Here is a 576,716-nt window from a genome sequence, read left to right on the forward strand (position 1 = left end):
ATTCTGAGTAATAGGCAATTTTTAGAAAATATAGTTCCCATACCCACCTTGCTCCTGAGAATGGATACAATTTTGAGAAAGGGAAAAATTTTGTGAACTGTTGATGTATGTATGTATCAAGAATGCCCTAGAAAATATCTTAACATAGCACAAATTTTGATCATATAAACAACAGTGGAAAACAATATTTAGTGAAATTTCTTTTAGCTCTTCAATATAGACACAATTGGTATGCACATGTGCAGATAGGTTGTCAGGAGGTTAAGGCAAATTGTGCAATGAGAGGAGGGTAATAATTTCTTAGCTTTTGGCTCTGTAGCTCCGAGTGATGCCTGGTTTGGGATTTTACAGATTTTACAGTTCTAGCTTTGGGAAAAAATGGATTTTAGTTCCAGATGTATTTGTAAGTCAGTTGGAAGCTTTCTCTTTGATTTACTTTCCCAAATGCTGAACTCTATTCACAGAAAATGAATATTTTTTCAGTTCCTAATTATTTGCTTGGCAGAAAGTGGGACAATATGAAGGCTTGGTAAATTGCATAGATGGAATGAGTTTTACCTTGGGTCCTAGATAACTCTAAGATAACTGCCACCGTGTTTCCCTCTGCTGGGTGGAGACAAAGCCCAAGAATGCAAACTCGTTAAAAGAAGTATTAGTCTGCTCTATACTGAACTATGATCACTGTGACTGGTATAGACAGAGACTACTAGTAGCTGACTCTAAATTTAGAAATAACTGTCTTTTCAGGTCTAGGGTGGGGGAGTCTCAATTTTAAAGCACTTACTGTAGGTTACTGGTAAAGTAAATTTTACCTCTATTGGGGAATCTGTTGAAAAACAATGCTAGGCAATAGACTGGTTAGAGTTGGTTTTTCTAAAGAAATAGTACATGGCTTTGAGATCATAAGAGAGGCTAGAGAAAATGAGAAATTATAAAGATAAGTGAAGTATCCAAAGTCATTTGGTTAGAAGCCAGGACTAACTAAGGGAAAGAATTCTAGGATTGATGTTCCTTCTCATTGGGAGATGGGGTTTCAGTGATCTTAGCCACAAATTAGTACTAATTGGATTAGTAATGACAGATATTCAGACACCTGCACCTCACTGCTTGAAATGTAGATTTGGCTGTCATTTTGAAGAGTAAGATTACTGAATTAAACCAGGGTTATGACTCTACAAGCTCTTAGCATCCCAGGATTATACTGGCAGTCTAATAGCAGAGATAACTTTTCAAACATCTTAGGAACTAGCTAAGTTGACACTGAACAAACATGCTATTTTCATAAAATGAGAATTTATTGAGCACCCACTCTGAGTCAGGACCTCTTTTAGGCATAGAGATCCAGGTAAGCTCCGCATCTGATGGAACTTAACTTCTAATATTAAATGGCATTTCATTTGCAGGCAGTGGAAGGACACAGGATACTCTGAGAAGGATGAATTAAGTCATGTAAAAAATTCAAATCTAAGTTGGGGGAAGAAGACTGATTTCGAGACACTTGATGGGATACCATCGGGTGCTATCACCAAGGACTAAGTGGACGGGAAACGTAACTTTAGTTGCAAACAATTTTTCTTTCAGTGTTGATGAGCTTGTGTAAACCTGGCCTTTGAACTATAAAAATCTGGTTGCTTCTTGTCAGTGAACCAAGGGACAATTTAGGTGGCATTAACTCAATGAGCTTATTGCTAATCTCTTGCAGGAATCAATACACATTTACTTTTTAGCCATCCCGAGTGACCTGCTGTTATCACCAGTTATTGCTAGACTGGTGACCATTGAGAAGGTGTGAACAGAAACATTTCACCCGCGTGATTAGAAAGTCTGGGCCCTGCCACTTTTAGGGCTTTCTCAAGTTGCCAATTCAGTGGTTCTGATTGTGCTTTTTGATTTTAAAGTTTATTCTCTGCAAGAAGTTACAAAGCTGTACTCTGATAATACATACATAATCAGCGTATTATGTATTATTCACTGTGGTCATAATGAAACCAAACTCCTCAGCCCAGACAAGAACAGGCTGTTGTTCTTATGGGATATCCAGCCTTATCCAATGTCCCAATAGACTTCCGGACGATAGTTTCAATTTACAAAATCAACTCGCTTTCCAGTGCATAGCAACACCAGTTTCATGCTCTGAGAAAACGTTCGGAAGTGGCTGTAGTTCCATTTGTGACTAATCTGGAGAAACTGCTATTTCTCGGGCAGAGGGGTCCATCCTAGTTATTTTGTATTGAGCTGGAAAATACTTCAAGGTCTTTTACTTAAAAAAAAAAAAAAATTTTTTTTTTTTTAAAAAACTACAAAAATCAGGTGTTCCTGACAGAAAAATCAGAAACTACAACTAAGCAGGAAAAGAAAAATCACCCACACTGCCACCCATCAGAGAGCTAGTTAACATCTGTCCAGTCTTGTCGCCTGTCTCCATCACAGTTCAAAAGATGAGATCGTAGGGTACACAGTACTCTGTGATTTGTCACCTTGTCCCCCAAAGAGCCATCGTGTTGTTCAACGTCACGTCATCCTACACGTCCTGACGCCTGCATATATGTAACAGGCGTGTAATTGACTTTATTCAAGGGTATGGTAAGCAGGAGACAAATGGTCCTTATTAATTGAATAATTAGTTAATTAATTGAATAGAGGGCCCCCGCTGCCCCTTCCTTAGTGACCCCGAAACCCTAAGTGACCTCTGACCACCAATTTCAGGGTCGCGGGGGGAGCGCGCGCGGGCGGGGCAGGGGGCGATGGCACCGCTGCTGGAGCGCACCGGCCCCACGTCCCCGAACTCCGCGGCTCGCTTCGGGGTGGCCAGGGCTCCGCGGGCGGCGCGCTGCGCTCCGGGGACCCCAATCCAGGGACGCCGCGCCCCCCCCACTCTCCCTCGCATCTGAGCCCGAGTTCGGGGGGGCCGGGGTCACTCTGCGCCCCCTCCCCCCCACGACAGCGCGGCAGGCGGGCCGCCTGCCCCCGCAGACCCTCTCGGCCCAGGGCGGCGGGACAGAGACCCAGAGCGGCCCGGGCCGGCGCAGCCCGGGTGCCGCACGGCGCCGCTGCTGGACCGGAGCCGCGCGGGGCCGCGCCGTCCCCGAGTGATGACGCGCTTCCTGCCCTCCCGGCGCTCGCGGGCCGTGCGCTCGCGCTCGCCCTCGGCTCTTGTTCCGCGCCCGGAGCCAGCGGCGGCGGCAGCGGCTGAGGCGGCTGCGGGAGCGGAGCGGTCGCCGGGCGCGCGGGGGGACGCCGGCTGCACTCCGGGGCAGGCGCTCTGCAATGAGACAGTAAATGCATCCCCCGGTAAGGCGCACGGCTCACTCGGGTTTCCCTCTTCCTCCAGCTGCATGCACGTTGCATGGATTTCTCGTGTCTTTTCCCTCCCCTGTACAGAAGGAAAATGTGGGTGGTTTTTTTTTCCTCCCGTTTGCATCTCGTGAGTGATGCCAATGCAGAAAAAAACCCGCAAAGCTCCCAGATTTGATCTCCTAGGAGGGCTTTTTGCAAAAATAATAATAATAATAATAATGCTAATAAAAATAAAATTAAATTAATGCACCTGTCTATTGCACATGTATGTTTCACTGCACTCGACCCGGGCGCAGCGGTTTGCAAGCAGGCTGGCAGCCGGCGCCCGAGAGCGGATTCCTGGCGGCGGGCAGCCCGTCCCCTCCGGGGCTCCCGCCGGGTTTCCGGTAACTGGGCTTTGAAAGGCGGCCCCGCCTGCACGGAGTGTCCCCTCGGCCCCGGCCGGGCCCCGGCGCCCGCAGAGTTGGCGCGGGCGGAGCGGCTTCATTCCAACGCTGGCCGCCGCGACTCCAGCGCCACTTTGCAAACAAGTCTCCGGCCGCGGCTCGCGGCGAAGACAGCCCGCGGGTGCGGACGGAGCTGGTGCGGAGCTCGTGCGGCCGCGGACCCTCCGAGCTGGACTCCGCGACTCCCCCTCGGCGGCCTCGCCACCGGCACAGCTGCTGGCTGCGGAGGGGCCCGGGCAGCGCCCCCCCAGAGCGAGAGCGGGCTTCGGCTTCAGCGGCGCTGGCCTCGCGCCGCCCGTTCCTTCCTCGGCTCCGCCAGCGCCAGTTGCGCGCCCCCGGGGAGCCGGGGCGCCCGGACGCCGGGCATGTCGGGGTTCCCCGCGGGGCCCGAGGAGCGACGTTCGAGGGCGCCATATTTTCCGTGGGTCTTGGCTGCGGGGGCTCCGGGGACAGCGCGGGGTCCCGGCCCCGGCCGCGGCGGCGGAGGCGGAGGCGGAGGGGGCTCGGCCGGGAAAGTTTGCGCGCCGAGGCAGGCGCGGAGGCGGCCGCGCAGGGCGCACGCGGAGCCGGCCCCGGGGAGGCGCGCGGCGGCAGCGCGTGGCAGGCAGGCCCGGCCCGCGGGGGGGGGGGGGGCGAGCCGCCGTCAGGGGCTCCCGGTCCCGCCGGGACGCGGCGCGCGGGCTCCCGGGCGCACGGAACACGCCCCTCGCCCGCTCCGCCCGGGCCGTGCGCTCGGCGGCGTCCCCGGGCCGGCTCCTCCCGGGCGCCCCGCCGGAGCCGATCCCCGCGGGAGGGGAGGCGGGAGCGGCCCGGGGCTGTCGCCGCGACGCCCGCTCTCGGAGGCCAGGTAAGGGGCGGCGGGCGGCGGGCGGCGGGCGGGCGGCGTTTCCCGAAGTTGGGGCTCGGGTGGGGCGAGGGGAAACTTGACCGGGCGCGTCCGCGGCGAGTGGAGGGCGTGAGGGGCATGCAGTCCGAGCCCGCGCCCCGAGGTGGCGGCCAGCGGCCGGGGACGCCGGGGGGCGGGCGCGCGGGCGCCTGGCGCTGCCGAGACGCGGGGGCAGGAGCGGGAGCAGCGGGCCCCGAGCGCGCGGACACGCGGCGCCCCGCCCCCTGCTCGGCTCTCACGGCGGCCGCGCGTGCCGGGCTGAGGCGTTCGTGCCGCTGCGCGCCCTCCCCGCGGCTCCCGGCTCCCGAGCCTGCGGCCGGCGGCTTCCCGGGACGGCGCTGCGGGCTTGCTCGGCGACGTGCGGTCGCCCGCGGCCTCCGCTCCGTGAGGGGCGCAGGAAGGGCGTGTTTGCCGACCCGCCGTCACCCGCGCGCGGAGACCTGCCGGCCCCGCTCCCTGGCGTCCCGCCGAGGCGGTGCCGTCCTGTCGAGGTCACGTCAGCGCTCGGGGCTTCGTCGCCGGAGAGGCTGCGGGGGCCACCGGGAGGGGGCTCGGACGCCTTCCTCTGAGGCGCGCCCTGGGAGTGAGGGACCGCGCCGCCCCTTCGCCAGCCCCCCTCAGCCGGTGCCTCCGGGCCGAGGGCCCCCACTGCGCGTCGGAGGTTTGTCTTCCGTGATTGCAGATTTGGGGTGTCGGCGCCAACCCTGGGGGTGCGGGTGGATGTCCCGAGGGGCCTTGACGGCTCCCTGCGTGAATGCTCCTTCTTTTTTCTTTTCTTTTCCCATTGAGCCCTGGAATAGTGGAAAACACCCAAGAGCCCAAGATACATTTATCCGAAATTAACATAACTAATTTAGGAGAGAATCAAATCAGTTGCAGAAAAGCATTTATTTCATAAAGTTCCCAGTCTTTAGCGGTGGTACCTTGAATCGCAAGAAACACAGGGTTCTTCAGATTGGGGAAGTCACTGAATTTTCTCTGCCTTGGTACTTGGTACCCACTTAGGTTATTAAGGATATACAAAATAGTGTTAATTAAAGTGTCTTTTTTTTTTTTTGACATTAATGTTGTGCTTCTACTTCAATCAGAAAGCAGATTTTTAAGACTTAACTCTTAAATGAGTTACTGGCTTAGGCGAATAGGTGTGCCTTGAATTCACTAGTGCTAAACCTATTGTTTAGGGTTTTTCAAACCAAACACTGTTTTTTTTCCTAGAGTATTTTTACAGGAAGTTGGGTTTTACAAAGAGGAGTGTGTGTGTGTGTGTGTGAGAGAGAGAGAGAGAGAGACACAGAGACTGTGATGGGTAGAGATAGAGATTTCTAATCCAGGTTCTGTTTTGTACCTCAAAATTACACTGATTCCCATCTTCCTGCACCCCTCACTCACAGCAGATAATTAGTTCCCAAGAGCAGTTAAGGGAGGTTACGGATGGTGAACCATCTAAATTTTTACCAACTATGCTCGGAAAAAAAAAAAAAAGTCTATACATCTAAAAATGTATTTATTCGTTTTAGCATAATGCTTTGTAACTACATATATTTCACATTGTGTGCATGTACTACATGTTGTATGATAAAAATTAAATTTAAAAAATCGCTGTCTTAAAAAATCTGAAATAAAAACTTAAGAGAAGTTGCAGACCCTTCAATCTTCATTCCCAAGTTTACTACTTTCATGTTTATGATTTCTTATGCCTCTCTTAACAAGGTGTTATAAATTGTGCTTTGTTGCCTCTTGCCTGATTCATATTATAACTTCGTGACTTGATCAAAGGTCTTGCATTTTTGTTGTTGTTGTTGTTGTTAAGAAGGTTTTATAACTTCAAAAGATTAGAAAACGTCTGTGCTATTTGGAGAGTTGCCTGTCAGTTTACCCCACTGTGTGGTGTGTATGTTGTGGTGTGTGTGTGGCCCGTCCAAACTCTTGGGACAGTGTCTGAAACTTATGATCCATGACAGACATTATTGATTCAGAACTTTTGAGTCATGATGTTTTCTAGGAGATTTTAGGTGGAGTTTGGCCAATACAGGAAGTACTAAAAAAGAGTTAAATAATTCAAAGTCAGTTTTATTGGGTACAAAAAATTTTAAAGACAAGAAGGAAAACTTAATAAGCAGGGCCAGAATTACAGCTTAACTTACGCAACTGGTGCCTTTTTAATTACAGTACTTTCCCCCAGAACTTCTTAATCCTATTATTTTTATATTTAATAAGGAGACTAGTTAAAACATAAGCCAAACAGAACTATTACAAATAATGGGGATAAGTGGTGGGTTCAACCAGATGTTTTGCCTGAAGTTAAAAGAGTTAAGGAATCTGAACTCTGTCAAACTCCCCCTGCAAGCCCTCCCTACAGGCCCCTCCTCAGTAAGCAGGGGATTTTAAGGGGCAAAAAATCTTGAAGGGGGTGGAGACAGAAAACCAAAAAAGAAATGACGAAATGCTGAAGGTAGGCTTCTCCTGACATCACCATCCTGACAACCTTTGGCTCTGTGGCAGGTGCCATTTGAATGACAACTGGTAAACAAGGCTGGGTACAAAATGCTTTGGTTGTAAGAGCCTTTCTTTATTGTCAGCCGGAACTCTGAATTAAGACTGGGCTCATTTGCCACCCATTTCACAGCGGATTTTCAGAGTCAATGCCAAGAACATGATTTTTTCCCTTAACCAACAATGTAATTTCAGCTAAAGTGATGCTGTTCTGAATATGTAGGAAAAATAATGAATATTTGTATTTCCTTTTTACTCTTCTAGCTTCAATCTTTTTTTTTTTTTTTAAGATTTTTATTTATTTATTCATGAGAGACACACGGAGAGAGGTAGAGACATAGGCAGAGAGAGAAACCGGCTCCCCAGCTGTGAACCTGATGTGGGACTCTGTCCCGGGAACCCGGGATCATACCCTGAGCTGAAGGCAGACGCTCAACCGCTGAGCCCAGGTGTCCCAACTTCTAGTTTCAATCTTAACAAAATTCTCTAAGTCTCCTATTCACTTAGTCAGCAATTGTTTTGAGGACTTACCATGCACTTCATGCTAAGAAGACATCCCCTGTCCTAATCTCACATGCTGAGTTCCTAGGGAGTGATATTCATTTGTACTTTACATATCTAATAGATGAGGGGGGGTGGTGAGTATGTGATTAAATAGTATTTGAAGGACAACATAATAAACAAAGGATATGAACAGTCAGTTCCCAAAAGAAGAGAGATAAATGGTCAATAAACATGTGAAAAGATTCTTAACCTCCACAATGGTCAGGGTAATGCAAATTTAAAACACATTACTTTTCTGTCCACTCAGTTAACCCACTTTTTAAAAAATCGGTAACATCTTCTGTTAGATGTGTGTGGGGGCAACTCATAGACTCTTGGGAGTTTGAATTGCCAAAAAACTTAGGGAAAGCAGACAATTTCTCTTTAAGTTTGGAATGAACTATATGCCCCAGCAATCCCATATTTGGAGGCCTGGTTTACAGAAAGAAAAACATCAACATACAAAGATCTGTGTGTAAAGATGTTTATTGTGGGGTTATTCAAGTAAATAAGCAATATGAAATGTCCATCAGTAGGATAAATAAATAGGGTTTATTTTGGATTATTTTGCAAGGGATATCCATGATGTATTAAATGTAAATAAAATCAAGTTATAGAGTATCAGATGTAGTATGATCCTATTTCTGATTTGAAAAAAAAAAGCCCTATTATAGAACACTGGAGAAAGATATGGAAGGACACATAAAGCTTGAGATTGTTTAAAATTGGCAGTGGGAAAGGGGGAAGGGTGATTCATGTGTTTCATATACACCTTGATTGGTTTACTTAAACACAAAAACTTTTCTATATGGAAGCACTTTAAAATAGTATTTGGTTCATGGATATGAAACTTTATTGAGACCCTTTTGGAAACAACACCACACCTGCTTTCTCTGATGCTTTCTGCAGCAATCTTTAATCTCTTTGGAAACTTTCAGTTAATTATCTTTTGACATTCTGAGATTTCTCAGTTTTGAGTCAATGCTTTCATTGTAAAGGATGGCTTTAGAAAAAGCTGTTTGTTTACCTTTATCCCCCAGGAGAGAAGTGAGAATAAGAGATCAAGAAAGCTCTTAGCAAGCACTTTCCTTTTCCTTGACTTTCTCTGAATCCGACTCAGGGAAGGTCTGGCCAATTGCACAGTCTTCTCAGATAGCAGCAGCCTCTCCTCAAGCTTGGTTTTCCTGTCCGAGGCTCAGAGAGGTACTGTCTAATGGCTCTGCTGGCATTTGAACTCCCGTCTCCTTCTACAAGATCTCCAGCTTGCTGACTGCTCTGTACCATTTATAATCTTACCTTCTAGTGTGATTTTTGAAACTTGATAGAATTTTTTTTTGAAACTTGATAGAATTTATGAATTCTTGGCAGTTAGCACTAAAATCAAACTTCGAAAAACAGTGGAAACTCCATCCACGTTTTAAGAAGTCCGTGCTACGTGACCTTGTGAGTCCTAGTGGGAGACTCAGAGTCTCAACCCACTGCAAGCCAGGGCTCTGCTGCACAATTTGAAAATCATGGTTTTAGATACCACCAGTGGTTCCCCAGCTAGAATGCATCAGAATCACTTCCAGGGCTTGTTAAAAGCCAGATTGTTGGGCCAGGGTTTTAGACTCTGTAAGTCTTGGGTGGAGTTTGTTAATTTGCATTTTTAATAAGTTCCCGGGTAATGCTGATCTTGGTGATCATGGACCATACTTTGAGAATTGCTGGTTTTGAGAAACCAGCTTCCTGTTTTACAGATCTTGTGTTCTTGTCCAGCCAGGGGATTAAAGTTAGAATGCCAGTTAGGGCAAGTTAACTCACTTTTATCAATTTTACCAAGCAGAGAGACATAAATATTTGGGTTATGTTATTTGAATGTTGTCTACATCTCTTGTACGTGTTTGGGGATTTAATGATGGATAGATGCATGTTTACTCCACAGTGAAAGTCAGAGTTCATTAGTATTGTTTTAATATTCTGTAATGGAGTCTCAAGCGAGAATGAAGAGGACTGTTAGCGATTGTTTCATTTTTGGTTTTTGGTTTTCAGCATGCATGCATATGGAAGATTTGAAGCCATTGATTTCTTTTAACAAAAGTTGGCTACATGTCAAGGGCATTGTGAAGAAAATGGTGACCAGATGATAAATGTTGCTTAAATTGTATTGTAATCTGGTCATTAGTGCATTTTTTTTTTTTTTGGAGGAAATTAAGTGCAGTAGCCATTAATTTCAACAAGTGTTTATTTCACTGTTGCCAGAGGGGACATATTTCTAACAGTGCTTATCAGTGGCACATACATACTGTGCTGTCCTCAGGGACCCTTACTTTTGTATAAGTTCATAGAGGCTCAGATGACCCAAAGCTCAAGAAGTTTCCCTGAAAGGCTCCCTTCTCCACCGATCCCCTAATTCTAAAATTCTTTTTTTTTTAACATTTCTTTTTTTTTTTAATTTTTATTTATTTATGATAGTCAGAGAGAGAGAGAGGCAGAGACATAGGCAGAGGGAGAAGCAGGCTCCATGCACCGGCAACCCGATGTGGGACTCGATCCCGGGTCTCCAGGATCAAGCCCTGGGCCAAAGGCAGGCGCCAAACCGCTGCGCCACCCAGGGATCCTAAAATTCTTTAGCAGATAAACATTTGTTCTGTTTTTAGCCCCTTAATTTTAATGCTTTTTATTCTCTAATGATTTCACATGTAAGTTATAATAAGCAAAGCAAAATTGGTAGTAGAGTGTATGAAAAAAAGTGAAATGAGAGAGAACTTTTCATGAAACAGACCTTGACCTTAAGCTTATAGAATGAATCTCTTTTGTAGGATTTTCCACCCTGACTCTGTGTTGGGATCCCTTGGGGATTCTGATGCTTTGGTTTGGGTGGGGAGTTGGCATTTATGGGTGAGTTCTCCAGGTAATTCTGATATGTAGCTAAGGTAGAGAGCCTGGATCTATAGTCCTCTGCCTCATGTTGCTTCATTTTTTGAAGACTGTTCATCTGGCCCATAGTTCTTCCTCCCTTTGACTGACTGACTGTCCTTCCTTCCCTCCCTTTTTCTCTGTCTGCATTCTTTCCTTCCCTGAATGGAATAAACCAAATGACTTTTTCTGGGTGGTGGGATTATAAATGTTTAAAATTCCTAAAAATTACTTTTTTTGGTATTTTCCAAATTTTCTCTGTATTGAGGGTATGTTTCTTTTATAATCAGAAAACTTTAATAAAAATCGTATTAGTGGTTGGATTTTGGTTTTATACATATGAATTTACATTCCTCTATAATGATCAAATAACAAAGCTGTAACATCTCTGTATATACAGCAGTGAATGCAGTGTGCTTCCCCTTCTGTAATCCTTAGCTTGCTTTTGTTCAGATATTTTGGGATTATAGGTGTGACTTAATTCAGTTTTATATTATATAGCTTAATTTACAGGAAAGACTTAGAATTGAATTTTATAAGCCTGTTTTAAAACATTTTTCCTGCTTAATTTTAGATGCTTTATTAGTTTTTCTGATAATCAGAATTTTTAAACAGTGAGTCCTGTGGTACCATCAGCATTTTGGGTGACTTGAAATCTATAGAGATTGTCCACTCAACTCAGTCCCTTGGCCACCTCTCATTGTTACCTTTTCCTCTACCCTACTTCAGCCATCTCTTCCATGGTTATTTCTAGACAGAGGGTATTTAGCATCTTCTAGAGACATTTTTGTGTAGCATAGGTTGAAGGGAGGAAGGGGCACTACTGGCATTTAATCCCTAGAGGCCAAGGATGCTGCTATATGTCTTACAATGTATAGGACTGCCCCCACAACAAATAATTCTCCAGCCTAGAAGATCAGCCATGCCAGTGTTAAGAAACCCTTAGTGTCCTTGTTTTCTGTTTTTGTTTTTGTATTTTTTTTTTTTTTTAAAAACACCGGTCCACAAGGGAGAGAGATTTGGTGTGATGATCCAGCATGAAAATATGCACACACAGCTGGAACAAGTTTCCTCAAACGTTATTTACCCTTACTAGGTATAATGTACTCTTAGACTTTTTATTTTGTTCAATTAAAAAATGCTCATCATAACCCACTAAATTGATTTCACTTCCCACTAGCCCTTGGTTTGAAAAACACGGTTTTAGACTTTGTCATTACCAGTAACTGCACCTCCAGCAAAATCTTCACAAGCATTCCAGTGTGACCCTCACTTGTTTTTCATCTTACTCCCTTTAGTACCCAGTTCCACCTAGCCTTCACCCTACAAGGGCCTCTGACCTGGTGACCCTTCCACTTTTCATTGACCATATCCCTCTCTCCTCCCCTGAGTTCCCCCCGCCCACAGCTCAGGTGCTCTAATACACCCTCAACTCCCTTGACCCTTTCTCCTTTCATCTAACTCTCTTGGGAAAACCCCTCCGTCCACCTACCATGCTCCTGCCTGAGGCCTAGGAACCGGCTAGAGAAAACACCTGGCCATCTGTATCGTCTCTCTCTTTTGATTTATAACTATAGATCTCAAGGGGGACTGTTGGTACACTGGAATGCACTATCGTACCCCACCATATTTCTGTCCCCACCCCCCTTTCAGCTGATGACTTGGCTTATTTCAGGGAGAAAAACAAGCAATTACGAGTTTCATCCTCCTCCTTCCTATTAAATCTGCTAGCCTATCTACAACTGTAGCCACACAGCATTGTATCCACAGAGCTTTTTAACCACATGTGCAATGGATCCTGTACTCATGCATGTATCTCCTTTCCCTTCTGCATAATCGTCTTTCCTTCTCGGATGGATAATCCCTCCTGAGAGAGATGCTGTAGTAGTAGTCCTCATATTAAGGAAAAAAAGCAACAACACAGCACACTCATGACCCCGTCCCCCCAATCAGTGACTCTTGCAGCTGCGGAGGTAACATTGGAGCCAACTGGTAAATGAAATGCACCCTACTCTCCTTAATAGTAAACCTTTCTGGAAGAATTGGCATACATTCTGCCCCATTTCTCCCTGCTCATTCTGTCTTGAACCCACTCCAATTTGGCTTTTGCCCCATCCTTCACTGAAGCCACGCTTCTTCAGGTACCAGTGGTATCTGGTGGCCAGCTCTTCTCTATCACCTTCTACAGCCTCTCAGCAGCGGTTAACCAGCTGATGGCTCTCTAGGACCTTTCTTCACCTGGCTTCCGTGCCACCGTCCTCATCAGGTTCTCCTGATGCCCTGGCTGCTCCGCCTCCAGCTCTCCTGCTGGATCTCCTCATCCTGGCTCTTGAAGGTTGGGGGCACTCCCTCACACTTCATTTCATTTACCAGTTGGCTCCAATGTCACCTTCGCAGAGGTCTCCCTGGCATCTCCTAGCCCTTGCTCTCAAGCCTCTTCCTTTTTTGTTTTCATATCATTTATCATTCCCTGATATTACATACATGATTCATTTATTGTCTACCCCGCGGCTCTAGAATATAAGCTCCATGAGAGAAACTACCTGGCACCGTGTCCCCATGTGTCTGAAGCAATGGCTGGCACGTAGGAGTTACAAAAAAATGTTAATGAGTAATTGATGAAGAAAACTTGCTGGTTATGGAGGTTAGCCTTAGATGAGGAAAAAGAAATCTTTTCCAGATTTGAGCTAAGGAAGAGAGTAATATAGATGTGGAAAAACAGTGTCTCTTGGGACCAGTATTTTTTTTAGGTCAAGTGTTAAGAGTTAGAGGTTCCAGGAATGAGTGAATGCAGCCCATCCTTGCTAACTACTTGTTGAGTGATAGAAGGCGAGGATAGCTAGCTGCAGACAAATGGTTGCCTCTCATTTTTATCTCTGAAGGAGGGGCACTTAAGCAGTCAGCTTGGTAACTTTTGTCACTGAGTTGGACACAGTAAATTCACTTGTCTCAAGTACTTATTGACCTCGATGTTCTGGTGGATTGCTTTGGTGCATCACTCATCCCCAGAGTCCACTTGACTGCATGGAGAGAGGTCTCCTTTCTCTCCTGCCGTGTTTGAGCCCCTGGCAGACTGAATTTTCCTGCAGATCGGTGGCGATGTTCCCTGGTTCCCTCAATGCTGCTCTCTCAAGCACCCAGCTTAGGGAGTCCCAAAGCTTCGTGTACTTAAATGACAATCCCTGTCTTCTCTTTTTGCATTGCTGCAAGACCACCCATAATTACGTCATACTTGGGCTAGGACCTAGGTTGTTGTAAGTAAAGATACTTCCTGAGTATGGCCCGAGGTCATGCCTGGCAAATCTTCCCAGAGGAGTGTGGATTATTCCTGGGTTTGAGAGATTACATCAAGGGCACTTTAAGAGGCTTAATTTTCTCCTTGAAGGGCTTTCTATGGGACTCAGCACCTGTCACTCCCGGGCCCTCCCCAGCAGGGTTAAAGGGTAAGGCATCAGCCAGGGCAGCCTGAAGAGCAAGCACAAAGCAGGTGGGTTTAGTACATCCAAGAAGGAAGGGCAGATGTCTTCATGGGAGATCTTAGAGTCATTCCAGAGAAGTTAATTGCTTAAAAACTGGGAGGCCTGAATGGTTCTAGGTCAGCCTCTCCCTTTGACAGGGAAAGAACTGAAGCCCAGAAGGATGAGAATTACTGGGGCCGCTTCGCAAAGCTGGCACTGAAATTCCATGTTCCTGACCACCACCAGGTGCTTTTCCTTTTCTTGGGATATCTGGTGGGACCCTGACCATAATTGGTGGCTGTGGTTCTCAGTCATGTGTGTGCTTCCAAATCACCAGGGAAGCTCTTAAAAATGCTATTCCTTAAAAGGTATAATGCTAAGTGAAGCCAGTCATTCAGAGAAAAACCAATGCCATATGATTTCGCTCACATGTGGAATTTAAGAAACAAAACAACAAAGAGGCCAACAAAAAACTCTACTCTTAACTCTAGAGATTGGACTGGTGGTGCAGCGGGGCAGACGGGTGGGGGTAGAGGATGGATGAACTAGGTAATGGGCATTAAGAGCACACTTATCCCGACTGAGCACCGAGTAATATATAGAATTTTTGAATTGCTATATCGTACACCTGAAACTAATATAACTCTGTGTTCATTATACTGGAATTAACACTATTCCTAAACCCACCCAACTCACTGAATTGGAATCCCTGAGAGCGAGACCTAGGGACCTATGGTTTTTTAAAAATTACTCTAGGGAGACACCTAAGAGAGGTTGCCCGAGAGGGTGTGTAGGAGGTAGTCCCCCCGTAGGCCTTGCACACTGGATAGACACAGCTCCCTTTTGGTGCAGGACAACCATCCCAGCAGGATCAGGCTGCTGCTAACTCTCCCACACCCCCTCCGGTTACTGGGAAAGACCCTTTGGGTTCCAGGTTTTTTTTTTTTTTTAAGATTTTATTTATTCATGAGACACACAAAGGCAGAGACCTAGGAAGAGAGAGAAGCAGGCTTCCTGCGGGGAGCCTGATGTGAGACTCCATCCCAGGACTGTGGGATCATGACCTGAGCTGAAGGCAGACAGATGCTCAACCACTGAGCCACCCAGGCGCCCCTAGGGTTCCAGTTTTAATGCACATAAAAAAGGTCTTTTATTTTCTTTGAGGGCATCTCCGCAATGTGTTAGGTCCTACTAACAGGGAGAAAGAAAGGTGCGTTCAGTTTGAGGAACTCACCTCCTTGAGGGCCATTAGGGTCCTTTTGATCCGGATCTCTAGGTGCCTGAGTGCCAAGGGCGGGTTGCCAGCTCTCAGACCAGCTGGTGCCTGATGCGGACGGTGGGTGCCCCCCTGACAGAAGGAAGAGGGGAGTGTGAGTCTGCTGAGCAGGGATGGGTTTGGACAGTTTTACGAGGATGTTAAATCATTTGCTGGTTCTTGCTGGTAAACTTGCAGATGTTTTGGAGCTCTAATTTTGTGAGGGTTGCTACAGGCTCAAGACTCCACAGCAGAGCCTGCACTGATTGCCACCTCCCACCCTCCCCACCCCCCACCCCCACCCCTGAGCTGGCTCTCTCACTAAGTTGACAAGTAGTTCACATGGAGCTTTATGAATGTACTTGGTGATACTAGAACAAATCCTGTGGAATCTGAAACGACACATCAGGGGCCCGAGTGTCCCCCACAGAAGGAACAGCAGAAGGGCACTTTCCTCTTGAATTGCAAGCTGACAGATTGAGTTTGTTAGGGCTGCTGTAATGCAGTACCACAGATCCGCAGCTTCTACAACAGAAATTTATTGTCTCAGTTCTGGAAACTAGAAGTCCAAGATCCAGATGTGGGCAGGGTTGGTTTCTTTCGAGGGCTATCAAGGAAGCTCATCTGTGCCAGGCCTTTATCCTTGGCTCGTGGATGTCTTCTTCTTGTGCCTGTTTTCTGTGTCCATGTTTCTCCTTCTTAGAAGGACATCAGTCATAACGGATTAGGCACCCCCCCCCCCTTTTAATGTCTTCATTTTAACTCGACTACCTCTGTAAAGGTCCTGTTTCTACAGAAGGTCACATTCGGAGGTCCTGGGGAGTTAGGACTCCAACATACCATTTTTGAGGGGACACGAGTCCATGCACATCACAGGTTGTCAAACTGACCCGTGTCTTAATTAAAATCTGATGTGGAGTGCTTCTTATTGAAGCTACCTTTTTAGGTGAAGGGGACCCTTGTTGGTAATTGTTGTAGAAGTCTGTATCCACCAGTTTTACTACCACCAGTTTTACTGGGTAGTAAAACTTGTCTGTGTGGTCCAAGGTAACAGCCCTGTGAAGTGGGTGCTGTTTCTACTTTGAGGAAGCTGAGGTGTTCCAAGGTTTATATGCCAAATACTGGGTAAGTTTGACTTAAGCTCAGATTTTCTACTGAGGATAGGTTTCTCCCATAACATCTGTGATTCTCAAACCTTGCTCTGTGTGAGACTCTTCTGGGAAGCTTGCTAAAATACAGGGTTAGGAGACCCTCTGAAATACTACTGAATCAGAAGCTGAGGTTGCAACCAAGAAATCTCTATTTTTATTAAGTTTCCCATGGAGATTTTGATGCATTCCAAAATGTGAGAATGAGTGCTACCCTACAATAGACATAATATTTTAGGGAGGAATAACCCACCCTCACCATCAAGTGCCCATTTGAGTTTTCGGCAGCTGACTTTCATGGGAGGCCCTAGGAGGCATCATGGAAAGGTACTCCTTGGACCAGGGGACGCTGAGAGCCCCGGAGGATGTCCTTTCATAATTACCCCTGCCACCATACGGATGTGTATGGTTGGAGCACTTTGGTTGTCTGGGCCATGCTAGTTGTCCCTCAGCTAGTGGGAAATAAAGCTAGCTCAGAACTTTCCGTGCCACATAAACCACAGTGGGGAAAGGGTGGGAGATAAGCTGAGAACATGCATCCTTAGCAGAGCAAATATAAAACTGGCAGTAGGACAAGGCAAGAAAAAGTTGTCATTATTAAGTATTTGTGATTATAAAACGTATTCGTGTTAACTAAAAACATGCTGGAGCATGTGGGTGAATCACCTGAAGAGATGTTAAAACATGGATTCCTAGGCCCCAGCCCCAGAGATTTGTTTCTAATTCTGAACTGCTGGTCTGTGGACCACACTTAGAGCAGGCAACTGCTCATTAATGAAAGACTGTCACTGTGTGGTTTCATCTGCTGCTACTACAATGACCAGCCTCTCTGCATAGTGAGAACATTTAGAAGCCTGGGCCATTGCCTGCATATTATAACCCAAACTCAGGATCAATGTCCAAGTTACGTTACCATCTTAACTTCATTTTAGTGATTACATAACAAGACACACGCTCCCTTTGCTAGGGCTATATCTCTTAGGATATCCTTAGCCACCACCCTCAGAATTACCTGGGACTAAGTTTAAACACTGTAGCTGCAGTCCCCAGAGATTCTAATTTGGTAGGTTTGTGTGGTGTCCAAGAATGTGGAGTTTTTATAATCAGAAGGTTGTTAGGTATACTGAAGTTTTGAGTGCCATTGAGCTAAGGCTTGGAAATCGGCTCTGCTTTAAACCAGCCCCGTAATAAAGGTGTAAACACTGTTTGATTGCATTGTTCCCATTTTCTGGCTAGGAATGCTGTTGTTTGGTCTCAAGTTACAAGGACCTAATTCTGCAGTGGAGATGTAATTTGAATAGATTGTTAGAGTTCTGTTTGAATAATCACCCCCTCCCTTTTTGACATAAGCTCACGCAGTTCATTTTAAGGTAAGTCTTAAAACAAAAGTTGTGTTCTTTGTCCAGGTAAATTCCTTTGGAACATTGATAGTATGTGAAATTTATTACAGACTTTTGGAGTTAATTCAAGGGGGCTTTGTGGTTTTAAACTGCTCAGTTAAGGATGACCTTTGGTAGAAATAGGTTTATGTTCTTAGGCTCTGTGTGCATATTAAAAATTTTTTTTTGGTACACTTGAAGGCGAGAGTTGGGAGAAGGAAAACTCTTTTATTAGTAAAGGAGATTCAATTGCATGGACTAATAGATCTTGGTACTCGATGCTCCCTAACAGATGTTTCTGCAAATTGATCCTCCCCACCCCCACCCCAACAAGATTCTCAATTCTTCTTTCTGGAAGAATGGCAACCTTGACTTTTAGAAAGAGGAGCTAAAATTAATTTTGTTTCATTGGACCATGCATGCCAGTCACTTTCTGTAATGTATTCTTGAAAAGTTAGAAATAAACTATTTTGAAAACCACAGCAGGAACTGCGTGTATTTCTTAAAATCAATACAGCTGTACACCTAAAAAGGATGACATTGACTATGGGTAACCTGACTCAAAAAATGTACCAGGGGAACTTGTCGTGCTAGCCTCCTTTTTGTGAATTAGTTTGCTAAGTAAAGATTTCTTTTGTGATGCAAATGATTCCCGTAGGACCCTCCTTTGTTTCTTAGTTGTTTGAAAACTATTCTGTGTGCTTTCTCTCTGTTGGTGTTCAGTGGGGTGGGAGGAGTGGAATTGGCGCAGGGCTGCTGAGGAATGGATTTGGTCTCTCATTCATTCCTCCAGATCGTTTTCTTCTTAGCTCCACAGCCAGCACGTGGTAGGAGTTCACAGAAGTTTGGGGGATGGATTAAACCATCACGTTGCTGGAGAAACTGAAGTGTGGAGAGAATGGGGTCAAGTGGCTTGTCCACATTGGAGAACAAGGTGGCAGGAACCGAAGAATCCTTCATGCCTTCTGTGATCCCCTTTTCACTATCTTTTCTCCGACTTATATCTTAAAAATTCATAATTTATTAGTTGAGAGTCTTTTAAACCAGGGAGCGCCATGCTTGTTATGGTTTCGGAGGCAGCCTGTTATCAAGGATAAGCCCTGGCTTTGAAGACATTCATCTACTTGGGAAATGTTTTTCTGAGTGTCTATGAGCTGCATGGTTGATACAGCCTGGAACAAAACAGACCTGGGCCCTGTCCTCACGGAAAGCAGGATCTGGCAGGGTATATGTCAGCAGGAGGCATTAAAACAAACCAGAACGGGGTTGAGTGTAGCGAAGGGTCATTGATAGTGTGACCTTGGGCAAGTCACCCAATCTCTGTAAACCTTGGTGTCCTCAGTAAAACAGACAAATCAAGGATTTGGTGCAAGGATTCAGTGAGCTGAGGAGTGTAAAGCAGACTGTGTGTTTCTGGTCCCATGGTAATTATCTGTCATTTAAATTGTTAAAGAGGTTGAGTATGGATGTATGTTTTTTTTGCCTCTCTGCCGCATTGGCCCTTATAGACGACCTCGAGACAGGAGTTGGATGTATTTATTTTTCTTTCTGTTTTGGATCATCTTCACAACAATGGGGAGATGTATTGGAGGGCTGTGCTGGTTGGTTTTGCCCATTGACTGATAAAGTTGAGGTCCAGCCAGGGAGTGGAGTTACGATTTAGAGGTGTGCTGCTATAGTGTGCCCTCAGGCTTTCTTTGGTCCCTGGGGGGCCTTACAAAGTCCTTTTCTAAGTGTACCAGGACTTGGGAGAGTTTGGGAGAACTGTCACCTCTCTCAGTGTATCTATAGGACCCCCAGAAGCAGGAATTAGTTTAGTGGATTTTAAGGAGCCTTAACAGAACAAAGGAAAAGGAAGCAAGGGCTTCCACAGGCTGTGAGAGCTTTAAATGAGAGATGCAGATGAGCTAGACCAGGTTCCCCCAAATTTCTCTGATAATAAAACTCACCCGAGCGCTTGTTACATTTCCAGTTCACCAGGCCTCCACTCATCTGGGCTGGGGCTCTGGAATCTGTGCATTTAATAGTTACCCATCTGATTCTTAGCGGGGATGTTTGGGAAACACCCGCTTAGATCGTAAATTTCCTTGTCCTTGCTATTTAAAGTTGGTTCATGGACCAGCAACATCCGTTCCACCTGGGAACTTGTTGATACTCTCCGGCTCTACCCAGATCTGCTGACTCAGAATCGGGATATTAATAAGACCCCAGGGTGAGTGTGCACACACAATAAATTTGAGGAAAATAAGGGCTTGTGTAGAAGGGCAGGGACACCTGTTAACATTTTAAACCAGAGAGGTGGTGGTGGGCCAGAGATTTGACTTCGTTTTCTGATTCCAGTTTGAATGCTCATCCCACAGCCTCTGGACTCCGTTCTTACTGACTCAGGGCCTGTCTCCAGCCTGCTGTCAGGAGCCCTCACTGTCCTGCTAATATTGCATCTGGGAAGAATGATGCCTGGGGACAGGAGAGCACTGCTGGGACTTCCCAAGTGTGTCATAATTCTTGGCGTCCATTAACCCTGTCAGGATACCTTCTTAGGGCCCCAGGGAGAAGACTGAGGTCCAAATGTAAAAGTCCGTGATTGTAAGTTTGGAGACCTGTCGGGTTTTGCATCATACCAGTGGTGGGTGCCTGCAAAAAATTGTTTTATCTCCATCCAAGGAAGGATCAGCTGGAGTGCAATTTTTCTAATGCTCCTCCAGACTCTTAAATCCTCCCTCTCCAAGCACAATGTCAGAGCAAATACCCTCCGAGGCACTTGCCAAATGGCTTGAAATAAGCGTCCACGCACATTTCCGAAAAGACAATTAGAAGCTTATTTGAGGAACTAAAGTCCTGCTGTGCTAGACATTATAGTCAGAGAGAGCTCAGTGCCAGTTGGGGAAACTCTCTATCTCATCCCAGCCCTGCTCTGAGAAGCTGAGTTTGGGAATTGGACAGGACTCCAGGCTTGGGAGAGGAGGATAGGGAGGAGGCAAAGGAGGATGGACAGGCCCCATAGAGGAACAGTGGCCGTGTCTCCTCCCCGGAGAATTGGAATTCTTACATATACAATCGAGTGGAAAAGTGAAGGTCGTCATGAATTCATCCACACTTGAATCCTGTTACTAGTTAGTACTGGTGTTGTGGCCTGGAAGACTCTTTAGGAAACTGAGCTCTGGAGAGATCAGGAACTCTGCCCAAATTCACACATTGGGCTTGTGGCAAAGCCTGGGTCAGGATCCAGGGATCTTGGTTTGTCCTCTATGCTGTCTCTGTGCTCTGCTCCCTTCCCTCTGGGAGGGAAGATGGGAAGACTATGAAACTTTACAATAATTGGATCCAGATGTGGTGGCCCTGCCCCTCCTTTAAAACTAGCATAATGCGGGCATCCCGGGTGGCTCAGTGGCTTAGCACTGCAGTCAGCCCAGGGCGTGATCCTGGAGACCTGGAATCGAGTCTCATGTCGGGCTCCCTGCAGGGAGCCTGCTTCTCCCTCTGCCTGTGTCTCTGCCTCTCTCTGTGTCTCTCATGAATAAATAAATAAAAAGATTTTTAAAAACCTAGCATAATGCTTTTTTTGTTTTTTAATGGAATAGACTATTTTAATCTGCTGGTTTCACTTGCTAGCCTACCTTCCTCATAAAGGTCAGGAAAGAAGAATCACAAGCTGGTAAATATCCCCCTCGTCGGGGATGCTACACCAGGTCATTTCTCTTGGCATGAGGCATCAGCTCACATGATTTACAGCACCCAGGATGAGGGAAACCTCCTTACTGGACATGGGTAGAATGTTTCTGTTCAAAGTCGGGGCATGGATTTATATGCTCTTGTCAATGTCCACAGGGACAGATGCATACTAAATTTTTAAAATTAAATTGTGAGAAGGCTGAAACTTTACCAGGACTTTTTAGCTTGAGTCAGGGACCCTAAATGGTCTCAGTGCAGAGGCAGGGGGAGGATGTAGCTGTTTCTGTGATGCCTCACTGCTTGTGTGGAAAAATCCGAAGCCTGTAATCATTTATGCCACACGGTGTAGCAATCCATTACACATTGCCTTGGTTTAAGATAGTTTAATGTGTGTGCCCATTTTATTTTGTCCAGTAGATTGAGTTTTGAGGTCAACCCAGACATTTTTTGGTCCACCAGCCCAGGAGCACGTTATTAGGTGATCAGGGCATCCGGGTGTAGTGGTCAAAGGAGGTGCCTTGTGAAGGTCAGACTTGATGTAGAGGCTGAGGGCTCTGAATTTTGGCGTTCCACCATGTTGTGTTGGCTGAGTCAGCCAGGCCATTACAACTGCTTCTTACTAATATGTCATATTGGTTGAGCTCAGTGAAGTCTTAACAAAACACACAATTTGTTGAGAAATTAAATACTTTTAGATTATAATAGAAGCAAGCAGTCAGTGGTGTCAGAGGTTTAATTTGCCTTGAAAACTGGAGAGAAATCCCATGCTTTAATATCAGTGATAGAATAACAGTGTTCCACGGGAATTGGGTTTGAGAACCATTGGGCTTGGCCTTGCCACAGTCAGTCCAATAAGAAGCCAGGGCCTGGCTCTGTTCTTCAACTGGTGGCTAAGGTGCTGTCTTCATCAGGTTACCCAAAGAGTGTTCTCGGGATCAGCAGCCTCAGCATCACCTGAGAACTTAAAAGAAAGGCAGCCCCATCTTCCACTCACTGAATCATAATTCTGGGGTAAGGGAATACAGAATCAAGCAAGTTCTCCAGAGTATTCTAATGCACACCAAAGTTTGAGAACCAGTACTGTACAGTTCATAAGCACTAAAAGCTGTTTGAATGTGCATTCTGTTGGGTCATTTCCCAAAGTATTTCATGTTGGGTTGGCTTCTTGTTCTGGTAACTCAGGCCAAGTGGATGGGGTAAATAAAGTTGGATTTCCATTAGTGCTCAGTAATAATTAACAACAGCCAGCCCTACTGTCTGGTTGGATAGGACAGTCCAGCTCACCTCAGACTGGGCTCTGCAAAAAGCACTTTCTGGTTGTGACTTGAGAAGGAGTCCATTTAAGAACACTTACTCTCTCTCCAAAAAAAAAAAAAAAAAAGAAAGAAAAGAAAAAATTATCTCAAGGATGCCTTTCACAGTCACATTCCTGTCAGGGATAGACAGAGATGGACAGATCTCAGGGAGGAAAAGGTGGAAGAGATGCCAAAACTGGCTGAGGGCCTTGCAAAGAGACGAGTTTCCTGCTGAGGGAATATCATAGCAAAGTGGCAGGGCTAAAACAGCCGATGTTTTTCACCTGTGTTTCTGTTGGCTGTGTGATAGCAAAAATGTTTGATGAGCATTCTTCTCTTGAAAGGACTTTTTTATCCTAACAGTTGAAACACAGCTCTTTGAGAAACATTTCCTCCATAAGGAAATGTTTCCACCTGAAACAAAATGAATGTGGAGATAGTACTGACTTTGAGGTAGAAGAGCAGAGCTAAAGGTTTCCATTCATTCATGCCTTGCTCTGTGCTAGGGAATGTACTGAGCAGAGTAAGACAGGATTCCGCTCCGATGGGGTTCACGCAGAGGGAGAAGGAGGGGTGGCTGCTAGGCTTTCCTGGCAGAGGGCACAGTAGGTACTGAGGGCTAGAGCCAGCCAGTTAAGGGGCTCTGTGACCTGCTGGGAGTGTGTCCCTGGAATTTGTGGTACTTGGGGATGTGTGGAGGCTGATCTAATGACTGTCCCCAGGCTACATTCAGAGGACCAAGTTCCATCTTTTCTTTCAGTATCTTAGTGAATTGTGGGCGCTCCTTCCCTGCCCATAGGATAAATCACATCCTAAAACCATAATTATACCCCTTTTAGTTGAAAACAGCTTAAAAATAACTTTAGGGAGGTCAGGTCTGCATGGAGGTTGGGGTGATTTTTTGAGGAATATTGGGGAAATATAATTAAAAGCAAAATATTTTCCCAGCCTAGAACACTTCTCCACAAAGGCAAAAGAAAAAGAAAACAATTTATTATTGAATACGCATTAAACCAGAATCTGATGAACATCACAGGCAGCCTGCTGCAAGGATTGCAAAGCTATAGATTGTAAAGATGGAAAGAAATCTCATTCTTTTATATAGCTCAGTGGATAACAGTGCATTATATTCATGTCTTCAAGATCAAATTGCTAAATTTATCCTGTTTTTACTAACTGGAGGTAGGGCTTGCAATTTAGAATAATGTGGCTACTGAAGCTAGGCCCTGGCCCTCGCAGGAAACTGGGGGATAGAGCCTTATCTTCCTTGATGATTGCATTTCAAAGAGGTGCTTCTTAGGTAGTTGCAAAAGAGGCTTATTTGATTTGCATTTGACCTTCCAGCAACAGCCCTGTTCCTATGCCCTAGTGAGAGTGGCTTAATTATCCTGGAATCAGAGTTTGCCCTTAGCTGGTAGGGGTTCCTAGCTTTGGCTGTAGACATTGCCCTTAGACAATTGTCGTTCCCCTCTGGCTTCAAAATTCTCATCTGAAAATAGAAGTTGTTGGACTTCTCTGATGAAGTGACTTGGAGGCTCTGCCTCTTTTCCCGTTTCCCAAGCTACCATTTCTTCTGTCCCCGTGCCCAGAGCATCCTGGCCAGGCAGCAGCTGCAGCCTGGCTCAGAAATCTAACCAGCCTCTCTATATGCTAATTATCAAGTTACAAAACGACTTTTGGAGCTCAGGGTGGGGAATGAATTGGAGATGGCATCAGGTCTAGGGGTGCCTGTTGGCAAGGCCACCTGCTTCTCCTCCCAGGCGGGAAGGTCTCCGGATAATTCTGCACCTGACAGTTGCTATCTGATTTCTCGCTCTTTGTATTGGGCTCACCCTTGCCTCTATGAATTAGTTAAACTTGCTCACTTTGTCTCCCTCCCTCCCACCTGCCCTACTAGCTTCCTTCCACACCTTTGTCTCTTCTCTCCATCTCCAATCAGAATCAGGAAGAACCTTTGTTTCTCATCAGTTTAGTGCATGGGCTTTCTGTAAAGTGGCAAAGCTTTATATGCTTTGCAGACCAGGCATGTTATACTTCCTCTAATGTCTGAAGAAGCTTAGAAAATTGCTTTAGCATGGCCTTATTAAGGGCTCTCCAAGAAACTGAGTTAAATGACAATATTCGTGTATAGAAATTTCCTCTTGGATATTGTTAAAGTTACTTGATAACTCTTCAATTTCTGGATCAGAAAATTGTTTTCCCTGTTTATTCAGCCCTACTGTGGGAACCTCAGACTTGGCATCTGGGTTGTGGAAGAACTGAATCCAGTCTAGATGGACATTTGTGAATTTAGAGCTAAGGAAAGCTTCTGCGTTGGCCAAAGAAACTGAGTCTTGGCCACAACGGTGCCAGTGGGCAGTGAGGTGGCACCACTGTTTAATGGGACAAAAATATAAAAACTAGGGTTATCAGACTTTTCCATCTACTTTCATTTTCAGACCAATGTGTGGTTGTTCTTGTGCCTTGGCTTTGTCATCTCTGGTTACCTACATTCTGGCCTTCTTGGATTCTACTTGGTATTCAGCATAGAGAGGACACAGCATGACTACCCTTCTATCCTTGGATCTTGATGATGTGGTCTGGTGAGAAAGGAATGATCTCCCAAGAAGTTGCGGGGCCTTGGAGCAAGTTCCCCATGGTGGCCAATCTTGAATTCTTTAGATTTTAAGTCCACTTAATGTTATGTCCCCCTCAAGATGATGGCAACCAAATGAGACAGTGGCTATTCTATATTCAGTGTAGTGCCTGGCCCCAGTAGGTGCTCTGCAAATTTGCTTCCATACCCTTTTTCTTGGAGAGCCCACCCCTATCCTGGTTGTACCTGGCAGACTCATTCATCTTTGAGAAAGGACATATTACAGTGATACGCTCTTCTAGAATCAGAAAGCCCATCAGCATTCACAGCAGCAGCAGGAACAGATCCCTCATGCTTTTGTCCTTTGAAAGCCTTCATACCTCCTGATGATTAAGGAAAGAAAGCTTTTGGTGTTGGAGTAGTTTGGAAAGACGTATTAAATCTGTCTGATTGTCGTAGCCACTGGCCGCAAAGGGGTGTTGAACACTTGAAATGTGGCTATTACGGCTAAGGAACTGCATCTCTGATTTTTAAAAATTCATTTAAATTTAAATTTAAAACCAGGTTTGGTTATTGGGAAACTTTTAAGTGTGTTTGGAATAACTTGGGTACAGCTTTTTCAGCTGTAAATGTTATGAAATCGAAATACAGCTCAAGCATTTCCAGTGAAGATTAAACATCCAAATTGAGATGTGTGCTCTAAATGTAAGAGGCACAGCAGATTTCAAAGCCTTGGCATAAGAAGAATGTGAAATACTTCACTAATGACTTTATTTTTTAGTTTCTTTTTTTTTACTTCACTAATGACTTAAAAATTTTTTTAATATGTATTTTTAAAGATTTCTTTATTTCAGTTTGTGTGTGTGTGTGTGTGTGTGTGTGTGTGTGTCATGCACGCGTGCACAGGGGAAGGAGCGGCGGGGGGGGGGGTGCGGGGGAAGACTCTTCATTGTACCCGGAGCCTCTATGCAGTGCTCTATCTCCCCACCTGCCCACCTGGAGATCATGACCTGAGCTGAAAACAAGAATCAGACACTTAACTGACTGAGCCATCCAGGTGCCCCTCATTAATGATTTTTATACAGATTCAATTTCATTTGAAATGATAATATTTTGAACATATTGGATCAAATAATATATATTTCTAAAAAGCAAGATCACTTTTTTCCTAAGAAGTAAAAAAATGTGGCTACTAGAAAATTTTAAATTGCCTATATGAGTCATGTTATGTTTGTATTGGATGGTGCTATCTTAGGTTTTAGCATATCTGAAATTGGCTTGAAGGGCCCCAGGAAGCTGCTGTGTCTCAAGTTCCTGGAGAGAGTGATGCTTTCTGAGCCTTCTTCCGTGGCTTGCTTACATAAGGAGCAGAGCTCGCCACTTACAGATACAGACCGTTGGACATCCTCCCCATCTTAATTCAGTGCCCTCCTCGGGCCAAGTTGAAGAGAACATTCTTTTCTATAAAGGTTGGACCATTTTAGGAGGAAGCCTAAATTCTTTATTTCCTCACAGTTCCAGGGGCTCCTCTTTTCCATCAGCTCTCTTTCCTAAAAGATGGGCCTACATCAGGGCTCTTTGAGGTCCTTGTTGATCTAATTTAGTTTCATTTTGTTTTTTTGTTAGGCCCTCAGTTGAGGAACAACAGTAAAAGCGATGAGCTTGATCAAAGTGGGAAATTTAAATGCTGACTCACTCTATGCCAGACATGCTCAAAGTCATGTGGTCCAGACTTCCACCCATTCACAGGGAAGTCATGGGCCAGGGGAGGTACTCTGGCAACTAGCTGAATTGTATTTAAAAGGTTTTTAAATGCTTGTTTTAAAAGGTCCTGAAGTTTGAATTGATTACATATTTTCTTTTCTCTTTTTTTAAAGACTTATTTATGACAGGCACATAGAGAGAGGCAGAGACACAGGCAGAGGGAGAAGCAGGCTCCCTGCAGGGAGCCTGGTATGTGGTACTCGATCCCAGGACCCTGGGATCATAACCTGAGCCGAAGGAGACACTCAACTGCTGAGCCACCCAGGTGCCCTTGATTACATATTTTCAATTGAATTTCGTATCACTTTTGATGAAATTGGTTAACCAGTCTTGATTTTTAAAAATTAGTTGTCATTCCGACACATTCTTTGAGCACCCTGTGTAGGGGGTGGAGAAGGGTGTAAAATGCCATTTCCTGGAGGGGGAGATTACAACTATACGTATACCTGCATATGGAGGAAAACAAGGTAAGCTTGCATGTGAAACTGACAGTGAATGTTAGTCATTCTAAAGATTTAGAAGAAGGAGTGATTGCCGTCTGTGATCAGGGAAGGTTTTGAGGATTCATTCTTTGCATCAGACTTAGCTATCAGGGGTTTTCTGAAAGTAGAGCCCATGCGTCACCTGCATTAGAGATAAATGTTAAAAGTGTAGATGTCTGAGATGGAGGTGAGGCCTATGATTGTGAATTTTAACTCCTCCCCAGTTGGATGCACTTACAGGAGCATGGTTCAGATTATTTCTAGTCCCAAAAGATTAAAAGCAGTTAGTTGCTATTAATTTAAAATGGTAGTTTTGAGGGTGCCTGTGTGACTCAGTGGGTTAAGTGGCATCTGACTCTTGATTTCAGTTCAGGTCAGAGGTCTCAGGGTCATGAGATCAAGTGTGCCTGCATAGTTGGGCTCTGTGCTCAGCAGGGAGTCTGCTTGAGATTCTCTCTTTCTGTCTGCTCCTCCCCCCTTTAAATAAATAAAATCTTTAAAAAAAAAAAAAAAGCAATGTTTGTCTTCTCTCAAATGATCTGAGCAGTAGGTCATTGACCCTGCAGCTTTTCAGAGCATGATAATCAGAGTTAGGAGGCATTCTGGAGGTCTCCAAATGGAAGGTACCAGGAATTCCTTCTCTTGAGAGTTGTTGTCGTCTTCTTACTATTGTCTGTCCTTGGCGATCCTGTCCCTGCTACCTCACAGCAATAGAGAAATGCCTGCCACAGAGAAGCCCCATGTCCCACTCCCATCCTCCATGCCATCTTTCATCCAGGCTACAGATAGTTGCTTTTATTCAATCGTCTTCAACAACTCGTGGTTTCTGGACGTTTTTCCTTTCTTTCTGTGGGCCACTGGTTTTCAACCCTGGCTGAGAAAGCAGTTCTCAAGTCAGCTGTAGAAACTTGTAAACTGGCAGTGCCTGAACCCACTCCTAGAGACTGATTTAGAGGGTCCAGAGTAGAGTGTGGGCACTGTTCTCAAAACCAGTATCAAATCACCACCCAGCCAGTCATACAAGCCCACAGTCAGCTGTCCTCAGAGGGCTTCTGGTTGTCTGCCCAGTGCAGAGCAGCATGGGCTGGACCTCTTTCACCAGCAAGAGGAGGAGGTTGTCCTAAGGCAGCCCAGGGTCACATTAGCTCTTAGAAAGTCACCCAGAGGGAATGGCTTGTATCTCCTTGTCACCAGCACCCAGCCCAGCTCCTGACCTGTACCTGCAAATGTGTATGAGTACATAGATGGTCCCTGAAACCGCAAATCTTCTCCACATGAACTGTCAGTAAAAATCAGGTTTTTCTTCATATACACTGTGAAATTGATTTTTCTAAGACCTCAAACTCAGACCTTTCGCTTGGTAATGGTCCCCCTCTGTCACAGCTGAACTTGCTGTTAATTATAACAAGATGTTATCTTAGTAGCAGAATGGGTAGAAACAAAGAGAGCACTACCAGCTGGATCTGAGTCCCGGTTCTACTGAGGCTACTTTGAGACGTTGGATAAAATTCTTAACTGGCCATGCCTGGCTTTGCTCATCTGTAAAATGGGGATAACAGCTGTAACAGCCTCAGTGGGTTATGGTGGGATTAAAGGAGATGATGCATGCAAGGCACTCAGCTTGGCCTAGAGTACATGCTCAAGGACTGTTTCCCATAAGCCTAAAGATGGTGGAGACTGGGAGTTGTGGGAGCCCACTTACGGGCTTCTGTCCTGGTTTGCTATGCCCTCCTCACTTCCCTCCTGATGGCCTGGATCAGGCTTCTTCTCGGAGGTGCCTGGAATTGTGTGTGTGGCTCTAGGGAGGGGAGATGGGTGGGAAGTTGGGGGTTGAAGGCCTTAGATGGGCTTAGTCCTGTCCTCCTTGAGTGAGGCCTGTAGGGTGTGGACTCATGCTGGCAGCAGATGACAGGGGGCTGCCCCTGAACCAGCCACACTGGTGGTCGTGATCCACCCCTGTGCTTTTCTAGCTGTATAGCTGGCTTCCTCCTGGGGACCAGCCACTGAGTCTCAGCTGTGACTGTGTATTAGGCTCACCTGGGACCTTCTAAACCACATCAGTACCCAGCCCTTGCATGAGGCCAGTTAATCAGTAACTTCTGCAGCCCAGACATCCCTATTTATCTTAAAAGATCCCGTGGTTATTTCTAATGTGCAGGTGGGAACATGGTGCTGTAGGGCAGAGTGAATGCTAAAGACTCCTGGCGGTCTTGAGCCTTTGGGTGGGATGTGTGTCTGCTGGGGTGCTGGTGAGTCCCCTCACAGCGGTGGTAAGTGGCATTGACTTTAGTCTCATTCCCGTCACGAGACAAACCCTTCTATGCATCCCTGGGACTGAGTGGATATTCATAGGGAAGGGTTGGATTTCACAGGGGATGTTCCCCAGGAGAACTGGGGGAGACCAGCATACAGGTCTCTCAGCCCGTTAGTGGTTTAGGGAGGAAAGGTGTTTAATTTGATATGTGTCTTCTTCCATAGATAGGACAATGTACTCGTGCTTTGTTGCAAAAGGGTGGGAGTTTTGCACAGGATATGTCCCCTTTTGGGCTTAATTAAGCCTCACGAAAATGCTCCATGCACCAGGGTCAGGTGCTCGGCCAGCTTTCCTTGTGCTGCTCTCACTTAGTATGGAGCATTTGCATCATTGTTTGTAGTAACAGCTGTTGGAGTTAATTTGGCCTCACAGTTTTGGGGAGAACTTACTCATCACCCCCATCTGATAAAGTATAGTTTGTGGAGAGCCTTCAGCCCCGATGGGTGTTAGAACTCTGGGGAGGTCTGAGCAACCCCCAGCCTTTTGTTTGTATCTTCAGGTTCCCCTCAGGTCTCTTGACCTGTTAACTACCTCTTCCCTGGGTGAGGTGGGGAGGATTTGTTACAGGAACTGGTTTTCTCCAGCGCTTGGAAAGGCTTTATGAAAACACAGTCCAGCCATGCACATTTATATGGATATGTCTGTTGTAGTAGGACCCTGCTTGGTGAAGGCTCTGGAGACACTGTGCTGTGGTGTCTTACAAGTGCCTCCTGCTGTCACTTGCATGCTCTTTCATGCTTTTGTATGGGACTGCCAAAGACCCATGCCTGCATGATGGCTTCAGGTGGGGAAAAGGTACAACCTGAAATGGTTCACATTTCCTTCTCCACCCGCCCTACCCCGTTTTGTTTTACTTTTTAGTAAACACTAACTTATTAGGTCCTGAGGTAGATAGCTTGGGAGGTATAGAGGAATAAAGCTTTTGCTACCTTCCTGGGGCCCTGAGCTCATCTGGGAGCTGGGCATGGACCTCAGCACTGGAGCTTTGGAAGGGGAGGTGAGTCAGGTCTGGGAGAGCGAGGGACACGAGCTGTGGGCTGGGATTGGGATGGAAGGAGACAAGGGAATGTGGACAATAACTTTTAAGACCTGGATACACCTCAGACAGGCTGGAGAATTTTGTGATAATGGGGACTAAGCCTCAAATGTAGAAATTTGCCTAAAGTCACTGCTAGTGAGATTGTTGGCATTCCTGGTCAGTGGACGCTAGAGGCAAGCTGGCCATTCAGTTCTTTCTTCTGTGATTTCCAGTTGGTATATAGCTTCATGTTGGTGTTTGTTGGCTCCCCCCACCCTGGCACCCCCGTACTAGCAAATGCTTTTCTGGAAGGCCCTGCATTGGGGTGAGGGTTGGGGACACAGAACTGACCACAGTGCCAACTCTCTAGGGGCTGCGAATCCAAAGTTTGCTGGGCCCACTGGGGTCTGGGAGCATGTGGGTCAGAACCATTTTGTGTGCTTGGTAAAATGTCAGATTCTTTACCTCACCCTGAGCTACTAAATCTGTATTTGCATCAAGCCTCTCAGACACTGTCTCTTTGTAGCTTAGCATGAATGTTTGAAAAGCGTTGCTCTGGAGGTGTTGCCGTCACATTGGTGAGAAATGGCGGGGACTCAGGTTAACGGTAGCAAAAGGCTAGAAGGGGGAGTGGGGGCTGGTTTGTAGGGTTTTTTATGAGGCAGGGTCCAGAGCACTTGTGAGTGAGTGGAGGTGGTCCTCAAGCCACAGCTGTTGGCTTAGATGCTTCGGAGGGCAGAACCTGGAAAGACAGGGGAAAGGTCCGTGTCTGCTAGCCTGCTGTAGTCCGTGAGTGCTAGGAATTAGAGGTCTGAAGAGAAAGGCTGGGATAATGTGTCTCCTTGGAACTGTGATGGTGGAAGCCATTTGTAGGCTCTGCTAGATTTATGACCAAGCTCATCAAGAAGCTCTGTCCAAGGATGCCTGAGTGGCTCAGCGGTTGAGCATCTGCCTTCAGCTCAGGGCATGATCCTGGGGTCCTGGGATTGAATCCTGCACCGAGCTCCCTGCGAGGAGCCTGCTTCTCCCTCTGCCTATGCCTTTCTGTATTTCTCATGAATAAATACTTAAAAAAAAAGTTCTGTCCATATGCAGTTCCCTTGCTTTCATCCTCCTTGTTCAAGTTTTTGCTACCTTGACCTTGCTGTAGTCCCCATTCTGAGATACCACTTATTGAATGACTTGGGGTGAGCCTCTCAAGTGGGAGTTGATGGTGATAGGAAGAGGTAGCAGAAGGGAAAGTCGGGGTCGGAGTTGGGCAGATCTTGGACAGGAGGTCAGGGCACAGGTAGGTAAGATCAGCCTGACATTCTTGCCTCCCTCCCGTTGGCAGTGGGTCCAGTCCTACGGGTGCCAAGACTGTGTTCCTTATTTGTCCAGAGGTGTCTGTCCCATTGCTCACTGAGCTAGCTGCTGCCACTGTTATTAAATTGATTTAACTTGGGTTTCTCAACCTTGGTACAATTGTCATCTTGTGTTGATAAATTTCATCTGGTGGAGAGTCAGTCCTGTGCACTTGTGAGATGTTGAGCAGCATCTGTGGCCTCCACTCACTAGTAGGTAGTAGCACCCTCCTCCCCCATATGAGGCAATCATGTGACTTCAGGCTTTGCAAAACCACCTCAGTTGAGAACTTTCCTTTTTCTTTTTTTTTTTTTTTTTTTGATTTTATTTATTCATGAGAGAGACACAGATAGAGGCACAGATACAGAGGGAGAAGCAGGCTCCATCCAGGGAGCCTGATGTGAGACTCGATCCGGGGTCTCCAGGATCAAGCCCTCCGCTGAAGGTGGCGTTAAACCGCTGAGCCACCCGGGCTGCCCTAGTTGAGAACTTTCAATTAAATTAACCATGACTGTCCTTCATCTGTTCTGAGCACAGTGAACATCCTCAGCCCCCACTCCCTTTCTAGTAGAAACTGCAAGTCTGGTCTGCAGAGACATGTCAGCAAGGTAAATTGTACACTTCTCGGAGAGCTGTAATAGTTTGGGGAATCTTGGTATAACAGGTGTGAGTCTGGCAACAGGTGTTCACTCTACTCCTTATCCTGGAATCCAATTCATGGTGTTGCTGTTGAACTTGAGTTTTATTATTATTGCTTATGCTAACTGTTCAGAGGACAACATCCTGCTGCATCTAGAAAACAAGTCTTTTTGTTTTTTTTAAAATATCAATTGTTTCTTTTTTTAATTTTTATTTATTTATGATAGTCACAGAAAGAGAGAGAGAGAGAGAGGCAGAGACCTAGGCAGAGGGAGAAGCAGAGAGAGAGAGAGAGGCAGAGACATAGGCAGAGGGAGAAGCAGGCTCCATGCACCGGGAGCCCGACGTGGGATTCGATCCCGGGTCTCCAGGATCATGCCCTGGGCCAAAGGCAGGCGCTAAACCGCTGCGCCACCCAGGGATCCCTAGAAAACAAGTCTTAAGTCTTGCTTCCCTTCCTCACTTTTGCGTCTTACATGGTTTCCTTTTTTTGTAATGTAATGCCAAATTAAAAGTGCACCAAGCATTTGGAGCTCTTTTCCAGTAGGAGCTCTCCATCGGTGCTCCCTTAGCACAGCATTCATGTACCTCAGAGACCCTGCCTCTTCCCTCAGCCGCCCTGCTTTATTCTCCGGGCCAAAGTCAGGAGGACTTGCTCGGACTTGCAGGTCAAGTCAGACTGGCCCTTCGAGATTTCTGGCCTTTCCTTTGCTTCCGGACAACACCCTTGGGATCCGGATCCCTGGTGAGCCCTGCCCTGCCTCTGTGCCCACACTCTGGCAACTTCCTTTCCCCGCCCACTGGAACTGGCCAGATATCATGTAGATCAGATCTTGGCTTTGGGGTTTCTTCCTTGGAAAGTCTTCCTGGCTCCCTGTAATGTTGCCCCCCCCCCCCCGCCCCCCATCTGCATTCATTGTCCTTCCAACAATTAAAATGGCCAGTTCCTTGCCTTTGAAGCTCCCTAATGGTTTTTTCTAGACCCTCGCCCTGTGGTGGATTCTTGGGAGGTAATAACCTCTGTAGGAGGACTGACAGGTGTTGTCTCTCATTGCAGCATGAGCTTGCCTTTTGGAAGAGAGGACCCACAGGACCCAGGAGTGGGAGAGCTATCAGGACCCTCAGCCTCCTTTTTTTGTATATTCATCTCCACTCCTCCCCTTTGCTCCAGTCCCATTCTAATGGTCTCTAGTTTCTTCAGATTATTTTCACAGCCTGTTACCAAGAAAGGATGGGACATTCATTGCTTACTTAAAAGACAAAGTTTAATTCATCAGTGTTACCCTTCCTGGGTGGATGGGCATATTTATAGATTTCAGGAATTAGGTGGAGGGGAATGGATGGAATCCCATTAGACCATGGTGGCTTTAACTCCAGACAATTTGCAACTCAAATGTGATTAATGGGCACAATGAAGTGTTATAGCCAGAAAATGCCTTCTGTTTGTTTGTCTTCATGGTTGCAAAGACCTTTCCTTCTTTACTTGGTTTCTGTGGTCTGTGTTTAGTGTGGGCCTAATGTTTGTGCTTTAGAATTGAGGAACAGGAGAAGCAGAATCGTAAACATGGTTCAAGGAAGAAAAAGCACAAGAGGCCAACCTCCCTTGGCTGCTGGCCATTTCAAGGGCAGTTGCACCCCTTACCCTCTATACTGGAGTAGTTAAGCTTGGCTTTCCATATTCACAGGAGAATCTCTTGAGGTTCTTTCCAACTTCTGAATATGGGAATACTTTTGAGAAGAGTTAAAACTCTATAAAAAGTCAACGTGTACTCATTCCTCTAAAAGGATAGCATTTGAAACCTGGCAAGTACCTCTGGGAAAGGTGGTGATCTATTAATGAATGTGCCAGGTGTCCTATGTCCTGTGTTAAGCTGCAAGTATAAGAGTTCTGAGTGCACCTGTCCTGGAGGCAATGTTCTAATGTGTCCTTTGAATTATTAGTAATAGGAATTTGGTATGCATGGATTCCTGATCCTGGCTAATCTTCAAGAATCACCTTGGAGAGCTCTGAAAATGCAGACTTCTGAAACACCTGGAGTCATTGAACCAAAGCCTTTTGGAGTGTGATCTGGAACCCTGTTTTTATTTTTACCTCCTCAATGTATTAAGTTTTTTCTTTTTACACCCCTAACTACTTCCTGGGATACTCGAGACTCCCCAGCATGATTCTTAAATAATGTGAAATTGGATGCCAGTCTTTTTTATTTATTTTTTTAAACTTGAAGTATAATTGACATAACATGATTAGTTTCAGGTATAAAACCTAATGATTCGATATTTGTATTGTGAAATGAACACAAGTAGTTAACATCTATTGCTATAGTATTTTTTTTCTCTTACCAAAACTTTTAAGATCTATTCTTAGCAACTGTCGAATATATAATAAGGATTATTAACTATAGTCACCATACTGTATGTTCCATCCCCATGACTTAATTATAGTTAGAGGTTTGTACTTTTTGACTTTCACCCATTTCACTCACCTCCTCACACTTTTGCCTCTGGCACTGGAAATCGTTTTCTGTATCTGAGTTCTATGGGGGGGCGTTGTGTGTGTTTAAGATTCCACATATAAGTGAGATCATACAGTATTTGTCTTTCTCTGACTTAGTTCACTTGGCATGATGCCCTCAAAGGTCCATCCATGTAGTGAAAATTGGCAAGGTTTCCTTTTTGATGAATAATATTCCTCTAGGTATAGTATTTTATTTATTCCTTCTTTCACAGGACCCTCCTCTTTTATTTATTTTTTTGAGAATGTGCGCATGCAAGTGGGGTGGGAGTGGGGGCACCAGGAGCAGAGGGAGAGAGAAAATCTTAAGCGGGCCCCACAGTCAGTGTAGAGCTTAACACAGGGCTGAGTCACCTGACCCTGAGATCATGACCTGAGCCGAAATTGAGTTGGATGCTTAACCCACTGAGCCACCCAGGCACCACCTCCCTTTTTTTTTCCTTAAAGCTTCTCAGCGGAGACTTGTGTCTTATGGTGGCACTGTGATAGCTTGTTAATTTTTGACAGGTTGCCAGTCTGCCCTTGAATACTCTGACCTGGGGATTGAGGGAGTCCTAAGCATCTATTCTGGGGCCTGGTGATCTGTGATGGGACTGTTTTAGGGAGGGGGTGGAGAAGGTACCTGATAGTGGCGAACGGGGGAGGGCTGTGTGGGCATGATAGTCTCACGTGGCGTATCTGAACTGGCTGTACTAGGCAGCCAGGAAGCCAGACTAATCCACTGGTTTGTGAAAATGCCTGAACCCTTCCCTTTAGGTGCTTGAAAGATCAAAAGTCTTAAAGTTTATAAGAACCACATGTGTTATGATAGCTTATAGCTAATGTTGTGTTGTGGTTTCTGGCAAGTGTGACTTAATTAAGAATGCCACTCCCCACCCCCACCCCACATCATACTCAAGAACTATCTGGACTGTCTAGTGTTCAGTTAATTTTTTGGCTATGCCAGATTCCTAGTTCATTGGGGGAACTGCTTTGTGGCTAGTATCTTTACACTAACCACAAAGCTAGAGAAAGAAAGTAACTTCATTTGTATTTTAACTGTAAATTCCTAAATTCTTGCACACAGCAATATCAAAAATACCAAAAACATTCTAGAAGCAAATATAACTAGATGGTGGAGTGTTTGCCTCTATGTTCAACTTCCTTGGCAGGATGATTCCAGCCCATAATTTGGATATTTCTCCTGAGAAGTAGTTTATTTTACAAGTGAATCATTTAAGGTTATGGTTAAGATTTTTACAAAATTAATATAAATGCAGAAATTTCCTGAAACCTGGCACCAACCTATTTTTCTTAAAAATAGGTTTTGATTTTAGGATTACTTAAACTTAATGATTCTGAAAAGCTAACTTGCTCTAGCTGTGTTTGAGCTCTTTAGAAGGATGCAGGTTAAACAGGTCTTAGGGACTATGTTTACATATTCTGAACACTTTCATTAGACTTGTAGTATAAGCACAGATTTATACTGTTGGTGTGTTTCAAAGAGAATCCTGTTACAGTTGGAATTTGGAAGTTTAAACAACTATTGTTTCTTCCATTTCTTAAATGGAAAGCAAATTTCTAAGAGTTTGAATATACTATATTGTTTTATATCTATTTTACTGGGTCATTCACAGTTCAATTCAAAGCATAGAAAGTAACTAGCAAAACCAACTCAGCTGCTGTTTCTTATATCCAAACTCTCCCTGCTTAGAGAATGTTAGCCCCAATATAGTACTTTAGCTGTTATTTCTTTCCTAATACATCTGTCTTTTAAATGGCACTTAATCTGGATTACTTGGAAGTAGCAATCTGTATGGGGCAGTAAGTTTGAGTTAATGATTTACACCCACATTTTAGGACATGATGGCTTTACTTCTGCAGGAATTTCTATGTATACAAAAGAGTACCCATCCTCATTGTTTGAGATATAGCTGAACTAGGAGGGATCTATTGAGCATCTCCCGGTGCCCTGTGTTATATTTAATCCTAAGTGGATCCTGAACAAAATACAAAACATGGCTCAATACTTAAAGTCAACCAGTGAGACTGTTAGAAGGAACAGTTTTGAGATCATGTAGGAGCATGAATAATTCAGGTTAAGTTGCTTGGGACAGTTACTGAGTGATAATCCATTTTAATCGTTGGAGAATTCAGTTTGGTCTGGAAGTCTCAAAGGCTTCCTGGAAGAGACCAAGTTATAAAGCAGGGGGAACACCCCAAAATTTTTTTAACTACAATGATTTGGATAATCATGAAGGAGGAACTGAGAGATTGGATACCTTTCTCTGGGATTTTGTGGAGAAGTAGTAGCCTTAAGTAGCATGTTGACCCTGAAGGCCCAGGGAGTAAGGCCTGAGGGAAAACCGATCCTTCCTCTGTGGGGTTACTTGGGTTTAGCAGAGGACAGTGTCTACCCAGAGTCTCCTGGATTCCTGTTCACAAGCCTGAGGGGGACACAGGGCAGTGTATGTGCAGCTTTCTCCCTTGGAAGAGGGAAGTTGGCTTACGTGTGTGTGTGTGTGTGTGTGTGTGTATGTATATATACATACATACGTACGTGTGTGTGTGTGTGTATGTATAAGACCTAGTTCAATAGCATTAGGGTATGCATCTGAGATCAGAATAGCACAGCCCTACGGGTAAACACCTAATTAGGCCCAACACTCTCCTCTACATATTTGTGGATATAATTTGACTGCACACTGATGACATATTAAACCCGAAGCTAGATAATTACATAATTAGACAATTGAAACATGTGACTTATCCCCAGGATACCAGAATAACCCCTCTTGGGTTGAATAACCACGATTCTGACTATACTGCTCGTGTTTGGCTTCCCAGGGTTTGTGCCCAGAAGGACCCCATGTGGTCTCAGACTCTGGAATTTTGAAACCAAACATTGACAAGTGGCTGGAGTCTGGTTTAAGGTTGGATGCTGAAGGAGTGTATAGAAGTCGGCAAATGCAGATTTATGCAGCTTTTTAAAGCTTTCCCTGTTGGGGAAATGTTCCAAGGGGAGAACAGGAAAATTGCATCAGATGGTCCTTAAATATATAAGTAAATTATTTGACTTGAAAGACCTGAAGCTTAAGCATATGCAGTTCTATGACCCCTTGGTTGTTTTAGTGTTACTGTTTGCTAGATTTCATCTCCGATGAACAAAATGTCAGAGATAAAAGTGCACAGTAGGTAAACTCTCCTGGGCATTGGTTCTTGGGTGTGACCCCAGACCCATCCCTTGCTATGGGGGGGACACTTAGGGAACACACACAGGAGGGGACACAACAAAATCACTGTTGATTCTTTTTTTTTTTTTAATTTTTAAAATTTATTCATGAAAGACACAGGCAGAGACATAGGCAGAGGGAGAAGCAGGCTCCCTCTGGGGAGGCTGATGTAGGACTCAATCTGAGGACCTGGGATCACGACATGAGCTAAAGGTAGACACAACCACTGAGCCACCCAGGCATCCCTCACTTGTTGATTCTGAATACTGGCAGGTCTCCTTCTGGTGTTCTGTCAGCTGGGCCATGTGCATTCAATGTTTATGTACAGTTAAATTTTTTTAATAGTGTCATTATTAGACTTACCATAAGACAATATTTGGAAAAGTACAATCAGCATGATGGGGGAGATTATCCTCCTTTTGAAGAGAAAATGACTCAGTGTGACGGGAGGGGGGGGAAACCCTAAAGGACTGTTAGGAGCTGTGGAAGGCTACAATCCACTGTGAAACTGAGTGCATTTTATAAATTGAACCATCCTGCACAAAAATGGGAATGAACTACTTGTCTTCTGTCTCCTATTTCTGGAAAACTGGCGTTTTCTACAGAGATCAACTAGTTTGTCTCCTTTCCCCACCATTTACTGAGCACCTACTATGTACCCCATGTACCACCGTGCTTCAGTCACACTTCTTTTGGGTGGAAGTCTGAATCTCACGTATGTACACCATATATACATGTGTGAGAGCACTTTGAAAACAGTCCTGCTGATGTGTGTTACAAGTCTTTGTTTTACTTTCAAATGTCTTGTGGCTTAGGTTCTAAGAGGCTGGGAGAGTGCGGGAGGTGTTCTAGTGAGCTTTTACCATGTTGCTGGCAACTTACTAGACATAGTTTAGTGCCTTCAAATACTTGTATTTAAAACTAGTACTTGGCTAATGTAACGAAATGAGTAAGTTCCTTTGGCTTGTTCACTAGAATGTGTATCTCGAACTCTTGGACTCCTTAGGAGACATGCTGACTCCAGGAATCACTCGCACAACTGGCCGGGGGAGGGAAGTGTCTGGGTTCTGTTTTACTCAGCACCAAGGAGAAGCTTTGCTGGGCAGGCATTTGGGAGTTCTCGTCCAGATGTGTGTGACATAATTTCTGAAATAGACCACAGCTTATGTCACTTGGTTTCTATTTTCAGATTGTTATGTCGAAAGAGGCATGGGGAAACAGGCCCCAAATAAATTAGAGGGACAGAAGTGGTGAGCTGTGTACTCCTGGGCTGAGGAACTCCGTGTCCCCACCTGGTCCTGTAGGTTTAAACTTCAGAGATTGAATGGTGTTTTTTGGGGAAAAAGACTGCAGTTCTCACAAGGCTGTGGCCTGGACAGTTCGTTCAGAGGCTGTCACCTGTAGCTGTCGGCCACAGAGACCCAGGGGGTAATCTTGACACAGAAGCCAAAGGCTTTTTGCTTTGTAACTTCTTGTTATATATCTTTATTAAATTGACTCCAAGGCTGTAATAACTCTTGGGACTGATTTTTCTCTGTGCTCCAGGAGGACTGACTCCTCCCAAGTCTAGAACTTAAAAGGGCCTGAGTACCAAAGGACAAATGTTCTGTGCCAGTGACTGTCACCTATGCAGTTTCTAAGGGCACAGCCTCCTTTTCTAGTCTTGGTATTACCAACCTGAACTATTTTTTGGAATTTATGCTCAAGCTATCTTGGTTAGAGACTCCGCGTTAGCTGCTTGCTTGAGGGTCCACTCCCAGAGTGAATTGTGTGTTCTCCTTTCGAGTCAAAGTTGCCAGGGTCTTTGCTCAGCAATGGCCTCTGTACCTGAGGGCCCCAGGTCTGGTAGGAGGGATATTTTCTCTTCCTCATAGCTCTAGCCCTGGTTACTTGAAGCTTGAGTGACGCTGGTCTCCTGGTTTCTCTTCCCTCCTCAATAACTTGTACTTCAGGTTTATCTGTCCTTCCCAGTTCTTTTTTTTTTTTTTTTTTTTAAAGATTTTATTTATTTATTCATAGAGACACAGCTAGAGAGAGAGGCAGAGACACAGGCAGAGGGAGAAGCAGGCTCCATGCACCGGGAACCCAACGTGGGATTGGATCCTGGGTCTCCAGGATCGCGCCCTGGGCCAAACAAAGGCAGGCGCCAAACCGCTGCGCCACCCAGGGATCCCTGTCCTTCCCAGTACTTAATACAACTTTAATTTTTGCATTAGGTAAATTATGCATGGGGTGAAAACTTTAAACAGTAGAAAGGGGTATGCAGTGGAAAGTCTCTGTCCAACCTCTGTCTCTTAGAAATCAAGGTTTCTTCCTGAAGACTATCTGTGTTAGCAGTGTCTTAGACTGCTTCTGAAAAAATATCATGAGTATTCCCTCCCCTTTACCTTCGCTACCTTTTTCCATCCTCAACATGAGTGAGGTGCTCATTATACTCTAATAAAATTCTTTTAAACTTGTAAAGTTTTTGTATTGGTATAGATCAAATTCATTCTTGAACTGCAGTGTTAGATTCCATTGGATTTCTTAACCAGCTTCCTTCCTATCAACTGACCTTGACTTCTTGGTCTCTCGTTTTGCTCAGTGCTGTAGATAGAAATGCATGTATTTGTTCATAAGTGTGTCTGTACCTGTGGGATAAATTCCTGGAAGTGCCATGGTTGAGTCTGAGGTTACGTTCGTCCTTAATTTGATACTGCCAAACTTCCTCCAAAGAAGTATCAATTGTCTCATCAGCAGGGTGTGAGATTACTGGTTTCCTGACTTCTTACCAGTGTGGTTTATTAGCATACTTTTTAATATTGGCCCATCTGCTAGATAATGATGATTCCTCAAGTGACTGTGCGTGAGGTTGAACCTGTTTTCACATGATTAAAGTCCTTTTGTATTTTTTCCTAATCTCTCAGTTGTTTGCCCATTTGTCAGTGTTGTTGGGTCTGTCTTGCTGGTTTCCATTTGCTTTTTTATATTGTTTGGAAATCAGTGTTCTGTTACATGTGCAAAGACTTCCTCCATTTGACTGTTAGCCTTTTCCCTGCAGAAAACTTAATTTTTATATGTAGCTAAGTTTACTTTATGGCATTGGGGTTTTGTATCCTACTTCATGGTATTGTTTTTGTCTGCCTTCTCCACTCTGTGAGGATGTTTCTTGTGCCTAATGGCTTCAACTTATAGATACACATCTCTTCTGACTTCCCAGCATGCTTTACATCACAAATCTGCCAAACTCTTTGACCTTCAGTTCTAATTTAATTGTCTGCCTCATCAATAGATGAATAAATGATCTTTGAATTTATTGAATCGGTGTTCCCTGCAGGTTCCAGGCACTGTGATACGTGTTGAATACTCGGTGAACACACTGGACATCTGAAAGCCTAGTGAAGATGTGAGATTCACTCTAAGTCCTTGCAAAACCGGGATGAAGGATGACTGTCCTATAGGATTTGGGAGTCCTACTTTGATCTGAGATGGTCACGAAAGTGATCAGGGAAGGCTTTCTTGAGGGAAGGCATCTAAATGGTAAACCTACAGCTTACGTGGGAGTTGTCCAGAATTTAGGGGTAGGTAACAGAGTGTCCATGAAGAGGAACCAGAGAGCCTTCCATGTTGAGAGAGCTGCGAAATAAGGCTCTGGGGTAGATGATGGAGTGGCAAGGAGCTTACAGTGTTAGAGAAACCTGCAAAAGTCAGTTTTGCTGGACCACACCCCTGGGAGGAGGCTCGAGGGACTAGAAGGAGTCAGGTTATTGGCGGGGAGGGTGTTTTAGGTTGTATGTGGATTTGGTCATTTGCTCCACAATTCTTAGACTCTGTGACATCTCTTTCATGTAATATTCTCTAACATTTCAATAGAATCCTCAACACATTTGTTCAGTGAACTTGTATCAAGTTGGCTTTTTGATGTTTGCATGGTTTTGTTTCATCTTTTATTGATCATAAATCGCTAAGAAAAATGCTATCATTTTTCTATCATGTTCCTAACAGAACATCTCCTCTTAGATGTAGGAGTATTTTCTGGTGAGCAAGTTCATCAACAGCAGCATTAGGAATTAAGCAGATACTTGAGTGGGTTTCATTTGGAGTTTTACTACCTAGCCATTAGATTGGCTGTTGAGAGCCCTGAGGTGAGCAGCTGAGGCCAAATCCCAGATGGGCTTATGTGCTCAGGGGTAGAGTGATGATTAGTAATGTACCAGGAGGGAAGGTTCTTGTCATGGTGCTATTTGATCTAGAACAGTGTAAAGAAAGGTGCTCTTCTGTCTTGCTCCTAGATGTGTTGGTACAATACCCATGGGTGAGGGTCATAGACTTAAACTTTTGGCTTGGGAGCATGGGAGCCATCTACTTATTGACATGTGCTTTTAATCCCAGTCTCTGCCTAAGGATACTAAAGCCTCTGTTTTAGGTCAGGTTTACTCCCCCGCCCCCCTCACCATATAACTACATATTTTGAAAAAGTATGAGGATTTGTGTGTGTTTGGGTCCAACAGCTTGACACAGTAACTGCCCCCGCCCCCCCCCCCCCCCCGGCATCCTAAACTATAATTTCTTCTTGAAGTTATCAGAGTTAATAGCATCTGCAAACGTGTCGATTAACACAGTTAAATCATTTATGCTTACAGCTGGCAGTGCTGGCATTGACTTATAGGTGTGCTGGTAAGAGGAGCACCAGACCTCTGTAGTTTACCTGCTTTGCCACCCCTGTCTCTGGTGGGAGCTGCCTGGGTGCCAATAGCTCATGAGGAAGGCAGGCATAGGAGAGGATGTAGTAGGATGAGCTCAGGGCCAGAAAGGATTCTGAGAACCATTGCAGGTCAGTCTTGGTCAGAAAGTCAAACTTAGTTCCAGGATGTTGGCAGTGAGCCATTGTTGGCTACTCTAGAATTAATCAACTACATGACTTAATCTAGTACTAGTTATAATTAATTCATGGAAAAAAGGGGGCTCTGGAGGGAGGCAACCAGACCTCCTTGCTTTTTGTACATTGAGCAGGATATTTAAATGAAAGTTATCCCATTTTACCCTCTGGAATTGTGTATGTTCTTAGAGGTGAAAGACCACCTTTTTCTGTAAAGCAAAGTCTAAGAGCTCTTCCTATAATAATTTCCTTTGGCCTTACTTCTGTCCAGAGAGAGAAGCATAGTTTTATGTACTAAAGTTTGGCTCTAAACTCCTACCATACTTTGAAACATTGATCTCCTCACTTCTGGGCCTTTGCATTTATTATTTGTTCCACACAGTTTGGTACATGATTGATCAGCCCTGTTTTACCATATAGTGGGGACAGGAGAGAAATGGGTGCGGAGCCAGCTTTCACCTTCTTTAGTTCCAAGCCTGGGAGTGGGGATGATTGCAAGGTTAGTAAGACCTTTTATAAAGCCATAAGAACAGTGCCTTGAGGAGTACATGGAAGTTTCACAAGGTATAGTTGTACTGTTCTTGAGTTCCCCTGTGAAAGGTACTCACTCCAGTGATCCCAAGAGCTTCAGAAAGAGTGTGCCTCCCTGGAGAATCTCTTCTTCATAATGGGACTTCCCCCTCTGGGGAGGGAGGATCCCCTGAGTGGTCAGGGCTGAATAGTCAAGTTCTCCCAACAGCTGTGCCAGCACATGTTGGATGTGGTTGAAGTCCTGCTTGCTACTCTAAATTTTTCTTTTGTGTTGAAGAGGACTTAAAACAGCATGGCTGCAATTTAGATGAGGCTGTTTGTAATACAGCTTTTATTTTTTAAAGTTAATCAGAAATCATATGTGGTATGTATTAGATATGTGTATTTATGTATAACCTATATAATCTATTTAAGTTAGGATCAGGGATAGTAAATCCTCTAGCCACGTGGTGTCACTTTGTCTTGTGCCCGCACTCAACAGTGCTAGAAGAAGAGGACCCTTTGCTACTGTTCCAAGTGACAGGCAGCCATTGCCAGTCAGTGGGAGTTACTGTGTGTGACAAAAACATTTTTCATCCTGGATCCAGATTGATCCTGAGGTGCAGGATACTTGACCTGTTACCCAGTTTTTACTGGTTGGATACGCATGCCACCAGCCTTTGGAAGCCTCAGTAGGAACACAAGGATACATTTCTGGTGAATGACCAAAGTCCATGAAATCTCATTGTAAAAACAGAAACCTCTTGCTCATGTTGGTCTTTTACCCTTTGGGAGTAAGTTGTCCTGTAAAAACACTGAGATATTTTGGCTTTCATTCCAGTGAACTTGGAATCAAGAAAAGTTGCCTTTGAGATGAAGTCAGAAGCCATTAGTTAGGGGACAGTGAGGTGTTTTGTCTGTTTCTCTTCCCGCTCTCTGAAGGCTAACCATGATCAAGGCTCTTCTAGGGATGGGAGCTCCTTGTGCTACAGTGGGAGCTCTGAAACCATGCAAGGCAGGACTCTTAGGTGCAGGACTTCTGGATTTGAAATCTGGGCAGGATAACCTTGTTGGTCCCTTCATTTACCTGGTTCTGACAAGTTCATGTGACTCTTGCAATAGAAAATCCTAAAGAACCCACCATGTGCCAGACATTGTGCTGTCTGTCCTAGGTTGATTCTTTATGTTATGCCTTTGCTCACCTATCTCCTTCATCTCCGGGCCTTCCTGTTCTGTACGTCTCCATTTAGGCCCCTCATGAGCTTGATTCTCCTGGTCTGTGAGTGGTAGTATGTGTCTTAGGCTTTAGCATCTAATGCTGAAACAAAACATTACATTTATGGTACATTTTGCAGTTAAACTTGAGATAGGGACCAAGTTGTCCCTGATTCTTTAGTATTTTCCCTTCTGGCTTCTCAGAGGCCTGACCATATGAGTAGGTTGTGCTCCTTGGGTGAAGTGCACCTTGAACTTGGTAAGAGCAGCATTCTGTCCATAGATCCATAAATACAACTGATAGGCAAGCATTTTTTTCTGTAAGTAGACCCTTAGCCTAGGGTCTAGTAGACTGGCCCTAATGCCCAAGAATGAGGACGACAGTGCTGGCTATCCTTCTCTGGGGAGTGTTTCCACGGTAACTTCTGGTTTCTCCCAGACCCCATCCCCTCTGCCATCCCTGGCTTGCCCTTGGTTATGGCCTCCTGGATCACCATGTCAAGAATTATTGACCACCTTGCTTCTACTTATGATTGATCCTTCCCTTCTAAAATGGAGCTGTCCTGCAAAGCAGTGTATGATATTGGAGGACGTCTCCTAGTCCTTCATCAGTTCAGCTTCTTGAGGCTGTTTAAATCCTTTCTAGATTCTCCCCATGTGGTGCTCAGCAAATGTTGAAAGCACAAATGAATGACTCTTATAGCAAATAAAGCAGTCTATGAAACAAGGCTATTTCTATCTTCTGGAAAATGGCCCATGGAAACAAAGCCAGGTTCTGGCTGTAGTCACATTGGTGTATAATAGGTAGCTTGTTAGAGTACTTTCTCTTATCCTGTCCATTTCATATTCATGCTCTGTGACCATGTTTCCTGATGTGTGCTCTGTTGGACTAGTCATGCGTCAGATGTTGGTAAGTACAAAAGGGTTCTAATACAAGCAGGCATGGATGTGTCACAAGCTATGAAGTTGAAGCTTCATGGACCTCTCTCTTACGAAGTCTACTTCCAGTGACCTCCACCTAATTTTTTTTTTTTTTTTTTTTTTGCATAGAGAGAGCTTTCTAAGTTGGTTGAGTTTCAAGTAGACATACTTATGAATACAAGTATTAAACACTGAGCTAAATTATAATTAGGCTTTAAAAAACACTGCAGAGCTTGTTGTCACTCTTAATGTGTGAATGTCTGAGGACTATAGTACAGTTTCCTGAACTTGGATTTATAGAATTCTTTTTTGCAGGACTCCTAGTGCTCCCTCACTTCTCAGAATGAGGCATATATTAAGTACTCTGTGAATCAGAAAATTAGGGAATTAACTTCTCAGCTGGCTCATACCAGCTCATGTGAGCTGACTGTATCTATTCTAAACTGGGTATTTAGTGACATGATTTTTGATATCTTGAGTTGGTACGGTGAAAGCTTTTATACCACAGAAATTTGTCAACTTGCCTATAGTCAGGAACTGACTTTGAGGTGAATTTTTTTTTTTCTGGTCCTTGGGCCAGTTCATCAAGAGGTGATACATGTTCACACTAGGAACATGTGTGACTTTAGAAATCTTTAAACAACTATTTGTGTGAAAGGCTGCTAAGATAGAATTAACCTACTGAAGTACTTCTGTTCTTAAAAATGGGTATGAGATTTCCTACTTTACAGAAACAAAGTGTTCCTCATTGAAAATGAGCTTAGGGGCAGCCCCGGTGGCACAGCGGTTTAGTGCTGCATTCAGCACAGGGCCTGATCCTGGAGACCTGGGATTGAGTCCTATGTCTGGCTCCTTGCAGGTAGCCTGCTTCTCCCTCTGCCTGTGTCTCTTGTGTCTCTGCCTCTGTGTCTCTCATGAATAAAATCTTAAAAAAAAAAAAAAAAAAAAAAAAGCTTAAATATTTGAAAGACATGTACTTAAGCTTTGAGATCAAAATAAAACCTTTGCTACTAAAAATTACCATGGACTCAAGGAGCTTAAAGTAACACATTTATTTTCTTAAGGTTCTGGAGGTCCAAATTCTTGAAATCAAGGTGTCCATATGGCTGTGCTCCTTCTGGAGACTTGAGGAAATTCTTCTGGAGGTCCAAAGTCTTGAAATCAAGGTGTCCAGATGGCTGTGCTCCTTCTGGAGACTGGAGGAAATTCTAGTTTCCTCACCCTAAGTAGCTTTCAGGAATGCCACTGGCATTCCTTGGCTTGTGGCTCCATCTTCCGAGCTAGCAGCATAGCGTTCTCCAAGCTTACTCTGACCTCTGCTTGCAATGTCACATGCCCCTCCTTCTGACCTTGACCTTTCTTTCAAGGCCCTTAATTCTACAGAGTCCCTTTTGACATGTAAGGTAAAATATTCAGTGGTTCCATTGGGTGGTGGGGCTGATATCTTTGAGGGGCTGAAACTCAGCCTACCACAGTTAATTAATAACAAATTTTTTATATTCTCTAAAAAGCCAGTTTAATAAATGCCTTCTAGGGTGGGGGGTGGGGGTAACTGGGTGATAGGCACTGGAGGGGGGGCACTTGATGGGATGAGCACTGGGTGTTATTCTATATGTTGGCAAATTGAACGCCAATAAAAAAATAAATTTATAAAAAATTAAAAAAAATAAATGCCTTCTAGTATTTCTTCTGCTTGCAGTGTTGGGTTTCTGTCCATGCCCTTCCTGCTTCTTTAACTGGTTCTACTATATTGTCATTAAAATTTCTGTTTGACAGTGACTTTATTAGTAAAAGTTTCACATCCTTTGTCAAAATGTTAAAACTTGGGCAAAAGGAAGATATGTTGGGCTAGGAACGAGCTCTTTATTAAAGCTTTAACAGAGGGTTTTTCTGTTCAGTCTTTATTCTCCCCTACCTCAAAAGATATCTGAACAGAATCCACTAACATTCCTAACTCCCAAACCCCAAAGTTATGGGGCTGTTGGGAAGAAAAGATACTTGGGTTTGATTGCACTGTCCTCATTTTTCCTAGATTCATTTGCTGGTTGGAGAGTCTGGGGATCAGTTTATAGGGTGCCTGTAAAGTGGGAATCCAGTCTCTAGCAGTTTATCTATAGGTGTCAACAAAGCTCACCATTCACTTAAGAAACCTTTGAGAGGCTATTGATGTGAGTCTTGGATCTTAATAGCGAATGGTGTGATAGAGCAAGGTGAAGGAGAGACTGAGTTGGCATGGCCAAAGAGGGATGAGGATGAAGGTGGGGGGTGGGGTATATGGAGAAGTGGATGAGGTTAGAAAAATTGTAGGTGCTACTGAGATGAAAAGATGAGGTAGTCTGAGAAGTGGCCTTTGCCTTGAATGACAGAAGGTCTTAGATTCCCTTGCTGTGTCTGAACCTAAAAAAAAACAGAAAAAACCCCCACATGAACCACGTCTTCAGATGGCCTTGACCCATGGATGGTATGGTTCTTGGGAAAGGTTAAGTTTCATAAAGACATAGTAATAGTAGTCTTTTTTTTTTTTTTTTAAGAGTTTATTTATTCATGAGAGACAGAAAGAGAGGCAGAGACACAGGCAGAGGGAGAAGCAAGCTCCATGCAAGGAGCCCAACATGGGACCCGATCTCAGGTCCCTAGGATCACACCCTGGGCCAAAGGCAGGCACTAAACCACTGAGCCACCCAGACTGCCCAGTCTTCTAGTTTTATAAGGCCTTTTTCTAGGAGCTTTTGTCAGTTCTCAAATTTCTGAACATACCAATCATAATTTACTCCATAAAATGCAGTAATGCAGACTTAGGAGATTTTTATTCCATTGATCCTTCTACTTGACAAAGGACCATCATTTCTTAGTCACCTTTATTTTGTATCCATTACCAACACTAACATAAGGCTATCAGTAACTAGTTAAGTCAACAGTTCTTAACAGCGGTGTCCTGACTAATATGGCACAACCAGTTGTGCAGTGATTTGCTACTAATGACTGATTAAAGAGACTAAACTTATTGATGACCTATTGGAAAATAGGAAGCAAGGTGATTGCTATGAGATTGTCTTTCTCTAGTATGGCTTTGGATATGCTTTGAGTGGGGCAGAAGGTGTAGAATCAGAACCAGCTGCTGCTGGGAGTGTACTTAGTGCCAGATCTGTGCATGGGGACAGGGACAGGGGGCTGTGCATCGTTGCCTGGCATCTGCAGTGTATGTGTTTTGGTGTGTGGGCTGAGAACACACTGGGGCTAAGTGAGGAACTACAAAGTACAAGGAACTGTAGTTTGGGCTTCAACAAATTTCTAGTTACCAGTGTCATGTCAATGGTCACAGTTACCAGGAGAATGCTTGGTGTTGGCTGTACAGGTCAACAGCTGAAGGAGTTCTGGGATGGAGAGTGCATGCCAGGCTTAGGGAGGCCTTATTGGAGAAACTGACCTTTAGCAGTAAAACTAGATGTGTTAAAATACACAGGAGGCAGTGCCTGCCAGTGGGACTTAGCTGATGACCCTGGCAAACAGTTCTCATCTCCACCCTGTGGGTTGGAACTACCTGTGAGCTTTCCAAAAGCGCAGAGACCTACAGCTCTACCTTTTGGAGGTCTTGATTGTGCATCGGCAAATAACTTCTTCTTTCCCACTGCAGGTGATTCTGGTGTTTATGCTGGAGTTGATTCCATGTTACTTTGAGGCTAGGGGAGGAATAGAAAGTGATCACAGTTTGATCACTGGCCTTCCTGTGGAACAAGCAGAATTTGTCATGTACATGCACATGTGCACAGACACACACCCTTATGTAGCATTTGTTTGAATATAATCAGGTCTTACACATATAAATGTAGCCCTCTAAGAAGTAAATGCTCAGATATTTAATGTAATAGTTGAGTGGTCAAGTGTCTTATTGAGTTCTGCAAACAACAGGTGTCCTGGTCTTTTCCTGTTCAGGATGCTTAGCTGTGAAGCCTGAAACTCTTAATAGGCACTGGGGAGTCTTTTAAAGAGTGCTTAACTTGTCTCCCAGCAGGCTCAGGTATTTCTTGGATCTTCTTGTGTTTCTTTTCTTTTTCTTTTTTTTTTTTTTTTTTTTTTTGTGCTTCGATGAATACCTTATATTCTTGAACCTGCTGGAAAACCAGCTGGAGCTTGGAAGGAAAAACCTTGCTTAACCTATAGAAGGAACACTAGCTGAGGAGTAGCAAGAGCTGGGTTCTAGTCACAGTTGATAATACATTTTACATTTCTGGGCTTCATTTTTCCTGATGATCCCTAAGATTTTTAAAGCTATATTTTCAGACCCATGAGTTTATATCATTAGATCTAACCACTGTCCAATTATTCTCTCTACTACATAGAAGTTGCACTAGGGGCTATTGAGCCTTCAAAGACTTATAAGACCTCCTAGTTTCAAAGGATATTCTACAGAAGATAATAAGCCAGTGATAGTTAAATAACATAAGACTAGCCCTTAAAGTCCGTTAAAGAGCAAACTAAAATAATTAGATGAATGGGGTTGATTAGGGTTTCTCAGATTCTTCTCTCCATTCTGCAAGATGGTAATAGGTTTTTCTTCACAAACTGTTCTAGATCAGTTGAGTCCAGAAAATGTTGAGTCAAGCAAAATTAACAGTTTACTGAATACCTTCTCAGAATCTTTAGTCTCTATAATGAATGCACATCTGCATAATCTTTGGTTTCCTAGACTTTTTGTACAAGAACCCCTTAATTTTTTTTTTTTTTTTTAAAGATCCTAGACTACTCACTTATTCAGTTGAATGCAATTTGGGAAGTTGGTATCAATGATAAGTGTCTTAGGAATTTAAAGTGGGGAGAGGTGGCTTCAAGCTGGATAGCCAGGGAGGGTTTTAAGGAGATGGGGAGATTTGGGCAGAGTCTGGAGCACTGGGCTGGATTTGCATAGCTGCTGAGGATGGATGCATATCTGGCAACAGCCAGTGGCGGTGTTGGCCAGACAAGTAAGTGCATGGACACCTGAGACTTTCTCTTCAGTGGATCAGTCTCTCTTCTCAGAAGTGTTCCTCTGGCAGATTCTCCAGTTCGCCAGTGCCAGATCCCCTGAGGGCTTTAGGGGAACTTGGTTCCTACTATCTCTCATTACAATGCCTTTCTACTTTTGCCTCTGCTGTATACAATAGAAATGAGCTGATTTCTAGCCTCACAATTTTCTAACATGCTACCATGGAGGGACTCATGGTCCCAGTATAGAACTTGGCTACTCCTTACAGTGGGCCAGGGCTGAGCTGCCCCAAGTTGCCTGGGGGTGCCCTTCCCCAGAGCCACTAAAGCAGAAAACCTTGGAGAGGGGCCCGAGGAATCTGTATTTTTAATAAGCCCCAAGACTGTGGATTTAGGATATGAAACTGCAGCTAACCCAGCCTCGCTCTGCTTGGGTCCAGGAAGCCTGCATAGACTCTCACACTGTACGTTATTAGATTCCATCAGACCCCTTGAATCTAGGGTTACCCTGGGGAAAGCTTGGAAAATCAGGGTGCTGCGGACTCTAGGTCCTCAGCAGTGTAAGCTAGAGTTCCCATTAGGCCCAAATTTCTTGAAACGACTATATCCCCGTCTTTGTAGAATTAGCTAGCAGTTACTGAATTGAATCACCAATTGAATCACAAATGGAATTCTAGAAATGCATGATCTTGATAGAGCCATCTGGGGAGGGAAAAATCAGGCTTGCACAGGGCAGAGTCCAAGGGGCCTGGTCTCCTCATTCCGTTTATTCTGTGGGTGTTCGTTCTTCCCTTCAGTTTCCTCAATCACGTAGCTCTTACAAAACCCAGGTGGAAAAATGCCTTCCAGAGAGCTGACAGGTTGATTATTCGTGATGAAGGGCTAGAGCACTTGAAATGCATGGCAGGAAAAGACATTTGTTTCAGTCACGTGGTACAGCTTATTTTAATCAGAGATGCTTTTTATTTTTTAAAGGAAAGCATGGGTATTTAATGGAGAGAAAAATAATAGTTATTTCTGTTATTTGCTTTGGTTGTTAGGAAGAATAATTCAGGAAGAGGTCTTGAGACTTACCACTCCTGTATCCCAAATCTGAAGCAAGGAAGTACTTTAAAAGCCCAACACCAGAACCCAAGTTCTGACATCACTTAAAATGTCAAAATGCAATGTGTCCTATTAGCAGATGAGAAAGAGAATGCTCCATCTTACAATTCTTTTTCTTTGTCTATGGGGCTGCTTTTTCCCCCCAGGGGGAAAGGGCATTCTTCATCTAGTTTTGCAGGGCAACTGGCTTCTTATTCTTTTTATATTCCTTGGTGGTATCTCAGCTTTGCAGTTTTAGGGGAAATTGGCTTTTGATGTGTAGCAAAAATGATAACCGATTTTAATATAAAATACTGAATGCTGGGTATTAAACTGTATGGCAGTAGGAAAAAGAGTGTCACAGAGCATTAGTTTTCAAGGCTTGAAATGAAGTGGCTTACCTTATCAAGAGAAGCCTTAGAGGGACGCCTGAGTAGCTCAGCAATTGAGCCTCTTCCTTCAGCTCAAGGTGTGATCCTGGAGTCCCGGTATAGAGGCCCACATGGGGCTCCCTGTGGGGAGCCTACTTCTCCCTCTGCCTATGACTCTACCTCTCTGTCTCTCATCAGTAAATAAATTCTTATTTTTTTTAAATAAAGAAGCCTGAGAGAGAGAGGCCACCTCTTAAAGGAGGGGCCCAGATGGATGGTGGGAGATGAATGCAGAGGTGCCTGGTGCTGTGGTTTCTCATAAGGAATCTAAGGAAATCTTACCTATAACTGAATCCTTTGCTTCTGAAAGATGGTCTGCGCCAGCCTTCTCCTTGCTGCCACCCCTGCCAGGAGCCTAGAACTTGAAGGAGGTGCTTGATCAGCCAGAAAAAGGTGAGCTGGCCAGAGGCAAGGGAGTTGATAAATCACAGCACCTGCTCTATCGGGACCAGTCCAGTGCCAAAAGCCACTGGCCTTGTTTTCTTTAAAAACAAAAACAACAGAACCTTGGCCCGAACTGTGCATAGAAAGGACAAGAGAAAGTAATAAAGTGGCTGTATTTTCTAGGTTTAGTATTCACAATCCAATGTGTGTTGTTCCTTAAATTTCTATCTTTATTTTCTTTTTCTTTCTCTTTTATTCTTTTTTAAAAGACTTTATTTATTCATGAGAAACAGAGAGAGAGAGAGGCAGAGACACAGGCAGAGGGAGAAGCAGGCTCCATTGCAGGGAGCCCGATGTGGGACTCGATCCCAGGACCCCAGGATCACGCCCTGAGTTGAAGGCAGACGCTCAACCACTGAGCGACCCAGGTGTCCCTGTCTTTATTCTTTATTTCTTTACACAACACTCGCACCTTGGCTTCTTACTTGCAGTTTCGTCTGTCCTGATGGTAAAAAGATTGGGGTTCCCTGTCAAGGTCTGCCACACAGTTACATTGTGTGCTGCTGCTCATGAACCTTTCAGTGGCCCCAGCTACTTCTGTAACTGGATCTCGAGTCCCCTTGCTAACTGTCGTCTTCCATTGTCTAGTAGAATCTTTGCTCAGGCCAGCCCAGCTGACCTCCCACTGTATCTTGGGAGTCCTTGCCTTTCAGCTTTTACTCTGAAAACTCCCCTTGACTGGAATGTTCTTCTTACCAACCAGGTCCTACTCTCAGCCAGAGTGGAGACAGGTAACTGGCATCACTCGGGTATACCACAGCTGATGGAACAGGCCATCCAGAAGCTGGTAGTATGCAAATCACTGTGTATGCAAGACAGGTTTCATGGTGAACTTGGGAGCAGGTTCAATTTGAGTATAAATAGCATAGATAGATCCCTACAGAATATATAGTTGGGAATTCAGCTTTTGCTCCACCTAACCTTATTTTGTGAGCAATCCCCTACATCATTATAAAGTCTTCATGACACTTGATCTTTTTAGGCTCAAATCTTTCTTCTCACTGTTGTATGTGGTGTGAGGATCCCTTCCTTGAGCATGGCCTGGGATTCTTGCCAAACCCAAGGATGGCTGCACCCCAATGCAGGCCAAGAGTAGAATCAGGATAGAAATGGGAATCCCTGGTACGATAATGAGGCACTGAAGGTTAGAAGTCTCCTTTCAGACTATCCTTTCTGATACCCCAAGCCTGCTGCACCCCACTCTGCATCTGCCCACTGGCTGTGAGGAGCACCTGTGCTCATTTAGCCATCTGGTCAGGCCAGGGGCAAGGTGGGCAAATAAGAGCTGAGGAGAATCTGGGTTCTTGTTTGTTGGTTTGTTTCTAAAGATTTTATTTCTTCATTTGAGAGCGAGCACAAGAGCTCTCATGTGAGCACAAGCTATGGGGAGAGGGAGAGGGAAAGGGAAAAGCAGGCTCCCTGCTGAGAGCAGGGCTGGATCCTAGGATGTAGACATGATGACTTGAGCTGAAGGCAGATGCTTAACCAATTGAACCACTCAGGTGCCCTAGATTCTGGGTTCTTTTTTTTTTTTTTTTTAATTTTTATTTATGATAGTCACACACACACACACACACACACACACACACACACACACACACACACACAGAGAGAGAGAGGCAGAGACACAGGCAGAGGGAGAACAGGCTCCGTGCACCGGGAGCCCGTCGTGGGACCCGATCCCGGGTCTCCAGGATTGCGCCCTGGGCCAAAGGCAGGCGCCAAACTGCTGTGCCACCCAGGGATCCCCCAGATTCTGGGTTCTTAAGAGGAATGGTCTACACAGTGCTGATAGTCCAGGGACTGACCAATGCTGAGCCAGGGAACCTTTGCTGCTGCCTCCAGCCAGTCCTAGAACCCTTTCAAAGGTTCGTGGGCTTCCACAATACTTTCTAGCCTTTGATGCTGTCTGTATTTCTCTTTCTACTTGGACATGCCAGAACAATATACGAAGTTCTCAAGTCTTGTTTTGGATCAACATCTTCCCCCAACCCCCTGGCCAAGGCTGGTGACCGGCAGCTTGAGGTCTGATATCTATATGAAGTGACCCCTGGTCTGGGTTCCCCAGAGTCACTGTGTGTGTGTGCTTGCGTGTGCGCGTGTGCACACATGTGCGCGCATGTGCCCAGGGGTCTCTGTGGGAATGAGTGAGGAAGAGCTCAATCTTGGTTTCGGAGACCTTAAAGTTTTTTCTCTTTGTCTTTCATTCTTTCATCCATGGTTGTGCTTTTTTTTCTTCGAAGGCCACTTCTGGGTCCCAAGGCCTGGTTGCTGCTTTGTTCCAACGTAAAAAGATGGTGTGGGGCTGTGAGCCTTAGCCTCTACCAGTCCCAGAGACCTCCCTGAGGCCTGTGGAGGTGAGCTCTCTGTGCTCTTTGGGCTCTGTTGCGGGAAGGTTTCGAGGGGATGTTGAAGCCTGGGCCTAGGATGGTGACAAGTCCTTAGAACACACAGGGGGAGAAGGAAAAGTGTGGAAAGAGGGGTGCTTCTGCAGGACACCCTGAGGCCTGGGTGGGTAGGACCGGGTGGGCAGAAGAACCAGCCTCCAAGCAGCAAGTGTGCTTCTTCCTTGTCTGTCTTTTCATCTGTGTCTTGCTGATCTGCTTTCCTCAGAAACAGGGAGATTGTTAGCAGCAGGTACCTGTTCCATGAAGGTAGAGATGAATCAGATCTGTGAGAGGGAAAAACCTAGCTAAACTGCAAATGGGAAGAAAATTGGCTAGTGGGGGGAAAAAAAGAAAAAAGGTGGTAAAATACACATAACCTAAAACCTAGCTCTTGAGCCATCAAGTACATTCCCCAGGTTGGGCACCACTATCCATCTCAAGAACTTTCTCCTCCCAAACAAACACCGTACCTGGTACATGCTAAGTCCTTATTCCCACTGTCCCTTTGCCCCTGGCAACCACCATTCTACTCTCTGTTGCTATGAATTTGTGTATTCTGTACCTCATTAGGAGGAATTATAAAATATTTGTCCTTTTTGTGTCTGTCTTGCGTTTTTAAGTTGACATTTTTCTTGGTATTTTAAGTAAGCACTCCTGAGTAGAGGAGAGGAGAATGGGCTTTTCTCTCCCGTGGAGCCAGTCCTCCCCCTCCCTCTTGCCCATCCTTGTCCAAAGTGGCAAGGCCAGTGTTCTTCCTTAGCTAATCCTCTGTGTGGAATGAGCTGACAGCTGGGGGCTCCCAAAATTTGCTTCCAGCTGTTCTCAGGCTTCAGTGTTTTCTCTAGAATGTTGAACTGAGGTTGCCAGATTAAATACAGTCTTCTCGGCTGAATTTAAATCTGGATAACAGCACACACAAAAAAATTTAGTATAAATATGTCCCATATATTGCATGGAGCATACTTAGAAATTACTTGTGGCTTTTCTGCAATTGAAATTAAACTGGATATCTTGTATTTTTATCTGTCCCAATCTGGGCAACCCAGTGAACACAAAATAGAATGACTCATCAGTGAAAGGCCATATCGTTGGCTACAAAGATCTCAGAAGATGGGTGGATTTGATGGCAGGTTAAGAGATAAAGATGATTTGGTCTGTGATAGAATGTAAAGAAAAAAACTAGGATCCCAAAAGTTGTATTTTAAACTGTATAGACTTTATCAGTTACATCTGCAGACAGGCACTACTTACCTGCTGGTCAAAATATGGTCTGTATATGGCGGTACCAGAAATAGGAGCCTTCATGTAAGGGCACTTATTCCTGGGCAGATGCCAGGATACCTGCTAGCATGGATCCAGGGGGAGTATTTGAAGGGTTCCCCAGAGCCAAGCTGTGTGTCCGCCCTGGCCGTGGTTTCTCTTGTTGACTGATGGAGCCAGCTGTTTTATGTTGTGTGAAAAATCGAAACTTGATGCCTAGTTTCCCTCTTGTCCCTTGCTGTTCAGCAGCGAAGGGTCCTCAGATTTATTCTTGTGGTACTTTGAATCAGCTTTCCAAGTGTGGATTCAACAAAAATGCAACTGATGATGAGTGTTTGCCTTGAGTAAGTCAGGCTGACGCTGAATCATTCCTTTTCTTTTTTCTGCGTGGCTGTTTTTGCTTGCCCTCCCCCTCGGATTTGGGTTCTTGGGGCTGGATGGCTTTTTTCCTTGGTGTTTTGGAGCAGACAAAATAATCGTCTTCAGGTTTGCAAACAGTGTGAGACCTTCCTGTAGTTGCTGGTGGGGAGGTGGAGAAAATCAGTGTTTGGCTCTGTTCTCCAGAGGCCAGGCCCATATGCAGATGGGGGGGGGGGGGTCCCTGGTCCCTGGCAGCTGGCAGCCTGTGGGCAGGTGGAGGGGGCTGAGGCTCCTGAGGCTCAAGGGATGTGGGTGTACCCTTACTGGGTTCACAGCAAAGACCTACACGATTTATTTTGGGGTTTTGAAGCCCTAGCAGTTTGTGGCTCATTTTGGCCTCTTTCTTCCCCAAGGGACTACGTGATATTTAATGACTCAACTCTGATTGTACTCCGGACGTTTCCTTTCCACTGAGGTCAGTTTATAGAGCTGTCCTCAAGCAAACATTTGTGCAAGGGGAGGCAGAAATAGAAGAAAGAAGAGAAGCTCTGGGGCCCCAAAAGTGGGCTTCAACTGCTGACCCCATGTGCTGGGGATGCCCTGACATTTTAATGTACAGTGTACTGCCAGCTTCAGGCTTCCTGGAGGAATCTGGTTGGCAATGCTGACTGGCACTTGGGGGCCTACTGTCTTCAGGGCTGCTTGTTCTCTGGCTAGGTGCCCCAGCAAGGACTTGGGGACCCCGCAGGGGGACACCTTCATATAGGGTATGGGATCATTCTTAGGTCTGGTTAGGGGTGAGGTGTCCGGCAGGAGCCTCAGAGTGAGTATTTTAGAAGTTGCTGGGTCTGTACCACTACCTCCATTGATCTCCTCCTGCTTTCCCTCTGTAGGGCTTGAGCTTGACACTGGGAGACCAGGGCTGGGGCAGGAGCACATGTTGAGTTCTGAGCACTGAGGCCCAGCTCCTTAGTTTGGCTCAGATCCTGGAAGGCTGGTTTCCTTTATTCAGCACTTTAGAGGAAGAGTAGCTCAAGTAGCCTAGAAAAGACCAAATTCCTTGGGATAAAGGTGTGAGGAGATGGCTTGTAGAGCATTCTTCCCAGGGCCCTGCCTTCCTCTGACCATGTGAGATGGAGGTGGGGGGGGCGGGGGCGGGGAGAAGAGATAGGTGCTAGCATCTTGTTTTCTCCCTCTCCCCCCAGACAGATTGATTTGCTGCCTCTGCTCTTCCTGAGGGGCTGACAGCATCAAACATGCTGGGGGAAATCGTTGACATTGGGGGTAATGTGTAGGCAGTTAAGTCTGTTACTAAGCACAAAGAATTTGAGCAAAGGAGAGAGACAAATAACTGGTATTAAAGAAAACAGTCGTATTTGCTGCTTTTCTTTGAGGGTCTGTCATGGGCAAAGGGATGTGGCACCTGCTGAGAGAAATAGGGAAGCATTGAGATGGTGAGTCTGCCTGCAGGAGTCTGTGAGGAGATGAGGAAACCAAATCCCTGCAATTTGCAGGTCAGGGAAGAGTCCCCAGCAGGGAGGGGGAGTGAGAGAGGCCTGAGGAGCTCAGAGGGGTTCATGGAAGTGTGGCTTCAGCTGAGCCTGGAGTTGTGTCAAATGTCTGAAAGCAAATGAGGGCATTCCTGGGGTGCCTGGGTGGCTCAGTTGGTTAAGCATCTGCCTGCAGCTCAGGTCAGGATCCTGGGATTGAGCACTGCATTGTGCTCCGTGCTTGGTGGGGAAGTCAGCTGCTCCCTCTGCCCCTCTTCCTGCTTATGCTCTCTCTCCCCCAATCCCCTCTCTTTCTCTCCAATAAATACATAAAAAATCTTAAAAGGATGTTCTGGGTGGCAGAGACTGAAGGAACAAGGACCAGAAGGTGGGAGGGCACAGGGGTAGAGCACTGGGTAGCCCAAAGGTTGTTAAAGGACTGGGACCCACTGTGAACTGATGGTGTGGGATTTTTTTATTTCACTTGTACGACTTGACTAGTGCCAGGTTGGATGTTGGTTGGTAACTTCAAAAAAGGTAAATCTCTACCTCTTACTTCTTGCCTCCACTCTTCAGCCTCTGCAGTTAACACTGCAGGAGAATACCTGCCCGGAAGGCCTCCAGCAACCCATTAGTGGCCAAATCTCACTGCTTAATCTCCGGCTGCCCTGCAGGTTTTGCTGTTCATCCTTTTAACACCCTCTCCGTTTTGCCTCTAGAACACCTAACTCCTGTGACCTGCCTTTTTCTGGGACCTTTCCTTCTTGGCCATCATGCTTGTCTCCTGCATGTGTCTGCAATGCCCCAGGCTCTGTCCTCCAAGCCACCTCTCTTCCTCTCCCTGCTCCCTGTGCCGAGGGCTTTACCCCAGGTTCATGGGGATCCTTGTTGACTAACTGCTCTTTGGCAAGCTCCCGGAGCCATACCACTGTCACCAACCCAGCTCCTGGAAGTTAGGGTTCTGCAATTGTGAACCTCTGAGATGCAAAGAACTGAAGATAGTTCCACAAATATCTAAGTAAACACCCTCTGGATATAAGCTCCAAGGGAGACCAGTAATAGCCTGGGATCATCTATTCCGTATCTGCTTCCCCTCCAGCCTTCTGTTTCCAAGAGCCTCTTCCCTTGAAAACTCTGAATGAGCTCTAAATATCCGGGAAGGCTGACACCCTACTGTCCTTTTTGGTAACTTGAAATTGACAACATTCTAGAGCATCATACTTCCTAGCCATGTGATGAGAGGCCAATGAGCATCTGCTGGATTTCCAGAGCTGCAGTGGGAACAGCTTCTACCACACAGGGGGCAGATGTGCTCCTGAGTGGATCCTCCCCACGGCTTAGAATGTGGGGCTGGGCCCCAGGGATTTGAGTGTTCTCTGGGTCCATATCTTGCATAGGCGACTTTGAATTTGACACCTCTGTCACATAGCCAGTGCCTGGAAACCCTGAAACTATTCCTGGTATTCATAATTCACATCGGGTAGGCTTAGGTGGTATTTATAGCACTCCCCAAGACAAGTTACTGCCAGAGGAGGTAGTGACACTTATCAGGTGCAGCGTAGGAGACACAAGGCTGAATACATGCTTTTTCTGGCTAATTTTAGATTCCCAGTGGTTGGGGATGGGAACAAGGGCTTATCACATAGTCCGTATGCTTTGAGGCTCTGATTGCCCTGAGAGACTGGAGGTCCAGATACTTGTGGCCATTTCTGTTCCTAGGGCTTGCTGTCTTTTCTGTGTGTGCCTCCCTGTTCAGATTCTCCCTGGCTCTGCCCTTTCTTGCTCTGCTACAGGGAAGTATGTGTACGGGGCTTGATGGGCTAGCATTAGGCCACAAAACTGTGGGATGGGGACTCGGAGTGGGACAGAAGTTTAACCAGTAGGACATTGTGCCTTATAAACTGTTGTACAACCTGTGAATGTTGGATAAACTGTTGAGCTTGCCTATGTACCGTAGTGTGTAGTAAAGGGGATCTCCTTGTTTCCTGGAGATTTTTGAGCTGCCTATACTTTTAAGGCAGAAGCGCGTGGCTGCAGAGGTGCTGGACCCCGTCTTCCTTGGGGGTCAGCCCTTGATGGCAGAAGAGCCTCTTCAAATGAACTGCCTCTATGGGGGCTGTGGCTCCAACACAGGGAGAGATTTTGCTGCGAGCAAGGTGTACCAGAATATGGAGGGTCAGGAGGCCGCCTGGTGTGTGTTGGTGCTTTCTACCATCCGTCCCTCTGTTACAAAGTCCTGACAAGCTGAGCTCCTTGACAGGCCAAGTGCTTTCGTGAATGTTTGTGTGGACCAGCTGCCAGGTGGAGGAACCCAGGGAGAGTGGCCAAGTTTCGTTTTGCCTCCTCCCCTGCTTTCTATAGGTGGGCCTCTTGTTTGCCATCTCCCGCTTTGGGCACCCAGGACAGATTTTTCTGGGGTAGTTTTCTTTTGTGTGGCTTGTAATGACTTGAGCTACCTGTCTTGGTATAAATAAATAGCCATAACTTGGAAGCAGGTCTGTGAGAAAAAGCTGGGGGGTTGGGGGAACCCCTCTCCTCAAAGGATGGCGATGGGACAGTCAGATCTGATTCACTCTTCCTCACCAACAGTTGTTGGGCCTTGGCTTTCCCTCCTTGGGATTTGGAGAGATTCAGAGGAGGGAACAATGGAACCTTTATTGGCTGCCGGCTCCCAGAGCAGCCCCTGCTGTGGCCGTGCTGGCATCGCCCTCGGAGCAAGGGCTTGCGTAGGGATGGTGAGTGGGGACAAAGCTTGCTTTTGTGCCCGGGCCTTTCTCCGGTTTCTCTGCGCTCTGAGAATCAGGCAGTGTCCTCTTCCCGCCTCTCCCCTGATTCCTTGAGATGGGTGTTGGAAACGGTAAGTTCGCAGTCTTTCAGGTTGGGGTCCTTCTGTGCTTGTCATTTCTCCTTGTGGGTTGGGTATAATGAGAAGGGACACATTGGTTGTCAAGAGACGTGTCTGGTTGGTCCTGGTTTTTCTCTACCACTTGTGGGACGCCTCTGAAACCTCTGGGGGGGAAGGGTTGTACACGGTTAAGTGTGGGGTTGAGGGGCGCCTGGGTAGCTCAGTTGGTTAAGCATCTGACTCTTGATTTTTGGCTCAGCTCATAATCTCAGGGCCCTGGGATCGAGCCCCATGTTGGGCTCTGTGATCAGTGGGAAGTCTACTGAAGATTCTCCCTCTGCCAAATGCCCCTTCTGTGCCCCCCTGCCTGTGTTCTCTCTCTCCAATCTTAAAAAAAAAAGACAAAAAAAAAAAAAAGACATGGGATTGATGGAGAGTTGATTGGTCCTCTCAGGCATCCAGACCTGCTCAGCCTGGGGCATTTCTTCTTTCTTGTTCTCTTCTCTCCTGCCCCCTTGCCTGGTGACAGGGGATGTGATGAGAGGCTATGGTGGCTAAACCACTAAAGAAGAGTCTAACTCAAATGGTCACCTGGCACAGCTACTTTGGCAAGCATTGGGTCTGGCTTCAAAAAAACAAAACAGTTTAATTGCTCTTTCTACCTTACAGGGCAGAAAAATAATAGGATAACAAAATATGAATGTGTGCTATTCAAAAAAGGCAAAGTATTTTTTTAAATCAGTAACTTGACCTTCCCACTATTCCTTAAGCCTTGACTCTTGTTTGAAATTGATTTGCCTCAGAGGGACCTCTTTTAGAGTTTGTTAGAAGCTCTGATGGAGATTGCTGGCCCACGAGTGGCCTGGTCAGCACAGAAAAGGGAAAATACAAGTGTTGGCTAGACCCTCTCTGGGTTATGAATGAAGTAAGGGCATAGGATACTTTGCTTGGTGGGAGTCAGGAAGGAGAGCTGATGCGTATTGTTAAGACTAAATCACGGAAGGAGCACTGTTGAGTATGGTTTCACAGAAGGCCTCGGGAGAGAGCCAGGTGGCAGGTACTGCTGGTGGGCTCTGTGCCGTCCACAGCAGATCCTCCCTTGGCTTCTCTCTCCTGAGAGGTCTGTGGGCGGTCCAGTTAAGGGAAGGCCATGGAGTTGGCTGGTTGCTCCGTGTGTTAGGGGTGTCTGCTTTAGAATCTACCCCTGCCAGTGTCTTCCAGGTGTTGAGCCAGTGACTCTCCTTCCTGGGACCCTGTGGGTGGAGCTTCCTAGTCTGGGCTTTTGCAGGCATGGATGTTGGAGAGGTAGCACACCTTAGGGATACAGGAAAGTCTGCTGAGCCACAGGGGCTGCTGTTTTTTAGGAGGAGGGTGGGGTAGTGCTGTAGGCTGAATAATGAGAGAGTGGGAGGGAATGGCCTTGAGCTGGGGGTGTGGCTCCTGCCAGCTGGTCTTGGCCTCCCTGGTAGGACTGTAAAACACAAAGCTAGCTTGGTGCAAGGCTTCGGTGGGAATGGGAACCACATGGAGGCTGCAGGCTGGACTGCATCCTCTGGTTTCTCTTTCCCCTTTGCATTGCTTTGTGTCTCATCTTTAATTGAAATGCCCTTGTTAGGAAATCTAGCTCTGGTGAAAAGCTATCCTGACCGCAGAGCAGCCACCCCCAGAGTAGGGAGGAGGATGTGGAAGGAGACACTAAAACAACTTGAGACTCCCAAGAATTGCCTTTTTGTTGTACAGTTGGGCTGTTGGCTGTGGCCATGGGCCCTGTGGCTGGTTGGGAGTATTTATTCCCCTTCAGAATAGGGGTGCCTCTTGCCTCTCCCCCAGCCCCGTAGCTCTGGTAACCCTTTTCTGTATTTCCATTGATGTTTTTGTATCCTCTTAACAGCCTCCAATGTTAAGTGAGTAAAAAAGATAAGACTCTGCTAATATTTAATAAACTACTTAAAACTGTCCCTCTTAGAAACCGGGCTAAAGCCACCTATTGACTTCCCTTCTTTCTGACCCCGCCTCTGGTGGCTGAGGGATAATGAGATGCTCACTGGTGTGTCCCTCTGAATCCTTTCTTTCCTTCATCTCCTCTTTCCTTCCTGAACAAATCACAGCTCTCTTTTTTCAGATATGGATGCTGAGAACTAGTGCTAGTGATTGACCAATCCTGTGAGTATAGGCAGTGGCCTTCCTGGGATTTTCCTGCCATTGCGTTCCAGCACTCAGTGCTTCTCCTGGTTGACACTGCAACCTGTAGTGGCTAAACAAGAAGTGTTGAACATCTCAATATCTGTCTTCTGAGTTCTTAGAACAATTCTTCATTTCCTGATACTACTTTCCTTGTAAATGTGTAACTATACAGAAAGTAAAGTTAACTTCATGGAGTTTTGTGATCAGGAAGTTAGTTACATTTCATCCTTTGGTCAGTGTGATTGTACTTAAGTTCAAGTTCTCTCTGACTTGAAAGATGTGTTTAGCTGCAAGCGTTCCTCAGTCTACGAGGGAACCCAGATACTTGGCTGTGAGTAAATAATTAGAAACTGGGTATTGTGGAGGATCACTTTTATTCTTGTTAGCAGCCAAATATCAGGCATTCTTGGAAGGTCTGATGAAATGCTCATTTTAAATGCAAATTGTTTGCACAGTTAGAAGGAAAATGGAATCATTCTGGCTCCCAGCACTCAGCATTTTTGCCATTCCTTCTGATGGCTGAGGGGAGGGCTTGTGACTAAGTCCTTCAGCATTTTTATTATGATTTCGGATTTGTGTTTGCTGAGAGGAAGCCTTGCTCTGGAACATTAACCTTCTTTTGCCATCGTGGTGTTTGTACTGGTCTCGCTCTCCCCCTCCACAATCTCTGGATTACCTTTCTCATTTGGTTTATGGATGTTGGATGTACTAGGAAATTCATAGTGGTGTTTGTCCTTTTGTTCAAGGTGAATGAAATGTGTTCAACACTTTGGCTCCTGGGCTGTGTGTCTTTTAGTCTTACAAGTTTGGCTTCCCTCTTGTTTCTTCTTCTGGATGCCTTCTCCCATTTTTCCGGTTAGCCTACTACTCTGTCCTCACTTGAGATCTGGAGAACCCTTGGCCTTGGATGGCCATAGGAGGATGCCTATGCAGCATGGCTTGGTGGATGGTTCATTGTCCTGGACTGTGTGAAGAACACATGCACAGTGCTGAGCTTTGGGAGTCCGTTAAAGATGTTAATCTTCTCCCCACATCAGACAGGTTAAATTCCTTTTTCTGAAAGGGAGACTTTTACTTGGAAAACAACTTCTGTGTTCTTGAGTTCTAGAAGCCATTGGGCTTCTATATGGAGAGGCCCAGCCTCTGAGATAATTCCATGGGAGGTGTGTGCCTTCAGCTAGAGCCAGTGGACAGGCTTTTGGGAATGACAAGATAGTAGCATGTTTTCTCCATCCATAAAACAGTGACTTGATACTGAGTCTACTTCCTAAGCTGGGGTGGCAGGCTGATTTGTGGTTGCTAAGAATTATGAAAATGCAAAAACCATATACATCATTGAGTGCAGTTGCACCCCATGTGATTTCTTTTTAATTTTATTGCAAAGCTGTCTCACTTTGTTGCTTACACATTTTTGCAAAGCAGAAGATAGAATGTGAAATGCAGTTTCCATATTAGTCCTCAGTTTGTTGACTGCAACAAATCATTTTTAGAATTAGAAGGAGCTCTTCAGGTCCAGGAGCTCTCTGCTTTTCATTTCTGTGAACTGGGAGATCACCAGGGACATTTTTTGGTGGGTGGTGATAAAGAGAAGCCAGTTGTTTTAAACAGCATTGCTCCTCCTCTCAGTGGAAGTGAGATAGGGCTGAGAGAAGACTGGTGGGGAAATGTCCCTGATCAAAGGTTATACCGTAAGAGACAGTGAATAGCTCCAGGCTTGAACTGCCATACTTACTGGAAGGCTTTGAGAAGTAATAGTTGAATCCAGTTTAGAAGTTGCAAAATCTGGGATCCCTGGGTGGCTCAGCAGTTTGGTGCCTGCCTTTGGCCCAGGGCGCGATCCTGGAGTCCCGGGATTGAGTCCCACGTTGGGCTCCCGGCATGGAGCTTGCTTCTCCCTCCTCCTGTGTCTCTGCCTCTCTCTCTCTCTCTCTGTCTATCATAAATAAAGAAATCTTAAAAAAAAAAAAAAAAAAGTTGCAAAATCTCTGCAATGTGCCAACATTGTCATTGTTGAGTCACCATGAACTGGAGACCTAGGAATTCAGGTGCTATGTCCAGACCAAGCAGCCTACTAGGGGAAGAATTAGGACTTAGGACTTTTTTTTTTTAATTTATTATTTATGATAGTCACACAGAGAGAGAGAGAGGCAGAGACACAGGCAGAGGGAGAAGCAGGCTCCACGCACCGGGAGCCTGACGTGGGATTCGATCCCGGGTCTCCAGGATTGCGCCCTGGGCCAAAGGCAGGTGCCAAACCGCTGTGCCACCCAGGGATCCCAGGACTTAGGACTTTGCCCAAGTATTTTTCCTGCTTCCTGTATTTGAATAAGGGTTCTGAGCTTCCATGCCATTGGCATTTGTGTTGGGTGATTCTGTTGTGGAGGCTAGGCTGCCTTGTGTGTCCTAGAACGTTTAGCACCATGGCCTCTACCCACTAGATGCCAGTAGCATACATTGCTGCCCTCCCCTCCCTGGCCCCCCAATTCGGTTGTGACAGCCAAAAAATGTCTCCAGACATTGCCAAATATCCCCCATTGATGGAGAATTCTTCCTGGTTGAAAGCAGTGTTTTAGTTGTAGATGATGACCCTGGGAATTCATAAACACAACTCTTAGATAGCTTGAACCCCATCCTTTTTTGCTTGGAAATGTGAAATACACAGCTAAAATACTGTTTACTAGGGCTCTTACAGTAGATAAAACTGACTCAAAGGCCATTTACAGGAAAGTGATAAACATAGTTCTGAACTGAAATGCATTGTGTTTGGGATGACCGCTTGCCCTCAAGCAGATTTGATTGTGGTTTTCTCTTCAGGTTTTGGATTTGAAGGACTTGTCTTTACTAAGCAGCCTATACTTTTGATTGGAGCTAATGGTTGTGCTTAGGAAAATGTGTATAGTGAGTAGGGGAGAAAGCAAAATGCTCTGAGGCCAAGAAGATTTTGGCAATCTGAAGATGGTGATGGATTGGTCTCCCACTTTGCAGACCTTGGGGGTAAGCTTGGAAGAGTGCCCTTAACAACCTTAACTTCTCTAAATAGAGAGCAGGTGTGAGGGGCAGATGTTGAAGTAGACCATGGCTTTATGAAGTTAGGAGTTGCTGTGAATCAATAGATGCAAAGAGCTAGAGAGCCCATTGAGAGCCCAGAGACTTGGGTACTATACCTGGGGCCTACCTTCCACTTTTTTGGTCAAGATGCCGAACAATTGGGCAGTAGGTTCCTCAGCCTTAAAAGGAATGGCAGAGTCAAGATTCCTGCTTCCTGGAGTGCCTGGGTGGCTCAGTTCGTTAGGCATCTGCCTTCAGCTCAGGTCATGACCCGGAGTCCTGGAATCAAGCCCTTCATTGGGCTCCCTGTTAAGTGAGAAGCCTGCTTCTCCCTCTTTCACTCTCCTTGGTTTTGTGTGTGTGTGTGTGTGTGTGTGTGTGTGTGCACGCACGCGCGCGCATGCTTATAGGCTTGCAGGCAGCCTGCGCACGGGCAGGCTTGCTCTCTGTCAAATCTTAAAAAAAAAAAAAAAAAAAAATTGCTGCTTCCTGGATGGGGGTGAACTTCTGAGTGGTGAAGCAGAGTATATGAGACCACAGAATAAACCTAAGACTCTACTAGAGCCCTTGTTTTGCTCAGGAAACTTGGAAGAAGCAAGGAACAAGGTTACTTTTGAATGAAAGCAAGCATGCACTATTGAATGAGTGCAAAATTTTCACAATCTGAATTTAAGATGGATCATTGAACTTAATAAATGAAGGCAATTTCATGCTTATTGTGAGTCCCTTCTCAATGCCAGGTGATCCCCCTCCCCCTCCTGTTTTGGTGAAATTCTGGCAGAGTTTGCTAAGTCATGGGCCCAGGAATCTCCAAAATTACTTTTGCATCTAAAATTTCTAGAGGGAACAAAAGAAATCTTTGGTGTAGAATCCGGGATAAGTTCACATGCTCAACAACAGAGGACTTTAGGGAAAAGGGGACCATGATAATAAAGGTTGTCTAACCTTAAGAACTCAGGTACTTCAAAGTTGTTGACTTTCCTATGTTTTGGCTTAATGGAAAAGCTTTTTGGTTTGCATTTTGGAGTGTGAACCTGTAACCAACACTGCAAAGGGGATGGACCTAGTGCTGTTGTGGGACGCTGAGGATTTAAACACATTACCTGAAAGTTGACCTAATCTACAAAATGTGCCAGAAGAGATAGCCTGCTGTTATAAGCATATTTGAAATGCCTCTAACTGAATGGTGACAACAGGTTTGGCCTGTGGAGTCAAAGTCAAAAATTAAAACTACTGACTGGGGGAATTACCTAGCTAGGGGAAGTTAGAAGAGTAAGACACTCCATTCAGTCAATTTTTGTTTCTGAAGTTATTTAATGTTACAAAGGAGGCTTTTTCTTTTCTTTTTTTCTTTCTTTTCTTTTCTTTTTCTTCTTTCTTTTCTTCTTTCTCTTCTTTTTTTTTTTTTTTTTTTTTTTTTTTTTATGTTGATGTTCGTGACCATTCTTTAGAAATTTAACGTCAAAGGCTTCAGACAGAGCCCACATCCCCAAGCTGTTGGGTTTCTGGAGAGCAATAAGGCGGCTGCCTGGCAGACACCAAGGAATGAAGAACACCTACGAATAAAGCAGTTGTTGAGTAAAACTGCTCCTGTAACCATTTGTCAGCATTACCTTATGTGAGGCAACTCTACTTATATGACGTAATAAAGATAATTTATAATGTCTTCATGAAGGCAGGAGTGGGTGGTAGTGGGGTTTTTCTTTGTCTTGTCTTGGCATGTAATTGAAACAGCCTGGATCAAATGAGAAACACTTGTGTTCGGTGGGGGAAAAGATTCCAGAGGCTTCTTGACCGGGATCCTACATTGCTTCCTTATTTTACTTGGAGCATGTAAGCAGACTTCTCATCTGGGATGAGCATGAACAACATTGCCATTTCTGTCTGTTCATAACTAAATGCATTTTAGGACCAAGGGAACGGTCTAAATTCGAGACCCATGTGACACACCCAGTGAATCAGAAGAACTGTGGAGGTTGAGCTGTCTCAAGAAATCCATGACTACGGAGGGAATTTATAAATGCCATTGGTTTAACAATGCTACTTACCCAGGAGCTGGGTCCTTCGTAAAGAAGTGTGCCTGTGCATTCCAAAGTCACATGCTTTCTTAGTACGTCCCAGAAGGAACATGGGGACAGGGTTTGCAGAAGTGCTGTTGTTCAGCCCTTGGGGAAATAGAGCCTGAACAGGATGGACTGATGGGATTGAATACTTGTGTTGGTGTAGAGGGGGGTAGGGGGAGAGGAATCTAAACAAACAAATATCCTCTTGTTCAGATTGTCGGCATGCTTGGTTTGATTCTAAAATTGGCTCCCTGAGATCCACCCATAAGAACCCTTGAAACACTAAGGCATAGTCCTTTCATAAGCATCTGAGTCCTCACTGTTGGCCAAGATTTATGTTGGATGCTTTTAGAGTACAGAGGTAAAGGTGGTGGCATCCTGACCTGCCAGGAACTCACTCAGGGAGGTGAAAGGCACACAGAAGCTAGCTGTCCAGTGTAAGATCTCCCACAGTGAGACAGAAGCCTAGGACATGAAGGGGAAGGAAAGACTAGTTTTGATGGGGAGCATCAGAAGGGTTCTTGTAGAGGCTAGGGGTGGGGAATGTGAGCTGGATTTTGGGGGGGAAGGTAGATTTATATCCAGTGTTTCTGGTTGGGCTTTCCTGGACAGAGGGACTTGGGCCTAGCCCCCAAAGTGGGTGAGTGGAAGGAGGACGTGGTCGGATGGGGAGGATTCCAGATATACTCTAGAGACTGTTTTGTGGTTCATGGAGGTGTGTCTGTGTGTGTCTATGGGAAGGTCCTGAGTCCAGGGAAATCAGGTAGGAGTTTGTGCAGGATCTTCTATCCCAGGGTGAGAAAATTGAACTGTATCCTGAATGTGGTGGGGAACATACTCAGGGGAGAAGGGAGAAAGGAGGTCGAAAAGGCAACGCTACAGGCAGACCAAAGGTACAGGAAAGAAGAAAATGAACACCTTCGAGTGTACATTTGGGTCTTTCTTCTGCTGTCAGACTGATTTTGGGGAAAGTCAGGCTGCTCACATAGGCTGGACTTTTGGGAAGACGGACTGTTGGATTTTTTTTCTTGTATCTTTATTACAGTTGTAAGTTTTCAAACCTGAATGTGGAATCACCAAGTTAAACTGTACTCAGAAGAGGTCCAGTCCTATTCTTCTTCCTCCCAAACTCTTATTCTTCTTGTCTGCGAAGTCCTCCATACAGAATCCTTGCTCCCTCTTTTTACTATTCCCTCGCTCTGAGCTTGACTGGGTGCACCATGTACGGTGCTAGGGATGCTTCTAGGAAAGGGCAGTCCTTATTCTATGGGAACTCCAGGTGAGACAGGAAAGAAGCAAGGGTTCTGGAACAGTATGAAGGGTGCCCTGGTGGGGATTTCCCAAAACCTGCACAAGAAATTACAGGAGAGTGTATGAGGGGGTGCTGGTTGGGATGGAGTGCTGGAGAAGACCACCAGCTGTGGGAGATGATGCAGATTGTGGCTTATTTAAAAAATCTTTTTTACTTTTACATGGGGCCTAAAGTTTCCTTCTAATAGCTTAGCCTTGGAGTATGGCCAGTGTTTTGGGGCTTTTTGGGGGTCATTTTTTTAATCCCTCAACCACTACCCCAGCCCTAGATTGGGGCAGAACATAGGCTGTTGTGTTGTGGGAGTTATTCTAAGGATCATAATCCATATATGTCAAGTATTGCCTATGGAATAAAATTGTCCTGGAATTACTTTGCTATTTTAAAAATGTATGTAGGAGATAGTGGGATTAATTAAAAATTTATTTTAGAGCATTTTTGCCTTACTCTTCTATCTCCAAGGATACCAGAAGTACAGCTTTGTGTGTGTGTGTACGCACGCGTGTGTGTGCATTTGCAAGGAAGAATCTTCAAAACTTTTTAACCTTAAAAGGAACTACTGCCTTCTAGCACTGAGCACAGTGCCTGTCCTCTGGGTGGGTCATAAAAGGGACAAACACGAGGGCTATAGGAACAGAGCTACGTTCATGCATCCTACCCACCCCTTGGGGACTCTGTACCATCCCATCAGCTGGGGCATGTAGGGAGAGGCACCATGTGGCCTTTTCCTGCTTGTGTTCTTGAAGGCATGTGGAAATCACTAGGAATAACAGTTGATCCCAGTCCGATGCCCTTGCAGAAATGCAGGGCTGTCATTGGAGGGTCTACTTGCAGTCCTGGCCCAGGCCTTGATTTAAAGGAACTAGTTGTTAGATGTAGTGACTAACCCCAGGGTCATGCTCCTTACCGTGAATGTCAGCCCCCCTCTTGGCTGAGGAGGCTTGTCCGCAGATTGTCTGGGTTAAACATCAGAAAGCTACCTCTGGATCTGTTTCCTGGTTTGGCTATACTCCCACATGGGTCCCATTGGGTGGAAACAGTGACTGTGCCTGTAAGTGAGCCCTCTGAATTTGAGAAGGATCCCACTTTACAGTCTCAGTGGGAAAGGGCCATGAGATCATTTTGTTCCCTTGTTAGTTGCTGAAACCCTTTGTCCTTCTGGAATTGGCAGGCCTTTACTTTTCCTGAACTCTCAGCAATGGTTTCCCTGGAAGCTATTGTTTTGAATCCATCAAGAAGAATGTTGGGCTTGTATGGATGTGTGTCCACACACACATACACAGATTCGCATCTATGCATATGCATACACAGGAAAGATATGCCTGTCTTGTGTTCGAGAGATGGCAGGTACCAGTGGAATGTTTTACTTTGAAGAAAGTGACCTATTAAAGAGTGAGTTCTGTAGTCTTTGGCTTTTGCTTTGCTTTTTAAAACTACAGATGCGAGGGATCCCTGGGTGGCTCAGTGGTTTAACGCTTGCCTTCGGCCCAGGGTGTGATCCTGGAGCCTGAGATCGAGTCCCACACCGGGCCCCCTGCATGGAGCCTGCTTCTCCCTCTGCCTGTATCTCTGCCCCACCCCCCTCTCTGTCTCTCATGAATAAATAAATAAAATCTTAAAAAAAAAAAAAAAAACTACAGATGTGAGTGAGAAGAGATTCCTAATGGGGGTGAGAGACTACAGCACTTCCTTTATTAAACGCGAGCTACAGTGCCATCTGCCCAGGGTATATGTTCAGGTGGTCCAAAACTAGTTAAAATGTTGGATGTCACAATGCCAATGTTTGGCTATTTTTATTTTTTTAAGATTTTATTTATTCATGAGAGACACACACACAGAGAGAGAGAGAGAGAGAGGCAGAGACACAGGCAGAGGGAGAAGCAGAGAGAGAGAGAGAGAGAGAGAGAGAGGCAGAGACACAGGCAGAGGGAGAAGCAGGCTTCTAGCAGGGAGCCCAACGTGGGACTCGATCCCGCGTTCCAGGATCGTGCCCTGGGCCCAAGGCAGGTGCTAAACCTCTGAGCCACCCAGGGATCCCCAATGTTTGGCTATTATAACCAAAAAATAAAAGTGACAGCTTTATCTGCTGGGGAGATGACAAAACAGGGCTCGTTTCTGAATTGCGTGCTCTCCTTATTTGGCCAAGATGATATTGGTGTGTCGGAAGGGCTAGGATTTGAGACCCTGCTGTTCATGTCTCCAAACCCTTCATCTATTTTTGTAATGAGTGGGTGACTTGACCACTTCTTGAATGAGCAGAATTCTCCCGAGGAAGGTAATAAATTGACTGAGACACCTGGAGAACACGTAAGAACCCTGGCCTTTGTATCCAGCTGAGGAGGGAGTAGTCAAGTGTTCCTCTAAACTTGCCCACACCTCTGGGCCTTCACTCCCTTCTCAGCTGGAGCTGGTTCATGGTGACAGAATGTGCCACGGGAAATTGGCTTGCAGAGCCTAAAAGAGGAAAGACCACTGGGCTTGCAGAAACCCAACACCAAGCTTTTCCCAGAGTGACAGGCAGCACTGGAGGTCAGCGTGGCCTCAGCCCCAGAAGCTCAGGACTGTCCCAGGGCGTGGACATTTAAAAATGAAAATGTATTTATAGACGGTGTCCCCGGGGCCAGAATTTTAACTGTTCCTGTGTGAGCCCCACCCTTTCACAAGAACAGACCTCATTTCACAGGCTTACTGGCCTGTCTCAAATGGGGGCTGGAAGTCCTTGTCGTTGACCTGACCCCAACTCCCCTACCCCCCAAAAAGAAAAAAGGAAAAATTGCTTTGTGACCTACACATAGAAGAGCACATAAAATGTCGAGGTACAACTTGAAGAGTAAAATGAACATCTGTGAAGCCAACAACCAGGTTAAGAAATCAATGTTACAAATATAGACCAGGATCCCCTATCACCTCAGATGTGACAAGTGTCTTAACTTTTTATTTTGACCTATTTGCTTTCTTTACTGTTAGTACCTATATATGCATTCCTAAATAATGTGTATTTCTGTTCCCTGATGTTCATTCTTGGTTTTGAAAACTCAACCACCAAATCAATCAGGAACATAGCTTTTGGGAAGCTTCCAGGTGAAACTGCTCGGCAAAGCATCCCCAGAGGAGCAGAGCCTCTGAGTGTTGGGAGCATTGCTCGCTGTGGGTCTTTCTCCACGAAAGTGCTACTAGAAACCAACTTCCTCAGTTGTCCCTGCTCTCGTGTATTTCTTTGTAAGTGGGGCTGTCATTCACACCCCGGTTTACAAAGGAGTGGTAGAAAGTTCAGGAGAATTATAAAACATTTTAATTCAGCAGGGGTCCTCAGCTAGATGTACATAGAGCAACTTATGAACTCTTTGAAACTGTATGCATTATCCTCCCTTGGGTGAAAGAGTCCGTGATCCTTCTAGAGAAGTTTGTGGATTCTCCTACTCTGTAAGGATAAGGAATAATGTAGCAATTGTGTTAGGTTTGTGTTTTTTGTTTTTTAAATGGATGCTGGAGCTGTTGAAGATTCTTGAAATATATTGGGTTGGCTTGTGTGTCTACATTGACTTTTTACATCTGAGCGTGCCTGAGTGTTGAAAGGAAAATGAGCGGTTCGTTATACCGTGGATTGTCCAGGGTGGAATTCTTGAGCATGCTGCCGGTGGCCTTGCAGGCCTTACATTCTCTCTGAAACCTGCATCTCTTTTTCTTGACCCAGAGTAACTAACTAGAATGCCAAAATGGGGGAAAAATTGGGATGGTTGCTGTAGTTTCAAAACAAATGACCTCACTGCCTAAGTTCCAATTGATGCAAGAGAAACCCTAACTTTTGCCTTATAAATAATGGACTCTGGGGAAATACATCCAAAATACCCATTTAGTGAGGGTGGGGGCACATGTATCACTGCTCAAGCTCACTCCCTAGAAACAGAATACAACTATTGTTATTACCAACTTCCTAGTTATTTCCTTAAGAGATACGGCAATTTAAACTTACAATGACTGACATTCACGTCTTCAAAGTAGAGGGGTAATTAGGCTTTTGTGAGCTAACTTGTGTGAGGTACTTTCAGCTTTGTTTCAGCACCTTAGCTGAGGGACACAGGAGTTTTACTCCATTCATTTTCTTTTTTATGGACGAGTTGACTCCTGGTCTGCAAAGTTAGGTGTGATGTGTCCATGTATGCATTGACTTGTCAGGGTCGGCTGGAACTAAAACCCCAGGGAAAGAGCTATTTAGATGATTACGGTTTAATATATAATTAGATGAAGGTTGATTTTTAAAAATGTAATCAGGAGACTCATTTCCTAGAGAATTAGCATTTTGATCATATTTTGACAAAATGACCATTGGCAACAGTCTTAGCCCACCCATTTTTGAAATGCCCTGCTTAGGGCAGTCTGGGTGGCTCAGTGGTTTAAGCGCCTGCCTTTGGCCCAGGGCATGATCCTGGAGTCCTGGGATCGAGTCCCATGTCAGGCTCCCTGCATGGAGCCTGCTTCTCCCTCTGCCTGTGTCTCTGTCTCTGTCTCTCTCTCTGTGTCTATCATGAATAAATAAATAAAATCTTAAAAAAAAAAAAAAAAAAAAAAGCCCTGCTTAGAGTCTCAGCATTTCCTGGGTGGTTTCTGGTCTCTTGGGTCTGTAAACCTGATGGTATGGGAAAAGAGCTTTGGATTTGGCCTTGTGTTCCTTATGTCTCATAAATTGAGACTTTTTAGGTGTTAAGTTTTTTGTTTTTTTTTTAAACCAAGTTTTTAGACTTCTCATACTCCAGTGTGAAAGCTTTTAAGTTTTGTTTTTGAAGAAAACCAGGAGTTTCACTTTGGCTGTTGGAAGTCTTTAGGGAGTATGGGGGGAGAATTTAGGGGAGGGGTTAACATTTGGAAATGCAGGCTGCTCTGTCTGGTTTCATCCATTAAGAGCCAGACAGAGTAAGAGTAACATTTAGAAACTGAGTTTTATTAAGGAAAGTAATTTACAGGTAAATTTAAGCTTTATAGACTTGGGTCTGCAATTCCATTCCTAGGGTTACCATTACTTGCTGCTAATTTTGGGCAAGGCAGCTCCTCTCTGAGTCTTGATTTTTCCTCCTCTGTAAAGACAGGAAGGGTCCAGTGACCTCCAAGGACTCTGGACAGTCATCTGCCAGGGCCCCCCATATTGGGGGGATTTGCAGAGAGGCTGCTTTAGAGCTGCTGGAGGTAGAATGGTGCCCCTCCCGAGACTGAGGGCAGAGCAGTTACCAGCTGTACAACTGCACAGTGCCTGAAGACCACTTGCCTCAGGTTTTCCTTTTGTAACCACTTTCTCATCTGAACCCCTGTCCTTCAGTGTTGGGAGAATATTGTGCACCCACTAACGTGGTCATCTGCGTTGACACATGTCCTTTGTCTCCTCTTTGCCAGCGCACTGCTGTAGGGTAACACCTGGATTGGGTTCCCAGACCCTTGGATGTCTTGCTGCCCACAAATTCCTGGATCAACTTGTTGAAAACTGTGAGTAATCTGCATGTTTCTACTTTGCAAGCAACTGTAGATGTGTGGATCTGAGGGCTTGGAGGGCTGTGGTCAGTAATCCCAGCATCCAGCCAGATCCGCCTGAGGGACTGCCTTTCTCCCACCCAGCTCCAGGAGCCTTCGAAATGGCAGCTGTGACCACAGACATGACCTTTCTGCCCCCAGCAGTCATAAAGGTAGAGGGGCCTTCTGATTTTGCCTCCTTGGAGCTGTTTTGTTTTACCACCAGCACCAAATATTGATTCTCCATCTTTACTAACCTACAGGAACAGATTCTTTATGGGGGCAAATGCAGGTGCTGTTTCTCTGCCTGACCTCTTCTCCCCTGTGTTCTTCCTCATTCATGTCTTATTCTCGTATTACCCTCCCTTTTAGAGAGGCCGTAGCTGACTTATTTAAAGACAACTCCTCCCCACTATTCTCTCTCTCTTTCTTTCTTTTAGATCCTTGCCTATGTTTGTCTTGGCACTTAAAAGAGGATTGGTCTCTTCAGTTATTTGATAGACTATACATTCATTCTTGAAACGAATATTTGAGTTTCTCATATGGGCACCAGTGATAAGTTGCTTCTGTTTTCTGCATTTGTTTCCTCAACAGCAAAAGGAGGGAGAGGACTGTCACCTGGCACACGGAGTGGTTGTAGATACGATGCTCTTAGAGTATGATGTGCACATCCCAGCCGCTCGTTGGAGAGCTATCTGAAGTGTCCTTTTCTACCTGTTTCTGGCTGCATCCCCTCTAGCTGGGCTCTTTTCTTTTGTTTGAGGCCAATTTCTTTGTAGAAATGAACCTCTCGAGGACAGGGATTAGGCTTCATCTATCTTTGTATTCCCAGGGCGCAGCTCTCAGCTTTGAGCTCAAAAAACATTTGTTAAATGAACCCCACAAAGTAATTTTTTCTTCCATTTGCTTATCTAGAGTAACCTATCTGAAGAGCCATGAATTGATAGGCACTGCTGATGAATCCCAGAGCAAACACTAGAGTGGTAACAGTGGTCATATTGGTCTCTGGTAATTAGAAGCCTTCACAAGTAAATACAATGGTAGGCGTTTCCTGGCCTTTTGTGGACTTGAGAAGATCTTCTCTCTGGGGTCTGCAATTATTTGTGGTAATGGGAGAGAGCAAATGGGGCGGAAGATGTTGGATAAGTATCTTAAAAAAACATTCTTTCCTCCAACAGGTTTTTATTTCTTAAAATATTTTTTTACTTGACAAAGTTCTAATAGTAATTTACAATCTGTTATTTTAAAAGAAGAGGAGGGGGCAGCCCCGGTGGCGCAGCGGTTTAGCGCTGGTGATCCTGGGGCGTGATCCTGGCGTGATCCTGGAGACCCGGGATCCAGTCCCACATTGGGCTCCCCGCATGGAGCCTGCTTCTCCCTCTGTCTGTGTCTCTGCTCCCCTCCCCCCCGAGTAAATAAATAAATCTTTAAAAAAAAATAAGAGGAAGGGGAAGATACCTAAACAGGGACCTGCTGATCCTTTGTTTTGATAGTCCTCATATTGGCCACATCTGCCATGGACTGTAGCCTTCTGCGCCTGTGTTGTATTCCAGATTTGAGACTTGTCCTCCTCTTTGTACCAGACTGTACTTTTTTTTTTTTAATCACAATGTGACAAATCTTAGGATGCTAGGGGACAGAGCTACAGGCTTTTCCTCCCTTCAAATGTAGTATTAAACAGTACTCGGATATTTACTTGCCATCCTTCCTGCCTCAAGACACAGGATCCTGTCATGTCTGCCATTCAGAATTTCCCACCCTAAAGCCAGTGTTGCTTACAGGGCAGTTGGGGTTTGGGGGCGAGCAATTATTTTCCCTGCAGCCTATGGTTAAGTGCCCATAGGTACTCCTATTCTAGCAAACAGATTTTATTTTCTAAATGGAATTTAGAAAAATACCATTTTATTACCTTGTCTGAAATTGTGGATCCATGATGACATCCGATCACAATTCTTGTTTACATTTGGGATCCTCCAAGACATATTTCTTTTTATTAAAAAAAGAAAGGCAATGATTTCTGATTAAAGGAATGACTAATTGGGAATCTGCCAGCTTTTACTTCTTTCTCCTTGCAAATAGAGTGCTTACTGGCTTAAAAAACAAATGATATTGTTAGCTCTCTTTGCTTCTTGAGAGAAGAAAAACATTTTCAAGGTGGTATCAGGAATCTACATAAAATCCTCCTTGTGCTCCTTTGTGGGAAAGCAGTTTAGTTAACAAGAACAATGTTCTGCATAATGCTTTAAAAATGAATGTATTATAGACATTGATTCCATGCTAATAAAAATCTATCCTGTATTTAACAACTGTATGTTTCTTTGTTAACATCTTATCTTTAAAAAAAAAAAATTTTTTTTTTTTAAAGATTTTTGACATAGAGCACCAATGGGGAAGCTAGAGGGAAAAGGAGAAGGAGACTCCTCGGTGAGCAGGGAGCCCGATGTGGGGCTCAATCCCAGGACCCCAAGATCACAACCTGAGCCAAAGCCAGATGCTTAACTGACTGAGCCACTCAGGTGCCCCTTGTAAAAAAAAAAAAAAAAAAAATTTATGTGACCTTTCTTTCTCCAGTTGCTGGCTGGGCTTCTTGCCCTCTGTCACCCCATTTACTTATTTACTGGGTAATATTGCAATGAGCATTTTTATAATACATCCTTGAAGACCAGAGAGGCATTGTTATAGGATATCAAGGTCAAAAGATACCTTTTTTTTTTTTTTTTTTAGATAGACACCTTTGAAAAATTCACCTTTCAAGAGATGATTTAATTTATATTCCTAATGATTGTGTAGAGGTCCTCATGAACACAGAATGTGGATCCTAAACAATTTTTGTCATTTTGAAAACTAAATAAATATAAAATCCTTCCAAAATATGCCCATGCCAGATCTGGGCATTCATAGGGCTTTGAACAAAGTCTCTAACCAGCTGGGGTTTATCAAGATGTCTTTGCTGATTCTGCAGTTCAGCCTTCAAGGGCTTATTACAGAGGCCCTCTAAGCTTGCCTGGTGTCCCCTCTGATGGTTCCTTTTCTCTGCATCCTACCTGTTCTTGTTTATACCCATTGGTGCTGAGTATTGATAAATGGTCAGGGGTGACTACTTATGCTCCTACATGTTTGAGAGGGAAAATATGGCTCAGGCTGGAGGTTGCTCCTTGCTGCTCACAGTGACCTTGGCTGATTCCTTCCCCTCTGTCCTTGCTCCAGAGGGAAACTCCTTGACATGTTTGCTGTGGCCACCCTGGGAAGCCTCTGTCTGGGGTCTCCTGAGACCCAGAATTACTGACATTTGTTAAAAGCACAGTTTTCCATGGCAAAGTCATGGTCCCACTTTGTCAGGCAGCAGGCATCCGTGGTAGATCTCTTCTTTAACACAGGTGGATGATGACAAGGAGAGAAGGCTGAGACAATTCCCTGGGGGATGGGTTTTGCTGACTGGGCCACCCTAAAACAGGCTTTTTCCCTTTGTATAGCAGCCGGTTCCCTGTCCATTCCTGCACTTAGACCTCTTTGGGGCCAGCTCCACTTCTTGTGTGCAAGTCCCCGATGTATATATACTCTTGCCTTTAAAAAGTGTTATTCTCTATCTCTAGATGAATCTTCTGGGAGGCTTACTTGGTGGGCTTCTGTTTTGAGTAAATGCAGTGAAGATCATCAAAAGCAATTCTTTGCTCCTAGATCTGCCTTGACCTTGTTCCCTGGGAACTGCTCTCCCTGAGGGTATACATTCTGCCGCTGATAGTAAGTAAGAATGAAGAAGTGGAAGCTCAGTCTGTGCTCTAAGAAAACCATCTTGACAATGGCCACAAGGCTTGGCATCAGCCTTACTAATGAGACTTCATTGTTGTCAGGACAGTAGCTGCCTCCCCCAGATGTTTTGTTCAATAGAAATATTTCCATGATAACAAATGCCCTCAAACGCCCTTTTGAGAGTAGAGGCAATCCGTTAAGTAGCTGCGGCTCTGTAGCCAGAGCGCATCACTGCACCCATGGATTACATTTGGCAGCATGTCGTTTGGCCAGCTGCATGGCTCCCACGAGACGAACGGGTGGTTGAATGGAGAAGATGTTAGGGAAAGTAATGAGGTGGGAGGACAGAGGGCCGGTGACCTCTGTGCTGCAGCTGAATTTCCAGGGCTGGGTTTGAGCTTTGCTGTTTTGAGTTTGCAGGCCAGCTGCTGCTGCTTGGACCTGCAGTGGTGAGGATGACTCAGAAATCTGGAAGGAGGCCATGGTGATTTCACTACAGGATCAGAGGCAGCCCTATAGCCCTCCGGGGTGGGCGTGGTTGCTGGGGGGGAAAGCTTCTGACCGAGGAGTAATTTGGATGCTAGTGCTCTAGGTCACTGGGATCTGTCAATTAGTAACTTGGGACATACTCTATTTTTATTACGGAAAAAAGAACTCTGGTGGCAAAATATTATACAAAACAATAGCAGATGATATCGAGTAAGTTCAGTCTGTTATGGAGGTCATTCATTTGGTGAATTAATTACCTTTAGAAATCCTTTGTTTAAAGGGCCAAGTTTTCCCCCAGGGGTGCCTTGGGGCTTCTGGGAAGTCAAGAGGTAGTTTTTAAGCTACACTAGTTACATTTCTGAGAAAAGATGAAAACTCGCTCATGTCCAGATGAGGGAATAAGGTCTGGATCAGTTTTCCACTGCTGCTGTCAGAGGACCACACAGACTTAGTGATTTAAGACGTCACTGATAAATTACCAGATTTCTAATCTGCAGAATTATGTGTCTCACTGGGCTAAAATTAAGATGTGGGCACGGCTGTCCTTCTGGGGGCTGTAGGGGAGAATCCATTCCTTTGCCTCTTCTAGCTTCTGCAGGCCATATGCTTTGCTTGGCTGGTGACCTCATTGCTCCAACTTGAAATCCAGCTATGTAATATCTCCCTCTGACCACAGCTGAGAGATGTTCTCTGGAATTTACTGATTCCATTGAGACCATCTGGATAATCCAGGAAACTCACCAGCTCAAGGTCCTCAAGCATATCTGTGAAGCGAAGTCCATTTTGCCATGGAATGTAACATTGTTACAGGCCCTGCAGATGAGGGTATAGACATCTTTGGGGGGCCTTTCTGTCTTCCACAGGTGTCTGTCACAGGGTCAAACAAATGTGGTTTCTTGGGCTTGCCGGGGAGGTTAGTGGCAGAGGTCGGTTCAAAGACATAGGTGTTCTGATGGGGATCAGGGCCCAAGTCTTGTCCTTCCTGCTGTTTGCTGCACTGTGTGATGCCCTGTGGAGGTGGAATGGTTTCTCTCACAGGCTGTACTGTTCATTACAGCCATTTCGTCCCTAGGTAAGAGGCTGTGGGGTTGAGGAGAACAAAAAGAGCCATCCTTTCCTAATGAGGATAAAAAGGGTAGAAGCATGAGAGTTGGAGGTGGGGGGCTACCGTTTGAGTTCTGCACCGCTTACAGGAGAGAGTAGGGTGTTGCATCGATGGAACAGACACAAGTGAGCTGTCTTAAATGAAACGGGTGGGGTTTGTGGGGTTCAGTGTAGTTGCTTATTGCAGCTAACCTTTATTGAGTGTTGTATACCTGGGAGAGCATACCAGGGACCCCCCAGTCCGTGCTCACTTGTGCTTCCTCTTCCAAAAGCAGCTCTGGGGGATATTTCTTTATGGTTCCAGTACTTCTCTGCGTATCAAAACCGGACCAGCTCTTTGCTTATACTTTCTGTGGAGACCTCACACTGGAAGCTCTGGTTTGCTCACCGCCCCACAGCTTCCTGGCTCAGTCCTTATATCTCAATTTCTAATTCCTAGGAGATGACTCTAAATGGCTGAGCTTGAGCCAGTTGGCTTGGAGGGTGGAAGAGGAGCACAGTCACTTGGTTCTGTAGATGAGTAAATAGTGATAGAAAAGTGTAGTATGGGGAAGGGTCCTTGCCTTATTTTATAGATGTAACCATAGAAACACTTTGTGATATGAATGTGTTGTTTTGAAGGATTTGCTTTTGAAATAACTTCAAACTGAGAGAAAAGTTGCAAGAATACAGAGAATTCTCATGTAGCCTAAACATAGATGATCAATTACAAATATTTTGCCGCATTTACTTTATCATTCCTTGATCACTTGTATTTCCTGAGTCATTTGAAAGTTACATCATCCTACTTCATTCCTAAATACTTCGTGTTTTCCCTGTTAACAAGAACCTTTCTTTTTATTACCAGTTCAGTTTGTAAAAACAGGACTTTAACATTGATCTACTGTTACCAGATATACAGTCCATATCTAAATTTTGCCAGTTAACACAATAATGTCCTCTACAGCAATTATTCCCCTCAACCTAGGGTTCAACCCAGGATTCTGCAAACTGTGTGCAGTTGTAATCTCTCTTTGTTCACTGGGAAGTTCCTCTGCCCCACCCCCCCTTTTTTTTTCCTTTCATGACATTGACATTTTTGAAGAACGTGGGCAGATTATTTTATAGCAGTTTGGATTTGTATAATTCCTCACTTGATTTCTCATGATGAAATGTATTTTTGTCAGGAGGGCTGTGTAAATCACACTTTGCCTCTTAGTACATCACATTGGGAGGCATGTAATGTCCTTTTGTCCCGATATTGGTCACATTAGCTTTGCTCCTGTGGTTAATGTGGTATTGAACTTGTGTAATTCAGTCTGTGTTCTAGAGCAGTTGAGCGTTTGAATCTGGGCATTTAAAGAGGACCTTCTTTAAATACATCTAGTTTGCAAGTGCTTTTAGTTCTTTAGTGGGGTTTTCCTGCAGTGGGGCAACCTTTTTCCTTGTAAGGTGTGCACTTGAATATAGTTAGAAGAGCTGATGTCTTCAGAGCCCACAGCTTGTTGTGAGGAAACAATTGCCCGAGGTTATAACATTATCTATGCTCCTGTGGCAAGAGTGAGGTCCATCGCAGAAGCAGAAGCACAATTGTGGTGCTTCTCTTTTGACTGCATCCGACTGTCTTGGCTGTCTGAATTACCTAGGAACAGAAGAACGATTTGGACACAGAACTCTTCCTCTTGCATACTTGACAGGTCTATATTGCTAAAGATGACGGTCCAGGTGCTGCCACTGTTTCTTTCCTGTAGATCTCTTACCTTGAGATGCTGATGGCAGGCTGGCCTAATGTGGTTTGGTCAGCTTGCATGTTGCTCCCATTTCAGCCGGTAAGACCCATGATGTTTGCTTTTACACTGATGATGCGTTCCCTTTATAAATGTGACTTCTCAGGACTCTGGAGGCTGCTGTGTGGGAAGGATGTGTGCTTCTCAGAGCCCTGAAAACTTTGTTTGATTTTGGAAAGTTTTATCCTGGATCGGTGCTTCTCAAACTTCTTCCAGTTTCACTGTTTGATGTTGGACATTTATTGGACCAACATCTGTTGGACATTCAACCTTGTTGACCTCTAGAGCTGTTGTTCCCACTTGTTGCTACAGAAACAAACAAAATGACTGCATGCAATCCACTTTAAGATTAATAGGGAAAATGGTACTTTTTATAAATAAAGGATCAAAAATACCCAAGAGCCACAGTGTATTCTGACGATCCTCATGTACTACTACTAAAAAAAAAAAAAAAAAAGGTAAAAAGGAGAACATAAAGGAGTAGGACTTGAGCAATATCCTTGAGGTCAGGGGCTTTAAATTAAAGGGACCATTACTAAGATTTAATGGATTTATGGGTTCATTTGTTTCTCAAGTTTTTTTTGTTTTGCTTTGTCTGTTTTTTTTTTTTTTTTTTTAGATCTGAACAGTTTTAATGCCTGTAGTTTTTCATGGGGGTTATCTCTGCGTGACTTGGGGCGGGTTTGTCAGTGTCCTCAGCAGAATCAGTGGTGACAGCGGGCCTTCAGCACATACCAAAGACAGCTGCTTGGAGAATTAAAGAGGCCTGGGCATATATTCCCAGAGTTTGTGCTTGTGCTTGAATTAGAGTAAGAATTACAGGCAGCCTTAGAAAAACTAGATGTGGAAGCATTCTATCTTTCCCAAAAAGATGTTAATAATTTAATTCCTTATCTTTTGCCTTGGTATCCACAAGTGCTTCTCATACACAGCAAGGGCTGTGTATGTTCTTAATTATTAAAGATGCTGGTATGTCATCTGCTTTTCTACCTTTGGAGTTTTTGCATGAGGAGGGGACTTAGGTCAAATGTGTACTACTTTTTAAATTTTTTTAATGTTAAGTCTTCTGTGTGGAATACAGAAATACTGAATAGAGTTTGGTGCTGGTACTGGATGAGGGGGAGTGGCTGTTCGGGAGGATGTGGGGAGGGAAGTGGAGGTTGATGGAATATGAGTAAGATGTTCAGGAAATGCAAAAAAAAAAATGAGAGGAGCTAGGCTAAACAAAAAGTAATGATGATGATAATATGTGGTACCTGATGATAATGGAGTGGTACCTCTTTTACTTCAGTGTCTTCTGACAAGGAGGAATTCAGAATTGAGTGAATGTTCCAAATAATTGAGGTTTCCCCCGATATAGGCAAAACCATTTTTCTTATAAAATGTCTGAAGTCTGTTATATATTTTCCCACTTTGAAAAGTAGGAGATAAGTATGATTTACCTTTTCCTTATGACTCAGAATTCTCTGCTGGGCCAAAATAGTAGCTCTCTCTCAGACAGTGGGCATGGGTTGCTGCCCTCTGATGTGTCCTATCTCGTTTGACCATCTGAGTCTGCTTTTTGGAAGCCTTATAGTTGTGCTGTTCAGAGAGGACCATGGTTTTCAGGCAGGATATAAAGTTGCCAGGATATATCTGATAACCAAGTTGATTCTGCACTCAGAGAGATTGCCCTCTTGTGACTTCACACACATAGGCCTAATATTGTGTGTTGACTTAGTGCTTAAGATTGTTTTCTGGTTGCTCAGGGCTGGTGGCTTTTATTTGCCCTGGTCATAAACCATAGAAAAATGACAAAACGGAGAGGCCCATTCATTGAAGGATGCTTATTACTTACATTTCCCAAGAATGGGGATAAGCACACCATGTAGGAAGCATTAGCATGGTCAGGAGGCAGAAGAAAAGAGTGTGGAGAAAGCAGTGCCTTTACTGGGGTTTCCATAAGAAAGGCAGGGCAGGGGAGTTTCTGGGTGACTCAGTTGGTTAAGCATCTGCCTTATGCTCAGGTCTGGTCCTAGGGTTCCTGGGATCAAGCTCCATATCAGGCTCCCTGCTCATTGGGAAGTCGGCTTTTCCCTCTGCCCCTCCCCCCAGGCTTGTGCTCTCTTGCTCTCTCACTCACTCTCTCAAATAGATAGATATTATTTATTTTTTTATTATTATTTATCTTAAAAGAAAAAGGCAGGGCAAGGGAAGAATTTAAAGATTGGCTAGTTTGAATAATCCTAGTGGGGTTTGGGCTAAATAGGGGTTGTGTCTTGGTGCCTTATGCCTGGTCCTGGACAACTTAGGACAGGGGAAGTGGGGCTTGGTGCCTGAGAGTTGGATAAAGGGGATGCCAGGGATTGGGGACTAGACTCTGGAATGGTTGCTTTTTTTCTGGCTAAGCCCTTTGCTGTCTCTAAGAATTGCTTAGTCCTGGGAGGGACAGGCCTTCCCTGAGTCTAGAAGGCGGTCTCCAAATGCCAGAGTATTAAGAATATAGAAAAGAGAGTTAATATAATTGGCTCTGTAATGAATGGATGCCACATTCGTGAATCCAGGAGGTAAGAAAGCATGGTGAGAGAACAGTGAGTGGCCTTGTAACAGATGGGTTGAGGTTGATGACTGTCTTAACTTGCAGATTGTCAGATTCCTTTGGGGTCCTTAACATCCTCTGATCTAACTCTGTGGTGCTTGGAGGCTTAAGGACAGTGGGAACCACACTTCGCTACTCCTTTCTGATAGAAGTATTTTCATCAGTGAAGGGATTTCCTCCATTCTTTGCCTTATTGAGTAATGAATTTGAGTTGAATGAAGCCTCATTTCATTAAAGAAAAGTAAGCAAATAACTGGTCTTTGAGTATTGAGGGAAACGGGAGGCTGTGCTGGTGGGGAATTTGTTTTTCCTCTCAATTGTTAGGTGTGTGTATGTTTCAGTAATGTACCAAATGTCTAGGTCATTTTATGAATAGGCTATTAGTCAGATGTACCTTATAACTTTTGTTTAACATGTAATACATGGTATTACAGATAAAATAGAAAATTCATATTGATAAAAGAAAATAAAACTATCCCATAATCCTACCATCTGGAGAGATCTTCTGTTTTAAAAATAATTCCTCAATATGTACGTTCTTTTTGTGATTTTTTTTTTTTTAAGAACCTCCCCCTCCCAGCCCCCACCTTATAGCTTGAAACTTTCCAAACACTGAGGTTATTTTATTTTACATTAATTTAAATAATTGCCTTCTGTTACGGTGGAATTCTTATAATTAGGGAACTTTATAATGCTGACAGCTCTAATGACCTAAGGGAAGGTGTTTGAGGTGGTGCTTTGAAACAAGTGTAAGAGTCGAAGATGAAGTCCTGGCCACCTTCCCACTATATTATGGTGGAGAACTTGGGATGTTCATGAGGCCTTCTTGTAAGGGATTGGGAGGATTGGAAATCTGGAAATAACTTACTAGCATTTGATTTGTGCTCCCTTCTGCCTTCTTTGGGACGTGGAGTAGGATGTTGTAGTTTATAGCTGAAAGGGCAGATAATGGGTATAAATCATGATCTGGGAAGTATAGTCCACGAGCAGCTGTTGGCCAGCTGCTGCACTGGTAACCAAGCAAACAGTAAACTTTCATCTTAGAACCTTAAATTGTGTCAGAAGCCATGCTGCCACACAGTTGTCATGCAGATCTGGGTTCACATCTTTCCTATATCCTCTAATGGCTTTGTGAGGACAGGCCAGTTACAAAACTCCTGAATTTGTTTCCTCACCTATAAAATGCTGGTAACTTACCTACCTTATAGGATTATTGTGAGAAGGGCATTAAACAAAATAATGCAAGTGAAACACCTAGTACCATACCTAGCTCCTAATACTCATGTAGTAAGTTACTGTCTTCCCCTCTCCCACACCTTCCCTTACTGATTTTTAGGATGGTAGCAGGGTTCGAGCAGGTTATTGTCAGGAGTGAATTTCTTCTAGGCATGCCTTATAAAAAGGTAACCCAGATCTACACAACCACAGCCCCTTTTATTTTCCATATAATAAGTTGGTCCAACACAGGCCAGGCAAAAAAGTCTAAGTAAACACTGACCCTCCATGTCTAAAAGAAGGGGAGGACCCTGGTGAAGAAGGTTGTTTTCTATCTATCTGAATCAGGGATGCAGCCTTTCTGCTCTCTGGGTGATACTGGGATTCCTTTATTTCAAAGAAAAATTGAAGCCAAAGGACAGGAGACGTGCCAAGAGGTTTCATGTGCAGTTTCATATTTAGTGCTTTTAGCATCTTGAATTGTTCCAAGGATTCCGAATGCCCTGAGCTGGTATGTTCCCTTGGAGTGGGCACCGCCAAGGGGGCACTGTAATCTTTTACTCCCGTCTGACTTTGCCCCGGGCTGAGGTCCTGCGTGGCCCTTGGTGAAATTCAGTTACTCCGTCTGCTTAAAGCTGGACCTCAGCTGGCAGGGTCTTGCAGGGGGGGTGGGGGTCGGGGGGTGGTGGTTAAACAAAAGCACGAGCCCCTCCAGAAGTAGATTAGGTAGGTGTCCATTCGAGCAGGGGATTTGTGCATGTTAATTCTCAGAGCAGATATCTGGCTGAGAAAGGACTGGGTGACCTTATTTAGGAAAAAGGCTACACTTGGCTAACCTTTATTCCCTGGAGAAGGAAAAAAATCATTACATGGCAGAGGTTCAGGCCCCATGGGGGATTTTGTGGACGATTCTCCATTTCAAGAGTCTTATTTCCATAGATGTGATAAAATTATCAGGAACTTCTGCTTGTCCCCACTGTATATGCTTTCAGTCAGAAAAAAGAAAACTCTTCATATTTCTTGCATAGTCTAGGCTTTTGTCCCTTTCCAGCTGTAGCACTTAAGGATATTTTTTGTAAAAGGAAGAGGGAAAAAAAGACAATTATTTGAAAAGACCTTGCCCTGTACGCCCTTCCCACTCCCACGCTTAATACCGGTAAGTGGGGAGTAGCTTCTAAGCAGATGCTCTTAGACAGCTGCACAAGTGACACAGGGCCCCTTAGAGCCTGTCAGTTCAGCTCCTCCTCCAAGTGTAGCTCTGATGCTGCCCCCTCCTGATGCTGCTGTCCCAGGCCACCCCACCCCCAGCTTAGCCCTGTCTCTCTCTGTTCCTGTAAGCTGTTCACATCTAATGCCGAGAAGCAAGCAGAGTAAGGGAGAGCGTGCTCTTGTGGACTCAGAAGACCTGAGTCCAAAGGCCGGCTTTACCATCTTCCAGCTGTGCAACTGGGCTGAGCTGAATTTCTTTCACTGCATTTGGGATTATGCTTTGTGATGCCTTCTCCATCTCGTCTCGCAGCTAGACAAGACAACTAAACTCCTGGAAGACAGGATGTTGTTCATCCTGTTATTTCCAGTCATTTATCTAGTCATTCATTTCTTTATACGATTACCCTCCTAGGACCTAAGAATAGAGATGAACATGATACGTTGTGGCACGTGGTAGGAATTACAAGCTGTTCCTTTTTTTTTTGTTTTGTTTTGTTTAGTTTTTTCCTATATCTCCTGCAATACAAATAGGTAGTTAAGAAAGCTTTGGATCTTTCTCCCCAGACATTCAGAAACAAGGAGCAGTGCATGGCCCTGGCTGTTGACTTGAAGTGTAACACTTCTGAAACCAGTGTTAGGAAAGCATTTTACTGAGAAAAGGTTATTTCCAAGTTTAGAGGTCAAGAGAGAACTCTCTGTTTAAAATTTTCCTGCCCTCTGCTAGCTAAGACCAGGATAAACAAGGACTAGAAGGGCATCAGGGCATATAACTTTTAGTAAGATGGGTAGAAACTGAGAGCAAGAGTCTGAATACATGGAAAAGTACTTGAAATACTTTGATAAATGGAAAGTGGATATAGACAATTTCAGAGTGATGGTATTTCAAATGGGCTCAGTTTTATCACCTTATTCCACCTGGAGAGGGTAAACTGTTATTACTCTTCATTTTCCAGAAGAAACTTTGTGTGGGAAAGCCCTGAAGGACCACATTCCACTTGATCCCTTTTATTAACAAAATTGTACTTCGCAGTCAGGTGGGGTGTGGCTGGGGAGCCCTTTCAAGATTGGAGCCTGGAGGCTTTGGGCTGGTTAATTGCATGTTTGCCTTTTGGCTTCTTTCCAGTCTTTCATCATGGATAACCCCTTATCTATAATTTTTAGACAAAAAACAAAAAAAACAAAAAAACCCAAATCTGCCTTTCCTCTTTGTGTTTTATGAAGCTAAACGGATGGTGATAATAATCTAAGCACTGGGTTTGGGAAGTAATTATGGTGGATGAAAAGGGTCAGGATGGATTCTCCTACAGAGGTCAGCCTGTGGAGGCTGCATCCAGGCATCATGGTTGAGCAATCTGGCCAGCTTAGCTGGCTGTCCACGTCCTGACTCCTCTCCCCCCAGATATCTTCCAAGGCTGCTGGCTTTACCTGTCTACAGAGAGGATAGGCCTGTTTGCTGGAATTGGAGATATGCTGGGTGGCCTAATCTGAGAATGCCGGATTGACTATGGCTCATCACACCTGGATGCACCTTGCGACCACCTATATAGCTGAAATGAAATGACAAGGATAAAAAAAAAAAAAAAAAAAAAAAAAAAAAAGGAAAAATGACAAGGATGGCGTTTAAGATAAGTATTGGAATTTGTGTCACTCAGAGCCCCGTGCATGACTAGGGTGGTCATTCCGGGCTGAGTACTAGTGACTCCTGACCCTCACTACTCAGAGTGGAGGCCCTGGGTCCAGCAGCATGTGTATCACCTGGGAACTCATTTAAAATGCAGGCTTTTGGGGCAGCCCTGGTGGCTCAGTGGTTTAGCGCTGCCTTCAGCCCAGGGACTGATCCTGGAGACCAGGATCGAGTCCCACGTCGGGCTCCCTGCATGGAGTCTGCAGTCCCTCTGCTGGTATCTCTGCCTCTCTTTCTTCTCTCTTTGTGTCTCTCATAAATAAATAAAAATATTTTTTTTAAAAAATTCAGGCTTTCTGGCTCCACCTGAGCTTCCTACATTAGAACCTGCCATTTAACAGGTCTGCAGGGGATGTGTGTGTACATTAAGGTTTGATAACCTCTGCTCCCATACGGTATTGTGGTAGGATTAGTGTTCCTGGAAACGTGATGCTGACTATATGCACTTTGCTCTTCTACCACTACTTTCCCTCCTAAGGATTGGGCTGTAATTTGCATAGGTCAGTTTTAAAAAATTAACATTAGTGAATCCTCTCTTCTGGATTAGGACTTTTAGTTGCTTTGCCTTCTATTGTCTGGCACATGCACATAATGTGTTTCAGTTAAACATATGTAAGCTGTAAAACAAACTGTGTTCTACAGCCAAATAGAGAGGATTGTACTCTATCTTCATGATCTCTGCTTCTGTTTCATGGGCTTTGAGGTTGCCTTTGGCTGTGTCTCCCTCTCCCCAGATGATGATTTGCTCATTTTTTTTGGGGGGGGGGTTAGGAGTCCCCTCACATGTGTGTGTGTCACTGCATTTGCCGCAGTGTGTTGAAATTCTTGTTTACATTTCTGACCTCTCTGGAGATGAGGCTCTTGTATTATTTACAATACCTTGTGTCTAGGGCATCCTTGAAGCATAGTAGGGATTTAACTAAATGTTTACTAGCGAAATGAGTGGTATCAATGATTAAGATCTCCCCATATACTTTTTTTTTTTTTTTTTTTTTTTAAGAAGAGAGAAGGGGAGAGAGAGGCAGTGAAGAGAGGATCTCAGGCCGATTCCCCACTGAGCAAGGAGCCTTGACATGGGCCTTGATCCCATAGTGCTGAGATCATGACCCGAGCCTAAACCAAGAGTCAGATGCTTAACCAATTGAGACATCCTCGTGCCCCTAAGGCTTCCCAGTATGGGAGTGTAGATTATATCTGTGTATTTGCATATTCTCCATTGTTCCCTCCCCCAAGAAATCTAGGGGTAGAGAGTGAGGGTTACTTTCTGTTAAAACTGTAGTACTTGATTCAAGAAGTTTAAATTTATGAAGGGGAAACAAGATTAGGCTAAATGGATGGATCTTCTGTTAGATGGTAAAAATGGCTATTTAAGACCTCTCTGGGTGACTTGCATGCCTGTTGATATTTTTCTCCACGACCTGTGGAACTTGTCATCTTATGGATGCAGAGTTCCTGCTTCCCTTAGATGGAAAGCAGTTTCCAGGTCCAGCAGTTTCTCTGATTGATGACCTTAGGAAAAGGTTCCTTAGAGTTCTGTTCTTATATTGCAGTCACTCAAAACTCAGCTAGCTATGGGTCATTCAGAGATAACTAGAGTTCCATGATAGTGATTTTTTTTTTTCCTAAGCATGATTTTATGTGAAGAGATTCCACTCTGTTTAATATAACGTTAAGCAATTTATAATTGAAAATACTGATTTATCGAAAATTGTAAAACAAAACCAAATAAATGTGTTCCATTGCCTGAAAGTTCTTTCCTTGGTGATGGGGTTGTGGGTACATTTCTGTGTTAGACAGCATTCTGGCTCCTCAGTGCTGATCTCTGAGCACTGAGGGTCTTTTACAACTGTTTGAGGACTAAGGAAAGGCCCAAGTTCCTGTCTTGAGAGCTCCATCTAGAATTACATGGCAGTTACATTTAAGAATGAAATTTCGGTTTTTAAGGTAAATGTTCTGATACTTCAGTCTAACCTGAATGGGTTTTTCTAAAGATCTGTTTTTAGGCTTCGGATATGTTTGCATTTCTTGTGCACAGTGGGGGCAGCCCCTAGCATCACCCACTGACGTAGTCTGTGAGGTTGTTAAGACTTGGTGTCTTTGAGGTCATGAAAAGGCTCATAGGCTATTTATTTTTATACTTGGAGTAACTATTTGAAATGGCTTAGAAGCTTATAAACCCTGTGTGGTGGAAGTGAAAGGCATCTTTGGGTTTCCAAGGAGCTGGGATACTGTGAAGCAGTATCAGTGATAGCAAATAAGACTATGGTGGAGAATGAGAAGTTGAAACCACAAAGCTGCCAGTATCATTGTGGAGTGAGATGTTTCACATTGACCGAACTTTCTAAATAACAGGTTCTTAACGTTGAAAGCTCTTAAACTAATTTTATTTAAAAGCTTTATACATCTATCTAAATATTTCTTGAGCTTCTTTGAAAAATTGTGCTAGACAGTGCTTTTCCTGATGATTCAGAATCCTTATCACTTCATGCTAATGTGATGTACCCAGTAAGTGATTGGAGTACAATTCTTTGATCCTACAAAGCATGCCCCGAGCCTTTTACGTAGTTGGAGTGCTAACTCTTGGAGCTCTCTTAAGCTCCCTGGTTGTTACTGGTCTGTTCACCCACTGTCAACTTGTCTTTCTTTTCTTGTCTTCTTAGTGGCTACTTGTTTGGCAGTCAGGCCACTTGGCAAGTTTGTGGGAATTAGGCATATGTAATGATCAAAAGTTATGAATTCAGCCAAGAGGGACAGGTTTACATTAGAAAGTGTAGGGGCTGTCAGGTGATCTCTTCATATGCCAGAAGAAATTTTTAAAACCAGGTTCTGGGTTGGTGAATGTGTCCCAGAGAGCTGGGATAGCCACCAGTCTCACCTATATTCAAGCATCTATCACTGGAGTGTGAAGTAATCTTCACCCTTAAAATTGGTGACATGTTGTCCACAAAACCTTCTGACTAGTAGGATTTTTTTCCCCTTAAATAGGAGTTCTTTTTATGGATAAATATTACTCCTCAGGGATGCCTGAGTGACTTAATGGTTGAACGTCTGCCTTTGGCCTAGGTCATAATCCTGGGGTCCTGGGATTGAGTCCTGCATCAGGCTCCCCGCAGGGGGCCCTGCTTCCCCCTCTGCCTATGTCTCTGCCACTGTGTGTCTCATGCATAAATAAAATCTTAAGAAAAATTACTAATCCATTACATTTTAGGAAGGGTGGGGAGGGCAGTATACAGAGGGCATGAAAAATTGTTAAAAGAAGTTTGGCAAAACTTTGAAAGGAATGGATCTACTCAGGAGAGCTGTGTAAGGGTTATTGTTAAGCAGAGCAGAGATCTGTTGATGGGATGTAGTGGAGTCTGAAGCCATTAATGATTAAGTGACCAGCGCAAGACAGAGGATTTGATTTTTGCCATTTGAAACATTGTAGAAATAACCTGACCAGTTTTTTTTTTGTTTTTTTTTTTCCCCCCTGGGCCTGCAATCTGTCTTTATGCTTCCTGGGACATTATTTTACTTACTACCAAAAAAAGGGAAGAGAAGTAGCCTGGATAGGACTTGAAACCAGGGCTCCTTTAAGCAAACATATTTTGCAATTGAGAAAAAGGTGGTACAAAAATGTCAACTAATTAGGTGTAGTTGGCCAGAATTTGCCATTCCTTACACATTCTTCCTCAAATTTTTTTGGAAATGACAATTCCAGTGAGAATCAGAAGGAATGTTCAAAATGGATGGGAGCCATTGGTGGGTTGTTTTCGTTTTTGTTCTTTAATATCTAAAATGAATGCAACAGAATCTTCCTGGCCAAAATGGCTCTACAGACCACATGGGGGAACAAGTATTCATTGTCTCTCATGTGCTCAGTGTATAGGCATTGTGGCTGGCCTCCATACCACAAAACAAGGAGACCCTGTTGTCAGGGATTAAGCAGGGGTCCAGTTGGGCAGGGCAGTGTGACGTACCTTTGGACTGGTGGTGCTCAAACAGGCAGGCTCATAGTGGTAAACCCTAAAGTGAGGGAAGAAGAAAAAGGTTTTTGTTGACTAAAATGCCCTTGAAATGGCCAGGAAAGACCAGGGATGTCTGCTCTGCCCATCTGAAGCCCCATCAGTACTGACTTGGAGTTTGAGGCACAACATGAAATTCCTTATTGAGGAAGTACTATTAGTAAAGGAGTTTGTGAGTTAAAAATAGACCTGCCCTAGGACCCAGCAATTGCACTGCTGGGGATTTACCCCAAAGATACAGATGCAATGAAACGCCGGGACACCTGCACCCCGATGTTTCTAGCAGCAATGTCCACAATAGCCAAACTATGGAAGGAGCCTCGGTGTCCATCGAAAGATGAATGGATAAAGACGATGTGGTCTATGTATACAATGGAATATTCCTAAGCCATTAGAAATGACAAATACCCACCATTTGCTTCAACATGGATGGAACTAGAGGGTATTATGCTGAGTGAAGTAAGTCAATCGGAGAAGGACAAACAGTGTATGTTCTCATTCATTTGGGGAATATAAATAATAGTGAAAGGGAATATAAGGGAAGGGAGAAGAAATGGGTAGGAAATATCAGAAAGGGAGACAGAACATAAAGACTCCTAACTCTGGGAAACGAACTAGGGGTAGTGGAAGGGGAGGTAGGCGGGGTATGGAGGTGACTGGGTGGTGGGCACTGAGGGGGCACTTGACGGGATGAGTACTGGGTGTTGTTCTGTATGTTGGCAAATTGAACACCAATAAAAAATAAATTTATTATTAAAAAAATAATAAAGGAGTTTGTGCCTCAATGGAGAACCTTTCCCCTGCTATTTAATATGCATGCTCTTCTTGAGCAGTTAAAGATGCAGAAGATAGATACCATTTTTTAAAAAATATTTCACAGGCTGCTCTTGGCCATCTTTTCTGAACACATAGGCCCTGCCACAGTCCATATGTCAGCACGATTTTGATGGTGAGATTTTTGGTAACCTGAAGGGGCTTGCAGGCTTGCCAGAGCACTTCTGTCCCTGACTAACCAGTGCCACTGAAAAAGGGAGGTCATGCAAGTTTGGAGTTTAGAAATAGTCTGCTTAAAGGTGCGATATGCTGTGGGGCATGTTACAGACCCTTCCAATGAGCATAAGACAAATGACCTTGTTCAAAAGGCTATTGGGACAGGTAAACCTCTCTCAGTGCACTGTTTAAATAAAGGAGGAGGTTTTGTCTCTGCTCCTTGCTTTGATTTGGCTGAAGGAAATGGGTTGGGCCATCTGGGCACATTCAGAGTTTATATATACATCCCTTCTATTCTCCTTTGTCCTGAGCAAGTTGCATGTGTCTCTTTGGCCTGGGTTTGTCAAGCCTCCCCTGAAGACTTGGGTGGATGGACACCCATGACTGACCATTGGGAACTTCCATGAATTACGTCCCTGCTGGGCCTGTACTGAAGGGGCTACCCTCCCACGAGGTTGCTGGATACCACCCTTAGTTTTGTTTGGTTGGCTGTTGCAGAAATGAAGCTTGTACTTCCATTGCCCCAGAAAAGCCTTAATTATTGATTGGAGCTTTTCATGATTCAGGATCGTAAGGCCACCTGCTATGGCAGAAGTGACTTTAAGTGATTCTTGGGAAGGAAAAAACAGTTTAGAGGGATACATTTACACTGATGGGAGTGAACCTCTGGAAAGTGGTTGTTTCTTTAATTGGATGTAGTTAAACCAGCAGGATTTTATAGTAGAAATGATTTTATGCTATACCTAATGAAGGCTCACTGATCTTTAAATATTTTTAATTTTGAAGGTCTGTTTTGAAGGAATCTTTTTTTTTTTTTTTTGAGTCTCATAAAGGTTTATGACTGGATTTTTTTTTTTTTTGAGATTATTTCTCAGAGGGCTTATGAGTGGGCATTATTTTCGTAGAGGGTCAAGTATTAAGATACTAACAGAAAACCAACTAAGCATAGTTTGGGCATAATAGGGCCAGTTAAAACACAGCGTGACACAGGGGCATGCCTTTGTGATCTTTATTGCTTGGTTTTGTCCTCTGCCTATAGTGGGCCTGGACCAGTGACAGGTTCTTAAAGAACATGCTCGTCTAATGCATGAATTAAAGACCTTGCCACCACTTTCTTCAGCTGAATGAAGCTTTACAGAATCTGGGGGCCTTACTCCTGATGACCAATTGGCTACTTCCTTCTTATTTTTTAAAACAAAATAGGCATTGTTTTTCTAGGAAAAGGCATTATAGCTTGAAGTTACCAAATTTGACAGCTTTTCTTAAATTCCTTCAAAACACGGAGTTGCCAAAACAAATGCTTCCTCTTCTGAGGATATGGATTTAATTTTTAGGCTTTGAAGTTTCTGAGGAGGAAGGCTGTCTTTGACAGTAAGGGAAAAGCCATGGTTAAGGAGTTAGCCAGGATGGCAATCTTGTGCCAGCACTTCGTGTCTGACCTTGAATGAGATGCTCTAGGCTCTGACCTTTGGGTTCATTGCCAGATGTACCAGGCTTGGGGAGATACAGGTTTACCTTAAACCATGGATTTCAAAAAGGAATCCACTGTACTTAGGACTCTAAAATTGGTTACCACTACTGTATCAAACTATAAAGACTTAAGTTGCACATATGTTGCTTGGCTTCTGGCCCATCTGGAGGAGGAAAGAGGGATGTGGCTGTGGATCTAGTTTGGAGATGGAATTTGGAGACATGAACACACAGACACATAGGCATGCCATGAGAACTGCCACTTGAACAAATGCAAGTCAGTGTGAAATATAGAGGCTGGGTGATAAATGGTCTTGGACTTCTGTTTGCATGTCATCTGTCTCCCTTCTTACTTTTGAATATTTGGTAACAATTTTGAGACTAATTCTTTCATTTTAGTTGTCATGGAGTTCAGAGATGGGCCAAAGGAAAATAATTTTGTCAAGTCCAGAAGGTTTTGACTTTACAGCTCTGTTGGCTGTGTTACTAAATACGACTTAATGAGCTGGACACTTGGATCTGTACTGCCTCGATTTGTGTGGCCAGTTTTTGAACTCTGCTGCAGTAGAGTTAACAAACACCCTCCATAGTAATTTTTTAAAAATGTTACTTTTTAAATTTCAGAAGTAATGGGTATTTACTAAAGATATAATTTATGAGATGGACATAAAAATCGCCCCCTAAGAGTGAAACAGGATGACCCTCCTCAGAATTGACCCTGAATTCTAATCTCTAGCACTAAGATCTGAGCTAACCATCCAGACACCTGACCTCAACAAGGTCTTACCACATATCTTGGTGTGGTTTATAGTTGTTCCACACTGAGCTTGAATCTTGTACTTAATGAAACTTGTGGCACTGACTTCCCTATTTAATCCAAATGTGCTTTTTATACATTGAGAGGCTTCTTAAGTGATTAGTGGATTCACTCAATACCGCCACCTTCTAAAGCTCCTTAGGAAAGTGATTTTCTTTCTGTGGGGTGAAAAGGAAATTACAATGGCCACCCTCCTATTTAGCCTTTCCCTTCTTGGAAATTCCCAGGCACCCTGGCGGCCATGAGTGTACTCTTGGCTGCATTCTGTGGAGTTCCCGTGGTATGCCCTGCTCTGTTTCCTCTCCTGGCTCTTCTCCAGCTGAGGCCTTTCTAGAAAGATTTTTTTTTCCCTTTCTTTGAGTTTATTTTCATCTCCTTTTATTGGTTCCTTCACTGTCTTGTGAGCTTGTCCAAGAACAAGGAAGAATAAGGAAGCCTTCTAGGAGCCAAATGGTCCTCCTGTAGCAGAGCTGACACTGTTTTCCCAGTTATTCTTGTCTCTTGACAACCTCCTTCTGATTAATGGTTTTCAGTAAGCTATACATATCAAAGATATCAAAGACTGAAGGATCCAGGGATGCCTGGATGGCTCAGTGGTTAGGCTCTGCTTTTGGCTCAGGGCCTAATCCTGGAGTTCAGGGATCGAGTCCCACATCGGGGTCCCTGAAGGTAGTCTGCTTCTCCCTCTGCCTATGTCTCTGCCTCTCTCTCTTGTGTCTCATCAATGAATGAATGAATAAATAAATAAAACCCAGGATCTGAACTGGGGAAAAGAATACCTGGTTTGGGTTCCACCTTTGCCTATTTCTTAATCTGTTATTTTTTTTTTTTTTTAGGAGGAAGGCAATGGTGGGGTGGGGGGGGGGGTAGAGAGAATCTCAAGCAGACCTTGTACCGAGCATGGACCCTGACCTGGGGCTCAATCTCACAACCCTGAGATCATGACCTGAGCTGAAACCAAGAGTTGGATGCTTGACTAACTGAGTCACCCAGGCACCCCTTGATCTATTGTTCATTTTTGAACCTTTTATCCATCAGTAGAATCCACTGTATGTATAAGTCATGAGATAACTGTACATTGTAAATTAATTTGCAGAGATTTAGTGCTTACCAATTTTTCTTTGTTGGCATATAAGGTAGTAGCTCTAGTTTCATTTGTTATATTCTGATAGGTCCTTCAAGTAAATGGAGTTAGATATTTGTGGATTGGAAGACTTAAGATTGTCAAGATATCCTTCCTCCAAAGTGACCTAAAGGGTCAGTGCACTCTAAATCAAAATCCCAAAGGGGATTTTAAAATTTTTACTGAGACTTAAATGAGCTGATGCTAAAATTTACAGGGAAAAGCAAAGGACTCAAAGTAGCAAAAATAAATTTAGAAAGAAAACCTAGCTGGAGAGCTTATTCTACCTTATTTCAAGGTTTGCTCTAAAGCAACAGGAATCAGGACTGTGGCATGGTATCAGGGCAGATATCTTAGATTCGTGGAACAGGCCAGAGAGGTCCAGAAATGGATCCACACATACAAGGTCACGGATTTAAATTAAAGGGGCCATAGTAATTAAGTGGAGAATGGTTGCACTTTTGAACATGTGATGCTGGAACACTTGGGCATCCATATGGAAGAAAGGCACCTTGATCCTTAAATTATAGGATATTAAAAAAAACTCCAGATTGATCGTAGACTTAAAAATTCTGATAGTTCTTCCTCGCTATTTGATGTAATCATCATGAGGAAGGAATAGTGTGCTAAGTGCTGAGAGGTTAATGAAGGAAGAAATGTTTTTTCTTTTTCTTTCTTTTCTTTCTTTCTTTCTTTCTTTTTTTTTTTTTCTCTGAACCATTGTTAACCTGGCCCTCTTTTGATTAATAACCTAACAAAACCAAAAAGCCATGTTTCTTGGTGACCCCTTCAGAAGATAGATTTTCCTTTTCCCACTTCTTTGTCTCTTCCTCTTATTTTGCTGGTGAATCTTACTTTAGCTTATGCATAATGTTCAGGAAAATGCTAATGTGCTAATGTCATTTTAGCACATAAGTGAAATGAATGACTCCTTTTATTACTTTTTTTTTAAGTAGGCTCCATGCCTAGCACAGAGTCCATCCTGGGGCTTGAACTCATAACCGTGAGATTGAGACCTGAGCTGAGATCACGAGGCAGATGCTTAACCAACTGAGCCACCCAGGTGCCCCTCAGGAAAAGTTATCTTAAACCTGTATTAAAATGAACTAGGAAATCCTGTCATTTAAACAATCCTGTGGCATCATGTTAATAAGCAAGGAATCCTGTTTAGCCAGTGTTTTTCCAGCTGTTCTGTCCCAAGGTTGTACTTGCTGGAACCCTCCTGCGCTCTAACTATGGAACAGGGAGCATGCTGGTGGGCAAGTCTTGACTTAGATCTCAGTTTCTGTGGTCAGTTTCCCTGGTGGCCTTAAGCTGCAGCACTTCCTGGACTTCTGATGACTACAGTGTAAATGGTAGCTGAAACTTCACACCTGTATCTGTCTTCCACGTGCTGAGTTAGAGATTGCTTTGTGACATCAGTAGGGAGCCAAAGTAAGGAATTCATGACCATTAGCTGAGGAAGGGTGAAAGAATTTCCCCCCCAAATCCAGTCTGTGCCCTGCAGTGTGGAGCACCATCTGCCTCTGGAGTGGGGGAGAGCTCAGTGCTTTGGGTAGTCTGAACTCGGTTCTGAGGTTAACTAAAGGTCATTGAATGCCTTGAAGCCAATTACATGATAGCTAAGTCAGTGACAGACCAAGGATCATTATTTTGTTCTTCTAATTGAACACATATCCAGAGAACATTTCTTTTTTGCCAGGCATTGTTCTAGGCTTGGAGAAAGCACTGTTTCAAGTAAGACCCGTGAAGATTGGACTCTAATGGAGTCCACGTTCCAGGAGTACAAAGGCTTCCTGGTACTCTCCTCACTTGTTTCTTGAAGCACTCAGCTCAAATTCAATCAATCAAACATGGTATCTCCAGGAGGAAGGGACCTCTCTGTCCTCTGAAGTCATTTGTGTTCACTGTAGGTGCTAAGAGTATGAAAATTGTTAAAGCACCTCATCTAGTGGCCACCTACAAAAGGGCTTAGGATACCCTCCAGGAAACTGGACATGTCATACTTTTTTTTAAGGGTGGTAGAAGGACAGGCCTCCCCAGAGGTGCCATATGAGTTAGGAAATATCCTACAAATATTGGGTAAAGGTACCTTTGCATGGTATAATCACATGAATCCCACTACAAACATCCAGCCGATATACCCAGCTCTTCAGAGTAACGTTTTGAATTCCTAATAACTGTGCTGAACCTAAGTAAAATGAGGGCCCTCTTGCCAGCAGACCTTTTTGTTTATTTCTGGAGTGTTTTTTTTTTTTTTTTTTTTTAAAGATTTTATTTATTTATTCATGAGAGAGACAGAGAGGGAGAAAGACAGAGACACAGGCAGAGGGAGGAGCAGGCTCCATGCAGGGAGCCTAACGCGGGACTCGATGATTTCGGGTCTCCAGGATCAGACCCTGGGCTGAAGGCGGCGCTAAACTGCTGAGCCGCTTGGCTGCCCCTCTGGAGTGTTTTTAATGAGAAAGCTCTCCCAAAGATTGGGGGAGTTTTATATTGGCAATGTATTTGAAACAGGTGACATTGTCTCCTGAGCTCTCTGGGGTCTTGGATGCTTTGATAGGCAGAAGCAGACCTTCCTCTATAGTTGTAAATACCTACCTACATAGCTTGGGGTGACAGTCTGGAGCTCCCAGTTAAAGAAGCTGATTCTACTCCCATTGTAGAACAGAAAAACATCCTTTGGAAATCCTGTATGAGTAGAATGGCATTTCAGTTAGGATATTAATCTTCCTAGAAATTATACCAGGAAAGTAGAATGCTTCCTCTTAGGCTCCTCCCTCTCTCGTCCCTGGCTTTTGGCTTGTGTATGGATCTGTCATTTTAGCACATAAGTGAAATGTTTGAACTATAAATTATTTTTTGTATTTACTGATGACAAATGCTTAAATCTTGCCACTTGTTTTTAGCTTAAAAATACTTGCTGAGCTGTGTTTAAGTGACTTAAGGGTTAGGAGGGAACTTAAAACTGTTGAATTCAGTGTTTCCTAAGTAACTGATGCATGAATTGGTCTAAAATTCAACCTGGGAAAAAAATACATTTTCTTTTAAGATAAATTTATTCAAATAATTGCCTTTTATTGAAAAATGTTATCCTTCCTATTCTTTAGGTTTTAAAATGACTGTTTTTGATGAAATGGTGGCATAAGGTGGTTTTTTCAGGGAAGGACCTCAAAGACAAAATTCAATCAGTCCAGTTTGGGAAGGAGTGGGGATTTCCTGCCCTGGAATACCAAAGTCTGGTAATCACTCATTGAGTTGAAAACCTTATTTGACCTTTGAGTTGTCCTCTTATTACCAAGTCCCCATTGAATAGGGGTTTTGGCCACCCCAAGGCTGGTCCTCCTTTCCCCAGCTATAGCTTCGGTTGGAGAATTGGTGTTCTGTGGAACTTTCATAATCTTAACTCAGGCAAATTCTTGGGAGCCAGAGCACAAGCAGGTGAGGAAATGCAGGGTGGGCTTTGGGTCAGCTGTTTGATTCCCATGGCCAAAGCACAAATCGCCCGTGAGCTTGAGGTAGTGCCACCACTTAATTGCATGGTAATTAAATGCTAACATGGTTGATCAGAGGAACTGTGTAATTGAAGCATAATGAAATGTGGCATGCTTAGTAAGCAATTGAGTTGTCTTCCTAAGGATGTAGCCTGCACTAGGCAAGAGAAGCACGGATGTCTTTAACAAGTTGTGTGTTTTTTTGTTTTAATTTTTTTTTGAGTTCTGCCCTTTTGTCTCCTAAGGAAGATAAATAAGGTATTTGTTTAAAGTAAGGAACTCAACCCTTTATCTATCATACCTGAAAACCAGATTAATAATTTAAAAAAAAATTTTTTTTTGAGGATTTTTTCTATTTATTCATGAGAGACCCTGAGAGAGGCAGAGACATAGGCAGAAGGAGAAGTAGGCTCCATGCAAGGAGCCCGATGTGGGACTTGATCAGGACTCTAGGATCATGCCCTCAGCTGAAGGCAGGTGCCCAACTGCTGAGCCACCCAGGCATCCCCAGATTCATAATTTTATATGAAATTTATGTTTCATAAAAAATTGAGGCCTTTCCCATGCATCATTGACCACAGGACCCCTGGCATGTGTGGGGGTGTTGGGGGATTGGGTTGCTGGGCCTCTTCCCACGTCTGTGCCTGGGATACCCTCCCTCTACTCTGCCTTTTATTGCTTGAGGTCCCTTGAGAGAGAGAGAGAGAGAGAGAGAGAGAGAGAGAGAGAGAAACCAGTGGCTTTGGATGGATTGTCCACATCCTGTTGTTCCTTAATCAGAAAAGGAAATGTTAAGGCTAGGGTTTCATTAGAGGCGTTAGTTTCAAATTAATTCTGTGTTTAAAAATCTTATTTTTGTAAGCCATGTGAAAAAAGCTATTCTTAGCACATGGGAAAAAATTTTAAGATTGGAATCCTCCCAGTAGTCTATACTTCCATTCTTCTTGATATAGTCACTGGCAGCTTTAGTTGAGCGATGTCCAAAATGAGCTGGTAAGATGTGGTCCTAGAGCCCCATATGGCCTGTTTGAGTGTCCTGCTCTTGGATAGGTGCAGCCTGTTTGTTGGGGTCAACCCTCGAGATCCACCAGAGCACGTTCTCTACTGAGGATCTCTGGGGAGTGGGTTCAGAAGTACCGGCCCCAGAGCTTCAGGTTCAGTTAGACTTGGGTACTCCTTAGTAGCTTTGTGTCTTTGAGCAAATCAGTTAATCTCTTTGAGGTTCGGTTTCTTAAGCTGTAAAATGGGTATTAATGCTTTCCTTAGGCAAGAGTTGAGATAATGAAGTTAATGAGATGATCTGAAAAGGAGTCTGTGATGATTACATAGGGATAATATATGGCTCTTGCCTGTCACATAGTGACACTTTGAATTGGGCCCAGGACCTAGCATTTCACTTAAGTTGTAAATTTTGCTTGTTGTAATCTGGGGTTCCACTTGAAACCTCTGTTCCTTTTTCTCCTTAACCTGTGCCTGGTGGTCATTGGCTTATTCTAGACTGATGCTGTGGAATGGTGACTTGCAGCTTGCTGCTGTAAAGGTAGACCATGAGTACCGGGGGTCACCAAGAAAGGCCTCTCTCTCTTCCACTGGATGCCTCCAGGCCCTTGAACAACAATAGAATGTATATTCTGGACACAAAGGAAAATATATATAGAATCCAAGCACATGGTATAAAGTGACACCATGTGCTCTGTGTAAGTCCTGAAAAAGTTAAGGGGTAAAAGTCAAAAGTGCATGGTTTGTCCCTGGGCTTCTTGGCTCCAGATACATTGTATTTACAATTCTAAAGCACTCTGGCCCCTTCCCACAATATCAGAAGAGATCTTAATTTGTGATGTCTTTCCTGCCTAGTGCTAGGCTTTTCCTTTTCTCCTCATTTAGGAGCTACCTCTAGCCACTGCCCCTCCCCTTGTGGTTGTCCTATGTCTGGATCACATGATGACGCAGCTACGAGCAGCACTTGGTATCAATGTTAAATGAACATGGCAAAAAAAAATATATATATATACAGGCACTTGAGGAATCTGTTGGTCGTCGTTTATGGTTTAGGAATGTTTCTAAGTTAAGGGCTGATGAGAAACCAGGAATTATCCTATATTTTGTCACAAAAATCCAGCACCCAGCCCAGCCCCAAAAGAGTTGGGCTTGGCTCCAAACTGTGCACTGGAGGCTTGTGAAAATTTCTTGGGATTATCTTTTTTTTCTTAATAACATTTGGATTTTACATTCCATCCCGTAGTGGATTCTACTGTAATGTAAAAACGATATTTTTCTTCCTAAATACTTGAAGAGGATCGACTTGCCTGGAAAAGGTATCACATTCATCCCGCAGCTCCCTTCCTTGTTGTGAACCCCTGTGGGACTACCCTCAACCTGGGCAGCAGAGTCTTGTCTGCCACTGGCAGGAGGTTTTGTGCCAGGATGTAGCCATACTTCGTGGAGTTCACCTCTGAACATTAACGATTAACCTCAATTTCATTGATTGACCATTATGGAATTTCTAGAGATTAATGTAGCTAAGTCACTGTGAGGCTGTTTATCTTCAAACCAGTCTTTTGAGCTAGAGTGGAATAAGCAACACTGTTTTCCTAGACTTCTTTGTGAAAACAAAAAACAGGTCTTCAGATGATCTCTTAGGGTGTCTTTCTGAGAAGCTACCATCTTAAAATAGTGGTGACTGTGGTTGGTTTTGCACCATCTGTGAGGGGGCTCTGACTTACCTCCCTCCTTGTGGGGCCCTGAGATTTAGTGTCTGGTTTTGGCTGATACCTGAAGGGATACTCTTCGTTGACTGCCAAGCTTTTATCCTAGGTCAGAACTAAGTGGGAAGTTAGTACTGTTGGGATGGCTTGTACACATTTGCTGCATCACACACCCATTTGGCCCCTTGATGTCTCCACATGATTTGAGTCTGTCATAGCAGTGACCAGTCTTAGTCTTTCAATGGTGAAACAGTTAGATTTCATTGAAGGAACTTATAGGGCCCTCTGGCTGAGTTCTGCCTCTTGTCTTTGGATTATTTCTGGGCCTCTCCTGGCTCAGAAGTATCTGTTGGTTGGAAGGAAAAAACCCTTGGTTTTCCTTTTTTTTTTTTAAAGATTTTATTTATTTATTCATAGACACAGAGGGAGAGAGAGGCAGAGACACAGGGAGAGGGGGAAGCAGGCTCCATGCAGGGAGCCCGATGTGGGACTTGATCCCAGGTCTCCAGGATCACACTCCAGGCTGCAGGCGGCACCAAACCGCTGCGCCACCAGGGCTGCCCTGCCCAGGGTTTTCTATGTTGAACCTTTTCTTTAAAGATCTATCTATCTATCTATCTATCTATCTATCTATCTATCTATCTATCTATCTATGATAGACCCAGAGAGAGAGAGAGGGGCAGAGACACAGGAGGAGGGAGAAGCAGGCTCCATGCCGGGAGCCTGACACGGGACTCGATCCCGGGACTTCAGGATCATGCCCTGGGCCAAAGGCAGGCGCCGAACCACTGAGCCACCCAGGGATCCCCCTTTTCTTTATTTTTGATGACCTATTGATCATGATAACTTTTTCTAGAAAGACCGCGTAAGTGTCATAGAAACCTAGATTGCTATAGAGGCTTTTCATGACGAAATCAGCCATTTTGTCTTCCTGGTCAAGATGTTTATTACTATACTTAACTATGGATGATAATTGCTCAGAGACACAACTTTGCCTTTCAGGATTTATATATATTTTTTTCTTCTAATGGTTGACTTTTGAAGCTCTGTAATTGCGTTGGCTTGGTAGACATAGAAGCAATTATTGATAATTCTTGGGCTCCTTTACACGATAGTAAATAAACAGAACCAGGAGATACTCGACTATGTGTGATTTGTCCACAGTGGTTCAATTTCTCGATAGAGACCCCATGCTACCAAAATCCTCTGTATTGCACACCAGGTTTGGGTCAGGGTGTTTAGGGAAAAGGCACTCTGGACATCTGAGGACCTGCTTTGCTGTTCTCTTATATGTGTTTTTCCATGCGTCTGGCCTGGAAAATTTAATGCTCAGTCTCGCTTAAATCTTCTTCCAGCCCTCATTTCAAGGCCCTCTCTTATGGGCTGAATGTTTATGCCCCCCTCGTCCTCTACTTTCTATGTTGAAATCCTAATCCCAATGTGATGATATTAGGAGGTGAGGCCTCTAGGATGTAATAGGTCATGAGGGTGGAGCCCTCAGGAATAGGATTAGTACCTTCTAAAGGAGGCCTGAGAAAACTCACCCCTTTTTCCACGTGAGGACACAGCAGAAAGACAACCATCTGTGCGGAAGCATAACCTCACCAGTCACCAAGTCTGCTAATACTTACCAGCCACCAGAACTGAGAGAGGGAAATTTCTGTTGGTTTATATGCCACCCAGTCAGTGGTATTAGAGCAGCTTGAATGGACTAAGATGGCCTCTAAGACTCTTCGTGCCCAAAGGGGTACCATATAAATCCAGTTGGCCACCAGAGTCCTTGTCCACAAGGATGAGCTTAAGTTCTCCTATTCTTGGCTCCTCTCCCTGTATCCCCCCCTGTGCAGCCAAAGTACCCTTCTCTTCTACTCCATAGGCCTTTGTGCCTTTGCTAGATTTTTCCTTTGCTTGTTGTGTTTATCCACCTGTTAGAGGGCATAGGTGTGTACCTCATCCCCCAAAGCCCAGCTTCTGTGAGTCTTCCTTTGCAGAGCCTCTTCTGGTCCACTTAATACCTGCTTTCAGGTGGAAGGTTGTATCTTCCTCGAGCTTCTGTGACGTATTGTCTCACCACAATGCTGGTGTCCCTTGGCTTTGTCAGAGAGCTCTTGGCTCTGTTCCAAGTGGTGGGTTTCCTACATCTCAGGCTGGGGGCAGGGCAGTGGAGGGAGTGCATCTGGTAGCTGTGTAGCCCTAGGTTTACTTCTCCCGATCCTGAGTTCTCTGTCCTTAGGGCAACTGGAGTGCTCACAGACTTGCCCATCAGTGAAATGGCCCTTTACTCTTTTCTTGTGTGGTGGTCTTGGGAATGAAAGTGAGGCATAACAGACATAAAGGGTCTGGTGGAGTGCTGGTAACATGGGAAGTATGTGATAAATGCCAGTTCTTTGCCTAGTGCCCAATCTAAATAGGACTTAGAAGAAACTCTGTGAAATTGGTGCTCAGTAAATACTGAGGAGCAAACCCTCCTAGAGCCTGGATGGTGTTTTGCACCTACAGATTCAAGTGGCATAGAAGCCTGTATCTAGCCTGTTGGAACTATGACTGGCTCTCTTTCCCTGATGTTTGTCTTTCCAGATCTCTCACATGTTAACCCCCCCCCCCCCCCCCCCCCGCCACCACCACAACTGAAGCAAAAGAGAGAAGGACAACCCCTTCTTAGAGAGTGGGCAGAAATTCCAATTTCAATTTACCTGTGATTTGGAGAATGTAACTTTCCATTTTCTAATTCAGTCTATATGCACAGCACACGCAATGACTTGCCCCTGTTCCTCTTGTCACAAGTCTCTTGAAGGGTATTAGCCTACTATGTACACAGCTCCAACTTTTTCTCACTTCGTTTAAGTAATTCATTCCCCAGAGGCTCTTTTGAGAGCAAAACTTTTTGAATAGACGGAGTGAGGTTTTGCCCCATTCCATTATTTAGGTAGTGTTAGGAAAAAAATAACTAAAACTTCATCCATTGTGTCAGTGAAATATAATTCTTTTAAAACGGTCAAAGGTGTGATGCCTTCATCAAAGCTTCCCCGTGATCTCTCTTGGGAAATACATATGTGTTTGGAACAAAGTTTTAAGGTGGCATTTCTTTTTCTCAAAGATCTTTGATAACTTGTGTTAGATGAAGTTAAGAGTGCTAGTGAAGAGCACCTGGGTGGCTCATTGGTTGAGTGTCTGCCTTTGGCTCAGGGCAGGATCCCAGGGTCCTGGAATTGAGCCCCACATCAGGCCCCCAGTGGGAAACCTGCTTCTCCCTTTGTCTATGTCTGCCTCTCTCTCTCTGTATCTCTCATGAATAAATAAATCTTAAAAAATAAAAAGTGGTAATGAATTCAGGGTAGTCACTAGCCTGTAAATGCAATCTGACCTTGAGGTACTTTGAAGAGATTGTAGTGGTTCCTAGGCATTTGACAGAAGGAAGAAGACTGAGATTGTACCAGTCGTTTTGGTGGATTACTTCAAATCAGGGAAGTAAATTTTGTGTCAGGTTGTGATTATCACTGAAGTGTTAAAGACTTGGAGAGGAGTATGTTGTCTTTAATCTATCGGCAGCCCCTAAAGTGAGTATTTGACAGATACCGTCACTAAATAACTGGCATAACTACTGAGAAGAGTTAAGTCAGTTGTTATCTTTATCCTGTTGGGATACGGAATTACCAAACTGGGGAGGCACCAACTTTACCTAAAGAAAGTGAATCAGCAATGTGCATTTTTCTTAAAGACCTCGTTTTCATCGAGGGGAACAGAAAAAAGTAAGGTTGGAATGTTGTGCTGTTGTGCAGGTTGGAATGTTGTGCTGTGGTGCACAGGTGTGGATCTGGTAATGTAATAGCATGTGTGGTTTTTGAAACTCCACCCCCCCCTCCCCCCCACGTGTTGCCTCATCTGCCCAATGAAATGAACTCCAGGTCTGAGGCCCATCCTAATGCTAATATTTTATCATGGGGGGCTTCTCTGATTTTTGTGACCTTCTATTTAAATCAGTATGGTAGATGGCTGTTCCCAGCCATGTCTTCCAATATAATTTTAATCCCTGACAAAAGGGAATTGATTGCATTAGTTAGCTGTTGCAAACTTTAGTTGAGCAATGTCTTTGAGATTCATCCATGTCTATGTTACTATCAAAAGTTTGTTCATCTTTGTTGCAGGAGAGCAGTTCATTGTGTGCATATGCTGCGATCGATGCATTTTATTGCGGGTGGAAATTCTTGTAGTTATCAGATTGCATACCTGTGTACATGAATTTGTTCTTTTCCCTTTTCTTGGAGAGGTGACTACTGCAAGGTCCTATTTGTCCAGTTTAGTTTACTTTCTGATAAATAATCTCACTTAAAGAAGGGATGCTGGAGGTTTGTAAGATTGTTAAGTATGTAGACGTTATACTTAGGCCTATTACCTGTGTAGACATGCTACCAATGACTAATCAATATTACAGAGAAAACAGCCATATGGTTTTTGTTTTTTAATTTTATCTAATTTTAACTGCCTTGTATACACATCTGTGTTCTCCTATCAGGCTCTGAATTCTTTGGCAGTGGATAGATGGTAAAAGAGAAGCAAATCCAGGAGGACACAGCTGCATTCCTCCTGAAGGCCCTCTTTGCCTTTCCTTCATGTGTGTTGGTTCTGCCTCATACCAGCTACACTTGCCCTCTGTCCGTCCCATGCAGTGCCTGCCTGAAACCCTTGCTGGTAACCTGCAAGGGTCCTGAGCTGGGGAACAGAGCTCTGCCATGACAGGACTGTGGCTCAGAGGTCACCAACAGTCTAATAGGAGAATCCTCAAACTGAAGACATATGAATTCAACTATGGAAACAGAGGTTTAGAAAGTTAAAGTGACTTATCCAAGGAGAGCCCATGTCTTAGTCTGTTTCACTTGTACTTGTCTTTTATTACTTATTGACTAAAGATAAGGCTGTATTGAAAGAGGGCTTTAAAAAGAAAAAAGGGCTTTATGTGCTCATAATTGATTCTTGGTTTTACCAAGTGAAAGCTTTTATTGTTGTCTTGCTGAAAAATCTACTTTAACTATATAGCTAACATATGGTATTATATTAGTTTCAGGTGTCCAATATAGTGATTCAACAATTCTGTACCTTACTCAGTGCTCATTGTAAGTGTATTCTTAATCCCTTTCACCTGTTTCACACCCCACCCACCTTCCCTGTGGTACCCATCAGGTCTCTGGAGTTAGTCTGTTTCTAGGTTTGTCTCTCTCTCTCTCTCTCTCTGTTTTCCTTTGCTCATTTGTTTCTAAAATTCCACATATGAGTGAAGTCATATGGTGTTTGTCTTTCTCTGATTGACATATTTTGCTTAGCATAATACTCTAGCTCTGTGCATGTCTCTGCAAATGACAAGATTTCCTTCTTTTTTATGGCTAATACTCCTGTGTGTATGTGTGTGCACGCGTGTGTGTATACCACATTTTCATTATCCATTCATCTTTTAATGAACACTTAGGTTGTTTCCATATCTTGGCTGTTGTAAATAATGCTGCAATAAACATAGGGGGTGTACCTATCCCTTTGAATTCGTGTTCTTGTATTCTTTAGGTAAATAACCCAGTAGTGCAATTACTGGATCAAAGGGTAGTTCCATTTTTTTTCTTGAGGAACCTCCATACTGTGAAGAGAACCTCCACAGTGCCTACACCAGTTTACATTCCCACCAACAGTGCATGAGGGTTCTTTTTTCACTGAATCCTCGCCAACACCTGTTGTTTTTTGTTTTTGATTTTAACCATTCTGACAGGTGTGATACCTCTTTGTAGTTTTGATGTATATTTCCCTGACAATGAGTGATGCTGAGCTGCTTTTCATGTGTCTGTTGACCATCTGTAATGAGAGCTTTTAAATTGGGTTTGGAATAATGAGTGATTTTTCTTTTCTCTCTTGGGCAAATGACACACAGCATCCTGCCCTCCTGGGTTTATGTTCTCAGTGTTTTCCTGTGGGCTGTCCATTTATTTTGATCCTGCTCACATAATATGAACATCTAGTGAGGAGTTGTGCTGCTCTTCCTGAAGAATTCTAAATTTCACTTGAGATTGGCTTTGACTCCCACAAGGTAAAATTTGCCTGTTGGAGGAGGGAAGATGTTCACTGCACAGAGCTGTTGATGACCTATGGTTCTCTCTGTTCCTTTGATATCAACTTTGAGTGCTTGCTTGCTTGTAGACAGCTGCCCCAGTCTGCCTTTCTCTTTTTGCCTCTTATTTCTTGCTCTGATTGAAGGCTGGTGTCCTTCTGCCTTTCATGCCATCAGTCCCTGCCTGCCTGGCTAATTGGACAGGAGCTGTGGCAGGCAGGTGATCAATCCTGTTACTACTCATTTGCCTTACACTATGCAATCATTCTGACCAGCTTGCCTAGCATCCTTTTGATAGTTTTTGAGCTTTTTGTTGGGAATTGAAGATAGGTGAGGTAAGCAATTAGTGATAATGAAGAAGAATTTTATTTCCAGAAACTTGGTCCTGAGTTGTATTGCAAAGATGTGGAATAAAGAGGAAGGGTACTGTGGGTTTCATGTGGACCATCAAGTGATGGTATTGCTCTGGGATGCTGGAGCTTGGAAGATAGTGTGAAACCACCCTTCCCATTCACCATGTGGACAGCTTCTCACTGGTACTGTTTCACTAGAGATCGGTCACGGCGGATGAGTGAGTTAGTCAGATTTTGATGGAGGGGAATGTTTCTGCAGCCAAGGGCATCTAGAAGTTATGTTACCAATTTGGAGTATAGTGACCTCCCTCCTCAGATTCTTTACCTTCAGTGTCTCCCATCCCCCACCCCCATTGTTGTGTCTGTGCCTAACCTCTTCGAATTTACTGCTCAGAAAGCTCAGCCCTCTCCATTTGTCCTGTTTTTGTTTTGTTTTTAACATCCTGAGCTGTGCTCAGTGGGAAATGATGGTAAAATTTGAAGTATTCTATTTGAAATAAAATGGGTGGTTCATGTTTTTATTTGAAAAATGATTGTTGAGTCCATATAGAAACAAAGCTACCGCAAACAAAAATATTGTTTCCCTTTGTCAATTTGTAGGGGTTTTGGTTGTTTACCCCTACCCCCTTTCATAGGGCACTGGAGAAAAATGAGGTGGTGGTGGGTGTTTTGTAATGAATCTGACTAATTATTCCCTACTCCAACATTTTAATTTGGGGCCTATTTACTTTTTAGCAAAAAACAACTTTGCCCTGGAGGTTGTTGGGATATTCTACTTATATTCTAATTTGGTTAGAAAGTCAAACATATTGTTAGTGTTATTATGAGAAAAGTAAGAGCTTCCTGTCTTAGAAAATTTCCCACTGTGAAAAACAAACACACATGTTAACTCTTCTTTGGGACCTACTGATTTTGATGGTAAAAAGATTGACTGGATATGTTGAGCAAATTGCTGAAACCATTACAAGAGACTCCACAGCCTTCTCCCCGGTCTCCTACATATGCACTTCATTTTCCTGCACATAGTACTTGAGCTTGAGCCATTGAAGCTTCTGTTTCCAGCCTCATCTGGAAAATGGGAGTGATGATTTTCCCTCTTGATGAGGTTGCTGTGTAAGTGAGAGTGGTACACAGAACACTTAAATTGGTCCAGAACATAGTGAATACTCATTGTCTTCTGACTTGCTTGTACCTGAGGCACGAGGTTGGATATAGGGCTTGGGGAGGTAGAAAGAGCATGGCTTTTGAAGACAAATGTACTTGTGTTCAGATTTCAGGTCACTAGCTAACATATTGAGTAAGATATTGAGTAAGAGCTGAAGCTTGTTTGAGCCTCAGGTTCTTAACATTATTACATTCCTATCTACCTCATGAGAGTGTTCTGAGGACCAGTTGGGATAATTCAGGCAGAAGTATAGTGCACAGTGCAGAGGTGCTGTGAGTGTTGCCTTTTTAGTGTGGGATAGAAGTATAGGATAAAAGAATAAATACTGGTTAAGATTTATTGAGCACTTTTGCCACACAAAGTTCTAAGTGGGGTTAGAAATATTAAGTTTCATAGAGATTTTCAGAGGTATTTTTCCTAGTATTCCCATCTTACAGATAAACTGAGGCATTAAATGGTGAAGCAACTTGGCCAAGGTCATAGAGCTGTTAGTGTCCAAGCCTGGTGAGCTCAGCCTGCAGGCTCCAGAGCCCCCAGTATTGACCACAGCCTGTATAACCCTGTTAAACCCTAGTCTCCTGACTTTGCTTTTTATATAAACAGAAGACATCACTGCAACACTTGAGTTAGCTGGCCTAGCACCCTTGGGTGGGGGGAGAGTATTTCTCACTTAAATTTGTAAATATCTCATAAATATTAACAGGAACCAAGTGAAGGAGGTCTTGGTCTGACCCCAGGTTGGTTTTTCTGTTATTGCTCACACCCTTAGTTTAAGCTCCTTCCCTAGTGGCTCATTAAGTGAGACACTGAGGGAATTTGCTTCCTGTGCTTTTTCAATTTAAATCATTAGCAAGAGATGATGATAGCATATGAAATAAGCTTAACGTTGGAAGTTCTGCCTCTTTGCAAATCAAGGAAAATTGGAAATCAAGGACTCCAGCATTCTTCTATCGTCATAGGCTGGCTGATGGATGGTACACCAGCTGCTAGGATCAGGCCAGAAAGCAAAAGTGATGGGGAGAAAAAGGAAAAGTGGGTCCAGTTGGACTATAATTTATTGCAGCTAATTTGTTTGATGGTTGAAAACTATAAAACTGGCTATATAATTTTTAATAAAGTATTTCTGGAAGATAATGTATTATGCATATGTGAAATTAAAATAGTACTTCCAAGAAAATATTCCTAAAGTTCCTAAAGTCTTTTAGTTACTCTCTAAAAAAGGAGGAAACAAAGTTTGAGCTAAGAACTGAGGAATATATGCCATCTTTTTTTGGGCAGGGGGGGAATCTGAAATCTTTACCATAGTAGAGTTGTAGGTCTCCCAAAATTATATTCATTAATTGTCCCTTCTGGAGAGGAATGGGAATGTCTAGCTCCTGGCATTTTGGAAGAACCTGAAATTTCCCTCTGAAGTTTGTTGAAGGCACAAGACCTGAGTAGGTAATGTGTGTACAAGTGTATGTGTATATATAGCACTCACACCAACTTACTGAAGTGGCTTAAAAAAAAAAAAAAAAAAGACCCTCAAAGCTTCCACCTTGAATAAAAAGGGAACAGAATTGTGTATCGCTTTAGTCCTATCCCTTTGTTGGCAGTGGGATAATAAAATCTTTCTCTGAAACATGAATGAATTATAGCCATAGTGCAGGGACCAAGGGGGTGGATGGAAAGCTGACCATATATGTTAAGTGGGAAAAGGAACATTTAAGAAGTTTGGTATTTATTTAGTAGTTTATTTAAAAGTCCATCAATTTTAGAAGTTGCTCTTACTAGTGGATATGTAGCATGGAATTGGACGACATCACAGCCTGCCATTCTGAGCCTGTCTTTGTTCATAACAAAATTGTTAGAAATACCCACCTCATAGAGAAGGTGTGCAGAAGCCGCTGGGTTGATACGGGAGAAGAGTTCAAATTGTACCTGACATACACAGGTGTTCAGTTAGTAGCAGTAGCCATTGTCATGGAAAATGCTTGAAGTCACGGTCAGATTGTTTACTGGAGTTGCTTTGATAGAGGTGGGGAGCAGGAGCAGGATTCTGTTTGAATTTTTTTCACCAGCAAATTATACCTAAATTAGCTGGAAAATTAGAAAGATTAAAAAGAATCTGAGGGGGGCGGGTAGAGGGTGATGGCTTTTTTTCACTCCTGCTAGGTGAATTTGTTGTCAAACTCTGTCTGACCTCTGTGCTCCGGAGCCAAAATACATTACATGATGATCATGTAAAGTTTGGGATAAAGAGGAACTGTGGCTTTATTGCTTTGCTGGGCAAAGGAGGCTGGGCCAGGCTAAGGCCTTCAGAACAAGCCCACCCCAGGAATGGGCTGGGGCTAGGGGGTGATTAGAGGGAAAAACAGGATTTGGCTGATTTTGACATCAATTGTGTATGTTCTGTCAACCTTGTTTGTCATGTTTTCAGGATGGTACTAGGTTCCTTTAAACCAAAACAGTAAAAAACTGAGAGGAGGGGGGAGGTTGGCAGAAGAGCAGAAAAAGGGCTAAAATTGAGCTTTGCTGAAGCATTAGTGCAGCCATTTTGATTTTTTTTGTTCAGCTTTATATGCTTTTAAGCAGTTTCAATTTTGCTGGAGGAGATTTTAATTTTGTATGGAGTTGATTCTTGAGAGTAGTGTATATGTTTAATTCTTTACCTACTTTGTCCTCACCAGGTTGAAGGATTAAATTAGATTCCTTGCCTTGGTGGCCTGGTTGGGAGGAAGGAGAGAGAGCATTGCCCTTGAAGTCCTCACCTTCTTTTTGCTGTCATTCCTTTGTGCCTGACACAAGTTGAGAGTGAAGTATGTCTGGTTCTTTGAAATCTGGGCCAAGGGTGTAGGAACAGCACACCTGAAGCTCAAAGGGAGAGGTGGCCATAAGTGGTTTTTCTGTGCCCTGTAGATGACATCCCACCTTTGTTTCCCTGTGGCCGACTTTTTCATGTCTGTGCAGGAGATTTGAGGAGAGTAAAGAACTGGGGCCCCAGGAGCGAGGTAAGTGTGGCCCCTTATGGACATGTCACTCACGGGTTGACATTGGGCTCTAAGCCAAATGGTGAGACTCTTATGGATTAAAGAAAGGGCGTCTGAGTGTCTGACTTCTCTGTTTTATGAGAAGAAAGATATCAAGAATTAGAGAACCTATGTCGGTAAATCCTGGGAGAAAATTTTTTGGGGGAGACAAACTATACAGCTGGTTGGTTTCTGTATTTCATCAAGGGGTTAGTTTCCTAATAAAGTTTTAGGTTGTGGTGGTTGCTTACCAAGTTCTCATAAATGAGAAATGGGGTCAGCATGCCATGGTGTTGCCCAGTCAGTTGTGTGGTCAGGTCTGTACCGATTCCTAGCAGCTAGACCCAGCACCCTCCTTCACGCTCCATGGGCTTCCTGTAGTTATCTGTTTCTGATGCAGCTGGGGGTGAAAAGCTTTTTTGCAGTTTTGTTTTGCAGGAGTGGGATTTTTTTTTTCTTTTTAAAATTACTTTTTTATTTTTATTTTTTATTTTAAAGCAAATCAGTGACTTGTTAACCTCTGGGGCTTTCTAAGAATGTTCTTCTGTTTGGCAGGTTTCCTTGCTAGTTTATTCTGCCTTTTTTTTGTTGTATTTTCCTGCAGCTGACATTTTCAGGACAGAATGACTCCCCAATGTCAATTTCAGAGTTCAAAAGCCAGAGAAGAAAATTGCATCTTCTTCCTCTGATGTGCAATTAACTTTGACTTTGACAAAGATTCCCTCCACCCTGCTGGGATGTGGGAGAATGTTATAAAGGATTTGGAAACTGTTAACAAAATGAATGGTCGGCCCTGAAATTGCTTTCACACACACATAATCCCCGCCCACCCGCCTCCAAAAAACACACACAGACACACAATTCCATGGATCCCAGGGCTGGGATAAGCCTTCAGAAGTTATCTACAGTTTAGGTCTTACCTTCTTTAAGTATGCCAGTTTCTCAGAACCAGAAATTTATAAAGTGTATCATTGCGCAGCTGTTTCAGTAGAGCCCTCAAGCCAGCAACAAGGGGCAGTCTGTCTCAGAATAAACTAGACTGGTCCATTGCAGTGCAGTTGGGAGAGATTGAGTGTTCAGCTGACACGTGTCTTAACATTCTCAGTGAGGTATGGACAAGGGTATATGTTATCCTGTACTTCTGTAACTATGAAGCCCTGAAATAAACACTTTAGATACCTCTGCCTCTTCCCACACCTCATCCTGCCACCTGATGGAGAGGTTAGTGTTCTACTTCCATACTGGCAAATAGCTGCATGATCTTAAGTCGTAGTCTGTTTTTTTTTTTTTTTTTAAAGAATTATTTATTTATTCATGAGAAACACACACAGAGAGAGAGAGAGGCAGAGACAGGCAGAGGGAGAAGCAGGCTTCATGCAGGGAGCCCGATGTGGGACTCGATCCCGTGTCTCCAGGATCACACCCTGGGCTGCAGGCGGCGCTAAACCGCTGTGCCACCGGGGCTGTCCCGTAGTCTGTTTTATTAGCAGCCAGCATTTTGAGACCAGGGTGCTATGCTAAGTGTACTACATGAACTGTCTCAGTGGATCCTCAAGAACTCTGAAGTTCAAGTTCAAGGTTATACCTTGTTTTTAGGGATGAGCAAACTGGGACTTAGAGCAGGTTATGGAGTTGGGACCTCACACCCCAGTCTACAGATTCTGAAGCTGTTTGTAAAATAGAAATCTGCAACACTGTTAATGTAGGACATGTAATAATTCTAAACTTGGTTGCCCTTAATAATTTCTCAGATATAGAGAAAGTAACTGAATGTCAGAGGGATAAATGGACAACACTATGGCATGATGGGAGAATTTCACACACCTTTCTTAGTAATTGAAATATCAGACAAAATAGTAGACGTAGAAACTTAATGTAGCAGCATGTGTAGAACACACCTCCTATAAATGGAGCATACTTCTTAAAGCACACATGGAAAGCGACCATGTGTACCCTAAAATTAATTTTAAAGAGTATATATAGACTTTAAAAAATTAAAACCAGTTGTAAATTAAAGATAAAAGGCAAGTTATCTAGTGCTCTAGGATTGTGAGATAACCTTCAGTTCCTTTGCCATATTGAGCATACAGATCTCAGCTGGGAAGAGCTCACAGTCTTGGGCGGTGACCTGGAGGCATAGCAGTAGGTGAGTGAGTCCACCATGCAAACCCCAACCCCTGCCACCCATGGTTACTGGGGATTAGACGCTGTTCCTATTTCCTTTCTGATGGTGTAGGGTTGTTTGACACAGAGACCACTCTTTGCTTCCCAGTTAGGCATTTTGTAAATATATATCCTACCTTGGCAGTCCCTTAAGAGGGAAAGTCCTTAAAACCACTTGAGACACCTTATTTATGAGAATTTGGGGCTATTCCCAGCATTCCTGTGCCCTGATAACACAGCCTTTTCAATGTGGGGGAATTAAAGTGTCTTATTGGTACGTAAATTAAAATCCTTGCTTAAAAAAAAAAAAAAACTGAATAGGAAGAAGCTTTGTAAATGGAGGATTTTATACTTCACAAGTTTTTAACATAAAAGTTCTCATCCTCATAGGGATACGTGTAGGAAGTGGTTTTGACTTCCTCATTGGATCTCAGTGGTGATGAAGCAGAGTGGCATAGAGAGTGACCCCAGGCTAGAGAGCCAAGGAGAGCTGTTCTCCTGGGATAAAAGCCAGTTGATTTTCTCTGAACCTCAGACAGGACTTAAGACACCTCAAAATAAACTCATAAGAATAGATAAAATGATGTAACTTAGACAGCTCTGTGCCTGGCGTAGTGTCAGGCTGATACCTGTTGACATTATAGTCCCCTATGCTTTTATTCAGACTTCCGGCTTTAGAACTGACAATCTGTTGGGTTGCTTTCATACATGTGTTCTTTGTTTGCTTTTATCCATTTGTACATATGTTTGAAACTCTGATAAGATTTGGAAATTCTAGTCCATTTCTACTGCTCATGAGTCTCCAAGCAGGTGAATAGAGTGGAGTTTAGAATCAAAATGTGTTAAGTTAGAAAGGGTTTTTCTTCATTTTGTACTAAAGGAGGAAAAGAGGCCCTCAATGCAAATGATTGACCTCAAGTCATAAAGTTAGCTAATAGAGAGTAATGATGTTGTAGCCCTCACTCTTGTTGCCACTGGTATTTGTGTGCAATTAGTTCATGCCACAAATCTTTACAAGACTTGCTGTTGCTCTTTCAGTTTTACATGTAAGGCAACTGAGGCTTAGGGAATGTAAGGCGCTTCCTCAAGGTAGCATGGCTCTGTTCAGTCTGGCTGTAGATCTTGCCCTCTTAGCCAGAGCGTGTACTGCCCTGCATACCAAAGGATATGTTTGATTTGCTTCTTGAAACTAAATTGCTGAAGCCAGCCCTGGTGACAGATCTTCTGGCGCAAAATGAGGGTGATGTGTAAAACGTTCTGAGGACTTCCTGAAATGTTTACCAGTCTTTTAGAGGTGATTTAAAAGCCGCATGGGATTAGCTTGTGCATATGAATTAATGTGACTTGGTTCTACTAGAATTGATGGAATATATCCCCATGTTCACTTTGGTAATGGTAGTGGGGTCATTGACTAGATGCTTAGGGATGTCCCCAGCCTCCCTCCCTAGTGATATTTTCTCAGGTCATTGCAAGGTTAGTACCATTTCTTTGCTGTGGTAATGTCAGAGTTCAGTTTGATCTTTTACTCCTGGTATCTGAAATCTGAAAATTGGCTGCAATCAGCGTTCTCTTGTCAGTTTTAACTTGCTGTACTTTGCTTGTATTATACATTTAGTAACAGTGTGTCCCTTGTGCCCTGTGGAATTGGTTTGCAGCAGAACGGAGACTGGCTGGATGCCGCCCTCCTGCATCAGCTCCCCGCGCCCCTCCCTCTAGTTCTGGCCACTTTTGTCAGTATCCTTCCCCTGACATCCTGCCGAGGCTTTCTGATCCTCTCTGCTGTCAGGACTTTTTGTGGCGTGGTGTTGGATCTATACCTGTGCTACTGGTGAGAACTGCCAGGTGACCAGCTAAAGGGGAGCAATTAGGCATTACTGCGGGGAGTAGGCATGAAGGATAGGCAAGAATGGCAATGATGGGCTTGCTCATGTAGAACGTGCATTATTTTTTCTTGCTTAGAGGATACTCCACAAACCCCATAAACAGGGTATTTAAGGAAATGAGTCAGTATTTGCTTTTCTAATGACTGAAAAATACTGGTGCATTGCCTTTAGATATATAGGTGTGCCCATGTATAGCCATCACTCTTGGGCACTCTGGCTCGCTGTATGCACACAGGCATTCCTGGGGCTGTGCTTCTGCATCTCATCGGGGTCTCCTTTGTGGCTCAATGAAGCCAACACCAGGACCCAACAGCGGCCTCTGTTGTAGGGTTGGCCTGGCTCATTACAGTGATCTCAGGGAACTTTCCTGTGGTGTTTTAATGGACTTTCTTTGTTGGTCAGGATCCCTCAGATCCTAAAGGAAAGGATCCTCCAAATGGATCCTTACACCTCCAAATGGAAGCAAAAACTTAAAATTTCAGATGCTATCAGCTCAGGATGCTGGCCCAAATGGATCTCTCATGGATTCTGTCCCAAGCAATTTCTAGTTCTTTTGGGAAGTTTGATAATGTTGTTTCTGTGTAAAGGGAATGGAAGGTTTACAGAAGCCAGCTCCTATAATCCGGGAGCTTATCCTGCATGTGTACAGAGGAAACCACATTTAACAGAAAGTTAGGCCGTAGAGTTCCCAAGCCATAAGTATCCTGTGTGGGTACTGCAGTATGTGTGCATATATATCAACAGATGGCTTGTATAGAGTCTGTTAGTCTATTCGTGCATCTACAGTGTACACACTTGCATAAACATACAGGTACATGCACACTGGATACCAAAGAGATACTGAGCCATGAGCTTCCCTTTAATGTTTGGGAAGTCTTCAAGGGAAAATTCTAGGGATATGGCCATTGGGAGCATGTGTTGGGATTTTGGACCCGTGGGTGAGGAGTGCATACTGCAGCTTGTGGAACTGGGGAAGCTATCAGGTCTTTCCAGTTACCTTTGAGTTCTCCAGAATCATTTTAGGTGATGATTATATGGCAAGGTTTGGTCTTTTCTGGAATATGCCAAATGTCCATGTGGTGCCCACTATAGGGCCTGGCTGGTTAAACTGGTAACTTTGTCCTTGTACTGCTGGGGTTGGGGATAAAATTCCCCATGTTCTGCCTCAAGAAACTATTGGCCTAGGGGCGCATGGGTGGCTCAGTTGGTTAAGCATCTGCCTTCAGCTTAGGCCATGATCCAAAGTCCCAGGATCCAGCCTGTGTTGAGCTCTCTGCTCAGTGGGGAGCCTGCTTCTCCTTCTCACTCTGCCTACTTGTGTGCATGCATTCTCTTTCTCTCTGCTAATAAATAAATTAAATCTTAAAAAGAAAAAAAAAACCACATTGGCTTGTATTGTGGGTGCTAAAACAAACCTTGCTTAATGAAAAGCCCACCTGGCTTATCACCTGTTCTAAGTACAGGTGTTTGAGCACAGCAGGAGGGTCACTGGACTCTTATATTAGTAAAAACAGCATATCCATCACTGACAAAAATGACTTCACATCCTTGGGGAAAGAGTGGTGAGTCAGTCCCAAAGATGAACACATAGTTTGGGAACTTTGCAGAAAACTTCTTCCATCTTATTCCCACAGTTGAGACAGGAAGATTCTAACAGATTTTATTTTCACCTGGAGTTTATGGAGATTTATAGCTGAATACAGTAAGGCTTTAACTCAGTTTCTGGGCTGATTTTTAGGTGGTGGTTTTTAACCACTGCCAGCCTTTTTTTCTCAAAGAGAAATATGTGGTTTTTGTTAGGTTTGTCTTTGTAAAAGTAGAAGATGATTATTACTAAAGTAATATGAAACTGGAAGAATAAAATAGTTACTCCAAAACCCACAGTGGTTTGCCATTTTGACAGATCTCCTTCTAGTCTTTTTCTCTGCAATTTAAAAAATTTATAACTTTTCTAGATTATAAAAACGTGTATAAGATATAACATATTTTAGACATGACATGTGTGTATTTACTTTGGAGTAATACATGCTTTTAATGCTTTTCCTTAAGTTATTTTTTTAAAGGTTTATTTATTCATTTATTTATGATAGACAGAGAGAGAGAGAGAGAGGAAGAGACACAGGAGGAAGGAGAAGCAGGCTCCATGCCGGGAGCCCAATGTGGGACTTGATCCTGGGACTCCAGGATAGTGCCCTGGGTCAAAGGCAGGCGCTAAACCGCTGAGCCACCCAGGGATCCCTCCTTAAGTTATTTTATTTATTTTTATTTTTATCTTTTTTAAGTTTAATCTGTATACCCAGTGGGGCTTGAACTCATGACCCTGAAATCAAGAGTTGCATTCTAACTTGATTGAGCCAGCCAGGAGCCCTCCTGAGTTTTTTTTTTTTTTTTTTTTTTTAAGTAGATATTTGTATACTTGGAGTAAAATTGTAAATTTAAAATACAGTTTACGTTTTTATATTTTATTTTACAAATAGTATTGGCAATGCTTATGTTACTTCAAATCCTGTAAATGTGGTTTAAATTGATACATAATTTAAATGGATATATCAAAATTGACCTCATCTTTTCTATATTTGTAGTAGTGGGAAATTATCTTGATGCTGTGGTAGCTTTCAAAGATAATATCCTAGAAGTAAAAAACTGGCCCTCAAACCAAATTAAGGTGTTTAAATTATTCAGGTTGAGTCCATTTAAATAGATAGTAAGAAGCAAGGGGAAGGATTAGGTTAATACACATAGGTCCAGCAGAAGAGGTAGGCCACATTATTTGTATCCTGGCTTGGCAGTGTTCATATATCCTGTTTATTGGCCACCATACCTTTCTCTGCTGATGAAGTAATTATAAGGATGAGATCTGAGAATAAGGGGACCCAGGAGACAGAAGGTATCTGGAGCCTATACACTTGATCTGTTTCAGAAATGCAGCAGCGGGCGCAGCCCTGGTGGCTCAAAGGTTTAGCACCGCCTTCAGCCCAGGGCGGAATCCTGGAGTCCTGGGATTGAGTCCCATGTTGGGCTCCTGCATGGAGCCTGCTTCCTCTGCCTATGTCTCTGAGCTGCCCTGCCCGCCCCCCCCTGCCATGAATAAATAAAATCTTAAAAAAAAATGCAGGAGCAAGTGTTCTGGCCACAGGTGTCTCTTATCAAAGCTCCTCTTGAACATTAAAGAGCTTTTCTTTTTCGTAATGGATGATTTGGGCCAGAATGGGTATCAACAGTGCGTGGCCAATTTTGGGTGCTAATGAGTACTGGGTGACCAATTGCTTATTCTGTCCCTTTATAGCACCTCCTTTATAGCTACCATGTGTCACAAGCTTTGTGCTGGTTTAGGCTCAGTAAGTTATGTATCTTGTAAGTTTCATCCATTCATTCTCCTGCTTAGCAGAACTGAAAAGCCTGGCCAACACACATTGTACTTGTTTCCATTTTTTTCATGATTATAGATAATACTTCGACAGACCCCTTTGTACATAAAATTTTTTCAGTGTTCTGGGACAGATAACTAAAAGTGGAATTAAGTGGGCTGAAGGAATGTTTTTAGGCCTTTTAATAGGTACTGTCAGATTACTACTAGAGAGAGATGTAAGGGAGAATGGGCTACAACTTAACACATACATTGGTTTCTTTATGTCATCCCATCTCCAATCTCTGCTTTTCTCATTATTTTGTAATTTTATACTTTTAGAGGAAATGCTAGAGGGGTGGGACGGTGGGGGGAGGGCAGAGAAGGAGTGGGGGGAGAGAGAAATCTTAAGCAGACTCTGTGCCCAGTGCAGAGCCCGAAGCTGGGCTCCATCTCACAACTCTGAGATCATGACCTAAGCCAAATTCAAGGGTCTGACGCTTAACTGACTGAGCTACCCAGGTGCCTCTCACTTGGTTGTTCTTAAGTTTTTTTTATCTGAATAAGCAAGCAGTACGTGCATGGAGGGGGAGATATTTGGGGCCAGTAATTATCCTTCCTACCTCTGTCAGGCACCTTATGTGTCCCTCTAGAGACCATCTATGTGTAGACAATCATGCATGTGTGTATATGTGTATATATTACAACTGTATGTATTTTAAAGCACAAGTGATAGCATTTTCTGCTTACTTTTTAGTGTTTTGCTCTGTATTTTGTAGCTCTTTGCATAGAAGTACTTGTAGAACTGCTAGGTGTTGCTGTAGTTTTATGGTTGCTTATTCTTTTTCTTTGGATGCATCATAACTTCCCTAGTTCCCTGTTGATACATTTTCAGGTCTCTAATATTTATTTTGTGATTCTTAATATCCATGAACAAGTAGGATTTGGCATACATGAGAACTTTTCTATACAATAAAATCCTAAAAGTAGGATTGTAAATTTTTACAGCTTGATAGACACTGCCAAATTTCTCTCCTTGGAGGAAAGATGTAAGAGAAGTCTGATTTCCCCAATCCTGTATCCATAGTGTTGGACATTTTGATCTTTGTCTTTTCAACAGATGAAAAAGTGTCTTGCTGTAGTTTTAGTATTTTTAATTTTTTAAAGATTTTATTTATTTGATAGGCAGAGACACAGGTGGAGGGAGGAGCAGGCTCCATGCAGGGAGCCTGACGTGAGACTCGATCCCAGGTCTCTAGGATCACACCCTGGGCTGAAGGCAGCGCTAAGCCTTTAAGCCACCAGGGCTGCCCTTGCTGTAGTTTTAATTTGAATTTCTCTCATAAATGGGGTTGACTATCTTTTTATTTCTTGAAGAACTCCTTTTCTGACCTTTCTTGTTCATACTTCTGTGCCTTTTTTTTTTGTTAGGTAGTTGGTCTATTTCTTGTCCGTTTGTTAGAGGTCTTAATAAAAAAGTCCTTTTTTAGAGTAGCAAGTAACTTTTTCTAGTTTATCATTCATTGGTCTTTGAACTAATGTATATTGTGTATTGCCATGCATATTTTTTGGACATACTTATTAGAGCAGGAGCCAGGGGGAGGGGCAGAAGGAGAAGCAGACTCCCCACTGAGCAGGGAGCCTGATGCAGGACTTAATCCAGGAACCCTGTGATCATGACCTAAGCCAAAGGCAGATGCCAGCTGAATTTATCCATCTTATATGGCTTCTGGTTTTTGTATTTTACTGGGCCTTCCCCACTCACTTGTAAGCATGAGAGGTCCCCCAGTGCTATTATGGATTTGCTTTTCATCTCTGAATCATTATCTCCAAGCTTGAAGGGGTTCAGGAGTCTATTTTGGGTGGAGCTTCAGAGGAGTTCCCTGAAGCCTGTCCATTTGGGTATCTGTTGTTTGAGAGTAGTGTGGATGTTCTCCAGATGATGAATGACCCAAGTTATATAATAGAAGGATCTAAGCTACTTAGAATAGTATTTACTGGTAATAGTTTGAATTTGAAGCTAAATGAACTTTAATCAGGCTATTGGGATGATAGATGGTGGTCATGCACAGCTCCCAGCCAGCTGCTCAACACAGCCCCTTACAATGTGATATGTGATTGTCCCTATTGGCAGTTGTGGTCTCCTGGGAAGTAAGACACAGAACAGCCCCTGAAATACGCTACAAAAAAACCCAAATCTTTTTCTCTTCTCTTCTCTTCTCTTCTCTTCTCTTCTCTTCTCTTCTCTTCTCTTCTCTTCTCTTCTCTTCTCTCTTCTTTTCTTTCTTTAGTTCTTTTCGTTTTTTGAAAAATATTACTCTTGGGCAGCCCCAGTGGCGCAGCGGTTTGGCGCCGTCTGCAGCCCCGGGCGTGATCCTGGAGACCCGGGATCGAGTCCCACGTCAGGCTCTCTGCATGGTGCCTGCTTCTCCCTCTGCCTGTGTCTCTGCCTCTCTCTCTGTGTCTCTATGAATAAATAAAATAATAATAAAACAAACTTCTTAAAAAAAAGAAAAGAAAAATATTACTCTTGCTTCACATAGCAAATAGTGATTTGGCAACAGGACCGTGCTTCCCTCTTCTTTGGTTTGTGTGAATTTGATGCCTTGATTGAGTTGAAGAAGCCTAAATATGAAGTCATTGTTGCTTACCTGCTGTATGACCTTGGGCAAACACACTCAACTTCCCTGATGGGTTCTTCCTCAGAAAATTGGAAATTTTGATGTTTCATTGTTGTGAAGATAAGATTAATGAGTCTGATGGTTCGCCTTGAACTGTACCTGGGCCAGGTGGGCAGTTGGCCTCAAATATTTATGTGTGCAGAGACCCATAGGGAAGGGATTATTAACCATGTGACTTGAGCCCAGGAACATGCATTTTTAATATTGGTGTGATTCTGAAGCAGATGATCTGTGACCCACACTTTGAGAAATTCCAGATTTGAGTCAGGGAAAGCTGATGGGGTTGTATTCCTTTGATGATATCTGCTATCCCTTCCCTTGTTCCTGACAGTGATCTATTTGGAGCTGGCTTTCACGTAATTATAGGAGCCCTAATTCAAATTTCTAGACTCTAAGGATCATTTTATTATATATTTATATATATATATATAATTTTATATATAATGCATATATATATTTAGAGAGACTAAGATAATTAGCTGATTTTTGTTCTGAGAATATTCTTCTCCCCTTATTATTTTACAAAAAAGTTTGCCTCCTGTGGGCAATGCTTGGAGGATTTGTATCATGACCGTATTTGTTTTTATGGGTGTTTGCTGATACTAGCACCAGGATTATCGACTATCCTGGCACTCTGCCCAGGGAGCGAAGTTGGTCTTTATGTCTTGCAATCTGTGGTCAGTGGTTAAGAAAGACCCCATGCAGCAAGACCTGTGAATTACTACGAGTTAGTCATAGGACAAACATCCCATTCTGGTAGCTTTGGGGCTTAGGTGATTGACTCCTGTCTGCTCATGTCATGAACCAAAGAGGTTTGCTGTTGGTTTTAATTAATGGGAGCTGGGTCATTTGGCTTTGGGATAGTGGATGCAGGGCTTCCCAGATGTTAGTGTGGACATTAATCACCAGGGATTAAAATGCAGGCTTTGATTTAGCAGGTCCAGGCTAAATCAGGGGTCTGCATTTCTAAGCTGCTTCAGGTGGGAGATCCAAGGACCTCACTTTGAATAATAGGAATTAGGAGTCAGAGCTAGACTTAAAGCCTGGCTCTGCCTACTTGGCTGTGCTACCTATATGCTTTTTTCCCCCCCTTCCTTGTATGTTAGGAACAATGAAATTAAGTAGGATAATCTATATAAAACAGGTAGACAAATGTTAGTGCTCCTCCAACTGGACAATAGTTTAGGGAGAAAAAACACTAATAATTGGGTCATTACTGAAATGTATCACAGCATTACATTTTAGGAAGATGATTAGGAAGAAGTAAGAAAGAACAATAATTGGGTCATTACCAAAAGGAATCATAACAGTAAATTTTGACATAACAGTCGAATCGGGAAGTTTACTCTCTGAATATATTTAAATAACCACAAGAAATATCTTGAGTATTAGGTGATGCCTGTGGTCAGGATATTTTTCCACTTAACACCTGTTTGTTTATCCTGTTCTGAGATCTGAGAAAAAATTAGCTGCATAAATAAACACCCTGAATCGGCCAGTGTAATCTAGCCATGCTCGTTTGGTCAGAGTAGACATTAATGAGGATTAGGAATATGAGATATCCTGACTTGGTATGAAGAAACTGACTTGTGATTTATTTTTTGATACCCTCTTTTCTTGGAATCGTTTGCAATTTTGATAGAGTCAATCTTTTGTATTGTTTCTACTACTATATAGGGTTTAGGAGACATGAGTTCTAAACCTATCTCTACCACATTGGCTCTGTGGCCTTGGCAAGTCCCACAGCTCTGGGCTTTAGTTTTATCCTTTACTCCATAGATGCTCCAGGAAGGCAGAAGCTTGTTGGCCGGCCCATTTGACTGGTTGGTATTGTGCAGAGTGGGAACTCAGCAACTGTCTGTGGTGTGAGTGAGGGAATTGGTCAAACCAATTTAATGTGCATTTAATCCCCCTGGAATCCTATTCAGTGTCTGAACCAGTAAGGTTTGGGGTAAGGCCTTAGATGCTGCATTTGTAACCAGTACTAGGTGATGCCAATGTTGGTTTGTGCATCACCCTTTGAGTAGCAAGATGTTTCTAGCTGAAATAATCTATTCTATGGTACATGCAGATCTTCGTAATGTCTTCCTGAAGGTCAGTATCTAAATACAACTTGTTCACTGAAACTGACCAATAAGTTGTGCTCTCTGGCTGTCCTGGCTGGAGAACTGTCTGGTTCAGCTTCAGCCTTGGCTTTCATGTCTCTGACCATTTATTTAGCTCAGATTTCCTTAGAACATGGTGCTCCCAACAGCAGCACCTGGAAACTTGTTAGAGATGCAGGTTCTGTGACCCTACCCCGACCTTACCGAATCAGAAAACTCAGAGTGGAGTCAGCAATCGGTGTATTGGAACCTCCTTTCCAGGGGATTTTAATGTTTGAGAACTACTTTCTTGCCTGAAAACCTATCAGCAAGTTTTGTGGCACTGTCGTGTGCTAATATTGGGTATCAAGGCATTTCTTTTGTTTGGCTTGTTGGGGCATGGCAATATTTTGAAACCCAACAAAAGTTGATAGAAAGAAAGATTTTAGTTAGTGAACTTCCCTGGATGAGTGGAAGGTACCCAAAGATGGCTCTTAGAAGCCACACTGCTATGCATACATTGTTAACATGACTTTGGCCTGATTTTCCCTGCCATTCTGGGAATTAGGAAACATGGCTGCCCATTGGAATCACCTGTGGAGTTTTTAAAAGGATGCTCAGGTCCTACCAGAGGTTCTGGGGTGTAGCCCAGGCAGCAGAATTTTTAAAAGCTTGCTGGGTGATTCTAATGAGTACATCACTTGACTCCCCCCACCCCCCCGTAGGTTTTTAATTTATTTTTTATTTACACACAATAACTCTGTTGTGTGTATGTATGGGTTTTGACAAATGTATAAAGTCATGAAATCACCACCACGATCGATTCCTAGTATTTGGTTTTTGTAAATGTGCTTATGGACTTTTCCTCCTTAAAATGACAAACTGAATACACATGACCTTCCCTTGGTTTCTATTATTGTTACTGTTTTCTTGTTGTTGATTGCTGTTTCTTTGGGAATCCCACATCTTAAAATTCATGTTAAGTTTCAAAACTTACTTTCTTTTTTTTTTAAGATTTTTATTTATTTATTCATGAGACATAGAGAGAGGCAGAGACACAGGCAGAGGGAGAAGCAGGCTCCATGCAGGGAGCCCGATGTGGGACTCGACCCCAGGTCTCCAGGACCACGCCCTGGGCCGAAGGTGGCACTAAACTGCTGAGCCACCTGGGCTGCCCGTTTCAAAACTTGCTTAACGCTCATTTGCTCTGTAGTTTGAAGACCCTCTTTTTATTATTATTATTATTATTTATGAGAGAGAGAGAGAGAGAGAGAGAGAGAGAGAGGCAGAGACACAGGCAAAGGGAGAAGCAGGCTCCCTGTGGGGAGCCTGATGTGAGGCGCAATCGTGGAACCTGGGATCATGCCCTGAGCTGAAGGCAGACACTCAACCGCTCACTGAGCCACCCAGGTGCCCCCCCCCCAAAAAAGATTTTATTTGACAGAGCATAAGTGGAGACAGAAGGAGAGGGAGAAGCAGGTTCCCCACTAAGCAGGGAGGCCCATTGTGGGGCTTAATTCCAGGATCATGGGATCACGATCTGACCCGAAGACACATGCTTAACCAACTGAGCCCCCCCAGACGCGACGCCTCTTGAAGATACTCTTAATTAGTGGTTTGCAGTGTTGGGAAGCATGCATAACTACAAGTGCCCAGGCCACAATCCATACCAGTTAAACCACAATATGTAGGGTGGGGCCCAGGCATTGGCCTATTTATTTATTTATTTATTTATTTATTTATTTTATGATAGTCACAGAGAGAGAGAGAGAGAGAGAGGCAGAGACATAGGCAGAGGGAGAAGCAGGCTCCATGCACCGGGAGCCCGATGTGGGATTCGATCCGGGGTCTCCAGGATCGCGCCCTGGGCCAAAGGCAGGTGCTAAACCGCTGCGCCACCCAGGGATCCCAGCATTGGCCTTTTAAAAGCTGCCCAGGTGTTGCTAATGGACAGGAGGCCTGGAACCACTTTTCTGTGATTCTCCCTTAAAATACCTATGTGTCAAAGATCATGGGTTCTTGTTAAGATAGCCTTTTCTCAGCCATGGGTGCTTCTGATACTTCATTTTTATTCTTATGGGGCACCCTATTTGGGTGCCTTTTATTTATTTATTTATTTATTTTTTTGGGTGCCTTTTAGAAAAGAATTCAAGGAAAATGACTTACTGATTAAAGAGGCTACTTGAATACTCACAAATTTTGTATTTTTGCCTCCTTGTGGTGAATGACCATTGGCCTGTACAGTACATTTGTTGTCTTCCCTCTGGGCCATCTGAGCAGCGTAACAGTCATGTGGATGTCTGAGCAGCAGTGGTCTGGAGGTGGCCTCAGTGCTGTCATTATGGGGGAGGAGGGAAGTGATGGATGGATACTCTCTTGCTAGCGCTTTATCAAGTCTGTAGAATACTTTCCTGACCAATCTATTTCCAATAATAGATGCCTGTGATGTTGCTTTTAAAAGATATTTTCTAAATAAGCAGTATTGAAGGAACCCCCTTCATCTCTAGGACTGATAGTTCCTTGATTTTCAAGGGGTGAGGGGTTCATCTTCATACAATGCTTACTTAATCAATCCATAGGTTGAACTAGTTTACCTGAGTTGAGAAGGCCTCAACTCCTGGAAGGTAGAGTAATAATGCCATGCTTTATATAAACTTCTGAAAGATTATCATCTCACTGGAGGCTTGAAACTAACCCATTTCCTAGATGAAGCAACTGAGCCTCAAAAGATGAAACAACTGAGCCTCAAAAAAACTGAGCTGATTGACTTGCTCAGTCCCTCAGCTGGGCCTCACTCCTAGCCCACAGTCCTGGATGGTTTACCCGGTGGTGAGGCTCATCCAAGTGGCTAGCTGCTGCATCAGAAGGGCCCAAAGGGGAGTTTTAAAGGGGTAGTTCTAACCACTTCAAGCCTGATAGATGGCCCGGCTCTTGTGCTTTGGGGATTTTTTGGTCTTAAGAGCCCAGTTCAGATGTTCAATCAGGGCACCCTTTCCTTAGAATGGTGTTCGGGAGGCTACTTAAATGTCTTCACTTTCTCTCTCTACTGCAACTCTGCTTTTCCCAGGCCTTGAAGAACACCAGCCTTGTTTTGGTTGTTACCCTTTGAAGACTACCTCCCTACTTTTACCAAGAGTTTAAGGATAACAGTAATGAGCAGCCGTGTGGTATTGAGCAGTGATAACATTTCTACTCCACTAGCCTTAACTATTTGTAGTTTCCCACTGCAAGGTATCATTTTCCGTATTTTGCATTAGATGTAACAATTCATCCAGAGCCTCAGAAGTGTGAGATTGGAGCTCGTCTTTGTCAGAAGAATAAACTGGTGGCAAATTTTGCAATAGAAAAGTCTCTTCAGGAACATGTACATACAGAAGCAAATTCTGTCTCTTGTGGCTTGAGGGGCCTTGAGAAGGTCCTTCCTCCTTGGTTTTAGATTTGGGGTCTTAGTTTGTACATGTGGAACTGTGTGGATGTAGAAATCAATCTGTAAGAGACAAAGAGAGCTGAGTTGTACCTGTAAATGAAAAGATTAAATCCTACCCTCTGACCCCTTTCTGTGTGAAGTAAAATATCCCTATTTGACAGACTTAGGCCATTTGTGATTCAATAAACCTAGCGCTGTCACTCTAAGAGATATTAGAACTTCTGAGAACTAATGGAATGCTTCAAAAAAAAAAATCTAGGGGAAGATCTCTCTGATTTGATTTACTCTGGAAAGAAGGTGAGTGCTTTGTAACATGCTGATTACCATAATAAAACATTTTTATTTTTTAGGAGAACATAAAATGACAATAGGCCTTAAAGTACAGTATCCTGTCACTTGCCTCCACAGGGGAATTAAGGATGGTTTAGTCATGATTTGCAAAGAGAATACCAGTGGAATCTAAATTTTAAGGCTAACCTCCTAGTAGAAACTATAGCTTACTTGCAGGGAAAGATTGGATTTCCTCTCCCTGGTACCCTGCCACTCACTCCTCCACCACAACCTGAGTCAAATGGCAAGTAGACTACTTCCCAGGCAGTGCTGGCAGACGAACTTTCTCATTTGCATGTTTCTACGGGTGTAGGATTTTGGACATGAACAGGGTTGTCCTTTTCTATATGTGCCAAGAATGGGTGGGATTTGTACCTGGACCAGCACACTGTGCTTTGAATAATCGTGGTAACAGTGGTGTTTCTACCACATGTACCGCTGAGTCAGGTGTGGAAAAGGACTGTGCATGTGTGTGGGCTGATAGTTCACCTTTAGTAGGGAGGGACAGCTGGAGGGGTTAGAAGTCTGCATTTCATTTCAGACAAGGGCTTGGCAGACAATGTGATAAAAGTCAGCATTTCACGGTGGAAGGCAGGAGCAGGGTGAATACAAGCCTGTCTATCAATCCTGTGAACCACCTGTGAAACTGGAAGGAGGGAGTCCTAGTGGATGGTGGGTGATGAACCCAGGGGTTCCTTCTCTCAGTGGGTGACATCTCAGCACCGTCTGGCCATGAAACTGTTTGGAGAGATTTTTAAAAGTTGAAGGTATGTTCCCTGCTATCCATCTGGCCATCATCTCAACGTTTCACTGGCTTGTTTTATTCCATAAACCTTACATGAAGACCTATGTGTCAGGCCCATTGTTAGACATGGGACACTAAAAAAAAAATGAGCAAAAGTAAATATTCGGACTTAACTACTAGACCTTCAACTGCTTACTATGCAGATACATACAAATGGGCATGCTCACACTCAGTCCAAATGAACTCATATGCCCTGGATTTCCACTAAATGTAAACAACAGCAAAAAATTAAAAAGTGAGTAAATGTTTCTCAAGGATCACTCTATAATGGTGGGAGTGGGGTACCTAAGAACCAATGACTATAAAATGATGTGGTGGGTGTGAGAGAAAGATACATACAAGCATCATGGGACTGCAAAGCCATGGTATCTGACCCTTTCTAGGATGGGATAGGTTATCACAAGGGCTTTCAGAGTGAGATAAGGAAAGGAATGTTAGCCAGGCTGCTTGGGATGCTGGCCGGTGGTGGTAAGGAGGGAAGACCTTTCAGTCAAAGGATAGGAGGTAGGAGAACATGTGCAGAAGGCTGGGAGGTAACGGTAGAACCTCAAAATGTTCCATGTCCATGGAGAGTTAGGATGCTGACAAACCAGAGAGCTAAGCAAAACCCAGAGTGTGGCAGGCCTTTCTGCCTGGGGGCAGCACTTTGGATTTGATCGTGAAAGGGTTTAGACAGTGACTTCCAGGGGCACAGTGCATGATCTAGTTGGACAGACAAAATTCACATACCCCTAGGGAAAATCACCAGTGAGTTCAATACCAAGATACATTCGCTTGTCCCTAATGGGATGTATGGAGGAAGAGAGGGATTCAGAGATCTTTTGCTGATCCCTGGGATGTGGAAACTCTGGATGTTTGCTGTGGTAACTGTTGATGATGGAGACAGATGCTGTTCTTATTCAGGTGAGGGGAGATTGGCAGGTTTCAGGAACCAAGCCATAAACTGATGAAGTCAGAATTATTAGGTTGACTCACATTTTTGCCCAAGCTTGTTGACATAATTTGATGATGCTTTTTTAGTGCTGGAGGCCAGGGGCAGCAGTGAGAAGTAGGTAGAGGGAATACAGATACATTAAGAATCTACCTGCACAGAAGACTTTCATAGCTATGCTATAGTGATGTTTTATTGAACTGTTATCCATGCTTTTGTGGATGTTTAAAATTTTCCATAATTGAAAAAATGGGAAAAATAACTTCACTGGTTTTGGTGAGGATTCGGTAAGAGCTAATGAGATTGAAGGTCTGGCATAGTGCTGTGCTTGCAAAGTGTTGACCGTTGCTATTACTGGCCACTATCTTGGCCAAATTCCACTTTTCCTTCCCCACTCTGTTATTTCTTGCTCTTGACTTTCTTGGCCCTTTCTCTTGTTTCTGGCCTGGAATTTGCCCCATGGATTTTAAACAGTTGGGCTTTTCTGGTTTTGTCGCGGATGGTTCTCGCAAGGACATGCCTGTATCTCTTTTTCTCTGCCTCATCTTGCTCAGGGAAACATGTCTGTGGACCACCCCGGTGCTAGGGTCCACCCAGGGGGCCTGCTTGACTGGTACCTTGCCCACATACCTCCTTGTGTATCATGTGCGTGAGGAGTGGGGGAGGGGCCATGATGGGAAGAGAATGAGCCAGACACAGCACAACAGATAATACCCCCCTTTATACATTGGTTGTCATCTTGAAATGTTGGGTTAAAAATGAGACTTTATTATAGTGTCATGTTTTTGTTTATACATGTCTATAAAGTCTGTGACTCTGTGGCTGTAGACATGATTAAATAAATATTTCTTGTAACTTAAGCGATGCTTGTTTCCATTTTGTATTGAACCTTTATCAGTGACTTTCAACCTTCTTAAGCCTTTACTGCTGGCTATTCTAGCTGCTTTGATAAGTCGCAGATTATTCGTAAACAATTTGTTTACTACACTAAGTGAAAAGATTATTTAGAGGAACTGGGTGATGAATTTTTCCATAACAAACAGAATGCTTAAGACTTGTGAAGTACCAGACATTGTGGTAGGCTCTTTTCACTCGTTGATCTGTAAGATCCTTTGGGGTTTAAAAAAATTATTTTATTTTTTAGAGAGCAAGAGTGTGTGGGGAAGGGGCAGAGGGAGAATCCTATGCAGGCTTCCTTCTCCACTCAGGGCTTGATGCAGGCTCGATCTCATGATCCTGAGATCATGACCTGAGCTGAAATCAAGAGTTGGGTGCTCAACTGACTGAGCCATCCAGGCACTCCTGTAAGATGTCCTTTTGAAGTAAATGTTCTCTCTGTTTTTACTTTTTCAGTGTCATGCATCAAACATATTCTAGGATTCTTTTGGTTGTCAGAAAAAGAAAACCTACCCCGTACTGGTTTAAACAATAAAGGGAATTTAGTGGTTCTCGTAATTAAGAAACCTAGCTGTGGGATGGGCTTCAGGTATGGTTTGATCCAGAGATGCATGTTAGTATTATATCTAGATCCATGTCTCTAGCATTTTCTTGGCTCTACTTTCTGCTATATTTTGGCCTCACCTGCAAATAAGCTGTCTACAACTCATGGAAGCAAAAATACCCTCAAGAGTTCTAGGTCTTAGGAATGAAGACCGTCAGCCCTGGAAGACCATCAGCCCTGGAAGAGCCCACCAACTTTGAAACAGTAGAAGTCTTGAAATGTATTAAACTTGGATGTTGAAGTTGTGCGTCTGCTCTCTACCAAATATTGTGCCGAGGGAAATGGACGTCGCTGCTGGGCTTGACCCTAGGATGTGTATTCTGAAGCTGAGGAAGTAAAGTCAGCATTCTGAAGAAGCACAAATATAAGCAGGGACTGTGAAGAGGAAATGAGTACTTGGAGACCATCATAGGTGTCCACTGCTTTCTCCAAAGCAGTATTTGATAAACTTCACCCTCAATGTTCCTGAGGAAGCCTTGGGTTGTGGTCTTTTGCACGTTACTGTCTAGGAGCATGACTTTGTCCCCATCATCTCATTGTTCAGGAACTCCCTATACTCTGTAGTAACGTGGTTGGACTATATTTATCCAATATTTATCAAATGCCTCTTCTTTCTGGCTTTATGTCAGGGGCTGTGGTTATCATTCTATACAGTATAGACATGGCCTCTGCCCTTATGGAGCCTATTGACTAGTGGAATGGTCAAGCATTAGTTACATGATGGAAAATGGAACCTCTGATACATGCCTGGACCTTAGGAAATAGTTACTGAACCAATGAAGCAGTTACACAAATGCATAATGTTCAGTTCTTCTATGAGCAACCATGAGGACTGTACTGAATGAGAAGAGAACCCAGGATGGGGTTTTGGGAATGTGTGTGTGCAGAGGTTGGGGCTGATATAAAGGGCAGTGTGGACTTTGAGTTTGTCTAGCCCTGAAGGACTCTGATGTCCTGCCAGCCCTAACATTCTCAGAGTAATGAGGCATCATTTCAGGCCCCTCTATGATCCTTGTCTCTTAAAAGAAAATCAAACCCTGAGGGGAAGTTATCTGTAGTGTTCTGTATAGTTGTTAGAGTTGATTATGCCCCACTTGAACCCTCTCTTAATTCCTTAAATACTCTAGGTTTTAAATTCCTTAACAATGTTTCTTGAAGAGTGCATAAAGATGCAGTGTGGATATGTATACTACTGGCATATTAGTCATGAGAAAGAAGGAAATCTTGCTCTTAGTGCTAATATGGATGAGTCTTGGGGGCATTATGCTAAGTAAAATAAGTCAGAGAAAGACACATACTGTCCAATCTCACTTATGTGCAGAATCTAATAAAGGTGAACTAGAAACAAAGTAGAATGGTGGTCACCAGGGACTGGGAGGTAGAAGAAGTGGGGAGATGTTAGTCACAGGATACCTTATAAGAGGAATGAGTTTTGGACATCTAATGTACAACATAGTGATTAGAGATAACACTGCAATAATGAATTTTGAAAAAATGTTCTTGTTTTTCTAGATCATCTAAAAATATGGAAAAGTTGTAGAAGGTGGAAAGTTCTGCCCAGGGAAGGTATGTACTAGGTGCCCCAAGCCCAGCTTGGTGTGGCTTCTCTAGTCCCCACTTCTCTAGTCCCCACTGTGTCCTTGAGCTTATGGCACCTTGTGCTTCCTGCCTTCCCTGGGGCATCTGTGTTCTAAGCATCTTTCATGGTCTGTCCACCTATTGTAAGCAGTGAGAACTGGGAAGGAAGGCTTCTGGTTTACCATGTAAGTCCCATAGCCTTGCAAGTATTCTAGGCTCTTACCTGCTTTGGGACATCTTTCATTTCCTGGAGCCATCTTTCCTAAGTTAACCTTCCACCCTCTGATCGTACATTTTTTGGGGGGACAAAAACCTTTAAAAAGCAAGTTTCAGTAGAGTTACCAAAAAAACAAAACAAAACAAAAAACCTCAGTGGAGATTTAGAGGTGACTGTAGGGAGTGGCTCACTATGCGTGTTATGGCTTTTCTTTTATTGGCTGATGCATATGGGAAAATTGTGGGGTAAAGAACAGTATAGTACATTTCTTTGCCCTTCCTTCCATAAATTGCTTGCTGAAATAACGATTGAGGTACTGGAAAAAGTCCGCATTCTTGTGTGGAGGAGGAAAAGGGGAAAAAGGCAGATGAACAGAGTTAGAGATATTTCTAGTGGAGCAACGTCTTTGTAACCTTGTATTGGCATAGCAGAGGTTGCAAATATTTGGCAAATTGGCAATTTTTTTTTTCAAGTAATTCAATAAGGGACGGTGGTGGTCTATTCCTGGACGTTGGCCTTCATGAAATCCATATTGCTGTGTGCACCTCACCTGGTTTGGTGTATTGACAGTGCCTTGTTTTGACTAGGTGCTCAAATACTTGTTGGAGTTACCCAGAATATCAGCTTGAAGCTATGAGTGTTTGTGCCCTAGATTGATCCTGTAGCTCTCAACATGCTTTGGAAAGAACACTCCAGAGGCATGACTGTATCTGTGAATTCCAGGTCTGTGGATTTTGTTTCCTTTCTATATTCTGCTGATCCTGTGAAGTAACAGAGCCAGATATGCAGGACATTGGGTGGGGTGGAACATACTGGAAGCTTGATGAAGGGGTTTGTAGGGGGAAGGAGGGTAGCTGGGCAGCTGTTTCTGCTTTTGGCAGAAGAGCAAGTCCCCTGATAGGTGTGGCCAGTCTGACTGGCAGACAGTGTGAGGAGACAGGTAGGCACTGAGTTCAGTCCTCACCAGCATTGAAGGGAGTGCTTGTCTGACCTTTCGTGGCCAAAAGAAGCAGTTGCTGCAAACCACATGGCTTTATTGAAATATTCTTACTGGAGACTGCTCTTACAGTTGACCTACCTCTGTGTTGGAGTCATGGAATGGATTTCAAAATGTGGACAGCTTTAGGGGTGGTTGATATGTGTTTCCCTTGATGGGATAGAGTTCACCCCTCTGCTTTTGTCCTATTAATTTTGGTTCTTTGCTATCTCCCCGGCTCACGTCTGTGGGACAAGAAATTTTTGAAAGGAGAAATAGGGAGGTAGTGGCTAGACTGTTTTGTCAGGAGACAGTCTTTCTGACATCACTTTGTCCTAAGGTTTGCTCTGTCCGTCCAAGCACAAGGATAGGATAGAGGGCCCCTCGGCACTCAGCTAGGGAGAGTTGGAGCCAGAGATGGCCAGTGTGGATGGAAGAGCAAAGCCAGGTCCCTGGCACAGGGCCAGGGCAGAGTCCCTTAGAGCAGGGGTGGTACTTTGGCAGCCGTCTCTCATGGCCACATGGCTAACAACAAAGCACAATTTTTAGAGCATTTACAGACATGAGCATCTAGAACTAAATTCCTTGTAGTAATATGATATGCAGAGATCATGAGAAGACCTACACTTCAATGGACAAGCTTTTGATCTGTTGTATCACAATTCCTTTACCAGCCCCTGCAGACAGTCTGTGAACCTCTTCAGAATCTATTTAGGGCCTAGGAAGAGGACAGTGTTATCCAGGAAGAGAGAAGATAAAGAAACAGTTATAGAAAGAATGACTCTGGCTCTTTATCACAGAAACCACGGGTTGCTCAGGGGACCACTGACAAAGTCTCAATCATTGTAGATATGTGTACTTATAAGGTAAGGCTTTACAGATCATAGATAGTCATCTAAATTTTGTCAGGTAGCCCTTCCATTTCTATAACCTGTTGAAAAATATGTTCGGGTGCTATTAATATAGCTCCCAACTGGGACAGTCAGAACCTGTGTGCAGGTAGAGCTGTCATGCCACACACAGCAGGGTTGGACTTTGAATGGCCAGGGTAACATCAATTCTGCGGCTGTATTGACATCTTTGTTGTTTGTGTGTGAAGACCCACACACATACCCCAAAGCTCCCACTAACTTGACCTTTTCCTATATTCCTTTTGTCATCCTCAATGAAAATGGCACTTGGTCCTGACATCATTTTTCAATTTACTCGTTGTCTCCTAACCATTTTTGTGATGGGGATAAATCTCAATCTGTTTATTTCATGTTCCTCATTTGAATCTTATTGAGTATCCCGAGCCCCTCTAAAGGGACCTGCAGTACAAATATTAAAAGGGGACATAAAGACTTGAGATGATCAGAGCCTGTTGTTTGTCAATGCCTTGGGTTGTGTCTCCATGTCTCTTACTCTGATGTTGCCCCTAAGATGATTTTATACACATTCTGAAAGGTACAAGACTCTACTTCTTAAAACTCAGAGTCAGTCTGCAGCTTCTTTGGAAGGACTTCAGTTATCTGTAGATGGGAAGACTGCCTGATAAATTTCTGATCTTCATCCAGCTGTTACTGCCAGTCTGGTTGTGAAATGTGACAGGACCATGGCCAACTGTGTAATGTTGAAATATGTTCCATTTGAAATTCCTTTCTATCCTCTGCATTGCTATGTGAATTAAGAGAGTATGACTGGCAGTGATCAGAGGCTTAAATCACATTTTGAATTTGCCTAAAGAGGATTTGTTGGGTTTTTCTACTAGTCACAAGACATTGGGCGAGGGGCCATTTACAAGGGATTGCAACTGTATGGAGAGCTTACAATCCAGTGCAAGACTTTGTGAAAGGATACTTAAAGTATAAGGTAGAATGTGGATGACAACTAGTATCGATAATGTACTCTACATGGCAGCTCAGAGGAGACAAGAAAGCCATGGTCCTCAGTGTCTGCCTTCAGAGAGACTAAGGATTCCCGCCTGGATCTAGAACCAGATAAAATATGAGCAGCACAGTGCAAGGGAAGAACATTTTAGGCAGGATAAATGACACATGTAGTGTGGAGGTGGGAGTGGATGAGGTATGTTTGGGGACCCTGTATAGACTCTTGAAACAGTGGATTTATGTGATAAGAGAAAAGGGGAAGATGAGTTTGAAAGGTAGGAGTGGGCATGTATCCTGCTGCTTGGGACAATAGAAAATCCAGTTTAGCTTAAACAGTAAGAGAGAACATGTTGGTTCATTAACAGAGAAATGGCTCTCTTTTCAGGTTGCAGGCATGGTTGTCTGAGGTCTGTTTTCCTCTCCGTAGGTGCCTGGATGTTCATAATCTGGCTGCCAGCAGCAACCAAGGCTATATGCTTCTTTGTTCACATCCATAACAATCAAAAGACCTGAGCTTTGCTCTGGCCGGTCCAGTCTTAACCATCATGGCAGCCAGGGAATGCCATGTGCTTAGGTCTGGGTTTCTGCTCATCCCACAATGAGGTTGTGCTGATTGGTTTATGCCAGGAAGGGTCAACCTCTAGAGCTCAGTTTTGGGCCAACACCACCAAGGACTGACTGCAAGTCAGTCCTATGGCTGCAATGTAGTGATTTCTCAAAAGACAATCTAGAAAGGAAGAAGAGGCTGGAGGAAAGGTTGACAATGAAAAAAAATGTCAATTCCAGCTTTAAATTATGGGCAACTTTGAATTCTAGGATAAATGATCTCTAGTTGAATCTAGGCTTTATTCTATACACAGATCCTCTTGGGCTATTTGTCTTGGTTCTTGATGAGTAGAATGTTTAATTATAATCTGCTCATGCCCAGAAAATTTGGTAACCAATTTTTCTTCTTGTTCCCATCATCTGTTTTTGCTCCTTGCAAGGACTGTGGGTGCTCAGTGAGCTGACTTGTTTGAAACTTTATAGAGTGCCAGACTTGAAGGTCTCTGCAGAAGTATGTCTCTCTACAGTAGGCTCTCTAAGAGAGCTACTCCACTCACTTAAGATGGCTCTTTTTGAAAGTTATTCAGTTGAGTCTATCTGTTCACTTTAACATGAATCACAAGTTAGGTAGAATTGTTGAAGTTTACAAGTGCCCTTCAGAACTGAGTATACCTATTATGTGCCAGAAATGTGCAGGTCACTGGGAATGAACCCAGGTATGGCACATAGTCCCTACCCTTAATCTCCCAATCTGGTTGGTTAAACCAGTAAATCCAGAATTCTCATTTTATATGGTGCATGTCCAATGCAGCATGCTATGGAAGCTGAGAGAAAGAATGTTTCTCTCATTTGGAGGCAAAGCAGATGACATTTCCTAAGTTAACTAGGATGTTTAAAATGGGTTTCAAAGTTAGGGCTAGGCAATGGTTAGGTGTTTAGAACAGAGGGAGGGGATTGTGATAGATAAAGGATATGTTGATGTATTATCAGAGAGTCCTAGGTGGTGTGTTTGGTGGCCGGGGCTATAATTCTTTAAAAAAAAAAAAAAAAACAGGAGGAGGAAAGAAAATGCAGACTCTCGACTCCTCCATCCAAGATTCTAATCTGCAAGTCAGGAAGTGGTCTGGGAATCCCATTTTCATTTCCAACTCCTTGGGTGGTTCTGATCGTGGTGGTCTGAAGGAGTACTGGTCTAGAGTGTATTGTGGGGGTGCAGGGCTGCAAATGTAGGCTGGGGAAGGGGAAGAGCAGGAGTCCCAAGTGGACAGAGAGGATGGAGGAGAATTTCTAGGTCTGAGTGTTCAATAGGATCCTGGAGGAAGTTGAAGGCATTTGGGAACAGAGCATATTTAGAGCAGGATATAATATCTTGGGCATATCTTTGCACAATTGAGCTAAAACATCTTGCCAGAATGAAGACTAGTGAAATAATTATTTGGCTGTAAAATGCCACTGAGAATTCAGGTTCCAAATTTTAAGTGCAAATTCTTGGTCTGCTAGTCTGTGTCCCAGTTGGGAATTACTTATCCTTGTTCTGTTAGCACAATGATTTTGTAATGCTCTTGAGTAATCTTGGAGGCCATTCTACAGATTATTTGATTTATTACTTAAAAATAAGATTGACTCAAGACTGAGTAAATGTGTGGTACTGATTCCACATGGGGGGAGGCAGTTGAGGGAGATGTGTAGCATTTATATAGTTAAAGTATTTGCAGTCCACATAAATTGGGTGAATCTCTTCTTAGAATCGTTGAGACTTAGACATTTATTTTTTTTAGGACTTATTTGAGAGAGAAGAGAGAGCTTGAGCATGCTGGGGGAGGGGCAGAGAGAGGAGGAGAGAAAATCTCAAGCAGACTCCCTGTAGAGTGGGAAGCCTGATAAGGGGCTCATAGAGGGGAAGTCCTATGACCCTAAGATCATGACCTGAGCTGAAATCAAGAGTAGGACACTCAATCAACTGAGCCACCCCTTAGTAAGATGTTTTATTTGTCTTCCTCAGGGTAGCTTTAAGAACCTTCTCATGTGTTCCTGACTTACCCTGAAAGCTTGCAGGGAGTGAGCTGGGTCCTCCATCTCTTGGGCACTAGATTTCTAGATGGCTTATTTCCTATGCCATGATGATTTTTACTTGGCGTTAAAACAGAAACAAGATTTTAGACTGGCTCTGTGCTTTACATTTATTGTTGGAATTAACCCAGTTACCGTTCTAAGCTCCATGGGAATGGAAGTCCCACTTCTCAGTATAACTTAAAACTATTTGGTTTCTTCAATTGTGTTTAATAAGAATTCATTAGTTAAATTTGAACTTAAAGGCCACCAAGAAACAAAGTATGAGGCACTCCTTCCTTGGCAATTATTTGTCTTAGGCATGAAAGTATACCTTGAGAGAAGGTGGAGGAAGTTACATGTAAAAACATGTATGTTGATAGCAGTTCCTCACAGGACTTCTCAATGCTGGCACTGTTGACACTTGGGGCAAGATCATTCTTTGTGGTTAGAGGGTGTCTTGTATATTATTGGGTGTTTTGCAACATCTCTGGCCTCAACCCACTAGACCCAGTTGTGACAGTCCACATTTGTCTGCAGATATTGCTAAATGTGCCCCGGAAGGAAAATCGCCGCTGGTCAAGAACCACCAAGTTAACAGACAAGAAAACTTTCCTGGATATCTCTCTCCTCGGCTCTTAATCAAATTTTTGAGAATTTTGTTGTAACTATTAAGCCATATATAGTTGATTATCAATATACACAGATTCTATACTTGCAGATTTGTATACTTGCTAAAATTGATCGGTAAGCATAAAATCCTTACTCCAGGCACTTTTACAGCCTTGGACACACATGTGTGCAGAGAAGCAAAAAATTATAGAGTCACCTCATGCACCCATTCCCAGCTGAAGTCAAACAAGGTGATGCTACTTATTGCAGCTGTCTTGACTGTCCTTTCCATGGCCTATTGAGTGCCACATTTTTCAGATTTTTTGTGCTTTTTATTAGTGGTTTTGCTTTTAAAAATGGCTCCCTAGTATACTGCTGTGTAGTGTTCATAAGTGTAAGAAGACTATTACGTGCTTTGCAGAGAAAATACATGTGTTGGATAACTTCCCTCAGGCCTGAGTTATAGTGCTGTTGGCCATGAGTTCCACATTAATGATAGATCTTTCTAGCTGTCTTTTTTTTTTCCTAGCTGTCTTTAAACAGAAATACACACCAGACGACAAGACTATTTCTTTTTTTTTTTGACAAGACTATTTCTTAATCAGTATTTTGCCTTGGAGGAACCTGACCCTATATTTCGCCTTGGAGGCAAATACAGTCCAGTATTTGCCAATTCAGAGTTAGTGGTAACTTCGTAAGAATGTAACTAACCACTGCAAATAATGGGGTTCGACTATCCTAGTATTTACCTAGCCTACATTGCCAAAGCCTACATTTTAGGGATGCAATGTGTGAACGTATTAAGCTGTGTTGCTTTTTTTTTTTTTTTTTTTTGTAAAACTGACAGCTGCATTATGAAAAACTTACAAAATAAATAATTGCTGAGCCAGTGGCTATCAGTATTTTTAAAACCATTGCATACCTTGTGGAAAAAGGTTGTACCAATTTATTGTGCCACAAGAAATTTACTTTTCTATCCAATGTCCTTTTCAGTACATCTTATCCAGCATTATTTCTGCATTTGTCTTATTTTAAAAATGACAGAATTGTTGAAAACTCAAATCCTACAGATACTTTAAAAAAGAATGTAAAAGTCTAATTGTTACTTTTCCCACTTTTTCCTCAAGAATGTTAAGAATTTGATAAGTCATTTCAAGCCTTTTAAGAAAATGCACATAAAAAGAAATACTTTATATATCCATAATTTAACATGGAAGAGGCTGAGTATTTGCTTTCTGTATACTGTTTGCATTATGCTTTGGTTAACTTCATATAATTTAGGCACAAAAATATTTTCTTGCTATTTTGAGCACTTAAGTTGTCGGCAGGAGAAACAACACAAATGATGCTTCCCAATAGCTGTTGTTTAATTTTTGAGCTAAGTGACTATTAGCTTGTGATAAATATCTTTTACTCTAATTTTTGTTTTTGCCCATAACCTAAGTGACAGAACACAAACCAGATGCCATCTTGCAATTTTATTTTCTCTCACTAGGCTTGACAGAGGATTTAAAAGAATTCAGCTTCCTGATAGAAAAGTGGTTAATAAATGAATGCGTACAGGTAAACATTATCCACGATCAGTCAAGATGCTTAGTATAAGTTGCTGCAGCAGATGTTCCTGGAATGATTTCAGTGTGAAGAACACATTTGTGATAGTGAGTCTGGAACCCTTGTCCTTACCAGGACTGGAGGACATGTGAGAGATGTGCTGTTGATCCCTCTTGTGTCAGTCACAAAGGGACTGTTTGGAGTGAGGAAGGATCCTATGGATGAGTTGATCTGGGGTGGGGGAAGTGAGACCTCCTTGTGCCAGCTTTTGATAGTAGATAGAGGATTTTGTGGGATTTTCTTTGTTTTTGTTTTTAAAGATTTTGTTTATTCGTGAGAGAGAGAGGCAGAGACACAGGCAGAGGGAGAGCAGGCTCCCTCTGGAGAGCCTGATGTGGGACTAGATCCCAGGACCTCTGGGATCATGACCTGAGCCCATGGCAGATGCTCTACCACTGAGCCACCCAGGCGCCCCTAGATAGGGGATTTTGATTGCATTTTAAAACCCTGTATCTGTTAGAAAGCCATAGTTCTCACTTAGGATGATTTAAAGAGGTACACAGTAAAAATGCTCCTGGAAAAGAAAGACTAAAACATGAGTAACTTTGATTGATGGAAAAACTCAGCAAAATTGCAGACCTTCGAAATCAGAGGCATATTCTGTTTCCAGGATGGTGGGACATGAGAAATTGTACAGTTTTTGGGTTACCTGTTAAATACTTAGAAAAAAAGATAAAATAAGACGTATGACTTTACTAAGTTCGGGAAGGATTATTTTCTGGAAAGAAAGGAAAAGATGCCGGTTATACCTGAGTGTCAGTTTCTTAACCTAACGGTGAGACACGCCTAGGTCCATAGGATTGTTTTCCAATAAGGAAGTATCCCTTACGTGATAATTTTGCACCTCAATTCCAAATTCCACACTCCAGCAAGATTACAGTAGGTCTCCTTAGAAATACGGAGAAAGCTTAAGGGTTTAGCAGACGTGGATTTTTTAAAAAACTCTTTCATAAAGCATTAGCGATGAAAATTCACAGAATTTAAATGCTGTTCCCATTTAAAAAAAAAAAATCCCCAAAAAGCCCTTCCATATATTAGAAATTACAAGGTCTTTTCCCTGTGAGATTCTTAGTTTACCCTTGGGATGATATTTTTTGTTGACTGTTGCAGGCATTCAGATAATCATCAAAAGCCTAGAGGCACACCCTTTGAAGTGCATAGTTTCTCTTTCAGAATGTCTATGGGAGAGCCACTAAGAATGTTTAAAGTAAAATATTTCAGATAATTATCCACATTGCTCAGACTTATTCCTGAAAAATAGCAAGTAAACTTTACTGCTTAACTCTAATTTGAATGTTTATGGAAGGACTGAGTTGAAGTGTTCTTTTAAATTAACCTTTCTTGGGTAAACTTCTATAAAAAATGTCATTAACAATATTTGGATTAACTTGTGATGACAAATTTAAATATTATTCAAAACTTTAGAGTAAAAAGTAGTGAAGTTAATTGAATTCCCCCCTCAAAAAACCCTTTGTAAATAGTGTCTCTGTAGCCTGTCTTTGTGTTTAGAAAACTGAAGGTGTGACTTTGGTGTTGCTCTATCTGTGAACTTGTGTCTTCTGGGCTTTGTAAATATAAATTATCTTTTTCATATTTTCTGGTTTAATAGTTTGTTGTTTTAACTTTTCTCTCTCTTATCCACCTGACATTTGTTTTTGTGTCTCACAGAGGTAAAGCGGTAACTTCATTTTTGTTTTTGTGGATATTCACTTTTGTGCATACTTACTTTTCCTATTATAATGGATCAAACAGTTGGCTCTTTCCGTACTGATTTAAAATCTAGGGGCAGCCTGGGGGGCTCAGCGGTTTAGCGCTGCCTTCAGCCCAGGGTGCGATCCTGGAGACCTGGGATTGAGTCCCACATCTAGCTCCCTGAGTGGAGCCTGCTTCTCCCTCTGCCTGTGTCTCTGCCTCTCTCTCTCTCTGTGCGTCTCTCATAAATAAATAAAATCTTAAAAAAATAAAAATAAAATCTAATCTAATGGTTTGCTCTACAGTAGTCTAAATGATACATTGATTGTATCCTAAATATATGTTTGCTTACTGCACTCTTTATCCTATTAAATGATCTATTTCTGTGATGACAACAGTTTTTAGTTACTGTAGCTTTACAATATTTAGCCTTGTTTGGATAGATTTCCCTTCATTGTTCTTCTTTATTTTTTATTTATTTTTTTAAAGATTTTATTTACTCAGAGACACAGAGAGAGGCAGAGACATAGGCAGAGGAGAAGCAGGCTCCTTTCAGGGAGCCTGAGGGTGGGACTCGATTCCAGGACCCTGGGGTCACGACTTGAGCCAAAGGCAGACATTCAACCACTGAGCCACCCAGGGGCCCCTCATTGTTCCTTTTTAAAAACATTTTTCAGTCATGTTGAAGCTTTCTCTTCCAGCTCAACTTTAGAATCAGATTTGTAAGTTCTACAGAATACCCTGTTGCAACGTGAGTTGCATTGTGTTGATTTTATAAACTGTAATGGAAGGAGAATTGCCATCTTAAAATGTTGGGTCTTCCTGTCTGGGCAATGGTAGTGCTGTTACTTGGATCTTCTGTGTTCTTCAGTAAAACTTAAGACTGATTTGACATATTTATGTTTAGGTTTATTTCTAGATATTTACTTTTTCTCCATCACCCCCTTCCTTACCCCTTTTTGGGATTTTTAGATTTTTAAGTAATCTCTATACCTAACATGGGGCTCTAACTCCCAACCCTGAGATCAAGAATAACGTGGTCTATAGACTGAGCCAGCCAGGTGCCTCTGGAATTTTTTTTTAACGACATTTTTGAGCATTTTTCAGTTTACTCTTTCTGACCATCTGCAATCCACTGAGATTCTAGGCAAATTGACATTTCCTTTTCAAAAAAAAAAAAAAAAAAAAAAAGGAAAAATTATACTGCCTTTTCCTAACATTTTAACATTTTCTTAGATTTCCCTGGGTTAGAGGATGAAGTAAAATGTTCAATAGTAATAGGCATCCTTGTTACCATCCTGACTTTAATGGAACTTATAATTTGCTATTTATTCATTCATACATTCCTGATTTACTTTTCTATGTAAGAATATATTTGCTTTTTATAAGAAAGTGTTAAATATAATGGGGGGGGGTCATACACAAAAGTGTTAATGATTCCTTAAGGTTCTACTTGTTTTTTTTTTTTCTCACCTTTATGAGGTAGGAGTATGTTGAGGCATTTGGGGACTCCCTAGAACACAGGACCTCTGCAGAAATCCTAGGAGTACACTTTGGACAAGACTTACTTACTTTATTTATTTATTTTTTATATAAATTTATTTTTTATTGGTGTTCAATTTGCCAACATACAGAACAACACCCAGTGCTCATCCTGTCAAGTGCTCCCCTCAGTGCCCGTCACCCAGTCACCCCCCCCCCCACCTCCCCTTCCACTACCCCTAGTTCGTTTCCCAGAGTTAGGAGTCTCTCATGTTCTGTCTCCCTTTCTGATATTTCTCACTCATTTTTTCTCCTTTCCCCTTTATTCCCTTTCACTATTTTTTATATTCCCCAAATGAATGAGACCATATAATGTTTGTCCTTCTCCGATTGACTTATTTCACTCAGCTTAATACCCTCCAGTTCCATCCACGTTGAAGCAAATGGTGGGTATTTGTCGTTTCCAATGGCTGAGTAATATTCCATTGTATACATAGACCACATCGTCTTTATCCATTCATCTTTCGATGGACACCGAGGCTCCTTCCACAGTTTGGCTATTGTGGACATTGCTGCTATAAACATCAGGGTGCAGGTGTCCCAGCGTTTCGTTGCATCTGTATCTTTGGGGTAAATCCCCAATAGTGCAATTGCTGGGTCGTAGGGCAGCTCTATTTTTAACTCTTTGAGGAACCTCCACACAGTTTTCCAGAGTGACTGCACCAGTTCACATTCCCACCAACAGTGTAAGAGGGCTCCCCTTTCTCCACATCCTCTCCAACATTTGTTGTTTCCTGTCTTGTTAATTTTCCCCATTCTCACTGATTTAAATGAACCTGTTGGCCTTCTGAAGCAGACTGTGGGTGGAATACAGTGATTTAGCCAGTCACGATAACCCAGACTGGGGTGGAGTCTTGGGCTCTGGAAGTCCTGTTTTCCTTAGGGCAGATGGAATCACATTCTAGATGTGCCCTGAGAACACATTGGTAGGGTTGAAATTCAGAAAACTCTCACTTAGTAGTCAGATGTAAAGGGACTTTGGGGGTTTCTCAGGAGCAGGGCATTTAGAGATGGAAAAGGAGAAAAGAATAGCATACAAGATGTGAGATGTGATGCCCCAGGGCTCTGACACTTTCAGGTGGTGGTGGAAGGGGGGCAGAGGAGTCCATATCTTTGTTGCCCGGAGATCCGCTGGCAGAGTTAAAGTTCATAATGTAAGCTCCGGCCCTTTCTTGTTAGTAGACTCTACCTGTAAATACTTCCATTAGGTAAACTTCAAATTACCGTGTGTGCCTGAAAGCCATAAGTCCTTAATACATTTAAAAGAAGGGTTTTCCAGCTGTGATTCCTGGAGCTTTTTGTGTGTTGGGCAGAGGCCCCTCAGGAGCCGGCAGGACCCTGGGATTCCCATTCCCCCCATTTAAACCAGAGCAGCTCTGCTTTCATGATCCTGCATGGCTTATCAGGTTTCTGAGTAAAATAACATTAGAAGACAACACTTAGCTGCTTAAAAAAATAATAATAACAATAAATTGAAAGCCATCATAATTCATCTTAGTAATTAAAACCATGTTTGTATACTACTATTGATCTTGCCTATGTTAACCACTGGCCTTTTATGTTTCAATTGCATTTCTTAAGATTTCCTTGCAGACGCAATTTAGAAATGATTTCTCTTTACATGGACTTCATAGTGATTAGGATGTGCAGGCGTGATTGGGTCAGTTGTGTACATGTCATATTTCCTCTGATAATGGTAAACTTCTTAAGGACCTGCTTATGTTGTATTTATGTTTTTCATCCCACCCATCCCACCCCAGTCTCTGATGGCCTATTCATACTGGCTCAGGATGTAGCTCCGGATTGCATGCAGACTGTTGTGGGTAGACAATCCCCTTTCTCTTCTACTAATGATGTGAGCAACAAGGAGACTAGGAGAAGCTCAGAGGCAGGACTTTTCCAGCAGCCTGACTTGGCTCTTGTCTTTGAGAGTGCAGGCAAGTTAAGAGAGCTCTAAGTAGCCTCCTTTGGGGATTGCTGTATTTTACTCGGATCACCAAAAATCGAAACAGGCTGGCTTGCCAGCAGAGCCTCTCCCAGTTATGCGTGGGCTAGAGTTGAAGGAATTGAGGCCAGCGGATGTGGACTGAGCCCAGAGGAATTGTGGTAATGAAGCCTGGCTTCACAGGGAGATTAGTAATGTGGTCCTCACTGTTGACCTACGCCCTTCCTGCTCCTCGTGGGCAAAGTGCAGGCCTTTCTCTTCTAAGGAGCTCTCTCTGGCAAAAGCTCTATCTGGTCCAAAGCGAGCTTTGCTGTCTGTTCTTCAGAAAGACCGTGTGTATTCTCTCATGAGCAGTCATGCTACCATATTTTGCAATTACCCTCCAAGGATTTTTACCTGTTATACCAGCTCTGAGAAGACACTATTATAACAGTGCCAGACCTATATCAGGTGCTTATTTTAGGCAAGGAGGTTTGGTTGTGATAGAAACCTATTCACCAATTTGATAAACAGGGAAGGTGTTAGTGTGTCTTGAAGATCTCCCAGGATGGGAAATGAAGAGCACAAGGGTTCATGGGAATTGGGCTGGGAGACCATCAAGGTGCTCTCCTGGGCTCCTGCATCCCTGGTTCCTGTGTTGAGGTATCCTTCATCTCCTTGACATCCATATGAACTTTGGGATGGTCGGTTTGCCCCCTATGGTTTCCCAGCCCCAGGCTTTCTGACATCATCATCTTCCATCCTCCCAGCTAGAGTTCCACCACCTAGAGTGGCTTAGAGTTACTGGAGAATCCCATTGGCCAAAATTGGCCCCTTTGAACCAAGCCACAAGAGCATGAGGTCCCTGTCCCGACCAAAATTGCTTCCTTAGGGTCAGAGCTCCAGCCCTGCCCAGACAGCTTTGGTGGAGGCAAGATGAGAGGTGGATCCCATAGCACCTACGACTTCCCCTTCAAGCTACACACATCACAAAACAGGTTTCATTCCACTTGCTAAATAATGAAGTGATTCATTCTTTTTCCCAATTCTAATCTACTACTTTGAGATGAAATTTTCCTGTACCTGTCTATCATTGTATGAGTGAATCATTCTGGATTATGTTTACCAGCAGTCTGGCAGGTGACCCCTACTCTGCTCCTCAGCCCTTCTTCGGGGTTGGTGGACTGTATAACAAAGGCCAAATAGCATCACAGTGTTGCCATTCCTGCTGGGAGGCAGAGTAAGGAGCAGCAGTCCCACCAGGAGCAGCATTTTCAAAGATCCGAGGGATGGGGATTGGAGGCCTCCTTCACCCCTTCCAGCTAGCTGAGTGTGTGGAGCTGCAGCCTGGACCTCAGGGCCAGGAGGCAGTGAGATGCTGTGTGCACAGCCTGGGGAGCAGTCCCTTGGGCTTGCATGGCTCTTTCAGAGAGTAAATACGATTTGCTTTTCCATTTATATAAAATGTCCCTGCTTCCCACTCTTCTATAGAGCAGGAAATGAAAAATCATTCTAAAACGAGAGAAGAAAAGAACTAGCAAGGCTGATTCACAAAACTCTGTTTCTCACTGTGCCGTGCACTGTAGCTTCAGCAGACCCATGTGTTATTTTTGAGTGGCGGGAATAATAGGGCTTACACCTAATCAAGGAAGAGAATTCCAAACAAAAGCTTGGGTGGGGTTTCCTGGGCAGGAGTATGATATTGTAATAAATGGGCCACAGTTGTGCAGTCCAATCTCTGGTCTGATTATACAAATTATAGCAGGGGCCCTGTTTTCAAAGGAATGTAACACACCCCATGGAGGCCCCTCCTCAGTGGGTGTGTCCACATTTCCTCAAGCGCTCTCCTTCACAGTAATGCTTTCACCAGAGGAGCCCAGAGCCTCCTGTGGAATAATTAGGATGCCTTCATTAGGGTCTCTGCCATGGGACCATTTTACAGGTGAGTTTGCCTTATGTTAAAGTCCTTTAGGGAGTCCTGTGGCTAAATTCTCCACTCCTGTCTTACTGAACAAAAAGTGCATACAGGGCTCTGACATTCCAGGAACAATTGCCAACATTTCCAAGCGCTAATGAGCCAGGCACTTGATACGGGGTAGAGGAAAATGTTGGGATCAAAAGTCTCTTTTCTTGCAAAAGGGGGTATCCATTTCTGTGACTATGTCCGGAGGCCTGCTGCTGTCCTCTGTCTTCAGATTGCCACTCCTGGCTCATGTTCTGGAATATTCCTGACCCCCTGGGCTGGCTCAGCCTTGGTGAGCTGCTTTGAGAGTTCCCTCAAGTGCCAAGTTCCTGTTCCTTCAGGAACCCTGTCCTGGTTGATCTCCCTGGCAGCCCTTCCCCCTTTTCTCTTGCCTCTCAGTCTTCAGAAGGAAACATTCTTTCCCTTGAGAAAGCTTTCCTGGCTGTCCCTCCTCTCCTGAGTCCCAAGTCTGTTAGATGCCCCAGGTTTACCTTTTTTTTTTTTTTTTTTTTTTTAAGATTTTATTTTTTTGATAGCACAAGCAGGGGGGAGCAGCAGGCAGAGGGAGAGGGAGAAGCAGACTTCCCGCTGAGCAAGGAGCTAAATGTGGGGCTCCATCCCAGGACCCCAGGTACATGACCTGAGCCAAAGGCAGACACCGGTGGGTTTATCTTTTTTAGCTCTTACCACTCACTGTTGGATGAAGGCTTTGCTACTTTTTCTTCTTGAATTTCAACCCTCCTGGAGGCCAAGGCCATGTCTTAATCTGATGCAAATTCTTGATACCTGGCATATAGTAGGTACACCTGAATGGTTTGAAGTTGTCTTTTCTTAAACTAGCTGTGTGCTCTAATTTTATTTTTATCTAAAGCCAATTTATGCCTCCTATCATGTAAATACCTTGCTATTACATGTTTGTCTACTTAGAATCTTAAATTGTTTTACTCTAAACCATTTTGGTTTGCTCTTTCTTACCCATGTGTCTTCCTGCCTTATCTGATTAACTTCATGCTGGGAGCAGAGTGATTATGCTGCAAGGCGTGGTTGAGATTGGCCTCTCTGTCTAGGTTGTAGCCCTCTTTTTTAACATGGGAATTCTTAGGGTCACAGAAGAATAGTGAGGGCAAAATGCAATTAACCCAGGTGGTGGTGCTTGCCCCCAAGTGCCATGCTGACTGCGCCTTCACGCCTCCTCTTGCACATCATGCCCCATTTCCGTTGACCCTCTGCTGAGTTAGGCATCTGTCATCCTTTCAGAGTCCAGCCCTCCTGGCCTCCTATGGGAAGCCTTCTGTGGTTCCTTCAGGGTACCCCACCAGTGTCCCGGCCAGGATCCCTGCAGAGGAACACTTTGGATGAACACTGCAATGTGCATCACATTTTATTGACCTCATTAGTTGGTGGGTCTCCCCTCTCCTGTCACTGAGAGACTTGTTCTATGGCAAAGCCCTAGGCTTACTCCTTTTTTTTTTTTTTTTTTCTAGATTTTATGTATTTATTCATGATAGACACAGAGAAAGAGAGAGAGGCAGAGACACAGGCAGAGAGAGAAGCAGGCTCCATGCTGGGAGCCCGATGTGGGACTCGATCCCGGGACTCCAGGATCGCGCCCTGGGCCAAAGGCAGGCGCCAAACCACTGAGCCACCCAGGGATCCCCCCTAGGCTTACTCTTTTTCTTATTTCCCAGTGCCTAGCTGATGCCATACATGTAATTCCTGCTTGCCCAGCCATTGTAAGAGTCCCTAAGCAGCTTTTAATTAAAAACGAACAAACAAACAAAAAATGTGCGTCACCTCATTGGTGGTGTTTCAACTTTCAAAATTATTGCTTATGTCCCATGGGGCTTTAAACAGTGTGTGTCAGAGTTTACAGGTGAGGGATGGAGACTAAGGGCTCAGAAGCTGGAGCTACATGTTTTGTATGAGGCAAGATGATGACAGACTTGGTCCTTCAGAGGCCTTGTCTGGGCTTTTCTCTGTATGAGATGGACCTCTGGATACTTGCTGTGTCATAGAGTGGTAGGGGTCAGCCAGCTCAGGCTTTTGGTTTCCACATGGGGTTGGGGTGCTGGTCTTGCAGGCAGTGGGAGGGACCCTCAGAACCTTCTTTGGGAAGGGCTGAATGGGCCTTTGCCTGTGGTGGCAGCAATGCTCATTTCAATCTGGAAACCAAGATTTTATACGTGGATAAAGAAGTTCTGCACGTTAGCCCCTGCTTGCACTCTATACCTTATAGCTTTCCTTACAAATCATTCTTCTGGGTGGTTTTTCCTGACCACATTAGATTTATCATGCTGTGGAAGATGCTACATGCCTCCCCGTCGACACACATGTTCTCCAAAACTCTTACGATACTTGTTTCTTGCCTGTGCAAATAGCCCCAAGGAGGGGAGAGGTGCAGCCAGGGATCTACGAACATGTGTGTCTACTTGCTGGAGACTGGCTAGCAGTGATCTCAGACAAGCTGTTAATAAGTGTGGAAACCCTGCAGGGCCATATGCTGCCCTGCTAACCACTCAGGTGCAAACTTTCCCTTGACTTGCCCGGGTGAGCAAAGTTCATAACTAATTTGAGAAGCATTAACAATACTCACTTGGGATAGTGAAAGATTCGTTTGGAATAATGGAAAGTTCACCTGATTTAGAGAATTCTAGGGAAAGTGTGAAAACATTGAAGCATTTACATAATGAATTGCATCAGATGACAGATGATGTGCCTAAAAGAGCTTTTTGAAATACAGTCTGTGACAGAAATTTGACATTATTGCCCAATAGTGGGTTTTGGGGGGATCTATGCTAATGGATATTTGAGAACAATTAACATAGCACTTCTAAATAAGTGCTTCTGATTGATTGTTTGGGGTGAGGGGCACTGTCTGGCAACAGTTGCACCCTTAAATTCTTCCCATAGCCATGTGTTAATCTGAATGAATTTGAACTTGTTTTGATTACTCTTGTTTGCCAGGCAGACCACACCAGACTTGGTGTGGCTGCTGCTGCTAATGTGGCAAAGAGATGACTAAACGTTGAATACCCTCACATATTCATATTCACATAATGAATCAGCCCACACTAAAACTGCCTTGCGGCTTAAAGCTGCGAGAATCGGAATGTCTATGTGTAGCAATATCAGCCACCTTTCAAGAACAGCAACATGTAGTTCCTGCCCACAAGAAGTTGACAGTCCACTGCAGAGGACAAAAACACTGACTCTTGGACTCAGCAGAAGCATCGTCAAGTCCTGGGCTTCACAGTGAGACAGCCTTATTTTTTCCTGCTGTGGGAGTGAGGTTGCTACTTGACATACTTAAGCCTCAGTTTCCTTTGTGAAAGATTGATGATGACCGGAGCCACCACCTCTGGGTTATTGCGAGGGAAGGGGAGATGACATGCACAAACTCTCAGGTGTAAGTGGTCACTGTTGACTTGGTGTGGCTGCTGCTGCTAATGTGACAAAGAGATGACTAAAATAGAGCACAACAGATGTTTGAGGAGGCTAGGTAAGTGTTCCATGAAAAGAGAGGTGGGAGCCCATAGCTCCTGGTAGGGTGTAAGAGCCAAGAAGGCCAGGCCACCAGGGAAAGGGTTAGCCAGGAGGCTCCAGGTAGTGAGGTGTTCAAGGCTTCTCTAGTCATGCCTTCTGCAGACACTGATGGAACCCCAGGATGTGCCAGAGACTTTGTTAGGCTCTGGGGTTACAGGAGTGACTCGTGAAGAGATGAAATCCCATGCCCTCTTGGAACGCACATCGTAGTGGGAGAGAGAAGTGAAACACACACCAGTGTATGTAGAAGCACTGACAGGAAGGGTGTAAGGCAGATGCTGGGAGCATGATGGAATTATATGGGCCAGAAGGGTAGTACGTGGGGGATGGGGAAGTAGCCATGGAGGCAGAGGAGGGAAGTCAATGAACTTTGGCCAAGGGCTCAATGCCAGTCATTCTGGACAAGTCAGCAGCCATAGGATTTTTTTCTTTTTCTCCCCTAAGTTCATTTTGTTCTCAGCTCTAATTGTGATGCATATTCATTACAGAAGATGCATGAAAGAATTCAAAGTAAAAGAGAGAAAAACCCTTGGCTCCACCATTCAGATTTGTATTTTGATTAACTTCCTGTCCTGTTTTTCCTGGTGAGAGATTGGTTGGTTGGTTTATTTCTTGGGTTGACATAGCCAGGATCATGCTGTAAGTACAATTTTGCTTTCTGTTTTCTCCACTTAGGGAGTAAGCAGTTTCTCAAGTTCCCATAAACAGTATTTTTCTGGCCATGTAATACCCAGTCAAGAAAATAAAACACCATTAACTTAGCGCTTTCCTTGGATCATGAAATTGTTTTCAAGTTCTTAGTAGCGTAAAGAGCGAATGTTTAGCATCTTTATATTTGAAAACATTTCTGCATCTAAGGTGATTCTGTGAGGATAGATCTCCCACCTTGCTCTTACTGGTTCAGTGGACTTGGCATTTTTAAGATGTTTGAAACACATTGTCAAAGTATTTTCCTTAAAGGTAGCCCTTAGGGGAAAGGTTGTAAACCTTTGTCCTAGAGACTCAATGGAACTGTGGAGGGGAGGGTGGATTTGGGCTGAAAGAGGTTGGAGTCCTAGTGGTTAGCAGATAATGCCTCCCCTGGGGTGGTGGTATTTCTGACAAAGAGTGTCAGGATCTTTCTTGAATACTGTGTGACTTTATAGGGGGATCATAAACTCTGGCAAGAGTCTGAGCTGGTTTGTAGCTGAAGAGGACACGTTTGGTTTAAGACCTCTGGAACTCCCTCTTGTCCCATGTAGTTCTTATGATGTGACTACTCAGTTGTCACTGTTGTCTATTGAATTGAGTTCTCTGAGCCCTTGATCTAGGACATGAGCATTTATATATACCTAGTTACTGTTTAATTAAACTCTGTAAGGTATAGGGGCCAAGGGAAAGGGGGCTGGCAGTGCCTAAGGCTCGGGGCCCTTGCTGTTGTGGGGCTGGGGCAGGCCTGGTAGCGCTGCGGGGTGGTAAGGAGTGGGCTGGAGGGGAAGGGACATCCTTCATGGCCCATAGGGAGGCAGAGTAGAGTGTGGGCATGGGGCTGAAGACCTGGGCTTCAGAGTTGGCTCAGTTAATGGTACTGGCTCTTCCACTGACTGGCCAAGTGACTTGGTGCAAATTACGCAAGCCACTCTATGCCCCAGTTTCCTCAGGAGCCATACCAACCAGAGCATTTTCTTCTTAGGAGCTACACTGAGCAAGTGTTTTCAGGCCTATATATGTAAGAGGTGGCAATTTAAAGAAAATGCAGAGAATGATGAAATCAAAACTCAGACCAAGTAGTTACTTCCTAATGGTGTTGAAAGCATTTAATGAAGCCCATGGGAGATCCATAGTAAATGACAGGAAAGGTGGTTGATGATGACTGTCTCTTATCAGAGAGCCCACAAGGTGTTGGGGTTATTCTCACAGACCCTTTGAGAAGAGTTGTTTTTTTGGGTGGTGGTTTGCCCTATGAAAGACCAAAACACTCTATATCATGCCCCAGAGCTAGTTGTGTGGAAGAAATCCATGGCCTTCAAGGCTGACCACCTGTCCCCAGCTCCATCTTCCTCAGCTCTTCAGGGACAAGGAAGATGTCCTTGTCCTAGGTGTCCTTGACCTAGCCATTCTGAGATGCTGGGGCTGGATAAGCCCAGTGTTAGACCATGTAATAGTTCCCTACAGTTGACTTAACAAGTTACCACAAACTGGATGACTCGTGTGTGTGGGATAGTATTTTTTCCTCTGCCCCTGTGATTTGTTAGTGGAGACCCCCTGTAATAAAAGATTAAAAAGAGAAAAACAAGTTTATTAGCCTGTATACTTCATGTATATGTGAGAGATACATAAGGGGTAAAATTGAGTAAACTATAAGAGGTAGTTTAGAATTCAGGCTTAAACATCATGTTAATAAGGAAAGGGAGGGGGATGTAGGCCTCTTAGAAGAATAAGTGATTTTTAGGAAAGAGGAATGGGCCCTTTGAAGAATAGATGGGATTTTTTTGTCAGAATTTGGGTGTGGTGTTGACTTCTAGTCTCTTTTCTTGATAAGCCAACCTTCCCTAGTTGATAAAACTCCTGGGGAGGAGATTTATATAATTGAATTTCTTTAGGATATTTTGTTTATTTAGGGAGATAAGAGGAGTTGACAGAAAGCCTCTCCTTGTATTTACTGTTTTTCACTTGCCTATAGCCCAAGTGCATATTTTGGGGTGGCATATTTTGCTACATTTCATTTACAACAACAGAAATTTATTCTCTCACAGTTCTGGGGGTCAGAAGTCCAAAATCAGGGTATTGGCAGAGCCATGCTCCCTTCAAAGGCTCTAGTGGAGAATCATTCCTGATTTCTCCTCTTAACTTCTTGTGGGCCCCTCGATCCAAACCTATACCTCTGTCTTCATATGGACTGACGTTCACCTTGTCTTTTGTAGTTCTTACAAGGACACTTCTCATTGGATTTCAGACTTACTCATGTAATCTAGGATGATCTATTCTCATATCTTCAATATCAAGATGTAAATGTATAAAATTTTTCCAAATCTGGTCACATTCACAGGTTTCAGAGATTATGACATGGCCATATCTTTTGGCGACAGTGGGTGTGTGCGTGTGGGGTGGTGGGGGCACTATTCAACCATTACAGGCTAGAGATTGAGTCTGTGTCCTTATGGGAGGACCAGAAAGTCTGCTCTAACATCGTCCTGTGTATCTCAAAGTCATGGACACTTGGAGCCAGGCACCTCTGGCCTGAGCTTTTTGGTTCTAGAGCCTCAACTCCTTTCTAGGAGAAGCCAGGAGATTGAGAAAGTTTTCTCTAGAGGCAGGAACATTTGTCCAAGCATTTGGTCCCCAGGATTGCTAGGACATTAGGATTGTTGTCTCAGGCACACTATAGTGCCCAGACTTTCTTGAAGGGGTAGCATCTGGAGTTTACATGTGAAGTTGGTACAGTCTTTAGAAATCATTGCTACTTATGGAAGCAGGTGAACTTCATGATAGTTACTGTAGCTACAGTTCAATTTTTATGGTAAAGGGCAATGACTGTGAATTACAAAGTCTGTGGCACATGAGAAATCTGGTGATTGTGAGGGTTAGGTACAGCTGAATTTCTGTTACCACAATTCCTTAGGTAAACACACTACATAAGTATATGCAAACAGTAGAATTCAAATGAGAAGTTGTTATTGGTCATTGTGGAGGTCAGTTTTGGGTTATATCTCAGAGTTAACAAGCTAAAGCTAGTCCTCCTGGCTTTAAAGTTATAGTGGATGGAATGATAATTGTGACTTTTCCTTTCTGCTTTCTTCAGGTCAAAGCACTGTTAAATTCTTCGGTGATAATTGTTCTTTCTTTCTTTCTTCCCCACATTCCTTCTTCCTGTGGTCTCCCCCTTGTCTTTCTTCTTTTCAAGACTCCAGAGCTATTGAAAATGTTAACAGGATTCCACTCTTGATAGGAGGTTGTTTCCAGAGTGATTTCAGGGTGGTTCATCTAAAACCTTAGGTGGTTTTTCCAGATTGATCTTCTTGGACCACACTCCTCCTTTGCCTCCCATGGGGAAGGGTGCCAGACTATTCCCTGGCTCTTTACCAAGTGTGTCAACAGTTGGTTTCTAGTTCACCAAGAACAGAATAATCTTGGGTAAACATGGCTGTTGGAAAAAAGCAAATATTAGTCTTGGCAATTGTAGTCTCTCGAGTGTTTGGCCCCTCATGTTAGTGGACAAAAGAGAGTTACACTAGAGAATGTGGCATCAAATATCACATCTGTTTAAAGGATATTGGTAGAAATATATAAAAGACTTGAAAAAGACCATGTCAGTTCTTTATCTTTTTCTCTTTCATTGTCTCTCCTTGTCTCCCTTTCTTCCCTTCCCTCCTCTCTACAATATTTGAAAATACCTTTAACACTTAATTCTACTTGCTTAAACCAGGTCTTCTACTTTAACTTTCTGACATTGTTTTAGGCCAGATAATTCTTTATTGTGTGGGGCTCTTCTGTATATTGCAGCCTGTTGAACAATGGCCTTGATCTCTAACCATCTGATGCCAGTTAGCACCCCTCCCTAGATGTGACCACCAAATTTTTTTCCGAACAATGGCAGCAATTTTCCCCAGAGCCTAATTACTCAAGGGTGAAAAACACTGGCCTACGACCATTCTCCCCAAAGTGGTAGCATAAGATGCCCTGAGTTTGGGGACAGAGGGTGTCTGTCTGTCTGGAGGGGTGGTGTTTGGGTCCATTGCTGTTACTTCTTGAGAGTTTACCTTCTAACCCAGCTCAATGGGGTCATGATGTGGGTCTCAAAAGTGAGGGCTATTGGTGATTAGCAAGTCAACATTTTGCTATTAACTTTATTTTATTTTATTTTTATTTTATTTTTTTTAAGATTTTATTTTTTTAATTTTTATTTATTTATGATAGTCATAGAGAGAGAGAGAGAGAGAGAGAGAGAGAGAGAGGCAGAGACACAGGCAGAGGGAGAAGCAGGCTCCATGCACCGGGAGCCCGACATGGGATTCGATCCCGGGTCTCCAGGATTGCGCCCTGGGCCAAAGGCAGGCACCACACCGCTGCGCCACCCAGGGATCCCCTGCTATTAACTTTTAGAGTAGATAGTCTGTATTTTTTTTTCCTGGATTATTGCCATTTTTCTGGTGGTTTTAAAATGGGGATGCCAATCACAGTGATAGTGCTCCAGAGATGGGCCTGACACTTGGCACCTTTCTATTGCTTGATTCCTTAACTGGACATCAAAGCATGACAGAAGTTTATTGTCCATCATGCCTGCGAATCAGTCAAACTTAGTTCATGTCATCAGAGAGGAAGGTGCCAAATTTTGATGTCAAGGTGACACCCTGTTTGGGAAGGTGTAGTCCCTGGACCTTCTCAAGTATGACTGCATGTACGTACAGTCAGCAAGTCTTGCTTCTTGAGAAAACTTGAAATACTTTATCCCAGTGCAACTGTTAGAAGAACTACCTTTAAAGCCTGAAGCATCTTCATCAGACTTTCAGAGTTAGGAGTTTGTGCAGAAATGTCATTGTCCTAACACAATTAGGTTCAAAACAATGTGTTCACATGTTGAACACATGTTTGCTCATGTGTTGCTTCCAATTTGTTTTCTAATTGGAAATGGTGGTCATCTGCAGAAGTAGGAAAAACAGCGGGCACCCCCATGTGCCCATCATCCAGCTCCTGTGGTTAATACAGGATCCATTTTGTTTTGTTGAGAACCCCTCCTTCTCCACTCAATTATCTTTTAAAATATTTATTTGAGAGAGCTATCGAGAGGGAGAGAGATCACAGAAGCAGAGGAAGAAGCAGACTTAGCACTGAGCAGGGAGCTTGATGTAGGGCATGATCCCAGGACCCAGGGATGGTGACCTGAGCCTAAGGTAGCTGTTTAACTGACTGAGCCACCCAGGCGCCCCATCCACTGGATTATTATTATTTTTTAAATATTTTATTTATTTATTCACAAGAGACAGAGAGAGAGGCAGGGACACAGGCAGAGGGAGGAGCAGGCTCCACGCAGGGAGCCTGATGTGGGACTCGATCCCGGGTCTCCAGGGTCACCCCCTGGGCTGAAGACAGTGCCAAACTGCTGAGCCACCCGGGCTGCCCTCCACTGGATTATTTTGAAGTAAATCCTCAACCTAGCATTTTGTCTGTGTGTGTATGTATATATGTTTCAGTATGCAGCTCTAAGACGTTGAGGTTCTTTTCTAAAGTGTAATTATGATCCTTAAAAATAAATGAACCAGTATTAAGCCTAACAAATGCTTCATACTAAATCTCTCTTCCACTTGGTTGATAAGTTGCTCAGGTCTCTCTTAGTACTCTCTATCCCTCTCCATTGAGTCACAATATCCCAGGGTGGGACAGACTGCTGCCTTTCATTCTTTTTGTGTCCTCATCCTCTAAGGTGTGTGGATGCTGCTTCTGTTGCCTAGCACTTGATAGGAACATAACAGGTACCTGTTTTTCTTCTAGTTCTGTAAGTTCAATTCCTCCTCTTAGGTTCTCAGGCACAGCCCTTTTCTCAAAGGAAATACTCAGGTGGCAGGTGCCTTCTATTGCCTGGAAGCTTCTCCCCACATATGTGCCCTTAGCTGGGCTACTGACAGCCCCCTCCCCTCCCGAAAATGAAGCCTTTGTAACCCACTCTCTGCCAGACTTTTCATGCCAGTCTATGTGGTACCAGTCAGAGGTCTGGGAAGTCCCTGAAAAGTTAGTATCTGATGACTGCATTCTGTCAGTGACAAAGTTGTGCCCAAATGCTGCTTGCCAGCGCTTTCATTCCAAGCTCCTTTGACAGCCCCAGGCTTTCCTGCCCTGTGGCCCCCCGACTCCCCAGTGTCACCTCACAGCTGCCCTCCTGTTGTGTCCATCTATTCGTTCTAGCTACGTGTGTCTCTCCTGGCCAGCCCTGGCTTCACCAAGAAGCTGCTCTGTGCCCTCCTCAGTCTCTTTCTCTCTCTTTCCTCAAAGCTATTGTTCATTCTGTACAAGATTCCACTGTACATTAGACATTCTTCTCCTCCTGCTTATACCGTCAACAAGTGCACACCAGCCCTTGGCTCGAGTTCACAGGGCTTTCTGGGCCCCAGTGTGTCTTTTTTGGATGCCTCCTCCTGGGAGCATTGGCAGGCTTTACATCTGGGCCCAGCTGTGCAGATGCATAGGGCTCTGGTCCTTGCTGCTGGAACAGCACAGAGTTTTGTCCACCTGCTCAAGGGCAAAATCATGCCCATGGGCAAGAATCCTACAGCTGAGGCAGGCTATCTCCAGACACCCTGGCTGCAGTGCTCTTGCCCCTGTACCCATTAACATCCCAGCTCCTAAAGTGACTCTTGACTGGCTCTCTGTTCCTGCCTTACCCTCCAGTTTTCACAGCCCCCACCCCCCCCCCGCCAATGAGGTGTGGTTTGTCCAGAAATTGTGCCCCTTGACGTGGTTTGTCAACCTGATGGTACCCCAGTTTATATGTCTCTTGCCTGCTCTTGGACCTCACTATAACCTCCTTATTGAAACTCCATCTGCTTTGTCTTTGGACTCTGTTAGGCTCTCGTGCTTTTACTTCTTCCTCTACTAGGCCTGTGAGGAACTCAAGCTCCCTGATGCCCTGAGCCTTGGAGAATGAAGGCTGCACAGCCACCTCTGGGGACCTACCAGAGATACACACGCTATGACCACCACCTCTGCTCCACCCTCTTGCTATGTGGTGTCCTTTCAGGGGCCTCTGGTTCATGGATGCTTGGGGGCTTCCAGGATGTTTGCAGACTTATCTCTTTGCTTTAAGCCCCTTTATGCTAACCCCTCCCATCTCTCCTGGAAAATATAGGTCCCCTAGTTGCCACCTGTTAGGCTTCCCTCCTCTGTTGCTGCCAATGTCCAGGCTTGGGGAAGTGGTCTCAGGTGTGAGTGTCTCCCCCTTACCATCTCTATAAGGTTCCCTTTCTCCAAGAATCCCCCTTCTCTTCTGGGCTGTGGTTTCCTGGCCTTTCAGTCTACAGCTTGCTGGAATTCCCACATCTTATAACAACAAAACTGTCCCTAAACCCCGAGAGGTATTCATTACTAACCCTGTGTCCAGATGAGGAGGCTTTGAGGGAGAAGTAGCTGCCCAGGCTCCTAGACTGCTGGTTAGTGCTGGCACTGGGGAGGGAGCGCAGCTGCCTACCTGCCTGGCTCCCTGGCTCCCTGCTCAGGTCCTCAGCTTCCAGTCAGAGCTACCAGAAGGACACAGCCTTGCTAGGATTTTCCGTTGGCTGGAGCCAGGGCTAAGGAGCGAGTGATGAGACCAAATGTAACTGAAGTGACTGCCTGTCTGAGAGTGATTCCACACTTAAGCTCTTGACTCCCTGGTACTTCGGGGACTGTCTTCTGGGCTCCACTGTGACTTCTTCAGAGGCTGCCTCTCCATTTTTCTGTTGCTCAGAACACTCTATACGTGGTTGGTGCCTACTGATCGGCTCCTTACCTAGGAATTTTTAGCTTCTAACTTCCACTTGGCTTTTGAAAAACACTGATTTCCATCCGTGGATAATGAACACTTGACATTTGTGCTTCGTTGAGGTGTAATCATTCCACATATGAATTTGACTTTGTATATAATTTAGTATTTTTGAAATTAGGACCTATCACCACTGGATTATAGAACCATGTAGTATATTATCCATGGCATTATATATTTGCAGAAAGAGGGTATTATAATTGTAGATGTACAAATATGACTATATTATGGATCCTCATCCTAGCTATGTCATGGAAATTGTTTTAATCACCCTATTTTTTTTTAAGATTTTATTTATTCATGAAAGACAGAGGCAGAGGGAGAAACAGGCTCCCCGCGGGGAGCTTGATATAGGATTCGATCCCAGGACCCCGGGATCACGAGCTGAGCTGAAGACAGACGCTCAACCACTGAGCCACCCAGGCATCCCTCACTCTCTTCTAACTGGTAGTTTTCTTTCCTAAAAACACAGTCCTAGCTCCCTTTCCACATGTGTTCCCTTCTGCCCCCAACTCTTAAAATTGTAGAATGATATGACCAGAAAATTGAGGATTCAGGTGAGTTGGTTTAGTGTTTCTGAAATGAAGGGTCATCCAGTTTATAATTTGTGTTGGGCTGGCCTAGTTCTGTAAAACTCAAAAATATTTGAGAAAAACATATGAAATAAAAGCATTGTTATTTTTATTACATTCAGCCAACATAAATTGTTAAATTGCTATAAAAGTTCCCAAATGTGTATTCTCCATTTCTGTACTTCATACCAGTCCCATACTGGTGGGCAGACCATCCTTTGGGTACCACTGGGCTAAATAATGGAGGTTTTGCTTAGTTCATCTATTTCCATGGAGTCATGGAGAAAAGAAAAAAGATCCAACTTACTCTGATCACTGCTGACAATTAGGGAAACATAGTTGGGAGGCACTGTAAATTCTGACCTTCAGAGGTGAGGCATAATGTTTGATTTTTCATTAAAAAAAAAAAAAAAAATCAGAGGTGCCCAGGTGGTGTAGTCAGTTAAGCATTCAACTCTTGGTCTCAGCTCAGGTTGTGATCTTGGGGTCCTGGGATCAAGCTCAAATCAGGCTCAGTGCTCAACGTGGAGTCTACTTGGGATTCTCTCTCCCTCTTCCTCTGTCCTCACACTCATGCATGCATGCTCTCTCTCTCTCTCTCAGATAAGTAAAACTTAAAAAAAAGTTCAATCTTCAGGTAAGTCAGATGTTCATGATTTTATCCACTGGAAATCAGTAGAAAGCAGGTGAGTGGCTCTCCTCCTGATTGATGAAGAATGCCCAGCCCACCCATGTCTTAAAGTAGAAATGTGGGTCTGTATATTTCCTCAGCTGCATAGAGTGTAATTCTAATACCCAATGTCTTAACAGCCAAAAGAAATGTTATCATATTCTGATTGTGAGATAAAAAATATGGACTAGGAATTGCTTTTTTAAATAGCACAGCATTTAAATGTTTTGATTCACATTTTGAAGGGGTCTATCTGATGATTACATGGTATTTTATGCTCAAGGTAGCTGGAACGGTCTTATTGGAATACTTAAATATTTAAGTCTTAATAAGAATTGGTAGGAACCATTAGGAGAAGTATACAAGATAATTAAAAACAAGTCCAAGTGAATTAAACTTAGCTTTAGGGCTGTATTCAAACAACACTAGTTGTGCTAGGTTAACCTGAAACATATTTACACCATTATGGAAAGGAATTAGAGCCTAGAGAAACACTCTATTAGAAAGGTGACTTAAAAATTTAAATTTTCTAATAGCCACATTTTAAAAAGGTGAAATTAAATTTATTTTACCCATTACATAAAAATGTTAAGATTTCAGAAGACCTAAGAATTATTAATGAAGTATTTTACTTCTTTGTACTAAGACTTAAGAATCTCTGGATTTTTTTTTTTTTTTTTTAAGATTTTACTTATTCATTGAGAGACACAGAGTGAGAGAGAGGCAGAGGCATAGGGAGAAGCAGGCTCCATGCAGGGAGCCTGATGAGGGACTCGATCCTGGGACTCCAGGATCACACCCTGGGCCGAAGGCCGGCACCAAACCGCTGAGCCACCCAGGGATCCCCAAATTTCTGGACTTTATACTCACTGCACATACTGATATGGAGTAGGTATACTGCCAGTACTCTTCAGCTTTGTGTGTCTAGTAGCTATAATACTGGGTAGTACAGATACAGGGAATGAGAGTCCACAGTGAGGTAGACCAGATGTACAATGCCCTGAGTAGTTTTATATTTGAATTATGAGTTGGTTCCAAGTAACTTTATTAAATATTTTTATTCATGAGAGACACAGAGAGAGAGGCAGAGACATAGGCAGAGAGAGAAGCAGGCTCCCTGTGAAGAGCCTGATGCAGGACTCGATCCCAGGACCTGGGGATCACAACCTGAGCCAAAGACAGACGCTCAACCCCTGAGCCACCCAGGTGTCCCCAAAGTAATTTTTTTTAATGAGTTTAGTTACCTTAAAGGGGATGTCAGTGGACCCCTCTGGGGAGTCATCCTTCCACAGAGGCCTTGTTCTTTCACCCCAGGGAAGGGGAGAGAGCATGAGAATTGCTTTTACTCATTCCGTAAGGACAGAGACAAGAGACTCAAGCAGGATTCTACTTTTTTTTTTTCCCCCAAGAGATTGAGGAAGAAAAAGGAAGGTTTGTTTTATTTATTTTTTTAATGTAAGGGTAATATGGAAGAAACCTGGACTTTGTGAAAAAGAACAAATACATATTCTAGTAGCAAAGAGCAAGGAAAGGCTAAGTTACTCTGGTTAATGAAGCCAGTCCTGGGAATGACAGAGAAACATGTAAGAGTAGAAAGTCCTAGTTGTGTCCATGCAGATCATGTGGAAGCGGCAGAGGCCTCATGTCCTGGTTTCCTCCTTGGTAGCGGCGATCTCTGGGCAGAGAGGGGTGGGGCATGATGTCCTGCCCACCCTCAGCCAGCCAGCTCCTGTGCTGCCAGCAATCCTAACTCAGGCCAGCTGAATCCCTATTAGGTCATCTGTGTCTTGCTATGTGCAACTGGGAATGAGGTGGCTGTGACTTCCATAGGCATAACTGGAATTTTTTTCTAAGTGACAATAGCTTTATTCATTTTCTGATTAAAAGTACTAGTTTTATAAAACCAAGAAGTTGAGGGATCCCTGGGTGGCGCAGCGGTTTAGTGCCTGACTTTGGCCCAGGGCGCGATCCTGGAGACCCGGGATCAAATTCCACGTCAGGCTCCCGGTGCATGGAGCCCTCTTCTCCCTCTGCCTATGTCTCTGCATCTCTCTCTCTCTCTCTCTGTGACTATCATAAATAAATAAAAATTTAAAACAAAAACAAAAACAAAACAAAACCAAGAAGTTGAAATGGTACAGTGCTTGGTATTTGCTTCAAATGATTGGCCAGTGAGGGTGATTGACACAGAGAGGGGAAAGGCTCTGAATGAAATGAGTGCCTTTCAGTTACTGTGGAATCAGAGGGATGTGTTCTTAGAGGTTTGTTATAATACTCTGTATTTCGTGGGTGTTCAAACTTTTTAGCAGGAAGTTTTCAGTATTTAGATGGTGCGTGAAGTTGGAAAGAAAAGATCTGAAACTCCATTACTCAAAAATCACATTTAATTTGAAGACATTATTTTAAAACCACATACTATAATTCTGAATGGTGAAAGTGTCCTGAGAGGAATACAGGAAGGCTATGAGTCTTTGTTTTCTTTTATTTTATGTTTTTAAGAGTTTATTTATTATTCATGAGAGAGAGAGAGAGAGAGAGAGAGAGAGAGAGAGGGGCATACACAGGCAGAGGGAGAAGCAGGCGCCATGCAGGGAGCCCAATGCAGGACTCGATCCTGGGTCTCCAGGATCACGCCCTGGACTGAAGGTGGATCACGCCCTGGACTGAAGGTGGCACTAAACCACTGAGCCACCCGGGATTCCCTCTTGATTTTATTTTTAAAAAATCTCTACACTCAGTGGAGGGCTTGAATTTACAACTCGGAGGTCAAGAGTTGCATGCTCCATCAACTGAGCCAGTCAGATACCCCGTGAGCCTTGATTCTTGATCTCAGAGATTTTATGCCAGTTAGAGAGCCAGGAGGTGTCACGGGAAGGCAAAGAAAGTTGGCATTTACTGCAGGAATGTCTGTCCCCAGCCTTATGCTTCTGTGGCCCTTGGGTTGGCTTGTGAGGGAAGTTCTCCACTCTGCCTTTTGCACAGGAGTGAGGTAAGGCTCAGAGGAATGCACACTGCCCATGTTCATGCCACATGAGTATAAGGGAACTGGGACGCCACTGGCCCTGGGTGACTCAGCACCAGGCTCTGTACTGAGCATTGGAGTATACCTTATCTTTCACAGTGGTAGAACCCTGTAGAACCTGTAGAACCCTGTATTAGAGTGAATCCAACCTGACATAATGAATTGCCAAATGACACTGAGAAATCTACAAGATTCATGGAAATTGAGAGGAAAAGCAAGAGTAGGGGGAGGCCCTGGGGAAGGAAGGTCTTTTGGGACAGGAAGGAGACCTGGCTAAGGAGAATTTGGATACGTTCTGAGAAGAGGAGGAAATTTAAATGACCAAAGAACTGTTTGTTGGGGGGAAGGGAGGGTGTTTGGGTTTTGAATGAAATGTACCATAACGAATATGAAAAGAATCTCTGGCCAGATGAGGAAAGATAAGGATTTAATTTTTTGAAAAATAGGTCAGGTGGCAATTCATGGAGATCCGAGTGAACATAGTAAGAGATGTTAGGGGAGCAGAAGTGCTTTTGAAAGATGAAGTTTGAGGGATACAACAGCTACTAATCAGAGGCAAGTGATGATAGGTTCTTACTTATTAAAAAAAAAAAAAAAAGTGTCCCTGATTTTCACATTGTGTATACCTGAGTAGCTAATTTGCTCTTGATGAACCAAAACATCCACCCAAATGACCTGATGTTCTTGTTTGTGGTCCTTATTTTATGTTACCCAGAGGCTGATGAAATTTCACAGCGCACCTTGATTCTTGCCATTGCTTTTATGTTGTCATATGTTGGCTCACAGCACCCAGGCAACCAGGCTTTGAGGGCTGGAGGAATGAGCCATTCTGCATGTTCATAGGAGTTCAGCATGTCTCCTAAATAGGATGCCTATTCCTTCTCCTGGCTACAGCCTTGGGATATTCTATTACACTTGATGGGTTTTACACTGCAGAGGAAAACCAGATGGCTTAGGGAAGTCACATTTTCTCTTTGTGTCCTTTAGTTGATTGCTACGCTATAGAAGCAGTCCTTAAGGTGCTAGTATGATGAAATAACCCTCAAATTACAGGCTGAGGTGGCAGTGGTAATAAAAGGAGGGAGAATCCAACTTCTTAGGATCAGTTCTTGCAGGTTAGAACACTACATAGGCAGCCCCTGCTCAACCTCACTACTCTGATACCTACAAGTAATGTATAGGTGATCTCAGGTTCTTTATCACTGTTTCTAACACCTGACCCCCCTTAGTCCCACCCTGAGTCTGTCCCTGGGCTCTTCCCTACAGTGTTGAGGGCCTCTGTAAGGATTTCCCTGGCTTTTGTGCTGGATTGAGGGAGGGGGAGGTGCAGGTGGTGTATAGAGAACCAACACTCACCTTCTTTTCTTGCCTTAAAAAAAAATTTTTTTTAATTTGCTTTTTCATAAACTTTTTTTTTTTCTAGAGCCCTTTTAGGTTCATAGCAAAATGGAGCAGAAAGTATGCAGTTCCCATATATCTACCCTCCACACACATAACACAGCCTCCCCAACTACCAGGATCCCTTACCAAAGGGTACATCTGTCAGAATCAGTGGACCTACATGGATGCATCCTAAAGTCCATACTTCACATTAGGGTTCACTGTTCTACATTGAACATGTATTGTACATTCTGTGAGCTCTGACAAATGTATAATCACATGTATCCACTATTAGAGTATCATACAGAGGAATTTCACTGCCCTAAAAACTCTGTGCTCCATCTGTTCATCCCTCCCTATTTCCCAGTCTCTGGCAACCACAGGTCTTTTTACTGTCTCCATAGTTGTACCTTTTCTAGAATGTCCTATGGTTGGAATCCTATAGTATGTAGCTTATTCACATTGGCTTTCCACTTGGTAATATGCATTTAAGTTTCCTCCGAGTCTTATTCATGGCTTGATAGCCCATTTCTCTTTAATGTGGAATAATATTCCACTGTATGGTTTCCTCTTCTTGATATCTTCACTATAGCTTTTTGCCCCACCCTTCTAAGAAATGTTCAGATAGCTGATTACTTTGGCCTCTTGTACATCTGGTTCTGCTGTTGGTACTCTGCATGGTTTCATGCTCTCCTACAGGGTCCACGTTAGAGTGACTGAGAAAACAAATTTGTTTTAGGGGTTAGGGATGGGATCGTAGCTTGTAGAGGGTTATCCTCATTCTCTGATTGTTAAACCTCATAATTGTTAAATTATTGTTAAATTCTCTGATTGTTAAACCTCACCTTTGTTTGTTTTTGGGATAGGAAAAAGGGAATAATTACAAAATAGTACAGTTCCCTGATTGATACCAGGTCAAATAGGAGAGAGGCTTACTCAAAGGTTTGTGGCATAAGAGTGAGTCCTCAGCCAATCTCTGGTATTAAAAAAAGGAAAAAGGGGCTTTATCTGGGACCTTGACTTTGAGGTGTAGGCATGGAGGGTGATCACAGAACAAGGCAGCCCCTTCTCTTCTGTACATGTATGAATATACACATATACAGGCACACACATGTGCAGACCCCTGACTCTACCCTGACTGCATGGATGTACCCCAGCCTTTTAAAGCCCAGTGTCTTAGGGTTATTAATCCTATAAGATGTATTTGTTGATTCAGGTGTTAGGAGCTCTGCTGTAGCCAAGGTCAGGACCATGGGGGAAGCCACAGTTCTTGCCTCTAAGAGGTCACAATATAATGATTTCAATATAACATGGATAAGTACAGAGAGAGAGAGAGTTGTGGTTGATGACGTCTACCCAGAGTAGGTGGAACTTGAGGGGCAGCCAGGTGAGTAGAGGGTGGAGAGAGCACATTTTAGGCTTGGGATACTAGAGGTCAAAGGCCACTTGAGGGGAAGCAGCTCAGAGGGTGCAGGCTTCTAGAAGGAGCGCTTACTTTTAGGACAGGTGAGGTAGGAGGTGAGGAAGTAGGCCCTGAAGGTTTCTGCAGCCTGAGCTGAGTATACAACTCTAGTGCTTGTCCCAGCTGGTTTACTTTGGGGCAGGGAGAGAGCTGGCATGCGGGGGTAGGGGCGGTCCGGGAGACACTGGGCAGGCCCGCTACAAAAGCATAGCCCAGCTGAGATCAGGAACTGCCAGAACAACACCTGGCCATGTAGCAGAAGTGGGAGTAGGGAAGGGTCCAATAAGTTTGACTTTTAACAGTGACCGAGGAGGAACTAGGTCAGTATTTCCCTATTCTTTTTTTCTTCCCTCTTCCTTAAAGAGAAAACACAGTTGTTAGAAATTTTTCTAAAGTACCTTGACCGATTTTGTCATAGTGCATTGAGCTTGGCAAAAACATTGAAGTTTTTATTTGTTCATTTGAAGATACTGTAACATCTCTGGATTATTTTCAAAATCACATTCAGACCCTTGAAATTCATAACATAGGATATTTCTTGATGTCTGTATTCCATGCTCAGTTGCTTTTTCCCAGAAAATTGGTGATAAAAGCTTTTTGGTGTGTGGCTTGCAGCCTTCTGGAAGATAAATGTGTTTGTTCTTCCTTTCCCCAAAGGAGACTCTCTTCATAGCTTTGATTAATTGGAATTTGTAGTCATTTGAATGTTAGTTAATTGGGCTTTTATTGAGAACAATTGGCTGTAACCATATACTGAATGAGGTAGTCTAGAGACAAAAATTTCCTTCTAATCCAAAAGTCATTTGGAAAAATACATTTTTGGGGGGTGAGGTGGGGTGCAGGAGATGATGGTGGAAATGAAATGGGGGAAAATAAAACTTTCTGAGAAAAAGAAATAGGAAGTTTGAGCATTTTAAAGTCAATCTCAAGTGGAAAACTGTACAGTGCATATCTTGGCCAGTTGATAAAATGGTGAGTTCATGGTACACTTACATAAGCTCTCTTACTCCTCTCTTCACATAGTCCAATATTGGTGGGACACCTTTGTACTCAACCTGCTTACTACATTCTAGTTACTCATATTATTCGTTTTGTCTGATTCTAAGTGTCTTTAAATTTTTGAGAGAAGAACAGTGAATGACAGAACAAGAAGGAATTCATGGCATCAGGTTTTTCTATGTGTGATAAATGTATAGACGGAGTGAGGCAACGTAGTATAATCCTAGCACTTCTCCGGCCCTTATAGTAAACGCATGTTTTCCTGTGCTTTGCGTTAACACCATTTGCATCAATAACTGATCTTTTAAGGGCATCATGCTTAGTCATGCAATTGTGAATGTAGTAGAGCAGAGTAAGCCTTCAATAATCATTTGCATAAAAATCTAATTATAACATTTTCCTAACTGTTGTGTGAGGTACTTATCCCAGGATACACAGACCGTGGGAGTAAAGGAATCTGTACAGATAAGGTTGGAGCTACCTATTCACAGTCAATATTAACACATCGAAGGGTCCCAAATGTTCTGCATTGGAGAAACTAATGTTTAAACCAACCTTTCTCGGGATCCCTGGGTGGCGCAGTGGTTTAGCGCCTGCCTTTGGCCCAGGGCGTGATCCTGGACACCCGGGATCGAATCCCACGTCGGGCTCCCGGTGCATGGAGCCTGCTTCTCCCTCTGCCTGTGTCTCTGCCTCTCTCTCTCTCTCTGTGTGTGCCTATCATAAAAAAAAAAAAAAAAAAAAAAAAAATTAAAAAAAAAAAAACCAACCTTTCTCATATTTATATTGAGAAGCTTTTTTTGCATGTAACATCCCTGACTTCCTAGTTTGCTGGAATACTGCTTTGGGAGGAATACAAAGAGATTTCTGGAGTTTTTCTCTTTGCACAGAGCAAAGTAGCTTATCATTTCTCATCTCTGAATGCCTTGGGTATTGATGCTTTGAGCTTGTGCTTTGTTGAGTGTCTTTTGACACCAGCACCCAGCCTCTGCTGGAAAGTCAGCAGGGAGGAGGCCAGGAAAATAGAATTGGACACTTCCCTTTAGAGTCACATACCTCCTGACAGAGATGACTCTAACATGGAGCTGTACTTAGACTGGAAAAGTTCTCATGGTTTCAGAAAAAAAGCAGGACAAATCCTTGGCAAGTGGTAGGTGTTGTAGGAAATGGGGAGAATTTTGTTTTCAGAATTTCCCTTGTTTTTTCTTGTCTGTATTTTAGGGCTCCTGAAGAACTTTTTGTTTTATTTGCTTCTTGGATTTTGATTTGAGGAATTACTAATCAATGTGTCCAATGTTAGTATTACTTCAAGCTAAAAGTAATACAGTTACCTTATGAACAGTACCTGGGTTAGGGTTGCCACCCCTACCTCCAGTCAAAAATCTGCATGTGATTTTTGCCTACCCCCAGATTTAACCATGGACAGCCTACTGTTGACTAGAGGCCTCACTGATATCATAAACAGTCAATTGATACATAGTCTATATGTTACATGTATTACATGCTACATCCTTACAATAAAGTGAGAGAAAAAAATCATAAGAGCAAATATACTTAGAGTACTGTATTGCACCTATAAAAAAGAAAATACACATATGTGGACCCACATAGTTCAAACCCATGTTCTTCAAGGGTCAACTGTATACTCTTCTCATAGCACTTTTGTTAACTTTGAGATGTGTTCATATGAACCTATTTCCTGATTTTCATGCTCATGTAGATGGTGTTAAGGGAAAGCTTAGGTTGTTACACTATTCCCTGTCTTTGTTGTTGTTGTTTTAAGATTTATTTATCTGAGAAAGAGAGCATGAGCAGTAGGGCGAGAGGAAGAGAATATTCAAGCAGACTGCATGCTGAATGCAGAACTGGATGTGGGACTCACTCTCAGGACCCTGAGATCTCAACCTGAACTGAAACTGAGAGTTGGATGCTCAATCAACTGAGCCACCCAGGCACCCCACTATTCTCTGTCTTTTAATGAAATGTTAGGATGGGAATTATCTTAGCTGCTTCAGATCTATACCCATAGTAAGGTTTCAGCCATAAGCTTTGTGAGGGCTCTTCATGGGAGGCAGCTTTGCCTTGGCAGATCCCCTTCACCTCAACCCTACATTCCTGTGTGCATTATGCTGAGTAAAATGTGAAAAACAAGTGGTCCTAAAACCCTCATAGTGAAAAAAGTACCTTGAATGGGCTCGATTAGATTACTTAATATACGTTTTATTTCTTTAATGCTGTTAAGAGGATAATCAATATTGGATATGCCATTTTCGGGGCACTTTGCTCTAGGCACTGAGTTAAGAACTTTATCTGTATATGCCCATTTCATTTCTACATTTGAAATATCTAAGAAATAGTATCTCTGCTCTGGTGATGAGTGACTGAGGACTCCCAAGAGGTGTGTTTAAGCTTCTTGGAGCAAGTAGCAAGTGGTCTGTGATACAGAATCAGTTAAGTCCAGCCCTAGAGTCCTGCTGTTGGTGACAAGTCAGTAGCTTTTGCTGCCTTTTGGTCGCATCTACTTACGCCCCTCTCAGAATACTCGGAAAAGGTACAATGTGGGAGCTGCCAGATGATGTATCAGATGATGATTCAAAGACTATTTTAAGGCAGAGGTCCTTAAATAATATGCTTCTGCTACCTTTAAAATAAGTTTCTATTTAATTTGAAGGGTCTTATTCATGTTAAAAATCACTTTAATAGGTAAGTGTCCTATGTAGATACATATTATGTTTCCAAGTCCTTTTAGGCACCTTATTGTGATCAGGCAACAGACAATGAGTTTCTTCCATGGACCATTCCCATTACTGCTCCCACTGAATTGGAGCTCAAGCAAGCAAGACTATGTTTTATTCTTGAGCATTGCTGGATTGCTTTAGATACACTATCTTTAATCCTCACAACGGCTCTTGTGCTGGGCATTATTACAGAGCAGGAAATGGAGGCACAGAGAGGTTAAGGCACATCAAAGCCAAATGACTAGTAAATGACAGATCCAGAATCACTCACCTTAGCCATTGTGCTCCTTTATTTTTCTTTTTTAAAGATTTATTTATTTATTCATGAGAGACACAGAGAGAGGCAGAGACACAGACAGAGGGAGAAGCAGGCCCCATGCAGGGAGCCTGACGTGGGACTCGATCTTGGGTCTCCAGGATCACACCCTGGGCTGAAGGCGGCGCTAAACCGCTGAGCCACCAGAGCTGCCCACATTGTGCTCCTTTAAATGCAGGAGGAGGAGCACAAATTTTGTCTCAAATCCTGATGTGTCTCAGCCCCAGATGTGAACTTGTCTGGCTCCCCATCCCCCTGCCCCCAACCATCCTTTTAGAAAGATGCCCTGGGACTGAGGAGGGGGTGAGGAGAGTGGATGGCACTGGGTGGCTTGTATGTTTGTCTGAGTTATGCCCTGGAGACCCAAATACTTACTTAAGTATCATGATAACTCATTTCTGAGATTGGATAGAGATTCTTGTCCTTTTGTGTACTTTCTAGGGACATTGTTTTTGGGAGAGAGGGAGCCTCTAGGAGATGGAGGAGGATTAATTAGATTTGTACTTTACATCCAATGCACCTGTAAAGGGATTTGTATGTCTACAAGGGATTATAGCTTTTTAACCAGGTTTATAATTATGGTATTAGGAGGATCCATGCATTATATGGAACTTCTCAACCTTTAAAAATAGGGCAATGAGAAGAATAAATTTGTTTGCTGGAGATAAATTGAACATAATGGTTCCATAATGGGAAGACATTACTGTATTTTATAGTCTAAATAGAAAAGAAGGCTTTTCATAGATAAACTAATCCAATAAAAATAAATCAATGATATGGTTAAAACATTATAGTGGAGCATAGTTTAACCATAGAAATGGCCCATCTGGACAAGCATGTCCCATTTGTTTTTATTCTTATTCAAATACTCTTTTCATCAGTTCTCTTATTAGGAATGAATCTACCTGTCTCTTGAAATAGTTTTGCCTTTGTTATACTAGCTTTGAGTCTGTTGCTTCAGTTACTTCAGCTGTAGGTCATAAGCATTACATGACATTGTGTGTGATAAATCATCATTCATGTGATTACAGGGTTTACTCTTCTGTTTTCAAATGGAATGGGATGATTGAAAAGATAAAAAATAAAAAAAGCAGCACTGTATTATGTGGAACTCATTTGGTCACAAGAAACCAACTGAATTGAGCTGCTACCTTAAAGCTGGTGTGTGTGTGTGTGTGTGTGTGTGTGCGCACGCGGGGGCGGGGGGGGCATTTATAATAAAGATGCAGGTGTGTCTTAGAACACAAATGCAAGGTTAAAATGGCTCTAGGAAATGAACAGGAGCTGGAGATGAAGAAGGGAACTCTCATCAGTGTTCATTACAAGCACATTTGTGATACAAATGTCAATAAGATGAGAGGAAAGCTGGCAAAAGGCAAGTAGAAATCTATGTAATACTTGAGCATGGGATTAGAATACAGCTCCATTCTTTGGAAAAATCATGCTCTTTATAAGAAATTGAACAGTATAAGAAGTCAAAATCCTTTAAAATTCTGATAATCAGGGGTGATCATAATTATTTTGATAAACATCCCTCTAAGTCTTAGGACATCTGGGAAAACACACACACAAATGAAATCACTGTGCATGGTCCTTTACCTATTTTATTCTTGTGGCATCTTATCAGTAAGTACAAATCTCCATCAGTATTTCCAGTGTCTGTATTGTTTATTTCACGTCTCCTCTATTTGTGAACTTTGAGGGCACTGATTCATTTTCCCCTCATAATTACAAATACTATGGAAAAAAAAATTACAAATACTATGTATGTCCATTTTTCTGCTTACACAATTAACTATGTAGGGTAAATTCTTAGAGTTATTAGCATTGCTGTATCAAAGAATGTATCATTTTACATGTAGACAAAGTAACATAAGTGGTATGCTACCTCATGAGCTACATCTGAAATATTGGTTATTGTCAGTCTTTGACATCTTTATCAGTCTGATAGGTTAAAAAAATCTCCATTTTCTAAAGGTGTTCTTTAAGTTGTATTTTTTGTTAGTGTAGTTGATTATCTTTTCATATGTTTATTGCTATTATAATTCTTAAATTTGTTTTTTAAAGATTTTATTTATTTATTCATGAGAGACACACAGAGAGAAGCAGAGACACAGGCAAAGGGAGAAGCAGGCTTCTTGCAGGGAGCCCGATGTGGGACTTGATTCCGGGTCTCCAGGATCACGCCCTGGGCCGAAGGCAGGTGCTCAACGGCTGAGCCACCCAGGGATCCCCTGCTATTATAATTCTTATGGAAGGTTTATTGACTGTCCATCTCAAGGAGAGTATTTTCTTACTGCTTGATTTTTTTTTTTTTTTGGCTAAATATGGATAATAACCTTTATGTCTGCTGTATAAATATTTTACCTAATTTCTTATTTCACCTTTTATTGGAGCTGTCACCTTTTGTTCTTTTAGTTTTGACTTAATTTTGCCATTCATAAATTTGAGATTTTTTTTCATAATTTGGAGATTTTAAAAAGGTAGCCAAAGGGACACCTGGGTGGCTCAGTGGTTGAGCATCTGCCTGTGGCTCAGGGTGTGATCCTGGAGTCCCAGGATTGAGTCCCACATTGGGCTCTCTGCATGGAGCCTGTTTCTCCTCTCTCTGCCTGTGTCTCTGCCTGTCTTTCTGTGTCTCTCATGAATAAATAAATAAAATCCTAAAAAAAAAAAAAAAGAGTAGCCAAATGTCTCAGTCCTTCATGGTTTCAGAGTTTTGTTTTGTTTTTAAGATTGTATTTATTTGAGATAGAGAGTGAGAAGAGAGCACAAGAAGGGGGCAGAGGGAGAGAGGGAAGCGGACTAGACTGCCCACTGAGCAGGGAGCCCAACGTGGGGGCTTGATCCCAGGACCCTGGGATCATGACCAGAGCTGAAGGCAGAAGCTCAACCGACTGAGCCACCCAGGTGCCCCATGGTTTCAGTTTTTGATGTCAAGTTCATTTTTTATTTATTCTTTAAAAGATTTTATTTTTAAGCAATCTCTATGCCCAATGTGGGGCTTGAACAACTCCAAGATTAAGAATCATGAAACTTTACCGACTAAACCAGCATGTTTAGAAAGCCCTTTTCTGTGTATTATAGAATTAATGGTATATTCTTTTAGTACTCATCTGATTCTATTCTGAGTTTATTTTTTCATAGGTAGAGATCTAGATTTTTCCCTCCTCATTAGCTAAACATTTATGAACCGGTCTCACACACTTACCCAGACAGATGATTCCATGTCCTTGGTCTATTCATGTGGATACTTGGTTCTATATATGGGTATTCTGTTTCATTGATATGTATGTTGTCACTGAGATATCTATTAACTGTGGCTGAGACGTTTTTGCGGTTGATGGTGGTGCTTCTGTTTTAAATTGGGTTTCCAAGTGCTAATAATGGTCAGTTGTGAATGGCTCAGAGAACTGGGAATGAGATGAGATCACTTGAAGCAAGAAGGGGCTGCTTCACAGACACATTAGAGGAACTAAGTTAGGAAAAGGGTGAATGAGATAAGAGCTCATATAAGCTAATTTATAAAGACTGAGAGTGCCTTGTTTTTGTTTTAAACACTGGGGGGGTGGGGGCAAGTGGGTGGGGAAATGTATCTTTGTTTAAATTCTAAGCCATTAAGCATTTCTACCACAGGGAAGGGAAAAAATGTGTTTTTGCCTCTTTGCCAAAAGTAACATAATTTTGGTCTTTGAAATAACTGTCTTGGGACCTCAATTCCCTGTTGGTAAAGAGAATTCCCAGCCCATGTGTTGTAGCGGAAATTCATTGTTTCCTGAGTTACTTCCTTTCATGCTTAGTATGGAGGGAAATGGCCAAATGTATAGATGAACATTTTTTATTCTCCTAAAACTGACATCTATAACATTACTTGATCCTGATAAATTTTTTTTTTTATCCTGATAATTTTTATTATTGTTTTAGGTATTGCTGCTGAAGGCTTCTCAGATGCTTTAGGATATCTTCAGGGAAATCAACTCTTTACGTAAACTGAGAATTCAGGTGAGTCCTTGAAAAAAATGTATCTTAGCAATTAGCCACTCCCTGCATTGATAAAATGTAAGTGTTGAAACATTGTCACTTACTGTCTCATTTGACATATTCTGAGGCAGGCATGTAGCCACCTAGTCTTGCCACTTACATTGCTATTTATTTTTTCCACCTAGTCATTGGGTGGGTGAATACAGGGGCCAGCAAGATAGGATGAGAGGCTGTCTTTTAGCCTTATTGCATAAATTCATATTTATTCACACTATTTTATTTATAAACTTTTCATTTTTGAGGTGTTGGATAAGGAATTAATGTAGAAAATTTTAGTAGTCTTTGCCTTGTGAAACTGCTTGGTGGTTCTTGGAGACCTCCATGGATGGCACACAATTGCTCTACCATGAGATAAACTTTGGTTTATAGGTTTGGGTTTCTCCCTTTGATTGTCCTGGGTGGGGCTGCATGATGCCAAGTAGCGTGTGTGACGTACTGTTGGCAGGGGACAGAGGTGATCTTCTGCAGGTCCTTAGTATGCCTGGATTGACATTTGACAGGTTAAGGGTTGGTTTATGCAGCTATACTCAACAACTCTATTGTGGCTCACCAGGCTTCCCATTTCTGTTCCTGACCAGCTGCACAACTGGGGACAGGTTGATCTTTGCCAATTTTGTACAGTCATCTGTGAAACGTATGCTGACCCAACCTACTCGTTTCCTTTTAGATTTTATAAAACAGGAAAAAAATGTCACGATCAATTTTTAATACATATTTTTGGCTATGTGTATGCAAAGTTGATGATTACTCAAGCTGGATGAGTGCATGAAACTTCACTATATTTATATCCTATTCTTTCTATTTTGTGTTTAGAATTTTTCATAATTAAAGATTTAAAAAAATAACTATCTAACATTTCATGAAAGAAGTATTTTAATACTGGAAGAGTAGGAATGTCATAAATTTAGATTACACATTTTTAGCATTATGAAAATGCTCTTCCTTTGCCACCTCTTTCTCATTTCTCTGCTGACCAGGGAGTGTTGGCCATGAACTAGCCAGACTGGCCTGATGACTGACATTTGGGACAGATTGGCATGTATGACTGACTGCTAAGGGTTCTTCTGCCTCTGAAATTGTATCATTCCTTTGCAGCAGGATAGAAATGTACTCTGGTTATACATCAGCTATCTCTAGAAAATGCTGACAACTAGTCTAGTTGAAATGAGAGGTCAGAGGTCGAACAGATGAGAAGGAATTGTTCTGTTGGGAAACCCCCCAAAAAAGTGGCTTATTTACGTGAACAGGAGATTGAACTGTGAGCCACCTTGTAGCCAATGTAGAAATAAACATAGTGTTTTAAGATGTTGAGTAAAAGGGTATAGAATCCTCCCTTCACACCAGTATGGGCAGCCTCTGGCCAGGTGGTATCTTTTTTTTTTTTTTTTTTAGGTGGTATCTAATAGATAAGCATGCACCTGCGATGTGAGGACACTGGGAGCTAGGGATGGGGTGGGTGGATGCCTGACTCCAGGGAGGCCCGTGTAAACATTGTGTGTGAGGAGCGTAGAGCTGGGTGGGAGTGGGAGGGGTATGGCTGAAAGTTCTGAGCTGAGAGCAAGTGGATGACATGTACACAGGGTAGGGAAGAGGAAGGGATCTGTCTGGCCCAGGAACCATTTGGTTGTCTTGGTGTGCCTCTTATTCTATGGGGAATTACTGGGGGCACTAGGCGGTCCTGTTTGTCTAAAGGGCCTGGGCATAGTGGGCAGGAAGCATTTCAGATCCAAAAACAGTGTGCCAAGTGCATTCTTATGCCATGGGTCCATACAGAATGGGAAACTATACTTTGCACTTACATCTCCATGGGGTGTAGGGATGTGTATGGGGGCAGCACGGGTGGAAGACTGAATTACTAGGACAGGAAAATAATGTGGGGAAGGAGCAACAATAACGCCTATGTCAAGAGGCCCACATAATCCTGGCTGCTTTGGAAAGTTCTGTGAAATTATACTGTGGCTTACATTGTTTGGAACACGGTGGTTCAGTCCTTTGGAATTGCTCCTCCAGTGATTTCTGGCTTTCCTTTAACGTTCCTATTTTCTGGAAACTTGAATGAAATTTGACAGACTTACCTTGTATTCCCTTCTGTCAACCCCACTTTCGGTTTACTGCTTGATTTGTATGGTTTAATTGGGTTGCTTCCTGGGGATATTTACTTCACTGCCCTTTTTAGGAAAAAATTAAAACAACAACAAAAGAAACATTTGTCTTAAATGTATAATAATATGAAAAATTACCTGAAATCTTGACACTTCTGCAAGTGTCTACAGTCAATGAATAAATGCAAGCAGGATCTTTTATTTTGATATAAACCAGAGAGAAGAGAATTGCTTTAAGGGACACGAGTCTGGCTGAGTCTAAATACAACTTAATCAAAAATACAATCAATCAATCATGTTCTGAGTATTTCAGAAGGCCAGGCACTGCTGGGTGAGATCTTGTAGGGATGAACAATTAAGAATTGGAGACAGCCATGTTTCATAGGAATAAACATGTGCTTTTTTAGAGGGTTGTTTGCACAAGAGAGAAGAGATTGATAAAGTATAGAGGAAGAGGGACATATATGATAAATGAGTTGTTGAATGTGTTACTTAATGACTTGTGATATATTCCGGATTTAAGAATAAGTATAATACTCTGAATTTACCTCCATTTTCCCTTCAGGCTTGTAAGAGAAATATTTAAAAACTATTTTTAAATGAAAAACATTGTCTTTTACTCTCTGAGAATTTTGAATTCCCAGTGCTGTTTTAGGGGGACGGCCTTGAATCTATAAAATTCAAAGCAGGATCTATCTATATAGCTATTTGTCATTCTGTATCAGTCCCTTAAAAGCTATGACATCAGGGAAGGTGCATTCTTATGCTTATTTTTCTTCATTAAAAATGTAATGTTAGGCACTTGTGTCTTCCTGCCATCCTCCATTAGCCAGATTCTCTGCTTGTTTTTTTTTAATATATATTAAAACAGCATTTATTTGTTAATGTAACATAGGAAATTAAAGCAAGTTACACTACCTTTAAAAACACAGCTAATGCATTTTAAGAGAAACCCATCCCTCCCACCCCCCAGCCCCACATGAATTAAGAATCTAAGAGAAGGAATAACCATAAAACAAAGTGTTGTGGAATCCTTCATTCAAGAATGCTTGCATAATGATTAGGTTAATATTGCCTTCTTGCAAAATTTCTCTTTTCTATTAAAATGTTTTTGTAGCCTTGACTGTTTATTACAAAAAAATTTCAGTACAAAAGTTGGTGCTATGAGGGGATTACTCCGCTTGTTGATGGAAGGTACAGGCACTTGCTCTCCCCCCATGGGGCCCCTGAGTGGCTGGGAGTCCTAATTAGCATCATCCTAATTAGCATCACATCCTTGATCAGGATTCCCTGACATGTACTAGGCTCCTCATTCTACTGTCTGTGCTTAGTAAATGTTTCAGAACAACAACAATTTCCAGATTGTTTTTCATAATTAAACTTAGGAATACATGGGTATAATAGAATGAGCTGTTTCCTTACACTTTTTGGCTAATTATGCTCATCAGTTAATTTCTTTCAAAGTTAGCCCTGTGGAGAGCTCAAGATTTGAGCCCTTTCTCAGAATTGATTGGATTTCATGGACTTAAGGGCTCTGGAATATTTGTGTCTGTATTTAAATACTCTCCTATAGAACACAAACCTTTAAAAATTCCATATTTTTGCTGCAACGTCTCATATTCTGAAGACCTATAATGATCATCAAAGCTGTTCTGTTTACAACAAATTAGAATTAGACAGCTTTCCAGAACCATAAAATGACTAGTTGACTTGCAGAGTTTACACATGACTTTAAAACAAAGCAAGCACACCGTAAGGCCAGCTGCCATGGTCTGAACACAGCATGGTAAGGCCTGGTATGAGCAGAGAAAAACCCTACTGCTGTGATCTAAGTAATAGTCTTAGGATCTTTCATTTAAAACAATGTAAGTCAAAGTAATGCATGCAAAGAGTTAAAAAATAGAAAATACTACAGAACAGCTCCAAATGAAAAGCAGCAAGGGTTTTACCCCACCTCTTCCTTCACTTAGTCTTCCTTTTCAGAGGCAACCACCTCCTCCCTGTAGATCATTTAAACCTTTGTGACTTGCACATGTATGAATATTAGGCTTGCAGTGCCATTTCCCATGTTATCAGTTTTAAGAGCTGTTTATGGTGTCTTGTTGTGATTGCTGATGAGCTCACCCTGACCAGCCCGTTTCCCTTCCTCCCTGCAGCCGATTCACATTTTCAGTCCTAAAGCTGCTGCTTCTCTGCACCTCAGTTGGCCTCCTTCGTTGTTGTTCTGTCTCTTACATAGCCTGTTTCTTGTTTACCCCCCACACCTCTCAAAGGCAGCTGTACCTTTGATTTTCTTATTTTTTTTTTAAAGATCCATTTACTTGCTTTAGAGGGAGAGAGAGCATGCAAGCAAAAGGGAGGGGCAGAGGGACAGTGAGAGAGAGGGGCAGAAACGCACACTCTGTGCTGAGTATAGAGCCTGAAGTGGGGCTCCATCCCACCACCTCCATCATGACCTGAGCCGACACCAAGAGACAGAGGCTTAACCCGACTGAACCACCCAGGCGCCCATGTACCTTTTGATTTTCTAATGCTCAGGGTTGGTGATACTTAGTATTCTGTTAAGCGAGGGCTTCCGTGATTTACCTATGACTTGATTCTGAATGTGAAATCCAAGAAGCAGCATTTATGCTCTTGCAATCAGGGTAGCAGCTATTGCCGTCACAACCCAGTATGTGGTGAGATTATAGCTCTTCCTCTCTAAGCCTAATGACCCGCACCTCTGGCACCTCTGTGGAGCGCGTTTGAATGGATTCTCCATTTTATGTGGTGGCATTGGCTGTCTTGGGCTCAGCCTCAACTTTTCCTAGCCTCTCGGTCTTCCCATTCTTCCTGGAAACCTGCTTTAGGTTTGGAGGTCTTACGCCCACAGTCCCCTGCCTTCCAATTTCCATCAGAACCGTCTGATCTCAAGGTATGCTTTCTTTTTTTTTTTTTTTCCTTTTTTTTTTTTTTTTATTGGTGTTCAATTTACTAACATACAGAATAACACCCAGTGCCCGTCACCCATTCACTCCCACCCCCCGCCCTCCTCCCCTTCTACCACCCCTAGTTCGTTTCCCAGAGTTAGCAGTCTTTACGTTCTGTCTCCCTTTCTGATATTTCCCACACATTTCTTCTCCCTTCCCTTATTTTCCCTTTCACTATTATTTATATTCCCCAAATGAATGAGAACATATAATGTTTGTCCTTCTCCGACTGACTTACTTCACTCAGCATAATACCCTCCAGTTCCATCCACGTTGAAGCAAATGGTGGGTATTTGTCATTTCTAATAGCTGAGTAATATTCCATTGTATACATAAACCACATCTTCTTTATCCATTCATCTTTCGTTGGACACCGAGGCTCCTTCCACAGTTTGGCTATCGTGGCCATTGCTGCTAGAAACATCGGGGTGCAGGTGTCCCGGCGTTTCATTGCATTTGTATCTTTGGGGTAAATCCCCAACAGTGCAATTGCTGGGTCGTAGGGCAGGTATATTTTTAACTGTTTGAGGAACCTCCACACAGTTTTCCAGAGTGGCTGCACCAGTTCACATTCCCACCAACAGTGTAAGAGGGTTCCCTTTTCTCCGCATCCTCTCCAACATTTGTTGTTTCCTGCCTTGTTAATTTTCCCCATTCTCACGGGTGTGAGGTGGTATCTCATTGTAGTTTTCATTTGTATTTCCCTGATGGCAAGTGATGCAGAGCATTTTCTCATATGCATGTTGGCCATGTCTATGTCTTCCTCTGTGAGATTTCTGTTCATGTCTTTTGCCCATTTCATGATTGGATTGTTTGTTTCTTTCTGCTTCTAAGCAAATGTTCATGGCCCGGGAAGCTTACCACTGTTAATTAATACTGTTGGAAAAATAGCCTCAGGCTCTGATGTCTTTGAAGGGTCAGTAACCTGGTGTTTAAAATTAGCCATCCTTAAAAAAAAATTAAAAAAAATAAAATATAAACTAAACTAAACTAAAATAAATAAAATTAGCCATCCTTTATGGAGGACCTGATATGTTAAACACCTAGGTATCAGAGACCTGGAGTCTGATGAAATCCTCATACCAGCCCTATGGGAGAGACAGGGCTGTTGGCAGGGCCTCTATAAAGAAGTTGAAATCTGGATCAGAGACTCCTTGAAGGCCTCCACTGGGAAGTGGTTCTTAGATCCTGGGGTGAGTTGGGGGCATGATACCAGCTGTGGTTTCATCGATGAGAAAAAACTTGTCCTTTTCTGCAACCTCTTCCACTTTCCCCTGACCCCCTCTGGAGACCATTGCTGCTGCTCTAAGGAAAATCAGCTCTGCTTAATTCTGGCCAAGAACTCATTATGCAGAATTCTGGAATTAGAAATGGGGCTATCCTTACCTACTCAGGTGTTCTGTTTGTGACTCTGAAATGAGAAATGGGGCTTCATACTCAACTCTGTTGTTAAGAAGGGAAAAGGAGCTTTGATCCTTTGAGTTGGTCATCTGCTTTCTAGGCAGATAGCCCATGAATGAGTTGGGTGGAGTTACTCTTTGTTACCTCTGTTAGGTCCTGGTGGTGACGCCCACTGCCTAAGTGCAAATAGTGCTTATTTTCCAAACCATCTTGACCTATGAAGTTAATGCTCCCAAGTAAGTAGTGAATGTAAGGAAAATCTTTAGAGCGGTGGCGCCTAGTTTACTTATGGACGAGATAGTTGGCCTTAATGAAGCCGAATCTTAATGTATAGATTGGAGTCAACATGGACTTTGTGACTGTGGTTACCAGGAGCAATTTCCTACATTAAAAGTTAGTAGTGATAAGCAGTCCAGGGTTACCCTGCTAAGGACTTGGAACAACCTAATTCTGTGTTCGATATTTGTAATTTTTATATTTATTGATTATTAGAACTGTGATATGGTGGTAATCAAGTAAGGTTGTAATAAGTAGGAGACATTTTGGTTCCCTTAAACAAAGATCACTAATCTTCAGTTGTATCGGTCCTGTGACACTTGTGTAAAAGTGATTTGGCGGGGCAGGGGCACCGGGGTGGCTCACTTGGTTAAGCATCTGCCTTTGACTCAGGATCCTGAGAATGAGCCCTGTATTGGGCTCCCTGCTCAGCTGGGAGGCTGCTTTTCCCTCTCCCTCTGCAGCTACCCTCTCTTTTGTGTTCTCGCTCGTGCTCTCTCAAATGAATAAATAAAATATCTTTTTTTTTAAAAAGTGATTTAGGGGGCTAAATCTGCTTGGGCAATTTAAATCTTGATCAAAATTTTCTCCCATGGTTAGGAATGCAGCTTCTAGAACAGTGGGACAGAACCCAACCCTTTAGTGAGAGAAGGGAATAAGATTTAAAATGCTTTTTAAAATTACTTGATGCCAAATATTCCCCAGACTAGTTGCATATTCTTCCATTTACTTACCTCTAAGTAGTGAAAATGACTCCCATCTCCCCTGTAGAAGAACTTTGGCTCCAGGCACTGGGGTCATGCAGGATGCTCAATTCATTTTGCTGGCTCTTTGGAAAGTTTGATGCAGGCCGGGGGCATGAACTGTGTGAAAGTGAGGTCCTGGTCCCCTCCATTGGCCACTATTCTCAGAAGTTTGTATTCAGAGGAAGCATATTCAATACTTTGAACTAGGAAGGACAGAAATACAAATCAGCACCAGAGCATATATAATGAGGTGGGCCTTGTTGTGTTTGGTCTACACGTTTCATGGATGCAGCATCTGACCTATGAGCAGAAGAAGAGCAAGTTTAGAGGAAGGAGATATTTCTAAGGGGGTAGAATAGATTTCCAAGAGAAAGTAGCATTTATTTCTGGGTTAATTGGTTTTAGTTTTGCTACTTCTAACAGAATAGACTATTAACCACAGTGGGTTGTATACGATAGAAGTTGGTGTTTAGAATGCTTAGAATGAGGTCCTAAGGTGGGGTTTGTGTGAACTTGGACTCCTTGCAGGGTGAGTAAAATTTCACATTTCACTTGGGGTAAACTTCGTTTTTTTGTTTTGTTTTGTTTTGTTTGTTTTGTTTTTCATTTTAACAATACAAAAAGTAAGGGCAAACTTTTAAAATCAGTGCTTAAAGCAAAAATCCCTTATAGACAAAATTGATCCGAAACATCTCTTGGGAAGATGTCACATGAGGGACTAGTATTCTCTCTCCTAGTTATTCCAACAGAATGGGCTTTTCTCTCTCTGTAAGAGCTTGCTGCTAAGTAGTTGGCACCTGTATTTAAGGGCCATGTTAAAAACTATAGAATGACTTTCAGTATCCAGATAGGACCCTTCTTCCCCAGGCTTACTCTGTTTCTGAAAAATTCTTATGCCCCTCCCATGGTCTTTCTGGGGCTTGCTTGCTCACTGAGAAGAGTGGGAGTGGAACTGCCTGCCAGATTGATTATTCATACCTTTTCTCATGGAAGCTTTCAAAACACATTCAGAGGTGAAGAGAATTTGATAGTCAAATATGTGTCCACCACCAAGGTTCAACAAGGATTAATCTTAGTTTTGTTTCGTCTCTGCCCTTCTTTCTTCCCACTCATTTTGAAGCATATCTTTGCTATTTTTTCTTCTATCAGTATTTTAGTATAGGACTTAAAAGATAGGACTTACTCTGTATCACTATAAAAACATAAAAATTGTCAGTATTTCCTTAATATCATTAAATAGCAAATTACTGTTTGTGTTTTCACAGATGTCCTACATACTTTTGTTTCTTTGAATCAGGATTCAAATACGGCTTATACATAGCAACTGACAGGTCTTTAATCTCCTTTTAATCTGTACTGACCCCTCCCCCCTCTCCATGATTTGTTTCTTTAAGAAACTGGATTATTTGTCCTTTAGAGCAGAGAATCTCAAATGGGAGTGATCTCCCTCCCCTATCTAGGGACACTTGACAATGTTGGGAAATACTTTAAGTTGTTACAACATAGAGAGTTGGCATCTAGTGGGTAGAAGGTGAGAATGCTGCTAAAATCCTACCAGTATGCAGGTCAGGCTCCCCACAGCAAAGAAATAACTGGTCTAAAATGTTGATAGTGCTGAGATTGAGAAACTATGCCATAGAATTTCCCATAGTGTGAATTTTGATGATTTCTTTCCCCTGGTGCCATTAAACGTGTTTCTCTGTTACTTTCATTTTCTATGATGTGTTAAAAGCTTGAGTTTTGGTCAGATTCAGATCTGGATTTTTTTTTTCTTTTTAGTCAAGGCTACTTCATATGCAGGCAGTGTCTTTCCATTAAATACAAAATCACTGCTGGTCTCTCTTTTTGTGATATTGGTCTTTCTTTGATCATTGCCTATATCTTTTTGTTCGTTAGTGATTGTAGAGTAGTGATTGGCAGTTCTCTTATTCCTTCCTCATTTCTCTTTTCTTTTCTTTTCTCTTTTCAAGATTTTTATTTATTTATTTATGAGAGAGACACAGAGGCAGAGACACAGGCAGAGGGAGAAGTAGGCTCCATGCAGGTAGTCTGACATGGGACTCGATTCCGGGTCTCCAGGATCAACGCCCTGGGCTGAAGGGGGTGCTAAACTGCTGAGCCACCCGGGCTGCCCCTCCTTCCTCATTTCTATATGAGAATACTTAAATAAACAGAAGTTTAATGTTAATTATTTGTTAACCTTGAGGTTCATATAGGAAAGGATAAATACTTGATGTTTTTCCTGTTTTCAAAGCAATGAGTTCCCTGGTGGCATCCTTTGAAAGTGATCACTGAAGTTTTATTTTTTTGTTTTTTCTTTTTTTTTCTGTGTAAATACAATTGGTGCATTTCAAATCTTTTTTTTTATTTATTTTTTATTTATTTATGATAGTCACACAGAGAGAGGGAGAGGGGGAGAGAGAGAGAGAGAGAGAGAGAGAGAGAGAGGGAGGCAGAGACACAGGCAGAGGGAGAAGCAGGCTCCATGCACCGGGAGCCCGACATGGGATTCGATCCCGGGTCTCCAGGATCGCGCCCTGGGCCAAAGGCAGGGGCTAAACCGCTGTGCCACCCAGGGATCCCTGCATTTCAAATCTTATTGGTACTGAAATTGTCCCATATTTGGTCAATAGAAACTAATTCAAGATGGCTCCCAAGTCCTTTGGACAAGATGTTTTTGGAGGAGGTGGGTATTCTTTTTGTTGTGACATAATGTCACAGGCTTGTCTTAACCCATTTCTTATTTCAGACTTAGATCTACTACTTCTCCAGGGAACCCTGGTTCCTTTGAGTATTTAGAAGGCACAGTGCGAAACTAGGAATGTTTATTGTCATTGGATTCATCATTGTTTCTAGATCTTTTCAGTGGACCAAACTAGGGAATATGTATATATATGTGCATTTGTATTTATGTGTATCTTATATATAAAGACAAAACCAATTATTAGTGCATATGGATACTTCTAAGTAACATTCAGATATATAGGGTTTTACTTAATCAATTTTATAGCAGTGTTCTTTGTTTCACCCCAGTTCTCACTGATATCATATTTTTGCATTTGCTTTATCTCATGCTGTATACACAATAGACCTAGTTGTAAAGATGTCTAGAATAGTTATGTGTGATTGTGCCACCAACTAGATATATAAGTTAGGCTCATTGTTTGGTTTTAGTTTTGGTTTTTAGAGATTCCCTTTTTCAGTTGAATATTGTGCAATATTGTCATGGTTTCCAAGTCTCATCTATAATATGAGGCATATTCAGAGGTGTTTCGTTTTACCCCTGTTGTCTTGCCATCCCATTTCCTCTCTTCCCATATGTAGCATTTGAAAAAAAATCTGGTTTATCCTTGTATTGGTTTTTGATATCAGGAAATATGTGTGTGCTTTCATATTTACATATCCCTCCCTTTTCTAGTACACCATAGTATTCTGTACACTTTTATTTACTTTTTTTTTTCCACTTAATCTTCCCTGGTTCTTGTCCATGGTGATGCACAAAGATCACAAAGATCATGGATTCATACTCCTTTGCACAGCTGCATAGCCTGCCATTGTGTGGGTTTACTCTGACATACTCAGCCTGCCCTATTGGTGACATGCTTTTTTTCATCTTTTACTTATTACTAGGAATAGTGCTGTGTGGAATAGCTTTGGGAACTCTTTTTCTTTTTCTTTTCTTTTTTCTTTCTTTCAGATTTTATTAATTTATTAGAGAAAGAGAGCATGAGCAAGCAGAGCAGCAGGCAGAGGGAGAGGGAGAAGCAGGCTCCTTGTGGAGCAGGGAGCCCAATGTGGGGCTAGATCCCAGGACCCTGGGATCATGACCTGAGATGAAGGCAGACATTTAACCAACTGAGCCACCTAGACACCCCACCTTAAGCACTCTTAAAAATCATTTGTCTTTTCCAATGTTATGGAAGTTAAATGGATGTATAGTAGGACTCTTCTAATGAAGAAAGTAAAGGATGTCTGCAACTGTTGGGATGAACTGAGCTTTGGGATAGGAAAGGGAAGGAAGTTAGGTTTGGGACAAATGGAGAAGAACTTTTGAGTGGAGTAGACTTTCTGTTTTCATGTAGAAGAAAATCAGTCTTAGGAAGGTTGATGGAATGCAGATTTCCACACATTGCATTGCCAGGCCAAGGACTTTTGATCTTCTACTTCAGGGCAGGAGTTGGCAATCTTTTCCAGCAAAGGACCCAGGCTATAAATATTTTAAGTTACCATCGATGTTGCAACTACTGAAGTCTGCTGTTGGAGTGTGAAAAGCAGCCATAAACAATTCATAAATAAATGAGTGTGACTGTGTTCCAATCAAACTAGATTTACGGGCACTGAAATTTGGATTTCATGCTGTAAATCATGTATTATGAAGTAGAATTCTTAATCTTTCCCCTCAACTATTTAAACATGTAAAAATCAATCAGAACTTACTGGCCATGATTTGCCAAGCTTTGCTCTGGGCATTGGGGAGCCATAGAACATTCTTGAGCACAAGAAGGACCTACTCAAAAGGATTATTACCAGTGGATTAAAGAGGGCTCCATCAGAGGCAAGGAGTCCAGGCTGCCCAGGGAGGCTGTAGTTGTTCTCAATGTGTATGTAATTGGAATGTGTCTATGGGAGCAGATTTCTTTTCTATTACCTGAAATTAAAGAGTTATTGAGAAGTGATGATCTCATTATATGGTTTGATAGGAAACTTGCATTTATTTATAAAATCTGTATTCTCCAATCTTCCATTGGTTATATACAAATAGAGTACCAAACTCGCCATTCCACATTGTGAGGGCTTAGGGCAGAATCGTCTCATTCCTATCCCCATTTTCCACCCTCACTCTGTTGAGAAACCCGATTCAGCCCATTTACCAAGGAGTCTTTTGTGTCAGCTGTCTTGCACCTCTCGTTTCCTACGACATTTGGCAGCTAACTATTGAGAAAACAGCCTTTAGTTTGTGGGAGGAAAATCAAAAATGATATAAATGAAAAAAATGCATTTTCATATAATGGAAATTATTAGAACAACTTTTAAAATGTCACTGAAGATTAATGCAGACAAGAAGGAGCTGAATATATTAGAAAGTAGGTCAAGTTATCTCATGTTTATGAATGAGGTGAATTAGAGTGCAGGTTTAGGTTTATAAAATTGTGTGATACTATGGTTTATATGAATTACCCTAGCCCAAATGATATTATAGCAAAATATTAAAATAAATTGAGTTTGTTTCTTTATCCTTTGTGGCTAAGTATTTTATACCTAATATTTTATGAATTTAATAAACTAGTAAAAGTGATGAGCTTCTTGTTATTGCTCACATTTCCTGTACTAGACTCAGAGTCTACTCTAGGGAGTTACTGCTGAAGTAGATGTAATCCAGGGGATGAGTGCTTCCAGAATCACTGGAAGGTGTGGAGGAGGAATGGCTCTAGGGTAAGCCTCTAGGATACCCACACCCAGAACCATTTTCTCTTACCAGAATCGAGAAAACTGCCATGGCTGCTGTTGTAGGAAACTGTTGAATTAGAAACCCACTATTTGAGCTACTAGCTCCTGTACTATGCCTCCTCTGCCAAGAGACCTTGCTTTTTTGTGGATACCCTTACATTCTACCTTTTTGCCCCATGACTCAGTTCCAAATCAAAGTTCCCATGAGCCCATCTCATCAGTGGAGAGTCTGTCCCATTGGATTCCATAGCAGCAAAGGAGTCTGGGCAATATGTAGTATTTAGCTGTCCAGCCTCTCCATGCTACAGGCCAGCCAATCTCCTGTATTTGCCTCGATTTTCATTTTCAGGAAATATCACTTCAGATTGGCATGCTACCACACTTAGGAATTTGAAGGACAGAATATCAGAATCTCCCTTACTTGGATACATAGGACACATTTTGATAGATTTGCATAGTGATAATAATAATGGGAATAACAAGTGCCACACCAGTGTTACTAGATCTTTAATTTGTATCCGTTAACAGTGTTAATGATGATAGAGAATTTGGTAAGGAGACATTTGCTAAGTTGGAAAGATCTTCTGGGGGGTTGGAATTACTGTAATACTGGGAAGGGAGAACCTGTGGATTACCAGTAAAAAGTTCAATGATGGTGGAATCCAGGCCTAGAACACATATTGTCTCCATGAATGATAAGTAGGTCAAAATAGTATCCTGATCATCCCTTACTTGAGCGTTGGTTGCACTAACCCAAGCATGAGGTCAGTGGTTAGGCTTTTGTTGACCACAGTGTTGGCCAGTGTTGGATGCTGAGCTGTGGCTCGGTGTGGAGGCATCACCACACTGCCCTCTGCTACCTTCTCATCTCCTGTTGCATTTTCCATGTGGTTAGGCTACCTCTGTTTCCGCACAGCTATAATTTTGTCATCCTTGTCTGAGTGTCCTTTGGATGTTGCTTTTCTTTTTGTATTTGTAGGGTTTATTCTGCCTTTTGAGCACCCTGGGATTTCTCTCAAGATTCTCTTTTCTTTCTCTGGGGACTAGATCTTTCTTAGTGCTTAATAGTCATCAGAGCCATTGTGGGGTCACAGAAGTCTTGGTGGCTTTTTATTTGTCACTCAGACATCTAGGGCCCCTCCTGAGACTTGAAAGGCTGATGGCAGGGCAGCCCATCTGCGTGACTCCTCCTCCTTAATGAGATTACCTTAATGAGATGCTATTTCAGTGATGGTTTTCCCTTAAGTGGCCTTAATTCCATTGCCTGCGCATGTTTTTTTCTTGACTCTATCTCTCCTTTGACTTCTCCGTAGGACCTAATGTAAAGTGGGTAGCAGTAATTGGGAGCATATTGGCCTCATCCAGTAAGCCTCCAGAGTGGTCACATATTAGTGGAGTTTTAGGAAAACATGGGGAATAATAAAAGGTACAAAAATATCCTTCTACACCATTGTGTACCAAGTGAGTGTCCATAAGTGTTTCTCATTTGATTTTTTACCTCTAATTTGGTTTTCATGCCTTTGGATTTATTTGACCTGTTGGTGGAACTAACCTGACTCCCTCTGGGCCCTGAGTGCATGAGTGTGCATATGTCTCTCCTGTCCCTGGGTGGGCCCACTGTCCCTTCTTCCTGAGTTTACTATCAGCACTCCATAGGCACTGGTCCTTAAATAGTAAGTAAAGTGGAATTGCATCCTGCTATGACATGTGACCACAAGAACCACTATCTGAACAGCTGTGAGCAAGTATGTCTTCTTCTTCCTCTGTAAAGTCTAGCCTCAAGGACCTTGATCTTGAGCTGCTCATAATTTTGTGCAAACCCTTGTCTGACATTTTTGTTGAGCCCTAGCCCAGGATTTGAGTGACCTATAATACTTCTATATATTTGAAGATTGGTGGTTTCTTAAAAAAATATATTTTATTTATTTGAGAGAGAGAGAGAGAACATAAATGGTGGTGTGGGGGTGCAGAAGGATGAGGGAGAAGCAGGCTCCCCATTGAGCAGGGAGCCTGATGTGAGACTCAATTCCAGGACTCCAGGATCATGACCTGAGCCAAAAGCAGATGCTCAACCCAGTGAACCACCCAGGTGCCCCATGAAAATTGGTGTTTTGTGTTAAAAATTAGTTTGAGCTATCCTCCCCCCATCTAACCAACTCATCCAACAAGCATTTATTGAACCTCTACAAAATGCCAGGCATTCTGCTGAATGTTGGGGCATTGTTGCCAGAGGTAGAGATGGAAAATACTGAATATAGTTGGTGCAGAGGGTTTAAGATAGAGTTGAAAGTAGATCTTGTAATACCTTGTAAGGGATGTGGACTTTTTCTAAGGACAGTCCAAATCCTTTAAATGGCCATAGCTGAGTAGGATATAGTCTGATAACTTTGGGAAAGGCTGCCAAGTGAGATGTGGAATGTATATTCAAGAGCAGTAAGAGGAAAAGTGGGGGGCCGAGTGGGAAGCTATTGCAGTAATTTGAGCAGGAATGATGGTATTCTGGGGTGTAGGAGACGAGGACAGATTTGAGAGATTCTTAGAAGGTAGTGATCAGGAATTGGTAATTGTCCATTGTGGGAGTGTAGGAGAGGCTCATGTCAAGCATGACTCTCTTTGCTGTGGCTTTGGCAGTTGGATGGATGTTGGTTCTATTGAGATCGGGAACACAGGAAGGAGGAGCAAGTTTGGGAGGGGTGGTGGCAGGGAAGAAGAGATGAGTTGATTTTTGGGTAAGATGAAATTAATATATGCTCGTGAAAGGGCTTGAAGACATGATAGACTTGAATAAAGAGCATAGGAGGCAGATCTGTAGATCTGGTGGATGCAAGTCCTAAGAGCAGATGAGATCCACCAGGTGAGGGTGTACAGGAGAAGGGGCTAGGAGAGAACTCACAGGCCATGAGATTAAAGCAAGGGTGAGAGCTTGTGGAAGAGACTGAGCCAGGAGTGGGTCAGACAGATTGGGAGAATCTGCTAGAGTGGCCAGTGTTGTCCAGGGTGGTGCACACAGATAAGAACCGGAGAAGGAATGCCTGAAGCCCCGTGGCAGGGCTCAGCAGAAGTCAGATGAGGAATACAGTGAGTAATTAGAGGTCTGAGTGTAGAGAACTCTTGCAGGAAGGGTGGCTGTGTGAGCGGATGAGGCAGTGCAGTAAGCCTGCAGGGCTTGAGGGCATGTGGCTTTAGGAGTGAATAGTTAAAGAAGAATGCCCCTCCTGTGCTTCGTTCTTGTCATGCTTATTGCTCTGTTACATATCTTTTTCTTTTTAATACTTGGAAAGCTCCTTTAAATAGTCCCAAAGTTGCAGAAATGCTGGAAGTACAGCACAAAGAATGGTCCCTCGAACCATCCGATTGGAAGTTGCTGACCTAATGCACCATCACTTCCAATTATTTTTACTGTAAAAGGACATCTTTGAACCTGACCATAGTACAATCATCAAAATTGCTACCATGTAATCTTGGGCACCCTTCACTTTTCCCACACATCCCTTGCACATTCCTTATAGCTGGAGGATCACATTCAGAATCATTTGCTGCAGTTACTTGTCTCACGTCTTTTGTCTTCATTAGTCAGGACAGTCCATGAGTCTTTTCTTGGTTTTCATGACCTAGATCCTTTTGAAGATGAAAGCCCAGTTATTTTGTAGTGTAACCCTACATTTGGATTGTGTCTTGACTCATGATTAAATTCATGTTTTACCTCTTTGGCAAGAGAATCATAACAATGAGGCTGTATGGTTTTTGCATCCTCTCAAGTGTGCAATCTAGATGTGTCTCATGATTGATTATGATCACATCACCCCATGATTCAGGTGCTGTTGGCCAGGTTTCCTCTCTGAAGAGGTTTATCCCCCCTGTTTTCGGGAGATACTTTGGAACTAACAATGTAGCTTTCTCATTCTTTATCTAACTTTGATTTTATTTATGCATGGATTTATATTGGTATGGGCTCATGTTTTCATATTGCATTCATCAAATCATGACTATCATTTTGGTGTTTAAATTGTTCTTGATTTAGCCAGTAGGAGCCCCCTCAAACTGGTTTCTGTGTCCTTCTGACCCATCCCCATCATTCTTTGGGCAATTCTGGACTTAATAGGAGGTGCCACACTTACCTTTCCTCATCCCTGTATTCAGGCCTTTCTTGATGGAGCCTGAGTAGTTTTTATTAGAGAAGGGTACTTTGAAGCCAAGATCTAGGCTCTAAGTGTGTTCCTTGATACTGGGATATCCTCAATCCCAGGCCGCCTCAGTGGATAGAGCTATAGAATGCATTAGGTTCTTGTTATTCACAGTAATTATGTCCTACAGTGTCTCATGGAACCCTGAATTAGCGAGCATGGAGCCATTGCTCCTAGGGGAAATACAGGCTTGCCAGCCTCTGGTCACAATATTACCTTGTTTTAGATGTGTTTCTTTCTTTCTTTCTTTCTTTTTTTTTTTAAAGATTAATTTATTTATTTATTCATGGTAGAAAAAGGGGGGGGAGGACACAGGCAGAGGGAGAAGCAGGCTCCATGTCGGGAGCCCAACGCGGGACTCGATCTCGGGACTCCAGGATTGTGCCCTGGGCTGAAGGCAGGCGCCAAACCGCTGAGCCACCCAGGGATCCCCAGATGTGTTTCTTTTTAAAGATACCATATTTAGTATATATTGGTGATTCAGTAACATTGAACTCAGTGGTCAACAGCACCTAGGCCTGAATGAAGCTTATCTAGCTTATCTAACATACACATTTTTTCACAGAGGCACATCATAGCCTCTCTGGGTTTAGGAAAACTACAGACGGTGCTCCACTATGTTTGGGCCATTTTAAACAGCTAAGTCATCAACAAGACTGCAAAAGTCATGACATTAAATACACTGCAAAAAAAGGATATTTGTTAGGCTGACAGCCGAAATGGCAATAATGTCCTCTTGTTAGACCTCAGCTGGAACTTGTACACAAGATGACTTCATTTTTGCCACTTTTTTGTGTCCACAAATAACCAGGAGAGTGCTGTTGGGATTACAAATAGACTTTAGCAAGTAGGTGAATTTGCAGATACAGAATCTGCAAATAATGGGGATTTACTGTGTACCTGTCTTTGCATGCATGTGTTACCACTAACCACACACAGCTGTGTCTGTGTCTGTCTGCATGTGTGTCTGTTCATCTGTTTGTCTTGAAAACCATGAATTCACGCCAATACTTGAAATTCCAGTATAACTCCATGGGTTCTCTTGAAGTTTTTCTCTGTTCTAGGCCACCATGGCACCCCCATCCCCACACCCCCACAAACTCCTTTGCTGCCACCTACCTTATTCTTTCCCACATGACTTTAAAGCTGATTTCTTCTGGACAGGAAGGCTGGGAGCAAGAAGGGGAGTGGATGTAATTATATCTTATTATTTCCATTTATAGTCTACATGCCAATTTAAGGTAGGCTGATATTAAATATTTATGAGGCCTCCTTTTCATCTTCTAAGTAGAAATAATGCAAATAACAGCAAATTTGGGGGAAAATTATTTTAAAGCTATTGAGTGGTGAAAGAACCCAAAACTGACTTTATGTATTGACTTAAAGCAGTGCCATCTCCTCTGGTGCAGAGAAACACCTCTTGACATTCTAGGCTCAGGTATGAATAGTGGGGGTAGCTACTCCAAAGCTTCAGGAGTATGTCCTGCCTGAGAGATCCACTCTCTCAAGCCACTTGGAGGTGTCTGCCTCCCTCAAAAGACCATGAGTCCCTGGAGGGCAGGGACCGTATGTGAGTTATTGCTGTCACTAAAGCCTGGCATACAAAATGACTGGTAGATGTTGGTGACATTGTTTGACTACATCCCGCCAAGTGGTTGCCCAGTCTTTGAAGGCCTCTCCTTGTCTTACAATGTTCTTGATTCTTTCCCTTGAGTTTTTCTCGAAGCTCATCCCCCTCCTCCCTGTGGGAGCCTTCCAGGCTCTCACTAACCACAGAGGGATCATTCTTGAAAGAGCATCTGAAGGGTTGGTAGAGTTTTTGTAATTTAGTACCTAGCATCAACTTTGGAGCTGAATAAAGTGGCTTTGGATTTCCAGCTATACCACTTTCTGGCTGCATGGTCAGGAGCAATTCTTGGACCTTATCCCAGTTTAATAATCTGTGAAATGGAAATAAGCAATGCCTATCTCACATGATTTTGGGAGGATTAAATGAGGTGTGTTTTGAAAGAACTTAGCACAGGGGCTGTACTTAGTCAATGTTAGCAAAGATGTTGATGGTGGATCATTATTGTTCTGGTACTGGGTATGTCATCATCTTTTCTGGAGTATAGGCCTTTTCTCCAGCTTGGTGATGAACTCCTCATTGGGTTAGCAATCTGGTCTCCTACTTAGTGCATATATCTAACCATCTGCCCTGTGTGTCACCTACTCCCCTCCAATCTAGCACAGTGCTATGCACCTGGTAGGCTGTAGCTAACTTTTGATTGGTCATTGAACAATCCTTCTTCATGCTCAAAGCTCTCTACCTGACCTAGTCTTGCTAGTAGAGCAGTTTGCTTCCCTTTTATCAGAGTGCTGGGAGATGCTGATTATTTTTTCCAACTTTTTTTCTTTTTTTTGATTAAGAATCAATACTCTGTATGATGTGGTCAATGTCATGGTCTGCTGCTGGCAAGAAGTGGTGTTTTCCAGGCTTTCTCTTTAACATAAGCACTGTCTTCATCCCTGTTGGACTCTCAGGCTCTATTTACACAAAGAAGTGGCTGCACAATTACTGTCTGTTTTTACCCTTGAGAAACGATGGCAACCAATGCCAAGAAGTTCTTAACCAGGTCAGCAGTGTGTTGTGTTTTATCTTCCAGCCCTGGGTCTTTATGGCAAATCTGGATTGGGTTTTGTAAAACTGCAGCAGCCTGAGATGTAGTGGGCAATGAATCTCCCTGCTCCTGAGACTTTTCCCCCCTCCTTTCCACCGGAAAAAGCACTTTGTTAAAAATAAGTATGCTCTTCGAAACGTCTTCTCGCTCTTTAGGACAGACTTACACACTTAATAGGTGGTATCTACTGGGTTGATTTTTTTTTTTTATCAATATCTATTCTGTCTTGCTGGGATGATTTTCTATTATGTAGAAATGTCGGTAGAGGAAGGAGCCAGCATCTGCTTTGACTGTTTAGCTCAAAATGATATTGTAAGGCTTATTACCCACTTTCTTTCTTGAAGATTTGAAATCTATTGTCTGAGGTGGAACTGGAAAGAAATGTATAGCTTTGGAAGAGAAATGACCAGTATTCAGGACTGTGTAGATGGTAGCAGGGAATACAGATAATAGTAAAGAGCCAAAGCTCAGGGCTCGGATTTCTGAGTTTATGTCCTGCCTCTGCCAATTCATTAGTTCTATGACCCTGGGTAATGAATTTGTTCTCTCTTTCCCTCAGTTTATTCACATATAAAATGGATTTGATGGTTTTATTTTAGTACTTCATAGGGTTGTTGTAGGATAATTATATGATGAAACACATAAAATGAAGAATATGATAATAAATGTATATCATTGTTCCTATCAACGTACTTTGGTGCTTTTCCTTATGGTCTGTACTACAAGGAAAGGGCAGAAATTAAAATTTCACCTTCATGAATATTTATAATGGTCAACTTATGCTCCAGTTCTCTTAAAGTAAGGAAAGCCGTGTATAGTAAGTGTGGTATGGACAAGGGGTCCTGTGTCCTACAAAACTACTTGGAGCTGACATGGAATTCACACATTGCTGGCAGGAATGTAAAATGGTACAATCTATTGGGAAAAGGAGTGAGCAGTTTTTTCTGTTATTCATGTCCTGTACTCAGATTTTAAAAATCTCTTAATTCATGACTTTCATCATAAATGTGATGGTATGAGGTGTGATATAACTTAATTGCTTTTCAGAGGAACAATTTGCCCAGCACCACTTTTGAAGAAACTAATGCCTATCTTATGTTCCAGATATTCAACCCTTGGTGTTTACCCAAGAGAAATGTAAGCTATGTCCTTACAAAAGACTGGTATGCAGATTTCAAAGGCAAGACATTGGGCACATGCACCTGTTACTATGAGCTTTATTGATAATAGTCCCAAATTGGAAACCTCAAATGTTCATCTACATGTGACAGGATCAGTAAATTGTGCTATATCCCTTCAAGGAAATATGATTCCATGATAAAAAGAAATGAACTATTGACATGGATGGCTGAAAATAATGACACTGTGTGAATAAAGCCAGACCAAAAAAGTACATGCTACATTCATGTAAGATCCTAGTTACTGCAAGCTAATGTATGATGAGAGAAAACAGATTCCTAGTTGCCGGAGTATAGCAGAAAGGGACAGTTGGGACTGAGGGCTTACCAGGGGGGTACAGGAAAACTTTGTAAAAGTTATGGATATGTTCATTATCTTGATAGTCCCGATCATCTCATAAGTGTATACCTGCATAAAAATTCATATCCTTTAAATATGTATGTTTTATTGCCAATAATGCTTTAATAAAAATGTTTTTAAGAATTGGGCCTAATATATGGAATAACCAATACATTTGCTCAGCTCCCATAGCATGACATTTATTGGCTAGCTTAAAGAACATTTGCTAAATTGGGGCATGTGGCTGGCTCAGTTGGTGGAGCAGGTGACTCTTGATCTCAGGGTGTTGAGTTTGAGCCCCATGTTGGGTGTGGAAAGTAAAAAAAAAAAGGGGGGGGAGGATGCCTGGTTTAGTTGGTTAAGTATCTGACTCTTGATTTTGATTTTAGCTCAGGTCATGATCTCAGGGTCATAAGATTAAGCCCCAAGTCAGGCTCTGTGCTTGGGCAGGGAGCCTCCTTGACGTTTTCCCTTTCTCTCTGCCCTCTTGTTTTCTCTCTCTACAAAAACAAAATAAAATAAAACAAAACAAAAACCAAAACAAAACAGAGGTTTAAAAAAAGATCATTTGCCAAATTGTTCATAAGCTGTTTTGTTTTCTTTTGGAATTCATAGTGCTTTATTAGAATTTTTTGGAACAATATGCCAAAAAATTTGAATTGATAATTTTGCTGTCTTTTGATCAAATCCCCTGTGCCAGGTAAAAACATTTGCATTACTGCATTGACCTTATAATTAGCCATTACAGCATCTAAATGTTGTAAAATTTCTGCACAGGCTTTTGGTTTTGCTGCTTAGAATTCTAAAATAGCTTCTCATTCTGGCTTTTTTTTTTTTTCCCCTCTTCTCTCCACCCCACCACCCTATCACCTTGATACTCAAATTGAAGAACATTTCCTCCTCCAATGTACAAAGGGATGCAAAGGAAACCACCTTATTTACTTCATATGACCAGACTTAAAATTTAGCTTGTCAAAATTAGTTTAATTACACTTGTAATTAAGTTAGCAAAAGTCTGTTGTTAAAGGTGAGGATCATAAAATGTTTTAACGTTTAAATGTGGTTTTAAAAAAATACATGTCTTTTTTTTTTTTTTAAGATTTTATTTATTCATGAGAGACACAGAGAAAGAGGCAGAGACCTAGGCAGAGAGAGAAGTGGGCTCCATGCAGGGAGCCCGATGTGAGACTCCATCCTGGGACTCCAGGATCACGCCCTGAGCCACAGGCAGATGCTCAATCACTGAGCCACCCAGGCCTCCCACAAATACCTGTCTTTAAGAAACTTCTCGGGACACTTGGGTGGCTCAGCAGTTGAGTGTCTGCCTTTGGCTCAGGGCGTGATCCCGGGTTCGGGGATCGAGTCCCACATCGGGCTCCCTGCAAGGAGTCTGCTTTTCCCTCTATGTCTCTGTGTCTCTGTGTCTGTCTCTGTCTCTCTCTCTCTCTCAAATAAATAAATAAATAAATAAATAAATAAATAAATAAATAAATAAAATCTTAAAAATAAAACTTTTCTGATGTGTGTATAACTGGAGTTCTGTAGCATCTTTCCATCATGAGCCACTCCCACACTATGGAGTTCATCATCTGCAATTTGGGATTCTTTATTATTTTGTTATTGGAGAATGATTGACCTACAATGTTAGTTTCAAGTGTACAGCATATTATGTCTGTCTCCTAATTCACTTTATTTTATTTTGCCCATCCCCAAACTCACTTCCCCTCTGGCTGTCATTAGTTTGTTGGTCTCTGTATTTAAGTCTGTTGGATTTTTTGCCGCCTTGTCTTTGTTTTTAGATTCCACATGTAAGTGAAGTCAGTCCTGTGGTATTTGTCTTTCTATGACTTACTTCACTTAGCATAATAATCCTGTAGGTCCATCCATGTTGTATATGGCAAGATTTCTTTGTTTTGGCTGAGTAATATTCTTTGTGTGTGTGTGTGTGTGTGTGTGTGTGTGTGTGTATATATATATGGATTCTTTTTTTAAAAAAGAGAGTGATTGAGAATTGTTAGAGATGTAAGAAGAGTATAGATTGCTTTTGTATTTGAGAACATTCTCTCAATTTGTTGAGAATTGTCTGGCACTCGCCTCCTCTGGCAGCATTGGTCTTTTTTAGCAATTCACCAAACATTTTATTGAATTTTTATTCAAACAGCAATTCTTTCCTTTAGTGCTCATATTTCATTGTTCCATATCATATTTAGATTATAAATATATAATAAAAATGGCTTGAACATATTTAAGAACATTCTGTATGGGCCTACCCCTCAATGATAGATAAAGCATACCCCTCTTAGAGCTGCTTTAATTTGGCATGTTTTTAAAATTGACCAGGAGACTGTCCACTGCATATACACATGATAGCAAACTGTAGATCACTTCTAAAGCCAGAATTTAAAGACAGTAAAATTCTATAACATTTCGGTGGATTTTCTTTCAGTTTCTTATGTATATGTGCATCTTTGTATGCAGCTTATTACATTATTTTGTTTAGTTCCTGAAATCAGTGATGAATGTCCTCAAAAATAAATACTTGTCTTATCTCTGTTTCATTTCAGTAGACTCCTAGAAATGAAAGTATCAGTTTAAACAGTGTGACCATAATGAAAACCCTTAAAGAAGCTCATCATACTGACTGCCAAACAAAACAAAACAAAACAAAAAATATATATACCTCCTATGGAAGGAAATGTGTATTTCACTGTTTCTTTCCAAAATGATGAGTGTTCATATCCTGGCTAACATGGTAGAGAATATTTTGTTTGGATGTATATTTTGAAGTTATTATTGAAGATGAATCCCCCCGCTTTATTTTCTTGCCACTTATGGTCTTCTGTGAAAAATCTGTCAGTGTCCTTTAACCATTTTATATTAGGATATTTCATTTTCTGAGCTTTTTAAAGGCTCTAGCCAATATCTCCCTGATAGATAGTAACTTTTTGTCAAGCTATAGATATGTTTTCAAAGTTCATTGTCTCTCTTTGTACTTAGCAATGTTTTTACTTTTTATATTGTATAAAATAAAATAATTTGTGATTTCTTCTCTTGCATTATTTTTAATTTTTAGACCTTTCCTAGTCTGACTCAGGTAAATGATGTAAATCTTACTGTTTTATGCTTTTATTTTTGAAAATACAGCTCTCAATTCATATAAATCTTTATTGCAGTGTAAAATATGAAGCATGATTTAACTTTTTTTTCCAGATCAATTTGCCCAGCACCACTTTTTGATGATCCTCATTTCTTGATAGGGTTCTGATGAAGGTTTTTTCACCTAGAAACATACTATATGCAGTAGACATTGTGTCTGTTTTATTTATCTATTTGTCTTATACCAGCACAAGAATGTAGTCAATTTATGTTTTTATTTTATTTTTTGAGGATGTAATAATTTTAGCTTTATTGTTGATATTAGTATTGGGTGACCAAGGTAACATTTTCTTGCAACATTTTTGTTACTATTTTCAGTACAGTTTCTTTGGAAGTAACTATTTCTAGATAGGTAGTAGCCCAGACTTTGGGTGATTTGTAGGTTTTTCCCACATTTTCATCTCCCTGGGTAATATCACTGGGAATCTTGTGTAAGTTTGAGGGCCTTTGCTGTCCCATCTCCCACCTGAACTTCTGTCGATTATGTTCTTAACATCCTTAACCTCAACCTTTACTCAAAAAGATGCTTTTTGCTATTGCTCTTTGGTCTAGCCTGAGTTGCCTCATTAATCTTATTTTCATAGAAAGCACTTGATGAATAATAATTACTTTGTCAGAAGACAGTGTTGAGATTGCAGGTTCCTATGGCCTTGTGTGGTCATTGCCATCTGGACTAGTTGTGGCAGAGTAGAATTGTCACTCAACTGGGTGTCTTCACATGGTATTTGTAACTTCTCAGAAAAGGAGACTTGACCATGTAGTACACTATATGCCTGTAAAATGTCTCTGTCGAGGTGCAGAGTTGAAAGTAAGGCTTCATGAAGCTCTGATTGTTTAGACTGTCGATTTATAAATCACATTGCACAGGTATTATCAGGAGCGGGGTCAGCTGCTTTCTTTCCAGACTGTCAACGTCATGCATTTGGAGAAAGTTGTACAGCAGCTGAAATATGTCAGAGTAGAAGGCAGAAGTTAGCCGGGCCAGCTGCTTTTGCCACCTCTGTGTTATGGGTGAGATTGGAGGATCTGCCTGAAGGTGACTCCAGTAACTTGCAGTCCATCCTTGGCATGTTTTCCCTCTGGAACCATCCCCTGAAGTCCTTTGGGGGATCACTTCCAGGTTTTGACTTCTCAGTCTACCCTCTCCAATAGTTAAATGATACAGACATTTCACCTCCCTAATCCATTATGTAGAAGTACCCACTTATCATTGACTTCACGTTTATAGAGAGCTGATGGAAGGCTTGAAGAAAGAAGAAATAGAAGTATACCACAAGCAGGGAGATGCACTGGCTTCTCTCCCCTTCGTCATGCCTCTGCGAGCAGCCCTGTGTGGGCTGTCACACCTGGATCAGAGAGGCTGCCTGCCATAGCCACAGCCCTGGCTGCCACGTGGCACCTCTGACTGCTGAACTGCCTGCCTGTTTGAAGTGTCTGTCACACTGAGCGGCTCTCCACTGGGGTTTCCTTTCATTTTAGTTTGCTAGAACTTGGAAATCAAATGCATGGGGGGAGTGGAGTAGATTTTAGTGCTGAAGATATAAAGGAAGAAACTGATTCCTTCTATTTAGAGGAAGCATACTCTAGCATTTCCATACGACACTAGGAACAGAGTTGGTAGTCTTACGGATAAAAAGTCTTCTCTGAAAAGGCAGGAGAAACTTTGAGGAGATCAGCTAATCCAGGCTGATTGTCTCCAATGATTCTTCAGATAGGCATCTCCCTCTTCAGTTAACAACAAAATGGATCATAGTTGCCCAATACCTTGAGAAACATTTTTGCAGACTTATATTTAACTTGAAACTTAACTTGAAAGATTCCTCTCCACATTTTGTTTAGATATTCTGACTTACATCCAACCTCACGGACTACTTTCTGGTACAAGATTTGAAAAATGCTTCATTCATTTCTCTTCATTCATTCATTTCTCTTCCCACTCCCTAGCCTTGCCCACTGCCCCCATGGCCTAAAGACAGGCCCGTGGACACGGGCACCTTTTACTGTGAGTTTTTGATGGAGACCGTGGATCCCCAACATTGAGAGAAGACTCAGTAGGAGTCTCCTGTTCAGAGGGCTGGGATGTGACCTTTGTGAACTGGTTGTGTGTTACAGTGCTGTGTATGCATATTGAGGGGCAGGGTTCTCATGGAGGCAGAAACTTCCCCTGAAGTCTAGGGTGCTGGTGCTGCTTGTGTTGAGGGAGTTTGAGTCTCCACCTGCCACTGGAGGAACAGCAGAGTGCAGTGATCTGGGTGAGTGAGACATTGAGCAGTTCCCTTCTTGCAAACACTGTATGTAACGATCAAGGTGGTGGTTGGTTAAGCCCAGGGAACTTGAAGATGTGAAAGGTTTTCTGAAGCTTTTTGGTTGATTATTCTCCTGATGTGTTCAGTTTTCAGAGTGAAACATCATGCTGAAGACACTGAAAACCTTTCCCAGCTTTTTATGTGTAGAGAAGGAAGGTTTCAGTTAGAAAATGTGCATGAAAATGGCTTCCCTGGACTTGCTATGAAATCTGTGAGTTAAACCCTCAGCATATAAACTAGTTGACAGTATTAAACAGTTGAACTTTTAATTTTTGCAGAAGAACCCAGAAAAACAAATGAGCTGTGGCTTATACTATGACCTGCTCCCTGTTCTCAGTTTGGATTGTAATGTTGCCTGAATGCTGAAATGTTTGATTTTTAAACTGTGCAGCATAGCAACGAGTCTAAGTAAACATGTAGTATGTATTGCCAGTGAATCTTCATTGGGTTAAAGGTGTGAGGAGGGAGGCGGTGCTGTGTGTTTTTCCTGATAAATATCATTTAATTTCCATATTTGGCTCCAGCAACACACCTCTGTTACGTTAGAGAAGAGTGAGAGAGAAATGGACACCGCTGGTGTTGCTTTACTCATAGTTGTGGCTTTTCTTAGCTCATCCTTGGTTTTCTTAAGATGAGGTCACTCACATGCCACATTATTCATTTATCATGGATATGTATATAATATTTTGTATTTTCATATTTCTGCCAAAAGTATTTTTATATCAAAATGGGAGTTGTCCTAAGACTTCAACTTGACTGTTCATTAATTACTGTAGTGGGTTGAATAGAGTCCCCTCCAAATTCATATCTACCTGAAAACACAAAATGTAACCTTAATGGCAAACAGTCTTTGTAGATGGAGTTACTTAAGGTTGGAGATGAGGTCATACTCGATTAATCCAGTGATTGGTGTCCTTATAAAAAGAGGCAGGACACAGAAGAATGCCACGTGAAGATAGCTCAGAGACAAGGAGTGGTTCTCCTTAGAGTCTTCAGGACACCCCCACCCGACCCCAGCAGCTCTTGATTCCAGATCTAGCTTCTGTAGTTATGGAAGAATAAACTATTGTTTTTTTTTTTTTTAAACTATTGTTTTAAAATACACATTAAGTGGTAATTTTTTTTTTTTTTTTATGGCAGCTCTAGGGAACTAATACAGCAACCAATGCAGAATGACCGAGACTGAAGACCCTACCACTTACTGAGCTTTTAGCTAAAGGTGCTCTGATTTGAGCAAGGTTTTAAACTACAGTGTGTATAATCAAGGCAGGAAAATTTTCCATATGCTAGAAGCTCGTTTGGTGTACCTTCCATTTTCATGTGGTCAACATAGCGTAAAAGGTAATTTACTAGAATCTCTGTTGAAGGAACTTCCATGGTCTTGTTAATCATGACCTTTGGAATTTGTGGGGAGGGATGCCTGCTACCAGTGTTCTACCAAAATGAATTTTCAGTTCCTTAAACCTGCTTCATGGAGCACCGTAGGATTTCAGGAATTGATTGGGTCTCTATAAAGTACTGATTTATTCACATGATCAGTGCTTGAGGACTCTGGTTAGAGGGTCAACAAATTGCAAACCCTGCAAAAGGTGCAGGTTGATGCTGTGGAGTGATGTCCTTTTTGAGTCTTCAGTGAGAAAGACAACATCTGAGACACAGTTTGCTGCCCCACACTAGTAGGCAAGGAAAAAGGAAAGTCAATACGCAGTTACTGGGAGCAAGGGTAACAGTGTCTTTAAAAGAAGAAAGGACTCATCTGGTCAGTAGAGATAAAAATGTGGTATCTTGCTGACACTGATTCAACCACCCTGTATGCCCCCAGCCCCATATTCTCAAATGTATTTTGGAAGCTTAAATTGTCATAGGTTAGGTTCTCCTGCTGTGAAACTCAGCTACGCAGCTGCTGTATGTTCACCTGAAGTGGTTGTGGAGGTACTTAAATAATGGCAAAGTGTTAGTGAGATGATGCAGTCTTGTACTTCAACATGATCTACTTTGGTTGCATTCATTGGGACAATAGCCTTCTTATTTCTGTGAAGATCACCCTGACCACAGAGGAATTGGCTCAATATAACAAAACCTCATGCTTCCATTATTAGGCATTCGAAAGGAATGACTACATTTGGAAATTTCAGCACATAAAATTTCTAGCTAATTCTATAAGGCAGCCTCTCACCAATGAGAGTCAGGATGTAAAGCCAGTTTGGAATGGAGAATTGCTCTCTGCGTAGTTTCAGATAGCATGTATGCACATTCAGGAAAAGCTTACTGTTGTCCAGAAGAAAACCTCCTCTGTCATCCTTCCTAGGAGGCACCACATATGAGCCAGGCTTTTCTTGGTCTGTTTGGGGTAACCTCTGGAGTGTTAATGTCCTTCCTATGCTCCCCTCTGTCCTTTAGATGTAAACCCTAATCTAGTGTCCTGGGTGTTCCCGTGATTTGGAGGTATTAGTATTCTGAATTCAGAAATGATGATTAGTTTTAATTTGGAAACTGAGAATCAGAAAGTTAAAAAAAAAATTACTTCAGCTTATACAATTAAAATGAATAAGGACTTATTAAACAGCACAGAAGGAAAGGAATAGAAGAGTGTGTGAGTGAATGTGTGTCAGTGTGTGTGTGTGTGTGTGTGTGTGTGTGTGTGTGTGTGTAAATATAGGGGAATTTCTCTCTGACGGTTTCTGATTTCAACCATTGGCAACTTTTAGAGGACTCTTCTAGGTCCAGAGGGATTGGGGTTAGGAGATAGCTAGCAGCCAGTCTCCGTTCAGTCTGGCCTGTCAGGATGAGGGCTGAAGAGTGATATGTTTTTCCTTATCTGTTAAACAGGTGCGCCTTCATATGCACAAAGGGAATGCAGAGAAAGTCATGGCTCCTTTCTTCTTTTCAGCAATATAATTAATAAAAAACACAGATTAAATAGTGTAAAATTAGGTAATTTGTTTACTCAAGAATTTTATGTATCTTGTTCTTAAAGTGCAGACAAGTAGTGTTTTGTAATCCCCATCTAACACATACACTCACTGAGTTGTCTAATATATACATTGATTTTTTTTCTGCGTGTGTCAGTGATAAAAGAGACAAAAGCTTCCTTAGTTCTGCACTGTATCATGACTAATCTAACTTTATCTTAATAAAACGAGATGTAGTTTGGGTTTCTCTTGGGCCAGTTCTGTATCCTTAATAACCCCATAAGCTGTCCACATAGCATCCATCACTGCCCAGACCAATTGCTGGGAGGCCTTCGATGTTGCCCATTGCCTCTGTGTACCCTGCACAGCTGGCCCTGAGTGCCAGCAAGCCTTTTTCCAGCTGACAGGACTAATCAGGATGATCAATATGGCCTTACCTCCTCATGGCACAATCACTAAGTGGATTTGCTTTACTTAGTATCCATATGGAGTGACTGTTTGAATGGGCATTGGAGATTTTAACTGAGCCTTCTGCTGATAAACCCATGCCAGGATGGGAAAGAATGAAACATTACCATGCCAATGGAAGCACCCCTCTTGGAGACAGAGTATCCCAAATCAGGTGAGTGTAGGTAAATACTACAGCGCTGTAGAATGTTTTCCAGAGAGTTTTTCATGACTACAGATGAAGGGGGCTATTGGTTTGAACACATGGGGAAAATAATTTGTTTTCATTGAAAATCTCATGGCTTGTAAACCCAATGAAAGCCTCTCTTCCATGGTTCACCCAGTGATTGACTAATAGTCCCATTTACCAAAACCAAGTGTAAATTTTTAAATGAGTTTTTGCTGGCTATGTCGTTTTAAGAAAATGGTTGTAAGTCCACTCTGTGGTTCATACATGAACTACTAGATGTGGAATGTAAATGTATCTTAAGTGTAAGTCATAGCCAATCCACACCAATACACTTAAGTTTAGACCATTAGCTGTGAGGTTACTGCTAATACTGATGTGGAAAAAAATTCAGAATACATTTTCTTCTAGTCCTTTGTTGCTTAAAAAGTTGACTGTCATCATTAGGTAGCTTTTCATTAGATTTAGAACCTTTAGTTTTTGCTTTTGAGTTCATATGTTTCATTTGGGGGTGAGAAGATAGCTGGTAAGAGAGTAAAATAGGGAAGAGAAATATGGACTCTAATTTTTGGAAGTACTGTTGATTTGTCATTCCCTCAAAGAGTTGACCCATCAAGTTCATTGCTAATGTTAGATCTGCCCTTAGTTCATCTTTATTGGGGATATTATTATAATTTTCCTGTCAACTGTATAATGGCTGAGATTCTGGATTTCCACTGTTGCCCTAACCACAGCAGTGAGTAAGGAATATGATATCTCAACAGGAGCCTGAGGATATATCTTAAGGGCCCTACTCCAAGTAGTTTTATAATAGAACTACATGAGAATTTTGTATTCTACTTGGATATAATATATTGGTGTTGGTTTTAAATGGCTAGTTTAACCTTCCTTAGATCCAGGAAGATTGACCCTGTTGGGCCTGCAATTTTATATACTTTTTGCAAAGGGTTTTATATTTATTTATTTGTTCCCAGATATGAAAAAAGTAGTCTTCGATGGCTTGCAATATTACTTCTCTGATGTATTTAAAAGTTACTGTGGTGGGATCCCTGGGTGGCTCAGTGGTTTGGCTTCTGCCTTTGGCCCAGGGTGTGATCCTGGAGTCCGGGGATCGAGCCCCATATTGGGCTCCCTGCATGGAGCCTGCTTCTTCCTCTGCCTGTGTCTCTGCTTCTCTCTGTGTCATTCATAATAAAAAAATAAAATCTTAAAAAAAAAATTACTGTGACGCTATAGGAAGTTTGTTGCTTCTCACCTCATAAAATAAGCTATCTTGAATGAATCGTCCTTTCTGTGCACAGAAGGATGGAATGTTTTGGCCTGGGAAGGGCTAGAAGTAGGAAGGTCTCAAACGTGGTGTAGGCTATGTCAGGGTGCTGTTGTGTTGCTTTGTCTCAGACACTGGTCTCTTGAAAAGCATATGGTTTTTCTCTTGGGGGGTGGTGAGAGAGGAGATAAAATATCACAGTTAAGAGGGAAGAACAGAAATGGAAGAAATGGGTAAGCTTTGACAGTTTCCCTCTGCTGCTTTGTCAAGCTGTCTTAGAGCACCAGAGTGCTGACAATTCCTCAGCAGTCCTATGTGTAATGTCAAAAGTGTGTGTGCGTGGGCAGTTATATACATAAACACGTGATGAGAGGAAAGGCAAGAAGAGGACTGACTTCAAAAAAAAAAAAAGTTGGAGACTAGAAATATACCACGTTAATGTGACATGTACTGACCAAATAGGAAAAAAACAAAAACAAAAACTAAAAAACAAAACACACAGCACAGCTAAGAAAGATGAAGCCCGTTTCAGAGGCTGTTGCCTTGAACTGCTGGAGCAGTGACCAGAAAGTTCCTGGTTCCAGTAACACTCTAGATTTCCCTTTTTTTGGCTGCCTAAGGGGGATTATTGTCAAGTTTGGGGAATAATTAGAAAATGCAGGAGTGTGTATTGTCCTTCTGCTGGTCGTCAAGGTTGATGTGGGGGTACCAGTGAGGCAATATTGGGAAAACCCATCTGCAGATGTCATTGCTTACATCTTGCAAACCATGTAAAGCCCCTGGGACTTAGCTTTTGACTAGCAGATGTGCATATTGGCCTTCAGACTGACTCGGGCCCCTGACCTACTTTTCTGGTTACACAGGCCTAAATGAACGTGTTAGGAAAGCTTTTCCAAGTTGGAGTCATCCTAATCACAACTGGAACTCTTCAAAGTGCTGACTGTGGTGGCGCCCCTTTCAGTGAGGTATGGCCAGGCTTTGGTGGCTGCCTTGTAAGCTGAGGACTTCTCACTATGAGAGACCTAATTATACATTATTCATCCGTGTAATTGAATTAAAGGTGAAGAGGGCATAGGCTGTGGTTAGGACAAGGACTGGGAGGAAATGCCTTTTGCCATGAGCTGATTTTAGAGGTTTCAGCATCCATTCCATTAGAGTGCAGTGTGCTGGAGAGCCAGGAGGAAGCCAAGCAGCTCCTGGGAGCAGCTAGGCTCCTGTGCCCTGGTAAGGGCAGGGAGAGGACAGGAACTCCCATAGCATATGTTTTAGGGGTGGTTGGGAGGAACTTGGGCTAAAGCTGATGGGCAAGGAGGAATTTTAAATACAGCCACCTGTCTTCTCAAAGTTTAGGACTCTTTCAAATCCAGCCAATCTGGGTTTCCGTGTCATCAGCCTGGCTTTCAGGCTGTGCTCTGCTGAAGTCATTTTGCTGGAGAGATGCAGAGATCCAAGTGTGTGCAGATGAGAATGGATCTGGAGGAAAGATGGTAGGCCACTCATCTATGAATGTACAATAGAGGGAGGCCAAGGACATGGAAGCTCTAGGGAGGGTAGACCTGCATCCCCCATGAAATCCATTTACATTTGGTGCTGGACAATGGGCAGATACCACATTTTTTCCACAGCCAGAGGGTGAGTTTGAGAGCACATGTCATCCTACAGCCCTTGCCTTCAAATCATTCATTCTCATGGTCTTCAAGCATTTGGAATAATAGTTTATATAAATGTACAAGGGAGGCAATTAGCACATAAAAGACCTTTTAACAGGAGCTGGTCAAGCATTGTGTCAGTTATTCGATACACATAGTTTTTCAGAGTAAAAATTCAGTGTAATATCTGATAGAATTGTGTCTTCTGTGGCTTAGGAAAATACAATTTTGTTACTTTTCATCCATTTGAATGGACAATTTAAAAAAGGGTGCTTAAAGTCCACTTTGCTGGGATGATAATATAGTTTGACATTTATCAACACCTCCCCCATGGAAGTTAACAGTCAAAAGCCTGGGCAGGCCAAAGCATTGTGGACTGCAGTGTGGAAAATACATGAACATAATCACGACTACCCTTTATTATTTTCTTCTCTAATTCTAAAATCTGAGTCCTTTGAGACAACTGAACACAAGTACCTGAGGCCAAAGTCCACTTTCTCCCTGCTACCGGCAAGCTTGACAGCCAGGTTTTGTACCTCCACGTAAGCACTGGATGTTGGCAGGCCATTCTGAGATCACCTTGTCCTTACACAGAAGGAGAGGGAGACTTGGATAATAAATGTCTTGTCCAAGGACACACAGTTCTTAGCGGCCCATGTCCTGCGAAGTCAGATGAGAGCTTTTAGTTGGATCAGGTATCTGTGACTACTGGCATGAAGTTGGCATAGAGAGGAAACTAAAGATGTCATGAATTGTGTTTGGTACTGAATGGCAGACACATAGGGGAAAGGCTTCAGGAGTGTGGGATTTAGTTTCAGCACAAGGACAAATACCAATACAAATACAAATACCAATACTTTCTTCTTGGCAGATACTCAATTTTATTAAAAGTATTTTAAACTCTGCCCTACTAAAATAAGATTGCGGGCTTGTTTTTTGAGGGTTGAAAGGAAGGACTAAGGTGAGTGCTGGTGGTAAAAGAAGCAAAGAATGTCTCATTTTATGAGATGCTTATGCCAGCCACGCCTTTAATACACATGCCTTTTAAAATTTCATTATCACCAAAGGCTAATGCAGTTCTAGTAGTTAGATCATTTTGTTTCTTGGCAAAAGAGAATTCTTAAGGGGATGATCCATCGTCTGGATGTGCAAGAAGAAAGGTTATATGTTAAACTCTCTATATCATTCTGCCCTTTGGTAGGATGCAGTTGTACCCCAGATACTTCAGTTGCTCTCATCATGAGAATTTATAGGTATGCCATTTCTGTCTGGATTTCTCTTTGTCCCTCCTGATAGAGGGAGTTGATGAATTTTGGGAGCCAGCCAAGCAGGGAATTAGGTAAGCAAAGTCTTTATTTCTGCTTTTACCTTTTATTCATAGAATAGTAACGTTTGATAGTTGCAATTATACTTGAGATAAGTGAAGAGGCTTGCCACATACAGAATCATATTGTAAAACATTGATTTTGCTTTTTAGAGGGTAGCAGAAATTGAACTGCTGTTGCATCAGAGACCTTATTTTATCTTATTTTATTATTATTTTTTTAGAGACCTTATTTTAAAAATAGAGCCATACTGAACACATGCAAAGGGTTTTGTCTCTTAGCTATGCCAGAATTACCTCTGTTTATTTGAATTTTAAAAATGGGTTATTTTGCCGTTGCAGTATCACCAAGTACATTAATTTTCTTTGCCTTTTCCAATTTCTCCAAGGTTTTATTTATTTATTTTTAAGAAAGCATCTTGTTAAAACTTCCAGAATGAATTATTTTTATTAGGCAGTTTTCGGCTTGCTTATTTGCCCCTCTCAATTCTCTCCATGTAGAGATGGCATTTTTTTCTGTGGCTTATGTCCAGTGAAGCTTGGAAGTATTTAGCATTGGATTTAATCCATTAAGATTCTGACTGTATTGTGACTTTAGTTTTCAATAGAGTAAATTACAAAAAGGATGAAATCATACATGAGCTATCAACATGGAAAGCGAGCATTCTTCTTTTCTATAGTCCTGATGTAGAAGTCAGCATTTCACATTTGTTCCATAATACATAATACTAAGCCTCTTTCTACTGAGAAATTTAACAAAGATGCTAATTGATAGTCATTGTTCTATTTAAGTCTCATGTTGCAGATACTTAGTCTTGGTAACAAGGTGAGAACTGTAATTTTTCACGCTTATACTGATAATTCACTGTATACTTCTGGGGTAAGAGGAAAATTATTGTAGTTTTCAAACTGTTCACATACCCACTGAGGCATCCTTGGCCTTTGAAAGCAACACATTGGGATTTGACTGCATTGTTATTCTGAAGTAGCTTATATAAGTAAAATACCAAGTAGACAATGCTGTTGAAACAGGAACAAAAGTTGAAATAATACTTAGCACATCATGTACAGTAAGCTTTCAATAAGTATTTGTTGAATTAAATGTAATTATTATAATTATGTACGAATTATCGTAGAGGTCATATGCTGTCTCCAAGTCTGTCCTAAAAGATTTTTCTAAGAAAGTTCTGGATATTAAGTAAAGTCTTGCTGTTTATTGTAGTTAAGATCCAGGATTAGAAGAAGGGTTGGATGTTTCTGTGCTCTAAATATGAGGAAAGAGCAAATGGGAAATTGACCTCCCACTCATAAACCCTTGTTCATTGAGGCTAAGTAGACATTAAGTGACCCGGGTATAAGAGGTGTTTGGTATTTTAGAGCTCTTCAGAGGAGTTTTTATTTGGTAACCTCTTAGAGGGCCAGTCAACTGGTAAGACCAAAGTTCTTATAGAATCAGAGCACAGTCCTGGGTGTCCTAAGAAGAATTGGTCCTAAAATAATCGGATTCCATGGTACCATCTTCTCTCTGGAATTCCATGTCTTGATCACCTGCATGGTTTCCCCCAGACGATCCTGGTTACATAACTCTAGTATTATGTAACTTTCAGTTTTACATTTCCCAGATTTGATAGTGGACCAAAATTTAGGTAGACTTCATCTAGACTCTACTGCTTCCTTGGTGTCACCAACTGTTTGTGGTCCCTGGATGGCATAAATGAGATAAATATTATATGCCTAGCACATCATGGATGATCAGTACATGGTGTTTCTCTCTCTGTGTGAGATGGTGCTTCTCCTTGACCACATGTGACTCTTACTGAGATTATACCAATTTTAAGGGCTGGCTTCTTCTTAGAAAAGAACCCTGAACCTGAGCTTCAGGACTGGTGTTACCAGTCATGACTTTTGTTTTTAAAGTTTCCTTTTTTTTTTTTTTTGGCCTGTCTTCCTATATTGATATCTACTAGTTTTGTGGAGTTTCTATTTTCCCCAAACGAGGCATTTTCTGAAGTTTTCCTGAAATTCTGAGAGAGATCAGCATGAGGCTAAGCTATAAGCTGAGGGCCACAGTTTTATTTGGATTGCAAGATCGTGGCTCAGAGCAGATCTTCTCAAAATGTTGTTTCCCCTAAGAATAAGGGATATATTGATTTTGTATATTTTCTGCTCACCCTCTCACATCTTTCCAAATATGTTTTTGAGTACATTGTGCTTTCCTTCACTTTCGTAGTGTTTGGAGAACACAATAAAAGGTAAATATTAAGCTATTAAAAAATAAAGATCCAGGCAGCTGATAAAACAGAGTTCTAACCCACGTAAGCCTTGGAAAAGTCCCTTAGAAAACACATGAACATTCCTACTGAGGATGCATAGGCCATTTTAACACCTCCTTATTCTTAATTCAGAGATCTCTTCTTTCTGTATCTTTGAGGAAATTTACTATTTATTTGGTGAGGTGATAGCCCTTTGTATGACATGGAGATTTGTCAGGATGGTCAAAATTAAATCTAGTGTCACAGAAGTGGCCCTGTTGGAATATTTTATTAGATCTGTTGGCTCCAGCATATTTGACTTTTTTTTTTTTTTTTTTTTTTTTTTTTAAGGACTTACGTCATTAACTGCTTAACTCCTAGAGATTGAAACACTTTCTGGGAAACCATCCTTACTTCTAAGCTAGTTGATTAGGTCTTAGGGTTAGGGACTGTGACTTAGGTATTTATATATTAGGGTTAGCAGAGTGCAGGCTGTGTTACTGGTATTCAGTACTGTTTATTTCATTGATGTTGATAGTTTTAAGGTGGTATTCCTTAAGCTGAAATCTTCTTTCTCCTTGGCTAGTCATTTGAAAATCCCAGAGCACTGAACTCCATCCCAGTGCTCAAAACACTGAATTTCTGTAATTACTGAAGGGAATTTCAGATGCATCAAGGAAAGTTCAGTTGCTGTCCTCTCTTCTTGTGTATATAAATTAAACTTAGATATGGAATTCTCTGGCTTTTCCCTCACCTCCACCATTCAGTGAAAGTGAAGAGAAAGCTCTTTCTTAGGTTTGAAAGCTGATAGTGAAGTGCATGGCTTGCTCAGTCCCTAGAGCATATAACTCTTGATTTATGGGTTGTGAGTTTGAGCCCCACTTTGATGTAAAGCCTACTAAAATAAATAAATAAATAAATAAATAAATAAATAAATAAATAAATAGCTGATAAAAGACTAAATTTGGATCCTTTCCTCAAACTATACATAAAAAATTTAAAATGGATCAAAGATTCTAAGTTGTAGGAGCTATAAGACTACAAAACTCTTAGAAGGAAATATAGGTGTAAATCTTTATGACCTTGAATTGGGCAATGATTTCTTAATTATGACACCAAAAGTATAAGCAATGAAAGGAAAAAATGGACTTGATCAAAACTGAAAGAACATTAGGGCATGAAAGGACAGTCAAGTAAGTGAAGAGACCATGTATAGAATAGGAGAAAATGTTTGCAAATTATATGGAAAAAAAACTCTGATGATGTAACAACAAAAAGGGAAATAATCTTTAAGATGAATAAAGAATTAGAATAACTATTTCCAAAGAAGATATTCAAATGATCAATAAGCACATTAAAGAATGTTCAAAATCATTAGTCTCGGGGAAATGCAAATCAAAACCATAATAAGAAACCACCTCACCTTATAGAGTGGTCATAATAAAAATGACAATGACAAGTGTTGGGGAGAATTTGGAGAAACTGGAATCCTACAGATGTCTGGAGGAAATGTAAAAGGTGCAGCTGCCTTTGGAAAAAGAGGCAGTTTCTCAAAAGATGAAACAAAGAATTACCATATGACCCAGCATTTCCACTCTGGTATATGCTCAAAAGAAGAGAACTTTGAGAATTGCATCTCATGAAAAAATTTTTTGAAGATTTAATTTTTTAGAAAAATTTGAGATTTATAATAAAACTGAGAGGAAGGTACAGAGATTTTCCATGTACTCCCTGTTCCCACACGTGCACAACCCCCCTCAGTTACCAACATCATCTAACAAAATAGTATGTGCATAGCCTTTTTTACTACAGATAAACTACATCATAATCATCCAAAATCCATAGTTTAAAGAGTCACTTTGGTGTACATTAAATCAGTTTAGATAAATATATAATGACATATATCCATCACTATAATATACAGAATAGTTTCACTGCCCTAAAAGCTCTTTGCTCTACCTACTTAACTCCACCCTTGCAACCACTGATCTTTTTATTGTATCCTTAGTATTATGTTTTCCAGAATGTCATATAGTTGGAATCACATGATATGTAGCATTTTCAGTTTGGCTTTTTTTCACTTAGTAATATGCATTTAAAGTTCTTCCATGTCTTTTCATGGCTTGATAGCTTATTTCTTTTTAGTGTTAGATGATAATTCATCATCTAAATGTACTGCAGTTTACTAATACATTCATCTACGGAAGGCACATCTTGGTTGTTTTCACGTTTTGGCAATTATGAATAAAGCTTTTAACAGGTTTTTTATGTGGATATAAGTTTTCAACTCCTGTGGGTAAGTGTGCAGGTTCATATGTGGACATAAGTTTTCAAGTCCTTTGGGTAAATACCAAGGAGTGTGATTGCTACATCGAATGATAAAAGTATATTTAATTTTGGAAGAAACCACCAAACTGTCTTCCAAATTGGCTGTACCATTTTGCATTCTCTCCAGTGTGGGGATAAGAGTTGTTGTTTTTCCACATGCTCACAAGTTTTGTCAGTGTTCTAGTTATTGGCTAACCTAATATGTATGTAGATATGTATCTTGTTTCAACTTAGATTTCCCTGATGACCTATACTGTGGAGCGTCTTCTCTCTCTTTCTTTCTTTCTTTCTTTCTTTCTTTCTTTCTTTCTTTCTTTCTTTCTTTCTTTCTTTCTTTCTTTCTTTCTCTCTCTCTCTCTCTCTTTCTTCTTTCTTTCTTTCTTTCTTTCTTTCTTTCTTTCTTTCTTTCTTTCTTTCTTTCTTTCTTCTTTTTTTTTAAGATTTATTTATTTTTGAGGGGTTGGGGAAGGGGCAAAGGGAGAGGGAGAGAATCTGAAATGGAAAGTCGGACACTTAACCAACTGAGCTACCCGGACATCCCTGTGGAGTGTCTTTTCATGTGTTTATTTGCCATCTATAGATCTTCTGAGATGTCTGTTAAGGGCTTTGACCTATTTTTAAATGAAGCTGTTTGTTACTGAGTTTTAAGAGTTACTTGTATATTTTGGATAATAGTCTTTATCAGATGAGTTTTTGGCCAATATTTTCTCCCAATCTGTGGTTAGTCTTCTTAGTCTCTTGATACTGTCTTTGAACAGAAGTTAGGAAATTTTATGAAATCTAGCTTTTCAATAACTTTTTTCATATGTCATGTCCTTGATGTACCTAAAAAGGCATCACCATATTCAAGGTCATCTAGGTTTTCTCCTATGTTCTAGGAGTAGTTTAGTTTTATTTTAGATTTAGGTCTGTGATAATATTTTGAGTGAAGTCTTGTTAAGGTTATATTGTCTATTATCTAGATTTTTTTTTAATGTGGTTATCTAGCTGTACCAAAACCATTTGTTAAGAAACTATCTTTACTTCATTGTATTGCTTTTGGTCCTTTGTCCAAAGATCAGTAGATTATATCCATGGAGGTCTATTTTGGGGCTCCTTCTGTTCCACTGGTCTATGTGTGTATATACTGTGAAAGGATCCTGGGTTAATTAGATAAATATATAATGATATATATCCATCATTATAATATACAGAATAGTTTCACTGCCCTAAAAGCTCTTTGCTCTACCTACTTAACTACACCCTTGCAACACCTCGATCACTTCACATATTTACCTTTTACCTTTTTTCCCCTTTCTTCTTTTTCTTTTTCTTTTCTTTTTTTTTGGTAAGGACATTTAAGTTCTACTTCCTAAGCAAATTTCAATTAAGCAATACAGTGTTATCAACTATAGCCACACTTAGACTCTAAGACAGTATTCTTCTTTAACAGAATATTTGTCCCTTTTTTTACCAGCCTCTCCCTAATTGCCCTGCCCCCAGCCCCTGGCAGCTACTTTTCTACTGTGTTTGTAAAGTTTGACTTTTTTCCCCCTTATTCTATGTGTAAGTGAGATCATGTGATATTTGTCTTTATCTGTCTGGTTTATTTCACTTAGCATAATGTTCTTTTGGTTCATCTATGCTTTCACAAATGACAGGATTTCCTTCTTTTTAAAGGTCAAATAATATTCCATTCTATACATAGATGCACCGTATTTTCTCTATCCCTTTATGAACACTGGAGTTGTTTCCATACCATGGCTATTGTGAATAATGGTGCAATGAACATGGGGATGCTATAGTCAGTCTTAAAGTCAAGTGTTTCTTTAATAGTGTATTGGCTACTCTGGGTCCTTTGCCACTCCACAAGACTTTAGAATCACTTTGTTGATATCCATAAAGTAACTTGATGGAGCTTTGATTGAGATTGCTTTGAACCTATAGACCAGGTGGGACAGAACTGACACCTTGATAATATTGAGTCTTTTGGGGCAGCCTGGGTGGCTCAGTGGTTTAGTGCTGCCTTCAGCCCAGGGCCTGATCCTGGAGACCTGGGATCGAGTCCCACGTTAGGCTCCCTGTATAGAGCCTGCTTCTCCCTCTGCCTTGTGTCTCTGTCTCTCATGAATAAATAAATAAAATCTTTGAAAAAAGGAAAAAAATATTGAGTCTTATCCAGGAACATTGATTATCTCTCCTTCTATTTACTTCTTTGATTTCCTTCACCTGATTTTTGTACTTCTTTTCCTACAGATCTTTGTTAGATTTATACCTGAGTATTTCATTTAGGGGAGGTGCTAATGTCTATGGTATTGTGTTTTTAGTATTAGTTTCCACTTGTTCTTTGTTGGTATACAGGCAAGCAGTTGACTTTTTATATTAGCCTTGTATCCTACAACCTTGCTGTAATTATGAGTTCCAGGTTTTTTCTGTCAGCTCTTTTGGATTTCCTACATAGTGGATTATGTCGTCTGCAAACAGTTTTATTTCTTCCTTCCCAGTCTGTATACTTTGTTTCCTTCTCTTACCTTATTTATTGCATTAGCAAGAGCTTTCAGTGCAGTGTTGAAAGGAGTGGTCAAAGACGATATCCTTGTTTTTTACGTGATCTTAGTAGGAAAGCTTCAAGTTTCTCACCATTAAGTATGATGTTAGCTGTAGGTTTTTTTGTAGATAATCTTTATCCAGTTGAGGAAGTTCTATTACTACTGCCTGACAGTTTCTATTGTGAATGGGTATTGAGTTTGTCAAAGGCTTTTTCTGCATGTATTAACATAATCAGGTGATTTTTCTTTTTTGGTTTGTGTAAGTGAACTAGCCTAATAGAAAGCAAGACAGTTGAGAAGGGCCAACCAAGCATTTTGAGAGCTCAGTGAGGTCTTGACAGCGCCCTCCCTGGATTTTGGTTTTATAATCATCTCACCAGAGTTTCACTCTTTCTCACCAACCCAGTCAGGCTGGTAGAACTTAGCCTTAAGAGCATCTATCTCAGAGGAAGAGTTCCACAGACTGAAAGGCTCTGATCACAGATGAAGGTACTCAAACAGCCACTCTTTAGTCATCTGAGCCTGAGTTTGTTTTGACAGGAATTTTTTGTTTTTCTTACTGCTCTCTGTGGATGTATCTCAAAGCAACTTAATATTTGTTGGGGTGGGGGTGGGAATCTGCATTTAGTTGATGCGTGACCTGGTGATTTGCGTTCTACCGTTAACCTTTTTTTGCCTTCTGATTTTTATGTACCATATAACTAAATCAATAAAGAGAATGGAAAAATAGCTCTGTTTAACATTTCAGGGGTGATGGAGTAATGTTGTCTATAAATATTTATATATTCCTGAGAAGATGCCTTTTTCTTCTGACATTTAGACTAACTCATGGAGAGATTCACCACTGGGGAGGAAAGAGAATAAAGAAACTTTTTTTTTTCCTCAGTAAATTTATACGTGTCTTTCAAAGGTAAACAGAAGAAAATTCAAAAGGATTTTTCATTATAATAGGTTGTTTTTTTTTTTTTTTTTCTGGAGCATTGAAATATTTAGCCAGTCTTTTCTCATCTAGGATAGTAACTGGGGAGACATGAATGTGTAATTGAATGCTTCCCCAAATCCAAATAGATGAGTTTGGCTTCTAGCTTCTTGTGTGTCCCACAGCTTCCCTTCTATCCAGCTTACCCTCTCTCTCTCTCTGCACCTGGTCTCTCCTGCTTTCCTTATGCCTCCTTTCTCCTGGTCTTGGCTTCATTCCTGTCTGCCTGAGTCACTGCCTCCCACATTACTGGTTTGTCAGCCTCAGTAATGGATAGAGACTCTCTGGGCAGCCCAAAACCCAGCCCCAGTAAGTGCTCACCTGCCTTTCCTGGGGAGGGTAGAAGCCTGGTCAGGGAGCCTTGGATGCAAAGCTGTGCTTCCTTGCTTGGAAGCTCCTTGAGCATGCTTTCTGCATTTCAGAAATCTGTCAGGCAAAGAGAAAGCTATGCTCCTTTATTTGGCTTGAGTTTCTGCAGCCTGGTATGGAGAAAGTGGTTATATACCTCCTCATCAGAGATAGGTCTTCAGTGACTAGAAACTAGGAGGTTGATTTTTACAAACATACAAAGTTTGGGGAGTAAAAGTCTTTTTGAAATGTGGGGCCATAATATTTTAAAATTGAGACCAACCCTGAGAAAGTTGACATCCACTGAAATAATGGAGCAGACTGAGCACTCTTCTGCTGTGGGCGGCGGGGGGGGTGTTCTCATGACCTTCTTTGGTGCAGGGGACCCAGAGTTAAAATGTAGTAGTCCTCTGAGGACTTTATGACAAAAAGTGGGACCCACCATGTGAAATTTTAAGAGGGCTTGCTCAATGAATTCTTACTAAGTCTTATTTAAGCCTTCTATAGCACAAATAATCATCTATCATCTTTTCAAGTTGAGAGTTTTATAGTGAAGTATCTTTAGTAGTCAAGTATATGTATATGTGTGTGTATATATGTGCATATGTGTGCATACATATATGCACACATGACGGTAATGATAAAATCTGTCCACTCTAGGTGGTGATGTGAGGACCCACAAGATTACAGCAAATGCTGCCCTTAACCACCAGTAACAAGTGGTTAATGGTTAGAAATCCTGGTTAGAAGTTACATGTACTTTCTTCTTCTTGCATATGAATTTAAATTTATTCTCTCAGCTTTCAGGACAACCCTGTTTTGAGGCTTTCAGTTGTTATAGGCAAATAATTAACATAGGTCATAGCAGTGTCATGCAGATGACTTGTTGCCACCATGTTGGGTGGCACTAAAGTTGGACAGCTCTTGCTTGTGCTGTGGTTTCTTCTTATTCTGATGGTATCTTACCCATTTAGATGTTGCCTAGGAATATTCAGAAGGATCCAGACTAATCCTGGAGCCCTTCAGAAGCCTTAGGGATTCCCAGCCACGCAAATTCTTTGAGCCCTGACATCATCCTGGAATCACTGAGGCACTAGAAAAACTTTTGTGATCAGGGTGACATTGGCCCTTATTACAGATTCATTCCCCTATTTTGCTTGTTGGGGTCCTCCCTGTACAAGGAGTAGCATCTGGTCTAGTGAATGGTAACTCAATGAGTATATATGGGTGAATAAATGAATGATTGCATTCTATAAGAAACAAGCATTTTGTACACTATTTCACTTTAAGTAGTTGGCTTCCTGCTGTCCTGAGAAGCAGTCAGGACTGAAACCTATGGCCTCTTTTTTTAAATCAGTTCTACGGAAGATTTTAGAACTAGAGTACCCATAATATCTCTCTGGTTTAAAGTTTTTGCACATCTAAAACCTGAGTCATAAATTATCCCACTGACCTCCTTTTAAGCAAAGAAGAAGAAAAAGAATAGCATAAGCAGGACATGTTAGGCTGGTTTTCAGGGAAGAGCAATGACATTACCTTTCCTACTCTCTCTGCTGGCTTGACAACTGTCAGTTACTTGATTTTCTATCATCTTGGGGTAAAGAAAAACCTTTCAGATTCTGTATTTTAGTTTTTTCCAAACAGGTCGTGAAGCATTAACAATAATGGTAGCAGCATATACTGTGGTTTAGCTTTGCTAATAATAAGATCTTTGCTATATGTTAAGTGAGTTTTGCAAGGACTGAGACATAGTGTGTTTATGCATAACTCTGGAATCATCAGGTCACACAGGCCCTATGTTATGATACTGCTGTTCAGACAGTGGCCTCCCAATCCAAATTTGTGTTCTGACTCCCAGTCCAAAAGTGTTGTTGTTGTTGGGGTTTTGTTTTTGTTTTTTAACAGAGCTATAATTTCTTTTAGATACTTGTTCCTCTGTAATAAAAAGGAAAGAAATCAGGTGGAGGAATTGCATCCACCTATTTATCAAATAATTGCTGAAAATCTGTGCAGTGTTGAGAAAAGTAAATAATTGTGGGCTCTGGGGACGCCTGGGTGGCTCAGCAGTTAAGCATCTGCCTTCGGCTCAGGGTGTGATCCTGGAGTTCCAGGATCAAGTCCCACATCAAGCTCCCTGCATGGAGCCTGCTTCTCCCTCTGCCTGTGTCTCTGCCTCTGTCTCTCTCTAATGAATAAATAAATAAAATCTTTAAGAAAAATAATTGTGGGCTCTCAAGAAGCTTGCCATTACATAGGGAAAGTAGGCTCAGAAACAGTTACTCAGTGTTGAGATTTTATGGAATACCTACTCATCTGACAGGCCCTGTACTAGGCCCTGGGGTCACCAAGTCCTGGGTGGTGAGTACTATCTGTGAGGGAGTAGAAGGATGTGACAAACTGAGTCATGAACAAAGGGTAGAACTCCCCCCAGGTGGAAGGGTAATTTTTTCTGAAGCCATCTGGAATGCTGCCCTTCTCCTTCATCTATCCAGTCCTGTCCATTGTGTAAGACTGAACTTCTATCTCCTCTTCAGCCTGATGTTATTCTTACCTGACTCGACCCAAAGTTTGACTCTTCCTCCCATGGATCCTTTTGGTTCTCTTGCCATTGAGTCTACATTCCCTGCCATCCCCCCACCCCTGGTAATTTCTACATGCAATGTGGGGCTCAAACTCATGACCCTGAGATCAAGAGGCCTATACTCTCCTGACTGAGCCAGCCAGGTACCCCGCTACATTCTTTTTTGGAATATTGTGAATTTCCTGGCATCAAAAGGCCCAGGGAGCTTCCTGTTTCTTTATACAAGGGAAAGGATGATCTTACAAGGAAGAGAACCATTCCGTTTCATTAGAATTAGAGTAACTGAAAGTTGTCTTGTGTTGTAGTTGGATTTATTTATTTATTTTTTGAAGATTTTATTTATTCATGAGAGACACAGAGAGGCAGAGACATAGGCAGAGAGAGAAACAGGCTCCCTGCGGGGAGCCCCATGTGGAACTTGACTCCAGGACCCCGGGATCACAACCTGAGCCAAAGGCAGACACTCAACCACTGAGCCACCCAGGTGCCCCCAAAGTGGATTTATTTAATTCAAAGAAAAGTGTGTATGATGACTAAAGCTGAAATCAGTCAAACTCAAAAGATGTTTCACCACGCTAATAAAATGCTTATAGAGTCTCATCCATGCCTGCCTCTCAGGATGCTAGGTACTACACATTTTCTGTCATACCATCCTACAATGACCAGCGTTCTCTACACTGCAGTCTTGTTTTGTTTGGTAGTAATGAAGCAAGGCCCTGAACCCTGGACGTAGATATACCCAGATTAGAGCCCTCCACAGCCCCTCCATGGCTTAGTACTATTTTAACTGTGGACAGAAAGTATCCATATGCATATGCCTGTGTGTTTTGCCTACACCAATATCTGCATCTATGCCTACATGTACATGTTAATAAGTACAGCATATATATAATTTCCCTGCAGATAATAACACATATTTGACTACACTGTTAGTCAGTTTGTGTCAAAATTGTACTGATTTCCTATAGTTAAGAAAATTATACTAATTAAAATCTGAATTGAACCATAATTAGCCTGATGTATTAGTTTACTGAGGCAGCCATAACAAAGAACTGCGAACTGGTGGCTTAACCAACGAAAATGTATTGCCTCTCAGTTGTGGAGGCTAGAGGTCCCTGATCAAGGCATCCTTCTGAGGGCTATGAGGGGAGGGTCTGTTCCAGGCCCCTCTCCTTGGCTTGACCACCATCTGGTGCCAGTGTCTGCTCCCATTGCCTTTCTTCTATGCGTGTCTGTGGGTACACATTTCCCCTCTATAAGGACACCAGTCATTTTGAATTAGAACCCATCCTAATGGCCTTATTTTATCTTGATTATCTACCCTAAATACCCTATGCCAGCAAGGTCCCCTTCTGAGGTTCTAGAGGTTAAGACTTTGACATATGAATATTAGGAGGGTGGGGGGAAGGAAACCGTGCCAGCAATAACACTATGTTAGGTATCATATTTGATGAGTATCAATTTTACAAGCCATCGCTGGCATGACAAAATATTGTGGCATAATCCCTATAGATAAACACTTTCAAAGTCAGAAAATTATTTCATCTTGCCATTTCTTTAAGGATCCTTATCCTTTATTATTTCTTCTTCTTCTTCTTCTTCTTCTTCTTCTTCTTCTTCTTCTTCTTCTTCTTCTTCTTCTTCTTCTTATTTATTTTGGTCTCTGCATTTCTTTTATTTTTCCAGGCTATATCTTAAATTTTATGTTTTCCAAGAATTAGTCCAGGTTGTAGAGAATAAGTGCAATACTATCTCAAAATAGTACTTGAAAATATTTTGTTACATTCAACTGTGCTGTTAAGAGTTGACCATTCAGTGTCCTCTCCATGGGATATGTTTGTTTCTTCCCCATGTTCTTGATGAAGTACTATTTATGGATACAGACCTAAATTTGATTTGGTTTTATTATTTGGAAATGTAAGTCTTATCCATAACTCACTGATAAAATTGGCCAAGACTTTTGATTTGGGTTTAGTAAGTATAGGAAAATGGTACCCTGTCAGAGTACTTGAATTTAGTTAATATCTTCTTTGTAATTCTGACTTGATCCACTAAGCAGTTCTAAAAACTTGAGTTTACAGAAAACAGAGCATTGATATTTGATATTTACTATATGTATATGTCTACTATTTTCTTTAGTAGAGTCTAATCCAATCATTTCTTCTGTCATTTCTGTTAGCAATCTATTTTGAAATTTATGTTAAGCATCTGTCTTTCCTCTGCCTCTTTTCTGTAAATCTGGTTTATTGCTATGACAAATGTTTTTCCCCTATTCATGCTTGTTGTCAGTTCTTTTGATATGGTCCCTTGCAGCCTGAGCCCTTGCTAGCAGAATCGTTCTGTAGGCTACATTGAACTATAAAATATAGATTGATTATTGGCTTTCTTGGTTGTTAATGCATATTCATTTATCTAACCCATAAATCAATCTGCTAATATCTGTAGATTCAGATTTTTTTTATTAGCATAATATCTTCTGGGTTGCTCCTTAAAAATACTGATGATTCCTTTAAAAAAAAAACGAGCTTAAAGTGTGAAAGAATAAAAGTTTTTAAATAGAAAAATCATACTGCAGTCTTACTTTCTAATGGTGAAAACTTACAAGTCGCTGATATATACAAAATCAAAGATACAGCTGAGTAAATTATGATGACTTGCATTGCAATATTATGTATCTATTTTAAAAAGTTTCTAAATATTGTACAATCCTGTGGGAAAAAAATTATAATGTAATTACAATGAGGGAAACATCAGAATACAGAATTACATAGAGCATGTCATCTCAACTACATGAAATAATGCATAAACAGTGGAAGATGTGTCAAAGTGTTAGCAATGCTTATGTTTGGGTAGGGTAGGATCATTCAATGAAGCCTGGATAAGACAAATTTGAGTTTAAACCTCCCCTTCTCCTGGATGTGCCTGTTACTTAGGAGACATAACCTTCTAAGCTGGATTGAGTAACTTGTCAGAATGGGACACATGAAAATTCAATTAATAAAAACCTTACAATATATATATTTCACCCATTTTACTGTTCTCTTAACACAAGCACTATGTTCATTTTTTCCATGTTTCTTCCTGTTTAAACACAGTAGGAGACAGAGCCCCCAGTACAGTGTCCTGGTCACCTTATCTGGGCGAAGTCTTTGCTCCTTAGCATAGTGTGATGTTGAAAATTCAGCGACTTGACAAACAGAAAGGGTTTTTTATTATTATTATTTTAAATATTGGAGTTCAATTTGCCAACATACAGCATAACACCCAGTGCTCATCCTGTCAAGTGCACAGAAAGGGTTTAGAATACATGCAGGCACATAATTGTTTTATATGTTTGCTGCTACTAATTAAGAAATTGAAAAATAGATGTTTTAACTCCTACACTGAGAAGGGAAAGCCACAGTAAAGATTTACATACCCTGCAGACGGCTGGACTTGATGACTTCTGTGTCTGAGATCAGGGATACCACAGGCTAGATTTAGTTTAACGGAGATGTTGCAATTTTCAGATATAAAATGGAGGTGATCTTGGAATGAGTGGCCACAGAAAATAAGGCTAATCTGGAAAATCTAATCTAGTGTGTGAATGCTGGATTGGTACTGTGGTGGACTCTGAATCTCCAGAAATATACATTTCAATGAAGTTCCTTGCTTTGCTTCAGTTCTCCGGGCAAGCGCTAGATTTTTAGGTCTGGACTCTAACAGAAATGCCCTTCTGATTTATAGTTAATGGATTAACAGATAAGCCTCAAGAATATGTTCTTTTAAAAAAAAAAAGATTTTATTTATTCATGAGAGACACAAAGAGGCAGAGACACAGGCAGAGGGAGAAGCAGGCTCCATGCAGGTTGCTGACATGGGACTAGATCCGGGGTCCCCAGGATCAGGCCCTGGGCTGAAGCGGCGCTAACCCGCTGAGCCACCCGGGCTGCCCCAAGAATATGTTCTTAATATTAATTTTTCTCCTTAGCATTCACCCTTGCCAAAAACCATACACTATTGCCTCTTTCAGTGATGTATGTTGCTGTGAGTTTGCAGTCTTGAATTCGCTGGTCAGAGGTAGATGCTGAAAACCTTTGTAGTGAAAGGGATTTGGAAATAGGAAGTAGGAAATTTCTCCATTTCTTAATTGAAACCAAATATGACAGTGACCCTGTTGCTGCACAGCCCAAGCCCACACGGCTTTGGCAGATAGTCCTCAGTCCAGTGGATGCTTTCTTAGCATCAAAAAACAGAAGCAAGGGATGCCTGGGTGGCTCAGTGGTTGGGCGCCTGCCTTTGACTCAGGTCGTGATCCCAGTATCTGGGGTCGAGTCCCGCATCGGGCTCCCTGCAAGGAGCCTGCTTCTCCCTTTGCATGTGTCTCTCATGAATAAATAAATAAATCTTTAAAAAACAAAAACAAAAACAAAACAAAACAGAAGCAGGAGGAAGGTGACCTGAGAAGGAACTTGGAGTTCTTTTCACTCATTCTTCCAGGGTCAGTTTACAAAACACTGAATATTGTTTTTCCAGATCATTGTAGAACAAAGCTCTTTATTTTTTCCCAAGTAAAATCCAGTCCTTCTGTACCCATCCCCATGGCATGTGCCATATAGTGACCATGCTTATGTTTATCAGCATCAGCAGTAGTAGCCTGGAGAATCTGCTTTTATGGGATTTTTATAGGCTTGTCACCAGGGGTCAAGAAAAGCAAATAATGGGAGGAGTTTATTACCAGTTATCCAAACAAAGAGTAAATAATTCACAGTTCTTCTGGTCTTGACCTTCACTTTCATTTTTCTTCTGTTTTTCTTTGGACTTGACCTTTTATTTTTCTGCCCTCTGTATTTTTGTGAATAGCCTCAAATCATTTGAATGAGTTAAAGTTCAAAATAAAAAATTTGAAATCAGAATTCAATTTGCAACCTACTTCTTTAACTTGTGAGAGGAAGCAAATAACAGGGCTGCAAGGTGGACTCCAGAGGGACTAAGATGTGGGGATGATTTATTCTGCTGTCTCAGCAACCACAAGGGAAAAGTGTGACATTGCCAGAAAGCAGGCACAACCTTCTTAGTGGTCTGAGGGAAACCAAGATATATTCCACAGGAAAACTCCTCCCAGATTTTCTGTCTGTGAAATGGGGATGCAAAAAATAAAAAAAAAAAAAAAAAATCTGTTTTACTTTGTAAGCTGTTATGTACATCAAGTGAGAAAGATGTCTGTGACAGGGCCATAGAACTCTTCAATGCCAGATAAACACTAGATGTAGCATCTCTTGTCATTTCAGGGGGGACTTGAGCCCTGGAGGGCGGGCACTGGAGCACGGGTTACAGGTGAGTGCTCCATCGAGTTTAGGAGAAGAGAGGGATCCTGCACTGAGGGAGAGGGGTTAGAAAGACTAGTTTCAGAAAACCAAGCTTGATGCAGGGCTTGCAGGGTGGGTAACTGGGAAGACCAAGATGGGTGGTGCATTTCAGACAGAGGTAGCCACAAAGGCTCAAATAATGGAGGCAATTTTGCAGAAGTTGAAACCACACTGTTCCATTAAAATGGTGAGTTCTTACAGCATGAATGAGGGAAGGCAAGTGGGTGGATGGGAGGCCATGACCCTGGGGTTGAGCGATTTGAACCTGATTACCTGTACATTTCAATTTGGTGTCTATTAAAATCATCTCTCGGCACAATTATAACACTACAAACACGTAGGTGTCTCCTCCCCTTCCTTTTAGCAGGTTTTCTTCCCAATTCTTTGCTCACTGCTCTTTATCAGAGTTCTGAATTAGTCTGCAGGAACTCTCTACCTCCTCAGAATTTCCTGAGGAAAATGAGGCATCATATCATCTTTAATAAGAGTCAGCTCTCAATTTGTCTGGAAGTTCTGAAATGTAACATTGTAAGACAGTGATAAGTGATAAATCTAAATGTCCGCTTATATAGCAAGGTGTAACCGTCAGTGCATCCTTATGACCAATGATAGACCTAATGATGGAATTTCATATGCCTGTGCCAAGAGCTGAGTATGGGTGGAGGGTGAGTTGGAGGGATCCCTGGTGGGCTCTAGTCATATCACATATGTAGCCAACTATTGTGGCAGCATGGGAAGTTCAGATTATGGTTTCTAGCAGTGTGACCTTGGGAAGGTCACTTAATCTCAGGATTATAATTTCTTCATCTGACAGTGGGAAAACAGTGTCAAAGATCTTTTCCCGTCATTCTGTACTTCATCTTGTGGGCACTGCCTTCAGCTTTGTTCTTGGAGGTAGAACTGCTGACTTGCTTCTCCATCCATGCATTAAACACATCCTGAGGCCCTCTCTGCAGCAGCAGGTACTTTACAGTGAGCAATGCACATAGTCCGTCCCTGCCCTCAGGGTACCTTCGAGAGTTCTTGACTGATGGTAGGTAGCCTTGCTTCTTTCTTGAGGTTCCCTTTTGCCAGGCTGGGGAACTTCATCTCGTAAGCCATGAGTTTAAGCTGCTGTGATCTGTGAAACAGATTGTTGATGAGTAGAAATAATAGGGCCTGCTGGATGTTTGCCTTCCATTCATCTTTTTAAAAAAAATTTATTCATGAGAGACCCTGAGAGAGAGGCAGGGACATAGGCAGAGCGAGGGAGCCTGCTCACGACTCAGTCCCAGGACCCTGGGATCACGACCTGAGCCAAAGGCAGACGCTCAACCACTGAGCTACCATTAGTCATGCTATTCGTGTGGGTAATTAATTGCTAATGACTAATTTAGGAAAAAATCTGTTTAAGTCTTACCCTGCAGTACCTGTTAATTCCACAAACATTGATGAAGCATCCGCTTTGTGGTGGGCATTATACTTGGGCCTTGAGATTCAAAGTTGGCTGTGATGATACAGTCCTTACCTTAGAAGATCAGGGAAGGAGACCTGTCACCACAGATGTCCTCCTGATACCATTGTATGTGTGTCTTGGGGTGAGTGTCCTGAGGACAGGTGAGAACACTGCAGTAGCCCTGGGTTAAGGGGCAAATGGGGTGTTGGCAAAGCAGCTCTGGGTGCCAACAGCTTGGCTGGAATTTTTATTGACTTGCCGGACCTGCTGCTGAGTTCACACCTGTGTGGGTGGTTAATCATTTCCCCTGTTCCTGTATCACCTGACCTTTTAACGGTTATTTCTAGTTGAAGTATGCAAAGTCAAGAGATTGTCCTGGCTTTCCATGCCTCTGTGAGGGAGAACTGAAGAGAGATCCTTGTGTGAATGTTCTCTCTGCTTTTCTCCCCATTCTGGCTGCAAAGGGGGAGCATACTCATTCTGGTCTTTTTCTATGTGGGCGGTTACCATGTGAGGAAATCCCATCAGCTGTGTTCGTGTACTATTTTCCCTGAGCTCAGGATTAGCTGGAGTTCTCTCTCTTAAGTTGTGAATGTGGGGGGTTAGGGGAGTAGCCCCTCTAATCAGACTCTGCCTTCTGAGCTCTCACTACTTGGGAAGAGGGAGGCATGAGGGGCCCAGTGAGAGGAGAGGCAGATTTTAAGGAAGGCCTGTGGCTCCCTGATAAAGCTGGATGCAGGTGAGATGACAATAGGAAGGAAGCTCTGCCCTCTTTCCTCCTCATTCCTCCCTAAATGAAAGAGCTTGCTCCCAGAGAACAGTTGATTTGACTCGCTTCTAGATGGTCACACATAGACACCTGGATGTGCCTGGTGGGCTCAGCATTATATACGGAAAGTTCTGTATGTGTGAGCTCAGCCCCAGTGTACCTGAGCACAGACAGCCCAGGAAAGCAAGATGAAGGGTGAGACCCTGACTTTTGCTTTTGAGGCACCTTTATATAGCTGTGACCCCATCATGTGATGAGTTTTACTTGTTGGCTGAGCTGTTTACCTTCCTCCCTTGCATAAGAGCAGGTAAGGAGTGGAGAGAAGGAAAGCTCTTCACTGGGCATTTCTCCAGGAGAGCAAAATTGTTTACTGGAGATTGAGGTGAATAATAGGCCCGTGTTTTATACTGACTTTTGGTTATAAAATGTGTTCTGTTACCACGGCTATATTTTGCCTGTGGAGGGGAGAACAGATGTAAAGAAGCAGGGGCAGGTATAACCATCGTTATTGGATGCAGAGGTCTTCCAGTGGGTGAGAATGGAGCCAGTGGATGGAGGTAGAGAGGGGAGAGGGATGATGGGCAGTTCTTACTCTTCAAGGTCTGGGGTCCCAGTGACGCATGGTAGCCTGGCCCACTTGTCCTGTCAGCTAAACACGATACCTCTGCTCTGTAGGGGAGTGTGCAGGGTCCCTATGGCCCCTCTCCTGGGATGCTCCAGGGCAGGGGTCTACTTTGATGCTAGCCCTGATCCATACCATAGGGTTCAATTCTCTCCGTTAGGCTCTTGGATTAAGGGAATCGGACTGATGTCCAGAAGGACAGCCTGAGTGCAGGAGTTCTTGTCCCACAAACACATTTGGCTTCATGGCTCATCCTTGGATACTTCTGCTTCTACAAACAAACAAACAAAAAAACATTGAATGACTTGAATAAGGATGAACACAGGAACTGTACAGGGAACAGGGTTACCAGAAGGGGTGTGCTGTTTAGACAAGAATCTTGACCGTCTTTGCTCCCTAATGTCTGTGATAATGTCTACTACATAATAGATGTAAACAGTAAATTGAATTTTGCAGCTTAGATGGTGGCTAAATAGAATATGTTGGTTCCAGTGTATCTCCAACCCAACCCCTGTGGCTAAGACGAAAAATAACAAACTCTTACCTGGCACTTTCTTTGTGCTTTGGCATGTGTCAATAGATTTCTTTGGTAACCTTACTACAGGTTAGGTCTATTACTATCTCCCATTTCACGGAGGAAGAAACTGAGGCAGACTGCAGTTAAGGAACCAGTACAGAGCCATGAGCTAGTAAGGCAGGAGTAGAGTTGGAGCACCTCACCGACCTCACTGGTCAGGGCAGAGATCCGCGGGGTGGTTGCTCATCTTAACCAATAGTGGACATTTCTTGGGCAAGGAGGAGGCCTTGGCTGAGCTGGGCTAGTTTGTTCCAGGGTGGAGTGGCCTGAGCTTAGGCAGCCTGCACTGCTGCCACCATCCTGAGCTGTTTACAGCTCCTTGGGACCAAAAAGTATTGACTTTAAAAGGAAAAATGTCTGGGTTTTACCACCGGTTCCATTGGCTCATCTGCCACAATGGATGGCACAGGCAGATTTTGTGTTGGCCCCAGGTGACCTTCACTCATAAAATCCGGACCAAAATGGTTAGAATGAGAAGAAATTATGAAAAGGAAGATGTTGTATGTTTTATGAATTTTATACCCTTTTACCCTTTCCTCTTTAGGAAACCAAAACCACAACAAAAAAGGACTTAAGATCCAGCAAGATAGCATGCATTCAGATTGGGGTAATAGAAAAACAAGGATAGGATCATAAAATAGAGAAAGGGGTTAGACTATAAAACAGTCGGCTTAAGCCTTCTTGCAGCCAAACCAAAAAAGGAAACCTATTCCTCTGTCCTAGGCTCCCTGCCTGTAGAGGCAGCAGTTAGCCAAAAGGGTTTAGGATACAGGGAAGTAGAAGTAAGGCTCAGTTTGCCGCCTATACCACTGCCCTGAGAACATCTTGCTGGAGAGGTAGTGGGGTGTTAGTCTTTATCATGGCGTGTCGTCTGAGCGACGTGATTTTCTCAGGGCTTTTGTGGATATAAAGTGAGACTTCTCGTGAGAGCTGAAAACACTCATTTTTATTCGACGTATCTAGGTTCCTATATGCTTTGATCCTATGATCTTTTTGCCATTAGTTTAGGACTGTTAATTTCAGCGCGTGTCTGTTTTGCAAGTATCTCACTGTGTTGTGTGTGGAGCTAGAAACAGCTCAGTGCCGTGTTGTGTTCCCTATGGAATAAGGTTAAATCACCATGTATTTTGATTTCAGACCTCATTGACAGTTGCCTGTATGGATGATGATCTTGCATAATAAAAATAAAAATACCTCGTCTTTTGCGTACACACAAATAGATAACCTGAGAGTTGATAAGACATTTTTTATGTACCTTATTTACATGTTTCTGACATTCCCACAAAGGAAATCATTGGTCTTATTTCGTGTTCCATATTGGGAACACTGGGAGCCAGGATTAAGAAGAAGAAACTGGAGCCTTTTAGTCTTTGACCACCAAGCAGATGCTGTATGCTGTGAGAGTGATTTTGGTTGGTTGGTTTTGCTGTACAATATGTACCATGTTGCAACATTTGAGGTGGTAGAAAAGTTGAGAATATGAGTCTCACAGTGAATCTCCTGTGTCCCTCCTTATGTTGAATGTCTACCTTGAGCTAAGGATAGTTGTCTCCGTGGCTTCACCTGTGAGAGGTTGGGATTAGAGCAGAAGGGAATCCTTTGGGAATAGTTGGCTAAGCATCAGTGTCCACTGGGAAACTCCTTTCATGGGGAGCCAGTTGTCCCCTGCTCTTTGAAGAGCAAAAAGAGGAGAGATAACAGGCCTGAAGGTCCACGGCATCGGCAGGTCTGGGAATGAACCTGAACTGCAGACTCCTTCCTAGTCCAGTGCCCTTCCCTTGAACTGAGACTTGCCTGCTCCTCTTCTCTCTCACAGGCCGAGAATGGAGATAATGCATGCTGGGCAACTGCCTCCAGGAAGGACACTTAGCTGTCTTGGGACTGCCTTTTGGGCCCTCATCTGGTGGAAGCCGTGTCTGTACAGATGCTATGTAGATAAGGAATTTGTAGCAACCACGTCATACATACTTCTGGATAAAGAGCCTTAAGGGCATAATTCAGAGCTGCTGCCTTTTCCTCTGCTCCTTCCAGTAGGCCTCCCCCAGAGACAGAGAGACAAGTCTGTACTTGCTATGCTGGCCCTCTCCTCCTCTCTCTCCTAAACTTGCTACTCTGGCTTCCCCCCTTTGCTAGCTGCTTCTTAACTGAGCTACCAGAGACCTCTGTGCCAGATTTAGTGATAATCCCCATCCTCATCTTCCTTGAGCTATGATCATCACTTAGCACAGGTGTGCTTGGCACACCTTCTTCCGGGCCCATGGTCTCTTGGTTCTGTTTCTTCACCTACCAATGGGCCTCCTTGCCAGTCCCTTTTGTCCTGAATTTAGAACATTGTTACAGGACTCTGTCCTCAGGTTTCTGTCTTGAGCACATCCCTAGGTGATCTTTCTAGTCCCAAGGAGTTAGATAGGATGAGCTCCCCCTACCCATTATGTGTCCTGCTTAGTCTTTGACCCTGTTCTACCTCTTCACCGAACATATCCTAAAGAAACTCATTAGAGAATTTTCACCCCAAACCTGCATCTCCAGCAGCTTCCTACACATCAGTCAGTGGCTTCTTCATTTTTCCAGTTGTTTTGGATAGAGATTTTACTTCACGGCTTCTCCTATGTTCTTTGTTGACCTAGGTTTTGTCCAGTCTTGCTTGTGTCTGCTCCCTGCTGCTCTATCTGCTCTTTCTCCTCACTCCCCGTGTGTCTTCTGTTTCCTTCTGAGCTCTAATGTTTACTGTCTTGCTGTTATAGTCTCCTTTCAGCCCCTGTCATGGCTCCGTATTTCCCTTTGATGGAATCCTGCTTGGCTTGGCTTGAAGGACCATTAATTTGCTCTGCAGAAAGCCCAGTTATTAGCCTGGGAAGGGCAGCCTTCATGCAGGGACACTTACAATACTTCCCCTTCCCAAGGAATGGAGGAGATGAAGCACCCTATTCTCTCTGGTGCATTCTATAAATGGCACCCATGACAGAGTTCCAGGGCCTTTATCACTGTTACTAGCAGCCATGCTCATGAATCTCAGTGGTTCAGGAAACCCTACAGCTGTCACCAGCCCCAGGGGGACAAACTATTCCATGCAGTGATCTCTACATTAAACTTGTCAATTTATATCTAGAGTTTAAATTTTTTTCCCAAATTGGGGAGTTAGTTGGTTAAGCATGCCAAAAACAGAGTGGGGTAGACCCTTTCCTATATGGCTGTAAGAGTCCTTGATGTTATAGGTGGAAAATGACTGGATATTTTGAGCTCTTCTGCTAGGTCAGCAATCTAGCCACTACCCAGGCCGTAGTGAATTGATTCAGTGTGGGGAAGATTCCCAGTGAACACTGCTGTTGTTTATTGAGAACTGTATCTTGATATTTTTCAAGAAGTATTTTCACAGGCTAGTCATTCAAACATAAGTAGAGGTCAAAATGACTTTATAGTTGGACGGCCTAAATGATTGCTCTGCGTGTCTTTATGTATAGCAGCCTGCCTGGGGACACCAGAATATCTGTTTAAAAATGTCCTCTGTATCCAGTGGACCGGCAATCAATCAAGCATGTGAAGAAGTGATGCCCCAGAGGCACCCGCTCCCTGGGCTGGTCAGCCTGTGGCCCTCTCTGCCTCTTAGCTAGCTCAGTTGCTTCTTCACATTTATGTTCTTAAGTGGGAAGGGACTATCAAGGCAGCTGGGGTTCATGTTCACTGCTTGTGGGTTCTCTAAGAAAAGTTAAAGGATGAGAACTTGAAATTCCTGTGGATTTGTGTTCTCTCTGTAGTCCTGGGGTTCTAATAGGTGCTGACTGTGAAGTGCATTATTCTGTTTGCCACAATGACAGTCAGCCGGTGAGTCTGTGACTGTGAGTTTCTCAGATGCAGAGAAGAATCCTCCCTCTTGCCTCGTGCCTGAGGAACATGCATTTGATTGAGGCTGGCTTGGGTTGAGGGCAGGCAAAGATTCTGGCTACAGAATAAGTCAAAATAAGCCATTAGCCACCAACTCAAAGGAAATGAACTAAATTTTGGACTTAGGTTTTAAAAAGAAGTCATTTATGAAATAAAACCTAGGCTAGACCTGTGTACTTTCTAAAGTAGGATGTTGGGCTCCTATTGATAAACCTTTAGGGTTTAATTCTTTTAGGGGTTATACAGGGCTGTTACCATTGGGGCTTCTTTACTTGTGGGGAAACTGAAGAGTGGCCAGAGGGCCTTGCTTGGATTTACATAGGGTCCTGGTGTTGGAGTTGGGCCCAGATCCAAGTCTTCTGATACGAAGAGTAGTAGAACACTTTTACCCTGAGGAGCATCTATCTGTCCCTGTCCCCAGGAGTTGTGGGGAGAGAAACAGTGCATTGAGGCTGCTAACAGAAGCATCTTTAGGGGGTAGCTGTGGTACCCAAGGCTCTCTGCTTCTCACACTGAGGACGCCTTGTTGGAAACCCAAAGTAGGTAGGCACCATTGAGAAGGGGTCTTTTTTTTTTTATTATTATTTATTTATTTATTTATGATAGAGAGAGAGCGAGAGAGAGGCAGAGACATAGGCAGAGGGAGAAGCAGGCTCCATACACCAGGAGCCCGACGTGGGATTCGATCCCGGGTCTCCAGGATCATGCCCTGGGCCAAAGGCAGGCGCTAAACTGCTGTGCCACCCAGGGATCCCGAGAAGGGGTCTTGGTGAACTTCCACAGATCCTTTTTCCCTAGAGACTCGACTTGGTACTCTGTGATAGTGTCAACCCTGAGACTAGATGCTCTTGTCTTATTTAAAAATTTTTGAAATCATTTAATTTGTGCTTCTATCCAAAGCATTCTCTTTAATAGCTAGCTTATTCTTTCAATTATTTAAAGCTGATTTAGAATCTAGCAGTGTTTTTCAAGACTATTATGAATATCATGATTTGTCTCTTTGTGTTTTCCAGACATTCTAAGTGAGAATCTTCAAACCATTTAGGAAAATGGTGGCCCTGTCCTTAAAGATTTGTGTCCGCCACTGCAATGTGGTGAAGACCATGCAGTTTGAACCATCTACGGCTGTGTATGATGCATGTCGAGTCATTCGAGAACGGGTACCTGAGGCACAAACTGGCCAAGGTAGGCCAAGGTTATTCACTGGCTTATTGAAAAGTGTTTGTATGTTCTTTGCTTAGTAGCTAAAGAAATGGCTGCTCTTAGTGGTACTCAGGGCCACTAGTATATATGTTTCAAATGAAGTATCTTCTTAGCCTGAGCAGTACATACTTCCTGAGTGAGTCTTGTGATGTCAATGGCCACAGCTGCCACTGAATCATCATTGTCACACCCCTCATCATGACCCTTCCATACATCAGCATCGATCTCTATAGTTTACAAGACACTTTTTTGATAAGTCACTTCATTTGCCCTATAACATACAAATGAAGCTACTCTCAACAGTTACTGTGTTTGTCTCTCCTTCACTCTGTTTTCTGCATATGCAGCCTGAAGAAGGCTGGAACTGACATCAGGGCTCAGGGCAAGCCTTACATTTCAATTACTTTGAAGGGGCTATTTTATAAACTTGATCTCAAACCTGAAAGGGAGTAGGGAGCATCTATGTTTTGTTTCTTATTTCTTTAAACCACTGAGCACGTTTAATCCGAATTTGAAGAAAAGCCATGCATACAATTTTTATTTCTCAATTCCTTCTCTCTACATTTCCTTCCTTTATTTAGTGTTTGGTGCTTGAGAAATTGGGTTACTCCCAAATTAATAAGCCTTTATTATGAAAATGGGGTAAAACTTAAAAATTGGAAGCATGAAAATCAAATATTCAAAGATAGAGATAAACATTGATCTTCTCAAAGATGTCACAAAACTGCCAAACTTGTGACCTAAAAGCATTGTTTATGTTATTTAAAAACATTGTTATTTCTAGATTACCCAAAAATAAAAATAAAGTCACCCCACATTCCCAACCTTTCTTCAAATTCTGGTTCTCCAGTCATTTCTGGTGCCTAGCTCTGGTGAAGATCAAAACCTTTACAGATCTTGAAGTTGTTTTTCTAAGAAACAACAGGAGCTCAGACCATCATCTGGGCCTCTGAGGTTACCTTGAATCACATTCAGAAAGACAGAAGTCTTTATTTTACTGATTTAATTACAGTCTTTGAAGACATATTTATTTAAGTAGTCTCAGCATCCATCTTGGGGCTCAAACTCATGACCCCGAGATCAAGAGTTGCATGCTCTATTAACTGAGCCAGCCAGGAGCCCCAAAATAGAAATCTTTAGACAGGAAATGGTACTGGTTTCCTCTTGCCACCATGCTCTTGTACTTCCTGATCAGATTAAGGGATTTCTATGGAGAACAGAGTTCTATTTTCCAACTATATTCATAATTTAGTGGGATGGGGGACAGAGGCTTCATCTCACTGGGCCCTCCTGCTTACCTTTAGTAATGCTGTGTTAGGATGATGATGGAATTATTTAAAGTGTAAAGGCTCCATTGGCCTTCTTTGGCTGAGTGGCATTGGGCTTAATTGGTTACTTCCTTAGTTTCTCCATGGTCGTCTTGTCCTCCTTCACAGGTTCTCTGCCAGGTTTTTATATAGCAAGTGAAAGGGAACAAAGCTCAATTCAGAAATTAGAAATTTGGACCATTCTGTTCTTGATGTTTCTCTAAACTGTAGACACAGCTGCTGCCCACTGGTTTTAAGAATCACGAACCTTCTCTGTGGGTGTTGATGTTGCAGCTCAGGCTTCATTCCTCCTCTTGTGCTTTAGCCCCTTGGCTTGTTCATGTTGTCAAAACGAAACCTGTCTGGTGCAGAAGAATACCGACAGCCTGCCAAGTCAGCAGACTCAGGGTTTGAAGCTGGCGATGGCATCAGCAGCACTCTGTCTTTTATCCCCTCTTCTCTTTATCTTCCAGCTTCTGATTATGGGCTGTTTCTTTCTGATGAAGACCCTAGGAAAGGGATTTGGCTGGAAGCCGGCAGAACACTGGATTATTACATGTTGCGAAATGGGGTATGTTGTAGATTTTTTTCTTTTTTTTGGTCACTTGGTCTGTGGGCCTTCTATAGAAGCCAACATAGTAGTATTATACCTCAGAGAAAAAGGGAGACCCAACAGTCTATTCTGCATCAAGGGTCCCTTATTCATAGTTTTGACATGGTTGACTTTGTAAGGGCTGTTCAGGTAGTAATAGAAACTATCAGTAGTCCAAATTCTTGAAGCCCCACAGAGTAATTAAAGCAGCTTGGGGCTGGCTCTTCGTACATGCCTTGGTTGGGCTTGGTAGTTAGGAAATAAGATAGTGTCCTTCTGTAAGGATATAGGAAGTATCCTGGAGACTAATGATAAAAAGAAAGGGTAGATTAGAGGGAAAACAAAGAATTCCTAAAGGTAGTCAGAGATTAAATATTCATCAGTTTTGTTTTTGTAAAAGAAGGTCCATATTAGATGTAAGCTTGATAACAATCAGTTCAAGTGACAACAAAAAAATGGTTGTGTTTGGAATTTAGAGGTAGCGAGTAAAAAAGTGTTGTATATTCTGTTCAGCTTAACCTCAAAGATACTGGCTTTTAGTATATGGAATGCATGTATCAGATGGGTCACTATTCCATAAAGTGAGAATGAATTATGTGGTACCAATTAATTTTCCATTCATAAATCTATTGTTAGATGTAATTTAAAAAAAAAAGTCTCCTCTTTAAAAGTAACTTCCAACCTACTACCCCCATTTGATCTTGCCATTACTATAAAAACCATTTTGTGGCAAATCCCCACTCTAAAGAATTACAGGGGGGTATTATTTATTCCTCCATGACATAGATATTAAAAATTGCTTCTAACAGTGAGATAACTGGAGGAGTACACCACCGTCTTCTTCAGTGGCAAGTAAGAATTTTCCTCTGCTAGTCCTCATCAAAGCAGATCATCTACAGTCTTTTAGGAAGGCATAAGCTACTTTAAGCTTACAGAGATTAGTTTTCAAGAATTGTAAGCTATAAACAGTACTTCTTTGGGGGCAATGCCACCATCATATTTTAGGAGAGCTTGTTGGAGGCAGTTATTTAGCACTGGAGTTTATATATTAGTGACAAAAATCTCACGAGAACTTGGAGGAATTCAGAGTATGCTAGGGAAAATTCATTCTTTAAAGAACAGTGTCCAAATTAATGACCTGGTTTCCTAAGTCATGTGAAAAGTTTCTGTGGTTTCCCTAGGATATTTTGGAATATAAAAAGAAACAGAGACCTCAGAAAATCCGGATGCTGGATGGATCTGTGAAAACAGTGATGGTGGATGACTCCAAGACTGTTGGGGAACTCCTGGTTACTATTTGCAGCAGGATAGGTGAGTGTTCACATGCAGAAGTTCTGGTTCTGGTTTTGTCGTTAATTCCATGCCTGATCTTTTTTTCACCCCCATTTGACGACTTGCCAATCCTGAATGTGTCCTAGTTATTGATTTCTATCCAGTCCTAAGACAGTGTTGCTATTCCTTAGATAATGCAAACCCACTAACTGGTGTTGTAAACACTTGAACATCTCGCTGAGTTGAAATTGAGAATTTTATTTCCCTTTCAAAAACAAAAGGAATTTTAAAAAATATTTATTTACTTTAGAGAGAGCACGTGTGTGCATGCACACGAGAGTAGGCATGAATGGATAGAAGGGAAAGGCAGTGAGAGAATATCTCAACAGACTCCCCACTGAGTTCAGTGCCTGATACAGGGCTGGATCTCAGGACCCTGAGATTATGACCTGACCCAAAATCAAGAGTTAGACACTTAGCCAACTGAGCCACCCAGGCACCCCCCAAGAGGAATTTTTTAATTAAAAATAATATGATTTGAATCATATAATTCTAGTTTCCCTTCCATGGCTGAGATTCTCTATAAGCATCAATGACATCCAGTATTTCCTTGAAGACTGATAGGGATAGCCCGTACAGTTTTTAAATTTTTTTTTTATTTATTTATGATAGTCACAGAGAGAGAGAGAGGCAGAGACATAGGCAGAGGGAGAAGCAGCTCCATGCACCGGGAGCCCGACGTGGGATTCGATCCCGGGTCTCCAGGATCGTGCCCTGGGCCAAAGGCAGGCGCTAAACCGCTGCGCCACCCAGGGATCCCGCCTGTACAGTTTTGATTGCTACACAACTTTTCTTCTTGTAGCTTCTATTAATATCCACAAAAGAATAAGTCTGTCTCCTTTCTGCATGAAGCCCTTCAAATATTTGGAGAAAGTATCCTGCCCTGTCTTAGTCTTCTCTCTACCCAAAGGAAGACCAGTTGCTTTAGCCACTTGATTGACACAGTCTTGCCTTGTTCTTCATGGTCTAGACTGCTTATTTCTTGGAAATTAGAATTGAATGTGACATTTTCAATGTGGCTTCATTAGCTGAAAAACCTTCTTTTTGGCCAGAGTTATTTAATGTATACTCTGTGGATGGCCCCTGACCCTGAGCTTAGTAAAGCCTCTTTCTGTCCTTCACTACCAGGTACTCCGAGGAGGAGTCCCCGCAGGCACCCAGCGGGAAGGAGTGACAGCAGCATAATCGCTGTCCTAAATCCTAAATTACAAATTTATAAATTATCCTAAATTTATATTTTTAGGAATAACGAACTATGAAGAGTACTCTTTAATCCAAGAAACGATTGAAGAAAAGAAGGAGGAAGGGACGGGTACGCTAAAGAAAGACCGGACACTGTTGCGAGATGAGAGGAAAATGGAGAAGTTGAAGGCCAAGCTCCACACGGATGACGACTGTGAGTGTCTGTGAAGGGAGCGTCGCCCAGTGTGGGCGTGGTCAAGCCTCACTGCCCTTCCTTCACCTACATGACTCTGGGTGGGATTTTTCCCTTTGCTGTTGCTTCGTTCCATCTGTAAATACTTTAGTCTGTGACATGGATGGGCTTTTAAGGGAGGGAAGTGACCAGAGTGTCATTTCACACCTAAGAAAGTTATCTCTTAATGTGAAATATACAAATTATGTTCACAATGTCTTTTACAAAAGCTAATAATTCATTTAAACTGGGGTCCAAAAAAGACTGGACAGTGTAACAATTATTTTCATCTCAAACTTCTCCATCTCTCCCCCTACCCCTTGGAATTTCTGGGAAGAAGAAAACAGATTGTTATTTGTATCAAGTTTTCTACAGTCTGGATTTTATTGATTGTGGTATCCTCTGACATGGACTTCTGTCTCTCTTAATTCCTGAGATCTGGAAACTTGATCAGATTCATATGTATGTGTATACTTTCCAAGTGAAGACTCCTCCTTATGTGGTGGTGTGTACTTCCATCAGAGAGTTGTACTTGGTTGTTTCCTTTTTTGTGATATTAACAGCTATTAATGACCATTGCCCAGATCCATAATTTCCTGAGAGATTACAAAATGGTAATATCATTATAGGAGAGTCCTCTTCTGTGACTACACAGTTAATATTTGGAAAAGCCAGTATGTACACCCTGTGTATCCCCCAAGTATCCTATGTGCACCTGATTGCCCCACATCTCCTTCCTCCCTTCCTCCTCCCCCAATCAAGGATCTTACTTCATGCACAGTTCCTATAGACCTTCCCAGGCTCGCTTGCTCGCTCTTTATTCTTGCTGCTGCATTGGGAAGATGTCATCATTGATTGTCATTATGTTTATTGATCTTCAGTGCGGCTTTCATTTCCTCTGACCCTTTCTCCATTCCTTTTTTTTTTTTTTTCTGCCTCATTTGATTTCGAGTTACGTACTTATTTCCAAGTGAGACAATGGTAGACAAATCCCAAGGATTTTTATAATGTGCATGATACTCTCCCAGGTACCGTGGGAGATGAGATCACTCCCACACATTCCCTGTGCTAAAGTTGCTTAGAATCCAGTGAGGCTTATAATACTTACTCATAATGTGTGTGTGTGCTAAGCTCGGGGATGGGAATGAGAGCTGTGGAAAGTGTAGAGGGGTGGTCCATTTCTGTGTGCCCAGATAACAGGTGAGCGTTTTCTGAATGAGATCCAAGCAGGGCCACGGGTAGGGTTCTTCCTCCCCTGATCCCTTAGTTCCTGTTATATATATCCACCTCACCCCCACTGCCATCGTCCCTATCCAGTTACTTTTATTTTCCTTCCTTTTCCTTTTACAGGTGGTGGCAACTCAATATGCTCAGTTTATAAATTATTTCACCTAATGAGACTGAAGTATCCACTGTTGCCTTAAGGAAAATGCTAACTTAGTTGTCTTGGCATAAAGCATTGATTTTCTTATCCCCCCCCCCCCCCCCCCATGTTACAAGTTGACTGTGGGGCTTTAACAAACCTTTAGGAATGGCTGGAAATTTTCCCTCAGTTTTGTTTTTGTTTTTTGTTTTTGTTTTGTTTGTTGTTGTTGTTGTTTGGGGGTGTATTATGGTACACGATAGTATATGTGAAACTATTTTGCAGAATTAAAAAGCACAGTTCTAATATAAGTAACTAACTGAATATCAGCATTCCAGAAATCCACTTCTCTTTTGATAAACCCCTTCAAACCAAGAGGAAGAATAAATAGAGTTCTTTCATCTGCCTTATTGTGTTGCAGTAAATTGGCTGGATCACAGCCGAACATTCAGAGAACAAGGAGTAGATGAACATGAAACATTGCTGCTTAGACGGAAGTTCTTCTACTCTGATCAGAATGTGGACTCGAGAGACCCCGTGCAGCTGAACTTGCTTTATGTTCAGGTACAGCATTTAATGCTCAGTGAGGGTGGAGAGAATTCAGGAAGCTCCTGGCTGTGGCTTGTGATGAGCTGGAGCTCAGCTCCAGCTTCTGTGGTGTTTGTGATCTACAGTTAGCTTCCAGGGGGCGCTGTTGAGGGATTCCTCAAGTGTTTGGTTGTGGTACACATTGATGCTCCACAGCGAAAGAGAACCTTTCTCTGGCCTCCCAGATTGGGACCTGGTGGCCAGTACTAACTCTTTGCCTGACTTGGAGACATTTGACTGGCTCACCACTTGCAGTAAAGCTTTCTTAGCTAATATCTTAGGATACAAGTGAATATTGGTCAGAAAATCCATATTTCTCATTACCTGAAAGATAGTCTCTTCATAACCTTTTATGTCTTCACCATTAGCCTACTGTTGAGACTCAGACAAGTCATTTAACTTCTCAGAATTCGCAGTTTCCCAATATGTAAGATGTTGACTTCATATCAGACTGTCCTCAGTCTTTTCTTCGGCTCGAGGAAAACCTGATCTTTCTTTTTTCATTGTTTTCTTCCCTCCTTCCCTTTCCTCTCCTTCCATTTACCTAGTTATCTACCCATAGAAATAATGCAGGAGGTCACTAAAATGTTGTCATGGCATCATCTGTGTTTGTAAATAAAGTTTTATTGAAACAGAGCTCATTTGTTTGTGTTACACATTGGTAAACCCCTTCCATATCATGTAACTGCTTACATATTGCCCGTGGCTCTTTTCCTCTTTCAGTGGCAGAGTTGAGTAGTTGTGACAGAGACCATATGCCCCGCAAGGTCTAATAAGTTTATACTGTCTGGCCTTTCACAGGACAAATTAGCTAACCTCTGAGTCCGTGGGTACCAGAATGCCATGGAGGGAGGGGGCTGGGAGGCAGAAAGGAGGAGAACAAGGCACCAAGAAAATGCTTGGTTTAAGACTCAGAGCCATAGCTTAGAGTATCTGCTGGTGAGTGGTCTGGGAATCATTTAACTAGAGAAAGAAAAGACAAGAATAAAATAGCAACAGCAGTGCTGGATCAGGAACTGAGAGAAGAACTTCAGACACGGTGAGTTCCTGATTCTAGGACTATGCATTTTGTCTATTTCACTTAAATGGCTGTAGTGTTGAGTTACTATCTCTCTCCCCCTGCCACCACATTACATTACATTGGCCTTTATCTTGGGATGGGGATTGGATTGATTTTACCTCTAGGTAATTTTTCTGTTAGCTTTAATGATTTAGGGCCATAAAAAGTATATTGTGAATCACAAGGATTTCCCTTTGCCTCTTTATTTTTCATGATCACTTCTACCTTCCTTGATGATATTAAAGCTTTAGTTTTCTCTGGATACTGCTGATGTTTTCTATCTATAGGCAGTTTGAGGAAAGGACTTGTTTTCCCTTTGCCTCATTCCTCCTGTGCCACAATCACCCGCAGTGTCCTGGCTGTGTCCTATTTGGCTGGCTCTCTCCCTTGCCACACAGAGGGGATGCACTCAGATGCAGGAATGTGTCCCTGGAGAGTATGCATGGCTCCCCCAAGCTCCTGATGCTTTTTGCTTCCTCTTGTCTTTCAGGCTCGGGATGACATCCTGAATGGCTCCCACCCCGTCTCCTTCGAGAAAGCTTGTGAGTTTGGAGGATTTCAAGCCCAGATACAATTTGGACCTCACGTGGAACATAAACACAAACCTGGATTCTTAGAGTAAATAACCTCTTGGGGTTTTTTTCCTCTTTTCTCCTCACTATTTATTTTTGAGCCAGCTACATAAAATACATACCCTAGCTTCAGTCAGTTGTAGGGTTGTTAATTTTGCCTCAGTTGAGTAGATGATCACATCTGTGGATGTTGGAGATAGCAAAGAGGCCTGGAAATTCAGTGCTGGAATGACTGTGATGATTACTCCTCCAAGTTCTGGCAGAAGGTGATTCCATGGAGACCACAATCTTTAGCATCCTGCTAAGACATTGTCTCTCTGTCCTGGGATATCTCTGGAGTTGAGGAACTCAGGACCTCCGTCTTGTGAAATCTCTTCCCATTAGAACATTCCTTCTTCATATGAGGCCAGATTTTCTCATCTTTAATTTCTTTTCAATATTCTCCTATATTAGAACATCAGAGCATAAAAGAGCTTCACCTTCTTTATTACGATCTTAAGACTTCTTCATTGCTCTGAAAGTGCATCTGGTCTTTGGTTCTCTTGCATACATCTGGTCTTTGGTTCTCTTGCATAAAATGATGGAGTGTTTTGGGAGAGAGCTCAATATTTGGAGATTTGAGAGAAAACAAACCTACAGATAAATCATGGCCTCACAGAACATGGACCTTAGGGCTGGATTTCCTAGAAATACATAGCAGACAGGCCAAACCACACATAGACTCCTTTTGTTAAAAGTCCTCTTGCCTTCTGTTTTGTTCAGCTTCTCCAAGAGTTTGATGTATTTCTTCCTCTGGTAACATTCCTTTACCTGCTCCCCACCCCAACCCCCTACCCCTGGCACTTTTTTCTCTTCTGCTTCCTCTTAGAGCAGATGAAACATTTGGCTAAGCCCCCTCCACCACTCCTCACAAATACTCAGTGTCTTGACATGATCAGTATCCTGCTATCACTTAAAGTACAACTTGTAGAAGCTTTGATAGTGGGACCTGACCTGAAGGCCAGTTAGGAGCCAACATCACTTTTCTATAGGATATGCCAACATAGGATGTGTTGAGTAGGGCATCCATTGCATTACGTCCAAGTGTATTGAGGGGAGAGGATCACATAAGTGCTTCTATGGTCCTTGGCCCCACTTTTACTCTGGTGGGAAGTAATTGGGACCAGCATATGTCCTAGAGTAAGAAGAAAATCTGACTTCTTTCCTGGTAGTAGAGATGCTTGGCCAACATGGTGTTGGTTCTAAACTGAGTTGTGACCAAAAATTCTCTACCCTGTGGCTAATGAATCCCAAGGAGACTTTCCAAAGTGATGCTTTAGTCTAGAGTATACTGTGCAGTGACCTTGTGTCTGAGAATGACTCTACACATGTCCTGTCACTGACTTTGTTTATATCCTCCAAATAAATCATGTGGCCAAATGTTCCTCAGGACCCATTTCTACCCAATCAGTCTGGTTTCCTTCCTTCAGGAACCATGGGAAGTTGGCCTTTCTCTTTTCTGTGATACCCGAGATGACTTACTTGTATGGGGATTACAAACGGTATCATAGCATTGATATTACTATTACAGTATCTTCTGCAGTTTGGGGCCTATGGAATGCTGCACACCTACACTCCACTAAAGATGCCCCTTGTTTTAACTCTGGTAGGCAAGATTACATAATCGTATTCAGTCAGTTTCCTTTTTTTCTGAGATTATAATATGAAGCTCGTGCCTCTAGTGGTATGTGTATCCTTATGCAGGTTCCAAATTAAAACAAGCTTATGCCTAGTGGCAATTATTTTTCCTTATGAATATGATTTACTTTTTAATTAGACCAAATCTAGTCTAGGTAACGAGGCATTTTCATTTTATGTAGATGTTTAATTGTATACATTATTGCATGTATTGTACAGGTAAAATTTCCTGAGGATATTCATCTCCTCTTAATTAAAACAAAACGACGGGGTCACATTTCCCTGACTACATATTGGAAATTCAGAATCTGTTCAGGGATAATAAGCCGGAGCCGTCCCTGGTGACTGGCTGGGCCATGTTTGCCAGCCCTTGTTTTCCTCCAGCTAGCTTTCATATGTGCTATCCACTTGAATGAATTCAGAGTTTAAGAGAAAAAAAAAAAAGTAGAGAGGTTAGACTTGTCACAGAACCAGGTTGAAGATACAGCCAGGCCACAATATCACTTGCATAGCTTCTGGATGAGGTACATTCGCGAGTACGTGTCTTACTTGTTTGAAAATTTGTATAGCACTTTTGCTCAAGTCTGCCTATTGTGGACATTTCTATAAGGCCTTCCACATCCTTCTACAGACCCTTTAATGGTTTCTGGACTCAGTACCACCGAGGTGAAAGTATTTATTTAGAACAATGAAAATCAAAGACTATATAAGATTTTCAGAGTTTTCAGAGATTTAAGGACTATTGACTGTTCCCTGTCTACTCTATATGGGGAAAATAGGTGTGAGAGAGACAGAGATGGAAATAAGGTACAGAACCAGAAGAAAGAGCTAGGAGCCAGAAAACAGCCAGTTCTCCCAAATCTAGTCTGATGTACTCGATCTGCATGACACTTTCCTTCAAGTCCTCTGCGAAGAGTTTCAGAAAGGAATATTTCATCGGAGCATGAAATATGCACAACACAATCCAGTAATTATGTATATACTTCCTGCTCTTCTAAGTTCAGAAAATGATTGCAGAAAGCCTGCTGCATGGTGTTCTTTAACTCTGTGAGGACTTCATGTGTATGGAGATGGAGAGGTGGAGTAGGAGGGACAGAGAGAGAGAGAAGCAGAGTCCCTGCTGAGCAAAGGAGCCTGATGCCAGGGCTCCATCCCAGGACCCTGAAATTATGACCTCCTTTGAAGGCAAATGCTTAACCAACTGAGCCCCCCTTTAAAGGCACCCTTAAATCTAACTATTAATAAGGATTCTTGTATTGTCTAGCTCTATAGTATTTCTAAAAGACATACTTTTATTTTAAGGACACAGGAAACTTTAAAGACACATAGAAAATGATGTCCCAGGAAACTGGTTAAAACTGGAGAGGCTGTATTTAATGTCACACAAAGTAGGCTGTAAGACGAAGAAAACCTAAGTAAAAACAGAGAAGGTCATTACAAAGATAGACTCATTTGCCGGGATGATAAATTGTGAACCTGTGTGCACCTGACATTACTTAAGAATATTTAAAGGAAAGATAGAGTATAAGGAGAACTTCAGATATGAAATTTCAGTGGAATAATTTAACATATTTTCCTCAATGATGAGAAGAACAAGATGAAAACAAAGAAAGAAATTGTTTTAGTCAAAAGAAAGTAATGAAATTGAAATCATAAAATTAACACAACCCAAAGCTGCTGTTTGGAAAAATAAATCTGTAAATCTCTGGTAAGTTTGATCAAGAAAAAAACAAGCAGAAAAAGACAAAGAGTAATAAGCATTATTGGTAATGAAAATGGGGCAGAACTTCAGATAAAGAGATTTTAAAAATCATAAGAGAATGAAATGAAAGCTTGAAGCCAAAAAAATTGAAAATTAAAAATGGGTGATGAGAAAATCTGAGTAGATCTCTAATCTTGAAAGAAATTGCCTTATCAGTTTGAAATAAACCGCACAAAACAACAAATGAAAACTTAGGTCCAAGTTATTTTAGAGAATAGAAAGAAAATTTTAAAAACCCCTCCTCAACTTAATTTGGAACTAGTAGAATCAAATACCAAAATTGAATATAGATGTGGAAAACTTTTAAACTGGATAGAGATGCCCTCCCCCAAATCAATAAAACATTAACAGAATCCAACATGACATGTATTTAGATGTAGCTGCAAGTTAGAACTAGTATCTTCTAAGGATATAACATTTATTGAACAATTTATGGCATGCCTTCTAGGCACTGGAGTTGGAATAATGTAAAAATACAATTATTTCTGCCCTTGTGAAACCTACATTCTAGTACAGAGGAGCAGATAATAAGTAAACATAAAGAAAAAGATGAATAATTTCAGAATTAGAAAAATGGAACTGTCATTATTTAAAGATGATAGGATTATCTGCATATGTAATCCACTCAGTCTACAGAGAAAGTTCTTAGAGCTAATAAGAGTAAAGTCCCTGGAAAAAAGGTAAATATATAACTGCTTATCATTACCTAGTTCCAAACAATAGTATTCGTACTCACCTACAGGACTGTAGAACAAAATTACATGTACATATACTATTTTAAAGTTATATATAAAATCATGTATTATATTTTAAGTTTAAAAAGGTAGACCTTTTGTAACCAAAAGTATGATTTATCTGTGAATAGAGGTATCTAAAAAAAAACTCTAGGATCTAACCAATGAAATGATAAAATTCATTGAAGAGAATAAATGAAGTGGTTTGTTACATTAATTTAAATTGATATTTTTGTTCCATTAAATACCTAGAAGTGGGATTGTTGAATTGGAATAGGTGAAGGGGATTAAAGGTACACAAACTTTGTTACAAAGTAAATAGGTCATGGGAATAAAATGTATAGCATAGGGAAATATAGTCAATGATATTGTAATAACTTTGGTGACAGATTATCTTATTGCAGGGGTCATTTTGTAATGTGTAAAAATATCAAATCACTATGATGTATATCTGAAACTAATAGGACATTGTATGTTATACTTCAGTAAGTAAAAACTTATGTATATTTCAATAAAACTGCTAAAAAATTAATATGCATTAGGACTCAAGAATGACCAAGGTTAATTGAAGGACTCACCCAAATACCCCATTTCTTACAAAGCTATAGTAATTAAAATACTCTATTACTGATACTGGGTGATAAGAGTTCTAAAGATTGATAAACATCTTTATTAAAATTAAAATAATAGGAAAAATATATTACCAAATTGAGTGAAGCTCCAGAGTGTGGGAAGAAGAAATTTGCATGTTTGCAATATATACTATGAAGAACTACTATTCAGAAATAATTAAAAAGAAAAAAAAGGGGAAGGGCCTGGGTACCTCAGTCGGTTAAGTGGCTGACTCTTGTTTTTGGCTCAGGTTGTCATCTTAGTATCATCATCAAATTCTGCACCAGGCATGGAGCCTCCTTAAGACTCTCCCTCTGGAAAAAAATAAAAATAAAAGATTCTCCCTCTGGCACTCCCTACCGCCTGCCCCTGTGCACGTGTGCAGGTTGCACACGCTCTCAGAAAAACAAAACTAAGAAAATGACCACCCAGGATAGCAACAGGTACTTACGAGGAAATTCAACTGGCTTATGAAGATATGGAAAAATATTCAGCCTCATAAGTAAACCAAATGCAAAATCAATAAGAATGTAGCATTTCATGTCTATTAGATGGGCACAAATTTAAATATATGAAAACATCAAAGTACTTTACAGAGGAAACAAGACATTTCAGAGAATGAATTCGGTAAATTTAAAAATACAAAGAAATAATAGATTTATAGGTACAAGGAGAAGTAGGACCATAATCAAACATGCATGGAAACTATAAGAAAGTGCAGTTAAGGAGAGAAAGAAGGATGGTATGTGATTTCAGCTAAATCTCTAATCTATTTCTTTAAAAATAAATAGCAATCATAAAGCAAATATGACAATATGTATTTCCAAGGTTTTCTACAATTAACAATTTTTTAGAAACCGTCACAAAGAGTACATGTGAGGTGAGAAAGCTTGTTTGTATTCACTGAATCTGGATCTCTGACATCTGGCAAAGCAAAATTACCAGGCCTTGAGGTTCAGACAGCAAGAGTTCATGGCTCTGCTGCAGGGGAGGTGACCCAGTGGTTGGATGCAGGCAGGTGGGGAGCGGGCTAGGACCTCTCTCAGCCTTGATGACCATAGCCCCTAGTCCTTTCGACATGTGCCTGGGATGTACCTACTGAAAGAACAAAGCAACCCAATCTATGAACCTCTGTTGAAGAATTCAGAGTGGACTTGGAAGTTTTTCACCACAAACTTAACACAATTAAGTCAACAAAGCTTTTGACGCAGTAGTAGGGGGCCTCGAGTCAGTTTTTCTCTTGGCATTTATTCAAACTCCTATTCCTCCTTTGGAGTTAGTCTTCAGAATAATTTGGCTATAGATCGTGTTTTCAAACTAATGGTGAAGGAGGCATTTCAGCTTGTGTGTTTCATCAGCTCTGCCTTAACCTCCTGTTCCTCACCCCTACCACCACCTCCACCACCCCCACCCCGTGGGGCTCCCATCAGTTTGAGGAGGTCATGGCCATCCAGTGGTACCTTCACTTTACCTGCTAGCAGCAGCCTCCTTATGTTGGTGCCTACCTCCCTAGTTATTTTCAGACTCCAGAACTTTCAAACCAGGTACCACTGAACTGATCTCATTCCATGTGCCTCTTAAGCCCTTCGATGGGTTCCTGTCTTTAGATAAAAGGGCACTGGGATTGGTTCTGGAGCACAGAACTGCTGTGTGGGTGAGGTTAGGTCCTCAAACCATTTCCTGAGCTTCTCCCATGCTGTTGTCTTTACTTTCCACCTCTTCCCCCCACTAAGTGCTTTCCAGCTCAACAGATGTTTCCTTTCTCCCACTTCTTCACCGCAGTTAGCCAGGTCTTAACCAGTACCCTCAGTCATGCAGGTATGTTCATCTTTGCATCTGGCTTCTAATTCAAGTGTGTCTAATCCATCATTTGAGCTTTCAGCTCAGTGTTGCTAGTGGTTCTCCAACGTCAGCATACATCAGAGTCATCCAGAGAGCTTGATAATACTGCAGTGCCTCATCTCCAGAGCCTCTCATTCAGCTGGTCTAGGACAAAGGCTAAAGCTTGGCACTTCTGACACATTCCCAGGTGGTACTAATGCTGCTGGGCCTCGGAGCCACATTTTAAGAACCTTACGTGATACAAAATTTGAGATGTTATTGTTGGTCATTTGGTGACTGTCCATGAAGGCTGGACTAAGGAAATCTGGGTGTTCCGGTGTCCTGTGGCTGATAATGTCCCTGCTGTACCTCACTACCTACCTCCCTTCTAAGCTTCCACCCTTGCTGGATAAACACCTGATTCCTTTGTTGCTCCATTTATGAGCAATAACACTCCTAGGAAGGAGGCCTATGTTCTTTTTTTTTCTTTTTAACTTTTTTTTTTTTTTTAAAGATTTATTTATTCATGAGAGACACAGGCAGAGGGAGAAGCAGGCTCCATGCAGGGAGCCTGACGTGGGACTCGATCGCAGGTCTCCAGGATCACACCCTGGGCTGAAGGCGGCGCTAAACCCCCGAGCCACACAGGCTGCCCCCTATGTTCTTTTTAGACTCTCACACCAGCTCAGAGAAGTGGTGACTTGCCTGTGGACATGTACTTGTGGCAACTCTGGGATGGATGAGAAGTAGTTCACATTTCCCCCAAATCACAGCTGACTCTCATGTAGTTGTATACTTCTTGCTAGAGTATAGAACATTTATAGGACCCTTTAAAAAAATATTTTATTTATTTATTCATGAGAGACACACAGAGAGAGAGAGGCAGAGACACAGGCAGAGGGAGAAGCAGGCTCCATGCAAGAAGCCCGATGTGGGACTCGATCCCAGGACTCCAGGATCATGCCCTGGGCCGAAGGTGGCGCTAAACTGCTCAGCCACCCGGGCTGCCCTATAGGACCCTTCTTTTGGAATTACTTGAACAAACAGATTTAATTTTATAAAAGAAAATGAGGTTTCGTGAACATCTAGATTTGAATCAAAACCCTGAACCCCCAAACGTGTTAAGTTCTCCTTCTCTCATTTAATGGCTTCTGGGTATTTTTTTAAAAATTGACACTCTTTAATTTTTACCATTATCTGATTGGATATTTCTCTTGTCCTAATCTTTGTTCCAAGGTTCTGAAATACTGATCACATATTATGTCTTTTGACTAAAGGGTAGTTCGGAGGGACCAGAGTGTTGAATAGGTAGGAGCATGGTCTCTGGAGACCATAGATGAGGCTTAAGTTGATGGCTGTGATTGTGGGCAATATAGTGTCACTGAACCTCATGTTCTTTGTACAAAATGGGATATTTTCTTGCATGGGCTTTTGCCAGAATTTAATTGACTTATACATGTAAAGCACCCGAAAGAGTGTTTGACTTTCAGTAAACAGCTGTTGATAGCAGAAAGTCTCTATCAACATGGTTTCGACTGTCGATAATCCAAAAAGACATTTAAAGTACAGAATCCATGGGGCACCTGGGTGGCTCAGTCAGATGAGTGGCTCAGGTCATTTTAGGGTCCTGGGATAAAGCCCTGTGTTGGGCTCCATGCTCAGCAGAGAGTCTGCTTCAGGATTCTCTCTTCCTCCCTTTGACCCTCCCTCTGCTTGCACACACTCACTCGCTTTCAATTCTTAGACATCATGGATTCTGTATTTTTTTTTAATCTCTGTGAAACACTATAATTAAACTTTCAACCTAACATTTACTTACTCATCTTTTGATGAAACACCGAAGATTTTTCTTGGTGTAGATCCCCTGGTTGGGGTTCTGTATTCTTTTCCTTGTATGAACCACATTATCTAGGAGAGAATTTAAAGACCATCCTGGAGCAATCTGAGGGTGAGCTATTTTTAGATTTTCATGATTTTTTTTCTTTTTAGTATTTTATAGTTGTCTCACATCTAATAACTTTTGGAAATATTTATCTTAAGCATTCAGTAGCTTTCTTTTTGTACTCTGTTAGCGGTTTATGGGCTCTGTTGGTTTATTACATTATTATGTGATGCATGGCCAACAGCAAAAGTGGAGAACAAATACAGCTGACTTGGCGAGAACAGAAGTGGGGCTCGTGAGAGAAGAATTTACTGGCTGTAAATTTTCAACTTCCCAAGGATCTTCGGGTATAAGAAGAGCTTGGACTCGCCTGCCCTTTTAGTGAAGAGGAAGATCTGTTCTTACACTGCTCAGAAAAGGTGCTATTAAAAGGCTGGTGGTAGCCTTTGGTGGAGGAGACTCCTTCCCTTTTAAAGTGGGAATACTGAAGGAGGCAATGGGAGGGACTTTGCTTGGCCAGAGCTTGCTTAATTAAGAGAGAAATTTCCAATCAGGTTTGACATTCTGACCCATTTTCTCAAAGAAGGCTGACAGATTTCACTTGTATGCCTGTCCCAGATGCTTAAGAGCTTTCCAGGCTTGGGGTTGGTAATCAAAACAACAAGTGAGCTGGAACTGCTGCATTGCTGGCTGGCAGGCAGTGATGACAGGCTGCATGCTCCTTCCAGCTTCAAGCTGACACTGTGCACTTTGCTGATTTATTGGGGAAAAATACATGCCACACATGGGCACACATACACTTCATATTTTAAAATACTGTACGATAAATGCCCAAATCAACTCCTGTGACATCAAGAGTAACACCTCTAGTGCAAGCTTTTGGAAGTTGTTTTTTGTACCTGCTGAAAAATGGGAGGGTTAATTTGCAGAGTTGGGATAGAAGGCAGCTTGTTGCCACACAGAACTTTCTTGCCATTAATGCCCAACATATTCTAACCCTGCCTGGTCCCTAGACCCTGTCATCTGGCAAGGTCCCCCTTGGTTGGTAGCCTAGCACATACTGTCCAGTGGCCCACTTGTGATGCTTTTTCACTATCATTTTCAGTGTGCTTTGGGGGAAAACTTCTGAAACATCTGGGCTGTCAGGTGGGTCTGCTCTTGTTCTGGGAGGTCAGAGGCTCCGGGTACTAACAAGTCCCATGACCTCAGCTACGTTACTTATTTCTCTGTGACTCTGTTTGTTTGTTTGTTTGTTGTGGCATTGGTGCCTTCCAGTGACCAATTCCATTTTTGTCCATGGAGTCACTTAATCATAGAAATCCACTGTGCTGCTGCTTACATATTTCTTAGACCCTACCTCTCCTGCCTCTTGAGAAATCCAGATTGTTCTGCCACTAGACCCCTGAAATTCCAGAAAATGTACTTACAACTTTTGTTAATAGAAATAGTTTGCAAGTTGACCAGACTCCATTTTTCAAGTGTTAATATAGTCAGGATCTGGCCTTACCCTACCTCCCCTCTACTTTTTTGCTGGGGTATTTGAAAACAAATTCCAGGCAGTGTATTATTTCATCTATAGATACTTCAGTATGTTTTCCTGACAAATAAAAAAATTTTTTTTTAAATTTCTAACCTATGCAACCACAAATCTGTCCTAACACCTAACAAAATTAACAGTAAATCTGTAATACCACCTAATATCCAGTCTGTTAAATTCATCCCCCACCCCCACTGGTCTCTCAAAAATACCAGTTTTACTTAATATCAGGATTTAAGCAAGGCCTACAAATTTTTTTTTGGTTGACACTTTTTTTTTTTAAAGAAAAGTTTTATTGAGATGCAGTGCGCATACCTTATAATTTACCCATTTATGATGTATGATTCCTTTTTTTAGTGTATTCACAAGATTGAGCAGCCATCACACAATCTAATTTCACTTTTTATTTATTTATTTATTTATTTATTTATTTATTTATTTATTTATTTCAATCTAATTTTATAGTACTTTTTTCCCTCCTGATATAAGCCTTGTGTCTGTTAGCAGCCACTCCTCAGTAACCCCACGCCCATCCCCAGCCTGTGCAAGCACTGATCCTAGCTATCTCTATAGATTTGCTTATTTTGTACTTTTCGTATAAGTGGAGTCACACAATTTATGGTCTCTTTTGATGAGTTTCTTTCACTTAGCAGTGTTTCCATGTTGGAGTTTATATCATACTTCATTCCTTTTTATTGCTGAGTAATGCTCTATTGTATGGATCAACTACATTTTATATACCCATTCATCAGTTGACTGGACATTTGCGCTGTCTATCTTTTGGCTATTAGGAATACTATTATAAACACTCATGTACAAATGTTTGGACATGTTTTCGTTTTTCCTGGATATGAGCCCAGGAGTAGAATTGCTGTTTAGTATTTTGAGGAACTACCAGGTTGTTTTCCACGGCAGCTGCACCATTTTCCATTCCCACCAGCAATGTATGACAATTCCAATTCCTCCATATCCTCACCAGCACTTGTTGTGCATCTTTTGTATTGTAGCCACCTTAGTGGGTGTGTGGTATCATACTGTAACTTTTCTTTGAATTGCTCTGTTGATTACTAAAGTTATATTTTCATGTGCTTTTGGCCAATTGTATTTCTTTGGAAAAAGGTTTCTATAGATAACCTCAACCCCCTTTTATTTTATTTTTTTTAATTTTTATTTATTTATGATAGTCACATATTGAGAGAGAGAGGCAGAGACATAGGCAGAGGGAGAAGCAGGCTCCCATGCACCGGGAGCCCGATGTGGGATTCGATCCCCGGTCTCCAGGATCGCGCCCTGGGCCAAAGGCAGGCGCTAAACCGCTGCGCCACCCAGGGATCCTCCAACCCCCTTTTAAAATTGTATTGGCTTTTCATTGCTAAGTTGTAAGTTCATACATATTCAGAACGTAGGTCCCTTATCAGATACTTAATTTGCAACATTTTCTCCCATTCTCTGAGCTGCTTCTTCACTTTCTTGGTGATATCACTTGGAGTTCCAAATTTTTCATTCTGATATAGTCCTACTTATTTTTTCTTTTGCTGCATGTACTTTGGTATTATATCTAAAGTGTTGGCCTGACTCCAGGTCATAGAGATTTACTCCTGTATTCTAAGAGTTTTACAGTTTTAGCTTAAATATAGGTCTCTAATACATTTTGAGTTAATTTTTGTGTTTGGTGTGAAGTAGAGGATCCAATTTCATTGTTTTGCTCCTGGATATCCAGTTGTCTCAGCATCATTTGTTAAAAGGACTATTCTTTTCCCATTGAAAATCAACTCATTGTTAAAGATTAATTTCTAGACTCTTGATTCTATTCCACTAAACTGTCTATTCTTATGTCAGTATTCCACTGTCTTTATTACTGTAGTTTTGTAGTAAATACGTTTTTTTGAAACTTGATTAACCTGTTACTGTTTCCTCTTTTTCACATCTAACACCAAGCCATTTATTTGTGAGGAACTTGGGCTATTTTTATAGAAATGACCTACCATTGTATCCTGATGGTGTCACTTAACATGTTCTTCTCTCTCTTTATAAACTAATATTTAGATCTAGCATCTTAATTAAATTCAGGTTAAAGTATATATTTTTTATTGCCAAGAATACTTCCTGGAGAGTGCTCTATACTTTCTATTGCATTAGTTAGGAGGCATATGTTGTCGGGGTTATCCCACTTTTATTAATAGTAAAATTGATTAAGTGGGTTTGAATCAGACTGAACTATTACTATAAAGTTCTCCATTAACTTGTCACTTAATTGGTTTTAGCAGCTACTCAGGCATATTTTGATCTATTGCTTATTTCAATAGGAGCTATAAAATGATGACTTTGGACTCCTTTTATTCCTTCTGTATTTGTTAACTTTGTTAGTTTCCATTTATCAGTTTCCAGTTGGGATTGGTGGCCTAGCCACCTGCTAAGGTGGCCCATGATTACTTTAAAGGACTTTTATGGGATTTTATATGTCTGTGTTTTTACCCATTGCAGTCGTCATTCTTTCTGATACTTTAATTACCCCATCACAAGAAATTAACTATATGATGTGTAGGATTTTCTTGGAAATAATCCAGTGCAGGGGATAGGGTGAAGGAGTAGATGAGTCAGGAATGGCTGTGCATTAAAATTGTTGGAGCTGGATGGTGGGTTCATTATATTGTTCTCTCTTCCTTTGTATAAGGTTTAAAAAAAAATCATCCTGTTATTGGCCAGTGATTACCCCCTTGATGCCAGTCTAGTGTCATTTTGATAGCTTCTTTGATCTCAGGCATAAGAAGCCCCAAGAACATTTGATACATTTCCTGCCCCAGAGTTAGAATCAATCACTTCTCCAGGGATCCCTGATTCCTTTTTAGTGGGAAATGGTATTCAGAGGCTGACTGAGGCCCTGACAATGCCACCAGATGGTCCTTGCCCTTAGCTTCCTCAGTAGACACACTAAAAAATGTGTTCCAGGAAAAGAATGAATCAGACATTCAGGTCAGTATTTCCAATTCAAACGAAAGACTACAAGGTTTTCATTTTTTTTTTTTTTTGCTTTATTTTAATCTATTTCATGCTAAAAAGTTTTATTTCTAATAGCTAAAATTATTACGCATTTAATTTACTCTATTTATGACATCCTACTTCTATATAATGTAATAACCTAATTTTATAGTATGTGTGTATTTATATGTTTAGAGAGAAGAGGGTATAGTTTTAAAATAATATCAATATTTGATATGTCTTCTCTGGTTTATTTTATCTTTAAGACATATCTCACTAGGGATGTACAGTGAAAAGAGTTTTTCAAAGTTATTTGAAATCATTTTTCTTCTGTGGTTATGCAATCAACTTGATACACTGCTAAGTTCATTTGTTTCAGTTTGCTTTAGATTTTTAGGTGTTGAGTTTTTCCCCTCTGTGATTTCAGAGTGGCTCTAAAGTGATAACTGTAACACAGGGGATATCCAGAGGTTTTGTTTCTGTCCTTGTTCCCTTCTTTCTTTTTCCCAAAAAGAATCATTTAAATTAGTACTAGATGTATATTTGTATTGTTTTAAAAATGCATATATGTTTTTAAAGATTTACTTATGTATTTTAGAAAGAGCCTGCACACATGCGTGTGCAAGATTAGGGGGAAGAGCAAAGGGAGACAGTCTTCAGACTCCTCTCTGAGCATGGAATCTGACATGGGGCCCCATCTCATGATCCATGAGATCATGACCTGAGCTGAAACCAAGAATCAGATGCTTAAGTGACTGAGCCACCCTTGCACCCCTAAAAATGTGTATTAGCCATATAAAATGAAAAACACTTTCCTCCCTTTATCACAAAGGATAGCATACTGTACACTCTTTTATCTTTTGCTTTGGTACTTTACAGCAAATCATGGAAGTTCTTTCTTCTTTGTTAGTTTGATCCTTTTTGTCAGACTGGTTTTATATTTGTGTCCTATTTTTTAAGTGTATGGTGGGATGTGGCAGTCTGTTTTTAATTGTTCCATAAAATACTGGGAGAGTTAGTGACTTCACTGAGTTGTACAAAAAGTCTCTTCTTTCCTCCTCATCATAGAGTAAATGGCTTTTCTTTTTTATTTTCTCTCTCAGTCTAAAGGAATTCCTGCCCAAAGAATACATCAAGCAGAGAGGAGCTGAAAAGAGAATATTTCAGGTATTGGAAATGTACAGAACTTTATTATTCTCCTCACTCCCTAGCCTCATCTATTAGTATGAGAAGGGCCTCAGCACATGATAGTTTCATATCCCATGCATGTACTCTGCTTATATAATAAATGATTAGTGACTCAAGAGTAAAGAAGCTGACAGTTCTACTTTGGGCAGATTTATTATCTTAATCCATACCTTCTTGCTAAAGGTTACTTAGTCCTTCTGAGAAAAATGTGCATACATTTAATTTCAAAGGCATTATATCTTGGTAGTGTCAAAACAAGGTGATTTGCTATTAAAATGCCCTGTAAAAGCAGCTCCAAGTAGCTTCTTTGTCCTGATATTTGTTTTTTTGAAGCTTAGAATTTGGAAACTGGTGTCTTTTTTTTAAAATTCAGGGGTTTTTCCCTAAAAGGCAGAGAGTTTTCTCTTCCAGGCAAACAGTAAGAAAAGCCCTATCATCAACTTTGCCATAAAACTATCACTCCTGTGAATCCAAAATATTAAAGTCTCCTTTGTTATTGAAATGTAAGTATAAGTTGAAGTAGAAATTTCATGTGTTTAAAATGCACACAGTCTTTTTTCTAAGCACTCTGACATGCGGGCATTTATATATCCTGCTCTTTGAAAAGCCATATATTTTGGATGGATGTTAGAATGATGCCTCTCCTGGAGAACATTGTTTTAGATCTCATTGAAAGCATTGGTCCTGAACCTTTAGGGATATGGAGTTCTTCCAAAAGTGAATTGCCCCTTTGGACTCTGGTCTACCATGCTGCACAGCAGGAATTGTTGCATATGGGAGTAAAATCTCTAGGGAGTTTGGACTCCTGTTTTAGTTAAGAAGCCCTGCATTCAACCTTTCTCTATGCTCTGATCCTTGGTCAGCTGGTACATGTGTCACAGAGGGGTCTCTCCAACACAAGCATTGATGATTGATCATTCATAGCAACTATACGTGCCATGTATCATAACCACCTCTGCCAAGTCCACCTGCTGGCAGAACTGCAATAACTGGTCCTTGCTGCTGTCACTTGTAGGAGCATAAGAACTGTGGAGAGATGAGCGAAATAGAAGCCAAGGTCAAGTATGTCAAACTCGCCAGATCCCTCCGGACATATGGTGTGTCCTTTTTCCTGGTGAAGGTAAGTTGGGCAGGGTGCAGAGGATGTTTGCCTCTGCCACCTCTTCTATTAAAGTGTTTGCTGTCAAGCTTGCTCTGTTGTCCCGAGACCCCTAGCATTTGCCGAGGCAGCATCTGGCCAGTGGTCACTTGAGTTTAACCATGGGACAGACATGAAGCATGTAAGCTATAAGGCTGGTGAGTGATCCTGGCCACCCGTTGGGCCTCCAGGCATTTGTGTCTTGTCTTGGCACACTGTCGCTGCTATAAAGTCACTGAAGGACTGCATTTATGTCTACTTGTTATCACTTTACTCTGAAAATGTTTCACTTAAGATTAATGAGAGTGCTCTGGACTAAGTGAAGGCTGTTGATCACTGCATATCGAATTGAATCGATGTAGTAAATGCAGCACGCACTTTGTATACTTTTAGGTGGGCTTTGGGATTTTCTGTGGCCTTCAGATCTGATTTCATGGGAATTGTTTGCCTTCCTACTAGAGGGAAAGAGATGGGTCTTTGAAATTCAAGACCAAGGCCCTTGATGGGTGTGTTCTTAGGTGGACTGATAAGTACTCTTATTAGCTTCATTTGTACACCTTGACCTCACACACTCTATTTTAGTCATCTCACTAATAGGTTTCATTGATTTCCACTTGTTTTGCTGTGACTCTTGGCTCCTTGCCTCTTGCCCTTGGCCCTGAAAGAAAACTCCACCATGTGGTGAAGTTTCTCATGTTACTTAAGGCAGAGGAGAGTGTTACCAACTGTGCTCTAGCTGTCTCCAGGGACAGAAGTCCCAAGGCCAGAGTTCGGGTGGTTTAAGAAGATTACTTTCCTCACTGCTAAAGAGAACTAGAGAAAAAGAAAGTTATTCTGTCCCCTAGGATGTTTATGGGGGAAGAGATACTTTTCTTGACTCTACTCCTCATTGGAAAAAGCTGCTTCATTTGGGATGAGGAGCAACAAAGATAGTACACTGAAGAAGGGGACACACTTCATGCTGATGAGTTACTTAAGCCAGGTAGCTCTTAGTTTTACACCCAGAAATGCTGGGACTCTTGCAAATGATGAAAGCATAGGTGAATCACTTTGTTACTCAGAAAAATCTTTTGGAAGTTGAATTTTTCACATTTAGTGTGAGTCTTAAAGTATCAGTGAATTTTTGAATGGGGCTGATGTCTTGTAGGTACAATGGCTCCATTTCTCTGGAATGACTCTGCTGCCTTAGCTGAAGTGAGCCCATCTAAACTGTAGTCACCTGCTTTCATCATCCTAGTTTACCCACCCTCACCATGAGCCGATGGTGAGATCTGCTTGTTTTAGAAGAAAAACACTGCTTTCCATTTATTATTATTCCAAAGAACGGTAGATGGCAGATGAATTGCAGTACCTATAGGGACAAAGATTAAACAAATTCTGAGCATGTCCAATGCTTTGGTCTCAGTTTCCATGCTTTCTTTCTTGAGTTTTTCTGTAGTCCTTTATGTATGAAATTCATCTCTTGTATTCATATTGTTTTCCACTAATACCATCACACATGATAGTCAGTTTCAGTGATGTGCATATAGGTCAATAAATTTATAGAGCACAGATCTTCTGGTTATTGCAAAGTTTTGTAGATTTGGTTAAATGAAAACTTCTTTTACAAAAGTATTTAAGGCAAAATAAAGTAATGAAAATTTCCTTTCTTCCTCCCTTCTTTTCTTTTTTTCCATCTCTCTCTCTTTCTCTCTTTCTCTCTCTCTTTCTCTTTTTAACTTGCATGCCTTTGAAGAAAAGCCAGGATCAACTTTCATATATGTATTAGATGTATATGTTTTGGTTTTCCTTAGTGGTTTTTTTTTTTTTTTTTTTTGGTTACTTGATGAAAGTGAGCACCCTGCTCACTTTAATTTTTTGCTCAGTGGTCTTACTTATATACATTTTATTTTAACGTTGATTTTGATAGGAGCACCTGGGTGGCTCAGTTGGTTGAGCATCTCTTGATCTCAGTTCAGGTTATAATCTTGGGATCATGAGATCAAGCTCTGCTGGTCTGGAGCCTACTGAGGATTCTCTCTCCCTCTCCTTTTTCCCCTTACATCTCCCACATGCATGCTCACTATCTCAAAACAAACAAAGAAAGTTGATTTTGATAGTTTGCATGACTGCAGATTGCTGTTTTGAAAGTAGTTCAACCGAGAATTCAGGATTAATTTAATACTATGGATTAATGAACATCATAAATCAGATCAATAGGTCAAATAAAATGACCTCATATACAGTGAACTGTCTGGAAAAGAAATACAGAAAATTACACTTACAATAGTATCAAAAATAATAAATTACTTAATGAATTTAACCAAGGAAATGAAAGATCTGTACACTGAAAACTTTAAGATGCTGGTGAAAGAAATTAAACACAATACAAATAAATGGAGAGATATCCCATGTTTGGAAGAGTTAATACTATTAAATAGTCCATTCACTTAGAATAATTTTCAACCCACAGATCTCTGTACATGCTATAACAATATATAGTCTTTAACTTTTACATTTATTTTTAAATTCAGCAAAATGTGTGGCTAAGGGATAGTAAGTTTTTTAAAAGCATAAGTAACAGATTTCTCTAGAACCCCAACCTAAACATACCATTAAATGGCATAATATAGGAAGTTAAAAGTGAGTGATTCTAGCATCTCATTCACTACTTGTATAGGCTATTAGAAATTTAAGTCAATGAAATTGTAACTTATGAAACATTTAGATATTGATGTTGAACACAATCATACCACATGACCTTGAGATTAATCATAGATATTCTCAGAGTAGTTAGATATATTTACAGGATACTTCTATCATACTTTCTTCTATATCCATGAACACGTTAACCTAATATTCAGAGCATTATACTTTATTGTTATAAAAAAAAAAAAAGTACTTGGGTATTGGAGTTAGAAGATGGGCCTGGAATCCAGGATAGCAACATACATCTATGTGGGAAATAGCAGAAACTCGTATGACTTTGAGAGACACCCATAAACTCCCTCAGCCTCAGTTTCTTCATCTGAAAAATGGGACTAATAATGCCTTACAGAGTGCTAGTGAAGATTAAGTGAGGTGATGTATGTAAAGAAATGTAGTGCCTGGAAAGTTAAGGATATTTGATAAATTTTAGATTATCCTTAACCCTTCCCACATCTCCCTAATCCCTGGCTCCTGAATCTTCCAATTTGTAATTTGCTTATAGCAGCCACAATGTAGAGCAAGAGTTGCAAACTTTGCTAGTGAAGAGTCAAATGGTATCCTAGGCTTTGTGGGGCATACTGTTCATCTCTGCCTGTGTGGCCTGAAACTAACTGTATGCAATACGTAAACGAATGAGCATGATTAGGTGTCTATAATGCTTTATTTACAGGCTCTGAAATTTCAATTTCATATAATTTTCAAATGTCACATAGTTATTATTCCTCTTGTGGGTTGTTTTTTTTTTTTTTTTTTTTTTGTCAACTACTTAAAAATGGAAAATTCAGTCTTAGCTCTCAGGCCGTAAAAAAGCAGGCAAAAAGCTGGGGTTAGCACTTGCTGTAGTTTGCTGACTCTGATGTAGAGAATGTCTATAAGCCATATAATGAGTCCACAGGGAATAGCTTTATGTGGCAGTATTCTCGGTGGCTAAGAACATAAGCTTTGAAAAGAAACACCTAGATTTGGATTCTGGCTTTGCCACTTAGTTTTACCTTAGATAAGTTACTTTACCTTCTATCTATATGCATGCTTGCTCACGTATAAAATTGTGCTTTTTTAAGAGGTTTAAATGAAATAGTATTGAAAAGGGGATTGTGCCATAGAAGATCTCAGTGAATGGAAGCTATAAATGTCTAGTTTTCCTCTTATATTGACTTGTTTTGCATTTTATCTTGATAACACTAATCAAAACCCCATAAGCAATGGTAAGCCATTTCCCATGACCTGCAGAGGACCTTGTTTCATTCCAGGAAATTCCTGTGTAAACCTTTCTCATTTATAAGCTTGTCTTTTAACTTTCCCTGTAGCCACAGCCAGAACCTTGAGGTGTGAGATATGTGGGGAGCTGACCCTTTTCTCCCCTTAACCATAAAAGAAAGCATCACAGAGGGCATTTGGAGCTTCTCAGAATCCTGAGTAAAGCTGGGGTAGATGACAAGTTGTTAGAGAAAAATGGCTAATGGAAAGGATCTTTAATACCATTTTGTTCTTTTTTTAAAAAAAGTTTTATTTATTTAAGTAATCTCTACACCCAGGGTGGAGCTTGAACTCACTACCCTGAGATCAAGAGTTGCATGCTCTTCAAACTGAGCCAACCAGGCACCCCTAACTAACACCATTTTGCTCTTGAGCAGCCTTTTCTTTCTGCCATGCCCCTAAAAGAGATAAGTATCTTGATAACACAGCAAAACACACAAGCCAGCCCTTTGACGCCAAGCCAGGGTTGGCGAATTCTAGTGAGCACAGCTGGGTGACAGGTTTAGGCCACATCGAATTTAAAGATTTTATTTATTTATTCATGAGAAACGCAGAGATAGAGACAGAGACACAGGCAGAGGGAGAAGCAGGCTCCACGCAGAGCCCGACATGGAACTCGATCCTGGGTCTCCAGGATCAGGCTCTGGGCCAAAGGCAGCACTAAACCACTGAGCCACCTGGGCTGCCCCACATCGAATTTAGAGCCAGAACATGCCAAAGCGTAACCCACTTGCATCTCTTCACTCAATTCTAAATCTCCCATGTAAGAATCAGCCAGTCTCCATTCCAGTGAGAAGAGCTGAAAGAAAAGCAGGCTTGACCATAGCCAGTCACTGGTTTTGAAGCCACTGTAGTGGTTGAGCTGTGTTTGAAAGAGGGGCAGGGCTTGTTAATGAATCCTGCCTCTTCTTAGTAGAATGCATACATTCTCCTGCCTCTAAGTTATGCAAGCTCAAGACATCTTCCAAACAAAACCAACCTAATGAGGACCACCTGGAGAGAAATTTCTGCATAATAGCAGCTACAGCTGCTATAGCGCTCCTGCTTGGGAGATGGGACTTGGGCCTGCCTAGCCTGCTTTCTATTCTGCAGATAAAAGAGCGCTGATCTCTGTAGCTGAAGTTGGCAAGGCCAGGTGTAGGGTGGACTGGGATGTGTGGGATATGGAGAGGAAGAGGAAGCCCCTCCCAGTATGCAGGCTCTACCACTGTGGGTCTAAAGCAGGGCTTCATGGGGAAGAACCAGTGTAGCTAGCACTGAGCTGAGCCTTTTGCTCTTTTAACTTTCTCCAGCTGCTCTGTGTTTTATGGGTAGGCTGAAATAATATGATCCCTTGACAGTGGTCCCTGTTGCTGGGTTTCAGCATTTTCTGAGTTTCTTCTGTCCCCTTCTCCCTAATCCTGATCTGATGGAATGCCCACTGTAAGTTATTAGCATGTTCCCTGTGGCTTTCTCTCCTGTCCCGAAAACTCACAATTCTGTGTTCCCTCACCCCAAAGCCTCTTGCCCGCTGGGAGGTGCAGATGGAAAAGGCTGAAGGCAACAGCTGCAAACCATATTTTATTTCAGATCCCCTTCAGGGTCCCAGCAGCTGGGCTTGTGCCAACCCTGTGTGACTAACTGCCTAGAACCTCTTTGCCTAAATTTCTGAGTGGCTCCTGACACCAGATTGGACTAGCTGGCATCATCCCTGCTGCATTGCTTATTATCCCTTGTGGAACCGGCATCTCTTTACAAAAAAATCTTACTCTTCTCAGTATTTTCTTAAGGACTGGGAGGTTCTTCCACTTCCAATAATATTCCCCTGTTGGACACTCACTCAGATTCCTGGTCCTGTTCTCTTCTTCTCCTGGGAGGATGCTGGAGGTGTGCTGTGACCTTAACCGACAGATGGCTTATGAACTGCCCATGGGGCTTAGTGGGGATTTTTGTCTTCTCTGATTGCCTTTTTTTTTTTTTTAAGATTTTATTTATTTATTCATGAGAGACACACACACACACACACACACACACACACACACACACAGAGAGAGAGGCAGAGACACAGGCAGAGGGAGAAGCAAGCTCCATGCAGGGAGCCCAACATGGGACTTGATCCCGGGTCTCCAGGATCAGGCCATGGGCTGAAGGCGGCGCTAAACCGCTGAGCCACCCGGGCTGCCCTCTGATTGCTTTTATCACAGTAGAGTACACAGTGGTAGACTGTGCTTTTGAAGTCAGAAACATTTTTGAGCTATTTAAATTTGTGTTCAAATCATGGCCATACCACTCACTAGTGCTTGCCTTGGATGGTTTGCAGATCTCTTCATTTGCAAATTGAGGATGATGAGACCAACATTTGAGGGATGCTCTGAAAACTAGTAGATAGTATTAAGTACCTAGCACATTTCTGTTATTTTAAAATTGCTTATCCCTTTGTATACATAATTTGTGTGTGTTGATTGGTATGTGTATTCCTCTGAGAATAGTGATTTAGACATTGCTAAGTTTCAGGAAATATTTGGGAAGGTTTATTTTTTTCTCCTGATAACAATAGAAATAGATTTTTTTTTTTTTTTTTTTTTTGAGAGGGACAGAGAAAGAAAAAAAAAGAGAGGACAGAGGAAAAGGAGAGGGGCAGCCCAGGTGGCTCAGCGGTTTAGCACCACCTTCAGCCCACTGGCCTGATCCTGGAGACCCGGGATCAAGTCCCATGTTGGGTTCCCTGCATGGAGCCTGCTTCTCCCTCTGCCTGTGTCTCTGCCTCTCTCTCTCTCTCTCTCTCTCTCTCTGTCTCTCATGAATAAATAAAATCTTTAAAAAAAAAGAAGAAGAAGAAGAAGAAGAAGAAGAAGAAGAAGAAGAAGAAGAAGAAGAAGGAGGAGGAAGGCAGAGAGAGAATCTTAAGCAAGTACCACACCCAGCACAGAGCTGGATGCAGGGCTTGATCTCACAACCCTGAGATCATGACCTGAGCCAAAATCAAGTTGGATGCTTTAATTGACTGAACTACCCAGACAAATTTGTTTTAAGTGAAATTTGGAGAATAAGGAAAAGAACAAGAAAATAATACAAATCACTTGAGATGATCACTGTCCTTTTATCATGTAATGAAATTTTTATTTAAAAAAAAATCTGTTACGAATTCTATTTAAAAATTTTATTTTTAAAATTTTGTTTCATGTAGGGTTTTTATTTTAGACCATATTGAAAATTTGTTGCCATGAATCTAGTTGTTTTCCATTCATATGGTTTTTACCCTAATTTACTTAAAAACTCCCCTGTTGAAAATTTTGGTTATTTCCAGTTTTTCACTATGATAAACTATAGTTACACATAGTCTTTTCACACATTTAGAACTTCGTTTTGAGTAGCTTTCTAAAAGCAAGCTGTGTCAAAAGGGGGAGCATTGTTATAGCTTTGGATTAATATTGATGCATTTTCTTCCATAAAGATTTTGCCACTTTAAATTCCCATCCATAGTGATCCTTTTTCATACCTTCTTCAATTTCAGTATTTAATTTTTTAAAAAGCTCTCCATTTTATTAAGTGAAAACCTAACTTAATTGCTTGGTTTTTACTTTTTGTTTTAATTTTTTTCTTAAGTTTTTATTTTAATTACCTGGTATTAATTACAGTTAAGTGCACTTCTTCATCCTCATCACCTATTTCACCCATCTTCCCACCCATCTCCCCTCTGATAACCATCAATTTGTTTTCTATAGTTAAGAGTCTGTTGCTTAGTTTGTCTCTTTTAACCCCCTTTGTTCATTTGTTTTGTTAAATTCTTGAATTCCACATAGGAGTGAAATCATACAGTATTTGTCTTTCTCTGACTGACTTATTTCCTTATTGTGCTTTCTAGTTCCATCCTTGTCATTGCAAATGGCAAGATTTTGTTGCTTTTATGGCTGAATAATATTCCATTGTGTGTATACGTGTGTTTGTGTGTGTGTGTGTGTGTGTGTGTGTATACGTACTACCATTTTATATATATATATATATATAAAATGGTAGTGTGTGTGTGTAAAACACACACTTCTGTATCCATTCATCAGTCAGTGGACGCTTGGGCTGTTGCTGTATCTAGGCTATTGTAAATAATGCAGCTATAAACATAGGTGTGTATGTTCCCTTTGAATTAATGTTTTTGTATTCTCTGAGTAAATACCCAGTAGCGCAATTGCTTAGGGTAGTTCTACTTTTGAATTTTTGATGAATCTCCATACTGTTTTCCATAATGACTGTACCAGTTTGCATTTTTACCAACAATGCAAGAGGATTATTTTTTCTGCACATCCTCACCAGCATTGTCATTTCTTATGTTTTTGATTTCAGTCATTCTGACTGGTGTGAGGTGATATCTCATTGTAGTTTGGATTTGCATTTCCCTGATGATCAGTGATAATGAGCATCTTTTCATGTGTCTGTTGGCCATCTGTATGCCTTCTTTGGAGAATTGTTCATGTCTTCTGCCCATTTTTAAACTAGATTATTTGTTTTATTGGGTGTTGAGTTTTAGAAGTTCTTTCTGTATTTTGGATACTAACCCTTTATCAGATATGTCCTTTGCAAATATCTTCTCTCATTCCATGGATTGTCTTTTAGTTTTGTTGATAGTTTTCTTTACTGTGCAGAAGCTTTCTATTTTGCTATAGTCCCAGTAGTTTATTGTTGCTTTGTTTCCCTTACCTCAGTGGGCATATCTAGAAAAAATTACTATGGCTAATGTCAGATAAAATTTCTAGAAAAATTCTTTTAGAATTTTTATGGTTTCAGGTCTCACATTTAGGTCTTTAATCTATTGTGAATTGGTTTTTGTATATGGTATAGGAAAGTGGTTTAGTTTCATTCTTAGGCATGTTGCTGTCTAATTTTCCCAACACTATTTGTTGAAAAGACTGTCTTCTTCTGATTGGATATTCTTTCCTTTTTTGACAAAGATTAGTTGACCATATAATCGTGGGTTCATTTGTGGATTTTCTATTCTATTCCATTTATGTGTCTGTTTTTATGCCAGTACCATATTGTTTTAGTTACTACAGCTTTTTAATATAACTTGAAGTTCAGAGTTGTGATTCCTCCAGCTTTGCTTTTCTTTTTCAAGATTGTTTGGCTTCTCAGGATCTTTTGTGGTTTTATACAAATTTTAGAATTTTTTATTTTAGCTCTAAAAAGTGCTGTATTTGGATAGGGATTGCATTAAATGTGTAGATAGCTTTGGGTAGTATAGACATTTTAACAATATTTGTTCTTCCAATCCATGAGCATGGAATGTCTTTCCATTTCTTTGTGTCTTCAATTTCTTTCATTGATGTTTTCTAGGTTTCAAAGTACAGGTCTTTAACCTCTTTGGTTAGGTTTATTCCTAGGTATTTTATTACTTTTGGTGCAATTGTAAATAAGATGGTTTTCTTAATTTCTCTTTGTACTGTTCATTATTGGTACATAGAAATGCAATCGATTTCTGTACATTGATTTTGTATCCTGTGACTTTAATTAGTTTAACAGTTCTAGCAGTCTTTTGGAGGAGTCTTTCAGGTTTTCTATAGAGTATCATGCTATCTGCAAATAGTGAGTTTTGCTTCTTCCTTACCAGTCTAGGTGTCTTTTATTTATTTTTGTTGTCTGATTGCTGTGGCTAGGACTTCTAGTACATGTTGAATAAAAGTGATGAGGGTAGGACATCCTTATCTCTTCCTGATCTTAGGGGAAAGTCTTCTAATCTTTTCCCATTGAGGATAACATTCGTTGTTGGTTTTCCATGTATGGCCTTTATTATGTTGAGATATGTTACCTCTAAACCTATTTTGTTGAGGATTTTTATCACGAATGGGTGTTTTACTTTATCAGATGATTTTTCTGCATCTATTAAAATGATCATGTGGTTTTTACCCTTTCTTTATTGACATATCTTGTTGATTTGTGAATACTGAAACATCCTTGCAGTCCCAGAATAAATCCCACTTGATTGCAGGGAATTTTTTTGATGTATTGTTGATTTTGGTTTGCTAACATTTTGTTGGAGGATTTTTGCATCAGAGATACTGGTCTGTACTCTTGTTTTCTGGTGTCTTTATCTGACTTTGGTATCAGGATAATGCTGGCCTCACAGAATTAATTTTGAAGCTTTCCTTCTTTTTCTATTTCTTAGAATAGTTTGAGGAGAATAGGTATTACTATTCTTTAAATATTTGGTAGTATTCACTTGTGAAGCTGTCTGGTCCTGGACTTTTGTTTGTTGGGAGTTATTTGATTACTGACCCAGTTTCTTTGGTGGTTATCAGTCTGTTCAAATTTTCTGTTTCTTTCAGTTTTAGGTGTTTATATGTTTCTGAGAATTTATCCATTTCTTCTAGGTTGTCCAATTTGTTGGCATATGGTTTTTTGTAATATTCTTTCTTTTTTAAAGATTGTATTTATTTATTTGAGAGAGAGAGAGACAGAATGAGTGAAGAGAGGGGCAGAGGGAGAAGCAGACTCCCCACTGAGCAGAGCCCAATGCAGGGCTCAATCCCAAGACCCTGAGATTTTGACCTGAGCTCAAGTCAAATAATTAACTCATTTAGCCATTCAAGTGTCTTGTGTAATATTCTCTTTCAACTGTTTGTATTTCTATCACATTGGTTGTTTCTCCTCTCTCATTTGTAATTTTATTTGAGTACTTTCTCCCCCCCTTTTTTTTTTTTTTTGATAAATTCGGTTAGACGTTTATCAGTTTTATTGATTTTTTTTTTTTTTTCAAAGAACCAGCTCCTGGTTTCATTTTTCTATTCCATTTTTTTTTTTTGTTTCTTGTGCTTTTTCTAGCACCTTCAGGTATAAGGGTTAGGTTGTTTGAGACTTTTCTTGCTTCTAAAGGTACGCCCATATTCCTGTATACTTCCCTCTTAGAACCACTTTTGCCGCATACCAAAGATTTTGAACCATGTATTTTCCTTTTCATTTGCTCCCATGTACATTTTTATTTCTTCTTTTATTTCATGGCTGATCTATTCGTTGTTTATTAGCATGTCCTTTAACCTCTTTATATTTGTGATCTTTCCAGAGTTTTTCTTGTGGTTGACTTCAAGTTTCACAGCATTATGATCAGAAAAGATACATGATATGACTTTGATCTCCTTAAACTTGTTGAGGCTTGTTTTGTGGCAAATATGTGATCTATTCTGGAGAATGTTCCATGTACACTTGAAAAGAATGTGTATTCTGCTATTGTAGGGTGGAATGTTATGAATTTATCTGTTAATCTGGTCCAATGTGTCATTCACAGGCATTGTTTTTCTTACTGATTTTCTGTTTTGATGATCTGTCCACTGATGTAAGTGGGGTGTTAAAGTCCCCTGCAATTATTGTGTTATTATCAGTCTTTAGGTCTAAAGTGAGGCTTTTGTAGTAAGTCTATAGATGGGTCTTGCTCGTTATTCATTCTGTCACCCTTTGTCTTTTGATTGGAGTATTTGGTCCATTTACATTCAAGGTAATATGTATTTATTGCCATTTTATTACTTGTTTTTGGTTGTTTCTGAAGATTTTCTTGGATCTATTCTTGTCTTTCTTTAATGGTTTTCTTTGGTGATATATTTGGATTTCTTTCTCTTTATTCTTTGCATATTTGTTAGCAGGTTTTGATTTGTGGTTACAGTTAGATTTGTGTATAACCTTTTCTGCATAAAGCAGTCTATATTAACTTGATGATCATTTAAATTTGAACCATTCTTTACTCTTCTCCTTCCCATGTCCTTAGGTATATTGTGTCCTATTTTTACATACTTTTATTTTGTAAGTTCCTTGACTGATTTTTTTTTTTTTAACAGAAATACTCATTTTTTTTCTGTTTTGTGTTTCCTACCTTCATGTTGTCATTTTTGGTCATTCATTTCTACTCAGACAATCCTCTTTAATATTTCTTGCTGGGCTGGTTTAGTGATCATGAACTCCTTTTTTTTGTTTGGGAAACTATTCTCCAATTCTAAATGATAGTCTTGCTGGATAGAGCATTCCTGGATGTAGGTTTTTCCCATTCAGCACTTTGAACATATGTCATTCCTTTCTGGCTTAGAAAGTTTCTACTGAAAACCCTGCAGGTTTCCTTTGTATGTAACTGTCTTCTTTTGTCTTGTTGCTTTTAATATTTTTTTTCTTTTTCATTATATTTTACCATTCTAATTATGAAATGTCTTGCTGTGGATCTGCTTTTGTTGATTTTGTTGGGGGTTCCCTGTTCCTCCTAGATCTGGGTGTCTGTTTCCTTCCCCCAGAGAAGGGAAGTTTTCAGCTATTATTTCTTCAAATATATTCTCTGCCTTCTTTTTTCTTCTGGGACTCCTATAATATGAATGTTATTGTGTTTGCTGGAATCACTGAGTTCCCTAAGTCTGTTCTCATTTTGTGGAATTCTTCTTTCTCTATTTTTTTTTAGCCTGATTACCTTCCATTACTCGGTCTCCTAGGTCATTAATTCATTCCCCTGCTTCTTCCAGCCTGCAGTTCATTCCATCGAGAGTATTTCTCCTTTTATTAATTGAGCCCTTGATCTCTGCTATGTTATTCCTCATCTCTGTGTTAGCGGTCTCACTGATACTGTCCACTCTTTTCTCATGTTTACTGAGTATCCTTATGCTCATTGCTTTAAATTCTCTATCAGGCATATTACTTATATCTGTTTACCATAGATCTCTGGTTATGGCCTTTTCCTATGCTAATGATGCACTGGTTCCACATTTGGCACTGTACTTGTGCTGAGCAGCATGGGAGGGAAATGTTACCAGCCAGCTCTTTTGTTCCCATAGGAGTCTCTCTTTGAATGCAGCCTCTCTGCTATGTGCTCCAAGATGATTAACTAACTTCCCCCACTGTGTACTCCCATCTATCTCCATACTGTATGTCCATCGGCTTTTGCCCTGCCCTTTTCTCCAAGATCAGTCCCAATCCCCTTGAGACTCTTCCATTATGTCCATTGATCTTTAAAGCTCCAGGTTTTGGGGATCCCTGGGTAGCTCAGCAGTTTAGCGCCTTCCTTCAGCCCGGGGCATGATCCTGGAGTCCCAGGATCGAGTCTCACATCAGGCTCCCTGCGTGGAGCCTGCTTCTTCCTCTGCCTCTCTCTCTCTCTCTCTTTCTGTGTCTCTCGTGAATAAATAAATAAAATCTTAAAAAAACTAACAAACAAAAAACTCCAGGCTTTAAGCTCCACTGGTTGCAAAACCTCATGAGTTTTCGCCCCTTTCTCTTTTCAAGGCATTTGCTATGGGGATTCCTTTTCCCTGTGTGGTCTCCTATGTGCTAGTCTGTCTCTAACCCTTCTCTGAGATCACCTATCCCTCCCCAGCACAGTGACCATGATTCACTTCTCTCTCAAGCTGCATCCCCACACTTCCTATGTTCTTTATTGTGGCCTTTTCTCTACCTTTAGTTACAGAGTTTGTTCTACCAGTCTTCAGTCACTTGGGGGTATTTATGATGATCTGATAGTTGCCTAGGGTCCTCCTAGTCCACTGCCATCTTCTCCTTCCTCCCCCCTCAAATGAAAGTCTGCTTTATTATTTTGAATGTATTTTGTTGTGTTCTTTGCCAGTTGTTTTTGTTGATCTATGATAACCTTTCACATATACAGTATATAAAGTCTTTCACTATCATAATTATTGTAAATATTTATCCGTAATCATTTGCTTTTTAATTTTGCTTACGGTGAGGTTTCTTTCTTTTTCTCATATTTACCCTCTATTTTTTAGATGTATCAAAGTCTGTATTTTTGTAGTTAAAGATGTTGATCTTTCCCTTTATGAATTTCCTTTGTTTTGGTGCTTGTGCTTAAAAGTCATTTCCATCCCAGGAATCACAAAAATATCCACCTATATATTCTTCCTCAATTATTAATCTCAAATTTTTTTGCCATTAGTATGAGGTAGGGGTCCATTATTTTAATAGGCATGATTACTATTAAATTATTAAAGCTAATTATAAAAGGCTTTTTCAGAGTCAGTAGATGTACATACAAACACCAAAACAAAGAATTCAAATAGAAGTATATTTAGGAGATTTACAAGAAAAGGTTTCTGTATCTTTTAGTGAGAAGATTCTACTTTGGCAGAGTTTTAATTAATTCTAAATAGCTAATATGCCATGTTGTAATTCCACACTAAATCTTTTTTGTTATTTGCTCAGTTGGCTATTAGAAGTGATAATATTTGGAATTATATTAACTTCTATTTCTCTGGATATCTACTCAGTTCTGTCCCTTCTGTCACAGATTGGTTTTGGAACAATCTGCCCTCCTAAACAGCATCTCTTTTTGGGAAGCGTGCCTCTGGGCAGCCCGAGTGGCTCAGCGGTTTAGCGCCGCCTTCAGCGAGGGCGTGATCCTAGAGACCCTGGATCGAGTCCCATGTCGGGCTCCCTGCGTGGAGCCTGCTTCTCCCTCTGCCTCTGCCTCTTCCACCCTCCCCCAACCGTGTCTCTCATGAATAAATAAATAAAATCTTAAAAAAAAAAAAAAAAAAAAGGAAGTGCGCCTTTGTGGATTTTTCTAGTCTTCTCATGTCACTGTTTTAACTTCCATATCGTTAGTGAGTCATTCACCTAGTCCCAAAACCCTGGTTTTCTAGTAGCCCTGCCTATTTTGAAACATAGTTATGTAGGCAACCTCAGATAAAACACCATGACTTGGCAAAATCATATGTATTCAGGGAGAGCACTAACCCTTGGTATTTCCTGTTTCAGGAAAAGATGAAAGGCAAGAACAAGCTGGTGCCTCGCCTGTTGGGCATCACCAAGGATTCAGTGATGCGTGTGGATGAGAAAACCAAGGAGGTGCTGCAGGAGTGGCCGCTCACCACGGTTAAGCGCTGGGCGGCCTCACCCAAGAGCTTCACCCTGGTATGGACTGGCTAACAGGGAGGATCAACATGGCCTTGGGCGATATTGTGGGGTGGGAAGGAGAATACAAGTTCAATGGGCTTCCCTTGCCTTAGAGAGCAATGTGGAGAGGGACAGATGGTGGGAGTCCAGAGGGCCAGGACTGTTCCAGTCTTCTGTGTTCCCGATGCTGTCCCTAGCATGCCCTAAGAGGAAACTGTCTAATGCTCTGAGGCTAGTCAAAGGCTCCTTCATCTCTAGTTGTTTTAGAAGTTCCCAAGCATTATGACAACTTGCTGAAGTGTTTTTTCCCAGCCTGCCTGGAAATAGCATACTGTATAGGGAAATGGCATAGACTTTGGGGTAGTATTCAAAACCAGCTGGTCATCTCCCATTTCTTAGAGTTATCTTTCCTCTCTAAGCCTTAATGTCATTAGCTTTAAGATGGGAATCATAATACCTATTTTACAGAGGTACTAAGATCAAACAAGATGATGATGATAAAATTCTCAGTGTGAAGTAAATGGGAAATAGAAATAGGGAGAATGTAGTCATCTCAACCCTACAGATCTCTGAATTCCTCCTCCCAACCTTAATAGTTGCTCTTAGTGGATTCTATGTGTGTTGTTATCTTAACTATAGCCACACTGACACATGGGAATCAATAGCGTCGTTATTTTGTAGGGCAAGTTGAGCAATAAGAGAAATCAGTGTTGAAATTTCTGTATCTCCTAGCACTCCTGAAGTGTGCTATTCTAGTCTAGTGAGTACTTCAAATATCAGCTTGCATCTAGGTAGATCTCATAATAGGGCATCAGAAAAAAAGCATAAGGAAGGAGATTTGGAGGGAGTCTTTAGTTATCTAGTTTGATCATTGGTGGATAGACTCTTGCCAGTTGGAAGGAATCATCAGAAAACAGACCATCTTCCCTCCTATAGTCAAGATGGAGGGAAGATTGAGCTCTATCTACATGGCTCTTAAGGAGGGGTGTTTTTAGAGAATGATGTCCTCATCTTCCATGGTAGGAAGTTGTGGATAATTTGTAAAAGAGAAAAATCAAGAAATTAATATAAACGTGTTTTTAGAAATACTAGAATAAACTGCTGAAAGGATTCAAAGTAGTTGTCTTTGTGGATGGGAGAGATGGAAAGTAAAGATAGGAACGACCAGGGCAAGGGCCCGTTGTGTTTTGTTATGTATCTTTTAGTGCTATTGGTCTTTTAAAACTAGGTCCAAGTCCTGTTTTGTTGAAAACAAAAAGTTATTTTAAAGATAAATAAGAAATAGTTATGGGTCACAGTAACTACCTCAAGCACAAGAGAGAATGAATATCAATGCTGTTTATTAAAGTTGGATTTAAAGTTTGTAACATGTCATATTTCTTTGCTTTCCACGCCGAGCCTTAATTTAATTTCCCAGTGTCTGGAGATTTTCCTATTGTCTTCCCCTTACTGATTTTTTTTAGTTCAATTCTGCTATGGTCAAAGGACAGACTCTGCATATTTCAAGTCTCAGAATTTTAAGATTTGTTTTTTATATCACAGGATATGATCATTCTGGGAAAATGTTCCAGGAATACTTGATTAGACTATTCTGTAAATGTTGGTTAGATCCTGTTAGTTGGTGGTGGTGTTCCAGTCTTCTCTATCCCTACAACAGTTGCAGATTTTCCTATTTCTTCTTTCAGTTTTCACTGCATGTATTTTGAAGCTCTGTTTGGTGCTTACATGTACATTTAAGATCCCTTGATCATCTTCATGGAGAAATTGTTTTAGTAAATTTGTTTGCTCTGAAATCTGCTTTATCTTAATATACCCTCTCATGCTTTTTCAAATTAATGTTTGCATGATATATTTTTCATTCTTTTACTTTCAACCTACTCATATTTGAGACCAGTTTCTTACAGAGTGCATAAAGTTGGGTTGTGCTTTTTTTTTTAATCCAGTTAGTCTCTTTTAATTGACCTTGTTAGACCATTTACATTTTGATTTAATTATTGATATGGTAGGCCTTAAGTCTACCTTTTTTTAATGTCTACCATTTTATAATATTTTTCTATTTATCCCCTCCATTTCTTCTTCCTGTTTTTCTTGCCTATTTTTGGGTTAAACATTCTTAGAGTTCCATTTTGATTCATTTATAATGTTTTATATTATCTCTTTACTTGGTATTCTTAGTGATCTAGATGTTACCATATATGTAAGAAATTAATTATAAATTTTTTAGGTGTGGATGTTTATTATTTCAAGAGAAGTGTAGAAACTTCACTTCTGTTTAGGTCTCTTTACACTCCCCACTTTTTAAATATAACTGTTCAAAGAAATACATACATTGAACACCACATGAGATGGTGTTACACCTTTGGTACAACTATAGAATATGATTAAATAAAACTCATGAGGTGAAGGAAAAATTACTACATTTCCTTCTATTTTTTTATCTGTCCCACTGTTGTTTTCTTCTTAACCATCCCAGGCTCCTGTTACCATTTCTTTGTGTTTGAAGGACTTCCTTTAGCCATTCTTTAAAGGTAGGTAGATCTGCTAAAAAGAGATTCTCTTAGCTTTCTTTTTTCTGAGAATGTTCTTATTTCCCCTTCTTTCATAAAGCATCATTTTGTCAGGTATAGGATTGGACATTGACAGCTCTTTCTTTCAGCACTTGAGAAATATGCCACTTCTTTTTGGCCTTCAGGATTTCAGATTAGAAATTGTTATTCAAGTTGGTGTTCATTTGTAGATAATAGGTCACTTTCTAAAGTTCTTGTTGTGTGTTTCTCCAGATTTATTACATTTGGAATATGCTCAGCTTCTTGAGTTTGTAGGTATGTATCTTTAATTTGGGGATATTTTCAGCCATTATTTCTTTTAATACTTTTTTCTTAAAGATGTATCTATTTGTTAGAGCATGAAAGAGTAGGGGAGGGAGAGAATCTCAAGTAGACTCCCCACTGAGCACAGAGCCTGTCATGGAGCTCAATCTCACAACCCTGAGATCATGATGTGAGCCAAAATCAAGAATAGTCGGGTACTTAACTGACTGGGCCACCCAGTCACCCCTTGAATACTTTTTTTTGTCCCACATTCTGTCACGGTAGGATTCGGATAATATAAATTTTACATCTTTTGTCATTGTCCCACAGATCCCTGGAGGTCTGGTTTGTGGGTTTTCTGTTTTTTGTCTTTGGTTGAATTTGTATTCTTTCTAGTCTTGAGATTGACTTATTAATCCATTTTCAAGCCTACTGATTCAATGCTCTGTCATCTCCACACTACTTTATCATGTGAGTTTTTAAAATTTTATTCAGTACCATAATTTTTATGTACTTCTTTCTACTGGCTTCTCTGTTGAAACCTCCTGTTTGTTTCAGAAGAATTTGTAATGGATTGTTGAAACATATTTTATGATGGCTGCTTTAAAATATTTATCAGATAATTCCAAAATCTGATTCATTTCAGTATTGGCATCAATTAATTATCTTTTATTATTACTATTTTGTCTTACTCATATCATAGTTGTTTTGTTCTTGATATGAGTAGTGATTTTTTAAATTACATTTAGACATTTTGATTTTAAGTTAGGAAACTCTTGATCTTACTTAAATCTTTTGTTTTATCAGTCACCTTGTTTGGATTTAATGTTGTGTTCTGGTCTCCTTTTGTGGGCTTTGGTTACAGTGACAGTTTTCGGAGCCCTTGCAGTGCTGTTCTGGATTGTTTTGACACTGCCAGGGTTCTTGCTCAAGACTTGATGGTGCTGTTTGTGAAGGTACTTCCTTGGACCACCTGCTATTGCTGGGTGACCTTTGTTGGGATAAGCAGAAGCTACGGGCGGCCAGTCTCTGTTCATGCCATTAGGTGGAGTTCAGGAGGACATAGGTTTCATGTGACCACTGTTGCAAAAGAACAAGGTCACTTGCCTGTCTGTGGAGCAGGGACTGGGATGGGCTGGGCTTTCATTGCTCTGCAGCTGCTGGTGAGTGCCAGCCAGCCCAGGTTGTGGAGCTGGTTGAAGACTCCCAGATAGATCTTCACTGGGCTTCTCCTCTCCTGGTCCTTTGGCGAAAAAGGACAGGCTTTTGAAATCCTGCCTGTTAAAGGTTCTGGGTTTCAGTTACTCACCTGGGGGTAATTGGATATAAGAGAAAATCTAAGAATTCACCATAGAGTGTTTTTTCAAGTACTGCATTCCCCAGTCTACCTTTCCAACTTTCAGAGCCTTTTACTATTGTTTGCTGAATAAATTTTAGGATATTCAGTTGTGTTTGGGGGGAACAGAAGGGGAAAGTGAGTCTGTACCATCTTGTTCTAGGACTAGACCTCTATCTTTACCTTTAAAACTGCAGATATATAATTATATTCCTTCTGATGTTGTTTTTTCAGGATTTTGGGGAGTATCAGGAAAGCTACTATTCAGTACAAACCACTGAAGGAGAGCAAATATCCCAGCTGATTGCAGGCTACATTGACATCATCCTCAAAAAGGTATTTCATACTGATGCAACTTGGAAAAGCTGCTTTGTTTTCTTTCTTTCTTTCTTTCTTTCTTTCTTTCTTTCTTTCTTTCTTTCTTTCTCTCTCTCTCTCTCTCTCTCTCTCTCTCTCTCCTTCCTTCCTTCCTTCCTTCCTTCCTTCCTCTCTCTCTTTTTTTTTTTTTTTTGAAACATTGACTTAGATGATGCTGTTACCTGGAAATACACACACACAAAAAACAACCCTAATTTGAAGTACTTGATTCACTAATTTAATCTTAAGATTGCTTGAGTGTGCAGTCTTTAATCTCAAGATCCTACAAGAGTTTCCATTTTAACTGCAGTTCATATTTATATTATTACTGCCAGGTAATGAGCACTAGTGGTTCACTTAGCTAATGAATGAGACTAGCAAACCCCTCAGCATCTTCCTCTCTAAGTAGTTATGCTTTCCAGCCTCTTTAAAAACCTAGGTTGAGGGTCTGAAAATGTTCTTCATATTTTTCAGTGAAATTTTTGTTGTTAAGTAGGGTCCATGCCCATTGTGGAGCCCAAACTGAGCCACCCAGGCATTCCTCATGAATGTTTACCAAATTACCAAATTTTACAAATTTTTACCAAATTTAGTGGGGTTATATACTATCATGATATACAGACAGATTGCCTAAGACTTCAAGATACAGCTCACTGAAATAACCAAGTTCTCTTAGAACATCAGTATCTGTGTCTTGATTTTAACTGTTTGAAATTGAGTCAATGCAGTAATAAACACAAAAGGCATATATCTCTATATTGTGTTAAATACTGTATATTTTTATTGTTGCTTTTGTTTTTGTTCACCTATCACTTACTCCAGTAGAGGGAATTTTGGGTAAACCTCAAAAAGGTTTAGCTCCTTTTAAAAGGTATCTTAGAGGTTCTTGCATCAAGACTTGCTGAGTTTTCTTTTTCTTTCATTTTACCTCAGAAACAAAGTAAAGATAGATTTGGATTAGAGGGGGATGAGGAGTCAACTATGCTGGAAGAGTCGGTTTCCCCGAAAAAGTAAGTATTTTTAAAAGCATTGGAGAACCCAACTTCTCCCATTAAATGGGCAGGTTTCCTTGTGCCAACTCTGGTCTGTTGCTCTGAAGTCCATCAGAAAGGGAGACAACAGTGGGTAATATAAATGAATCTTGCTTCTCGAAGTGTGGTCTCCAGACCATCATTATCAGTGTTGAGTGTGTCTTGTGGGGAGAAGAGGCTATGGATTGTAGAGAGACAGAGCAAGATGTGGTCTTTAACTCCGTCTTCAGACACAGTGAGTGTTCATGAACCCTGTTCTGCAGTCGCTCGTTTAAATCTCCTAACTTGCATCATTTTGGTCAAAGGCTGGAGAGTGGGCTTCTGTTTAATTCTGTGCCTTTTGGGACAGGCATCTACCTAGTGGAGGAGTTATTGTTTATAGAGCGCTTGGTTCATGCCACATGTGTCATGAGGCAGTAGAGAGAAGTGGTTAAAACCTGGACTCTGGAGCCAGACCTACTGGGTTCAATTCTCCAGTGTTTCTCTCACTTTTTTTTTTTAAGAGGGAGAGAATGTGGGGAGAAGGAGGGAGAGGGAGAGAGAATCTCAGCACAGAGCCCGATGACAGGGCTCAGTCTCATGACCCTGAGATCATGACCTGAGTGGAAATCAAGAGTCAGATGCTTAACCAACTGAGCCACCCAGGCACACCTTGGGTCTCTTTTTTAATGTGTGGCCTTGGGGACGTTACAAATTTCCTCTATCCCTTTACTCAGCTCTAAAATGAGAATAACGATAGTACTACCTTATACATTTTATCTTGATGATTGAATTATTAATAAAGCACATAAAACAATGCCTGGCACATCATATGTATATACTATTCTTATCATCTTCATCATCATTTTCAATTCAGAACAGTCTCAAGTTAACTCCATTTTACAGGTAAGGAAACTGAGATTTACTAAAATTAACATCTAATAAGTGGTACTTTGGGGGAAATCTGAGCAGCTGCTCCCCTTATGTTATGTAGAGCAGTGTGATAATAAGTTTTCTTGCCCACACTTTACTCTGTATGTCTAGCATGTGGTCTCATTTCATCGTAATAACAACCCCCAGTGTAAGAGCTAGACCAGATGTTACCACTTGTTCATAACTGAGGAAACCAAAGCTCATGGAAGTGACTTTAGACACACATATGAGGCAGAGCCAGGAGTCAGTTCAGATCTTGTGATGTTTCTTACAGTACCCTGCCAGAAATTTCTAGCATGTTCTCCAGCATATTGAACTTACTAAGTCATGGTAATTGCTTCTCGAACATTTCCGTAAGCTATCATTTTGCCCTGATGTGCTTCATAATCACCTCAAAGGTGCTTTTCCATTTACCCCCTATTTTAGTACACAATTTGGAACCGAACCTCATGTGATGTGTTTCACATACGTGGTTCCCTCTTGAAGAGTACCTTAAGTCCTTGGAATTAGTTAATGACCCTTAGATGGAAATCAGTAAGGTAGTGCTTTCTGGCAGGGCAAATTGTTCCCCTTTAGAGGACTCTGCTGCTCTTGAACTTCTAAGAGCAGTTGAGCGTCTGAGTCCAGAGGACAAAAACTCTTCACTGCCTTTTACCTCTGTAGTCCCTTCCCACTGCCTAGAGCATCATGGTGGAGTCTGATCAAGGCAAGCAGGAAGAATGGCCCACCTGCCACTTCTCCCTGCATTAGACATTGGCTGACATCACAGAATGCAGCTGACTTCCTCCTGGAGCCCCCAGATGTACCCTCCCTCGTGCCAACTCCTCCACAGACATTACTCTTCCTCCATGGATGCCTGTTGTCTGGTATCTAACAGGGCTCATGAGCTTTGCCTTGGGCAATAGGGAGTGATCTGTGATGGTTGGAAAACCCTGGGACAGAGGCCTGGCCATATAATGCAGCTGCTCACCGAATCTGCCCTTACACACACGCACGCACACACACACACACGCACACACACAGTACTCCCCCAGACTCTCCCTGTGTGGGTTCTTTCCTCTGGGCTCCTGTGCAGATATACCACCCTTATATGCACAACGTCCCTACCACTCATCCTAAGAAAATATCAGAAGTGAGAAATTTTCTTTTGTTTTTTAACTAGATGTCTTAAGAATCTTCTTAGAGTTTTTTTGAAATCATCTGGAGGAGGTACCAAAGTCTGTCCTATCATCAAGGTGCCAAAGGTGTTTAAATGCCCTCTGTGGTCAGTGGCCTTGGGCCTATGGGAGTAGAAATGAGCTGTGGGAGATTTTCTTTTAGTTCCTTTCTATACTTCTCCCTTCAGTGCAAGACTAAATGACCTGTGTCCCCAAAGCCTAGATCGAACCTGGCCCACAGTGGATATTTGTTGAATGAATGCTATTTCAGGTGGGATTTACCAGCTCATAGATCAGTGTATCCAAAACTCTTCCTTACACCTGCAACATCATTGTTAGAGAGACATTAACAGTGGTTGTGGAGGGGAACTAATTGCACAATATCCTGAACTGATTAGTAATGTTTATTTATATTCATCCTTATAGAAAGAGTGACCTCAGGGTTCTTCTGAGTATTTTAGTGAGACCTGATTCACAGCTGGGTCTGTATATGCCTCTCTTGAATTGGCCTCCACAGCAGAAAGCCACCAACAGTTGTGCCACATGTGGCATTTTATCATTACACCATATGCTAGTGGCCACCCCACGGTGACCAGACCCCTGTCCCCTACAGGTCCACCATCTTGCAGCAGCAGTTCAATCGGACTGGGAAGGTGGAGCATGGCTCAGTGGCGCTGCCCGCCGTGATGCGCTCAGGCTCCAGCGGACCCGAGACCTTCAACGTGGGCAGCATGCCTTCACCGCAGCAGCAGGTCACGGTGGGGCAGATGCACCGAGGACATATGGCCCCACTGGTGAGGCTTCCCCGACGCCAGCCCTGGGTGTCAGTGCTGCCTCTGATGTGCAGGGAGAGACACTAGCCTGGCACATGCTCTCTCATTCCCATCTGAGCCATGGCTCTTCATGCATGGTCCCAGTACCTGACTGCCCAGTGCTCTCCCTAAATGGGGTGTCTTAGGAACTCTCTGTGTAGGCTCACAGGTATCCTCTGAGGCTGGAGGGCAACCGTGACCTGTCCACCTGACTAGTGATACAGAGGTACAGAGCCCTGCTTCCCCGCTTTAACAGCAACAAGCTGCTCATTAGCCCAGGGCACCCCTCTGAGGGTCTTAGAAATAGAGCAGGTCTGTAGTGATGCGTAGTTTCCCCTGAGTGGATGGTTGCTGCTTCGCACTGATGGTCTCCCTGGAATCATGTGCTGCCGGGGAAGAATTTGATAAAAGCTGAAAAGCCTGAAAGCTTTGAAGTAATTTGACCCTGAAGAAGCATATTGACTGTAGGTTTGGGTGGAATCCTTTCTTATTTACTAAGAATAGTTCTGAGATATAACACAGTTCCTATACCTGAGATCTTTTGTCCTAAGTACTGAAAGAGTGGACAAGCTCCCCTGCCAAGGACTCTTTCTGAGTCGTCTTGTCAGCTAATTAAGCTCTCCACACTCTCTTGATTATAACTTCTCTATTGCAAACACCCATCCTGAGCATTCTATTAATACAGTCTCTATTTCCAGCTCCCTGCTTAAAATGGGAGGTGCTTGGGGTTGTTGAGACACACCATGAGCCTGGAGTTTGATTTTGGCCTTGTTTCGTATAGAGAGAGGTGTTGGTTCCAGGAGTGGGGGGGTTATGACTGCCTCGTGGTCATCTGCCTTTGCAGACCTCAGCCCAACAGGCCCTCATGGGGACCATCAACACAAGCATGCACGCTGTCCAGCAGGCCCAGGACGACCTCAGCGAGCTGGATTCATTGCCACCTCTCGGCCAGGATATGGTAAATATTGTTCATGGTTGTCATTCAGTGTCTTGGCCTGGCACAAAGGAAGGCTTTGCATTCTCTCTGTGTTCAGCTGGGTGAAATCTTTGTCCAACTAGGTTTTTGTTTGTTTGTTTTGTTTTCAATATATTGAGTCTTTGTAGTGAGGTGTACCCACAGGAAGAGAATTGTGGGGTGCTACTAGGCATGAGCAGTACCTCTCAAGGGCCAAGAACTTGGACTGTGAAGTCATATGATTTAGACTCAAATCCCAGTTCCACTGCTAGTATCTGTGTGAATCCAGGCAACTTACTCTCTCTAAGCTCCCATTTTGTCATGCATGCCTGGGGTCCTAATGAAGACTTGTAATCCAGTCGTGTGCAGAGTTGTTAGCACACTACCTAACCTAACCCAGCTCAATGAGTATTAGCTGTTATTATCAGTGCTTTTCAGACGTTAGCATACATCAATCTCCTGGAAGGCTTGTTAAAACAGATCGCTAGTCTCTGCCCCCTTTTTTCTCAGTAGATCTGGGTAGAGCCTGAGATTTTGTATTTGCTACAGATTCTCAGGTGTTCTCCTGCTCTCTAGGGACCATGCTTTAAGAACCACTTCCTTATTGGTCAGTTCTTCAGCAGGGCACAGGTAATTAGCTGTCTTTCTGTAGGTGCTGCTGCATGAAATTATCTAGCCCCTCCCTGCTCAGATTGTGGCCCATGGGCCAGCAGCATTGGCAATACACAAGATCTCTTGAGATGTGGAATTTTAGGCCTTTCCCCAACCTTCTGAATCAGAATCTGCATTTCATTGGAGTTCCCAACTGTTTGGTGTGCACATTACAGTTCATGGAACACTGGCTGGCACTGCCAACCTCAGCCCAGCTTTCCATGTTGGAAGTAGCTGTGAAGTTAAAAGAACCATGCCCAAGGCTCAGCTCAGACCAAATAAATCCTGTCTTTGTGGGTGGGGCCTGCTTTTTTTCATCTCCCCAGGTGGTTCTGATAGACAAATAGGACTGAAAACCACTCCATTAGGACAGACGGGTCCATCTTAGGCCAGGGCCAAGATGCAGTATGTAGTCTCATCTTGCCCAGCCACAATAACTGTCCTCTGAGTCCTCCCTACATGCTGTGTTTTCCATTTGTGTACTTGTATATTTGCAGGTGCTGTTATACTCAGTGCTTTGTCTTCCAAGAACCTGAACTCATGAAACATGTTTCATGGGGGACCTTCAGAGTAGAAATACATAAGGCAGACACCTTCCCCTATCCAGCACTATTGTTTTGGGCTTAACACTCCTGCTTTACTAATTTTTAAAGCATTAGTATACCAAGAAAAAAATATTAGTGCTGGATGTATCCTAAATCTCAGTGAATATTTTGGGGATGTTTTGGGAAGTAAATTAGCATCATATATTACCATAGGGTCATCACTATGAATGTAAATGATCACTTACTGGCTAAGTCCAGAAATGCCAGGAAATAGAGAATTTGCTATTTATAGGTTCCAGTGAACATAAAGTATAAGATCTGGAAAAGTTTTTAAGGACCACTGAATTCCTGCAGTAGAAGAAATGTAAGGCACAGGACCTAGATGTAATTTGCCCGAGGTCATGTCGCTTGTCAGTGGTAGAGCTAAATCTAGAACAGAGGTCTTGACCCATCCCTCCTAGTCCTTCTGGGAAAGGTGCCACATCTATACCACATTCATGGTGTTTAACAAAAGTCTTTGTGCTGACACAGAGCACTCGTGAGCTGAAATGCTGTCATTCTAACCCTGCTCTCTATAAAACAAGGTGGAAAAAAAAATAAGGTGGAAATGCACAACAGTTGTTGGTGCTGATATGTAACATTATTATGAGACATTAATTCTTCTCATTTTTTATTGAATTTACTTAAAGAGAGCCATATAGAATTTGTCTAAAGTCCTAAAGAAAAAGCCATGGGGGGAGTATGGAGAATTTATATGCCATTCAGCATCAGTGAATGAGCCAGAAGCCTGTTAATGACATTGCTTAAGATGACTTAAAGGCTTTGTTGGTGCCAGCCCAGTAACAAGAGTACAGACAAAATGCTGGTCTCATTTTATGGCACGACCTCTCTGGTGTCCTGGGCAATCCCACGCAGTGACTGTGTCTTGCTCTTGTCTGGTTTTGCAGGCGTCACGGGTGTGGGTTCAGAATAAAGTTGATGAATCCAAACACGAAATCCACTCTCAGGTTGATGCGATCACAGCTGGAACAGCTTCAGTAGTTAACCTCACTGCTGGTGAGTCTCTGAGGGCTTTGTGCCGTGTTGTGGTTTTGCTTTAGAAACAATTACTGTTCCTTGATTGAAACAACAGATTTTCGTGGGACGAGAGGCTAGTCTATTTTTAGGTACTCTGAGTGCTTCAGGCACTTTTTCACGCTGACCCAGGAGAAAGGTGGGGAACATCTCATTCCTTTCTGTCGATATCATGCATCCTTCACCAAGCACTTCGTAGCTCTCCTTATTGTTCACTGGTCTGCTAGATGTACTTCGAAGTGTATGGGAGCTAGTTTCTCCCTTTTGAGAGCTTGTAGTCTAAAACTGGGTTTAGAGGAATCGATCTATCCTGTGGGCTTCTTTAGTCTTATCCCACAGTACCCTCGTAGCACAGCATGACTCCCACCTTGCACTGTTGGGTGAGAGCCCATGTATGTCTCGGCTTCACCGTGCAGTATTTCAGTGCTTCAGGAGCAGAGCTGACCTGCCTCAGCTGCTCCATTTGGAACTGTACAGGTGTGGGTGCTCAGTATTTCAGCATAGGAGGCCTCCGGGCAAAAGAACTTTGGGGGGAGCAGCACCTTGGAGCCAGGGAGTCAGGCATCTCCCTGTGCATAGGCAGCTTTGTAGTCTGATCCCACAGTGTGAAGGCTCATGCCATCACCCATCTGGGCTTTCCTCACCCTTCACCGCCTTCCTTTGATGGTGACAGCCCTTCTGTGTCCCAGGTGACCCTGCAGACACTGACTACACAGCAGTGGGATGTGCAATCACCACCATTTCCTCCAACCTGACGGAGATGTCCAAGGGTGTGAAGCTGTTGGCCGCTCTGATGGACGACGAGGTGGGCAGTGGGGAGGACTTGCTCCGAGCTGCGAGGACCCTTGCAGGGGCAGTATCAGACTTGCTGAAAGCCGTGCAGCCTACTTCTGGAGAGGTGAGCTCTGGGGGCAAGCAGTCACTTGGGTTCCGATGAAGCAGGTGCAGCCAGGAGCACTACTGGGCTCTTGCTCCCAAAGCTGTTCTTCCCATATTATATATTATCATATTATTATATGGGACATATTATCATACTTTGGGGTTTGGATTTGGAGAACTGGGCACAGAATCTATGGTTTGACTTTTGGGACCAGTTGGGCTGTTAGTAAGAAACCTGCCCTACCCCCTCACCCCAGGGTACTTGATTAGATTCAGCCTCATAAACTAACACACATGGTCAGTACACATTTGAAGGGGATACATGTTGGTCCCCAAATTCCCATAAAGTGTATATCACCTTCCTACCAGCTGAGCAAGACTCATTGGTTGAACATTTCAAATCGATCTACCCATTACTGGTTTGTGAACCATCAGGCATTTCTTTGCACAGATTTTATCAGGATATTTAGGTCTCCCATCTGGCAGATAGTATGAGATTCTAGGTGCAGGAGAGCCAGTCCCTCGTGATTCCTCTCCCTGCACTGCTGTCTGATGGCACTGTGAGGAAATACATTTTCTTTCCAACCAATGTGTGTTTTTCAGCCTCGACAGACAGTTTTGACTGCTGCTGGAAGCATTGGACAAGCCAGTGGGGATCTTCTGAGACAGATCGGAGAGAATGAGACCGATGAGCGATTCCAGGTAAGATATTTGCAGCCCATAATTTTGGAAAGGAGTCTAAGTGATGGTCTAGACTCAAACAGGAAGAATGTATGAGAAACTAAATCTTGGTTGGGCTCTCAAGAATAAGATTGAGGAGGATTTTTAGGGGGGTGGGGTCTTTGTTAATTTTTTACTTAATTTTCAATTAAAAAACACTTCATTTACATATCATGCATCATTGTTGTGAAACGCTTATGTAGCTATTCTCACTGGTCAGTATGTTGGACATTCATTAAACACAAAAGTGGAGGAAATAATGACATGAACTCCCTTGTATCTACCGTCCAGGCTCTATACTTATCAACTCATGGCTGGTCTTGTTTCATCTTCTGGGGGCATTTTTTAACCTCATTATTCTGAAGTCCACAAAAAAGAGAAAAAATGTGTACTCCCATAGCAGAGGTTCTCCTTTGTATTCAGAGATGGGTCTATTGTCTGCGTCTTATCCAAAGCCAGCATGGTGGGGACATTTTTTTCTTTCTGTCACTCTTCTTGTTCTGTACCAAGGATATATGCCATCTGTCCTCTGGTGCACAGCTGTAGCCACTGCTTGCAGCTGGTTTAGTGGGCTGCCAACTCAGAGAGGAGCTCAGCTTGTCTGCCTCTTTTCCCAGCCACCACAGATGAGAGGAGCTCCAGGCTGCAATGAACTTGTCTTCTCACGTACTTGTGGGCAGATGCCCTTCCTGCCTTTCTCCAACTCGTAAGACCTGATTTTAAGTAGCATAGAACTACATTCTAATGAAACTTACAGTTCGAGCCCAAGTTCTCTGGAACACGGCCTTTTCCAAATCCTATGTCAGGGAATTGGGGAATTTCATAGCATTCAGAATAAAAAGATCATTCAAGGTCATTCAGCTTTACTTGTAGAATTCAAGTTTCTTGCTTCATGAGTGGCAGTTTTGTGTGCTATTTTAATCTGGAAATACCAAGCTCCATCTATACAAGATGTGTCAGTTACATTAAGACATGGTTATATATACTGTGATACACGGACCTTGCATCTCCTCTACTTTCCACACACCTGTGGTGCTGGGGCCCGAGGACTCATTAATATCCTGTAATGCGGTCAGTGCTGTAACATTCATGTCAGGATGGAGGGTGAACCCCGTATTGGGTGGTAGTAGTATTCCTGGAAGCCATTTCTATGCTGGGATGGCCAGCAGTCACTTAACTTGAAAGAGAATTTACAGCAGACCACATAAATAGATTCCACTAAATTCAAGCTAACTGTGACCCAGTCCTGATGTCCCCTTAGCCAGATCCCCAAACTGCATTTATACTGGCAATTGCTTTTTGTATTAGAGCAGGTAATTCTTTGTAGGCAGGCACCTACTTAGGAAAGTAAATGTGAGATTCAGCTTTTGGCTTACTAGGCTTAATTAACTTGAAGTAGTCAACTTACTTTCCTTAAAAATATTACTGCTTTCCCCAGACTGTTTGGAAAGTTTGAAAAGTCACAGTTCTTCCTGAAGACATTGCATGTGTCCTTGTATTGCTGAAGACTTTTTGTTTTCTTTTTCTCTTTGACAGACTGTTACCATCACATAAAAATGCAAACTCTGTGCTTCCTGTTGTTCTATTTAGACATGCTAGGAGAACAGGTTCAGGTTCATGGTATGGTCCTAAAGAGGCTTTCTTACCAGAGAAAGGCCTGGCTTGAATGCATAACATTTCTGTAAGATCTCTGGGCAAACATCAGTACAGTAGGGTAAATCCTGCACCCTCCTCCTGTTAGGAACAGCCCCTAGCTGACTGACACTGTACTTCTTATGCACTATTTTTCTGATTCTTGAGATCTTATCTCAGAGCTTTTCTTGGGTTCTCAATGTACTGCATGTTCCCAGAGTTAACAAAGATTTATTTTACACAGGCTACATAATAGTGGTCTTGTTGAAAGGTTTGACAAAGGCCTTGTCAGTGACTATGGCTGTAGTATCACATTCTTTTTCTAACTGTATTTTTTTTGGACAATATTAATAGGAGGAACAGGATTTCTTTAAATTGGCCTAACAAAGCCCTTTAGAACAATCGTGAGTCTACACGACCAAATCTTGGTCCCTCTGTGAAAAGATGAATTCATATCACCTGAAAGAATACAATGACCCACTTTGGAAAGATATTTTTAAAAGTCTTGTAAATAATTTGTGACATTCAAGTTGAGAGTGTTCACTGAGCATTGAGATAGGTGTTTGAGAACTGAAACTCTGCAGGCCGTGGTTGGAGCACTTTCTAAAAGTTATGTGGCCACTGAGATCCCAAAGGGCATCTTCAGCTTTTGACACCTCAGGCTTTGCTTTTTCCTTGGACATTGAATAAACATCAGAAACCTAAAATAAAGACTGGACTAAGCTGTTCCTTTCAGACTGCTTGGTTTTTGTCCATTTTAAAATCTGCCTATGTGGTAGGTTTATGGGTTTCTGATTTGCCTGGATAGCATATAGTTTCTGCTCTGTGTAACGCTGTGCAGGCTGAGCACTCCAATCTATCTTCTCATAAAATATCTCCTTGTAAAGACTCTGTGGGTGCCCTTTGCATTCAGAATCAAAAGTGCTTTTCATTATCTGATGAATTAATAAAGACTTCTGACCACATTTCCTCTGGGAGAAAGCCTTGACATGTTTGTTCAAAATAAAAATGGCTCATATGTTTGGGATTTGTTTGGGAAGGCATTTCCAAACCAAATAAACTACCTTCAATACTAAAAGCAAAGAAGCAAATTAAATGTTAACAGTGGTTATATTTCAGGTCACACAGACGGGTGACAAATCTGGTGGGCTAAATCAAAGGATTCTCCATCCTGCAGACAGAATGCCTTTTTGTTGAGTTGAAGCATAAACTGATCTATAAAGGCTCAAAGCTCCTTGCATCTTCAGTGAGGTCGTAGCTTGTAGCTAGTTTATTTATGCAGGCTCCCTTTCCGCTTCTCATAATAATTTAATCCCTATCCAGAATACTACAGAACACTGAGAATAACTTATGTTCAGAGCACTGCTCGCTCAGCTCTTGAGCTGTAGGTATTTTCTGTGCGTGTCCAACATTGCCCTCTGGAGGCAGAAATGTGGCTGAATTTCTGATGGTAACTTGGATCCTTGTGCAAAACAGAAATCCTAATGAGAAATTTTCAAGTGGCAGGGCATGATGACTTGTAGGGCATGAATTCTATCCTTCCTGCAGCATGCTGTATTTATGGCATCTGGATATATTTCCAGCTTTTCTTGATCTACTGCATTGACCACATATTCAAGAGACTTAATCGAAACTCTCTATATTGGAGAAGTACATGAATGTGAATCAGTGGTTAAAAATAAAAACCCTCCCCTGAAATCACCCTGTTTTAGATTTAAACCTTATGCTTGGGACCACTGAGTGGCTCAGAGGTTGAGCGGCTATCTTTGGCTCAGGGTGTGATCCCGGGTTGGGAATCAAGTCCCACATTGGGCTCCTTGCAGGGAGCCTGCTGCTCCCTCTGCCTATGTCTCTGCCTCTCGGTGTATGTGTGTCTCTCATTAATAAATAAATAAAATCTTAAAAAAAAACAAACCTTATGCTACTTAATGTATAGGAGACTATATAATTAGGACACAAGTCTCTTTATGTTTAAGAAAAAGTTGACATTTTAGAAAAATAAGTGGAAAGAATATCCTTATGAAGCACTGGAAAGAAAAGTTCAAATGGGATTTTAATAAAATGTTTAAGTGGATACCACATTTATTTCTAGGCTGTGAAAAGTGATAAAAGAAAAAAGTAAATAACCTGCTTTTTGTTCCCTATCTTAGGATGTTTTAATGAGTTTGGCCAAAGCTGTTGCCAATGCTGCTGCCATGTTGGTATTAAAGGCGAAGAATGTTGCCCAAGTAGCTGAAGACACAGTCCTACAGAATAGGGTGATTGCTGCTGCTACCCAGTGTGCGCTCTCTACATCCCAACTTGTAGCATGTGCCAAGGTAAGCTGGCTGGCAATCTGGGCCCTTTCTTCAAAGTGTCACATGCTCTGATTGGCCGCCAGTCCCTGGGGGAAAACGGAGGCAAAATTTGTTAAAATTGTCTGAGATTTAGAACTTGCTTCAGGTGTTGTCTTTTAGATGACGCGATAGGATTTTGGTATTAACTGCCCCATTGTGCATTTATCATTTGCCATTTCTACTTGCAGATTACCATGTCTCCCCCTTGGACTCCTCACTGTGTGTTAGTTACACCTGCATACAAGGTGTTCTTGCACTGTACAAAAATGCAGTACAGCATCATGAATGGGTTCATAGGTAATCTGCCGATTTGGGAGAGCGCCTTTTGCGCTGTGCGGTGTTAAAGTGAGGGTAATCAGGATTAAGTTCATGGTTGCCAGTTAGACTGTGAGTGCTCTGAGTGTCAAACTTTATCTTGTTAAGCACCTCATCCCCAGTTTGCTAAAGAGGGAACCGCTGTCCCCTACATGTTCGTAAGAAGCTTGCGGCCAAACTCACAAGCGGCAGAGCCACAACCAGGGTAGTCTCAGGCCTGTCTGGATTCACATACTCTTTCCTCACCACCATGTATGTATTCACACATCAGAAGATGGGAGGCGTCTGTTTTCTCAACTTGTTGATGTAACATGTACTATAGATCCGGGACTGGCTTAACCTGGCATTTCCTATCCCATGGTGGGATTTGCAGTGTCAGGTGGAGGTGTCCTGAGTTACTGTTCCTGCTTTCCTCATGTACCCTCCAAGGACCCACAGATAACGACAGAATCCCCGTGTCCTTTAAAGTACCAAGAGATGCAGAGTTCCAGATGTCTCTGGAAAAGAAATACAATTCCCTTAGGTAGTCTTATTATTCCTGGCTCAGGGAGCTCAACTTAGAGGTTTCTAAAGGAAGAGGCATGACATAAATACCAGAAATTTCTCCCTAGGGAAAAAGTCAGGAGTATAGTTACGTATCACTAATGAAGATAAAAATTAGTGGGCATCGAAAGTCACCAATATAGAGTGAAGTCATGAAGTATGAGAAACCGCAGTGATGGTTGAGTTTAATCCCTGGTCCTCTAAGTAAGGAACCACAACACGGAGCAGGAAAGGAGTTGGTGGAAATGTTCTTGCTCAGTAGGGACCAAGGGTTGACCCTCATGCCAAAACCTGCTCCTCTGTCACTTTAGGTGGTAAGCCCCACCATCAGCTCCCCTGTGTGCCAGGAGCAGCTGATCGAAGCAGGGAAGCTGGTGGACCGCTCAGTGGAGAACTGTGTCCGCGCCTGCCAGGCAGCCACTGATGACAGCGAGCTCCTGAAGCAGGTCAGCGCAGCAGCCAGTGTGGTCAGCCAGGCCCTGCACGACCTCCTGCAGCATGTACGACAGTTTGCCAGCCGAGGCGAGCCCATCGGCCGCTACGACCAGGCCACCGACACCATCATGTGTGTCACCGAGAGCATCTTCAGCTCAATGGGCGATGCTGGTGAGGGGACGATGATGTGGGTGCACGGGTCAGCTTGGGGTTTCACTGTGGTGACGATTGTAAGGAAGGTGATGGCTGCCTGGCGAGGGCGAGTTGTCATCAGCCCCTGTCAGAGATTTCCTCACTGAGGCAGTCGAAGACTCTGAATGGGCCCATCTGTATCCTCCTTACATGATTTAAGAAGATACAAATAATCGGCACACTTGGATTTTTGTTGGTTTTGTTTTTTAACAAACCTTTTATTTTGGAATACTTTCACACTTGCAGATAAGTTACACAGGTGTTAGAGAGTTCTTATATACTCTTCCCATTTTCCCTCCTGTTTTGCATCTTGTCTAATCCACAGCACACTTGTCAGAAATAAGAAATTAACCTTGGTGCTTACTGTTCACTACTGACGTGATTCAGATTTCACCAGTTTTTCCACTTATGTCCTTTTAACATCCTAGGATCCAATCCATGATATCTTGAATTTAGTACATTTTGATTTTTAAATCAAAAGATTTAAGATTTAATCAAGAGATTTTAAAGCTTTTTTCCCCCCTTAATGTCAGAATGTTTTGGCATCCTTCTCAAATGATCTTTGGGAGAGGAAAAATCCCCTTACATTTGAGTAGCTTTATTTTAAATGTTTACTTTTATACCCCTCCTACTTCTAAAAGAAAATTGAAATAGATATCAGTAAAATCACAGGAACAGTAAAACCAAACACTTACTAATAATAATATCAAGACCAGTACTGGGAAGAAAAGGGTGAGCAAACAGAAAACTGAGAGGGAAAGCTGAGCCAAGGCAAATCTTAGTAATTGAGCATGAAACTGGGGTCTGTGCTTCCTATTAGTGAGAGCCAAATGACACAAATACAGTGGATCATGCGATATTATTCGTCTGGAGTTAGGTAACATACAAATGTTTTCAGATTTTAAAGATAATTTTATGCCATTATACAGAGTTTATTATAAGGGCTTTTATGTAAGTGGTTCTTGAAGTGAGATAAATAATATTTTCTAAATAAATATTTATTGAATCACATGGTAAATCCACATAATTTTGTTCCCTGCCTTCCCTTTCAAAATAATTTCTCTTTGCTTAGTTGTGTCCCATTTATTAGTTCAAGATGGAACTTGGATGTTTTGGGAGTCAATAGTCTTGGTAGCCAGTAGGAGTTATTTTCTGTCCTGGGTCTAAATGGACTGCATTGCTTAGGACCAGAGCTTGGGGGCTCCCTTCTCTCTCTTCCTCTTGCCAGAGTGGAGACTAGGCTGTGCTGGTTTTGAGCTTCAGAAAGCAGACAAACAGATGGCATTCTCAATCCCGTCCCATAGGTGAAATGGTACGCCAGGCCCGGGTCCTGGCACAGGCTACCTCAGACCTCGTCAATGCCATGAGATCAGATGCAGAAGCTGAAATCGACATGGAAAATTCAAAGAAGCTCCTGGCAGCAGCAAAACTCCTGGCTGACTCTACTGCTCGCATGGTGGAAGCTGCAAAGGTATGACATTGGATATGTTGAGTTGAAAATGGACATTATTAAGAGCTGGGATTTGGAAGGTACCCTGAAGATAAAGAATGGTCAGTTGAGTGTGCGTTTTTGTTGCTTAAAACCTATATGGTTTTGTGACCTTGATCCTTGTTGCATTGGGAAACAATGGAGAAGGGCATGGAACATGAGAAGAATACTTTTTGAAGGGAGTGGTACTGACTCAGCAATAGACAACAGAGTCTCTGCTTAGTGAGCCTTCCCTCTGTCCATTGGGTTATCACCATCAGTTTATTGCAAATGGTGATTAAACTTGAGATTTTCAACAGCGGATTCACTTAAGCCTGTTCTTTTGCCTGAAACCTTAATATACTTTGTCCTCCATTTGACTTCTCAACTGAACTCCTATCAAGATTTTACATAGTGGAGTGCTTCCTGCCTCACTGTTCTTCAAATCCCAGTAGCAGTTTTAAATATTATATAACAGCTTGAATGAATAGTTAAGAGTCAGCTTTCTGCTTTTTGACAGCTAGGCTTCAGCGTGCTGCTTCTAAAAGCCAGTGATTCTTATCCCAGGGCTCTGTTTCAGAGCCCCCCCGCCCCCTCCCCCCAAATCTTGAAATGCACGTGTCTCAGTTCTGCCCCCAAAGATCCTGATTCACAAGGTCACTGGTAAGGCTGTGTGTGTATATGCAAGTCAGTTCCACAGGAGATTCTGAGGCCTATCTCTAGGTGAGAACTGTATTAAATGGAGAAGGCTGTATTTTCCTATGTTTTTCTTTTTCTTATTATGCACCTAACATGTTTTGGTGGAATTAATAGAAAATGCAGATAAATTTAAATAAAATAAAAATCACCTTCAACTTCATATGCCTAAGATCACACGTGTAATGTATATCTAGGCATTTAAGATGCATTAAAAGCCCGCACATCTCCCTGACCTCCAACAGAATACCAGTGCCTCTCAAGCTACCTAGCGTGTGAATTCTTGCATTTAAAATGTGTTATGACATGCGGCAAATCATATAGACCTTCCTTGACTGACTCACTATTATAGTCCCTTTGGTACTGTGGTTTCTTGGAGATACTTCATGAATGGGATGAAGAAAAACCCAAGGAGGGGTGGACAGGGTCTGAACTTCCTTCCTTTATGCCCCAAGCCCTATTTCATCTGAGAAGCTCTGCCCTTAACCATCCCTTTCAGCCAAAAATATATACTAGGGTTTTGTGCAGTAGTTAATTTCTTTATGGTTTTTACGAATTCTGCCCCCAGCCCTTCTAAGTCTAAGCATAGCCATTTTAAGCAAAATTTCATGTGCACAAAAATTAATGTGGCAGACTAGAAAGAACCTTAGTGTAAAATCTGATCAATCCCTATTTAACAAATAGGCAAATTAAAACTCAAGAAGACTAAGCCTACTCTCACATAATCAAGATTGAGCCAGAAAAAAAAAAAAAAAAAGATTGAGCCAGGGCCAGTGTGTATATTTGTTTCTAGATATGCAGCGTTCACCAGACCTTATTGAATGTATCAAGTTACCAGAAACTTGTTTAAGTATTTATTTTTGATTATTTATATCAGATGGGACAATGGTTAAGTGTTTCCATAAATTCTTTTAGTTAAAATTTGTCACTTGGACTTCATGACAGTATTTTAATTTGCTGGATTTTGTTGAAAGTTGAAGAGCCTATGATGGTTAGAGCTCAAAAAATAGATTTAATGTGCAGGAAAAAAATACATTTCATAATCAGTAACTAAGATTCCAGGCCAAGATTAGTACCGCCTATCTAATGTACAGAAAGAGACGTTGCTAAGGAAGGATCCAGATGCCCACTTCAGAGTCAAGTGCAGGAATGGTTGTTCTGTGCTGCCCAAAATACCAAAGGAGGGTAAATTAGGAGTAGTTTAAATACCTGATGACCAAGAAAATAAAATGGTTTTCCTAAACTCCTGAAATAACACAAAAGTCGCCCAATCTTTTACATACGAAATACAAAACCAGAATTTTTTTAGTTGCTAGAAACACAAAATCAAGAGTACCTAAAGTGGTTACAGTTTGATTTTTTTTTTTTTTTTTTTTGAGGAATGAACGGTATTTATTAGGTTACAGTTTGAAAGAATGGAAGATTCCCTTCAAAAGGATTACCAAAACACTTTTGTCACAGATGTTAAAACCATTCCAGCCAGGATGAATTCCTATAACTTTTATAAGTAGTTCAAAGAAATAGGTTCTTGTAAATGGCCAATTTGGCAAGTTGGGCATTTGGGAAGTGGAGACATTGGAAAATTGATTTTCGATAATTGGCATGTGTGTTTCTGCTTCGTCTCCGCCTTGCAAGCAAATATTATCACCTTAAAGTGTTCGTGAAAAGAAACTCATTCATCGAGTCTTACAACATCCAGACTCTGAGAGAAAAATCTCGATCTCTGCTTATTGCAGGTGGGAGTGGATGACTGGATGTGCTTTTAAGTCTTTGTTAATTATTGTGCCGTAAAATTATATCCTCTTCCTACGTTACTGTTAGCCTTTTCCCTACTTCCATCCATCTAAATAAAATCCATTTGCATTCCTAAGACACTTGCATTCTTTCTTTTTTTTTTTTTTTTAAGATTTTATTTATTCATGAGAGACACACAGAGAGAGGCAGAGACACAGGCAGAAGGAGGAGCAGGCTCCATGCAGGGAGCCTGACATCATACTCGATCCCGGATCACGTCCTGGACTGAAGGCGGTGCTAAACCGCTGAGCCATTCCTAAAACACTTGAACAGCAACACAGTGTGGCCATGGGCTGTGCATGGTGCCTTTCTCTTTCCCTGCCAAAATAAGGGGCATGAGATAGCTCTTGTTAGTTCGGTACAGTGGAGTACCAGCTCTACTTTGCTCTACTCTCCAACTCAGGTTTTCCAGGAAAACAGTTTCTAAGCATGGTCTTTCTTGAATAAGACTTCCTTGTAGTATTTTGGATGGAGTTCCCAGTCCACCTGCTCACTGCACCCATGCCCCTGTTTATGCTACATTCTTAGCCCATTCACATTAACCTGCACTGCAAGACAGGAGAATCTTTCTGCAGTGATGTGTGTCTGTCATGCCAATTAAAATAAAGTTCTCCCTGAGAGATTTGGGCAGGGGTGAGATTTATCTTAACATCCTTTACACCACGGATATCTGACGGCAAGTTAATTTACAAGGTGATGATCTCAGATGTTTAATTATTACCATTGGATTTCTCCTGTTTACTGGTGCAGTTCTGAAACACCTCCTGGTAGATTTTTATGATGTTGGGAGATGAAACATCTTTATGATGTGAAGATCCTGCTTGAAGCATTTGCACTCTCCCAGATATTGTGTATTACCAGAAAAAAAGTAAAGCTGAAGGCATGAGCTCTGCATATGTGGCATGCTATTCCTTGAACCTCTCAGAATCTTTCTTTTCTGCTTTCCAAGGGGGCTGCAGCCAATCCAGAGAATGAGGACCAGCAGCAGAGACTGAGGGAAGCTGCAGAAGGTCTTCGAGTGGCAACCAATGCCGCTGCCCAGAATGCCATCAAGAAAAAAATTGTCAACCGCTTGGAGGTGGGTAGAGAGGCTGGTTTTCTCAGATGTCTGTTTTAGATTGCGAGGAATTATTTGAAAGAACAACCAAATTAATAAGGTAATGCCCTTACAGAGGAAGCAAAATCAAGATTAATGATACTGTTGAACGGTTAAGGTACTTCAACAATCTGAAACGTTGCTTTAGGTACATTGTACATTTAGGTCCAGTGGCACATTGACACTTTGAAAAATAACTTCAGCTCATGATTTCAGTAAGCAGAATCTTTCCTGAGTTTAGCATTCTTGAATGGAATTCAATTTTTTTTTTCCCCTAACATTAAGGGATGCCCATGTTCAGAAAGGACCTTTAGCTGAAAATGTGTATATTTTGTCAGAGGCAGTGACTCTTTCAGGACCCCCCAGTAGAAAATACGGACTTGGAAATACTGCAGAACGGGAATCAGGCTTTGGTGAAAGGTGCGGGAATAAGAACACATTCTTGTCATTTTTCAGAATCTGTATTTATTCTGGGGCAAAAAAAGGGGGAGGAATAGCAATAGGCACAAACTCTAAGAAAATTAAAGTTCTGTCACAAAGATATACGAGAGACTCTCACACTAAAATTTGGGAGGTTGGAGGCTGAGAATGTACCTGTCTGATGAATCCCTCCATGTGAGTCTGCGGGATTCTGGAACAAAACTGGCCTCCTTGTTCTTGAAGGATGTGAGAGAACAAACACAGTTGAGTACTCCGGTGGTGAAGTCTGGGCCTTTCTGAAGCAAAGCTTCCCATGGGTGGCAAGAGGAGAGCCGTGAGCATACCAGCGTTTGTGCTTCTTGTGGGGGGAAAAAAATCCCCTAAATCATTTAGACTTGATACCACTTATCAGTGCCATCATGGTCTTGGAATTAATTGTCTCTTATCTTTTTGAGAGAGACAAATGAACACTTGAGCTCTCAAGCGTGCCTGTCTTTATCACTTGTCCCAGGGATTGTAAACCAGAAGGAGATAACAGGACATGGTTAGATGAGGCTCATCAGTGGCCTTCAAAAGGCAGAGTCTGGGCCCGGAGTGCCCTTTCCTCCTCATGCAACTCTTCTGTGCCAACCCCGCGGTGGGAGGGGCTTGTAGAGATGTGTGTGTGAGGGCACACTGAAAGCCTGGCTCACCTCCTGTCCCTCTCCTCTCCAGGTGGCAGCTAAGCAGGCTGCAGCCGCGGCCACGCAGACCATTGCTGCCTCCCAAAACGCAGCAGTGTCCAACAAGAACCCTGCCGCCCAGCAGCAGCTGGTGCAGAGTTGCAAGGTGAGCCTCTGGCTGCCGGAGAGCCAGGTCTGCTGTAGATGACACTGATAGCATTAGAAGGCCAAGTGCTAGCATAATTCAGTTAAGGCTGATCATCTGGGCCCCTGATGCAGTTTGTTGAGGCTCCAGTGTTCCAGGTGTACACACACACACACACGCACGCACGCACGCATGCACGCACACACACATCTAGTTTTTCTTTCATAAGTGGATGGCCTGCGTTTGAAGGAAGAGTATAGTACTTTTTCAGCATCGCCTTTCCTTTGTCTGGATTCTTTACTTTCTGTTCAGGAGACCAAATCAAGGAGGATCAATAACAAGGCCATTTTAGGGCTCTGAAATAGTAATGAAGCATTGAATTTCCAGAGTGCCTTTCTCCCTATGAAAGGTGGGCCTTTGCCTTCCACGTGTGCTCATGGGAAGGTTGATTCCCTGCTTTGTGCTGATTGCACCCGGAGGGTTTATTTCATCCTGTCTGGCCCAGTGACAGTGTGCGCTGGAGCTTTCTGTTGCTGTGCATTTGTTCTTCTAAGGGCCAGGCTTTGGTAGCGTGTTGAAGCCAACATGCTACAAAGGGCACAGTGAACATCGTTGTTGCTGCTTCCAGGGAGTTCACTCTCCCGGGACACCCCTGAATGGTGCCAGTCGCAACAGATAATTGCATAACCGTTGCCCGCGTGTTGGCAATATGTCTGGAGTCTTCCAAAGATCTTTGCAGTGAGCACTGGGGACTGAGCGGAGAGCTATATCTGTGCCAAGGTTCTGAGAGTTGACTGCAATCCCTCCTTTTTCACATCTGCTCTGTGATATGGTTCCCATGTGAGTGGTGTTGCCTCTTCTACCTCAGAGATGGCTTTACTTCTGAGGAACACCACCCAGAGCCCTCCAGGTCCTGATTCTGGATTCTCTGAGCCAGCCCCCCTCCCCCTCCCCAGCGAGTGTGCTCAGGAAAGTCTCAACGATGCAGTAAGGCTCTGTTCTCAGCACTGTTTGCAGAACGACAGGGTTTTTTCTGGGCGCCAGGCCCCTGTAGGGTGTGTGTTATTGGCGCCTCAAGTCTGCTGCCAGCATGGGTCAGAAAACCCTTCTCAGAGAGCACTTGCTACTTGTGTCCAGGATAATACTAGAGGGTGAAGTACCCACCCACCCCCCCTTTTTTAAGATTTTATTTATTTATTTATTTGACAGCACAAGCAGGTAAAGTCGCAGGCAGAGGGAAAGGGAGAAGCAGGCTTCCTGCTGAGCAGGAAGCCCGATGCAAGGCTCAGTCCCAGGGCTCTGGAATCATGACCTGAGCCAAGGCAGGCACTTAACCAACTGAGCCACCCAAGTGCCCCCACCACCTCCCCTCTTTGCAGAGCCTGAAGATACTCAGTGTCTGGGTGTCACTGTCAGGAAATGAGAGCTTTACAATTTATCAGATTACAGTGGAGAGAGGAAAGTGAACCACATTACTGGAGCCAGTCCTGAGGAAAATCTCATGGCAATATTTTTTTTAACCCTTGCTGGTATGGGTTCCAAAAAAAAATAGGTCACCATGCTAGGATACTCTTAGGACCTTCATCAGCAGTGGAGGCCACAGCGCTGTGACCGTTGAGAACCTGGTCAGTTAGGTGTGGAGTGGCCACAGAGGGGAGAACACAGAGAAGGTAGGAGGCTGGTCTCCTAAGGCATTGTGGGAGACTGACCCTCGAAGTGGCCTCGCCTCAGAAATGCTGCTCCTCCCTCCTCTACCCTGGGCATTCGAATTGTGAGTTTGAGAAATGAGGAGGGCTACTCAGAGAACGAAGACCCATAGAGATAGGAAAGGTGATGGACAGAACGCATACCTGCAAAGTGAGAACTCGAAGCACTGACAGATGCTAGCAGTTAAGTATTTTTCTTTTTCTCCATCATTGGACTGTGTGACTTGAGTTTATCTGCTGGTAAATTGTATAGGTTCTTTAATGGTTTGTGTTGAAGCTCTAAACCGTAATCAGCCAGGGTGGTATTAGTTGCAAGTGGGCAAATGCATGTAAGACCTTCTTACAGAGACTTGTACTGTGCTTTAAAATGTGGGGACCTTCAGGAGCAGAGGGTAGAGCATGTGTGGGCAATGGCTACCCCGAGGTATTGTCTTAAGATTCACCGACTGGCTTGAAAGTGGTGGATAAATCTCAGGTTTGGGACAAGCATTGCCCAGGTGGAAGAGCACAGCCCAAAAACATCCATCACTGGGGTCATTACCCTGTTTGGGTAATTCACCATGCTGGGTGTGCTCTGTTTTAATTTTCCTGCTTCCTGTAGGCGGTGGCTGATCACATCCCCCAGCTGGTCCAGGGAGTGAGAGGGAGCCAAGCCCAAGCAGAAGACCTTAGTGCCCAGCTGGCTCTCATCATCTCCAGCCAGAACTTCCTCCAGGTAACAGAAGCATTCACCTTGATTGTGCCCAGAGTACTGCCATGGGGTAGAGGGTGCCCTTTATCCTCAAGGAGAAGAATTCCTGGTTCTTTTTTTTTTTTTTTTAATTTTTATTTATTTATGATAGTCACACAGAGAGAGAGAGAGGCAGAGACACAGGCAGAGGGAGAAGCAGGCTCCCTGCACCGGAAGCCTGACGTGGGATTCGATCCCGGGTCTCCAGGATCGCGCCTTGGGCCAAAGGCAGGCGCCAAACCGCTGGGCCACCCAGGGATCCCAGAATTCCTGGTTCTATAGCCACAGCAAAGTCTTTGCAGTAAGCAGATCTTTGAAGGCCTTCCCATTATATTTCCATGTTCAGGAGAGGTGAATTTAGCTTGGCAAGCAAAATGCTAATATGCTGGGAAATTGCCCTGGGAGACAGCCCATAATAATTTTTTTTTTCTTGGGAGTCTTATCTTTATTTCTCCTATGTGAGGGAAAATGTATAATATGTTGCAAGTTTTGTTGAACAGCCTGGTACTAGGTATTGCTCTACATTTGCCAGTTTTCAGAGAGTTTAATGCTATTATTCACCGACTGGGGAAAAAAGAAGTGGTAAGTATATCTTCTCCAAAGGTGTGATCTTTTTTTGTGGCAGTTGTATAATTAGTAAGTGTTGCCAGTCTTTGTGAATTAAGGGGTAGATTCATTTTAAGAAAAATAAAATGAGACAATTAAGTGGTGGAAAACTCCCTTTTTACATACTACTTGTATTCAAATCCCTTGGCACTTCCTGTCTACTTGTATCTCCTGAACAGTTCATGTGATGGAGTGATACCCCTCCTCATCCTTTTCAAGTTGAATCTATGGTTACAGGACTCACTGATACATCTGTTGGGCTAATTTTCCAAGTGCTGTAGCTCCAGCATGCAGACGTAGGACATGAACATTTTAATGTTATTTCCTCACATTATAACTACATGCACACATACATGTATATGTATAGATTTTTCTAAATTGGGATTTGTTGTGTGTAGGCTCTGTTTCTCATGTTAATGTTTTGTATTATGAGCATTTATTATTTTGAATAATCTATCATATGGGTACAGCTGTACTCTGGCTATTCCCTCACCAGTAGACATACAAGTTGTTTTCGATTATTTACCATCATAAACAACCTGTGATAAGATAAAACTCCTTATGTGTGCTCAAATATTCATACGCCTTTTGAATTATTAGGATAAATTCCTAGAAATAGGATTGCGAGTGGCTTATTTTTATCTTTAGGACATTGAGAATTGTGGCTTAGACAGGTGTTCCTCTTTTCATTTAGGTGGTTAGAAGGCCTGGAGCTATTGTGTTGTCCCCATCACTGGCAGGCTTCGGGGGTATTATGACAGAGCCATGCAGACATGTACATGTTCCAGAGTCCACTCTGTCCCTACTCTTACTTATCCTTTTCTTTCATCCTGTTAATTTTGCTATCACAGACATATCAGATAATTATAAGGCAGAGTTAGAAATAAGTAGAAATGGAATTGGCCAAAAAAACTGGTAGGTTTTAAGCTTCATTCTTCTTGCAAAATTGCTCTTCTGGAAGGCTGAACGAATCTAAATTTACATGCAGGAATGCATGGAGCACATTTTCTAATACATCTTTTCCAAGCTAGGGAATCAAGCATTTAAAAAATAGGTTGTTGGCAATTTCTCAGTGAAGTTCTTATTGTTTGATGTTGCATTTCCTTGATTGTCACAATGTTAAATATTTTTCATGTTTCAGTTTTTATGCAGTGAGGTTATCTACTCACATTTCAGGCTGGTTTTTTTAAATGAATTCTCATGTATTATTTAAATATTAAAAATATTAACTTGTGTCATTAATGTTTATTTTCTGACACTTAAGTTGTTTCAACTTTACTAAGAGCAGTTTTATAACATCTATATTAAAACTCCTAAAAATGTATATTCTTTGGTCCAGACGTTGTACTTTTAAAGTTTTATATAAAGAAAATAATGAATGAGAATTTTAGCTACAAAGCTGTTTATCATACTATTTAATGCACTGAAAAGGGAATAGCCCAACAAAACAGGATTGAGAAATATTAAGAGGTGCATACAATATTGGTGCATACAATATTAAGAGGTGTGAATACTACACAGCTATTAAAAATATAGAATATGTGAGACAGGGAGTTTGAAAAATAGAATAAATAATATGATCTTATTTTTGGAAATAATGCCCACAGACATCCATGCATGGTGAGATTATCCTGAGTAGTGAGATATGATGTGACAGGTTATTTTCTTTTATTTTGTCTGCCCATGTTTTTTAAAGTAGTCTGTTGGATATATCTGAGACACATTAAAGAGCTATTCTAAGAAACACAAGAAATGTATTTAATAAACTTTTTGAAAAAAAATAATAAACTTTTTGAAATCTGTTTTTTATTTTTTAAAGATTTTATTTATTTATTCATGAGAGACAGAGAGAGAGGCAGAGATACAGGCAGAGGGAGAAACAGGCTCCAGGCAGGGAGCCTGACGTGGGACTTGATCCCGAGGCTCTAGGATCATGCCCTGGGCCAAAGGTGGCGCCAAACCGCTGAGCCACCTGGGCTGCCCATTTGAAATCTGTTTTAAATGAGAATTTCAAGCCCCTATCCTAATTTTGCCCCTCTCAATGACACACATCTTTTTTTTTTTTTTTTTTTTTTTCTTAACATTTCTAGAACATACTGCCCTAGAGTATCTGATCTGGGGTAGTGATTTTCAAGGGTAGTCTCGATGGTTTTAATATTCCTTGTTTCAGGGCAAAGTAAGTTCTGGCTGATTTGCAGCATTGCTGTTTGCATCTCTACTCTCTGACTTCTGCTGCTTAGGAGCCATCTCACTTTCCACTCATCTCTTTACAGCCTGGAAGCAAGATGGTGTCCTCTGCTAAAGCAGCAGTGCCCACTGTGAGTGACCAGGCTGCAGCCATGCAGCTGAGCCAGTGTGCCAAGAACCTTGCCACCAGCTTGGCGGAGCTGCGTACTGCCTCGCAGAAGGCAAGTGAACCCTTATCACAGCATTTAGCTCATTGGGAACAGAGCTTTAGAAGCCTTACTACTGGGTATGACCTGGGATGGGTATTACCCAGGACCTGAACACTGCCAGGCTTATTTCTGGGCAGAGTTGTCTGTTCCATTTGCTTGATCAGTAAAAGATTCCCATATATAAGATTAGCTTTTACCATTTTAAGCCACTATCTCCCAGACTTAGTTTATCACCTTCCAGTTACACATGACTTTTGTTAAACTATTTTAGGTTACGTGCTCCCCTTCAATACCCCAGGACAAGGAATGGTCTGTTTTTCAGTCTTAGGGGAGATAGTCATCGGTTCCTTGATGCCAGGTAAATTGTAGGCCAAAATAAGTGATTGTATCTTCCAGGTATTATTTTGTGAATTTAATAAATTATTTAGGCAGCAGATTAATTCAGGGGAGGGATCATTTATATTATCTTTCTCACCCTGAAAACTTTTCCCATCCTACATGGAAGCATTCACCTTAACAAGATCCTCAATAGAACAGAATTCAGGATTAATGAGTTTCTGCCTCTAGCACTTATTAATTACCAACGGACCTCATTACTGTACTGTTTGATATGTTATTAGCATGGAGTTCTGGCATGAATTCATTTCTCCTCATTGTAGTGATCCCTTTATTGAAACAAGAGACCTCATACATGAGCAAGGGAAGAAGGTTAGAAGCTGATTTGAATTCTTAATATGAACAGTGTACTATATCACCAAAGAACAATATCCAGAGCTTTAGGATTATATTCAATTAAAAAAAAAATCTTGAGCCGTGTTTCTCAACAAGAGGTCCAAGGACCATCTGCACTGGAATCACCTGGAAGCATTCAGAATGCAGGTTCCCGGGTCTCCCCACTGAGCAACTAAGAGTCCCTGGTCATAGAGCCTGAACATCTGCATTTTACAAGTTTTGTCAAATGAGCCCTAGAGACATGCACCCTTCAGTTGCTCTGAAGCAATGAGCCTCACAGTGGGACTCAAGCTAGACTGTCCACTGGGTGTAAGAAGATACTGAGAGCTTTTAAATATGTTGTTTTATATGGTAGAAGGGTTAAGAGTAGAGGCTCTGCAATCAAACTACCTGCATTCAAATTCTAGCCTTGCTATTGACTAATTTTTTGTGATCTCAGCAAGTTAATTAACTCTATGCCTCAGTTTCTTCACTGTGTAATATTGGCACATATCAATGAGTCAGTATTTGCTGCTGCTGTTGTCACTGCCACCTAAAAGAAGAAATCAAGATTTACCAATATTTGACAATACTGATCAATAATTATACACATATAATTTATTAACATGTATATCAGGGGATGTGATCAAAGCATTTGGAGGCCAATATTTTTTTTTAATTTTATTTATTCATGAAAGACACACAGAGAGAGAGAGAGGCAGAGGGAGAAGCAGGCTCCATGCAGGGAGCCCGATGTGGGACTTGATCCCAGGACTCCAGGATCACACCTTGGGCCGAAGGCAGGTGCCAAACCGCTGAGCCACCCAGGGATCCCTGAGGTCAATATTTTAAATGATCAAGAGAATTGCAGTCGTTTTCTGAAAACAATTGCTAAGGGAAGAAAATCTTTTGTAAATTTCAGTATTAGGGGAGACAATGGTTTATAGTCTAGAAATTTGTAGAAAATCAGTAAGATTGAGAAAGACTTGTTCCCATAGTCCTGGGTTCGTTCATTCATTCCTTCTTCAACCATTCACCATGTGCTTCTCAAGCTTCTATGTGCCCACACAGTGAAGAAGGATCCTCTTAGTCTGAGCAACAAGTGCATTTTGGATAAAAATAGCTTCAAGGAGACGTTAAGTATATGTACTTATGAGACCTACATAATTGATTATTTAGAGAAGTTAGGACTGGCTGAGGTTGGTTTTGCTCTATCAGGAAATGCTCGCTCCACTTGCTTCCTGTTGCCAGGGTTGGAGAATCACTGGGGACATCCAGAAAGACATTTTGTACATTGCAAAGTACTAGGAACACTTTTCCCAGGCAGACTGTACACATATTCCCAACTCTATTGACAGGCCCACGAAGCCTGTGGTCCTATGGAAATTGATTCTGCCCTGAGCACCGTGCAGACACTCAAGAATGAACTGCAGGATGCCAAGATGGCTGCTGTGGAGAGTCAGCTGAAACCACTTCCGGGGGAAACGGTAAGAGATATTAGAGCCCACTGCAGGGTGGGACTCTGCCTCGTGTTAAGATCATGGTGAGGCATTTTTTAGAAGCTGAAGTTGATATGCCTGAATCTCACACATTTTGAAGGCAAAGCCCTAGAATAGCCCCATTTTTAAGAACTGTGTTGAGATAAAGATGTCCTGGAAGGGGCCCCTAGTAATGGTTCCGTGTCTTGCTTTCCTGAAGCTTGGCTGGGGTGAACAAGTGTCTGTCACTCTTTTTCATAAACAAGACACATCCTAGTGTTTGAGGCCAGTTCTGATTCCACAGCCATTTTCTGAAAAGAATGTCTGGTGTGGCTGGAGGATCTAGTTTTAAAAGTAGGAGTTCTAGCGTCTAGCTCTAGCTTGTATCCTCAACTAGCTGTAGACAAGTCTTGGATCTCCTCTGTGTCTCAGATATTTTATCTGTTAAGTAGATAGCAATGAGGTTATAAAGGTAGACATAGATAATATTTTCAATAGTCATGTTTCCAAAAAAACATTTAGTGCAAGACAACTAGGAAGGACAAAAGGAAGATATTTTAATACAGTACAACCATCATAGCCAGTGGAATGGTGGTAACAAGCTCGCTCTAATCTGATCTTATAGTGCCTCTTGATGCCTATGCCAGGGTTTTCTTGGCTAAAATTGTATCAATTCTTCTCATTCGTGTGTACCACCTTTTCCACATTATTGAACATTGCTAATAAATACCACCACTTGGTAAGTATCTCATAAGTGCTGTCAAGGCACATCAGTGTAATTTATCCTGATGGTACCTTGATGAGCGAGTTTTGTTAATCCCATTTTACAGCTGAGAATACAGAGGTGAAGAGGTAGTATCTGTCAGCTGATAGTAGAGCCAGGGTTTAAAGCCAAACCAACAGGACTTCACAACCCATGCTCTTGATCCTTCACATTGAGAGCTTCTACTCTTGACTACTGCTGCCCTTTGGATGAACTGCAAACTTGTAGGATATAAAGAGACTTATGGAGCACCTAATTTACCATGGGAAAAGTGTTCATAGGAAGCCCTCAGAAAATATTTGTGAAATCAAGCTACTGCTAATTGTAAAGATGAAACTCAGGTTCCGAGAAGCCAAGTCACCTAAGGTCACCCAGTAATGATAAAGACAGGACTGGCTGCAGGGCCAACAGCTTTGTAATGCAGTCCACATGTCCCTTGGCAAACTCCTGTACTCCAGGGACCCCAAGACAGGCTGACAGGACATGAATTCCGCCTTCACAGAAACCCTGCTGGTCCATTAGAATACAAGAAAGTCCGTGTAATTTCTAAGGAAATTGTTTGCCCCAAAAGAATGTATGTGCTATGTTAGAACAGATTGTTGGCTTGAACATGCTGTTGGCTACAGGTTCTTTCTTATTGGAAGGCACTGCCTATCTTGGGAAGCATGTTGTAGAGTTAAAAAATGAACACATTCTCTGATGCCTTTCTGCCTCTCACGGTATGCCTGGAGGTTCTGTTCCAAAATGTTGCCCTCATCTAGTAATCAAATAATTATCCTTATCCCTGGGCTTTCAGTAACTTTGTTCTCTGAATTATTTATTCAGTTTACAAAGCAAGATGACGTGCTGTTCATGGGAAGCAAGCACTTTGCCCATTTTCATAATCTCATTTACCACGGCAAACCTCTCTTTCTATTGCATTTCCTTCTGGTTAGAACTCCTCGAAGTATAAAGATCGAAATGAACAATGTTAATGGTCCCACATGCCAGGAAGGCGGTACCGCTGGATGTCTGCCCACTTCCTGCCAAGGCATAATTAATTCTCACTAAGGATTTGTTGCAGACTTTCTAAATTAGCTTCTAAAGACATGATGCTAATAGCTACCATTTGCTGAGTACTGTCATTTATTCTCAGAACTTTCTGAGCTGAAGTATTAGGATCTCCTCAGGAAACTGAGGCATGGAGAGGTTCAGTAACCTGCCCAGTCTCTGACAGCTAGCATTTGGGAGCAAGAACCAGAGGGCAGGGGCATGAACCCAGATTTGTTTATTCTGAAGGATGGGCTCTTTCCCCTCTGTCACACTATTTACTCTTAGGTGGGAAAGAACTAAGAGCCACGGTCTGACGTGCATTGTTTGTGTGCTAAGACTTCAGTGTATGTTGCCATTCTTCTAAACTGTCTTCCCCCTTGAAAACTCTTCTAGCTGGAAAAATGCGCTCAAGACCTAGGAAGTACATCCAAGGCAGTGGGCTCCTCCATGGCACAGCTCCTGACCTGTGCTGCCCAAGGCAATGAGCACTACACAGGTGAGACTCACATCTTTTGTGCTGCCCTGTGGCCAGATATAGACTGCTGGGGTGGGTGTTGGGGGTCAGCAGCTGAAGTTCATTGGTTTGACCATGAACCTGACTTTGTCTTTCAACAGCAATTTACAGATTTTTTTCAAGCACTTTCCATGTGCTTCATTATTGAGCTTGATGCTAAGCATACAAAGAGAAATAAAATATGAATGCCCCAAATTATTTGTGGGTCACCCCTTCTAGACTCTAAGAGACTGTAATTATAGACTTCTAGGACTATCTCTGTATAACTCTTGAAATCTCACTAAATTAAAGGAATTAAAAAAAAAAAGTCAAAAAGAAAAAGATGGCAACAAATAAGATGCCAGTGAAATTTGTGAAGATGGAAGGAAACATGAGTGGTAGCTGATAGAGCCAGTGATAAGACAGCCACAAAAAACAATCTAGTTTGTGCTGCAAAACCCTGAGGGGTTTGAGTATTGGAGACATGAGCTATCCGTATGGACAGGAAACACCCCTAATCATGAGGCTATAAAAGATACAGATCGTATAATTATCAACTCTAGGAAAAACACCAGGTTATGTAGGGAAATGTCTTCCTAGTAGGAAGGTAGGTATAATAGGAAGACTCTAGCTACCTAAAATGGAATCATTGAGAAGTTTCATTACAGGCCCATTACTCGGAAACAGGAAATGTGTCAGAAGAAAGCTTAAAGAGCTGAGTGGCTCTAGGAGGGGAATGGGATGGGAAGGAGTGGTTCTAGATTGTTGCTTTTGTTATACAGTAGTACTGCTTGACTTCTTAAAATATATGTTGTTACTGAAGTAAGCATCTAGAAGAGAGCTGTTAAAGTCCTAAATGTATACCTTCATGAGTTATCATACTTTGAATGCACACAAAAAAAACACCACCAAGATCAAGCAGTGGAACATTTTCAGCACCCAGATATGCTCTGTGCTCCCTGCCAGTCATTATATTTCCTCCTGTCCCCCAGAGGTAAACACCCATGACTTGTAACAGCACAAGTTGACTTGCCTATTTTTAACTATGAATGGAATTGTGTAAGGTGTGTCTGTGTGTTTTCACTGCTTTCTCTGGCATTCTGATGTGCGATGCATGTGATGTAGGAAACAATTCTTTCCTTTGTGTTGCTTACTGTAATATTTCATTATGTATATATACCTGTTGGTGACTCTTTATACCATCGATGGATAAAGCTATGAGTTGTTCTAGTACATGCTATTTAGTGAACATAGATAAGCATTTTCTAAATAGATACCTAGAATGGAATTGTTGGGTCCCAGACTATGCTAATGTCCACCCAAGTCCTGCCAGCCATGCGTGAACATTACAGGCTTTTTTTTTTTAAAGAATTTTATTTTTATTTATCCATGAGAGACACACAGAGAGAAAGAGAGAGAGGCAGAGACACAGGCAGAGGGAGAAGCAGGCTCCATGCAGGGAGCCCGACGTGGGACTCGATCCCGGGTCTCCAGGATCAAACCCTGGGCTGAAGGAGGCGCTAAACCGCTGAGCCACCCGGGACTGCCCAACATTACAATTATTCACATTCTTGTCTTCACTTTTTGTTGTCAGCCAATGTTGTTAGCCGTTCTGCTGAGTGTGTAGTAGTATCGTATTTTGGCTCTAATTTGTATTGTCCTGATGAGCAATGCAATTGAGGAGTTTTTCACATGTTAATTGGCCATTTGGACATTTTGTGAAGTGTCTGTTCCTGCCTTTTGCTTTTTTTTTCTTTTAAAAAACAACCACCTTGAGTTACCTTTGTCTTAGTTATAGGAATTCTTCACTTATGTGTATTTTTTTTATCTTGGGGCTTACCTTTCACTCTCAAAGGTTTTTCTTGATGAACAAATTTTTTAGAATTTTAATATAGTTCAATTTATAATGCTTTTCCTTTGTGGTTACTAACTTTGTCTTTTTTAAAAAAAAAATTGCCTCTCCAAAATCATTAAGGTAATCTCTTCTATTACAGTCTAGAAGCTTTGTTGTTTTACTTCTTATACTTAGAACTGCAATTCATCTGCAGTTGGGTTTTGTATATGAGCAAAGAGGGTCCTTACTGCTTTTTCCCTTGGATATCTCTTTGACCCAGCGCCACTCACTGAAGAAATCTTCACTTTCCCAGTGGTCTTCAATGCCACTTTGTTGCTAAGTGAAATCTACATGAAAATTGGTTTTTAATCTTTTGCTGCTTTTCCAGTAACTTAATTGCTTGTCCCTCCCTTAGTAGCACATTTTCCTAATTACTGCAATTTTTCACTATTAATATCTGGCTATGTAAGTCCTCTGACTTTGTTATTTCTCAAGTAGTGCTAACTATTCTTAGCCCTTTGTGTTTCCACATAAATTCTACAATCAGCCTGTTAGTCTCTACTCTCCTGTTTTTCTTTTTTTTTTAACTGGATTTACACTGAATCAATTTGGGAGTAAGTGGCATTTTCACATTCTTGAGGTTTCTTATCTGCAAATATGGCATGTCCCTCCACGTACTTAGATTTTTCTTATAATATTTTATAGTTTTATGCATATAGTTTGCACATTTGTTTTCATTGTAATGTACATGATGTATCTCATTTTATCATTTTCAGTTTTTCTATATGCTTTTATTTAACTTGTATCTTGTGGGCATCATGTAGTTGTTCTTTTGCAGAGGGAGAGGTTGTTGATACAACAATCTCTTTAAAAAATTTTTTTTAAAGATCTTATTTATCTGAAAGAGAGAGGGCATATACAGGAGTGGGGGGTGTGGGTGGCAGAGGAAGAGGGAGAAGCAGACTTCCCGCTGAGGAGGGAGCCCAACATGGGGCTCAGTCCCAGGATCCAGGATCATGACTGCAGCTGAAGGCAGATGCTTAACTGACTGAGCCACTGAGGCTCTTCAGTCTCTTTTCAATTTGAATATTTGTTCCATTTACCTGTAATGTAATTACTGATGCATTGGAGTTTGAATCTATCCTTTTACCCTTTGTTTTCTGAATGACTTATCTATCCTGGGCTCCTTTCTTGCCTTTCTTCAAATTCATATGTATCTGTTAGGTTCTGTTTCTCTCTCCTTGATTAGCTTGTTAGTTTTATATTCATTGACTATTCTATGATTTTTAAAAGTCTAATATAAGTTAGTATGTGTATACTTCCTGGACAGTGTAAGAGTCTTGGGACACTTGAACTCCCTTTACCTTTCTTCCAGCTCATTCTGTGTTGTCACTGTTGTGTACTATAATTATACAGATGTTTTAATCGTCTCCATACAGTCTCCATATTATTTCATACAGTCAGTATCCCTTTAGATTTGCCTCCACATTTACCGTTTTCAGTGTTCTTTAATTAAGCTTACTCTCTTACCATGTGCCCCCAGCAAGGATTATTTCCTTTCTGCCTGAAGAAGTCCCCTCACTTCCTTCATTGTGACTTTAACAGTAACAAAGTCTGTCCATTTTTGTTTGTCTAAAACTGCCTTTGGTTAGCCTTTATCTTTGGTAGAGAATTTCACTTATAAAATTTAAGGTGGTAGTTCTTTTCTGCCAGAACTTTGATGATGTTATTCCATCGTCTTCTGGCTTCATTTATTTCTGTTGTGAAGTCAGGTGTCAGTCTCCTTTTGTGATGGTAATATGGTTTTATTTTTCCCCTCTGCTAACTTTTTAAATTTTTCAGTCTGTTTTAAAGCACTGTGCATTTAGAAGTTTTATTGGGTGTTTATCCTGCTTTGGTTTGTAGTACTGCTTGAAAATGGGATTAGTTGTCTTAGGTCAGTTTTAGAAAACTCTCATGCTCTGTATTATCAAATAGTGTTTCCACTCCAGTTTTTTTCTCTTCTCTGTAGATTCCAGTTACCATATATGTTGGGCATTTCCACTGTTTTGTGTGTCTCTTAATCTTGTACTTGCTGTGATTTTTTTCTTCCCCATGCTTTATCCTCCATATTCTCATTTGATCAGTCTGAAGCTCACTGTTCCTCTCTTTAGCCTCTTTAGCCATGTCTATTCTGCTTTTAACCTCTTCTTTTTTTTTTTTTTTAAGATTTCATTTATTTATTCATGAGAGACCCAGAGAGAGAGGCAAACACATAGGTAGAGGGAGAAGCAGGCTCCCCACAGGGGAACCCAATGCAGGACTCCATCCCAGGACCCCAGGACCCAGGACCCAGGATCATGACCTGAGCTGAAAGCAGATGCTCAACCACTGAACCACCCAGGTGCCCCTTTTCTGAGGTTCTAATTTAAAATGTCCTATTTTTCAGTTTGAGAATAGCCATTTGATAGTTTTCTTAAATCCTCCTTTTTTCTGCTGAAATTTTCTATCTTGCCATCTAATTTCTTCAACATAGTTACCATGAGTTATTGAAAGTCCTGGTTCAGTAATTCTGATATTGGGATCACCTGTGGGCCTGAATTCCTGGTTTGTCATTTCTCTCCTCTTAGTTTTCAGCTGCTGGTCTTCCTCCTGGTGTTTCTGATATTTTTTAATTTAATGCTAGACGGTGGTATTTTAAACTAAAGAGATAGTTTGAAGCTCTGGATTGTGTTTCTTTCCCTGTGGAGGATCATTCTTTGTTTCTGGCATGTAGTGAACACCTAGGCAGATCAACATAATATGAGTAGGGACTGTGCTGGTTGGAAATTGTGCTATTTCCATTTGGTTTTACAGGGCATAGCCCTTTGTGTATCCCATAAGAACATCTGTGATGTTTACCAGGGCTGTTCTCTTCCATGGGCTTAGAAGGGTGGCTTTTAATCCTCCTATCCCCATGAGACTGCAGGAAGTTTTGCTCAGCTTCTGGGCAACAGTGTACAAATGAAGGTATGCTTTTAGGGGGAAAAGCAGCCCTGTATCTGCTCCCCAACCCTGTGCTTTCTTCTTCTTCTTCTTTTTTTTTTTTTTAAAATCTTATCCCTCTGTGTATATTTATTACTTTCAGAATAGGGACAATAGGAGCACAAAAAGGGTTCTTTAGAGTATAATACCTGCAGTAATAAGAATTTTATCCTAATAGGAGAGTAAGGGAAAGTGTAAAGAGTAAACTGGCCATCTGATCAGGGTTTAAAGAACTGCTTAGTGTTCGTTTAGCATTCAAGGAGAAGGAAAAGTATTTATAAATTCCTACAGAACAGAGGGCACATGAGAGGTACGAGTTTCAAAAATTTCTACACATTTTGGAATCTTGCCAGATTTGGTGTAGCTGATGAAATGACTCTTTAGCAGAAGGAAGGCTGCTTTACAGGTTGCATCATCTCATACTGATAACATCCAGGATGACAGACTGTCTAGTCTGTGTGTGAAAAGCAGCCTAGAAATAGTCCTATTTAGTTTTGGCAGGTACTGAATGGGTGGTTGGGAAAGTGGAACAGTGGTAAGTTCCAAAGGTAAAAGAAGGCTGACAAAGTGATCTGAAGAGGATTCATGTAAAAGGCAAGACATTAAGCCTGGAAAGGGCAGCTAGATCAGATAAACCAACTTAAATCATTGAAAACTTAATCTACGAGCATGTGAAAACATAGAAGAGTTTTCATCCATGGACATGGTTTAGATTGTCTTTTAAATAGGTTGCCCTTCCTCTTGTATGCAGGTAAATCAGAGGGAAACAAAGTTGAAGGCAGTGAGACCAGTGTGAAGGCTGCTGCCTTCATCCATGTGAGAGATGAGCGTGACCTGTAGCAGGAATGAAGGGATGGATTAAAGAGAGACTTAAAAGCTGTTAGAGACTGGTCAGGAACTGGCCAGAATGGGAGTAGGGAAAGCAACGTGGACAGCTCTAAGTGTTTGGCCTGGGCCAAATGAAGATGTGTGTTTATTACCATGATGGAAACATCAGGCCATGGGCAGGTGTGGCATGGGCTAGAGTCTAGGGATGCTAGGTTCACCTGTAAATGTATTCAGTTTGAAGCATCTGTAGGATCTCCCAAGTCCAGGTGCCCATTAGGCAGCTAGGAATTTGGCTCTGGAACTCAATAGAGAAAGCTGGGCTGGAGACAACGATTTTTAATGTTAATACAATGATAATAATTGAAACTGTGGAAGAGTAGATAAGTTTGCCTGGGGGAATAATAGAGTAAGAAGAAGGTTGTCAGATGTAACCCTGCAGAACCCAAATATTTAAGAAGAAATCTAAGCAGCATTAGAAATCTTTGAAAGAAGTGAAAACATATAGAACCTTGGAGAAGAGCGAGGAAACTGGGAAAGAGATATCTCTAGAGTCAGAGAAATGGTTGCTACCCAGAAGGTCGTCTGAGAGACTTAGGAAGAAGCATCCATTGGTTTTGAGGAAAACAGAGTCACTCTTCTTGTTGAAGGCAAGTGCAGCAAGTTGGCGAATGGATTGGAAGCAAGGAGAGAGTGCACATGTGGACATCTCCCCAGGGCCTCAGCTCTCCTTGCATCCTCAAGGGAGGTATGTGGGATATTCAGGAGTTACACGTGAGCTGCCTACTGGCTGGATTCTAACACAGATGTGTTTTTTTTTTGGCCAGGGCAGTATTCAAACTACATTTCTGCTTGGCTGAATACAGTTGTGCATAGACCCCTTTTCAGATTCTGTGTAACAGATTAAAAACCTATGTCATACCACGTTTTTACCTTGTAAGTTTGCCAGGTGGTCTAGTGCTGTCTATACACAACCTACATGAATGCTAATCAACAATAAGCACCATTACAAAGCATTTCACTACATCGCATATCACTGATCTATCTTCCTAAGGCTCTGTTCCTAAACATAATTTAAGGTCCAGATAGCAAGAAGACTGTGAAAGTAATCTGTGTCTTCAAAGAATTGTAGTTATTCACTGGTTATTGCCACAGTGATCTGCTTTTGTATTTCCCACTGGTATTTCTGGCTTTGTAATGTACCATGGACTCTAGGAACATTTTCATTTGGTGTTTGCCTGGAGACCTGACCCATATGAGTATCATCACTACCTTTGAGAAGTTGCTCTGAACTGAGCTGTGTGTACAGCCATAGATGTTCATTGGGCTCCCTGGCCTCTTGTCATCTTGTTTCATTCTTTGATGGTGTAGCTTCCTCTTTTTGGAAACCTGATCCCTCCAAAGAGGATCCTTGAGGTGCCTTGAGATTTCCTAGTGAGTCCTCAGCGGAAAACACATGGGATAAATCAGCCTAAGCTTTGGCATTCAGTTCCTCTGGTTTCTGCCTTTTAAAAAATTGTCTGGCTCTATAAAAGGTTTTTCAGGTAAATGATTTTTGCATAAACATGAATTTTCTAATTGTGTATGATAAATGTTTTATTCTTTCAAAGTCATATACAGCTCAAATAGAAATGGCCTCAGGAGACTGTATAATAAATGGAAAGGCAAGAGATGTCTAGAAATCACACCCAGAATTTTCAACAGAGCAGTGATCTCAGCCTCTCCTAAAGCCTGTGGGAACCGGAGGCCCCGAGGGAAAAGGCAGCAGTCTAGGCCACACAGCTAATCAGCAGCAGAGCCAGAGCTAGATGAGGTCTTAACCACATCTGGTGCCTTTCTGAGCAAGGGCATCTTTCAACTCTGCGCCAGAAGCTCAGACATAAAAAGGAATTGACTGTTCTGCTCAGCTTGTTTCTCTCCTTCACCTTCACTTTATTTATCTTTGTGTTTTCTCTCCTGAGCTTCCCCTTTGCCATAAAAAAGAAAAAAAAAAAAAACCACTTTGTTTAAAATTCTTCCATCCCACATGTTCCATTCAGAAGTGCCGTGTGATAAATGGTAGATTGGCAGCTTTGTAATTTGCCCTGATTAGATTATAGAGTTATGTCCCAGCTGTGTGACTTACTAAATATTTACAGATTAGCAAGTCTGCAGCACTGCAGAGTTGTCTTGTTTTACGGATGGGGGGGGCCTTTCACATAATTGTATTATGGTGCCTCGTCCTCAGTAGGGAGAGGACCACCTGCTGTGTCTCTGCTGACACAGCAGAAGCAACAGCTGGTGAAAGGTGGTCTCATTAGCACCCAGAGACCATCCAGCTGAAGCCTTTGGACAAGTCACCTCAAAGCTGAGAGAGAAATTAATGTGTCATTTTCATATGGTATATGTTCTAACAAAAATCCCTCATAGTGGGGCACCTGGGTGGCTCAGTGGTTAAGTGTCTGCCTTTGGCTGGGGTCATGATCCCTGGGCCCTCTGCCTCTCTTTCTGTGTCTCTCATGAATAAATAAATAAAATTAAAAAAAAAGAATCTGTCTTAATTCTCTACCCCAAAGAGCACTGTGCAGAGAGTCTGACCCAGAAGTTAAGGATCTTCAGATCCTAGCTCTGACACTGCCTCTGAAAGTGTGTCATGGACAAGATACCTCTCAGTGCTGGACCTCATCTAGGAAGCAGTTTGGTGAGATACGCCTTAAGGTGGGCTCCTCTGTGTTTCTCAGGGTGTTCAGATTCTCTTGTTACCCCCTCTGGCATTTCTAGCCTTCATCTCCTTGGGTATGCCAAGCACTGGGCGCCATGTCGGGAAGATTGTGTTCATTCTTTGGGGGGTGGTGCTATAGTTTTTGAGAACTAGTTTATGTTCATGGTTTATCACCAAATCCCATCATCCTTAGAAGTGAATTTAAGGATGAATGGGCACTTCACAAAGGAAGCTATCCAGATGGCCACTAAGTGTATAAAAAAGTGCTCAATGTCATAATTCCTTAGGGATATAAGAGTTAAACCTCAGTAAGCTATAATTGCACACCCACCAGAATGGCTAAAACAAGAAGTCTGACAATAGCTAGTTTTGGCTAGGATGTAGAACTGGGACGCTCATACGTTGTGGTGGAGTGTATAATAGTAAAACCATTCTGAAAAATTTTTAGAGTAAAGCTAACCTGCTCTATGACAGCAGTTCAGTTCCTAGGTTTATATCCAAGAGAAATGATTCCATCTGTCCACCTAGATGTATGTATTGGAACTTTCTTGGTAGCTTTATTCATAATAGCACCAAATACAAAACAGTCCAAATGTCCATCAGCAGAAGAGTGGATAAACAAATAGTGAATTTGTATAATGAAATACTACATAGCAAGAAAAAAGAATGACTATAACAACATGGGTGAATCTCCTAGCATTCTGGTAGCAAAAGAAACAAGACACAGAAGAATACATGCTTGAGGTCCCATCATCAAGGCGTTGGAGAACTGGTAAAACTAGTCAATGGTGATAAAAGCTACTTCTGGTATGAGAGGTTCTTGACTGAGGATGGGCACAGGTGATGGAACTCCTCTGTCTTCCATCTGGATGGTGGCTACGTGGTTGTAAATGTGTAGAAATTCACTGAGCTGCACATGTGGACTGTTCACATTATTGTATATAAGTCCTGCCCTAATATAAAAACAGTTGGGAAGAAAAGTGCATCTGAATGATCCATCGGTATACTTGATCCCCTGCACATGGTGTTTTAGGTCTGCGGACCTGCAGGGCAGACTGTATGAGGGGAGCCAGAGCAAAGTCATTTTTAGCAAGGCAACTTGTTTAGCCTGTCTCTTAGAGTGGACCAGAGCCAGTGGTATAGGCTGCTACTTTGAGAAGCATAGCAATTCAGATTTTATGTAAAGTAATCTGGACCCCACCTGGACCACACAGGCTCAGAAGGTTGTCTCCTTTCTAAGAAGCTGTGTTCTAGAGGCTTATTTTCAAGTACAGTATGACTTTTAGATGGAATCTAATAGAAAGTGTGGTGGACTTTTATCCCCAGGAGTGGCCGCAAGAGAGACAGCCCAAGCTCTGAAAACACTGGCCCAGGCTGCGCGTGGAGTGGCCGCATCCACAAATGATCCTGCAGCTGCCCATGCCATGTTAGATTCTGCTCGAGATGTGATGGAAGGCTCCGCCATGCTCATCCAAGAAGCCAAGCAAGCCCTGATTGCACCTGGGGATGCTGAGAGTCAGCAGAGACTAGCCCAGGTGAGGCCCAGAACTGGCAATTATGATCATCAGTAAGGTGGTCGTGTTCACAGGCTGTCCCCTGGGCATTCTTTCTCTGATGTGAACATTTTTCAATCAGTGGGTATTTTCAAAACCTCCCAAAGTGCTATGCTGATGCTGGCCATACACAATACCCACTTCTGTAAATCTTGCCTGGTACCCCCCATAATAGATCTGCTTAATTGAGTCAACAAAGAGCATGGGTGGGGCGGGGGTGGGGGAGGCTTTGTTGAAATTTGTCCTTGGAACTTTGGGAGCCAGGACACAGCAAGTTTGTTTGGGATCCGTATATGCTTAAGTATATTCCTCTTCCTAGTTTGGGAGGGGAGGTAGATATACTTAGTCTGGTCACTCAAAGTTTTATACTTGCTCTACTGCCTCTTTGAATGAGCCTTTGCCAGCCTAATGAAACTAGCGGGCTAGAGACCATCTAGGCAAAGTTCTAGACCAGAAGCTGGGAACATGGTTTAGGTTAAAGGAAATGACACAGCCCACTTCCAAAGATCTTACCCTTTACCTGAGGACGCTGAAGAGTGCAAATGGTGAGCCCTCACATGTCCTAAAGAGGCAGCATGTGGGCAACTCCCAGGTTGGTCTGGAAGCCACCTGCTCTTGGGTGGGGTATGGTATGAACGTGATGGCACCAGAGTGTCACAGAGAGAATCATACCTAACTCTGACCTGAGGAACTCAGGGCCTCCTTCCATTTCTGTGTCCCCAACAGGGCTCTCAAGAAGGGAGCCCTTTCTATTCCTCTTGGTGGTGGCTATCTTTGTTGTAGAACCTGATGTAATATTGGAGACTTTTGTGTTTGAGTCACATAGTTGTGCTTAGCCCGATGCTGGGGTGCATGTAAGGTGTACCGTATCACTGTGCCTGACCCTTTGTCAAGACAGAATGTTATCCCCAGTGAGAGGCCCTGATGAGGTGATTTAATGTTAAATGGTGTCAGCTGGATGCTGGCAGATAATTTCCCCATCCTTTCCAGCTCTGCATACTGTCACTGCTGGTTCCACACACATCTGCAACACTGTTTGCACCGAAACTGCTCTCTTACTGAGCTTTTCTCCCTCTGTGTATTCAGGTGGCCAAAGCCGTCTCACACTCCTTGAATAACTGCGTGAATTGTCTCCCTGGACAGAAGGATGTGGACGTGGCCTTGAAGAGCATTGGCGAGTCCAGCAAGAAGCTGCTTGTGGACTCGGTGAGAGGTTTTGCAGTGAGAAGGGGCATCTGGGGGACTGAGCTCACTTGAGGTGTGAGAGGGAATCTTCTCCCTTCTGTGGGATCTCTGAACAGCGAACCTGTTTCAGGAATACTGTTTTGTCTCCCAGTTTCCCTTTCCTTATTTTGCTTTGCCATCAGCAAAGTTCCTAGGTGTTTACTTTTTCTTTGAGTCCTTGTTGCTGTTGGCTCTCTGGTCATCCCAGTGAAAACAGGAAAGGTGGGTATGCAATCATCTGACTTAATACCAGGACATCTCTGGTGATGACAGTCAGCTGGTGGAGGGACGTGTTTCCAAGACGTTAGAGTGAATAGCCTAAGGAATCTACTTGCTCTTGGAGCTTGTTCCATGTTCTGTGAGCCCCTTTCAGCGGCAGGCTCGGACTCATTTCTTCTCTGCCTGGTGCCAGGAACATACCAGGTATGCAAGCAGAGTACATGATATGACTAATAGAGCTTAGCTTCACTCTCTGGAACTCCCACCAATGACACTTCTGATCCACCCAAAAGCTATGTTAGCAAAGGTTACTAAAAATTGATGGCTCTTAGTTTGGAAGAATAGGATTTGACATTTAAAGGCACCTGTCTTTTTATTTCTAGAAAGCTAAACCTTTGAGAGTTTCCATCCAAAATGGAGTGGTAGCTCAGAGCATGGATCCTGGAGTCAGACTGCCCAGGTGTGAATCCTGGCTCTGCTACTGAGGGCCTCGTAGCCCCCTCAGGTGGATTTTTAAATCCACCATGTGTAGCACTGAATAGATGTTGAGTAAATTTAAGTGAATGAAACAATGTCTCTATGTTAAAGGTCAGACTTAACAGAAGTGGGCTCAGACCACCCAGAGTCTTTGAATCAAGATGATTCAACAGTGCATCCCTGGAGTTTTTCCCTCCACAGAGCCTTCCTTCATTTCCCTGATTCGAAGTAAAATGTCTTAAGGGGTTTGCCTTTTCTCTCCGTTGCAGTTACCTCCCAGCACGAAACCTTTCCAGGAAGCCCAGAGTGAACTAAACCAAGCAGCGGCTGATCTGAACCAGTCTGCTGGGGAAGTGGTCCATGCCACCCGGGGCCAGAGCGGAGAGCTGGCCGCAGCCTCTGGAAAGTTCAGTGACGATTTTGATGAATTCCTTGATGCTGGCATTGAGATGGCAGGCCAAGCTCAGGTGAGTGTGGTGATAGCTGACTAGAGTTGACGCTTGCCTGTCTATTCTGGTAGACCGTCTGCCCTCAAGGCCAAACAAATAGGAACTGGGCAAACAAATAGGAAACCTGTCAGCAGGTCACACCGTTGTGTTTCCTTTGCTGCTTAGAAAGCTCTGACCTCACAGGACTGGCATTCCTAAAGATGTGTGAAATGCTTCTTAGAGACGAGGGATAACTTTTCCCACGATCATCCAGCAGGATTCATGGTTTCCTTAAGCTTTTTGGAGGGAGGGCAGCTCTGTGTCCTCTACTTCATATGTGGTATAATATAGTAAAAAAAAAAAAAAACAAAAAAAAAAACCCGTGGTTTTGAGGTTCATTGGGCCCATTTGAGGGAACCATGTCTAATACCAAGTGTCAAATGATTAAAAATTACCTCCTTGAGATGAACAGATAAACCCATTATTCAGAACAAGGGGACATGACTGGTCTGGTGTCAGCTTGCAGAGCTGTTTTTTCTTAGCTCCTGTGAACTCCCTAAAGGAGACTCCCACAGTGTGTCTTGCTGTGTTATCTACACATGGTTGTTTCTCAGACAGGAAGTAAGCCAAGTGAGAAATGTGTCTTTCCCTGAGTCAGGAACTTCTTGCGGGGGGCGCGGGGGGGGTGGGGGTGGCGGTGCGTGGCGTCAATCAGCTCTGAATATCTAGACAGTGCCGGTCATTTGTGCCAGGCTGAGATGTGTGAGCTTCTTGACAACTCCAGCATTGTTGGGCAAGATGCTGGAATCCTGGCCTGGTCTGTGCACTGGGGCACTTGTGCTCTCCTTCCCTCCCCCACGTTTAATGCTTGCACTTATGAGACTGCACAGCTCTTGGCTGACCCACTTGGGGATGGATTTCTGTCCTGTTGTGTGCATCTTGGTCTGGATATCTGTTTGGGGAAGGGTAGATGCTGGGCGGTGTCTCTACCAGTTAGGCATCTGCAGACGAATTGGGCTTTAATGCGGTCTCTATAGATAACTTGCTTCCATTTCAAGATGCTTCTCCTAGCTCTCTGAATGCTGCCCTAATTACTCTGCCTCCTTTTGACTTTCCAGACGAAAGAAGACCAGATCCAAGTGATAGGAAACCTCAAGAATATCTCTATGGCATCCAGCAAGCTGTTGTTAGCTGCCAAGTCTCTATCTGTAGATCCAGGAGCCCCCAATGCAAAAAATCTCCTGGCAGCTGCTGCAAGGTAAGAGTGGAACAAAACGTGCTTTCATGTGTGGTTAAATAATGTCAGCGTGTGAGAAATAGGCCTGACATCCTGCTGCTTTTGCTGAGCAAAGATGTGCTGTTTTTATGTTGACAGAGGCAGAGTCGCAACTCTGACATTTGATTAAACTGGCTCATCTTCATGTGATTTCCCCCACTAAATATGTTTTCTGTCTTCTCTTATAGCCTTTCAGCTTGCTTAGACTTAAGGCCGCTATTGATTTATAAACAGGATGGCTCAAATGGATGTTTTTAAAGGAGTGTTGTATCTTTCAGATGATGAAAGTAATATGTGCTCATTGAAAGAAATCAGAAAATCCAGAAAAGTATTAAAAAAAAAAATTCATGACACCCAACGAGCCATTCAACATTTCTGGAGCGCTTACTGTGTGCCTGGCCTCAAGGTTAATTAGATGAATTAAATGTATCCTATTTGTCACATGTAGAAAGGTTCCAGTTTAGGATGAATGGGGTAGTGGTGGGAATAAATTGTTTTGGGAAATATATTAAAACATGAATCCAAGCTTTGGGTGGTGCCAGTGTCCTTCTTTCCTGTTGTTTTCACCTGAGGAGGCAGTTAATACAATACAATGTCTGCTCCAGGGCCACTCAGGCAATTAAGTTCAATAAGTAGTGATTGAATGCTGGTATGTGGAGAAACTGCAATGACAGCCTGGGAAGATTTTGTATTAGCAATCCCACATTCGTTTTCCTGAACCAAGAGGGCGTAGGATGTTTTATGTTTCTCTGGTGCTGTAGGCATGTTTTCTTAGCACTACTTGACATCACTCTATATATAGGAAAGCTAACAGCAGTCAGAGATGAAGTGTGGGTAATAAGGATATATAGCGCATTTGGAAACCTTTTCAAAATGATCAGTGATTTTTAAAATGCATAACTTGAATTCTACTTTTCAGGGTTTTTTTTTTTTTTTTTAACTTGATTTTGCTTGTTTGCTTGCTTTTTTTTCCTGTCTTTCTCTTCCCTGGTGCTCAATGGCTATCTTTTTGAGTTAAGTTCAGAGTCAGGAGACCTGAATTCTAGTCCAGCCTATAATGTTTGACATACTTGGGATACATTGATTGGATTTCTCAACCTGTCTCAACTTTCCCATCTGCGAAATGGGTATGGGTACTACATCATCTTTAAGTTCTAAGTTCTTGTTAGTTCTCAGTACACAAGATATCTTTGTGCTTATGGTTAAAACTGGTCTGTGGTCCCCTCTTGCCTGGAGTGCTATTTTATGTATGTATATAAGTATGTGTGTATTTATTTGCAAGTGGTAGGGGGTGGAATTAGATCATTTTAGAGCAGGTCCCTTGGAAACACTTGAGTTTCTGTAGCTATTCCTAGGTGTGTATACTTAAGCTTTGAACAATAGCAAGAGCCACTAGGAGATTGGAAAAATCTCCCATCCCCCATCTTATGCTTTGTGACTGTGCCAGTGTGTGCCCTCCGAGGGGTGGGGGCTGAGGAAGGAGGGGTGATGGCTTGTCTGTTGAGCAGCTGTTTCTCATATAAAACCCTTCCTCGATTCCTCTTTTTCCTACAAACAGCCTTTGGATAAGGCAATTGATGTTTCCAGGTATCTGAACTCAGATGTTTTTCATGATCTTCAATTTTGTGCATCATTTCAAAATTACAGTTGCCAACTTAGAACTCACTGTTCACTCTCTGAAATCCTGGAAGAAGGGGAAAGTGTAAACTGGCCTTTCGAAAGCCAGGTAAGGGAGGAAACACAAGCCCTGACAGAAAATGGCTGGTAGCACAGCTCTGTGAGTGTCTGAAGGCCCCCTGGTGGTGACATTGAGGAAGGGGCCTGGAGACTGAGGTGACACTTCCTGTGCCTCTGTCCTGGCTTTCAGCAATTGACTGGCAGTTCCAGCCTGATGGTTTCACAGCCAAGTACGTCCTTAAAAATTATCACATGAAATGCTTGTCTCAGGACAGAACTGTTGCCAGAAGATGCTGGCACATTCTCCTTGGTTTCTTGGCCCATGTTGGGAAGCTCTGCTCCTTGAGGTGGTTTCCCAGTGGAAGCTCCAAACAGGTCCAGTGAGTCAGGCAAGCTGTTCTTCAGAGGTGAAGCTCTCTGCACAGCTAGGATGCATTCATTCATTCATCTGGCAGATTTTTATCACATGCCTGAAATGGGCTAGGCCCATCACTGGGTACTGGGCAGGCCCACACTGTGATGAGACAGAGATGGCCCTGGTGGCGTTAGGGCAGGGGAAGCGCATACATTCACACAGCATGCTCCCCTCATTTCATCTGGACACCGCGGCAGCCCTGCACCTGAGCACCCTTGGAGCGGCAGGGATCTGACTGCCATTGACTCTCATCTACAGTCCCACTGCCCTCTATTCCTGAGACAGCCAAGCCCTGCCTGTGCTTCCTGTGGATGGCCCCCAGAGGCCCCAGGATGCCATTGTCGGGACCTGGACCAATGTAGCCCATCATTGTCTCCTATGTCAGCAGATTTGAATCCTTTGTTCTTGACAGTCGCCATGTTCTTCCTGCTCTGAAGCAGCTGAGTATCCCCTTTCCCTCTGCTGTTCATTCTGTATCAGAGCCCAGGTACATTTAAGGAGTGCAGTCCTTTGCTTTCTGGAACTTAGTGAGGACGAAGCGTATTGAGTGCCCAGCTTGTTTGTCTTCTTCCTGTGTAATTGTTGAGCTCTGGCTCTCTTCTGATGAGTTACGTAGAGCTGGAGACTCCCTGCCAGCTGTTCCTCAGCTTTTTCCCTGGCCAGGGGCTGGCCTGATTCTCCCTAAACTTAGTCAAAGAAATAGAAAACCAAGGTGCAGTTGCAAAAAGGAGGGAGTGGCCTACCCCTGAGCACCTCCTCTGCATCACTGCTCACACAATAGTCACGCTGGCCCAGAAGGCCTCCCTGGCTGAGAAGTCTTCATGCCCATGGCTGCCAGCATTGGGACCCAGACAGTTTTTGAGCTACTTTGTCTCCTGAGGGTTCCCTAGAACTTTGCAGGTGATTCCTCTTCCTGGGCTGCCCTTTGTTTTGAGGTTCCTACCAAGCAGATTTCCTCCTGTCTCCTAAGATGGTGAAAAAGAATGACCCAGCAAGCAGCACTTCCACACTACAGAATAGAAAAATATAAACTAGGTTGTCTGTTGGTCTCCTCTAGAATGTTGTCTTCCTTTTATCCAAATCAGTCTCTCACTGGCTTTTCCTATTGTTGCGGTCCACATTGAGCTCTCCCATGCTGAACCTGTGCCCTCTGTCTGTGCTCCCAGCAAGCCCAGAATGTATCTGTCAAGCGTCTTGGAAGTTCGGGATCCGTCTGACAACCTACCGCCTTCACTGCTTCCTTTGGCTTACCTTCTTTGTGCCTTATCTGTTCATTATCCTGCCTCTCCAACCAACCAGATTGTAATCACCTTGCTTTCCTAGAGAGACAAACTATATTATTTTTTAATTCCCATACCGTGTACAGAGTAGGACCCAGTGGGTAGAATTTGGGGTGCTGTTTTTTTTTTTTTGCCTGCATAAGGAGGCTCTCCCTTGAGGAAGGGAAATGTCTGATATCAATGTTTTCCCCGCCAAGCTCCTTAACAGATGATTTATACTTAACAGATCATCAAAAGCACAAATTAGTTGACCACCTTCTCTCACCCCTCGTCCATCTCCATATCTATTGAGAATTTCTCTCCAGAGCTCCCAAACTAGTTGAATCAATTCAGTCAGAATCTTTGAACGCTAAACAATTTGTACGTTAGAAAGCCTTTTTTAAGATCTAAGGTTATAAATTCCGATTTAAAAAAAAAACAACCGAGAGTGGCTGGATATGCCTAGATAGATAACAAAACACAAGAAAACACTACTTCTGGATGGGGGAATTACTTTTAACTTTTTTGTATTTAAAAAAAAAAAAAAAAACTTGTGTAGCTTTAATCATTTTTTTTCTTAAACTGGAAAAATATTTTAAAACTGCTGTTCAGGCTTATTTAGATTCATATAGAACAGAGGAGGATACTCTCTTTGGGTCTTTGTGACAATGTAAGTTGACCAAATCATAATTTTTATTCGATTTACCTAAATTTTTCTATTTATTTTTTTTTAAGATTTTATTTATTTATTCATGAGAGACAGAGAGAGAGAGAGAGAGGTAGAGACACACAGGCAGAGGGAGAAGCAGGCTCCATGCAGGGACTCGATCCCGGGTCTCCAGGATTAGGCCCTGGGCTGAAGGTGGCGCTAAACCGCTGAGCCACCCGGGCTGCCCTAAATTTTTCTATTTAAAAATAAAATTACTTTAAAAATATTATAAATCTCACATTTTGGTATGTTGTTCTGTCATTTTTTTTTCCTGAGTATATATGTTTGTAAATTTTGTTTTACTTAACTGTGAATCATGAGTATTCTTCTGTGGTAGGAATATACTGTGCATTATGACTTTTAATGGGCACCCAGAATAGCATTGTAGGCTATGTATTTATTTAATCAGTCCTTTGTCATTGCATATTTGGGTCGCCTCTAATCCTTTGATATTACAACCAACTGCTATAGTTTGAAACATAAAAACACTATTTTTCATTGTCAAATCTACGTAACCTCTTGCCTCTGGGCCACTTATTTTATTATTGGCTATCTCATCCAGACTCTAAAATGAGTTATGAGGATAAATAATACCTAAATCATGCTCCCTAGTCATGGATCACTATTACCCAAGTGACTCATTCAGACATCAGTGCTGTGCTGGCACTTTTATGGATTGTCTAACCACAGACTGCTGGTCTTTTGAGGGTTTTTTACTCCAAGTTTTTATTTGAAAATTTTTCACATCTAAAAAATAGTTTAAAAATGAGGACAATAAGCAGCTATAAAGTCTCTGGATTCTCCAGTTATAAACAGTTTTTAATGGAAAAATCCTTATGTAAAAACTAGATTTTAAAAAATGCAGATTCACAGGAAACATTGAAAGAAATAAGCTAAATGGAACACTGGTGTGATACGTGGAAATATCCTTATGTGTTGTGTCATCACTGTTGAGGGCATTTGGCTCCCTTCGTACATGAACATCACATATGCCAGCCTGCCCCCTCGGAGGTGTGTCTTGAAGCCTATCACATGGAACAAGGCCCTGGACTCTCTGAGGGACCCCTCTAGAGAATATATCAGGGACCACACCCTCCAAGATACCCAGAATTGTCCTGCTATCTCAGTTGTTACTGTTTTGCTTTCCACCACAGAGAACCCAGTGCTGCTCTGACACCTTAATTAAGCACTTTGCTCCAAATAAATGAATTGCTAGAGTGAATCTTACAAAAACTATTTTGGGATTCTTTCTTGAGTTCAGGAATGTTTTTCTTCTTCCCATCCTCCTTAGCTAAATTTAAAATTCAAAGCAGTATCTCCTCATCAAATAATTAAGCTGATTGCCTTTGTACATTGGCAACATCATTTTCCATCTAATTTGATATTCTGTGGGAAGCTGCAAAGCCAATTTAATAAAATGAGGCCTCTTTTATATTAGGCAGCGCTAATGATTAACAGCAAGTGTGCTCTATCTTGTTTTTGTTTGTTTTATTTGAAGTTGCAGGTTAGCTGCAGTGGTTAGGATCTATGAATAGAGGTTAGGGCCCTGCTGGAATATAGACAAGTTATGACCATGCTGAAAAATGGTTACAGGTCTGGCTTTGGAGTCGGAGAGTCATGGGTTCAAGTGTGGTTTTTGCTTCTTATTTGTAGCATCCCCTTAGAAAATTCTCTCCTATCTCTTGGTTTGTTTTGTTGTGTTTTTTTCCATTTCTAAAACACAAGAGTATTCAATTTTAAGAATATAAAAAAAACTGTGGTATTGGCAAAGGATTAGACGCATAGGTCAATGTGACAGAGTCCAGAAGTAGACCCACATAAACATGGCCCAGGGATTGTCAACAAAGTTAAAAAAGCAATGCAATGTAGAAAGAATAGCCTTTTAAATGAAGGGTGCTGGAATAATTGGACTTACATAAGCCACCCCATACCCACAGAAAAAGAACCTGGGCCCATATTTCACACCTTATACAAGAATTAACTCAGAATGGACCATGACTTTCTAAATGATCTGTAGTCTAACCTAAGCAGGAGTTAAGCAGAGGCTGCTTAGGAGAGGTGGAATCCTTGCCAATAGAGAAAAAACTCTGAGCTGCCTCTCAAGTTCTAAGAAGAATAGACACATATATAAAATCATGAGTCTCTAATTCCTATTAATGTTAAAAGAGCTGTTTTAAAGATAATTTGGGGATAGCTTCTAGGAACTAGCGAATCATGTAGAATTTCATGGAAAGAAGAGATTTTAAAATCATGAGCAGTTTATTGTATGTATGCCTGCTGTGTTTTAAAATATATAAAACATTCTAAGCTATACAAAAGCTATCCAAAATAGCCTCAGATCATCTTATTCCTTATGGGTTGCTAATGAAGGATATTTAAAAACAGTGTTAATATGATCTCTTTGCTATTTGCAACTTTGTTGTGAATTCTTTCCTAAGAATATATTAAAAGATAGTCATACTTTCCTAAAAGAACCATTAGTACCCTTTAAAGGGAAACCAAATGAGTAATCACAGGCAAAGTGGGGACACTCATTCTATCTTTGCTGGTTGTGGTTTATTTTTGGTTGTTCAGAGCCTTGTCGAAGAGCTCTCACGGGGACCTCAGCCTTTATAGTGAATTCCTTGTATTTCTGGTGATCTTACAAAACATTGTTTGGGAAATTGCTGTTGATCTTTACAAAATAAAACAAAACAAAAACCCTTTATCTGTTTCTGTTACAGAGCTGTGACAGAGAGTATCAATCAGCTCATTACTCTGTGCACCCAGCAAGCTCCAGGCCAGAAAGAATGTGATAATGCCCTGCGGGAGCTGGAGGTAGGTTCCTAGAAAGGTCACTGGGATTTAAGAGGGTTTGACGACTCTCTGTCCTTCCCAGAAAGGGTCAGTTTCTTCTCCTCTGTTTTTGCCTTATATCCTTACTGGAAAACTACTAGGAACCAAAGTTTTAATCCTAGTGGAAAGATATTAAAGATTTGGTGGAATTATCTTATCATCTCTGCTTCCCCTTTTACCACTAGGATGAGAGTTATTTTGTTAAAGGCCTCTATTTCAAATAGGAAGAGGCCTGGGTGTAGGCTGAAGATGAGCAATTTCTACCTAAAAAGTTTTGGAGTCATTGTGTTGGGGCAGTTGGGAGAAGCCAGGATAGATGTTCTTTTTGAATAAAATGATTTTGCCATATGTTTTATTTTAGTCACTGTAGGGGGCACATTAGTGGAAACCTAGGAATAACACTTAACTACACAATCAAGGTGACTATGCGACCTGTAGTGGTCCAGAACACAGTGTGCACGCTTTTCAATTTACATTCATACTTAAGGTTTATTTATAATGGAAAATTCGTCTGTGCCCACAGGATGTATGCGGTAAACAGAAAATCAGTGTACCCACTTGTATGCAAAGCAGTCGTAACCAGTACAGGTTGTATTGAAATAGCCAAATAGATATCTCAGTAGATACGGATTGGTTGTGCCTGGCTTACCTTTAGTTTTCTGGATGATTAGCACGGGAATACCCACCATGCCAGAGGGGGTCTGATTGCAGCTTTTGAAGGGCTTGATTGAGGCCCTGTCTGCTGGTGGCGATCGGCCAGTGTGCACAGCTGGAGGCAACAAGAGGCTTGTTACCACAGGACTCAAGCATTCTGAAAACAGTGGAGGCTGTTTCCTACGTTGGGCTAATTACTATCCTGTCCTGGTCTGTTCACATTCACAAACATGATATGTGGGCTTTTGGTCTAAATCAAATCTATAGGCCCAGATACAAAAACTCTGTCCTTCAATGGTACCCTTGGTTGCCAAAATCATGACTCTTTCAGGACTGTTACTAAAACCATTTTGATTGTGGGAAGGGTGGGAGGAGGTTCTTCAGTGAAATGAACTCCTTTATGCTGCCTTCTTTCCTGAGATCCTTAACTTCTTAACTCAGCAGTTTCTACCATGACCTCCCCCAATCCTTGGTAACTCAAATGACTGTGTCTTTTTGTTGACTGTGCCCCAAAAGCTGCTGGGTCCTGGTGGACACACTCACTCACTGGGGAGAAGGTTGGATGGCTCCCCTGGCAAATTCCCTCATACATGACTGTTAGAGATGTTACAACATATGACCCAGAGAGATTTTTGGTGGACTAGAGATGATGGGGCAAGCCCCATACCCTGCTACTCCTAAAGAGGACTAAATATTTTCTGTACTTTTTAAATTAAAAACAAATGAACCATCCCAGTGGGCAGTTTGGGGGTGTTACCTTCTTTCATGCCCATGCATTAAAAGATTCCAGAATTGAAAACTGAGGGGTCTCTTCACGTAGAAATAAGTTAACATATCCTTGAAAGGTAAACTCCTCAGAGTTACCCAGCAGAGAAATCATGCTAGTTGACCATTGTCTTGCATTAGCTTTTAGATTTTCTTAAGGAAAAAAAAAAATCTCTCCCTTTTGTGGATACCATGCTTCTCCTTCACATTTGTAAACAGGAGATTCTCTGTCGAAGCTAACCTGAGACATCCTCCTCCCTGCCATCAATGTTAATGTTGGTAGGAGGAAATCTGAAGTCACACATAAAACCCTCTAAATTCCTCTCAAGGATGTGGATAAATGAATGATCATGACCAGGATGCTATATGTAGAGTGCAAGCGAATAGTTAGTATTTTACATTGAATCTCTTGTTCTATATCACTTGCTTGCTCTTTAAGTTGTGTTTTCCTTCTGTAGACTGTCAAGGGGATGTTGGACAATCCTAATGAACCTGTCAGTGACCTCTCTTACTTTGATTGCATTGAGAGTGTGATGGAAAACTCCAAGGTAAGCCTGTCTATGCTATTAATGTTGCTCCTCATTGTGGGGAAAAATCTAGACCTGCTCCAGGTGCATCTGCCTATGGCCAGTCTGTGTGGCTGCATCTATTACAAAGCCTGACTCTGGCGCCCTTTGCTCAGATGTTTCTCAAACTTGGCTGTGCATCAGAATCACTTAGAAGTCTTGTTAAATGCAGACTGCTGGACCTTACCCCTGAGTTTCTGATCCAGTAGATCTAAAGTGGGGCTGAGATTGGACATGTCTGACAAATCCCCAGGTCCCTGCCATGCCGTCCAGAAATAACACCTTGAGATTCAGTGCTTATACCATGTCATAGATGAGTCTTACTGTAAATCAAGTCATAGATTTCTTTCTCTTGGGACTGAATTCCAAGGGAAAGCCCATCAGTGGCGTTGGCTTTTATAAGACCCTCTCATGTATTCTTTCTGCCATCTATTAATGGCATCATTCTCAAGGGAATTGAAAAATTGGGGGTTCTTCTGGGAGGTGGGAAGAATGAGAAGATGTAAATATTGCAATGGTGTGTGTCCTGCCAAATCTTAACCTTGCTCAACAATATCTTATTTCTTCATATTTGCTTTGATGTGGGTAGCAATAGAGGGTGGTGAGACTAAAAAGATTTCTTAATGGAGCAATAATGATTTTTTTTTAAAGTCAAGAAACACCTATGATGGCAATACCCAAGTTTTTGAGAATGATTCAAAACCGAATTAATATTAAATACAAGTGAGACGAGTGGATATTGAGCAATTGCCAATACCAAGTTTGTACTTGGAGCACATGTGCATGTTTGTGCAAATCACTCTCATGTTAGCTTTGGGGGCACATCTGTGTTGATGATGTCAGGCAGAGTATGCTTTGCATTGGGCTAAGACTAGAGTTTGCTCTGTCTAGGATCCTTTGTGGAATTTTGGGTTGCCTTAAGGGAAGGGTGTATGTGTCTTACATACTTAGATCCAAAGGAACTCTTCCTTCTTAAAGAGGGACACAGGGTAATAGGAAGGACAATACTGTGCATACAGATATCTTCTAACTTCCCCACTTTGCAAGTTTTCATGTATGCTGGACTATTTTGTATTATCTAAGCAACTTCAGGGAATTTTTTTCTCTATCCAGAATGGCTTATTAAAAAAGAATTAGGTATTGGCAATGCCCTAGTCTCTCTAAAGGATTGTGTTCAACATCTTCCATTCCACCATCTGTGACGCTGGGAAGTAGACTAGGACCTGTCCTTTTGGGGCATAGAAGACAGAGCACCAGCTATGGGGCATGTGTCCTGCATCTGCCCATGTGACCTTCTGCTTGACCTCTCTGGGTTGATTTCTAAATATTAAAAATCCCTTTCTGCTGTTATTTTTTTTAAAGATTTATTTATTTATTCATGATAGACATAGAGAGACAGAGAGAGAAAGGCAGAGACACAGGCAGAGGGAGAAGTGGGCTCCATGCAAGGTGCCCGACGCGGCACTCGATCCCAGGACCCCAGGATCGTGCCCTGGGCCAAAGGCAGGCGCCAAACCGCTGAGCCACCCAGGGATTCCCCCCCTTTCTGCTGTTATTTTAAAGCCCTCTGGGGAAAAAAAAAAGGACATCAATGATTTTCAAAATAAGGGGAATACTTATAAAATTTAGGAAATAGGTTTAGGGTTCAGATCACCTATCTGTTGCTATCTATCTATCTATCTATACATACACACACACTGTTTAACAAAGACATATTTAAATTTTACTATCAAGTAAATGAATAACATCAGCTAAGGTATGTCTTCTGCTTTCTGAGGTGTGACTACCTGCAGTTCAGTGTACATGTCTGATTTTTACATTCTGAGATCTGACAGGTCTCACTTGAGACCATTTCACCTGTGGGATGCCCTGTATAGGTTTTACTTTATTCATCTGTGTATATTAACTGTACCTCTTTGAGATAAAGATATGCTTTTTCCTTTTTTTTAAGAGAGAGCCATGGGATCCCTGGGTGGCTCAGCAGTTTAGTGCCTGCCTTTGGGCCCAGGGCATGATCCTGGAGTCCCAGGATCGAGTCCCACATCGGGCCTCCTGCATGGAGCCTGCTTCTCTCTCTGCCTGTATCTCTGCCTCTCTCTCTCTCTCTCTCTCTCTCTCTAGGTCTCTCATGAATAAATCTTTAAAAAAAAAAAAAAAGAGAGATTGAGCAAGCAGGACAGTGGTGGGAGTTAAGAGAGATGAGGCAGAGAGAGAGGGAGAAAATCCTCAGCAGACTCCACACTGACCGTGGAGCTGCCCAGTGCAGGGCTCAGTCTCATGACCCTGAGATCATGACCTGAACCAAAGTCAAGAGTTGGACACTTAACAGACTGAGCCACCCAGGTGCCCCAAGATAGAGATAACTTTTGAATGAAAGGTTCATACTTTCATTATGCATTTCTCTTTCTGGAGCAGAAATGTTATAATTCTCTTAAATCTCCTCTTAATGCAAATAAAGAAAAATAATGGCAAATATCGTATATTAAGTGGCCTTTAATGTTAAAGTTGGAAGCATGGCTCCCTTTTCCCCTTTTCCAACATGGCTGGAAGAAATTGGGGTTTAATAGTGTCACTGCTTGGTTGTTTTGCAGGTTCTGGGCGAGTCGATGGCAGGGATTTCGCAGAACGCCAAGACTGGGGACCTCCCTGCCTTTGGGGAGTGTGTGGGGATTGCGTCCAAAGCCCTCTGTGGGCTGACAGAGGCTGCAGCCCAGGTAAGGGCCGGGCCCCCATGGCCCCCAGGTGTAGGACTTCCAGCCTTAAGGCCTCTCTCCTATGCTAGAGTGAGGATACCAGGAATACCACACCCCTGTGAGAGGCATGTGTGAGCTCCAACTGAAGCTTCTTCCCCAGCCACCATCATAGAAACCATGGCAAAGCAGAGGTTCCTGTGCTGGTTGGGGCATTTAGACAAGGCAACAGCCAGTTACCCCCCAGGAGCAGAACAACCTGATGAGGACAGTGACATTCTGAATATTGTGGGCCCAGCATAAGAGTTCAGAGACCAGATTTGGGTTTTTCTTTTAAGACCACTTTTACAGAGGAGAAAAATGAATATTACATAATTCCCATTCTCTCTGAGGCTTTAAAATTGCAAAAATCTTCGTCATGCTCTTTTTAGGATCAGAGGGAGAAAAATTTTGATACCATCCTGCAGAGACGTAATCGGGCATGTTCCTTGCTTTGGTGCCACTGTCCTCTGCATCTCTAATAATAATTCTTGGGTCATGTGACTGAAGCTTCAAAAATTGTCGGCATTTACCTTGAAGGATTTACCATTTGACAGTTACCCCGAGGCTGAGAGATTTTACTGAACCAAAGGGAAACGTCCCTAGTTTGGGGGATGAAATTGTTCTTATCCTGCCCCTCAAATCTCTCAGGAATGACTTAAGGTTAAAATTCCCGTTAACAGTTTAGTTCTTTCCCTCTGATTTGACTAACACATCCACAGGGCTTAAAAGAGAAGACCTTCTCTTACAGCCTCTTGTCCTCTTCGAGACCACATAGTACCTCCCCCACCCCCCCACCAGAGCCATCATACTCATTCTCCTTACTTACTATTGGATATACTGGCCTCAACAATAAGGAAGCTGTTGGCTATGAGATGAGAAACTTTCATGCATGGCAGGCTCCAGGGTTGGCCGACCCAGCAGCTCTATGCCGTTGGTCTCCACTCACATTTTTCTGTCTCTGCCATCTGCCAGCCAGAGAGTCAGCCTCACACTGAGCCTGGGTACCCTCATGGTCCCAAGATGGCTGCCAGCAGCACACAGGGCTGCTTTCATCCTTATTCAGGCCCCATTAGAAAGCTGCTTGAGGCTTTCTTAAGAACAGAGAGACTTTGTTCCCAGAAGCCTGCAGGAGACTCTGCTGCCATCAGCTCGTCTGTCCTTAAACCCTTACTGATGAGATTACCCTGACCAAACCTACACCAAGGAGCTCCTGAGTATGCTGCAGGCGCATTGCCAGGCCCTCGTCCCCTACAGGCTCATCTGGGTCTAAGCTGTGCTTTCCTCCTCCCTTTCCAGGCTGCATACCTGGTGGGCATCTCCGATCCAAATAGCCAGGCAGGCCACCAGGGCCTCGTGGACCCCATCCAGTTCGCCAGGGCTAACCAGGCTATCCAGATGGCATGCCAGAACCTGGTGGACCCCGGCAGCAGCCCGTCACAGGTAACCACGGGGTGAGAGTGTGAGGTCTGTGAGTCCTTAAGCTCCTGGAAGTGGTTTGTGGGAGACTGTGAGAAATGAGTAAGGAATACTGTTCTTTCAGAGCTTGCAAAGCCAGCTAAATGCAGTGCTGTGGATAACAACTTGAGGGGGGAATATTACAAAATGTGGTAAGCGTGGCAGTGTGTCAGGGCTTTCAAACGAGGTGCTGCTAGGCAGTAGGAGTAGAGTAATTACTGTGAGATTCATCGGGAGTCTCATGATTTCATTCAGGTCAGAGAACATGGGTGGAGGGCTTGTTCTGTGCTCAGCAGTAAGGGTCAACACAAGTAACCTGATCATGTAGGCCCTAGCTCTAACTCTGTTGGAGAAAGCTTGGAAGATGGGGGTTGCCAGGATGTGATGAGAGCACCAGGGATGCACAGAGAACATATGAGGAGCTATCAAGGTGCACGTCACAGAGATGGTGGCACTGAGCCAGGCCTCAAAGTCTAGTTAGAATCCAAAGTGCCTAAAGGACCCACAGAGGCATTTTAAGACTAAACAGTATGTGCAACGCTCCATATCCAAGTAGCAGGGAGCCCTGTTTAAGCAGCTTGTGCTAAAAGGAACAAGAACTGGCCCGTAGGATTACCAGAGGCAGCCCGTGAGTGCCATGTCCACTGTGAACCCCAAGACCAGCATTCTTTAGGCAGGAGGAGGAGCCAAGTTAAGGAGGCACTAGAGGGACCCTCTGACCTGCCTTCCAGCCTGAGAGCTGATGTGGAAGATGTCAGGGCACCTGACACTCGTCTCTGTCCAGTTAAAGACAATGGGGTGTTACCAGCCTCAGTAAAGTGGGTCAGGTGGGTTCAAGAGACTTGTTGGGGTTAAGGGTGGGGCCTGGGAGATGCTGGACCCAGACCCCTTACTAGGGCCTGCAGTCCCCCTGTGGGTGAGGAAGGAACTGATGCACGTTGGTGTTTATTTTCCTCATCTAGACCTGGACTCCAGTGTGGTGGCCATGAGCTGCACGTGGCCATTAAGCCCTTGAAATGTAGCTGGTCCAAACTGTGATGGGCTGTAAGTGTAAAATACACACTGGATTTTGAAGACTTGATATGATAAGAAAAGATAATGAGATCTCAGTATTCTTAAATTGATTACCTGGTGAAATGGAGTATTTTGGATCTATCAATTTAAATAAAAAGTTATTGAAATTAATTTCTCTTGTTTCTCTACTTATTTCAATGTGGCTACTAGCAAATTTAAAATTTCATATGTCGTCCACATTATACTTCCGTCAGGCAGCACTGGCCCAGACCCTGGACCATGTGCCTCCTGGCCAGGGATCCTGAAGCAGAGCTGATCCCCTCTCCTTTCAGACTATCTGGAGTCCAGCCCTCTCCCACTCCAGCAGCACCTCCTTTCCTTTTGTTTATTCTCTCTTACTTAGCCTCTCTTGGCATGGTTTTGGGGCAGCAGAGCTAGACACGCATGTTGTAATCACATGGGCCCTAGATATGTGAGCTGAAGAGGAACACGGGGCTCGGGACCAGGGTGGACTCCTCTGACCTGCAGCCCTCTGCACTGACCATGGGGTGCTGCAACCCAGCTCCATGCTTTGTAGGTTCTGTCAGCGGCCACCATTGTCGCCAAGCACACCTCGGCCCTGTGCAACGCCTGCCGCATTGCCTCGTCCAAGACCGCCAACCCAGTGGCCAAGAGACACTTTGTCCAGTCAGCCAAGGAAGTTGCCAATAGCACTGCCAACCTAGTGAAGACCATCAAGGTAAGTCACGGAACAGAGGTCTTAGGTGATCCCTGTGTCACCTGTTACAGTGGGGAAGGAAGTATGCAGGATTTCAGTTTTGCTCTTCTCAGGTTTGTGTCTCGTGAAGCCTAACACCTGATAGAAATCATTGAGATATTTATCATGAAAAACCAACAGCCTTGGTTGGTCTCCACTAACCTTCTTAAACTGGAGGGAGCAGGGTTGCCAAATTCTGTACTTGAGAAGCTTGGGGGCAGAAATGTGAAAGAGGTTGGCTATGAGGCATTGCTTGGCACTGTGGATAGCAGACACCCTGTGTTTATCGTAGCTGCTGCTGCGGAGTGATTTTGAGCTCATTGGCTCCAGGGAGTTGCTGGTAGGGGGTCTGCCATTGTTGCTAGATATATCTGGACCTAGAGAGAAGGTGAAGGGGAGAAGGGAATGGGAAGCTTTGGGGAAATCACTTGAAAAAAATCAATTTAATCTACCCTGTGATTTCTGTTCTGTTTATAGCTGCTTGAATGTTTGAAACAGAGCATCAGGTTTTTAAAACAGAGCATTCCATGTTCATACCAAGTTCATCTTTGTGTTACAGGCCGTGGACTGATTGGGGGAGGGAAGTGAAGTAGCAGGTACCCTGTGAGGAAGGAATTGTAGCAGCTGGCCTGGAGTAGGTATAGGTGGGTGATAAAGCCACAAACCCAGTCTACCCCAAGTGGGGATCAGGCAGCCGCTGGCAGCTAACCTCAAAAGGAAACAGCCACATCTGGGAGAGCAGGCCACAGGCAAGGAACCCAGAACCCCCTTCCAAGCCTCCAAAGCAGTGTGTCACGGAAGGCAGGCTACCAGCTCTGTGTAAACCCGAGATCTGCGAGGGGAAGGCCAATGGAGGGTTAACACGTATTTAGGGATTGTCACACACATTGAGGTGGGGCGACCTGCTTTGTTACTGGGCAGGCCCTTGTGTAGTGCTACTCTGTCCTCTCTGGAGATAGCATATGACACGCATCATTTTCCTTGCATGATGCTAAAGCACTTGAGTCCTGTGGAGAAATCAGTCCAGAGGCGGAAGCTAGGGGAGAGCACGCAGCCCAGCAGCAGTTAGGAGCTGGCAGGTGAGAGCACAGGACGGTTAGCCCTGTCAGCAGTTTCTTACCGTTTAAACAAAGAGCCTTAATAGAGTAAAGCCTGCCTACTTGAAGACCATAATAAGATAGGTTGGAAATAAATTAAAGCCAGTGAGCAGGTGCCCCTGGGATCGTGGTGGCTGCTCACCTTAATTACCATCATCGTTCATATTATTCAAAATTAACAAAGCTTACATTTTTAACTCTTTGGTTTGTACAAAGCTCGTTTCCAAATGTTTGGTGTAGATTACTCATCCCAGTTCACAATACCACCCTGTGCTTGTCATCCTCGTTTTACAGTCTGGATACTAGGTGCTGGCAGGTTAAGTAACTTTCCCAAGGAGACCCAGCCAGTCAGTGACACATAGAAATTCAAACCCAGCTTCCAGAACCCTCACTCTTTCTACTCTTGATCCTGCTCTCACCCTGCCATGCTATCCAAATCCAGACTAACTTAGGACCGAACACCTCGGTGTGTTTGCACTCCTTGTGTGCAAACTGGGGGAGGCCAGGATGAAAGACAACAACAGTTGAAGGGAATGACATCACGCACGGGTAGTTGCTGTATAATTAACCGACTTCAGTCACACTTGGCCATTTTCTGGTCGTTAGGAAACAGACTATATTTAGATGGAGCAAGGGAGGGGGAAAAAAAAACTGTTCTATAGAAACTCCTGGGAACCTTTCTTTTGTGCCTCCTCCTGCTCTAAGTCCTGACCTATCTCTGTATAAAGCATCTCTGCTAAGATCTCCTCTCCTTTTCAGATTCTCCTCACGGTGTCAAACCCTCTTTGCAATTCCCGGCGGCAAATGAGCTCTTGTGATGGCCTGAACGATAGGCCTGTGCAGGAACATCAGAGGAGGGGTGCGGGTGATTGTTAGGTGGGGAAGATGAAGGCGTCGTCTCTATGAGCTCCCTGGGAAACAGCAGCTATGCACAAGGAACAGAAATGAACCCATTGCCCCTCGACTGGTTGAAGTGTGCTTGGTTTTTCAATTCTCACTGGGTGGCAGGGTTTGCCAGGGACAATGAGCCTTGTTTTTAATTTACTAATAGGAAGACAGTAATAGTCCTTTCCCTGTAGCTCACCATACTGTATACTGAATAGATTTCCTGTTTCAAGGAATTGGTTAAAAATCCTATCCTAGAACAAAACAAATGAATATTTAATTCTTTCAGTGTTTAAAACTACTGCCCTCATAGCTGCATTTTGCTCTAAGTTTTAGGCTGCTTAGTCCCTTTTTTTTTTTTTTTTTTTGCTTTTAACCATGAGGATGTGCCCACGCTGCCTAAATCCCAGCTGCCACACCTTTATAGACACACAAAAAAAGGAGGGACCCCAGCCAGAGGAACATTGAAGACCAGGGAACAGACCTTCACAGTAGGTTATCAGGACCATTAAAATATGTGCCCCCAAGAATCTTAAACTTCGGGGCACCTGGGTGGCTCAGTGTTTGAGTATCTGCCCTTGGTTCAGGTCGTTATCCTGGGATTGAATTCCACATTGGGCTCCCCACAGGTAGCCTGCTTCTCCCTCTGCCTATGTCTCTGCCTCTCTGTGTCTCTTGTGAATAAACAAATAAAACCTTAAAAAAAAAAAAAAAAAGAATCTTAAACCTCTACCGATAGCAGTCTTCAAAATCCCGAAGCTTGGCTCAGCAGGAATAAATATCCTCACCTTCCTCCCTGGCAGATTGCCCTAAATGCCAGCTCTGGTAGAAGCACACGACCCCTACCCACAACTGCTGTCTTTCCGCTGGTCACTCCACACAGGGTCACCTGCTTCTCTGTTTTTCAGTCAGCTCATTACTAATCTCGAATCACATGTGTGGAATGTGCTATTTCAGATGTGCGCTCATTCAGGTTTGGGTACCAAGTAGAAATTGTACAACAGCTTTTCTTTTTGTGAGGAGTTGAAGCATGGCCTTGCCTCTAACAGCAGAGAAGAAGCTCAAGTTTTGGGATTAAGCATACCCACGGTATACCAAAGATACCAGATCTAGCTCTTGTTAATTGAAGTTGACTTGACTATAAGTATGTCTTCTTGGTCATCCTTAGGTTTGGATTGGTAAAGAAGGTTGGTTTTTTGTTTTTCTCCGGAAGAAAAAGAAAAGGGAAAACTTCTTGGGCTTTTCTTACTCCTATTCTCAATGCCTTTGTCTAAGGTCAGAAGAGAAGGGAGCCAGGGCTTTTGGGTTGTGGTTTGAAATGTGAGCTTGGATAGCCTGCCACTTTCTAGGTGTTGTTTTATATTCTAATATTGGGGATTTGTGATTAAGGTCCCAAATCTTGAAGGTCTTAAGGTCCCTTCCAGCTTCCCAAAGTCCATGAATCTTTGATTCTGGTACACATGCAGAAAATGTTTCTCCCAGACTCCTGTGGGATTTTGCTAAGAGAACATCCAAAAGAGCTGGCCAGGGATGAAGAGGATCCTCGTCCTCATGGGCCCTGGACATTTGGCTAACTGAATTTACCCCTTCATTGTTGCAGCTGCTGTCCTAGATATTCTGTGACATGGAAAGTCCATATGAAAACTATCATATCTACTTAAAATTTCACCAATGAGCAGATTTGCATATTCAGTTTACCTGGGTGGCTCCACCATCCCCAGAGTGGAAGCAGCATTCAGAAATGACATAATATCTGTGTAAACCATCCTCTCTGATGCCACCTCTAGTGGAAATAGCTTTTCCTTTTTGAAAATGAAAAAAAAAAGTGGTTGATAATAGCTTCGGTGTTGTGTTCCACATTCAAGATCCTGTCCCATAAATAGCAATGGGCTGCATGGTATGTGATTTTAGTGCCCAGGCTCAAAAAAATATATATATATCCTTTCTTCATCTATTGGCACAGTCTATGAAACTGCACAATTAGAAAACCATTCCTTGGGATGTACCTTGACCAATCATCTTTTCATTTTGATAATGTTCAAGTAAAGGTTGGTGGCTTGACCAGACACCTGCCTTCCTAATAGGCCAAGAGGGCTGTATAAGGTAGAAAAAGGGGACAGAAAGAGTGTAAGGAGATAAGAACAGGAGGAAGGAGTGGTATGAAAGGGAGGCTTGTCATCTTCCATTGAGCTAGAAGCCTCATCATCCCTGCTGGAGGGAGTGTGATTGGCCACTGGTGCAACTGGGATTTGAGTTCCTTTGACACCGAAGTCCATTTCTGCCATCCGTCTGCTACTGGTGTGCCCATGTCGGGGCCACTCATGTCAGGTCCTGCTGCGTAGTATCCACCCTGCCTCCCAGCATATTTCAGGTTGCTCTGAAGCCTCACCTCAAGGAATCCATGATGTTCATAGTGCAATAAGATTAGACTAACAAGATGCCGTGTGGGTGACAGGTGCCAACTCCCCATTTACTGAGCACAAAAGTGACGGTCAAAATGGAGGCCATGTGTGAGCAAGAAATAGCACGTAGGGTTGCCACTGGGTCTGGAAAAATGGCAGAATTGGTGAGGTTAGAATAGAGGTCAGTGCCTACAGATGAGTAGAGGCAAGCCATGCATGGTATTAGTGAAGATGATAAATTAGCCAGGCTCCTGGGAATTCCTCTGAAAATATGAGCATGGTGGGATGTATAATTATTGTACTAAGCTGCCACAGCTTGATTGGAATGTAGTTGTTATTCAGAAATAGCCGTTAGAGCACACGTGCCAGCCTACTCTTGGCTTAACTGAAAAATAACGCTCTCATCTCAGATCTGGTTTGTTTCATAATGCTGGCGCCCTGGTTTTTTGTTCACTAATTGTCTAAATTGGCTTTTATATATTGCTCAGAACAGTTGCATTAAAAGTTTAATTGGTCATTTAATGGGGAAATTTATATTCTTCTACAGATATAACTGCCTTCTCAAATGTAACCCTTTGCCGAGAGGAAGGGACCCTGTCGTTGTAGTGTGTCCCCTCCCCACACAGTCTGCAGGTTCTAACAGTCTTCTTCGGAAGGTGGGGTCAGGTGTTGGGGAACCACAAGTCCAAGGGTTAACCCTTTGTTAAGCAGCCTTTCATGAATTACAGGATGTGTTCCTGGATTCTTCTCATCTAGGCCATTAGTCAACAGAGTGATTGATCACTCAGTGCCACCTGCTATTTAAAAAAAAAAAAAACTGAAGCATAAGATGGATAGACAAAAATGTACATCATATAAATAGAGGTCCATGAACTTAAGTTGAATACACCTAGGTGACTATAGCTAGATCAAGATCTAGGGCATGATCAGCCCCCAGAAGCCTCGTTTGTGCCCCTTCATCTTCTTTGCTCTGAAGGATGACCTGACTGCCAACACCCTAAATTAGTTTCACCTCTTTTTGTACTTGGCACACATGGAATCATACAGTAGGTGCATTTTTGTTTCTGGCCCCTGAAATACTATGTGAGATTTGTCCATGTTACTGGGGGTAGTTCTCGTCCATTCATTCCCTTTGGATTCATTCCACTTTTCTCATTTCAGAATGGTGGATGTGGACACTTTACCTCCATAATTCATGCAGGGATATCCAAGTAAAAGAAAAATTGGAAGTGCTATGCAATGTAAAGTATTTTTATAATTTGGGAGGGAATAAACTTAAAGTAAAAATGGATGGGGAAGAGCCCAAGGATTATGGTGTGAAAAGTGGGGAAGAAAATGGTTCAGCTGCAAAGTCATATGAGCAGGAAGTTGGTGGACTTTGAGGTCAGCTGCCCTGTGAACCACATATTAAACTTTATTTCTTATAATTGCTGAGGCGCTCTGCTTAATGGCTTGATCTCTCCAATTATTTTTTATGAATTCAACAAACATTTTCAGTATTCCCATTAAACCACATACTTCCACTAGGAGATGATTACCTTGGCCAGGAGTGGTTTGTGCATTTCAATGGGATCATGTCTCTGTGTTTTCTTCTATCAGGCCCTGGATGGGGATTTCTCTGAAGACAATCGCAATAAGTGTCGCATTGCCACCGCACCCTTGATCGAAGCTGTGGAGAACCTGACAGCATTCGCATCCAACCCTGAGTTTGTCAGCATTCCTGCCCAGATTAGCTCTGAGGTAGGGAGTCTTTGCAGCAAAGATAATACTGGGGTCTTTGGCTATTTCGTGTGGCACCAAATCCACATGAACAGTTAAGAACTCCAAAAGTTCTGTCTCGTAGAACGTTGCTGTTGTCAATGACAATACATGCACAGAGTTAATGAAACTCAAGATATACACGTATCTTAAGTGCTAATGCCTTAGCTTTATGTGTTGAACACAAGCTCTGTACTTAAGTTTGGGGCTGATTCTTTTCTTGGTATGCGCCATATTTGAAAATGATACTTACGAGTGAACATGGACCCACGTCCTTGCTATCCAGGCTCTGTGTAAACCAGCCTCCATGGTTTCCTAACCTCTATGTCTCTTTCTGAAGAACACAGGTAGCGACTTGGCAAAGAATAGAACCTTCCAGAGCCCAACTCATTCACTTAATCTGTGCACCCTGCCCTTGACTCTTCTGCTGTTTGCTCCCAGGGTTCTCAGGCACAGGAACCGATCCTGGTCTCAGCTAAGACCATGCTGGAGAGTTCATCATACCTCATTCGCACTGCACGCTCACTGGCCATCAACCCCAAAGATCCGCCCACCTGGTCTGTGCTAGCTGGACACTCCCACACTGTGTCTGACTCTATCAAGAGTCTCATCACCTCTATCAGGTTAGTTTCTCCTCCAGAAATTGCTGGAGCCTACATCTAATCAGGGTGGAAGGAGGATAAGCCCAATAGGACTTTGATTTGATAGATGTAGCTAATCATTATCATCTTTTTATTTGGCTTTTTGGGACCAGTGGTAGTTCTGGACACAATAGCTAACCTAAACATTCACTCTATGTCAGAAACTGTTCTGAACATTTACCTATATTACTTTATTTCATCATCACAACAGCCTTGTAAACACTGCCATGGTCACCATTTAACTGATGAGAGAATTCAGTCAGAAAGGAGTTAGGTAGTATTCTCATGATCATCCCCAGGCCTGATGGCCTAGTCCCACTCCTAACCATTGTCTAGACCTAGGAGCTTAGGCAGAGAATACCAGTGTTTATTTAGCAGGATTTGAAGTTACTTTATTTTGTTAATAAGGCAAAAAGAATATTCTAGGTCCCACAGTAACTCTGGGCATCTCTGAACTCCCTGGCAATAGCATGAACCTGAAAAATCCCCAGAGTCGGTGTAACATCTCTAAAGTTGACCAGTTAGTACTCCACAACGTGGAATACATCCTTTTCCTTAGCCATACTTTGGTTTTTTATTGCTTTTGAAACTCAGCCCCCCCCCCAAAAAAAAGAAACTCAGCCCCACTGTTCTCTCACCTAATGCCTTACAAGGAAAAATCCACTAGATATTTTAACTCCTACCATAGGACTTTGTGAATAATATGTAATGTCAAGAGTATAGTATGTTTGTATAAGAAATAGCTCTGACCTTTTAAGAAAATAATAAGGGACCTATGTTGAAGTCAGTGAAGTCTAAATAGTTTGATGAGTGGTTGTCTATCATCAGCCTGAGATGAGGAACAGCATCATGTCTTTCTCACTCAAAATAAATAGAGCTCACACGAGTGTTAAATTAAGAAATGCATGGGCTCTGCAGAGAGACATTCCTAAGCAAGGCTCAGGGGTTCACTCCTTAAATAAGCAATCAGACATGGTAGAAAGTAGATAGGGGCTCCCGGCCCACCATTGCTGCAGCAAGTTGTGAGACCTGAACACTGAGGAATCTGTTTGACTTGCCCTGTCCTTCCAGGGACAAGGCCCCTGGGCAGAGAGAGTGTGACTACTCCATCGATGGCATCAACCGGTGCATCCGGGACATTGAGCAGGCCTCTCTGGCAGCTGTCAGCCAGAGTTTGGCCACGAGGGATGACATCTCTGTGGAGGTAGGCCGGGGCTCGGTGTCTGAATCAGACGCCTCTGAAAGTACTTAAGAATCACAGCTTTGGGGAATGGGGCCAAACACATTTTTGATGCTGGCATTTCATCACAGAATTACCTTTATCCCTGGAACCCACCTGGGAAGTTTGTGGAGGGAATAAGGCAGATGCTGAGTAGAAACGCTTTGGTGAAGGAACACGTACTGCTGGAGTGGAAATTACAAACATGGCTGAAATTTGGGGGGAAATGATCACTGTCAGATGAGAGTATGTCAGAAAAGTGAGGTTACCGTATTCAGTCTAACACATCAGTAGAGCAGACCAAGACATGTAAATTTTGGAATATTTCCTTGTCATGTTTTATCAGTGCATTTTTTGACTAATGGGCATATTTAGCATTAAAGTCTACACATTTGGTCTACTCAGAGGTAAAGGATTCTGCACTAAGTTGCCCGATATCCAGTGCTGGGAACCTTTTGCACTATATTTTTAATTCAGAGCCATGGCCCTCTTTTGCCAATTTTTTCAATTAACCTGTCCAAAGGCCCTTGATTCATACTTCCTTCTTTCTACTGAAAGAACCTGACACTCAGGAGGTGCTTAATAAATATGGATGGTCTGTTTACTGACCTGTCCCTTACCGCCAACGAATTCATCCACGGTGAACTTTGCTGTGGTCTCTAAGCAATAGGCCCAGAGTTGCTCATTTTTATTGATAGAGCTGTCGATTTTACTCCAGCTCTGCTCCCTTCCCCCCACTGTCAAGAAAAGAAAGAAGAAGGGCACCTGGTTGAGCATCTGCCTTCCACTCAGGTTGTGAATCTAGGGTTCCTGGACTCGAGTCCTGCATCAGGCTCCCTGGAGGGAGCCTGCTTCTCCCTCTGCCTATGTGTCTGCCTCTCTCTGTCTCTCTCTCTCTGTCTCTCTCTCTCTCTCTCTCTCTCTCTCTCTCTGTCACACACACACACACACACACACACACAAACACACACAAATAAATAAAACCTTTAAAAAAAAAAAGAAAGAAGAAATATTCTCATCCTATGCAGAATGTTAGAATTATTGTCAACTTTTTATTAAAGTCAGGACATGCATACAGAAAAGTGTGCATATCCTAAGTGCAGAGCTTGATGAATTATCACCAACCAAACACAGCTTTTAGTTAGTGCCCAGATCAAGAAGCAAAGATGACCAGCACCTCGGAACACCTGCTCAGGCCCCCACTCTTTCACCACCCCTCCCAAAACATCCTCTGTCTTCACTTCCTCCCTAGGAAGAAAATCTCTCCCTTTGAGGAGTTCCCTTTGAACTGTGTGTACTTCCTCCTTATACCATGTTCATTTTAATAAGCCATCTGTAATAACATTGCTGAAATATTCTTGCATTCTTGACTATAATCACTTCGAGCAGATAGACAATAGTGAACTAAATGAGATCCTTGGAAGTGTGGATGTTTCTACTTTCCTCCATCTTTCTATTTCTGTCTCTCTTTTTCCTTTTTATCCACAGAATTTTGTTTTCCATTTGGCATGTTAGATTGCTCTTGTCATTAACTTCTCATTAAGTCACCTCTGCCCAGAAACCCCAGCCTGGATACAGCATTGTTCAGAGGGAAAGCAGCACGGGCCAGAGTCTCATTACTGACAAGCAGAACAGTGTCACTTTGTCAGAAACTACCCTGTACCTTGCTAGTCTATGGTGGTGATCTATTAATCCTGAATCCATCAAGCACATTTCCTAGGGCGAGTCCCACAAAGGATCTGGTCTGTTCTGCTATTAGCCACTAATGTCCACCTTGGAATTCTCCATCTCCCTCATGCACCAGCGTCACCCAGATAGTTGGCCTCTTCACAGCATGAGTACAGTTCTTCTCTCAAATCTGAGAAAGAAATACCTTGGGGGGTGCAGTTTTTAGTATTTGCATCCACATTGCTGAATACAATGCACTTAGAAGCTGAGCTGAGTTCAGGGCATTTTCACAGTGTGCTTGTCTGGGAAATGGTCCTACTTTCCAAAAGCTGATCTCATTTTTTATATTAGCCTTTTCTCTCCCCCGCCCCACCTCCCCTTTCTTAAGGGTTCTTAGTTCTGAGGACACAGCCACCTGGATGTTCCCCCAGACCCCACATTAGCTCTCCCTGTTTGAACAAAGTTTTCTTCCCTCCTTGGAAGGGAAATGTTCCTTACTTCCAATAGTTATGCTGAATAACTCAAAGTAAGGATATTGGTGACATCACTGAACACTGTGGTTGGTGTGAGTGAGGAGCCAGGAGGAAAAGTATTCTTCAGACCTGCCTTTTGTCACTCATGGGTGGAAGTGTGGGGGCTCTAGTCCAGGGGAACTCCGGGACCCTGCGAAAGGCAGGGTGGAGTGGTAGCTACGTGGCTCACCCAAGAGAGGGATTATCCGTTAAGGATATAGTAGATATTTTGGTATCCATTTCTCATGGCCTGCTTGTCTTCTGCGTGGGCCTTTTTATTTTTAAATCAATGTGGCTACATGGTGAATTGCCATAGGGGGAATTTGACAGCTCTCTCTCCTTATCAGGCCCTGCAAGAGCAGCTAACTTCAGTGGTCCAAGAAATCGGGCACCTTATCGATCCCATCGCCACAGCGGCTCGGGGAGAAGCAGCTCAGCTGGGACATAAGGTAATGTGCCCCAAGGGGATCCTGCTGAGGATCTGTGTGAACGATGGGGGGGGTGAGTGATATTGATCACTGACCACTTCAGGATCAGTTTTCACCTAGAGTTCAAACAGAAACTGGAATGAGATCTTTCTGGTTATAGTCAGATTTTCCAAGACAAGACATCTGCTGCCCTTGACCTTCACTGAATAAGCCAGAAATGAACGTTGACATTGCTAGTCTGCTGTCTTCCATCTTTTGTCCCTGGCTGGCTGACCTCATTCTCACATGTTTAGGGGTACATTGTTCTTCCATGGTTTCTAACAGTGTCTGTTTTCACATATAAAGGAGCAAAGCAAACTTGCAAACTGCACTCTAGATAACCAGGCCTCCCGGGCCACTCCAGAGGAACCCTTCAACTGTGAGCTCATACCCACATTGTAGAAGTACTGAATAATATTTTACCTGTTTTGGGGTTCACTTTACAAATCCTTCAAGGCTAGTTGACTTGTCTAGCAGCCTGTGCTCAATAGAGGGAGGGCAAATAATTGGATTTTTAACCGCCTTCAGGGTTTCCTAACATTTATCAGTGCAGACATCAGTATTGATGTGCATATCAAGAAAACCGAGTAACCAAAATCTTTTCAGCAGGTATTGATTTTAGAAAATCAATGTTCTTGCTTTTTCACATTGTGGAACAGCTGAAGGGCCTACTAAGCTTCCTGCTGGTTCGAAGGAAAGGTTTTTGAGATTTAAAATGACCAGTGTGTCTGTATGCTTTCAAGTGTGGCAAATTTCATTTCTCAGCTGAGTTCCTTTATAATGAGAGAGGAGGGCTTGTCCACCTGTACGAAGAGGTTTAGAGAATGTGGGGGCTGGCCTGAAGGTCAGAGCTCTCCCAGCAGGTGGGCTGGAGCATTGCCCATGTGCCTGCTGTGGGGAACTGAGTCTGCCAGAGTAGCCAGACTTCATTTCAGCAGTTACTTTTGTTTCCAGTAAGCATTTTGTAAGAAAATATATCTAGATTTCTAGAGTAACAATCCTTGTCCCTGTCCATATGGAGTTAGTATGGAAGATTAATTCCTATGTCAATGGGTGGCATCAAAAGAAAAATAAGATATTTGTGTCACGTGAGTTACAAATTTACTCTTGGCCCTTTGGCTAAACCAGTCTCACTTTCTAAAAGAGAGTTCTGGACAAAGGAAGCCTCTGCCCCTCCATCCAGAAGAACCCTGGACTGAGAGTTGATACCTACCTGGTCCATTTCTTTATTACAACACTCAGGTGGGGGCCCAGAGATCACCTGGAACTGATAAATGCAAATTCTCAGACCACATGTATTAGTTATTTAGAGCAGCTATAGCAAGTTACTATAAACTGGGTGCCTGGCACCAACAGAAATGGAATCTCTCTCAGAAGTCTAAAAACAGGGTGTTGGCAGAGCCCGACTCTTTCTGGAGGCTCTATGGGAGAATCCATTCTTTGCTCTTCTATCTTTTGGTGGCCCTTACTGTTCTTTCACTATTATCATGCCAGTCTCTGCCTCTGTGGTCACATTGTCTCCTGCTTTTCTGTTTGTCTTCCCTTCCTCTGTCTCTTACTAGGATACTTCTTAACAGATTTAGGGCCCACCCAAGTAATCCAAGATGATCTCATTTTGAGAGCCTCAAATACATTGCAAAGACCTTTATTTCCCAATAGGATCATATTCACAGGTTCCAGGGATTTGGACACAGACATATCTTTTTAGGGGGGCTACCACTCAACCCTTTCTGCCACCCTAGGCCTAGGGAAACAAGATCAGGTACCACTTACTCAAAATTCTGTGTTAAACTTCTGTGCTAACCCAGGTAAGGATATTTCCTATTCTTTCATGTTTAGGAAATAGAAGTTGTTATAGTCTTTGCTAAGCCCCCTAAATAGAGGAAAAAGCACATCCTTTCAAAAACTTTTGCCCATAATACATGAAGAATAGTAACACCTGGCATTTATTGAGTGCCTACTGCATGGCAGGCATTGTGCCAACCACTCTTATGTATGCTAATTTAATCCTTCTGACAATCTTATGGGTCTTAGTGCTATTATTAATCCCCATTTTGTGGAGAAGGAAACTGAAGTTTGGTAATAGGAAGCAGATTGCCTAAGACTTCTCATTAAGGAATTGGCAGATGGGATTCAAATCCAGTGGCTCTGAAACTAGAGCTTTCTCTCTCCATCACCCAGCCATAATGTCTCCATGAGGGCACCAGCTTAGCTGTGTTTGATTATTCTCAACACACAGCAGCCCTTGACATTTTATGGTTGCATTGGTGAAATGTACTTTTAAAATTAAAAAATGAATCCAGAGGGGCTCCTGAGTGGCTCAGTCGGTTAAGCATCTGACCCTTGATTTCAGCTCGGGTCATGATCTCAGGGTCATGAGATTGAGCCCCACCTCAGGTGCCATGCTCAGAGCAGAATCTGTTTAAGATTCTCTCTCCCTCTCACTTCTCCCCCACTTGTGCGCACTCTCTCTCTCTAAATTAATTAATTAAACCTTTGGGAGAAAAAACAAATCTAGAAAATATGTAAGGTTCTAATGCATTAAATGTCTTAACTCCTTTAATACATACAGTACCCATCCTGAGCCCTGAGCCCTTATAACCCATCAGTGCACTGTGGTTCCCTTTGGTGGCGACACTAATACCCTTCCAGGGAAACAGGGTGAGATCCAAGGCAGATGTGTAAGGGCTGATACCTGCAGTTGTGCAGGCTGGGTCTTACACAAAGGTGTTTGGCCAAAGCAGAGACCAAGGCCAAAATCCAGCCAAGTCATGTGCTTTGACATCAATCATGTCTGCCCCAGGCATAGGGAGCCCCTTTAAAATTCATACAAAGTGGGCAGCCTGGGTGACTCAATGGTCTAGCACCTGCTTTCGGCCCAGGACATGATCCTGGAGACCTGGGATCGAGTCCTATGTCAGGCTCCTGGCATGGAGCCTGCTTCTCTCTCTGCCTCTCGCTCTCTCTCTCTCTCTCTGTCTCTCATGAATAAATAAAAAAATAAAATCTTTAAAAACTAAAATAAAATTCATCCAAAGCACCGTAAAGGCCAGCAATAGCCATGCTCAAGTGCTTTGAAACTATCTGTAAGAAAACTATATTCGAGGATAAAAGAGTAAACGTACGTTTATTGCTGGCTGATGGTCTGTCTCATTGTTAGCTCTAATGAACTTTAATATTTTGGACTCCCACTTTGTCCCAACCACCACCAGCCCCACAGACTCCTGCCCCCTGCTTCATTTCTGACCCACTGACTGCACAGCTCATGTGAAGTGGCCTTCCTGCCTATGGCCCCATCACGTTAATTCTTCCTCCACACGATGAGAAGCATTAAGGGAAATTGCTGGCCAAAGGCTTGAACTTAAATACGCTTGATGGAAATAATTAAGCAATTAGTAATTGGCACACATAGGAGTAGAATAGAAAAGTGTGATCAGGGTCATTGTGTCTTATCTGAGTGGGATTGGATGGTGGTATCTGAAGCAAATATAGCAAAACGTTAAAATCTGACATTCTAGATGCTAGGTAAATGGGTATTATTGTATTATTCTTGGACTTTATTTTGAATACAGAACAACAAAAAAACAAACAAATAATAAACGTTTGTAAAACCCAATATTATAACCATAGTGGAGCTGGACTGAGAATGAGAAGTAGTGGCCAGTGGAAGAGAAGGCAGGAGCCTGGGCTGTGGATGAGGACATCTGCTTCTTGTCACCGCTCCACATCTTGGCTGCTTGGGGTTGAAAAAGTTCTTTCACCCACCTAAGCCTCAGGCTCTTCATTTGTATGTACCTCTTAGAATGTGGGGATTAGATGAAGCATGGTAAGCTTCTAGCAGAAAGCCTGGCGTGTGAGATGTACCCAGTATATGTGTGTGACATGTGGCCCTGCAGCACCCAGCTGGTGGGCTCCGGTGAGCACAGAGGTAACCATGTTGTCACCTGCTGGGGAGGCCTAAGTGAGAACAGTGGTGAGCCATCTGGATAGACTTTTTTCTTCTCCTGGGCTGGACCAGTCATGAACGGAACATCTAGACTGATGTGAAATCATTTTTGTTTTTATTGCAAATCCGCGTCAGGTCAACATGCTCAGGGCAGAAGGCAGTTGGATTGGCTTTCTTGAAAGCCTCTGCTCTCAGGCTTCTTCTCTCTATTGCCCTGTTCCCCTGCCCATCCCCATCCCCCTTCCTTCTGCATTCATAAGATGATTATCTTTGTTTCTTTCAAAAGCTTTACTGTTTTTATGAAGTTAAAGTTTGTAGAGCTCTCACACCCAACTCTGGATCACAGAACAAATTTCGTAACATTTCTGCCATGATGAGAGGTGAGACGAAGGTCTCCCCAGAGGAAGTAAAATCCGAGCAAGAGTTCATTAATGAGCAAGTACTGGGATCCCTGGGTGGCGCAACGGTTTAGCGCCTGCCTTTGGCCCAGGGCGCGATCCTGGAGACCCGGGATCGAATCCCACGTCGGGCTCCCGGTGCATGGAGCCTGCTTTTCCCTCTGCCTGTATCTCTGCCCCTCTCTCTCTATGACTATCATAAATAAATAAAATTTTTAAAAAATCCATTTATAAAAAATAATAATAATAATAATGAGCAAGTACTTCTAAAAGTAAGATTGAGGGCAGCCAGGGTGGCTCAGCAGTTTAGTGCCACCTTCGGCCCAGGGTGTGATCCTGGAGACCCGGAATCGAGTTCCACGTCGGGCTCCCTGCATGGAGCCTGTTTCTCCCTCTGCCTGTGTCTCTGATGAATAAATAAATAAAATCTTTAAAAATAAATTAAATAAATAAAGTAAGATTGAGTGATGAATAAGGTCTGAGGGTCTCATGTATAACATGATGGCAATAACTCATGATTGTGGATTAAATAATAGAAAAAAACAAAAGTAAATTTTAGCCAGTGAGTAAAGCAGAGTAAACTTTAGCAGGTCTGCCTCTCCGCTGTGTGTCATTCCATTCCTTTCTCAGTCCCCTCCCCACCGGTGGGGCTCCTAAAGGAGATACATGTATTTACATGATACATCTGTGGCTTTTTTGTCTTGAAAGGTGACACAGCTGGCGAGCTACTTTGAGCCCCTGATCTTAGCAGCCGTTGGAGTCGCCTCCAAGATCCTGGATCATCAGCAGCAGATGACAGTGCTGGACCAGACCAAGACGTTGGCAGAATCTGCCCTGCAGATGTTGTACGCAGCCAAAGAAGGTGGTGGAAACCCCAAGGTACAGTTGAGGATCCCAGGGACTCACCAAGGGCCACTGAGGGGTCATCAAATATTCCTCAATGTTGAGTTTCCTCCAAGGAAAATCCTCTAGTTCTTGGTGACCATATGTAACTTCCCACTCAAAAGGTGGGAAATAATATTTGATTGGCCTTCCTGGGGATCTCTAAGAAGAAAGTCAAGACATAGACATAATGAAGCCTTTTTGTAATCTTTTCCATGACAGAATCTGGAGGCAAGCGTCCTTGGGAAAGAAAAACATTGTGTCGTTATTGCAGGAATGAAAATTCATACCTGCCAGGCACCTTGCTCAGCATTGACACCCAGCCTGTGCAGAGCAAAGCTCAGTTGTTTTCCAGTGAATATCATTTCCTTTCCTGGTACCCAAGTTCAAAGCAAAGCATGGTGTAAGGCCACCCATGGTGTGTGTTTCTCTTGTCTTGGATCAGCAGTTTAATATGAAAATCTCCCTTCCGAGTTTGCAGGTAGAACATTTCCTCAGCCGGATGTGTCACCCAGCTACTTGAAGTGGCCGAAGATGGTGACAGCATGCCATTTTCTCTTGGGGATGATACTTGTGTCAGAGTGATGGTTTCCCTTATTGAAGCCCTCTGTGCTTTAAGTTCCCCCAGGGTTCTGATACCTTGAGAGGAGGTTTGAGGCTCCGCCTGCTATTTATTCTTTCTAGCAAGTGCCTCCACATAGTCCATCTAAACTCCCTGGGTCCTCACCTGAGCAGACTACATTGCGGGAACACGGACTGGAACAATCTGTGCAGGATACTTGCCTATAAGCAATAGGAATCCCTATTATGTACGTATTCTTTTTAGCATGCTTTGTTGCAGCTCTCAGGTCTACACATCAATAACGTGGTACAGCAGAGAAGACTCTAGATTAAGAACCAGAATCACAAAATAGTAATTTGAGAGCTCAGAGTTACTGAGTCCTGGTTCTGCACCACCTCTCATACCTTATATCCTCTTGATATTTAATCTCCTAAAACTCCCATGATATAAGGAGGTTCCCAGTGCACAGATATGAGAACTGCGACTGCTTAGGTAAGTTGTTGCACATCGCGGGACAGGTGGATGTGGAGTCAGGACTGAACCTGCACCCTATGGAAACACTGGCCCACTGCCCGAAGCAAGGGCTGGAGGGAGGTCAAGCAAAGTTACAGGGAAGAGGTGACCTGTGACTAGTCAGTCTCAGAAAAGGAAGTTACTTGGCACATAAGGGTAGCTTGAGGCATGCCAGCAAGGAGGAACAGCATATACAGAGGTATACATGGGGTCGTAAGAGGATTGCGGTATCTTTAGAGAACAACGCGCCATCCAATGTGTGTGGAGCATGCAGAGTGGGGACAGCAGGTGGGGGGGTAGATAGGGCTGTGTTGTGACAGATCTCCTCTCCCACATTCTTAAGGAGTGTGGGCTTTACTGTCAGCAGTGCGGCAACCCATCCAGGGCTGAGAAACAACCATTCTGGTAGTGGCATGAATGATGTCTTAGACTTGCATTTTCTGTGTTCAGTTTTTCCAGCCAAGTATCTGGCAGCTCTTAAGAGCCTAACTTGGGATGCTAAAAATATTGAGAGCCAGCCAGTGCCCTCAGGTTGTTCTCAGTGTCCCGGAAAGAAAGAAGCCTTGTTGCTGAAATGGGGAGGTTGATCAGCAAGAACGAGAGTGCCCTTTTGGCTGACAGCTGAGAGATAGGTGCCCGAGTAGGCCCAGCCCACTTTGCACCTGCCCCACACTGGGGGAGCCAGGACTTGCCTTCTGGATCCAGTTCAAGGGTCTCTTTTTTTCTGAGAATCAGTGCCACATAGCTCCTCCACCCTGACCCAAGAGGATTTCATTCCCTGCAGAATAATCCAGATTAGGAGTTCTCTGGGTTTTTTGTTTGTTTGTCTTGTTTTGTTTTGTTTAACTATTAGCACATCTCCTTAGACCACAAGGTCAGAGCTCCTTGTGGAGCTCTGTTTTATACCAAGAAACTCGTGGTTTGGGAGCATGTGCAGCCCGCACCATAAGCTTTAGAGGACATCCTCTGCTTGGAAGTGGGGGCAGAACACGAGAGTGGGCCAGTTGTCCGTGACTGACCTGAGGTATTGGGGACAGGCTGAGACATGATGAGGGAAGGCAGGACAGATATGTGTGTGTCTTCCCTCCCTGGCATCCGGCATTCCACCTGCGCTCTGTCCGCAGACCCTGACAGGCTCCTCACAAGGGATGCCTGGGACACTACAAGCGGGTTTTTAGGTCCTTTCCTAAGAGGCTTATTGCATAGACTCCGTCACCATGGGTACTATTCTTTGGGCAAACATTTCCTAGGGGTTACTTGCTAGGTCTTAGGTGTATGTATGTGTTAGATGCTGTGTGTCACTGTTTGCAAAGAATATACAGTTAAATGATCATCGCTGGCTCTGATGTGGTAGAAAAGAGGATAAGCTTTGGAATCCACGTAATTGGACTCAAATCCCAGTTCTGTCTCTTGCTAGCAAATTACTTCATTTCGTTGCTTCCTCATCTAAACAGTGGGGTTAATAATGAATACCTCTCAGGGGTCGTTATAGAGATTGACTGAGATAATGTGCCTGACACAGTAGGTATTTTTTAAAAAAAGAAAAAAGTGACAGCCCCAGAGTCTGGTGTTAATGAGTCCAATGATTACAAGGCATTTGCTGCATAGCCTAACCCTCACCCCACTGAGCCCCCGAGACCTATGCTCATTCTATAACCCCCGAGACCTCCCTTCCACACTCAGCCCTATCCCACTCAGTTCCTTCTTACATCCTCCTTAAAGGGCCCCTCCTTCTTCTCCTGCAGCAGCTATACAGCCCTGTGCGCTGTTGGGCAGTTCTAATTATTGGTTGCCTTTGTTTCCCTTCTGCTCACATTGACGTGTGTCCCCCAGCCCCCTGTAGCCTTCTCCCATTTTCCAAATTGCTGTGATGTCTGTGTCTGCTCTACTGGGCTTTGTAGTTGAAGCACTATAATCCAGAAATAAGGCTCCCTTGGAGGTAGACTTCAGACATGTTTCCAAAAAAGAACCGAGTTTGATTTTTCTCCTGGGTTGTGCTGTGAGGAGCAGTAACAAGGAGCCCCTCCAGAATCTAAAATAACGACCTCATTGTTGAGCCTTCTGAGTCTACTTCCCAGATGGCTGTTGGGCTTTTAAGCAGGCCTTAATTGAGCGCCTACTGTGTCTTTGGGTGTCTGAAACTAGTGTGCTCAGGTGGCCGGCATGTGTGATTTGGATGCGGCTGTGGGGTAGAGGTGAGATTTGCCATTGGAGTTGGAGGAAGTGGTCCTGGGAGAGGCTTGGGGTAATGGGAGGAGGCTTCACAGACTCTCAGCTGACCCTTTAAGGATCTGTGACTTAAATATGCAGAGGGAAGGGAGAGCAGGCTACACAAGCAGATGGGCAGGTCATTGTTTCTGGGACAGCCAAGAGCAAGGATGTGTTTTTTGTAGGTTTGGATTGCCCCGGTGTGGAGAAAGTGTCCTTTACATTTTCCAGGGAGTCAAGAGAGCAGTGTTGTGGTTTAATGCTGCCACCCCCAGAACTTGCCTCTTGTACCTTCCTCAGCCCATATAGGATAGCAGCTCAGCCCATATAGGATAGCAGACACTTGGCAAGCAGCACTCACTTCTCCCCGAAAATGTGCACTTGGCTTTAATATGGATATATAGAATTGCTGACATTTTTGTGCCACCAGTGATCATCTTATTGAAGTGGAATTTAGAGAAATACACACCTTCCAATTTTACCTTTCTCATCAATATTTGTGTGAGGTGCTCTCTCTAGAGGGTAATGTGCAGGAAATGTCACCTTTCAGACTTCCATCATCAAAATAAAGCAATCTGCACATTTTATGTTTTACCTTCTCTGTACCATGAAATCAGCAATCAACCTAAATTACCAGTTTCCTCCATCACATCCCTGAGAGCGTGAGCTGTGCCTTCCTGACATACTCAAGACAACCACCCAAGATCTGACCAATGCACATCTCATCAGAAGTCGTATGGAAGGCCTTTTCTTGATTCCCATGGCTCTTCAGTGCCACAGACTGAGTCAGTTCATGTGGCTCACACAGCCTCCCCTTTAGAATTCTTTTTTTTCAGCTAGTCAGTCAAAAGAGTTGCCATTTACCTTCCCTTCCCTTTGCCTCCTTACCTTCTATCTACCAAAGTGAAGGTGTAATTTCGCAGGACTTTGGAAGGGTCGTCTCCCCCGAGGAGTGTCAGGACAGCTGTGGCCACTGCGAGGGGGGTGAGGGGGGGGCAGTACCTGGGGCAGTGCAATTCTGGCGTTAGGTTAGATTTCCCAGGTTAAAGGCATTGCCCTCACTTCAGGCACCAATCATAAGCTCCAGAGTTCCCAGGCCATCCTCCCTCTGACCAGGTGACTCCAAATTCAAGAGGTTCTCTCTACCTCCTCAGGTTCAATGATGTGCTAGAATGACTCCCAGAACTTGAGAAATTGCTCTCCTTTCACCATGTTATTGTAAAGGCTACAGACCAGCCAAAAGAAGAGACATGCAGAAGGCAAGGTCTATGAGAGTCCTAAACATGTCCCAAGGATGTGTCACCGTCTCCGCTTAATGCTATGCATCACCAACTGGGGAAGCTCACTGCAACTTTGCCGCCCAGAATTTTATTTGGATTTCATTATGTAGGCATGATTGATTGAATTTAGTCTCATGATCAGTGATTCAGTTTACAGCCCCGTGAGGTCCCCTGAGGTCCCCAGAGGTCAGGCTGATACTATTTTGCTCAAAGCCACAACCCTCTAATCACATGGTTGGTCTGTCCAGCATGGCCAGCTCCCGTCCTGAAACTGCCCATAAGCCACCAGGAGTCACTTTCTTAGCCTAAACTAATGTGTGGTTCAGGGCACCCACCGTGAATAATAGCAGAGGCAGTCCTTGATCACTTGGGAAATGCTAAGCACTTAAAGGCTCCCTCCTAGGAACCTACAACAAAGATCATCCAATATTTCACTATTCCAACCTGGGTAAGCTTCCAGGGTTGGGCTCATGTGGCAGCAGCTACCAGGTGCTGGAAGTCATATACAGGCTAGGTCCTGAGCAGATTTGGGACCATGGCTGGCAACAAGTTCATGGGTGAGAATGGAGCGCACAATGGCAGATGGAGCCAAGAGAGCTAGAGGCTGGGTTGATGCTGAGAGGCAGAGGAAGGCACTGAATGCGGGGGGGCGCAGCCAACTTCGGGAGTGGTAGCTAGTCCTGCAGCCCCTTTTGCCTTTGCCACATGGCATGTAGGTGCCATCACTCTGTTTAAAAGTACCCCCATTTGGGGGGGAAAGGCTGAAACTTCCCTTGGTAGATGCCGTATTCCCTATGTTGAGGTTGCTTCTTCAGTAGTGCTGATAAATTTGGCCTGATCTGGCCATCTGCTCAGTTTCCTTTTGACCAGTGGCATCAGTTCAGCAGATGGCCAGCCAGTCAGTGGCACTGGTTGTCCACCAGATCCAAAAGCTTTAGTGCTTAAGCTCCCATTTTCAGACTGTGATCATCAGAGGGGTCCCTGGCAGAGCTGTTAGCCAACTCTCGCCTTCTGGTGGGCTGTGAGGATGAAGAGGATGTGCACAACGGTGATGAACACAGTACCTGACGCAGAGGAGGCCCTTGGGAAGGGTAGCAGTTGTCTGTCCTTCCTGCTATTCCTGGCTCTGATATTTATTGTTGTTCCTGGTTTCCTGCCTGTCACTCAGGAGGAAGCATTGTCAGTCAAATGCTAAAATACTTGACCCAAGACATAAGAACATAGATTTTGCAACTGGATTGACAGTCACATTGGGCCCACAGCTGACTCTTGCAATGTATAAAGTACACACTAGCCCTGGGCCTCCTGCCAGCATTCACCTGGATATGGTCGAGGATTCTTGGTCTAGTCCGAAGAGCTGGAGCAGGTCACTACAGCCTGAGTGAGGCCAGCTGAGGGCTTGAAGGCAGGGAGGGAGGCCCAGGCCCTGTTCTGACTCCCCCACAAGCCCTGTCTCTGCCCTCAGCTCTTGTGATCCATGCCTGTTTGGCAGCATCAAAACAGATGGTTCCATTTATTTCTACACAACCTCTCCAGAGGAGAATTTTGCACCAACAGCCTGTGAAGGTTATCCATCCTTGTAAAAAAAGAGAGAAGAAAAGAAAGAAAAATTACCTGTGAATACCTGTGAAAAGGGAATGTTTCACCCTTTACATGAGCCCCACCTGGTGACTTGATCAAACCCTTCATTTCCTGTGAACACTGCTTCTGGAGGGAAGGAAAGCCCACTGGTGGCAAGGAGCACGCAGTCTTGTTGGAGAGGGGGCTGGCTTCATTGAGAGATAATGCAAGGGGGCAGGAGCTGTGTGCCAGGCACCATGCCCAACACTTTGCACACAGTACGTTTCTCAGCTCATCGTCACAGTCCGCATCCTTTCTGCCTCTGGACCTTTGTACAGGCTGTGTCCTCTGCCCAGCACCCTCTCCCTTTCCTCCTCTCTTCACCCTGCCAACTCTACCAGATGCTGGATTCTTCCTCCAGGTCTCCTCTTCAGGCAGGACACCTCCTCTGAGGAGTCTTCTCTGACCCCAAGGCTGGCTTAGGAGCCCTTCTTAGGGGCTGTCATATTTAGCTGTTGCTGCAAACAAGCCATCCTAAAACTTAGTGACGTAAAACAACACCATCTTAGAATGATCTCTGGTGGATCTACAGACCCACTGAGCCCAGCGAGGTGGTTCTCCCTCAGAGTTCCTCCTGCCACTGCTTCCAGGTGATAGCTGGGGCTTGAGTGACCTGACGTTCACTCGCTCCCAGGTCTGTGTCTGACTTAAAATCACTGAGGCGTTCAGGACCTGGGGCTCCGTGGGCAGCCCTTTGTACCTCTGTGTGGTCTTACCGTGCGGTCTGCCCAGCACACAGCCTCGAGTCAGCCAGCCTCCTTACACAGAGGCCAAGGACTTCACAAGCAGCTGTCCTGAGAGAGAGCCAAGCAGAAGCTATATCATGTTCCAGAACTGAACCTCACTTTCCCCGCATCCTTCTGAGGCCTTCACCTCTGATGACTCTATGACTCTAGAGTTGGTTCTCAAGGCGGTAGGAATCCAAAGGAAGGCCAGTGACAGCATGAGGACAAAGTCACCCGAGGAGGTGGTATTTAGGCCAGGCCTTGAAAGAGGGCTAGGATTTGCATGGGGCAAACAGAGAAGGCAAACAGAATAGACCCAGGTCCTGCAGGCCGAGGGTGAGAGGTCAGAGCCATGAGGAGGCCACTGGATGGAAGCCTGGACTGTGCCGAGGAAGGGGGTGGAAGAAAGAGGTCCAGTGAGGGACTTCCCATCATAGGTAAGAAAAGAGTCAAGGGATCTTTCTTCCTCAAGGCTATGTGTCACTGTTAACTTCTCAATTAATTTTGTTTGTAATGGTCAATAATTAGCATTTGCATCCTGACACAGTTGCCTCGAGGTCACCATCCACAATCTGCATATTTCATGTCTCATCAGATGTCATTTTGAAAGACCTCTGGTTTGCCATGGCTTTCAGTTCCACACAGGGCCCGTTCCTGTGGCTCACACAGCCTCTTCAGGACAGCCATGGCCACTGCGTGGGGGTCCCCAGAGCCTGGAGCAGTGTGATCCTGATGCTGACTAACTGACATTAGGTCCAGCTTCCCTAGGCTCAAGCACCTACTACTAGACTGCTCAGATTATAAATACACCATACATTCATCCATAGCATCTCAGGAGAATTCTGCTGCAAGCACAGTTATGATAATTCCCATTGTGCTGAGGAAACCACACTCAGGACCACTTAGCTAGTAAGAGGTGGATCCAGAGCTAGAACCCAACTTTTCTGGTGGCAGGACTTTGGCTCCTTCTCCTGCATCTTGCTACCACTGGAGATGTTTTTCAGGGAGCCTGGCACCTTCACTATTTCATCTTTTCATTCATTCATTTACCCAGCACTTCTCCTGTGCTTGACACACATGTGGAATTCCAGCAGGTGTTGGAACATGTCCGAGTTATAGTCAGGGAGAGCTTGTGAGCGCTCGTGAGACTGCCTGCAGAACATCTGACCCTGGAGAACTTTGCTCACTTGTCCCTCCAACCTCATGGCAGTGTAACCTGTGACATAATTCCAAAGCCCGTTCATTTTTCTGCAGATTTCTTCTCTATGTCGCTGCATTTACATAATCCAACCTAATTTGTGGGAACAAATCTAGTGTGTTAGGCAGCTTTGACAAGAAGTACATTTGTTGTGAACATGTTTTTCCTTTATGTTAGGATTTTTTTTAATTAAACCTGTAAGCTCGTGTCATTGGGAATCAGTGGCATTCTCTTCCTACCATCCTGAGCAGAGTAACATAAAACTGGCCCTGCAGAAGATGCTGTTTGATACTACAATTTTATTTTTCCTTTTGACTGTAAAAAGATGTCCTTTTTCTCCCTTTCTGTTTTGTAGTGATTTTGCAAACAAGTGTACCAACGGAAGAAAAGGAAAATTCTGGAATCACTATTGTGCTCCAAAATGGGGATATAGTTTTATATGATACTTTTTATGGTTATACTTAAAAGAAATGCAGTTATCTCTGAGGAGAGTGAGCACCATTTTCTTCAGCTTATGGAAACCTCTCACTGTCCTTTTTCTCCTTTACCTTCTTAGGCTCAGCACACCCACGATGCCATCACAGAGGCTGCCCAGCTCATGAAGGAGGCTGTAGATGACATCATGGTGACACTGAATGAAGCCGCCAGTGAAGTGGGGCTGGTGGGAGGCATGGTCGACGCCATTGCAGAGGCCATGAGCAAGGTAGGCCTGGGTGCCCAGATGCTTACCTTCACCTCTTGGCCCCAGTTCCTCCTCGGTTTCCCTCACACGTGCTCCCCAGGTGCTTTTCTTTCAGGAATGATCAGTCAAAGCAGATGCTAGTGACCCTCCTCTTTTCCTGAGGGTTCCAGTCATTTTACACACATCCTGTCCTCCGTCCAACATGTTATTCATTCTTGATTATTCATTCATTACTTTTGTAAACCACTCTCCCCCTGCCTTCGTTTTACGTGGGGGAAAAATACTGGAGATGGAGAAAGTATCATGGGTTCCTTCCCTTATAAAATGAAGATAGGTATTTACCTCCCTTCTTTTTTTTCACAAAAACAGATTACAAAGGGAAATAATGAAGGGATTCCCAAGGGCTGGTCTTTGGAATGGCTACTTTGGAATCATGCTGTTCCTAGGCCCTACCCCAGGCCAATAAATTGACATTTCTGTGGAGTTGAGCCTAGGAATCTCTAGATCTTTTAAATTTCCACATGGTTTTGGGAGCCAGATGTAGAAAGCACTGATGGTAGTACATGTGAAAGCCCATTGTGAACTCTTGCCAGCAATGGGCATAGGAGATAGCATGAGAATCATTTCTCCTCTAATGACTGCTTGGTTGAGTTGGAGGAGTAGAGAAGTGTGACTGGAGAATATCTCCTGCTCTTTCCCCCAAGGAATCTTTTGCTAGTCATGTCAGTTTGATAGTCATTAAAATTAACAATTGTTCATCAACATCTAATTTCCATTCTGTGATAGCACAGCCAAGAATTTCAGATTTTTGTGTTTTGAAATGTCCATTGTCAGATTGTGAATGCATTATTATGGCTTTCAGGATAATAAGTGGTCTTTAATTGCTAATTTAGAGTAGATTGGTTGGTTCATATCTCCATAAAGAGGTGATAGCCTGAAACTATAATTAGGATAATTTCCCTTAAACATTACGCATTTTCAGACTGAGAGTCACAAGCTGGGCAGGGATGCCGGGGGTTCCTTTAGAGACCCCAGGCATGCCTTGTCAAATCACTCTAGTAATTCCTGCTGTGGGCTTCTTGTGCCTCAAATATGGACAGTTTGGCAGAAAATGAGTGAAGTTTCCCACTTTCTAAAGGCCTTTGGGTAAGTTTCAGTAGGTTTGTTTGGTTTTCAGAATACCAGCGCTTTGAAAGTTAAGCCATATGTCTACCAAGGATATTAAATTAATGGAGCTCAAGTTTTCTCAACGCAAATTAGAAATTCAAATGACAACTTTTCTTCCTAGGAGAAGGTATTTTTCCAAATGACTAATGATAGGGAAGAGTTCCATAAATCCCTGGAATATGGAAGTCAGATTCTTGAAGTCTTTTTTTTTTGATAGTTGCTGAACCTTGCATATCAAGAGGGATTTTCAGTAAAGAAAGCAGCTCTTGTACTGTCTGATGTCAGTGGTGTGACAGCTGCGCTCTGACTCAGCCCAGGACACACGTGATTCTTTTGGAAGGGCTGGGAGAGAAGTCTGGCATTACCTGAGAGCAATAATTAGTAACTGCCAATGACAGGAGCCACAGAGGCCAAGAACAAAGGAAAGATCCTGCATTCTGCAGAGCATACAGAATGCCAGGGTTTTATTGGTACCCCTAAACTCCTGTCTACCCAGACCTACACTTAAGTTTCTACTCAGTGCCTCTTCCCCATTCTCCCTTCGTTGAGCCTACCACAACCTGCCCATTGCTGCATATTCTGTATTAAGTGATATTCCGGGGCCTTTGAGCCCCTAAGCAGTGACATGTTAGAAATTGGGCATTTCCTGAGTTTGGGTTAACTTGTTTCAACATTGATAGACTGTTAGCATCATTGTCAGAAATTCTCAAAGGCATAGAGTGACTGGCAGAAAAAATGAGTGTACCCAAAGTTGACTCTAAGTTGGACATAATATATGCCACTTTTGGTGCTCCAGCTGTGGGGTTCTTCCTGGAATTCTCTCTCTGTGTTTAGGCACAGGAAGTTTGGGAAGTGATAGGTTAATATGAAGTAATCAGGTTTCCAGGTGACCTTGGACAAAGCTCTCTGAACTATTCAGTGATGTTAGTGGTTCTCAGTCTTGGGGATTTTGTGACCCACTACCTTTTCTTTGTTTGCTTCTTTGTTTGGGTTGTTTGGTGTTGGTGGTGATGGTAGTTTTTTCTTCTTTTTTGACCAGGGAAGGAGGTTAAAGAAACAAAAAAATCCTGCTGTGTGCATCACTACTATTTCGTATAAGAAAGGTCATGTTAACATCCCCCCTCAAAAAAAAAAGTAGAAAGGCTATAATCCCAGAATAAAGGCAAGTTCTTTGAACTAACTAAATTTGAAATCCACAAAAATTGACCCCTTTGTTCTTAATCTTTCTCATTGTCTTCAGACTGGCAGGTGGTGTCCTATGCTGCCCTCCAGTTCTGGCATCCTGGTGTGTTAGCAGTTAGGCCACAGCTCATATGAAATCTCCCAGCACATTATTGGACACTTAGAAGATGCCCAATCAGGGTAGCCCTAGTGGCTCAGCGATTTAGCGCCGCCTTCAGTCCAGGGTGTGATCCTGGAGACCCGGGATCGAGTCCCACATTGGGCTCCCTGTGTGGAGCCTGCTTCTCCCTCTGCCTGTGTCTCTGCCCCTCTCTCTCTCTCTCTCTCTCTCTCTCTCTCTCTCTCTCTCTCTCTCTCTGTCTCTGTCTAAATAAATAAATAAATAAATAAATAAGCCCAGTCAGTTTATACTGAGTGAATGAGCTCATAGCTCAGTCCTCATTTGACTATCAGAGCCCCCATAGTATGATGGAGATATTTGGCAGCAGCTATATCCCTAATAAAGAAACCTAGAAAAATCTAGCCTGGAGTCTATGTTGATACTTTGATGGAAATTATAGTCCCAAACTAAGCAACCACATCACACACAGGCTACAGTAATATGTTCCCTCAACTCATATTGTAGTTAGCACCTGCTTGCAACATGGAGCTCTGATTGAAGACTGCATCTAACATTTCCTAATTGCCCCTGTGGCCTCTAGTCTCTGCCCCAACTGCAAACTATCTCTCAGAGAGCTCCCAGGACAATCTTCTCACATATGTCATTGTATACTCTGCATCCCACCATTTTCCTCATGATTTCAAGTCTCTTCATCGGACAGCTCAGCCTCATTCCCACTGCTCTCAACAGCCCCTCTTCTGTTCACTATACTCACCCTTCCTGTATTCACTTCTCCTTATTTTGTCTCCTCAACTGGAATACCTCTCAGCAATCAACAGTGATGGTAACAATGATGATGATGGTGGTGAAGATGGGTTGCATTTTCCTTCATCATAGTCATCATTGACCTTATCATCATCTTCATCATCGTGGTCATCATCTCCTCTTTTGTGGAGCTCTTGGCCAGGTATGGTCTCAGTTGATGTATATACTAGAACCTTCTGATGCTATCAAGTTTCCAGTAAAGGACCTGAAACTCAGAATTTAAACAATCAGCTTGAGGGCTTTTCACAAGCCCTGGAACCAGGTCTCAAATACAGGTCTTCTGAACCAATATGTCCTTAGCTCTTCAAGGGACAGAGCCACTGTCCCACTAGCTCCAACTCTCCCCAACTCTCCCCCTGCCTCCCCCTGCACAGTGACCTCTCCCACCTCTCTAAATTCTTATTGCTCTCAGAGTCAGATGAGCAACAGATTATTCCTACTTCTTCCAGTCTCTTGTCTTCCCCAACTTAGATCAGAAGCGAGGGTTCTAGGGTATAGATCTCTATGGACTACACCATTCCTAGAGAAGCCCTTCATGATGTAGGTTCGGCCTCCTCTCCTGGCTCATCTTCTGCCATTCCGTGCTTCTCTAGAAGTGTCTGGCTCAGGCCCACCACCTTTTTTTTTTTTTTTTTTTTTTTAAAGATTTTATTTATTCATGAGAGACACCGAGAGAGAGAGAGGCAGAGACACAGGCAGAGAGAGAAGCAGGCTCCATTCAGGGAGCCTGATGTGGGACTTGATCCCGGGACTCCAGGATCACACCCTGGGCCAAAAGCAGGTGCTAAACCACTGAGCCACCCAGGGATCCCCGGCCCACAATCTTATACTTGGACTCTATTCCACTTCTTGGAACCCCTTCCCTACCTTTTGTATGTAGCAGACTCCTCTGGTAAGACTTGGCAGAAATGTCATTCCTCTGGAATGCCCTCCCTCTCCTCTCAGACAAGGCTTGGGGTCTCCTTGCCTGTGTACCCCAAGTCCCATCTTTGCATCTCTCTTGAAGTCCTTTTCACCAAAGCTGGGTTATACTTTTGACTCTCAACCAAAGAAATTCTGTGGGCATCTCCATTTTTCAAAGTTCCCGATCCTAATAAATATAGCCCACACTTCAACTGTCCTCTCCTGACTTGTGGGTTCATTTTCTCTCCTCTGTAGCTGGATGAAGGCACTCCTCCAGAACCAAAGGGAACATTTGTCGACTATCAGACGACTGTGGTTAAATACTCCAAAGCCATTGCGGTGACAGCTCAGGAAATGGTAAGAGGAAAAGAGTGGCCCCACCCACTGTCGGTTGCCCTGGTGTCCAATAGTACCACCACTGAGTCTTCAATTTGGGGTCTGTGTTGGAGAGAGTCTACCCCGTGTTTCTAGTTCCTTCTGGGTCCCAGCTCTGTCCTTTATCTGTGGTCTCTCTGGCTGCCTGTGGCCTAGACAACCCTGTCCACTGGAGCTCCCATTTCATGGAAAAGCTGCAAGAGGGAATTACAGATAATTGTAACTTGGTCATGAGGATAGGCGAACAAAGGAAGGAGAGAAAATGAGAAGGAAGTTGGACATAAGGGGAAAGAAAAAATCCTATTCACCTCACAAAGGACTTGAGGTGTTTCTAAAAAGTTATAATACAAAAGAAGAGGTAGGGGTAGAACAGAGATTGTCTAATGGAATCAAGTTACAGTACTTGGACAGTAAGGTTGTCTTTTAGGCAAAATGAAACAGCATGATTACATAAAGATAATATCTCTGACAACAGAAGACATGAAACCTTTGGAGGCAATTTTCAACATCCTTTTTTTTTTTTTTTTTTTTTTTTTTTGGCTAAAATATATTGCCATTAGAATTGTATCATGTGCATCTTAGGTACAAATGGCATTGAGAGAGAATGCTTCTGATGTGTTAAAAAGTTGTACAAAAGGTGTCCTCAAAGAATAAATAGGAGTACATAGTAAGAAAGTTCCTCATGACCTTCCAAGGCTCAGATGTCATGGAATAAAATTTTGGAAGCTGCCTCTCTGCTGCTGCCACGTGAGCCTGAGTTGAGAGATTCAGTAGCCTCCCAGCTGGAGGGACCACCAGACTAAGCCGTGGCGTGTTTCCTGCCCCACCCGGCCAGCACCTCGGGATGATTTTGTCATGTAGTCATGTGTCCACTAGAGGTTGAGCTTGGACTACAAAGGCTTCCCTGGCTGCTGCTACTCCTCCTTAGAAACTCTGTGATCATGCCAGGCTCATTGTTGCTTAATAGGATTTGGGCTGGGAAGAGGAATAGGAGCAGTGCCCATCTCAGTGACTCAAAGAGCTGGAATCAGGCCCAAGCTGGTACTGCTCAGGGGGCTCCGGGACAAGGCACAGGTCAAATCAGGCAGACCTGCAGTGCCAAGTCTTCTGAGCAGGGAGCACAGCGTAGCAGGAGATGAAAATATTTTGAGTGGCCTCATCCTGTTTCTAGAACATCTCCTGGCCTAGGTTCTCAGCAGGTCCATTCTCTTTAGTAGCCCCACTGGGGGCTACATGGCTGCTCTTAGTTTAGCTGGCCCAGACCCTGAGTTGGCAAGGATCCCCATCGCCACTTCAGGATGCCCCAGAATCGCTGTGCTCCCCATGGCAGGGTGCAAATGAAGCAGCTCTAAGGTGCAGCCTCTCTGTCTCTCAGGGTTCAGCATGTGTTCCTTGGGAACCTACACCTAAGCCTGAAAGCCTGTGACATTTCCTGGCAAACATGCCTTAGACTGCTACCCATCCTCATCCAGCCTTAGTGGATATGGAGCCATTTAAAATATTTTTTTTTAAGCCCTTTAAAGTCAAGGTCTTCTAATGCCACCAAGAGAGAGAAGAAGTGCAGCAGGGGAGAAGTCTTTTACTCAGAAGGATCGAGGACACCTTTCTGGGTGGCAGTTAAAACTGCTGTTGGGAGCACTGAGAGACGTTCTGTCAGAGGACAAAGAAAAACTAAAAACTGGTGTGTTAGTTAGGTAGAACAAATTTAGGTAAGTTTTTCTATGAAGCAGGTGGAAAAAACTGAACTTCCTAAGAATGAAAAGAGCTGGACCGTTTAGGCTACAGTGTACTCTTAACCAAATTTGTGGCTGAACCCTTGTCATCCTTTGGTATAAACTTACTACAAAGCTGTATTCTCAGAATATCTTCCACCCAGACATTGGGCTCACCCCTTACTTCTCAGTCAAGATTTCCTTAAAGGCCTTATCCTCATGCTGTCTTGCCCATGTGGGATCTGCTTCTGGGTTCCCAGAGACCAGGTCAGCTCTCTGCAGAAGCACATGACCAGGGATGTGCCCTGCCCGGGGCTCACGCCCCCTGCACTTCCCTAGGGGAGTCTCCTGGTGACCCTCGGGGCCAGGAGGGCTGGGGCTGCCGCACTTATCCCCGAGGGTGGACCATTGTTGGGGGGAGGTCTACTCAGCCTGAGCCTAGCATGTCACCCACTGGCCCCTCCAGGACCTGCTGGCCCGAGAGGGGCCCTGGCCTGTTGTGCACGTTGCAGCATGGGCTTTGCTTGAATTGCCCTCTCCCATGTCCAGCCCCAGATGCAAGCCCAGAGCTTAAAAGTGAATGAAACCCTTTGGCTTCCAGTGGTATTAACACATGGTTCTCATGCTTTTTTCTGTGTGTGTGTGTGTGTGTGTGTGTGTGTGTGTGTTGTGTTGTGTTGTGTGTGTGTGTGTGTGTCTTGCTTGTTTTCTTTTTCCAGATGACTAAGTCGGTTACTAACCCGGAGGAGTTGGGAGGACTGGCTTCACAAATGACCAGTGACTATGGGCACCTGGCCCTCCAGGGCCAGATGGCGGCAGCCACGGCGGAACCAGAGGAGGTCTGCCACCATAAGCCCCTGTCTTGAGAAGCACATGCACACTGGTACCCACTCCCGGGGGATTCTTCATAGCTTAGCTCCACCCTAGAAGATTCCGGCCTGATAGCTAAAACCAGGTTCAGACCCAGTAGCCCCAGGCTGTGCTCAGGGCTCACTGTCCTTTCTGAGGCCAACAGGTCCATCTGGGGAAGCGGGCTTTCAGACAGACACCCTCTGTTCAGAGCGGTCAGCCTGGTTACCTGTCTCCCAGCCCATCGCCTGACTCCCAGGGCAGAACACACGCTGCCATCTTCTTCTTGCTTGGCACATCCTCCTCCTCAGTGATTTTCCTGGTTTCCAAAGGCTCACAGCAGTATTGGAAGAGCCAAGTAAGAAATTTCACTGCCCCATCTGAGAAAGGGCTGGATTGCCTACATTTGAGACCCAAAATCTTGCCTGACTACTGTTGGTGGCTTTTTACAAACTGTCCCCCTCCCCCACATCTCCTGTAGACTCCTCTTTATCACCTACCTGCCTTCCCTAAACTCGCTTTCCTTAGCAGCCAAACATAGACTTTGCTTAGAATGCCTACACCCATAAGAGTCATTTGGCAAAAGTTTAATCCCAGAGGCCACTTTCTAAGAGCCCCCTTTCACATCCGATATGCCTGAGTAATCAAGTGGTCCACTGGGAAGCAAACAGGCTGGCTGGAGCTGTGCGTGGCCAATCACAGCCGTGCCAGTGTTAGCACGCAGAAGGTGTCCATGCTGAGCTACCGTATGACTCCTTAGAGACACAGAGCTCAGTCTGTAATAAAGAATAGTGGAGTAGATGGCAGGGACACTGGGAAGATGAAGGTAACTGCATTCTGTGACATTCAGGGAGCCTTTTATTAAGCACAAATCCTGTTTATGATACTCCCAAATGAAGTAGACAGCTTGTGACAGTCTGTGTTCCCAGGTCACTTAGTGCTCTGTCTGCCAGGAGTGCATTCTAAGCATGTCTTCACAAAGACCCCCAGAGATAATGCAGAAATGACCCAAAACAAAATCACTTGCTAACACATGTCATAACAACGCATGTAAACAGGAGTTTCATATGTATGCACTTGCATACATATATATCTAGCATGGGATGACGTAGGTTTCTAACAGTGCCTGCACTTGTAGATTTTAGTTCCATTGAGTATTTAGGCTGCAGCATGAAAAACTGTGTTTGTAATGAGTCTGTTAAGTCACTACCCCGAAAGAAAAATCAGCACACACCCCCTCCACACATATCAGCATTCTGTGTAATTTTGAATCTCCTAAACAAGCCTAAGGGAACTTACATTACAGGAAGGAACAGTTTGGACAAAAGGAAGAAGTGTTAGGCTTGTGGGACTGAAAAGACGAAGAGGCTGTTGGCAAGATTTAGATCTGTTTCCAGAAATCTTTAAAAATGGAATCTATGGCCGTCTGGTGGGTTCAGATGTTGCCCGACCTGAGTTACTGAGTGAGGAGGCCCCTGATCCATGGAGACCTTTCCACATCTGAGTTCTTCAGAGCTCCCTAGCCTGTGTGTGAAACAAGCAGATATTCTTCCTGCAACCCAGACCATGAAGCATAATACGAAATATTGCCAGGGCAGCCAGGAAAGAAAAGGTATCACTGAAAGCACAGCACAAAATTACTTTAGTTCCTGGCCCAGTGTTTGTAGCAGCTGACGTTTTCATTAAGATTCTCCCTTTACACCATTGTGTCCTGAGTTATATTTTACATTCCAGACACAAGAGTAGTGTGACCTGGAGCAAAAAAAGGGGCAGAGAGAATATAAAATTACCAGTGGCTTGCTAAGGAAAATTCTTTGTGTGCATTTGCCAGACAGATATTTAGGAGAAAACTGAGAAGGTTGGGGAGATCCCTAAAGCAATGTAGTTTTTTATTCCAAGACTGTGGAATTAGTTTTCTATCCAAGAGGGCCCCACATCACAGCATGTGAAAGTATTTCTGTCCAGGGCAAATAAGAAGCTGCTCCCTTGCTGCAGTCCTGCAGGCTGCTCTACCGAGTCAGCATTCTGGTCTTTTCCAGAATGTGACAATTACAGGAGAGGCACTAGCTCTGCCCTCTGAACATCAAGCAGGAGCTTTATCTGCTGCTTTTGCCATGGAGAACTCAAACCCCCCTTAACATCATTGTGAAAACTACTTTCTTCAGGAAAGTTTAAAACCCTTAGGCAACTGCACAATCTAAAATCACTGTTCTTCTTTTAAAAAGAGGGAAATGTAGATCCTGTGAGCCATAAGGACTAAATATAAATGCTGGGGGGAAAGATCTAGTGACTACAGCTTTGTCTCCAAGGGAACTCTACTGTGACCACTTGTAATACTGCATGTCTTCAAAGCTGGCAGGACTATTTGTCAAGAGCCTGTGGCAAAAACCACAGCCTTTTCCCAAAAATGAGATGGGTGTCTACACGAGAATTCTCTAAAACTTTCCGCTCCAAGACACACTTTTTGTAGGTGGCAAGTGATGGCCTGTTTTTGTTGTGCACTCGTGGTTCTTTCCTTTTTTTTTTTTTTTTTTTCCAAAGGAGAAATGTAAAGCCCGTCAGCCAGCGTCCACTATTGCCTGTTCAGTATTCACAAACTCTCCAGGCAAATGATATTTGACCGGGTCTCAGATGTGATTGTTTTGAGAGCCTGAGAAAAATTTGTACGTTTTGTTTAGTTTGCAGCAGTAAAGACAATCTGAATTTCTGAGACCTCCTCCAGTTGAAACTTGATGCAAAACTTCATAAAGGCCAGACTTGCAATTTCCCCCCAAGGCATAAAACCAGGAGACGATGCCCATTTTACTTTTATTTGGGCAAGAAGGGAGTTGAGGGTTTTTCTTGATGCTCGAGTCATGCTTTGCTGCAGTCACCAATTTAAAACCCCAAGTCAAATGTCTCTGAGCAACATTCCTTTATAATACACACTGGTGGTAAGTCCAGTCACCCTGGGGGCTGGTCAGATTTGCTGAGAAACTTAGTGTCACTTTGAGAAGTTCTTGTTGGGTTTTTTTTTTGTTTTTTTTTTGAGAAGTTCTTGTTTTTAAAGCCTTTACCTTTTCATTGGCAGACTTAAAAATGCATTCCCTTTCTCAGATGTTCCTCCAGCAGTATAGAATGTTCTGGGAAGTTGCAGTAGAGTGTGTTGCTTGTGTTGTCCCCTTTAAGCGCCTCCCCTTAGCTAGCCCATGTACCCATGATAAAGAATAATAGAGATGTTCAAGTCCATACAACGCATCAGGTCCGTGCTGGGTGCTAGCCCATTACCCTCACAGCCGTACGATCCTTTTTCTTCCCCATTTCCCAGGTTAGCAAACTGAGGCTCAGGAAGTTTAAACTGTCCAAGGCCACCCAGCTACAAGAGTCAGTGTGGAAGCCACTTGAAATAACTTTCTGGAATAAGTGAAGTTTCGAGTGAGTAAATAAGGAAACATAGCAACATCAGGATTCAAACCCAGGGCATCACAGACTGTGCTGCTTTTTCCTCAGCAGGCTGCCTCTCGTCACAGCAGTGAACGTTCACCTGGCACTTTCTACTTTGAGATGTGTTCACATATAACCTTTCACTTGGTCCATCAGCCCTGGGTCGTAGGGCAGGTTCTGTCCCATTTCATAGATGAAGGAACAGAGGAGGTTAGCCAGCTCACCCAGGGAGTTGGTGGCCAGGAAGGGGGCTGGGCCAGCAGTAGGACCCATGGGCCTTTCTGCTGCCGGTGCTGCCCCTGTGGGTGAAGGGCTGAGAGCAGAGGTGGGGCTGGCATCCTGAGATCCCGCCCCTGCCTGTTGTGTTCGCCCCTCTTAGTGAAAATAAGTGAAGCCTGTTTCAACATGCCCTTCATGATGCCCTCCCATGTGGCTGTCCTGATAGGACTGCACAGCCAAGCACATAGGAGGGTTGCATAGCCAAACCTCATGGAGGCCTCCGGGCACCAAGAAGGTAATTGTGTGATTACCTTCTGGCACAGGCTCGACACCAGGACCAAGCCCTGGGTTGGCCAAGAACCCCAAAGGCTTTGTACAACTGTTGCTTTATCTTAGGCTTATACCCTTGTTTGCTGGTGCTAATCTTTGTGCTTCCTAATTGGAATCTCCTCCATAATGACCACTGTCCCAGCTCCACAAGCATTTATAGGATCCTTAGCTGCGTGCATGGTGTCCCCTCCAAGGAAGGGGCTGAGCACCAGGATGTTGAGGTGTTTTTCATAGCAAGGCCTCTTGCAAGGGGGCTGAGAAGTTTGAGGATGTCATGGAGGATGTCCTGTCTGCCCATAGGTTTCAGGCTTGAGACCTGGCGGCAGCAGGTCCCTTCTCCCTTGCACCTCCAGATGAGAGTGATTTAAGAGGCCTGTGCTTACCCCAGTGCCCACCATTGCGCAGACAGGAAGTCCAGGCGTGGTTCCAAGCAGGGAGCAGAAGTGGGACACAGAGAATGTTCTCAGCCTGGTCCTTCCTAGCACAGGGGTTTCCCACCTTATTCTTCAGAGCCCTGACCCAGGGAGGCGCTTTGGAAGTTCTGCACATTTGACTCAAGGCTCACTTTTTTAAACAACTCTTTCTGAAACTATTAGGGAAATCTGTGTGTGTTTTTTAATAAACTCTGGGCTGAGCCACATAGTAAGCCATTGGGAGCCTACTGGCACCTTACCATGAACCCCTGGGTGGTTTTATGTAGACCTCAGGCTGATAAGCTGCTCTCTGCTACGGTCAGAGGGCTACAGGAAAGCTGCTCTTGTTTGCTTTATACACAGAACAGGATTTTCTCAACACTGCAGCCAAAGCAAAATACAGAAACGAGTCAGTGGCTAAGGCTCTATAAGTCTTGTGAACCCAACTTTTTTTTTTTTAATTTTTTAATTTTTATTTATTTATGATAGTCACAGAGAGAGAGAGAGAGAGAGAGAGAGGGGCAGAGACATAGGCAGAGGGAGAAGCAGGCTCCATGCACCGGGAGCCTGATGTGGGATTCAATCCTGAGTCTCCAGGATCGTGCCCTGGGCCAAAGGCAGGCGCCAAACCGCTGTGCCACCCAGGGATCCCTGAACCCAACTTTTAAACTTTGATTCACTTAGTCTCATTGACTGTTTATGGAGCCAATGATGTAAATTTTAGCTCATAGAAGAAGGGTATACTAATAACAAATTATATCAATTTTACATGTTGCATTTCCATGAGAGATTTGGTGATGGGAGAGTAGAGGGTGGTACTGATGCTAAGTGGTGAAAAAATGAAGTTAGTAAACAGTGATCTGATGGGTGGAACGCTGTGCTGGTAGGAGCAACCTGGGTTCTCATCTGGCTTTGCCAGGCACTGGCTGTGTGATCTTGGGCCAATCACATCACTTCTCTGAGCCTGCACCATTTCTTCATCTATCAGTGAGGAGGTTGAACTAGTGAGGTCACGTTTATTTTGAAATTCTGTTTCTTCCTCTCAGTGCCCCGTACCTGGCTTTCCCAGCAATGCCTGCCATTTAGAGACCTATCTATGGTCATCTTGACATGCAACCCTTGCCTGTGGATTAGCTCTGACCCTCAAGTGTGTGGAGTTAAAGTACATGGATCTGAAAAGCCTTAATAGCCAGGTTTAGTTTTCAGCCTTCATGGAGCATCCCCCTGCTTCAACTTGTGTTTAAGCCTTGTGTTTAAGCCAGCAGACATGCCCAACAAATAGCTACATTTTGTGCTGATGGGTGGCTGAACTGGAGTGCCTTTCCCCTCCTCAGTGGTGGGCTGGTTTGCAGAGCTGCCAGCTTGTATGATCCTCGTGTTGTATTCCACATGGAGGTGGTCCACAAGCAGTCCTCCCTGATTGTGAAGCTTGGGCAGCACCCCAAAACAGGCAAAGCTCCACCTTCTGAACCAGGAAAATTTTCTTTTAAGTGAATTTAAGCATCCTTTGGGCCTTGGGGAATTACTTTTTTTCACTAAAGTATTAGGTGTTTCAATAACAGAGCTAACATTTGCAGCGCCTTTCACTACCCCAAGACTGCCCTGCCTTGAACTCAAATCAGATGATGCTGGAAGATAGCACCTAAGCAATTTAGATCTCCCAGCTTTTACTCAACATACCTGAGATCTTAGTAGCTGTTCTTGGTATTTACTGGAAGGAGAAGCCACAGCTTCTTGCTATCATGGAGTCTTAGGAAATAACATTTACTAACTTAAAGCTTAAGGTGTTTTTTTAGTTGCTTACCTGGGCTGGAGGGCAGTTTATTTATGGCAGCCGTATTGATCAAACCAAAATGAAAATTAATGTGAAACAGCAAAAGGAATGCAAACTTTGGGAAGGTGGAATTTATTATGCCTTAAAGAGACAGCTGGCAGCCGATCCATAGTGGAGCTCATTTGGGTTCTTTTAGGCAAAATACCTTTTATAATCACACACCCCAGGGGTCATTAAAAGAATGCGTGCCTGCTGAGCCTTTAGCTCTAAAACTGTAGCTTTTTAAGGAAAACTTAACCTGGCCTGATAGGAAGGCTGGGCCCAGCATGCTGGCCCTCACCACGGGACACAGCTGAAGAAGGGGGTGTTATTATAAACATAACAATTTTGCAGGAATCTGAATGTTTTATGCTGCTTACAAAAGCTTTATGTTTTCAACTTCTAATTACTCTAGGGCTGGGTGCAGAAAAAAATGAAAGTAAATGCAATCCCTGCTTCGAAGAGGCCCTGACACACAGTAGGGACTCAATAAATGCATGAATGAATAATAATTATCCCTCCCCACCCCCAGTTCATCTAACTACCATTTCTGTCAGGTGGCTCCGGATACAAGTAAACAATATACCAGGAAAAGTAACAAATATCAGAAAGGCATTAGGCTAGGATGATGAGACACAGGCTTGCTTCCTGGGGACTCTGGGCATTTTACAGGCTCTAAAAAGGGAAGTCAAATCAACCAAATTCCATACTCCAGCAAGCACAGACTCCCCAGAGCAGTGGGATTTTCCTAGCCAGGCTCCCATAGGACGTGGAGAAAATTTTCCACACAGGGGAGACCTCAATGGTAAGAATCCATCATGCTTCTCCCTCCCCACCCTGGGCTTGCCTCCACAGATCGGCTTCCAGATTCGCACTCGTGTGCAAGACCTGGGCCACGGCTGTATCTTCCTGGTGCAGAAGGCGGGGGCGCTCCAGATATGCCCCACAGACAGCTACACCAAAAGGGAGCTCATCGAGTGTGCCCGCGCAGTCACAGAGAAGGTAAGGAGCAGCCCCAGGGCAGGGACAGAAGCAGGAAGCCAATCCCAAATGGATCCAGTCGGGTCTGGTGGTCTCCTCCCTCACGCAGGGATTCCCCAGGGAGGGGGCACCTCAGGGGGCTGGGGTAATTCAGAACATGAGAGGGACCATCCCATAAAAGTCAGGGCCCTGGTTTGTGATACACCTCCTTGGTGGACTTTCCTGCAGACAGACTGGACAGGACTGGAATCAAAGTCACATGAGCACCAGGAGCCCCTCCTTGCTACCCCTTATGACACTAGTCCCCTGAGCTTCCTTCTCAGGGAAGCTCCCAGTTCCTGGGAACTAAGAAGGGCCTGAAGTTCTGTTGGTGTAATAACCTTCCTCCCAGAACAGACTGTGAAGTGGGGGGAGGACTTCTGCCCGAAGTCACACGGCACCTTGGTTAAAAGAGCAGGGACAGGCTGGAGGTTGCTGATCTCTAGCAGCAACTGTTGGAGAGAATCCCACAGTGTTGTGCGTGGGGTCTAGGGGTTCAACTGACTTCACCCTTCCTAGCCTCGATGCCCTCATCTGCAGAATGAGCACAGAGAAATACAATGCCTGGCCCCTGGGGTGTGAGAATGAAATGTGGTGATGTGTGTAAAAGTGCTTGGCACAGTGCCAGACTGTGTATTATATAGATCCTAGCTGCTGTTCTCTGTAAACCATCTCTGACACTCTTCTCCCACGGGGTTCCCTGCTGGAGAAAGCCAGTTCTCGTCGTCCCTTGATTCCCATAGCTGCCTTACACTCCCCACCCTCACCCCCTGAAGTGTACTCCTCTCCTGCTTTGCTTAGTTCCCCGAGTCCTTTTTCAGGACCACTGTTGTGCAGGCAGCTCGGAGTGCAGGCTGAAGCCTCTGTGCTTTGCTGGCTTTTCCCTCCCTTCACTCAGGTTCCCAGGACATAGAGCTCTTCCCTGTTTAGAAGCTGGCAACAGGGGTCCCCTCACCTGGCAGCTGCCTTACAGACGCTGCTCTATATGTGATCCCTCGCCAAAGCTGAGCGACGTCTGGCCATCTCCACGGCCCACAGGACCGCCCAGGCCTCCTTGGGACAGCACAGGAGGACGAAATCAATCTCTCCGCTGGAGGAATCTCTCCCTCCTTTCAAAGCCCTTCCTTGTTGTTGAAGTTACCCTGGCCAAGTTCCCCTGTGGAAGACCTCGGAGCTGGCACCCAAAGGAGGGGAGGCGGGGGGTCCAGGCTGTATGGTGTTGGCCAGTGGGACCAAGTAACATGATCCCCCTGAGCTGTTCTCAGTCTTCCTGCCTGTCCCAGCAGATGGTCCCTGACGTAGGACACTTGGAGGTGGCTCACAGGCAGGGAATCGGGCTGGCCAGACTCAACCATTTCAGTGTTTTCTTGCTACGTGCTCCTGTCCTCTCATCTCTACCTGGTGTGTCTTACATGGCTTGTTTGTGTCTATAACTTCCCACCATCCGTGATCCCCTTGACATGTTCACCTTTGTGTCCTCATCCCCTAGGGCCTAGTCGCTGCTCAGTACACTGACTTGCATGCCTTTTGTAGCAGGCAGGACACTGTTTCTGAATTAATTCTCTTTCTTCCAGTCTGGCTCAGAACGTTCCTCCCAGATTCATGATTACTTGTCTTGGCCTTTGTCACCTGTCCTCTGGGAATTCTTTCCAGAAACTGGATACTTCATTCCCAGGCCAGCTCTGTACCATCCCGACTCTTCCTGGTGGGACATAGTGGCATTTAACTCTGGGAAGGAGGATCAGGCAAATGAGGAAGAGGAACCAATCCTTGTGGGCTAGTCTTGAGACATAGCAGGTGCTCAGGAGGTGGGCGCTCTGCCCGGCCTGCTAGGCTGTGTCCACCACCTCTGCTGAGATCTGAGCAGCACAGGAAGAAGAGAACATACAAACCATGTGCCTCTCACTGAGGCTGTAACTCCTCATTCTGGTCAGTGTGTTTTTAAACAGTGCATTCAAGAAGTATTTTCAGACTCTTCTTTGGGCCAGCCATAGTCAAGAATGGTGGGTGTGTGCACACACAGATGAATATGACAGCTCCAGACTGTCTCCAGACTCAGTCTCCAGTCACTAGCCAGAAGCATGCTGTTTTAACCCATGCTAAATGGGCTGTCCTGAGGGCAGGGACAGTGCTGTGGAACCCTCAGGAAGCACAGCTGTGTTTCTGGATGAGGACAGTGGAGACTTTGAGCCGGCTTTTGCAGGATGAGCAGGTTGGTGGCTGGGGAACAGGCAGGGGCAGACTGCAAGAGAGGAGGGGGATATTTGGGGAAGTAAGGAGTTGGTTGATGTGGCAAGAGTGTGGTGGGAGGCCAGAGAAGTTGAACTGGTTGTGCAGGGAGCTCATTTTCCCTTGACAGCAGGGGAAAATTGTACCCACAGGTGTGGTGGAGTTAGCTTTGTGTTATAGGAAGTGTCTCTAGGAACAGTGAGGGTGTTCTGGAGGAGGTGATGGGTGGCAGGTGGCAGAAAAGGGTTTCTAGGGGATCCCTGGGTGGCTCAGCAGTTTAGCGCCTGGTCCCGGATCGAGTCCCACGTCGGGCTCCCGGCATGGAGCCTGCTTCTCCCTCCTCCTGTGTTTCTGCGCCTCGTTCTCGCTCTCGCTCTCTATCATGAATAAATAAATAAATAATTTAAAAAAAAAAAAAGGAAAGGGTTTCTAGCGTGGAAGTCACTGAAGTGAATACAGTCAACTTGCTGGACTCTCAGGTCACTCAAATTATTATTTAGTGCCTGGTGATAGCTCAAGGGAGTGTTAGGGTAGAGAGGTGACATACACAGGTACACTCTGGGCTCTAGCCATGATAGGGTCCACCCTGAAGAATTTCCAGTCAAGAAGCAATCAAGGACAGGAATGATGAGTAGTCACAGAAGGCTGTTCTAGAGAAAATCTGATTAGAGGGGGGCAGAGATGGCCACGCCTTTCACAGAAGCCAAAACCTCTCTGTGATCTCAGGAACGTAATCCTATTAAAAGTATCTGCTCTTGGGGATCCCTGGGTGGCTCAGCAGTTTAGCACCTGCCTTTTGCTCAGGGCATGATCCTGGAATCCCAGGATCGAGTCCCACATTGGGCTCCCTGTGGGAAGCCTGCTTCTCTCTCTCTCTCTCTGCCTGTGTCTCTGCCTCTCTCTCTGTCTCTCATGAATAATAAATAAAATCTTAAAAAAAATAAAAAAGTATCTGCTCTCTACTGATCACTTACTTTATGCAGTGCTAGAGAGCTGATAAACATCCCTCCCCCCCCCATTATTCCTCCCAACAACCCTGATAGGCAAGAAATAATATCCCCATATTATAGATGAGAAAACTAAGGTCAAACAGCTTGCCCAAAGTTGTTTAGCCAGCAAATGATAATGCTGGTACTCAGCCTGACATATTGACACCAAAATATGTGTTAACCCATCAGCTGTATTGAGTCCCTGAGAGAAAATTCACTTTTGGTTAGCTTTTCACTTTTTTCCCCTGGTTTTGAGATCTAATTGGCAAACTGTATTAAGTTTAGCATCTACTGCGTGATAATTTCCTTTCGTGTTACTACACCTGGTTACCACAATAAGTTAACATCCATCATCTCACGTAGATACAAAATACATATATATATATATTTGTTCCTGATGATGAGCTCTTAGGATTTACTCTTAACACTGCTGTGTGACATATATGAAAGTTAATTGTAGTCACCATGTTGTACACTATATCCCTAGTACTTATTTTGTAACAAAGTTTATGTTTTAAACTTTGATCCACACCTTCCCTCCCACCAGAAAACTGATCCCTTTTTCTATGAGATTAGTTGGTTAAGTTTTGTTTTCTCCTGTTTTTTTTTTTAATTTTTGTTCGATGCACTCAAATAGAAAAGTTCAGCCATTTCTCCTAACTCCCATCCCCTGCCTCTGGCAACTGCCAGTCTGTTCTCTGTATCCATGAGCTTGGGTTTTTTTTTTTTGGGGGGGGGAGGGGGGGTTAGGATCCACATATGACAGAGATCACGTAGCATTTCTTTCTCTGACTTCCTTCACTTAGCATAATGGCCTCCAGCTCCATCCATGTTGCTGCAAATGGCAAAATTTCATTCTTCTTAAGGCTGAATAATATCCTACTGGATAATCCATACCATATTTTCTTTTATCTATTCATTTATCATTGGACATTTAGGTTGCTTCTACTGATTAGTTTTTGTAAGTGATGCTGCAGTGAACAGAGAGGTACAGATCTTTTTGAGTTAGAATTTGTCTTCAAATACGTACCCAATACTACAATTGGGTAGTTCTATTGGTAATTTTTTAAGGAACCCCCATGTTGTTTTCCCTAGTGGCCGTGCCAGTTTACATTCCCACCAATAGCACATGAGGGCTCCCTTTCCACTGCATCCTTGCCACACTTGCTATTACTTGTCTTTTTGATGATAGCCATGCCAGCAGGTGTGAGCCGATACCTCATTGTGGTTTTGATTTGCGTTTTCTTGATATTTAATGACGTTGAGCATCTTTTCATGTTCCTGTTGACCATCTATTTGTCTTCTTTGGAAAAATGTCTATTCAGATCTTCTGCCCAGTTTTAATTGGATTGTTGTGTTTTGTTTTGTTTTTACATATAGCTGTGTTATTTTCCCAACATCATTTATTCAAGAGACTGTCCTTTCTCCTGTGTCCATGGCTCCTTTGTCATAAATTAATTGACTCCATATGCTTGGGTTTATTTCTGAGCTCTCTGTTGATCTATGTGTCTGTTTTTATGCCAGTGCCATACTGTTTTGATTACTCTAGGTTTGTAATACAGTTTTAAATCAGGGAACGTGAGACCACCAACTTTGTTTTTCTTTCTCAAGATTGTTTTGGCTCATCAGGGTCTTTAGTTGTTTTATAGAAATTTCAGTATTGTACTTCTATGAAAAATGCCATTGGAATTTTGATGGGGATTGTGTTGAATCTGTAGCTAGCTTTCTGTAGTATGGACTTCTAACAATATTGATCCTTCCTGTCTGTGAGCGTGGAATATCTTTCCATTTATTTGTGCCTTCCTCAACTTCTTTTTTTAATGTCTTATAGTCCTCCATTTGGAATCTCTCCCCCCACCCCCACCTTGGTTAAGGGTATTCCCAGGTGTCTTATTCTTCTTGAAGCAATTGTATAAATGGGATTGTCTTCTTCATTTCTCTTTCTGATAATTCAGTATTCACTATAGAAACACAACAGATTTTTGTGTATTGATTTTGTATTCATCAACTTTACAGAAGTGATTATTTCCTGACAGTTTTTGATGGAGTATTCAGGGTTTTCTGTATATATTATGTCATCTGCAAAGAGTGACGGTTTTACTTCTTTTCTAATTTGGATGCATTTTCTTTCTTTTAACTGCCTGATTGTTCTGACTAGAGCTTCCAATATTCTGTTGAAAAAGGTGGCAAGGGTGGGGATCTTTGTCTTGTTCCTAATCCCAGAGGAAAGGCTTTGAGCTTTTTACCATTGAGTATAGTGGTAGCTGCAGGTTTGTCATATGGAGCCTTAATTACATTGAGACATGTTCCCTCTTTACCCACTTTGTTGAAAGCTTTTATTATCAGTGGGTATTGAATTTTGTCAAATGCTTTTTCTATATCTGTCGAAATGACCATAAGATTTTTATTCTTTATTAATGTATCACACTGGCTGATATGTGCATGTGGAATCATCCTTGCATCCCTGGTGTGTTGTGTATGATCCTTTTAAATGTATTCTTGAATTCAGCCCACTAATATTTTGTTGAGGATTTTTGTACTATGTTCATCAAGCATACTGGCCTATAATTTTCTTTTCTTATGGCATCCTTGTCTGGTTTTGGTATCAGTGTAATTTTGGCTTTATAAATGAGTTTAGAAGAACTCCCTCTTTTTCTATTTTTTGAGTGGCTTTTTTCCCCCCCAGTGATATATGAATCTGAAAACCTTTGGGTTACATGTTCTCCATTCCCCCATTCACCCTGACTTCCCTATCTATAGGTGTCCTTGGTGCTATCAGCTCTCCAGGCTGGGAACAAGGGGACTCAGGCATGTATCACAGCCGCCACTGCTGTGTCTGGGATTATTGCCGACCTGGACACCACCATCATGTTTGCAACCGCGGGGACCCTGAATGCAGAGAATAACGAGACCTTTGCAGACCACAGGTATGGGAGTGGAGGTCATCCTGGGGGCTTCTGGATGAGGAGAGATTCAGGCTGGCCTGATGGGACTTTGGAGTCTACCCAGGAGCCAGAAATGTGGTTAACCATTTTGATTTCAATAAGATGCTCAAGGAGAGAAAGTGAACCACATAATCAAAACAAGCCCCTTTGCCAACTGTAAACACATAGTTATGTTCCAGCTTTGTGCCTTTGGCAGCCTGAATCCAGCCTGCTCCGGCAGAGGACAGCTTTTTGATCTTCTACTTTCCAAGCTAGAGAGATGTGGCTCTGATTTGCCTCCAGCCCCTGTGGGAGTGGGAGTGGCCAGTACAGGCCCATTTAGCTTTGACATAAATGGAGAGTGGGGTTCTGAGCCTGCTGGCTCTTCAGGCCCTGCTCCTGGAGGCTGGTGCTGGAGAGCCCTCCCCATAGCCTTGCTGTGTGTCTGGTACCTTTCTTTCTCTCTCTTCAGTCCTAGGGCTGGGCTAGGGAGGAGATTGCTAATGCTGTCACCCATTCTAGGATGTGGACCCTTGGGTGCGCACCCAAGGTGATGACCCACAGGCCCTCACAGCTGCCCATAACTGTGAAGTATTTGGGGGGAACTACAGGAAAGGAGTTGAGTTCTGCAGGGTTGGGAGGAGAGGGCCAGAATGATGGGCCTGAATCTTTCACTGAAGTTTTATTGTTAATTAACTATGTGGGTATGGGGCTGACTTTCCTTGCCTCTTCGCACTTTCCTACACAGACAGTGAGCACGCTGATAAGGAAGGGGAAATCTGTCCTCTCTGTTCTTCAAAGCCCTTTAACAAAAAATCCCATAGGAAGGATTTCTTTGCTTCCTAACTACCAGTAGACAAGCTCTGCCCTTTGTCTCCCTTCCTGCCTTCTCAGGGAGAACATCCTGAAGACAGCCAAAGCCTTGGTGGAAGATACGAAGCTGCTGGTGTCAGGGGCTGCGTCCACACCAGACAAGCTGGCCCAGGCGGCCCAGTCATCAGCAGCCACCATCACCCAGCTCGCTGAGGTGGTCAAGCTGGGGGCTGCCAGCCTGGGCTCTGATGACCCCGAGACACAGGTATGGGTGGGCCTAGGGACACAGATCACCCTCACATTCCTGTAGACAGACACTGTGCTGCAGCAGGCCTCAGAAGAGGCCAAAGGCATAATAGAAACCCCAGAAATAAACAGTAGGTACGGGGGTGGCCTGGGGTCTGGAGTCTGGTAGGAAACAGTTATCCGGGCAGGACAGTGGCACAGACTGTGGTGGCAGCCATGGCGGTAGAAATGACTGGTGGACAATTAAGCACAGTGAGTGAGCATTTAGGTATAAGGGAGAGAGAGAGGGCCAGGGTGATTCTACATCTCAAGCAAAGTCAATGAGTAGATAGTGGCTCCCTGGCGGGAGAATGGGCTTGGCCGGGAAGGTGAAGGTGAGCTCAGCATGGGACAGTGCCAGAGAGCCATTCAGATAGAACTAGAGAGGGGACATAAGCCTGCACAGGCATGGGGATACGGATGCAGGGGTAGTGGCCATACAGACAGTGACTGCAGCCACAGAAGAGGAAGAGTATGGGTTGAGAGGAAAAGGAGGTTCAAGGCAGAACTGAGGAAGCCACCATTTAAAACCATAGTAAAGAGAAAGAGGTTCCTCGGGAGATTGAGAAGCAGCAGCAGCTGGTAGGAGGAAAGCCAGGAGTCCTGATATTAAGAGAGGGGAGAGAAACAGCTACTTGTCAAGAAACTGAAGGTCTGAGAGCTGGCCACTGGCCACCCTAGCAAGCGCTCTTCATGTGGAGTGGCCAGATGAGGGTAAAGGAAGGAAGCCAGCGTGTGTAGACACCCTTTGAGAAGTCTGGCTCTGAAGGGGAAGGGAGAGACGAGCTGGGGGTAGGGTAGGGCTCTGTGCTCCTGTAACTTGGCTTTGGGTTTAGCGGTTTCACCGATGTTACCTTCCCACTCCTTCATCCTCGGCCTGGACCACCAGCTCCTCAGGGACAGCACCCACAGGTTACTGATCTTTGAACGCTAAGCATCCAGTGCAGCTCCAGCACCTAGTGGATGCTCAACAAGGATGTGTCAGCTCCTTTTGAACATAGAGCCAGCCAGGGCCCCCGGTAATAGGCTCTACTCATTCCCAGGGGCAGAACTGAAAAGCCGTCTGCTCTGTCTATCCTAGCACCATCAGATGGCAAAACCTGTTGTCACTGCTTAAACCACACTTGGTTAACTTGTCCATTTGGCCCATGTGGACAAAACCGGACAGGAAGCCGCCTACCATCCAGTGCCCAGGTTGATGACAGTTATTGTTATAGTTAACACAAGGCCACCAGGTTGGCTCCCATGTGGCCATGACCCTTCCCTGCCCAGCGTCCTCCAGTGGAGTAGAGCTCCATGAGGAAATGTTCCACATGTGGCCATTCTACTCCTGCTAGATTTCTCCCTGATAACATCCAGGCTCAGATTGGCTGCCCCCTGGAATTCGAAGCATTCACAGAAATCTCTCCCTGCCCACAATATTGTTCTTACCCCCGTGGAGAAAGGCAAAGCTTGAAAATGCTCAGTGAGATTGGAATCCATACTCTGGGAGCCTGGCTCCACTTTAGGAAGAGTGAGCAGGCTGGGGGAGGATTTAAATCTTTGAACATGAAGAAATGTTTCAAATTATTTAGAGTCTTGACTCCCAGATGCTCTGTTATGTCCTAGAGCCCCAGCTTCTAATGTGACCTCTAGTGGAAAATATCCCCTCACAAAAATGTACCTACTCTCCAGTCACATCCTAGTGACCAGGGACGGGACCGTGCACGCTGGGTGTTGGCAGTAGCCTGGGCTTGCCATCCCCTGCCCTCCACTTGCTTTACCTCCCTGCTGCTGTGATGGCCAGAATCGGGCAGTGTGAAGTGCACACCCATCAGCCCTTCCTCACGAGCCCCATCATGTCCTGACCTGCCCTGTGAGTTCAGAGTTTGCCAGAGGATCCATGTGCCCTGGGCGTGAGAAGGCACAGGACGGAGCTGGAGAAGGTGGGAGGGCCAGAGGCACAGCGTCACTCTGCTGCTCAGATGTCTGGGACATAGGAGTTTCTAATGTACATTATGTAGTCACCCTCACAGCAGTGTGGTGAGATAGGGTTGGTGCTACTAATGCCATTTGTACATGAGGAGCCTGAGCCCTAGAGCATAAGCTAGTATGAAGGTTAAAATCATGACTCTTGGGCTCATGCTGACTAGAGTCTGAATCTCAGCCCCGCTGCTCCCAGGCCCTGGGAATGTGGACAGGAGCATCGTAGCTCCCACCTGGCAGGGCAGTGGTGAGGATAAAGCAAAGTCACGGGAGGCATGCATGGCTCAGGACTGAAACACTGCCCTCAGTAAGAGGAAATTGTTGCTGCTCCAGAAGTAGGGGTTCAGAAGACTTAAACGTGTAAGGTATGTCATGTCATATCATTCCTAAGTATGACTAGTGCTTCAGACCCCAGGTCCTGCACACCGTAAGGATGGCCTGTGGCCTCTGCTCAATTACTAGAGTGTAGCTACCATATTATCTCTATTGTCATTAGGGTGTGCACTTGTCCAGTCATTCTGTGACTTATCGTGAGTGCCTGCGACATGCCAGGCCCTGTCCTGAGTACAAAACACAACAGACAGAAATCCAGGCTGGCCCTCCTAGAGCTTACACCCACATTGGGGGAGAAGATAGTAATTCCACATACTAATAAGTCCTATCCATAAAACAAGACTCGCTGCTAGAATTTCAGGCGGGGGGTGGTCAGGAAAGGTCTCTGAGCACCTGCATTTGTGAGCAGAGACCTGAATGAAGAGAAGAGCTGGGTTCCAGGCAGAGAGGAGCAAACGCAGAGGTTCTGAAGTAGCAATGAGTGGGATTTTCACTGGACACAGACAAGACCCATCTGCCCATCTCATGTGGAGTGAGTCAGAATCCTACAAGCCAGAGCTGGAGGTGCAGGCGGGCTGCCACAGAGGCTCTGCAGGCCAGGGTATGAGGCTAGCATTTGCTTCTCCGTGTTTTTGGTTACCAGCTCAGGGTATAGGTGAGCGGTGCTGGCTCCCAGATGTCTGGTTAGCTGCCTACATCCTTTCTTAGGAGGCTTGTCATCAGAGCTGCCAGCTGGAGCTGTTTGAGCATGCTGAGTATACGTGGGGTCTGTATTCTGGCTCAGTGTCAGTCCTACTGGCTAGGAGTCTCTTGCATAAGCATCTTCAGGGGTGGCTCCTGGAGAATCTTCCTTGCTGCAGCCTTGAGAGCTGCAAAGATAGAGACCTTGCCTCCCAGATGCCCCCACCTGACCCTCAGGCCATATGCTCTCTGGGAGGCCAGTAGGTGACTGCTGGGGCTGCTCACCTGGACTCTCTGCTTTCTTTCAGGTGGTATTGATCAATGCCATCAAAGATGTAGCCAAGGCCCTTTCGGATCTGATTGGCGCTACCAAGGGAGCTGCCAGCAAGCCTGCTGATGACCCCTCCATGTACCAGCTCAAGGGGGCGGCCAAGGTAGAGTGGGACCCCAAGTCAGGGGCAAGTGTGGAAGGGGGAGTGCATAGTGAGAGAAGCATATACAAGAATAACAGAAGCATATGCATCTGAGCTCCTTCCTTACTTAGCAATAGTTTTGCTCATGGAATCAGATCCAGAACAAAAAGGATGGAGCAGACCTCAGTGTGCTCCTCATTTTCTCTCTGCCTCTCCTTCCTATGCAGGTGATGGTGACCAATGTCACCTCCCTCCTCAAGACCGTAAAGGCAGTGGAGGACGAGGCCACCCGAGGTACACGGGCACTTGAGGCCACAATCGAGTACATGAAACAGGAGCTCACGGTAAGGAGCCAGCAGTCACCTCCCTCAGGCCCCCTGTGCAAGAGCTGACACCCAAAACAGATTGCTCTAAGATTCATAGCATCAAGCTCCAGTTTTACCTGGAGCACCTGAGCTAGGGAGGCCCACTCACCTACCTGCTGGTGGCTTTGTATAATTGAGGCCCCAGGCATAACTCACCACGTCAGGGTTTGGCTATGATTGATGTGTAATTAAGAAATTAATTAAAATGTGTCACTTAAGACTATATAGGTTTAATCCCACCAAAATCAGCGCATGAAACAAAAGCATTACAGAAGATGCCTGGGAAAGAGAAAGTGACTATTTGCTCTCACCTTGAGCTTAAATGGTGTGCATACCACGTGGAGCCACACACGGCACCTCTTGATTCCCTTTGCTGTCAGGAACAGCTCACACTGCTGCACCCATACAGATTCGGAGTTGGAGGTTCCCTATTAGAAAAACCTGGATGCCTTTGCCTGAGATACTTCCCTTTCAAATTCAGCATTCTTCTGTTGGTGATCCTTGTGATCTCAGAGAGATCAACCATACGTTCTTTCCTGCCTTGTTCCATGGTTATAGAGTGAGGGTGTCCTGGTGTTCCTGAGATATGGATACTATCCCTGTTCTTTTTATCCCATAATGGTTATGGATTGACTTATCCTAATCCCTAGAAATAGAAGTATGCTGAAAATGAGTGGTTTCAAATGGAGTTTTCTTTCCAATAGGAGGTCTAATCACAGATTCAGTTTCTCTTTTGGGGTGGGGAGTGGAAGTCCTGCCTTGCTGCCAGTTATTCTGCATCTTTAGAGGGTCACCTATGAAGGCCAAAAGCCCATGTGGATCAGCCACAGAAACCAGTGATTCTGTTGGGTTTTGGTGTTGGGGCCTTAGGTTCTCTTGTCCTGTTTTTAACGAACCCAGTCTTGGTTGGTGTTATATTGGATTCTCACACAAAGAAGGAACTAAAAATTGTAGGTGGTGTCCTTAAGCCCTGCCACCTGACACTTACCCACCTGCGTTGGCTCAATGGTTCCTATCAAAAGTCAGAGCCCACATTCTGGTAGGCATGGGTGGGGCTCATGGTGGCAGTGGAGGAATTTGAAATTCAGAGCTCTCCTGGGAAGTTACACATGGTCAACCTAAATAGACCAATGTGGTCTGGCATTGACACAGGTTATGCATTATTTCCACCGACATAGGAAGTTTCCAAAGGAGCATGGGCCACGTGGGCCATATTAGTGTGAAGGGCCCTGTACAGGTCGCCCTCATTCCAGGTTAGCATTCAGGCATGGCCCTGGGCAGCTTGATTGGAGCTGCCCATTTTTAGGGGGGTGGTAATGTTTGACGCTCCTTAACACATGACAGGGATAGGGACACTGGCTGGATTCTTTCCTTTGCCTCAGGAAAAACTAGCTGGCTGAAAGGTGGTTGCCTAGGGCTAAAAACAGAGTGGCCCCAACCAGTTTAGGAGTCCTCCTTGCAGGGGACAGCCTCACAGTGAACGTACAGCCCTGGCACCAGTCACTCAGAGAGACAAGACAGATGGGCTTGAAGCAGAAATGGCTGCCTCGACTCACAGGTGGAATTTTAAAGTGGGATATTCACTTACCATGGTTAATTTATTTCAGCTTCTCTAAAGGGGTGTGTGTGTGTGTGTGTGTGTGTGTGTGGTTTTAAATAATTCACAGTGTCACTGTGGCGCGCTTGACACAAACGCCTCTGCACAATTATGCAGTTATATTTGTAAGACAGGCTAAGAATAGAAGAAACCAAATGCTCCGTTTCCCCCCAACCCCACACCTTCTTAAAGAGGAAGAAAGAGGTGAGTCCACAGGGATGTATCCAGGTCCATCCAGCGCAGGAACCAGCCTCAGAACTGCAGAGTTTCTTGGACCTGCTAAAGCACCAGCGGGGAGGGGCAAGAACTGGGAAGCCACCCCACCACCTTCCCCAGGATGGTTTACAAATGCTGAGTGTCTGTCTGCAGATGAACGGTTAGTGCTGTAGACATGTCTCCCTCCCCCTCCCCGGATTGTTAACCATGAACGCTGAGTACAGGTGTACAAAGCTTCTCCGTGCTAGAATCTTGAAAGCAAGAATAATATTACTCAAATTAAATTTCTAATTTCCTGCCTTTTGATGGTTTCTTCCTGTTACTGGCTCAGTTTTCAGACTGTGAGCAGCAGCCCAGTCGGAGAAGATAAATTATTTTTGTCCTTCCTTTTTTTGTTGTTTGTTTTTGTTTGTTTGTTTGTTTGTTTGTTTTTCACCTGTTGTATTTCGAACTTTCAGGTGTTCCAGTCCAAAGAAGTACCTGAAAAGACCTCCTCACCTGAAGAATCCATAAGGATGACAAAAGGCATCACCATGGCGACAGCCAAAGCCGTGGCGGCTGGGAACTCATGCAGGCAGGAGGATGTGATTGCCACCGCCAACCTGAGCCGGAAAGCCGTGTCAGATATGTTGACAGCTTGTAAGGTAAAGGCCTTGGAGTTGTTTCGGATGGAGAGAGAAGGCGATGTTGTGCCTGAGTATTTGGTTTGGTGTGGAGGAAGGGAGAGGCTGGCCACACGGAGAAGGGAGCAGCTCGGTACTCTAACTCTGTAATGAAACACATGCTGGAGGGGTACACACACCAGCCCATGGGAAGTGACTCTCTAGAGGAGTTTCGTGTTTCAGAGGGGATGGCCTTGGCTTGGCCTGCTGACTAACTCTTCTACTTTCCCTCTTCCTAAGTAGACAGGATGCCTCCTCAGGGAGGGTGTAGGGGAGCCACTCTGACAGAGGCAAGGAGGGACCATTCTGTGCCTGGCCCTCTGAACAAAAATCGCCTCCCATTCTTGCCTGTCTCCAGTCCTGCCTCCGTGGGTCAGCAATCTCTGCTGGGAGAGATGCTGCTATAACTGGGTGAGAAAGTGAGTTGGGAGAACAAAACAGAGTGTTAGGAAACTGCCTTTTTCCTATCTGTGCCAGACATTTTGCAGAAACCCTTCTGATCCTTGGCTAAGCAAGCAGGGTGGCTGCCTCAGCTGAGCCCAGCCTTTGTGAAGGAGCGGGCGGGACCTGAGTTGTTATTTCCTTGTCTGTTAAGAAGGTGAGCCGTAAGAGGCGCCCCCCCCCAATTGAGCACCCCAAACCAGACCTTCAGCCTTCTAGGGACATCTGTGTCCCAGGGACCCCGGCTTCCACTCAGTGATGGTTTGATAACTCCCTACCATGGTGAACAGGTGGAGAGGAGTCACAGAAGTTGAAAAAGCAGCTCTTGCAGCTTTGGGGTCTGAGGAGACAGGGCCATTTTTGTGGCAAAATTGCTTGGGTGGGAGAGCAGGGCAAGGTCCAACTGATGGCTTCTCGGGTTCCTCAGAGCAGGTGGGATGGAATAGAGGTACCTGGGTTGCGGGAGGGCGAGGCAGCCAGCCTGAAGGAATGGGCATGGAGGGCTGGGCAGGGGAGACAGCACCGCGTTTACTGGCCTCCTGGGTATGATGGAGGCCAGAGCGGGGCGGGGGGGGGGGTGCGGGGGGGGGAGGGGAAGAGGGTGATAAGGTGGTAGGGACACTTTCATGGGGCCCGTGTGTGCCACAGGGCCAGGGAGTTTAGACTCTCCTGAGGCCACAAGTACTTGCAATTATGGTGTGCTTCATGGAATCTGCCCTGTCAGAAGTGACAACTCCCAGAGGGGTTACAGCCTCACCCAGAGAATAGTATTTACCTAGCAGGATGGGGCCTGAATGCCACCTATGGTGTTCCATAGGGCACCTCACAGTTGTGGAAGGGCTGTCATGCATATTCGGTCATTTGATCCTGGATGCGAAGGGCAAGGGGAATTATCCCAACTTGATGGATGATGAAGCAGGCCTGGAGAGATTAAGTGGCATGACCATGGTCACACAGCTGTTTACTCTCAGAATTAGAACTGAAACTGGGTCCTCTGATTTCATGGCTACTCTGTTCCTGTTTCCCATGGCCTCCCAGCTATTAATGGTTAGGGCCACTGAGGATGATGAGTGACCAGTGCTTTGTCTCCTTGTTACAGACAAGAAATGAAAAGGGGAAATTAAACAGATTAAGGTGGCAGTGGAAGGCAGCTTAGATTTTCAAGTCTCTTGATAATGCACATACCCTTGTGTTTAGGGGAGGAGGACAAGGATCCAGGTACAGGCACAATTTGCCCTGCCTCTGCTCCTCCCTGTTGTCCTGCCCCCAGATCAGACCATCCTGACTTTACAGGGTGAAATAACAGTCAGAATTTTACACCTCAAAGCCAGACTTTGATGACAAGAGTTAGCGCTGAGCCCTGAGACTCCTGTTAGGATAGGACTAATGTAACAGACTTATTGACTTTTGCATTTCCTTTGGTCCTGTCTCTTTTGCAGAAAGAAAATGAAGCAGCTTGCAGGAAAGGGCGTGCAATAAGGAATATATAGAAAATCAGGGACACTGAGTGGTAGACCAGGAAGAAACCCTTATATCCAGGCAGAGGGCCAAGTTGCCATTTTGGAGCGCTGCCTTTGGGGCTGAGCAGGGTGGCGAGGGCAAAAATGCAACTGCAGTAAGTTACATCCTGGCCCATTTCATCAGAAGGAAAGGATTATACTAATTATTCAGGTGGAGACAAGGGCTTCCCTACACCCTAAGTTAGTTCTCCTGTGTTTCTTGTCTTACTTGCATGTGTATATGTCTACTTTAGATACATGACAACCAACTATTACAACTAATGTCATATGGCTGTTTCTATGTTGCTGTGAGTCGTTATAAGTGACTCTTTCATGACCACAAATACTTTGTTAATGAATACAATCTTACCCTATTATCAGATATTACCCTATTGTCTGCACTTTTTATCTGTACTTTAAACTCTACTGCCATGAACATCTTTGGGCATACCTGTATTTGCTTTGCTTTGGATGATTTCCTCAGGCAGGACTCCCAGGAGTACAATTAGTCAGATGGTATGACATTTTGATTCTTACCAGATGGCTATCCTGAAGAGTTCTGCAAAGTTAGAGCCACCGGCAGTGGACAAGAGTGCCTACCCTCAGTCCCCACAGGACTCTAAATAGGGGTTGTGCATGCTGCCTATTAGAGGTAACATTTGGTAGCATTATAGCCTGCATCTTCCCCCAGATGTGGGTTCCATCCTCACCTTTAGAGACAAAAGGGAGCAAGGACAAGTAAAAAAAAAAAAAAAAAGGTGGTAGTGAGGTAATGATAGGCATGGCCCATTAGTCCTCAGATGGGCAAAACTGAGCTCAGAAATGATAGATGCTGGCCACTCAGATTGTCCCCACTCATTCTGGGGTGTGCTGGGGGAGCAGGTGAGGGGAGAGCCCTCAGGTGTTCCCACCAGTACTCCCCAGTCCTAGACAGTGTGGCTTGTGTAGAACAAACATGAAGGCTAGCCACTCTTCCCCCCACTTTGACTTTTTATCCTAATATGTGATTCATATGTATCTTGATTTGGGATTTATTTGTAGTTTTCTCTTTTATGTGTTCTGAGAAGCCCCACGTTCTTTCCAGAGTAAGGCCGAAGAAGGAAGAAAGGCTGGGTAGTGTTGCCAGATTGAGCAAATGAAAAATAGAGTTTCTCAAACTTACATTAAAAATTTTTTATTGTTTATTCAAAATTCAGTTGTAACTGGGTTAACTGTACTTAATCTGGTAACCCCATGAATGGGTGTGCCATCAGATATATCAGAAGTGAATGAAACCAACAGGTCATAAGTGCAAAAAATAAATAAATAAAGCACAGATGGCTGTATTAACCATATGTCCTTGTTTGCTTATCTCACCGTGTATAATGTGAGATGAGTTCTTTATGGCACCTCTGAGGGTAGTGGGGAGCTTACGGTCTGAAGTTTCCCAGGAGCCACAGGACCCTGGCTGGGAAACACTGTGAGTACACCGTGGTCAGGTCGCAGAGTGAGGATCTGAGTGTGATCAGCCTGTGAACACAGAGAGGCTTCAGGACGCCTCATGCTACTGGAGAAAGGCAGGCAGACCCTGGGAGAGTACATCTGCTGTAAGCACCTCATCCATGAATTTTTCCTGGGCTTTTTAGTGCATGTGGAGTTTCTTACATTTCAGTGAAAGAGGGCAGGGAGAAAGGAAGGAAAGAAGAACCTGATTCATGTGCTTTTGTCTGGCTCCAGGGCAAGACCCAAAACATTGTCAGAGAACCTACTGTGTAGACAGGTGGGAGGTAGCAAGAGAAAGTGGAGGAGGGCCACCTTCTCTATCCAGGGAATCAGCAAACGTTTCTCAGGGAGGTCATGGAGGGCAAGGCAGAAGGTATTCCAGAATGGAGGTCTCCTACCTGTGGGTGCAGGGCTTCTCTGCGCTCCTGGGCAGGTAACTGCTCCCACCCCTTGGTCCGCTCACCAACTGGCTTTTCCTGTTTTAAGATATCAACATTCCTTTCTCTCTGCAGCAAGCCTCTTTCCACCCTGATGTCAGCGAGGAGGTGCGCACCAGAGCTTTGCGGTACGGGACGGAGTGCACCCTTGGCTACCTAGACCTTCTCGAGCACGTCTTGGTGGTGAGGAGAGGGGCGTGGGCTGGGCCAGGGCTGGGGAAGAGCTAAGTCAGATACAGACCATCCTTTCATCAGGAAAATACCTCGGAGAGCACTGTGCAGGCTCCACTTGTGAGTCTGGGGCTGGATTGAGCTGACATGTGTCCAATATCGCACTGCTCCAGCATGCTGATGTCAAAGGGTCTAAAAGAAGTTGTTAGCATCCAGGAGAGCCAAGTCTCTCTTTGCACCAGAGAGGCAAGAATAGCATGCAAGAGGGTGGGATAGGCAAAGCCCCCTCTGAAATAATGTTGAGAGGTCCTGTTAGAAAGAGCCTAGTCCTTCAAGGACAGGGAAGCCTCCAGAAAGAGCCACACCAGGCTCCATGACAAGGAAAAACATCACCAGTGCTCCAGGTGACCTACCAGCCTCTTGGGATATCCCCTTGTCCTTGAGTGAATACTGTGGTTCACGCTGAGAATGCTTCCCTCCCTCCGATGACTTTCCTCCAGCCTGGAATATCCACATGTAGCTGGGAAAGAGGGCTGATAGGGAAGATGCCAGTGCGGGGGTTCAGTGATCATGGCTAGGAAGACTGTCCACCTGGGAGCCTCAGGCTTGCGCTGACAGTCCCAGCTCATAGAGTGGCTTGGCTTCCTGCAGCCTGAAGGGCCAAACCATACACAGCTGAGAAATATATTTGCTGTATGTCTCTGTCACTTCCTGGGAACTACTTTCAGAACCGTGGGAGATCTGGGGCAGTCCCCAAGAGAATTTGTCCAGGAATGAGACAACCCCAGAAGAGAATTGATGGTGTCCCACATTCCATCACTGTTTGCTCCTTCCCAAACCTTAAAAAGAAAAAAAAAAAATCAACGGGCCACAGAGAACTGTAAGTCTTTCATTTGTGGAGCACTGAAAATTTTCATTTTGTCCTTGCACTACCATGAGGCTAGCAGAACAAAGGAACGATCCAGAGAAGTTTGGTCCCTTGGTTGAGGTCACCCAGCCACCAGGACATATCCGGGACCAAGTCACAATTCTTATTATATCCAGCCATGTGCTTGTTCTGGCATTTCACTGCCACCTTAAAATTAAATTACCTTTTAAGAGAAGGAAAAATAAAGACAAAAACAGAAGGAGGCAAGAGATTCTTAACTATAGAAAACAAACTGAGGGTTGCTGGAGGGAGGGGCATGGGGGGTTAGAGTAACCGGGTGATGGGCATTAAGGAGGGTACGTGATAGAATGAGCACTGGGTGTTCTATGCAACTAATGAATCATTAAATTCTACCTCTGAAACTAACATTACACTTTATGTTAATTAAATATAATTTAAATTAAAATTTTTTAATTAAATTACCTTATGATATTAAGCATTTTAGGTCTCTTAAGGGAGCAATACTTTTATTCTTCACCCATGTTAAGTGTGGTCCATGTGAAAGTGTACCTTCTGTGAGAAGGGGCAGGCTGGCATTCCTAACGTTGAGTTCGAAAGCCTGAACCCTTGCAAACAGACAGCAGCGTATTGCATGAGGGCCAGGGAAAGAACATCTTGGCCAGTCAGTGTTCACTGGCACGAGCCGCTCTAGCCAAACCCACTTTCTGTGTTAGAACATAGTTAAAGTGGTCAGTCTATGAGCATGCTTAGCAGGAAATTCAGGGTCAGGAGAATGAAGCCAGCAAGGCTTCCAACATGTGTTTTTTCTTTCTTGGTGGGACAATAGTCTTAGTCACATAGAACCTTGTTCTAGATGAAAATTAGAAAGTTATGGCAGAAACAGTGGTAGGCTTAGGTTTAGAAGCTCTGAGTTCAGATCCCAGCTTGGCCACATAAATAGCCCTCAGGTTGTCACATTCCACCTTGGCTCTTGATGAGCCGTGTAAGAGGAGTGTCACCACGGAGGGGTTTACCTCCAGCTGTGCACCTGACAAATCCACAAACCTGAATAAAAAGAGGCAACAGCCTTTAAGGGTGTTCATTGGAGGGCAGGTCTCCCATTTCACTCTCCAGCAACAAGACACCTTCTGTCTGGGAGAGGATTTGCCCTCATGAGGATGAGCAGGGGCCACTGCGAGGAGTTAACCCCAGTGGGGAGGAAAAGCAGAGCCCCCTCGGGTCCTCTCCCTGACCTCAGGACAACTTTGGACCCGTTTCCAGTATCTGGGAACCAGGTGCTGCATCACCAAGGCACCTCCTCTCCCCCTGACCTCTCCTCTCCATGCCCACCTTGTTTGGGTGAGCAAAAGAAGACAGGGCCTCCAGGGGGGTGGGAGGATGGTGGACCTCTTTGTCCAAGAAGAGGCCAAGAGATCTGGCGCCTCCATAAACATTAGGGAAGGTGTAGGAGCCATTCCCACCCAGTACACACATTCGGAGACCCCAGCTTTATGGCCACTTGATTACAATGTCAGGCTTCAGCCCTAATGATAATCATAAGGTTTTTCTGGAACAGAAGGTAGGACACCTGCTCCATGGGAAGCCCCCACATCATGTGTGATTGGTGAGGCTTAACTGCAGGGGCCAGAGGCTGGCAAGACAGGGGAGCAACCACCTCCTCCTTTTTCTGGGCCTGGCAAGAACAATTACATTTTATAACTGATGTGCTTCTCCTCTGGCTGCTCATATTAGTTGATTGATTTTCTGTTATGAATTCTCCCTTGTGTTTATTAGGGAAACAGGACTCTTAAGCCTATGTGTTGCAGACTCAGATGGTTACATTAAAAGCCTACCATCTGAGTTTCTTTTCATCTTTCTAAACAGTCATATCATTGTGACCCATAATCCTGGTAGAAAGAGAAATGCCCTGTTTCCCCATAGCTGTTTTGAGGTACATGGTGTAAAAGTAGCTAGTGCGCAAATGGAACCGTTAATAGAAAGGAAAGCTGAATGGCAGTGGAAATTACGTTAAAACATGCAGAATTTATCTCCTCTTTTCCAAGGATATTTTTGCCTCTTGATGACATGTGTTGATGGTTCTGACTTTCAGAGAAATATGAGTGAATTAGCATCATACATTTATTTGTTCATATATTTACTTTTGTCTCTTTAGAAAGCAAGTCATACTCTTTGGAGGTTATTTTTCTCACAAAAAATAAAGCAAGAATGCAAGCCTTCCGAGGAGATTATCGTAACCATAGGAAAAATACTCGTTCATCACTGGAAATTGCAGAAGCCTCGTGACAGCATTCTTTCACCCACGCTGTGGACATTTGTGGTTTTCTTGGGCCTGCAGCTGAGAATAAGTTCATGTCTTGCATTGTTAGCCCTAATTCTTCCTCCCAGACAGACTTGGAAGAAATCTGGGCTAACATGAGGCCAAGAGGAAGGAAGATTGCACAGCAGTGAGAGGCTCAGGAGCCACAAGACTGTTGAGGCCAGAGCTGGTGGAGAACCCAGCAAGAGATAGGGGAAACAGACACACAAACAGGGAAACTAGCGTTCATTTCAGATATTAAGATTTGCTATTTGAGGGTGATGAATAAACAAGCAGTTAAAAAACTAGAGACTTTCATATGAATAAACACATGCACAGCATCCTGTTCACTCCTTCATTTCTCTGGTCTTCATGGGAAGGCCATGAGTACTAGGATGGCTACAGCATCTCTGTTATGCAAAAAAAAAAAAAAAAAAAAAGTCAACCTAAGTCGAAACTGTAGCAGGAGATCTTAGGTTAGTCCTCTTGGATCTCTTGTAAAGGTGACCTCTTGGTTTAATTGATCAAAGAGAACTGATAAGATTCCTGAAAGCTGAAGTAAGGCTAGATCCTTGTCCAGTTTTTACCAAAAGAAAGAGAAGTTAGAAATTAAGGTTCGGAGATGGTGTCCAGCAACTTACAGAAATAAGTTCAAGTCACTTTCAGGTGATACAGGGACATGCAGGGATCTTCAGTGAGCTGCTTTTCTTAAATTTAGGCACATAAAAATGTGGAAGAGATTACACTGCTTTAGCCTTGTTCAGTTTCAACATGTTAGAGCCAAGAATTCTTAACTTTTTTTTGCTGGTTTGTATATTTCAGGTTTACTTTAGAAAAGGCTTAAAAATAGAGAAAACCATATCAACATCCATGTGCCCATCATGTATAATTAATTAACTTTGTTTATGTTTGTCCTATTTGGTTTGGATCCTTATTTTTTTTAAAGATTTTATTTATTTATTCATGAGAGAGAGAGAGAGAGAGGCGCAGAGACACACAGGCAGAGGGAGAAGCAGGCTCCATGCAGGGAGCCCGATGCGGGACTCCATCCCAGGGACCCCAGGACCACGCCCTCGGCAGAAGGCAGGCGCTAAACCGCTGAGCCACCCAGGGATCCCCTGGATCCTTGTTTTTTTAAGAATATATATACACATATATTTTTAAATTTTGTGTCATTTATCACTCCCATTCTGCTTTTTTTCTCTATCTAGGTGCAAGTAACTCTCATGATTTTAGCATCCTTAGACCCTTTGGAGCTGAATGTCCATTTCCTACCTCCCATTACCATCATCAAAGAAACAGCAGCACAAGCACACAAAATGTTTCTTAAACTATTAAGAGGGTCCCAATGCCCAGCTGGATCCTTTGGGAATTGAGAGACCAAATCAAGAACCCCTGCTTGGGTGATCTTTTCCTTTGGAGAATCCAGTTAGTGATCTATAAATAACAGGATCCAATTTAAGCAGAGCCCTGACCTACCCAAGGAGCTTTCTGAAGCTTTAGATGTGGCCATTCAAGCAGTGTTGGCCTCCTGTATTTGCCGTTTGCTAGTTTGTCCTGGAGGATTTTGCAGGGCAAGAGTCCGCCTCATTGCTTCTGCAGCATTCAGTTCAATATTGCATCTAAACCACAATGTGAGATCTTTGACAGGCTTAAAATTACCCTCGCTTCCACTAGCAGAACTTTAATTTGGTTCTGTCTCTTGTCTGCTATTAGGAATCATGTTGACTTAATGGCAGAATAAAAATAGAACTCCTTTCCACCTGCTATATATGAATCCGATACTTTACTATAGGGCTTGTCCCTTTCTCAGAGCCGGAGTATATGCAGGAGCAGTTCTCTCTGTCTCTCCATCCTACTCTTCTTTTAAAGACAGAAGTCTTTAATCACTCCATTTTGACAATATAAGTGAATTTACCCACCACACCCCTAGCTTTTTCTAACCTTATTGAAGCCTAACAAACATACAATAAACAGATATTTAGAGTATACAGTTTGAATACTGATCTCTGAATACATCTGTGACAGCATCACCACAATCAAAATAACAAATGTGTGCATTACTCCTCAGGATTTCTAGGCAACTGCTGATCTTTTTGTTACTACAGATTTGTTTGCATTTTTCTAGACTTTTATACAAATGGAGTATGTAGCATGTACTCCTTTTTGTCTGGCTTTTACTCAGCATCAACATTTTCAGTCCCATCCAGGTTATTATTATGTATCAATAATTTGTCCTGTTTTATTGCTAAGTAGAATTCCATCAAATGGATGTGCCATACTTATTTATCTCTTTACCTGATGATGGACATTTAGGGTGTTTCCAGATTTTGATTATTACAATTAAAGCTGTCAAGATCATTCTCTGTACAACTCTGAGCCTATATGTATTCATTTCTCTTGGATGAGTACCTAGATGTAGGATATTTATAAAATAGGGTATGCATTTTTAATGTTGTTTAGGAAATTTTTAAAGAGTCATTATACTATTTTACATTTCCTCCAGAGTATATTAGAGTTCTAATTGCTCGACACCCTTGTCAACACTTGAAATGATCTTTTTAATTTTAGTCATTCTAGTGGCTAAATAGTGGTATCTTGCTGTGGTTTTTAGTATATGTGCTGCCAAAGTGAGCATCGTGATTTTAATTTACAATGTCAAGTATCTTTTTTTTTTTTTTTTTTTTTTTAAGATTTTGTTCATCCATTCATGAAAGACACACATACACAGAGAGAGGCAGAGGGAGAAGCAGGCTCCATGCAGGGAGCCTGATGTGGAACTTGATCCCGGGTCTCCAGGATCATACCCCGGGCCGAAGGCAGGCACTAAACTGCTGAGCCACCCGGACTGCCCTCGAGTATCTTTTTTTATACACCTCTTTGCCTTCTGTATGTCGGTTTTGATGAAGTGCCTGTTCAGATCTTTTGCCTGTTTTTTATTGGATTTGTCTTACTATGGAACTTTTAAATTTTTTTATATTTTCTAGATGCAAATTGTTAGATTTTTTTTTTTTTTTGAGAAGGAGAGAGAGAAAGCATGAGCAAAGTAGAAGAGCGAGGGAGAGAGGATCTCAAGCAGGCTCCACATGGGTGCTTGATCCCACAACCTGAAATCAGGATATGAGCCAAAATCAAGAGTCAGATACAACCAACTGAGCTACCCAGATGCCTCTAGGTTTTTGGTTTGGTTCTTTTTAGTAGTTTCTCTTAAGGTGTGCTTTACTTTTTCATTTTCATAACAGTGTCTGAGGAGGGAGGCAAATGTATGTTAGAAAACAGTGCAGCAGAGAGTTGAGGAAACAAAAAAGAGCAGATAAGACTTGGAAAAATAGAAAAGGAAAGCTAAAATATGTCCCTTTTTTTAAGATTTTATTTATTTATTCATGAGACATAGAGGCAGAGACACAGGCAGAGGGAGAAGCAGGCTCCCTGCAGGGAGCCCAACGTGGGACTCAATTCCAGGACTCCAGGATCACGCCCTGGGCTGAAGGCAGGCGCTAAACCACTGAGCCACTGAGGGACCCCCCTAAAATATGTCTTATATCTCAATTAAATATACAACATGAATTGAATGTTTCTGTTGTATAGGTTATCAAATTATTTTTAGGGTTATATCCCAGTATAAGGGAAGGAAAAATAATTTTCTCTCTACCTTTCTGAGTTCTTGCCTGTGTGGTAAGATTAACACAAGGAAAACAAATCTATTAACTTGTGCACCTCATGGATACATGGCAGATATCCAGGGGAAAAGAGTAACTGCATAGGTGACCTAGGCCACCAGCTTAAATACCATCTTTAGCTCAAAAAAAGAAAGTTTGTAATTGGTTGGGGGAGATCAGTGATGGGAGGTTACCAGGAAAAGCTCAGTAAAGTAAGGTAAGGTGGTTATGTATATTTAAACCTATACCTTTTCCACTGATTCTCTTGTGATAAAGGGAGAGGGAGACACCCTTAACAAATGAAGATTTGCTTTATAAATGTAAATTTCCCTTTCAAAAGTGTAACCTATACTCTGTTTTCAGAGCTTCTCCTGTATCTGCTCCTTCTCAAAAAATTAGCTCAAAATAATCCTTAAAAGAAGTAGATTTTGGGGTGGTACAGTCTGCTATCCCCTTCACCAGCTTCCTATTGTCTATCATTTGCATGCCAGATTGATTCTCTTTTTAACAGATTTATGAACTATAATTGGCATATGACAGAATTAGTCCACTTAAGGCTTTCAATTAATTGGTTTTTACTGTATTTACAGTGTGATACACCTATCATAATAGAACATTTCATCACACCAAAAAGACCTCTCATACCCTTAAGCAGTCATTCATTGCCCTCATCCCCACTCCAAGTCCTACACAAACACTAATCTCTTTTCTGCCTCTGTAGATTTGCCTATTCTAGACTTTTCATATAAATGGAATCACACAGTATGTGATCTTTTGTGCCTGGTTCTTAAACTTAGAATGTTTTTAAAGTTCTAAAGCATAAACTTCCAAACTCATGGTTTTTGAAATTTTTAAGCATAATTTATATGTTTTGTCTTCTGAGAATCCTTACCAAATCTAAGATCACTAAGATTATTTTCCTGTTTTCTTCTATTTAGTTTTAATTTTTATATTTGTTTATATTCCATTTCTAATTTATGCATATGGTGTGGGTTAAGAGTCAAGGTTCATGCTATTACATATTATTCCAATTATTGCTATACCCAATTATTCCATCACCATTCATTGAAAAAAATTATTGTGTCCCCATTGAAATAAAAATGTTTTAGCATCTTTAATGAAAATCAGTTGACCATTGATCTATTTATCAATGTATACCAATTTCATATCCTGATTCTCACTACAATTTTATATGAGTCTTAAAATCAATTAGTTTAAAACTTCAACAGCTTTCAGTAGTCTTAGATATTCTGTGTGCTTTGTATTTCATATACATTTTAGGATAATCTTGTCAATATCTAAAAATAACTTGTTGGAGTTTTGACTGGGATTGTGAGGGAGATTTGAGGATAATTGATATCTGAAGAGTGTTCTAATCCATGAACATGGTATATATCTCCATTTACTTAGGTCTTTAATAATCTCAACAGTATTTATAGTTTTTAGCACTCAGGTCTTACACATCTATTGTCACATTAAACACTAGGTATTTTTTTTTAAGATTTTATTTATTTATTCATGGGACACACACATGGGAGAATGATTGAGAAAGAGAGAGAGGCAGAGGGAGAAGCAAGCTTCATGCAGGGAGCCCGACATGGGACTTGATCCTGGGTCTCCAGGACCATGCCCTGGGCTGAAACCGCTGAGCCATCTAGGCTGCCCAACACTAGGTATTTCATAATTTTTTATGCTATTATAAATGATACTGCCTTTTTCAAATTCCCAATTTTTTATCATATATAAAAATATAATTGCTTGTATATTGACCTTATAGCCTGTAACCTTGCTATACTCACTTATTCTAGAAACTTTTTTTTTTTTTTTACAGATTCCTCAGAATTTTCTACATGGACATTCATGTTATTTATGAATAGACTATTTTACTTCTTTTCTGTGTGTCATGTATTTTTTTTCTTGCCTTACTGCACTGTCCAGGAATTTTAGTATAATATTGACAGGAGTGTGAGACCAAATATCCTTACCATATTCTTGATCTTCAGGGGAGAACATTCAGTCCATCATTTACTATGAGTCTCCCCATCATACCTTTAATACTTATTTTTGTTGTATTGACCACTATGGATAAACCAATTAACCAATGAACAAGGCCTATGGACCACTTAGCTCTTCAAACCCTGAGCCAATAACTATAATTCACTTGGTGGCCTTACAACATGCATTGTTTCAGAAAAAAAACTAGTACAAGCCTTTTACACTTAAGTAGTGCCAAATGCCACTATTTAAGTTTAGAGTGGTTCACAACTCATATATAGGTTCACAACTATATATGAGAATCACATGGGGGACTTCTAAAATCCTGATGCCCAGGCTATACATCAGTCCCAATTCTGTCAATAGCCCTGATGAGATTATATATTAAATTACATATTAATTTATATGATCTTACCACCACTCTGTAACAAAAGGACTGTTACTATACCTATTTAATAGGCAATTTACTTAAACTGAGGCTTAGTTAGAAGATAAATAACCTGTACCTCTCCATGGTTCTAGTGTTGTTTTGGAAGTGTTCCATGAAGCAATCATTTTAGAACTTGTCCCAATAGTATGTTGTTTTGTTTTAATTCATCCATTCATGTTTGCTTATTCACATGTTTATACTGAGTTCTTTTTTTATTCCTAAAGATTTTAGCTTTATGTAATCTCTACACCTAACTTGAGGCTTGAACCCACAACCCTGAGATCAAGAGTCTTATGCTCCACTGACCGAGCCAGCCAGACACCCCTATACTGAGTTCTTAATATCTGCATAGTGAAACATATAAGTCCAAGGGTGAGAACAATAAGAGCAGAGCAGCTAAATTCATAGAATAATTGAAAATATAAAAGAAGTGTAAAAGATCACAAGAGGAAGAAGGATGGGGATAGATGCATGTAAAATGGTGCTCAAAAATCTATGACTAATCAGTTTGAGCATTTAATATAATGTCTTCTATGCTCTGACGTGCCTGGCGCTGGTCTAAGTATAATCCCATTAACTACCCCAACCCCAGATTTTTTTTTATTTTTTATTTTTTATATTTTGCCAAGCTTCTCTTAGAGTCTTCTTTTAGCTCTGGGGTCCAAAAGACCTCTTTTCCAGATTCCTAAGAAAAGAGTATGCTGCCTGGCCCAAGTGAAAAAGGTATGGGACACCAAGAAGGGAATTAACATTGGATGAATGCCTGTTGTGTTGCAGGCATTGTGCAGGATGCTTCTCATGTGTTATTCCATTTGATCTTTATGCCAGTCCTGAGGGATAGGCATTATCCCAGTTTTACAGTTGAGAAATAGGTTCTGAGGGGTTCAGTTATCTGCCTAGTATCTTAAACAGAGAGCAAGTGAAGCCAGGTGTGATCACAGGTTTGTCCAGCTTCAAAGCCTATGCTTTGTCCCTGGGTCAGAGGCCTCAAAATTGTCCATAGAGACACAGCACTTGTGCTTTCTTCCTAAATGGTCTCGCATTCCTAAATCTGAAGATTACTACTGTGAAGCATAGGAAAGAGGTGGAGAAAAAGAATGTTGGAAGAAGAATTTCAAAATTAAGAAGGAGCAAGATGATTTAAGTCAGAATGTAAATTCATTTCTTAGTTTCATTCTTGAGTGATTTGAGAAGAAATCCACACAGGATAGCCATCATCTTTTTTAATACCATAAAAATAACCAAAAAGCAAAAAAAATTTTAAAAACCTTGAACTAGTTTGAAAGAAGCAAAATCCTCAAGACCTCCCCCCAGGAGAGCTTGTAGTCAAAACTGTGAAGATGGATTATTCCTTCAGGAACAGCCCTCTGATCAGTTGGTTGCTCTCTTGGGGACTTTGTCTCTAAGACCCCACCAGAGTCACATACTCCTGGTCCCACTGTTATGTTGTCACAAGTACCAGCTGACCTGTAACTTCAGACTTTCACGTTCGCTCAGAATGTTCTTACACTGTGGGTAGTTTTTGTGTGCAGGTGTTTGCTTTATGTACACATGAAAGTAGAAATAAAAGACGAGTAAGGATCTCATCTCACTTATGATCTTTGGGGAAATGTGTCAGAAAGAACCTTAAAGAAACTCCTGGATCCCAGCTTTTCATTTGTCATGTGAGGCAACTGAAGGCCAGTGAATCTTATGTGATTTCCCCCAAGTTTCTGAAGTCACTTGGTGACAACCGAGTTGCAACTCAACACCTGGATGGCCAACTCTTCATCTACCAGGAAGAGTGTGTTTTCTGTCAGAACGGCTACCATCTCTCTCATGCATTTGTCTTCATCCATAGATCCTTCAGAAGCCAAGCCCAGAACTCAAGCACCAACTGGCTGCTTTCTCCAAGCGCGTTGCTGGCGCCGTGACTGAGCTGATCCAGGCCGCAGAAGCCATGAAAGGTAGGCCGCATTCTCTTGTGTCCAGACAGCACTAGCACAGTGAACTGATCAGAGAAACTGCAGGGCCAACCCGGGCCTTTTCTTGGCAAATGCAATCAGAAGGAATACAGTGAGGTACTATTTTTTTTTTTTTTTTAAGCAAATGGGAATAGAGTTAGATTTTCAAAGTTATACCCTCCCAAAGCAAAGCTTTTTTTCCAGTCTTTGTGAAGTACTTAAATGATATAATCCTTCTAGAACTGCTCACTTCTCTAAAGAGTCTTGCTGTTTATTTTTATCTGCATTTTCATTCCTCAGAATATTTATCCTTGTTCAAATGACACACTTCATGTTTAGGAAACGATGTTCTCTGGGTACATTGATTAAACACCCCTTCACAGTAACATTAGAAGCAGTCCCCTCATCAGAGAAAGGTGTTCTCACCAATTTCCCTTCCTTTGAGCTGAGGTGAATGGCTATTCTCTTTGAGTCCTGAGAGAAGAGAATGGCAAATCTGTGTGGTCCGCATAGTCTCAAGTCTTTTGAAAATGGTTTCTTGCATTCATGAGCTTTAAGTTAGAAATCAGAATAAGGCTTGAGCTGGCCTTGGACCATGAGATCTGGATTTTTGAAACTATCACTGATGACTGCTCCTGTGGTAGAGCTGTATCCACAGCTGACTTAGAAAAATAGGAGCTGACAGGAGCTCCCCTGTACCTAGCTGATCTCTGTGAGAGCTAGAGAAGACCCCTTAGGACCATGCAGCAAGTAGGCTTATGGAGCTTCCCTACATGTCAATCCAGATAGTGTTTGTAATGAAGCCAGTGCCCTGCAGTCACAGCTACCAAGAATGACCCTCTTTGGACTGATTTTAGGAACAGAGTGGGTGGATCCAGAAGACCCAACCGTCATTGCAGAAACAGAATTACTGGGGGCCGCAGCATCCATTGAGGCTGCTGCTAAGAAGTTAGAGCAACTGAAGCCAAGAGCAAAACCAAAAGTGAGTGTCCATGTGTGGCTGCTTGTCTGATGTCACTAGGTCTTCCTGTAGATGGCTGTGAAATGGAGCTCTGTGTGCCACAGGAAGCTTATCTCCTCTGTAGTTAGACTAGCAAGCTGCAAACCTGCTCTACTGGCCTAGCACTTTTTTACAGGGTATAGAAAAAAACCCACGTGTGGATCCTTCAGGTTAACCACCAGAAAAATATCTTTGGGTATCCAGAGGAAGAACCCAGGCATTTACAATCTGAGTTTAGTTTCATTATATATAATAAAGCAGGTGTTGGATGCTTACTATGGAAAATTCCTGTCACTGAACGTGATATCATCACCCTCCAATTTTCTGGTTTCCATAATGTAATGCAAATAGCAATGCTGGGTCTCTCCTTCCCTTAAAATCATTGGAGGACAATGTGTACCTCAAAAGTGGACCCTGTGGCATGCTGGAGGCTGTGGTGGGCTGTATGTTTCCTTCATCTGTGTTTGTCATCTAGATAAATGTTTGAAACTTAAGATCATGAGTAGATACTAAGATTAACAGCCATTTAAAGAAATATTTTAAGATTGGGCAGTAGAGAGGACAATTATTACATAAAAGGACAGTGAGCTAGTGCTGTCCAGGGGCAAAGCCCAACTTGTTAGGACACTTTCCTGTCACTCCACCCTCCATGGCTGTCTTCAGTCAGAAGATGGTGGGACTAGAGGAGGCCTCTTTTTCTTTCTATTCAAGCAAGTCACTGCAGGTACCTAAAACCTCACTTTCCTTCCAAGGACCCACATACATTTGGAAGTAAAATCTGGGTTTTTCGCTTCAAAAAGGTTGGATCAGATTAGGTATACCTAAAATTCTGCCTATTTTATAAGACCAAAGGATGGAGCACTAGAATACACCACACCACTCAAAAGCAGCGCCTGGGTTCATGTAGTATATAAAATAGACATGAGCTTGTAGTACATGTATTAAGCTTGGAAACCTTCTCAAAACCATGAAATTCTTAGAGCCAATCTCCAATCTCCTAATAGTTGCTCTGGACTTGGTACAGACATTCTTTAAATTTCTCATTAAAATGTAATTTAAGAGTTATGGTTTCTGATTTGGGGGTTTACCAGGGTTCTCTCCACTAGCTTCTAACCTGAGGGCTTTATGTGGTCTGAGATTGTCCAAGTTGTTCTGAACAAGCTTAAGAACTGAGTGTGTATATAGCGGCAACTCCCATTTTCTGTGTCTTTATTTCTGCTTTATAAACCAAGTTAATTGCGAATGGAAAATTACTTTCAGCTAAGAAGCAAGCAACCATTGACTAAGATTTAGAGGCTTTGTGCGTAATTGGTTTTTACTCTTCCTCTCATCTGATTTAGCACAAGTAGCCTCTCCTGGAAAGCTTTCATCTGCTAATGCTGAAGTCATGTCAGTTGGCGCTCTTCTGGAGAATTAGCCTGGTGCTCATGTAATATTAGCACTTCACCAGATTCTGAGAGTCCTATTTCAATCCCTCTCCCTTTGTCCTTTTGCAGGATCCCTTGGAGCTCTGTCTCTGAATCCTAGTTGCCCTTTGTCCAGCCATTATTTATCTTACAATTCTTGAGCTGAAAAAAATAATTAAGGCCCTACCCCATAGGATTGTTGTTACAACAATAAAATGAGATAACTTAAGAACACAGTGCCTAACTTAATAAGCAGTAACTGTGTCGCCATCACTGAAAATATACTTCAGAGACTTTTATCTACTACCTCCTAGGAGAATGCCTGCAATAAAAGTTACTCCATAGATCGACCAGCTGATGGCTTGGTGGGGGGAGGGGGGTACAGAAAACAAACGAAAAAAGACTCATATTGATTGAGTACCTAATAAGCATGTGCCAGCAGTCTTCTAGGTGCTTTGCATGGAGTAACTCATCTGGGCCTTGCAACAAGTCCACAAAGCAACATGTATTACCATCCCTGCTCTATCCATGCAAAATACCTTGGCAGAGTCAGATGGCTTGACTGAGCTGGAAGCAGCGTATGTGGGCTCTGGGTGGCAGATCTTTGGGTCTAGTCAGTGTCAGGTTGGTGTAGCCCCACAGGGGATGTTTTGGTTTTGCCTGTACTCTTTGAGCTGTTAATGCTACTTCTGGGAATCTGTGCTGAGGAGTAAATCCAGAGAGAAAAAAAGCTCTATGTGGGGGAAAGAGCTGTTCCTTATAGCTTAGTTTGTAGTAGGAAGAAGTTAGATGTGACCTGAGTGTCTCCTTGAAGAAAAAGTATATGGCTATTGAAAATAATGCTTGATAGAACTGTGTAGTATGAAGAAGATGCTCAGGGATAAATGTAAAGTAAAAAAACAAAAAACAACAGGATACAGAATTATGTGCTCATTACAACTCTGTAAACAACACTTGCATATGAAGGAGGCAGGTAGGGAATGTACAAGTGTGACTGTAGAATTAGGGGAGCCCTGTGTTTTAAAATTTTATAAAACAATGTTTTAAAAATAACAGCACTTAAAAAATGAGTGATGGCTGCTGAGATGGACCAGTGAGCATTCCCTGCATTTCCTTGATCATCTAGCCTTTGTATTTGCACTGTGGGCAAATTAAATTCTTTATACAAAGCCAAGGAATCCTTTGGTTAAGGTCAAAGTAGACATAACTCTTGATTGAAGTCCCTTCCTTGGGGATGCCTACTTTAGGTCCCTCCCCTCTTCATATTGGGAAGGGTGCTTGGTACCTCCTGAGTGCCTTACAATGACGTGAGGTCCCACTCCACCCAATGGCCAGAGGTTCCTGCCACATGGATTATATTCTCTATAAAACTGTTTTAAAGAAACCATCAACCCAAACCATGGTTTTTGCCTGTGTCAGATTACCATCTGCTTTGTGGAAATAACTACATGACTAAAATATCTTCCTTGCCTTTATAAAGGAATTTATTTCCCCGGTTAAAAAAAAAAATCTCCAATCTTAACACCAAAATTGACCAGTCTTTGTGGTTAACTGGTTCTCTCCATCGCCCTTCCATAACTGAAATAAATAAGGAATCCTCAGGATACTATGAATAAGCATTTGCTATCACATTCCTACCCCTATAACTACATACAACCACACCAGCTCTCAGCATAGAGTAAATAATGCTTTCCTTTGTAACCAAGGAGCATTTATACTGCTTTGAAGAACAGTGTTGGGGAAGGGCCGTGGTTTTGTTGGTTTGTTCAAATTATTTTGCTCACCGCATTCTCAGGTCGCCTGTCTTAAAAGTAGAATGCTCCATGGTTTATGAAGATGATTCCTGGTATATTCCCAGCTCAGGCCCTTAAAATTTAAGCACCTCTTTTTGCCTAGAATCTCCCACATATGAATAACAAACTCGCACTGTTGAATCCACTGTTTGCTTGGGAAGATGGCTTAAAGGCAAAAGGGGAAGATCGGTGAGCTCTGGTGCATGTGCCTCTGATGTTGCTAATGGCGCCGCTTCCACACTTCCAGACGGCCAGTGCTCCACAGACAGGTGATGAAGTTCCTGCAGTGGTGACCGCCCCCTGCATCTGTAGCCTGCAGTACGGTGCCTATTCTCGAGCCCAGTCAAACCTGGATGCCTTTTCTGCAGGCCTCTGTGTGATATGTTTGATATATTAGGTTGTTATTTAATCCAACTATATATCAAACATATTCCTACAGTGTCTTGCCCTGTCTCCGGGGGTTCCTAATATAGTCGATAAGGCAACAGGAAAGAACATGTTAAAATCACAAGCAGATTTAGAAGATGGAGTGCTCATTCCATTTCATGATGTTATATTCCATTTTTTTTCTAGTGTTTCAGACCTGTGTCAGTATTGCTAGATTCCTTTGTTTGTTGTAGAAGCAAATCATGATTATGGATGTTTTCATAAGAGCTTGAGATATTATGTATAGCTTAGTTTTGTGCAGTAATGAATCCTTAAGGGATATATGCTCAGTGGAAAAAAAAAAATGGGAGATTCTAGACCATGTGTGCAACATGGGATAAACGTCAGGATTATAACCCCCAAACACATCTAGACTTGGCATTTCGTCTTAGTTCGCTTTTGCTCTGATCTTCAACTTAGAAATTAGTAATTTTCATAATCAAGTTTTCAGCAAAAATTCAAGCACAAATCCACTCTAACTTTCCCTTCAACCAATAGCATCAAATTGTATAAACCGAATCAGCCATACCAACTGTAGGAATGGTGAGTCACTGGGCTTTATATCAACCTTGGTTAGGACTAAATGTATCTAATAAAGATAATGTAATGCAGACTGTACTCTGTCTGTTGAATTTCCTGTAATTGGTTAACTGGTCAGTAGAGGTTGATAATATTTAGAATAAGCTGACAATCAGAAAGTAATTCCATAGCCTAATTGGGTGCAACAGGAAGTTTAGGATTATGAAACATTTTTTTTCTGGCACACAGCAGCCGCCTTTGCTTGGCTTTGACCTCCTCCTCCTAGAAGAGCCTGCAAAGCATGTGTGAGTTCATTCTGATCTGTTTCAACAAAAGACTGTGAACACTGCTTTCTGGAAAAAGAACTATTGTACCGGTAGCTCAGTCCTTTGGAGCAGAGAAGAAGCACTCTTTTAAGAGCACTTTTGTGTATATGCATGTAAGCAATGCCCCCACACAGTTGGTGAGACAGTGGTTTGAACAAATGGGTCAGGAAAGCTTCCCCTGGTTATGTCTAGAAGCCATCTCCAAGTTGCTTGCCACAGTGAATGCATAGTGACAGGTCACAGCAGCAGCGAAGTGATGGCACAGGGGAGGGAAATACAGAGTTGGAGTCCCAGCCACTAGAGTGATAAAGTGGAACCTGTCCCTGGGATCCTTCTCCACTTGAGAACAGATCAGTAAGTGTATGTCAGCAGGAGCTCTTTCAGATGGTTTGTAAGATGCTGCCAAAATCAATGCCACCTTCAACACAGCCGGAGAACAGTGTTTGGGGGTTTGAGTCCAGTTAAAGTTGCTAGACCAAAATGACAAATTGTCATGGATGAGAGACAGCATGTTATTATGAATAAAGGAAAACGCAGTTCAGGGGGCCTTAAGGTGAAACCCATTTGTTAAAACTGATAGGATTTTCTTGTTTCTTTCGGTAATTTTGCTGTTGGCCAGTATGCTGTGCTGCTTAGCTGAGGGGATGAGAAAAGGCAACGGATATTCAGGGAGGATTAGGAGCAGATACAGCATTTCTGTATGGCTCAAGTGTGGGCTTTGAGTTCATCTGCCACTAGTTGCTTCCAGTCCAAGAGATGTAAAGGGTGTGAAAAGCAAAGGTGTGTGGGGAACTCAACCAGTTCATGCTCCCAGGTGACTCCTGTCAGTGTAGAACAGGAGGTCTTGTTGTCAGACCCTCCTTAAGTACGTAGAGGATTCATAGCAAAGGAGCTTATGATGTAGTGAATGTATCCAATCAAATACATGAAAGCATTCCATTATCTTTTTTGTCCATGCTTCCTAAGTAAACATCCATGTGGCTTTTTTGAAAGCATGATTATCTTTAAGAATTTTTCTGCCAAACAGAAGTAGCAATTAAAAGATCATTTCAGTGGTATTACTTCTCACCCCCAAAAAGAAACCTAATAAAACAATAGCTACTATGAGAAAACCACACCTGAGAAACTGTGCAAGCTCGGACCTTTTCCAAAGGATGCTGCGTGAATATGCATTCATTTTTTTATCTGGGTACAAAGGGTGGTCTCTCCCCAGGTTGCAGGCAAAATCATTTGGCACTGCTCTCTCTCTCATCCACTTTGACTGTTCATTGTTTCTCTATGACTTTCAAGAGGACGAGGCCAGCTGTCCAGGTTTGGCCTCTTGGAAGATCTTCCCATTTATAAATTCCCATTTATAGTAAGGGTGGTGGTCCTAAAGACAACCCACCCATGGGGCCTCTAAAAGAAAAGTTGATTTGACTCCTACACAGTTGAGTCTTCGAGTACAGGCTAAGATCTCCCCCAAGGCACCTCTCAATTCAATACCAGAAGCAAACTGGTAGCAGCCAAACTCACTACAAAAAAAAAAAAAGGAGAAACATGGCTGCCTTTCCACTCAGGCTTCCAACTGGCAAGAAAATGCTTCACTGGTGTGGTGGGAGTGCTTGGTGCTGGCCTTCTTTTTTCCCTCAAGGACGTTTAAATTATATGCAAAATGTCCACACTTTTAAGAAATATATCTAAAAGGCTTTTTTTTTTTTTTTTTTAAGTTTCTAGTGTGATATGACCTTGTTTTGAGTAGCAAGTATTCTGCAGGACTTCCAGTAACACAAAGCGCAGCTTCTAACTGGAAAGATGGTACCATTGAGTTGTGATGTGGTCCTTGTAGCCAGTTGTGAGAGGAATGACCACTGTGTTGAGTAGCTCACAGCAAGGCAGTCCCTCAAAGGAAGATTTTAGGGAGGGAGGCAGACATCAGGGCAGCGACCTTCAGGCCATCTCCTATTTGTGCCTTCTGCACCACACCTTCAAACTCATTGGGGAAGGTGCTATGGGGATGTAATTCACAAAGAAATGGCCAAGTAAAAGGATCACGAACAAAAACGTCCTTCCTCTGTACGCCATATGCCCCAGACCTGTGAGGGAGGAGGTTGGCAAAGATGCTGCAAGGGGAAGGCAGAGCTTCTCCATGAAGGAGGAAAAGAAGGAAGAGAAAAAAGTAGTGTCTGCTTATTTTAGTGAGTACCTTCTTAACAAGGAAATGTTTAATTTGGAACCGTAACATATCTGAGATAAAGGACCCAGAGGCTTGAGATTCCTCCTTCGGTTACTGACAGGAAACTGATGGATACCTGGAGAAAGACAATGAATGCTCAAAGTCACGTGGTCAGAAAGGGTGGGACACCCTTGTTCTGGAGAACCCAGATGGCCCATCTTCTGCTCAGGTGTTGAGGGAGAAGCTGGAAGCAATGCCAGTCAGTGGTCTGTATCATGTGTTACCTGACATTTCATTCATCTTCGGTTTATGGTTTTTATTTCTAATTATTTTAGGTTATCATCAGAACTGATGGTTAGAACCTTTCTCCAAATTATGAATGCAAAATGGTCCAGAGAGAAAAAACAGACTAGCTTAGCCCAAAGTCTGAAAAACAGTTTTTAAAAACACAAGAAAAATATGTATAGTAAGAGAAGTAATAGTGAAATTCATTGCTAGGAGTTATTGAGCATCTACTATGAGTCAATATTGCTCTAGTATATTTATACTTTACTTATAGCACCCCTATCAGAGAGGTAGGAGGGAAGGCTGGTTCAGAAAATGAATGAGTTACTGCAAAGATGATGTCCGCAGAATCCCTAAAAGGCAAAACACAAATAAGGAAAGGCCTCCCCTTTCCCTTCCCTCTGTCTCTGCTCCTACCACACTCCTACCCCAGAGGAAGTCAAGCTCCTGAGACATTAGACCGATGAGAGCAAGACAGGAGCCTCATGTGCTCTCCTGAGCATACAAAGCCGGCAGCAAGGGAGCCAGCCCAAAATGTCCCTTCCCCAGAGGGACCTCAGCAGACCTCTCACTTAAAAAAAAAAAAAAAAAAAAGAGGAGCTCTGCAGGAGATCACTGGAGAGGAAAAATAACAGCAGAAGGGTACCTGGACCTTTCTTCAAAGGTACCAGAAAGCCAAAATGAGACTAAGTCCATCCTCTGCTGAAGCTTAGGAGGCAGTCCAGAAGAGACCACTGCGGAAAGTTGATGGTGAGCTGGCCAGGGGCCTTCTGACAGCAGAGGGGAATAAGGAAGGGGGCAGTGAACAGAGGACGAGAGGACAGATTCAGCGCTCAGAGGCTGTAGCTGAGGTGTTCATGGAGCAGAGCAGATTCTTGGTTGGCACACTCGGTACTCTTCCCCAGCGCTGCTTTGCTAAGAGAGCCTCTTTGCAAAATGCTGGAAATACTGTTTACTTCTGTATATGCATACAGAAATGAACCCCTCAACGGACTGTAATGCAGGTTAAGGGGTGCAGGCAGAGCGGACTGGTGACAACCCATAGCCTTACACAGGGCAGGAGCCAGCACATAGATGTGTGCGCCTTCCTCCCCAAGGACCACAGAATAGACAGTTACTGATGTGGACGCTTCCTCGATGCATTTCTCCTTCTGCAACCATGTCAGTTGTCCTCTGGCTGAACTCTAAGACTTGGGAGACTCATTGTGAATGGATACATTCATTCGGCAAACATTTATCATGTAGTCTACACTGCCTGATTGTGTGCTCGAGAGACCACATCAGTTGAATAAAACACAGTCCTTGCCCTGGAAGAGTTGACAGGCTGGTAGGCCTCAGTTCACAGGGCTCTGTTTTCCTTTACCCAAGCCAGCATTTCCCATGGAGTAGTCTGCCTCCATTAGAAATGGAGATTCCCAGGCCCCCCTGCAGACCTGTTGAGACACAGTCTGCAGCTTTAACCACATCCTCAGGTGATTCTGAGCCAGGGCATTTTCTTCAGTTCACAGGGCCCTGGGTCTCAGCATCCTGCAGGGTCTCCTTATGGCAGCTCCACATTACTGCCCTCATTATTCTCCGTCTCCCAGCTACCATGGGGCTTAGTCTGTTGATAAATCCTGCAGTTTCATTGTGATCCTTTTCTGTAAGAAGGTCCTTTGAAGACCAAACCCCATTCTGTTTCCCTCTTCTTCAATGTGGTTGAGCATGAGCCTTCTTCTCAGTAGCTCTAACTGCCCTCCTCCCTGATGCCATCACACGTGCTGGTGAGAGCCAAGCAGACCGGCAGCACTGACAGGGACACTTCAACATTTCCAAGTCTCCTTAGCTTGGGGAGAATCCCATCTTGTAGATGAGAAGCTGTATATGGCATGAGAGACACCCAGTGATGGTTTATTTCCAGAAGGAGAGAGAGGTGGGCATTTAATCTGAGGGATAAACCTGGTATACAGTGTCTAAACATTAGCCCTCCAGGGACGCCTGGGTGACTCAGCAGTTGAGTGTCTACCTTGGGCTCAGGGCATGATCCTGGGGTCCTGGGATCGAGTCCCTCGTTGGGCTCCCCCAGCGAGCCTGCTTCTGCCTCTGCCTGTGTCTCTGCCTGCCCCCCCCATAAATAAATTTTTTTTTTAATTAGCCCTCCGCTGTTGTAGTCCTCCCACTCAGCTTTATTAAGCCTTTCTTGGGAAGCTCTCTAGTACTTTTTAGTCAGAGCAAATGTCTCCCAGAGATGAGGCTTTGTGCCATGTCCATTTTAAAGCATAGAGATGTTATAGAAAGAAAACAAAAATTCATCAGCGGGCATTTATAACAGTTGCCATTGCAAGAAAAATCTGTGGGTGTCAAAAATATTTCAAAACCAAATATCTCTTTCAAGTATGTGTTCTACAAAACTTCAGGGCAGTGGAAGGCGTGGGACAAGCCTATAAAGTTGGGTGGAACAAGATGATTCTATCAGATTTATCCATGCTGAGAGCATTCAATTTTAAGAAAATCACATTTTTGTGGACCCTAAAATTTGGGAAATCAGAAATCTGATGGGGTACTCCACCCTGTCACGTGGACACACCCTGGAGGCCACCAGAAACAAGGACCTGAGACACAGTAAGAAGCCACCATGGGCTTCCGTGTCCTCTGCCCCAGTAGAAGGGGCTCCCTTTGGGCTCAGAATTTACATGATTTCCCTGGTGCCTTAATCTGTTACATGCTTGAGTTTCTTTTGTAGAATAAGTTTCCAAAAAAGCTCTTAATTCAAGGTCACTGAATAGATATCCATAGGTATCAGAGCCTAATGCAATTTCTTGGAGCCTATCTATTAATAGTACCTCTTATGCCAGAGTGCCTTGTAATTGTTTTTCCATTTCAATCAATCTTACACTCCACCAGTACTATAAACTCCCCTACTCCAAAATGAATCCACTGCAACTGAACCCATTTCTGTCCTGAATGCTCCCAGAGCAGGACTTTGTCAGATAAGAATATGTGTCTTCTGTCCAAGAACTTCTAAAATGCTGGCATCATTCATCAGATTCACTAGATGTGCACCGAAATGTTATTTTGATAACATGAGTTGTAAAAATAAAAATGAGTTCGGGATCTCTCCTAGTTCAAGGTGCAGCCATAATGAATAGGAACTGGAAAAAAAAAAAAAAGTTGTATCCATTCTCCGTGATATTTCATATGGGACGGTTAGTGGCCAATTCTGAGCCTCTGACACAAGGCGAGGCCTCACTGATGCCCCAGGGGGTGGCCAAGCTAGTAAAAATATGTCCTTACAGAGTCAGAGAGATTGAGGTTTAGATTTGGTTTAGAGTCTTCATGCAGCCACATGACTTTGTCCCAACACTCTACCTCCCTAAGCCTCAATTTTCTCACTGTGAATATAAGAACGAATATATAGTTTAAGATTTGTTTTTCTCTTGCTTGGTGAGAATTAAACAAGTAACTTACATGGAAACGCCTAACAAGAGACTTGGCACATAGTAGGTGCTCTTAAAAACCTATTGCTATTGCACAATATTACAGATGTACTTAATGACGCTGAATTATTCCCTTAAAATTGGTTCAAGGGGTAAATTATGTATTTTAACACATGAAGAAAACTATTGCTATCCCTGACCATCATTGCAATGCCTGAAAGGTACATCATTGCAATGCCTGAAAGGTACATCTTCAACCTTCAATAATCAAAGGGGAACTTAACCTTACTTAGATTCACAGAACATGAGTGCTAAGGGGACCTGGAGGGCATCTACTCTGATCACCCCAGAGTGATGCCCCATCCAAGCCGGCTCAGGACCAAGGTCCTTAGACTTGTCACACTTACCAGAGCTTCTCCAGCTTCCCAGATTGTTCTGGCAGCATGGGGCACGGTACTGGTGAACTTAGAGTAGAGCCCTCGTGTCCTGACAGCACCTGCACAGGGGTGGCCGGTTCTCTTCCCCAGGTGGAACCAGACCCCAGGTTTTTGATGTCATGATGCCTCACTGTTTTTCCCACCCCTGGTGATCTGTGGTTGGTACATAACTCTCCTTGCCCAGCCACAGAAAGTACAGATGCTATTTTGCTTTTGTTTTCACCCAAGAAAAATGAGGCTTTTCACAACTCGTAGCCACTTTTTTCTTTCTTCAACCCATTTTGGAGTTAAGCTCTTGGAAGAGTGTATCACCACCCACTCTTTGGATTTTAATTATTGATTATTTAAATTTTGGTTATTGATGTTAATGGGACATATTTGAGCATATTTTATTCACAGTGAATTTAAATTGTCTGTATAAAGATTCTGCTTTGGAAAAATAGTCTGTCTTAGAATTTCCTGATTTGAAATTTGTGTAGAATTGTCATTGCTAGCAGCTTGTACCTTTTAGAATCGAGGTAGTGGGAGGCAGCAGATGGAGAATCATTTTGCCAGCTTAGGCCTCTCTACCCTGGGTGTGGTTTGTCAGCATAAAAGTCATAACGGATGAAGAGCCAGGTGACCAAGCAGTAAGTAGTTTGGCAAAAGCACCCTTCGTGGATGTGAATGGCATGTGACATCATTTTCTTCTGTTATAGCAAGCAGATGAGACCCTGGATTTTGAAGAACAGATTTTGGAAGCTGCTAAATCCATTGCTGCTGCCACAAGTGCCCTGGTCAAATCGGCCTCGGCAGCCCAGAGGGAGCTGGTGGCCCAAGGAAAGGTGGGTAAACCTCGCGGGCCAGGTGCTGGAACGTTCACACAGTGAGAGCCTCTGAGGGCCGAGGAAAAGATGTGGAGGCTTGTGGCCTGACCTGAGGAAACCAGTGCTGGGCCTTCCCTCACTGACTTGCCCATCGCTGCCCCATCTGACTGAAGACTCTGTTAGCTTAAACCCGACAGCCAGAATGAAGGGTTTGGCTTCTGGGACTCTCATCTGCTTCTTGTTAAGGAAAGCATCCTGTTCCAGGCAGTGATCAGGGCCTGAACAAGACATTTCTATTCCCACTGTATGTTAAGCTATTTAGAGATGTAAACTGTCATATTTTCCTAGTGGATGACTACAGGAGCACCATTGTCAAGGGCTTCGTGGTACAGTTTTCCAACTCCAATGGCTCGATCCATTTGTTAGGACTGTTGAGCGAAATGCCATCTAACTCTGCAGTTAGCATTTTCCTGAGCCCATTGATCAGAAGGCCAGTCGGGTTTTAAATCTGAGATCTCTTTGATCTGCCGCCGCCTCAGTCCCCTATTCCATCTGCATTAGCATGAAAGCATAGTTCTTTTTCAGTGACCCAAAGGATTCATTAGTATATTAAACTTATACTGCATATGGAAGGGTCTTGCGGTCTAAAATATTCCACGTGTTGTTCCCATACGCCACAGAAGGACCCCATCCATATTGCCTCTTGCAGAGAGACTATCAGATTGAGAGGCACTACAGAAATCTGTGGGTCCGGGGAGTTGGGTCACCATAATTGTCAGTCACTTCTGTTTGATATTAAAAGGCCTTTGCTGTCAGTATACAGGTGGACAAATAGGATTGTGTCTTGACCTAAGAACTTGTAATAGAGACAGGAAGTTCTGCCCAACGAATGGCCATGTATATTCCTCTGCGAAGTCTCTTGTGAGCTAAACCTTGTCTTGATCCAACCCACATACTTGGGCTCCTCCTTCTAAACCATCGTGTATTATATTGTTCATTATTAACATATGTATTCCTGTCTCTCCGCTGACGTGCAGTCCGTCCCTTTGTGCTTTTCACTTACGCCCTGTGGATGTAGCAGAGCATGGAGCTTATTTAAGTACTTGTCGACTCATCAATATGTAAAGCCTAAAAATGGATCCTTAAGAAGAATATCCTACCTAAAAATTTCAGTCTCTTGATAAAGGGCCGACTCTGTGCCAAATTGCTAGTTACTGAGAGAATTTAATTTGGTCAAGCATGTGTGGAATATATTCAAGCATTGAAGAGTGCCTGGGGGGCTCAGTCGGTTGAGCAGTCTACCTTTGGCTCAGGTCATGATCTTGGGGTCCTGGGGTCTCATCCCACATCATCTCCGTGCTCAACGGAGAGTCTGCTTCTCCCACTCCCTCTGTCCCTCCCATCCTTGTGCTCGCTTTCTCTCTCTCAAATAAATAAGTAAAAATCTTTTAAAAATATATATGTAAAGAAAAAAATATATATATACGTAAGAGGTAATAATTGCTGACGCCTAATTTCATAGTCAAGTTGAAGTACTCCTCTCTGATCTCTCCAGGCACCTCCCACCATGTTAAAAAAAAAAAAAAAAAAAAAAGATTTTCCCTCCCAAAGCCATTCCCTCTTGCATCTGGACAGAAAATGTTTCACTTGTTGCTATAATTTCTAGACAGAAACAGAGCTCATCTTACACCCAGCTTCCTACTTCTCTCCCCACCCCTGGCCAAATAGTCTGTTATTTTCTTAAGGCAAGGGTCGGCCATCACTTGCACTGAAGGAAAGGCACCAGCTTTCCTTTTTTTTTTTTTTTTTTTCCTCATCATCTGCCATGAAGTCACAGCATGGCTTTAGGATCAGTAATCTGCAGAGATGCAAGTTTCCCTTGGCCCTTGAAAGCAGAAGCCTCTATGGCTCCTGTGTTTGAACCAGAGAAAGGTCGGCAGAGGAAATAAGCATGGGAGGACAGCCCCACTCCATCATTCCTGAGCAGTTTTCCCAGAAACACAATACCTAGCAACTAAATGGAGGCCACTCTGAGCGTTTCAGATTAAGTCCTCGGGGCCCAGAGGGAGCCCAGCCAGGATGTGCTGGCACAGTCTCGGAGTGGCAGCATCCTGTGCAAGAAAGGCTGTTCCATTCTCATGCTGGTGGTGCTGCGTGTCTGATGAGGTGTTTTTCTCTCTAGTTCCAGAGTGAGGTAGAGGCTGAGGGGCTGCAGGTCCACCCTCTGCACCTTCCAGCTCTCAATTCAGATTTCTACACTCCACTCTCTAGGTGGGTTCCATCCCTGCCAATGCTGCGGATGACGGACAGTGGTCCCAGGGACTGATTTCTGCCGTAAGTCACCTCTTCCTCCATCCTTCCCATTTGGGTTTTGGATCCCCTGAGGGAAGTGTGGGCCTGGGGTCACTTCTCCATCAACTGTTTGCAGGCCCGGATGGTGGCAGCTGCAACCAGCAATCTCTGCGAGGCGGCCAATGCCTCAGTGCAGGGACATGCCAGTGAGGAGAAGCTCATCTCATCCGCCAAGCAGGTCGCTGCCTCCACTGCTCAGCTGCTCGTGGCCTGCAAGGTGAAGGCCGACCAGGATTCAGAGGCCATGAGGCGGCTACAGGTAATGGTCACTGATGCTGGTGGGAAAATACTCCTGTTGGAGCGGGTAAGTGTCGCCAAAGGGGCCAGTCTCACTTCCTTGGCATGACCCACCAGGCCTTCCATCAGCCCACTCTGTCCCACTTTTCTCATGTCCCGTACAGCTGTGCATCTCACACCTGCTGCCCCAGCAACCCAACATTCTCCATGTCTGCCTTCTGGTCTCATGCCTTGGGGCCCTCACTCACCCCAGAATGTCCTGGCCCTCACCACCAGCCCCACCTGGTGATCTACTTGTTCTTTGGGACTCATCTCCAGAGTCCCCTCTTCTGGGAAGCCCTCCCAGACTCCTGCAGAGTACCACTCCACTCTTATGGCTACTTTCACCTGGTACCACCACATTTATTTTTAGATCAGTCTTTGACAAGACTGTGAACCTCTCAGGTACAAGCACCACATCTTTATCTGCGTATCTCTCACACTGAGATGGTGCCTGTTCCAGTGGGTCCCTCATCCACTGTTTGCAAAAGAGAGGAGAGGAAAGGAAGGACTGAGGAATTCCTATAAGACTAAGAGGTTTCCCAGAGCCCAAAGAACATGATCATGATGAAGGTTATAATTGAATCCCTCCCAGCACATATGTTTTCCTGATTGTTTTAATTATAGAAGCATTTTAAACACATTGAAGGAAAGGTTTGAATGAAAAAAATCACATAGCCTCAACCTCCTCAACGTGTCAAATGGTACCATTTTTTTCTCTTCCTGTTTTTATTTCTACACAAAATAACTGTCTACTTGGCATCATAGCAAGAGACATCTGCTTTTTTTTCCCACTTAACATTTTATCATACACACCTTTTTACTTGAATAAAAGGCTTCATAATTTCTCTATGCAAAGCTAACTGGTCCATTCTTCATGAGCCTCATTTTGAATGATTGCATGATATTACATCACTTGATTATGCCAGAATTTTCTTATACATTGGATAATTTGTTTCCAATTTTCTAGATTTCTTAGATATTATGAGTGTTAGAATGCAGACTGTTTATGTGGCTGAAAAAAATGTTTAAATGCCATGAATAAAATCATAAATGACAGAGATATTTGAACAATTTCATCAACACTTGGAACTTTTTTTCATTTTGAAAGTCCTAAAGTGTGTTTCTGTTTCTTGGTCCTCCTGAGTCTCTCTCACCCACTGCCCTTACCTTCATTTGACTCTGGGATAGACCCAGGGGGGGAACAGGGGGCTGCATGTTGGTGAATATAGGATTTGAGGAACACTTCTGGGGGAAACATCCTGAGTTAAAAGAGACCCAGGTTCAAGTCCTGCCTCTGCCATATATTAAGTGAGTGATCTTAACACAGATCATTCAAAAATTTCCAGGCCTTCACTTGCCTTGGCTATAGAATAAGGATAGAGATGCCCACACAGCTCTTATCAAAGTCAAGAGATATGATCGTGCTTGTACGAGCTCTAAGGACTTACATGGTCATAGCACAGCATCACTCTCTTTGTGATCATTCCTGATTTAACTAGATGCTGCAGTATCGTGTCTGAGTCCCTTGCAATGACCCAGAGGTTCTCTGGGGCTAGCTCAATCTGTGTTCAAATCCCAGCTCTGTAACGTACGAGCTGCAGGGTCTCAAAGAAGTTACTCAGCCCTGATTTCTGCATCAGGAAAGTGCAGTGGTGACCCCTGACCTCATAAAGCTATTTTGAGAATGAACTTGTCATATAATAATTGGCATTCCCTTCCCATGCAAGCCCTCATAGTTCCCATCAGTCACTTTAGATCACCCACCAGATGAACTAGTCACTTTGAGAAAAACTCAACTTTCTGATGGCTAATCCCCATGCACAAGTCCTTGACTCTGAGGGGGCCTGGGGAAGTAATATGGGAGGCTTCATGAAGCCTTGACCACCAGTAGAAGAAAATACCAGATCTCAGGGGGCCGAGGACAGGTTCCCAGGCTGTGCTTCCTGAGCATTAAGTCAGTGTGGGCAATAGCCCTTATGAAAGATCTCGACTTGACATTGAAAAGCTTTTCTTCTTCCTTTTTTTTTTTTTTTTTTTTAAAAAAAAAAAAAAAGGTTTTATTTATTCACGAGAGAGAGGCAGAGACACAGGCAGAGGGAGAAGCAGGCTCCATGCAGGGAGCCCGATGCAGGACTCAATCCTGAGACTCCAGGATCATGCCCTGAGCCGAAGGCAGGCGCTCAGCCACTGAGCCACCCAGGCATTCCGAAAAGCTTTTCTTTACCCGTCTCTAGCAATTTCCCCTCCTTAAGCATTTGGCATCAAGTTCAGCTGTGACTCAGAAAATACACCTGTAGAGGCCCAAGTTACTGTGGGACTCCCCACCTTCCCATGCATAGTGTGGTTGTGCTTTCTTACCCTTAATTCCCTCAAGAAGCATTCAGCGAGCACCAGGCCTGGGCACCCACTGCACCAGGTGCTAGAGATAAAAGGACAAAAGTCACAGCCACTGCATCCTAGTTACTCACTGTCCAGAAGGAAGAAGGACAACCACAAGTGTGGGAGGGGCCACAGTGAAGGCAGCGCAGAGCATTGTGGGGAGGTGTGGGTAAGGCCAAGGCAGACGGGCAGAGTGCTGTGTGAGCCAGTGAGTTTGTCTAAATTGGATGGGGCTGAGGGTGGGGAGTAGTTTGTAGACCAAAGAGACAAGCCCTGGCCGTGCTTCTGTTAACAGGCATTTCACATTGCTATAGTCATTTGTTTACATAAGTATAATTCCCCCTCAGAAGTATGTGTTCCTTGGGAGCCGGGAACTCTATCTCATTTCTGTGTGAATGACCGAAGGTTAGGTAGTGCCAGTGTTGGTACAGTCGATGGACCGCTGGACAGACAGATACCGGATACTAATGAAAGAGAAATGCTATGTTATAATTGGATGACAAATCGATTCAGAGTTCCATGAACTGTGCTTTCGTGTCTATTCCTGCTGAATCCAAGTTGGCTGTTTCTAATGATATAATGTATGTTTTTCCCCCCTCTCCAGGCAGCAGGAAATGCTGTGAAAAGAGCCTCAGATAATCTCGTTCGTGCAGCCCAGAAGGCAGCATTTGGCAAAGCCGATGATGACGATGTTGTAGTGAAAACAAAGTTTGTAGGGGGCATTGCTCAGGTTTGTGAAGAAATCCAGACAGCGTTACTCCGGACATGGGAATTGTGTTATAACAGACACACAAAGTAACAACGACTGTGACAGGATGGAAGTATATTTCTCCTTGGTGAAACAGCCGGGGTGTGAGCAGCCTGTGGCTGATGTGTTGGTTCCTTTGTTTCTGAGCCCCAGGCTCCCATCTGCCTTATTGCCCCACCATCCCCGAGATACTGATTTGGCCAGTTGGTCCAAGATGGCTCAATATCCACCTTTGCTTCCTCTCACAGGTCATTGGTCAGGCCTTCGTCACGTGGCCAACCAACCCAGCTGCAAAAGATGCTGGGAAATAGTTTTCTTTCCTGAGGAGCCCTGTACCTAGCCCAAATCAGTATCGTGTATTCAGGGATTCTGGGATAGAAAAGGGAAGAAGTGAATTAGAAGGCAGCAGTATTATCATTTAAATAAAATGATGGATTTGGCCCTATAGAGAGAATGAATAGTAACCCCTTAACAGAACTTAACAGAACCCCTTAACAACTTAACAGGAGACGGGCTTCTGACTTATGCAGGATTCCATTCTTGTGCACGGTAGTGAAGAGCAAACTTCAGGAGATCAGGGCTGCAGTTTGGAATATGTGTTGTTATAAATCCGTTATACAAGATTGGTTTTCTTAGCAGTGCCAGGAAGTTACTCATCCCCATGCCTTCCTTAGCTCTTCCTGAGCCATTCCCTGTGTTTGGAAATTTACTGGATACATTTTTACCGGGATCTATTTCTTGATACAGTAGCTCCATAAGAAGTTCCATGACAAGGGTCACTGATCAAATAAGTGTGAGAGATCCTGCCCTCTGTACCTCCACCTCCGACTATCACAGTGATCATTAGCCTAGTGAAGGCTCTGAAAGGTCCACAAGAAAGAAATCCATTTGGCTTTCTTGAGCACAAACTTATCTTTTTCACCTGATATCTATTCACTAATATTCCTCAGCTTATATCTTAGGAGCATGAAACAAAAACATGAAAGCTATCAAGTGGCTAAGGACTCCAACTCTAGCTTCAAGAACACTTGGACAGGTCCTGCTCCACTAAGTGGATGTTCAGGGAAGTAGACCCACCTCTCTCAGCTCCAGGGTCCTCATTGGAAAAATAGGACATGCAATAGGAACAACTTCACTGTGCTGCCACAAAGATGATGGAACAGTCCACGCAGAGCGCTTACACCAGCGCCTGGGGCATAGTAGGGATGCAGTAGATGTTTGCTATTAAATCAGTGGCCAGAAGTCAGCTTATTTTCTTGGGTCAACTGGGTCATTGGTCTCAAAACCCAGAGTATGGCCCAAATGCTGGTCTCCAGAGCTAGGATACTTAGTCCCGGTGTATGGCTGTGATGTCCTATCGCAGAGGCACTGGGCGTTCATGAGATAAGCAGTGGAGTTGGAGAGGGTGGTTTCCTGAAAGTTTTTAGATCCATCCAACTTGTTGCTTTCCTTCTAGATCATTGCTGCCCAGGAGGAAATGTTGAAAAAAGAACGAGAACTGGAAGAAGCAAGGAAAAAACTGGCCCAGATCCGCCAGCAGCAGTATAAATTCCTACCCACTGAGCTGAGGGAGGATGAAGGCTAAGGCCAGAGCCAAGATGGCATGCCCCAGGGGATGGCTCTGCGAGAACTGGCCGAACAGTGTTCCTGAGACACTGGGCACTTACCTGGAAACTGCCCGCCTCCCCCTGGGGCCAACCCAGAGCCCTGCGTGCTCACTCACGTCTCTGTCCTGTAGGGCACCGGCTGCATGATCGTGATGTCACACGGTACAGTGTCCCACCCACAGCTCCTTCGCCACCTCCCCTCATGCCTCACCGGATCTCAGGAGAGAGGGGCGCACGTTTCGTGAACTGTTACCAAAAAAGAGAAGTCAGTATTACGTCGTTCTCAGACACTTTTGTTTTTGTTGGTCTTTCTCTAGGCCCCCCCCTCCTGGGCCTTCTGGGAAATTATAAGAGGAAAAAAATAATGGCTTGGGGAAAATCGTTGACATCCTAGATATTATCCTCCCTCTCAGGAGAAGATGGAAGCTGGAGTTGGACACGGTTAATAGAAGCCAGAAGCATAAACCAGTGTGGACTCCAGGAGGACAACTCGGGTCCTTCTGTGTCTCTAGCACTGGCTCACCCAGAGGGTAGAGAATTCCTACTCCCATTTGCACGCTTTCTTGCCTCCGTGTGTAAGCTCCTTGTACAATCTAGACCCATCTTGTATTCTGTGGCCCAAAAAAAATGAACATTTATTTTTTCCTCCATAATCCAAAGGGCAGAAGTATGGGGGACTGCCAGGGCTTGGTAAGCAGGGGTGGTAATAAAATGTGTGGGCTCCTTACTCTGCAGAGCTGTTTCAGTTCATACAAATTCACCCACACAAACCCACATCCTCCAGGTGACCCTTTGCACAACATCCCCCTCCTAAGCATTCGAGGTGGGGACTCAGCTAGAATAAAGCAATTCCCTGGTGTCTCCACCTTCCTGGTCCTACATTGGCTCCTCTGCTCTCAAAATGGTTAGCTTTCAGGATCGCAAGGCATCTGTTTCAAAATCTGTCACCTGTCCTGCATCCCAAGATGGACATTTTTTTCTGTGTCTTGATACTCTCAAAATCTAGATGCACCCTACAATCAATGTGAATCTTTAACAAGATAGTTTTGCTGACTCTTGTGTCTTATGAGTAAAGGCACGTGGTGTTTCCAGAGTCTGTCTTCTGGATGCCACACTTCCTAGATTTAATTTTTCCTTTCAGAGCCCCTCCCCCATTTTTAAGGGCATGGTAAGACCTTGAATTTACCTTTAATCTGAGCCTTTAATCAAGACAGTACATGAAGGACGAATGACTGGTGGAATAGGTCCTAATGCCAGGTAGCCAGTGATTTGGAAAGAATTCATGAGGGGAAGACAGTGGTAATGGAGGTACATGGGTTTTGAAGACAGCCATCCTCCTGCTCTGCAGTGACGTGGTGTCACATCTCCTTTCTCATCCACAGAATGGCTTCAGGATTCCACCCAGGGTAAAAGTGGATGCTTTGGTCCTCAAAAGGCACCACTTCTTTTAGGCCTCGCCCCATGGTGCTGCTTCGGGAGACTCTAGCCCATGTTGTAGTTTTAAAATCTCATTAAACTTAGGACAGCACCCCATATTTATGAGAGACTTGTAAGTGCTACACATAGAGATGTTTTTCCAGATAAACAGGCAGTTAGAGAAGATATAGTGCAAATAAAAAGCAAGTGGGAAGAGTATGTAGGGGATAGGGGTGGGGGGGGTGGAGGCACCAACTCTGAAGAGGAGGGAGCCACAGAGCCCTGGTCTCTCGGAAATGCCGGCACACTCTCGGCTCTCCCCGAGGGTAGCTAGTACAACCCTTCATACCTGCCCTGGGATAAAAACTGAGGGCTCCATGGATGGACGGGCACAGGGTGCCTTCTGAGGCTGTTAATCAGACCTGAAGGCTCAGAGTCAAGGTGTGCTAATGGCCTCATGTAGCAGCACCTGGGGAGCCCCTCTTCCCTGTGGCCCACCCTCACTATATTCTCTTCCAGACTATGAGGTTGCTTCTCCCCTTGCCCATGTCCCCTGTCCCATCCTGGCATCCCGGGAGCCGGGCAGGTTTGGGCAATGAGTTCTCTCTCCCTGCCTCGGAGTGGTTGAAAACTTCTACCGCACTTGACACAGCAAAACCTACCAAGACAGGCCAGAGGAGAGGCCTGTCCTTGATGACTTGAGAGAGCAGGCATGGAACAAAGTTTATTTTTGTAGGACCTATGTACATATGCTCCTGTCTCGAGTGTTCTGCTGCTAGGAGCTGGGGGAAGTCGGTTCCCAGTTCTCACTGGGCATGAGGCTGGTTTTTCCTCTATTCCTTTCCTTGTCCACACTGCATACGTGTATGTGAATGGCCTCGTGGCTGCCTTGGTCTTTTCTCATGTCATAAATTGATTGAGAACTGTGCTTTGAGTGTTATTTAATAGGCACGTGACCCCAGATGGCATCAAGGGGGCTGCTGGCTCTTCTTCAAAGGGAGATCATGCAGATAGGAGTTGCATTTGGGGTGTGAGCTTTCACTCAGGAGCGTCTAACGAGGAGATGGTTTCAAGGTAAAAATGATGCCAGGCCTGGAGCATAGTAACGTTTCTCTCCATGTGAAGGGAAAGCAGGTGTGGGCTGCCTGAGGGGAACTATCACTGGGCTTCAAAGCCTTCAGCTCATCTTCGTGCTTAGAAGCTTCTCTCTTGGAAGGTCAAGAAAGGAACCTGAACTGACTTCAGAACCGCTCTCAGTGATGTGGGAGCCTCAGTTTTGCTTGGTGCTGCCCTTTAAAGAGCTTTGGGTAAGGATGCTTAAAGCCACACTCAGTTAAGGACCAGCCCTTGTTCAAATTCTGCCGGTGTCCCAGCAGGTGTGGCGATGGTGGTTGGCGTGAGCGGTGTCCTGAGTCCTGGGCAGCTGTGTAGTCGGGTGTCAGGGGCCCTCAGGCCACCTGCAGAGGAGCCACATGGCCTTGAGGGAGGAGCCACCTGAACCACAACAAATGCTTTATCACAGCAAACTCTTTGGGCTCCTCAGGGATCTCCCAGTGTGCTGCTTGGGTGTTTCATCGGTCCGTGAGTTTCTAGTAACCAAAGCCCGTTCCTAACTTATCAATGTGTTAATACCAAAATTCACCACCCCCCAAGAGAGTGAACCCCACCACCAAAGTGATCCCTGGGCAGGGCAATGGTGGTGAGCCGGCTGTGGTCTCCACTCCTGGGGGACTAGACTAGGGGTTCTCCTCAACAGTGAGCCCTACAACTCCCCCAGCTCTGAGGTTCTGGACTGTGGCAGGGCCTCTGGGGGTTCTGGCCTTGAGACCCCGGCACAGACTATGAGCACGTTCAGCTCTCAGATTCCTGGAGGAAGTGTCCCCTCTGCTGACCAAGGGAGTAGCCACCTCTGAGACTCTTCGGGGTACCAGGGAGCTGAGGGTAAACACATCCTTCAAGCTAAGAGGCAGTAGCATTCAGAAACCCAGAGATCCTGACAGCTGTGCCAGGGGCTCAGTTCCAACTCCCCAAGGTCTCTTCAGGGTGGTGGCCTCAGGGGGAAGGTGTCTTTCACCCACAGGGCCCCCCAAGTAATGACATTTAAAAGTCCCTGAGACTACAGCTCCATCTTTCTGAGCATCTTCTTGGTATGTTTATGGTCATTGGGAACGGGCATGTGACAGAGCTTCTGTTGACTCATTTAAAAAAAAGTGATGAAGAGACATTTCTGTAAAAGAGTTTGGGCCGTGGCCTTCCAGCACCCCCGTAAGCCACCAGTGTCTCAGTCACCCTGTCAGCTTTGGCATCTCCTGGGTCCACAGAGCACGAGGCTGGGTTTCCCTCGGCCACCTTCTCACCTGGCTACAAAATGTAGAAGCAAACAGGAAAGTTAAGCTCTGCCCCATGTCATAATGTCTTTATTGATCTGATCGCATAAATTATTTTTTTTTAATTCACCAGAAATAAACTTTTAAAGGAATGAACCTGTGTGAAAGTCTCATGGTAGTGGGAGGAAGGCAGGGAGGGGGGAGGAGGCAGCAGAATGTGTTTTTGTCACGGGAAAGAAATCCCACCTTGAGCTTAACCTGACTGGTGCCAGAGGAAGTGTGTGCGGGCGCACATGACCGAGGTGAGGCCGCGAGGACCGCTGTATTCCTTATAGCTTTGCTGACTCCAGAGAAAATTCAGAGAAATAGGCCATAAGTAGGAAGAAAGGCTTCCATGGCACGGAGAGGAGAGCGGCCAGGAGCACAGCACGGCAGTCCCTGTGTCAGGCTGGAGCTCTTGGAATTGTCATCAGGAGTTTGGGGCTTGTTGACCATGGGCATTACCTAGCTGGAAGGTCGCACAGCTAAGCACAGGGTTCGTATGCTGCTCTCGGGCCCTGTCGGGGCCTGACCCCCCACCTCTGACAGCCAAGGCAGAAATGCAACCTGCAGGGATTACACTTTCTCCTTCCTGTAGGGAGGGGGTGCAGATTGGCCAAGCATCCTGGTTTGGGGAAGCCAGGCTCAGAAAACTGCAAGGCATTTCTCATCTGCAAGAGGGCGATGTCAAAGAATCACCATGGCAACGGAGAGTGTCACCGGTGTGTGTCACAACTAAGGATTATTTTCTCTTAAAATGGTGATGTAGGATCTCAAAGCAAATTAGTGATTTTTTTTTCTCTCTCGACAAAAATGGGAGTGGGACTGCTTCCTGCCAACGTGAAGGTGGGAAGGCTGAGGTGCAGTCTAGGAGGGAGGGGAGTGAGCGTTCATTCGTGGGGGCCCCCTGGGCCTGCAGGGGCTGAGCGCGCAGCTTCCTCAAGGGCCACAGGGAAGGTGGCATGGCCATTTTGCAGAGGGGCAAACCAGGCTACAGCAAGGCATGGAAGGGGCAGGTGAGGGACTGGAAGCGGTCTCTGGGATTTCATGTCCTCTGTGCAGCTAAATCAGATGGACCCACAAAGAACCGAGTACCCACCACCTGCCTTGTGCAGGACACTGGGGACTTTGGAGAAGGTCGCAAACACTTGAGCCAGGGCCCTGAGCAAAGAGGGCAGAGCCCTGACACTGGAACAAGCCCTCGTCAAGAGGGGATTTGGCCCAACTCCTAACAGCCAGGAGTACAGGAGTGTTTCGGGCAGAGAAGACACGGGAGTTAGCATGTCAGCCCAAGGGGCCACCCCGTGCAGAGGCCTGGCTTATGAAGCGTGGATTGCTTAGGGGAACGGAGGAAGGCAGTGTGGTCAGGGCTTGGGGCGTGTGGCACAGAGAGGAAGGCGGCCCGGAGTGTGCCCAGGGGGCCCTGTGTCAGGCTGGAGCCCTTAGAATTGTCATCAGATGGGGGCACCTGGGTGACGGGTTGCACGCCTGTCTTTGGCCCAGGCATGATCCCAGGGTCCCGGCATCGAGTCCAACGTTGGGCTCCCTGCATGGAGCCTGCTTCTCCCTCTGCCTGTGTCTCTGCCTCTCTCTCTGTGTCTCTCATGAATAAATAAGTAAAATCTTAAAAAAGAATTGTCATCAGATGGATCGCTCTGCAGGAAGATGAGAAGAGAGTTTCTGACCCCCGAGAACGCATGATCAAAGTGGGGAGTGCGCTCACGGAAGTCGGCACCTCAGGAGCGAATCCGGGCCCTGCCTTCTGTGCCAGAAAAGCTTGGAGCAGGGAGAGGATGGGAGCCAGCTGCTCCAGCGGGAGGTGGCGCAGCAGGAGGGACCGCCCCTGGGAGGCAGCGCCGGGAGCGGTGTCCCCCCTCTACCTAGCTGATGCCTGTTAGACACTTGCCCCCTGCCGGGACCGGACCTTTACTACCCCGTGGAATCCCCACCACATCCGTGTAAAGCATGACACATAAAGCACTCTTTTATCTTGCAGATGACAAGGCGGAGGCACAGAGAGGTTAGGTGGCGTGGCCACGGCCACACAGCTAGCCAGAGCCGGGCTCTCCCAGCCGCCGTGGCAGTGGTGGATCGTGCAGCTAGAGAGGGGCCGAGTGGAGACGCCAACTCCAGTTTGCATCCAGAGCTCCTGGTTTGTTTTTTGTTTTTGTTTTTTTTTTTTAAGATTTTATTTATTTATTCATGAGAGACCCAGAGAGAGAGAGAGAGGCAGAGACACAGGAGGAGGGAGAAGCAGGCTCCATGCCAGGAGCCCGATGTGGGACTCGATCCTGGGACTCCAGGATCATGCCCTGGGCCAAAGGCAGGCGCCAAACCGCTGAGCCACCCGAGGATCCCCCTCAGAGCTCCTGTTTTTAACCAGCTGCACGGAGAACCTGCCCGCGTGGCAGAGGGGACAGACGTTAGGCGGGCAGAGGCAGGGAGGGCCTGGACCTGCCGGAGGGGCTGCAGGGCGGGGGCAAGGGGGGGGTGAGCGCCGGGTGCGACGGGGCAGCCCCGGCCACCGACCAAGCGCCCCAGGGCGCCTCCTCCACCGCCAGGTTCCCGAGAACCCGCCTTGGCCTTGTTTCCACCTGGTGCCTCCAAACTCCTGGTCGGGGTCCTTTTCCCTGAATCCCCAGCCCCGCAGTCTAACCCCCCAGTGTGGAGAGGGACTCCCCCGCGGGCCTCTCTGGGCTCTGGGGTCTGATCCCCTTTAGCCCAGAAGCGCACGTCCAAGGCGGTCTCTGTGCTCCGGGGAGGGCGAGCGGCGGGCCTCGGGGCAGCCGGGGCAGCAGGCTCCCCTGTGGGTTCCGGGCACCCCACTAGTGCAGGGCGTGCGGGGCAGCAGGAAGAGGCGGAGGGCTCCGGCCTCGCGAGGTGGGCAGTGTCCTGGACGGGGTGCAGGCCCCGGGGCTAGGGAGGCCTGGGGGGCGCGGGCCTGAGAGGGCAGGGCCCCTGGGGCCGAGGGGGCGGGTGGGAAGCCGTCGGCCTAAGCACGCAGGAAGGGAGAGGGGTGGGCAGGGGGCCTCGAGGACGGCTGACACCGGGGGTAAGTCGAGGCGGGGCCTCCGGGGCCACTGACCGTTCCAGGGGTTCCAGGGAGGCAGGCCCTTTGCACACCCTCGGCCCTGGCTTGGTAGGCGTCCTGGCCGGTTTTGGCCGCAGGGGGCAGTGTGGCTCCATGGGACACTAATAGGGCCGCCTTCTCCCTGCGCAGGAAAAGGGGCCTTTCCCAGGCACAGACATCTAAGCACCGAGAGTGCCTTAAGCAGTGTCTAGGAGGTGTCCTGAGGGCCGGTAAGGTCCTCTCCGAAGGACCCTATGATATGTGATGTTGCCAGAATTTTTCTGGCCCTAAACGAAGCCCTTTCTGTGTTCCACGATACCGTGAGGACATGGGTTCCAAGCAGGGAGGCTGGGGGAGCCCTGCTCTGAAGTCCCATTGGGATGACCACCTCCCTAACCCCCATCGCTCGCATAGCACACCCTGGGTACTGTTACCAGGGAACATTTGTGCAGAAGCCTCATCTAGGTCACAGGGATCACATCTTGTCACATGGATCTGCCCCAGCTGTGGACATATGAGATATGTCATAAAGACTGATGCGCCGGGCGTAAACTTGAGACCATGTAGTTGGCACCAGCGTTTATGACCTGGGGATCAGCTCTTTTGGACTCTGGCTGATTTGAACTCAAATAGGATCAAAAAAAAAAAAAAAAAAAGAGGGGGATTTGTTCCCAAACAGTTCCTACAGCCCCCAGCAGCCCCCCTCCTTCCCCACCGCTTCCCATGGCCCCGCCATGCCACAGGGCAACACTAGTGCTCACTCAGCGTCTCTGCAAATCGCTTTCCTAGGATTCCCTTCCTCACTGAGCAACACGGAAACAACTTGATCCCAAATATCCTGAAACCTCCTGGTAACACTCGCCATTGTTCAGCAAAATCCAGAAGATGTGCTCCGGCCAGAAGGGGGTTGTTAATGAAACACTGAAAGGACCTCAGATGCTGTGAGCTGATCCCTACAAAATGAGGCCCGGGGCCCAAATCCCAGTGGAATGCAGAGGCCATCTGGAAGAAAAGGGAAAGGCTGGGGGACATGAGAGGCAGGTCCTTAAATAAACCAGAGTTTCCTCCGGCAGCTCCATCACCTCAAAGGGGCACCTGAAATCCAACTCCCAACCTTTCCTTCCCTTGTCTTGCCTCAGAAGGCAGCACGGTGAAGTGAAAAGAGCATCCACTCTGGACTTCAGATAGACCTGGTTGTGAGCAAGTCCTTTCCCCTCCAAACCCGTGGAGATGGACAGTGGACATTACACTGCACACCCCATTCCTCTATGGAGCTGCAGCAGCATCTGGGGGCAGTTGAGGGGGTGTAGGAACTGCTGGGTGTAGGAACCTAGTCAAGGTTGGGCCCAGCTGGTCTAAGGACACCATTCCCCTGATTGGCAATTGGCGTAGAACCTGGTCTGGCCAAGAAGCTGGGAGGAAATGTCTGCTGAAGGCGTCAGCCTCCCCCTGCCACATCAGTTGTGAAGAAAGAAGCTGCTTCTGACCACAGCAGAGCCAGCCTCAGGATGGAGCCCATCCCAAGCATGGACAGAGCCAGAAGAATCCGCGTCTTTGGTGACACTGTGGGTCGGCTTGTCTAACCCTAATTCTTCCAGAATTCCCAGTCCCTACCCAGTGCAATCCTGCCGCGTCTAAACCAGCAGAGTTGGACTTTGTTGCCAATGCACTGTCACTGGTCCCAGGCCGCAGTCGTATCCAAAAAGGCCCATAAGCATCTGGCCACACATTAGGCGCTCGGCAAAATCTTGCTTCCCCTTTCCCTCACATCTACATGAAAGAAACCCCCTTTCAGGAATTAATTCAAGTGCTTCCTTGAGCCTTGTGGGCCTAACAGGGTGCCAGGCTCATAGTAGGTCTTCGGTAAGTTTTTGGATGACTCTTACCCCCCCTCCAGAGTATGATGTCCGCAATGCCTGGATTTGGGTTTCTGGCTTGCTGGATGGGGGTGGAAATGGTAACAGACAAATTTGTTGCAGAGGTCCGAGTCCTGTCTCCAGACTCTGAGAGAAGCAACTGGAACACAGGCCTCCCCCCACCCCACCCCTGCCCCCAGGTCCCTCTCTTGCACTTCCTACACCCCCAGTCTCCATCCCTGTGCTCTCAGATAGACATCTGCCCTTGGTAAGCTCCGGAGTCTGGCCAATCACCTACAAAGCAAACCATCTGAGGAATGTCTGGTATGCAGGGTATGCAGTTTGGTGTAGGTTTGTTTTTTCTGTTCATCACTTGGCAAGGAAATCCTTCACTATTTTGTCTGGAAGCATTAGCATGGAGGACCCAGGGAGCTGGAGGTAGGGGGAAGCAGCAGGACAGTCCTCCCTCTCTGTCTGCTTCTAGGACTGCATCCTTAACCTGCCTCCCTCCACCCCCTACTCTCCCCCACCCTCCCCCACCCCCCAGGCGCCCCCATAGAAGACAAAGTAAAACAGAAGTAGGGGTGGCAGCAGGGGAAGACCTTTCCCTCGGGAGGAGAATAACCAGCAGCTACAGGGGAGGACGGCGCAGGCAGGAGGCTGAGCCATTGCAGGACACAGAGCAGTGTCCTTCACCTTCAGTGTCTGGCTCCTTAGCTTTGTACAGGGGACCAAAGCTGGGCTGGGAGTCATGAGACCAGGTTCGAGTTCTGGCTGGGCAACCTTGGGCACATTTCTTGACTTCATGGAATGTCTTTATTTTCATCAGTGAACGGGCAGGCCACCTTCCGCCACGACTCCAACTGGGTCTGGATAGCGGACGTCCCTGATGTTTGACAGCTAGCAACATTTTTGAGTATTAATTATATACGAAGAGCTCTTCTAGGTACTTTATAAGCATAATCCTTTCCTTCGTCAGACCTAACACTCACCAAGTACTTACAATGTGCCGGTCACAGTTGTAAGAACTTTGTGTTGCCTCATTTAGTCCTCACTACAAACCTACAAGATAGATACCCCATTTTATAGATAGTATTTGTCTTTTTTTGTGCCTCAGTTTCCCTTTCTCCAAGCTCACACAGCTAAAGAAGAGCACATCCAAGTGAACCCAGGTTGCCTGGCTCAGAAATGTATCGTCAAACACTGTGCTCTATTGTTATTCATGACTCCTTTTTCATTAAAATATATGTATATATATATGGATAAAAAATATGGATATATTTTATGGGTAACAAAAATGAGAGTGAGAGAATCATACAATTTGTCCACAGGCTTTCCATGGTAGAGCCAAGAGCCAAATCTCGATGTGTCGTTCAAAGCTTTTCCAGTTTTTCCACCACCATGGACTACCTCCCACTAGACACACTCAAAATTCTTCAGACTCCCAGGGAGATTTCTGCAGCTGTGGGTTTGATCTTGGAAGTCCCATTTGTAACCGTGATGAGAGTGTCCTAATATGATTTGCAACAAAGTCAAAAACGTGACTCCTATAAACATGTGGCCAATGTGAGTCAAAGATTTATTTCACTTATTAATGAAGGGATCAGTAGAATGGCAAAATTCATTCAAAAGTTATAGAAAACCACGAAGCATCCCTGAAAGAATGCTGGAATAAGATTGCCAAACTGCCTACGAGATTGATTACCTGAAAGGCAATCAAAAGCTGGCCTCTGAGTTATAATCTATTGCGCCAGACAAAATCATGGCACCTAAGACAAGAATCACGTGCATGACTATTGGTCTCCTACAATCTCACATAATAAAATGGCCCAAATGCTAGTAAATAGGTCAAAATAAAGGAATATATCACCAGAGAAGGAGATAAGCTCCAAATGGCTCTGTTAGATTATCCCCCAGTCATTCTTTTGCCCAACTCCAAGTTTTGGATACTTCGTCTAAACACAGGGCAGTGAGATGATGACCACCCAGAGCTGTTGTAACATGATGTTGTAAAGCACGGTATTTAGGATTAGGAGACCCCTGGGTTCAAGGGGTGCCCCACCATTCTGCGTGCCTGTGCAAACCTCTATACCCTGAGCCATAGTTTCATCATCATCTGTAAAGATTTTTTTTTTTTAAATTAGGATAACGATACTCTCTCTTCAACCTCACAGAATTTTGGGGAGGATCACATAAGAGTGACTATAGCATGACTGGGTCAGTTATTGTTCCGGCCTCTGATTTAAAGGGAGCCACTGGCCACCACTGGAGGTCCCTGATGGAGAACCTCTAATGTGGCAGGATACATTGCCAAGGGCCTAGCCCTCCGTGATGCGCCGGCAAACACAGGTGCACCCAATGAGCGTGTGGCACCTGCAGACTGAGCCAGCAAAACCAGTATTGCGGAAGGCTCTGGAGACCTGAGTCACGTTAAGGAGTCAGAGCTGCTGCAAGGGCGCTTTTGACAATGAGGCTTTGGAGAGAGACCCAATGATCCTGAATCACTTCACCGACCGTTCCAGAGTGAGCTCAGAAGCAGACATATGTCACAGTCTTAACCAGGGCTTGGCAAACTCTCCCCCCAGATGGTAGATATTGTAGGCTTGGCAGGCCACAACAGCCTCTGTTGTTGTATATTCTTTGTTTTCATTTTTATTTTTGTTTTTCACAACCTTTTTTTTTTTCTCCCTTTTTTATAACCTTTTTAAGATGTAGAAGCTATTCTTGGTTTCCCGGCTGTACTAAAATAAGCAGCGGCCTGAATCTGGCCCACGGGCCAGGGATTGCCAACCCAGATGTTAGTGGCTTTGGAGTGGCGAGAACTGCCCCTGAATCCTACTCTCTTCATTTTCCAGCTGTGCGAGTTGGGACAAGCAGCCTCGCCCCTCTGAGCCTCAGTGTCCTCGGTGATGAAATTCTTTCACAAAATTACCTGCTGCTCCTCAACTCCCTTCACGAGCACAAAAGAGTGTCCTTGAGGCTGAAACAAAATGAAGAGGCCCTGGTACGTGAAAGGCACGCAGCATAAGGCACAGCTATTGCTTGAACCCTAAGGTAGCCAGGGGGGCCCGGGCACGAGCCAGGAGAGCCATCCACGCTCCATGACCACAGAACTTCCATGACAGTGGCCTGGCTTCGGGCAGGGCCATGTGACAACACTCCGAGGACTTGTATTCAGTGTGTCCACATGGGTCCCAAGGACCCATATTTGTTGAAGGCCTTGTCTGTGGGTCTGACCTGCAGCCAAGGCTGAGCAGCCCCCAGAGCAGCATCCCAGTCCTGGGGGTCTGAGAACCTGCCCGTGTCCTGGCGCCCTTCAACGCAAAACCAACTCCCCAGTCCGCTAAGGGTGAACTCGTGCCCGAGGCCCCAGCTCGGAAGACTGCTCCACATCAAAACCAGTAACAAGGGAACCCTGGGTGGCGCAGCGGTTTAGCGCCTGCCTTTGGCCCAGGGCGCGATCCTGGAGACCCAGGATCGAATCCCACGTCGGGCTCCCAGTGCATGGAGCCTGCTTCTCCCTCTGCCTGTGTCTCTGCCTCTCTCTCTCTCTCTGTGTGACTATCATAAATAAATAAAAATTAAAAAAAAAAAAAAACCAGTAACAAGGGTTTCTCCGGGAGCCCAGGAAAGGGAACCTGCATGGTGGCCGGTCTGCTGTGACTGTCACAGGAAAGGAACCTGGCATTTCGGAGCAAGGCCTGATGCGGGCCCGTCGTCTGCCGTGTGCCCTAGCGCCTGCCCCTTTCACGGAGCCGGAGCCCGAGGCCCTGGAGGTCCCGCTGGCCCAGGCCACAGGCTTCAGCAGCAGTTTTAATAGAGAGAGAAGTGCCGTAGCCTCCGACGAGGCTGGTTTCTCCCGCTGTTACCCTCCTGTGCTCCTACCAACACTCCCTTTATGGTATTTTCCTGTGGCCATAAGATCAGAACCATGTGGGGCGCCCGGGGGGCTCAGCCGTTGAACATCCACCTTCGACTCAGGTCACGATCCTGGGGTCCTGGGATCGAGGCCCACATGGGGTTCCCCACGGGGAGCCCACTTCTGCCTCCGCCTGTGTCTCTGCCTCTCTCTGTGTCTCTCATGAATAAATAAAGACAATCTTTAAAAAGTAAAAAAAAAAAGTGACCAGAACCATGGAACATTTAGGCTAAAAATTCCAAGGGGATTTTTTTTGTTTTTACTCTCAAAGGCTGATGATTCACTCTTATTAAGAAATAAATTCCTCCTCCCACCACGGAGATTCAGATTTGCGGCAATTCTGAGCTAGAGACATCCAGCTTGTCACTAATTCTCTGCTATATCCCCAATTTGTTCCTGAAAAGACTGGATTTTTAAAAAATCATTATATGATTTAACATCATTTAAAGGGAATTTCTGTGTGTGTGGTAGGTTTTTTGGTTGGTTTGGATTTTTTTGTAAACAGGAGAATTCCTCTGCAAAGAGAATAATGTGGTTTGCAAATTTGAATTTTGACGTATTTGGTTTTCTTAATTATGTCAGTAACTTCAGCTACTGTTTCTTTAGTGACAGTTCCTGAGTTCCCACAGATGGGGAGTTTGTTCTGTGTGAAAAAGGACTCTTTAGTACATAGAATGAAAGCAGAAAATCGGGACGCCTGGGTGGCTCAGCGGTTGGGTGCCTGCCTTCAGCCCAGGGTGTGATCCTGGAGACCTGGGATCCAGTCCCACGTCGGGCTCCCTGCATGGAGCCTGCTTCTCCCTCTGCCTGTGTCTCTGCCTCTCTCTCTCTCAGTCTGAGTCTCTCATGAATAAATAAATAAATCTTTAAAAAAAGAAAACAGAAAATCTTCACTGCTGGCCAGCCACTCTTAGACCAGATCACATATGCTTTCTCATTTGCTACTCTCAAAAAATCTGCAACGTACTGTCCCCATTTTGTAGATAAAGAGCCTGAGGTGCAAGCAAAGTGGTAGAAATGGCCCAGTTTTGTCTGACTCCAGGGTAAGTGCACTTTCCAAGTCAAAAAGCATGAGATTTTTTTCATCATTAAAAAAATACCAAGACAGAAGAACTCCATCCTCCACCCCTGCATTCCCTCACCCCAAATGCCTTCCGTAAATCCAAATTCTAGGTTGACATGAGAGTAGTTTACGTTAACCCTGTACTCCTCTTGTGCCTTGAGAGAAAGAGCTGGGTTGAGCGCACAGAGAACACCAGTGTGGCTGGCTTCCCCCGAGTCGGTCAGGTCCTCACCAAGCCACAAGAAGGAGCGGGTGTGGTTCAGATGCGTCCAGACTTCGCCCCGAGCCCTGGCACTGTCTCTGCCGGACGAGTCTCTTGCTCTGCTACCCGCACTGCCCAGCGACCAGGAGGGGCAGAGCTGTCCTTGCCTGTAAGAGCCCCCTCGTAACCATGATGTACTGACCGATGGATGCCCTCCCAAGCCACCCCGCTTCGCCCTCCCCACCAGGCACGCCCTGCACATCTGGAAGGACATTTTTAAATTTTTTTTTAAGATTTTATTTATTGATGAGAGAGAGAGGGAGAGAGAGAGAGAGAGAGAGAGGCAGAGACACAGGAGGAGGGAGAAGCAGGCTCCATGCAGGGAGCCCGACGTGGGACTCGATCCCGGGACCCCAGGATCACACCCTGGACTGAAGGCGGCGCTAAACTGCTGAGCCACCCAGGCTACCCCAAGGAAGGACATTTTTTAAATGAAATTTCAGATCCAGCCTCTGACTTGAACATCTGGGCAGGTCTCAGCTGAGTTTCCCTTGCTCGCCACCAAGGCAGTCCCGAGGATCGACGTGCTTCCCGCAGAGCCTTGCCGCTGCGACTGTCGTCAATACGGTCTTCGTCTGTTTCCCTGGAGCCAGTGCAGTGCTTAGTGCAGGGTAGGTGGTTGCAAAGGGGACCAAACTGGCCAGCAAGGGGGCTTCGAAGGCAGCCTGTAGCTCTGCTGCCCCGTGATTACCAGTGTCATAGCCCCGTTCCAGGCTTGCTGTTAAATGTAGTCCTGGTGGGGTACCAGAGGGCCTGATGAGCAGGCCATGGGGACGCGGAGGACAATGACTGTGGTGATGGGCTGCATGCCAAGGGCTTGGAATCAATCCAGGAATCAGCAAGCCTCTCAAGAGGAAGGAAGTTTGCTCAGGACAGGGAAATCATGGAAGACTTTCCAGGAAGGTTGCCACAGTCCTCTAACAAACCCTTCCTGAAAGAGCAAACCCACTGGCCAGAGCAGGGACCCGTCTTCCCGACCTCGGCCGACACCCTCGCAAAGTCCTCTCGGGGTCTTGGCCTCCCCAGCTACAAGGTGGGGGATTTGGACTAGATTGGCAGTTCTCACACTGAATTTTCTTGGAGCCCGAGGTTTTCAGGAGTCTCCCCAGGCAGGCGGGTGTGAAGACCTCCTTTGAAAGAGCTGCTTGTACCTGCTGTTTGTACCGAAACTCCATGGGTAATTCCACTTGCAAAAGGGTCTGGTGCTGGAGGAAGGCTTAAAATCCAGGCAATCTGCAGGTCCCAGCAGCCCTGTCCACCGGGGGAAATGTGTGCCAGGCATTGTATTCTCTGCGGAGCAGGTGCCCAGCTGGGGTCCCTGCCCTCTGAGCACACGAAAGCAGATGGGTAGGCCGGGGGAGAGGTTCCCTGGCTCTTCCTTCCCAGGGAAACTCTCCGGGCCCACACTTGCCTGGCCAGAGGGCATGTCCCTTGGCGGGGGTGGGGGTGGGAGGTGGCAGGAGAGCGGCGGTGTAGGACCCTAAGAAAGAGTAGCTGTGGGCCAGGAGTCAGGAGTCCTGACTTGCAGTCTGGTCCTGGCTCTGTCCCTTCCTCTCTATGACTGGCGTTGGCCTTTAATCCCCACTGAGTGTCATTCTCTTGAGTCAAGGGCTCCTTCTGAAAATGAAATTGAAGGTAGACACGAGACTGGACACTCAGACATCAGTGTCATCGCAGGAGGAAAATCAAGGTGGAAGACTTCATTTGAAGCCAACTAACTCCAAGCTACAGATCTATACTCTGGGCTCTGCCGAGAGACACCGTCTGCTGAGGCAAGGGCTGCCGGGGTACCCCAACCCAAAGTGCTTTCTAAGCACGCTATCTTTCCTTCCTCCAGAGGGGTGCGTGACTGGTGATGCCCCTGGCAAACTCTGAGCACCCCACCCCTACCACAGCCGCTTCTGCATGTATTCGGGGGTAGTAGCAAAATGGCTAGGAACCAGGCTGCCTCTTCAAATCCTTCCCTGCCCCTTAATAGCCTTTATGCCTCTGTTTCCCCACTTGCAAGAGAAGAATCAAACTAGTACCTATGTCAGGGGGTGTTGGTGAGATTTAAGCGCACAAGTCCACATAAAAGGCCTAGAACAGGGTGCCTGGGTGGCTTCAGCAGTTGAGCATCTGCCTTTGGCTCAGGGTGTGATCCCAGGGTCCCAGGATCGAGTCCCGCATCGGGCTCCCTGCAGGGAGCCTGCTTCTCCCTCTGCCTGTGCCTCTGCCTCTCTCTGTGTGTCTCTCATGAATAAATAAATAAAATCTTTTTTAAAAAATGTCTTTAAAGGCCTAGAACAGTACCTGGCCCTTAGGAAGGCCTTGCTATGGGCGAACCACCATCACGCTATCATATGATGTACACCTGTCTGTCTAGAGCAGTACATTCGGGAGCTGAGAATATCATCCCAACACGTGAACAGCAGCTAATGTTTTCTTATGTCTATAGGAAGCATTTTACGTATATTAACTCACACAATCCTCACATAAGCCTGTGAGATAAACCTTACCATTCCCAATTTCCACATGAGGAGGCTGAGGCCCGGAGAGGTTTGGGGCGTCCCCCAAAGGCACAGAGCTACAAAGTGGCAGAGTCAGGATTGGAGCCCACGCAGTCTGAGTCTGTAACCCTTACTCTTTCTGCTGGCAAATATTTTATTTCTCAGAATATTTACAGGCTTATGCGACTAATATATACTCAGGGTAAAATATTTAAAACTACAAGAAAGCATAATAAAAAAAAAATCAGTTTACATTCTGCTCCCCAGAGATGAACGGTTGGCCAACCACCCTTTTCTGCACGTGCTGGGCTGTGTTTGTGCGTATGCCTAGTGCTTGCATAGTGAGATCATGACGGAGATGCATTTTTTCTTTATCGTAAGCGCTGTTACGGGTTGCGTTGTGCCCTCCCCTCAACATTTATATGTTAGAGTTCTAACCCCCACACCTCAGAATATGACCTTATTTGGATGGGTACTTAGCAGTGGCCATCAAGCTGAAGTAAAATCATTTGAGTCGTAATATTACAAGGGGAACTGCGGACGCAGAGAGACACAGAGAGGGAAGACCATGTGAGGAAGCATCTTCTCCAAGCCAAGGAGAGAGGCCTGGCACAAATCCTTCCCTCTCAGCCCTCAGAAGCAACCAACCCCACTTTGGTCTCCGGACCTCTGGCCTCCGGAACTGTGAGCAAATACATTTCTTTGTTAAGTCACCCAATCTGTGGCATTTTTGTCACAGCAGCCCTAGAAAGCGAACACAAGCACCTTCAGTACTTTTTTGGTCTCTGCTTACTTGCTTGTACCTTCTCTCCAGCACCTCCCCTACACCTGGATTCTACTCCATTGGATCCAACATGGTTGCAGGGCCCCTCAAATTTTTCTATAGGATCCTTTTTTTTTTTTTTTTCTAATTTCTATCATGTCCTGCTCTGGGTGATGGGACCAGAAAGGCCTTTAGAAAATTCCTCAGGAGTATCTCGATGTGGTCTACCTCTGGCCCCCTCCTGAGGCCTCTACTTTCGTAAAAGAAAGTCAGGAGTATGAGGGCGCGGGTAAGGAGGTGTTCCCAGCTGTGGAGTAGTGGAGGAGAAGGGATGTCCACAAGCCCTCATCAGCATTTCAGAAAAGCCTAATAGAAATCATAGCTTTAATTCCAAACAGAACCAAATGAAGTACTGGAGCAGCTACCCGGATTGCCAACCTACAAAGGCTCCAGAACATCACCAAACTAATGTAGAAAGATGGCGCCACTTAACTTCACTCTCCAAGGGAAGAACCTGCCTCATGCCGTCCTGGAAGACACCAGAAGCCCCGAGCCCTGCAGGGCCTGTGTCAGTTGGCTAGGCATGAGACACCAGTGATGCCCTCACGGTGCCAACCACTGGAATGGGGTTAGCCAGGGTTTAAGTCCCTTTTAGGTGCCTTCCAGGAAGTTATCAGCTCAGAACATCAGAAGAGACGACAAAAGAGCAAATGAAATCTATGAAGTTCAGCTTATAAAAGAGAGAACATTTAAAGCCACACAAATTAACCACAGCCAGGTTAATGCCTCTGCCCTCAGTGAGCACATGAGACCCAGGCCATCCACTTGTGAATGACAGAAAAATGGGCTGGCCTGGTGGGCATTGATATGTGCAGCTGTGGGTGACGAGAGAGAAATAACATTACCAAGGCATCAGGCTGAGTACTTAGAAGCTTTCAAGATGTGAAGGCTCATGTTGAGGCTGGGAAGAGATGACTAAAAAAAAATGCATCCTTGATGGTGCAAAAGATGGAACCTGCCAGCTGGGGACCCAAGGGGTGATGGATAACCCAAAGGCAATAAATAGAAAACCTCCTATGACCTGGTGTCATGCTTGGCCAGCAGTTCTCAGACTATGTGGTCTTCGGACCCCTTTACTCTCTTAAAAATTATTGATGATCCCCTAGAACTTTCTGTGTGGGTGGGTTCCATTGACATTTACCACTTTATAAATCAAAACTGAGGAAAATTTAAAAGCAAGACTACTCAGCACACATTCTACTAGCAATCAGAGCCAGCAGCCTTTGGAAAACTCTACTGTGCCCTTGTGAGAGTTAAAAAGGCAAATAACATCTTAGAATTTCCTTTTTTTAAAAAAAAAGATTATTTATTATTTATGATAGACATAGAGAGAGAGAGAGGCAGAGACACAGGAGGAAGAAGCAGGCTCCATGCCGGGAACCCAACGCAGGACTCGATCCCGGGACTCCAGGATCACACCCTGGGCCAAAAGCAGGTGCCAAACTGCTGAGCCACCCAGGGATCCCTCCCCCCCTTTTTAAAGTAAACTCTATGCCCAATGTGGGACTCAAACTCACTACCCTGAGATCAAGAGTCACATGTTCCACCGATTGAACCAGCAGGGCACCCCGATATCTTAGAATTTTCAAGAAGATAGCTGTGACCTCACAGCCCTCCAAGGGCCTGGGGAACTCTCTAGGGCGCCTGGGTCACACTTTGGGAGCTCCTGGGCTAGGCCATTTAGAGGAGCTCATTGAAATCTCTTACCCGGAAATGTGGAGATTACTATTCTCATTTTCCACGTGAGAAAACTGAGCACTGGAAAGGTCTAGGAGCCTGCCCTGGCTGGCGAGGGCCACCAAACAGCAGTGGTACCAGGCTTCAGCCCCGCTCTGGCTCCAGAGCCTGCGTGTGAATCAGACTTGACCAGTGGCAGGGCCAGGCCCGGGAGGGGAGCAGCTGGACAGTCCTCGGGCACCCACGAGGGACCACGCGGTGGGAAATCCAGGCCCCCCCGTCAGGGAGCTGACTGGCCATGAGTTGCCACTGGGGTGTCCAGGCTGAACCCCACCCCTCGTGCATGCCACAGGGGCACCAACCTCTGACCGTCTGTGGTCCGGGGTGGAGGTCATAGAAGGAACGGGCCAGGGGAGACCGGGCTGCCAGGCCGGGCCTGGCCATCGGGTGGTGGAGGGCTGGGCGGTGTGCACCCCAGGGGGGCTGGGCCGGATGGGGCCTTAGGGTAAATCACTGGGGACTCCCTCCCCAGGCCTGAGGCCTGTCCCAGATGGTGGGGGGGGGGGGCAGGAATGTCAGGGTCACAGTCAGCCAGGGCGAGGACAGCTCTGCTGCAACCGCACGGGTGAAGGATCAGCCCAGAGAATCTGGGGCCTCTTCCAGGACCATAATAGGTGATTTCGTTCCAAACCCTGACATGGGGAGTATCGCTGAAATCGCGGAGAGCGGAGAGCGGAGAGAGTTTTCTATTGGAACAGCATTCCAGAGCTACTGCTGTTCCCAGTCTCAGAGCTGTCAGACAGTTAAAGGCACAGGAGCTCTGTTCCCCCGCAAGGCCGCGGAGCGTCGGTGGGTGCCCAGCGCTTGGCCAGGCCGCACCCCACCCCAGCCCATCTCAAGGCGACACCACAGCCCCGCAGCCCCACCCCCCCCAGACCTTGGACTCTGGCCCCGCGGTCCCCAGCCCCCCGGGGGTGCAGTGGGGGAGGCTGGGGAACATCCAGTCTGGAATTGGCTACCCATTCAGACCCTGCAGAGGAGGGGGTGTCCACACCTTCAGGCTTGCCCACTTACCCACTGAGCCCCTGGGCACACTGTTTGGGATCCCCGGCCCCAGCCGGTCCGTGGCCCCCACCCCTGCCACCCCGGTGGAGCCTGCAGCAACCCCAACACTAGCAACAGCTCGCAGCGTGTGTGCTGCCCTTCACCCTTCGCACCTGGCCCCGCACCTGTCTCCCGGGTGGGTTTCGGGTTACACAGTTGCCCCCCTCCAGAGAAGAGGAGGCTGAGGCTTGGGTGGGGGAATGAGTGCTCAAGGTCGCCCTGGGGAGAGAGGCACCAGGCCCCGATCTCTCCCTCTAGGCCCTGGGTTCTCCCTGCTGCACAGGGTGGTGTTTGGGGGCAGCGTAGGGAGCAGGAGAGGCACAGGGCATCGGACCCCATACCTGGGGGGAGCTGGGGGCCCCCTCCTCACCTCTGTTTGATCTCTGGTGGCTCACCTGCCTTGAGTCCTGGGAGAATCATTCTTTGGGGTTAGAAAGGTACCAGTTCCGAGTGTCAAGCAGCTGAACAGTGTGACTGGAGTTCTCTCTCCTAAAGAGCCACCCCCTGCAATCCCACTTGGGCCCTGTGCTCTCTGGTTTCTGGGAGCGAGGAGCCTCCCCGTGATCTCAGGGGCTTCAGTGGGCAAGGCTAGCCTTGGAAATCCTTCCTGGGATGTGATCATGGCCCCTCAGCAGGTTATTTAATAACGTGCCCTGTGGGAAGGAGACCCTCTGACCTTTTAGCCACCGCTTGGTAGCCCTTGCGTCTACCTTTCATGACAAGAGAGGAGCTGACCTCACCATGGGGCCTAAAGGGAACGCTTTCCCTGGCAAAGCCACCTCTGGGAAACAGCTCTCTGCCCAGACCAGGGATGGGGGAACTTCGGGGAGCCCTGCCAGGTACAGGCCTGGAAGACCTCTGGGGGCCCCTCTAATCACACAGCCATGGGACACGAGCCCAGGAATATCCTGAACCTTTGCACTGAATGGGCCTTCAGGTGTTCGCAGGTGAATGAGGCCCAGGGCAAGGCAGGCAGGCCTGGGAAGCCTCGGGAGGGGGGCCCAAGTGTGATGTGGACGCTGCCATCCCCGACGCTTTACTCGGATGGATCACATGCAGGTGAAGCCAGCTCACCTGTGGCCTGGCCGGGGACTCTGGACCCTGTGTTGAGAGTGAGTTGTCAGAAAGGAACTGATAGGGGAGGGTCGTGGAGCAGCAGAGAAACCTCAAAATAATCTCGTTGTCGCTCCCACTGGGCTTGCCAGCTTCCTCCAGCAGTTACAGGATTCTGGGGTAGACTGAGGCATGGAGATGCACTCACATGGGCTTTTTGCCTCTAGGAAAAAATGTTACATTCCACCCAGAAGCTGGCTAGGTCCTGAGCTCCCAGTAAGGGGCCTTGGAGCCACTCTCTTGTGCTGGACATAAAGCTGGTGGACGAGTCCAACCTCTGAGCTACCCTGCCGGGGACAATCTCTGAGAACCTAAAGAAAGACGCTCCACCAAACAAACCCTAAACTTTATTCCAGGAAAGCCAACCTTGCCCTTCTGAAGTCCCTCCTCTTTGTAGAACTGTGTTCTTCAGCCCTTGGCTCCACACGGCCGTGTGAGAAGAGCACATCTGGGCACCTGGGGGGCTCCGTGGTTGAGCATCTGCCTTCAGCTCAGGGTGTGACCCTGGGGTCCTGGGATCGAGTCCCGCATCGGGCTCCCCAGGGAGTCTGCTTCTCTGCCTCTGTGTCTCATAGATAAATAAATAAAATCTTTAAAAAGATAGATAGATAGAGAGAGAGAGAAGACCACATCTGTCCTTCAGACTTGGGCATGTTTGTGTTGGGGTCAGCTAGGGTGTAAACTGCTTCCTGGATCACCACCCATGAGTCAGTCCCTGGTGGCCCAGAGCCCTGAGAAGAGTTGGAGGGAGGCAGGACAGAGAATGGATTTAAAAAAGCAGCAGCAAGGAAAACATGGTTTGCATGCTGTTGGGGGTGAACACAAGTCCGAGAGAGTGGAGGTGTCGCGACTAAGGCCTGTGGGATCAAAGGAGGCTCAGCAGATGCGCCGTGCGCTGTGGGGCACGGCCCGGTGAGGAGGCTGTCCGTGGGCCCGGCCAGGCCCAGAGCAGCTAGGGGGGAGGTGGGGCTGAACGTAGGAGTGAAAGCTGACCCCAACATACTGGTGGCCCCCGAGATGGCCCCTGGGTGGGATGCCTAGCCTCTACGTGCTCCCGAGAGAGGATCATTAGAACAGGCTTCTGCTGAAGGCGTGGGAGTGAAGCGGGGTCATGGGGTACAAGTAACAGAAACTCATGGGCCACCTGGAGCAATGAAGAAATCTGTAGGGAGACCACTGGGGTGCCCACAGAATCAGCAGGACACCTGGAGAGACCAGGCTTGGGAAAAAGACAGGAACCAGGAGAGGCAGGGCAGCAGCCCCCAGATGAAGGGCGTGTCACAGAACCACTCCTGCCCAGGAAGGATCTCCCAATTGTCCCTGCGCCTTGGCATCTTTCCTTCAAAGGTCTAAATCCCAAATGGTAGAGACACGAATCCCTTCTCTGCATCCCAACTGCCAGGGGACAGAGAGCAGGACCCTCTGGCTCCTGGAGTCTGGGGACGGGAGGCTCAGAGTTCTCTAGGGACAGCCATCAGCCACTCTCCTAGTGTCCTTTTCTCAGGCACAGAGCTGCTTCCTGTGGGGAATGGGCAGCAGGTCTTTCTGGTGTTTTATCCCAGGTCCTTAGCTATGCAAGTTCCTCAATGTCCTGGGGGACCAGGAAGAAGGGAAGGAGAGGTTAGTTTTCAGGTTTCTTCCTACCTTTTCTAATGAACTAATTCATTTCTTTCTATGGCCTTTTGCAAAAAATGTCACGATCATCGGTAGGCATCGAGAGCCCACTCTGACTTACATGGTGTAAGGTAGGGGAATCCTAAACAAAAAGGAAGGAGGACATCTCTGTAAAATACTTATCATAGTTTATTCAATGTCTACTGTATGTCAGGCTCTGGGCTAAGTACATTAGTTAATGTAGCAGAGAGAAAAACTTATTTAAAAAACTTGCTACACGCTGTGTGTAATAGCCTCAAACTGCAACTACCTCAAAGTTCACCAACATTAGAATAAATAAATTGCCGTACATTCATCTAGAAGAACACCTTCTAGCAGTGTTCTCAGGGGTGGTCTGCCCCTGTACCTGCCCCAGACCCTTTCAGGAAATCTGCAAGGTCAAAAGTATTTTCATAATAATTCTAAGGCATTATTTGCCTTTTCCACTTTATTGACATTTGCACCGATGGTGCAAAAACAAAGGTGGGTAAAACTGCAAATGACTTAGTGCACATCGAGGCAAAGACACTCAACTGGAGTAGTCACTGTGTTCTTCATTATCATACATTTTCAGAAAAAAATATGGCAGTTTCACTTAAGATTGTATCTTGATGAAACAGTAAAAATTATGAATTCTATTAAACCTTAATCTCTGATATGCCTCTAGTATTCTGTGTGACAAAATAGGAAGCACACATGAAGCCCTTTTGCAAAGTGAAGTACAATGATGTAGGCGAAAGGCATTCATGTGATTGAGTTGCAAGCTAAACTAGCCACTTCTTTGGGTGTGATTCTTGATGCACATTTGCAAGACACTCTTGCACTAGGAATGGAATCGCTGGATCATGGCTTATGTACACGTTCAACCTGATGAGAAAATACTAAATTGTTTCCAAAGCATAAGGAATGTATATGAGATCTTGTGAATCCACATTTCAACACTTGTTATTGTCCAACTTTTACATTTTTTTGCCCAAATGAATGGCTATACAATGGTATCTTGTCATAATTTCCATTTGTGTTTTCCTAATTGTTAATGAGTTTGGATGTGTTCATTGGACATATGTTTTGCCTGCCACTGCTAATTTTGATTCAGCCTTGTCAGCCAATGTCCCAGAAAAATATGAGCATGTGTGGCACCAGCGAGGGATGGAGGGATGGCTTAGTATTACCATATTTAATATATTATAAGATGCCATCAATTATAAGATACGTCTTCAATTTAATACAGGTTTCTAGAAAAAAAAGAAATGTCAAACCAAATTATACCTTTTTAAAAAACTAATAATAGTATATATTATCCGTATAATCACACACCATTTTCTTTTTTGATGTCACCATCTATAATCAGTCTTTGAATTCAGGGTCTAAAAGTTCCTCCAGTTGAAGCAAACACTATCAAAGAAGTGTAGATGTATGGAATCTGTTCCCATGAATGGATGTCCTGAGAATACTTAATAAGGACAGTTAATATGCCAGGTTTTTATTATTGTTAAAAATTGTATTTATTTATTTGAGAAAGAATGGGCATGTGTGTGGGATGTGCATGCACATGCTAGTAGAGGGAGGGGCAGAGAAAGAAAGGGAAAGGCAGAGAATCTCCAGCAGACTTTGTGCTGAGCATGGAGCTCAATATGGGGCTTGATCCCACGACCCTGAGAACATGACCTGGGCCGGACCAAGAGTCAGATGCTCAAGTGACTGAGCCACGCATGCGTCCCGATACACCATGTTGTGCATGCATTTCCTATTTGGTTAAACTCATAGTTTCATTTTCTCTGTAATTGAATTGCGTATCACTGGAAATTTGAAAGTCAGCCAGACACTTCTGACAGATGGATGTGTAACGTCTAGTGACAATCTTCCATAAGGCACAAATTAGCCACCGCAGCCTCTCACAGTTCTCCATTCTGTGATCTGTGCAGAGATCCTGGCTAAGTTTGCACAGCCCTGCAATGACAACCATGTCAGGACTCAATCCTCTGATTGTTGCTAGAAAATTTTGGCTGACATCAATTAAAAGACACAAGCCAATCCCAGAAGCATTCAAAAGTGAAAGTATGAGTCTTATCTTTCTTAGTCACTTGTTAACTAAATTGTAAATACCTATGGATCTGTGTGTGTATATGTGGCTAAAATTTATTGAGCATCTACTAAGTGATAAATTCCATGTCAGGGACTCTCCATCCATTATCTCGAATCTTTAGTAATTTTATGACATAGGTAATATTATCCTCATTTTAAAGAAAACTGAGATCCAAAGAGACAAAATAACTTGACCAAGACTCCTTTTTTTTGTTTTGTTTTGTTTTGTTTTTGTTTTGTTTTTGTTTTTGTTTTTGTTTTGTTTTACCAAGACTCCTAAGACGGAGATTCAGGATTCAAATCCAGCTCTCTCTGGCTTCAGAGCCCATAAACCTTCTACCACCCATAAAAGGCACAAATGTTGAAGATGATGAGTCTCTTTTTTTAGGTATTGAACTCCATGGACCACTGGGTGAGATCTCAGACAAATCACTGGCCAATCTATGAAGGTTAGTGGCAGGGACAATGAGAGATTTACTAGAGAGTTGAACTACGTTAAAAATAACAACAAGGTATTTACTCCTAATCCTGTTAAGCTCCTCTGAGCTGCATGCAAGCTGAGCAGGGGAGGGCATGTTCATTGGCCCCAGCACAGGTGGGTCTCATGTGGTTGCTACCACCTGCCGCATTTTCCCACCCCAGCCAGGGCTCTGTGCCACGGTTTCTAGAGTCGGTTAGCGCAAAACCCTAACCTTTTTTGTTGTGATGAATTGTCAACACATTTTTTGGTTGTCAACAAAGAGGCTCAGGTTCAGCCCTGGAAATATACTTCTTTTCCTTAGGCACATCCCGTGCGGAGGAAGGAGGTACTCTAGACAGAGGGCTGATAGGCGGTATCAGAACCCAGGGGACTGCGTTTTTGCCAGCTTCCAGTTTACACACAGGTCGGGTTTGGAGCTCCCACAGGCCTGAGCCATCTGGGGAGGGGGCAGGAAGGGGCCGGTCTGCCTTTAAACAGAATAGCCCTGAGCTATCTTGGGCAAGTAAAAGCTTGTTTGGGTTTCAGACTTTCCCAAAGGAGCATGTTCCTTCATCTCCCTCCAATGTGTGGCTTAGTCTGGACTTTTCACAAACTTTTCATCACCAAGAACCCATTTTATAATTTCTCCCCCATGGGCCTCTTCTTTTGAAGGACTTTTATCCACCAAGCTGTATGTTGGCTTTTAAACCACTATGAAGGGCACCTGGGTGGCTCAGTCGGTTAAGCATCTGCCTGCCTTCGGCTCAAGTCATGATCACAGGGTCCTGGGATCGAGCCCCACGTCAGCCTCTCTGCTCAGTAGGAAGCCTGCTTCTCCCCCTCCCTTTGCTGCTCACTCTGCTTGTGCTCTGTGTGTGTCAAATAAATAAATAAAATCTTTAAAACAGAAAAACACAACTCTCTATGAATTAGGTATGATCAGCAGGAAAAAAGGAGTCACAGCCTAAAGCAAAAGAACTTGAGATTTTACTCAGTACAGGTTTTCATGTGAAAGTTTCTGTTTCTCTTGGATAAATGCCTGGAAGTGGGATTGCTGGGTCATACGATAGATGAGTGCTTCTTAACTTCCTAAGAAGCTACCCAATTGTTTTCCAGAGTGGTTGTACCATTTTGCCTCCCTACCCATAATGTCTGGGAATTATAGCTGTTCCTCAGCCTCACAAGGACCTAATATAATTAATTTTCCAAAAAAAATTGTAGTCAGGCTAACAGGTGTATAGCATTAAGTTGAATTTTCCTGATTACTCATGATGTCAAGGGGTAGTGGAAGGGGAGGTGGGTGGGGGGATGGGGTGACTGGGTGATGGGCACTGGGGAGGGGCACTGGACGGGAGGAGCACTGGGTGTTAAGCTATATGCTGGCAAATCGAACTCCAATAAAAAAAAAAACCATCTCATGATGCTGAGCATATTTACATATGCTTATTTGCCATCTATATATGTTCCTTGGTGAGCTGCCTGTCCAAACCTTTTGCGTATTTTTAAATTAAAGGTTGTTTGTTTTCTTACTGAGTTTTGAGAGTCCTTTTTATATTCTGAATACAACAGGTCCTTTGTCAGATATGTGTTTTGCAATAACATTCTCCTAGACTGTGGTTTGTCTTTTTATTTTCTTAGCAGTGTTTTGTTTTTTGTTTTTTTGTTGGTTGAGTTTTTGTTTTGTTTTGTTTTGATTTGCAGAGCAGAAGTTTTTTATTTTGACAAAGTCTGATTTACATTTTCTTTTATGGATTGTATTTTTGGTGCATTTCTAAGAAATGTTTGTCTAACTCAATATTACAAAGCTTTTCTCTATATTTTCTGCTACACATTTTAGAGTTTTAGGTTTTACATTTAAGTCTATTATGCATTTTGAGTTAATTTTTGTTTAAAGTATGGAATACGGATCAAGGGTCAAGTTTCTTTTCTTTTTTCCAAATGGATGTTCAGTTGGTTCAGCACGAAGTATTGAAAAAACCATTCTTTCTCCATGAACTGTTGTTGTGACTTTATCAAAAGTCAATTGACCATACACATGTGGGTCTATTTCTAGACTACCTTCCTTGTTCCATTGCTAATACCACCTGATCTGGATTACTTTAGTTCCGTAGTAAACACTGAGATAAGTAGTATGAATCCTCCAACTTTTTTTCTTTTTCAGTTGTTTATTCTAGGTTCTTGGCTTTCCATATAAATTTTAGAATCAGCTTGTTGATTTCTACAAAAAGTCCACTGGGATTTTAATTAGGATTACATTAAATCTGCGAGTTTGGGGAGAATTGCTATTTTTAGCAGTATTTACTCTTCCCATCTGCATATTCTTTCCCTCACTTAGTTTTCTTTAATTTCTTTTATTAGTGGTTTGTAGTTTTCAGCATACAGGTCCTGCATATATTTTGTAAAATTTATACTAAGACATGGGTTTTGCTGCATTGGTGCTATATGTGGTAATGTTTTTTAAATCCAATTTTTTTTTTTTAATTTTTATTTATTTATGATAGTCACAGAGAGAGAGAGAGAGAGAGAGAGGCAGAGACACAGGCAGAGGGAGAAGCAGGCTCCATGCACCAGGAGCCCGATGTGGGATTCGATCCCGGATCTCCAGGATCGCGCCCTGGGCCAAAGGCAGGCGCCAAACCGCTGCGCCACCCAGGGATCCCTAAATCCAATTTTTTAATTATTCGTTGCTAGCATATAGAAACAACTGCTTTTTGCCTATTGACCTTGGGTCCTCCAACCTTGCCAAACTTACTAGTTCTAATTGCATTTTCTAAGATTGCTTGGGATTTCCTATGTAGACATTTGTGCCATCTGCAAATGGAGACAGTTGAGTGTGTCTGTGTGCGTTTTGCAATCGACATTTTATTTCTTCTTCTTGCTCTATTACATTGGTTACATTCTAATGCAATGTTAAACTGCCCTACGATAGCACTTTGATGGGAGGAAAGGCTTTGTATACCTCAAAGATGATGGTGGAATTATTACATTCTCCTGAGGAATCCTCATTCTAAGAAAATAGCAGTTGACATTTAGCTCATTAATAACAATAGTTAACACCTCTTGATCATCTGTTCTACTCTGCAGTTTACCTGTATTATTTTACTTGATCCTGATTTCAGCCTTATGAGATAGATATTACTAACCCCTCTTTTAAACTGAAGAAATCGAGGCACCTGAGTGGCTCAGTGGTTGAACATCTGCCTTCGGCTCAGGTCATGATCCCGGGGTCCTGGGATCAAGTCTTGCATTGGGCTTCCTGCAGGGAGCCTGCTTCTCCCTCTGCCTGTGTCTCTGCCTCTCTCTGTGTGTCTCTCATGAAAAAATAAACTTAAAAAAATCTTTAAAAAAAAAAACTTGCCTAAGAATTTCTCCTTCACAAATGGTGAATTCAGATCTCTCACTCCTCATCTCCAGAGTCTGTGTTCCTTGCACTACACTCTACTGCTTACGGTCCAAATCATTTTGAGCAGATCTCAGGTTTGTCTACACATGACAGGCCTCTGGGGAGCTGTTAAACATTATGGCTACCTGGGTCCCACCAGAGCAACTCAGCCTGAAACTCTGGGGCTGGGGCCTGGGCCTGGGTACTTCTTCTAAAAACACCCAGTTGATTCTGAGCTACAGACAGGGCTGAGGACCCTGGACCTGTCACTCCAAAAGAGAGCGGTCCTCCTGTCCTTACAACACAGTGACCTGAGGTGCTTGGCCTCTGGATCTGGAAGCCGTGGGTAATGAATGCTTAGCAGGAGGTAACTGCTATGTCTGCTTTGGGCCTGGGAGGCTCAGAGCTATAAAAGGCAAAGCTTTCTCCTTCATTTCTTAAATGCTAGTAAATCCAAGGAGTGTGTCATGGTATTTTAGCATCAACTTATCACACATGTTTGTGCTGGCTTACAGTTGAAACCTTGATGGAAAACAGGTGGGACTCCTCAAAGCTGCTGTTAAGGACTTAATGGGTTACAAAAGGATGCTAATGAAACAGTTTGAGGAGAGGAATGTTGCTGTTTCAGAGGATGTGGGGGGACCCTCTTTTCTCAGAGAGGTTTGGGCCTGCTGGGGCATCTTTCAAAGCAAAAGGCAAAGTTTCTTGCATCACTGTGGGAGGCAACAGCATCCCTAAAATGTGCTGCTTGGAGTAGCCATAGTTTAAGAAATGGAACCTTCTCTCTGACATGGCAGATGGAGTCTGAGGCTGAATTATTGGCAGGATAAAATGATTTCGGGGCCAGCTATTACTAAAGCTTTAAGATGCCTTTAGAAGTTTTTCCGCCCCAGATATGGCATCTAATCTGGGTAACGTGGCCTTCTTTGAAAGATCCCTATAACATGGATCATATTTTTGTTGTGATTATTTTAAACTTATTTTTTTCCCATGCTAAGGGTAAAATGCACCATCATGGAAAATTTAGAAAATGCAGAACAGTAACCAGTGTAAGGATGAGGAAAATTGTTGCAAAACTAATACTGCACTAGAGCTTTCAGAAACGTCATCCCCTCTAATCCTCATGAGAAACCTTGGAGGGGATGAGCTTTACTCCTGTGTTCAGATGAGAACCCTGAGGGCTCATGGATACTCAGTGGTTGGCTCAGGGCTCCCACATGGAGGTAGGAGGCCTAGCCTGGAAGTTCCTTCTCACCCTCAAAACCATAGTACATTCTGGAATATTTTTTTCCAGCCTTTCTTAGGCAAGCATTTTTTATTTTGATGTGATGTTTGGGTCCATACTTTTGAACACATAAAAAATTCAGTTTTGCTTGTGCCTGTTTTTTTCACAGAAACAGTTTTCTGGGTAGTCTTTAGCCTTGGGGCGTTCATTTGGTGGATGGTACACTACAAGAACAGGCTTTGAGGGAAATTCCTCCCAGGTGAAGTTTTGTCTTGGCAAACCTGACTGTGGATGAAACTCGTTCAAGGAAAAAAAAAAAAAAAACTCATTCAAGGGATACACCACTGTCACAGACAGGAGCCGGGGGCTGTGGGAGTGAATGCTGGCATGGTAAGGCCCACAGGAAGGAAAGAACCGGGTTTTCCCACCACTTAGAATGATTGCAGTTCAAATTATTTTTTCATAAACCACTCTCCTGATTGCCCATGAGAATAGACACTTTTGAATAAGGATTTTTAAGATTTCATTTATTTATTCATGAGAGACCCACACAGAGAGCGGCAGAGAAGACACAGGCAGAGGAAGAAGCAGGCTCCACGCAGGGACATGGGACTCGATCCTGGGTCTCCAGGATCACACCCTGGGCCGAAGACAAACACTCAACTGCTGAGCCACTGGGCGTCCCAAGATTTTTTTAATTTTTTTTAAAGATTTTATTTATTTGTGAGAGACTCAGAAAGAGAGGCAGAGATGCAGGCAGTCCTGCAGTCCCTGTACAGGACTCGATCCCAGGACCTGGGATCCTGACCTGAGCCAAAGGCAGACACTCAACCACTGAGCCACCCAGGTACCCCAGGATCTTATTTTTTGAAGAGACAGGATGACATGGAAAATAAAAACAGGGCAGCCCAGGTGGCTCAGTGGTTTAGTGCTGCCTTCGGCCCAGGGTGTGATCCTGGAAACCTGGGATCAAGTCCCACGTCAGGCTCCCTGCATGGAGCCTGCTTCTCCCTCTGCCTGTGTCTCTGCCTCTGTCTCTCATGAATAAATAAATAAAATCTTAAAGAAAAAAGAAAAAAAATGATCTGTCCACAGTTATATGCAAACCCAGAAAAGGGGAGCCAAGGGCCTGTGCCGGCTGCCTGGAGGAGGTGCCTTGGAGAGCCCCCCATGCTCGCTCTGCAGGCTGGAGCAGGCCGAGGCTGTGGGAAGCAGAGCAAACAAACACGGCAGAGAGAATCAGGCCCTGGGGACACAAGGGCAGGCCGTGGAGAGGAGGCAGGCCTGGATTCCTGGCCAGAAAGGCAGGGGCGAAGACCACATTCGTTTTAGAATCCTAAGCGGTAGTGAACATCCCCAAGCCAGGATGGTGGGAGTCGGCAAATCCTCTCATAACCTCTGTTTCAGGTGGAAAGGACAAAACCCACCTTTACGTGGTTCTGGCCAAGGCCTTGCCTTTTTCTTTACTTCGCTGTAGCTTCATTGACCTCCACTGGCCTCTGGGGGTGGATGCGTGGGGACTGCACCCAGGGACACTGCAAGGACACAGCAACCAGCTTCCCCCCACCCCCGTACAAACTGGGATTCCCTCTGTTTTCTGTCAAGGGGTGAGCTCTTTAGCTCCCGGGGCTTCCAGTGGGTGACCAGCCCCAGCTCCCCACCCAACGTCCTGAGTTTTCTCCCTTTCATACTTTGACCTGGTGCATTTTGGCTGGAGAATAAAGAAAAGAAAAATCTGAAATGCTTTCTCGGACTCTCAGGGGCCCGATTCCTACAGGGGAGAATTGAAAACAAAGCACGCTCGGACTCCAAACCCAAGTGGCAGCAATATCTCCGCTGCGAGATCTGCAGGTGAAGGACGGAGTGAGAGCGTCTGGTTCTCATTAGAATTCTTGGCAAAGCCCGTGGAGGCGCATCTGGAAAAGAAAGGGGAGGGACTGTGGGTGAGGTTTGTTGAAGAAACCCCTCTCCCCCATCACAGGTCTCTTGGCTTCGACCCCTCAAGGTCACCTGGGGCCAGCTTTCCGATCCCTCTGCGACTCCCTACATGTGCGGGTACATAATCTGAGTCCCTGGACTCTAAAGTGGAGAATCCAAATAAGGAAAACCCAGTTCGTTCTCATTTTTCTAAATGTCAGCTGAAGTTCTCCTGCGGACAATCCCACTTTCACAGATGCGGTGGATTCCAAGGGGAAGGGTCAGTAGTAAGGATCTCTTATATTTACTTGCGTGGGATTACCGTTTTCAGGGTGATCTCAGCCATTGCTTTCATCTGAGCATCACACCGTTTGCATGAAGCAGCGGATCTCTATTTTACAGATGGAGGGAAAACCCAACAAACAGAAAAAACTCTGAGTCCCAGAGAGAGTGGGGGACTCCTACATACTAAGTTTTGCAGCCAGTGGGAGCCAGAGCTGGGGGCTAAGCATCTGATTCCTGCCACCACAGCGTCTTACAGGTCACACCACGGCTCATCCCTCCTTGGAGTAGCCTCTCCCCAGCCCCCATCTCCTTCCCTTTCCTGAATGTCTCAGGTCTTAGCTTAAATGCCACTTCCTCTGGGAAGCTCTCCCTGATTGAGCCTCACCCTCACATTAAGTTAGTTCTCTCTGTCAGCACCCCGTGCACTTTCTCCTTAGGGCACTTATCACAATTTTTTTTTAACTTATCACACATTTTAATCAGATTTGTGTAATTATTTACTTAAGATCTCCTCCCTCTCTGGCAAGACAGCCCCCGAGGACAGAAAGTGTGTCCAGGCTTGTTCATCGTTGTAAGGTGAACGAGACACCACTCAGCACAGTGCCTAGGACATGATGCCCACGCCTCCCCCCCACAAAATGTTTGTGAGAGAAATGAACAAAAACTTAAAAGTTGCCCAACACAGTGGTGAAGGCTGAACCCAGGCCAGCTTCCTAACTTCCTTGGTGACCTAGTCAGGAAGGGATTTTCCAGGGAAATTGCCGGAGATTCTCAACAAGGCTGTGTGAAACCCTTTGCTAAACACTGAGAGAGGTCCCGAAAGGTTAGAGGCTGGAAGACTGAATTGTGCAGGATTTCTGCTTGTCGCCAGACTTGGGAGTATCAGGGATAAATAGACCAGGGGAGCCTACGGAAGTTAGTTCATGCCCCACGGGTCATTTCTTTTTTTTTTTTTTTTTTTTATTTATTTATTCATGAGAGAGAGAGAGAGGCAGAGACATAGAGATAGAAGCAGGCTCCATGCCAGGAGCCTGACGTGGGACTCGATCCCAAGACTTCAGGATCGCACCCTGGGCCAAAGGCAGGCACTAAACCGCTGAGCCACCCAGGCTCACTTCTAGCTCCATCCTCCTGTGTCCTGGGGGAGCCATCGCTGCTCCCTCTTCCGGTCCCTGCCCGCCACGACGGTGGCCTGGGAGAGTCTGGCACTTAGCTGGCCAGAATCAAAGGGTGACCAGAGCACACATCACCTAGTTCACATGGGCAAGCAGGCCAGAGAGAGAAGGACCGGTCTGGTAAGTGGAAGAGCTGGAGCCAGCATCCAGGACTCCTATTTGATATTCTCTCCACCGCCACTCAGCCCATCGGAGGCTGTGCCCTGACCTTGGGGAAACAAAGTCTTGAAAATGAAACATACAAAAAAGAAACATACAAAAAAGTGCAAGGTATGGTCCCAACTTCCAGAACTTACAATTTTGTCAGACAGTGAAAGAAATTTCTTGAAATGGTGACCAATGAAACCTTGCAAGTTTAGGCCATTACGCTCTATGCTGTGTATAGAAGAGACTAAGTCCTGAGAAGTCAAAGAGGAAACTTGACAAATGTACCCCCAACTCTACAATACTCTACCTTCACTAATTTTTTAAAAATATTTATTCATTTATTCATGAGATACGTAGAGAGAGAGACAGAGACACACAGAGAGAAGTAGGCTTCTCGAGGGGAGCCCAATGTGGGACTCGATCCCAGGACCCCGGGATGACGACCTGAGCCAAAGGCAGATGCTCAACCACTGAGCCACCCAGGTGCCCCTGCTTTTGGTATTTTTTAAAAGCAATCTCTACACCCAATGTGGGGCTCAAACCCACACCCCCGAGATCAAGAGCCGGGTGCTCCCCCGCCAGAGCCAGCCACGCGCCCCTGCGCTGCGTGCGACTACAGCACAGTGAGAAATGTGTGCACGTGGGGAAGTCCTCCACGGTGCCGTGAAGGGCAGTCTTTGGAGTCCGACATCTAGGCTCTGCTGCTTCCAAGCTCCACGACCTTAGGCCAGTCTTTGGGGCTCTCTTTGACTTGATCTCCTCTTCTGTACAATGGGTTGAGAAGATAGTAAAGGTACTTCCCTCGTAGGGGCGTTGGGGGAATTGCATGATGTGACAGTTGTCAGACATAAGCAGATACCCAGTCTGATTATTAAGTAGCACTAAAGCTGTATGGAGCGAGAACGGGTTATCTCAGGAAAGCAGGGGGGCTCCCGTCACAGTGGCGTTCAAACCCTGGTTCAAAGCCCCGCACGTGCAGGCTTTGTCTTTTGAAGCCACCGACAGAGGGGTCAGTCCTCTTCCTGCCCCACAGGGGAAGCCGGGTGGAAGAGCCCATTCTGCCCAGAGACGTGAGGCCCGCGACAAGGGCAGGCCCACCCTGGCTCGCAGCAAGGACTGTCATTCATCGGGCGGCCCCAGCACCAAGGACAGTGCCTCCACAGTGGGCGCTCCAGAAGCTCTGGTGGTGTGGGGGGCCGCTCTGTGCACTGAGGTGGGGCCCCCAGCTGCACAGAGCTCCAGCTGGTGTTGCGGGGACCAGGGGGTAGGGAGGGTTGTGCTGGGTTATGCTCGTTTACAGAGAAGTAGGTTTACTGGGAGGTGGGGGGGTCCAGGAGATGGGGGGGGGCGGTGAGGGCCCTGAGAAGCACGCATCCTCTCCCACAAGCTCTCCTCCCTCATCAGTGAGCAAAATCTCACTTCCTGCCGTAACTGGGAGCTGTATTACTTCCTCACTCATCCTTAAAGGACAGCAGAACATTCCCTGCCTAACCCCCCAAAGGTGCAGGAAGATAAATGGCAAAGACGAGATGTCACACGGATGCTGACTTCACTGTGACGACAGGCCAGCCCCTCCCAAGCACTAGTGCGCAGGAGCTGCCTGGCATCCTCAATGACTGAGGCCGGGCCGCAGGGACCAAATGCCATCATCGGGGCCTTCATCAACAGGCACTTGCTTCTCACAGTTCTGAAGGCTGAGAAATCCAGGATGAAAGCGCCGGCAGGTTTGCTTCCCTGTGAGGACTCTCTTCCTAGGACGGCCTCCTTCTCCTGTATCCTCAAACTCGGAAAGAGGAGCAGCTCTGGTCTCTTCCTCTTCTTCTAAGGGCACTAATGTCATCAAGGGCGCTAATCTCACCCTCATGATCCACCTACACCTTCTTACCTCCCAAAGACCCCACCTCCAAATACCATCACCCTGGGGGGGAGGGCTTCAACAATGCGAGTGGGGGTGGGGAGGAAACACATTCCGTCCTGGGAGCTTAGAAACCCTTCCCAGAGTGAACCAGGGTATTGACTGCTGACTGGTCAGTGAAGGTAAAGGGTCCTAGGCTGCCTCTTGCCCCTCACGTGCTCAGGCTCCTGGGGACTGAGAGCAGGCCCAACCAAGGGGCATGAAGGAAAGCAAGTCCAAGTGTAGTCTGTTACATTCCGCACAGGTGGGCGGGCTTGAGGGGCCAGTAAGGTCAAGGACCCTCCTTACCCTCTTCCCTTTTAGATGAATACATATGCCTGAGCAAAGAGAAGTCAACCTTGAGTACTAGATTTCATTTTTGGGGTCTTTCTCTAAATGCAAGACTCAAGAAAAACTCTGGGGCTCACTCGAATGTATAGACTTTAGGACTAAAGATGGAAAAGTCAAATAGGACTCATGATATTTAACTGATTATGTACAACAAACTTTGCAAACCACATGTCATATAAAATAACAGAAAGACTGCTTTTTTTTTTTTTTTGTCTCTTGTATCTCATGAAACAGTTTTGTTCAAACTCTTTAGGCTTATCTCAACATCACTGTCATATCACAAGAGCCACTTTGGTTCTCCCCACTGTCTCCCAGAGCCCATCACCTTTAATTACTACATTGTTTGAAAGCAAGCATTTTGTGGTTTTTTTTTTTTAAGATTTTATTTATTTATTCATGAGAGACACACACAGAGAGACAGAGTGATAAGCAGAGGGGGAAGCAGGCTCCCTGCAGGGAGCCTGATGCGGGACTCGATTCCAGGACCCCGGGATCATGACCTGAGCCAAAGGCAGACACTCAACCGCTGAGCCACCCAGGTGCCCCAAATCAAGCACTTTTTTGAATTTGTATTTCTTGTCACGGGAAATTTATTCTGAGCCACAAGTACCCACTTGCATGACCCACTGTAAGACAAACTTTCTAAGCTACAGGTATGAGTATATACAGGACTTCCATGACAGTGCCGTGGTGATCGATGATCTTTACAAAGTTTGCACAGAGGGGTGTCTGGGTGGCTCATTCGGTTAAGCATCTGACTCTTGATTTCAGCTCAGGCCATGGTCTCAGGGTCCTGGGCTCTAGCTCTGGGTCGGGCTCTGTGTTGCGGCGGGGGGGGAGTCTGCTTGGGAGTCTCTCTCTTCCTCTCTCCCACTCCCCTCCCTCAAATAAACAAATCTTTAAAAAATAAAAATAAAATAAAAAGTTCCCAGTACTCCAATCTGTGAAGACCTTGCCCAGCTGGGAGAAATTAGTACATTTCTATTCATTTCTTTGCTTCCTCAACAAATTCTGTCAAGTGATCTCCTTACCAATCTAAAAATAACATTGACAGAGTTCCTTTGGGGACTTTGTATATTCTCCAAATAGTATTTTGTTATTCAAAAATACCATCATTGAGAGAACACCCTGTAACTAAAAGCTTATCTCAGGCCACTCCCTCTTTTCTGAAGGATAATTTTAGGGAAGTGGTACATCAGCACGACCTTTGGAAAAAGTGATACTGTCTAATTACTTAAGTCCTTGTTTCCTTCCAAGAAGATTGATGATGGAACTCTCTCGATGCCATTAAGGTCTTTCAGAAGGCAGCTGCCATCAAGGGACCTCACTTCTTGACTGATGCATATTCCACCACTGCTGAGCTCCTGAGCCCAGCCTCTCACCCATCCAGTGGCTCAGGAATGTGTTCATGTTTAATCTAGACAGAGGACACCAACATGAGCTGGAGAATGTATATTTCTGGAATATTATTGGACTATGCAAAACTGTGTAAGATTTAATTTCTGGAGTCAGGCACAGAAATACCTCTGCTTGGTGCTATAGTTGTAAGATTCTGACACCAACCCCAGTGTGGGTATCCCCCCCCCCCCCACTGACCAATTCTCTGACACCAGCTGGGTGTCCTACAATTCACCTCAATTCTGACTCTGTCTACTGGGAGATAGCATCAGATGCCCCAAGTTAGGGGTTCAGCCCCACAACATTGGCATTTCCCCGACTTCAGACACCAATTGCAAATCTGGATTATCACCTGGGCCTCTGACTGACCAGCTATAGATCAGAGGTTCCCATAACTCCCTCTTTGGGTTCATTTAATTTGCTGGAGCAGCTCACAGACTCAGAGGGACTTTTCACTTCCTAGATTACCAGTTTATTATAAAAGAATAAAGTTCAGAGATGGCTCAGTGCTTCAGCATCTGCCTTCGGCCCAGGTTGTGATCCTGGAGCTCTGGGATCCAGTCCCTCATTGGACCCCCCGCAGGGAGCCTGCTTCTCCCTCTATGTCTCTGTCTCTCTATGTCTCTCATGAATAAATAAATAAAATCTTTTTTTAAAAAAAAGAATAAAATTCAGAAATAGCCAGGTGAAAGAAGTACATAGGGCAAGGTATGGGAAGGGAGTGCAGCTTCCATGCTCTCTGAGCATGTCACAGTCCCTAAAATTTCATAAATTCACCAACCCTGAAGCTTTCTGAACTCCAACCTTTTGGGGTTTTATGGAGGCTTCATTGCATAGGTGCAATTCATTAAATCATTGGCGATTGCTGATTGAACTCAATCTCCAGCCTCTCCCCCCTCCCCACCCAGGGATGAGATCAAACGTTCTAACCCTCTGATCACATGCTTGGCTACCCAGGCCACCAGTCCCCAACCTTAGGATACTCAGAGACTTTCCAAAAATCACCTCAATAACACAACAAGAGACAACTTTCTGGCTCTCAGTGCAGGAAATCCCAAGGGTTTTAGGAGCTCTGTGCCAGAAACAGGGATGAAGACCAAACAGATATTTCTTTTTATAAATCACCTTAGCACAAGTTACTTATGAAATTTTTACATAAACCTGGAAAGAAAAACTCTCTTAATTGGAAGATTATGGGCAGAATAAATACAAGTACAATTTCTATTTAAGTGCCTTCCTCTACTGAGTATTTACTGTAGGGTAAACATTATGCAAAGAATCCTAAATGCAGTATCTTGTTTATTTTCTTGTTCTAGCATCTTGTATTAAAATGTCAATTATTTATTTTCATTCTTGTTTTTCCAGTAAGGTAGTTTAAGGCTATACATTTACCGCTAGGTACTGCTTCATCTGCATCTCTCAAGTTTCGTTATGTAATCCTTCCGCAATTCTTCAGGTCTAAATATTTTATAATTTTTATTAAGACTTTGTCCTTAATCCAAAATATATTTAGGAGTATGTTTGTTTCTAACTTAATAACATTGTGGAGGGAAAATATAATTTGTGGGATTCCTGGGTGGTTCAGTGGGTTAAGTGTCCAACTCTTGATTTTTAGTTCAGGTCGTTATCTCAGAGTTGTGAGATCGAGCCCCAAGTCGGGCTCCACACTTGGGCATGGAGCCTGCTTAAAATTTTCTGTCTCTCTCTGCCCTTCCTCACCTCAAAATAAATAAATAAATATATATATATATAATTTGTATATTATAAATAATTTAAAATTTATCAAGGCTTCCTTTGCTAAAATGGTCAACTTGCTTGAAAAGGATCTATATCCTCCATTCAAAGGCAGGCTTCCATACATACTGATCCATACCGGGTCAGGTTTACTGAATTAGCTCTTCATATCCTACATACCTTTCCTCTTTTTTGGTTGCTTGATCTATCAACTCCTGATAAAAGTATAGTAAAAATATTTTACTAGGGATCCCTGGGTGGCGCAGCGGTTTGGCGCCTGCCTTTGGCCCAGGGCGTGATCCTGGAGACCCGGGATCGAATCCCACGTCGGGCTCCCGGTGCATGGAGCCTGCTTCTCCCTCTGCCTGTGTCTCTGCGCCTCTCTCTCTCTCTCTGTGACTATCATAAATAAATAAAAAAAAATATTTTACTATAAATATGAATTAATCAACTCCCATAATCAACTTATAAATGTACTCATGTTAAGCACACCCAAATTCATAATTGTTATATATTCTTAATGGGATGTTGCTTTTATAATTAAGTATTATCTTGGCTTATTCTTCATAATGCTTTGATCTTAAATTTTATTTGGTCTCACATAAATATTGCTGGACATATACATTAATTTCCTGAACTTGCCATAGCAAATTATCACAAACTAGGTGGCTTAAACCAATTGAAATTTATTCTCTCACAGCTCTGGAGACGAAATGTCAGAAACCAAGGCATTGGCAGGGCAGTGCTCCCTCCAAATCCTGGAGGAGAGGCCCCTTCCTGCTTCTTCAGCTCCTGGTAACCCCCGCAATCCAAGGTTGTGGCACTATCACTCCAGTTCCCGCCTTCACTGCCACGTGGCTGTCTTCCTCTGGGTCCGTGTCTCTCCCCTTGTTCTCAGGGCACCAGTCACATTGGATTAAGACTCTGACATCATAATAACGAATGATATCTGCAATGGCTGCCTCCGAATAAAGTCACATTCTGGGGTGCTGGCAGCTGGGACTTATTGGGGGGGTCACAATTCAACCATAACAATTTTTTTTGGTCTGCGCTGGCTGGATCTATCTTTTGCCAATGTCTATTTTCCATCTTTTTTTTGTGGTTTTGCTTTAGGTATACCTCAGAAATTCGTTTACCCTAATCTAATAGTCTCTTGATGGGTAATCTATTTACATTTATTATAGTAACTAATATATTCTAATACATTTCTGCCATATTTTGTTTCTATTTACCATCCCCCCTCTTTTTTTTTTTTTTGTCTCCTTCCAGTTGTCTTAACTCAGACTCCCCCCCCCTCCCAAAAAAAAAAAGCAGAGTCTGAGATAAGGGCTTGTCTGTAGCTTGTTTATTTTAGGAAATGATTCAAGGGGTAGGAGCAGAGGAGGGGGCTGGGAAGAGTGAAAGGAGGGTGAAGAGAAAGCCAATCGCCATCCCCCTGGGACCTGGGTGGGGGGGAGGGCTACAGAATCCATCACAGTTGTGCCCACAGATGTGTGAATGTTTTTTGAATGCAGCTGTGTCATTTTCACTTCCTCTCTCTAGGTCATAGGTGGCGGGCATGTGTCTGGAGCAGAGGGTATTCCTCACAGCAGAACCACCACCTTGGCTGTCGGCCATTTAACTTTCACACAATCCTAGGGGGCACTTTATCACCTCTGTTTTAGAACAAACTGAAGCTCAGAGAGGTGAAATCACTTGCCCCAAGTCATATGGCTAAAACCTGATGGAGCCAGGAGTCAGACTCTGGTCTGTTTGATTCCACAGCCATTTCTCTTGACCAGGAGCTCCACCGCCCTGCATGGCCCTGGGTGTGCCCTGAGGCTAGCCCTCCTGTACTTGAGTTTCAGTGTCATTTATTGCAGTCTCATCAGGGCAGATGTCCACAAAGAGAAACAACAACACAACCACACTACTACATGGTCTCTGTGTGGCTTTGAACCCATCTCTGTCCAAACAGGAGTGTTCTAGAGAGACTGGGAATGACGGAAGCCAAGAGATGTCTTAACCTCTATTCAAAGAACTTCTGTTTTTGTGTTTTGTTTGCTTTTGGCCCACAGCTCTATCCACTCCCCAAAGAGTATGGTTTTCTAAGTAAATCAGGTAATTATTGACTAAGGCAGGGGCTACTGTGATTGAGAAATTAGCCATGTCTGTTTTTCTTCTGCAGACTCACTGGAAAAGAATGTGAGGTATTCTCATCTCTTCCTCTCCAGGGGCCCTTGTGTTTTGCAGGGCCAGGCTTCTCTTGCCCCCAGGGGGCAAGTTAGAGGCCTTTCTTAGATTGTCTAAGCGTCTGGAGACTTAACACTAATTCTTAGAGATAGAGAGGGCTGGGGAGGGACCCAGGGCTCAGAGGTCATTGAGGCCTGGCAGGACGCATGAGTGCAGGGCCTCTACCCGGCACCCTGGGGGTGGCAGGGCTCTGGGAGTGGCTAAGATGGGGGGAGGGACATGGCTAGGACTGACAACACCCCCCCGCCCCACCCCATGGCCTTCGATTCGGGGAGCAGCAGGATTCAACTGGCCACCAGGGCTTGGACAATGAGCAACTTAACACTGACCAGAACGGATCCGATCAAGGTTCTGCCAAGGTTCTTGGAATCCCCAAAGTTCTAGAATCCTCAAGACCTCAGAGTTCTGTGTGGCAGGAGAGCGAAGGCCCTGAAAAGTGGCTGAGATTGACTTTTCTGAGGGTCTTGTAGGTGGGTCTTAGTATGACTTAATTTAATTTACAAAATCCGCAAAATGTGTCATGGAACACATTCCCAAGTGTCGTGGACTATTTATATCAGTTACACTAATAATGACCAAATCCTGAAGGGAATTTTTCTAACATACTCGGTAAAACAGGTCTTAGTTGTTGTTGTTGTTGTTGTTGTTGTTGTTGTTGTTTAATCCTTTGGAAATGGCTGATCAATAATTGACAGGCTATAATGATTCTAAGCCCTTCTACTGGTAAAAATATCTGCTACCCTGGTAATTTAAATTCCAAATTACCTCCAGATGAGGCTTTAAAAACACCCTGTGATTAAATCCACACCAAATGGAGTTTCTGTGGGAACCTTTGCTGACTCTGAGGACAGCCTGAGTTTGTGGAAGGCTGGGATCTGGACTGGGCTAGAAATGAAACTTGGGGCCCCGAGAACCTCATCTACAGGACTCGGCCAGGGAGCCATTAGCCCTGGAGGCTGGCCCAGAGCTGAACAACCTTTACCTGGAAATGCCTTAGGAGGAGGCACTGGGAAACCTCTCTAGAAGCTCACAACTTGTCTCACCTGCTCTTATTAGACCATAGAGGTAGGACTCGGGGGTGGGGGCCACCGGGCAGGAGGCTGGGCCCAAGGGTTGGGAGCAGCTGCCTACATCTGTCTGTGCGTCTCTACAGCCGGTGAGTGCCAGACAGGCTGTATATGTGTCTCTCTGACACTGCAGATGTGTCTCTACACGTGTGTGTCTGTGGGGTCAGGGATGCATTGAATCAAGTCATAGTTTTCTAAGCCAGGTGGTTCACAGGACAGGACAGGTGGCCCAACTTCTCAGTGGGGAAGCCACCTCCGGAGGCACAGACCACCTGCAGCCCAGCTGGGGTCGGGGGTGGCTGTGGGCAAGGAAGACAGGGCGGAGCAGTCTGGAACTTCTGCTTGGCTGAGGGGGAGGAGGAGGAAGGAGCAGGGCAGAGGGCGAGCAGTGAGCAGCACATCCTCAGCAAGGGGCTGGGGAAGCCCAGCAGCCACAGGGAGGCCAAAGGGCTCTCAAAATATGACCTCCAGTTTCTAGGAGAGGAGCTGGGCTTCAAAGGTGTCCCCTTCCCTGCACGGTCACATTATCCCCTCCTTCCCAGTCCTGCCACCAGGAATATGGGGGGAACATCTTTATTTTCCGGTAACTGCTTTGCTTAGGCTCGGGGCTGGGCATTTTCCACTTGCAATCTCTGTGCGCTTGCTCACTGTGACCTGTGCTTTTTTCCCCCCTATCCTAAAGACCAGGAAACTGAGGCTCAGAGGGAGTAGGTGGGTTGCTCAAGGTAACAGGCTGATGGGTGTCAGCTGAGGCGAACCTGTGTATGCTGAAGGCCAGAGTAGAGGTATCACTTGACAGTCATCTACCTCTGGGCTGCCCTCTCTCTGCTGTGAATACCCCCCTGCCCCCCCCCCCCCCCGCCACACACACACACACACAGACACAGTCAGGCCCTTGATGGAGGGTGACAGCCCAGATGGCCAGGGTATCCACATGACAGTTGTCTCTGTTTATGATATACACACAAAACAACAACAACAACACAATATTAGACCTAGTGAAAGCCATGCTTTTACACCCTTCTCTTCTTTCTGGGTATGATGAGGCAGTCGGGGGCCAGGGAGCCTCTAATTAGCATAGTGTTAAGAACATGAACTTTGGAATCAGCCTGGAACCTGAATCTCCGTTTATGAGCTCTGGGTCACTGGATGAGTCACTCAACTTTTCCAAGCTCATTTCTTCATCTGAAAAATGGGATAATAGTATTTACCTCCTTGGCTACTGTGTGGATTAAATGAGGCAAAGCGTATGTGTGCACAGCATTTGGCAGCCAATAACCACCCAATAACTGGAAGCTCTAATTATTCCTAATAATAATGGTGGTGGCAACAAAACCAACCAAAGCAGCTGGATGATCACAAAAAACAAGGTGAGCTGGGTTCTATGCAGAGACAAGGTTGTGACATCTGTGTTGTTGACAAAACCAGAGCAAAAGAGGATGTTGAGTAGCCTGCTGCCTGGCCTCAAAGAGGGAAGGGGCAGATGTCGGGGACCCCTAACCTTGAAGTGGAAAGTTCTGGCATTGATCTGGATGCATGGCCTAATTTTCACCTCTTCTGCTCTCAGAGTTTTAATGGGGCACGCTGAGTGCTGGGCATTGACATAGATAGGACAAGTGTGACCCACACTATGGGCTGGAAGCCAATACTGGGAGGGAATGCAACTGGCACCAGGTGCCACAGTGTGTCTGCTCTTTGTCCCGACACCTGTCAGCTGGGAATTCTGCATGTCATCAGTGCAGCGGGGTATGACCAGCCCAGAGTAAGACCCTACTATAGACCAGCAGTGGCGTCTGTCAATGCCAGTGTGTCTCAAGGGGGGATGCATTTTTAGTGGTTTACTGTCTTGACTACCAAAAAAGATTCATGAAAATTGTGAAAAAAATATATTAAAACAATGTATAGAAAGTATGAAGGTAAAACAGTAAATGGATATATATATAACTTTTTTTTTTATTCTGGAAGTTTTCAAAGACAGAAGTAGTATGAATGGCATAGTGAATCCGCATGAGCTCACGACTTGCCTTCGACCACCAGAATAGTGTGTGCATGGGAGTCCCAATTAAAGCAACGTGGCTTTAACATCTTCCCAGTGAGTTAATGAGCTCCAGTGATCCCTGTAGTGCAAATATGTTAAATTTCCTGATTATCCAAGTGCCTGAAATTACTCCCCATCTCCTTTCCCAACTGCCTTGAGCATCACAATCTGAATGAAGTAAGAAAGAGCGAAGTTAATTTACCCCAAATCATCCAGGAAGCTTAAGCAGTGCCTGAAACATGGGTATTCCATAAGAATTGAAGTAAAATAATAATGCTAGAACAAGAGCTCCTGTGTATTGTGCACTTACTATGTGCTTGCTCACTGAATTCTCACACCAGGCTGTACCACGTATCCTATCTTCATCCCTGTTTTACCAATGAGGAAGTTGGACACAAAGTTCATCCACTTACCTAACCTCACACAGAGCAGAGCAAGGACTTTGACCCAAGCATTGAGGACTCCAGCATCTGTCTTCTTAGCCAGCACACCAGGGGGGCTCCAAATCAGGTGACCCCTGCACCAAAGCCCGACACGGGCAAAATGAGTGCTGCTGGGAAAGATGAGGATGGAGAGAAAGCCGCTTGTACGGAGCACTGCTGTGGGACCAGGCGCTGTGCTAACTGCTCCCCTGTAATGTCCTCACAAACCCCTGCCACGGAGCTGGGATCGCTCAGGAGGCGATGACACTAGCACTCTTCCAGATGAGGCACCCTCCTGGCTTCCTCAGTGCCAGGCCTTGGGTGAGATCCCGTATTTTTTTTGGGGGGGGGGGCACCCTATTTGCAACTATGCATAGAAAAAATTCAGAAAAACTATCCACCAAATATCAACAAGTGCTTACCCTCACCCGCCCACAGTAGAAGGGTAAGGGGAGGGGGGCTATAGGGTTTTTCTTTTCTTTTTTGTTAATCTCAACTTTCTAATCTCTCTACAATAAATTCTTTGTGTTACAGAGAGTAGGGGAGGAAAAAAGGGGGAAAAAAGAAAAAAAGAAAGGGAGAGAAAATGGCACTCCAAAGCTGGCGTCAGCAGGCCGGAGCTGGGGCTGGGGTGGGCATGAGGGCAGGAGGCGAAGCGGTTGGGAGAGTAGGGCAACATGAGATGGGCAGCCCCAGGGGATGGCAGGCTCAGGTTAGGCCCAGACTGGCTTTAAAGGTCATGGTGCATGGGTGCACACGTCCTCATAGGACCCGGGGGCCCCCAGAGGGCACAGCAAGTCAGCCCGTGTAAAAATACGCAGTATGGCCAGCTAAGGTTTCTGGGGGGGCCGCTGCCATGGGAAGCAGCCACCTCGCCCTTGGAGGCCTCCAGGCCCACGCTCCCTTGGCAGGTCCTCTCACAGCCCCAGAGCCGGGGCTGTTTGTTCTCAAACGCTGCATCTTTGGGATTAAAAATAACCCTTGGGCTTGGCTGCCTTCTCCCTGCCCTGGGGGCAGAGATGGGCCATGCTCCCAGTCTGGGCATTTTCCGCCGGGATGGCGCTGTGACCCACCAGACCCTGCCCGCTTAGCCACCCTCCGTCAGGAACGCTTGATGGACAGGGAAAGGAAGGGACTTGCAGGGTCTACCAGGAAGGAAAGTAACCTCCCCAGAAGAGCAACACGGATGCCACCAAGATCACAACGGAGCTTTCCTAAGAGAAATGACAGGCCCCTTATGGGCCACGCGGGGCCATACGGGTGTCAGTTCTGCTGCAGCGTGGAGAACATTCGAAGAGGGCATGGGCCTGGCCGGCCCCCACAGATGTGCGCCAGTTTAAACTCCAGCAAGAGGGGCGCATGGGGGGCTCAGTGGTGCAGCGCCTGCCTTCGGCTCAGGTCCTGATCCAGAGGTCCTGGGATCGGGTCCCACATCAGGTTCCCCGCAGGGAGCCTGCTCTCCCTCTGCCTGTGTCTCTGCCTCTCTCTCTCTCTCTCTCTCTCTGTCTGTCTCTCTCTCTCTCTCATGAATAGATAAATACATCTTTAAAAGAAAGAAAAAAAAGTCCATCATGAGCAATACTCCTTTCAGATGAAAAAGTGGTGCGACCAAAGATCCCTGTTACGATGTCCGGGAGGGCTGGTGCTGGTGACTGCAGGTAAGGCCACCTTCGGGTGGGCGAGGTTACTGTGATTTTAAAATCTCACACACACAGGCCTTCCTCCGTTCTGATCCTTAGTCCCAAGGCTGAGGATCCCCGGGGGAGCCTAGCTCATCTGCTCTGCAGCTGGGGAGCCTCAGAGAGGACAAGGCCTCTGGGGAGGCGCGGTGGCGGCGATTAGAACCCTAGCTCCCTCCCCCTCGGGGGACTCTGGGAGCTTCTTGGCTCTCCTTAGGTGGGGGCAGAGAGCCCACCTCTGGAGATCTGGAGGAGGGGGCTGCAGGGACAGCCAAGGACACACCTCGTGGCCTCACCCCACCTCACAGGTGATGGGGGAGAGCCGCTGCTGGAGCACCCCATCCCACACTCGGGGTGACCAAGAGGGAGTTCACTCACCTGGAGTTCCAAGTGCAATCGTTTGTGATGCTGCCAGAAGCGCTGTGTTGAGAAATCGGGCATGATAGACTGTTGACGTGTGCCATCGGTGCCAGGTTGGGACGGGAGGAGACATGCGTTTCAAGTGTTGGCCGTCCCTGCCTTGTCCCCACCTGGAATCCCACAGCAAGGGTAATGAGGCAGTGTCCCCGTGGGGGAGGGATCAGGGGGGCCAGACCACAACCAGACGCTTCGTGCCTTGATACCAAGACAGCTGCTTAGACAGCCCGATGCCTTGACGCCTCGAGTGGATGGCGCAGAACCTGAGTCCCCTTCGCATCAGAGAGATGGAGTCCCAGCTCACCCACTGCCCACTGAGACACCTAGGCGAACACCGAGGGAAAGGCCTGGAAGCGAGGCATCACACGAGGGGAGAGAGCAGTCAGGACTCCACAGCCGTGCCTATCTTTAGCCACTGATGTTTTCTGGAGAATCCGTGTGGAGAAGGAATGGGGTGTGCAAGAAGGCGAGCAAGTGCTCCGAGGGGTGGAGCCGCAGGAGCCCCTTGGACGAGTGGGAGAGTTCCACCTGCTCTTGGGAGGTGGCTCTCCTGGCCCCTGAGAATTTCTGGATGGGGAGGAAGAATGACTCTTAGGTGGGTAGGACAACTCCCAGAGCCCCAGCCCTTGGGGATGTCATGGGGAGAGCGGGGAGGCTGAGTAGCAGGTGTGAGGCCTAGCAGCGTCCCTGCCTGCGCCACCACCGTTGCCACGCACCCCGGCCCAGCCTGGCTTCCCTGGTCCTTCCCCAGCACGGCCACCTGCAACTTCAGCACACTTCTTTGCTTCTCTTGCTTTCCTTTCTCAAGGCCCCAAACTCACTCCTCATGCCTTTAACATGATGCCCTCAGCTCCTTTTTTATTGTAAGGACCACGCTAGGGCCCCTGTGGCCTTTCTCTTTCCTCTTATGCCCCACATTCACCTGCTCCCTCCCGCCACTGTGGTGGAAGGCTGTCCCCTCTGTTCCAAGGAGAGCCCCCCACCCAACTGGGTCTTCCATCCCATCAGCCCGCTGTTCCCTCCTCCAGGACTTTCCAGCTCTGTCTCTCCACAGACACCACCCTGCTTCAGAGAGCTCCCCTGGCAGGCTGTCGCCTTGCACCTGGGGCCTTTGGAGCCACCTACCAAGAGCTCCCTTCCCTTCGTTGCCAAATACAACATGTCTCTGGCTTGATAAGTTGGTTGGCTGCTTGCTCGCTTGGTTGATTGATTAATTGCTGCCAAAGCCACCTCCACCTTCCTGCCCCTGACTCTGCCTCGGAGCCTCAGCACAAAGGGTTCCTTATCTCCACCCCTGGGCGCTGGCCAGCCCTGGAGTCTCTTCCCTCCAGCCCACAGACGACTCACCTGCCTCTTCCCCACGGTTCCCATGCTCCGCGTGACCTCAGGCCCCCAGATGTTCCTGGAATTCTGAGCGTGACTCAGAATGGACATCTGTCACTCCACACTGAGGCTGCCTCAGCTTGTCACAAAGCCTCTGTTTCCTGAGTCAAATGGTGATAATCACACCTGCCTCACAGGGTAAAGACGAAATAGAATAATAACTGTAAAATGCTTAGCATGGTGCCAGACAACATTAAGTGTTCAATAAATAATAATAATTGTGAATTATCTTAGCTCATGCATACCTCTGGTTATGGGCAGCCCAGTCCCCCAGAAGGTAGCCTCTTCACCGCCGGACGTCACTCTGATTTTGAGCAAGCTTTTCCCTTATTGCTTTAACAGATATGACCTAGCACAATATTCCAAGCACCCTCCCAGTGCTTTACAAATTTTAACTATTGTGACCCTTATGACAACACTATGAGGTATCCCTAATTTATAGATAAGGCAACAGAGGCACAGAGAGACTAAGTAACTTGCCCGAGGTCACAGAGCTGGCGAGTGGCAGAGCCAGGAACTGAACCCAGGCAGTCTGACTCCAGAATTCTTGGTTCACACTGTACACAGCTGTCTGTTGGGTCACGTTTAATTAAAAGGACATAAACTAGCCCCTGCTCATGGGAGTGCTCTGAAGTAACACAGAACGGTTCCCAGACCGACTTCATTCAAGTCCGGGCACTGCTTTGTATTTATCTTTGTTTCTTCATTCATTAAAAAAGCACTTAGGGAAATTCTAGTATGTTCCTGGCCATATGGTGCCCTGAGACCCTGGGGTGAGCAGGGCAGGCCGTGCCTCTCGCAGCGCTCCTAGTGTCTTTTGGCAGCTGACAGTGCCTGGCACCCAGTGGAGTTCTGGGGACCAGAGTGGGCTCAGTCTCTGCATAAAAGCCCCCAGCTCTGGGGGGGCCCAGGGATCCCTTTACCCAGAGGGCTTATGGCAGGAGCACAACGGTCCATGGAAAGCGCAAGTTCAGTAGAGATGCCTTGAAGCCTCACGTGCAACCAGGGATCTTTGAAGATCAGTGTTGGTCAGGCTTGTTTAGCGATGGGGCGGGGGGGATCACTTACATTCTAGAGAGGTCCCTGAGCGGAGCCAAGTTCCAGCACGCTGATGGCCTCACCAACTCACTGGGCCCTGGGGAAACCTCCTGGGAGACACTGGACTCCCTCCCCACTTGCTTCTGGATCAGCCAGCCCAGGGATGGCCCCTCCCTCTCCAGGCCTGCTCTCAGGGCATCCCCCCCCCCCCCGAATCTCTCAGCCACGCTGAGACAAAGGTGAGGTGGAAGAAACAACGGACCCCAGGCTTGGAGAAGCTTGGGGTAATGGGCTAAGGTGACCCAGTATCAGTAGGACTCATTGAGCCAAACAGAAGCGGGAAGAGGGCTCCACTTACATAGGAAGCTTGACTCGCAGCCCGAGGGACTTCCTTTCTTATTATGAGGACGGAGCAAATTCCTCAACATCAGTTTCAAACTGGGCCTGATCCCCTGGCATGGCTGCATGGCTCGGCAGGGTCTGACCTGGAACCTTCCAGACTTCATCTATTCCCACTCTCTCCTTCCTGCTGCCCCAGCCACACTGGTCTCCTCAAGTCCCCAGGAGCTCACCTGGCCCTTCCTGACCACTTCTCCTACCAGGAAGACTCTTCTCCCTGGTCTCAGGGTGCCCCTTCCTTCTCAACATCCTACTCAGATTTCACGCTCTCAATGATGTCTTCTCTGAGCAGTCTAAACCTACGACCGGGCTCCAGCCGCCTCTACCTGCTTGTTCTGGTCTATGTTCTACATAGGGTTAAAGTATAATTTTTAAAAGTGAAAAACATGGCTCTCACACAAAAATAGAATAGATACATGTCAAAGATTTGTTAACTTAGGGGCACCTGGGTGGCTCAGTGGTTGCGTGTCTGCCTTTGGCTCAGGTCGTGATCCCAGAGTCTTGGGATCGAGTCCCGCATTGGGCTCCCCTCAGGCAGCCTGCTTCTCCCTCTGCCTCTCTCTCTGCCTCTCTCATTAATAAATAAAATCTTTAAAAAACTTTTTTTGTTAACTTGTTAATGAAGGAACCAGTAAGATCACTTAGTGCTGGTTCCAAGAGCATTTGAGGATTGTGTATGGGCATCAAAATAAACAAAAATGCTGTAGGATCTCTAGGTTAGGTACAAACACATCTACCGTTGTGCAGGATTGTACAGCCATAGCCTTTGAGATAATCTTTCTATGGGCTTGCAACGTACAAGTTAACATATACCTTTGGTGTCTGAGTTTTAATCAACTAGCAAGGAGGTAAGTCGAACACAGGGGAGTCCTCTGGAGCATTAAGTGATTGTTGTGTGGTGCTATTCATCAAAGCCCACGTATGACTTTCAAAGGACAGAGTGTACTCTCTTTTGCCTCTCTTGAAGTTCTGGATAATTTTTCTCAGCAATAGTATGCATCTCTATCTGAGGTTGTCTTGTGTATCATTTACTTCTCACCAGCCTCAACCTACTAGCATAAAAGCTCCAAGAAGGCGTAAGCTCTGTCAACCTTGATGATCACCAAGTAGAATCTTGGTGTCCCCGGATTCTACTTCAGTCCCAGGGGCAAAGTAAGTGTTTAATAAATATTTGTTGAGTAAAGAAAATAAGATATAATCAAAAGTTGTGCTTGGAGCCAGAATGTAGAATAGAACCTAGAAGGTGCTGGGGGTGCCAGGAACGGGGAATTATTGTTCAGTGGGAAAGAGGTTCAGTTTGGGATGACGAAAAAACTCTGGAGATGGACGCTGGTAAGGGTTGCACAGCAATGTGAATGTACTTAACGCCACTGAGCTGTACCCTTAAAAATTGTTAAAATGGTAGGTTTTATGCTACATATACTTTACCACAAAAAATTACATAATTTTAATGGCAGCCTCTTGTCAAAGACTTGTGCTCTGCCGACACTGCCCTGAGCACCTTCTGTATATATAAATCCTGTATTTCCCCACAACTCTGTGCCTCGGCATTTTTCACTATTTTCCTAGCCTAAGAAAAGGAATGAGGTCGAGAGAAGGAAAACAACTTGCCCAAAGTCACACACCTAGTTGATGGTAGAGTTGGAATTTGAGACCAGACAGACTGTGCTCCTAACCATGGGTACACTTAGGGTCCAGGTTATCCATCCTGTGTGACTCTCTAAGAAGGAGCAATCTCCTTGTCTAGAGAAGTCAAGGAAGCCTTCCTGGAGGAGCTAGAGTGTCAGGCAGGAGCTATCACACAGAGGAGCCAGGTCAACTTGCCCTCTACTGTGGCTGCTCTACCTGACTCATTCCTGACTCCAGCTCACTGATGCTAGTTCTCTTCCCCTAAAACCCAGAGCCTCCCCAAAGCAGAGTGTTGTGGGCGGGCTCAGGAGCGGCCAGGATGCAGGCGCAGCCTGTGCCTCTTCCCTTGCTTCTGGTATAGGGATAATGAGCAGAACTCGGTGAACAGAGTGGCCAGCACCTGCGTTCAAACCGTGGCTCCCCCACCCCAAGCCCGCCCCCGTTCCTCTACAGCTGCACGATGAGATTGCCCTGTGCGCTGCTGGGCCCCAAGGCCCAGGGTCAGGCAGGCAGCACTTAAATACTTTATTAGCCAGACAATACCCTGCATCTGGTCCAGCCCAGCAGCCCACCAGCGCCACACCTGCTTCTAGGGCCTGAGGGAGAAACGTTGACGTGTGCTCCAGAGTGTGGGTTATCCTTCTCTTTCTGACCCAAGCCAAAGAGGCGATTTCCCTGCAGATGGTTCCAAACTGGAGCTCTCAAAATCTTGATCCTGCTACTGTAGCCATTGGACTGCATGGACCTGCCCCTGGACCCTGAATCAGACGGGTCCTACCCATGGAGAACGCAGGCTAGTCTGAACCCCAAGCACACATTCTAGGACAAGGAAAGGAGCGCGGGGGCATGGCTGTGATGGCAAGGTATGTGGTGTTTCTGTGTGCACAGAGGTGCGGGATGCCCCCATCCTAAACGGTAGTGCCTTCTCAGCCACTCTCCCCTGCAAGGTGCAACCCACCCCACACGGCTCCCTGACCACCAACCACTAGTGGCCGGCCTGGAAGGGGGTTCTCTGGGGATTGAGGAGGAAGATTCCAGAGCTCCCACAAGAGTGATTATTTGCTTAGTCATGTAAGCACGCTCTCCCCCGGGCAGGCGAGGGGCCGAGGGGGGCATCTCTCTTCTGCAGGCTCCAGGCAGGGCTCATCCCAGACCCTGAGACCCTGACCTGGGAGCCACCTGGGCGCCCTCCCACCAGCTTTTAAAGAAGGGTGTTGAGCAAGCAATGTCCTGGAGGCAGAGCTGGTAAAACGAAATCTTTATGGGTCAAATCTTATCTCCCCCCCACCCCCCCCCCGATGATACAATGGTTCTTTCTCTCAAGTATAACTAGGGAAGCTGGCAAAGACAGAGGGTATCGTCTGCCAATTCTGTTTGCTTAAAAGAAGGCAAATTGGGCTTTTGGGAGCTGGGAAAGCATTTTATGGCCCCAGCAAGATGCAGCCCCTCCCTTGGGGGCCCGCTGGGGCTTGCACCCTGGGCAGACGCGGGAGTTGGGTGAGGAGACGGCCCCTAGCAGGGACAGGGACGGGCCTGGTGGCCGGCACGGGTCAGGCCCACCTTCCACAGCTCTCCTCTCTCCTCTGTCCTCGCCTCAGTCTTGCAGCTGAGAAGCTGAGGTTCAGAGTCGAGGTCCTTATTGGCTTCTTTAGACCAGAAAACCAGGCCAAGTCCTCTGCACTCTCTTTTCCTTGAGGTCACAGGAGAAAGGCCTGCTTGCCCTGCCCGTCGCCCGCTCCCACCCGCCTTGGGGACCAGCTGGTTAGTGGCTCACTGGGGCTGGGTTGCTAGTAAATCCCCAGGAAGCGCCCCAGTACGCTGGAGGAATGTGTGAGTGTTTGGGGGGGGATGTCTTCTGAGCACTGGAAATCCCAAGGAGGCTGGGAGGCTGGAGCCCGGGGAGGGAGGAGTGTCCCTGAGCTGATAGCCGTGGGCCTGGTGCTCTGACACCTGGCCGCTCAGTCCACAGAGCTGGGGGTGCTCCCGGGGAGGACGGACCAAAGGGCAAGGCACCCAGCTCTGCTCCGGGCACAAGACCAAGCCCTGCAGGTGCTTAACCATCCCCGGAGAGCGATGCCGGGCCACCTGCAGGCCCGAGGACTGTGACTGTGACGTGAGCTCCTGTGGGATGGCTGCCCCCCACCCCCCCCAGGCTTTCTATCTGAAGTTGGGCCAGGAGACCTGAGTTTTCCACTCAGAACGAGCATTCGGTGCCAGTCCTCTGTCTGTCCTTGGCCAGCCTCTCCTTGGATGGACACCGTGGCCCATGAGGGAATCGGTTCACAGGTCTTGTACCCCAGTCGCTGTGGCCTTACTCTCTGCATGAAGAGGTTCCTGGGTGCACACCTGTCCACCTGCTGGGCTCCCCCTCAGCCTAGGCCTCCCTCAGCAGTCAGAGCCTTGGTCACAGGCCTCAAGGGTTTCTCTCATCACACAAAATGCAAGCACAACTGGGGAAGAGGCCTGTTGACTCTTGGGCTCAGGAAAGACATGTGTTCTAGAAAGCCAAGGTCAGAGGCAAGCAGGGCCCCTTTGTTGGGTTAAATGCTCTGCTGCCACTGTCCTAGCATTCTTTTTTTTTTTCTTTAAGATTATTTATTGGAGAGAGAACTTGAGAGCAGGGGAGGGGCAGAGGTGGAGGGAGAGGGATAGGCAGACTCAGCTGGGTCCCGATGTGGGGCTCCATCTCACGACCCTGAGATCCTGCCCTGAGCCGAAGCTAGGAGTGGGACACTTAACCAAATGAGCCACCCCGGCACCCCCATCCTGACATTCTTAATAATTGTATCTTCCAATTTGTGTTTTGCAAGTGAAGCCCAAAGGACGATGAGGAAAGCCCGTGGGCAGAGGAGACACGCAGGCACCGAGGAGCCTAGCAATGTGCACGGGCCTGTTCCCTGCTGTTCCACATGCACAGAGCATTCCAGCTGCCCTGTGAGCACAGAATTCGGGGGGACAACACATGGGAACCCAGCAAGACCCAGTGCAAGGGCAAGATAAGCATGTTCTGTCTCTGACACTGAAAATGCCAAGAGGCCACGCTTTCAAATCAAATGAGAAAGGAGGCAATGGTGGTCTAAGAAGAGGGAACCTCTAAGCAGGTGGTTCCTCTCTTTTCTCGCTCAGGTTTCTTCCCTGTAGGAACCAACCACGTAGGCTAAGAATGACCCGATGATTTGGCGATTCCACAGACCAACTAACGACTCTTACTTGCATGTAACACTGGCATTGCACGCTATAAAAACCAGTAAGATGGACACAAATAATTTAGATTCTTAATTTCTCTTTACCTAGAATGACATTAAATAGCAAAAACAAACTCTCAAGACTATACAAGAGGTAGACACTGAAAGAAAGGAAAATCTTTGTATTTTTGTTCCCTTAATGGTCCTTTTTCCTGCTTTTTGAGCAAGGGGTCCCTTGTTTTCATTTCGAAGGAGGCTTGGCAGTTTACGGAACCGACTCTGGAAGCAAAGCTGAGGTCAAAAATCTTGCCTGGTGCTGAGGCAACCTTGGGCAACTCTTCACTCATTTGAGTTCTAGTTCCGCATCTGGAAAGTAGAGGAAGAACTTCAGAGCTGTGGAGGGTTACGGTGAGTGATAGGACAGCCGCACCTTGTTGACCCCTGGAGCTGGACAAGGTGCTGTGCTAAGTGCTTCACTGCTCCATCTCCTTTCTTCCCCAGAGCAGCCCTGTCAGCGGGGGTATCAGCCGCTATGCTGGGCTCCCGTGGTGTTTGGGCCCAGCTGGCACGCGTGCTCTCTGCTGCTGCTGTACCCAGCTCTGTCCTGGGGACCATCATGGTATTACGTGTACAGTTTGGTGGGACGGTCTCATATCCTTTCTTAGCCACAGGGCAGGTCTGTGACCCCACAAGCTCGGTCAGCTCTGTCTCCCAGATCTGTGTTCGTGAGAGGCCATACCCCCCACCCCCAACTGGATGCAGTCTTGGTTGGTTCTAGCTTCTGGGATCTCGGAGTATACCTCAGGGGCCTGAAGTCTCTGAGACCCAATTTCTGCATCAGCTCCCCTCATTCTGTGAGCCACCTACATCCAGCCCCCAAGTCGGCCTTTGTTTAAGTGAACCAGGGTCTGCTTCTGATGCCAACTCAAAACCCCTAAATGCTTACTCCTCCTCAGTTTCCAGATAAGGATACCAGGCTCAGAGAAGTAAAGCAATCTGCTCCATGCCCCACAGTAAGTGAGTAGCAGAGCCAGCATTTGAACCCAATAATGTCAGGATGCAGGATGCTCACCTTCTGTCTCTAATATAAGGTGCCCCGTGCAATGCCCTGAATGGACGCTCCCTTCTACCCAATCGTGATACAGTAGCTGCTGTGCCAGGCTCATTGCCTCTCAGCAACCTCCACCTTTAGTGCCCTCAGCTCACAGATCTTTGTTCTGTGGGTCCCTAACAGAAGAGGCAGGAGGGGAATAGGGCAGGAGGCTCTAGGCCTGCACCAGCGTGGGAAGCTAACCCTGCCTCCAGCAGAGGAGGCCTTGTCTGAACTGTCTTAAAGTGGAATGTTACAGGCTCAAGCCCTCTCTTTAGGGCACCAGGGGCTGTAGAGGAAGACCGAGCCCCCACCGTAACCCACCCCAGGCTGGCTTTGTGACCCCTTGGGCTCCAGTGGGAGGTCAGGCTCTGTGTGGCTAAGGAGAACTAGGCCCGTGGCTGCCTTGGATGATGAAAGGCACAGTCTCCTACCCTCCATGCCCAAATATGGGACTCATCCGTCCGGGTGCAACTGACTTCTGGCCTGGCTGGACCCATATCTCCTACAGGAGGATGTTTGATGGTTTATCTGTTACACAGAGCAAACCTGCACACCTGCCTCCCCACATATATCATCTCCCACTCTCCTGGTTTTTATAGTCACAAATGCAACTGGCTAGATTCTGACCCAGACACAGCTTTGCAGCTTACAGGAGGTTCCATTTTCTCTATAGGGAAAAATCATGGTTCAGGGGAAAATGATCAGAGTGTAATATGATATTAACTTACAGACCATGAGACAGTCCTGAAATGATATGATTTTTGTTAAATGTTGCATTTATGTGCTTGTGTATGTTTGTTCAAGGAACCCTCTTGTTACTTCCTTTGGTCCTCGTAAAAATCCCATGGTCAGGAGAGCCAATGACAGTCTCATTGGGAGATGAGGCCACTGAAGGGCAGAGAACCAGGACTATCCGAGGTCAACAGGCAAAGCTGCTGTAGGATCAAATGGAAACCCAGCTCTTTGCTGGCCAGCCAGGTCCCACCTCGGGGTGCATCACTGCCATTGGGCTCTGGGTGGAGCATGTGGCCAGGTGCCTCCCCACTTGGCTCTGTGGGAACCTGAGGGCGATGTGTTCAAGTCCTCTGTGCTGGCACCCCCTGGTGAAACACTTTGCAGATCACATGCCCCTTCTGTCTGTGGGGCCCGGACAGGCATTCTGTTGGGGGCAGCTCCAGAGCAACCATTTCACGTGGCAAGCAAACACTGAGAGCAGATTCAGACTTAAATGACAGCTTACTTCTTTCCCAGATGTCAGATAGCAATGAAAATAAGGCAGAGGTTATAAAATAAAGCTCAGCCTACTATGCTGTGTCAGAAGAACAGGTCCACGTCCATATGCTGTGTATGACTTCATGGTCCCTTGTGTTGTGGGAAGAGTCCTGTGATAAGGGGCACCAAGGCTGGAAGATGAGTTTCAGGAGAGCAGGGACCTTGCTGGTTTGCTCAGTGCTCTATTCCACATCTAGCATAGGACCTGGCCTACAGGAGGTGCTCTGTGAATGCTTGCGGAATGAATGAATGATTGACTTCCAATATTTCTAAGCAAGGTTGATGAGATCCCCAGGCAGGGGGCACTTTGCCATCAGAGTTTCTATTTCATTCCAGGATAGAACTCTGAGGTGGGGGAGACAGTAGAGGCAGAGAATCTGAAGCTCAGTTTTGCTGAAAGTAACACAGTAAAATCAGTAACCGGAAGGGCTGTCATCAATAACGCAGGTCCAGCTGATTCCAGGCCTCCTGCTCCCCACACTGAGCCACACCAATAACCCTCGAAGGCCCTTCCAGGCTCCCACGTTGACAGCACTGAACCCTCTCTTATCTGCAAGGCAGCCAGAGGCACGTCCTGCTAACTGCCACCGAGGTGGCCTCTGTGTCCTACTCCAGCGCATTTTTAGATGCAGGGAGAAGAGCAATGACCACAGGGTCACAACTGGGGAAGGAGTGAGGATGTGTGTGTGTGTGCACAGGCACATGTGTGGCTTTAGATGTCATCTCTGGATTCTCAAGGTAGATGAAAGTGAAATGTCCGTCAGTCAGTTCCTGTACACACAGCCCTGAAGGGCGTACAAAGCACTGAAAATGCAGTAAATTAGAAAATAGAAATCATGCGATCTTCATCTTTATATCACTTTTCTATTAGCCATTATAGTGGCTAACACAATTTCTGGCACATCATAGGTTCTTAATCCACATTAAGTAGGATGAAAGGGTTCATGGGAATAATCCAACATTGACTATATAGCAAAATAACAATAATCCTATAGCACTTTTAGCTTTCAAAGCGCTCGGCGTACTCAACTTCCCTTGACCCCAAGGGATAGACAGACCTCAACCCCATGATAACAGATCAGCTAAAGCAGAGACATGATATGATCTGGCTAAGGACCCCAGAGCTGTCACACCCAAGAGGCAGAGCTGAAATCAGACACCGGTCACCTGTCTTTCCCACTCCACACTTTGCCCCACACCCTGCTCTCTCTCTGTTTGCATTTGGTCAGACGGACCTCTGTACCCTGAACAGACCCAGCAGGGATCTCCTTTTTGCAAACACCACACCTGCACCTCCAGCGCACCTCTGTAGAGGCCCATGCGGGTCCCGTCTAAAAAACAGCATCAGAAAGAGAGGCTTCACATGCGAAAAATGAGAACCCTGGAGAAAATTTTCTTACTTTTTAATCAAGAAGCAGTTTCTCATGTGAGCACAGACTATCCTGTAGTGCTGAAAAAACCTACTTCTTAAAGGCATTGCTGGCAGCAGGAGGCCGGCAGATCTCAGGAGGTAGGTAGGGAGGCCGCAGCTGTTAATCTGCTACCCTGTGAGAATGTGAACTGGCAAATCCACAGGGCGGGATGCTCCCTCCAGCTTATTCCCCAGACGGCTAATGTTACTGGGGACAACTTTGATTGCTCTACCCCCCCACCTCCCTGTGGGGAACCAGCCTGGTTCCCTCCCAGGTATGTGTGAGCCCAGCAGAGCGGTCCTTCAGCATTAAATGCCTTTCTAAAATAAACTGGCTCAGATTTTATGGGCAAAGCAGCTGGGAAGGGCAGGCTGGCTCAGTCACTCTCCCAACACCGGGGACACAGGCTCCTCTCAGTGGCCTGAAACCCATTCACAGGCATAAAAGACCATCACACTTCCCTGGGGGACGACAGGCTCCTGGCCTGGGTGCTCGGGGCCTGCGCCCCGGGTTCCTCCCCTCCCGCACTCCCGCCTGCTGCCCACGTTTCAATCATTACAAGGATTTTGTAAAAATGACCTCATTTTCCTGTGAGTCCGCCAAGTCTCATGCATGTCAAAGAATTGTGGGGCCAAGAATCTTTCCAGCAATTATGATGCTCTGTCAAGAAGGCGGAGTGGGAGTGGGGGATCCTCGCCAAAGAAAAAGGGGAAGGAGGCGCAGAACAAAGATTTCCAGGAGGTATTGATGGAATAAACACTGGCATTTATCTCCCCCATGCCACCCACCCACACGGAGCCAGAAACCACTGCCCTCTCCCTTTAGTGTCCAGATCTCTTATGCACGTTTCGGCCGCAGCACTTCTCCAGAACCACTGCGGGGCCCAGCTTCAGTCCAGGCACACCTCGTCCTATTGTACTTCGCTTTGTTGCAGTTTTGCAAATATTATGGTTTTTACACATCAAAGGGGTTTTTTTGGGGGGGTTTGGTTCTGGTTTTTCTAGCATAGGTGACACACAATGTTCTATTAGTTTCAGGTGTACAACTTAGTGACTTGGCATATATTCCATTATACCATGTTCTCTACGAGTATAGCTACCACCTGTCCCATTACCACGCTGTTACAATATCATCGACTCTGGTCCTTACGCTCTGCCTTTTACTCCTGCGACTTACTCATTCCATGTCTGGAGCCCTGTACCTCCTACTCCCCTTCACCCATGTTGTTCCCCCTTCCCCTCTGGCCACCATCAGTTTGTTCTGATTCTGCTTTTGGTTTATTCATTTGACCGTTTTTTTTTTTTTTTTTTTTGGTTCCACTTATGAGTGGGATCCTATGACATTTGTCTTTCTCAGTCTTATTTCACTTAGCCTAGTACTCTCTAGGTTCATCCATGTTGTCCCAAATGTCACGATCTCATCCTTTTTTATGACTGTGTAGTATTCCATTTTCTTTACATATACACACACATACCGCATTTTCCTTATCCGTTTGTCTGTCAACAGACACTTAGTTGCTGCCGTGTCTTGGCTATCGTAAATAATGCTGCTGGGATCAGAGGGGTGTATACATCTTTTTTTTTAAAGATTAATTAATTAATTTATTTATTTATTTATTTATGAGAGAGAGGCAGAGACACAGGAGGAGGGAGAAGCAGGCTCCATGCTGGGAGCCTGACGTGGGACTCGATCCCGGGACTCCAGGATCAGCGCCCTGGGCCCAAGGCAGGCGCTAAACCGCTGAGCCACCCAGGGATCCCCGCATACATCTTTTTGAGTTAGTGTTTCTGTTTTCCTTGTTTCACTAAATACCCAATAGTAGAATTACCAGATCATATGGTATTTATATTTTTAATTTTTGGAGGAACCTCCCTACTGCCTTCCATAGTGGCTCTACCAATTTCTATTCCTACCAGCAGCGCACAAGAGCTCCTCCTCCTCCACATCCTTACCAATACTTGTTTCTTGTCTTCTTGATTTTAGCCACTCTAACAAGTGTGAGGTAATGCCCTATTGTGCTTTTGGTTTGCATTTACCTGATGATGAGTGATCTTGAGCATCCTTTCATGTGTCTGCTGGCCATCTGTTTATCTTCTTTGGAAAAATATCTATTCAGGTCATCTGTCCATTTTTGATTGGATTATTTAGTTTTTTGGTGTTGGGTTGTATAAGTTCTTTAAATATTTCGGATACCAACCTATTATCAGATATGTCATTTATAAAAATCTTCTCCACTTCAGTAGATTGTCTTTTTGTTTGTTGATGGTTTCCTTTGCTGTGCAAAAGCTTCTTGTTTTGCTTTTGTTGCCCTTGCCATATGCCCTTGACATATATAGAAAAATGTTGCTGTGATTAATGTTAGAGGAATTTCTACCTGTGTTCTCTTCTAGGATTTTTATGATTTTAGGTCTCATATTTTCATTTGTCTCCATGTATTTTTTAACTTCTTCTTTAAATGCTTCATTGACCCATTGGTTGTTTAGTATCAGGTTGTTTAGTCTCCATATGTTTGTATTTTTTCCAGTTTTTTTCTCGTGATTTATTTCTAATTTCATACCATTGTGGTCAGAAAAGATGCATGGTATGATTTCAATCTTCTTAAGTTTATTGAGGCTTGTTTTATGACCTAATATATGATCTATTTTGGAGAATGTTCCATGTGCACTTGAAAATAATGTGTATTCTGGTGTTTTTGGATAGAAAGTTCTGTATATATCTGTTATATCCATCTGGTCCAGTGTGTCATTCAAAGACTTTGTTTTCTTATTGATTTTCTGTCTGGATAATCTATCCACTGATATTAAGAGGAATGGTAAAGTCTCCTACCTGCTACTACTATATTGCCATCAACTTCTATCTTTATGACTGTTAATATGTGCTTTTTGTAATTAGGTGCTCCAGTGTTGGGTATATAGATATTTATCATTGTTATATCCTCTGGTTGGATTGATCCTTTTACCATTATGTAGTGCCCTTCTTTGTCTCCTGTTACAGTCTTTGTTTTAAAGTCTATTTTGTCTGACATAAATGTTGCTACGTCAGCTTTTTTTTCCACTTCCATATTTTTCCATCCTTGCCCTTGCAGTCTCTATGTGACTTTAGGTTTGAGGTGAGTCTCCTGTAGGCAGCATATAGATGGGTCTTGTTTGTTGTTGTTGTTGTTGTTTTTGATAGAGCACGTAGACCATTTACATTTAGAGTAATGATTGATAGGTAGGGACTTATTGCCATTTTAAAATTTTGTTTTCTAGCTGTTTGTGGTTCTTTTTTCCTTCTCTTGCCCTCTGTCTTTGTGATCAATGAGTATCTATAGTGTTTGGTTTGGCTTTCTTTCTCCTTATTTTCTGTATATCTGTCATAGGTTTTGGGTTTGTGGTTACCATGAGGTTCATATTTAGCATTCTAAGTAAATAGCATTCCATATTAATTTGGGCATTTAAGTACAAATACATCATTAAAAAGAAAAAAACCTTTCTTTTCCTTTTCCCTTCTCTTCCCTTTTTGTTCTCTTTTCCACATTTTATGTATATGGTATCATAGTTTACATCTTTTCACTCATTTTTCTTATGTCTAATTATGGCCATTTTTTCCACTTAAAGAAGTCCCTTTAAGATTTCATGTAAGACTGGTTTAGTGGTAATAAACTCCTTTCTCTTCTGTTGTCTGGGAAACAATCACTTCTTCAAATCCGAATGATAACCAGCTGGATAGAGTATTCTTGATTATAGTTTTTTCTTTTCAGCACTTCCAGCACGACTATATCATGCCACTCTCATCTGGCTTGCAAAATTTCTTCTGAAAAATCAGCTGGTAGCCTTATAGTGTTTCTCTTGTGTATGACTTTTTGCTTCTCTCTTGCTCCTTTTAAGAATCTCTCTTTATCTTTAAGCTTTGAGATTTTAATTATTATATGCCATAGTGTGGGCCTCCTTGAGTTCATCTTGTTGAGAGCTCTCTGTGTTTCTTGAACTCAGATGTCTATTTCTATTTCTATCTCTAGGGTAGAGAAGTTTTCAGTTATTATTTATTCAAATAATTTTTCTACACCATTCTCTCTCTTCTTCTTTTAGGATCCCTATAATGTGAATGTTTGTTCTCTTAATCTTTTCTAAGAGGCCTTTTAATCGATTCTCATTTTTAAAAATTATTTTCTCTTTCTGCTGTTCATCTTGTGTGCTTTTCATTACCCTTTCATCCAGATCGCTGATGAATTTTTCTGCATCATTTAATCTACTGTCGATTCCCTCTAGAGTGTGAGTTTTATTTTGGTTATTATATTCTTCAACTCTGATTGGTTCTTTTAAGATATTTTCTATTTCTTTATTGAAGGTCTCACTGAGTTCTTCCATTCTTTTGCTCTAGCCCAGTGAGTATCTTTACAATCATTACTTTAAACTCTTTATCAGTATATTATTAATCTCTCATTTATTTTTCTAAGTTTTTTTTCCTTTTTCTTTCTTTTAGAGCATATTCCTCTGTCTCCTCATTTTGCTTGATTTTCTGTTTTTCTTTCTATGGATTAGGTGAAATGACTACTTCTCCTAAAGTTGAAGGAGTGGTCTTCTGTATGGTGTTCCCTGTGCAACCACACATAAGTTGTGACTTTTGCTGGTTGGCTGGAGCTGCGGCCGTATATACTGGTTACTCTTTTAAACTGTGGCATGGTCCTGTCTCTGTTGAGTTCTCTTGCCATTCTCTCTACCTTTAGTTGTTCAGTAGCTGTTGAATGAGCCCTCAGTTCTTTTTCAGGAGGAATTGTTCTATTAAAAGGTGTAATTTGGTATGTTCCATGGAGGAGGTGAGTTCAGAGTCTTCCTACATTACCATCTTGAGCTGGGATTCTATACGTTGAAGATTTTATGGCCATCTTATGTCAAGCAACTCTATTGGCACCATTTTTCTTTTCTTTTATAAAAGGATAGTTGACATATAATGTTATATTAGTTTCAGGTGGAGAACGCAGTGATCCAACAATTCTGTACATTACAAAGTGCACACCACAATAAGTTTAGTTACCATCTGTCACCATACAATGTTATTAAAATATTACTGACTATATTCCCTATGCTGTACTTTTCATCCCCATGACTTATTTGTGTTTCATAATCCCCTTGACCTAGTTTGCTCATTCCCCCACTCCTCCCTGCTGGCAACCACCAGTTTGTTCTCTGTATTTATGATTTTCCAAACATATTTTCCCACTTCATGTCTCCATCAGTTTGGTAATTCTCACAATATTTCAAACCTTTTCGTCATTATTATATTTGTTATGGTGATCTGTGATCAGTGATTATGACTTGCTGAAAGGTCAGATGATGGTTAGCATTTTTAGCAATAAAGAATTTTAAAATTAAAGTATGTACTTTTTCTTAGAAAGCCATTGCACACTTAATACTACAGTGCAGTGTGAATATAGCTTTTATAAGCACTGGAAAATTAAAAAAAAAACCTTCTGACCTCCTTTATTGTGATATTTGCTTCATTGTACTGGTCTAGAACCAAACCCTCAATATCTCTAAGGTATGCCTGTATCCACCATTCACAGGTCCAGTGGTTTGGGTAACTGGGACTTGGAGCTATGGAGTAGATAGCCTACATAGCCACATCTAGTGACCTTAGTCTTATCTCATTATATTAGCAACTATAATTTTACCCTAATCCCAATCTCCTGTACCCCTATTTACCCAAGACTATACTACTGAACACAGGTACTATAACAATATGTCTTATTCATTTGACAGCATGTCAAATAGTGTTTCTATATAGGAGATCTTCCCCAGGTCTTTGTCCCTATTATAACCAATGTTTTTGTCTGCGTATCCTCCAGGCTTTGCTCTAATAATCCAGAGCAAAAGGATTCTTAGAACAAGGATCCTCGGGATCCCTGGGTGGCTCAGCGGTTGAGTAGCAGCCTTCAGCCCAGGGCATGATCTTGGAGTCCCGGGGTCAAGTCCCACATTGGGCTCCCTGCATGGAGCCTGCTTCTTTCTCTGCCTATGTCTCAGCCTCTCCCTGTGTATCTCTCATGAATGAATAAATAAAATCTTAAAAAAAAAAAAAAAGAACAAGGATCCTCCTTGTTCTGTGTCACCAGGTCTGACTTTGCTGCCATAGCAAAGGTTGCAGCAGAAAGCTGGGTCCTGCCTAACTGAGACAGAAGTGTTTCTCCCCAACACACAAATCCTGATTTTCTTCTTCCTACACTATCTGTTTGGCCTTTATCCATGAATAATACTTAAATGCTTAAGCTTAGTGGAAATGAATGGTTGGTAAGGTGTGATAACCCTCTAGAAGATCAAGAACATACATCTAAGGCCATGGAGTTTTGCTCCAGATAGACTTGAGATGGAAGGGTGCTTTTTTGCAGTTTGTGCTTGAAATAGGCAATATTTAAGCAGTCCCCATTTGGGAGAAGTCTCTAGACTAAACTCTTTGAATTTCTTTTTTTTTTTTTAAGATTTTATTTTATTCATTTGAGAGAGAACACAAGCAGGGGCAGGGGAGGGGCAGGCTCCCCACTGAGCAGAGAACCTGATACAGAGCTCAGTCCTAGGACCCCAACCTGAGCTGAAGGCAACACTTAACTGACTGAGCCATAGAGGTTCCCCTCTTTTTTTTTTAAAGATTGATTGATTGATTGATTGATTTTTGTTTTAGAGAGGGAAAGAGAATCCCAAGGAGACTCTGTGCTGAGCATAGAGCCTAATGCAGTACTCTATCTCATGACTCTGAGATCATGACCTGAGTTGAAACCAAGAGCTGGACACTTAACCAACTGCATCACCCAGGCGCCCTGTAATCTGTTTTCTTTCTTTCTTTCTTTCTTTCTTTCTTTCTTTCTTTCTTTCTTTCTTTCTTTCTTTCTTTCTTTCTTTCTTTCTTTTTTTAAGATCTTATTTATTTGACACAGAGAGAACACAAGCAGGAGGAGCTGCAGGCAGAGGAAAATGGAGAAGCATGCTCCCCATGGAGCAGAGAGCCTGATGACGGGCTTGATCCCAGGACTCTGGGATCATGACCTGAGCCAAAGCCAGCTGCTTAACCAACTGAGCCACCCAAGTGCCCTCGAAATATATTTTCTTATTTTGTTCTTGTCACAACCCTAGGATAGAAAATTATTATTCCTATTTTACGGATGAGAAAAATTAAGGCTCAGAATGATTCAGGAATTTGCCAAAGGCACATAGCCAGTAAGTAAGGGAGCAAAAGCTTTTCAGATCTTCTGGCTCTAGAGCCCAGGCCCCTTCCATTCCATGATTTTCAAGCTATACCCTTCCTTTGTACACCTGTGGAACAAGACACAGACCTGTGGAGGACCACAGACCCCTTCAGCACTGTGTCTGTGATGAAGTGGGTCATGTCTCACCTGGGCTTGATTATCAATAGCACAGAGTAGGGGATGAGAGACCACGTGCCCCCCCTAGCGAGAAACTCAGCACCAAGCTGTCTCTTTAGACTAATGGATAGGAAAATGTCAATTGGACAGAATGAGGAAGGCAGGATTCTCCATGGAGATCAAGAGGCAGGAACACTGTTCCCAGGCCCATCAAAGTAGGATCCATACCAGGGAGTCTCCCAGTAAGACAGTCAGGGTCCCATCCTACCGTGGATGTGGCCTCCTCTCTTCCCTTAGCCTGTCCTGGATCTGCACCATGCCTCCTACTCCATTTCCTCCAAAAGACACAAGGAACAGGTGGGACCATGGTCGACTGGCTGCTTCCCAGGCCAGACCCTGTTAGCCACAACAGAAGCTTACCTGTGCCTCTCCTGTCCATCACTCAGGGATGCCTACTGCCTCTTTCCCTACTGCCACCCCTGGCCCCATGGCCTTTCAAGACATTGATTGCCAAAGTCCTCTTCCAGTGTCCGAAGTCATCTATTTATTTTATTCCTCTACCATCGTGGTCTTTATATTGTTATTTACTCCTGCTATTCTTTAAAGCACTTCTTAAAAGACCTTAAAGACCTATTGCTGAGACCCCCAGGTACAGCTAGGAAATAGGTTTTATTGTTCTTCAGACTCCTAGTGTCTTCATGCTGAATGAGCCCTTAGCAGTCATTTCTCAGAGGAGGGAACTGAGCCCAGAAGGCTGGATGGCTTTCCAAGGACCCCATAGTGTGTTCATAGCAGTTCAGGACCTGTGATGGGAAATTACCAAAAATAAATTCTATAAAATAATTTTCATAAAATAATTAGCACTATTCCTGTCATTGACTTCTCTGTGGAGTCAGGCATCATAGGGCAGTCAAAATCCTTCACCCATGACAGTGGACAGAGCTGGGTTTTGACTCCACCTCTTTATTGACTATAGGCAGGCCCACCACCAATATTTGCAAGACCCAGGCAAGGACACAAATGAAGGCTCCATGCCACACGCCTCGATACTGAAATTATAAAATATACATATAACAAAATGTTAAACGTGTGAATTCTACCCTCCGATCTCAACAAACATACCTTCATAATGACCTAGAAGGCCAGCTTTGAGAATTTTCAGGCTACTTGGAGTTCTGCTCTGATGTGATAAAATGAGTAGACCCAGCCTCTAGCTCCTCCTCTGTCTGTACATGACCCTCCCTTCTCTTCCCATCCTCTCCCCACTCAGCTCTATCCTGCATCATAAGAAGCCTCATGTGTATGTGTGCAGAATGCTAGCCCACACACCCCTGCCAACATGACCCCCTTGGCAACCCCGAGGCCTAGGAATACACATCAACACCCCAGTACTCGCTGAGGAGTATGAACCCAGGAAAGAGGCTGTGAAAGAAGGCTCGAGGCTATTTGGACAGAGAATTCCAGGGTTCTAGGTACCTGGAGCATCATCCAGTTGGTAAGCACATCCCTTGCCCCTGGAACTCTTTACTTCATGGAGAGTGACGTGGCCAGAGGAAGGCCAAAGCTAGGTCCTCTAGAGCATGAGGCCCACAGTGCAGACCCCACTTGCTTAAGGGAAGGGAGACTTGCCATGAGATTTTAGGCAAACATTAAATCCTTTGTCCAAAAAATAGGACTGTTGCCTACTTTGCAGAGTGGGTTTGAGGATCAAATGAAATACTTTATATAAAAAAACCTAGCACAGAGTAGGTACTCAACTTCCTCTTCCTTTTTCTCTACCACTACTCCCTCCCTGCACCCCCCACCCCCACCCTTTTTCTTTTCTCTATAAAGCCTCAGTGGGATTGGGATTGGCACACTTAATTATGGTGGCTCTGGGAAAGGGTCATTGTCCCCCTTTCCTGCAGGAGACATGTGACGCTTTGAGTTCTTTGTCCATTTATAAAGTATTCTTGGGTCTTCCTGATGTTAAGTAAGGAGAGATACTATGGCTTACAGAGTGGGTTAGAAAACTCATACTACTCCCTGGCTTGCTAATGAGAAGCTTTAAAAAGTCCTTTGGGTCCTGACCAAAAACTCTTGGCTTTTCCTTGGCAGAAACTTGATTTCCTGTGAGATGTCAAAACTTGCCACTTAGCTTAACTCGCAGAAGTTTATATTTCATTCTATCTGGTTTTGAAATGGATGAGAGACACTTCCTTCGTGTTGTCCTCAGCAGAAATGCACACGTCTGTGTAACTTGCTCTCAGTTGGCTTAAGCCTGAGGGTCTATTGAGGGATTCAAGACGCTGTCAAGTTCAGATTTCTCTGGAAGCCCTCCTCTTCTCCAAAAATCCTTTTTAGGAAAAGCCTTGACATCTCATCTTTGTTCCCTGTGACTTAAGCCTGCCTTTATGAATGTTGTTGCTGCATAGACAGCAGCTCAACCTTAACTCCTAAAAACCAGATCCTGGCCCAGAGGTCAAACCCCCCACTGTCTTGTGTCCCCCCCCCCCCAGCCCACACCTTACCTGGAGTTCTTGAGGTTGGGTCTCTTAGAGATACTTGTCTTTGCTATTAATAAAATTTTCCAAATCTTCTCCCTTGCATCCAGTTATTAAGGAATGGAGTTTAGCCTCCAGTCACTCAAACTTGTCCATTCTTCAGTTTTACATTGTTTAGGATCAAGGTGAGAGATCCAGGATTTCTCTGGGGAGAAGTGGCCACAAAATTAATAAAACATGTATGTTGCTTTCCTTATGTGAAATGTTTTCCATAAGTTGGATTAATACATGTTTTCCTCCAACTTTTACCCAGACTACATTCATCTTGTTTTCCCATCTCAAAATGTACTCTCCTTTGAGCTGTATGTGATATAACCAATTCATGATCATTTCTATCTTGATTCCATCCATTTGGCAAATATTCATTGAGCACTTCCTAAGGGAAGGCACTGTGTTAGGTACTGTGAGTGATACAGAGTTATGAGACATGACCTCTGCTCTCAACTTTTCAAAACAATCTTGGCTTAGCTATTCTTTCTCTTGAGGTGTTTTTTCTTTCCCACATGTGCCCAAAGTCAGTGATTCTTTCCTAGAAACAGAACCATGTCTATGCAGCTCCTTGTGCATTCGAATAAGAAAGCATTCACATAATGGGTACTCTGCATCCAGCCCTGAGCCCCCGGTAGCATGGACATACAAGGGCAAACCAAGTCATGAGCTGCTCCTCAATGATGTAGCTGCAAAGATAGTTATACAGCATCTGTAAAGCAAATGCCCAGATATAAACAAATGCAAACTTTTATAGTCAGATGATTATTTTATTTTTTAAAAGATTTTTATCTATTTATTCATGACAGACAGAGAGAGAGAGGCAGAGACACAGGCAGAGGGAGAAGCAGGCTCCATGCAGGGAGCCCGACATGGGACTCGATCCCGGGTCTCCAGGATCAAACTCTGGGCTGAACGTGGCACTAAACTGCTGGGCCACCAGGGCTGCCCTAGTCGATGATTTTTATATTTTGATAGCCAAAATTTAAATTTGACAATAAGAGTATCTACTAATTTTTCACATATACATAGCCTAAAACTCAGTGATCCAGCTTAAATATGTATTAATATATATAACATATATTAAACATATATTTAGCAAATATATATATGTGAACATATATTCATCAAAAGACACCTAAAAGAATTTTCATGACAGCATTCTTGAAAAAAGCTCTGTACTGGAATCCACTCAAGTGCCATTGGCATCTGGTAGAAGGAATAAATAAATGGTTGTGTAATCATATAATGGAATACTATACAGCAATGGGGATGAACAATCTATCTGAATATGTGATAATATCGACGAACCTCACAAAAATATTTAGCTACAACAACCAGAAAAAAAATGTTTTTCCATTTCTAGAAAATACAAAACAGACAAAAGTATTCTCTGCTTTTGCAAGTCAGGATAGTGGTTACTTTGGGGGAACAGTGACTGGACTTCTGGGGCTGGGAATGTTGTCTTTCTTGATCTAGGCACTAGGCAGGTTGGTGTGTTCAGTTTCTGATCCTTTGTTTACTTTTCTGCATGTATATTATACTTCATCTAAAAGTTTTAAAGATCCACCAACTTAAAAATAGTTAGAACTTGGGGTGCCTGGGGGGGTTCAGTCATTTAAGCAGCCAACTCTTGATTTTGGCTCAGGTTTGATTTCCGGGTCCGAGGATCGAGTCCCACGTAGTGCTCTACACTCAGCAGAGAGTCTGGTTGTGGATTCTCTCTCTCCTTCTTCTGCCCCTCCCACCACTTCTCTCTCTCTCTCCCTTTCTCTCAAATAAATAAATTTTTTTTTTCAAAAAATAGCTGGAACTCTGAATTGCAAATCAAGAAGCCTGAGTCTTGCTTTTTTTTAAATTTTTTATTTATTTATGATAGTCACAGAGAGAGAGAGAGAGAGAGAGAGAGGCAGAGACACAGGCAGAGGGAGAAGCAGGCTCCATGCACCGGGAGCCCGATGTGGGATTCGATCCCGGGTCTCCAGGATCGCACCCTGGGCCAAAGGCAGGCACCAAACCGCTACACCACCCAGGGATCCCCAAGAAGCCTGAGTCTTAGACCTGATTCTGATGATTATTATTTACTCAAACCCTTGAGCAAATCATGCTGGGCAGTGTTTAATGTTGTGTTGATCATGCTCTAGGATTTTTCATCAGTGAGAGGAAGCGAAGGCTTTCTTCCTATGTTCCCAGCTAGATGCTTTATTATATACGGAGAAACCTGATATACCAAGAGGCAGGTGTGGGCTTCTTTGCATTATTTCACTGTATATTTAGAAGCCTGATTTAAATTGATGTAAATTCATTTTGTGCAGTCTAGCGTTTTCAATGTAGGCTCTGACTTGCTCTTTGAATCATGCCTTCCGTGCACTGTTTATTCCCTCCAGCTCCTCCATCTGAATGTCTTACCTTATGATGTTATGGTATTTGGCCCCGAAAATATCAAACACAATATAGCATCTGCCAGGACGATGGAAGCTTGATTGGTTATGTCCTGGGATGATGCACATGAATGCTAACGCTAGAGCCTGTTAGAGGAAATTCTACAAGAACCCTTTGGCCTGTTCTTAGTTCAGTTCTGAGTCTTAGAGACTGGGGCTTGTTCAAGGCTGGATTTGTCCTCTTCCTACACCCCCTGACCCCACAGTGCTGCATGACCAGGCAGTGGTGCCCACCTCCTGCCCAGGTCCCTTCCCAGGAGTTCTGCTCACCAGTGTTCCTGACCTCTGTCCCCCCTCATCTAATCTGTTCCTCTCTAACAGTCCCAATGGAAAGCACATGGGGCCTTCCCACTTACCATGTCTGCCTCCAAGTAGGGTTATAGGAAATTTTGCAACAGAACGGCTCCATTTCTCCATCCCCTGCTTATGTCACACACATGTGTCTACATATTTTATAAACTCCATGCTTCACCGTGATTATTTTTGCTCAGTCCAATGTCCTTGAAAGAGAGTTAAATAATTTTAAAATCTTACTTAGCTGTGAAGTTAACATTTCTGGAACTGTTTGTTCCTTTGCTTAGATCCATAATTGCCATCAAGGGCCATTTTCCTTCTGTCCATAGAACTTTCTTGGATGTGTTTATACAGCAGTTTTGCTGGTGATGGAGTCTTTCAGCATTGGTATATCTGAAAAGACTTTTTACCTCCCTTCAGCCTTGGAAAGTATTTTTGCTAGATACGGAATTCTAGGTTGATAGGTTTTTGTTTTGTTTTGTTTTAATTTCAACCCTTAAAAGATGTTGTTCTACTCTTCTGTCACATTTATTTCCAGAGAAAAATAACTGCTGTCATTCTTATCTTTGTTCCCCTGTCCATAACTGCTCTTCTTTCTCTCCACCACTGGTTTTGAGCAAAGTGATTACGCGCACCTTGACATAACTTTCTTCGTGATTCTCAAGCTCATGGTTTGTTGAGCTTCTCAGATAGGTGGGTTTAGTTTTTAATCAGGTTTGGCATATTCTTGGCCATTATTTCTTCAAGCAATCCTTTCTGTTTCCCAGCTCCCTCCATTCTCCTTAGGAGCCTTCTGTTACACATATCAGGCTGTTTTAAATTGTGTCCCGGCTTACTGATGCTCTGTCCATTTCCTTCCCATCTTTTTTTCTGTCTAGTTTCTATTGGATCATTTTCGATAGTTCCTATCACTGCCTTCAAGTTCACTATTCCATCTTCTGCAGTGTCCAGCCCTCCATTCATCCAACCTCAGATATGGTAGTTTTCATCTCTAGAAGTTTGATTTGAGTCTTTTTTTTTTTTTTTTCGTATCTTCCACACTACTACTTGACATTTTCCTTTTCCTTTAGCTTCTTGTATGTATGGAAAACAGTTATCATAACTGTGTTAATGTCCTTCCCCACTGACTCTAACATCACTGTCACTTCTGGGTCAGTCTCAATTGATGGATTTATCTCCTGCATGTGGGTATTATTTTCCTACTTCTTTGAAGGCCTAACCATTTTTTAATTTGATACCAGACATTATTGGACACTGGATATTTCTGGATTCCTATAAATCTTCTTAGGCTTTGTTCTGGGACACAGTTGAATTACCTGGAAACAGCATATTGCTCTTAGGTCTTGCTTTTATTATTTGTTAGGCAAATCTGGAGCAGTATCCCACCTAGAATGAGTTATTCCCCACTACTGAAGCAGAACTCCTATGTATTCTCCCCTGTGAATTAAGAGGTTTTCAGTCTGGCTTGTGGGAACAGGCAATATTTTCAGTGCTACGTGACCTCTGAGGATTGTTCCTCCTAATCCTGTAGGGTGGTTCTTTTTCCAGCCCTGAGTAGTTTGTTCCTATGAATGTACTGTTCATATGTACTTAGATGGCTCCTTTATCGTTCTCTGCAATTTCTCTCCATGCAGCTTTTTCCTACCTAGTATTCTTACCCTGTAAAATCTAGTCGCCTTGGCCTCCCTGGACTCTCAGCTCCATCTTTTCATCTCAGAGAGACCACTAGGACTCCACCCGGGTCCCCTCTCCCTGCACCCCTAGAAAACACACAACAAGCTAGGATAATTACAGAGCTCACCTCTACAATGGTTTCCCTTCCTTGCCTGTTGTTCAATGTCTTGAAAACTATTGTTTCATATATTTTATCCAATTTTTTAGTTATTTCAAGTTGGTGGGTACATTCAGTCCCTGCTAATCCGTCTTGGCTAGAACAGAAATATGTAAAGCCAGTTTACTTGAAGATGTTTATGACTTCTAATGGTTTTTTTTTTTTTTTTTGACTTCTAATGTTTTCCTCATAATCTGGTAGAGTTTGCAAGGCTAGTATATGTTAAACTTTTATTTTGAAATATTTTAAAAGTTACAAAAGAGTTGCAAATATAGTAGAGAATTCTGGTACACCCTTCACCCTTCACCCAGCTTCCCCTCATGTTAGCATTTTTTTATTTGTACTTTCTTTTAGTGCACAAGTCATGAATGCTAATGGTAAAAAAAAAAAAAAGAAAGAAAATATAAAGAATAAGTATGCTTTAATGTTATAGTTTATATTTGCGAACATAAATAATAGAATAATCACATTATGAATTTTCTTTCCATGTTAATATATATTGGGGAGGAGGGGACACTTCTTCTTTTCACGTTCCTACTATAGCAAATAGAAGGGGGAGTATCTCTTCTTCCTTGGAGTGTTGGAAGGACCACAACCTCCTGTCTTTTGTTCTATGCCCTCACTTACTTGCTGGGCAGAAACAGATCTTTTTTTAAAAAATGATTGCTTGAGGGCAGCCTAGGTGGCTCAGTGGCACCCAGGCTGGCTGGCTAGTGCAGCCTTCAGCCCAGGGCCTGATCCTGGAGACCCGGGATCGAGTCCCACGTCAGGATCCCTGCATGGAGCCTGCTTCTCCCTCTACCTGTGTCTCTGCCTCTCTCTCTCTCTCTCATGAATAAATAAATAAAATCTTTAAAAAAAAAAAGAAAAAATGATTGATTGGTTGATTGATTGAGGAGAGTGAGAGAGTGCGTGCACACATGGGTGTGAGTAGGGAGGGGCAGAGGGGGAGGGAGAGGGACAAGCAGACTTTGTGCTGAGTGCAGCGCAATACAGGACTGATGTTCAGCTCTATCTCAGGACCCTGAGATCATGACCTGAGCCAAACCAAGAGTCAGAGATTTAACCTACTGAGCTACCCAGGTACTCCCAGAAATAGCTCTCATGGTAAGGCCCAACATTGGGCCACATTTTTGCTAGTGTGCAGGGTTTAACATGTTAAAAGTTCAGCTCTTACAAGGTGGGCTCATTTGACCTCTCCATGTGGTGAACTGCCCCAGGGCAAGGCCCAGCACCTGCTTCTCTTATCTTCCCCCTTCTGCCATAATCAAGCCAATGAGACAGGCCAATAGTCCAAGAAGCCAGCTGTGGAATGGGACTCAGTCAATTCTGGGGGTCCAGCTCTCCCTATAGTCAAGTCCTTAGGTCTCTATCCGGGGGTAAAAGGAAGCTCTACCTTGACTTCCAGTCCAAGTCTTGTTGTCCCAGCCAGCTTATCAAGACAGCCCCACACTCGTGGCCATGGGTACTTGCCAAATCAGTAATAAAGCTATTATTTGACTCCCATTAGCCTAGTGATTTTCCATTGGCTAGTATCCTCAGGACAGAGGGGCAAATGGTAAGATTTGTGTACCCAACCTCACATCCAGACGCCCAGAAATATGCTTTACATCATCATTTTTAATGGCAATACAGCCCTACTTTGTATACTCAGTAACTCAATTGAGTAATAACTTATGCTGATAATCTGTATAATTCTCTGTCATTGTACATTTAGCATATTTTCATTTTCTTGCTATTATAAACAATATTGTGATAATCATTTATACATATATGTATTCATAGTTGTCTAATTTCCTTCTTTTTAAAAAAGATTTTATTTATTTATTTATTTACTTACTTACTTACTTATTTACTTACTTATTTATTTGAGAGAGAGGGAGGAGAGAAAGCAAGCACAAGTGGGGAGAAGTAGCAGAGGGGGAGGGAGAAGCAGACTCCCCACTGAGCAAGGAGCCCAACATGGGGCTTGATCCCAGGACCCCGGGATCATGACCTGAGCCAAAGGCAGACACTAAACTGGCTGAGCCACCCAGGTGCAACAAATTATTTTCTTATACCTGTCTTTCAGATAAGCTCTACCAACTGAGTATTGATGCCTATAGCTAATCTTGAAATCTCACAGATAGATCTCCCTTAAGCCTGGATAAATAATCCAGAAAATTCTCTTCAGTTATGTTTTCATAGAAAGATCATTTTTAAATGTCAGAAATGCAGAGAATGAGCAATTAAAAATAAATTTTGACTCTATTATATAAAAATACGCCATTTTAAGTGAGACTTAAACACACAATTTACAGCAACATAAAAGACACAAAATCTCCAGTTCAGTGTGGTAAGTTTCATGCGAACCTTTGACTCTTTGCTTTTACTACAACATTTAGTGTAGGTTGTCACTCAAGCCCAAATAGAAAGGAACCCTCTGATTTACCTTTTATTTGTGTAAAAATAATCATCTTGGAGACATTCCTATTTTTAAGGTATGGAAATTGAGGGTTTTAGGGAAGTCTGGCAGCCAAACTTCTTTCACAGTGTTCTTTTAAGTTTTGTTTCTCTGTAATGGATTTGCCTCTCTCACTGTCTACTCAGGACTTACCTCAGATGGACTACCCTGTCCATGCAGACTCCAAGTCTGTGCCATACCTTTGCTTTCAGTACACAGAAAGAGAATAGCAGCCAGGCCACTCACCATCCCCAGGGCATAGCACCTGACACAGGGCAGGCACTTGCAAACATTTATCCAGTTTCTTACAGCAAACACTGCACCCAGCCACAGGCTGAGACCTCAAGAATGTGCTCTTCCAAGAAAGACTGTTGTGCTAACTAGTTCCTGAGCATTACCCTGGCTCTGTTCCCATGAGGAATTTGATCATGAGTTCAGAGGCTACACTGCAGGCACAGTGCAAAAATGTCTCTAGATATGCATGTTGGTTTGAACAAAAGAGAATCACAAGACCCCATTTCAGGAGAGGACTTTGGTAGGGGGTGGGGGGGTTCCCAAGTTGACTACTTTGAGGCATTGAAAACTCCAGGTTTCTATGATGGGGGCTATTTCTTCAGAGCTGAATTATTAAAAGAAGCTGGGTGGGGTGCAGGGGCCATTCCATTCTGTCCACCCTGTAAGCCTAGAATCACTGCTGGTCTGGCCTGTGTGTGCAGCAAGGGAAGGAGCCCCAGAGCGAATCTTCCCACCAGAACCAAGAGTCCATGATCCACACCAGGGCAATGTGGGAAGAGACATAGAAAGGTCAGTAATACAGAGAGGTCTGAGAAAAGAGGTTGTGTAGACTAAGGACCCGGGATCCTGAAGGCCCTCAATAAGGGGATGGCTTTCATTGCTTAGATCATAAGAAAGAATGACTTTCCTAGTCTAAGTAATCTCTCCATCTCTTCCACTGTCTTCCTCTTCCTCTACCCTCTCAAATGCTCCTTCCTACTCTAAGCTTTCTCATGGAGTTATCCCTCTGACACTTCCACAAGGATCCCAACATGCCCAAGGCCAAACCCAAACCAGGCCTGCCCCTTAGCCTGTGACCTCCACATTCTGGGGTCAGAACATGGGCTCTGACCTCACCAGAATCACGGACCTATTTGTCTCTCCTTCTCCATCACCCTCATGCCACCAAGGTCTATTAGCTCTATCCCTGACATGCTTCTTAGACTAGCCCTTCCCTTCATCTGACCATCCCAACACTGGCACAGACTCATCCCGTCTCCCTGGACAATTGCAGTCTTCTCCAGCCTGGCCTCCATGACTCCAGTCCTGCTCTTCTCTGCACCAGACATCACAGTGATGCCATGATTACTTAGAAAATGCCAAGTCTCACAATACGCATCCGGCTTCCAAATCTGCTATGGCTAACGTCCAAGATCTCCAGCAGGCATTCACCATGTACTGCCCAGTGTAGGGCTCACAATCCTAGTGTGAATATCCTGTGTTAAAGTGTTCCACGTGGGTTACCACTTGTTCAACATTCTGCATCTGGTATTTCTTTTCTCGGCCAGTCCCACGGGATTTCAGTCTTCTCATTTCTAATAGTTCTTCTCTTTCTTCAAAATAAATAAAGAGCGTTCTTCATTGTAGAGTTTCAAATCTGTCTAACTGCCCTCTCCTTTAATGTTTAATTAATATTTCTTCCACAATTTCTCAAAGTTCCTACCATAGTTTATTTTTATACTTCTTACAACGTTCAAATCCATAATTAAACAAATAAGAGCTCCAAAGACATAAAATTCTTTGATTAAGTAAATATACAGCCCCAAATACCTGCATTTCACACACTTTCATGTGTGTGAAACACACATGGTTCAAAAAACATTACACAGAGTGGGAATTCTAAGTTTAAATTCAAGAAGGTTAACTACCTAAATGATCAGAAATGTATACACTTCTTATAAACAGCTCTGTACTTGCCTGTCACCTCCCAGTGTCAACATTTACAAATTAACAGACATGCTTCTTGCATGATCACTGGATGTTTTGTATTCTTTGGCAGAAGAAATCAAGGTAAAAAATGTGACCAGATGAACTCTGAGAAAAAAGACTCAGTGTTTCATGTAGTCATATCACAGCCTGGAGCCCATTGTGTTTTAGTGAGGAGTGGCTCAGCCTGTCTCCGGTTACCCAAGTACAGTTTGGGCATTAGAGGGTGCTCCGTAAATGCCGTGGGGCCTTGGAGAGGGACAGTGCTGATATTTTTACAGCCAAGCATGCTGTCTCTAACACAGGACTGAGACACAGCCCCTCAAAAAGAATAATTGCTCTTCTTGACATAACCTCAAAATTTGGGAGTATTTCCCCAAACATCTGTGTCTCCCTTTCTGGTCCAGGGGTCCAAGAACTTATGTTACAAGCATTTACCTTCCCCCACCTTTTCCAGTACTTGCCATGAGAAATCCAATGATATTGGTCAGGTGCTTCCTTTCCTTGGTCCTAGAACTACATTGTTTCAAACCCTAGGAGACTTCTCTAGAACTGATCTCTTGAGAAAGCCAACCAGGTCTACCATATATGCTTCTTCTTGACCAATACCTACATCAGCCTAGTCTAAGATGGTAACATGACTTTTCCCACCTGGCCACCGCCCCTGGCACCTGGCACGGTGCCTGCCCTCAGTTGGCGCTCAATGCATGCTTATTGAATGAATGACTGAGAACCAAGTGAATACTCCTGTGACTCAGTGCAGACCATTTTATGTGTTAAAACCAGCTTCCTTGGACATATTTCTTCACGAGTCAACCATGGCTGGGTTAACGTGACTCAGGATTAATCAGTGACTAGACTCCAAGCCTCTGGAGGCAGGAAGGCAGAAGAGCAGACTTCCTGCCTGAACACTAGGCCGCAATTTGCCTGTGTGAAAAAAAAGACCATATGAACTCCTGACCTCTCTTCTTTTTATTCCGCTGTCCCTTGGAGCCCACGTAGGAGAGACAAGCTGCTGTCATCTACCAGGCAGCCCGGCTCAGCTGCTTGGTGTTGGGTCACAAGCAGGGAACCATAAACCATACACAAATCCTTGGGCTGTTGTCATTGTTGAAATTTCTAGAGAGGCCTCTCTAGACCAGAGCTGGCTCCATGCAGGAACATTTCCTCAACACCCCCTGCCAAAGCCCATGCCACTGAAGATCAGTCTCGAAGGCTCTAAATAGTGGAGTTGCTCCGTCATGAGGCTGCCATCGAGCTGAGCTGTCATTTTTGACTCTGAGCTGTCTAATATAACATAGGTGTCAAGATGAGGCCTGGCAGTTAGCAGGGTGTGTACTTGCCTCTGCTCGGCCTTCTGCTTTCCACTAGTCACAGAGTCCACACGGAGGTAAGGCTGCTCTTTGAGTCCTGCTCTGTCACTCAGGGCAAAAGGTTAAGCTAGGCTGTAAGATCAGATGCTGTTTCATTTTAAATGTAGCAGGTTACTCCTCACTCACTGAACAAGTGTTGAGCGCCTACTAAGTGCTCGCAAGGCGGTAAGGGAACATTCAACGTGGCTCCTGCTCTCACATAACTTGCATTTTAATGTAACCTGCTGATAAACACTATGATAAGAGAAATGGGAAATGGTATATGATCTACCTTTTTTCTTCTTTCATTGGGCAGTATTCATAGAGAAACTCATGGCCTATCCACCATACAACCTAACAAACAATGACAAAGTGGACACTGATAAAACCATGACCCAAGTCTAGATTGAGGATAGTTGCTAATACCCCAGAGGCCCTCTGTCTGCTTCTCCCTAATCAAAAGCAAATCGCACCCCCAGCCCCCCACTATGGTTTCCATTCTCCTGCCTTTTGAAGTGATCATTTTCTGCCTTTTCTTTTTGTTTTATCCCTGTGTATGCATCACTAAAGAATGGAGCTTAATTTGGTCTGTTCTAGGTATGGAGTCCTCCTCTACATTTTCCTTAGCATCTGGCTTCTTTCATTCAAACCATTTTTTGTGAGATTCATTCATTTGGTTATGCAGGGTTATAGTTTGTTCACTTTAATTGCTGTACAGTGTTCTATCATATTACTATATAACAGTGTGTCCCTTCAACACTGACGAGCAATTGTATTGTTTCCTAGTCTTATCTGTACACAGTGGGGTCATGTGATAGGTGTGTCAGCTTTAGTGGCTATAGCCAAACAGTCCCACAGCGGAACCCTATTCCTTACGTGTCCATCCTCAGTATATGTGAGTTCCTGTAGCTCCACGTCCTTACCTGCACTTGATACTATCTCATTTTTTACTTTTTGCTATATTTTTCACCATAAAATATTTCATTGGGATTTTATGTAATACATCCCTGATTACTAAAGAGACCAAGAGATTTTTTTTTTTCATATGCTTTTGGACTGTTTGTGTTTCTTCTCCAATAATGTCTACTGTATCTTTGCCTATTTGTCTATTGAGTTGGTTTTTTCTCTTGATGATTCACAGTTATTTTTGTGTTCTGGATGCTAATTGTTTAATGGTGATTATATATGGGGCACATGTCTTCCCTTAATTTTAATTTTTTGTATGGTTTCATGAGGAAATTGCTAACTCTACGATGTAATTGTGTTTATTACCCTATATTTATGATTCCTACATCTTCAGTCTTGACTAAAAAAACTTCTTTGCACCTTGAAGTCATGCACATTTTATACTGTCTTCTAAATATTTTATAACTTTTCCTTTCATTTGTTTTTAATTTTGAAATAATTGTAAACTCAGGAAGTCGTAAAAATAGTGCATGAGTTCTGTGAACCCTTCCCTCAGCATTTATCAATGATGATATCTTATCTAACAATAGGTAAAACCTAGAAACTGACACTGGTAAATGCTGTTAACTACACTACAGACCCTATTTTAGTCTTCACCAGATTTTATATGCACTTTGTGTGTGTGTGTGTGTGTGGTTTTTATTCAATTTAACCCATGTATAGATTTGTCTTGCATTGTTTAGTGCTTAATCCACATGGAATCTAAAATGGAATTGCTTTTGTATATAGTGTGAAGCAAGGATCCTGTCTACCCCTCTCTCCCCATGGATAACCAATTGTTCTAGCATCATTCATTAAATAGTTCATCCTTTCCCCCACTGATATGCAATGCCTACTTTGTAATAAATTAAGTTTCCACATATGTTTAGGTCTGTTTCTTATCTCTCCTACTCCAATGGTCTATTTGTCTCTGCTCCTACATACTGTCTTAGTTACTTCATATGAGTATCTTGCTATATGGCAGTATCATTCCCAAGACTTTGCTCTTCTTCAGGAGTGTCTTAGCTACTCCTGACCTTTCTCTCTCCAGTGTAAATTTGGAATTGGTTTTTCAAGTTTTATGGATGCGTTTGTTAGGATTTTTATTGGAACATCATTGAACGGCATTGTGGAGAACTGCCATCTTTACAATAGTGAATCTCCCTACGCAAGGACATGACTTCACTCTTAATTTATCTGAGTTTTCTTCACTGCCTTTTAGGAAATTATTGCAATTTTCTCCATAAAAAGCCTGCATATATTTGTTTAGGTTTATTCCTAAGTAAACCTTTACTTTGCCTCTTTTGTTTCTTATATAAATCCTATCATTTCAAATACATTTCAAACTAATTATTGTTGGCATGTTGATGATATATGGTTGAATTTTGTGTATTGATTTTTTATCAATGTTGCTAAAGTATCCTATTAATTTTAAGAATCATTTATAATAATTCTAATAATTATTTATAAATTATTTTGGGTTTTCTGAGAAAATAATCATGCAGTCTGCAAATAAGGATGGTTTTACTTCCAATCCTTATTCCTTTTATTTATTCTTGTTGTTTTACAATTTACCTAAACAAAATTAGAGAAATAGTGATGGTACCATCTTTGTTTGAATTTGTAAAGAGAAAACATCTAACATTTCATCATTAAATATACTGCATGCATAAGCTTTTGCAGTTGCCTTAGATCAAGTTAATAAATTTCTTTCCCTTCCTACTTTATTTGTTCATTTCTTTTAACATCCCCAATCTTCTTTCTCACATATTTTTTTCTTCTTGCTAATGTATGTCTTCTAAAACTCCTTTAATAAAAAAAAGTCTCTTGCCAATGACCTGCCATGACTTTTGTCTCTCTGAAAACATTTTTAGTTTTACTTTCGCTCCAGTTCTTAGAAGAAAGGTCAGCACACATAAAAGTCTATGTCTTTTAACTTTTCCACTCAATATCCATTTTCTCTCCACCCTGAAAAGACAACTCTAATTTAATGTTGTGTTCAGGGACGCCTGGGGGGCTCAGCAGTTTAGCGTCTGCCTTCGGCCCAGGGTGTGATCCTGGAGTCCCCAGATCAAGTCCCACATTAGGGTCCCTGCACGGGATACACTTTTTATAGTGTAATATATTTTAACAGCAAACTTACAGGAACAGCACAAAAGACAAACAGCATTAGAAACATGTGCTTGCATATAGGACAACTAGAAAAGTATAGTGAATGGTTGGAATCTACTGTATGATAAAAATGTTACAAAGACCATTTAGCTGCCATCAATAAGAAATTTACTTGTTTTAGAAAAAATTCAGATTCTGGCATTGGCCATGTTTATAATTATTATAAAGTTGAACTGCTGAACTGTGTTCACTGAAACATTTTGACTTGCATTAATGGTTTTATGTCCCTGCATTTATATTAAAGATTCACACACAAATTAAAATGGGAAAGCTAAAAAAAAAAAAGAAAGAAAGAAAAGAAAATGGAAAAGCTGCCAATACCTGATTTCTTTACCCTAGCCTTCCACATGCAGTCATATACGTAAGTACCTATTGGCCCCATGGGAAGAAAATATCTAACATTCAGAACTACCAACAACAGGAAGAAGAGAATTTTTTTAATAGAATGAAATGTTTTCCATCATAGTGGATTCTTAAGCACATTCTCCATGTATGCGGCGTGCTAGCTGGATGTCTTTTGGCAGAATTGTTACGTTTGGCGTGTATAGCATGTAGGTTGGTATCTTCAAAAAGGTCCACCAGATAGGACTCACTTGCCTCCTGCCAAGCACTCTGGAAGCACAGATCTGTTTTGAAGCCCTGAGCAGTTTCTTGCACCAACAGCTGGAAAGGAAGTTTGTGGATCACAAGTTCAGTGGACTTCTGATAATGTCTAATTTCACAGACAATGGCAGTACTGGGTCTGTAATGATGTGGTTTTTTCACCCCTCCAGTAGAGGGCACGCTCTTGTGAGAGGCTTTTGTAGCCAGTGGCTTTCTAGGTGCTTTACCATATGAGGATTTGTGGACCGTCTGCTTTGCACGCCATGGTACAGAGACTTCCTTACTTACCCCATCTTCTCTTTTAGCTGGAGCTCAGTGAGCTGGAGGTGGTGACGGCATTAACGAGCAAGAGCGGTGTGGCAGTGACTGTGAGCCTATATCTTTTAACTTTATTGAGCTATAGTTCATATACATAAAATTCACCCATGTTTTGCATGCAATTCAGTGGTTTTTAGTGAGTTTACCAATATACCAGTTGTGTATACATGCATTACCATAATTGACTGTTAGAATATTTTTTTTAAAGATTTCACTTATTTATTTGAGAGAGAGGACACAAGCAGGGAGGGTGTCAGAGGGAGAGGAAGAAGCAGACTCCCCACGGAGCAGGGAGCCTGACAGGGGGCTCTATCCCAGAACCCCAGGATCATGACCTGAACTGAAGGCAGATGCTTAACCAACTGAGCCACCCAGGTGCCCCTATTAGACTTTTTGTATTATCCCAGTAAGACCATTTACACCCATTCATCCCACTCTCAGGCACAGGCAACCGCTAGTCTACTTTCTGTCTTCAACAATTTGCATTTTCTGGGCATTTCACAAAGATGGAATTCTATAATATGTGGTCTTTTCTGTCTGGGATCTTTCACTTAGCATTCCACTTAATATTCCATCGTATGAATATAGTTCATTTGATTTATCCATTCCCTAATTGGATGTTTCCACTTTGGGCTATTATGACTAATGATGCCATGAACATTATGCAAGTCTTTCTGTGACCATATGTTTTCATTTCTCTGAGAGTGGAAATGCTGAGTCATATGGTAAATTTAATTTTTAAGAAACTGCCAAATTGTATTTTCAAGCAGCTTCCCACCAGTAGTAGTATTTGAGGGTTTTGACTTCTCTACATCCTTGCCAGTGTTTGTTATTGTCTGTCTTTGATGGTAGCCATTGTAGTAGGTGTGAAATAGTAGCTCACTGTGGTTTTGATTTGCATTTCACTGGTGACTTTGAGCATCTTTTCATGTGCTCATATGCTATTGGGTTATCTTCTTTTTTTAAATTTTTTAAAATTTTAGTTTAATTCCATTATAGTTAACCCACAATGTTATATTAGTTTCAGGTGTGCAATATAGTGATTCAACAACTCCACATATCACCTGGTTTACATCACAAGTGCACTCCTTCATCCCCATCACCTGTTCCCACCAATCCTCTCACCCACCTCCCCTCTGGTAACCATCAGTTTGGTCTCTAGAGTTAAGAGTCCATTTCTTGCTCTCTCTCTCTCTTCTTTGCTCATTTGTTTTGTTTCTTAAATTCTACATATGAGTGAAATCATATGGTATTTATCTTTCACTGACTGACTTATTCACTTAGCATAACACTCTCTAGTTCTATCCATGCCATTGCAAATGGCAAGATTTCATTCTTTTTGTGGCTGAATAATATCTTGTTGTGTATATATACCGCATCGTCTTTATCCACTCATCTATCTATGGTGTCTTGGGCTGCTTCCATAATTCTGCTACTGCAAATAATGCTGCAATAAACATAGGGGTGTGTGTATTCCTTTGAATTAATGTTTTTGTATTTTGGGGATAAATACCCAGTAGTGTGATTGCTGGATTGTAGGGTAGTTATATTTTAACTTTTTGAGGAACCTCCATACTGTTTTCCACAGTGACTGCACCAGTTTGCATTCCCACCAACAGAGCACGAGGGTTCCTTTTCTTCCACATCCACACCAACACTTTTTTCTTGTGTTTTTTTGTTTTAGCAATTCTGACAGGTATGAGGAGGTGGTATCTCATTGTGGTTTTGATTTGCATTTCCCTGATAAGAAGATGCCAAGATTTAAGAATCCATACAAAATTCTAAGCCTTGCTCAGGATTCTTTTTCTTTTCTTTCTTTCTTTCTTTCTTTTTTCTTTCTTTTTTTTTTTTTTTTTTTTTTGGTAAAATGTCTTTCCAAATCTTTTGCCCACTTTTTGGTTGGGTTGTTTATCTTATTATTGACTTGAAAGAGTTTTGTATATTCCAGATACAAGTGTGTTATGGATTGAATGTTTGTCTCCCTTGAAAATTCATATGTTGAAATCCTAACCACTAGTGTGATGATGTTAGGAAATGGAAACTTTGGGAAGTACTAAGGCCATGAGGGTAGAGTCCTCATGAATGTCCTCATGAATGGGATTAGTGCCTCTATATAAGAGATCCCAGATTGCTTTCTAGCCCTCTCTCTGCAATGTGAAGATACAAGAAACCAGCTGTCACGAGAACCTTAACCATGTTATTTCTCCTATCTCAGACTTCCAGTTTCCAGAGTTTTGAGAATAAATTTAAGTTGTTTATAATCAATGGTATTTTGTTATAGTAGCCCAACCTAAGATAAAATCCTTTGCCAGATATGTGATTTACAAATATTTTTTCTCAGTCCATATCTTGCCTTTTACTTTGAGTATATGTCCCTTGGAACTTTATCTGTGGAATTCATTGAGGCCTGAATAGACATTGCATTGTTCCAGGAATGAATTGTGTTTACTTCTGGCAATCACCTGGGACACTTGCTTGATACAAGATGACTCCCCCACCAAGTTTCCTTTTCAGACAGTAGGAAAAGGAAGAAGGGCAGGACACACTTCTTTACTTTCAGGACAGATGAGGAAGCTGCACACTTACTCCCACTCACAATCCCAGGACTTAGTCATGTGGTCATCTACGGCTGGAAGGAAGGTTGGGAAATGTAGCCCTCACCTTGGGGGCTGTGTGCCCAGCTACAAATCCTTTGCAAAAGTGGTATCACAATCTAGTAAATAACAGACTCATATTTGATCTCAGATCTGTATGATTCCAAAGCCATGCCCTTTCCACTATGTTACGTTGCCTTCCTAGGAAGGAGCCAACAGGAAATTATTTGTAATGGGCTTCTGAGAACCCTCAGGTCCCCCAGTCAATAAGTAGCAGAGTTAGGCTTGGACATGGATCTTCTCAAAGGATGAGCTTCTCACTATTCCACCCTGCCCTCTGGACTATTCCTGGAAGGGAATTTGCAGGGTAATCTGGGTGGCATTGGATTCATTCTGTATTTTTCCAGAGAGCTAGTAATTATCCTCCCAAACTTCATCCCTTCTCTTCTTTCCAGAGAACTAACTTTGTCCTGTGGCCCAGCATTGGGATTTTTCCCACCTACTTTGTGGTGCTCATCCCAATTTTGCGGCCCCCTGAGCATCCTCTAAGCCATGGGGCCGGAAGGCGGGGAGTCAGCCTGGAGCCTCCCTGCTAAGGACAGTACTTGGAAGACGATGCCCCTGCTGGAATGTCCGCTGTGATGGTCAGGCAGGAAATGCCACTGGCCTCCAGGCTGCACCTAGAAACATCTATTTTGGCTTGAGAGGGTGACTAAATTTGAAAATTATTGTTTCCTTTTTTTTTTTTTTCCTTTGAAGATTTTTGCAGATGTTTGAGAACCAGCTAAGGGGAGATAATTTCAAAAGCAGTTTCCTCCTATTGACCGAGCTCCTGTTAGCTGTATAAGTATGTTTTGAGTTCCCTCCACTTCACTCTTTTATCTTTTTTTTTTAAGAGATCTTATTTATTTATTCATGAGAGACACAGAGAGTGAGAGAGGCAGAGACATAGGCAGAGGGAGAAGCAGGAGTCCAATGCAGACTCGATCCTGGGACTCCAGGATCATGCCCTGAGCTGAAGGCAGACGCTCAACCACTGAGCCATCCAAACGTCCCAACTCTTTTTGTCTTATGTATGCTCCGTCAGGTCTAGTTCATGAGTGGTTGAGATCTCTCTACCCAGAGATGACAAGCGCCATTTAGTGCTAAGAAAAAAGGTTAGAGAGTCTGTCTTCACATAGGATAGACGCCATAGACAAAATAAAGCAATTGGAGCTGCTCAAAACCAAGGAGCTCACATTGCATCTGTACAAAACAGACATTCATGCCTTTTGTTCCCACCTTCATTAGGTTATTAACATATCCTAAAATTGGAGGCCATAATGAATTTGACTTGTCCCAGAGAGAAACTCTAAAATTTGAGATTATTCATCTCTCCCCAGCATACTAGAATTCATCCCCTGAGCCAGTAGGCAGCACTGGGGTAGGTGCTGTTGGATGGGTGAGGAAAACACAAAAGAATAGGAGGACACTGCTTGGTTCAGCGAATTATTTATGTGGCACCTCCCATGTGGCAGGTACCATTCCAGGCACGGTGAATAAAAGAGCCATTCTCCTCCAGGGAAATGTGGTTTCCTGTCAGAGTTACTCATGCCAACAAATAATCAGAGCAAAATACACTAATGCTCTGCCAGAAAAAAGAAATGCCAATTGGGGAAGCCCCCCCTCACCCTTAACCCCTGGAGATATATGTAAGCTAGGATTGAGAGCTGGAATACAGAATGAGCATCCATAGCCCAGGGAAAGTATTCAGAGTCCTTCAGTTCGCTCAAGGACTGAAGAGGAGGGTAGGGAGGGAGGGAGACATATCTGGGGAAGCGGTGGCCTCTGTGGACCCATTCTCAGCCTTTCTCTGCCCTGCTCTTGCCCTGGAGGCTGACCTGTAGGGACTGTGTTACCTGGGCTTTCACTGCTGCCTGCCAGCTGAGTTCAGCAAACAGGAGGCCCAGTAGAAAATTAGATGGAGCACAGAGAGTGAGGTTGGCATATTGATTCCTGCCTCCCACCAGTGCCCTCGCTGCAGGCCCTGCTGTTGGCTGTGGCTGCATTCTCTACCAGGCCACCCACCAGGCGGCCTCCTCTCTGTGGCTACAGTTTTCTCCAGATTTCACTAACACTGCTCCTCCTTGTAGGCCTAGAGGTGGGAGCAGTGCTATCATTTCTTCATATTCCACCCTAGTTATTTATTATCTGCATTTAACAGTTTTTTTTTTTTAAGATTTTATTTATTCGTTAGAGACAGAGAGAGGCAGAGACACAGGCAGAGGGAGAAGCAGGCTCCCTCTGGGGAGCCTGATGCAGGACTCGATCCCAGGACCCTGGAATCCCAACCTGAGTCAAAGGCAGGTGCTCAACCACTGAGCCACCCAGTGCCCCTGCACTTGACAGCTATGAAAACATTAGCTAACAGTTACTGTGTGCTTCCCACAGTCCAGGTACCAGGTTAGACACACAGAACCTGTAATCTCATTCAGTCCTCACAATGCCTCCTGAGGGAGGTACTGTGATTATTACATTTTGTTAATAAGAAACCCAAAGCTCAACTGCATAGTATATGTCAAATCACTATATTACATCCCTAAAACTAATATAACATTGTATGTCAACTATGCTTCAATTACAATAAAATAAAAAGAAACTTGAAGCTCAAAGATATTCCCTGACTTGGTATATAAATTTAATTTTCTACCTTGCTATAGTTTGGATTTTTTTTCATAGTATTTCAGAGTTCCATATTATTTTTCTTATTTATTTTTATTTTATTTTATTTTACTTTTTTGACACACAATTACATACAGTATTAAATTAGGTTCAGGTGTCCAATGTTTATTCAACATTTATATACCTTACAGAGTGATCACCACAATAAATCTAGTTACCATCTGTCGCTGTATAAAGCTGTTACAGTGTTATTAACTATATTCTCCACATTATACTTTGCAGTCTTTCTTTTTTTTCTTTTAAGATTTTATTTATTCACGAGAGACACAGAGAGAGAGGCAGAGACATAGGCTGAGAGAGAAATAGGCTCCTTGTGGGGAGCCTGATACAGGACTCAATCCCAGGACATCAACCACTGAGTCACCAGTCCCTATTTGTAATTTTTTGAGGAAACTATATACTATTTTCCATGGTGGCCGCACCAGTTTACATTCACACCGACAGTGCACAAGGGAGGATTCCTTTTTCTCCATATCCTTGCCAATATTTGTTATTTCTTGTCTTTTTTGACACTAGCCACTCTGACTGGTGTAAGATGATGATACCTCATTGTGATTTTAATTTGCACTTCCCTGATGGTGAGTGATGTTGAGCATCATTTAGTGTACCTGTTGGCCATCTATATGTCTTCTTTGGAAAAATGTCTATTCAGATCCTCTGCTCATTTTTTTTAAGATTTTATTTATTATTAAAAAGATTGTATTTATTTATTCATGAGAGAGAGAGAGAAAGAGAGAGAGAGAGGCAGAGACACAGGCAGAGGGAGAAGCAGGCTCCATGCAGGAAGCCCTACATGGGACTCGATCCTGGGTCTCCAGGATCACACCCTGGACTGAAGGTGGCGCTAAACCACTGAGCCACCCGGGCTCCCCCTCTGCTCATTTTTAATCAGATGATTATTATTTTTCACCATTGAGTTGTATGAGTTGTAGCCTTAGATGTTTTCCTCTTTTTTTTAAGATTTTATTTTTTATTTATTATTGAGAGACAGAGACAGAGAGAAAGAGGCAGAGATATAGGCAGAGGGAGAAGCAGGCTCCATGCTGGGAGCCTGACGTGGGACTCGATCCCGGGCCTCCAGGATCATGCCCTGGGCCCAAGGCAGGCACTAAACCGCTGAGCCACCCAGGCTGCCCAGATGTTTTAATATTAACCCTTTATCAGAAATATGTTTGCAGATATTTTCTCCCATTCAGGAGTCTCCTTTTCATTTTGTTGATGGTTTCCTTTGCTGTGCAGAAGCTTTTTAGTTTGATGTTAGTGCCACTGGTTTATTTTTATTTTTGTTGCTTTTGCTTTTGGTATCAAATCCAAAAAAAATAATCACTAAGACTAATGTCAGAGAGCTTATCACCTATATTTTCTTCTAAGAGTTTTATGATTTCTTCTAAGAGTTTTATGTTTTCTTTAATCCATTTTGAGTTAATTTTTGTGTAATAGCTATAAAACAGTGATCCAGTTTCATTCTTTTGTGTGTAGATATCCAGTTTTCCCAATATCATGCAATGAAGACACTGTCCTTTACCTATTGTACATTCCTGGTACCTTTGTCATAAATTAATTGACCATATATGCATAGATTTATTTGGGGACTTTCTACTCATTCATCTATATGTCTGTCTTTAGGTCAATGCCTTATTGTTCTGATTACTATAGCTTTGTAATATATTTTGAAATCAGAAAGCACTTTATTGCCTCCACTTTATTATTCTTTGTCAAGATTGCCCTGGCTATTCAGGGTCTTTTGTAATTCTGTACAAACTAGGATTATTTGTTCTATTTCTGTGAAAAATTCTATTGGAACTTTGATAGGGATTGCATTGAAACTGTAGACTGTTTTGGGTAGTATGGACATTTTAACAACATTAATTCTTTTTAAAAATATTTTATTTATTTACTTGACAGAGAGAGTGAGAGAGAGAGAGAGAGAGAGCAGCAGGCTGAGGGAGAGGGAGAAGCAGGCTCCCCACTGAGCAGGGAAGCCAACGTGGGGCTTGATACCAGGACCCTGGGATCATGACCTGAGTGGAAAGCAGATGTTTAACCAACTGAGCCACCCAATATTAATTATTCTAATCCATCAGCATGTGATACCCATTTATCTGTGTCATCTTCAATTTATTTCATCAGCATCTTATAATTTTCAGGGTACAGTTCTTTTAACTCCTTGGTTAAATTTATTCCTATGCATTTTTTGATGCAGTTGTAAATGGGATTGTTTTCTTAATTTGTCTTTCTGATAGTTTGCTACTAGTGTATATAAATTTCTGTATATTTATTTCTGTATATTGACTTTACATCCTGCAACTTTACTGAGTTCATATATTCTAACAGTTTTTTGACGGAGTCTTTAGGGTTTTCTATATATAGTATCATATCTGCAAATAGTGATAGTTTCACTTCTTCCTTTCCAATTTTGTTACCTTTTATTTCTTTTTCTTACCTAATTGCTATGGCTAGGATTTCTAATAATTGCAATGTAAAAGTGGTGAGAGTGGGCATCCTTGTCTGGTTCCTGATGTTAGAGGAAGAGCTTTGAGCTTTTCACCACTGAATATGGTGTTAGCTGTGGATTTGTCATATATGGCCTTTATTTTTGAGGTATATACCATATATTTTACTGTATAGTTTGAGACATGAGTCTAGAAGACTTTTTCCCAAACTGTTACTCAAATTTTCCAATGCTGAACTTTACTTCTCTCCCTGCTGTTTTGTTTTCCAATGCTGAACATGACTACTTTTCCCCACTGTATATATTATGACAAATAAGCCCTTATCATATATTATAGTTTATAAAAGTGTCCATTTTGCTTCAGAACCACATGATCTTAATAATTTTTGTTTGGAAATATGCTTTTGTATTTAGTAGGTCTAAAAAATCTCATCTGTTCCTCCTTCTTGTAAGGCACCCAAGTAAACAGCAGAAAATATGGGTCTGCTGTTCAACACAGGACACAATGGAGGCTGTTGATAAGCTTTGGGGGGCATTCTATGATCCTGGGGGTGACTGAGACACCCAAGAAAAAGAGTGAGCAAGCAGCCTGGCCCTGAGATGCTCAGAACTAACAATGCCAGAAGAGCCTCTCAAGATAATGTCATCCAATCCCTTGAATTTATAGAGAAGAAAATCTAGGCGAAGAGATTAAGCTTTTTGCCCAAACCCACAGAGGCAGTTAGTGGTAAAATTGGGACTAGATCTGTGTCTCTTAACCACTGGTCAGTGGATCTCTAATGTTCCCCAAGAAAGAAGGGTTCATGACTGGGGGAGAGGTTCCACATGGGGGTACAGCATCAAGGAAAATTAGTAATCATGAAGATGGCTTATATATGAATGCCACTTCACTGAAGTCTTTCACACCTGGTGTCTACACTTGATCCTCACCTCAACCCTCTGTCAAGTCCTGTCAGAGCTGCTTAACCACATTCCCCTTAACCAACTGATCAGGTTAATCAGCCCCCTCTCTCTGTCTTAAATTTACCAACTGATGGTCCCAGCTAGGAGCTTACCTGTGATACACTTCTGTACATCTGCTCCCAACAAATGTTGACCAAGAACCAATTATTTTTGTTCCCAAACCTGTTTATGCTACTTATACTTGACATTTTAATTATGCAATTTAACTAAAAGAGAGGAATGTAGAACAAAAGAAACTCGTTGCTGTTTTATGATAAACATATTGCCTTGGGAAAAGCTTGATGAAGGTGAATTGCTAAAAATTCTTGTGGAATAAAGTGAACAAAATAACTGGTAAAAAAAAAGGGGGGGTAGCTTTGTATAAATCTAGAAGAATTCTGCATTCACACTATTTTGCAAGAAACTTAAGTTCTTTCTTCTCTTTATAAAAACAGAAACTGGAAATCATGAGCTTATATAAAACAGGGAAAATTGTCATCAGAGAAATCTTTTTTAAAGGAGAAGCCTCGGATCCACATCAAAATAATACATACTTATATGTATCCTGTTTTATGATTTCCCAGTACAAATTTTTTGATTAATCAACCAACTACTTGTCCTAGTCACAAAGGATACAAGGCTTCCATTTGCTATTAATATAAAATAATCCTTATTTTCAGATAGGTTGTCCAGTCTCCCAGCACTCTGGGAGACAGACTCTGAGAGGGAAGCATGTGAATGTGACACTGACCATAAGGCCACAGAAGTAACTAGGTCCATATTCCAGCTCCACCCTAACCAACAGTATGGCCTTGGGCAAGTCATCTATGCTCTTTGAGTTCTGCTTTCTTATCTGCAAAACAACCTCCGTGTCTTGGGATTATTGTCTAAATGAGGAAATGATGTTGGTAACCACCCAGTATAGGGTCAGACCCACCTTTGCTAATGCTACATGAAAGAAGTGAAAATGAAAAAAGCCTTAGTGGGTAGATTGTATGTGAATAAACAGGAAAAATGGGTGGCATCCCTACTCACTGGAAAATTCCAATTCACAGAATGAGGCAGTCTTTGGAGAGAGGCACCTGTCAAATGATTCTGGTAGGTTCATGTTCAGACCCTGTATCCAAGGGTCAAGACAAGAGGATCCTGGCAACAGAAAATGCAGGACTGTACTGGAACCAACTAAGGGGATAGCTTTAGGAGCCTGAAAGAAGGAGCTGCTACCCAATTGGCATTGGAGGAGTCCATTTGCAGGGATCCTAACACCTTGCAGGTGTGCTCTGTGGTACACTGGAGGGCATTATACACTGTTTTCCCTGATAGTCAATGCCCTGTGATTTCCCCAGCTGCCAGGTCAAGAACTGAGGAACTCCCCAGCTCCAGCGCTAGAAGCAGCCCTACTCAGACCAGAACATCTCTCTCTGTCTATCTGTCTTTGTGTCTCTGTCTCTCTCCCTATCTCTGCCTCTCTCTCTCTCTCTCTCTCTCTGTCTCTCCCTTAATGGCTGAGTCAGATAGACAAGTCCTCACATTTCACTGCTTGGCAGTTCTTGCTCTTCCCAGTATACACGTTTCCAGCCCCCAAGATGAAGAAAGAGCCTCTGCCAGCATGAGTTATTTTGGTCAGCTGCATCACCACACCAGAAAATAAGATATGACCCCACCTGTGTCTGGTCAGAGGGGTTGGAACCGGGTGGGACCACAGGATCTCTGAAAGCCCTAACTGAGCCATCACCCTTTGAGTCAAGTGTCCACTCCCCACCCTTGTGACCCAACCCCTAACTGGGAAGGGGCAGCCCACCCCCTGCCCTGGTGATAAGGACTCGCAGGCAGCAGTGGTGCTCATCTGTCACAGCCCATCTACAGCCTGCAGGCTTTTATGTTGGGACCACTGCTCCCTGATGCTCCGGATTTGTATTATTGGGCATGGTACTCTGGGACTGGGCTGCCTGCCCCACTAGACACTGTGTTCCCTTGGTGAGGAGCCATACGTGTTTATGTCCTTCTACACAGTGGCTAGAACATAGTGGATATTCAACAAACATTAGCTTTCTTCCCCTTATTGTTCCTCTATGAACGAGCTGTCTGCCCTCAGCTCCCTCACCTTCAGGAATCTCTTCTGTCTAGAAGGATTTCTCGTTTCCCCTGTGTAGCCAAGTCCAACCCCCGGGCCAGGCCCCAGTCCACCTGGTCTGACTCTCCCAGTTCCTTCGGATTGCTGCCCCTCCGACCTTCTTCCATACTTGCTGCCTTATATCTGCAGCCCTGTGCACCGCTGCACCTCCTGAGAGCATAAGTGGAAATGGTCTGTACGTGGGCATTGGCATTCTCTCCTGGGAAATCTCAAAGGAGTCCTTGATCCCCACAAGGCTTAGAAGTCTGGGGAGGGGATGAGGAGGCCTGGGAAGGCTGAACAAAGCAGCCCTTTAGCCAGACTGGCCTGGCAGTGTGCATGTGGGTTCTCCTGGCACCTTTTGTTAACATTCACTTTTCAGGTGGGGAAACTTTGTGTGTGTGTGTGGGGGGGGGTGCTTTGGCATTGTGTCATGTCACTGTGTGTGTGCTCTTCCTGTGACAGCATTCAGATGTGACGAGCTATCAGAAGAGCCACTTGATGGTACACCTGGGTGGCTCAGCGGTTGAGCGTCAGCCTTCAGCTCAGGGTGTGATCCCGAGGTGCTGGGATCCGGTCCCACATCGGGTTCCCCGTGGGGAGCCTGCTTCTCCCTCTGCCTATGTCTCTGCCTCTCTCTCTCTGTGTGTGTGTGTGTGTGTGTGTGTGTGTGTGTCTCTATTATGAATAAATAAATAAAATCTTTAAAAACTAGAAATAAAAAAGAATAGCTTCTTGTTAGGCTTATCATCTCTCTAGTTTTTCCTTTTTTTTCCACACTCTGGACATTTTTAAAACAGAAAGCCTATTAGCTTGGCTGGAGTGGAAACCAGAGATGGAGTGAATTACCCTGTCTCATCTAAAATAGATAAGGAGGCCGAGTTTGGTGAGAGCTGTAGTCAGCCATTTGCTTGGACATCACACACAGTGGCAGGGAATGATACACCCTTGTAAATAAATCACCTGCTGGCAGCCTCACCTTGGAATATTTATTAGGAAACAGACCTGGAAAGGAAGACAGTAAGTCTAAGGCTACGAGAATTATTGGAAGAAGGGCTTTATAGTGTATCTAGAAATTTTGATTCTTGGTTGTCTTTAGGAAGATAGGAGAGAAAGAAAGGAAAGCTGCCAATTCCATCAGAAGGAAAATAGTGTGTGGGATTTTATTTCATTTTCATCAGGTCCTGTCCTTGTGTATGTCTGGGAGTATTTCACACAACAGGAGAGTGGAACCTAGTGGGGGGAGTCTGATTCTCTCCCTAACCTCCACGCTTTCGTAAAGCAACCTGGGGCAGGATTGCCTCAGATGTCTGAGGGGTCCCCAAGTTTCCTCTCAAATTATGCCAAAGCTCTGGCTCTGCTATGGGCCCCAGGAACACTGAGCTGCCCGCCCTCCCCGCCCCCACTTTCTCTGGTTCTAATGTTGAGAAAGCACCTTGGATGAAAGGGAATCTGCCATCGAGAAGAGATACAGCTGGACCTGGGGAAGTATCAGTGTGCACTTATCTCGGTGCAGAGCCAGGTGCTGCAAGTGGACCCCAAAGTGCAGTGACCCCCAAGTGTAACCTTAAGTATGCATCTTCCTCTCTGAGCATCTTCCCCACCTGCACCCCTCCAACTACACAGTCTGTACCATCTATTAAATTCCTCCAGGGATAGGACACCTGGGTGGCTCAGTGGTTGCATGTCTGCCTTTGGCTCAAGTCCCCTTGGTCCTGGGATCAAGTCCTGCCTCAGACTCCTTGCAGGGACCCTGCTTTTCCCTCTGTCTCTGCCTCTCTGTGTGTGTCTCTCATGAATAAATGAATAACATCTAAATTAATTAATTAATTCCTCCAAAGAAGATGGGGAATCACATCCCTCCCCCCACACGTACACCAGGAAAGCCCCAGAGAACCCCAGGAAAGGAATGTCTTGGTTTAGTAGGTACACTGAGCCAGGAACAGGGAGCACTGAGTGTCATGCCCTTGACCCATTGATTTAGATCACACTGAATCCTCTTCAGCCAGAGTAGATTTAGCAACAATTCATGTGTTGCATTCATAACCCACATGGTGTTCTAGGTATGGGTAATGGGGACAAAAGATGTAAACAGCAAGATCCCATGCCTCGTGGGAATCAGAGATGTAGGGGAAAGAGTGATACACAAGTTACAGCACAATAAACTACTGACAGAGATACATGGAAGGTTCTAGGGGGTTGAGTGGGGGGATGTATCACCCAGCCTAAGGGGCGGGGGTTGTAGCAGAAGGTAGCATCTGGGTTGAGAGCTAGAGGGTGAGTAGAGGTGAGCCAGGCCAAAGAGGAGTGGCCTTCCAGGTGGAGAGAGAGTGGAGACACTCCCAGAGGTGGGAATGTCACAGTACATAGGAGAGCAGTTGCGTGTTGCGGATGGAAGTGGCAAGAAAAGGCTATGGAACAGTGGTCATTTGCAAATGACCTATCAGATAAAGGACTAGAATCCAAGATCTATAAAGAACTTATTAAACTCAACAGCTAATAAACAATCCAATCATGAAATGGGCAAAAGACAATGAACAGAAATTTCACCAAAGAAGACATAGACATGGCCAACACGCACATGAGAAAATGCTCCGCATCCCTTGTCATCAGGGAAATTCAAATCAAAACCACAATGAGAAACCACTTCACACCAGTGAGAATGGGGGAACTGGTGAATGAACAAGACAGGAAACAACAAGTGTTGGAGAGGATGTGGAGAAAGGGGAACCCTCTTGCACTGTTGGTGGGAATGTGAACTGGTGCAGCCGCTCTGGAAAACTGTGTGGAGGTTCCTCAAAGAGTTAAAAATAGACCTGCCCTATGTACCATCCAGCAATTGCACTGCTGGGGATTTACCCCAAAGATGCAGATGCAGTGAAACGCCGGGACACCTGCACCCTGATGTTTCTAGCAGCAATGTCCACAACAGCCAAACTGTGGAAGGAGCCTCGGTGTCCATCGAAAGATGAGTGGATAAAGAAGTTGAATGAATGGATAAAGATGAATGGATGAAGTTTTTCCAATAAAAAATATACATATAAAAAGAGAACAGTGGTCAGGGACAAAATATAAAAGACCTTGAACCTCAACCTAAGGAGCATGACTCCTAGAGATGATCTTTTTAAACTGTGACCCAGAGCCTGTCATTCCTCTGCTCAAAGCTCTCCAATGCCTTTCATGTTCCCCACAGTAAAAGCCAAAGTCCTTACAGTGGCCCACAGGTCCAGCATGCCTGGCTTCCAGATGCCTCCCTGACCTCATCTTTTTCTATTGCCTCCCACAGCAATCTGACAACCTCCTCCCTAGTCCTCAAAAAAGTGTCTCCTGCCCCAGGACCTTTGTACTGTCCAGACACCTACATGTCTCATTCCCTCACCTCCTTTAAGTCTTGCTGAAATGTTGCTTCTTGGTGAAGGCTGCCCTTACCCTCTCCCCTTTTCAAAACTGCAACACCCTCCTTCTCTCATTCCACACTCGTAAGCTCCTGACTGATTTTGTTCTTTCAGAGAACTGTTTACCTTTTAACATACTATATAATTTTCTTGTATTTATTATGTATCCCCAACTAGAATATAAACTGGACCAGGGCAGGTGTTTTGGCCTACCTTCTTTATTGCTATATCCCCAGCTAGCACATAGTGGGCTCTCAAAGAGTATTTCTTTTTTTTTTTCTTTTTTTTTTCTTTTTTTTCTCTTTTTTTTCCATTTCAATAAATTTTTCATTTATTTATTCATGAGAGACACAGGCAGAGGGAGAAGCAGCCTCCCCACAGGGAGCTAATGTGGGATTTGATCTCAGGACTCCGGGATCACACCCTGAGCCCAAGGCAGATGCTCAACCACCTGAGCCACCCAGTTGCCCTCAAAGATTATTTCTTAATTAGCAGGTGATGAGCTAGAGAGCCACTGACAGGCATTAGGTAAGGGGAGTAACACACACTAGCTACATAGCATAGACTCGTGGCGGTTTTTCTACTCCTCCTCCCGTTTTTAACATGATCCACAGTAAGAACACACTATAAACACACAAATACACAAAAAAAAGCCTAACAAAAATAAAAGCTCCATGAAGTAACAGTTATCCTTTTCACCTTTACAATACTCTGTGATCTATTCTATCTATATGATGGCTACTTCATTTTTCAAAAGTACATAATAGTTGCACATTATTAAATTGATTTCAAAACCCACCAGTAGATCAAGACCCATAGTTCCAAAACCACTGCTACAATATTCTGGAATTAGATAATGAGGGTGGGTGTATAACATTGTAAAGATACTAAAAATGGCTGAACTATACACTAAAACGGTTGAAATGTGAGGTTTATGTTATATGAATCTTATCTCCAAAAAATTGTTTTGATGATATTGAGGAATAATTTGAAAAAGGCCAACCTGGCGACAGGAAGGCCAATTTGGAAATGATTATAGTAATCCAAGTAAGAGGTGATGAGTGGGGATGGCTCAGTGGTTGAGCATCTGCCTTGGGCTCAGGTGGTGATCCCAGGGTCCCAGGATCAAGTCCTACATCAGACTCCCTGCATGGAGCCTGCTTCTCCTTCTGCCTATGTCTCTGCCTCTCTCAGTGTGTCTCTCATGAACAAATAAATTAAAAAAAAAAAAAGAGGTGATGAGTGGACAGAGACAATCAAAATAGAGAAAGACAATTCTGGAACTATGTAGGAGATTAAGTTGGAAAGCATGAGGAATAGGAAGAGTCAAGGATCATTCTAGACTTCTGCCTCAGGAACTCGGGGGTAATGGCGCTATCGTTTGAAATCAAGAACACAGTCAGTAAAACTAGTCCAATACCACTTTTATCACAAATAAATAACCCATGTGCGTGCACACATACTGTGTTGATGCGTGGAACAGCCACAAGGCTCCGCACCACTGCTGGCCAGCCAGGGAAGCCCACAGTGGGGGACTAGACTAGAGGTCTGTGGTGTTCGAGAGAGTGTGTAGAGTGGGAGGAAAACACAAAGGAGGCCAGAAGGAAGTGACACAGAGAGCCCAGCAATGTGTCACGGTGTAGAAGCCAAAAAAGCAGAGACTTCTAGAAGGAAGGTGACTAGCCAAGACATCCAGAGACATGGGTCCTGGGAAGTGAGGAGGCAGCAAACACAGAGGCAGAAGGGCAGGAGGTGGGAAGATTAGGCCCACCTGGCCAGCCTCATTGCTTTCAGGAACAGGTCCTCCAAGTGGTGCTCAACCTGAGAGTTGAGCCTTGGGCCGTGATGGGCCAGCTTACCCTTCATTTCCTCCACGCTCAGCCAGGCTGTCCCTGGCTCCCTTTAATGGCCTTCCTGCATGGAGGTCCAAGTAGCCTCTAAAAGAAATTTCCTATAAATAAATTTCCTCCCTCTGAGCAGGGCAAAGAGTGGGTAGTTGTCACCGTAACACCACCAAGGGCTGGATTAGGTGGAAAGAGGAAAATAGACAGTCTTCCCTCTGGGGGAAAGAAATGCATATTTATTCAGCTAGACTCAGCCCTCCCATGATTCTGGTGATACAATCTTCTACCAGCCACCTGGTGGTGTGGTTGAGCTCAAGGACCCCACCTGAGGCCGGATCTGAGATCCTTCCAGAAAGAGGTCACAATGTCAGACAGAGTTCTTAAAGGCTTTCAGAGAATGCAGCCTCTTCAGAATAGCAAAGTAAATCACCCAAGGACTTCCCAGAGACAGAGCTGAAAAACAGGGCAGGAGGGCATGACCAGTGGCAGTCGCCTTGAGTCACTATGCAGCGCTTACATCAAAGAACAGGACTGTGTCGATCCCACGAACATTCATGAAGCTCCTGTCACCCACCAAGCAAAGCTCAGGTGTTAAGAAGGGTACAGAACTTGCGTGAAACAGAAAAAAAAAAAAAAAACAAAAAACCTTTTCCTTGGGGCCAGTACAGACCCTTGCCAGGGAGCACAGCTTGGTGAGCCACAGGCAGGCTCCATCAGATCCCCTACCTCCCACTTCCAAACTGTGTGCTCTTGTGCAGTGCCCAACCTGCACAAACATATACAGCAGCCCCAGGAACAGAGATGAAGATGGCAGAGTCTTCCATCCCCAGAAGCTCATAAACTGGCTGGTCAACACACACACATAACCGGCCAACTAACAGAAGCCGTCCCTGGGAAATGCTGAAACAGAAGTGCAAAGGGTGGCGGGAGGTTCCTACCGACAGGAGGGATTCACTCCGTCAGGGAAATCCGAGAAGGCTTCCTGAGAAGATGGAATTTGAGCCTTGAAATGTGGCCACGCAGGGGAGTGGAGAAAGGAGGCACAAGATTTCAAGGTGTCTTCTGGGAAAAGGGGGGGAGTAGATGGTTACAGCTGGGGGAGACGAGAGCTAGGGGTTGGCAAAGGACCGCTGGGGAGATGTGATGGGAGATGAAAATACGGATCAAATTGTAGAGACCTTTGAGTGACTTACTGGGGAATGTGTGCTCGGATGGAGCTGGGGAAATGTGGGGAATGGGACTCCGCCTCCAACCCTCTATCCTGGGCCTTTCTCAGAAGCGGGGTTGCCTTGTGAGAGGAATTCACACTGTGGCCTTCCAAAGGGGGTCCCAGATGCTCTTTAGCGCGGCCCTCAGTCAGGTGTTGGCATGACCCCATCCTGCAGAGGGTGGTGTGACACATCCGGTCAAATCAGCCTTAGGAGCAGGAAAGGGGGAGTCTGGAGAGTGCCCGCCCAGCTGCATCAACTGGAGGTCATCTCAGACAGCCCTGGCCTTGTTCCTGCAGTAGAGGGGACACTCCTGCTCTCCTGGAGGGCCCGAAGGATGTCGCACACTCCACCTGGGAGTGTGATCCCAGAAGACCCCAGAAGATCACCTGGGAAAGGCTTGCCTTTCAAAACCCATAGGATGGAACCTAAAGTCTGAGTCATCACCTCGTCCAGGTAAACGTAGATAACGTGAGGCATCCAGGATGCCCCAGTCCCCCCCACCCCTTCTCTGCTCCTGCTGAGGCAGACAAGCCCTGCAGGGCAAAATCCCATGGCCAACCACTTTCTCCTTCTGAAAGGCCTCTGCCCTGATTCCTCCTACACCCTTGCTTCTCCGAGTACGTTCTGCGGACCACTAGCATCAGCATCACCTGGGAGCCTCGTGGACCTGCGCAGTCTTGGGCTCCATCCCAGATTGACTGAGCCAGGTCTGCACTTTCACACAATCCTCAGGCCATTTGTGTGGGCCCTGAGGTCTGAGAAGCTCGACCTACACCATTCCTTCCCGCTCAGGCTTAGCTCCCTGACCACCCTTGCTCAGTGGCCTTACCTTTGCACTCACCTCCCCCTTTTAATGCTAGGGATCCTCTGCCCCCCCACCCCTCCACCTGCCCCTCTCCCTCAGTGATCTCTGCCACTCCCACAGCTTCAAATACCCCACCTTTCCCGGACCCCCCAGTCTTCACAAGCAGCACAGACCACACTTCTGGGTGTCGCTCCCTGTCCCCTCCCTGTCACATAAACCCAAATCCCTGTGAGGAGGCTCCATAAACAAGCCCTCAAATTCCACATGCATCTCTCTCTCAGCTCTGCAGCGCATCTCCTGTGCTCCCTAGGGTCCTCAGGCACCCATCCAGGGATTCCTCCCAGACTCCTCTCTCATGCTTAGTTCCTACATGCATGCAGGGAGTCTACTTCCTAGACCATTTCTGATCTGAACCTCCTTCTGTCCTCATTGCCACTGACTTGGTCACAGCCTGAGGTCTCTGTCCCAAGTCCTGCCACAGGTCTGGCCACCTCGCCAGCATCACTGCCCTCCAAGTGGCAGCTCTGCTATCTTAGAGCTACTGGAACATGAAGACTCCTTCATTGTTGCTGCAAGGGAAGGGAGTGCTGGAAGCCCTGGCACCAACAAATGCTTTAGCTTCAAACTGACTTGTTCCTAAGGCTCACATGCCATTGGTCAGAACGAGTCACATGGGCCCATCTCCCTGATGGGAGGAGGGGGCTGTTGGATATAGGTGAGCACTGGAAACCTCTACCAAACATCTCCCACCTTTCTCCAGAGCCCTTATTATCATCGACATACTGTGTATTTGCCCGTTTGCATATTTTTCTGCTGCTCCCCCACACACCCCCCAAACACTACAGCGTGTGAGCTCTCTGAGGGCAGATAACTCATTTTGTTCATTATTCTATTGCCAGTACCTGGGACAGGGTCTGGTCCATAGTAAACACTCAATACATATTTGATAAATGAGTAACTGATAAAATGAGTAAATGAATGGGTTGGATGGTATGTGTTTATGGGGGCCAGAGGTGGGGGCAGTGTTGAGAAGGAGAAGCCTGGAAAGTAAGAAGAGGTAATAACACAAAAGGCATTATAAGCCATTTAAAGGAGGTTTTACTTTAGCTGGTCAGGTGTAGAGAACCACTAGGGGGATGTTAAAGGGGAATGATGTTCTGCAAGGGCCCTCGAGGTGCAGTTTGGAGGATTCATTGGAATGTGCCCCATGGGAAGCAGGTAGACCAACAGGAGGACGATGCGTGGTGGCTTAAACCAAGGTGGTGAAGGGCTTGAAGGAGGAAAAACAATGCTGAGAGCTTGAATGTGGATTTGAGAGGAGTGGAGATGACGTTAAAGGGTTTGGCTTGAGTTCCTAGAAGGATGGAGTCCCTTTGTTCATCCCCAAGTGAGGAGGACTGAGCCCTGGTGCAGATCTGGGGAAGGTGGGGATGAGGCCTTTGTCAGAGACCCTTGAACTTTGACACCTGTTCAACATGCCCTGGCCTTGCTAAACGACACGCAACTCCCCACACATGTGATGCTCTTCTTTGCCACTGAAATTTTGCACATGCCATTTCCTGCCCGTGAATAGGGTGCCCTCCACCTCCGCCAACCACTCCGAGCCCTGACCTCAGAGGACAAATCAGAGAACCTTAAGAATTTGGGCCTTCCCTTCTGTGTCTCCCTGAGCACTCCCACCTGCCCTGTGGCCACAGAACTGCTCCTCGCACCCTCAGGTGGGTGGAGAGGTCCCCAGGGCTGGAAGGGAGTGGCCAGCCTGGCCCCATGCAGACCAGGCCGCGTGGACCCACAACCTCCAGGCAGGGCCAAAGCACCCACCCTGTTCAAAGGCAGCCACTTCAGCCTACTGTGGGTAACGTAGTGATTTCTGGGTGAAATGCAGCTCTCTCTCTGACACCGCTGCTCCCTCTCTGGATTCTGGTCCCCACCTTTGGCTCTCAGCAATGCCCCTGTCAGTCCTCTTCTCTGGCCTCAGCTGTACGGTTGGGAACCAGTTCAGGGTCACAGTTCAGCCACAGCCCGACTCTGGTCATCGTCAGGATAGTAATTTGGTGCATAGTTAGCTGCTCTCCTGCTTCTAACTGCTGTGCTGGCAGGTGATTGAATGTCTCCTCATATATTAACCATGCACAGGGGAAGGCTGCTGGGGCTCCATTACCCTCCCCTCCACCTGCCCCATCCCTTCGTCACAGGCCACCTGGATTGACACCTTGATTGATTAACAAGGGTTCCATTATGTGGAGCTGCCACAAGCACTACTGGGGGGTTGGGGGTGGGGAGGGTGCTGGTAGCCAGCCTCTCTATACGGAGTGTCCCCTCTTTTGAGACTTGGACACATCACGCTGGCATATTCATCAGAGCCCTTGTTTCGTGGGCACGTGTCTCCAGCTAGGACAGCATCTACCACCCTGCCAACTGCTCCAAATTCTATATAGAAGGGGCTTTGGCCAAAAGAATCACAATTCAAACTTAAAAAAAAAAAAAAAAAAGATTCACAATTCAGCAGGTTTGATCACCACCCTCCCAGAGAAGATCCTCCCTATCCCTGGGCCTGTTTGAGGGTGGGAAGTACTGCCCTTACTTGGGGATCCTAAAACACAGACGCAAAATAAAGGGTTGTTAGTCTGCAGGGGAGTTGGCACAGCTGGGAAAGACAACTTTTCCAGGAGAAGCAGCTCCGCTTCCCAAATATCAGTGGGCAAAGAAGTAGCAAACCCTGCCCTCAAAGCTTTTGGAAGACGAAAAGAATTCAAAATTGTGAATTTTGGTTGACGTGGAAAGGGCTGCTGCCTGGAGATGGGCAGGAGGGGAGTCAGAGGAGAGAGGTTCAGGGGCGCCTGGATGGCTCAGCGGTTGAGCATCTGCCTTCGGCTCAGGGTGTGATCCCGGGGTTCTGGGATCGAGTCCCGCATCGGGCTCCCTGCATGTAGCCTGCTTCTCCCCCTGTCTGTCTCTGCCTCTCTCTCTGTGTCTCTCATAAATAGATAAATTAAATCTTACACACACAGAGGAGGGAGGCTCGTATTTGCTGAGTTCCTGCCATGGCTCAGAGGTGGTGCGGGCGCTGTCGTGTGCATCACCTCACTGCGTCTGTACCCCAACCTCGAGACAGGTGTCTCTGCGCTCATCGGTCAGGTGAGGTGACCAGCTCAGAAGGGGCCGCAGAGCGCGGCCACAGCTCGCAGGTTGCATTGGCCAAGCAGTGACTCGGCCAAGGCGGTCTGGTTCCAAAGCCCACCCTCCCTCCTGTACCAGGCTCCCCCAGTTCATTTCAGGCCACTGGGAACCATGAAAGGACCTTAACTCATTAAAACAAAATCAGAACAAAAAACTTGAGAGTGAGTACCCCTGGCTAAAAAATAGTTTGAACAAGCTATATTTCATTGAGGGTCTCATGAGGCATCCATCCAGAAGGGACAAATAATGGAGCCTCAGCACATACTGTGTTGAGTAAACCTATTTCCGTCAAGTACAAGAGTTATTGTCATTGAACACTCCTACTGAAGCTATTTTTTTTTAAGATTTTATTTATTTATTCATGAGAGACACACAGAGAGAGAGAGAGAGAGGCAGAGACACAGGCAGAGGGAGAAGCAGGCTCCATGCAGGGAGCCCGACGTGGGACTCGATCCCAGGACTCCAGGATCACACCCTGAGCCAAAGGCAAGCGCTAAACCGCTGAGCCACCCAAGGATTCCCCTACCGCAGCTGTTGACCCTGGGGGGACTGGACAGGGTTTAAAAGAGACACCATCGGCAGGGGAATCACAGGGAACTGAGACCTTGCCTGGTGGCCCTAGTACCCCTGAGGCTCTGAGGCTTCCTTACCAAGGTTTGGATGCACCGAGCCGGAAAAGGGTTGGGGGACCTTGTACCTGGAACTGCTTTAAACTTTTTTTTTTTTTTAACTCAAGTATAATTTAAATGGTGTTATATTAGTGCCAGGTGATTAGTGATATTAGTTTCAGGTGATTAGGTAGTGATTTGACACTTCTATGCATTACTCGGTGCCCGTCATAAGTGTACTCCTTGTGCTCTTTATTCCTGCATCCGCCACCCACCTCCCCTGTGCTAACTATCCATTTGCTCTCTTTAGTTAGGAGTCTGGTTTTTGGTTCATCTCTTTTTTTCTTTGTTTCTTTTGTTTCTTAAATTCCACATGGGAGTGAAGTCATGTGGTATGTGTCTTTCTCTGACTTATTTCACTCATACCCTCTAGGTCCATCTGAGCTGTTGCAAATCACAAGATCACGGTCTTCTTTATGGCTGAGTAGTATTCTGTTCTGCATATTACATCACATTTTATTTGTCCATTCATCTACGGTTGGACACTTGAGTTGCTTCCATATCTTGGCTATTGTGAATAGTGCTGCAATAAACACAGGGGTGCATATAGCTTTTCTTTTTTTTTTTTCTTCTTTCTTTTTTCTTTCTTTTTTCTTAGGGATGGGGGAGCAGAGGGGCAGAGGCAGAGGGAGAGAGAAAATCTTAAGCAGGCTCCATATCCAACATGGGGCCCGACATGTGGCTCAATCTCACAACCCTGAGATCAGGACCAGAACCAAAATCAAGAGTCAGATGCCTTCACTTCTGAGCCACCCAGATGCCCCTACATAGATCATCTTGAATTAGCATTTTCATTTTCTTTGATGGTACATACCCAGTATAAGAATTATTGGATCATATGATAATTCTATTTTTAATTTTTTTGAAGAATCTCCATACTGTCTTCCATAGTGTCTGCACCAGTTTGCATTCCCAGCAACAGTGCAAGAGGGTTCCCTCTTTTCCACATCCTTGCCAACGCATGTTACTTCTTGTGTTTTTGATTTTAGCCACTCGGACAGGTGTGAGGTGATACCACATTGTGTCAACCTCCACTGTGTTGAAGAATCACACTATTATGGTTAATGCTAGCAGTAACCATTGCCATGGGCTGCATGTGTCCCCACATGATTCATATGTTGAAATCCTTCACCCCCTGTGTGATGGTATTTGGAGTTGGAACCTTTGGGAGGTAATTAGGTGATGAGGATGGAGCCCTTAGGAATAGGATTGGTGCCCTTATAAAAGAGGCCCCAGGGAGCTCACTTGTCCTCCTTCCATCATGTGAAGACACAGATAGAAGTCAGCAACCTGGAAGAGGAGCTTTACAAGAACCAGACTGTGTCCGCACTTTGACATTGGACTTCCAGCCTCCAGAAACTGTGAGAAACTTCTGTTCTTCATAAGCTACCTGGTCTGTGGTACTTTGTTTTAGTGACCCAAACAGACCAGGACAAGCATTATTTTTCAGCTGCTCTGAAAGCAGTATGAGACCATGTTGGGGATTTCAGCAGTGGTAGATGGTCTACAACTCAGGTATCTGTGAAGGTGAAGGGCTGGGAGGAGAGGGGTACAGAGATTCCTGGAGACGGAATGTTCGCAGAACAGCAGATGGTATCTGAAGGCAAAGCGAGATGCCGACTTGCCAAAGGAGGAGACATGCGGAGGAAGAAGAGGGAAGGCACTCTGAATACTTCCCCCTCCTCCATGCTCACGTTCTAGCCACATATATTGCCACATAAATAAAGCTCCGGAGTAGTTTAGAGCAGCACTGTCTGATAGAACTTTCTGTGATGATGGAAATATTCTTCATCTGCAATGTCCAATATGGTGCCCATTGGCCACACATGGCTACTTGGCACTGGAAATGTGGTTAGTGTAACTGAGGAACCATATTGTTATTTAATTTCAGTTAATTGGGGACACCTGGGTGGCTCAGCCATTGAGTGCCTGCCTTCGGCTCAGGGCATTATCCCAGGTCTAGAGATCGAATCCCACATCGGGCTCCTTGCAGGAAGCCTGCTTCTCCCTCTGCCTATGTCTCTGTCTCTCTCTGTGTGTCTCTCATGAGTAAATACATAAAATCTTAAAAAAAGATTTTTTTTAAGAAAAATAATTTTAATTAATCTAAATTGAAAATATAAATGGCCACATGGGAGTAGTGGCTCCCGGATTGGATGTCACAGAGAGGAAACTAACCTAAAATTTGGGGAAATTATGGAACATAGGCCCATGTCTAGAGGGGATTGATTGGGCACCACACTGCAGCATGAGCAGCTCTGGGCGTCTGAGGCAAAGAAGGGAAATTCCAGAGGCAAGCATGTGGCTGAGGGGTGTATGAAGGCAACCTCACCAGCTCAGGTTTGTCCAGAAACGGCCCTATTCATTCAGCATCTGGAATTTGACAGGATAGATGTGGCTCCAGGGTATGCGACTGACCTCCTAACTCGATTCAAGCTCTGGGAGGTACACCGTTGTGCATGAGGCAAATGTGGCTTGACACGGAATCTTCTTTGATAATGGGCTGTTCTGTCCATGCCATTTGATCCCACAAGCTGGGAGAGTCACTGCCCACTCCACTATTTCCCTTGATCCCTGTATGTGCCTCCTAGAGAGTACCCACTCTGTGATTCCTCCTTCTTTCCTTGCTTCCTTCCTTCCTCCCTCCCTCTCTCCCTTCCTTCATGTGTTCTTTCCTTCCTTTTGTTTAAAAAACTTTTGATGCAATGAAATAGAATTTATTCACAGGCCCTAAATTTTGCTCTGTAGGTCCCATTATCCTAGCAATAGCCTCTCTCAATTAATGTTTCTATCATATTTGCCTGAGGCTTGCAATTGTAGTCATAGAGGACAGTTTGTGTTTTCTTCTTAGACCACACAGGGTGCAATCTACAGAGCATCTTAGAAATCGATGTGTCCAGATCCCTTATGTTCTGTATGTTATGAATGAAGCTCAGAGAGCAAGACTCACCCCAGGCCTTGCTGTGAATTGGTGGAAAGAGAGGGATTAGAAACTGCACATGACATACCCAGGCCCTTCCCATCCAGGAACCACTCACCCTCCCTGGCTAGGCTAAGACTTCAGATTTTGTCATCTTCTCACGTGTTTCTACAGTCTCTGGTCTCCTCAAAAAGGTATCCTTCACCCTGTGTACAGGGATGCAGCTGAAAGACTTAGAATTCCCAGCACCATCTTCCCTCTTATCCAAGCTCCCAGACTCCAGGGGAAATTAGGCCACAGAGGAATCACTCTCCCCACTGTGCTCCATTCAGATCTCATAGCGCTAATAATCTAGGACACCCTTCCCAGGCTGTACTGTGCACACACATCTCCTTGGGAGCTTGTTAAATTACACATGCAGGTTCACTGGGTCTGGCATGGGGCCCAAGACTCAGCAGCACTAACCAGATAGCAGATAATGCTAAGGCTGTCCATCCACAGACCATACTTTGAGCAGCAAGGCTCTAGACTCTAGCTTTGGTCCTAGAGAGCTGGATCTGAAAGGGATTGTCAGAGGTCAGGTTCTCTAGAAACAGAGCCTGAGCCAGCAATTCCTGTAGAAATGCTCTCTAGAGAAACTTGTAAGACAGTGTAGGACGAGACCGGAGAAGAATCTAAGCACAAAGGTAGTTCAGATGAACTTTAACCTCAGCCTGATCCTCAGGGCAACTCTGGAACATAAGTGACACCACAGAGGTATCCTACCTTGAGGCAGGGGAGCCCCGGGTTTATACCAGCAACAGTCAATCGTTGACCATGGACTGCCACAGGGAGAAAGCAGTACCTCCCGTATAGCCAGGCATGTCCAGGGTGGGGGGCTCCAATTTGGTCAAGGGCAAGTGTCTACAGAAGTATACAATGGTGAGCCATCAGCATCCAACATCTAGCAGCTGCGGGTTGCATACTTCCATGGTATAGGAGATCTGGGCAGGCCACCCACAGTCTACTGCAGAGGCCTCAAAGTCTTCCAGGCCAACTGCCCCTTCCCTACTTATTTTCATGTCAGAGATTTTATCTTTGAAAGTGTGTATATGTACATAGAAGAAGAAAACTAGAAATATATATATACTCAACTGTTCATAATGATGACCTCCCTAAGTTTTTCTATATCTTTCAAACTTGCCATAATGGACATGCCTCAATAGCAAGCAACAATCACAGTAAACCACTGATACCCCAGCTCAGGCTCTTAGAGGTGACTAACTCACAAACTCCAGTGTTTGTGTCATAGTAGACATGACGATCATATGGCTGCATGATTCTGATCCATGTTCATAATGCAATACTAATGACAGGGCAGTCTGAAATGCAGTTTGTCGCAAAGAGAAATTATAGACCCTTTGGTATGGTTTTAAGTTGGAATTTATTTACTTGTATTTTTATTTTTGTTCAGTTCTTTGAAAATTGCTCATATATATATACATATATATGACAAATATATATATGAGCAATTTTGTATATCTATAACATATATATAACATTTATATATAACAATATATATTTTTATATAACAATATATAAACATATATTTTTATATAACAATTTTATATATATATAACAAATATATACATATATTTAACTATATATATATATAAAACAAATGTCCTAGTAACAGGAACAGCCCTTTCATCAACCCCTGGTTTAGCAATGCTAACCTCTGTGCTTGACATGGGTCTCTGGGTCTTGGCAAAAGGACAAACAGAACTCAGACCTCCCAACTAACGCTGGTTCTCAAAGACCACACAGTCTGTGTGCCATGAGCAATTTTCATTTTGAGGATTTCCACTGCTTAATTAAGCAATCAAGTTAATTGAGATTAATGACTGGCTATTTAATAGGGATTAATAAGTTGCCAAAACTCCCTTGGGTTTGGGAACCCAGCTCAGAGCTGCAGAAATGCTCCCTGGGAAAGTTGGAGATGAGGAGGTGCTAAGTCTCAGCCGTTGGGCCTCTCTGGTTGCTTTTTTTTTTTTTTTTTTAATTCTGGTACAATTAATATACAGTGGTATATTAGTTTCAGGTGTATAATATAGTGATTCAACAATTCTATACATAGCTCCGCGCTTCTTGTGCTAAGTATACTCTTAATCTGCTTCACCTATTTTACCTCATCTCCCCCCACCTCCCCACCAATTTGTTCTCTGTATTTCAGAGTCTGTTTTATCTTTTTCTTCGTTCATTTGTTTCTCAAATTCCACATATGAGTAAAATCATGTGATATTTGTCTTTCCTCTGATGAATTTATTTCACTTAGCATTATACCCTCTAGATCTATCCATGTTGTTGCAAATGGCAAGATTTCATTCTTTCTGGTTAATGTTCCTGAGTGTGTGTGTGTGTGTGTGTGTGTGTGTGTGTGTTTACCATATCATCTGTATCCATCTATGGATGGATACTTGGTTTGCTTCCATACTTTGGCTATTATAAATGATGCAATAAATATAGGGGTGCATATATCTTTTCTAACTGGTGTTTTCATATTTTTTGCATAAATACCCAGTATTGGAATTACTGGGCCATATGGTATTTCTATTTTTAAGTTTTTGAAGAACTGACATTATCTTTTCCACAGTGGCTGCACCAGTTTGCCAACTGTGCACATCCTCACCAACACTTGTTATTTCTCGCCTTTTTTATTTTAGCCATCTGACAGGTGTAGGTGATATTTCACTATGTTTTTTATTTGTACTTCCCTGGTGATTGGTGATGTTGAGCATCTTTTCACGTGTCTGTTGACCATCTGCATGTCTTCTTTGAAAAAATGTCTTTTTTTTTTTTTCTTGTGCCCATTTTTAAATTGGATTATTCGGTTTTTTTGGTGTTGAGTTGTGTAAGTTCTTTATGTATTTTGGATATTCACCCCTTATCAGATATGTCACTTGCAAATATCTTCTCCCATTCAGTAGGTTGCTTTTTAGTTTTGTTGATTGTTTCTTTTGCTGTGCAAAAGCTTTAACTTTGATGTAATCCCAATAGTTTCTGCTTTCGTTTCCCTTGCCCTAGGGAGTATCTGGCGAAATGTTGTTATGGCGAAAGTCACAGAAATTACTGCCCATGCTCTCTTCTAGGACTTTTACGGTTTCAGGTCTCACATTTAGATCTTTAATTCATTTTGATTTTATTTTTGTCATGTGTATGCCAAAAGCATGGTATAAGAGAGTGGTCCAGTTTCATTCTGTTGCAAGTCGCTGACCAGAGTACCCAGAACCATCTGTTGAAGACTTTTTCCCATTGCATATTCTTGCCTCCTTTGTCAGAGATTAATTGACCATGTAATTGTGGGTTTATTTCTCTATATTCTGTATTCTGTTCCATTGATTTATGTGTCTATTTTTGTGAGTGTATCATAATGTTTGGATTACTATAGCTTTGCAGTATATCTTGAAATTTGGGATTGTGATACCTCCAGTTCTTCTTTTTCAGAATTGCTTTGGCTATTCAGGCTCTTTTGTGCATCCATATAAATCTTAGGATTATTTGTTCTAGTTCTGTGAAAAATACCATTGATATTTTGATGGAGATTGCATTAAATGTGTATATTGCTTTGGGTAGAATGGACACTTTCATAATATTTGTTCTCCCAATCCATGAACATAGAATGTCTTCCTATGTGTTTGTGTCATCTTCAGTTTATTCCATCAGTGCTTTATAGTTTTTGGTTGATAGTCTTTCACCTCCTTGGTTAAGTTTATTCCAAGATATTTTGTTATTTTTGGTGCAATTGTAAATGGGATTGTTTTCTTAATTTTTCTTTCTGCTACCTCATTATTGGCGTATCAAAATGCAATGGCTTTCGGTATATTGATTCTGTATCCTGGAACCTTAGTGAATTCATTGACCAGTTCTAATAGTTTTTTTTCATGGAATCCTTCAGGTTTTCTATATAGAGTATCATGTCACCTGCAAATAGTGAAAGTTCTACTTCTTCCTTGCCAATTTGGAGGTCAGCCCTCTTTGTCTCATTCCTACAGCTCAGAACTTCTGGAGGCAGTGGGATGCTGAGGGCAGAAAAGGCCAGAGGAAGGAAAGCGGCTGGATTCTCCTGGTCTTCAATGCTGCTTTCTGGTGGCAAGACCCTACATCTCTCACCCATGCCACAGCCAGCGCCTCTCTGAGCAAGGCACACCCCTCATGTCCAAAGGCTATGTCCCCCACTCTGAGTGTGCCCCCAGGGACCTGGACTCGTGATTAATGATAAGGAGCTTTCCAGTCCTAGCTGCTTCTGAGTCTCATGGTCTCAACCCAGCATGTTTCTTAGAACCCCTTGGCAGAGCTTTTAAAAAGTGCTGTTGCCCCAGCCATACCCCCAGAGATCTGATTTAATTGGTCTGGTGACTGGGAACCCATTATCTGAAAGTTCCCCAGATGAGCCGAATGTGCAGACATGGAATATGAGATCCAGGAGTATTTTTAAGTATTTTGAACCACCACCCCCAATAAACCACTGACACAGAGAAGTTATCAGATTGAGAGGACTGAGCAATTAACAGGACAGGAAGTACATGGAATCGTGACTGCCCCCTTTTGTGTGTCAGCTGTGGAAGGACTTTGATTGCTTTTTCTCACCTCCAGTGGAAAAAGAACCAATGACCTGGGTTTTCCTGTCCTTTTTTCTTTTTTTCTTGACTGCCCCCTTGACTCTCAGTAGAGGCTTCACAGAGGTGGGGACATTTGTCTCAGGTAAACTGCAGGCAGGCTGCATACTCAGATGAAGGGAATTTTGTATCTGCTGCCACCTGAACCCCTCCCCATGTGGAAAGGCTCCATCCCCTCCCTGCCTATGGCCTCTCGGCCTGCAGGTGTGACATGGACACCAGAGCCGGACTCCAGGGGGCTCATGGATCTGCCAGCAGGGTGAGGATTCTAGTGTTACCAAATCCTGGCCTTAACCTCCCTGTCCCTCCTCCCAAACAACTGAGGCTTCACAAAACTTAAGAGTGTGACTCTAGGGTCAGAGACCTTTCTGGAAGGAGGTGGGAGCTGTGCTCACAGAACTGAATGGACAGGGAAAGCTACATTGGCTGTTGGTAGGAGAGGTGAAGAATTATCCTAAGAGGGAGAGGGAATGGTGAGAAGAAAGTTCTCGAGAGTTTGAGGGTACTTCGATGGGTGCTGAGAGATCTTGGCCCAGTCGCCCTGCTCTGATGAGAAGGGCTGGGGCAGATATGTGTAAGCACATAGTTATCAACGTTTTGCAATGCTTCACAGATGGATGATCCTCTTCAATGCTTCTCAAGTGACGGCAGAAACAATGTAAGTTGCTTTTCAGCTATATTTGGATGTAGGATTGTTGCTACTTCTGAATGCAATACCTTGAGAATGAGAGCTGAAGCTCAGACCAAGAATCCCCAGTTTATTCAGGACCCAGACATCTGCCAGGTGCAGGTGAGGACTGAACAGATGACGTAGCTACCGATGCCCAGCAGCACAGTGCCTGGCACAGAAGGGCAGACACTTGCCAAGTGCTGGATCTCACTACACCCTCCCACAGCCATCCTTCCCAAAGCTCATCCCATAGAACCATGTTTTGGCCGAATTGCACAACACAGGGTGTATTTCTCTAAGGGGTGACTGAGAGCGAGCCCTCCAGACCCTGGAAGCTGATGGAGGTTCTGTGGGATCCTAGGAAATGGCTCAGGGCAGTTGTGACCTGGTGGGGGTGGAGGGGGTGTATATTGGATGTAGTGTGAGCCTTCTGGGCAATTTACTCCAAGTGCCAGCATCACCCTTGGCAAGGTCAGACCCCCGGCAGCTTCCTCTGAGCAGTGGTCACCCCGATGACCTCTGTAGCCACCACAGGTCAGCCCATACCCATCCCTCCCCTGGCTCACTCTGCTTCTCCTGGCAGGCTGGGCCTCGGCCCACAGGACCAGTGCTGTGGGAGGAAGCAGTGAGCTGCCTTGGCTCCTCCAAGAACAGTGTCTGTAATTTGGCCTAGAGAGAGTGGTCAACCAGATGCAGGCAATTTTGACTTTGATGTGAGCAGAATTATAAAGAGTCATAAAAGGAGCCTACAATTTGGGCTGAAACCCTGCCAACCCAGTCTGGTCCCAGCCCTGGTTTTTTTCCAAAAAGAAATACTTGAGAAGTCAAAATCCTTAATACTGGTTGGCAACAGACTGCTGGATTGACCCCTGCTTGGCGCCTCAGCCTCATTCTCCAGCCCCCCCCCCCATATCCTGACACCCACATTAGCCCTCCCTGGCTCCTCAGACTGACTGGGCTCTTCACCCCTTCCAGCCTTTGCCACCTGGGTGTTTATTTTGCCTGAAGGTCCCCCTCCCAGCATTCACCCTTCTCCTGGCCAGCTCATCATCTTGTCTATAGTTCCATTTAAACATCACTTCTCCAGATCCCTGGGTGGCTCAGCGGTTGAGCATCTGCCTCCGGCTCAGGGCGTGATCCTGGGGTCCTGGGATCGAGTCCCTCATCGGGCTCCCCACAGGGAGCCTGCTTCTCCTTCTGCCTGTGTCTCTGCCTCTCTCTGTGTGTCTCTCATGAATAAATAAATAAAATATTTTTAAAAGATAAAAATTAAAAAATAAATAAACATCACTTCTCTGGGTAAGCCCCCCTGACTTCACCGTCCAGAAGAGTCTGGAAGTCCTAGTGTCCTTGCTCACAGCACCCACCCCTTCCTTCACTGCACTTACCACCTGTTCACTTCCATCCCTATTGGGGTGATTACTTCACCCTCTTTTCCCCTGCTAGTCTGCATTGTCCACAGAGACAGAGACCATGACTGTCCTGCTCACTTGAGAGCTGGCCCAGGGCCGGCACGTGGCAGGGACTCAGAGCACATTTGTTGAACACACAAATGAATGAAAACGAGCTGGTTTTTCAACAGAACATTTCGTGTCACATAAAGGATGTGGTTACACGGAGTCCCCGGAAAGGGATCTAGGTGGGGAACCTTCTTACCGGAGGAGGACCTAGACTTTGAGAACACTAAAGCTTATACACTTTGGGGGTCCCTCTGAAGGAAAATAATATAACTGTGCTATAAACTTTATAAAAACATGATATGGACGCACACGGTCTAGGCTACTCTGGGGACTTGCCAGTGCTGGACCCTACAGCTAAAGCTGCCTAAGCTTCCTGGTAAATCCATGCTCCTCTGGCTCCACATGAGGATGATGCAGAGTGACTTCCAGAACACTTCCGTTGATGCACAGCTTTGGGGTCTAAGGAGCATGCAGAGGCCTCCATCCTCAGCAAACCCTCTCCCCTCCCATTCCTGAGCCTCAGCCCTACCAGATCATTTGGGCCAAGAGGTTAGAGGTGTGGGGGTGAAGGATAAAAACACACGAGGTCCCTTCAGGGGACCCCAACTACTTCTTGAAACCTCATTACCTATAGTCCCTCCTGCCTTCAATCCTTGTAATGGGGGTGGAGGTCTGCACTGAGATTCTGGGCTAGCTCAGTGCTTAGCTGAGGAAGAGCCCTCCACCACTCTCTGGAACTCTCTCTGGGCTACACATTCTCTGAATTTTCAGCTCTGTTTTCTCAACTCCGGGAGACTGCTGGCTCTGTTTGGGAGCCCTCCCCACACTGTGGCCTGGCAACTCTCCAGGCAGCAAGCTGGAACACCTCATTTGTGACCCTTCTCCGAGGGTCACTGTCCTGAGCTGCCTATTGTCCGGTATCTGAAGACCATTGTTTCCTATATTTTGTCTGGCTTTTTTTTTTTTAAGTTGTATTAGGTAGGAGGATAAATACAGTTCCTGTGGCTCTGTTTCAGCCAATCATAAAAATCCACTTCATCCATTTTCAGGAAATTGTCTGCGGAATCCAAGTGTGAAGAAGCAGAGTTTCTATGTCAGTCATTCTGTGCAGTGGAAATGGCATTCCATAAAAAAGCAGCCAGTTTAACCTGTGACTCGGATAGTCACCTGAGTGCGTTTCCTGGAGAGGCCCATTGCACGTCGGCGTGCAGCAGGAGTGCTTTATGGGTGCACCCCATTTCATGGCCCAAACGGTTCTACTCAAGGGCTGAGATTTAATAGAATTAATAATTTTACTGCTCCATCAAGATCATTCCTCATTGTAAGTTTTTCTTTCCTTTTTCCCTGTGAGTGCACAGCAGCAAAGAATGACCTGTGGCTCCATTTGGGGCCACAGGCTCGGGTCAGGCCAGGGTGCCACTTCATACCCACCTTTGCCTTTGCACGAGTAGTGCAAATAACCATGTAGCCATGGTATTGTGATGAAAATAGTTTGGGCCTCTCAGATCCCCAGAAGAGTCTCAGGGACTGCTCAAGGGTCTGTGGAACATTCTGTGAGAACTGCTAGTTGGGTTTTCCCCCCTGCCCAAAGAACCCCCAAACTGCTGGTTTGTGGGACCTGATTGAGAAACAGCCTTGCCGTGGATCGGTTACAGCTTTCTTGGTCTGTTTCTCATTTTTCAAAGTGAGCTTTCCCTGTTGTGTGAGCTTAGTGGCACTTCTCTTGTCCCTGCTCACTATTTCTCCCTCTGGAACCAGGACTTGGGGTCCCAGGGCAGCTGCTTGAACCATCCCAGAGGAAGAAGCCCCCAGCAACCATTCACAACTTTGGCTCATTCCAACTGAGCAGATTTATGGACATAATAACAATAGCCAACACTTCTAGATTTCTTATCCTGTGCTAAGAAGTTGCAAACATTATCTTGCATGCTCTGTTTATTCTTGATGGGCAGCAGGGTGAGCCTGTGGGTTTCCACTGAGGCAAGGCCTGCCCTGGGAAAACAATCCAGAAATGACCCCCTCCTTTCATGCTGTGCCTGAGACATGTGTGAGTGTGAGTGTTTTCCTTTATTGGGTTTTTTTTTTTTATTACAAAGTAATTCATTCTAGGAAGTAACAAATGTATTTATTTTCTTGTCTGCATTTTAATTTCCTCTCTGAATTTGTTCAGCAGCAAAGAAAATAATGGAGAAATTTTGTACAGTGTGTTCTCAGAGCTGGGAGCTGTTTTCTCACTCTTTCTGAGCAAAAAATGATCATATGCTACCTTTTACACCTACCAGACTTTTGTTGGAATGGGTTTATGTGTATACTGAATGAATGAATAAATCCAGACTCTCATTTAAATAATGCCTCAGGAGCTCCTAAAAGTGCCTGAAAAGATTCTTCTTCATAGTTGAGGAGAGAGGGTGGGGGCTGGGGAAACAAGCATCATTTCATTGGACGGTCATAGGAAGGTTTCATGTGAAAGGACACGGGAGTCCAGAGAAACCACCAGAAAGCCAGATTGTGCTTCTTATCAACCTCTCTTCTCGATCCTAGACTGTTCCTCCTGCATTTTCTCCAGTCCTTAGTCACATGGATGTCCCCTGAGCCATAAGAGGGAAAAGCCCTACCTGAGCCCTACCTTCCTACCTAGGTTGGTGTGGACTGTGGCTGAGGCTGGCGGCTTGAATCAAATAGACCTGTATTCAAATCCAGCCTCCGGGAATCCCTCGGTGGCTCAGCGGTTTAGTGCCTGCCTTTGGCCCAGGGTGTGATCCTGGAGTCCGGGATTGAGTCCCATATCGGGCTTCCTGTATGGAGCATGCTTCTCCCTCTGCCTGTGTCTCTGCCTCTCTCTCTCTCTCTCTCTCTCTCTCTCTGTGTGTGTGTCTCTCATGAATAAATAAATAAAATCTTAAAAAAAAAAAAACAAATCCAGCTTCTGCTTCCCAGCTGAGTGTGCCCTTGAGAAATTACTTAACCTCCCTGGGTCTTAATTTCTCATCTACGAAAGACATAATAATAGCATCTCGCTCACCACATTGTTGTGAGGATAGTATACGACAATTTAGGTAAAGTGCATAGCATAATGCTTGCCCACTAAACCACGGGCTGAGTTACTATTGCTGTTGCTCATGATGATATCAAGCTTCTGGTAATTCTCTGGAACAGTGGTTGGCAAACTACTACAAATCCAGCCCTTGACCTGTGTTTGTATGGCCTGTGAGCTATGAATGGTTTTTACAGGTTAAAAATGTAGAAAGGAAGAGGAGGAGGCAGAGGAAGCAGAGGTAGGAGAAAGACCGTATTTACTATCTAGCTCTTTATAGAAGTTGGCCAACCTGCTCTAGAAGCCCAAAATAAGGAGCTTATTTTCAGATTATTGATACCCACCACAGCACAATATCCTCTGAAATGATTCCATCTGAGAATGAAGAATTAAATCAGACCTGGGCACCTCCCCTGTAGAGCTTTCCCTAAATTCCCCAGGTCTAGGTGGCCCCTTCCTCCCCCAAACCTCTTCATCTTATACTCTTCTGGGCACCTTCTCCTGTCCCTGCAAATAGGCATTCAGCATCCCGAGGACAGGGACCATCTGTTAGACTTCTGTGCTCAGTAAACATTGGGAGGATGGTTGAACTGATGATCTAGCAGACTCTAATAGTCTGACCACTTTCTTGATTTTCTGAAACATTTAAAACCTCTCTATGAGGTAGACAGGCAGCAATTAGGTACAAATGCTGATTCCTGAGGTCTCAAGGCGGCGTCCATACAGATGCTTCATTGGTCTCTAGTGAACACAGTGCCCAACCCCCACAGAACAGCAGATGCCCTGAGCTGGCTGCTTCCTGCAGTGTCCCCACAGCTCAGCTCATCTGGGGGCACTCTCTCTGGTCACCAAAACCAGACCTGGGAGCAGTCCTTGCTAGAAGTGGAAGAAGCACGGGCAGGCTGGAGTGGCTTTGAGGGGAGACAACCAAGGGAGACCTGGGTTCCAGGAGGCAGCAAGCATTTGCATGCCCACCTGGTTACCACTATGGATGGGTACGTGGGGCATTGAGAGCTTTCGATGGGGTGGGCAAAAGTCTGCAAGCACAGGCAAAAACATGAGCAACGTTGCATCGGTATAGCATTACAATACTCCACAAACTAATAGAACACGTTTCCAGATGTGGTGGCCAGCCTGTACCTGTCTGGCAGTGAGTTAGAAGGACTTCACGTGTGCTTTTTAATGTAATCCTTACAATTGTCCAAAAAAATATTTATCACTGATTTACAGATGAAACTGAGGCTCAGAGAGTGCTTTGGCCCGTAGTCATAGAGCTGACTAGAGGCAGAGGCAGGATTTGCACCCCAGGCTATCTGACTGCAAAGCTGTTCTCAAAACTTCCCTGAGAACCCACCTATGTGGGAGACACCCTGCCAAGTGCTGTGGAGACCAGGAAGGGGATGGATGCCAGGCCCCAGCCAGAAACAGCTTAGCCTGGGTCACAAAGACAAGAGGTACAGAGACCTGAAGGTTGGGGGGCTGGGAGGAGCCTTCTCCTTTGGGATCCCAGAAGGCTTCATCGAGCAGGTGGGTCTGACCCTCTACAGGCTTATGGGCCAGTCAGCCCTGCTAGGGGGCAGCTCAGGGGCAGGGGTGGGCAGGAATGCCCAGAGCAGGAAACCAGACAGTATCCTGAACCCACCCTAATCCTAGGCTGATCAGACCTGGACTGGAGCCAGCAATGAACTCATTTCCCCAGGCCGGCTCAGAGCTGTGTTGAAAGGGCTTGGCCCAGAGCTTGGGGCTCAGGCTCAGCCCACTTTTCTGGTTTTATAATAGCAGCCTCCCTGCTACTCCAGCCCTCCCTAAAGCCTTCCCTAAAGCCTTGCCCCTGCCCAGCTGCTTTGTGAGGTGTGAAGGGACCTACCCCAGGCTTTACTCAGCACACTGATCTCCTACTGAAAAACCCAGCACCCCAGGCATGACCCAGAACCAGGGCTAGGGACATGCAGCCTCAGCCTGTTGATCCCTTACTGGGCCTCAGGACTGGAAACTAAAATAAAGACCAACCCCACAAGGGCACCTGGGTGGCTTAGTGGTTGAACGTCTGCCTTTGGCTCAAGTCGTGATTCTGGGGTCCTGGGATCGAGTCCCACATGGAGCTCCCCACAGGGAGCCTGCTTCCCCTCTGCCTGTGTCTCTGCCTCTCTGTGTGTCTCTCATAAATTATAAATAAAATCTTTAAAAAAAAAAAAAAAAACCTCACAAATATCCTCTGAGGAGCAAGAGGAAATCATTTACCTCACAAATCCTTAGGAAGCATTTCCCAATGGCAATTATAGTATTATTGCTGCTGCTAGATCATTGGCTTTCTTTGAAGTCCCTGATGCCTTCTTGGACGGCTTTCTTTCCGTTTTCTCCACTCACTGCCTCCCTCCTTTCTCCATAGCAGGGCATCTTTGGACCTACCGCTCCCTCTGAGCTTCTGCTCTGCCCACTGCCCCAGGCCTCAAAGCATCCCTGCACTTGCCTCATTCCATCAGGGCTGAAGGAGTCCCCAAGGATCCAAGGGGACCTCTTCCAACAGATGGGCAGTTCTGTGAGTTCATCTGCTAAGCAGGCCTATGCTGATGCGTGGCTGTTGCAGGTGGGTTCCTGGGGGGCATCTCACACGAGCTTGGGGGAAGACACAAGGCCTTGCTTTAGTATGTGTTCTCTGAGTAATCATTTAGTGCGACGTCCTGCGGGGGACTTTGTCAGTGTCCCCCAGGGCTGAGAAAGTTACTTAAGAAAAAGATTTTAAAAGACATTCCCCAGGGCCTAGTTCTTGTGTCCGTCTGTCTTTGCAACTTGTCTGTGTTTTTACATGTCAGCCTTTAGACCTAACTCCTTTAGGCATCAGGGACAGAAAGGTGGCACCAGCAAGAACAAGGAGCTCCCAGAAACCCAAACTCTGTATGAGAAAAGAGATGCAATGTTGAGCTGTGGCCTTGGGACCCTTTCCCTTCCGGCATCAACCACAGTGGGGAGAAAGAGGGTTACAGATGTGGTTGGGCCCTACTGAGAGCCGGCAGGGATGGGGGTAGTATAGAAAACCCCACCAGAGGCCTGGCCATTGAGATTCAGTGGAGAGTCTGGCTTGTGTTTCCCATATTAGGCAATGAAAATAGGGTCATGAGCCCACTCTCTTCTCAATCCCTGGAAAGCCACATGCTCTGGATCAGTTTGGGAGCTAGAGAGAGAAAAGCCTGGGGATTCACGCCAGCGTAAAGAGAGATCCATCGGTATGACTCAGCCCTGTGCCACGATAAACTTTCCTTGTTTCTGTGCAACCCACAGCAGGGCTTGTTTTCCTGCCCTGGAAGGGGACCTGGGAACTCCCTCTACTTCCTGCAGGCTCCTCTCTCTCACCCCCTTCCAAAATTCCTGGGAAGGGGCCCAGAGCAGAAGCCAAATCGATGCAGAAGATGCACCATGATGTGCTTGGAGCCCAGAAACCCAGTGTGGGCCCAAGGCTTCTTGGGGTCTTAGCAGTCAGTGAGCCTGCTTCCATGTTCCAGAGGGGACCCCGCGGTGGATGCGCCTTGCTCCCAAGCAGGAAGGGCCACTGAGGAGAGCACATTGCTAACTTGCAGAATAAGGGGTTTCTTTCCATCCCCACACCTTTTCCTTTTTTTCAAAAAGTCTGGAAAAGTTTTCTTTATTTTTTACTAGCTATGTAAATAATATATCCTCTCTATATTTTTAATCAGACCACACCAAAAAAGCACAAGGAAAATAAAAATTGCCTGAGGTCCCATACACTGAGCTGTCACCACTTAGCGACCATCATTTTATTCATCATTATACCCATCTGTACATGAAGATATAAAAGCAATGTCACACATGCTATTTAATCACTTTGGTTTTTTTATATATTTTTTTTATATTTTTTAAATTATTTTATATATATATATATATATTTTTTTTTTTTTATTTAATCACTTTGACAGGCTGTTTTTGTTTAGGTTTCGTTTAGTTTGGTCTGGTCTGGTCTGGTCTAATCTGTTTTAGTCTGGTCTGGTCTAGACTTGACTAGTTTGGTTAGGTTTAGTCTGGTATGATCTGGTATGGACTGGACTGGTTTAGCCTGATCTAGTTTAGTTTGATTTGATTTGATTTGGCTCATTCAGTCTGGTCTGGTCTAGTCTGGCCTGATTGGTTTGGTTTGATTAAGTCTAGTCTGATCCAACCTGATCTGGTCTGGTCTGGTTTGATTTGGTCTTGTCTGATCAAGTGTGGTTTGTCTGGTCTGACTGCGTTTGGTTGGGCCTATCTCCCCATTCTCCCTTGGTGTACCCTCTCCATCACCTTGCTTCATGCTCATTCAAACGTGAGAGTGTTTAGAGCATAGTTCACATCACAAAAACTGGAACTTTGCTGTAAACCTACCTCTGCACCAGGCCTTTTTCATGATATACCCTTTGAGTTCCCCCAAGTTGGTCAGTATAAATCAAATTCATCCTCCTTAATGACTGCCTGATATCCCATGGTACGTATATACCCTATTAACCCAGCCATTTGTCCGCCAAGAGGCTGTGGCCCAATTTTGCATATTGGGCCCCTACCCACGTGCCTCGGTCAATGCCAGCATGTTGGGCACAGCTCCTAGGACAGCATTCACACAATTGTGCTACCCTGCAGCTCAGGCTGCAATTAATATCATCCCATGGCTCGTCTTACCTTCTGATACTTTTATTTCTGTGCAATGCATACCCAGCAGGGAGATTGCTGGGTCAGAAGGTAGGTGTGTTTTTACTTATAATTAGTGTTGCCAAGAGGATCCCTGGGTGGCTCAGCGGTTTATTGCCTGCCTTCGGCCCAGGGCGTGGTCCTGGAGTCCCAGGATCGAGTCCCACATCGAGCTCCCTATATGGAGCCTGCTTCTCCCTCTCCTTGCATCTCTGCCTTTCTCTCTGTGTGTGTCTCTCACGAATAAATAAATAAAATCTTTTAAAAAACCTAATAATCGGTGTTGCCAGATTAATCTACATTTCCATTGGCAGTGTGTGAGCAAAAACTGCCATCATGTCTCCATGCTGGTATTCCATGATATCTCACTGTTACTTTATCATGCATTTTCTAGACTAATACGGAGACTGAGTATATTTCATATGTTTATCATCTTGGATTTGTTCTTCTGTTTGTCTATTTGGATTTGCTCTTCTGTGTCCATGCTATGTTCCTCTTTGTTGAACATAGCACTGTTGAACACACAGGACGCCTGGGTGACTCAGCAGTTGAGTGTCTGCCTTCAGCTCAGGGCATGATCCCGGCATGATCTGGGAGACCCAGGATCGAGTCCCACATCAGGCTCCCTGCGAGGAGCCTGCTTCTCCCTCTGCCTGTGTCTCTGCCTCTCTCTGTGTTTCTCATGAATAAATAAATAAAATCTTTAGGGAAAAAAAAAGAATTGTTGAACATAGAAGTTTCTAGTCTATAGAATAGAATTTTCTGTCATAGACATTAATCCTTTATCTGTCATAGGTGATGCAGCCCCCAACCCCTCCAACTTTAACATTGGCTTTCTGATCTTGTTTGTGATATTATACACTAATTTCAAGTTTAATGTAGTATTTCATATCTATCTTTTGATGTATAGCTGTCAGATTTATTTCTTTAAAGGGTATTGTTATTCACTAGATTATACATATGCTTTCTAGATTTTAATTATTTTGCTTTATTTTTTTACATTTAGGACTTTAATTGATCTGGAATTTCTTTTTAAGTGCAGCATAAGGTAAAGATTCAACTTGGTTTTCTTTCACATGGATAACCAGTGATGCCATCATCTTTTATCAAAGAAACATTCATTTTCAACTGAAATAAAATAGCACCTTTGGGGATCCCTGGGTGGCGCAGCGGTTTAGTGCCTGTCTTTGGCCCAGGGCGCGATCCTGGAGACCTGGGATCGAATCCCACATCAGGCTCCCGGTGCATGGAGCCTGCTTCTCCCTCTGCCTGTGTCTCTGCCTCTCTCTCTCTCTCTCTCTCTCTCTCTCTCTGTGACTATCATAAATAAATTTTTTAAAAATTTTAAAAAAAATACCACCTTTGTCATATATTATAGTCATTAAACTGTGACTCTTCTGGTGCTTTCTTTTTGTTTTGTTTTGTTTTGTTCCAGTGTTGTATCCATTATTTTATGCCAATACTATGTTGGCTTTGATTGCAGAGTCTTTGTGCTATTTTTAAATATCTTATAAAGCCCTCTAGACTTGTTTTCTAGAAGACAGATGAGCTATTGAGATTCTAATTAGAATTGTATTATATTCTTAATGTATTAAGTTTTCCAATCCAAGAATGTACAATGTCATTCCATTTGTTCAGCTCCTATTAAAACTTCTATTTTTTTAAAAGATTTTATTTATTTATTCATGAGAGACACACAGAGAGAGAGAGAGAGAGAGAGGCAGAGACACAGGCAGAGGGAGAAGCAGGCTCCATGCAGGAGCCCGACAGTGGGACTCGATCCCGGGACTCCAAGATCATGCCCTGGGCTGAAGGCAGGTGCTAAACCGCTGAGCCACCAGGGCTGCCCTCCTATTAAAACTTTTAATAAGACATTTGTTTTCTTCATGTAATTCTTGTACCTTTTTAAATTTATTCCTAAGTTTATTATAGTTTTAATGCTGTTATGAATGACTTACTTTCCATTTCTGTGTATGGCTAGTCTACTATTAGTATAGAAAAAAAAACTATACATCAAAATAAAGTCTATCTCTGTACCAAATGCCAAATTTCCTTGTTAATTCTGGGTTTGTTTCCCTTACTGTATAGTACTTGGGTTTTCTAGATGCAATTATATAACATCAGCAAAATGGGCAATTTTACCTTTTTTTTTCTAAAATCGTATATGAATTATTTCACTTTTTTAAAAGTATAATTAACATACAGTGTTATATTAGTTTCGGGTGTGCAACATATTGATTTGATAGTCTTCTACATTATGCAGTGATCGCCACAATGTTACTTTCTTATCTCACTGCACTGATTAGAAACCCCAAATCAGTATTGAATAATAATAGGGATAGTGCACACTCCTGCCTTGTTAATGTATCATCATTTGCAATATTTATTGTTGGGTTTTGATAAATAGCAGTTATCACATTTACCACATTTGATAAATCACAGTTATATATCACATAAATATCGCAGCTATTTCCTTCTCTTCTTCTTAGGGTTTTCATTAGGGAAGGCCTCTGAATTCTACTGAATGCCTGTCAGCCTCTACTGATCTGGTCATGTTCTTGATTAATATAGAAGTATAAACCTAAATAAAATGTTTGCCTTATATTAAAAGACTAATACACTTTGACCCAAAGGGTTTACCCTAAACATGTAAGGATGTGTCAGTATCTCTACTCATAAGTTAAATTATTTAGTTTTTAATTTCATACTAGATTTATCAGGTTTTATATATAAATTTATGGTATTGATCCATTCAAGTTTTTCATCTCTGGTTGTGCTTATTTTTGCTTCACTACTTCTTCTAGCTTTTCATATTTGTTTTGCATACTTACACCTACATTTGCCTACAGTTACTCTAATTCCTTCTATAGCCATGATTACATCTCTTTTCTTATGGGTTGGCTCTCATTTTTTGCCTCTTGGTCACATTTGTTTAGTTGGGTTTCTTTTACTTCATTGGGCTTTCTGAAACAGAAATAATGTTTAACACTGAAATCTGGCTACTTTAAATCTTATGTATACATTTTTAAGAACTAAAGTAATGTGGCCACTCTCCCATCTTGACCCTCTGTGACGGACACAACCCCTTAGGAGTCCTGACTCTTTGATCTGAAGAAGTGACACCACCACTGTGACAGAAGAGACCCCATCAGACTGTGCATTCCTTCCAGATAAGGACTCTGGTCCCCAGGTTCCTAGCAGAGCGCCAGACAGGGCCGGCACCCCCCAGAATGCTTGGAGAAAGGATGCAAGAGGAACTGATCCAGTCCCCTAAATTAGTCTCGAAGAAATGGGAAGAAGAAAGAGATGTTTCTTCCTCATTTCAAAAGGTAATATTTATTCAGTTAACACCACTGAGAAAATATGGGTATGCAAGAAGAAAAAATTTAAAACCATCCAACATCCCCCAGCTGGTGGCTTAAAAGTCACTCAGTACCACAGCTCTACTGACGGAGGGTCCTCGACTACCCAGGCTCCAAGTGAGCACCAGTTCCATGGCCGATTCCTGTGCAAACTCGGGCAAGCAACGCCACCTCTTAAGGCCATCTGTTCCTCATTGGTAAAACAGGGAGACTACTGAGTGCATAGGCTTGTTGCAAGGATTAACTGAAATATTTGTAAAGCACTTACTACATTGTACGAACTCCACAAGCAATTCTTATTGATGACGTTAGGGTTCATGTCTTTTCAGTTTTTGCTCTATGCAAATATATGTCATACAGACACATATGTACAGTAAAAATGCAAGCAGAGTCCCAGTACAGTTCTAGAATAAAGAGTGAATGCTATTATCTCAACACAGTGCACGGGGGCAGAGCCCAGCTGGCTTTCCACACCCTCCCTCCCACACACAGCATCGCACGCCTCTCCCTGACATTCACACTGGAGCATTCCTCCCACTCCACAGTGGGAGCTCCTCCTAAACTCACCTGTCAGCGGACAGGATCAAAGAAAACCTAGTGTATGTTTTTTCATTAAATGTGACCCATATGTCCTACATCTTACTCTTTGGTGCAGTGACACTTGTTAAAATGAAGTAGAGTTCACTCTTCCCAGTGTCATAGGATACACACAATTTACATGCAACCCAAGGGTATTGTTTTAAATTAGACTGCCCAGGCAGGCTGGACATAGGAAAGTTGAGACAGTCCTTCTGTCCTGTCTGATCTTGTAACATTCTCTGAAGAATCTCACAGCACCTCCCCATTCTGATATTTTTAAAATTATATTATCTAAAACGTATGCAATTATTTCATCATTTGGCTATGTTTCTGTCTGTCCCATAAGCCTTGAGCTCCTTATTACAGCTTCCATTGCCTAGAGTTAGACACTGAGTGGATATTTTCCACTGAATGAATGAGTGAACTAATAAATGAATGTGCGATTGCCTAACCAAGCTAGAAGGTAAAAAAAAAAAAAAAAAAGAGCTTAAGCCTTAACTAAAACCCAGATCTCATCACCCCTTCCCAGGCTACATATTTCTATCCTCTCACTGGGAAAACTGGGGTCTTGTATTGTACCAAAGCCCATCACTATCTGTCCTGTTCACTATCCATTCATTCATTCATTCATTCAGGAAATAGACATGAGTATCTGCTGTGTGGAGAGTGCTTCCTACATGGGTGATGGCCTTGACAATGGTATTATCGGAGAGTCCAAGTGCTCCAAGATGTGCTGCCCAGGGGCAGCCTTCTCACCCTGCTCTAGCCTAGCCTGATAAGAAAGTCAGGATTTGGAGGTGGGAGGTAGGAGGGAGAAATGTCAATCCACAGACTTGCTGTGCCCTGATCTTTTCTTTGAGTGCTGTACACTAGGGTCCCAGGTCCTTCCTGCCACCACCTCAGCTCCCCTAGGTTACCAACTATTGCCCTTCACCCAGGTCGCCCTGCCTCTGACTTCAGACCTTTTCCCCCTTAGATCCAAGGATCTAAGCCCTCCTATACATATTCATCTGGTCACCTATAACATGGCCTCTCTTCCCACACGCTTCAATTTCTTAGCACATTCTACCTTCTGTTCTTGTTATCCAGTACATATCTTATCTCCTCTACTAGATTATCAGCTCCACGGGCTCAGGATCCATGTCAAATTCATCTTTGTATCCTCAACAGAGCCTGAGTGGTGCCTCACAGTGGATATTACTTAATCTTTATTGAATAAATAAATGAATTAAGGTGTAACAGAAGGGGAAAATGTGATCTCAGGAGAAGGAGATTCGAGGAAACAATCATTTCCTCAGTATAAGAAATAAACTAGAATTTGGGGGAAACAGAGGAGATAAAAGAGGAAGGGAGAGAGCCAATAAATATGGTAGGAACCCGAGCAAATAGAAATAGCCAAGGGACTCTTTAAGAGCAGGAGAGTCTGGTGTTTGAATCTGTGGTCTCTGGGGTGTGATAGAACCATCTCTCACTGTATACTCAATCTTCAGTGAAATATGCTACACTTCTAGACACCTTGTACAGGGCATGATTTCGGTTGGAAATCAAGGAAATGGAGCTGTGTTGCACAACTGGCGTGAAGCCAGAGAAAATAGTATGAGAAATTGGTGCGTCCTCAGAATGAATTCATCAGAAACTGGTCCTCAGAGCCCAGGATGATGAGGAAAAACTCAAGCCCCCTGCCCCATCAGACTCCATGGGAAAAGAAGCGAGAAGAAGGAGCAGAGGTTCTCACCATACATGGAATGAGGTTGAAGCTATTTATTTAATCTTAAACACCAGGATACTTGATACCTGGCATATGAACGAATGAACAAATGAATGATAAATTACTTATGGCTAATATGTCAATGCACTATAGTGTCTTAGTGTCCTTAACAATAGAACAAAACCATTTTTAAAGAGCACCAGTGTCTCATAGAGTAGCTTCGGGGTCCACACAAGAGATGCTTTTGAGCCAAGGCAGTTATTTTGGAGCTTGTTACATTTATGGGCCCTGATTCCAGCCCTGATTCAACCCTATCTCAGGTCACTGTCCCAGTGAAGCCACAAGAGTGCAGCTAGAAGTCCCTGATCATTGTCACATGCTGAAAGCTGACCTAGTGAGAATGGCAAGAAGCGGGTCATTGAAATGACCTGACTTCAAACCCCACTTCATGAGTTTAGGCAAGTCACTTAATATCTTGAGTTTCTGTTTTCAAGCCTGCCAGACTGTGGAAATGCCACTGTCTCCACCTAGGAAGGCATTGTTGGGAGACATAAACCAGAAAGTTCCCTGGGAAGCCTAATCAAGGAGTTGTCTCAGAGCTTGTACACTCGGTTCTTCCTTGGTCACAGACCATATTTTACTTCTAAACGCAGTCCTTGATCTTGGGCAATCTTTATTGGGCTCCACCCTAAATCCCAAAGAGAATGGGGAAATGCTGGTTTGTATGTATGGAAGTTATGGAAATAGATGCCCAGGCACCTGGCTTCAAGAAGAGAAGACAGAGAACAAAGAAGGTCACAGGGTGGGAATCTGAAAAAACAACTCTAAGGACAAAAGATACTGAGCTATTTATGGGGCTATAAAGCTCCGTCACCCCATAAAACTTAATAATCCCGCAAAGTATCTCTGGGGAGGGAGGGAGCAGCAGAGCAGTTTGGGCCAAGTCAATGATGGCTCAAGCCAATTACTAGATCCTTCCTTAGTGCATGAGCACAGACCACAGGCAATGGCTTGTGTTCACAGGGATGGCGTTGAGTCAACAAGAAGAGGCGAAATTGCACTGTGCTATTTACTAAAGAAGTTATAGTTGAAACATAGTTTAGAAAGATTTTAATTTAAAATGGTAGCAAGGCGGCATGGGAAGGTCACACAGACCTGGATTCAAATCCAGCTCCATCCCAACCAGGCCACCGAAGGGTACAAGTAACACCTGTGAGCCCCAGTCTCCTTAGATGCAGAGCAGGAATGGTGAGAGCTGCCTCACAAAATTGTTGTGCAGCTTAAGTGACATAACAGAGATGGCAGCCAGCACAGATGTTGCCCTTAAAAGATTGGGTTTCAGTTAGCAGAGGAACTTGCAGACCTAACAGCATGATGCTGGGCAAGTTCAGCACGGCAGCATGAAGACGACTACCATTGCTGCTATCACTACCACTGTCTGTGTTGGTTTTCCATTCTCATGGAGAAGCAAGGGATCATGAGCTCAGGAAAGCTCATGGTTCATAGGCCACCTCCCCACTGGTCTCTCTCCTGGGCAGCTTCTCTCCCAGGTACACGGTCCCACCCTCCTCCACACTCCCCAGATGTTTGTCCACACCTGTGAGTCGGGCTTTCTTGTCTCTGTGCCAAGGGTTTTCTGTGATGGTAAGGACCCTCCACTGCACTCAGGCAGACCAGGTTCAAACCTAGATGTAGCCATAGCCAAGATAGTTGACCTTCCTGTGCCTCATTTTCATAATCCGTAAGTGGGGGGGTGGGTAATAAAATACTTACCTCATAGGTATAGTATGAGGATGAGATGAGTTGTTACATGTAAATTTCTTGGAACAGTGCCTGTGGACCCAGTATCACCAAATATTAGGTAGTTATTATTTGTATATAATATGTACATATCCACGTGTATGTTATATATAAGTACATGTGATGTATATATGCCATGGCACCTCATACAAATGGATACTATGGGGGCAGCCCGGGTGGCCTAGTGGTTTAGCGCCGTCTTCAGCCTGGGGTGTGATCCTAGAGACCCGGGATCGAGTCCCACATCAGGCTCCCTGCATGGAGCCTGCTTCTCCCTCCTCCTGTGTCTCTACCTCTCTGTGTCTATGTGTGTGTCTGTCATGAATAAATAAATAAAATATTTTTAAAAACAAAAACGAAAAAATGGGCACTGTTTTATGAATGAATGAATGAATGAATGAATGAGTGAATGAAAGTAGATGGTCTGGGAGAAACTCGACTATTTCAGTGAATTGCTGGTTAGGTTTGTTAGAGAGGCCATGACCTTTCCTTTCTAATTAATAGGCTCAGGAGGCAGAAAAGGGTTGTGGGGCAGTAGACAGTGAAGCCCTTTCTTGATTTTACAAGACTCCCTGTCTTGTGACAGCACAGAGGAGGAATTCAGAGTATCGGAGACCCTCACTCAAGGCATTCAGGAGAGGAATTCCATCTGCCATCCTGTATAAATAAACAACACAGCGGGGACTAGTCCCTTCTCTCCACAGGAAACCACTTGTTCCCATATTTTGTTTTTTGCCCTCTTCTCTCTTAACAGGATGATAAATGTAGCCTCAAAAAGCCAGAGGTGCATTTTTTTCTCCCAGCCAACTCAGGAGACCTTCACATCCATGGGAAGCCCGCAATTGCACAGACTTGGAAAGGTGCCCATGAGCCCCGCACCAACCGTCCCCACCAGAGCTAGAGCCCTGGGAGCTCTAGCCTCATATTTAATTCCCATCCCCTTCTGCTCAGATGCTGAAAGGGGGTAGGGGAGTCTAAATGACCCACTAGGAGCAGAAAGCACCAGTTAGGAGTCAGAGAGGCCCAAGCTGAAATCTCAGTGCTGCCACTTTCTGGCTGTGAGAAATTGAGTGAGTTGCTTCAAGTCTCTGAGCCCACATACCTACATCTGTGGATTGGCAACACCCCTACCTCCTGGGATGGTTGCATGAGTGAAATGACAGACGTGAAACAGTTGGCACCTGCTGGAGAGGGTCAATATGTGCAGCTGTCTTTGGCTTACACAGGAATGTATGGTCCCTGGAAAGACCTTCGTCCTGAGTCAGGACTCCTCTATGCTGATGCCAGCTCGTCAAGTCATCCTGGAGTTTGTGCACATCGTGTAAACTCTCTGCCTCAGTTTCTTCTCTGCAACATGAGGATAAAAATAATCACCTTATTCTTCGGATTTACAAGAAAGCTAAAAAGTTATTTAATGTATATATTTTTAAAGATCTTTGAAAGACTGAAAACTGTTTAGCTCTTTTTTCCCTAATGTACCAAGACCAGAGTTTCTTTAAATAAAGCAAGATTGGGGCACCTGGGTAGCTCAGTGGTTGAGCATCTGCCTTCAGCTCAGGGCATGATCCCAGGTCCGGGATGCGTCCTGCATCAGGCTCCCCATGGGGAGCCTGCTTCTCCCTCTGCCTGTGTCTCTGCCTCTCTCTGTGTGTCTCTCATGAATAAATAAATAAATAAAATCTTTAAAAATAAATAAATAAGGCAAAATTTGCACTGTGGCCTTTGATTAACCGAACTAGATCACCTCTCAAGATGAGTCTTTAACTCCCTAGAGTTACATTGAGAGAAAAGGCTCAGTGGCTTTAATTCTCACTATGGTATACATGGCTGATAGCAGATCCTTTGTGGAAAGAAAATTTGGTTAAAGTAGAGGAGGGAATCGGTACAGGAGAATATGCAGGCTCAAATGGGCCCCACAAGGGGCACCCGGGAACCCCAGAAACATAATTTGCCCAATTCATCCATAACCTCTGGGCTGGTCTGGACACACAGTTGTTCCAATTCCTACATTGTGTTTGTCCTGTCTCAGGACCAGCTGCCTCCATTGTTTATAACTGGAGAGGCAAGAGCTGGTTATTATGAGGTATCTGATTGCAAAAACAAGTGCTCTTGCTACAAATATTCTAGCAACCAGCAGCCTCGCGTCCCCAGTTTACCTAAATCCAGGACAATTGGCCCTGCCAATCTCCAGCTCTCCATCTCTCCAGGCTGATCTACAAATCATCGTGGAAGGCGAAGAACCGCAGGTGGCCACCGCAGTGTGGGCACTGAGTGTTCTGGATCCTTGCTCTGACCCCACAAAGCTCCCTGGCCCGTGAGCCCCAACGACGGCAATTCCGGACTCTTGTCATCAAGTCCAGGTGATGAGCTCAAGGAAGGCCCCGCAGTGAGCCGGGAATGGCCTTGTCGGACTTGGCACGTGGCTTCCCTGCCCCACCGTGGCCAAGAGGTGGGGGTAGGAAATTATTTTTGTTTCCTCCTGGAAATGACCGCAGTGGCCGAGGCCAGGCACAAATCCTTTAAGTGCCCTGAGGGAGACTGGCCTCCCTCCAGAGGACAGAGAGAGACGAGGCCACCCATGGTCAGGAAACCCAAGGTGTCTCCCGGCGGCCACCTCCTCCCCGTGAGCTGTGAGCTGAACCCAGGAGGGCCTAGCTGGCTGAGAATGGACCTGCCTGAATCTCCTCACTGGACCCTGCCTGGGACCTTCCAGAACCCCGCCCCGGGCTCTGCGGCCACGCCTGGGGTTGACCTGCCTTCCCAGGGCCGCTCCATTCATTCCCCGGGCGTGGACTGCGGCCCTGTGTGCCCATGCGTGCCAGGTACTGCGTTCACCCACAGCGGAGGGACTCAGGGGAGGAGCCCCACTCCGTACCCCAGGTCCCCTTCCCTGACGTGTGAGGAGGTGGGAAAGGGAAAAGGAGGTTGTGACTGTCACACTGGCCTCGGGATAATGCTTCAACACGTTACCCTCACTTCCCCTCTGCAGGTGGAACTTGTTGAAGCCTTCTACAGGGTTTCTATTAGACTCTAAGGGAGTCTTTTTTTTTTTCAGAAACAAGTTTTTTTTTGTAAAGATTTTATTTATTTATTCATGAGAGATACAGAGAGAGAGGCAGAGACACAGGCAGAGGGAAGCAGGCTCCACGCAGGGAGCCTGATATGGGGCTCGATCCCGGGTCTCCAGGGTCATACCCTGGGCTGAAGGCGGTGCTAAACCGCTGAGCCACCCGGGCTGCCCCAGAAACAAGTTTTAGTGCAAAACTATGTGAGATACAGGATCCCGTCTCGGGGACCCACTACCACGTCTCCTTTCCTTCCCCCTTGGACTGTCTCCTCCCCGGAGCCCAGACAGTTTCTAGGACGCAGAGTCAGCCAATTCCTCTAGAGGGGGCGGGGAGGAGAGATGGAACTATGTATTCAACTGCCCTTTGTTCCACAAATGTTCAAGGAGCCCTTATTCTGTGCCGGGCACCAGGCTGGCAATGGGAAAACAGGTGCGAGAGCGCTGAGCGCCGACGGGGGACTTGATGAGCCCAGGTGCTGGATTCCCAGGTGCTGGATTCCCAGGTGGCCCACTGGTTTCCAGGGATCAGCCCCCCACCCCTACCCCATCCCTTCCTTCCACTGCCAGCCATTTGATTAAAACATGAAAGCCTAACATAATTTGCTCTCCCACGTGAGGTAGGAGGGCCTAAACTCCCACAGCTGAAAGTTCACACTCACAGGCATGATTAACTAGTAGTTGTCATGAAAATGGAATGTGATTAATTATGCAATTTGAGGGATCCCTGGGTGGCTCAGAGGTTTAGTGCCTGCCTTCGGCCCAGAGCATGATCCTGGAGTCCCTGGATTGAGTCCCACATCAGGCTCCCTGCATGGAGCCTACTTCTCCTTCTCCTTCTGCCTCTCTCTCTGTCTCTCTCTCTCTCTCATGAATAAATAAAATCTTTTTTAAAAATTATGCAATTTGAAACTATTCAAGCCCACTTCCATCAATATTGCATCCTGAAACTATCAGACATCAGAAAGCCTCCACATATATTTGACTCGTATTTGACTCGTATTTGAGTCATATGCACTTACATACTAAATATCATCTATAAAATAACCAGCGTTATCAGTGTGTGTGTGTGTGTGTGTGTATGTCATGGGGTAGGAGAGGTGTGCTACACGCACACAGAAGGACAGCCGAGTATGTGAACCATTATTCAAATGTAATGCACCATCGGCATGTCCATTTTGAAGTGCAATGCATCCAGACCGTTGTCTGGTGGATGGAGCCACCACTGGGCCCCATAAAGTGTGCAAGGTGCCCGCATTGTCTGTCGTTGCATGACAAGTCACCCCAAAACAGCAGCTTAAAACAATAATCACTCAATATTTCTCGCAATTTCTGTGGGTCAGGAATTTGGGAACAGCTCAGCTGGAGGTTCTGGCTCATGGGCTCCCACGAAGTTTCCATCCAGTGTCATCTGGGGCTGCACCTGAAGGCTTCGCTGGGGTGCAAGGATCTGTATCCAAAGTGGCCCACTCCCATGACTGGCATGTTGATGCCGGATATCGGCCAGGGGCCTGTTGCTCTCCATGTGAGCCTTTCTAGGGGGTATCTTGAGGGTCCTTAAGATAAAGCAGCTGGCTGCTTCCAGAGTGAGCAGTACAAGAGACCACCACCAAAATGGCAGTGCCTTTTAGGACCTATCTTTGGCCTGAATTGTCATTTTCACAATATTCTGTTGGTCACACAGGCAGCCTCGGCTCAGTGTGAGAAGGGCAGCCTGCCAGTATGCCTCATCACAAATGCTTCACACTCAGCCCTCTGCTGACCAGCATAGGCCGTGGGACATTCCCACCCATCAAAGCTCTGCCTGTCTCAGTGAAGCTATGTGTAAAAGGACACAACTTAGAGAATTTTGTAGCAATAAAAATAGACAACGCCAAAACTCTGTCGAACATCATTTGGGCTGGCTTTGAACATCCAGGATTCTCTTGATTCCGTTACCCACAGACAACCACTGTTCACATTTTGGCATATGTCCTTCTAGGTCTTTTCTCTGTCCTGTCCACTGGCTGCCCTCCCAACAGCATTTAAAGAGTTTTACATCTGTCCCATCTGACAAAACCTTTTTTTCTCCTCTGTTACCTTCTCTCTCTTAGCTGCCCTCAGAGCCTAACTTCTTAAACACTTGGCTAACCCCCTCAAACCACTTAATCTGGCTTCAGACTCCAGTATTGCATAGGAATTATCCCTGCCAAAGTCGATGGTGACCTTTTCACTGCTAAGTCCAACAGACACTATTGAGTCCTTTTCTTACCTGACCTCTTAGCACCATCTAATACCACAACCTCCCTTCCCTGGTTTTTCTCTTACTTCTCTGACCACCCCGTATCTATTCCGGGCTCCTATTCTTCTATCTACCTTCACATGTTGGGGGTCCATGAGCCTCTGTCCTAGATGCACTTCTCACCCTACACATGTTGCCAAGGCAGCCTCATCCATTCCTGTGCCTCCAGCTAAAAGCTGGTGCTTTTTCAGATCTAGGCCTCTGGCTCAGGTGTCTCTCCTGAGCTTGGGGCCCATGTAACTAACTGACTGTGCAATGAATAGCTTTATTAAGATCTCACACTTATCTTTGCAAACCAGATCTATCATTCCCCCCAACCACATCGGTTCCTCCCGTGTGCCCCCATTTCAGCAAATGGCACCTTTATCCACTGCAGGAGTCCGGGCACTCCCTGACACTCGCCTGTCCTTCATGTCTCACATCCATCAGTCACCATGTCCGATGGACTCTACCTCTACTATAGCCCTAGAATCCATCCGGTTTTCTCCATCCCACTGCCAACTCTCCAATACCACTCACTGTCACAACCTCCCAGCTCTTAGCTCATCTCCCCGTCTCCAGTCTTGTCCCAGAGTAGCTCCACTCTTCTATCATGGGATGTCTCATGGACTGGGGGACCAGGGGGCTGTACATATCATACTTTAAAAAATAAATGTGGCAACTTGAATTCTTTGTTAGATTGGATTTTTTAATTTCATGATGTTAATACATTTGGCTCTAAGGTATGCTTTGTAAATAAAACATCAAGAGTAATCATCTGATCCCCTTCCATGCAGAACGAATCTATCTCCAAAGTCCAATGTGGCACAAATTTAAGGGGAATGGGGATTTCAGTGTGTTCCCATGAGTGAACACATCACTCTTCAGTCTGAAAAAGTCCTTCCTAACCCACTCCAGCCACATGCAGCCAGTTTCATTCCCATCCACACACCAGTCTTTGTTCACTCACTCATTCACTCTTAGGCATCTGGCTGTTCCTTATCAGGTATTTATTTAGGACTGAGTCCAGAGCAGGCATTGTACTAAGGAATACCCTCACTTTGACCAGTTTCTACTTTCATGACATGTTCCATCCCACCTCCCAAACCGCATTTGATTTCTGGTTCTGGGTCTTTGCTCCCCACTACCTCGCCACCCATAATGTCCTCTCTCATCCCCTTCTCCATCATTTGATGGCAGCCCGTTTACTGGCATCCTAGTCTACAGTGATCCTTAGACCTTTCTTATCTCTTCCCTCATTTCAAAGACTCACCCTCTCTAGCACTACAATTTAATTATTTCTCTATCTGTGTTCTAGCTATAGCTATCTTCGGCTGTATCAATACTGTCTCCCCATCTAGACTTCTATTCCCCAGAATCCTATTATACATGTTTCCTTTTCTAGGGAGCTAGTTAAGTAGTTAAATTACTTGTTAATAACTGCATAGTTAACTAGTTGATTACTTCTCAGAGACTTAAGCTCTTCCTGTCTAGGACTGGAGACAGTACTTCCAACATTATAGGGTGGTTGTGGGAATGCAATGTGACAACAGATGAGAAAGGCTGGCACATAGAAAGTAGCCAATCAGTGTTAGTTCCCAGCCCTCATCTAAGCCTGAGCTAAAAATACCATGACTACAAAGCAATTATTTGCAGAAGGAATGAATGAGTAAATGAATGACAAAGAACTGAAAGAAAAAAAATAATGCATTCTGAACACACCAGAGTGGTCCTGTCAGAGAAACAGAGGGCCTTGGCTTGGCTGGCATGGGAGACATTCTGACAGAGGGAGAACGGCGGAGGGCATAGGTCCTACTTGGCTTGGAAGTGGTGATTAATGGGAAATCAAATTTGATCTGGGTATTTCTGCTGCTTTTCCAAGTTTGACTGAGTTTGTGATCTGTCAGGATTCCCAGAAGAAAGTGGGCAGGCAAGTGTTTCTTATAAACTGAAAAGAAATTCTTGCGTAAATTAATTTTCACATGGCACAGGCTTGGCTTAAGGCTCTATAAATAATGAGAATATCTTGGTTTCAGAGCCCAGGCTATAAATATTTATTCCCACACTGCCACTGGTGTTTGTAGAAACTTCTTTTTCACTAATGGGCATTCCATTTGTTTTGAAAAAGACATAAAACTGTCCAAAAAGCACTGAAAGGTCATGACATAGAAGGCCATGGGGGTGGAGGGGGGGTGGCAGGCCCTGAAAGGAGGGAGTGTCATCTCCAGATGCTGACCATTTGGTTTTCTAACTTCATACGTTGAGTTTATGGTATTAACTCTGAGTTCTTTGTGAAGGGAATGACTCTGTGGTCATTCACTGTGGTCCCCAGTGACAACCACTCTCCTCCCATCTTCACTACAGAAAATGACATTCTTTTTGCATTTGTCGCCACAGACATGGCAAAAGTTTCTTGCCTTCTTCTGATCCCCTTCTTCATTCTCGACTCTCTCTGCCTTCCCCGTTCTTAGCAGACCTCCCCATCACCCCCACGCTGCATGGGACATTCTTGAAGAAGGGGGATCAGTCTTGGCACACAGATGCTCCACAAGTGCCTGAACAAATGGAAGAAGTGTATTTTACGTGGTCACAAGATGGCAAATCTGGGACTTCACAGATTACCCCACAAAGGGCGATTCCTCACCAGGGTCCATGCAATTCTATGGGATCTGCCTATAGCAATCAATGAGTCCATGGATGGAAAAAGATTGCACCTTTATTTTCACTAACTACTAAAATTTAGCACTTCCTTCAATTAGGAATGAAAGCAACACACCACAATTACTTTAGCAGTACCCATGACTTTTTCACCCAAGAAATCATACTCGTTTTTATATCGCATTAGAGCTATTACAAAAATCTCAAAATACCTTTTACTTTCAACACTATTGTAAAATCATAACATTATAAGTGAAAAAATTACCTGCCAGCAGAGCTTGTTATTTGATGCTTTGGTAATGTAGCATGTTCTTACTAGGTCAAGCATTTGTGCTTTTTCAATTATATTGAAAACTGTATCAACATAACTGGTTTCTCTTGTAATCCTTAGTACTTTGTTTTATGCATTTAAAAACTTTTTTCTGGGAGGAGAATCTATAGGTTTCACCAGATTTCCAAAGGGGTGGGTGGGGGGCAGTGCAAAGAAAGTTAAGAACTCAGGTCTGCTCCCTGGAGTTACAAAGTTTGTCTGACACACATATTCCAGGATCTCCGAGAAGGATAGGGCAGAGAGAGACATCAGGGTGGAGCTGCAAAGAACAGCGATTGATTAGCAATGTCTGTCTTGAGCACACTACGGAGAACAGTGGTGGAATATAATTAATCACAGGTTTCTCCCACTATCTGGAAGTAGACGGTTCCTATGAAACCTCTTCCAAGCCGAGATGGTAATTGCAAAGAAGCAATTACCATTAATTTACATGGAAAATTTTTTGAGCATGCCCAGACCCAAAAATAACCCTCCCAGGCTTTTCTGATACCTCAGGACACATGTTGCTCACAGAAGCACAAAATAAATCCAGATAAAGCCCAGATGCTCACAGGCACAGTTGAAAGCTGTGGCAGCTTGATGCTGAGATGCTTCGGGAAGGGGCTCCGCAGCACCACTCTCGCTCCTCCTCTGCAAAACAAATTCTGAATGCCTTTTTTTCATAAAAGAGAAACCCTCTTCGGATTTCTTTTGGTGAGCCAACAAGGGTCTTTTGTGAAAGTAAAGGGGCATAACTCGAACTTTGGAAAAGAGGGGATATCTGTACTCTCCAATCTAGGCCCCTGGGCTGCAAATCCAGCTTTGTGCACTGATGGAAATAATTTGTGTGCCCTGTCCCATGTGGTGGCCGCTAGCCACACATGGCCTCGGAACCCTTGAATTGGGGCTGGTGCAACTGAAAATCTGAATGCTTAGATCTGTTTAATTAATTTACATTTAAATAGCCACATGTGGCTAGTGGCTACCACACTGGATGACAGGGCTCTAACCGAATCCCACCCACGCCCACCCCTAGTCACCTCCCGTCCCGCCCTGCCGCCTATCACAGAGGAGGAACCTGGACCCAAGGAAAAGTCGTTGGACCTCTGTGACAAACCCAGACCAACATCCCATTTTGTTTTTCTCATTGTTGCAGTGCTCCTAAATAATCGTTTAGCAGACTCTATCCCCTGAACAGTGCGTTAAGTGTGCCACGAGAAAAATAATTCAAAGTTACGTATGTCCTCAGGAAAACAAGGTAAGACACCATCTCTTCACTACAGCAAGGTCCAGGTTAATGGGTTCCTTTTTGTTTTTGTTGGATATGTCAGTTTGAAGGGAAAAGGGGTGGAATTTCTTTTGCCTTTTTTTTTTTTTTTTCCGGCTAATTTCAGAAAATGTTCACAGGTGTTTCGGATAAAAAATATATTGTTTGCTGTTTTGCAATCTGCAAACATTTAAGAAGCCTGCGCTGAGCCAGACAGCTTCTGGAGATAATGCGGGCCCGAAGCAGGGCTCCCGCTGTGACTCAGAGGACACCCGTCCTAACGTGCCCACCCTCCGTTTGCCAGAGGGGCAGCTGTCGACCAAGAATTTTGTGGTGGAAAGTTCTGGGCCGAGGAGGGGACAGTTTCTGGTGAGGTCATGGGGAGGGAATGCCTTCCTCAGCAGAGGTGGGAGCCTGGGACAGAGGCCAGGAGTGTGGTCTGGGATGCTCGGGCCCTCAGACACAGGAAAAGGAGTCCTGCCCTTGCCCTGGCGCGTAAGACCTCTTTGGGGGTCCAAATGAGGGGTTTCATAGTTTGGCCCTCCTGCAGGCCCAGGCCTCAGGGAAAAGAAAACAAACAGTGGGCTCCTGGCTAGGAGAGGGCTTAACCTTGAGTTAACACGGTCGTTCTGTTGACAGCTAAGGCCTGCCACAGCTCAAAACATTCAGACGCAGCACAACTGCCCAACACACTGATTATGATGTTTCCTAAAGTTTCTGTGGCATATAAACAATTTTCGGAGACTTGCAGACTAACAGACCCTTCTCCAGACAAGCTGAATCAGAATTTCACAGGGATGTGTTCTGGGAAGGTAGGTTTGAAACAAAGCTCCCAGCTGATTCTGAGGTGCAGTGAGGTTCTGGAACTACTGGCCTAAAAGATGACAGCGTACCCTTCATCCCGGCACTCAAGGCCTCTGGGAGCGGGCCCTCCTCTACGCAGGTGGGGCCTCGTAGTGAGAAACACACGAATCGTGTAATAATGACCTAAATGACAACAGGCGACATTTATTGGGTGCTTGCCAGGTGCCAAGTATTGGAGTAAGAGCCTTAAATGAATCCCTATTTACTGTGCACACTGGCTCTCTTATTACTGTTTGGCATATTTTAAAAAAAAATAGGCTTAAGATAGTTAAATAATTTGTCCAAGGACACCCAGGGAAGGTAAAAACAGAATTCAGACTGGAGTCGGTTAAATTCCAAAGTCCGGGCACTGGACGCAGGGCAACCAACTGTCCCGGTTTGCCAGGGACGCAAGGTCCCTGGAACCCACGAGATGTTTTGTGCTAGAACCTGCAAAGTCAGGGATCCCTGGGTGGCTCAGTGGTTTGGCGACTGCCTTTGGCCCAGGGCGCCATCCTGGAGCCCCGGGATCGAGTCTCACGTCGGGCTCCCTGCATAGAGCCTGCCTCTCCCTCTGCCTGTGTCTCTGCATCTCTCTCTCTCTCTCTCTCTCTCATAAATAAATAAAATCTTGAAAAATAAATGTGCCCAGGACTTTGCAGGTTTTAAGAGTTGATCACCCTGGGCAGCCCGGGTGGCTCAGTGGTTTAGTGCCACCGTCAGCCTAGGGCGTGATCCTGGAGATCCAGGATCGAGTCCCACGTCAGGTTCCCTGCATGGAGCCTGCTTCTCCCTCAGCCTGTGTCTCTGCCTCTCTCTCTCTCTCTGTCTCTCATGAATAAACAAATAAAATCTTATAAAAAAAAAAAAAAAAAAAAAGATCACCCTGTCTTGACTTGGAGATTTTGGTCTGAGACAGAAACTCAGCTGCAGGATTCATGACCGTGAGACCTCAGGCAAGCCTGCCCCACCTGGCCTTCCAGATTCCTCATCTGAAAACAAGAATGGCCACATCTGCCCCGGAAGGTAGCTGTGAGTATTAAATGAGATGGTGCATGTAACCACGTCCAGCTGTATACCTGGCACTGCAGGAAAGGCTGAGCTCCCCCCAACCACCCCACCCCCTGCATCAGGTCTGCCCGGTAGAGCCGGGCCTTGCAGGGCCGGAAAACACTGGCCATTGTCTCTTCAAATAATTCTTCTCTTCCTCCATCCCCTCCATCCACATCTTCTGGAACTCCTCTGCAATTAAATGCATAGTGTCTCGGAGCCAAGCCTCTGGTCTGACCAGTTCCCTGCCCGGTGTGGGGGATGGCCTGTGTGTACTCGGGCAAGGGTCTCCGTGCTCTGCCATCAGCGGCCCCCAGTCCACCTTGATCCTGACCCTGGATTCATCTGTGCCTGTATTTTCATGAACAGGACCTGCAACTGGCTTTTCTTCATCCCCACCTGGTCTTGCCTCCTGTCTGTCAGCAATTTGTTTTACAAATATCTCGGGTTGTCAAGGGTGGTTTCCTCCTTGGGCCTCTCTGAAGCACTTCTCCTGGCTGTCCATTGTGTTGACCATCTTCCCTGGCATCTCTTTGCCTCCTGGTCTGGAATTTCCATTCACAGGTGCCTCTGGAGATGGACGCTAGCGTGTTTCCCCCCGTCTGTGCTCCTCCGTCCCTCCTTCTCTAGTCTGGCCTCAGCCCCAGTTCAGAACCAAGTGTCCCTGGGGCTGACTGGTGAGGTGACAGGTCTGGGCAGAGCCAGGCCCGGCACTGCCCAGCACACGGCTCCAGGGAAGTGGCGGGCAGTCCGGGCAGCAGGCCCCACCTTTCTTCAGTCTCTTCGCCTGGATAGGGGAGGCCTGCCCTCTCTGGCCCACACAGGGCCCTGGCTCTTGTGCCCCCCAACTTGGGGTACTTTAACTCCCCGTTATGTCAAGAGGAACTGAGGCGGCCGGTGTTCCCTGCCTGCCCTCAGCCCCAGGGCCACTCAGCCCCAGCCCCATCCACCCTCTCTCATGGGTCTGTGTCCTAGACGGTTTACCATACCCTGGGGTGTTTTTCTTGCATCTGAGAGCCCCTGTGTCTTTTTGGTATTCTTTTATCTCTAGTCTTCCTTTACTGGACATTTGGAGAACAGAAGATCCTGAAAGGATCATCCCTCAAAGCCATCCTGACTTAGGTATTTCCCTGAAATTGTCTTGTAAACAAAAATGAAAGCCAAGGGAGATGCACAGTTCTCCTGAAACTGTTTTTGGCACTTAAAATAATAGCCCCAAGTGAGCAAGCGAAGGAACTAGGCAACCACATTTTAAAAAAATATTTTATTTATATATTCATGAGGGACACACACAGAGGCAGAGACACAGGCAGAGAGAGAAGCAGGCTCCAAGCAGGGAGCCCAACGTGGGGCTCGATCCCTAGTCCCCAGGATCACACCCTGGGCTGAAAGCAGGTGCTAAACCGCTGAGCCACCTGGGCTGCCCCTAGGTGACCACATTGTGATGCTAGCACCTTCAACGGACTTGTCCAGACCAATCCAAAGTCAGACAGGGAGGGATGAGGAAAGCTCCCTGCGCTGGGCCCTTATGTGAGAATCCACTGTGAATTCACTGCAAGGTCTGGGGTGCTGGTGATTTAGCTACTGGTCTGTCCCTGCTAAATTGAGACCTCTCCTGAAGATCTGTTCGCTAAGTGTGATTCTCTAACCAAAGGGCAGGGAAGCCCTGCATCCTCTGAGCCTGCAGCAGTGTCCCTAGGGTTTCCTTTTGACCCACCCCCACACTCAGATGACTGCCCGGCCACCACCTCCAGGGCTGCCATTCCATAAATTATAGAACTTCGCAAACAAACCCAAACAGAGGCCGTTTGGATTTCACCGAGGGAACTAGTGCTCAAATACTACTTATGCTTTTCCTTTTTCTTCTTCCTTTTCCTCTGATCCAAACTCGAATTCCTAAGTATTGTTTCAGAAAGTCCCCATTGGGGGCAAGAGGAGTTGTTAAAGGGGTTGCTATTTCCTATCCACAGAGGAAGACCCTGCAGGCAGCAGAGGTTAAGGGACCCGCACAAGGTCACTCTGCACATGGAGAAGGCAGGACCTGAATGTGGGTCCACCTGTTCCCACAGCACCCACAGCACCCGGCCCCTCCCACTGCCTGGGGGATGGAGGGGTGAGGCCTCTGTGCCATTGGCATGGTAACATGCTCCCCATCCTGCTGGCTCCCCCAGTGGCTCTTTAGCCTGGGAGCTGAGGCAGCCCACGGGCTTCACCAGCAACCCCCGTTCCCACCCTGGGTTCGGGGCCAGCTTCTACAAATACCCCCCTAACTCTGGCCACTCTGGGGTTTTATTGAAATCACAGGGTGCACATTTTGCAGATCTACTCTGGCAATCTCCCCCTCTTTCTCCACACACCATCACTTAACCTCAGGGCAGTGTTACAACCTCAGAGCAAAGCTCCGTTGCCAAGGATAATAACGCTCAACTTTCTGTTGTCCTGGCCTCATAATTCCCAGCTCAGGGCAAAACCGTGAAGCTGGCAACACTCGCCCCCACCACCCCCGTGCTTCTCTGCTTCATACCCTTTTCTCCCTCAGAGGCCCGTCATCCTCACCTCCACCCCCACCCCTGGGCCTCATTACCACCCCCTCTGCACCCACAGCAGCTCACACCACAGAAGGCAGATCAGCTGGGCAGCAAAAGGGTACTCTGTCCCCGGGGGAGGCCGTATTAAAGTGAGCACATGCAGGCGCACGCACACATCACTTAATGTGTCTATAATTAGGTAATGAACACATGCCCAGCATAGGACATCTGAAAAGTACAGAAAATATAAAGAAATAAAAACCCATAATCCCACCACTCTGACAAAGCTCCATTAACTCCATATTTCTTTCCTGTTCTTTGTCTTAGTGTAGATGTGTATTCATGTATATGTGGATCTCATATATACAAATTCTAGAGTCTGTTTGAAGGCTGTGTGGTTGCATTGCTGTGCCTGCCAATACCCCACGCCACAGTGCTCACATTATCATTGTTTGTTTGTTTTTTCATTTTCTTTTCAGGAGAGATACAGAGAGAGAGGCAGAGACATAGGCAGAGGGAGAAACAGGCTCCCTGCAGAGAGCCTGATGTGGGACTTGATCCCAGGACCCCGGGATCACGATCTGAGCCGAAGGCAGACGCTCAACCACTGAGCCACCCATGTGCCCTGTCATTCTTTTATAAAAAATGTTAATCCCTGATGGGTCAAATCCTCCCTCATCACTTTTTCTCAGGATTTAAAAAACTTTTCTCCACAATTTCTTTTTCCTGATGAGTTTTAGGTTCATTGTTATAAACAACTAAATCCAATGCTCTGTAGGATTTCAAGTTCATTACATTTATAATTGGTTAAACTTAGCATCTTTAGCAATGTTCAAATTTCCACCCAGAAATATTCCATGGCTACCTATTTAGTCAGACCTTCTTCAATATCTTCCAAACAAGTAAAAAGATTTTCTTCAAATGGAGCCTAAACTTTCTGGTTGAGGTTTTTATTTCACTTTTTTAAAATTGGGAATTGGATCTTTTTTCTCAAAATGCTCCCAATTTGAATTATGGATTTGGAAAATGTATCCTGCAGCTAGCTCTTATCTCATTTTCTCAAACATGTGAATACACTTTCAGTTGATTCCCTCTTTTTCCTAGGAAGATAACTGTACCATCTGCAAATAATGATGATTTTATCTTCTCCTTTATATGTAGAATTTTGTTTTGTGAATGATGTATAACTTCCAGAACCATGTTAAACAATAGCAATAAAATCAGTGATCTTGTCTTCATTTACTCTGGATTATTTTTGTCCCATTAAGGAGATATTTTTCCAATCTTAGTTTTTAAGACTTTGAAGTCGGGAATGGATTTGGAAACTTATCAGATACATTTTTGTTATCTGTTGACATTATCGTATTTTTTCTTACTTTACTTTTTGCTGCTAGGAATTGCCTTCATAGTTTCCTAATGTTAAAATATCCTTACATTTCTAAAATCAAATCCACCTTTTCTTGGTGAAATGTTGAAAGGTAGTATTGAAGTTGATTCTTTCATATTCGATTTAGGATTTTTACAACTGCTGTATACCCATGTAAGGTTAGTTTATAGCAGCATGTCCCAAAGTGTGTTCTGTGGAACACCATTGCTCTAAGTTATGCAACCAGAAAAGGGAAAGAATGAGAAGGAAAAAAGAGGGATGGGGAAGGGAGGGAAGTTCTGTGTTGAAATTGATCTCGAAAATACATATCCTTCTTGGAGATTCACAAGGTACCTTCCCATTTTAAAGATTCTGAGACAAGCTAGAGTCTAAAAAAGAAAAAGTTGTGCTTAGATTTGTATAATCCAGCATTCCCCAAATGATTGGCCGTGGAATCTCTATTTGACATGATTCCTATTAATATCTTGCAGAGTTCATGTATGAGGCATGCACTTGGAAATACTGTCTTTGTCAGTTTGGGTATCAGAATCACATTGGTTTTACTGGAAAGCCTCTCCCTTCTCTGAAGTTCTAATGAAAGGCTCATAATCAGTTAAATCCCACTGCTGCCACCCTGAACCATAAGATACCGCCTGTTTTCTGTAGCCACCTTCCAATCTAGGCTTATGCCCTTCAGTTTCATGGCTCTGAGATACTATCTCACTCTACTGGGTCCCTTTGGGATCTCAAGGATGCAGAAAAACTGAATCTTCAGATGGCTTCAATGTGGGGGTTGTCTTTATTTAACCATCCAGCCATGCTTGGGTGGGTCTTCTTCCGTCTTCTCCTCAGTTCTCGGGGCTAAATGGCCCTGGCCGTCTACCAATGTCCTCATCCCAAGCAGCATGACTCTCCAACTCCAAGTGCCCTTGTGGGGCCAGGTGACTTTCCCTCCATCCCTTGACACTCTAAAGCCATCAGCCCCCCCACTCACCACATCTTTTGCTCACTCTTCTCTCCCAACTCCAAAATCCTATTTTTCTACAATCCTCTCATACTTATTCAAGACTCAGAAACACAAGCACTGACGTCCTCTTAGTTGTAGGAAAAGGTTGCCAGAAGCGAAGTCTTTCTAGGTATCGTAGGGAATATACTCATTTATCTTAAAGCCTCCACCCTCAAGGAGCTCAGAATCTCATGCGGTAGTTGGATAAGTATCTAACCATTACAGTAAAGCTTTGGCCCAGTGCCTGGCAGAGGAAGAGTTTAGTAGCCATTGACCGACATGTTGAACGTAGAGGGGCAGGTACCATAGTAGAGTTAGGTGTACAGCACAGAATTCTTCTGAAGAATTCACGGAAAGGTAACATTTTAACTAGGTTTTAAAGGATGGATAGGAGCTCATGCATCAGAGCAAGGGGGCAATGCCAAGACTAGCGGTTGAATCAGACTTTCCAAAGCTCTTTTACACACCAACTCCATTTGATCTTTACAATACCTTGAGGTAAACTTCGTCTGTTGTAAAACCCATTTTACTGTTGAGGAAGCTAAGAGTTGCTTGTAGCAGTGAGCTTCCCCAACTCAAAAGATTTCAGGGAAACATGAGTAGCTGTTTTAACACTGATAGCAAATAGTCATTCTTACAAAATGCCGAGGTCCCGGGAAAACAAGTCAGGTGTGGTCCCCCTCCTGAGCTTACAGGCTAGACTCACAAAACTTTGGGGAAATAAATTCTCCCTGTGTAGCCATCTTTAGCTCAGCAATTAGTGAAAGAGCTAAAGAGATTGTTTTTTTTCTGCAGACTGAAGCTGTGAGCATAGGAGTGAATGATGCAGCAACCTCAGTGGGAGGCCTGCAGGTTGAGGGGCTCAACCTGGCCTCCGTCTGAACCACTTGGGGACCCATAAAAAAACACCAGTGCCAGGCCTGCCCCCAGACCCCTGAAGTCTGAGGGGGTGGAAGAGGACAATCAGGGATGCCTGGGTGGCTCAGCAGTTGAGCATCTGCTTCAGCTCAGGTCATGATCTCGGGGTCCTGGGATCGAGTCCGGCACTGGGCTCCCCTTAGGGACCCTGCTTCTCCCTCTGCCTATGTCTTTGCCTCTCTGTCTCTCATGAATAAATAAAATCTTTAAAAAAAAAAAAAAAAAAAGGAAGGGGACAGTCAGGGATACATTTGAAAGCACCCCCGCCTTGATTCCAATATGCAGCCAAAGAAGTAAACCTGCCAGAAAAATTGGGGTAGTATGGAGACACAGTTGTGAAGTTCTGATTATGTTTCTTTTTCCTTTGCCTCCCTTCCTCTGTCCTGAAACTCTCCTCTCCTGGTCTCGTTCTCTGAGCTCCCATGTCTGCTCCATCCCAGCTACCCAGGGGACTGAGGTGTGCTACTGGGCTCATTCCCACCAAGGGCTTGACTTGTTCCTCTCTGATCCCAAGGTTGTATTTAGAAGGGGCCTTCTAGGGGATGACTCCATGGTGATGATGGTGGGTGAATGCAGCACAGAGCCAAGGGGTGATGGGGCTCTAAGGATTCTCATCAGGCACACCACAGAAGCGGCTGCCTGTGGGGTGTACAGAGGTAGACCAGATCTCCCTGGTGAGACTACCCTCCCCTGCTCCTCTCCCTCCTGTCCCCTTCCTCCTCCCCATCCCTGCCTCAGAGTTCTCAGGAGAATGGGAGACCCATACCCTGCTTCCTGCCCATGGCCAGAATGGCCCAGGTGCATAGCCCAAGGGAGGCCAGGGCCTGGAGCTCAGCGGGGGCCAACACAGATGGGGAGCTGATCTTCCCCTCAGTGACCCAGAGAAGGAACAAGGAACACCAGTGCCTGCAGTCCCTCAAAACTCTTCCCCATGGTGTTAGGGGCCTTTGTGAGGTCAGCCCACCCTACCCTAAGTCCTTGATGCTTTCTTAGGGAGCGAGCAATTCTCTCCAGCCAGCAGCAACCAGAACGTGTTCTGGAATTCATGTAGATTCACCTGGGAACATGAGATGAGGGGAACAAGGGCATTGACCTGAGGCCCCAGAGCAGTGCTGTCTGGCTAATCGGATGCCATCCAATTAAGCCACTGAGAGTGAGATATGGCAACAGAAGCCAGCTTTAGACTGTCATCCCAGATAATCATCCTAGGGGGATTATTACTACCGTTACCCAATTTACATATTCCCATAAATGATTCACTGCACTAGATCCCTGTAGTCTTAAGTCCGTGGTGTAGCGTGAAAAGGGAATCCTAGGGGTGTAGACTTCGCCAGCCATCAGTTGGATGGAGGAGGCTATGCCCACTGAAGCCTCACTGTGACCCTTCTTGGCTTCATTTCTGCAAAGGCAGATCCAAAGGAGCACTGCTAACCTCAGAGCAGTTCCCCTAGGATGCTGTATAAGTGAGCAGGTTACTGATGGCCAAGAGTTAGCCATCTCCCAGTGAAAGGGGCCAATGAATCAAACATTCTCATAACATTCATTATGCCTTTCAATGAATATTTACTCATTGTCTACAATGCAGCTCTAGTAATGCTAATCATTTGTCTGTCGTAGGTAAAGAGCAGAAACTCAGGATGCAGACCAATGTGATTTTCACCCTAGCTCTCTGACTCCTAGCTGGCGGTGACCTTGGGTAAGTAATTTCCCTCCTCTGTGCCTCCTCTGTTAATAGTCAATAAGAATACCTACCTCAGGGTTATAATGGAGAACAAATGAGTTAATATAGGTAAATGGCTTGAAATTGTGCCAAGCACATAGTAAATGCCCAATAAATTTTCACTGTGAAGATGATAATTACATAGAACTCTCACAAAATGAGCCTACGGAAGCTTATTTAATTTGTTTGGCATCTACACTCTAACATAGTGTTTCTCTAACTTGTCTGATGATAAAAAAAAAAAAAAAAAAAAAAAAAAAAAAACTAGCCAAGGCACTTGTTACAATTCTGATTCAGCACATCCTGGATGGAACCCAGGAGCTATGCATCTAACAAGTGGCCCAGGTGATACTAATAAGTTTAGGGACCCACTGCTCAGCCAGACCACCTGGCCTCTCCTCTGCTTCTCCATCCTCACACTGTTAATCTAAAATGCCAAGGAGGGGAGAGTGCTTGAATTTGGGGCTTCAAGAAAGCTCACATTGTGTTCCCCATCTCATTTCCTTAGAAGAGGCTCCCTAGAAGAAGTGGAGGGTTAGGGGGGATAGAGAGGGATGGCTTCCAGAAGGACCAAAACAAAGGGAGTATACTGGGCTCACAGACAAGGACGACAAGAAGGTGGTGAACTATTGCAGGATCAGGGACAGCAGGGGAGGAGGTAGCCATGGGAGGGTGGGCTGGGGTGCCCAGGGGTCACACACATGGCCCGAGTCTGGCACTGCATTGAGAATCACACACGTTCAGAGTCCTGGGCTGTAAGCACCTGGGAAGTCCCTCCAGGCATTTGTCCTTTCCTATAGCACCAGTTTAAGATTTGGATAAAATCTTGAGGTTCTACAGGTCCATTTCCCCAGAAATTCTGACCTAGTTATTGAATCATGTCTTCATTTATTCAAGCACATCTATAACTAACTAATAATAAACAAAATCTTTTTAAAATTTTATTTATGAAAGACATACAGAGAGAGGCAGGCTCCATGCAGGGAGCCCGATCTGGGACCCTATCCCGGAACGTCTGGGATCACGCCCTGAGCCAAAGGCAGACGCTCAACCACTGAGCTACCCAGGTGTCCCAGTAAAATATTTAGTCAATCTAATCGGAGGAAAGACACCATGGTGTTAAAAGGCACAGATATGGCTGGAATGTAAAAGCTGGTCCCAGGGCTGGGCAGGTAGGTGGGTCGGCCTCCCAAACAAAGTTTATGAGCCAGGAGTCTGGGTTTCACCTGTAGGCAATGAGAAACACTGAAGGACTTGGTGAATGTTCCATTAACCAGAAGAAGAGTGAAAGAGGGCAGAGGTCAGGACAAAGAGCCCGAATTTGGTTTCAGACGTGTTGAGTTTGTGTCACCAGTAGGACCTCTACATGGAGGCATCCAGGAGGCTGTTGGATATCACAGTGTGGGGCCCCATAGAAAGGCCCAGACTAGACGTACACACTGGAGAGATTTTTTTTTTAAGATTATATTTATTTATTCATGAGAGACACAGAGACAGAAGTAGGCTCCCTGAGAGGAGCCTAATGCAGGACTCGATCCCAGGACTCCAGGATCACCACGGGAGCCAAAGGCAGATGCTCAATCACTGAGCCACTCAGGTGCCCCTGGAGAGTCTTTATTATGAAGGTGAGAGTTGATACTGGGAAAGAGACTCCACCTCCCTCCCCAGGGAGAGCACGCCTCTGCCTCCCCTCAGAGAGGAGAGAAATCCTTCACTTCCATGGAAAATCCAACCCCTCACTCATCCAGGAGCAGGAGGAGATGGTGCTCGTGCTAACTGCACCTTCTGAGTGAAACTGCCTCCTCCACCATCAAATCCTGGCCTAGTCTCTACCTGAGACCAGATTAGGTCCTGGTGTTATCTGCTGGACAAGTCTCCTCTGGTGAAAGAAGTGTGGTTTCCTGGTCAGTTTTTAACTCCGTGATGGGATCTTTAAAGCTTGGGGGGAAAGCCGGGACCTATTTTTTTTATTATTATTGGAGTTAAATTTGCCAACATATAGCACAACACCCAGTGCTCATCCCGTCAAGTGCCCCCCTCAGTGCCCGTCACCCAGTCGCCCCCCCACAACCTCCCCTTCCACCACCCCTAGTTCGTTTCCCAGAGTTAGGAGTCTCTCATGTTCTGTCTCCCTTTCTGATATTTCCCACTCATTTTCTCTCCTTTCCCCTTTATTCCCTTTCACTATTTTTTATATAGGGACCTATCTCTGCCCTCAGATCTCTACAAAGGAAAGGGTATGGTTAGAGCCATTATTTCCAGAGTGAGCTGGGCAGGCAGAGTGGAAAAGGGACCTCTGCCCCCCACACCACGATTTCCCCCACCCACCTATCCTGATGCTTTAAGGTCCCCCATCTGTGTCCCATCTGCAATCCTCTAGAAGTGGACAGGACTGTTACCTTGGGTTGGTTCAGTCGGCAGGTGTTTATTGGTGCTCCAGC

General features: G+C 43.8%; 1 protein-coding gene, 3 long non-coding RNA genes and 1 pseudogene across 18 annotated transcripts; 2 read left to right on the forward strand and 3 right to left on the reverse strand.

The window, feature by feature from the left end:
* Positions 1 to 3,142: 3,142 nt before the first annotated feature.
* Positions 3,143 to 430,020, forward strand: TLN2 (talin 2). Of its 9 annotated transcripts, XM_049104468.1 has the most exons (61): positions 3,151 to 3,291; positions 75,386 to 75,475; positions 135,175 to 135,228; positions 136,045 to 136,180; positions 177,358 to 177,435; positions 236,689 to 236,860; positions 238,659 to 238,756; positions 239,959 to 240,088; positions 241,353 to 241,505; positions 243,308 to 243,450; positions 245,025 to 245,152; positions 259,214 to 259,277; positions 260,314 to 260,418; positions 275,080 to 275,235; positions 279,598 to 279,699; positions 280,654 to 280,730; positions 283,434 to 283,614; positions 284,477 to 284,590; positions 286,731 to 286,839; positions 287,547 to 287,755; positions 288,340 to 288,438; positions 292,239 to 292,406; positions 293,594 to 293,888; positions 295,214 to 295,380; positions 298,817 to 298,945; positions 300,098 to 300,211; positions 302,498 to 302,611; positions 305,506 to 305,640; positions 307,698 to 307,826; positions 310,006 to 310,108; positions 319,795 to 320,003; positions 321,108 to 321,227; positions 322,211 to 322,408; positions 323,488 to 323,627; positions 330,429 to 330,522; positions 332,418 to 332,507; positions 335,117 to 335,239; positions 336,554 to 336,697; positions 338,304 to 338,465; positions 344,467 to 344,607; positions 345,067 to 345,248; positions 346,338 to 346,470; positions 349,013 to 349,114; positions 354,185 to 354,355; positions 363,021 to 363,167; positions 367,579 to 367,680; positions 370,130 to 370,249; positions 377,313 to 377,459; positions 383,456 to 383,622; positions 384,514 to 384,697; positions 388,005 to 388,130; positions 388,337 to 388,453; positions 390,746 to 390,931; positions 394,884 to 394,991; positions 406,089 to 406,194; positions 407,049 to 407,173; positions 418,653 to 418,778; positions 421,032 to 421,094; positions 421,189 to 421,371; positions 424,375 to 424,500; positions 425,975 to 430,020. In XM_049104468.1, exons 6-61 carry the CDS (start codon positions 236,725 to 236,727, stop codon positions 426,101 to 426,103), a joined length of 7,629 nt encoding a protein of 2,542 aa, XP_048960425.1. In that variant the 5' UTR covers positions 3,151 to 3,291; positions 75,386 to 75,475; positions 135,175 to 135,228; positions 136,045 to 136,180; positions 177,358 to 177,435; positions 236,689 to 236,724; the 3' UTR covers positions 426,104 to 430,020. The 9 variants fall into 9 exon arrangements, with proteins under 9 accessions (XP_025328387.1, XP_048960425.1, XP_048960427.1 ...); XM_049104470.1 differs by lacking the exon at positions 136,045 to 136,180; XM_049104469.1 differs by lacking the exons at positions 135,175 to 135,228; positions 136,045 to 136,180 and adding an exon at positions 204,327 to 204,451.
* A 26,215-nt stretch (positions 430,021 to 456,235) lies between these two features.
* Positions 456,236 to 474,572, reverse strand: LOC112675813 (uncharacterized). Of its 5 annotated transcripts, none has more exons than XR_003146085.3 (5): positions 474,473 to 474,572; positions 474,192 to 474,353; positions 472,806 to 472,957; positions 470,740 to 470,876; positions 456,236 to 458,004 (listed from the first exon to the last, which is right to left on the reverse strand). It is a non-coding gene; the product is annotated as an uncharacterized LOC112675813 (long non-coding RNA). The 5 variants fall into 5 exon arrangements; XR_004810661.2 differs by having other exon boundaries at positions 474,192 to 474,357; positions 474,473 to 474,565; XR_007407482.1 differs by having other exon boundaries at positions 470,740 to 470,879; positions 474,192 to 474,357; positions 474,473 to 474,565.
* Positions 469,525 to 474,452, forward strand: LOC112675812 (uncharacterized). Of its 3 annotated transcripts, none has more exons than XR_004810658.2 (5): positions 469,525 to 469,658; positions 470,668 to 471,069; positions 472,340 to 472,406; positions 472,736 to 472,976; positions 473,055 to 474,452. It is a non-coding gene; the product is annotated as an uncharacterized LOC112675812 (long non-coding RNA). The 3 variants fall into 3 exon arrangements; XR_003146083.3 differs by having other exon boundaries at positions 473,059 to 474,452; XR_004810657.2 differs by having other exon boundaries at positions 472,736 to 474,452.
* A 17,540-nt stretch (positions 474,573 to 492,112) lies between the features above and the next one.
* Positions 492,113 to 501,507, reverse strand: LOC112675811 (uncharacterized). Its single transcript, XR_003146082.2, has 4 exons — positions 501,285 to 501,507; positions 496,920 to 497,063; positions 494,102 to 494,279; positions 492,113 to 492,394 (listed from the first exon to the last, which is right to left on the reverse strand). It is a non-coding gene; the product is annotated as an uncharacterized LOC112675811 (long non-coding RNA).
* A 6,546-nt stretch (positions 501,508 to 508,053) lies between these two features.
* On the reverse strand, positions 508,054 to 508,610 carry LOC112675521 (histone H3.3A-like; annotated as a pseudogene).
* Between the last annotated feature and the right edge of the window lie 68,106 nt (positions 508,611 to 576,716).

The sequence above is a fragment of the Canis lupus genome, chromosome 30 (assembly GCF_003254725.2).
Source record: "Canis lupus dingo isolate Sandy chromosome 30, ASM325472v2, whole genome shotgun sequence".
Taxonomy (NCBI): domain Eukaryota; kingdom Metazoa; phylum Chordata; class Mammalia; order Carnivora; family Canidae; genus Canis; species Canis lupus.

Excerpts from the sequence above, each read along its gene's own strand:
- TLN2 (XM_025472602.3), top strand. The coding sequence starts at position 236,725 with ATGGTGGCCCTGTCCTTAAAGATTTGTGTCCGCCACTGCAATGTGGTG. Across the intron at positions 284,591-286,730 it reads CACCTCTCGGCCAGGATATG|GCGTCACGGGTGTGGGTTCA; the intron begins GTAAATATTGTT and ends CTGGTTTTGCAG. Across the intron at positions 424,501-425,974 it reads TTGTAGGGGGCATTGCTCAG|ATCATTGCTGCCCAGGAGGA; the intron begins GTTTGTGAAGAA and ends CTTTCCTTCTAG.